The following is a 576,716-nucleotide window of genomic DNA, read 5'->3' as shown; positions in this document are numbered from 1 at the left end:
ATTCCCGACTGTCAGCTACATTTAGCCATCGCTGCTAAACTACTGCAGTCTCGACTGCTACTGGCATCAGTTCCCATTTCGTCAACCTGGGGTTGCTGAAGGAAATTTTTGTCGGAAGCAACGGAGGAATTCGACAGGCCAGAAATCCGACAACTCAAATAAAAACTTCCGTATATTGTTAAAAAAAATAGAATATGAGGCAGCCTCCTAGAAGCTAATAACGACTTATCCACACATAGTTGATCAGCCTAGTCTGATACATCTTGTTGCAGGGCAAGACAAAAGATTAAGGTTTTCTGTGATTTCCCAAAATCGCTTCGGGCAAATGCCGGGATGGTTCCTTTGAAAGGACACGTCCGACTTCCTTCCCAGATGACCTCACGTGATTTTCACAGCCCGTGGCGCTGGCGGAGGAGGAGCCGTCGGCGGGCAGCCAGGTGACGGTGTCGGGCTGGGGCAGCGTGGACGCGGGCCAGGGCTACCCGGTGCAGCTGCACGCCGTCAACACGACCGTGCTGGACCGCGACGCGTGCAACGCCACGTTCGAGGGCCAGCTCATCACCGAGGACAAGATCTGCACGGCCGGGCCCGACGGCGGGCTCGACTACTGCAACGGCGACTACGGCGGGCCGCTGGTCGCCAACGGCACGCAGTACGGCGTCGTCTCCTGGGGCTACGGCTGCTACTACCCGCAGTACCCGGGCGTCTACACCAACGTCGCCTCGCTGCGCTCCTGGATCAACGACACCATCGGCGTCTAGCCCGTTCTCCTCTTCTCGCCTTTCCGCGTTCACAAATTTACCTCGCGTTTCCAGACGCGTGCACGTACGCCGATGTCGGCGAGTACACTCTACGACATATTCGTTCGACTGTATCTAAATGTTTTACTGTACTTTTTTAATACAATTCTTCCGCCGGTCAACACTCGTAGCGAAATAAAAGAAACGCAGCATTTTTCCTCAGACTGCAGAACTGACCTATATGGGAGATATATTTATCGAGAGGGCGCAGCCACTGTGGAGTCTGCGAGTGGCACAGTTAGAGTAGGTTCTCTGAGTAACGAAAAGAATAAACTACTGTAATATGTCTCATTTTAAATTCGGCTGTATAAATTTCGTTATTTAATTAATGGGTGAATTATAGCAAATTCTGCAGTCTGGAAGTTATTATAATATCTACAATTCAGGAAAGTGAAGTGCATCATTTAGTGTTAGTTCTTACTCGACACCAGAGATGAGGGACTTACCAAAACAGTAACTCACTAAATTTCGTCGAGTACCTCTCGTAATCAAGAAGGGCTTTTAACGTACTATAGTTTTTGTGGGGCCAATATTTTTAAACGCGGAGAATTCGGCAAACAAACGCACTTGCTGGTTGTTGTTTACAGGAAGGCTTACGTCATATTCGGTGTTACATAAAAACGAGTAAGTGGGTCCTTGGAAATTTGTAGTAAAAAATTTTGGAACCAGAGGATATTGAGATATCCACAAATTAACGCTTACAACGTCTACCACGTTTAAATAGATACGTTAACGTCATTTAATTCTTATTTCTGTGAAATGCAACACCCGACAAAGTGGTGCTTATAATGCAGAATTGTCTGCCATACACTAAAGCATAACTGTTTCGAATTATGAAACGAGTTTTGCCTTTATAATATATGTAATGAACTGTAATTTAAAGAGCAAATAATTTCACGTTTCTGTAAACTTTCATCACTTCCGAGAACGAAAAACATACAACAGCAAGTAATATCCATAGATTCAACAGTGTCACACACAAGTGTCATCAAGTACGCGAGAAGAAAATGTTAATAAAGCCTTAAAAACAAAGACAATAAGACCACGGCAGTAACAATGCGAAACGAGCAGAGAATGCCGCATTTAAATTCCAGAGCTGGATACTCACACAGTACTTTACATGGGTAACTTTGTCATGTCGATGTAGACGTTTTTCGACACGGGCTCAGCTCGAAGTAAACTGCGTTGTACTCGTGCACTAGTGACTCCTACTGACTTTTTACTTAAGTTGACGTTTTTTCGAGTGCACACAAGCAGTATCATGGTAAGTAGAAGAGAGACAGCGATATAGGTAGTGGAAGGGATTTACGTGTGAATGATAAATCCCTTCCGTAATCATCTTCATACCTCCTCCGGGTTACCACAGATGACGTGCCACTGATCTCATTTGTACTAAAACTACAGTACACGCGAGGTGCCTATCTGCTTCCAGCACCCTGACTGGAACGCATAATTTCTAAGTATGTCCACCAGACTGCAGTCTCCTATAGTTCTTGTCCCTTGCACAGAAAACGGCACATAGGCTGTCAATACGTTACGTTAAGGCTCATTAATTCTTAGCGAGGAACTAATATTGCACAAATAATTGAACTTCCAATTAGTTTGTTTATATGGGATGCCACTCGCTTTTTATATTGTACAATTATATTCAGCTTTATTAATCACAAATAACTTCCATTCTTCACACTTACATAGAAAATAAAAAAAAAACAAGGAACTGCTCATTTGCGTAATTACTATCAAATTGTTCTCAATTAAATATCCAAGTAACCAGAGACTGCTAATTAAGTTCTTAATCGCTACCGACTTAGGCAGACAGAAGATCTGTCCTCCGAGACTGCCAAACCTCCTCTGATATTACAGCCGAACCACTTCGCCCGCCATCCAAGTTAGGTGCGATACGAAGATCACCGAAATGCTTCGTCTACCTTTTCGTTTAGCAACTGTTTACTATCCTGCTGGTAATTAACACTTTTGAAATAATGGAATGATGGTCTGCTATTGAGACATGCTTTAATATGAAATGCAGGTAAATTCACTGTTTAGTTTTTCTAATATTAATAACAGAAGCTTACGACTTTGGTGCTCTACTTCCGAATGGAGCAGCCAACCGCGGAGAAGCCCCACAATTTAGACGGTCTTCCTCGTGGTACCCGTACCGCACAGACCACTCAGCTGCCCTAAGCAGAGGGTCCAGCGGCTGAGCGTGACGGCGGCAGAGCCACGAGTATTGCATATCCCCCTCCTTCTGAGATTTCAAAAAACTGGGATTTTCTCGCATACAAAAATCGATTTTGCAAATCAGTAAATTTTGTGTAAATTTTTCAGTTACCATTTCTCAAGAGCCACACCATTCCACTATAATTTTGATTCGTTGTTGTTTTCCAGAAGTTGAATCCACTTTACGTATTGATAATTCTGTTGTCCGTGATGTGGTCTTTTGCTGTGAAACTACAAACTTTGACTACTGGTGTTGAGTTCAACAACAGACAACAGTCTGCCATCTCCAGCCTCAACGCACAAATCCAGTACTGTTCCATGTAACAATGCAAAGTGCCTTAAATTAATTTCCTAATAAGTTTATACAAATTTTAAATTAACATATTTCCATGCATTATTACAATATAAATACACAATATGTAATCTTTTGTTTTGATGTTGACAGCTTGTAAACAATACTACTGTTTATATCCTACCACGACAGTCGTTATCATTGTCTTTGTTTTGATCAAAGCTGTTAGAATTGTTTACATACAACTGGAGCATTGCCCTTCGCATTCTTAAGAGCTCAGTGCTTGCACGCACCATCTGTTACTACTGACCCGCTTGTGTAATGACTCACGCTGCTATCCTGTGTCAGCTGCAACGGTCTTTAAATCTTACATAAGGACATTTACAATTGCGATTTACAGATACATTCTTGCTTCAAGCATAATGCACAAACACTCATTTAACAAATCGTTGCTTCATTCCACTATTCCTTCTATATTTGAGTGTCACTGTTACGACAGACCGTACTATTAAAAAAAACCGTTCATCACAAGAATAAGCCTGTTGTGAACAAACACAAATGCGATTGAATACTAGTAATCAATGAACTGTGGGTGAAGCCCGATCAACAGGGACTTAAATACTTTGAGCAAAAATAATAGTGCATTGAGAAAGGCTAGCTTCTAGCCGAAATCTAGATCTGCATAATAAAATTTAAAAAGAACGTCTGATTGCTGCAATCTATAATTTACAAGTCAATATAATAGTCACTGAGCGCAACCGCTTTCCGAATGGAAGGTAACCTGATGAAATAACTGAATGATAAACATTATTGAGAGAAACTCCGCGCTCAATGGTCATGCGTCGTTTGTTTTTCTTGTGAGTGGTACCAGTGTGTCTTAGGGAAACGTAATTATCTTATAAGCGATCGGATATTAAAAATACGATCGCCACGACCACGCTACCGTCACCCTGCATAAAAGGCGGTCTTTGTTCCACAAGCACCCACAAGTATTGCTAGCGAGATCTCTGTTAAAAACTACACATGCTTCTTAAGTCGAGGTATGGCATTATGGCATTGCTTCCGAATGAAGTCGTCTTCCACACAGATACTCCGACACACAAATACCGTGACACTGAATTTAGACAATGATCGTGGGGCATGTATTAACAGACCGGAAGGGTGGGTACGTATTGCCAGTGGTGCAAGCCCATAACAAAATAGCATTTCTCACCGAATTTAGAAAGTGATTTGGCTAGGGAACGTGGTTTTAAGCTGATATTTTCAACTCTCTCATGCCACTGCTGGATATTTCCCTCACTAACAAACAGCATTTGTAACACATTCTATCACGATTCCATGAAGACAGTTCTGTGATATATCCACTGGTCTATAGATGGGCGAGGATGATGACTGACTGAGCACGAGCACGTACAGTAGATGTTGCGCTATGTGAGGAATCCCGCTAGATTGATGACGTAATTCTATCTCTGATTTGGAAACAAGTCTCTCCATTCAACCACCTATTTGCATTGGTTCCTATGGAGATGTCTTTTAATGACTACAGGCACTGGTGAATCATATTCATGACACTCTCACATGTCGAAACGAGTCACCTTTTTCGAACCTGTCTGCTAAGGGCTCCAGACAGCAAAATTTCAGCGTGGTTTTAGACTGTCCCTCTGCATCTTGTAACTGGTCCTCAATCTACACCTGCCACCCCCCCCCCCCCATCCTCCTCCCCATGCAGGATTTCCAAGTGACTGTTTCAATTAAGGTCAGAACTTAGCTATATTTACCAACATTTGCAGCCTGTGGAGACACTGGGTGAGCTGAGTTAATGCAACAGGGTCGTGTTTTGACCACTCAGTGGAAATGGGGACCCGTTGAGATAGCTCCACCAAGTGTATACAGTGTGTAAGGCCAGTGGCAAATGATGCTTTCTCCTGCAACGTGAGGTAGCAGAAAAGATAGTATGAGCAGTTACAGTGGTGTTTTTTTTAATCAGGAAATTAATTAAGACTCCGCATCATATAGGAACTGGAAGAATGATGAGGATTTTGAAATTGCATTGTAGTACTTTTCCAAACTACAAATAGGTGTTGCAGTCTAAAGGAGATTAGCACCCCTCAGGGTACATTTATATCTGTCTCCCAAACATTCTCTGTATCCTCGTTGTTTGGTACCATCCAATGGAGAAAAACTACAAACTATAAATACTTGGCTAACGTCACCCAGCAGAGAAGTCGATAAGATATTACTGCGTTACTCTCTTCAGATAAGAGCGTCTGCTTGCTGACATTGAGTGTATGTGGCGATCCTATCAAATACACAGGTATTGGTCAATTGGAGCAGGTGGGCAGTGACCAAAGTCGCTTGCATAGATCAGTGTAAAGTTTCATAGCCCGTGATGTAGGAGAACCATAGCCCACAGACTATCATTCTCAAAAGAGGGTCCCTGTGTTGTTTGTTCATACGCAGTTTGAAACATTGGTTTTCTACTGTAATACGTCCAAGGAGTGTATGACTACTGCTTTGCACCTCTCCATACAATTTCTCTTTCCACCACGACTTTGAGGTCTGTGTCAGGTGCTAAACCGACATTAACAATTCCGATCCATTGGCGCTCACAGGAAGTTCGATATCACATGTATAAACTATACTACTCCTACAACACACAGAATGCTTGATATAAAAGACAGACATGGCGTTTCTTATTGACAAAAATGTGGAGGACATCACAACATACGGAAACTGGAAGAGTTTGTGGCATTGGGGAGCACTTCCAAACAACTGCCCGAAGGTGATGACCTCTACATTTAATCTCATCTTTCGCAGTGACAGGGTAGCAGATGGCTAGGTGTTCCATTTCTAAGAGACAACGAGCGTTGATTACTCCTACCTCAGCATTGTACACAATCACTGTTTAGGTACTGGCCATCTCTGGAAAGTGTTGCTCCCAACACTCTCTCCATCTCAAACAAGTGGTATCAGTCAATCATTATATGGTAATCAATAACCTACCAGTAGGTGCACGGGATGGACAAGACACTGTCAATATGGGACAATGTACTGTAATAAGCATCACAGTTGACAATGCGATCACTTTTAGCAATTTTACCAGTTTTTCCATGATTTCAACGCCGACCAATGATACGGCAGCAAGCTTCCCAATTTCTGTATCATCCCTAAACCAACTCTCCACCACTTTGCATGTACCATTTACTAGTTTGCAGATGTAGATACGATGACTGTAGATGACTGAGCAGTACATCTGTTCATGGTTAGTTCAGGAACACACAAACCAAAGTATACCAAACAGCGTCCTGTACCGATGCAGTCGTCCGCAGCTCGTGGTCGTGTGGTAGCGTTCTCGCTTCCCGCGCCCGGGTTCGCGGGTTCGATTCCCGGCGGGGTCAGGGATTTTCTCTGCCTCGTGATGACTGGGTGTTGTGTGATGTCCTTAGGTTAGTTAGGTTTAAGTAGTTCTAAGTTCTAGGGGACTGATGACCATAGATGTTAAGTCCCATAGTGCTCAGAGCCACCGATGCAGTTAGACTATTTAAATATTTCTAGCACTTTGAGCATAGTGTGTAACTTACGATTATGACTTCCTGTCTTCCCTTATGTGGGTGGGAGTCGCAGAGCATTTTCATAGGATAAAGTTGGAGACTGAAGGATCTCCTCACATTGTCTTTGAACAACCTTCTCTGCAACACTGTCATCAATTTAATTTGCAGCCGACCAGAAGTGAGAGGGTACTACACCCACTACATTCCACATCTTGTGAAGTAACAGAGCGAGGTGAGAGCATAATTCTATTCAGCAAAGACTGTTTCATACCTATCTTACTCATGTCACACATCAAAACACACAAGACCTCTCTAGATGTGTGCAAGTCGAGAAGGTTAGCACCTCTTATCTGTACACAGTAGATAAGAGATTGTTGTGATGATGTAACAGACAGTTAAGAAGACGCGTATGGTTTTTTCATGAATGAGCTCCTGAGGGTCGGAGTTTGAAGCACTTTACGAAAATCAACTGTGTTATCAGTTCTAAAGTAGTGTTCTAGTGTCTGGGATCAGTACCAAGAAGGTATCAACAAGAGAGAAATGATCGTAGAATTTAAAAACACGCATTTCTAAGGCTACAAGGATCTGCACTTAAACACATTGTAATGTTAAAGCCATGTGGTTTCCAAAATATTAGTCATGCAAAGTGCAATGCTCTTAATACTCTAATGCAGCACATATATCTTAAACATCTGACACACACACACACCCCTCAAGTTTCTTCATCCCACTCACTATGGTGACAAACTTAAGATGATGAAACTATTTCCTTCTACACCAAAGAAAAACATAGATTCATTGTGGTACATGCACAATATAGCTTTCCGAGATGAATAGCGCCCACTGTTCATATGCAATTATGGTTCAGAAATTATGCTATGCTCGCATCAGTCCTATCACATGATCGTCAGCAACGGTAAATGCCACAGACAGACGCACGTACTTTCTATCATCCTTTAATGCAGACCCATGTCAATTTAGAGGCGCGTGGTTCTCTTTTCCAGTAAAGCATCAAAGGCAGCAGTCAGCTTGCATGTATCACTATTACCTCAATAGACATACAGTAGAATGTTGTTAAAAAACAATGCAGCAACTGTTCTGTAAGGTATTTGTTAGCTCACACCACATGGTTGTGATTGGTGGAGAGCACAGACAACCACATTCTAACTACTATTTATTAGGGTTCAAAGCCTAAACAGTCTTCCACAGGACCAAACACGCGATCGTTGTATATTGCAGTCCCACAGCTAGTAATACAATGCTCTTCAGCCCAGGACACTTTTAAAAACCTAGAAGGCAGTTGCCGATAATTTTGGGGTACCACCTGGGCTTGTTGTCCAACATATATAAATTTTGATAGTCTACATTTGACAGTCATCCATGTTAAACGTTCTATTCCAGCCATCTTATCGCTGTCGACGAAAAATGACTATTTCCCCTGTTCGTAGTGCTTCCCTGTCAACTTTTCCCGTATTCCCCTTGCTGTCACATACTCATCCTCATGTACAAGAATTTTCCTGCATCAAGCAGGCGACTTTTAGGTACTCACTCATCCCCTCCCCCCCTCCCCATTTCTCCGCATTTTGGCCTAATTTCCCTCAGTTTATACACATTTTCCATCAATTTTCGTTATTTTATCGATTGTAGATGTAGACTTCATGTCACTTCTGCCCATGCGATCATGACATCACTTCTCACCACATATTCTAAAATTCTTTGTAAATGTCGTACAGTCGTCCACATCTAGCGCAAATGCACTATTTTTCTGGTCAGACCTTAATGGATCTAGACACTTCCGACCATATATTCTACAGTTGCAGTGCATTTGCTCTGTTTTCTGTATGTCTGGGTCTCTACATGTGTCGCGGGTGGCTCCCATGACCTAGAGTTGATTCGAGTTAGTGTTCAAGTGTGGATCTAGAGCAATGTTTGGATGCACATCCACAATACTCCATGCCCAGGATAGGATTTTATGGTGAACTGGACACATGTTATATCCAGAAGGGTGTTCAGAGATGGAGCCACAACACGCAATGTATGGAATAGGGTTCAAAGGTGGATCCACATTCAGACATGAAACACATCTCCAGATGTAATGCATGGTGGAGCCATAGCTTCAAACTCTATCCCAAATGTAGCATATTGTGGATCCATCTCTGAACATCACTCTGGATATAACATGTGGCAAATCCACCTTCAAACGATAGCTCAGATGTGGCATATTGTGGATCCGCATCTGAACATCGCTCCGGGTGTAATGTGTTGCAGATCCACAGCTGAACACTAACTCAGGTGTACTCTGGGTCTTGGGAACCATCCATGGCACACGCACAGATGCAGAAGTACAGAAAGCAGAGCAAGTGTACTGCAGCTGCAGAATATGTGGTTAGAAGTGACTGTATGCAATACTGCGCTGTCCGACCAGAAAAATAGTGCGTTTGTGCTAGATGTGAACAACTGTAGTACATTTACAAACAGTTTTTGTAAACGTGGCGAGAAGTGATGTCATGGTCGCATGGGCCGAAGTTACATCAGGTTTATTCTTATGACAGCTCGAGCGGTCATTTCAAACAATGCTGAAAATATGACAGCAGCTTCATTGTCGTCGACCACGTCTGGCGTTAACATCGACATCGAGCGAAATTCAAACTGGATCAGCGGCATGTCGTTTGTTCGAAAAAGATAACCACATCACAGGGTGTAGATATGAAAGAACAACTGTGTCAGGAATATGAAACAATTTACACAAGGCTAACGAGCAGTCAGTGCAAGCTGTAATCTAGATGTACCTTTGGCACTTGATGGGGGTGGATTGACAAAAGTAATAGCACAAGGTCTCTTTAACATGCTGCAAAAACCAACTTTTCCAGTGCAGAATTGTTCTACTCTGACCGCAGTGGGGAGCAAGTCAAATGGAGTTAAACTTCATGCATTAATACCCATCACCATAATCAATTCCTCTCTGAAGTATATTTTTCTGACGTGGAAAAACTTGCAGTAAACTCTCTTATTGGAACGCATACCTTTAGACAATACAAAGTACAGATTGACACAGGGCAAGGGAAATGTTTTTTTACAATCATAGAACAGAGGTTTCAGTAAATTTACTTAAAACCAAAAATACACAAAAAGCGAACACTGTTATCACAGTACATTTGTCATATACAAATGTACTGTCTCTTTATACACAAAAGGGTGAGCAGCTGTCTGAAGAAGTCACAAATTCAGAGACTGTCCAAACTAAGGAAAATGAATCTGCTTATTTGTCATAGGATCAGAAGGAGGAGTTACTGGAAGTAATACTTCATCATATGCAATTATTTAGTAGGTTCCCAAGGGTAATAAAGGGTTATGAATATAGAATCGTTTACACATACGGGACATTCTACTTTTCTTCATATCCAATTCCTTGGGCATGTGGAGAAACTGTGAGGAAAGAACTGAAAGGATGATAAATTGGAAGATCATTCAACCCTCCTATTCTAGCCCTATTTTAGATATTGTCTAGCCTCACAGCAGCGTCAGGATTGTGATTGATGTCCGAAGTACAAACAACACCATTATTCCTGTCAGGACATGCCCTGACAACCCTGAAGAACAGTTGGTTGGTTGGTTGGTTGTTTTGGGAAGGAGACCAGACAGCGTAGTCATTGGTCTCATCGGATTAGGGAAGGATGGGGAAGGAAGTCGGCCGTGCCCTTTCAGAGGAACCATCCCGGCATTTGCCTGGAGTGATTTAGGGAAATCACGGAAAACCTCAATCAGGATGGCCGGACGCGGGATTGAACCGTCGACCTCCCGAATCCGAGTCCAGAGTCTAACCACTGCGCCACCTCGCTCGGTGAAGAACAGTTACTGAAATTTCACGATGTTAAGTACCTCACTATAATCGATTTAAAAGAGTCGAATCGGCAAATAGCATTACATGAAGATGGTAGAAAGTACACAGCCTTTGTGTGTGGGGGCAGGAACTATGAATTTTATGTGAGTGTGGGTTTTTTCATTTCCGCACTGGACAAAGTTTTGGGACCAGAACTCCTCAGTAGAGCCTCTACGTTGATGACCAGTTAATAGCTTCTCCCACATGTGAAGAACATATGAGGCTTTTTGCACAGATATTACACCAACCTCCAGAATATGGTGTCACACCTAATCTTACGTAGTCAGAGTTTGGAAAGGAAAAGGTAAATTCCTGGTTCATATTATCTCATCGCAGGGTATATTACCTGTTTCAGGAAACTTGATGCAGTCCAACATTTGCCACCACCAAAGAATAAAAAACAACTCAAGGCATATTTGAATTTGGTTTTGTGTTTTGGGGAATTCATTCCAGATTAGTTATTGTATAGTGACAAATTGCATAATCTTTTGAGGAAATACAATCCATGGATATGGACCGATGAATGTCAAGCAGACTTCAACAAAAGAAAGCAAGTGTCTACACCACCGTGACCTGTCACAGGACTTTTGCTTGAGTACAGATGCATCTCCACAGGGACCAGTTAGCAGATCATTCAAGGTGATGGGGAACTGACACGTAAGATGATCAATTTTGCTAGTCGAACACCTTCTGAATCTGAGTGGTCATATTCCGTGACATAGTTCAAGGCTCTCAGGATTGTGAGAAGAGTGGGCTTTGCCGTAGGTTCGTGAGTAGTGGATTGCGATGTGAGACTTGTTCGAAGTATTTTCATTGGGGGGAATGCGGTGGGGAAGCCAGTGGGCATTTTCGTCAGGTCCTCTCCTGGAACTGCAGGTTATGTAGCAAGAGTAAGTTGATAGAGGAGCAGGAGCGTAAGATCTGTGCCCTTCAGGTGAAGTTGAAAAACGCACAGGAAGAGCTAGATAGAATGAGGAGGGAGAAGGGGGCTGGGGGAATGGGAGCTGGCTGTTGGCAAGAGATCTGCTAGGAGAAGGAGATTTTCAGATAGTTTTACTATTGGTGTTTGCAATAGATATGACCAGCTGTCAGAGTCTAGTGGAGAGGAATCTCTAGTAGCAGTAGATGGAGGAAGTATGCAGCAGACCCCAGCAGTTACGGTGGCTAGGACAGTTGCAAAGTTGAAGAGATAGAATAAGGTTCTGCTGTTAGCTAGTTCTCATGGCAGAGGTGTAGGCCAGCAGTTGCAGGGAGTGTGGGGAGTGAGTACCAGGTCTCCAGTATTGTGAAGCCTAATGCAGGATTGGCGCAGGTGACTGTTAACATAGGGGGGTTATGTAGGGATTTCACTAAAGAGGATGAGGTAGTGATTGTGGGTGGGGCTGGTAATAGTATTGATAGGGATGGGGAGTATGACATAGATGGTGACCTGCAAAAGATAGCCACTCAGACTGGCAACACGAATGTGCATTTCGTGGAACTGTTTCAGCGTCACGATCGGCCCCACCTTAATACAGCCGTCAGGCGTAATAACATGAGACTTGGGGGTGCGCTGATGACAGAAGGCATGGGCCACATTTCAGTGGTGACGGTGGAGTCTATCAGCAGGACGGGTTTCACTAGACAAGGCCTGCACCTCAACAGGTATGGAAAGGGGAGGTTGGCAAAGCTTATAGGTGACAGCATAGGTGGGGGGGGGGGGGGGGGGTCACTCATAGGAAAATTCCTGTAGTAGTGGGTCTTAGAGCTGCACCTTTTTTAGATTGAAGTCAGCTGATAATCTTATGCAAACCACATTCTTTCCAACGAGAGTGCAAGGGAACAGTAGAATAGCCATAGACAACATTTTTGTTCATTCCTCATTACTAGAAGGGCATTCTGTTAGCAAAAAGGTGAATGGCCTTTCAGATCATGATGCACAAATTTTAACTCTAAAAGTTTTTTGTGCTGCAACACATGTTAAATATAGTTATCAACTTTTTAGGAAAGCTGATCCAGTTGCTGTTGGGACCTTTGTAAACCTTATCAAGGAACAAGAGTGGCAAGATGTTTATAGTGCTGATACAGCAGACGATAAATATAATGCTTTCCTCAGGACTTTTCTCGTGCTCTTTGAAAGTTGCTTTCCGTTAGAACGTTCAAAACATGGTACTAGCATAAACAGGCAGCCTGTGTGGCTGACTAGAGGGATAAGAATATCTCGTAGAACAAAGTGGCAATTGTATCAAAACGTTAGAAACAGTCAAAATCTAAATGCAGCCATTACAAACAGTATTGTAAGGTGCTTAAAAATGTTATTCGGAAGGCAAAAAGTACGTGGTATGCAGATAGAATAGCTAAGTCTCAGAATAAAATTAAAACCATATGGTCAGTCGTAAGGGAAGTGGCTGGTCTGCAGAGACAGGTCGAGGATATAGAATCAGTGCGTAGTGGGAATGTCCATGTTACTGATAAGTCACATATATGTACAGTATTTAATAATCACTTTCTGAATGTAGCAGGGGTACTAAATAGAAACCTAGTCCCAACAGGGAATCATATAGAGCTCTTAGAAAAAAGTGTTCCGAGACTGTTACCTGAAATGCTCCTCCATGACACTGACAAGAGGGCGATTGAGCTAATCATTAAATCACTAAAGACCAAGAACTCTCATGGATATGACGGGGTATCTAGCAGAATACTGAAGTATTTTTCTATGTATGTTAGCCCAGTACTTAGCCATATCTGTTACTTTTCCTTTAGGAGTGGTCGGTTTCCTGACCGATTAAAGCACTCGGTAGTGAAGCGACTTTATAAAAAGGGAGACAGGGATAAAGTTGACAATTTTGGACCTATTTCTATGCCATCAGTGTTTGCTAAAGTTATCGAGAAGGTTGTATATACAAGGTTACTGGAGCATTTAAATTCACATAATTTGCTGTCAAATGTACATTTTGATTTTAGAAATGGTATAACAACTGAAAATGCTATATTCTCTTTTCTCTTTGAGGTTTTGGACGGATTAAATAAAAGGTTGCGAACGCTAGGTGTTTTTTTGATTTTACGAAGGTTTTTGACTGTGTTGACCACAAAACATTACTGCAGAAGTTGGACCATTATGGAGTAAGGGGAGTAGCTTACAATTGGTTCGCCTCTTACTTTAAGAACAGAAAGCAGATGGTAATTCTCCGCAATATTGAGAGTGGTAGCGATGTTCAGTCCCAATGGGGCACTGTTAAGTGGGGCGTTCCCCAAGGGTCGGTGCTAGGGCCACTGCTGTTTCTTATTTATATAAATGATATGTCTTCTAGTATTACAGGTGATTCAAAAATATTTCTGTTTGCTGATGACAGTGAAGGATCTTGTGTGTACTATTGAAGCAGTATCAAATAATGTAGTTCATGAAATAAGTTCGTGGCCTGGGGAAAATAATTTGATGCTAAATCATAGCAAGACTCAGTTTTTACAGTTTCTAACCCACAATTAAACAAGAACCAATACTTTGATCAGACAGAATGGGCATATTATAAGCGAGACGGAACAGCTCAAGTTCCTAGGCGTTCAGATAGATAGTAAGCTGTTGTGGAAAGCCCATGTTCAGGATCTTGTTCAGAAACTAAATGCTGCTTTATTTACCATTAGAACAGTATCTGAAATAACACGAAAAGTAGTCTACTTTGCATTTTTCATACGCTTATGTCATATGATATTATTTTTTGTGGTAATTCTTCTGATTCAAAAAAGTATTTTTGGCTCAAAAGCGGGCTGTTCGAGCTACCTGTTGTGTAAGTTCGAGAACCTCTTGTCCACTCCTATTCAATAGTCTGGGAATTCTGACATTGCCCTCACAGTATATATTTTCTTCAATGTCGTTTGTTGTTAGCAATATTAGCTTATTCCCAAGAGTTAGCAGTTTTCACTCAGTTAATACTAGGCAGAAATCAAATCTGCATGTGGAATGCACTTCCTTGACTCTTGTGCAGAAAGAAGTGCAGTATTCTGCTGCATCCATTTTCAATAAGCTACCACAAGAACTCAAAAATCTTAGCAGTAGCCCAAACACTTTTAAGTCTAAACTGAAGAGTTTCCTCGTGGCTCACTCCTTCTATTCTGTCGAGGAGCTCCTGGAGGAGCTGAAAAATTAAGCAAATTCCAGTGTTACATTGTTGATTTTCTTTATTTAAACTTACGACTTGTTGCCTGAACATCTTTCTTATATTTCATTTTATCTTTTTCTACTATCGTGTTATAATTTCATGTATTGACTCGTTCCATGACCATAGAGACGTCTCCTTAATTTGGTCCCACGCAGTAATAAATAAATAAATAAATTGCATTGGCGTTTAAGAAATTTGAGCACTACTTACAGGGCAAGCACATCAAAGTGTACTGTGACCATCAGGCACTTTCTTTTCTGTTGACATACAAATTATTACATTGACTGTTAGCCAGGTGGTGCATGTACTTGCAGGAGTTTAGTTTTGAAATCGTCTATATCATGGGTAAACAAAATATAGTCACAGACACATTTCAAGGTTACCTCAAGGGCGCAACGAATTCTTAGAATTCATATAACAGAATTACAAATTTAGGGTCCTGTTTATGCAAATCAATACACAACGACCATGTTACATAAAGATGTGTGAGTCTGGAGTTATTGCAAGGCAGAGACCTACGATGGAGAAAGGTAAGGTCGAAACTGCCCGAAAATAACAATGAGAATTTGAGGAAATTATGTACTATATATGAGGGAGTGTATGTCGAATCAAGAACAGTAGTTTGTGTGTTTAACAGGTTACATACATGATTTCATTTTATACACTCACAATGTATGGGGTCAGTATGGAGTTTCAAAATGAATCTACAAGATAAATACATACTGATTTTCCCAACTTACAGAGAATAGTTTTCCAAGTAATTCGGAAGTGCATTACTTCCCAAACAAGTCCACGTTTATTGAACTACATCCTATAGTGCCCACAAAACCTTTAGAATTAGTGTCCTTGGATGTTGCCACACCCTATCCACAAGGGAAGGGAGGTATCAAATATGTTATTGCCTTGTATGATGTTTTCACAAAATATGGTAAGTTGTATGCAGTGTGGTCTATGACCGCAGGTTCTATTAAAAAATTAGGATTACAGCAGATTATTTTCCGAGAGTTGATAAGCTGCAGATATTGTTAATGGACAATGCATCGTCCTTCTTAGACAAAAGATGAAAGGAATTTACTAACACAAACAAGATAAAACAAATATTAGTATCCAGATTTCACCCTGAGGCAAGTCCAATAGAAACAACATTCAAAGAATTTATCGGAAAGGATATTTAAAGAATTTAACAAGTTTATATGCATTCCAGAAGCACACGAAATGGGTGCCCATGGGAGAGATGTCACTTGAAGAAAAAGTACGTTAGGATTTGATTAATATGAAGAAAAAAGCTGAAAGGAAAAAAACAGTATGACAAAAGATTAGGGAGCGCAGTAGTTTCAAGTAGGACAAGAGGTATTGTTATGAACGCATCCTAAATCTATGAAATATAGGAAGCCCTATCATAAATGGCAGGTTTTGTACACTGGGGCATTTGTAGTTACTAAAATCCCACATCCAGGTTGTAATGTAATCAACTGTCAGAGATAAAGTTTATCTCAAGCGACAAGTACGACACCCACAGTAAAGACTTAAGGTAATTTCATTATGTTGGCAGAAAACGTGTTTAATTTATTTAATTATGAATATTTTCGGTTATGATAAATAATGGACTTGTTTAAGATGTTAAATGCTGTGTGTCTCTATATATCTTTGGAGTTTATTAAGGTCAGTAGACCAAAGAATCTAGAATGCAGGAATGTCTGCAACTTCTGAGCACATGTTGGCTTGCCGGCCACTTCTTTGTCAGTATTAGAAGGAGACGGACATGTTTTTGTGACAAGTCCCGTATAATGGATTTAGACTATCAATGTTCATAGTGAAAATGGTGTAGTTCCTAACAAAAAGTACAAATAAATATAATTTTTAGCTGAAAGTATTTCAGATCCGATGGTGTTTGTTTGAAACAAGAAGAAAACCCAGGCCATGCTTGTTGGAATGATTGTTTTGCAGACAAAACTAAGAGAATCCCTTAGACAAATGAGATCTGCAGTATGTAATCTTTCAGCAGCTACTAAAAAAATTAGTCATGCTGAAATTGTGCTGGAACAGGTCGTATTATTCTCATTCAAAAACACGTGGTGAGAGTATGGTCCTACCACAATATACTGTGTAAAATTCCACAAACAATTTCTCAGTTGTCAAAGAAACGAGAAACATAATAACCAGTACAATATGGTGGCGTCGTAAGGGATTATTGAAAAAGTTATCGAAATAAATTACCACCGAGATTGCGAAGACAACGGCAGAATTCGTACATCCTGGATGAAAATGTTCGAGAAAGTCATATGCTGATACCTTCAAGACAAAGAAAGTCTTATGCTGATACCTTCAAGACAACAGAATGCAGTTACTGGAGCAAGAATAACAGCGCAATAAGTCAAGAAAGAAGAAAAAAAGTGTAAAGCGTTGTGCAACAGAAAAGCTATATTCATATAAGTGTAGTGTTTCAGTGTTGTGAATTCCATCAGGCACAAATCAACAAAGAAGATGATATAAGATGAGAAAATCTACATCTACATCTACATTGATACTCCGCAAGCCACCCAACGGTGTGTGGCGGAGGGCACTTTACGTGCCACTGTCATTACCTCCCTTTCCTGTTCCAGTCGCGTATGGTTCGCGGGAAGAACGACTGTCTGAAAGCCTCCGTGCGCGCTCTAATCTCTCTAATTTTACATTCGTGATCTCCTCGGGAGGTATAAGTAGGGGGAAGCAATATATTCGATACCTCATCCAGAAACGCACCCTCTCGAAACCTGGCGAGCAAGCTACACCGCGATGCAGAGCACCTCTCTTGCAGAGTCTGCCACTTGAGTTTATTAAACATCTCCGTAACGCTATCACGGTTACCAAATAACCCTGTGACGAAACGCGCCGCTCTTCTTTGGATCTTCTCTATCTCCTCCATCAGACCGATCTGGTACGGATCCCACACTGATGAGCAATACTCAAGTATAGGTCGAACGAGTGTTTTGTAAGCCACCTCCTTTGTTGATGGACTACATTTTCTAAGCACTCTCCCAATGAATCTCAACCTGGTACCCGCCTTACCAACAATTAATTTTATATGATCATTCCACTTCAAATCGTTCCACACGCATACTCCCAGATATTTTACAGAAGTAACTGCTACCAGTGTTTGTTCCGCTATCATATAATCATACGATAAAGGATCCTTCTTTCTATGTATTCGCAATACATTACATTTGTCTATGTTAAGGGTCAGTTGCCACTCCCTGCACCAAGTGCCTATCCGCTGCAGATCTTCCTGCATTTCGCTACAATTTTCTAATGCTGCAACTTCTCTGTATACTACAGCATCATCCGCGAAAAGCCGCATGGAACTTCCGACACTATCTACTAAGTCATTTATATATATTGTGAAAAGCAATGGTCCCATAACACTCCCCTGTGGCACGCCAGAGGTTACTTTAACGTCTGTAGACGTCTCTCCATTGATAACAACATGCTGTGTTCTGTTTGCTAAAAACTCTTCAATCCAGCCACACAGCTGGTCTGATATCCCGTAGGCTCTTACTTTGTTTATCAGGCGACAGTGCGGAACTGTATCGAACGCCTTCCGGAAGTCAAGAAAAATAGCATCTACCTGGGAGCCTGTATCTAATATTTTCTGGGTCTCATGAACAAATAAGGCGAGTTGGGTCTCACACGATCGCTGTTTCCGGAATCCATGTTGATTCCTACATAGTAGATTCTGGGTTTCCAGAAATGACATGATACGCGAGCAAAAACATGTTCTAAAATTCTACAAGAGATCGGCGTAAGAGATATAGGTCTATAGTTTTGCGCATCTGCTCGACGACCCTTCTTGAAGACTGGGACTATCTGCGCTCTTTTCCAATCATTTGGAACCCTCCGTTCCTCTAGAGACTTGCGGTACACGGCTGTTAGAAGGGGGGCAAGTTCTTTCGCGTACTCTGTGTAGAATCGAATTGGTATCCCGTCAGGTCCAGTGGACTTTCCTCTATTGAGTGATTCCAGTTGCTTTTCTATTCCTTGGACACTTATTTCGATGTCAGCCATTTTTTCGTTTGTGCGAGGATTTAGAGAAGGAACTGCAGTGCGGTCTTCCTCTGTGAAACAGCTTTGGAAAAAGGTGTTTAGTATTTCAGCTTTACGCGTGTCATCCTCTGTTTCAATGCCATCATCATCCCGTAGTGTCTGCATATGCTGTTTCGAGCCACTTACTGAATTAACGTAAGACCAGAACTTCCTAGGATTTTCTGTCAAGTCGGTACATAGAATTTCACTTTCGAATTCAATGAACGCTTCACGCATAGCCCTCCTTACGCTAACTTTGACATCGTTTAGCTTCTGTTTGTTTGAGAGGTTTTGGCTGCGTTTAAACTTGGAGTGGAGCTCTCTTTGCTTTCGCAGTAGTTTCCTAACTTTGTTGTTGTACCACGGTGGGTTTTTCCCGTCCCTCACAGTTTTACTCGGCACGTACCTGTCTAAAACGCATTTTACGATTGCCTTGAACTTTTTCCATAAACACTCAACATTGTCAGTGTCGGAACAGAAATTTTCGTTTTGATCTGTTAGGTAGTCTGAAATCTGCCTTCTATTACTCTTGCTAAACAGATAAACCTTCCTCCCTTTTTTTATATTCCTATTAACTTCCATATTCAGGGATGCTGCAACGGCCTTATGATCACTGATTCCCTGTTCTGTACATACAGAGTCGAAAAGTTCGGGTCTGTTTGTTATCAGTAGGTCCAAGATGTTATCTCCACGAGTCGGTTCTCTGTTTAATTGCTCGAGGTAATTTTCGGATAGTGCACTCAGTATAATGTCACTCGATGCTCTGTCCCTACCACCCGTTCTAAACATCTGGGTGTCCCAGTCTATATCTGGTAAATTGAAATCTCCACCTAAGACTATAACATGCTGAGAAAATTTATGTGAAATGTATTCCAAATTTTCTCTCAGTTGTTCTGCCACTAATGGTGCTGAGTCGGGAGGTCGGTAAAAGGAGCCAATTATTAACCTAGTTCGGTTGTTTAGTGTAACCTCCACCCATAATAATTCACAGGAACTATCCACTTCTACTTCACTACAGGATAAACTACTACTAACAGCGACGAACACTCCACCACCGGTTGCATGCAATCTATCCTTTCTAAACACCGTCTGTACCTTTGTAAAAATTTCGGCAGAATTTATCTCTGGCTTAAGCCAGCTTTCTGTACCTATAACGATTTCAGCTTCGGTGCTTTCTATCAGCGCTTGAAGTTCCGGTACTTTACCAACGCAGCTTCGACAGTTGACAATTACAATACCGATTGCTGCTTGGTCCCCGCATGTCCTGACTTTGCCCCGCACCCGTTGAGGCTGTTGCCCTTTCTGTACTTGCCCAAGGCCATCTAACCTAAAAAACCGCCCAGCCCACGCCACACAACCCCTGCTACCCGTGTAGCCGCATGTTGCGTGTAGTGGACAGCTGACCTATCCAGCGGAACCCGAAACCCCACCACCCTATGGCGCAAGTCGAGGAATCTGCAGCCCACACGGTCGCAGGACCGTCTCAGCCTCTGATTCAGACCCTCCACTCGGCTCTGTACCAAAGGTCCGCAGTCAGTCCTGTCGACGATGCTGCAGATGGTGAGCTCTGCTTTCATCCCGCTAGCGAGACTGGCAGTCTTCACCAAATCAGATAGCCGCCGGAAGCCAGAGAGGATTTCCTCCGATCCATAGCGACACACATCATTGGTGCCGACATGAGCGACCACCTGCAGATGGGTGCACCCTGTACCCTTCATGGCATCCGGAAGGACCCTTTCCACATCTGGAATGACTCCCCCCGGTATGCACACGGAGTGCACATTGGTTTTCTTCCCCTCTCTTGCTGCCATTTCCCTAAGGGGCCCCATTACGCCCCTGACGTTGGAGCTCCCAACTACCAGTAAGCCCACCCTCTGCAACTGCCCGGATCTTGCAGACTGAGGGGCAACCTCTGGAACAGGACAAGCAGCCATGTCAGGCCGAAGATCAGTATCAGCCTGAGACAGAGCCTGAAACCAGTTCATCAGACAAACTGGAGAGGCTTTCCGTTCAGCCCTCCGGAATGTCTTTCGCCCCCTGCCACACCTTGAAACGACCTCCCACTCTACCACAGGTGAGGGATCAGCCTCAATGCGGGCAGTATCCCGGGCAACCACAGTCGTAGTCCGATCAGGGGATGCGTGGGACGAGCTGGCCGTCCCCGACAAACCCCCATCCGGACCCCCACAGTGATGCCCATTGGCAACAGCCTCAAGCTGTGTGACCGAAGCCAACACTGCCTGAAGCTGGGAGCGAAGGGATGCCAACTCAGCCTGCATCCGAACACAGCAGTTGCAGTCCCTATCCGTGCTAAAAACTGTTTTGCAAAGAACGTCTGAACTAATCTACAGAGAGCGCAAACAAATCGACAAAATTTAAACGGTTATTAAAATACAAGATTTCTTAGTAAATGCAGTAATGCTGCTACTTGCGCATTGCTGACACTGCTCGGCGGCGGAAGGAGACTAAGCGAAATTACACTATTCAGGTACTAAAACGCGATGCTACACTCTCAAATACTATAATACGCCTGAAATTTATGAATTAAACAATGCAAGTACCAAAAACACGCAAAGAAATTAAGAATTAAACTATGTAACAAATGAGTGAGCTAGGAGTATACGACTTGCTGCTCAGCTGCTTATCCAACGGCGGCAGGGAGCACACTGACTGTGACCAACCGACACTGGCCGTTCAAAACAAAAACAGTAGACAAACGACTACGCGAATTTACACTATTCAGGTACTAAAACGCGATGCTACAACTCTCAAATACTATAATACGCCCGTGAGTAAGATAATTTAGTATCCTTTAGCAAAGATAAATTCACTGTGTTTGTTTATTCCTGTGTAGAAGAGGAAAGTATTAATGACCATATTTGCCAACGCTAGTACCGATGTAAATTTATCATACGAAAGTGAATGCAACAGTAATAGTCTGGATCCTGTAGAGAAAGTTGAAACTCATACAGAAAGACAGGATGAAGTTAAAGACATGTTATCAACAATAATGAGATATATGGAGGGAAGATTTAAGGCAACTGATGACACTAACAGACAAAACAGGGAGTGGTTAGGAAATATTAAAGAGAGACTCAATGCAAATGAGATTAGTTTGGAACAAATGGAGCAAAACAATGCTGGTCAGTTAGACCAGAGTCTTAAGGGCATCAGTGATAGATTTGAAAAACAATTCAAAGAATATGAAAAGAAAAATGACAATCACTTTCAAAAAGTAGAAGCAAAAATTTCCAGTTTGAGTTGTAATACGGTTAAGATCACGGGTAAGATCAATTATATCAGGACAAAGGTTAAAAATGTAGTTGCAAAAGTAAAAAATCTGAAAACTGAAATTACCACAGGTAGAGAGAAAATCCATAATGCATTTAAAGTTGTGCATGCAGATATAAAATATGTAGAAGATACAGTATCTGATCATATTTCTATTGTAGACGATAAAATTGTTCAAGTAGAACGTAAATTTCAACAAAAGATAGGAAACATTACTGAAACAATAGATGTAAATAAGCAAATAAGCAAAGATGAAGTCAAGAGTTTAGAAAATAGTATTAATGACATCACTAAGAAATTTGAAAGTGAAACTTCCTGGCAGATTAAAACTGTGTGCCCGACCGAGACTCGAACTCGGGACCTTTGCCTTTCGCGGGCAAGTGCTCTACTAACTGAGCTACCGAAGCACGACTCACGGCCGGTACTCGCAGCTTTACTTCTGCCAGTACCTCGTCTCCTACCTTCCAAACTTTACAGAAGCTCTTCTGCGAACCTTGCAGGGTTCACAGAAGAGCTTCTGTAAAGTTTGGAAGGTAGGAGACGAGGTACTGGCAGAAGTAAAGCTGTGAGTACCAGGCGTGAGTCGTGCTTCGGTAGCTCAGTTAGTAGAGCACTTGCCCGCGAAAGGCAAAGGTCCCGAGTTCGAGTCTCGGTCGGGCACACAGTTTTGATCTGCCAGGAAGTTTCATATCAGCGCACACTCCGCTGCAGAGTGAAAATCTCATTCTGGAAATTTGAAAGTGTTAGTACCAATATGGTCACCAATAGTTTGGCGAACAATATTGCCACTATGTGGTGAAACATTCCAGTAAAAAACTTTTCAGATGAGAGCAGTATGCATCCAGTAGATTTCCTGCAGCATTACAAAGATAACTTTTTCCAAATATGAATGATAATTTGAAAATTAAATTTGTGAAAAGATTTCTAGAAGGTGAAGCATTGTCATGGACTAATCATTATTGTATTGAGGGAACAACTTTTGCAGAGTTTGAAGAGAGGTTCTTAAGTAAATACTGGTCTGGGACCGAACAAGCTAGAATAAAAAGTGAATTCTTGAATGGACCTGTTTATAAACATGACTTTGGTAGCATGAAGCAATTTTGCAAAAATTAGTTAAGCAAACTCACTCACCTAAGCAAACCTTTTGATGAACTCACTCAGGTCGATGCACTAAAAAGGAGGCTACCGTATGAACTACACTGGGAGTTAGCTTATGGACCTGATGACACAATAGATCAGTTTTTGATATATGAAGACAAATTAGACAGAATTATTGAGAAAATGGGTAAACCACCACACCATAGCCAAAACCATTTTCAAAAGACAGGGCATACAAACTGGGGAAACACACAACATGACAAAAAGGAACCACACAATTTTGAAAGTAATGATTCTCGTCAGAGAAATCACCAGCACAGCTTCAAGGGATCACAAGGATACAATTTCCATTACAAGGGTCAATTTGGAAATAATTATCATCAATTTGGTAACAGACACTTTGGAAATAGACCAAAGGAGTGGCATAGTCATAATGGTATGGGGAGAACTGAACAGGAAACTACACAGGAGTTAAAAAACTGAATAGGGCTCCATTGGCAGTCAGAAAGGTACCAGATACTTATACACAAATGGGAAGGGCCAACCAAAACTGTCAAACTAAACAGAAAAATACCAGTGACACAATGAGCAATTATTTTAAACAGAAGTGTTATCCCATTAATGTGGTATCTGTTACAAATAATATATGTGTGGTGTCACCGCCAGACACCACACTTGCTAGGTGGTAGCTTAAATCGGCCGCGGTCCATTTAGTACATGTCGGACCCGCGTGTCGCCACTGTGTGATCGCAGACCTAGCGCCACCACAAGGCAGGTCTCGAGATACGATAGAGCACTCGCCCCAGTTGTACGACGACATTGCTAGCGACAATACGGACAAAGCCTTCCTCTCATTTGCCGAGAGTCAGTTAGAATAGCCTTCTGCTAAGTCCATGGCTACGACCTAGCAAGGCGCCAATTGTAACAGTGCATGTATCTTACGAGTCTCATTTGTATAGTTAAGAGAGATGTATCACCAGGAATAAATAAAGTTAAGTATATTCCAGCTACGTACTTTTCTTGCTACCATTCAATAGTTATCCTGTTCCAGACTTCACGCCCGTCTGCGTTAGATAGCGTGCCTATCGGCCCCCTCAAAATAATACTGTGTCGGCACTTCTGTCGACACATCAATATGTCATACAAATATACCAGAAACAAAAGGTAAGTTATTTAAAGACACTGATGGCTTAGAGAACTGTGAAGAAGAATTAAGCTTAGATTTATTCTATGAGTGGGCTGAAGGGACACCTTGCTGGAAAATAGTTGTTCAAATTATCAAAGTGTATTATGAATTAGAGAACTTATGAAAGAGTCTGGTGGGCTAGGAATGAAAACTGCAGCTAATAAAGATGATTTAAATGTGTATCTCTATACTGAAGGTAAGGGTGCAGAGGATCAAGAGGATAATTTTTGTGATGCTGATTGGGAAGAAAAGGAGATAGAGGATAGTAGTGAAGAAAGATGTTTTATTGGTGTAAGTGAGGAGTTGGAAGCTTTAGGGATTACTAATATAAAAGAGGATAGTAATGAAGTTAGCGAGGTACACATGAACACCGCTGACAATTTGAATGATAAGGATGCCAGAATTTTCGTCAATGAGTGATTTGATCTTAATAGAGGTAAGAAAAACAATGAGAGGGAATTGGCAGCAGGTAATCTTAACAGCATTAGGGGAGTACATGATGAAATGTCAGAGAGCGAGCAATTTTTGTTTAACTTATGGGTTAACAGTAGTGCCACTAAGGATGATGAAAATTTCAGAAAGGTAACACTTGATATATGTGAAACTTTGTATCCAGAATGGTGGCATATAATCAACTATCACATTGCACAAATGTTAAGAGAGAAATATAAAGGAGAGACACACAATAGCACAAATGAATGTAGTTGGATTAATGAAATATTCAGGAATAGTAATCAGGCCAAATAAAATGCAATTAGGGTAATAACGGCATATAACTTTGGTAGCAATGATACAGGTAAGGACAATAGAAAGGGAAATGGATTTAGTGAAATTGAAGATGACTTATTGCATGAGAATAGTAATAAAAAATTTGATGTAACCAGTCCGTTTTTTGATGTACAGATAGGATCATGGAAAGGAAAGTGTTTAGTGGACACACGAAATCAAGTATCTGAGATACCAGAATCATTAAGTAAAAAACTGAAAACTAATAAGGATTAGGTTGAGATACCTGTAGTTGAAATTAAAATAAGAGGTACTACCAGGAGGCACAGTAAATCAGTAAGGAGTCAGGCTTTTATTACTTTTGAAATTGAAGGAGTATCATGGTCACATGGGTGTCTCGTTATTCCCGATCTCACAGAGGATTTTATCCTAGGAATGACTTGGATCCCCTCCATGAACCATGGACCTTGCCGTTGGTGGGGAGGCTTGCGTGCCTCAGCGATACAGATAGCCGTACCGTAGGTGCAACCACAATGGAGGGGTATCTGTTGAGAAGCCAGACAAACGTGTGGTTCCTGAAGAGGGGCAGCAGCCTTTTCAGTAGTTGCAAGGGCAACAGTCTGGATGATTGACTGATCTGGCCTTGTAACAGTAACCAAAACGGCCTTGCTGTGCTGGTACTGCGAACGGCTGAAAGCAAGGAGAAACTACAGCTGTAATTTTTCCCGAGGGCATGCAGCTTTACTGTATGATTAAATGATGATGGCATCCTCTTGGGTAAAATATTCCGGAGGTAAAATAGTCCCCCATCCGGATCTCCGGGCGGGGACTAGTCAAGAGGATGTCATTATCAGGAAAAAGAAAACTGGCGTTCTACGGATCAGAGCGTGGAATGTCAGATCCCTTAATCGGGCAGGTAGGTTAGAAAATTTAAAAAGGGAACTGGATAGTTAAAGTTAGATATAGTGGGAATTAGTGACGTTCGGTGGCAGGAGGAACAAGACTTCTGGTCAGGTGACTACAGGGTTATAAACACAAAATCAAATAGGGGTAAAGCAGGAGTAGGTTTAATAATGAATAGGAAAATAGGTATGAAGGTAAGCTACTACAAACAGCATAGTGAACGCATTATTGTGGCCAAGATAGATACGAAGCCCGCATCTACTGCAGTAGTACAAGTTTATATGCCAACTAGCTCCGCAGATGACGAAGAAATTGAAGAAATGTATGATGGAATAAAAGAAATTATTCAGATAGTGAAGGGAGACGAAAATTTAATAGTCATGGGTGACTGGAATTCGAGTGTAGGAAAAGGGAGAGAAGGAAACGTAGTAGGTGAATATGGAATGGGGGTAAGAAATGAAAGAGGAAGCCGCCTGGTAGAATTTTGCACAGAGCACAACATAATCATAGCTAACACTTGGTTTAAGAATCATGAAAGAAGGTTGTATACATGGAAGAACCCTGGAGATACTAAAAGGTATCAGATACATTATATAATGGTAAGACAGAGATTTAGGAACCAGGTTTTAAATTGTAAGACATTTCCAGGGGCAGATGTGGACTCTGACCACAATCTATTGGTTATGACCTGTAGATTAAAACTGAAGAAACTGCAAAAAGGTGGGAATTTAAGGAGATGGGACCTGGATAAACTGAAAGAACCAGAGGCTGTACAGAGTTTCAGGGAGAGCATAAGGGATCAATTGACAGGAATGGGGGTAAGAAATACAGTAGAAGAAGAATGGGTAGCTTGGAGGGATGAAGTAGTGAAGGCAGCAGAGGATCAAGTAGGTAAAAAGACGAGGGCTAGTAGAAATCGTTGGGTAACAGAAGAAATATTGAATTTAATTGATGAAAGGAGAAAACATAAAAATGCAGCAAATGAAGCAGGCAAAAAGGAATACAAACGTCTCAAAAATGAGATCGACAGGAAGTGCAAAATGGCTAAGCAGGGATGGCTAGAGGACAAATGTAAGGATGTAGAGGCTTATCTCACTAGGGGTAAGATAGATACTGCCTACAGCAAAATTAAAGAGACCTTTGGAGATAAGAGAACGACTTGTATGAATATCAAGAGCTCAGATGGAAACCCAGTTCTAAGCAAAGAAGGGAAAGCAGAAAGGTGGAAGGAGTATATAGACGGTCTATACAAGGGCGATGTACTTGAGGACAATATTATGGAAATGGAAGAGGATGTAGATGAAGATGAAATGGGAGATACGATACTGCGTGAAGAGTTTGACAGAGCACTGAAAGACCTGAGTCGAAACAAGGCCCCCGGAGTAGACAACATTCCATTGGAACTACTGACGGCCCTGGGACAGCCAGTCCTGACAAAACTCTACCATCTGGTGAGCAAGATGTATGAAACAGGCGAAATACCCTCAGACTTCAAGAAGAATATAATAATTCCAATCCCAAAGAAAGCAGGTGTTGACAGATGAGAAAATTACCGAACTATCAGTTTAATAAGCCACAGCTGCAAAATACTAACACGAATTCTTTACAGACGATTGGTAAAGCTAGTAGAAGCCAACCTCGGAGAAGATCAGTTTGGATTCCGTAGAAACACTGGAACACGTGAGGCAATACTGACCTTACGACTTATCTTAGAAGAAAGATTAAGGAAAGGCAAGCCTACGTTTCTAGCATTTGTAGACTTAGAGAAAGCTTTTGACAATGTTGACTGGAATACTCTCTTTCAAATTCTAAAGGTGGCAGGGGTAAAATACAGGGAGCGAAAGGCTATTTACAATTTGTACAGAAAGCAGATGGCAGTTATAAGAGTCGAGGGACATGGAAGGGAAGCAGTGGTTGGGAAGGGAGTAAGACAGGGTTGTAGCCTCTCCCCGATGTTGTTCAATCTGTATATTGAGCAAGCAGTAAAGGAAACAAAAGAAAAATTCGGAGTAGGTATTAAAATTCATGGAGAAGAAATAAAAACTTTGAGGTTCGCCGATGACATTGTAATTCTGTCAGAGACAGCAAAGGACTTGGAAGAGCAGTTGAATGGAATGGACAGTGTCTTGAAAGGAGGATATAAGATGAACATCAACAAAAGCAAAACAAGGGTAATGGAATGTAGTCGAACTAAGTCGGGTGACGCTGAGGGAATTAGATTAGGAAATGAGACACTTAAAGTAGTAAAGGAGTTTTGCTATTTGGGGAGCAAAATAACTGATGATGGTCGAAGTAGAGAGGATATAAAATGCAGACTGGCAATGGCAAGGAAAGCGTTTCTGAAGAAGAGAAATTTGTTAACATCGAGTATAGATTTAAGTGTCAGGAAGTCATTTCTGAAAGTATTTGTATGGAGTGTAGCCATGTATGGAAGTGAAACATGGACGATAAATAGTTTGGACAAGAAGAGAATAGAAGCTTTCGAAATGTGGTGCTACAGAAGAATGCTGAAGATTAGATGGATAGATCACATAACTAATGAGGAAGTAATGAATAGGATTGGGGAGAAAAGAAGTTCGTGGCACAACTTGTCCAGAAGAAGGGATCGGTTGGTAGGACATGTTCTGAGGCATCAAGGGATCACCAATTTAGTATTGGAGGGCAGCGTGGAGGGTAAAAATTGTGGAGGGAGAGCAAGAGATGAATACACAAAGCAGATTCAGAAGGATGTAGGTTGCAGTAGGTACTGGGAGATGAAGAAGCTTGCGCAGGATAGAGTAGCATGGAGAGCTGCATCAAACCAGTCTCTGGACTGAAGACCACAACAACAACAACAACAACAACATGTCTTGGATAACAAAAGTAAGTGCAGCATTTGATTGAATAGGACAGAAATTAACGATGACTCTACCAAGTGGTGAAGTCATTGCAACGAAACTTCTTACATCAAATGTGTCGTGTATGAGTAAGACTGTGAACAGCATTGAATTTCCAAAAGAAGGTAAGTACATTCAAAGCCATGTCACAGATTTTGATACAGATGAGATAGAGTTTGAAAACTTGGGAAATGAAAAGTAGCCAAAGCTAGAGAACTAACTGATAACCAAAAACAAGATTTGAAATTATTTTTTTGGTAATATAGTGATGTATTTAGCAATATACCAGGTAAAGTAATTGGATACCAATGTACTTTGCAGTTGAAGCCACATGAACGTTTCTTTACAAAACCGTGCAGTATTCCAATCTCGAAAAGGGTAGCAGTGGAGAAAGAATTACAAAAAATGGAAGTGTGTGAAATCATTGAGCTGAGTATAAGCCCTTATAATAATCCCTTAGTCATTGTAAATAAACCTAATGGACAAGTCAGATTAGTACTAGATTCCAGACAGCTGAACAAATGTTTATACAGAGAAACTGACCACCCAGAGAACATCGACGAGTTGTTATATAAATTTAAAAATATCCAAATTATGTCAAGCCTTGACCTAACTTCAGGTTTTCATCAAGTACCTCTCGCAATTAGTTCCAGAAAGTACACTGACTTTCTTTTATAATGAGAGATGTTACCAATATTGTGTAGTGCCTTTCGGATTAAACTCATCAGTAGCAGAATTTATAAGAGCACTAGACTATGTACTTGGCCAAGAAGTTGTGTCAGAATTAACTGTTTATGTAGATGATATATTAGTGTCAAATCGAAGTTGGGAGGATCATTTGAAGTTATTGAAAAAGGTGTGTGAGAAACTCAGAAAAGGGGGAATGACATTAAAACTAGAAAAATTTAAATTTGGTGTGTCAGAACTCAAATTTTTAGATCATGTCATTACTAAGGAAGGGATAAATGCAGACCCTGAGAAAATAAAATCTATTGTAAACTTTCCATCTCCTAGAAACCGAAAACTATTTAAATCTTTCTACAGAATCTGTGGATTCTATCGAAAATATATAAATGGACAATGCCTTAATGTAACATGTTTAAAATACTTAGAAAAATGCTACATGGAATTGGTCCGACGAGTGTCAGAAAGCATTGGAGAAAATTAAGAACGAACTTTGTAAGAACAATCTTTTACACAGACCAAAATTTTAGTTTGGCATTTTGTCTTCACACCGACAGTAGTGATTATGGACTAGGACAATTATTCAGGAGAAGGTTGTGAAAAAATCTTCATTGCACTATTGCATTTGCCAGTAGAACGTTACTTAAACATGAGTAACAGAAGAAGAATTACTCACAGTAGACTGGGCCTTTACAAAATTTAAAACATACCTGTTAGGACACAAGATAAAAGTGTATTCAGACCACAAAGTCTTAAGTTATTTACAGGAGTGCAAACTATATCATAATAGATTAACCAGGTGGGCAATATTCATGCAACAGTTTGGCTATGAAATTGAGTATATTAAGTGGTCAGAAAATGTGGTAGCTGATGCTTTATCTAGGTTACCAGTAGGAGGAGATGAGGAAATGTATGATCAAGAAGAAGAAAAAGAATTTAAAATAAGATATATGAAGGGAATCCAAGATGAAAAGCTCATAAGGACACTTTGCAATAACGTCAGGAGGGGACAATATAACGATCCTAATTGGAAAGTGGTTAAGGACTGTTTAGGCAAAAGATGGTATGATAAACTTGACAAATACTGTAAGGTCTTTAAGGGAACACTCTTTAGAAGAACAGATGTGGACTCCGACAAATGGAAGCTATGTTGGCTAGGGTGTGAGGCAGACAAGTTAATAAAGTACACCCATTCACGTTATGGTCACTGTGGAATACAGAAATGTATAAAAAAAGTTACATGGAAACATCTATTTTTATAACATGGTAAAGAAGGTGAGGAACGAAATATCAACATGTGACAAATGTCAAAGAGTAAAAGTAACTAACAGAACATGTCAGGGAGAAAAGCAGAACATTATTCCGGATAAGCCTTTTAGATTTAGTAGCTGTAGACTTTTACGGTCCTTTACCCAAAAGCAAAGGTGGTCATTGTTTTATATTCGTCATGGTAGATGTATTTTCCAAAGTAATTAAACTCTATCCTGTTCGAGAAGCTATGAGTAAAGAGATTACTGCAAAGATTGAGACAGATTACTTCAAGGATGTAGGAAAACCTGAAGCCATACTATCTGATAATGGTTCACAATTTGTTTAAAAAAACTGGAAAGTATTCATGGAAAGAGCTAGCACAAAACACATCTTGATATCCGTGTACAAACCATCTTCAAACCCAGCAGAAAAGGTACATGAGAGAAATAGGGAAACTTTCCAGGACATATTGTAGTCACAAACACCCTAGTTGTTCCGACCATGTAAACAACTTTGAGGACATCATGAACAGCTTGCAGCATAGCTCTACTGGATTTTCACCATATGAAATTGTGTTTCATCAGAGATCAGCGAATCTTATTTCTGAATTAATAGACTTTCCACGATATGCCTTAATATCAATGAAAGAACGTGAAGAGATTGTAAAGAAAACGATGAAGAAACTAGGTGAAGCTAGGAAAAACAGTCATGATAGGAAAATAAAGGCTACCACATTCATAGTAGGCGACCATGTCTTAGTGAAATCCCACGAACGATTGAAGTTATTAACAGCAGAACTCAAGTTTTTTGATATTTACATTGGGCCATTTGAGATTATTGAGGACCCCCACCCAAATGCATACCGATTAGTATATCCCAAGTCGAGAAAGCTGTCTGGTCTTAGGAATGTTGTTTCTTTGAAGCCGTATATTGAGAAAAGAACAAATTGAGCCCTCAAACATTCCGTTATCTGGAAAGAATTTTACTGGAAAAAACGAAATGCTGTGAGATAAAGTCACAGGAACAAATTGCAATCACCATACTAAGCTGTGTATCATATCTCATGCAAAATGATGTTGTATCTAGACTGATTGTTACTTAATTCTGTTATATGATTAGATTTCATGATTCCAACGTGCTTGTTTAAGTAACTGTACAGTATTTAATGATTTGAAAAACAGGTAAACTTGATAAATGAGGGATTTTATTTTAATGATGATGCTAAGAGACAATACATGTCACCCAGCCCGACAGTTTGAGAATAGCAAATCTCATAATTTTGGAAATCTTGCTCATTCACTTAAATAGACCGTAATGCTTATAAAATTTGCTCTATAGTTAACAGACTATAATTTCTTGGATATGCAAGTGTGCTTCTGTTTTACAGCATGCTCACCATGAATAACCATTTTTATTTGACTGTGTTGATCACACAACACAGATACTTTATGTTGGCTTATTTCACCTCTTTATGGTGATATCTATCACATAATCTACAAGGTTCATGAGAGAATAGTATGCTTGAACTGAAATAGTTTTGTAACATCAGTGATGATATAGGAGTTAGTGTTATGTTTATTCTAATATGAGAAAATGTTTTAACTACGGTATTATTTTATAGTAAATTTCTGGGCAACAAACTGATATACATGTTTATGTAATTTATGTTGTGAGACAAAGGAGGAAGTCAATGGGTGAGGTAAGAATGAACAATCTACTAGAGTTGTGATAAAAAGTTGTATACAAGCCAAGACAGTGATTCAATTTCTGTATCGGACTGACAAGTGGACCAGGGTACACTTGTATGTCCTGGCGGGCTATTGTAATGTAATCAACCGTCGGAGATAAAGTTTATCTCATGCGAAAAGTACGATGCCCACAGTAAAGAGTTAAGGAAATTTCATTATGTTGCCAGAAAATGTTAATTATGAATATTTTCTTTTGTGATAAATAATGGACTTGTTTAAGATGTTAAATGCTGTATATTCATATACATATTTATATGTGTCTTCGGGGTTTATTAAGGTCTGTAGACTAAAGACTCTAGAATGCAGGAATGTCTGCAACTTCTGAGCACATGTTGGGTTGCCGGCCACTACTCTGTCAGTATTGGAGGGAGATGGACATGCTTATGTGACAAGTGCAGTATAATGGATTTAGATTATCAATGTTCATAATGAAAATGGTGTAGTTCCTAACAAAAAGTAAGAATAAATATAATTTTTAGCTGAAAGTATTTCAGATCCGATGGTGTTTATTTGGAATGATTGTTTTGCAGACAAATCTAAGAAAACCCCCTATACAAACGAGATCTGCAGTGTGTAATCTTTCAGCAACTTCTAAAAAAACTAGTCATGCTGAAATTGTTCTGGAACTGGTCGTATTATTCTCATTCAAAAACATGTGGTGAGATTGTGGTCCTACCACGATATACCGCATAAGATTCCACAAACAATATCTCAGTTATCTAAGAAACGAGAAAGATAATAACCAGTACAAGGTGCATAATGATTGGCCTACCTTACTAGTGGAAAGGACAAGGGCCTTTATCCACACAAGTATTAAGAGAATTAGTACACTAAAAGGATTGTCCAAAGGCTGAACCTCATTTGAAAGTACTGTGCATGAACAAATGGAATATTTCATTATTCTATGGTGTGTAGATGATGGATTTCAGCAACAGAAAAAAATACTTCTTTCTATTCCCTGTCACCATTCCTTCTAGATCAGTAGATGCACTTCCAGAAGACTTCAGAGAGGCAGGAATAAGCATGGCTGTTTGATTTTGTTGGTTAACACGAATGAAGACTTCCACTCTCGTGTTAGCAATCTCGATTTACAGGTGCATGAGTGAGACGAAATGTGAGGACAGTGGTTTATGCATGTCATCAAACCGTATAAATGTATATTGTCCTTTCAATCTTGAAACTGAGGAAACAATTTTAATTGTTATCCTATGTAAGATAATACCATTGCGTGAACTCAAAGATTAAGAGAGCTACCTGCTCATGATAAATCTGTAAGAGACCAACAGCCTTAGAATGTTCAGAGAAAATGTCAAGTATTGTATATTTAAAATATCATAATGCGCCTCTCGTGTGGCCCCGGGAAACTTCCACCGTAACTATTATTCTAAAAATTGGATGTGCTTGCATATGCTGTCATAAACTCTGGTTTCCATGTTGTTTGCTGCTTCTGCCTGCATGCTGAGTAGCTTTCTGTTTAGTAAGTCCTTCTACTTGTGTAACTGCCTTATTTCGGTTTTCAGCCACAGGTTTTCTGCTTTGTGCTTTATAAGTTTTTCTATGCTGCTGCTAGAACATATTTTCACTTTTATTTCAACATCAGGTACACAGAGCACATTAAAGCCCACACACACAACGAACACACTACGTCAGCAATAGCAACACACATACATAATACAGGACACCCATTTGGAAAAATAGAGCAAAATGTCAAAGTACTCCACCGAATAAATAAAGGATATAAAATGGATTTACTAGAAGAACTGGAGATATATTCACATTACAGAAAATATGAAGATAAAATATTAAACGAAAAACTTGAAAGTGAATCAGTGAATTTCTTCAGATGTTTCGACAGTATACTTAAATAAAAACAGTAAAACATAGAAATATGCACAATTGTAAAATCGATATAAGTAAACTATGAGTCAAATTTTTAAGCTAAATAACCTCCGTACAAAGGCATATCATGATCTTGGAAGACCTATAATGTTATCGCTGTGGACTACTTGTAAGAACATCTTTGTAACTGTTTTGTTTATATAAGATGTTTTCGATGTTTAAGGTGTACATCAAGTTGTGTCTGATGTTTAGTGTGTGTCAGACTCTGCAGAAATGGACCATTAGAAAACTGTAAGTAGAAATTCTTGTAAATTTCGCCACTAACTTCACGAAAAGAATCGATAACCAACTAAAACATCGCGTAAGTAAAAGTCTACGAAATGAAGCACTCTTTCACACATTGACAACATCAATAGAAATGGCTTAATACACACAAAAACGCACTTGAAAATGGAAATTATTTCCCGAAACGCGTCGTGCGAAAAGTAAATAAAGAAAAATCGTGATTGGTAGCATAAGATTTATTTATAAACATTCGAAGATGATTTCCATTGATGGTGTAGGCAAGTGCCGAAGCATGCGGTACCGGATTTTATGGTGAGTGTGTGCAATGCCACCAGTGTGGGATCCCGCCTACTCGTGTAATATGCAGGTAACGTGCCCATGGAGCTGTTTCTCAGGTAGCCAGGCGATATACAAGCAAACCGTATTAGTGGAGTTTATTTCAGTAATTGATTTGACAATACTTAACTTTGCCTTCTACACTGAAGTGTCGCAAGCAATTGGCGATATGCAAATAATCAATGTCCTTCGCTATATAAAATGTCCATGCAAGTAACTGGTGCGGATCACAAGTCACGGCTGTTGTGGCGCGGTTCCTACCAGTCCTCTCTTGTAGTGCGGCCGAGGCAAGACGGCGCGGCGCTTTCATTCTTCTCGTATGGAGGCCGGTGCTGTCGTGGAGACGTTGTCTCACAGCTCTCTCTGTTGTATCGTTCTCGATCTTCGTGCCGGCGCTTGACGTTACGCCGGACCAAGTAGTGTCAGACAGTGCGAGTTCCTGCTCCCACATGGAGAAAGGGCAGTTGTAAGACAGAATTGTTGGATCTGAAGTTCTACTTGCCTGTCTCTCGAGTCGGACAGTAGCGGTGAAAGGCCGAATCCTGTCTAGCTTTCGCAGTAGTCCGTGGAAAATACTGTGCCGCCGTCTGAGCGATGTCTCCAGACGTTGTTTGGAGAAACCCCTGCTATTGGTAAAAAAGTGTGTTTACTAGAAATCCTCCTAATAACTTCCCATACTTTTGAAGAACAAGTGAAACGGTTGATGGAGTCCACGAACGCTTCCCATGACCTTTTCTTGCTCTCCTTAATCGTACATCGGGCGTTGGACCTCGTGACCCAAAAGGCTGTGAGATTGCTGTTGGGCAGTACTTAGACTGTCGAAGATCTGCACGCCTCTTCCAGATTCCTGAGTGGCACTCAGTGGCCCACCGGGAAACGTGTTGCCTCCTAACAGGACCTGATGACTTTGGTTCAGTAAGTCAGCAGCACAGCAGATCATTCGTGTGATGTGGTCCACCCATTTCTGGAAGCTGTTGCGATGTTCACACACAGCCACGTGGCTGAACAGTGTCCAGTTAGCCCATTTCGGTGGCTTCTGTTCAGGTAATGCTCCATCCAGTAAGTCGGTCCACAGTGGGGAGTTCCCACTGGAATGGAGGTCATCGGTTGCTTCCCACTGAGCAGAGTCTGCGAGTGCAGGGCTGTAGAAAGAGAGCAGCTCAGAACTGAGTGGGCCAGTTCTTCGAGACTAGATCCCTGGGGCAAGTACAGTTCGAGCCCCACAATACATTACAGGCACTGAAATTATTCAGTGGGAGAAATGGACGAAAGAGTCGTCGGATAAGGCCCGCGAGAGCCTCAGAGTCTATTGCGTTCTGTGGAAGTAAGTACGGTGATGACAATGTGATCTTATGAACCTACGAACTGCAATGCCTACTGCTTTTAAGCCAATAATCGAAAGAGAGCAGAGGAGTGGTGTGCATTATCGGCAAACACAGCGACCCCTTTTTCGGCTCTGTTACCTGTCAGGTTGTCCTCTCAGTGAGAGGTATACCCCCGTAGGACAGGGCCGTCTACGGTTTTAAAATGTGTCTCTTGTAACCACAAGCACAGGGGGCGTACCTGTGCTGCCAGTCTCAGTTTCTCCGCATCTGCCCTGCACCCATTAATGCTCCACTATAGGACGGGAGCCACGTATCGATGGGGTAGCAGTTTCGTCCTGACTCTCTGCCGGAGAGGGGAGCCTGCAACGGTTGGAGGATCAGTGTTGGGGCGAGATGATTCCCCCAGTCCGACAACGAGGTTCACCACATTTTAAGAAGATACGAGAGAGGGCTGTGTACTTACCATCTCCGTCAGTGCGCGATTCTGCGCCTTCGACTTTGATTTTTTAGTGTGCCAGAACCACGCCAGTGGCAGTGGCAGCAATGGATGAGAGGGCAGGCTGAATCTTTGGAGGGGCGAGTAGTTTCGCAACACTGGCAACCACAGCTCTCTGTGAAGTTTTGGGGTCAGGGACAGGCTTCGAACTGACTGGCGCAGTACGAGTGCACTGAGAAACGGAGAAACGCAGGTACTAGAGCTGACATTATAGACCTCTATTCGTGTAGCAGCGTCGGCTTTCTGCGCATTCGGTCGGGGACGTAAGGCCGCAAACTTAGACAAAGGAAATCTGCTTAACGCGCTCAGCAAGTTTCGTGCTACGAATGTCAGGACAAAGGGGTCAGATTTAACAAAATTCCCACGAATCATCTTCTTTATGTTTTGCACGTCGACTATAGCTTTTGGAGTCCACACATCTTTCAGTTCACGCTCGGGAATGTCAAGTAGATGCCTGCGAGTCACAATATTTTTGCTGTAGTTCGAGGTGCTGTGCAACTTGAAGAAAGAATTTCTGAGAATTTTGAATATCATTGCACGAAAGTGAATCACAGAGTGTAGGAAGACAGGAAATGAGAGTCAGTGTTGTTAGAGAATGACGCTGAACTGAAGAGATCAGAAAATAGAGCAAATACTTAAGAATTGTGATTATGCGTGCTGTGGTACTCTGAGGTGAAGAGAGTGTCCTCGTGCAGGGTTGCATCGGTCCCCCCGGGCCAGCTGCCGGCCTGCCCACAGCTACGACACGACACGACCCTGGCCACCCCGGCCAGCCAGCCCGCAGCCAGATCGTCGGCCGAGTGAAATCTTAATTACACGTCGTGGGCGAGCTTAGAAAGCCAACTGTCAATCCCACACCGATGAATATTCTAATAAAATTGTTTTGTAAAATTGTTAAACATTTTATTGCCTACTCAGTACATCTATAGCAATCATTGTAATTTACAGTACATTGTCTGATCACTAAATCTACAGCAATCATTGTAACTTACAATTATAGTAGAGGTTCTACAGTTGACATCCTAGTGTAGTAAATTTGTATGTGCGTTGAGTGAACCAGACTGGTTTCTGACCTTACTTGCACGGTTGTGGCTCGATCTGTGCTACGAAAGTCAGTGAGAACTGCATGCCAGAGAATGCTTCTCAGATTACTATTGCCGCTCAACTGAGCAGAGAATGACCAGATGGTCTGTTCAGTGAAAGAAATGAGAGGATAGGTTAACCCCGTAGTGGCGTATAAGAAGTGGTCAGTTTCAGAGACGTATTCCTCTGACACGAGAAACAGCTGCCCACGTCGATTGTAGGTAGGGGTGTAGGTAGGGGGCGGCGGTAAGTAAATCTGTGTGTGTGTGTGTGTGTGTGTGTGTGTGTGTGTGTGTCCCTCTTATCACAATTCATGGCATGTTAAAGCCATGAAGCGACCTGGAAATAACGTTAGGTATAAAAAAAACCGTGAGTCGACAACTAGACTTGAGAGACAAGCAAACCACTAAAGGTTTGTAAATAAAAACAGCATAGGACCGCGTGTTGGTTTTTTAAAATTTATTGATCAGCTGACCGGTTTCGATCGTGGTACAATCGTCAGACTAGATGAGGAGTGCAGGCGACAGGCGCGCGCCTACCGCGGCCGCACAGCGCGCTGCTCCACGCCTCTCCCTCCAGTTTTAATCGTCTGCTGACGATCGTACCACGATCGGTGCCGGTCACCTAATTAACGAATTCTGAAAACTTACATCCCGCTCTAGACCGTATTTATTTACAAACATTTTCTGATCGCTGTTTCGCAGGAATAATACTCCAAAAGATACTACATACAGACCATTTCAAACGGCCAACCAAACGGCTCGGTGTATGCTGCGCTTAACTTGTTTATGTCTCCGTGTTCGCTACTACAACAGCCCGAAGGTGGCCGCACCATTTATGCATTTCCTCTGTCGTAGGTGAGCCTTGAAATTTGGTAACCATATTTCTGTGGCTAAAGAGATTGGTAGTCTTTCAGTCTGTACAACTTTGAGTGTTTTACATCGTGCTCATTTATTCAGTGCGCATGACTCGGTCACTCAGCCACCCACCTCATTCTCGAAAAGACGTTCCGATGAGATCGCAGAATCTCGTTCAGAAGAAGCTTCTCTGGTCGCTGAACCCTAAATTTCTTTTTCTTTCGCGATAAAAAACCGCGTTTTCGTGGAACTCTCTCAATGGAACAGAAGCATCACAAATTAATGCGCTCTTTAATATCTGCAGCGATTTTGTTTAGAGCACTCACAATGCAAACAAGTTCGCACATCAAGAACACAACATGTTCCTGTCTCCACAAACGAAAGGATTCTGTCATTCCATACACTGTCAGTAGTCTTTAAATTCGAAAATGAAATACTTCTCTTTCCTTTTTCTCAATACAGGGACATACACTATAAAAAAAATTCAAAGGAAACAGAAACGCTCAAACAACACACATCAAAACTTAAATTCTCAGGCGAATTTTCTCTATTTTTAATACTAAAACAGCAGCCCAACATATTTTTCAGTCTTGTATTCAAAAAAGTAATCAGGATGTAGGACAAATAAAAGAATTGACAGATTACACGAAAATAAAATTCACTGGCTGTGTTTTCTTACATCATCAAAGAAGGAAGAAACAGTTCATGAAACTCCAGCTAAAACTGGATTACATAATTTCATACGTAAAAACTGAACACGTCAGAAATTCTTCGGCACCTAGTTGGACAACTCAATTCACCAAAATATTTCAGATACCGCACTAAATTCAGATATGTGGAGGTAATCATCCAACCTTCAAGAATAAAATGTGAACCAAAGAAAGCAAGTGTATCTAAACTACAAAGGACCTACAGAATGACTCGCAACAGATAAAACGAAAAATCAAAAGCCCGAAACGCGAAACTGACTCATTATAACATAGTAATCAAACCACAAGCATTATACCCATCGAAATATAGGAGGAAGGCCACTAATTCCATGGGTTAAAAATAGAAAAAAGAAAAATTTTACGGAATGGGTCCAGCCTGCTTCGACAGAATTTGATTGAAAAAGAAATATCAGGAATTACGTCAGCATACTGAGAAAATCTCTTACTCTTTCTGGAAAAGACGTTTGAAATTTTATGTTTCCATGTTTAGAATAAGTGATTACAGACTGACCAAAACAATTCTCCGTCTTGTCATCTCAGTGAAAGTTGGTGATTGAAACTCAATGAGATGATCAGGAAACGAGCGTCACAGATGGTGTGGTACAGAACACCGAGGCATTCAGAATGCCAGTCGAGAATCATCAGTACCGAGAACTGGAACCAACAGAACCTGCGCGGAAGAACGGATGAGAAAGTTCAGGGATAAGATGAAGAGATATTGTTAGACGAAGAGAGGAAACTCATCACCCGAATAACTTCAATAACGCCCTCCACTTGCGCTTAACGATGTGACAAAAAGATAAAAATTATTAGTTGCCGAGCATCACTAATAGTATTAAAAATTATGAGGATACAGGAGAACAGACAATCTTCTTTGTAGGATAATACTGACAGTGTTTTTCTTGTTAACCTTTTACTGAAGAAGTGTCACAGAGAAGATCGTAGATGAGAGAGAGAACATCTGCAGGCACTCGTCTCGTGGGAATAAGACAACGCCACTGGCATCCGTACACTTCCCGGACAACAAGCATCACGTGTCAGGTGGGAAAACACCGACGTCAAGCTCAGGTAATGCACTGGTGTGACAGGCAAGGAGAGTTGCTGCTCGCACGGTCAGCTGGTTATAACCACATGGCACAACGTAATACCGTCCTGACGATGACCTTAGCAAATCGATCGGAAGGTGGGCAATTTAGCTGCTTTAGTAATTTATAATGACGCGGCCCAAAAACCAAATAGATTTTATTAAAAAAAGGCACAACTTAATGTTAATTAACAGGTTCAGGCTATAAGTAGCAAAGGGTGATAATGAAAGCGAGGCGACAAACAGCAGGTTCACGTGTAAGTTTTATTAACATCAAGTCCTGCTCGAAACAAAACATGAGGGTTCCTATCTCGGTGTCAAGTCCTACTGAGCGATCTTTATCGTACACATAATATACGGACGGCATAATCTCAGAAAACGAGTATCACACTGAATGATAGTTCAAAGTGAAACTTTTGAAGTAACAGCGTCAGAAGACCCTTACTTAGTCAGAGAGGACACAGTACACCAACATGGATATTGCGTCAATGTGAAGCGCTTAACGACTAATGGATACTGCTTTCTACATAAACTACCGTGAATGACTTCTCGACTAGCATGATAAAAAGGTGCGCCTGAGAAAGACGTGTAAAATGTTTCACAGTAGACACGTTGCAGATACGCGTATATGCGAGATTATCATGATGAAATTCTGAATTCTAGAAGTCGACCAGAAAAACTTGAAGAGCTCTGACATTTGAAAGGCGTTAAAAACCTGATATTTTTCTCTGAAGAACCACAAGAAGTCGACAATAACACGACAACAATGACACTATCAGCTAAAGGGAAAAAATAAAATAAGGAAAAAACAGTTACATGTTGAAAGAAGGGAAATTTTGGTGAAATACACGTCCGTTATCAGCGAGCTACACCCTCATCACAACCTGGTGACTGACGGACATCTGTGTAACTACAGATGGTGCGTTTGACTGTTTGGACATGGAGGGAGGTAGGAACTGCACGGTTCTCTGTGTTTAAAATCACCCTACAATCGGCCTGAAGTAATGTGGACAAAGAAGAGGAAGAAAAAGGCAGAACAAACGGATGAGACCTAGACTATTGTACACAACAGTTGGATGTGAGATTGGTGTTTTAAATTCTACAACGTCTTGCTTCGTACCAGATACTTGAAAGGGTAGTTAGACATATGTACAAAAGTGTAAGAAGAATAAGACATTTGTATTTTACGGAAAGTCCGTGTCTGCAGTCTCCACTGGCTTCCATACAGTAAATTCAAAAGGGGTACTCAAATTCTCATTATTCAGTCGTCAAATGTGTTGTAGTAGGTAGAAAAGTTTGAACTGCGTGCATCATGCTGCGATGAAAAAACATTTAAGTGTTATGGTCCAATCCCCCACCCCTAGTAACGTTTTTTATGCTCGGCAACTTTCGAGGGTATTTGATTGAGTGTGTTAGCCCATGTGGAATGCAGTACATAGGCTGCTCGCTTGCACTGTTTCAAATTACCGTGTGCTAAAATGTGGGCAGCTGGATCAGCAGACAACTTTTGGCACTCGAAAATCAGTGTCTCACTTGCTGCACAGCAGCACATTTCTTTCCTCTGTCACATAACATGAAGTCTCTTTCAGTCATCGACATACATCACAGATCGACAGCCACCCCAGCCTAAACGGTAGCCAAAATAAAAGTGACCTTTAACGTGTTTTCGACACTGCGTGGAAACGTAATCTAAATAACAATTAATTTGCGAATTTATTAATAGAATGTGCACGTCTGCGTGGACATTTTAAAAGTAAGACGGAGCAACACCACACAGTGCAGAGTTGACGGGGTGCTCAGCGGTGAGAACACAGTCGTCCGAGGCAGTAAGATCTCGCCGTCTCAGAGAGCTCCCAAAGTCCGTGGCCGTGCTCTGAAACCTGTGCGCACAGGTGGCCGACGCCGCACTTCCCCTGTCCATTAAGCGGGGCACCTTGCAAGCAAGTGACGAGTAAAACAACGCTGGACTAGAACTTGCGCCTCTCCGCCTCCGCCTCCACGTCGTCGTCCACGGGGTAGGGGGGCGGCGGCTGTCCCCAGGGGCAGAGCGCGGCGTGCGCGGCGGGCGGCTGCTCCCAGGGCAGCGTCGCGACGGCGACGGCGGGGGCGGCGAGGGCCGGTCGCGGGGGCGGCGCGGGCCGGGGGCGGCGCCGGCGCTGCGGCCTGCTGCCTGCCAACACAACACAGTCACAAACTGACGCCTTGTCCAAAACTACGTCCTGAAGACGACTTCTCGAAAACATAAAACTGACGCCTATCTGTGGTTACAGCGGCTCTCCAAATTTCGGTTCGCGATGCTGCCGTGGCGCAGTTGCAGAGTGCACACCGGTAGGGGACACGTGTGCCGTATAGGGAAGCGATGTGTGTCCTCAGATTCGCGAGATGTGAGTCAGTTGTGAGAGTTTGGCGACGATCAGGTAAAAGCTACAGCACACACAAAGTCGGTGGGTGATAAACACAGAGGTGGTTTTGAGCACGTCAAGGAACAGAACATTTTAGGTCTGGAAAAGATAATAACTGTAGGCGCCTCCACGACGGTAAGATGGTGCTGGGAGGTTGGCGCAAGCATTTCAACGAGATATTCGTATTGGTTTCCCTTACCCAGCAGTGCAAAAAGGTAATGACACAATTGCACTAGTTCCCTGCATCGAAACAGATGAGGTCAAAGCTGCCATTTGTAACATAAAAGTGGAAAGGCTCCAGGACCAGACGACCTTCCTACAGACATCTGGAAAACAGGCGAAGCGATCGTCTGGCTGGCAGAATTCTTCAGCTCCGTCTTTCATGGCGGCCACGTGCCCACCTATTGATCATGTAGTATCACAGTGCCTATTCTAAGTGCAAGAGTGATCCTGCCGAATGTACCAGCTACTGTCCTACCCCGCCCCCCTCCACACTATGAAGATGGTCGAACGTATCTTTGGTGACAGGCTGCGGGACATAGTCCTGCTCTCAATAAATCAGTGCGTGTTTGTTAAGGGATGTGACACGACAGACGCAGTTTTTGCTGCGGCATCTGATGGAGAAATTCCGCGAGAAAAGCGAGTCACCACATCTCGCCTTTCCTAACCCCGAGAAGGCATCTGTTGGAGAACCACACCAGATGATCTGGTCTGCTCTGCGCGGTCATTGAGGTCCTGTACAGGCGGGGTAAAAATGCCGTACAAGAACCCCAGCAGCGGTGTGTGGTGCTCTGCAGACTGACAGCTGGCGTTGCCAGGGCTCAGCTGCTCATTGTTTCCGCAGTGAGTACCAGGGAGGACCTTGATTGTCAAGTTCGAATACGGTACCCTCGTCTACAACTTGTGGCCGCCGTTTAAACATCCTCTACACTGATAACCTCGAAACTATTCCATGTATTGGTGTAACTATACAAATTAATGGAGCTCCTCTTACCGAGGTACATAGAATTCTGATCTCTATGTTCTCGACCATAGGGTGACAGCTCTGTGAATCTGGTTGTGCGAGCAAACAGTCAAAGCGACCTGGATACGATCCACGACGTGACTTGTACTATTTTTGATGAGAAGACGCCTACGGAGGTAATGTCAAAGATATAGAGCACAGTGGTGAGGCCAGCTGGATCATACACACGCAAGTGCTGAGCACTCGCCACAGTCACAGAAATGCGGATACTGAGGAGAATATAACTAGGTATTTACGTGCTCGACCATACCGACAGTAAAACGATCCGAATGTAGCTGGAGTGGCTCCAGTCAATGAGGAGATGGAAGAAGAATGGAGACCTGGGTGGTATGGAGGCACCTGCCTCAGTCATCGGCTCGGCCACCATCTTACTGCCGAATGCCAGAGACGGTGCGGCGTGGAAAACTTAAATTACGGTGACGAGACAGTATAAACGCAGATCTAGGATCGAGATGAGGATGACGATGATGATTTTGGCTGAGGGCGCTAAACAGCGAGATCATCAGCGTCCTTGCATTAATAATATACCGACGAGCATGGTGAACTGTTAAAAATGACAATAAAACGGAAAATCAAATTTCATTCCCTCACAAGAACTGGAAAACGACACCGATGACGCGAGATTCAGAAAAATCTGTAACAAAATCCCGACGAGACACAGGACAATAACTACATGAAATCAGAGATAAAATACTTGTAAAGGCACTGTTAAAACGGGAAAAGATGACTGTGGCTACGTGACTATTATAAATAATGAGTGACCGAGCCATTCTGTGACACATTAAATCTGACACCCAATATTTTGGGAAGAATTCCGGACGCCGCACAAAATCTCAAAATACAAACAGCACTCGCCTCATTATCAGTTAAAATATAGGCAGCGTCCTGTGGGACACCCACATCAACCTCAGGTTGTCATACAAAACATGTGAAATTAAAATATTTCGTATCGACATCTGTGGCATACTGGGGGCTTCTCGCGACGTAAGCCGCGCTCTGGCCCACTCTAGTCTACGCCGTGTAACGGCTGCTTCTTCACACCGTCGCGCTCGGAAGCGGGTAAGCCACGGTCACACTGAAAGTTTTACAGGATGTGATTTATTATTCCTGATTTGCCTCCCGGCAACACATGGCCTTCCCAGTCAAAAATGAGGTGACAGCCGCATCGGCGAGTTCCACTCCCTGAATGCCTGTGTGTTTTGGAACGCAGCAGAAAATGATTGCCTTGTCTTGCCTTTGCAAGAGAAGGAGAGTGTCCTGCACTTGTTGTACCATCCAAGCTGCTGGGTACATCTTTCCAAAAGCGAGAAGGTCACTTTGAGGACCCGAGCAGTTGAGGAATTTTTTTGTCACAGCGCTGTCTCGTCTGCCCCACTGCCCCCAGGGTAACAAATAATTCGTGCTCTGGGAGCCCTGTCCTGGGAACAATGTCGAGGAATACTACAGAGCAGCTGATAAAATCTCCCCGCTCAGACGCATCTGTGTAAACAGTAATAAAATGTGGGTGCCCACGTAAAATCCCATTAAATTTAATCGTAAAAATGCAGTCTGGGGAATAACGGTTTCTGTAACCAATCTGTTCTAAAAGAACTCTGGGCCCCCCAGTAGCCAGAGGGATACCACACTCAGCCTCGGACCTTAATGAATGCCCCAATCTGTAAGAACACGAGGCTCTCCCGTCAGCAGATCCCCGATGGCCTCATTGTCTCTGGCCGATGACTCAACAGCCGTTCCAGTGGCGTCTGTTCGACGTAGCTGGATGCTGCGATGTAGGAACAGACAGAGCCCCATACACACTTGGCGTGCTACGAGGAGAAGATGTCGAACAGACAGCGGCGGCTCCGCAGCCTCCGTACACAGGCTGGCAGCATGACCCGCGCAGTAGGCCCCTGTTGACAGCCTACTACCTCGTAGCCAGCTGGCCCTGGCACCTGTATTCAAGCCGGGGTCACACAAAGTCCTTATAAAGTAACTGTCCGCCTTATAAAGCTACTGTCGGCTCCCCGAGACCTATGACCGACGCATTTAAGGATGTTTAAGCCTCGAGACATCTCAGTTTTTGTTGTTTAGGGTGTAGCAGCCGTGTTACCACTTTTCATCTCATCTTTCCCTTAAAAGTGTGAACGGTGATCCCAATTTTAAAGCGGGTAAATTAAATTAAGAACGTGACTGATTAAAATCAGCACAAACAGGTTCCTTCAAGGTGAATTTAAAACCTGTGGTGCAAGAGCATTCGTCCGACCGCCTGATCGTCAGTTGCAATTGCCGAGTAGCTGTTGCGAGGTTGGACGATGCACAGATATTGGAGAGCTGGTCCACAGACGAGGAACACAGTGCGGGATGTCTTTCTGTAGACGTAATACTGCTTATTGCAATGGCGAATGCCGTGACACTTGAGACATTCCCTCGAGGGAAAACGGTCAGACGAGACATTCGCAACCTCGTATCTTCCGAGAGGAAGGACTCCACGAATGTGGGCAGACATCCACGGAAACACCACTGATTGAGCTGCAACAAATTATTACTGCTCCAGTTAGTAGCGTAGACCTTTTCCGAGTCGAAGAAGACACCCAGAGGGTTTTTCTTAGGAAAGAAAACTTGTCGAATTACTGCTTCGAGCAGGGTCGCGTTACCGAGCGCGGTTAAACCTCACTGGGGACGGCCTAGTAGGGGCGCACACTGCGCGTCCGTCCACTGTACTTCCCCGTGTCTTCCTTGCTGTGCAGCTCGTCAGCCTACCGCAGTTCGCCCTGTCCTTCCTCGGTTTTAAAATCAGGGTTAAAACAGTCTCCCCACGAGTTGGGAAAGTTCCCCGTCAAGTAGATCCCGCCGAGGAGCTGCAGGAGCGAGGCGCAGTGCGCCGCCAGCCAGTGCCCGGACGTCCCGTCACCAGCTGTCACGGAGAGAAAGGCTGCACGTCGGCAAAACCAGCCTTCTCCTCTGCCGACCGACATCGACGGGAAGCTGGCACTTGGCCACAGTCGGCTGTAGGGAACTTGTACTATTCAGCCATCGGCTGAGCTGCGTGCCCGTGTTATTAAAATGTACGGTAGAATGTTCCTACGCACATGCTTGCCCGCCAGACCACCGACTCCCAGTAAGCGTGTCCTTCACGTGCAGGGATTCACGTGACGTGAGGGTGCGGCTTGCGACACTCGGGCGACGACGCACAGAAGCTCGGCTGTGGCCGAGATAGGTGGAGCAGCTGAGGCGGACGTAGCGTCAAGCGTGACGTCCTGCTCGGAGTTTCGGTACGAGACAGACTTTCACTGTTGTCATTCCAGAGCACAGCCGATTGTGGTTCATATTCACCACAGCGAACACATTACCCGTGTTACTGAACTACCTGCTAACGTTTTCAACGAAATCAACTTTTTAAAAAAATGCAGACAAACAGTTTCGACAGCGAAAATATCTAGTTTGATGGTAAGCAGTTTCGGTCAGTTTTTGACCATCCTCAGACGCTCATACCGCGATGATAGGCTGTGGCGGTGAATGGAGCGGGTGTTGTAGCAACAGCTTCGAGCAGTTCACATTCGTGGAGCTATAACACACGCTCCGTCACCGCCGCAACCTATCGTCACGTCATGAGCGTCTGAGAACGGTCAAGAACTCACCGAAGCAGGTTATCATCAAAAAACATCTTTTTGGCGGTCGAGGCTGCCTGTGCCCATTTTTAAAGTACTTTTTGCCAGACCGCTGTGGTCCACGGGAAATGTTCTCAAAAATCACTGAACTCACCTCGTGCTAATAAACTCAGGCATTTATCGTATCTTTGAATTTCATTTCGTAGCGTAATTAAGGAAATTATGTAATTACCCCCACCCATCGAGCCATCGTTGGTCCGAAAATTAGCGTTTATTAACTCCACTGTCCACAGTTTGGTTAGCGTGGTTCATTGGGGGGAGAGATCTACAGACACTTGTAAGTAGAATCAGTTCTCAGTCTCTTTAATAGTGGGGGCGGCAGAGAACGGGAACAGACCTGCCACACTTCCCCAGGGGTCTCCCCCCTCCCTACGACACCCGCAGCGGAGGACAACATACTTGGTGTGGTATCGATACCAACGATGCCACGGCGTATTCAAGTTATTAGGTTGGCGCTATGACAGACACCGACGACAGCCCCCTCTAGTCGGTGCTGTCCAGATCTACGAGCTCCGCTCCAGATTCTCCCCATTTGATCGAGAGCAGACGGCCGGGACACTTCGCTTCAGCTTTGCTCTACATACGACGGGTCTCAGCATCACACCTCATCGCAAGTTATGTAACCGTGTATTAACTTGTTTTTTGCACCAGTAAACCACTTTTACTTACGTGCAGTACCGACGTATTTTTCCTGCTCCTGCTCCTACCCACGCGCCGCCTTCCAGGCGGGATACAAAACTTGGTTCTACAACATAATAAGTCTTTGAATCACTCACATATCTGGAAACCCATTCCATATGCTCGTAACTTTAACAGCCTGCACTGGGGTAAAACGTGTCAAATACTCTCCGAAATCTAGGAGTACGGACTCTGACTGGTGTCATTCACCTATCATTTGCAGGATATCATGTTAGTAAAGGGTGAGCTGGGTTTTGCAAGAGTGATCCTTTCTAAAAGCGTGCTAATCTGTAAACAGAACTTTTGGAAATTTGTGGTAAGTTCCTATGGGACCAAACTGCTGAGGTCATCGGTCCCTAGGCTGACACACTACTTAATTTAACTTAAACTAAGGACACCACACGCACACCCGTGCCCTAGGGAGGACTCAAACTTCCGACGGGGGCGAGCCACGCGAACCGTGGCAAGGCGCCTCACGCCGCGCCGCTATCCCGCACGGCTGTAAACAGTATTTTCCATCTGAACAAAATGTATTATATTCGAAGTCAGAATACGTTTAAGAATACGGAGGCGAACCAATGTTAAGGATGAGTCCGTAATTTTGTGCATTCGTTCTCTCTCTTCCTATGTACACCACTCTCCGGACTTTTTCGAGTCACTTGGGACTTGCCTCCGGCCGAGAGGTTCGCAATAAATTGGGCCAGTGCCGTAGGGTACTCTCGGTAAAACCGAACTGTGATTCGACCTGGACGCGGCAACATCTTTTTTTTTGTTCAGCTCTTTCTGTTCCCTCTCAACGGAAGTGGCGCCTGCTCCTGTGCCCTGGGGTCATCACCGTGCCCCTGCTCGTCTCCGGTGGCTCCCACAGTCATCACGGAGTTACGTCAAAGATCGTATGTTCCTGCCTCTGCTGCTACTTACATTCGAAGCATAATTACAGCGGTCACTGATAGTATTGGAACAACGTTCGTACCACCCTAAATTACCGTTGTCCTAGATGGTGGCGATGACGTCATCCAAGATGGCGGATGTGACACATCAAGATGGCGGATTTTGGCGGGAAGCTGGAATTTTGGCGGGAAAGTGCCACGCCCCCTACCCTAGAAAAATGGAGCGAAGTTCAAATTCCACTCACACCACGCTTATCTCTACTCTGCAAAGAACATAGCGAGAAAAAAGTACTTGTCTGTATTATTTAACCAATTTCAAGCAGGTGTGTTCGGCACTGGGTCTGGACTCCAACTGGCTTAGTTCATATCGGTGCCACCAGAGGGCGCTCTCCTGATATCAAACCATGACGCACGCACAGTAATTCGAGACAGCTGCACTCAGTGTGTTCATCACGAGCTCCAGAAGCCAACTGACTTATTGTCTATCGTGGCCACAAGAGGGCACTACCGTGACGTCGGTTGATGACACAAGATCGTTTGCTCTCTCTCTCTCTCTCCCTCTCTCTTTCTCTTTCTCTCTCCCTCTCTCCCCCTCTCTCTCTCTCTCTCTTGCGCACATTATCACTGGACATGTGCCTCGTCATCGCCCCGCAAAACGGCGGCCGCTGACCTCACAGCCTCCACCCTAAAGCTTTACACTCGCGCCAGACATAGTCTTCTGTAAATATGCTAACGAATTTAACTGAACACAAGTGACACCAACATCGCTCATCTAACCCATGAATTACCAAAGTACTTAATTCCATTTAAATTTTAATCATATTAAAAAAGTTAATTAACAATTTCAATATTCAATGATCAAATGATAAGTTCCACATTTTCCCACTATCAGCGCAGTGTCCATTCGTGACCTAGCACCCCCACCCTTAGAATGCTGCACTCTTATTGGCTACTGCATTAGTCACGTGATCCGACTTCACAGAACCTAGAACTTGGAATCCATTTTCGCTAAATTGCATCCACAGCTAAACCCACAAAATTGTCTCCACATTGTCAAATACATATCAGACTCACAAGAATATTGCAAGCCAAGAACATATTTACCACTGTAACTACAATTAAATATTACTATTGCTGCTACAGTCTGATACCTATCAATGTACAGGTAATCTCTCCTCTTGACGACTGTACTTCAGTATTTATAGCAAATACAATTTTCCCATCAGCCTCTTCTTTCTTTCTACAGACACGACATTCAGCGGTAATAAACTATTTTAGACTGACCGCCATATTGCATCGACAACTAAACCTCGCAAAGTGCCAAATACGTAAACACACCTACTCATTTACTCTCTCCTCCCACTGCGGCCAGGAGCTTGAATATTAGTGCTTGAGACCGATCTCCAATTCAGCAATATATCAACGCATACCGTAACGATCTACTAAACACGCAATTCATATCCTACGCCTTACAAAATCACCCATTTTACACCAGAAAGCCCTCAGTGAATCGAAGTCACTGTTAGAATTGATGTACAAAGACCCACTCGTTTCCCCCTCGGTACAAACGCGCTACTCTTTCTGGTCCGGACCTGCCTGCTTGCTTGCTTGCGTTTCCACTGACATCTCCAGACTCTGGGATTACATGAACACACCTATTTTCACCATAATATCATATCACTTTCGCCGTACTTCTCGATAACAAGCACACAGCAGTAGCCTACCGATCGCTAGGGCAACATAATTCCGAACATATACACTGGAAATTATTTCTCTACAAACCCGAAACTTTAGCTACGTGGAGCGTCCTCTAGACGACTGAGTAACTAGAAAAAAACACATTAAAATCATATTTCCACCCGCGAATACCGATCTCTCTGACGTAACACATTCCAAATCATCCCTACAATTTACGAGCCAACTAAGGTCTTTCCCATGTCTGGAGAACAGGCAACCGTGTCTTCCACATGCCAGATGTACACACCACAATCGATCTTCTCTCAACTAAATAAAGGCGCCAAATGTGCAGAAGGAGTGAACGGAACAATTTACATGGGAGCAAATAATGCTCCACCGCAAACGCACCATCTTCTCAAAATTCCACTTGATCACGAAAGCTGCCCAACACATACTAAGTATTAGTTCGCTATTCAGTCGTGTAGAAGACTACAAAGTTAACTCTTATACATTACATGGGAGAGAATAACACTCCAACAGGCCTCTGCACTCGGAAGACCGCTGCTGTTAACGGATAACGTGAATCAGTGCCGCCATACATACACCGAAACATTCTAGAAAACCGGCCACATATATCTCCCTACATTATACTTATGATTAACTGCACCGATCATGGTCTCAACTGAATGGCATTCGGCAATGAGCGAAATATCGGAAATACACCCCACTGAAGGCTGTTGCTCTGGAAATGGAAATATCTGTATCTTTCTTACTACTGGACATACTCTTCCCTTTGCCATCCCAGAACCCACGTCAAATCCATACCCACCATACATCTGGACATAATCATTTCCTTTACACAAAAAGTAACTTTATAAACCTCAGGCTCAAATGCGAAGATATCACGCACCCAGCACTAATACTATCTACAATACGTCATCAATAACTGTTTGCCTACGATACGAAATAATACTGACCGAAAATCATCTATCCGTGTTCATGTCTCTTACGTTCTTCCTACGAGTCCTACCTCACTGTCATAGACGTAATCGACCAGATGTTAAAGAAAAAACACGATACCAGCAACTACTGCATGTTACTGTCAAAGGCGGTCTTTGTTCTACAGGTGCGCACAAGTATCCATCTTACATGCTATACCCTCGTTACAAATCGAGGTACGACATTACCTCTGAATGAGGCGGCGTTTTCCGGACAAATACTGTGACCGTGATCGTGTGAATACGTATTCTGAGCCAACGATGCAACCGCGTCATAAAAGCAATGAACTTTGAAAGTGATTCTGCTAAGGAACATGGTATGTAAGAGGTATTTGTGACTCCCTCACACCGCCCCAACTAGAAAATTCTTTAGTATTTGCAACACATTCTGTGTCGAGACCATATCGGAGGTTCTGCGATATATCCACCAAGTCATAGGCGATGACTGATGGAGAAGGAGCACAAACAGTAGTAATAGTAGTAAGTGATGTGCCGATTGAGGTCCTAAGGAGAAAAAATGTACATTACCTTACCAGATCCCTAGTGTTACGCTGTATGTTAGAAATTATGTCCATCATTTGGAATCTGGTCTTTTCATTCAAGCACATACTTGCATAGGCTCACACCCACAAGTGAATCATATTTCACGCACTCTTATATCTCTAAACAAGGCACCTTCCTGGAACCTGTCTGCTACAGTAAAATTACAACCTGGTTTTAATCACACTCTACACGTCTTGCACTCGCACCCATTTCTACAGCTTTCCACAAGTGCTAGTTCCAATTTAAGTCGGAGAAAGACATATCCAACACCATCTGCAACCCGTGTAGAAACAGAACGACATGAGTTACTGCAACAGGGCCGTGCTTTGAGCATTCGGTGGAAATGCGCGCAATGTGGTATGTCCCCAAACTAGATACAAGTACTACAGATCCCTGTCCATTCAAATCAATCAGCCCAACATGCTATCACTGTTATTCTCTACCCTCCCAACATAGAAAAATCACGCAGTATAAAAGCTCATACGATTTACAAGTCATCTAGGTATCGATGCGGATACAGTGACGCATAACTGCGGCGGCCCTCCAGTGCGGAGAAACTGGTTTCACAATTCCTCCCCAGAAAAGCGCAGAGTGCAGCCATCCAAGCATTCCTAGCGGCCCCCTCAATCCCTCACCTCAAACTGCTGTTGCTACTGCAGATGCCTATGTGGACACGATCCTATTACATATATACATGCAATGCAGAGGCCACTTTAAAGTCTTATCACCTATACTCTAGGCGAATGGTCGTGCGAGACGCTCGCTGTTGTCCCGTTTAGTTGTTTCTAATAGTGTTTTCTAACACGCTTCTGTACAACGCCAAACATTTCTTTTTTTTTCCTGTCATGACTTCCAAGCCTGTGTCAGGTTCTAAACTGACATTAAGACACTCTGATCCACGGCCTCTCACAGAATACTAGACATCGCACGGTGTAAATCATATTCTTACGGCGGATAGCATAACACTGGATGATTTTAAATAAAAGACAGTTACAAGATAAGGAAATCAGAAGAGTTTGGCTGCGTTGTGCAGAGCTTCCAAACTACCGTCCAAAAGGGATTCACGACCTCTACATTTAAACTCACATGTCTCAGTGACGGAATAGATGGTGGCTCCGCGTCCCATTTCGAGTGATTCATCATTTTGCACTCGTGTACGCAGTCACTGTTTCACTGCTAGCAGCTCCCAGAAGTTGTCACCCATCCACAAAACTTTTTCCCCAACTCAAACAAGCGTTGTCAGTCATTCATTATGTGGTAACCAACAGTGCACCAATGCATGGATGGGATGAAAAAGGCACCGCCGATGTACTGTAATATTAAGCAACTCACTTGATAGCGCAAAGAATTTTACAGTAACTTAAACACCGGCCAGTCATGTGACAGCATGTTTCCCCAATTTCAGCATCATAGCTAAACCATTCCTTCTCTAATTTGCGAGTATCATTGCGAATATGGATGGATGACTAATCAGTATGCCCATTCACAGTTAATTCTTGAACACATAAATAAATAATCAAAGTATACCAGACAGTGCTCTACATATTTCTAAGACCTCGAGCACAGTACTTAATTTACGATCCATCTCTCCGAGAATGGGAGTCAGAGAGCATTCTCCTTGTCTTAGGGTAAAAGATCATCCTCACACAGTCATTGACCAACCCGCCCTGCTGCACCGTTAGAGAATTAATCTCCAACCGATCAGAATGCTACACTCCACGTCTCGTGAATGAATAGAGCCTTCCGAGTCCTAACCCACCCAAGTACACAAGAATTCTCGAGATGTGACCGTGTCAAGGAGCTTAGCACTCTGTATCGATGTGTAGTATCAGATTTCAAAGTGCTGTAATGTAATATCATACAGTTAAGAAGAACAAGAAAAGACTTATTTTTATACGTGATGGAGTTCGAGACGAATTGAGTTCGACACATTTTTACCTAAATCAACGAGCCTATCAACTCTAAATTATTGTTCTAGAGTCTAGGATCTGTACCTGGAAGGTATTGGTAAGAGAGAGAACATAAACACACACACTCCTAAGACTACAGCGTACTGCACTTAAAAATTGGCCATAATGTTAGATCGAATACCTTTCCGGCCTATCAGACATCCATCCTTCGTCATAGTTTCTCTACGCTGAACTATCTTATCGAATCATAAAACGAAAAAACTACTTCCGTAAAACATTTACTTTGCATCATACGAACACAATATAGCTTTGTGGAGGCGTATAGTGTCCACTGTTCACATCCGGTGACTGTTCAGAAATTATACGATGCCTGCATCAGGCCTATATAAAATGATAAATAGTAGCGGGGGATACATCCTACAAGGAAACAGATAAATGCATAGCAGCAGCGTCCGACATGTGAAAATTACAGGTCATTTCGCCACTAACTCTGTAAACACAACATCTTTCAGGCAGATGTGTACACAGGGATTGTAGCATGTCACAAGCTCATACCGCTAACTTAGTTATGACGCTAAAGTCTCGATTTTACACACAAGATAAGATAGGGGCGATTGCATAAATCAAAGCTCGTTTATAGGAGTGTGCAAGTTTCTTCACACATGAGATGGAAGTCCTCCGATGACCGACAGGTTTACCATTTACGATCGCAGGTAGACAGTGCTTTAAAGCACATACGGAACACGTAGCTCTATACGAGTAGGACGCAGGCTATGTCACGTGACTGATGTATCCAGACAGAACACGGAAAAAAATTGACCTCCATCAACTTATCCTTCTCTAGAATTAATCTGTTAGCCATTAGATCGTACCTCGTTACAACTCCATCTCAATTGATCACCCGGTCCGCTGTCTGCATAGACCCAAGTTAGCTTTCGAATATGGATCCGCCGCATGTTACATCCGGATCGATGTTGAGATGCGGATCCACAATATGCCGAGCGTGGGATAGGGTTTGGAGGTGGATCCGTCACGCGCAATGTACGAAGTGGTGTTGGGATGCAGATCCACAATATATCAGTAGTGGGACTAAGTATGTGTCGCCCCACTCCCCATTGGTGCCAAATTTATTCAAGATGGCGGATATGGCGGGAAAATAGAACAATTGGGCTATGTCCACTAACCTAAGCCTCCAGAAGAAAAAATGGCGGGAAGTTTGAATTCCAACAGGATAATACATGCAAAACTGTATGTGTCTTTATTATCATTCATTATCATTTATTATCATTCACTATCATTTATTATTATTGACCTACCTCCAGTAGAAAATTCCCTCCAATTTCGAATTTCAACACGGTAATGGCTGCAAAACCTTACTTTTGTTTATTATTATTCATTATCATTTATTAACATTCATTATCATTCATTGTCATTTATTATCATTATTATTATTATTATTTATTATTATTATTATAGGCCTACCTCCGCTAGAAAATTGCGCCAAATTCAATTTCCAACATGATAATGTCTCGAAAACTGTACTTCTATTTATTATTATCATTTATTATTTATTCAAGATGTCCGATTTTCTCGGCGAAAAAGCCATTTTCCTTACATCCATAACAAAAATCTATCACAAGTTCAAATCCCAACACCATAATCGATCACATGTACGAACTTTCTCTGTCACTTATCTTTTTTCACTGGTAACCTATCAGAATCGCGTCAAATAATAAACTGCACTTATAGTGACGTAAGTCACGTCCTTTGATTTTGCAGGGGGAAGGGACTGAAGACTTTATTTCAAGCAGTACGGTCATCACTTGTTCTCCGACACAATCAGCACATATCTTTTATATCGCAGTGCAGTCGCCACGACGTCCGCGCTCCCACTGAATTAGTTCAAATCCTCGCCACCCCATGGCCACCGCGCGGAGACACTGCCGACGCCTGACAGGTGTGGCGGCTTCAGTTTCAGTTGTGTTTGTGCACCGCTGTGTAAGCAGATGCTACAGGTACACTGCGAAGTGCTAAATGGCACGACCATTTTGTCAGACTTCCTTCCAAACTTAGTACGCCCCTCGTCCCCTCCCTCCGCCACTAAGCAACATTCTGTACTCCAGTCAGGAAACGGAGGAGAAGGTGGCCGCCCACGAGCTTACTGGACAGCAGCTGCTGAAGGCGAGGCAGGGGGGCGGGGCCGAAGGAGCTCCACCGAGACAACTGGAAAATGACACAAACACACAGCACTCCTTCCCCTCTCCGAAGCCTATTTATGAGTATGTATACCCGTAGAGTCTACACCTGTGTTCTTAATCGTACAGCTAAGTGAGAAACTGTTAATGATGAGAACATACTTGGAATTCACACCATATACGCTCTGGAAGTGTCGAAATTGTGAAATTTTGTTCTTACTGTAGTTGCAGAGATCGAAAATACCGCTTCAGCTGGCCGCCCGCGGTGGTGGAGCCGTTCTGGGCGCTTCAGTCCGGAACCGCGCTGTTGCTACGGTCGCAGTTCGAATCCTGCCTCGGGCATGGATGTGTGTGGTGTCCTTAGGTTAGTTAGGTTTAAGTAGTTCTAAGTTCTAGGGGAATGATGACCTCAGATGTTAAGTCCCATAGTGCTCAGAGCCATTTGAACCATTTTTGAACCGCTTCAGTTGTAAATTGCTTTATTTTCAGACTACCGGTTTCGTACTGTTATAAGCGCATCCTCAGGTGTCGTAGCTGTGCTGTGGTCCTCGAGTGCCGCGTGTACCGGGCGCGGTGTGCTGCCTATGAGTGCAGAACAGGGAGTAGTTCTTAAAACAATTGAATGACACAGGTACTTGACAAATTTTTGGAGACATTCTTTCCAGACGATGTCCTAAAAACCTTAATACAATAATAATAATAATAATAATACAGAATACCCCAGAAGACATGACAATGTAGCAAAAATAATACATCAACAACTTGCCATACAAAATAAACTAATAAAACAACACGTTCCCACATACAAGTATGGGCCACAAAATGTACTGGAGAACGATGAATACAAATTATACTGGAACAGAACCATTATAACAGATTGAACAACACTGCATGACAAACCTGACATCATACTCACCAATAAAAAGAAGAAATTAACACAACTAATCGAAATATCCATACCCAATACAACAAATATACAGAAGAAAACAGGAGAAAAAATTGAAAAATACATCCGAATGGCTGAGGAAGTCAAGGACATGTGGCATCAGGATAAAGTTGACATTGTACCAATTATACTATCAACTACAGGAGTCATACCACACAATATCCACCAGTACATCAACGCAATACAGCTACATCCAAACATATATATATACAACTACAGAAATCTGTAATTATTGATACATGTTCAATTACCCGAAAGCTCCTAAATGCAATGTAACATATACCGCACAGTTAAAAGGAAGTCACGCTTGATCAAGGTCCGCATCACTTTCCATTTATAACCAGACATAACGTCTGAGAAAGGAAAGAAATAATAATAATAATAATAATAATAATCCCCGTGGAGGCCCGGGAAAAGAATTGGCCTCCGGTATGTTATGCCAGTCGTAAAAGGCGACGAAAAGAACAAACCACTAATAGGGCTAACCCCCCTTTTAGTGTGATTAGTTGGTTCAGGACAGAACTAAAGAGGCCTCGGACAAGCGCCGTCATGGTCGGGGACGACGCTTGAACCCTATGCCCGCCCACAATGGTAACGACGCTGCTAGCCAACTGGAAAATGATTTAAATCCAAATAGAGGTGTTTTGCAGGATATGCTTCCTGCAACCACCCTAGAAGGAAAACAAAGACAGAGGATGAGATGGTCACATGAAGTTAACCGACACCTCATGTTCTGTTATTACCAAGCAACAAACCTAGGAACCAACACAACTGGATACAGATCACAAGTATACACAACATTTATTACCGGATACCCAGAATTAAAATTTTTAACAGAACAACGACTAGCTGATCAGATCCGTGTAATAATAAAAAATAACAGGATACCCCAGTCAGAATTAGAAAACATCAAACAACAAGTACAACAAATACTGGAACAAAATAATGTGCAATCAGAAGAAGAAAAAATACAGTAATGGACTCAAACATCCCAGAGCAAACAAACAAAGAACAACACGCACCAATTAAACAATCAGAGGAAAACGAAATCTTAAGACAGCCACCAGAACAAGCACAAATAGAACACGAAGTGACACAGATGTTAGATATAGAAGAAAAATTTCAGCTAACATATATAGAATACAAAGACACAAATACAGACATTAGACCATTCTTGCATAGACCACCAAATAACCCACAAGTCGAAACAACAATAAAAACTATCAACACAATCATACACAACAAAATAAATGAAAACACAACTATGGAAGAGTTACAACTACTGGTTTATATAGGAGCACTCACTACACTAAATATACACACTAGGCAGAGATCAGAACCAACCAACACACAGAAGAAACCCACAAAACCAGCATGGCAACACAGGCTCCAGATCAAAATAGAAAAACTGAGAAAAGACATCGGACAGCTAACACAATTTATAAGAAATGAAATCTCGGAAAAAAACGAAAAAGGTTAGGTAAAATCTCACAACAAGAAGCGACAGAGCAATTAGACGAAAAGAAGCAGAAATTACAAGCATTAGCCAAACGACTCAGAAGATACAAAAAAAGTGAAAATAGAAGGAAACAAAACCAAACATTCAACACAAACCAAAAGAAATTTTACCAAACAATAGATAACACACACATTAAAATAAACAATCCACCAAACATAACAGACATGGAACACTTCTGGAGCAACATATGGTCAAACCCGGTACAACATAACAGGCATGCACGATGGATACAAGCAGAAACAGACACATACAAGATGATACCACAAATGCCTGAAGTGATAATTTTGCAACATGAAGTCACCCAAGCAATTAATTCTACTCACAATTGGAAAGCCCCTGGAAATGATAAAATAGCAAATTTCTGGTTAAAGAAGTTCAGCTCAACACATTCACATCTAACTAAATTATTTAACAGTTACATTGCAGACCCATACACATTCCCTGATATACTTACACACGGAATAACATATCTAAAACCTAAAGATCAAGCAGACACAGCGAACCCAGCTAAATATCGCCCCAGAACATGCCTACCAACAATATACAAAATATTAACTTCAGTCATTAAACAGAAATTAATGACACATACAACACAGAACAAAATTATAAATGAAGAACAAAAAGGCTGTTGCAAAGGAGCACGAGGATGTAAAGAGCAACTGATAATAGATGCAGAGGTGACATATCAAGCTAAAACTAAACAAAGGTCGCTACACTACGCATACATTGATTACCAAAAAGCTTTTGATAGTGTACCCCACTCATGGTTACTACAGATATTGGAAATATACAAAGTAGATCCTAAATTGATACAGTTCCTAAACATAGTAATGAAAAATTGGAAAACCACACTTAATATCCAAACAAATTCAAATAATATCACATCACAGCCAATACAGATTAAGCGTGGAATATACCAAGGAGACTCATTAAGTCCTTTCTGGTTCTGCCTTGCTCTGAACCCACTATCCAACATACTAAATAATACAAATTATGGATACAATATTACTGGAACATACCCACACAAAATCACACATTTGCTATACATGGATGATCTAAAACTACTGGCAGCAACAAATCAACAACTCAACCAATTACTAAAGATAACAGAAGGATTCAGCAATGATATAAGTATGGCTTTTGGAACAGACAAATGTAAGAAAAATAGCATAGTCAAGGGAAAACACACTAAACAAGAAGATTACATATTGGATAACCACAGCGACTGCATAGAAGCGATGGAAAAAACGGATGCCTATAAATATCTAGGGATACAGACAAAAAATAGGAATAGATAATACAAATATTAAAGAAGAACTAAAAGAAAAATATAGACAAAGACTAACAAAAATATTGAAAACAGAATTGACAGCAAGAATCAAGACAAAAGCTATAAATACTTATGCCATACCAATATTGACCTACTCATTTGGAGTAGTGAAATGGAGTAAGACAGACCTAGAAGCACTCAATACACTTACACGATCACAATGCCACAAATATAGAATACATCACATACATTCAGGAACAGAAAGATTCACATTAAGCAGAAAGGAAGGAGGAAGGGGATTTATCGACATAAAAAACCTACATTATGGACAGGTAGACAATTTAAGAAAATTCTTTCTAGAACGAGCAGAAACTAGCAAAATACACAAGGCAATCACTCATACAAACACATCGGCTACACCACTGCTATTTCATAACCACTTCTACAACCCTTTAGATCACATAACATCAACAAATACGAAGAAAGTAAATTGGAAAAAGAAAACACTACATGGCAAGCACAGGTATCATCTAACACAGCCACACATCGATCAAGACGCATCCAACACATGGCTAAGAAAAGGCAATATGTACAGTGAGACAGAAGGATTCATGATTGTAACATGATCAAACAATAAACACCAGGTATTACAGCTAGCATATTATTAAAGATCCCAATACCACAACAGATAAATGCAGACTTTGTAAACAACAAACAGAAACAGTAGATCACATCACAAGCGGATGTATAATACTAGCAAATACAGAATACCCCAGAAGACATGACAATTTCGCAAAAATGATACATCAACAGCTTGCCTTACAACATAAACTTTTAAAACAACACGTTGCTACATACAAGTATACACCACAAAATGTACTGGAGAATGATGAATACAAATTATACTGGAACAGAACCATTATAACAGATAAAACAACGCCACATAACAAACCTGACATCATACTCACCAACAAAAAGAAGAAATTAACACAACTAATCGAAATATCCATACCCAATACAACAAATATACAAAAGAAAACAGGAGAAAAAATTGAAAAATACATCCAACTGGCTGAGGAAGTCAAAGACATGTGGCATCAGGATAAAGTTGACATCATACCAATTATACTATGAACTACAGGAGTCATACCACACAATATGCACCAGTACATCAACGCAATACAGCTACATCGAAACATATATATACAACTACAGAAATCTGTAATTATTGATACATGTTCAATTACCCGAAAGCTCCTAAATGCAATGTAACATATACCGTACAGTTAAAAGGAAGTCACGCTTGATCAAGGTCCGCGTCACTTTCCATTTTTAACCAGACATAACGTCTGAGAAAGGAAAGAAATACTGTGGCGGTGTTAGAATGTGGGCCAGCTCACCCCTGCTCCTCCTGGGACAGGCGGCCCAGCAGACGACGGCGACTCCGAAGGCGAGCGCGACGAACCCGGCTCCCAGGCACAGCCCCACCGCGGCGCCCGACCTGCTGGCGACAACAGGCCACAGCACTCAACACCGTCCGCAGCTTGCAAACACATTTCACTCCCTCTTATCTATTCCCAATCTTTCCTTGGGCTACGAGCACACCGTATTACAAACTTGTTAAGGCTTTCGTGGCCACTTGTTGGCCATGCCTCGTGTTCTTCAGTCGACGCTCGTCTGAGGATTCTGCTGACGTTCCGCTAGCACTCGCGGCCGCGAGCTCGGGTCCGGGCCACCGCCAGCAATGGAGGGTGAAACATTCACACCAGCCACTCGTGCTACCGAAACGTCAGAGAAATCCTCAGACGAACGTCGGGTGCGGAAGCCGATAGGCAGCTTCCCACACTGTAATGTCGTATTTCGTAAGTTAACGAAGGTTTATTTCGGCATCTACAGTATTAAAAAATTGACTTGTTTTGCACCGTTCAACTTTCGCAAAAAAATATTAGGTCAAATAAATCGACTAGTAAGTAAGTAAACAACAATGTTATGAGAACTCTGAGAATCCCAAAAAATGAATACCGTGATAAAAACAATATGTGTGGATGGTTAATAAGGGGTTAATTGTGCTTCTCATTCTGATTAACTGTATGTCGCGTGGCACCTGTAACAGTCCTGCCATACACCAACTTATTATAAAAATTCCGTGTCTCAGACTGGCACGTAGTTCTCGGCAAGCTTCGTGCAATCTTAATATATCTCAGATTCAACTGGCAGTATACTCAGTATAGCTAAATGGCGCCGTCGTGATACATCACAAGTTGTGATAATGACGCGTTACATGCTCGTGTCCAATGGAATACTGAACGAGCTGTACTTTGATATAGTAATGTTCAATTTTCAGCGCTCCTAATGTTAGAGCGAAACAGCGTTTCGCTGGGTTGACAAATTAAAAGATAGTGTCACGAACGTGATATAGGATTTGAAGTGGATATCATTAAAAGACACGTATTTCTCATTCCGGCGGGATATTCTCAAGAAATTTCAGTCACCTCCGAATGCGAAAATATTTTTTTAACGATGACCCACACGGAGAGAAACGACCATCCTAATAAAGTAGGGCAAATCAGAGCTCGCACCAAGAGATATACGGGTATATGTGTTCGTTTCCTCCGCGCGCTGTTCGAGAGTTTTCGCGAATTATTGCGAAGGTGGTTCGATGAACCCTCTGCCGCGTACTTAAGTGTGATTTGCAGAGTATCCGTGTAGATGTAAATGTATAGTTTTTGTAACATCAAGCACAATGAACTTGTTCGATGTATTTCAGATGCCTGCACCTAACTAGTGTTGGCAAGCCCTCGATACGTCAGGTTCTTGCCTAACACACGACGTCGACAAGTCCATTCCCTTCGTTATTCTGAATTCGTGGCGCGGACGATTCTCATTCTTTCACCGTCCGATTGAGTAACAGTGAAGCTATGGTGTGGTAGGAGAATCTTATTTTAGGCAATAGTGAACACATTTGGTTGTTACGTGAATGTCATCAATTTTAACCGATGGCCTGAAGTGGACCCAGAATTACTGTGGTGACGTGCTGGATGAGTCACACCCGCCTATATGTCAGCACTTTCGGAACGTATTTCCGTAGGGTCTGAAACGTAGGGTGGTGCAACTGCTACCTATGGTGAGCAAATATTAGAGCAATGCTGTCGAACACGGCACAAGTACTGCACACTGCGGGCGCTTAGAAGTGACCGTCAGTACTCGTGTGCATCACGTACTCTGGTGCCTCGCGTGGCATAGTGAGGAGCCCTCCGTCGCCTCACGCCAGATCTCACTTGCTTCGCTGTCCCCGTCGCGACCCTCTTAGATGGGGGGTAGTGGTAGGAGGGTACAGTCGACAGCCCCTCAAAAACTCAACGCTGGCCAAGCATGGAAACAGAAAGACGGTGAGGAAAAAAAACACTGCACGGTCCAAGGAAAAGAAGTGCAATACAGAGCACCCAGAGAGAGCAGTGCCGCTGAGTTTCAGTGGCCACGGTGTTCGAGCCTCGTAATTTTCTTTTTTTCGCTGTTCAGTGTAGCCAAATTCGAGTCTGTGTTGTGGTGTAACCTTCGTCTGGGAACCAGAAACGCTTGAAAACAAGGTGACAAGTCAACCGATTGCTCCGCTGGAAAACACGTCTGGTGTGTCATACACGACATTAGTCACAGTGCGTGTGTGATACGATAGGAATGTCTTATCGACGCACGTAATCTGTACGCCTGATAAGTGAGTGAGGTATTCCTTCTTGCCCTATTTAGGTGTTCGTATGAATGTGAATGTGATCACCCCTAAGGAAAGGATGAAAACGTGAGAGTTTGTCAATAGTTTGTCACATAGGCTGCAGCGAATTAACGCGACAGTTTCACAGCCACACAGTTTCTCTGTGCTCTGTCAAAACATACGTTTTTAACTGTTTGAAGTTGCGTTCCGTTTTGGAAGTTTTCACTCTCGAATTCCTTTGTGTAACATAGTTGTTTTCATTTCTCTCAGACGTCTATGTGGTATCTCGCCTGTTTTGAGTATTCAACGCGTTTACTTGCAGCGGTAACATATATTCTTGCCACATGACATATTCTATAACGAATGTATAGTATGACAACTGCAAAGACTACAGAAAGAGAAGAAAATTTCAGTGGCCGGACGGACAGTTCATTACGTTGTGGACAAAAAATTTACACGATGGAGGTTCGAACACGGGTCGCCAGCTTGGCAGTCCAACAGCGTGACCATTTTTTGTTTGTTTGTTTGTTTGTTTTCGTTGCGTCTGGTCTGGGCGGACGTCACACGAAGTCCGGCCACCTTTACTCAGGGGGCAACACGCTGAGGTGCCTTATAGGCCCTACTGCCTGCACATCTTCAGCTTGGACCGTCCATTGTCTCTGTTTTGCGTTCTTTTCCCACAGTTCAGTACACCTTCTTCCTGGTTCCATGTTTGACCTGTGTTCAGTTTTTTTACCTGCTAAGCACTGGGCCATCTTACCATTAAATCTGAGGGGGGGAGTACTGGGTAGTTTTCCTTGTAAGCATTAAAACTGCAACCTCGACTTGGCAAGAAGATGCTCGTATATGCAAATACTTAGCATTTGGATGCAGCCACACGAGATAGGTAGCAGTAAAACTGTCTACATTCCTATGCACAACGAAAGATTCAACAGACCGAATGCCGCGAGGAGATGCGCCTGCCGGCAGCGAGAGCAGACGGCAGACGGCAGAGGGCCGCCCCCCACCCACCCTCACCCCCACCCCCACAACACCACCACCACCACCACCACCACCACCGAGGCTGCGATCTACCGCCACGCTGGCGCCCGCGGCTGCCGTGCGAACGTCGAGTCTGCGCGACTTTTCCGTTTCGATTCCCTACAAAGCGCGAGTCACCCAGGTATCTGTACGAGTTGTCGGTTCCATACGTGACTCACTGACAGTACCGTCATAGGATATTACGTTTTTCCGTTTTGTGAAGTGCGCAATTTTACAATTCTGAACATTTAAAGCCAGTTGCTAATCTCTACACCTTCTTGACTCGTTATCAAGAATCAATATGCAGGTTCTTTCAGATAGTACTTCACTACAGACAAACGCATTACTGCGGAAAGTCTGACGTTACTATTAGCATTGTAACCTCACACTGTTTGTAGATGACGCAGTTATCTATATTGAAGTACCGTCTGAAAATGGCTCTGAGCACTATGCGACTTAACTTCTGAGGTCATCAGTCGCCTAGAACTTAGAACTAATTAAACCTAGCTAACCTAAGGACATCACACACATCCTTGCCCGAGGCAGGATTCGAACCTGCGACCGTAGCGGTCGCTCGGTTCCAGACTGCAGCGCCCAGAACCGCACGGCCACTCCCGCCGGCCGAAGTACCGTCTGAAAGAGGCTGCATATAAATATTCAGTCAGATCATGATAAGATTTCAAAGTGGTGCAAAAGTTGTCAAATTGTCTTAAATGTTCAGAAATGTAAAACTGTGCATTTCATAGAACGAAAAACCGTAGTATCCTATGAGTGTACTGTCAGTGAGTCACAGACGGAATCGGCCAACTCATACAAATATCTGGATGTAGCACTTTGTAGGGATATGGAATGGAACGATCACACAGATTTCGCCATGGGTAAAGAAAATGGAAAATTCGACTTATTGGTGGAATACTGGGGAAGCGCAATTAGTGTACAAAGGAGACTACTTACAAATATCTTGCGCGACCCATTCTAGCATATTGCTCAAGTGTGTGAGAGCCATACTAAACAGTGGTAACAGGGCATATTGAACGTATACAGAGAAGGGCAGCAGAAATGGTCACAGGTTTGTTTGACCCCTGGGAAAAGTGTTGCAGTGGAGCTCAAGGAACTCAACTGGCAGACTCTTGAAGACAGACGTCAACTATCCAGAGGAAGTATACTAAGTTTCAAGAACCGGCTTTAAATGATTACTCTACGGATATACTACAACTCCCTATGCATCGCTTACATCGGGATCGTGAGGACAAGATCAGAATAATTACAACGGGTACAGAGGCATTAAGAAACAATCATTCTATACGCGCTCCCTACGTGAATGGAATCGGAAGAAACACTAATCACCACTTCACAGGTGGTTTTCAGAGTATAGATGTACATGCAGATGTAGATAATAACATTTCAGTTAATGCACGAGTGATTCGAATACTTTTCCTGTAAACTGCAGGTGGTAGCCCATGTCGGTACCAATGAAGTGTGTCGCTTTGGATCGGAGGAGATTCTGTCTGGTTTCGGGCGGTTAGCGGAAATGGTAAAGACTGCGAGTCTTGCTTGCGAGATTACGATGGAGCTCACCATCTGCAGCACCGTTGATAGAATCGACTGTGGTCCTTTGGTGTAGAGCCGAGAGGAGGGTCTGAATCAGAGGCTCAGGCGGTTCTGTGACCGTGTAGCCTGCAGATTCCTTGACTTGCGCCATAGGTTGGCGGGTTCCCGGGTTCCGCTTAATAGGTCAGGAGTCCACTACACACGGGAAGCGGTTACACGGGTAGCGGGCGCTGTATGGAAGGGACTGGACGGTTTTTTAGGTTAGGGGGTCTCAGGAAACCACACACAGGGCGTCAGTCTAAAAGGGGGCAGGTAAAACACACAAAACTAGTTGAAGAAACGATCGTTATTGTAGTTGTAAATTGCCGTAGCTGTGTTGGGAAAGAACCAAGGCACCAAGGCACCAAGCCCTAATAGAAAACACTGAAGCTCAAATAGTTATAGGTACAAAAAGCTGGCTAAAGCCGGACATAAGTCCAGCCGAAATTTTTTCAAACGATCTAACAGAGTTCAGAAAGGATAGATTAAATACAGTTGGTGGTGGAGTATTTATTGCTGTCAGAAGTAATCTGCCTTGTAGTGAAATTGAAGCAGATAGTTCCTCCGAAATAGTATGGGTAGAGGTTATGCTTGACAGTTGGGACTAAACTATTAATTGGATCGTTTTACGGACCCCCGACTCAGAAGAAATAGTTGATGAACAGTTCAAAGATAACTTGAGTCTCATTTCAAATAGGTACCCCACTGATACAATTATAGTTGGTAGCGACATTAATCCACCCTCGATATGCTGGAAAAATTATATGTTTAAAGCCGGCGGCAAGCATAAAACGTCATCAGAAATTGTACTGAATGCTTTCTCAGAAAATTATTTTGAACAATTAGTTCATGAGCCTACTCGAAGCGTAAATGGTTGCGAAAGCAAACTTGACCTCTTAGCAACAAATAATCCTGGACAGATAGGGAGTATCATGACGAAAACAAGGGATTAGATACCACAAGGCAGTTGCTGCTGGGCTGAATACCCTAACACCCACAACCATCAAAAAGAAACGCAAAGTGCATCTATTTAAAAAAAGCTGATAAAAATGCTCTTAACGCCTTTTTAAGAGACAGTCTCCACTATTTCCGATCTGATCATGTAAGCGTAGAAAAGATGTGGAATGATTTCAAAGAGATAGTATCGACGGCAATTGAGAGATATATACCACATAAATTAATAAGTGATGGTACTGATACCCCATGGTACACAAGACGGGTCAGATCGCTGTTGCAGAAGCAACGAAAAAAGCATGCCAAATTTAACACAACGCAATATTCCGAAGATTGGCACAGTTTTGTAAAAGTTCGAAATATAGCGTGTGCTTCAATGCGAGATGCTTGTAATAATTAGCACAACGAAACTCTGCCTCCGAATCTGGCAGAAAACCCAAAGAAATTCCGGTCATATATAAAGCACACCAGTAGCAAGACGCAACCAATACCTCCACTGCGCCATAACAATAGTGAATTCACTGACGACAGTGTCATCAAAGCAGAGTTATTAAACACGGTTTTCCGAAACTCTTTCACCAAAAAAGACGAAGTAAATATTCCCGAATTCCAATCAAGAACAACTGCGAAGATGATAAACATAGAAGTAGATATCCTCTGTGTGGCAAAGCAGCTTAAATCACTTAATAAAGCCAAGGCTTTCGGTCCATATGGTATACCAGTCAGATTCCTTTCAGAGTATGCAGATGCAATAGTTCCATATTTAGCAATTATATACAACCGCTCGCTCACAGAACGTTCTGTACCTAAAGACTGGAAATTTGCTCAAGTCACACCAATACCCAAAAAGGGAAATAGGAGTTATCCGCTGAATTTCATACCCATATCACTAACGTCGATTTGCAGTAGGGTTTTGGAACATATACTGTATTCGAACATTGTGAAGTACCTCGAAGAAAACGATTTACTGCCACATAGCACGGATTCGGAAAATATCGTTCTTGCGAAACACAACTAGCTCTTTATACTAATGAAGTAATGAGTGCTATCGACAAGGGATGTCACATTGACTCCATATTTTTAGATTTTCAGGAGGCTTTCGACACCGTTTCTCACGAGCGTCTTCTAACCTCACACACCCAGGTGTCATGTTATAACATGACACCTTACACACTCAGGTTTCATGTTATAACATGAAACCTCTCACTGAGTGTGTTGTCAGAAATGTCTGCTTGGATGACTTTTCGCCACAATTTGTCTAAGTGCATGTGAGGGGAAGTAGTGAGCGGAAATTTGTAAAAACTGAGTGAAAGCAATGCTTAAATAGCAGCTTATTGAGACACCAACCAGGAACAACGAAACAGGACGGATAAATTTGCAGATGACAGGCTGTAAAAAAAAAAAAAAGAAAAAAAATGAAAATGAGCACTAAAATCGATATATAACAACACAATTCAGTTAACTACGTAATTTTAAGAAATAAAAAAAAAATTGACCTACAGAAGATAACACATTGGAGTCGAAACATGTCTGGGTAAATATAAGAATAAACTAATTGTGTTTGCATAAGGCTGATTTCCAAAACAACCCAGTTTTTAAATCGCAAACACGAAAGAACGAAAAAAGGAGCTTCAGACCTTAGTAGAATGCTTGTAACAGGAACTTGGAACATACTGTGTAAACGGTGCCAAGAAAAATGTAAAAAAAATTGCCATTTACAGGGCAGCCAGTCTGTATAAACATATCAAAAAAAGTTTTGCATCACCCTGGTTCCCAGAACTCCTGAAGATAGACGTTGACTTGTATCACACACACAGTCGCTTTGACTGTTCAGAGATGTCACTAAACCCGCCCAAAAATGTAAACAACCATGCACGAGCCGTGCCTATTAGACGGAGAGGATCCGACAGCCGATCAGTTTCAGTCATTCCACCGGGAAGGAGGTACACGACTCGTGTTGTCTGTAGTTCAACCATGCCTAGACGGTCAATACCGCGGTTCGATCGCGTCCGCATTGTTACTTTGTGCCAGGAAGGGCTCTCAACAAGGGAAGTGTCCAGGCGTCTCGGCGTGAACCAAAGCGATGTTGTTCGGACATGGAGGAAATACAGAGAGACAGGAACTGTCGATGACATGCCTCGCTCAGACCGCCCAAGGACTACTACTGCATTAGATGACTGCTACCTACAGATTATGGCTCGGAGGAACCCTAACAGCAACGCTACCATCATGAATAATACTTTTCGTGCAGCCACAAGACGTCGTGTTAAGACTCAAACTGTGCGCAATAGGATTTGCATGATGCGCAACTTCACTCCCGACGTCCATGGCGAGCTCAGGATTGACATCACGTTCTCTTCACCGATGAGTGTCGCATTTGGCTCGAACCAGACAATCGTCGGAGACGTGTTAGGAGGCAACCCGGTCAGGCTGAACGCCTTAGACACACTGTCCAGCGAGTGCAGCAAGGTGGAGGTTCCTTGCTGTTTTGGGGTGGCACGATGTGGGCTGACGTACGCCGCTGGTGGCCATGGAAGGCGCCGTAACGGCTGTAGGACACGTAAATACCATCTTCTGATCGATAGTGCAACCATATCGGCAGCATATTGGCGAGGCATTCGTCTTCGTGGACGACAATGCGCGCCCCCATCGTGCACATCCTGTGAATGACTTCATTCAGGATAACGACATCTCTCGACTAGAATGTCCAGCATGTTCTCCAGACGTGAACCGTATCGAACATGCCTGGGACAGATTGGAAAGGGCTGTTTATGGACGACGTGACCCACCAACCACTCTGAGGGATGTACGCCGAATCGCTGTTGAGGAGTAGGACAATCTGGACCAGCAGTGTAACTTGATGAACTTGTGAATAGTATGCCACGACGAATACAGGCATGCATCAGTGCTAGAGGACGTGCTACTGGGTATTAAAGATACCGGGGTGTACAGCACTCTGGACCACCAGCTGTGAAGGTCTCGCTGTATGGTGGTACAACATGCGATGTGTGGTTTTCATGAGCAATAAAAAGGACAGAAATGACGTTTATGTTGATCTCTACTCCTATTTTCTATACAGGTTCCGGAACTCTCGGAACCGAGGTGATGCAAAACTTTTTTGATATGCCTATTGCAAAGTAAACATTAAAAAGTAATTCTGTTAATTAACAGAACACAATTTGACGTTGCAGAACTGCAGCCGTGGTACGACATACGGTGCAAGCGGATGCATCCTGTTCCACACCTGCGTCCACATTCCGCAGTTGCATTTTACGGTGTGTGGGAAAGAGTACTTATTGTCATTTGCTCCCTCCCCGTTCCATTCGGGAACAGTGAGTGGGAAAAACTGCTGTTGTTAAGCACCCTTTTGAGCTCTAATTGCTACAGTTTTTTCCTCGTGATCATTGTGAAAGACATCTCTGAGAGGACGTAATATGCCGCCCGGCCGTTCCTGCAACGTGTGCAGCTGGATCTGAGCAGTAAGCGTAGGCGTGAGGCTGGAAGTCTCTGGAGCGCCTGCGCCGCCCACTGGACCGGACGACGGCGAGGAAGCGCGGCGCTGGGCGTCGCACCTCGCCTCTCCCTGTGTCAGTCCCACAACGATGAGCAACTATCATTTCGTGGATGAATTGCATTGCATTTTCTTCGAAAGATACGCTGCCCATCATCTTCGTTTCCCACAACCAGTTTTACGTGGTGATTCCATTTTACCCGAAGTCGGATGGTTACTACAATACTTTTTCGGAAACGCTATTGAGAAAATTTAGAGAATCGGTGTTTGAACCTGTTTTACGAGGGCCGTTCAGAAAGTAACCTCCGGTTGATTTAAAAAAATACACCAAGTTAAATAAAAATATTTTAATATATACATCTTACAACTACATCTTTGCACTATTTTCCTACATAGTCTCCATAGCGATTGAGGCACTTATCGTATCTCTTCACAAGCTTTGAAATTCCTTCTGCATAAAAATCACCCGCTTGTGCCTGGAGCCAGCCTGTGACCGCATCTTTGAGCTCTTCGTCGTCATCAAACCGCTGTGACCCGAGCCATTTCTTCAAATGCATGAAGAGGTGATAATCACTTGGCGCCAGGTCTGGGCTGTAAGGTGGATGGTTGATAACGTCCCACTTGAAGGACTCAATAAGGGCCGTTGTTCTGCGAGCAGAGTGAGGACGGGCGTTATCGTGCAAAAAAACGATACCGGAAGTCAGCATACCACGGCGTTTGTTCTGTATAGCCCGTCGTAACTTTTTTATTGTTTCACAGTACACGTCTTGATTAATGGTCGTACCACGTTCCATGAATTCAACCAATCCCAAAACACCGTTGCCATCAGTTTTCTGGCAGAAAAATCTTGCGAGGCTTTTCTTGGTTTGGTAGGCGAATTTGAATGTGCCCACATCTTTGATTGTTCTTTTGTCTCAGGGTTCACGTACTTAATCCAGGTTTCGTCACCGGTCACGATTCTGTTTAACAATGGTTCTCCTTCGTCCTCATAACGTGACAGAAAGTCTAATGCAGAGCCCATTCTTTGAGTTTTGTGGTGGTCGGTAAGAATTGTGGGCACCCATCGTGCACAGAACTTACGGTAACCCAATCTTGCTGTCACTATCTCGTACAAGAGAGTCTTAGAAATCTGTGGAAAACCAGTAGACAACTCCGACATTGAGAAACGTCGATTTTCACGAACTTTTGCATCAACTGTCTGAACGAGTTCGTCAGTCACCAATGATGGTCTACCACTCCTCTCTTCATCATGAACGTTTTCTCGTCCACTTTTAAATAAACGTACCCATTCACGGACAACTCCTTCACTCATAACTCTTGGTCCGTACACGGCACAAAGCTCACGATGAATAGCTGCTGCAGAATATCCTTTGGCTGTAAAAAACCTTATGACAGCACGCACTTCACATTTGGCGGGGTTTTCTATTGCAGCACACATTTCAAACTGCCACAAAAACTAAACTAGCGCAGGTACGACGTTCACTCGACCACGGCTTGATGCCGACTGACCTGTTGAGTGCGTGAACGCACAGATGGCGTCGCTACTCCCCCCACAACCCTCACTGTGACCAATCGGAGGTTACTTTCTGAACCGCCCTCGTACAATTGTTCTTTTCGAGAAACACTATTGAGAAAGTTTAGAGAACTGGCACTTTTAAGCTCACTGCCGAACGTACATTGCGCGTGAGGTCCACGAAGATAAAATACGCGGCATCAGCGCTCATACGGAGGCATATACATCGTCATTTTTCCGTCTCTCTATCTGCGAGTGTAACAGGAACGGAAGTGACTACTACTGGTATAGGGTACCCTCCGCCACGCACCGTACGGTGACTTGCGGGCTATCTGTTTAAATGAAGACGTAGACGTTCCTGCAATTCACTGTCAACAGCGGAATGTAACAGTAATGGACGTCCTCGGCTGCCTGTGTACGACGTCTCACATTCACGCAGGAACGCTCTGGTCTTGCGGCATTTCGCTGCTGACTCGTACCGTCCTGTACACCATAGCCACCTAAGCAAACAGCACCAGGCAACTTCCGACATTACCCATGAATTGTATCAGCTGCAGCAGCGCCCCCTCAACAATTCATCACTGCACCCCAGAAATTAACGCTATTACTGCTTGTTTCGCAGCTTTATCATTCCTCTGGACCGTGCTAAGGCCCCCAAATCTCATAATGGTCGTAGACAATTTGCCGCAGGCATCTGGACCAGCTATGGCAAACTGAAGTTCGTGGTGTGTAGTACGAGAAGATCCACTCCCCCCCCCCCCCCCTCCCAGTTTCCACTGCACAGCAGCGATGAGACGGAACACAGGTGGTTAGCCCGTACTACAGGAGGCGCTGCCCTGTGGTACTTGTACAGTACAGGCTGACGCGTCCGCCGGCCGACACGCGCTTACTTGCGTTGGCTGCGGTGTCTCCGCACTCGCTCGCTCTCGCCGTACCTGTGTCCACAAACCACCTGCAGAGTCCAGCTCCGTACACTGGACTGGACGACGTGACCCGTCCGGTTTGCGAGATGGCACTCGGAGTGGGCGGGGGGTTATGAAACTCAGTAATGGTTCGAAGAACACTCGACGGATAGGAACGTGCTTGTGTGGCTCTCCACGTTATCTAACCAATATTCTATTGAGTGCACAAAAGTAAGACCACTTTCCACGATCAGTCGTTATAACAAATCGCTACTGGAAACTTGACAGCACTATGGAAAGAACGGGGGGGGGGGGGGGGGGGGGGGGGGAGCGCGGAAGAGACTTGCGAAGATAAAACTGTCCACCAATGTTGGTGTTGTCTCTCACGTGATGTATGTTAAGTACTTACCACATAACCCTTTATTTTTATCTGCGCATTTGTGTGAGTCCCCACTTGCTGAGCGAGCAAGGGGAGTTACTAACGAACGTACTGTAGCACGCAGGGATTTTGGAACATATACTGTGTTCGAACATTATGAATTACCTCGAAGGAAACGGTCTATTGACACACAGTCAACACGGATTTAGAAAACATCGTTGTTCTGAAACACAACAAGCTCTTCACTCACGCGAAGTGTTGCGTGCTATTGACAAGGGATTTCAAATTGATTCTGTATTTCTAGAGCTCCACATGCCTTTTGACACTGTACCTCACAAGCGGCTTGTAATCAAACTCCGTGTTTATGTAATATGTCCTCAGTTAAGCGACTGGACTCATTATTAACTGTCAGTGACATCACAGTTTGTAGTAACTGACGGAAAGTCATCGAGTAAAGTAGAAGTGGTTTTTGGCATTCCCCAAGGTATTGTTAGAGGCCCTCTGCTATTCCTCATTCATACAAACATTTTAGGAGACAATCTGAGCAGCCGTCTTAGGTTGTTTGCAGACGATGCTGTCGTTTATCGTCTACTTATGTCATCAGAAGATCAAAACCAATTGCTGAATGATTTAGAAAAGATATCTGTATAGTGCAAAAATTGGCAGTCGACCCTATATAAAGAAAAATGTGAGGTCATCCACATGAGTGCTGAAAGGAATCCATTAGACTTCGGTTACACAAAAAAAAAAAAAAAAAAAAAAAAAAAAAAATCAGTCAAATTTAAAGGCCGTAAATCCAGCTAAATACGTAGGTATTACAATTAGTAAAAAGTTAAATTGAAATAACACATAGAAAATGTCGTGGGGATGGCGAACCAGAGACTGCGTTTATTGGCAGCACACTTCTGCTAAAGTACACTACACTTGTCTTTCGGAGTACTGCTGCGCATTGTGGTATCCTTACCAGACACGATTAATGGAGTACATTGAGAAACTTCAAAGAAGAGCAGCACGTTTTGTATTATCGATAAATAGGGGAGAATATGTCAAGGATAAGACACACGATTTGGGGTGGATGTCATTCAAACAAAGGCGTTTCTCGTTGCGGCGAAATCTTTTCATAAAATTTCCATAACCAACTTTCTCCTCCAAATGTAAAAATCTTTTGTTGACGTCAACCTACATAGGGAGAAACGATCATCATAATAAAATAAGGGAGAGCAGAGGTTACACAGAAAGATGTATGAGTTCGTTTTCTCAGCGCGCTCTCCGGGATTGGACTGATAGAGAATTACTGTGACTCTGGTTCGATGGACCATCTCCCAGGAACTTGAGTGTGATTTGCAGAATACTCCTGTAGATGTGCATGTATCTGATCTCGAATTTAAGACAAATAGCCTTCGCCTTTCGTTTGGCAGCATTTCAATCAATATGGCAGTGGTGGTAATAGTGGTACGGGTGCAAGTTTCATATCAAATTGATATGCAAATTAATTACTCCCACCCCCACCCCCAGATGACAACATGTGATTTCCCCAGCCAACACTTGGGCCCCCTCCCCACCACCACCCCATCCCTCCATTCCACCACCTACCCTATATGCGGGAATTTCGAATTTTGGCGAGAATTTCGAATTTTAAAAAATGGCAGGAATTTAAAAATAGTGGGAATTTCCTTGTCCAAAGGCTTTGCTGATGTCCCAAGGCTTTGCTGACGTCCCACCCCTCCCCCAGAAATTGGAAGGAAATTCAAAGTGGCGGTAGCCTTCCTGGGAATCGAACCACAATTCTTCTGGGTGGAAAGCCCAAGTCCACATGGAAATTGTCCAGATCCTGGAGAAGAAGGTTAGTTTTGTGTACTTTATTTATTTTGGTTGGTAAACTGAAGTAAAGATCAGTCCAAATTACGTAATTAATAATAAAGATCAGTCATAATTACACAACTACGTGCATAGCGCTACACAAAGGGCACGTGAAATCGCGAGACAGCTTAAAAATTGACGATGACATACAACTGACGTCATCCTACTGGGAAAAAATTTTTCAGTACCACTCGAAACTAGTGGCACACTTACTCAAGCTCTACAAGGGATGATCCTTTTGTCCACAAGCTGGCGGGGAAAAAACGCTGGAGTGGAGGGTAGTATCTTTATCGTTGGCGGGAATTGCGTTCAACTGATGAGGTGCTGATGTCGGACAGAGATTAGTTTAATAATCTTACAGCTGGCGACTGTTTCACGTCACAGTTCAGTGCAGACACTCCCATTACGTTGCTCAACAATCAGCCTTCAGCCCAGGCGACCGAAATTAAGGAATGCTAACGCACGCTACCACTACTGGTGGAAAATGTTCCACTGTTCTAGTTACGCACCAAAGTTGTAGTGAAAAACACCAGCACTCGTAATCACTGGGTCCTGTGGCTACACATGTACTGGGGAAAAGTGAAAATCGTCCTCTCAAAAGACTGCACCAGGGGAGAGGGGCGGCAGTTGCACGTACGTTCTGCTGGATGTGCGGTCACAGAGTAACCAGTGTAGAGCCACTGGGCACTCATATCTCCCCTCCTCCCTCCCTCTCCCCACTGTAGGTCTGCTCTGCCTTGTCCACAAAGAGATCTATCTGGTGGCAGTTTGTGAGTTACAGATGGGTGCTTCCTGCAATCCGTAAATGTATTTCTCGGAAAGACTGGAACAATAATGAAATTCTGGAGAACTCTCCAGATCACTTTTTCAAATGGACAGCTGCGACGGCTTCTGCGTGCAGGCTCTCAGTCCGCTTCCCAACAGGTGGGCGTTGCCAGAGGTCCACGTGGTCCAGGCACTCGGTCAATGTCGAGGACGCCGTCGTACAGGAAAGCGCGCGACGCCGGGGGTCACAGAACGAAGCAAGATAGATGACGGTAGCTCGATAGCGCCCTGTTTGTCCAATGTGCCAGCATACCACCCATGCGATCACCTCTCGTTCTGCGATAAAACACTTCACTCTAACAAATGTATTCATCATCAGTGCACCTCCCATAACTGAGCACCTGTAAAAAAACGAAAACACAATCGTGGTGATACTAAATGTCCTGTTTCCAAGAAACGGGCACAGTCCATTTTCTTATAGTTTGTATACATTTTACGTTCAACTGAAGGATACAATTTGCATCTCTCTCTCCCCCCACCTGCTGTTATTTTGCGACAACAAACATACCTGTTAAGCCATTTCTTTCGGTTTGATGGACAAAATTACGCGGTTTCAGAGAATCCCTGCCGTTCAAATCAGTATTTATAAATAAACTGTCATGCATGTGTGTACTACAAACTTTTCATACACGTGGAATAACATTACAGAACACAGCAATTCACGCCATTAGCTCACATGTTGGAAAAAAACGCAATCATTTTATGTTCGACAACAACAAATTATAATTCAAGAGGACGCTATTGTTTCGTACGCTATGGCATGTACCATTTCAGCAGTGCATCCACCGGCGTTTGCGAAACGTGAAAAAAAGGACCGTGAGAGCGTGTCTTGTAACATCATCTGTTACACTAAAGAACCCTATGAGAGTCCAGCCACACATCAAAACAAATAACGTGTGTGTGCACTGACATCTGACATTTTTTGCTCCATAACTCGCCTCTAGTGACTGCTTTTATAGTTTCTGCCGCATCCAGCAGACTATCATTCGCAATAGCAGCAGAATCTTCCATCGTAGTTTCATAAGCAATTTCATCTTCACAGAGCAAATTGTTTCACGCAGTCTACTCACATGCTGGGAGGTTCCACAGCAAGTTATAACTCAAGGGCTGTCTGTTTTATAATTAGAGATTATGAACTATGATATAACACAGGATTTGTGGTAATACAAATATTTTAAACCCACGTTCTTTACGATACTAATTAAAACAATCATGATTCCACAAGAATATACGTACTCGATTTCTGTGGGTTTTATGAGCTAAGTCGGCGTAGTTTGAGAGCATTCCGTGTGTTAAGATTACAATGTGTCATGCACGAGGGCATTACATTCATTTCAGATGTATGAAATACCGACAAAGATCAGCATCTATACAGTCATTTATTATGTTCAGGAGGACTCCTCATCGTTATTTTGTAAGATCCAGAGGAGGTAAAAAAAAAACTACGAAGTATCTGCTTACAAACTTTATCCAGTCATACCACTCCTTGTAATACAACCTCCTGTAAGATTTTATCGCATCTCTCTCTTCCGATAAATCGAAAAACAAATACCGAATCGGAGTTGACATCGAACATATTACACATACATATATCGCTCCATTGGAGCTCCTAGCTCCCACAGAAAAGTAAGTGAAATAATTATGGCAGGCCACAACGTCACTTACAGACTTCGTTACTACGACAGTTTGATTCCCAGTGCTGAAACTTCATCGACGTAACAGATGTTGCACAGTAGCTGTCTGATGTAAGTGAGTTACTGCACATGATTCAAGTAAACATGAATCGTCCTAGGTAACGATTTCACGAAACGTTGTTACTTCCGTGTGTCATTTCTACCATAACACCTGATCGGTGTTAGTACCAATATTAACGAGGTGAGAGAGACAGGAATTTCCGATTTTCACGTATTGGAGATTTTAATGCATCATGCAGAAGGTATTATCAGAGATATAAATATGAATGCCTCTACTTCCTTTTGCGACTCTTAACAGCTACATATACACATAATTTTTTTTCTTTGTGCGCAGCTATGGCAGAGTGTGTTACGAATTCTAAAAGTTCAGTGGCCCCCTTAAAGTTTGTTCTTTAATGATCGCTTTCATGTATTAATATTATGCCAGCCATATAATGGCTTACAAAGCCTTGATTCTATCTGTTAAATGTCCTAGGATAGTTAAAGCGATACGATCATTCCTTTTCCTAAATAAAAAAGGAGCTGTATCTATTCCCTACATAGCTTACTGACAGCAAACTTCAATCAAGTTATACACCATCGTCGTTTCCATTTTGTCTACCAGCTTGATTCCTAAAGGAATTTTACTGCTGGAGGCAATACTTTACAGTTGAGAACAAAACCTTCAAAGAGGGAAAATATTATATAGCTGCTGGATCTATTTATAAATCTTTTATGGATATTGATAACCTAACCCGCAGTGTTATGCTTACTAGTGACATATCCAAGCTACTTTCATTTAGGTTGAGCACACGATGTCCTGCATTAAGTTCCTGTCTTAGTACTGTACTTAAAACCTGTCGGAGGCGTGTAAATTTCTCTCTGCTCGTTAACATGTGTGCTGTGTTTCCCTCAAGCGATGCCTCCTGATCCTGCGTACCTCTTGTTCTACACAGCCTGCGTGCAGCATTGGCTGGTGCTCTTTTCAGTTACGAGTACCGACTACAGCATGTCAGATTCATAATAAAAGTGATATTGTCTGACTCGTTATGACACGATAGATACCCAGCAGGGTTTGCTGATACACACAAAATTCGTGGTGGATTTCAGCACACAGCTGTGTGTGTGTGTGTGTTTGTGTGTGTGTGTGTGTGTGTGTGAGAGAGAGAGAGAGAGAGAGAGAGAGAGAGAGAGAGAGAGAGAGAGATGACAACACAGGAACGCTATCTTGTGATTGCTAGTCTGTGGGAGATGGTCTTACTCCAGTACAGTCAACAAAACTCTACACAGGTTTGTGAACGTGACTTTGATAACTGGCCACATGCTCCAGTGGAGCACTACATGTATATGTAATACGCTTGATATCAACATGCATACAGTATTTGTTTTTCGATTTATTGGGAGACAGAGACATGGTAAAATCTTATTGGAGGTTCTATTACAAGGAGTGGAATGACTGTTTGAAAGTCTGGAACCAGATAGTTTATAGTTTTTTTTTTTTTTTTTTTTTTTTTTTTTTACTTACTCTGGATGTTACAAAACAGCGATGAGGAGTGCTCTCGAATGCAGCGCATGCTGATCTGTACCGGCATTTCATACGTCTGAAATGAACACAATGCCCTTGTGCACGACAGATTGTGATCTGCACACAAAGAATGTTCTCAGATCACACCGACTTTGCTTGTAAAACTAATAGAAATAGACTGTATCTATTATTGTGGAATCTGACTGTTTTCATTATTATCCTAACGAATGTGTGTTTAAAAAATATGTATTACCACAATTTTTGTAAATGTTAAAACTGGTGCCAACTGCTACCCTGAAAAAACAGCCAGCATCCCAGTGTAAGTTACAGCATTACCTGCAAGTAATGTCAAAAAAATTCAAATCATCATCAGTACATTACTTACGCAATTGCCTTTTTAGCTAGTGTTCATATTACCATCCAGGAAGTTACTCATACTCTCTGTTATCCAGCGTAAAGTAGCAGTTCGCAAGCAAGCCACACCATGGGCTCTTCTTCGAATGGACAAAGCCCGGTGTGAGGGCCGTGTTTCCATCAGCATTAGACAGGCACGTCCCAGGAGCACTAAGCTGGCGCGCTTCACCCATGGCGAGATATTTTTCCTCAAAGAACCCCGCCCCATAGGGAGGAGGGTCATTCTCAAGTGACAGGGCAATTGTGGCAGAAGACTAGGGTGCAAAACAGTGAGTCCTAAATTGCAAATCATTAGTACACTGAGCGATCTGAATGAATATGGAGGTTAAAACAAAAGGATACCTATTACAGAGAAAAGTACATAGGGGTTTTAGAAAATGGAACTATTTGATTAGTACTTTGCAACAAGAGCACGCAGTCTGACTTCTCGTGGCAGATTTGATAAGCTTTTACTGGCTCAAGACTAATTCTGAATAATTATTTCTCTATTTCAGGAACTTTTGGGGGGAGAATTAAACGTCAGGCAGGTAATATTAAGGGGATCGTAGTAACCTTCGGAAGTGACCAACGGTTACAATGAAACCACGTGTAGCAATAAGTTGAAATACTTCCGAGTGCTTAAGTTAAGCTGAATTACTAGCGTGTATACTATAAGTTGGAAATATTTAAGAAATGGCGTGTGCAGGACTTGAAATTAGAGACGAGTACTTCCACGTGGTGAGTACTGTGTGAGTCTCAATCTGTGTATGGGACAAAGGATAAAGAGAAGTACTCGTCCATGGTATCAGTTGAGGACCCACGTGTGTGACGAATATGATCTTAATATTACTTTGCGTGTTATGTTTCCGTGTGACGCTAGATTCAAACTCTAATACTCTGAGAGAGAAGCAAGCTGAGTCAGCCGTCTATCCAGCAACGCCACTTGGCTTGCATTGCACAGGAAGACGTGCATATGTCCTCCAGAGTTCGTAGTAGTAAAGAAAAGTTACGAAGTGGGGCAGTGTCGTGTGAAACTGGGATGAATACTAATTGAAGTGGGAAAGCTGAAAGTGAAGAGATTCTGACGTTGTGACTATTCTTCGTAATGTATTGTATGTTGCCAGTGTGATGTATTTCATGTAATTTAAGTAGGTGTGGTTTGCGTGGGAGAGTAGCAAGATAGGTTCAGAGGCAATGGGTTATGCATGTTCCTTTTTGTACCGCCCGGTCTGGAGTAAATTTTCGTGATGGTGGGTGTGAGAATCGAAGTATAAGATATAGCATAAGATAAACCATCCTATCCAGAAAGTGCACTGTAGCGTTAGATAATTACGAGACCATAAGATAGAGAATCACCAATGTAAAGCCATGCCCACTGGGCGGAGTTTCTCATGTGTAATTGTTGCACAAAATGTAATTGTGTGTTTAGGTTATCTTTGAATCATAATAGAATTTATCGGAATAAAAAAGATAGTGAAAAGGAAATGATTGGTGGCCTTGTTCTTCGAATAGTGTGCAGTCATGATAACCAGAATTTATAATGTGTGCGCCATTCATATTCAGTGCGATGGCCACGTGTTGATCAAAGCCGTTGGGTAAAAAAGAAAATGTGGTATTGTCAGAGCGTAGTGAACAATCAGAGTTGTGTAAATTCCCAATAGTCAGATATGCGTTATCCGTTTCCGTTGTGTAATATTCAAACAGGAGAATAATTTTTAGCTTAATTGTGGGTACTAGTGCTCATAATTAGTCATTGATGTTTTGCGAGAAATAAGAATAAATCCACTCGCTTGGCAGACCACTCATCTTGCAGGCTGACTGCTTGATGCCACAATATGAGCAAGGCACGTGGGTGCCTCTCATAGTGATCTTCAAACTTGACCCTAGCAGTATCAACTCATTTTCAGTAATACACATTACCAAGTGACCCATATAAAATTAAAAAGAAAACAAAATTCGATAATTTTTTTGTCTTCATTAACTACATGCTCTTTTAAGATGTACTGACATGTAAGCAGACCCAGAACCTGAAAATATGTTTTACTACACTCTTAGTTCTACCAACGACTTTCAATAATGTATGCTGCTAAGGGCAGGGCTACTTTATGACCACAACAAAAATTTTTTAAAAATACAAATTTCGTTACTTCTTGTTGAATTTCACTCACGACATAACCTCTAAAGGGAGACTGACGTACAAGTTGCGCCCTGAACCCGCAAACACTAAAAATGACTTTCACTGTGAAAAGTCACATTTACTACTAAGACATAAATTTTGAGTTCGCTGAAAAATTTTAAACATTTATGTACTTTGGTAGAAGACTTCATTAAAAACAATAAATACTTTTTTCAGAATTTTAAAATACGAATACAAGTTGATTACAGTATTTGCAAAACAAGGGCACGGAAGTACCACTCCCCACTTTCTCCCTGGTATTGCGAGGATTAAAAATTCGTACATTTAAGCACAAAAGAACACCATAGTTAAAACTCAAAACTATCCATTTTAATTACATAATATGCATAAAAGAGAATTTTATCGCCATGAAAAGTTGCACGCCTGCTACTTAACCTCCATTATATTACATTTGCGAAAAAAATTGTACACCATCACAAATGTTAATAAACGTTTGGTGAGATACTTGGCACTGCACATCGTTGGCATTTTTGCTGAATTCTGGTGAATAATTTGTCAGCGCCAACTGTATACAATATGAAATATGAGAATCAGTTTATTTCTAAAATTAGACTTCACTATGTTCATCGTTCAAAACGCAGCCTCGCTTTCATGAGATAATTCAAAGAATGATACAACATACGCTGCCCACTTGTACAATGTTAGAATAGGTTCTTAACATTTACTTATTTCTGAAAGTTACCTTCATTGTATTCTGAGTTAAAGGAAATATCATTTTGAAATCGAATTATTTCCTCTTCAGGTTCAGTCTCACTAGAAGAAGAATATCTTCCACATCCATTTTTTGGAGAAGTTCTACTATGAAAGCTAGAACAGGTTTCGTGGTCTTTAAATCTGAAAATCGGTTTTCAAATTCCGTCTTTAGCGCTGTCATGTTGGCCGCATACTTTTGTCCAGGTCCTCTATCCAATGGTGTTTGATGATCCGACAGTATTGATTTTATTTGAGAAAGTGTTTCACATTTAATTTCTGTATCAGTGATATCAAAAGGTCACGCTTTTGCACGAAACACTGTACACAAGATATAAGAGTTATGACAGTTTTGTTTTTGCGTCGAAGCTCTTCGTTTAACTCATTTAGTTTAACTGTCATATCTGTTAAAAATGCCAGATCCAACAACTAGCTCACATCGTACAGTTGTGGGTACTCTTCCTTTCCTTCACACGCAAAAGATTTCGTCGCTGACAGAATTTCTCTAAATGTGTTGAGAACCATACCTTTACTCAGCCACCGAACTTGACAATGCAACACCAGGTCTCTGTACTGGCTGTCCAACTCTTCTACTAGAGCTCTAAACTTTTCTTCTCTGTAGTGACTGTGAGCTAACTGAATTCGCAATTTTTATGACAATACTCATAACATGTTCCATATTCAAAATATGTCCACAAAGCACTCGGTGACGCACGATGCGGTGGTGCTGGAAGAGAAGTGAGAAAGATTCATCGTTCGCACATCAGGTAGCAAATGCTTTGTGTTTGCCGACCGTGTAAAGTGCTGCATCAGTAGTAATAGATGCAAGTTTCTGAATCGACAAATCATATTCAGAAAGGAAGGATTTGAATGCGCTGTAAAAATCCTCGTGTCGCGTCTTTTGAGGTCAAAACTGTAAGCAAATCTTTTACAATGAAATCCGAAAACATCGTTTAACAAAAATAAGTTGTGAATCGACTCCATCTAGTGACTCGTTTAACTACAATGAGAAACGCAAGCAGTATTGGAAATCTGTTACGAGTTGGCCTTTTATATTGTATGCCGTTAATTCCACTTTTCTCGTTGTAGCAGGTCTTGACAGAGGGATGTCTCTGACGGCTGATATTATCTCTGACTTGTTTTTGAATGCCGACAGCAAAGACTCACTAGTCGCCAGAAAGCGCTTCTTAAAACAGTGCCATTGTAAAATGGTTTTGCATGTTTCATCAGTACTTGAGATACACGAAATGATGCTACGTTTGATGAGACTGGTGACGTTTTAAGGACACATTATTTCTTCTGAAGGCATTCAGCCGGATCCTGAAAAGTTAGAAGCAATCAGAGCCATTCCAGTTCCATCCACAAAAAAAACTAGTCCGCAGTTTTCTAGGTCTCGTAAATTTTTACCGTCGTTTTCTGAATATGCAAATTCTAGTTACAGCAAAACTTTGTTCTCTTACTGAATTTGTACAGGCGTTACAAAAAAAGACTGCTGTGGTCGTAGTTTACTTTTTAAGAATATAGAGAGTCTTCCTCCTCGACTCACTACCGACAGCTTTATGAACTTTTCTAGAGCAGCGTTCAGTATTCCCCTTTCCAGGAGTGGCTACAGTGGTGTTGTACATCAAACATGTGCGTCTATCGTTATGCACTATGACAAAAAACTGTTGTTGCCAGTGAGGACGGTAGCGGCACGTCTCCCCGCGTTTAGCGGCACTCGGCTTCCACGAACACGGTACTGACGTGAGTGGGGGCCGCGGGCAGGCGGGGCCCGCGCGGCCGGCGCCCGCACTCTGCAGCGGGAGAGGCGGCCGGCTGGCGCCAACGAAGACGCTACGCTGCTGTCACATTCAGCGCCTGCAAACACCGTGCAAAATACTCTTCGACAACAAACTGGTAATTTACAAAACAGCTTATTTTGGACAAATGTTTTATGATCGATTCGTAAAGCCATGGCGAGTGCCCCAGCTCAGGATGATGGAGGACGACGAACACGTAGAATACAAAATTCAGCAGCAGATGGAGCAAGTTAGCCAAGACAAGTAGACGACCAGTAGGAAAGCTGCAGGTACAAGAAAAACACGTGTAATGTGAACGCAGTGGTAAAGCAGTTGTTGGAAAAAGTTAAGTCGCAGACTACTAAACTAAACCTTTGGTTCGGAAAGAACGTCTTTCTTTGTGAGTGTAGCGCACAGTGAATGTGAGATTTTTATTTGTTTTTTGTGTTTCCTAGCGTACACTCCTTAGTAAGGAGTACGTTTGTAATACAGACAATTTATATTCCTTCTCTTCTCTTTACTTTGGGTCCTACCCTACTTTTGGATATTCACCGAAGAGTCAAAGAAACTGGTACACCTGCCTAATATCGTGTAGGGCCCCCGAGAGAACGCAAAAGTGCCGCAACAGGACGTATCGTGGACTCAACTAATGTCTGAAGTAGTGCAGGAGGAAACTGACACCATGAATCCTGCACAGCTGTCCATACATCAAATGGCTCTGTGCACTATGGGACTTAACATCTGAGGTCATCAGTCCCGTAGAGCTTAGAACTACTTAAACCTAACTAACCTAAGGACATCACACACATCCATGCCCGAGGCAGGATTCGAACCTGCGACAGTAGCAGTCGCACGGTTCCGGACTGAAGCGCCTAGAATCGCACGGCCACACTGGCCGGCCATCCGTAACAGTGCGACGGGGTGGATATCTCTCCTGGGTTGGGTTGGGCTGATTTGGGGGAAGAAACCAAACAGCGAGGTCATCGGTCTCATCGGATTAAGGAAGGATGGGGAAGGAAGTCGGCGGTGCCCTGTCAGAGGAACCATCCCGGCATTTGCCTGAAGCGATTTAGGGAAATCACGGAAAACCTAAATCAGGATGGCTGGTCACGGGATTGAACCGTCGTCCTCCCGAATCTGATCCAGTGTGCTAACCAATCCGCCACCTCGCCCGGTGATCTCTTCTGAACAGCACGTTGCAAGGCACACCAGGTATGCTCAATAATGTTCATCTCTGGGTAGTTTAGTGACCAGTGGAAGTGTGTTCCTGGGGCCACTCTGTAGCAATTTTCGACGTGTGAGATGTCGGATTGTCCTGATGGAATTGCTCGAACCCGTCAGAATGCACAATGGACATGAATAGATGCAAGTGATCAGACACCGAGCGAGGTGGCGCAGTGGTTAGCACACTGGACTCGCATTCGGGAGGACGACGGTTCAATCCCGTCTCCAGCCATCCTGATTTAGGTTTTCCGTGATTTCCCTAAATCGTTTCAGGCAAATGCCGGGATGGTTCCTTTGAAAGGGCACGGCCGATTTCCTTCCCCATCCTTCCCTAACCCGAGCTTGCGCTCCGTCTCTAATGACCTCGTTGTCGACGGGACGTTAAACACCACTAACCTAACCTAACCTAACCTCAGACAGGGTGCTTACGTACATGTAACCGTATCTAGACGTATCAGGGGTCCCATATCATTCCACCGGCACATGCCTCACACCATTACAGAGCGTCCACGACATCCACTCGATACAATTTGAAACGACACTTGTTATATCAGACAAAATGTTTCGACTCGTCAACAGTGCAATGTCGGTGTTGACGGGCCCAGGCGAGGCGTAAAACTAACTGTCATGTAGTCATCAAGGCTACACAAGCGGGCCTTCGGCTTCGAAAGCCCATATCGGTGATGTTTTGTTAAATGGTTCATACGCTCACACTTGTTGATGTCCCAGCATTGAAATCTGCAGCAATTTGCGGAAGGGTTGCACTTCTGTCACATCGAACGATTCTCTTCAGTCGTCGTTGGTATCGTTCTTGCTTTTTCGGCCGCAGCGATGTCGAAGATTTGATTTTTTACCGGGGATTCCTGACATTCACGGTGCCTTAGTGAAATGGTCTATGGGAAAATCCCCAGTTCAATGCTACCTCAGAGATGCTGTTTACTATCGCTCGTGCGCCCATTGTAGCAGCATGTTCAAACTCATTTAAAACTTGATAACCTGCCATTGTAGCAGCAGTAACCGATCTAACAACTGCGCCAAACACTTGTGGCTTATACAGGCGTTGCCGACCGCAGCGCCGTATTCTGCCTGTTTACGTATCTCTGTATTTGAATACGCAAGCCGATACCAGTTTCTTGGGCGCTTCAGTGTAGATATAGTTGTAGATGTAGAAGGCAACCACAACAGGTTGAAATTCATTTATTATTCTACAACTATTTACACGTGTATTATATCATAGTTCATTCCACTTTGATCAAAAAATCGGAAATCGTAATGTTGCACCGTTTACGTGACGACAATACTCAATGGTCCGCATACACAATTTATCCTTACATGGATATTGTCCGTGTTGACAAGAATTGTTAAATTATCGATACAAGGCTGTTTGACAATTGCGGGAAATTTTTACTGATGTCACGCGCCTCCATCACAGTTATAGTACAGACCCCCCGAGTCTGAATTTGCATGGTGGTGGCAGTGGTTGCTGGTAGAGGAGCTGTCTGATGACTTGAGACTGTAAATAAATCATTCTGTGGCTGCAAGGATGATTTTTTGTCAATGCCTATTCGGTTTGGCGGCTGCCAGCCCCATCCACAGATGCACCTTGAAATATGCAACCAGTGAATGTCAGGTATTATTTTTTTGGGGTCACCGGTCACCAAACGTTCAAGAGCCGCATCCACAACGCCACACACACAAGTAATCTTGTCCGACAGCCGAGGCGCCATCTGTGCGACGTTGTGCACGCGGGTCTCGATCTTTCGATGATCAGCGATCCAGAAAAATTAAAACCTGACATCCTCTGGTTGCATACTTCAAGGCGCATCTGTGATGCAGCTTGCAATCGCCAAATCGATTACGCATTGAAGAAATTAAAAAAAAGAAAAAAAAGCATAGTCGCAGCCAAGACCAATTTATTTGTAGTCGCACACCTAAACCAGAATTAACCTCTGTGTATTTGTTGGTAGTGTTTTTGTAATTTTTGAACTGCCTCTTGCGATACCGATCTGGGTATAAAGATCACGCAAATACAATGTATTGTGTCAATTATGAACATTAATACGTCCCTAAAGTTATTTGTGCGAGGCAGTGCAGTGGGAAGAACTATCTAATTGAAAATACATAATGCGGCTTATTTTTGCAGCTATGTCAATGTGACTGCGTCTGAATAAGCAGAACTTGGCACGCATTTCAACCTAAGTGTTTTCGACAGAAAACAAAGTAGGTCTCGCCCAGTGGAAAATAATTTACTGTGAGGCAGTGGTTAGGTATTAACTTTCACCACATCCATTACACCGTCGAGATTACAAGTGCCGAGATATCGAAGAGAGTGCAAGACCTGAAGACCCAACGTAGCTTCGAAATATCCCTGCGAAAATGCTGGAGTGGCTTTGTATTGTCGCCTGAAGTCAGACAAAGGACGTCTGAAAACAAGTTACTCCAGTACGGTTTCACAAAAAGTCACGACGTTAAGGATGCTCTGCGTACTTTCGTTAGGATTCCGATGAAATGCTGTTGCCGTCGTCGTCGTCAGAAAGCTTGTCTGCCCTCGACCCACTCACGCAGCTGCAGCGTTGCCCCTCAGGTAGAATGTGGCCCGCACACTTCCCTCCGTCACCGCATCGACCCGTCTTTGATGTCTTTGGACGTGCCCTGTCAATCCATTTCTTCTTTCAGTCAAACTCTACTGCAAAGCTTTTTTTATCTCCAGTTCGATTCGTTACCTCCTCATTGGTTATCTGATCTGCCTATCTAATCTGCGTATCATAATGCCCTGTTCTCTTCGCGTTTCGCTCCTTATCGAGCCCGTACGACTTCATATTGCGCTACACTTGGGACAATTAATTACAGAAAAAACTCAGTAACATTCAAATTTACAACAGTTTTGGAGTATTTCGAAGGTGCATGGAGAAACATAGACAAATTAAGAACTGAAATGCGCATTATTGCTCTTCCATAGTAATATCTATTTTATACGCCGTTCTAAACCGACTTTCTACGTGACATACAGACAACTTAATACTGAATGGATACTCACCACATCAGCGAAAGTTTATGATTGTACGGAGGTTATTTTTTCGAAGATTAATTTAAATTTTATATTCGACGTTATCAAATTTCTCTTCTTCAGAAATCCTTTACTCGCTCTCGCACCTACGAGTACATCTGTACTCTACAAGGCGAATTACGGTGTGTGACGGAAGGTACTCCATGTGCTACACTATCCTTCCGGCCCTTTCCTTGTCGAGTCGCGAATGGTTACCGCAAAAATGTCTGTTGGTAAGCTACCGTGTTAACTCTAATCTCTTTCCTTCGGTTCTCTTTTCGTGGGACACTCCCGGACGGCGTTTGTGGAGACGACCATCGACTATAGACCCAGTACAGCAACAGTGTGGTTCAGCCGACGAGCCGGCTCGTTTCCATCGACGGACGATCGAATCCCGATGGTCCTGTGTCCACTGCAATCGTAGTACACGATATCGTCGGCTCAACACGTGAACACGTAGGGCTGGTCTGCTGCGGACCTCCGTGTTCAACAACGTGCGACGAACGGTGAGCTCCGAGACACTGTGCTCTTTCGGCAGAGATGCCACAGATCAGCATCTGTACTACGTTACATAGCAGACCCCAACTATTCAGCGCCCAGTGGTAGTTTCCCTGTCCTCCTACCTCTTTCCGTAGATCCTCACGCCAGTAGCACTCGAACATTGGACCAGCTCGATGTGCTCGGTCACAGGCTGTTCTCTTTGTCAGAGTCGCCAGTCTCAGCCAGGTATGTGCTCCGCTTACACAGCGTCACGTCACGTCACGCCACCAGGCGGCATCCGACGTCGCGGTCGGCAGTGGTCAGAATGTTTGGCTTGCCGGTGTGTCTTCTACGAGATCCCGCTCGGTTTTCCACAGAAAGAAAAAGAGAGAGAGCTGTGGACAAAGAAGTGGATAATGCGAGGAAAGAAATTCACCCAAATTCTGTTACTTAACCAGCTGGGACCGATGATTTTCCCGATTATCTAAGAATGGATGAATCATTCTTAACGAGAAAGAATACAGTCACGAGGGAGGCTGTAAGCTGCGAGAGCAGCAGTTCAGTGGACTGTTGTGTCGCCGTAGCTGTTCACGAAAATGATTCTTGAAGCCTGCAACATTATTTGTAGTTGAATGACGAAACACAGCATGGTAAAACAAAAAAATGTTCACGAAAACGTTATCTCTACATAAAGAAGGCAGTGTATCAGCTGGTCGTCTCGCTCACTGACTCATCATAGACAGAAACCTGAAACTTGTAGAGGGTGTGGACCTCATACTGTAAGCGTCGTTTAAGAAGGGATTTTTCGGTATTCCATCTCTAAGGAGATCAAATAAGGGATGAAATGTTTTTTTGAAAATATGTTGCTATTAAGACAATTTTCAAGCCAGACCTACGAAAATTGGCATTAGGTTTTTCAGACAGAAATTAAAAAATACGTGTATCAGCACTTTTGGAAATTCAACCACTAAGGGGATAAAATAGCAGGTGAAGGTTGCTTGGATATAAATCATTATTAAAGAACTACTAAAGCATTTCAAAGCTAAATCTGTGAAAACTGATATTTGCCTTCTCACTTAGAAATAAAAAATACAATTTTCAGTGTTTTTAGAAATTAAGTCAAATAAGGGCCGAAAGTTTTTATGAAATTAATTCATCATGAAAACATTTTCAAAGCTAACTGTATGAAAATTTTTATTTGGCTCCTCGGTTAGAAATTATAAATACATGTTTCATTGTTTCTTGAAATGCTATGTATTAGGGGATGTTCCTATGGAGATGCCAGCACACAGCACAAGAACGCAAAAACCTTCGATTCCAGCTACCAGAATTGATCAGAAGTACATTCCGTAAAGGCTAGTCTTCTACGGCCTTAATTAGTGCGGAAAGTATAGAAGGTGTTGCAATCTGTGAACCACATAAAAACTTTATTAGAGAAAAAGAAAACAAAAAACTCTTTGCTGACAATACAGACTGCGCTAGCGAAGCAATGGGCGTTAAACCAGTATATGATATATGTGGAACTATGGTTCACTATACAAACACATGGTGTTATGCAGATTAAAATCTGTTAAACCGAACGTCGTTTCGAAACTCAAAGATAAGAACAGCCGGACTGATGATACTGACGAACGACTCGTGCAAGGGAAAGGACACCGTAAACGGAAGAATGATGTATACTTTTCTACTTGCAATGTAAGAACTTTGAAGAAACCAGCAGCACTACATGGACTCAAACAAGAGATGGAGAGGAGTAGCAGCAATTCAAGAGGTCAGATGGAAAGAAGATGGTATCATAAGAAGTGGTAATTACACAATTATGTGTAGTGGAGGAGACAGTGGTATAGTAGGTGGTAATGGCTTTCTTGTAGATAATAAGTATAAAGTAGCAGTCATAAATTTTAACTCTATAAATGAAAGGATGTGTACTTTGAGAATGAAGGCCCATTCTTTAACATCACTCTAGTATGTGTGTATGCACCCACAGAAGAAGATGAGGATGAAGTGGAGGAATTAGAAGGCATACCAAGGAATGACATATGCACAAATGGGAAAAGAAGAAGCCTTTAGAGAAACAGTAGGAAGTAAAAGCCTGCATGAGGCGTAGAATAAAAATGGACAAAGACTTGTAGTCTTTGCCATGGGCAATGCAATGGTAGTGAAGAGTACATGGTTCCAGAGAAAGAACATAAGGAAAGCCACATGGCGCTCGCCAGATGGCACTACTTTTAATCAAATTGACCCTGTGGTAATCGACTGGGGACAAGCGTCTGACATCCTTGAAGTTGATAGCTGCAGGGGGCGTGACTGCAACTCGGATCATTACATGGTAAGAGTGAAACACAGACAACGCATAGCCGTCTATAGATTCAGAGGGAAGAGAAAAGCTTCGCGAAGATACAATGATTCCAAACTGAAAGAGAAGGGAGTATCCGATAAGTATGACACAGAACTGCAGAAGAAGTGTGAGACTAAACAAAGCCAAGCTCTAGAAAGTATCGAAGGGAAACGGGGTATAATTAATGAGGCTCAACAAGAAACTGCAGAAGTAGTTTTAGGTTTAGAAGAAAGGGTGAAAATGGCAGGACGGTACGTTGAAGATTGTAAAAAGGCAGTGGAAGAGAGAAATGAGGCAAGGAAAAGAATGATAAACAGGACAACAAGATCTAATACAGAAGAATTCATGAAGACAAGGAAAGAGGCAGATAGAATTTGCAGAAGAAAGAAACGAGAATTAGAGAAGAGATGGATTACGGAGCTAGAGGAAGAGTATAATGATCAAGAGGCAAGAAAATTCTACAAGAGAGTTCAGGAGCTGAAGAAATGCTTCCAACCACGTACGATATTCTGCAGAGATAAAGAAGGATATTTTATATGAGGAGAAGAACGGGTTCTAGACCGATGGGCCGAATATCTCAGTGAGCTGCTGAATGTCACTACAGAAAGAGAAGTTCTGGAAGAAAATTAAACAGAGGGTGACAAACCGTGGCAGAATGTTAGGATGAAAGACCTGTACCTATACCGACAATATAGGAAGTTTGGAAGGCAATTAAAAACCTAAGGAATAATAAGGCTCCAGGTAACGACAACATTTTAGCAGAGATGATGACTGATGGAGGTGAACATCTAACATGATTGGTACATTAGCTGATAGTGGAAATATGAGAAAAGGAAGAGATGCCAGACCAGTGGAACATGGGCATTATATGCCCGATTCATAAGAAGAAGGACATTGCAAACTGTGAAAATTACAGCGGTATTGCTGTAGTCAGCGTGATGTAAAAAGTATTAGCCAAAGTTATTGCTATGAGACTTGCACCAATTATAGAAGAAAGACTCGGGGACTACCAGTGCGGTTTTTGACGGGGCAGTTCAACTACTGACCAGATCTTCATTATAAGGCAATTAAGAGAAAAGTGTTATGAATATAATGTGGATGTACACCAGCTTTTTGGAGACTTTAAGGGGCTCCGGAACGCCCTATACTTGCAATGTTAAAATAACGCTTATAAATTACATCTTTCCTCACAAAGTATTTGAGGTAGGAAGTTGAACTTTTTACAGATTATTTATTGGAATATGGGCTACAACTTAACACAGGGATTTTACAAAATTTTAGTTCAGTTATTAAAGATGATTTTTTTTCAATTGTAATGAAAATTCACAACATTTTTTTGCAATTTTTTATTTACATATTCAAAAATATACAGTTTTTCGGAAAAAGGCTGTGTTAAATTATGCAGAAGGTACTGTGTAACATTTACTGAAAGTTTGAAACAAATATGTTTGGAAGATCCTTAGAAAACATGTAATTAGCATGAGAAAATAAAAGTTTTGGGAATCGAGCGACAAAGATTGGATTAACTTTTTAGTGCATTCCAGGTCCATAGGATGGATTATCTTCATCCTCTGCAAACTCCTCCTCCAGCTTCCTCTTGTTCCTCCTCCTGTTTACTCTTGCTTGTATTTCTAGACTCTTTACAGCCCTGTCTGCAGCCCGAAGGCGTTCCTTGTCTAAAGCAAGCATCGCTCGTTGTTGTGTTCGTAGATTTTGCTACCATTTTCTTCAGTTGCAGTTACTGCAACACTGTTCCAAAAGGTGGTCATGTATGAACAGTTATCGCATTTCAGTTGTATTTCACTAGCAAGTCCTACGTGGTTTATTATGGAGAGTTCCAGACCAACTTCACTACAATGAATACATCTTACACAGTTTGAAAAAATTCCTTTGAGAACCGACATATCAAATATTTCATTCACATCCGATTCGCCCATAAAACATTCATAGTTTTCACTCATTGAACCAAGCTTCTTCTGTGAAGTATTTTCTTTCCCACTTTGACTGCTATGGGCAGGTGTACTTGAGAGGTTAGGTTCACTCACTTGGTTATCGTCTTTATTGTTTACAGTAATAACACATACCTTTGGCTTTCCAACATTTCTCCTTTTCTTAAAAGCCTTCAGAGGATTTCTAATAAGTTTACTTTTACTCATTATTATACTTCAACAAAACAGACACTCAAGAAACAGAATTAATTACGAATATTTTCGAGATAACGACAGAGTAAATAAACATGAAACAATCGACAATCACACCAGCGATATATATTGAACCATCACAGGTTAGCCGTAACACATACTTTATCTCACATCACTAAAATGTACCTGATGAACACGGACGTTAATAATAACACCATTTGACAGCAGTTTAACAGCGCCACAGTGGGTCACGCCCATGTAGAACACATTTCAAAAAAAATTTAAAAATAGTTGTAGTCATCGGAATTGAATAAATTATATATATATTCTGCAGATTCAGAAAACGCAAAAAAGTAAAAATTGAACTTTTCATGATTTTGAGCCTTTCCGGAGCCCCTTAAACAGGTCTGAGATAGTGTTAAAAGGAAAAACTATATGACATCCTAATGGAGATGGAGTTCCCAAGAAAACTTATCAGACTGGTACAAATGACCCTCACCAGCACAAAATGCCAGGTAAAAGGAGAAGGAAAACTTTCTAAAGAATTTGAGGTCAATCAAGGTTTAAGACAGGGTGATGTATTATCCACGCTACTCTTCAACATAGTGTTGGAGAGAGTGATGCGAAAGGTGGAGATTGATAACCGAGGTGGCACTCTGTTTAACGGTATGCACCAAAATCTAGATTATGTCGATGATGTGTGTATGCTGACTAGAAGTTTGAGAGAAATGGAAGAAGGATTTGGCAGACTGGAAAATGAGGCAGAACAGTTGGGACTTGGAGTAAACAACACAAGAACACAGCATCTCTTTGCTTCCAGAAAAAATGCTGTTGTTAAAAATATTAAGTTGATCAGAGGAAATGATGAGAGATATGAGAAGTTCCAATACCTGGAAGTGCTGGTTACGTGGGATAGCAGAATAAGAGAAGAAATAAAATCTAGGATTGCTGCAGGAAATAGAGCTTGCTGGGCCGTGATCAAGATCCTTCTGTCACGTAACCTGAGCAGAAAATCAAAGGTGACTGTCTATAGAACGGTCATAAGACTGGTGGTAATGTATGGCTCAGAAACATGGACAATGAAAGTGGCAAAAGAAGAGCTCTGAGAAGATGGGAGTGGAAAATATTAAGAAAGATTTTTGGAGCCGTGTGTGAGGCGGGGCAATGGAGGATAAGGAGAAAGAAGGAACTGGAAGAACTGTATAGAAATTCTGACTCGGTGACTGAAATTAAGTGTAACAGACTGAGATGGCTGGGCCATGTAAAGCGAATGTCGGAGGATCTAGATGTCAAAAAGGTTTACACAGGAAATCCAGGTGGCAAAAGAAGCAAAGAAACGATGGATGGAGTACGTGAAAAGTGATTTGAGAAAGACTGGAGTCAGGAGATGGAGGAAACGAGCAGAAAGTCGTCAGCAGGATTGGGCTGTGATCACCAGAGCGGCCAAGGCCCTACATGAGCTGTAACGCCAACGAGTAGTAGTAGTAAACCGCCCGTTGGGGGACTTGTCAGAAGAGGAACCGTTTGCGCACATACGTTGAAGCAAACATTGAACTAACTTTGCCAACTTGTCTGTACTGTCACGAATACGGCTCTTGGGGTAACATTTTATAAGAGTCTTGTAAATTCCTCGACTGACCTAACAGGTAGCTGAGCCGGGTGCTACACTGTACGTCTGTCAGCTCAGGTCTGACGTAATGAGGAGGTACATCAGCAGCACAAGCGAGAACGGTCTGACAAATAAATCGAAGTCAGTGTTCAATGTGCAAAATCTAGAAATCTCTTTGAGAGCTCATGACGAAATTTTTGAATTACTGAAACGAAGGTAGTCACGTTTGGTCGAGAAATGACTGCTTTGAGTAATGAGAAATGTTCCATATCATCAACTTGAAGCCTACTTTTCCATATGATTAACTTTTGTTTAGTGGCATGAATCTGTAATACGTGTCAGCATATCGTTTCCTCTTGCATTAAAACGCTCGATGATACCAAATAATTGGTCAGTCTGTTTTCTCTTAACTCAGTTTTCACCCTAGCAACATCATCATTGTGCCTGGTGTTGTGACGATCATCCAGAGAATATTTTTCCAACTCTTTAGCGTGATGGTAGCGATCAGTTGGTACTGTGTTCAAGACGCAATTCCCATTCAGCATTGAATGATGTGACGCCTCCAGCTTTTTTTAAAATAAATGCATAGACGCAGTGGTGTCCGCAATTCAGAACCTACGTGTAGCAGTGGCTCAACACGGTCGGTGTTGACGGCGAACAGCGACAAGCCGACTGTCGCGGCTGCGCCCTTTCAAATTCTGAAGGTGGCAGGGGTAAAATACAGGGAGCGAAAGGCTATTTACAATTTGTACAGAAACCAGATGGCAGTCTAAGAGTCGAGGGACATGAAAGGGAAGCAGTGGTTGGGAAGGGAGTGAGACAGGGTTGTAGCCTCTCCCCGATGTTATGCAATCTGTATATTGAGCATGCAGTAAAGGAAACAAAAGAAAAATTCGGAGTAGGTATTAAAATGCACGGATAAGAAATAAAAACGTTGAGGTTCGCCGATGACATTGTAATTCTGTCAGAGACAGCAAAGGACTTGGAAGAGCAGTTGAACGGAATGGGCAGTGTCTTGAAAGGAGGATATAAGATGAACATCAACAAAAGCAAAACGAGGATAATGGAATGTAGTGGAATTAAATCGGGTGATGCTGAGGAAATTAGATTAGGAAATGAGACACTTAAAGTAGTAAAGGAGTTTTGCTATTTGGGAGAGAAAAATAACTGATGATGGTCGAAGTAGAGAGGATATAAAATGTAGACTGGCAAGGGCAAGGAAAGCGTTTCTGAAGAAGAGAAATTTGTTAACATCGAGTATTGATTTAAGTGTCAGGAAGTCATTTCTGAAAGTATTCGTATGGAGTGTAGCCATGTATGGAAGTGAAACATGGACGATAAATAGTTTGGACAAGAAGAAAATAGAAGCTTTCGAAATGTGGTGCTACAGAAGAATGCTGAAGATTACATGGGTAGATCACGTAACTAATGAGGAGGTACTGAATAGGGTTGGGGAGAAGAGGATTTTGTGGCACAACTTGACAAGAAGAAGGGACCGGTTGGTAGGACATGTTCTGAGGCATCAAGGGATCACAAATTTAGCGTTGGAGGGCAGCGTGGAGGGTAAAAATCGTAGAGGGAGACCAAGAGATGAATACACTAAGCAGATTCAAAAGGATGTAGGTTGCAGTACGTACTGGGAGATGAAGAAGCTTGCACAGGGTAGAGTAGCATGGAGAGCTGCATCAAACCAGTCTGAGGACTGAAGACAACAACAACAACAACAACAACATTGATTTTATCATGTTGGCGTCATTTAAGAAGGGATTTTATGAAATCCCCTAAGAGGGTGAAACAGTGCATGTTGTTATGGAGGCAATTTTGAAGCTAGACCTGCGAAAATTTATATCTGGTTTGTCGGTTCGAAATAAAGAAACAAGTGTTTAAGCATTTTTGGAAATTTTACCCCTTTGGTGGTGATATAAAGGGTGAAATTTTCTTGAAAATAATCAGTGTTAAAGAACTACTAAAGCATTTTTAAACATGAAAATTGGTATTTGACTTCTTGGTTACAAATAAAAAATAAATGTTTGAATGTTTTTAGAAATTCAGCCTCCTAATGGAGTGAAATAGGGGATAAAAAGTTTTATGAAACTATTTCATTACGAAAACATCTTTAAAGCTAACATCTGTTTCACAGATTTTGGAAATTCAAACCTTTAGAGAGTGAAGTAGAGAGCGAAAATTTTTAAGAAAATATTTCATTGTATTAAAAAAATTTAAAATCTAAATCTATGAAAAGTGGTATTTCACATCTCACTTTTTAGGGGATGTAAGTTCCCATGGAAATGTCAGCAGAAGAAAGCAAAGACCTTGGACTCCAGTTACCAGAATCGCTTTTCAGTCATAAGTACCTCTGGAGAAGACCGTGCTTTTATGGCATTAATTAGCGTGGAAAGTTTAGAAATTGTTGCAATTTGGCAATAACGTAATAATTCGATTAACGGAACACTAACAAACAAAAAACCTCTGCAAACTATACAGTCTACGTGAGCGAAGTAGCAAGTGCTAAGCTAGTTAATTTATGTAAGTAATGTAAAAGATGACCTGTATGTTTAAGAAACTCATTTGAAATTCGAAGAAGAAAGACTACACAGGTAGTAGGATAAACCAAGTTCTGGCCGACTTTTGATATCAAATTAATTGTGCATATTAATTAACTGATCAATTAATTACCACCACCCCTGGTTTTCCCCAGCTGTAACGTGGGCTCCCTCAGGGAACTCCCAGCCCCCTCCCTTCCCCCTCTCCACCCTCAGTCTGTGTCTACCTGCTGGACTGGGAGGACCTCACAACAGTAGACTAATATAACATGCACAAGGTCTTTATTAAACAATTTGTTTAAGAATATTGTTTAGTTATTTCTGAAATTGCAATACATCTCGAAATTGATGCTGGTGTTTGGGCAATAAAGACAATGTTTAGCAATTGCAGTACTTTTTTAAATTCAAATACTTAAAGGAAGCACGTAATTACGCTATTGCAGATCACACTAAAGATATCCGAAAAACTTTCTCGTCCACCAGAGCCCGTGCTGGGCTCGAAGCACCGGCACGTGGCGGCAGCCTGCCTGGCGCGCCGCCTTCCTTCATGGCACATGGGTACGCCCTGTTGTACAACTGAACACGAACTGCTTCAGCGGTTATTAAATCTCGTGTTTAAGCAAAGTGTGGAATATTGTCACAAAACTCTTCAAATGCTGCTGATTCAGAACATGCGCCACAGGAAATATTAATTAGACAATTCATTCCACAAAGTGTATATATATCACGAAACTACTCGAGATACACTTGCATACAAAACACTGTAAGATGCATAGTTGGAATATTTAATCAATTTGCAGTGATACTGTATATTGTTTAAACAATTTTGGCATCATGTGAATTATCTCACATAGTTTATAAAATGAGGATGTCACAGCAATTAAATGTAACACTGCACAAAGAGAGAGAGAGAGAGCTTTGCAGAAGACAGAAGATTATTTAAACAATTTGCGACACACTTACATTTTTTGTTACGAGGCGTACTGCCACACTTGAAGTCTGAAAAGCTCGTGCTGGGTTCTGACACACTTGTGAAACCTTTCAGTCTTCATCCAGCCATCCTCCCCGAGACACTTCGGATCCTTTCGTCGGAAATACCACAGCCTTCCACTGTCTTTGAGAACAAGCTGCTTCAGGAGTTGTTAAATCCAATTGAATATGGCTCTAAATATACTTTCAAAAAGACCCCTGCACAGTAGTTTGCTTCAAGATGCGTCGTACATAAATCGTTAAATAATCTGCCAGGATGGATTTGACAAGTTGAGTAGGAAGTGTTGTTGTTGTTGTGGTCTTCAGTCCTGAGACTGGTTTGATGCAGCTCTCCATGCTACTCTATCCTGTGCAAGCTTCTTCATCTCCCAGTACCTACTGCAACCTACATCCTTCTGTATCTGATTGGTGTATTCATCTCTTGCTCTCCCTCTACAATTTTTACCCTCCACGCTGCCCTCCAATACCAAATTGCTGATCCCTTGATGCCTCAGAACATGTCCTACCAACCGATCCCTTCTTCTTGTCAAGTTGTGCCACAAACTTCTCTTCTCCCCAATCCTATTCAATACCTCCTCATTAGTTATGTGATCTACACATCTAATCTCCGGCATTCTTCTGTAGCACCACATTTCGAAAGCTTCTATTCTCTTCTTGTCCAAACTATTTATCGTCCATGTTTCACTTCCATACAAACACTTTCAGAAACGACTTCCTGACACTTAAATCAATAGTCGATGTTAACAAATTTCTCTTCTTCAGAAACGCTTTCCTTGCCATTGCCCGTCTACATTTTATATCCTCTCTACTTCGACCATCATCAGTTATTGTGCTCCGCAAATAGCAAAACTCCTTTACTACTTTAAGTGTCTCATTTCCCAATCTAATTCCCTCAGCATCACCCGACTTAATTCGACTACATTCCATTATCCTCGTTTTGCTTTTGTTGATGTTCATCTTATATCCTCCTTTCAAGACACTGTCCATTCCATTCAACTGCTCTTCCAAGTCCTTTGCTGTCTCCGACAGAATTACAGTGTCATCGGCGAACCTCAAAGTTTTTATTTCTTCTCCATGGATTTTAATACCTACTCCGAATTTTTCTTTTGATTCCTTCACTGCTTGCTCAATATACAGATTGAATAACATCGGGGAGAGACTACAACCCTGTCTCACTCCCTTCTCAACCACTGCTTCCCTGTCATGTCCCTCGACTCTTAGACTGCCATCTGGTTTCTGTACAAATTGTAAATAGCCTTTCGCTCCCTGTATTTTACCCCTGCCACCTTCAGAATTTGAAAGAGAGTATTCCAGTCAACATTGTCAAAAGCTTTCTCTAAGTCTACAAATGCTAGATAAGTAGGTTTGCCTTTCCTTAATCTAGCTTCTAAGATAAGTCGTAGGGTCAGTATTGCCTCACGTGTTCCGATATTTCTACGGAATCCAAACTGATCTTCCCCGAGGTCGCCTTCTACCAGTTTTTCCATTCGTCTGTAAAGAATTCGGGTTAGTATTTTGCAACCGTGACTTATTAAACTGATAGTTCGGTAATTTTCACATCTGTCAACGCCTGCTTTCTTTGGGATTGGAATTATTATATTCTTCTTGAAGTCTAAGGGTATTTCGCCTGTCTCATACATCTTGCTTACCAGATGGTAGAGTTTTGTCAGGACTGGCTCTCCCAAGGCCGTCAGTAGTTCCAATTGAATGTTGTCTACTCCCGGGGCCTTGTTTCGACTCAGATCTTTCAGTACTCTGTCAAACTCTTCACGCAGTATCATATCTCCCATTTCATCTTCATCTACATCCTCTTCCATTTCCATAATATTATCCTCAAGTACATCGCCCTTGTATAGACCCTCTATATACTTCTTCCACCTTTCTGCTTTCCCTTCTTTGCTTAGAACTGGGTTTCCATCTGAGCTCTTGATATTCATACAAGTGGTTCTCTTTCCTCCAAAGGTCTCTTTAATTTTCCTGTAGGCAGTATCTATCTTACCCCTAGTGAGATAAGCCTCTACATCCTTACATTTGTCCTCTAGCCATCCCTGCTTAGCCATTTTGAACTTCCTGTCGATCTCATTTTTGAGACGTTTGTATTCCTTTTTGCCTGCTTCATTTACTGCTTTTTTATATTTTCTCCTTTCATCAATTAAATTCAATATTTCTTCTGTTACCTAAGGATTTCCACTAGCCCTCGTCTTTTTACCTACTTGATCCTCTGCTGCCTTCACTACTTCATCCCTCAAAGCTACCCATTCTTCTTCTACTGTACTTCTTTCCCCCATTGCTGTCAATTGTTCCCTTATGCTCTCCCTGAAACTCTGTACAACCTCTGGTTTAGTCAGTTTATCCAGATCCCATCTCCTTAAATTCCCACCGTTTTGCAGAGTACGAAATATTAATTGTAATTAAAGATCGACATTGCTTTGGAATATTTGCGCGCATAAACAAATTGCGTAAAGTGTTTGACACCTCAGTACATATGCAAATGTTGCTTTAAACCATTTGTTTCAAATACACTGGCACACAAAACACTGCACTGTCTTCCCAGGAGCACATGGAACGGAAATACATCACACAAAAATAAATTAATGTAAACACACCCGAAAATACATCGTGCAGGAATATTTATAAATTGAAATTAAACTAAATGGACGCAAATACACTGTGTCGAAACTCTGAAGACGATCCTCCATCACGTAAAAATATTGTTAAATGCACTATCACAGTAGTTTGCTACAGGAGGCACGGGCGTAATGCGGGATCCGCGAAGTGGCATGTCAGCCAGTGGCGACAGTTTATCACACAGTGAGCCACTAACCAGAAGTGGGCTCTCCAAACAGATTGACGAGCGCGCAATGAACGGATCGGTGAAACAAGTTGGTACTTCCAGAGTGCGCCAGAACCTGCATACAAAAGCGTGTGAAATCTATGGCCGGCACACCACCACCAACGTATCGTGCGTGCTCACACCAGCATTCATCAGCAAATGGGGAGGAATACTGCATTCCTGTTGGCTGCCTGGGTGAAATGGTGGGTGGAGGGGTAGAGATTGTGGTGTCACCGCCAGACACCACACTTGCTAGGTGGTAGCCTTTAAATCGGCCGCGGTCCGGTAGTATACGTCGGACCCGCGTGTCGCCACTATCAGTGGTTGCAGACCGAGCGCCGCCACACGCCAGGTCTAGAGGGACTTCCTAGCACTCGCCCAGTTGTACAGCCGACTTTGCTAGCGATAGTTCACTGACAAATTGCGCTCTCATTTGCCGAGGCGATAGTTAGCATAGCCTTCAGCTACGTCATTTGCTACGACCTAGCAAGGCGCCATTATTATTTGCTATTTATCTTGTGATGCATGTACCGTCAGACCGATGTTCACCAATTATGGATTAAAGTTAAGTATTCCAGCAGCTACGTACTTTTCTTGCTAGTATAACTCCTTTAACTGTTCCAGACCTCACGCCAGCCTGCATGAGCTTAAACGCGTGCCTTTCGGCTACCCGTCACTGTGGATTGGCTGTCTTGCCAGTCCACAACAGAGGTGGTGGTGGGCAGCTGGAGGCTGACACACTCTTGCAGCAACAGCCTCCAGCAATAACAATCGAGACAGGGCAGGAAGAGCGTAAGTGCACTTACTTATGTTTTTGGTAACATGTAGCTGTTAGAGAAAAAATTTTGTTTGCTCACATATGTACTGTGGTTCTAATGATGAGGACTGGGTGATGCACATACATTTATTTTTCGTAACATGGTGCATTCAGCTGTCTGAGACATATTCTTTGCTTTTCCAGGTGTTTCTATGGACGAGGAAGGAGAGGTAGGGGTATGTGTCGAGGCCAAGAGACAGGTGCCATCGATTCACTCTTGTAAGTACCAGAATCCGACTTTCAAATTCTGTGTGTTTCACATATAAGTAATTTCATTGAACTGGAGAATACGATTTTCTGTTTATACTTCAGTGAGCTAAATAATACGATTTTCTGTTTATATTTCAGTGGCATAAATAAAACGATTTTCAGTACGATTTTCTGTGTGTGTGTCTCTAACATTTACAAGAAATAATTGTGTTCAATATCTTATTGTTGTAGGTAGGGTCGGTGAGCAAGACAGATGCCGCAAGCGAGGGTGAAATACCAGAGTGGGTGTATGAGATGGCGGCTGCAGAAGAAGCTTAAAGGCGGTGCCATCTCGCCCTTTTGGAGCAGGACAAGGGATTACTGGGTTGGGTGGGACAACTACCGGAAACCCTTACTGAACTGGTCAATCCTTGGACCCAGAGTGGAAAAGGTGATTACATCGCAACTGTAGTCGTTCCAACATATAATAATTATTACTATTATTGCCGGCCGAAGTGGCCGTGCGGTTCTAGGCGCTGCAGTCTGGAGCCGCGAGACCGCTACAGTCGCAGGTTCGAATCTTGCCTCGGTCATGGATGTGTGTGATGTCCTTAGGTTAGTTAGGTTTAACTAGTTCTAAGTTCTAGGGGACTAACGACCTGAGAAGTTGAGTCCCATAGTGGTCAGAGCCATTTTTTATTACTATTATTCTGAAATGTCGTTATTTGTTTACAACATATATTTCTTAAAAAGCGTGAGCGCTGTACTTAATTTTTTTTCATTATTCGTATGTTCGAGGTACCAGAGTTGCCACAACAGCTGGCAGTGGCACGAATGCCTGGAGGGGTGGCTGCGGCGGCAGGAATGGGACACGCACTGCCGTGGAGTGCGTGAACGGCGACGACCTCCCACCCCCCAGGCTGGTGGTGGTGGAGCCTCCAGCATGCAGCAGCAACATTGCCGGATGCCTTCACGACAACCAGGCTGCTCCCGCTAGGCCCCATCGCCTCCACCTCATCCTACTGCAACTCTTCACCACTGCCGGTAACAGAAAGTATCTGCGCATACCCCTCACTTGAGCAGGCACCTCCTCCCCAACGCTGCCACCCACCAGGTGGGCGGAGTCGCCTCCTAGTTCTAGTGTTAACCTGCGGCTACCGGCAGCGCTGTCTCCCGTCCTGCTTGTCAAAGACATCAGATTAATGGCGTCATGACTCTTCTGGAATACTCGGTGGTTGCTAGGGCCGTTGAGGGTAGTATCTCTTGCACTAGAACTGAGAGTCAGCTGGGGGGTATCGCCACTCAGTCAGGTTTCTAGAAGCATGCCTGCCGGTGCTGGACACAGAGCTCCTCAAAGCCCTAGATTAATGCAGTACTCAGCTGCGAGTTGACTCAACCACGCAAGCATGCACAACATCTGGGGTGATAATGGAGTTATATCTCGGAGCATACCAACCACTGAGTAGTCTCGTACTATTCTGGCCTGGTTTTCCAAGATGGTAGTAAGAAGGTCAGCTAAAGCAATACCACATCTCGGCATCCACATTCATTTCTGTGATCCTTTAAAACGAGTGTCCACTTATATCAAGCTCCATAACGATAAGATGAAAGTGTTAACGTCCAAAATGCATAGGATGCGGCTTGTTTTGTATGGTCAATCCTGGCCTGCCAGGGAAATTACAAGAAACATGCACAGCGCAAATCTCGATACAGAGGAGGTCTTAACATTCGTGGATGTTACAATGTTGACAGTATCGAGATCCCTGTAAAGATTCAGGACATACCAAAATTTGAGGCACAAAATCCCAGAATATCGGTTCATGTTTATGGCCTGGAGAAGAAAAGCATGCCAGATGAGCAAGAGAAGCATTATCTTGTTGGATCACTCCATTTTTCGAAATATACAGGTCAGGGCGATCTTCAAGTAAACGTCAGCTCTTCTCTGAAAGTGATAGTCAGCATAACATATGGGTCAAAGACATGTCCCACCTTCTCGCCTCCCAGATGAGTAAACACGGGAGTAAAGAGGATATTTGCTTCAAGTGTCTACATGCCTTTTCGGAGAACAGTATTTAAAAAAGCATCTGAAGGACTGCAATTCCAAAGAACTGGTACGTGTTGTTATGCCTTTAGAAGTAAACAAGTTTCATAAATTAAAGAATGCTCACCACCATGAGTGATGTCCATTGTTGTATATGTTGATTTCGAATGTCTCCCCCCTATCACCCACTGTGAAGGGAACCCCCTTAGCCTCACATACCAACTTCAGTATGCTTGCAAGTATATGCGAGAAAAAGTTTTAAAAATTATAAGAATTATGAAAAAGTTGAAAAAACTTAGCAAAGTATATATAAAATAATTTAAAGGTTGTAGAAAACTCATCAAAAAGTTAAAAAATTGTAAATGGAGAAAAAATGTAATTTTACAGTGTTTCTCTCTCTTGCACTTCAAGTGTGTGTGTGTGTGTGTGTGTGTGTGTGTGTGTAAATAGAAAGTTTCACCTGCTGCTAGCTGTCGAAGTCGTATTAGTTTCAAGTGAGAGTTCCTGCCAGTTCATTTTAGAGCAGTTCTTTGGGGTGGCATTTTAGAGCCACTCACTGCACTGCATTATTAAATTTTTTCAGCCGCTTGAGGTGGAAAATGTTTAGAGCCACATCCTTCAACGTATAAATTAAGTCTTCTGTTCGGGTGGAATTTCACTAGTGATAGTAGTCGTAATAGTATTAGTGTAAGAAAAACTGTACCTCTGCAAAAGCTGTCATCAGTACTGAGACGTAATGCAGAAATTTTCACCCAGTACTGTTAATCATGTAGAAATATTCAAACACAACTGTAATGTAAAGTAAAAAAAGTTTTTTTTTCAGCCAGTACTATTATTTGTAAAACTGTGTGTGTGTGTGTGTGTGTGTGTGTGTGTAAAAAAATTGGAACTGTGAATGTACAACTAATATTAATTCGTGTGTTGTAAAAACAATAAGATTTCTGAATGTAAAGCGGTATTACTCCTGTGAATATTTATGTCTGAATAAAAAAGACTGTTATTCGCTGCCACATGTCTTTGCTTTTATTTCACAAATCCCTACCCTCACAAATGAATATAAAGGCTGTGCAAGACGAAGATGGTATTCGTTTGAAACACAAGGGAGGTGATGTTTAAAATAAAATAAAAAACATGAAATAACGACATGGGACTTTGCCTATCATACTGCCTGTGTTGGATTACGGGCACAGGTAGCACGTGGCCATGTCTAGTTCCAAAGACATGTAGCAAACATGTCTAAAATTATATTTCCAGTGCTTGAGGAAAATCACAGGCACAGTATCTGGGATCAACTACATGGCTCGGGATGAAATCAGTAAAAGAACAATGCACGTAATGTGAGGTAAAATTCATTCGTTTCTCATCCAACTTGAAAGTAATTTCACATTTTCATACGCAGACACAGCAACACTACTTCCACACATCTTCTTCTTGTGTCAATGGAGAGCAGGACACCCGCAGAACAGCAGCAAACTTGAAGATTCGATGCATCCATGAGATCTTCTCCTTCCCATTTCACATACATGACGGCATCCATGTAGTCGAATGATTGAAGTGACGTCACCATACCTTTATAGGGTATGCCAGAATCGTCCCAGTGAATTCCGTGGTAGAAATGTGTTAACCACTCTGCACTCTTCCATGTTTTATATCACTGCACATTCCTGAAATACTTCTGACAAGTGCAAAGGAAAGTACTATGTCCAGTCGCAAGGAAGGTATGGATTTCACGTGGAGTACTGTAATAGCCTGGGAGACTATGTCAAGTCATAAGAATGGGTACTGATACTTCTATTTCCAGAGCCACAGCCGTCAGCAGGGTGTGTTTCTGATACTTAGCTCATTGTCGAATGTCATTCAACTGAGACCACAATCATAACTTTTAGTTGTAAGTACAGGGATAAAATATATATGTGACCGATTTCTTAGGATGATTAATTCTACCTGTGCATGCTCGGCCTGCAGCGTCAGTGATCTGTGCGGGGGTGATTCACGTTTCCGATTAATGGTAGGAGCTTTCAGAATGGAGAGGCCTGTTGGAGTGCAGGAATGTAGATGAATTAATGTGCTGTCCTCTAGACTACCGAATAGCGAACTAATACTTAATATGTGTTGGACAGCTTTCGTGATTGCGTGGAAATTTGAGGAGATTGAATATGTAGATGCATTTGCGCAGGACCATTATTCCCTCCCATGAAAATTGTTTGGTTGACTGCTTCTGCACAATTCGCGCCTTTATTTAGTTGAGGGAAAATCGATTGTGGCATGTACAGCTAGCATGTGGAAGACACGACTACCAGTTTTCTAGACATGAGAAACACCTTAGTTGACCTTGTAAATTATAGGGATGATTTGGAATCTGCTACATCACTGACATCGGTATTCGTGAGTGGAAATACCAGTTTTCTTTACTTTTTTCGAGTTTGTGAGTAAATGTCTTTGCAAACGTGACAGGTTTCTAGTTAGTCAGTGGTTTACAGCACGCCCCACCTAATTAAGTTTCAGTTTCTAGAGAGATAATTTCCAGTCTCTACCTTCGGAATTATATAATGCGAGAGGTACTGCTATGCAACCAATATTGATATGTGCTTGATATCGAGAAGTACTGGGAAAATAGTATGATATTCTAGCAAACCACACGAAATTAGATATGTTCTTGTAATCCCAGAGTCTGGAGATGGGTGTAGAAAAGCGAGCAAGCAAGCAAGCAGGTCCCCACCAGAAACAGTAATGTGGTTGTGCCAAGGGGAAAGGAGACTGAATTTGTACAACAGTTCTGAGAGTGACTTGGGTCTTATGAGGGTGCTGTGGCCACCTGTCTGGCGTGGATGACTGCCGACCATGCAGGGGTATATCTAATGGTGTGAGTATTCATACTGTGCTGTCTATCTTCGTGGTATATGTATGAATGATGTAAAAGGGGCGATTTTTGTACGGTGTAGGATACGAATTACATGTTTACTACATCGACACAGTAGGCAGTGATATATTGCTGGGTTGGAGATTGGTTTCACGCTCTAATATTCAAGCTCCTGTCCTCAGTGGGAGGCAGTGTAATTGAGTTGGTGTGTTTCCGTATTTGACAATATGTAGGGTACGCAGTGATATACTGATGGGCCGCAGGTCGGTTTCCTGTTCTAATATTGAAGCTCATGTCCTCGATGGGAGAGAAGTGTAATTAAGTATGAGTCTTTCCCTATTTGACAATATGTAGGGTGCACTTTGCAGGGTTTAATTGTTGGTACAATAGGGTAATCAGTGTAAAATATTTTTTTGCTGCTGGATGACAATCCTCTTATTTCATCATTTTTCTTAAATGTGGTTGAAGAATAGGGTTTATGCGAGAAGTATTCTTGGCATAAAATTCGCTCATCATACTCTACTGGACTGGTTATATTGAGTGAGGACGTAATTGCGAGGTTTCAAGCCAACTGATTTAAGAAACTATTAGTTCACACCTGTTATCACTTTGCAGTTCGGCAGCAAAGTGACGTGCTGTGGATTGCGTGTGCTGCTTTTATATAGTACGCCCATCCTGCCTTAGATGTAATCGTACAGTGATCTCCTCACCACGAAAGTCAACAAGTCGATTATTCTGGTCCACAATACGCAACACCAAATAGTCCAATGTCTGAACTGTCACTGGAAGGTATATTGCATTGGTGAGAGTCTCAGAAATCTTATACTCTGTTGCAACTGATGGGAAGAATTTGTAAATAGTATGAATCAGACTGTCGTTGGGATAGTTCATTGCAATGTCACACTCAACCCGGATTGTGCTGACAGGCAGTATGTCAAGTCTTATCTGACTTGTAAAATTTACTATGATCCTTCTTCAAAACCTGTCCTTTTATGAAACTCAGTAGGCGGCCTATAGAACTTTCCTGGTTAAAATCAATCGTTGCATTCACATTGCTTATTTCAGATTTAAGTGTATTAATGTTTGCACCCAGCTCAATAGCTTTTCCAGTCTGTTTTAAGACTTCGTTTATATCATCGATATCGTATGCATCAGGTTCTATTTCAACAATGTCTTTTTCATCATTAATATCCAGGTGCAGTTTATTGTTATCTTCGGTTATATTTGGGATGCTGTTGTACGTCTCCAGTCCAATCAATTCCATTCACCAATGCTCAAATCAATTGGCGGATAGTAATTTGCACTTAACACAGGTGATCGTTCTTTCATTGTCAAAGTGGTTGCATCTGAACATCAACTGATGAAATGTTTAAAGCATTTACTTACATATGTCTGCTTTGTAAACGTCGAGAGAAACATGGTGCACAGATGTCCATAGAGGTGTGTGTTACAGTCCTGATAGCACCGAAAATTGGGGAACACGCGTCTTCTGCGAGTGAAGTGTTGTTTTAATTCTTCTGCCAGTTGCAGGTCACCAAATGAGTCGAATCAGTAGACGGTATTTGCATTTTTCGTAACATATGACAACCAGTGCGTGCCGGGACCTTCAGCTACATCTAAATTCACAATACCACTTGCACCAGTTTTCCACTTAATCTTCGGTTATGTATCTCGCATAAACACACCACCACGGAATCTTGGAATGTTGAATTTCTTCTAACAAACTGAAGTGGATCAGTATTTGTGAGTGTCCGATCTTGTGGGACTGCTAACGGGTTTGTTTCTATTTATGAATAGACCAAGCCCTTTCCTGTATGGATTCAAGTATAGGAAAGGTGGCTGCGATTTCCATCGTTTACTATACCAGTATCCTTTTTTCTGCGTATCGCCTTAGCCTTATCAGCTAAAATCCTCTCTGCAATGTGACGATTAGGGATATCTTTATTTGCAGCGTATGCAATGTAATTTTCCATACACGCTTCGTCGAGCAGCTTATCACCTCGTGCCAAGCGTTTTTGTAGCTTTATTCCAGGTCCACAATAGTCATATCCCGAAATTTGACTGGCAGTTTGTCTAGTGTGTCTCCTAGCACGCTTGTTGTTGTGGCCTGCGCAACCCATTAGGCAGCAAAAAGTTAACATCAGTCCACCTGTATTGTGCTGCAGGAAAACCAAGCCATTTGACTATTTGCTCGACGTCTTATAAATCTCTCCACGAGAAACAAATCCGGTTCTGAGCTTTTCTGCAACTCTTCGGTGCAGAAGCAACCTGCAATTTCTTCACTTTTACTATTCTGCAAGACACACACTAAAGCGCCAAAAAAACTGGTACACCTGCCTGATATCGTGCGGGGTCCCCGCGAGCACACAGAAATGCCGCAACATGACGTGTCATGGACTCGACTAATGTGTGAAGTACTGCTGGAGGGTATTGACACCACGACTCCTGCAGGGCTGTCCATAAATCCGTAAGAGTACGAGGGGGCGGAGATCGCTGCTGAACATCATGTTGCGAGGCATCCCAGATATGCTCAATGGTGCTCATGTCTCGGGAGTTTGGTGGCCAGTGGAAGTGTTTAACTCAGAAGAGTGTTCCTGGAGCCACTCTGTAGCAACTCTGGACGTGTGGGGTGTCCCACTGTCCTGCTGGAATTGCACAAGTCCGTCGGAATACACAGTGGACACGAGTGAATGCAGGTGATTAGACAGGATGCTTACGTACGTGTCACATGTCAGAGTCGTATCTAGACGTATCAGGAGTCCCATATCACTCCAACTGCACACGTCCCACACTATTACAGAGCCTCCACCAGCTTGAACAGTCCCCTGCTGACATCCAGGCTTCAAGGATTCGTGAGGATGTCTCCCTACCCGTACATATCCACCCGCTCGGTACAATTCGAAACCGACCAGGCAACATCTTTCCAGTCATCAGCAATGCAATATCGGTGTTGACGGGCCCAGGCGAGGCACAAAGCTTCGTGTCGTGTAGTCATCGAGGGTACACGAGTGGGCCTCTGGCTCCGAAAGCCCATACCGACGGAGTTTCGTCGAGTGGTTCGCACGCTCACGCTTGTTGGCGGCCCAGCATCGAAATCTACAGCAATCTGCAGAAGGGTTGTACTTCTGTCACATCGACCGATTCTCTTCAGTTGTCGTCGGTCCCGTTCTTGCAGGAAACCAATGTCGGAGATTTGATGTTTTACCGGATTCCTGATATTCACGGTAGACTTGTGAAATGGCCGTACGGGAAAATCCCTACTTCACCACTACGTCATACACGCTCAGTCCCATCGCCGACTATAACACCACATTCAAACTCACTTAAATCTTTTATAAATTACAGAGCGCAGCAATCAGTCGTCCTTTTGTTGCACGTTTTATTTGGCAAATCCAGATTTCGCATAGTGCCTAGCCATTAGCAATGCACTGTTTTGTAGTCTCAATGCATCTCAGTTCCCTGTTGTTCGGGCGTCAGTCACAGTTTGAAAGATGCATTGAGACTAGTTTGAAATCCGTTCGCGTGTCGCTGTGGTTAAACTACACCGTGCATGGCAAAATGGCGCTACTGAAAACCGCCACCGAGGCAGCGACAGGTGACAGGAGTGACCGCTGGCCGCGCGGAACTGCAGGGGCGGAAGGACGCGCAGCTGACAGGCCACAACCGTCGCCTACCAACAGTGACACCTCAACGATCATTGTTGCGTACAGGGCCACGTAGCAGGCGCCTGCTGCACGCACCACCCGTGGCGAGTGCTGTTCGTCGGCGAGGAAGCTGGGATTTACAGGCCGATACCGCAACACAACGTCCACTCAACATAATTATGTTCTCCTGGCTGGAGACCCGGCACGAATACAATCAATTATTACGCAGGGATAGTTTACGAAGCCACATACAGTAAATACCGCGTCTTTGCAAATTAAACACACCTACGGAAGAAACAGTATCTCGCGAGATACTGTAACTCCGGATACGGCCGCACCTCTTTCACCTATTTTCGTGTCACTGAGGTGTTCTGCTAATGTGGAGTGGTTTGTCCCACACTTGCAGACTCTCACGTGTTCTCTCTATCCGACATCAAATGTTCTACCTGTTTGTTGTACGTATGTGCCATCACAAGTGCTACACTGTAATTCGTATATACCTGCTTTCTAGTATATGTCTATGTCTTTTGTCAGTTTTGGGTGTGTTTTGGGTAGAACTGTATGTTGTGTATGCCCTGTCTTTTGAAAATGGTGATTTTACGTATGAGTTCGTACTGTATAACATCTTGTGTTTTCTCGTATATTTTCTTGATTATTCTGTTGTCTGTGGTTTTGTGTTTCCACTACAGGAGAACTTAACATCACGCGAGGTTTATCTTTCCGCATCTGCCAAATACACTTCCAGTTGCTTTGCACATTTTCAAAAAGAAAGGGAATAATTTAGAAAAGATTATCTTGTAAGGCAAAATCGAACGTAGAACACTATGGGCAACAGCAGAAAGTAGATGACTGGGTCAAGCGAAGACGACTGCAGGCCAAATTTTCCAACCAGCCAATATATAGCAAGTAATAATCGAGCGCCAGTCAATGCTAGAGCACACCTGCGTTCTTTCTACTAGAAGAAAAATAAAATTTGCCTACTACCTTAGTGACTCATTACCTAATTCCTTAAGCATCGAATGATTTAATTCAACTACATCCATTACCCGTGCTGTACTTTCTTTGACGTAAATCTCACAGTCTCTTCTAGAGCCGCTAACCCTTCCAAGACGTTAGTATCTCTAACAGAATTACAGTCTCATAGGCAAATCTCGACCTCTTTTTTTTCCTCTATGATCTGTAATTCCCTCTCCAGATTACCCCTTATTTTCCTTTACTACTTGTTCACAGGACACATCGAATAACGTCAGGGGTAGGCCACGTCTCTCATTTCCTTCTCAACCTCTCTTTCCCCTTCCCGTGCTTCAATTCTAATAACTACACTCTGGTTTTTGTACAAGTTGTATATAACCTTTTCCTCCCCGTATTTTAACTCCGCTACCTTCAAAATTTCAATGTATTCCAGTCAACATTGTCAAAATCCTTCTCTACAAATTTTATAAGCGTGCGTTTCCCTCCCTTCAAACGTAGTATCTTCCAAGATACGTCTAAAAGGTCAATATTACTCACGTATTCCAATATTTTTGTCGAAACTAAACAGATTTTCCTCGAGATCGAACGTCTACCAGTTTCTCCATTGTTCTGTAAACAATTCGTGTCGTACTTTGCAACTTTAACTTACTAAATTCATCATCATCATAATGATTCGGTTTACTCCCTGCTAAGCGAAGTTACTTCATTAATTTGTTAAGTAAATAGATCCTGGACTACATGTCTGCATCCACAGCGATCTTCAGCCCTTCTTAATATAATGTGAAGAGGTAGGCCGGTAATCTTCTTCGCTTGACTCAACCGTCTACTTTCTGCTATTGCCCATAGTCTTCTACGTTCGATTTTGCTTACAAGATGGTCTTTTCTAAATTATCCCCTTCCTTTCTAAAAATGTGCCCGAGAAACTAAAAGTATCTTCGGGCGACACGGGAAGATAAACTTCTCGTGATGTAAAGTTCTTCTGTAATGGAAACACAAAACCAGAGACAACAGCTACACAGAATAATCAGGAAAATACACGAGAAAACACAGTGTTTCACAATGACATACAAACACAAACTCATACATAAAATCACCAATATTTTCAAAAGACAGGGTATAAACATAGCATTATTTCCGCATTCTCTGTCTCATTCATGATATAATAATACAAACTGTTAATAGATGTCGGTACGATCGTGTTCTGCACGGAAAATGGCATCCCAGTCAACGAACAATCACGCCAACCATGATGTCAGGGCACCTATCAAATAGGGTAGTGTTTGTCAGATGGTCCAATAACCACAATCGTTGTGTACACAGTCACAGACGGTGCGGTGTGCAGTGTGGCACAGAAAAGATGCGTACCAGACTCCCTGCGGTGGTCGGCCGTAGGAAGATTGCAAGCAGAGCAATGCAGACTGATGCAACGCGGTGGCCTAGTGTGAGTCGTCCTCTTGTTTCTCTGAAGTGTCGACATTTTATGTTATAGACTGAAACTGTATCCCGAAGACCAGCACAGGTCGGGCCACGTTATTTGGCTGTAAGGGCACGACGACACCGCCTTAGTACTGCACAGCAACTGGCGTCTGGCCTCGCAGTATCCACTGGACGAGTTGTATCGAGGAATACGGTGTAGAGAAGGCTTCGGCAGTGTGGCCTTTATTGTCGTGGGCATGATGTATGCGTACCTCTGACACGTCTTCACAAAAGAGAACGTCAAGAGTGGAGTCGCCAAGGTGCCACCCGGACAGTTCTTTCCACAGATGAGTCCCGATTTGGTCTGGAGAGTGATCCTCAACGGATTCGCTTCTGGAGGGAACGTGGAACACTATTTCGAGATCCAGAGATTCGGAAAGAGACCGGAGGATTCCGCATGGTGTGAGCAGTGATTATGTTGACCACTCGAACACCTCTTCATGAAATTGTACAGGGGAATCGTCAAGGTGTAACTGCTATTAGGTATCGTGACGAGATCTTCGGACTTCGTATGTGGTTGCTGCGCGATGCTGTGGGCCAAGACTGCGTACTGATGGGCGGTAATGTTCGACCTCATAGAACACAAGTGGTTGATGTTTTCTTAGAAGATATGGGAGGCATGGCGTGGTCTGCTCCCTCTCAGATTGGAATCCCACAGACAATGTGCAGGCTGCACCAGGGAGACGCGGTGCATCGCGTCAGCATCCACCAACCATTCTCCAAGATCTGCGAGCAGCTCTGCAGGCAGAATGGGCGTTATTGCCCCAGCATGAGACGAACATCATTCAAAGCATTCCCCGTCGTTGTCAGGCTTGTATTGCTGCCAGAGATGTCATACCCCATACTGGGAACATTAACCAGTTGTTGGAACGTGTGTGCAAATCCGTTAAGTTGGCATTTTGCAGTGGTGAACTTCTGTGTTCTTTACATTGTTTTTACTTTACTGTCACCTGTTTGTACGGTATTTAAGAAAAATAATGGCAACCTTGCAAAATTTCCGTTTATTGCTTTAATTTTAGACACCAATGTACATATAACAGGCAGAAAATTTGATATAAGATACAAAGAACACGTGAGAATCTGGAAGTAAGGGAACAGTCACAAGCCAACCTCTAGAAAAGGAGACATGAAAATTGTGGTGTCACCGCCAGACACCACACTTGCTAGGTGGTAGCTTTAAATCGGCCGCGGTCCATTAGTACACGTCGCACCCGCGTGTCGCCACTGTGTGATCGCAGACTGAGCGCCACCACAAGGCAGGTCTCGAGATACGGACTAGCACTCGCCCCAGTTGTACGGACGACGTAGCTAGCGACTACACTGACGAAGCCTCGCTCCTTTGCCGAGCAGATAGTTAGAATAGCCTTCAGCTAAGTCCATGGCTACGACCTAGCAAGGCGCCATTAGCCTTACATAGCAATTGATAATTATCGTCTAAAGCATGTCTCAACAAGAACGATGTATACAACAAGGATGGATTAAAGTTAAGTATTCCAAAAGCAACGTACTTTTCTTTATAGCATTCATTGAGCGTCCTGTTTCAGACTTCACGATATTCTGCGTGAGCTTATAGCGTGCATATCGGCCCCCTCAAAATAACACTGTCGGCACTTCTGTCGACACATCAAAAATAATTAGACTCAACAATAAAAAAACACCTCCTAAACCTGCAATAAAATTATCACATACAAAAAAAATCAAAGCAGAGAACAAAACCCTGTTGAATGAACAAGTAACATGACAGAGAGCTTACTGTTTACATTAATAGATAAAATAATAGAGTAACAGTCTAAAAGAGGATTATTATCATAATAATAATAACAACAACAACACGTAACACCTGTCCACTCATTTGCCCAAGAGCCCCTCCACAAAACATTTAAACCAAAACTCATATCAACTGAAACCCAAAACTTTCAAAAACCCCCTGTCACATTCACATTCAACTTCCTACAACCCGCCCTGAGGAACCACTGACACACCCACAGCCACACCACAAAAAACCTACATGTACATTCTTTTTCTTACACACACACACACACACACACACACACACACACACAACTAAGAGAACATAAATGAATAAGCGTTGGTTTTCAGCATACACCTCGTTAGGAGGACAACATATACGTAAACAAACCAAACAGGAAGAGACATAAACTAAACACACAGTAGTTACGCCTTTAAACCATAGTTTTCTTTAAAATATCTACGACTAGTGACAGAAGACTGATAGTGCTCCACAGAAATCAGCGCAAACAATGTGAAAACTGTAAAGACAAAAGTTCGTAACTTGAAAACGTGATTATGTTTCGTAAATGAAGTTATAGTGCGACCTTCAGCAAGTGACCAGATTAGAGGAAACACAGATGCCAGCCAAAAACGCGAACAACTGCAAGCAATCAGTTATTTACGTAAGAAACAAGACGTGAACTGTTTTATAATCTACAAATATCACATACCAAAACAAAATTGTATCATTGTAGATTCCACTGAAGATGCCTTAAAGTAAAATGCGAAACACGTTTGGATGAAATGAAACACACTGGAGCAAGAGAAGGCGGTTTTTATTTGAAAAAACGAGTATTGGTCGTTGTTTCTGGCCACGGTACACGAAAAATTAGTTCGGCTCTTGTCACTAGCTTCTACGTTACAAGTCTCGCAACCGCCCGAGAAGGCAGTGCACCCCAGCAGGCGCATCTTGCTTGCTTTGGGTTTCGCCCGGTCGACCAAGGACAACCCGTCGGTACTACTTCCTTGCATCGCACTCTCTTTAGTCATTGATCAGAGGTCGTAGATACGCTCAATCATTCACTCCCTCCAGGTCCTTTAAGCATCTTGTAAGATGGTTCTGATCTCAACCTTCGCGATTAATAACCACTAGTTTTCTCTCAGTGTTAATACCTAACTAATAGTCTTTACCCTCGAGATCAGTAACTAAGTTTTTCTTAACTTCTTGCAGTGAGGGTAGGCTCATCTGCAAAGCGTAGGTTCTTCATTTTCCTGCTGCCAGTTGAAATTTCACGTCCCGAGATATCCGGTGCGTCGCCTATGACATACCCTGCATACGTGCTATAGGGCTCAGATGATAGTGTAGGAACATCCATTTGTCACGTCGAAAAACTGCGAGTCTCCAACTTCTGTCTTTATGGCTGCAGTATGACTTAAAAATTCCGTTTAGTAGTGATACTCGGTGTTCTGGAACCCCCATTTTTGAGCACATTCCACAACTTGTACCACATGAGACAATCAATCTAGGAAACAAACGAAGGCAGAGACACAGAACTCAGACCTCCTTCAATTATCTGCTTTAAATTCGTGGCTGCCTCTCTAGTACCTTCACTTGTCCCAGAATGTGATTTTTCTGCAGAAATCTCAAACTCCAAGAAATTTCTTTAGACTTCGATTCATTATGTAAAAGGAGGACTTTGCCAGCACGCAATATTAACGATATAGTCCGGTAACTGGATCAATCCCTAACTGATCCTTTTTTGTGAATAGGAATTACGTCCAGTCTTAAGGCCATTCACCAGTATGCCACACCGTATTACACATTAAATGTCAAGCACGCATACCTTCCATCACTGTGTGGATTTCTCTGGAATTACCGTCTGTACCTGGGGCTTTGTTGTTTTTCGCATGGTTGATGGCATTCTCGATTTCACCGAACTGAATATCGGGTTCCGTGTCTGATTCCTCGCAAATGTTCTCTTCCTCGATGTTATTTCCTTTGCAGTACAGGGTTTCGCAGTGTCGTTTCCATTTAACTACTGCTTCTTTCTCGTCAGCAACAAGATCGCTATTTACATCTTCTATAATTCACTTGTGCGGTTTGAACTCTCGGGTAATGCCGTTTATCTTCTTGGAGACGTCATGTGTTTGATTTAGCTTTTGATGCTGTGGTTTGATCACATACGCTGGCGAGATACTGTGTCTTGTCAGTTCGCCGGAACCGCGCTGCTGCTACGGTCGCAGGTTCGAATCCTGCCTCGGGCATGCATGTGTGTGTGATGTCCTTAGGTTAGTTAGGTTTAAGTAGTTGTAAGTCTAGGGGACTGACGACCTCAGATGTTAAGTCCCACAGTGCTTAGAGCCATTTGAACCATTTTTCAGCTCGCCGGCTGCGCCACGTTTTGCGTTGCACTCTTCCTAAACTTGAGCAGTTTGTACGCCACGTCGCTTCAGGGTTCAAAATCCAAGGATGCTTCGCTCGGAAGGGCGGTCTGTTCGGGAAGAGACGAACTCATTATTTCCTTTATTTTGTCTCGTGTTTGTGGGGGGATATTCCTGATACTCTGGTAAAATTGAAAACTGTCATCACATGCCTATTTTGGAATTGGAATTATTACTTATCGCGTTTCGAACTCGAGTGTGATTTGGATGTAGGAAAGCTATTCCGATATTTTCACATATGTTTTACTCATTCACTCCATTATCGTGCAATAAAATGCCTACATGATGTGCAACAGGAAATGGTGGTTCGATGCGATATTTGCTAAACCTTTAAGCACGAAAATCAAGCGTTCCTAATAATACAGACACAACGCTAACAAAACTGACGTTTACACATATCTGGTATTTGAAAGGATGCATTTCCTACAGGCAAGTATATTTGTGAGAACTTATTTCTCTAAACAAGACATTAAATGTGTAGTTTTCAGGAAGATAATCTGCACTTTGTGCTACGAGTGGTCTATTTTGAGTTTTGACACAGAAGCAGATGTACAAGGTGACTGACAATGGATTTGGGAATGGTGCTGCAAGACAAACGCAGTTTTACGGTTGATAAATTAATCATAAATTCCTGATGCCATTTACTGGAACAAAACGTGAAGAGAAACTCGAAAATACGAAGGAAGGGTATTATTCCAGTTATCTGAGACACACGTAGCAAAGTAAAAGAGTCTTACGCCGGACTCTCAGAGTGTACTGTTACAGTGAATGACATAGTGTTTACAGTTAGAAGTAAGCCAGCAATCGTTAATCACGTGGTGACTGGTAGAAAGTTTTTGCTGAGATAACACTGAGAGACGACTAGTGTGCGCAGTCGACAGTCACTTGGACGCTCTGCCCGCCTCCGGCAATGCCCCCCCGGACACGCAGACACGAGGCAGGGAGTCAGACTCACCGCATCGTCCGCGCTGGCTGGCTGGCTGGCTGGCGGCTGCGCGCTCCGGCCTCGTGCGGCGCCCGCGGCTATCTGGCCGCGACTCGCTTCGCCTCGCCATATCGCTTCAGCGCCCCTCCCGTCCCCTTATCGAGACGTCCCTCGAGTCACACAGCCCGGCCAGTACACGATATGCGACTTGCAACTGACAGTCGAACTATTCCTCAGTTACAGCTGACATAAAGCTCCAACTGCTGGCCATTAAGACCGCGACGACATGAAAGCGGCATGCAGCAGAGGTCACATTGCCACGCACTCAACTACAACCGTAGAGTAAATATCTCTGGAGTCAGCATTCACATGCGCAGAACAGATTTTGTGTTGCCAACATACATTGCCGGCTTGGTCACGTGTTCTCGGGACGTCGTGTGTTTGTCCGTATAGCGCCCTCTATATTTAGAATGTCACTACATCTCTAGTACAGACGGATTCTTTTCGTACGAGTCGTGGATTATTTATATATGTTGCGTAGACATTTTAACAGTATCCATTTGATACCCGGAATAAACCAGCTACGTAACTTTTAGGTGCAAGTGATACTCGTTTTGCATTCTGCTTCTGGACACTGTTTTTGGTATTTTTCGGTATGATACGGCACTTTATAGTATTACAGAACCTGAAGTACATTTTGCACTGATAGTCTTGCAAAACGACTTGACAGTACGCTAGTACTTTTGAAAGTGTCCGAAAAAACACCGAATTTGCCACACATTAGCGATTATATCCCTGCTAATTCGTCCTTTTTTTTCCTGCTATTCCTGCGTATTTATTTTCTGGTTTTGGGACCTAAAGGACAAATTTTCTTACTGGTGACACTTTGAACTATTTATTTAACGCATTTTACGTACTTGCTCCCAGTTTATTAAATAAATAGTAGACTGAGTAATCTATACATATAATCGACAAGTCACTGATAAATGCATGGAGGATAGTATTTGTTGAAACAACCAACCATTTCCTTTCCTGTTCCACTAGCAAATTTACGAGAGGAAGCGATTGTTTGTAAGCTTTTGTACGAGCCGTAATATCTATTATATAGTCATAAAATCGTAGAAAAATGTGTCTACAGAATCAAGCCTTAATTATAATGCGTCTCGAAATTTTTAACATATACATCGCTATTACACTATCAACAAACGGCGAAACACAACAAAAACTCTTGATATTATAAACTTCAAACGCTGCGGAAAGCACACACGCACAGCGAAGTCCCGAGAACACGTGACAATCCTGGTTTAATGTTGACAACATGCGCAGAACGCAATGCTCACTCCAGAGATATTTACTCTATGACTACAACCCCCGAAAGTAAAAAGATTAGCGTGGCAGCGCAACCGCAAAGATTGCGTAGGAGTGATGCCATCCGTGTTCTAGACTTCCCAATATTTTATGTGAAAACTCTTAAAGCTTTTTAAATAAAATTAACATTATTAATATTCTCCACGTTTATTCTTCGTGTCTACATATTTGCAATCCACTGCCGCTAGAGGGCTCCGAATTGTCGCGTACAACATGGTGATGTGTAATGTAGAGTCATGTAATCGCGCTTCTGAAAGCACGAGCCGGCCAGTGTGGCCGTGCGGTTCTAGGCGCTTCAGTCTGGAATCGCGTGACCGCTACGGTCGCAGGTTCGAATCCTGCCTCGGGCACGGATGTGTGTGATGTCCTTAGGTTAGTTAGGTTTAAGTAGTTCTAAGTTCTATGGGACTGACGACCTCAGATGTTAAGTCCCATAGTGCTCAGAGCCATTTGTACCATTTTTTTGAAAGCACGAATTCCAAGAGTTCGTCCGTACACCGAGTACCCCCTCCTTCAGCACGACAACGCCAGACCACACACTGCCCACGCAGTCTCGACTTGGCCCCATCCGATTTTCATCTGTTTACAACACTTAAAGAACACCTTCGAGGACTTCACTTTGATAGCGATGAAGTGGTGCACGCGGAGGCGAGGTCGTGGCTCCGTCAACGATGTGAAACATTTCTGCAGTGACGCTATCGCCAAACTGGTCTCTCGTTGGGAGAAATGTGTTCGTCGCCAACGTGAAGGGTTATGTTGAGAAATAAATGCGTGGACACGAAGAATAAACGTGTAGAATGTTAACAGCATTTGCTTTGTTTAAAAAAGCTTTAAGAGTTTCCACATACAAAATTTGCAGGCATTACCTTTCAGCACGCCCCCGTATATACTCGTATAAGGAAAGACCACGTTTCAGTGTTGTCTGTTTCTGTTTCGCGGAACTCGAACGAGCGTCTACTGGCACACGTCGGAATTCGTCCCCGGCAAGATCGTGCACTATGTAATATCTAATACATAATTTACTATTTTTCTCGAATATTAGAGTAGTTTATTCACTAATTATTAATCTTTGCAGCACGGAAGCTAACACAACTTTTAATATTACTTCGCTCACTGAATTTCGTGCATCATTTGTGCAACTCGATGTCAGAGTTTTTAATTTTCTGTCTTCTCTCTTTCTACTCTCAGCACTGATACGAGCAGGGTCCAGTTTTCGGGTACTCAGATTAGGTATACGTTCTATAATTGCATTTAAATCACCAATATCGTATAAGCCATGAGATATTTGTGCAACTTTACTACTTCCTAGATGTAATTCACTGTTCGCCATGGTGATGTTAGGAATGCTGTTGTATGTTTCAAGAGCGATCAGTGCAACACTCCACTCTCCCTTGCTTAGATCTACCGGCAGACAGTAATACTGACAAGCACTCTTCTGACATGAGACTGCATGACATCAACTGACTCAGTGATGTGCATGCTGCTTGTACAACAGGAAGTAATTGCATAATTCTTTAGGCAGACGTTATTCTAGTGTTTTTCTAACATATGTAACACAGTGGGTTCCAGATTCTTCCACAATATACAAATTAACAATCCCCCCCCCCCCCCGTTTGGATTTCTCCATCGTCTTTCGCAACAAACGCCGCACAGCACTGCGCAGTACAGCTAGGAAACTAATTGTTTAATTAACAGGCCAGGTCCTTTCTTGTATCTTTTAAATATACTCCTTCCCTAATAGTGCCTGCCTGTTATGTCTTTTTGCCTCCTACAGTTGTTTCTCTGCATTTGGTACATTCTTCTCTGTTCAGGCTATGGCAGCAGCCACCTTCGTGCTAAAAACGCAACAGCGTCTAGTCCTGCAGAAATTAGAATAGAAATGGGATAATTCCACGAGTCGTGCTGGGTATTGGCAAAGCTGTAGAAGTTTTAAGACGTCTACTTGCTGTTCCTACTACTTTCTTCTCCAGGGCACTTTTTGCCACTGCCACCACAGACTGGACGCATTTTTTTAAACATCCAACAGGTTTTTTCTTCTTCTGTTTTATTGTATGATGAGCTGCGCTCATAACTTGTCGGAATTTAGTCCAAGCACCCAACACAAGTTTGGCATATATTGTTTGATCAACTGCAAATTCTGCAATATGTTACCGTATGCCTGTGTGACATGTACGAGTATGTTTGGCTTTGTCATTTAAATTTCGATCAACAGTGAGACATTCTGCCAAATGCTAAATCATGTTCCTTGGAGGCCTCATCTACTAGATTAATCGACTTATCTGCACGAGCTAGACAGTTTTCCATCACCTTTCCAGGTCCACAGCAGTTAGTTATATCCAGGGATATGTAATTCAATATGTAACTTATCGAGAATGGTGTACTCTGTAGCACTCATATTATGGTACTGGACTGTCTGCGGTTGGTGCACCCTGGTATACACCAGATCGTGAGCATTCACTAAACGTTGTGTGATGCTGGAAAGTCCAAGTCTATGAGAAACATGTCCGCTCCAGTGCGTCTCTGCAATTCTTCTCTATAAAAGTTCCAGCCGGGTACTCAGCTTCACTGTCCTTTATGACGTAAGTTCGGAGGTTTGCTCATTTCACTCTGCAAATTGTAAATATCTCCACTGGCCAGTTAAGCAGACAAAATTTCTTAAACGCGGTTTTGTCTTTTACAATAGACACCAAATCACCTACATTAAATTTCTGCTTCTATGGATCCAACATTTTAATACAGTTGTGTACTGCGATTAGACGCTCATTGTCACAAATGTTAAGAGGCCTCACTCTTATCAAAAGATGTTTAGTTCGAGTATATTCTCCAAGTATTTGTGGCAGACTTTCTAGCCATTTGTATGAACCGTGGAGATTAAGTAATATCCACATATGTTTTTTTTTAATGTTCAAACAATTCAGAATACTCACTTTCATGTGGGAAAATGTAGATTAGTGGTTTATTCTGTATTGCTCCGTTACTATCTTCAAATACCTATTGCAAAATTCCAGCCCATGGTCGATTCGAAGATTGTCAGGACAACGATTCATTCCTGACTGCAGCTATTGTTCATTCGCCTGTGCAACTTCCTTCCCAGTCTCTGCTTTCACAGATAAGGCCCAGGCAAATTTTGAATAAATATCTACAACCATCAAAATATATTTGAAACTTTTATTTACTGACGAATATCGTCTCACCTCAATGAGATCTGCCAGCCATAAATGATCCACACCTCACATTATGACACGTGTATGCAGGAATGTGGAGTGACTGGACTACCACTCCACCATTACTATTCTCCTTTCAAGGGGCACCGCCGATTACCTTCCCCAGCACTGACATAATCCGAGCCTGTGCTCTCAACCTAATCACCTCGATGTTAAGGGGACGTTAAATCCAATCTTGCTTCCTTCCTTCACAATTATAATTTAGTAAGGCAGCATTCTTGAAACTCTGAAGTGACTGATGTGGGCAGCGACCGCTGCGGCAGCCATAGCCATTGGGGCCAGCGTAGTGGAGGAACTCCAGAGGTAGACTTCCCAGTCTTTTATACTAAATGTCAGTGGCTTTTCCTGCGCTGTCTGCGACGGCTAACCCAGTGCCGATAATATTCATGTATTTGCCAGTGTTCGGGATTTTTATTCTTCTATCTGGTGTGTAGTTTTGCCTGCATTAGTCATATGTAATAATTAAGTCCAGATCGCAATAGTTATTTTATTTAAAATAACCTGTTTCAGCCCAGTCTTAGGCCACCTTCAGAATAGCACTGTGTAGACTAGAAATCGTGCAAGTTGCATAAAGAAGTCAGTGACTTAAAATAATCTGTCCTGATTATACTCGAAGAGTCTTTACCCATCACCTGCGGTTGACAGTGTTCAGAACAGTCAGTATACCTCGGGCGCTAGTGTTGGCTAGGCACCATTGCGTTATGTAGGTCTTGTGAGGGCGTGTTTAGTTCTATGACGCCAACGTCAGCCAATGAGGAACTATTTACATAATTTACGTATCATCTGAAGATACAGTTTATCTAAAAGTGAGTAATCATAAAAAGTAGTGCCTATACGACAGAACGGATTGTTAAAAATAGTGAGTAACTGTAGTAAGATTATTTAAATTAATATTTCTTGTAGTACCATTTGGCGGAAATAATTTACACCCATAGCATCGGCTATTTGGCTCTGAGCACTATGGGACTTAACATCTAGGGTCATCAGTCCCCTAGTACTTAGAACTACTTAAACCTAACAACACCCAGTCATCACGAGGCAGATAAAATCCCTGACCCCGCCGGGAATCGAACCTGGGAACCCGGGCGTGGAAAGCGAGAACGCTACCGCAGGACCACAAGCTGCGGACATCGGCTGTTTAATCAATAGAATGTGTGTATGGAATAAACAAATGAATTCACGTAAAATTATTATCATCTATGATAATTATACAGTAATTACACTGTGTTCTGAATAATACGAAATTTGAAACTTCCTGACAGATTAAAACTGTGCGCCGGACCGAGACTCGAAATCGAGACCTTTGCCTTTCGCGGGCAAGTGCTCTACCATCTGAGCTACCGAAGCACGACTCACGCCCGGTACTCACAGCTGTACTTCTGCCAGTACCTCGTGTCCTACCTTCCAAACTTTACAGAAGCGCTCCTGCGAACCTTGCAGAACTAGCACTCCTGAAAGAAAGGATATTGCGGAGACATGGCTTAGCCACAGCCTGGCGGATGTTTCCAGAATGAGATTTTCACTCTGCAGCAGAGTCCGGCACACTGTTTTAATCTGCCAGGAAGTTTCATATCAGCGCACACTCCGCTGCAGAGTGAAAATCTCATTCTGGATACGAAATGTAGTAGAACTTTGGCGCACTCTTCTCGCCTGAACTTGCTATTTACGGACGCCGTTGCTATACAGATGTCATAGTAAGATGACCAGCAAATATCAAAATGTATATCATGGACGCCATGTGTTACCATAACGACTGACGTCGATCACAGCTGTCAGAGATAATCAGGACGGTGTTTTCTGAAGCAGCGCCAGTACAATTTTTACTGCAAGTTGCCAGCAAAATGCTAGTCGTTCTCGTAATACAGACCTGTTGTAGGCCGCGCGGGGTAGCCGAGCGGTCTGAGGCGCCTTGCCACAGTTCGCGCCGCTGACCCCCCTCGGAGGTCCGAGTCCTCCCTCGCGCATGGGTATGTGTGTGTTTCCTTAGGGTAAGTTAGTTTACGTTAGATTAAGTAGTGTATAAGCCTAGAGACCGATGACCTCAGCAGTTTGGTCCCATAGGAACTTACCAGACCTGTCGTACGTAAGAACAACAGTACTTGGAAGCCAATAATCCGTTATTTGTGGTGAAATTACGTCAACGTATAAAAACTGATTATAAAATTGCGTCTAATCATTTAATAAAACTGGAATGCGGGCCATACTGTTTATACAGAACTATTTTCTCACAAAAAATAATGTACTTGGAAACCCATAAATCGTTATTTGTCGAGAAATTACGTCAGCGCATAAAATCTGGTAATAAAAGAGCGCATGATCACTTAATTAAACTGGAAAAACTAGGAAGTAGTTAATCATGTCTGTATTTTGCTAACAAATTCAGAACAAGATAATTAAATGTAACTCCCTGTTACGGAATTCTAGGTTACAAAATTAAAGTACAACTGGAATTAAGGTAAAACAGAAAAACAGCAGTCTATTTAAATGACGTCTTCAAATAGTTCGAAGAAAGCTTATCTCGAAAATCACAGACTCCTTTATGTAACTGGCACGATGTTTATCTTTGACAGTGTTATTCTGAAGATGGCCTAAGACCGGGCCGAAACCGGTCATTTTGAATGAAATAACCATTGCGACCTAGATTGTTTTTCACCAATTTTATATAGATGACAAAATGTCACCAAAAATTTTGAACTTTTCCATAGTCTACAAAATACTGATCCTGTTACGTATTGGTGTACTTTATTGCAAACAGAAACCTACCTTGGCTGTCATTCACTTTTCTCGTTTTCTCAATGCTCAGAACGTCGTACTGCACGTGATTCCATCGATCCCCACATGCCAATGAATTCGTTAAATGTCATGCCGATTCCTACATGTGCTCGGAAAATACGTCCTAAATTCAGGTTGTCCTGTCCGAAAGCAATAATAAGGTTCACATTACCCTTTTCCAACTGCTTCAGAATCGTCAAAAATGAGTGGCTCCAATAAGACATTTGAACTTTCATACGTCGGACAAATCAAAAATATTTCCGTATTTGATTCTGGTTCTCCACTGCAACCTCGTCAATACGAATAAACAGTTAGGCTTTACCTTTTCAGGTGGGGGGAATAGCACTGCTTTTGCTGAACTTCTGGAAGGTTGCTTCATCGATTCCGTGCAAAATTTGTTCTTTCAGACCTTTCACGCCGTACACACCAATGGCCGCCTGTGCGATGACCACCTACCATCACTGAGTGGACGTCCAGTTACGGTACTGGCGTACAAATTCGAGATTCGTCGTGACTGAACGGCAGTCACGAACCAGGCGCCCGCTGCGGGGGCCCGAATACAGCCGAACGGTCGCCGGGGAGACCGGGCAGCGCCTCCCTCGGCTGTACGAGTGCTCACTCGCCCGCCCGCACACGCCTCGCCTCGGCAGCCGTCGCTCAGCCCTGCTGTCATCTCCGCCCCCCTCGGCTGTACGGTGCTCACTCGCCCGCCCGCACACGCCTCGCCTCGGCAGCCGTCGCTCAGCCCTGCTGTCATCTCCGCCTGCCTCGGCTGTACGGGCGCTCACTCGCCCGCCCGCACACGCCTCGCCTCGGCAGCCGTCGCTCAGCCCTGCTGTCATCTCCGCCTGCCTCGGCTGTACGGGTGCTCACTCGCCCGCCCGCACACGCCTCGCCTCGGCAGCCGTCGCTCAGCCCTGCTGTCATCTCCGCCCCCCTCGGCTGTACGGTGCTCACTCGCCCGCCCGCACACGCCTCGCCTCGGCAGCCGTCGCTCAGCCCTGCTGTCATCTCCGCCTGCCTCGGCTGTACGGGCGCTCACTCGCCCGCCCGCACACGCCTCGCCTCGGCAGCCGTCGCTCAGCCCTGCTGTCATCTCCGCCTGCCTCGGCTGTACGGGTGCTCACTCGCCCGCCCGCACACGCCTCGCCTCGGCAGCCGTCGCTCAGCCCTGCTGTCATCTCCGCCTGCCTCGGCTGTACGAGTGCTCACTCGCCCGCCCGCACACGCCTCGCCTCGGGAGCCGTCGCTCAGCCCTGCTGTCATCTCCGCCTGCCTCGGCTGTACGAGTGCTCACTCGCCCGCCCGCACACGCCTCGCCTCGGCAGCCGTCGCTCAGCCCTGCTGTCATCTCCGCCCCCCTCGGCTGTACGGTGCTCACTCGCCCGCCCGCACACGCCTCGCCTCGGCAGCCGTCGCTCAGCCCTGCTGTCATCTCCGCCTGCCTCGGCTGTACGGGTGCTCACTCGCCCGCCCGCACACGCCTCGCCTCGGCAGCCGTCGCTCAGCCCTGCTGTCATCTCCGCCTGCCTCGGCTGTACGAGTGCTCACTCGCCCGCCCGCACACGCCTCGCCTCGGGAGCCGTCGCTCAGCCCTGCTGTCATCTCCGCCTGCCTCGGCTGTACGAGTGCTCACTCGCCCGCCCGCACACGCCTCGCCTCGGCAGCCGTCGCTCAGCCCTGCTGTCATCTCCGCCCCCCTCGGCTGTACGGTGCTCACTCGCCCGCCCGCACACGCCTCGCCTCGGCAGCCGTCGCTCAGCCCTGCTGTCATCTCCGCCTGCCTCGGCTGTACGGGCGCTCACTCGCCCGCCCGCACACGCCTCGCCTCGGCAGCCGTCGCTCAGCCCTGCTGTCATCTCCGCCTGCCTCGGCTGTACGGGTGCTCACTCGCCCGCCCGCACACGCCTCGCCTCGGCAGCCGTCGCTCAGCCCTGCTGTCATCTCCGCCCCCCTCGGCTGTACGGTGCTCACTCGCCCGCCCGCACACGCCTCGCCTCGGCAGCCGTCGCTCAGCCCTGCTGTCATCTCCGCCTGCCTCGGCTGTACGGGCGCTCACTCGCCCGCCCGCACACGCCTCGCCTCGGCAGCCGTCGCTCAGCCCTGCTGTCATCTCCGCCTGCCTCGGCTGTACGGGTGCTCACTCGCCCGCCCGCACACGCCTCGCCTCGGCAGCCGTCGCTCAGCCCTGCTGTCATCTCCGCCTGCCTCGGCTGTACGAGTGCTCACTCGCCCGCCCGCACACGCCTCGCCTCGGGAGCCGTCGCTCAGCCCTGCTGTCATCTCCGCCTGCCTCGGCTGTACGAGTGCTCACTCGCCCGCCCGCACACGCCTCGCCTCGGCAGCCGTCGCTCAGCCCTGCTGTCATCTCCGCCTGCCTCGGCTGTACGGGTGCTCACTCGCCCGCCCGCACACGCCTCGCCTCGGCAGCCGTCGCTCAGCCCTGCTGTCATCTCCGCCTGCCTCGGCTGTACGAGTGCTCACTCGCCCGCCCGCACACGCCTCGCCTCGGGAGCCGTCGCTCAGCCCTGCTGTCATCTCCGCCTGCCTCGGCTGTACGAGTGCTCACTCGCCCGCCCGCACACGCCTCGCCTCGGCAGCCGTCGCTCAGCCCTGCTGTCATCTCCGCCTGCCTCGGCTGTACGGGTGCTCACTCGCCCGCCCGCACACGCCTCGCCTCGGCAGCCGTCGCTCAGCCCTGCTGTCATCTCCGCCTGCCTCGGCTGTACGAGTGCTCACTCGCCCGCCCGCACACGCCTCGCCTCGGGAGCCGTCGCTCAGCCCTGCTGTCATCTGCGGCACGTGCTGCACCTCAGCTGCCGGGGCGCTGCTTCTCGCTGCACCATTTTGCCGTAAAAGTACTCTAACCGTCCACAAACTTTGCAGTTTCAGAATCGATTTCGCACTTGGCCCGAAAGCCAATAAGTGTGCTCTTTTGGAATCAGATAAATCACTCGATTTGTACATTACGACAATGACTACACTGTTTTCTGTGCCACCTCGACACGATGTATATACCCCCCACGCCTAGTGCTGCCACCAGTGATATGTGAGTGGTTACTGCATACCGATTTGCAACGTAGGCAGTGGCCACATTAATGTGACTCGACTATGTTCCTATGTAGTTGGCCGATCCGACAACATACTATGTGTAATATGGAGAAGTACTGGTCCATTGTTCTCCTTCTTCCACTTTCCTGTCGGTAAGGACGAGGCACTTGAGATAATGCTGTTTCATCCACTTGCTCATGGTACACAGGCGATTTTATACAGAAATAAAGACACACATGAAGCTCTTACACTTATTATTTCTTATTTATATTCTCTTCATATAGAAGTGTGTACGAATGTAATTCTGTGGCTACATCTGCCACAGTTGTTTCATACATTTCTACACGAATCGATGCACAACTTGAATCGCAAAGTTCAGCAGTGGTTGCTTCCCGTGGACAAAGTTTTGCATACCAACTCTGAGAGATTGCTCCGTATTTTGTCGAAGAGTTAATTCACGTGCGACCACCACCTCAGTCGACACACCAGAGCAACGGCAGTCCAGCTGGTCCGTACTGCCCACTGGCGCGTGTTCCGGATTTGCCGGTGCGTAGCACGTCATACGGATCTTAAGAAACATTTTCGTTAGGTTTTCATAAAACTTCGACGTAAAGCATTTGGTGAGAAATTTTTATATTATGCTTCAACTTACTGTAACTCTGCTTAATAATTTTTTCAATATAATGTTACTTCACTAAGTAAATTAAATAATTACCTTTGATATCAGATTTGAGTTATTCGGAAAATTACCTTTGTTTGGTACGCACCTCGCGTCCATTAAATTGTTATTTGAAAAGCCTTCAAAATTAATTATTACTTATTCGCTATCAGTTTAATTTTCGCCGATGATTTGACTCAACTTTGGTGTGTGATACATAGTGAACACATACTCTAGTTATACAGGTCACATATGTATTTATGAGATGCATTTGTTTCAATTATGTTGTGTACGATGCTGTATTCTATTTTGTGATTTGCAAATTCCTATGAGAGTACTGCAGTCATATTTGAGCTTCCTGATGCATTAAAATATTCTTTTTCTTTATTCACGTTTAGGGGATTTCAATTGATGTTTCTCGGAGTAGGTGAGTCGATTCGGTGAACGACGCATAGACGATCAGTCTCCCGTTTTAAATGTTACGAACTTTTTCTGTATCTCGGCGTATCGGTACTCTGCCAGATGCCACGGGCTCTCTGCAGGAATTGCGAGATATTGACGGAAGGAAAATAACACGTTTATCTTGTGACCCGGAAAAGTTCGGCGCGCGAATTGCAAATTTTTGAAGTTTTGTTGCCACGAGAGGCAGGCAATAGAGGCCAGCACAGCTGACGGTGCCCTCACGTCACAACAAAATACTGTGTACAGGGGCAAGTTTGTGACACCAGTCGACGGTGGAGCAACAGTGTGACAAACAGTGAAGTAATATTTTGTAGGTAGGGCACTCGTGTGCTACCGAGAACTGCAAATCGAACTGGGCCTGGCAGCCCGAGGTCAGAGCAGAGAGAGAGAGAGAGAGAGAGAGAGAGAGAGAGAGCTACGAAGAGCTGGGAGGACAAGAAACTGAAAGCGTATTAGTCACGTCGCTATAAGAGTATGAGTAGTCGAGTGTAGGGGCTCAAACCGTTCCATCTGCTAGTCGAACTGGAGAGAGTAAAGGGGTTTTGAGTTTGAGAGAAACCGCGACCCATCCCCGGTGACGCCGATCGGCCGACTAGGTGACGCCGATCGACTCGACCGAGTTCCGGCGAGACGTGCCTACCTGCGGCAGGGCGCCGCCGAGCTAAAGCTGGAGCGCAGCGCAGCCAGAGGGGGGCTGGCCATCTCACAAGCTGTACCCTCAGTGCCAACACTGCTTCCCTCAGGTTTCCCTTTTCCATAGCACTTTGCCGACACAGTTTCTGGTGAGTAGACCAAGTACAGCCAGTGCCTCCCTGTCTCTCGGACACATTTCCTTTTCGCAGCTGGTCTCATTCGTTTTCCTTGAGAACATACTCGCCTCACACGTCTGCCTATCAGTCTGTACCGGTCTGTCTGGACAGACATCATTACTCCCACGAGTGTATTTCTTCAAATCCGCTGACGATGTAACTACACTAGCTTCCCCACGACCTGAAATAAGTGGTGTACCACTGAAATTTCAAACTGACCCCTGCTACAGGTATGTGAACCGCTATATATACCCTTGCTCCATCCTTTTTTACTGTTATCCTAACCTTACGAAAAAAATTTCGCTAATTACTTTCGGTGTGCAACTCATTCTCCACCTACATGAACCCTTGTGCTGTAATCAATACTGGGCTGGACAATCAGTTTCCTGCAGTGCAGTGACGTTACTCCCAACATCACCCAGCACGGAGCAAACTTTCAATGCCCAACTTGTTATCCAACGAACTTAACTGTCCTGTCTTTCATAGGTAGTTATTTAACATCATCTTTGTATCACTGGTATACCAAGTTAGCTCCACAGTTAATCTCACACTAACCTCGTATTGTTCAATATTCCGTGTTCTAAACTAGACAATAGAGTTGTGTGCCATTTTGCGACACCCTTCACAGAACTCGCCATTTTCTGGACCACTATATATGCCCTTGTTCCCTTTGTTTCTACCCTTATTCTACCCATGTGAAACAAAAACATACTGAATTACTTTGTCGCTTCTTCAGATGTCGTGTCTAACATTCGTGTGAAAGCTTAGCATTTTAGAAACGGTCTCTTTGTGTTGGCTACTGCGGGAGTCACCACCGACATAAACGAGAAAGGAGAGAAGACTCTGGTACACTATTACTTGTCACAGAATGCAGGCTTAGTATCTTCTTCCCGTTACTCAGTACTGAAGCTCTCTGAGTCTGCGACCGAACTGGGGCCGACCGGCAATGGGCGACTAGTGAAGTCACTGTTGAGAGGGGGCGCTGAACTCTGGAGGTGTGGCGCTGCCCGCTGTCTCCACTGGCGCGCGGATCAGCGGCATCTGCAGAGGTCAGTGTTCAGTCAATGCATTACGACTGCACAGCTCTAATGGATGTGCTCTGAGGGTGGAACAGGCTCAGTCATAACTTACGTATACACACTAAATGCGGCGTAGTTGTTTCATGAGTTCTGGAATGAATTTCGTGTCCTCGCCCTTGACTAAGGTATCAGGCAACCCAAACTTCAGTATCCAAATGTTAACTAACACCTGTGCCACAGTACTGGCATGTCGGTCTAAAACCACTGTTGTAGCTAAAACTGTGAAAAATGATCTACGACCATTATCACGTACCAGGTCCCTGAGGTGCTTTGTTATGTTCTTGTTACCGTGGTCTTCAGTCCAGAGATTGGTTTGATGCGGCTTTCCATGCTACTTTATCCTGTGCAAGCTTCTTCATATCCAAGTAATTACTGCAGCCAACATACTTCTGAATTTATTTAGTGTGTTCATGCCTTGGTCTCCCACTACGATCTTTATCTTCCTTTCTTCCCTCCAATACTAAATTGATGGTCCCTTGATGCCTTAGAACGTGCCCTACAAACCGAACCCTTCTTCTAGCCAAGTTGTGCCACAAATTCATCTTCTCCTCAGTTCTATTTAGCACCTCCTCATTAGTTACGTGATCTACCTGCCTGATCTTCAGCATTCCTCCGTAGCACCACTTTTCCGTTTCTTGTCTAAACTATTTATCCTCCATGTTTCACTTCCATACGTGGCTACACTCCATACAAATACTTTCAGAAACGACTTCCTGGCACTTCAATCTATACTCCATGTTAACAAATTTCTCTTCTTCAGAAACGCTTTCCTTGCCATTGCCAGTCTACATTTTATATCCTCTCTACTTCGACCATCATCATTTATTTTGCTCCCCAAATAGCAAAACTCCTTTACTACTTTAAGTGTCTCATTTCCTAATCTAATTCCCTCGGCATCTCCCTATTTAATTCGACTATATTCCATTATCCTCTTTTTGCTTTTGTTGATGTTCATCTTATACCCTCCTTTCAAGACAACTCCCCATTCCGTTCAACTGCTCTTCCCGGTCGTTGCTGTCTCTGACAGAATTACAATGTCGTCGGCAAACCTCGAAGTTTTTATTTCTTCTCCATGGATTTTAGTAGCTATTCAAAATTTTTCTTTTGCTTCCTTTACTGCTTGCTCAGTATATAGTTTGAACAACATCGGAGATAGACTACAACCCTGTCTCAGTCCCTTCTCAACAACTGCCTCCCTTTCGTGCACCTCGACTCTAATAACTACCATCTGGTTTCTGTACAAACTGTAAATGACCTTTCGCTCCCTGTATTTGACCCCTACCACCCTCAGAATTTGAAAGAGAGTATTCCAGTCAACATTGTCAAAATCTTTCTCTAAGTCAGTAGGGTCAGTATTGCCTCTCATGTTCCAACATTTCTACGGAATCCAAACTGATCTGCGCCGAGGTTGGCTTCTACCAGTTTTTCCATTCGTCTGTAAAGAATTCGTGTTAGTATTTTGCAGCCGTGACTTATTATACTTGTTTTGTTATACCACAAATGTCGAACCCAACCATTGGAAATGGCTTCGACGCCCTTTCTAACATCTGGAAAGGGATTTTCTGATGCAAAATATCTGCCGTCTGCACGCACGTTACGCAGTCTCTGCATACTGCTCCACGTCGCGCTTCCTATTGCTCCACCAAAACCTTTCCACGACTCGCCTATCTGTTGGTCGTCGATCATCGTGACGTGGAGGAGACGGTCGTGACCCTGTTGTAAAACTGCCAGGACCACGACGCACGGTCCACACGTCATGACTCTGCAGAACAAATCTTCACGTGTGGTAAAGTGTGGCTTGACAGTCTTTATCCTCTGCCTGTGTTTGTGGCCATTCCGACACAATCTTGTCCAATGAACTCAACACGGCTACTTTGCATCTTAATATGTCCCTGTTTGTGTATTTTGTAGTCGGTTACGGACAACCTCATAATCGTACACACTAAGCCTGGAAAGTCCAACATGTTAGACGACAAGACTTTTAGACCGAGCAACTAATTCAATGACGCACGATCAGTCACAGCTTTCAATCAATGTAAGTAAGACAGGCAATATGATACTATATATGACTGACAACATTTCCTCTCCAGTTGTGGAATAGCTACATTCCTCCTTATTTAACTGCCCCGAAGCACAAGCTTGTAGATGATCCTGTCCATTAGTCGTCTGATCCAAAATACAACCGACTTCTTCATCAGAAGGGTCAGAAGAGAGGACCAACTCTTTTTCGAAATCTGAGAAAAAAAACATGGGATCCGAATTCAGTGCCTCCTTCAATTTCTCGAATGGCAGCTGAAACTCCTGTGTCCACTGAAACTTAACACCCATTTTGAGTAACCTGTTCAAAGGTTCTGCTGTTACGTGAAATCCTCTACGAATTTACAGTAACAGTTGCACAAAGCGGCGAATGACAGTATCTTTTTGGTCGTAAGTGATGCTGGAAAATTTTCAATTGATGATAGTTAACACGAGTTTGAGCAAAATGCCACGCGGTCGTGCTGAGCATCGGCCGTCCAGACTGTGTATCCCACTGGAAACACCGTCCAGTCGTCTGACACGTTATCATATATGCTTTGAATAGATTGTTACGTCATTAAACATATCACAAAGGTCTTAAGCTCAAAACTCCATCTAATAACCACTGGAAAGCAGCAGGCGCATTTTTTAAACCGAATGGCAGCCGTTTAAACTGATAATATCCACACGATGCAGTAAACGCTGTCCGTGGTTTATCCTCAAGTGCTACTTCTAACTGACGATAACGAGTTCTGAGATCTATCGTACTGAATTACTGACACCAGTCGAAGTTATCCGAGGTTTCCGTAATATTAGAAACTGAAGTCCGCCCGAACAGGCCTCGGAAGGGTCAACCGACCGGCCGCCGTGTCATCTTCAGCCCACAAGCGTCACTGGATGCCGATACGGAGGGACGTGTGGCCATCACACCGCTCTCGCGGCCGTATGTGTTTACGAGACAGGAGCCGCTGCTTCTCAGTCGAGTAGCTCCTCAGTTTGCCTCACAAGGGCTGAGGGCACCCCGCTTGCCAACAGCGCTCGGCAGACCGGGTGGTCACCCTTCCGAGTGCTAGCCCAGCCCGACAGCCCTTAACTTCGGTGATCTGACGGAAACCGCTGTTACCACTGCGGCGAGACCGTTGGCTTCCGTAATATTAGGGATTGGATAAGCTTCTGTAACGGTCTGTGCATTCATAAATCTGTAATCACAGCGAAGCGTATATTTCTTCGTTCCATCCAGTGATTTCTTAGGAACCATTACGATATTTGTGCTCCAGGGGCTGTCACTGGGTTCTACGATCCCATCTCGTAGTTGCTATTCGACGAACTCGCCTGTTAATGTCTCGCTACGCGATACGGTTCCCTACGAACCGGTGTAGTACCGCCTGCCGGTGTGCGGTGCCGGGTCGCCGGAGGTACCGGCGATCCGCCGTCGCCAGGCTCGAGTGACCAGTGCCCCTCCAGTGGGCCGGCTTCTCGCCTAACACAGCCGTGTCGACGGTTTTCTTACGGCTTCTATCCACACTCGATCTACCCAAGTTTCCTTCACCTAATACTTCCAGAGTGGCTACTTCTGTGCCTTTTGACAATTTCACCTATGCCAAAGTTATGTATGCTAACTGCAACTATATATTCCCCATTAACATTACTCACGTGTACTATGTTTCTGCGTACAAAACAATGTGACTTGTCCAACTCTTCATTACTCGACAGGGGCTGAACCACGTACCAAGTTGCACAAAGCAAATTCGTACCCACCGAAACCTATACTAACTTTCCCATACTAGTTGATATTTTATTCTGCCGATCAGTCTTCAGTGAACTCGCCTGCGGTTTAGTTGGCGTCATTCTGACGACAAGTGAGCCTCGCAGCATGGCTTCCTTTGCAGTTGCATCACCCGAGACGCGTTGTCGAAGGTCAATCCTCACACGATGTGGGTCAAGAGTCAGTGAATATCCTCGGCGCGAGTGGTGCACTCAGGTACCGCTGGACTCGCCGACGGCGCGTGACTGGCGACGCACCGTGGCGGCCGGCCGCAGCCTGGTAACAGCCACGTGCGGCCCCCGGCCTCTGTTCCACAGCCGCGGCCGCAGCCGCAGCCACTCACTAGCAGCCGGCAGCCGGCAGCCGGCGGCTGCTTTCCGACCGTCCGAGCGGTCTCGCCTAAGTTTCATCTTCGTACACCCATATTTCAGGTGCATGAAGTTGGGGCACAGCTGGTATAATTTTTGTTAAAAATGAAACTCCTCCAGCTGTACTTAAGTTCAATGGCTGCTTCTCCTGATGGTGCTTCCCGTTATTGCTCTTCCGACAATCATATGCTCGTCGGCCTATTTCCCCGTTCAAGTAACACTCCGGTTGCTTACACTGTGGACCTTAAGCCCACACTTGTAGCATCTGAATACATGCTGATACACCCGCTGCTTCGTGGCAAAATCTCTTTCCTCCCATTGTGCCGTAGTTATAAAAAATGCTTCAAATGGCTCTGAGCACTATGGGACTTAACATCGGAGGTCAGCAGTCCCCTAGAACTTACAACTACTCAAACCTAACCTAAAGACATCACACACATCCATGGCCGACGCAGGATTCGAACCTGCGACCGTAGCAGTCGCGCTGTTCCGGACTGAAGCGGCTAGAACCGCTGGGCCACCGCGACCAGTGCCGCAGTTATAAGAGGTGCTGTTACATCACTCTGATTGTCAGTGCGAACTGTTCGTGCCATTTCTGCGGCAAGTCCCGTTTTCTGCCTCCTGCAGCAAGACCTTATTGGCCTGTGCCTTCTAGGTGGGCACGTACGTCTGAGCATTGACTTGGCGAATCCTATCTGAAAATACTTTGGCCCATTACGCTTCAAAGTCAAAGCGCTGAGCTTCCCGCGAAAAAAACCGTGTGGTATTTTGTTGTTGGTAATGCTGGCTTAGTGCAGTGACCGACAGCTGAAACGACTGTGCTTCACCGAGGATCTCACCATGTACCACACACGTCTCCGCCTCCCCTGTGAAACACAAGTTAGCCACACGTACGGTTACTTCGTCCGATCGACCGCTCATTCCTGCAGTAACTGTAACATCTTTAATGGAAGCCGACACATCTTCCGTTGTTTTACCCAAAAAGGGATTGTTAGTTGTTACTACCGCTGGACGAAATAAGAAGCAGCTAACCGCCAAGTCTGGCTTATTTTCCCCCCGACTCGCGCTGTAACTGAACCTGACCGACTTTGGAAGCCTCAGGAGGTCCTCGTGCTCCTGCTTTCGGCGATAATTTTCTTCTGTTCACACCTGCACTCGCTCTGTTACAGCAGAAACACTCTCTGTAGTAGTAGTAGCCGCTACTGCAATTAGTACCAGAAAAACAGATAAGCCACCAATACACTAAAAAACTCTATAAACTACTTTCTCTCGCATATTGTCATCCATTTACACTCTGAACAGTTGCGAGCCAAATGAGCGAGACGCCTACGAGTAAAACATGTGGGTGCTGCGGCAATTTGTGCCCAATTACTGGTTCCAGATTATCAGGTATGTCATTACCCTTAAACAGTGACAAGACCACGGGTTCACGTGACTCGAAAAACGTAATCTTAACCGTACTCTAAACGATACTCAACAAATTAGGTCTAATAAGTGAAAAAAAAATACTAAATTAAACATAAGCAATGTGAGATTCACCAAACCCCATTCTGCCGAGCGGGAGATATGCCGAGCACGTGTGCTCGGATGTAATTTATTAAATTACCCAGTCTTGCAGCTCGACACCAAAGCAAAGTGTGTGCGTGTCGAGAGTTACCTACCCTGCGACCACTTCTCTCGCCAAACCGTAGTGCTCGGATGCCGGACGAACGCTTCCCGACGCAGTCTGTGTACTGACCACTCGAAGGCACCAGCTGTAACGAGCGGCTCGCTCACCCCGCGCCACTGGTCCAGGGAGGGCAGGCCGCGTGCACTTCAGGCCGTGGCGGCCTCGTACGGCACTCTACCCACCCTCGCAGCCGCACCGCGTGTTTGCAAACACAGCCGGACGTGGAATGCACTGCGAGTGTCGCAGACGGCTTCTGCAGTCTTGCCAGCTACGCACCGCCGCTCTTTCTCGGTGTGCCCGGGTGCAGCCGACGTCTGGCCGGCTACTAGGAGGCCGGGGCGCATATGTGCACAGTCTGCAGGTCCACCAAAACATCAGTTGCCAGTCAATTGGTTAGCCAAGGGAAAACTTGTGGAAGTAGAACCTCTGTATTAAGTAGTATAAACATTAGGTTAACGATTGCATTGTAGTATGGTCTTCGAATTTGAGAGTAAGCTCATGTTAGCAGTGGATAAGGGAGAAAGCCATGTGGGGCAGCTCACGGTTGGAGTTGAGTGTAGCCGTCAGCACGGTAAGGCGATGTTTTGCGCTAAGTTTAATTAAAGAATCGTCTCTGAAGATTCAGGATAAACCTTTCGAAAGAAGGGATGCGTCTTACGACTAGACAAGTTCGGTGAGCGAACTGTGAATTTTTAAAGTTCCATTCCTACTGCAGTCAGGAATTAGAGGCCACTGGATGGTAGTTTTGGTATTATGACAAAATACTGGAAGCAGACGGGAGTTTGCGACACAGGTCAATGGTCGAGTGCACGGAACAGGTAAGACAGTGAGACTGAGAGGAAAGTGACATTTTGTACGTCGGGCACTCGCATGCTACCTAGAAAACCACACGTTGCAAATCTAAAACATCTGATCGTTCTCAACGCACTCAGGCATTTCATCTTAAGGCAGGAGCTGAATAATCGGCTGCTCAGATCGATGTTGAAATGTTACTTTTTTTAATAATTAATAGAATATGCCAGAATTTTTTATTACGGCTAAAATACATGAAGAATTTATTTTTTCTGTGTAAATAAATCTGCAAAGTAAGGAAAAAAGTCACGATTTAATGTAAGGAATAGGCAGTCGCCCTAATTTGTTTCTGGATTATATAAAAGCAGGAGCTGTGAGCTCTCTCTCTCTCTCTCTCTCTCTTTCTCCCCTTTGGTGTCGGTGGTTGTTTCACTAGTGTTAGTGTCGCTCTGTAATGTTTGGCAAATAATTACTCTGATTTAATTTCAAAAGCCTTGTTTTCATTAAGACTGTACTTTCCTTTTTCATTAATTCCACATATCAAATTATTATGTTACATTTTAGAAATTTTCTAGGCTGCAGCGAAGGAGAGAAGCCGACGAATTGTTTGGTGGCCACAGCCGAACGCTACTAGTGTTCAAACGGCTATTACTTTATCCAAACTTTTACTTCAGCGTCCCTGAGACATCTTTTGCCGGTCTTTTCTATCAGTATCCGGGCAATGTAATTACGCAAACTGCGTAAATTTTAGATCGGTCACTGGCCTCTAAGCAATGCCGTCGATCACGTTCTCGGCGGTCTGATGGGAATCGGATGCTGGTTGGCGTAATGCACTTATCCAAAAGTAAAAGTTTTCTATGTACCAATTTACCATTGTAGAAGCTTGCCATCAGCAAAAGCGATAAATTTAATATTACCTTATTTTTTAAAAATATCAGTAATATTAAATTGGCGCAGCCAACGTCTTGCTGAATTATGATATTAATTGATGCTTGCTTGTTCTGTTTTTCATTAATGTCTCTATTGTTGGAGACAAGAAAAAACTGATGACAGCTACTCGAAACATAAATGAAATTAGCTGATGTAATGGAATTAAAGCAGACTCCAGGCAGCTACACGGAAAAGAAGGTATGGTTATCAACGTGTTACCAGTTGCCTTTGCTTTCGTAGTCTGCAACGCGTAGCTCTTTTAATTCATGGCACTTGCCGTTGCATAATATGTAAAGTCGCTAACCGGTGTTAAAAAATCCGCTCGATATGTAAAATAACGGTCACTAAAAATCCGCTAGATGTCGCTAAACTTTCTTAGGGGCAAAGATATGTCGGCGGGCGAGGGGGGGGGGGGGGGGGGGAAGGGGAATTATTGCACTACAAATCACATTAATTTATTGATAAATGGTTCTGAAAGTTTATTATTTTCAACAACAAAATTAGTCTAACATATGCACAGTTAGAAAAATCTGAAAAAACAAATTAAATTTGTAAACGAAGCCATTAAATGTTCCACTCAACCGAAATTATACGTGTCTCAAGCTTCCGATCTGAAGACAAAATTAAAAGTATGCTTTTAGCTATTAAAATTCTGTAGTTGTAACTATATACATGAGATTGATTATTAATAAAATAAAATACATACTGTGGTGTCACCGCCAGACACCACACTTGCTAGGTGGTAGCCTTTAAATCGGCCGCGGTCCGTTAGTATACGCCGGACCCGCGTGTCGCCACTGTCAGTAATTGCAGACCGAGCGCCACCACACGGCAGGTCTAGAGAGACGTACTAGCACTCGGCCCAGTTGTACAGCCGACTTTGCTAGCGAAGCTACAGTGACCGATACGCTCTCATTTGCCGAGACGATAGTTTGCATAGCCTTCAGCTAAGTCATTGGCTACGACCTAGCAAGGCGCCATAGCTTTGATAATTAATATTGTGAAGCATGTATCATCAAGAGCGATGTTCTACAAATGTGGATTAAAGTTAAGTATTACATCAACTGCGTCCATTTTCTAAGTTCTCATTTCCTTTTAACTGTTCCAGACCTCACGCCAATCTGCGTGAGCTTAACGCGTGCCTTTCGGCTTCCTCTCGTTGTGACTTGGCTGTCGTGCTAAGTCACAACACATACACTGTGACATTTTAAACGTGTTACATTGAAAGCCCAGATAATGTAGCTACTCATAACTCCAACTTTTATTATGAGATAAACCCTGAAATCGCGGAAAAAATCGGCTGTTTCACATAAAAAGACCAATGCCACTCAAAAAATATATGATATAGCTAATTTTTTGCTATTTCACGGCTGGTCCCATAGCAGAAGTTGTTCGCAATGATGAGTAACTTCGATTCAACTTTTGATGCATGTCACGATGTACATATTACGCTGCACTTTCATGAAAGAAAATATAACTATTAGCTGAATGCTTTTACCTAAATTTCAAAATCATGTAACAAGTCTCCAGGATCATCAATTGCGTTAACTGAAGAAGTTGAAGCCTCTCCAGTTTCTCTTGGTCTTACTTTGCCGACTTGGTTAATAACATCTTCTGTTAGATCGTAAGTCGAGCAACTCATGTTTTTAATCTTGAGTTGGTTTCTGATGAGAAGAAAATTTACACTTTGTTCAGAAAGTCTGTTCCGAAGCTTATTTTTCACAATATTCATGGAGCTAAACACCCTTTCTACTTCGACGTTTGAATGTGGTAAAGATAGAACAGCAATAGCGAAATAACTCAAATCCTTGAAGGTTTTTATTCCAATTGCATTTTTATATTCGGCTACTTTAGCCCAAAAGCTAATAGTGCAACTCATGTTTTTAATCTTGAGTTGGTTTCTGATGAGAAGAAAATTTACACTTTGTTCAGAAAGTCTGTTCCGAAGCTTATTTTTCACAATATTCATGGAGCTAAACACCCTTTCTACTTCGACGTTTGAATGTGGTAAAGATAGAACAGCAATAGCGAAATAACTCAAATCCTTGAAGGTTTTTATTCCAATTGCATTTTTATATTCGGCTACTTTAGCCCAAAAGCTAATAGTGTCCCCGTTTAGCGGATTCCAATCAACGAAGTGAATAGTTTGCCACTGCTGCAAGATTTTGTCAATTTTTTCGTCAGGGTATCTCATTTCCTTTACAAGATTAGTTAATACGTGTCTTTTGATTGTTTCAAAGTTTCTTCCTCACTCATTTTTTCTAAAGCTTTGTAGTTGGCTGGAAGTCTTTTTTGGATTTATTCTCCTAACTTTACGTTAAAATCAATACACCGTTTTTTATTCCTGCAGTACTAACATTATGATTTACTGGAAGCTTCTGCACATGTGACTCAAAAAGATATCCGAGGTAGGGGACGGGATTAAGGTGGTCTCTTATTTTGAGATCTATGTAGACTTGGTCGGTTGTTGCTGCCGTCGGCAACAGAATTCTTTGGCAGATTGAACGTAGCAAAGCCATCAAACAACTTAACTGTTTTATGGGGTTTGCTTTTTGACTCTCAAAGATTTTGATTGTTGCACCTCACCAAGAATTGTTTTCAAAAAGTACATATAAAGTCGATTCTGTTCATCTGAGTACATATTATAAAGCATCTCCGTTGTGTAACATCGATCTTTAGTAGTCTTAAAATGCAATTTTAATTCATCCCACTGGGATAAAATTCTTGCTATAGCCGGTTCGATAGATAGCCATCGTGTGTCATACGCTTTCAGTTTTTTTAACGGTGCATCACCGCAATTAATTAGCTAAAAAATATTTTTATACTCAATTTGGCGCTTAGACGAGTGTGAGAACCAGGTGTAGGTTTCACGAACCAAGTGATTTCTGATGTGTGCGTTACTGCCCACTGTAATGAGTGACATACAAAAGGTATCAAAATGAGATGTGGAAGATTGTGTTGCGTTTTCAGAATTGTATACACGCTGTGGCTGAAACCAGTCATAACAGCTCCATTATCGGTTCCTATTGCAATTAAATTTTGTAGTTTGAGGCCCTCAGCTTTTAAACACTGTAAAAGTGCAGATACCATTCCAACGGCATACGAACTCTCCAGGGACTGCAAAGCTAAAAACGCAGACACTACTTTTTTTTAATTTAAACTAAAATATCGTACGATGATCCCGAGGTATTTCCTGATGCTTACATCTGTTGATTCATCTAATAATAAGCTATATTTTTGGTCACCTATGTCACTTAAAAGTTCCTTTTTGAAATGAGGTGCTAGAATATAATTTATTAGCTCCGAACATTTGGTTCTATGTAATTTCATGTCGTTTGTTGATTTCGAATCCTTAAAGCATTTTTTACACACGTCAGTCAAGTGATCAATGCTGGAAATTGAGCTATGTTCAGCAATGTACAACGCTAACGTACACTCAGCTCTTGCACATGAATTACATGTTTTCACTGGTACTGCAGAAAATGTCAGTTGCTTATTTTGAGAAATTAGTTCAGATTTTGCTCTATGTTTTTTCGTTTCCAAATGATTTTTCAAATTGTTAATTTTTGCATACATTTCGGACTGACAATAGCTACAACAGGCTTTAGTTGAGTTACTTGGCACAGGCTTCAACCAATGCTTGAACTCCATGCAGTTTTCCCACTCTTTTCTATAACTCTGGCTGTAGACCTTTCTTTTAGGTGGCACTTCCATGATTTTTTTTATAACTGCGTTAATTCCACACAACTACTATCGTTACACAATCAAAACTGATAATTTGTAAACTGCAAGAACTAACGACACCGCAACACATCGATACAACTAAAACGAATATGACATTCCAAACAGTCCAGTTCCAATACACAGTCCAGTTCGATACAACTAAAATGAATATGACATTCCAAACAGTCCAGTTCCAATACAGTATTCTTGTTCTCTCATTGTTGAGTCACGAAGCTCCTACAGTTTTTCTGCAGGCTCGCTACTGCAGTGCCGCCAAGCGGCTCTTCTGTATAAACGCTGCAACAAATGTGTGTAATCTTGTGGGACTTAACTGCTAAGGTCATCAGTCCCTAAGCTTACACACTACTTAACCTAAATTATCCTAAGGACTCACACACATGCTCGAGGGAGGACTCGAATCTCCGCCGGGATCAACCGCACAGTCTATGACTGCAGCGCCCTAGACCGCTCGACTAATCCCGCGCGGCAAACGCTGCGAAAGGATTGTGCGTTTTGTAAATGAAGTGCAAAAGCACATTCAAAATAAAAATACGGTAGTATTTCGGACTTATTATGGCACTATAAATTGCAGCAGATTTCAAAACTATCACTTTTTCGATTTCCAAAGAATGCTGTGAATAATTATCATAGAAATTTTAAAAAATGCCCATTTTAACGTACTTATACTTTTAGGCTTGCGAGAAAATATTTACATATTCTATTCAGTCGTTTGACATCAGAACTTTGACACTTAACGAGACTGGCAAAAATCTCTTTATCATCTTTTCATGATGTTATTACTGTGTAAATGGCTGACTGTTTCTCGGATACAAATATCCTTGTCAGTGGACAACTTTTCCAATCTGTACCTATTAATATACTACTCATTGGTTTCATACTTCAGTTTCATTAAAAAATAAAAGTAAACGCAGCTGTGCATTTTTGTACTAGGTTAAGGGGGAAATATGTGGATCTTTTTGTACATAATTAAGATAGCCGTGTATAAGTTTCCAAGAAAACTGTTAAAATTAGCAGGTCGTATGAAGGTTTATGATAGCAAGGAAGCGTTTTGAATCGCAATTGACTACATTATGCGAGGGAAGAGTTAATTAAAGTCTCTGGATAGAGTAGCATGGAGAGCTGCATCAAACCAGTCTCAGGACTGAAGACCGCAACAACAGCGGATACTGGTGCTGTAAAAGTATTTTGCGGTACAACATGCATGCGTCGAGTTTTTCTCCATAGAATAATCTTTTATTTTCCCTCCCCACAAGGGGAATTCGGGAAGCAAAGGAATGTTGATATTTATTAGGAAGAGAAAATTAGCACAACACTGAGGATGTAGAGGTGGTCCATAGCCGAAAGTGACTGAGTTTTAAGACCGACTCATATGCAAAAGATTTAAAAGGTAACTTAGTCTCGACTGACTAAAAAATCACTAGAAGTCGCTAATTTTTTTTCCGCTAAAGCCACAATTTTGCCCGCTAAAAGTTCATAAAATCCGCTAGTTCTAGCGACTTTGTCGCTAGAACGGCAACACTGATTGATGGTCATTTTGATTTTCTGCTTCTGCGTAGTTTGCATTGTAGTAGGCATTGTTGGTAAGCGCTATACTAAAATGGCTACTTTTACGCTCCGCGCAAGCGAAATGAAAACGAATGATAGTGGATTGTTTTAGTTTGAAGCATCTATATTGTCATTTTAATTATACAATGAGTTTCTGGCTAATTTACGCTAATTATTCAGTGTGTTGTCAGGAGATTTTATTTTAAAGTGTATTTTCAATTTGTGTTATGACAAAGATAGGTCAACTTCAAAATACGGATTCCGCAAATGATAGTATTTCTGAAAAGAACGTTGATGGCGGTGATAATAGTACCGATCCGACGGTGGGAGAATTCGATGCTCAAAATGTGGAGGCAGAAGCTAATATGCAGGCACAAGCAATTGAAAGTGCCGAGCAAATACCTCCTCCCGGCGTAGATTCCATTTCTCTGTTACTCAATAAAATTGCTGAGATGATTAACGCACGCGATGAAGCGCTTGCTTCGCGCATAAATACTACTTTTGCTGAGAGAGACGCAGCGCTGACATCTCAAATAGGAGATAGTAATGAAATTAAACACTGGTTTAGAACAATAGCATCCGAAACTACCATCTAAAGGAGGCATATAAGACTTTAGCAGAAACTGTTCCCAAACTGTCAAGAGGTGTGGGAACAATACAATCAGCACACAAGACGATGGAAGATACGATGTGCGTGTCCACAGCCTGTCCGTAGAAACAGAAAAAGTGTCAAAAACCCGGATAGTTGAGCCAAGTGGCTTGAGCAGAAAGACAAAATGCTCACTGATAAAATAAATTCAAAGTGGAAGGGCACAATACAACACGCTGGGAGCGAAGTGATGGACGAACTCGACACGGCTAAACGACAGACCACATGAAGCACACGATACATCACGGCCTTTCACAGTGGCGAGACGAAATTTCGTCACAGGTCACGAGAAGCACCGACTATCGATACGCAAATGCAGGTCGCGCACATAGCAGGTCCACAAAGCTGGTCTCCACATACTTTGAACAGCATCAGCCTATGAACCCCGCTGTACAACAACCGCATAATGAGATGGGGGCAGGTGAAACCTTGACAGAGATCTTTCAGGAAGAAAGCCTGTTGAAACACTGACAATTTCAGGTCTTTATCGCAGACAAAAAACATGTCCATCCCGTAGTTTTCATACGTTCATTCCGTAACGTATCGCCCAGGTCATGAAATGAGAGACAAAGAATACAATTCGTTGCCTCATATATACAAGGAGACGGTGCTTTATGGGTTACCGAAGCGCCAGAGAACTGTACGCATTATGAACAGTTTGAAAAGGCTTTTCTTGCTAAGTACTGGATAGTGGCCACACAAAAATGCCTTAGAAAACAGGTCTTAAGCCCAGAAATTTACAACCCAAAGCAGGGTGGACTTAGGAAGTATTTCGAAAAATACATTAATTTAACGAGATACTGGTACGAGCCGGTCGCGCACAAAGATGTATTATGCATCTTAAAGGCAAAATTACCTCTGCACATAAGGGAAAAGTTAGTAACAGTCCCTGATTTTGACGTTGAACACTTTTTGTCAGTGCTTGATACCGTGGACTTAATACAAGAGTATGCGAAAAGCAGCACTGCCAACAATGGCTCGCAGTCCGCGTATAGAACGGACGCGGCCACAACCGTAACGGCGGGTCGCGAAGCAACAACGGCACGTCGCAAACCATACACGCACATCTGAACGGCGGCAATGGTGGTCCACAAAGCGGACAGGCATTCTTTCAAATACAGAGACGAAATAGCGATCGGTACCATCCTTTGAGCTTCCTGTTACCAGTCGCGGGACGGAATGGGCGCAATAGTTTAAATGCACAGATAAACATGCCGATCCAACAGGATCTGAAGAAATATCTTCAGTAAAAATATTTGTACAAATGCCAAAGTATTTTATATTTTATCTACTATTCTGTATGGAGAATATACACACTCCTTGAAGTTTTATGCTGAATTTGTCATACTATTAAAGTCTATTGCACAAGGAACAACGTGTACTACTGTACCAAAACTAATGGACATAAATATTACCAATGATATATATGTATAGATAGCATTAGAATGTCATAAAACTACTGAAATTTGTTTGGCATTAGAAGCAGTAATGATCTTTTAATTTTAAGTATTTGCTGAATATAAGTAGTAGTTCGGAAGTTTTTCTGTGAGTTCTCATGAAAATACGTTTATGTTGTCGAAAGTGACTATGTAATGAGAAAGTTCCACTACATCACTAAGACTGTGACTGTGGAAAAAAAATATTTTCAGCATTAGTTACACTCCTGGAAATTGAAATAAGAACACCGTGAATTCATTGTCCCAGGAAGGGGAAACTTTATTGACACATTCCTGGGGTCAGATACATCACATGATCACACTGACAGAACCACAGGCACATAGACACAGGCAACAGAGCATGCACAATGTCGGCACTAGTACAGTGTATATCCACCTTTCGCAGCAATGCAGGATGCTATTCTCCCATGGAGACGATCGTAGAGATGCTGGATGTAGTCCTGTGGAACGGCTTGCCATGCCATTTCCACCTGGCGCCTCAGTTGGACCAGCGTTCGTGCTGGACGTGCAGACCGCGTGAGACGACGCTTCATCCAGTCCCAAACATGCTCAATGGGGGACAGATCCGGAGATCTTGCTGGCCAGGGTAGTTGACTTACACCTTCTAGAGCACGTTGGGTGGCACGGGATACATGCGGACGTGCATTGTCCTGTTGGAACAGCAAGTTCCCTTGCCGGTCTAGGAATGGTAGAACGATGGGTTCGATGACGGTTTGGATGTACCGTGCACTATTCAGTGTCCCCTCGACGATCACCAGTGGTGTACGGCCAGTGTAGGAGATCGCTCCCCACACCATGATGCCGGGTGTTGGCCCTGTGTGCCTCGGTCGTATGCAGTCCTGATTGTGGCGCTCACCTGCACGGCGCCAAACACGCATACGACCATCATTGGCACCAAGGCAGAAGCGAATCTCATCGCTGAAGACGACACGTCTCCATTCGTCCCTCCATTCACGCCTGTCGCGACACCACTGGAGGCGGGCTGTACGATGTTGGGGCGTGAGCGGAAGACGGCCTAACGGTGTGCGGGACCGTAGCCCAGCTTCATGGAGACGGTTGCGAATGGTCCTCGCCGATACCCCAGGAGCAACAGTGTCCCTAATTTGCTGGGAAGAGGCGGTGCGGTCCCCTACGGCACTGCGTAGGATCCTACGGTCTTGGCGTGCATCCGTGCGTCGCTGCGGTCCGGTCCCAGGTCGACGGGCACGTGCACCTTCCGCCGGCCACTGGCGACAACATCGATGTACTGTGGAGACCTCACGCCCCATGTGTTGAGCAATTCGGCGGTACGTCCACCCGGCCTCCCGCATGCCCACTATACGCCCTCGCTCAAAGTCCGTCAACTGCACATACGGTTCACGTCCACGCTGTCGCGGCATGCTACCAGTGTTAAAGACTGCGATGGAGCTCCGTATGCCACGGCAAACTGGCTGACACTGACGGCGGCGGTGCACAAATGCTGCGCAGCTAGCGCCATTCGACGGCCAACACCGCGGTTCCTGGTGTGTCCGCTGTGCCGTGCGTGTGATCATTGCTTGTACAGCCCTCTCGCAGTGTCCGGAGCAAGTATGGTGGGTCTGACACACCGGTGTCAATGTGTTCTTTTTTCCATTTCCAGGAGTGTATATTGTGCTCGTATCACACAGAGCCAATGTTTCAAGGAAGTAGTTTTCTCGTTTTACGGATCGATACCACAGTTTATCGTAGAGAAACCTGCGAGAAGGATGTATGTCATGCGCTGGAAATATATTTCTTACATTGGAATATTAACAGCACTACATTCCATATGAGTAGTAGGTCGGAAACACGAGCGATCTAATATTATAGCCCATTTTAAGTGCGGAACACTGTAGCCTTAGGAGTGTGTGTGTTTATATTCTCTCTTACCAATACCTTCGAGGTACTGATCCTAGACTCTAGAACAATACTTTAGAGTTGAGAGAGTAGTTGATTTACGTAAAGTGTTTCGAACTCCATCCGTCTGGAGTTCCATCGTGCACACAAATCATCCTTTACTTGTTGTTCTTAACTGTCTGCTATTACATCACAACACTTTCAAATCTGTTACTATACACCGATAACGGGTGCTAACCTCCTCGACATGGGTGCATCTGGAGTAATCTTGTGTACTTGGATGGGCGAGGACTTAGCTAGAGCTCCATTCATTCACGAGACGTCGAATGTAGCGGTCCACTTCTCGTCAGTTTCAGATTAAATCGGTAACGGTGCTGTAAGGCGGGTTGGTCAATGATGTCGTGAGGGGTCCTTCAGTCTTTAATTTCACCCTAAGACTGTGAGAATTCTCTGTGATCCCCCATCAGCATAGAGATAGACTGCAAAGTAAGCACTATGCTCGAGGTGTTAGAAATACGTAGTGCACTGTCTGCTACACTTTGATGATGTAGGTGTTCGACAATTAACAATGAATGGACGTACTGCACAATCATCTAATGATACTCGCAAAGTAGAGAGAGGAGTTGTTTAGCTATGATACTGAAATTGGGAAACATGCTGTCGCAGCATTGCTCGGTGTTGAAATTACTTTAAAATTGCTCAGATTGTTTGCACTATCAACTATTATTAGAGTACACTGATGGTGTCTTTTAGACCCATCCATTAACTGGTACACTGTTGGTTACCACATAATAATTGACTGACATCGCGTGTTGAGTTGGAGAAAGACTTTTTGGTGGAGAAACAACACCTTCTGTGGTCAGATAGCACCGAAACAGCGATCGCGTATATTACTGCAATGTGAGGAATCAGTCGAAACGGAACGCAGAGCCATCAGTTTTTCCATCACTGTGACAGCTGAGTTTAAATGTAGATGTTATCAGTCACTTTCGGATAGCAGTTTGAAAACTCTCCACAACGTCGCCAAACTCTTCCAGTTTCCTTATGTTGTAACTATCTTTTATTTAAAATCACCCAGTGTGTCCGGCGTGTTATGGTAGCAGCAGTAAGAAGATGATTTACACTGTGCGGCATCCAGTTTTCTGCGAGAGGCCATGGATCAGATCCTGTTAATGTCAGTTTAGAACCCGACACGGATCTTGAATTTGTGGCGGAGAAACAAAATGTATGGCAGCGTACAGAGTGTGTTACAGCAGAAAAAAAAACAATGTTTCAAACGACGACATAGGGTCACAACGAGCATCTCTTGTGACTTACAGTATAGTCTGTGGGATACGGTCATCCTCCTACAGTACAGGTGATGAAACTTTAAACTGCTCTGTGCAGTGGATCAATACCTGTATATTTAATAGGATCGTCACATGTTCTCGATGCCGGCATGCATGCGGTATTTGTTTTCGATATATGGGAGAAGAGACATGCGGTAAGAATCTTATCGACTTCTCTATTGGATGAAGTTAGTGGAGCTTTTATAGTTTGTAATTTTTCTCTGGTGGATGGAACAGAATAACAGTGATAGAATATTGGGGTGACGGATGTGAATGGACCCTGAGGGACGTGGATGTGTAGTACCTGCTAGCACCACAATGCAGCAGCAAACTCCACATCCTTCCCCTAAGTTCCCGTACTGTCTTTTATACTACCTCGTGTTGCAGGAGCAGGCTTCGTTTGCGTCGAATGATCTAAACACAGTTCTGTCACATTAACACAGTTTCGCCTGTTTCTACATGGGTTGCTGAAGGTGGTAGATATAGCTTTCTCTGACTTCTACTCAGTTCCGACTTATGTTGGAACAATCATATGCACGAAGCCATAGGAATGGTAGCACAGTGCCTGAGGGGTAGTTGCAAGATACATGGGGGCTACCTAAAACCGTAATGGAACTTTACTGTTGCAGATAGGTTCGAGAAAGGTTGCTCATTTCGAGATATGAGAGTGTCAGAAATATGATATGGCATCGAGACAGAATGTGTCACAAATGCTGGAGAAATATCTAGTGTCAGCAGCGTGAGGGGATTGCACATACCTGTTTCATTCCACACTCCTTAGCCGAATCACTTTCAAAATTCGACAATTTTGTTATGAGGGTGCACTGTCAGTGACGTGTAAGCGCACTTCTGGTGTGATAATATACACTCCGGCGATCACCGTCTATATTCATTATGTCATGGTATTTGTCTGGAAGAACCGCGTCATTCGTAGGCAATGCTATATATGGATTTATAAAGCTGGTATGGCTTTTAACACGGATACTTGTGTGCACCTCTAGAACCAAGACGGCTTGTGATGGTAATATGGTTGTGTTTTTGTTTTATTTTGACATATAGCGATTTGTAAGACTATTACGTCCATCTTTCTAAGACACAGTGGTAGCACTTGCAAAAATACTTATGAGGCATGTCGACCCATCGTTGATTTTCGGTCAGTACTGTTTTGTATTGTCTGCAATCATTTATTTAGTTGATAGAAGATCGATTGTGGTGTTTGTGTGTCTAGGAGTTGGAAGACACGTCTGCCAGTTCTCTAGACATGAGAAACACCTTAGATGACTTTGTAAATTATAGGTACAATTTGGAATCTGTTCCATCACTGACATCGGTATTCACGAGTGGAACTATCATTTTCCTCTATTTGTTTCACATAAAGGTCTTTGCAGACAGGATAAGTCTCTAGTTGCTCGGTGGTCTAGTGCACGCTCCACCTCGCTAAAGTTCGGGGTTTGTAGAGAAATAATTTCCAGTCTATATCTTCAGAATTATGTTGCGTGAGCGATCGGTAGGATATTGCTGTGTGCATGATATCGAAGAGTACTGTGAAAGTGGTATAATATTATAGCAAACCAAGCGAAAATACATGTTTTCTTGTAATCCCAGAGTCTGGAGATGGGTGTAGAAAAGCAAGCAAGCAAGCAGGTCTGGACCAGAACAGAAATGCGTAGATGCCGAGGGGGAACGAGTCCGAATTTGTAGAAATGTTCTGCGAGTGACTTATGTCGGCTGAGGGCAGTCTGGTCATCCGTCGGTTGTGGATGATGGCCGACCTCGCAGGGAAATGCTGATAGTGCTGTGAGGGGTATATACGGTGCTGTCTGTCTTCATGCTATACGTACAAATGATGTAAGAGGGCTGTTTTTGTATGGTGCAGGATACGAATTGTATGTTAACTACATCAACACGGTACACGGTGATATATCGCTGGGTTGGAGATTGGTTTCAAGCTCTAATATTTGATCTCCTATCCTCATTGGGAGAGCAGTGTAATTGAGTAAGGGTCTTTCCATATTTGACGGTATGCAGGGCACTTTGCACGGTTCAGTTGTCGGTGCAATATGGCAATCAGTGTATAATAGTTTATTGGCACTGATAGTCTCATCTACAGAAAGAACGAAACAGGTGGATGGTGCTTTCACACCGGCGGCATCAGTAATTCGTCGGGTAAATTCGATAGGAGCCAATCATAATCCCCCATTCATTCACAAGGCATCCTTTGTGCTGGGCTGTAGGAGTCTCTACATAGTGGTGAGAACGTTTGTGTATGTTGAAAGCAGGAAGGGTAACACGTGATGGACGGGGTGCCGTATTAGCACTGCGAGGAAGAACGAATTCGCATTTTCCATGTTGTTATATCGATTGTGATGATGATTATAGTACACCAACCCGCATCAGTGATGTCTTTCCAAGCATTACGTCCGTGGATGCAGTATTCATTATCACACATAGTGCTGGACGCCTGTCCTTCGTAACACTTGTTTGAGAGAATCTTGGCAGGATGCAGCACCTTCCAGAAGCGCTGTTGTAAGTCTTTATCAGATAACAAGTTTGTTTGTGTGGCCATCCTTTGATTTGCAAAACAAGTACTTTATCAGATAATTTCCCAGGACTGAGGAGAATCGAGACATATACTCGGTGTGAGTTTAGGCATACCGTAATTTTTTTGGGTGCTGTACAGATGTATAAGGTAACTGCACTGTTGTGTAAAATGTGTATATATTGCGGTGCAAAGTTACTGTGGTTCATGTTGTGGCATGACCAGAGAAGATGAGTGTGTATCCTATCGTGAGGAGTGTATAGATTCAGCACATCGATAACCGCGAGGGTATAAGAGAAATTTTTTATGTGGAAAATTATGTGCGCTATAGACACTGAGATTCGTTTGAGAACCACAGCTGTCAAGAGGAAACATTACCTGTACATCGATCGGTGTCAGACTGTAGCAGCAATCGTAATACTTAATTGTAGTTACACTGGTAAATATTGTCGCAGGAACCATGGTGTAGTGGTTATGTGTGATACTAGACTATTGTGTGGAGGGTCATGATTTCAAAAATCACCTGGACTCTACAATTTTAATTTCTATTTTCGGTTCGAGTACATTCTAGAAGTATCCACAAATGTTAAGAGTCATTGTACCGTTTATATACTGTATGTGTTCTGGCTAGAGGCAGTTCTCTTCGCGCTCTTGTATGTGCAAGTGCTGAATAAGTGAAGTTTGTGTTTGTCATTCATCTAATTACATCTCATAATAATTAAAAAACAGTCGTGATCGCAAATTTATTTTAATGGGAGTGACTGGTTTCAGTGAGTCAGTTCAGCGTCGTGGGTCGGCGCAGTCTGTTCCATGGAAGTCCACCTGCCGTTCTTGAGTCTGAAGATGATCCTTGAGGATTGAAACCAGTCACTCCGATGAAAAGAAATTGGCGATCAAGACTGTTTTTTAATTATTATATTAATTAAGATCGCTGATAATGTTTTCAAAAAAATTATTTAATTACACTTTCTCCTACGTGGCATGATTCTGGCGGAGACGCTGGGTATTGGAACTTGTGATAGCGCACATGATCGACGACACAGTGGCTCCCATCAGGCCACGACAGAGCCGCCGTTTACGTGGCGAGAATCCCGAGTTCGAGTCATATTCAACAGATCGCGGAGCGGCCTGAGCTGGAGAGGCGAGCGCATCGCTGCCGTTACGTGCTTCGCTTACTCGGCCGTTGAGAGCTCGTGAAGAGGTTTTCTGTGCTGTGGGCGCCGCGGGGAGCTAATTGTCGTGCGTTGTTTTGACAACGCGTGCAAATTGTCGTGTTCCGCGCCTCGCAGCATGGGAAAGAAGGGTGCGCAGAGGAATCCTGCCGCTACGAAGGGTCCTTCGGTTGTGCAACTCACTGAGTCTGCAGACCGTGCCGGGAACTCCCGAGAAGACGAGTCGCGGCCTGTCCCCCCTTTGTACGTCAAGTGCAAAGGCGGGTGGACAGCGCTGTTCGACACCGTGACGAATTGCGCTCGGAAAGAGGTGGTCTACGAGTCTGTCGATACAGACCCGCCGATCTGCGTTCGAGCCGCAAAGGTGGCCGATCACAGGGCGATCGAGGGCGCAGTGGCCGACCACATCGTCGACGCGCCGCCGGCGCGTGAGAAGGCACCTTCCGTAGGAAGGATGAAGACGACCGAGGCACTCCTCAGGGGGCTACCTCGGTGCTGTGATGAGGCAGCGGTCCGGGAAGGGCTGCTGCGAGCCGGGTTTGGTAATGCAGCCGCAAGGTTGCACAACCGAACCGACAGGAAGAGGGCGTCGCTCTATGCCGTGATCGTGCAAACGGTCGACGGCGGGAGCAACGTCTTCGACTTGCGGAAGTTGCTGGGCTCCCCGGTTACGACGGAGGCTCTCCCGACCGCCACGGACCCTCAGTCCCAGTGCTTTAGGTGCCAGGGCGAGGGCCACGTTGCGAAGTATTGCCGCAACGCGGCGCGGTGCGTCAAGTGGTCAGGTGAGCACGACAGCCGCGCCTGCGACCGCGGCGGCAACGCTCTGCCGACTTGTGTCCGGTGTGGCAGAGCGGCCCGCACGTCGCCAGTTGGCGCGGTTGTGCGACTTTCTCGAGCCGCAACCGTGCCGGGGGCGGCGAAGCGGCCGCGGCCGCGGCCGCACCGACGCAGCGGCAGAAGCGAAGACGACGTCGGAAACGGCGTAGGGCGCACAACAGCCCGGCGCAGCTGAGGGACGGCGCAGCAGCAGATCCACCTGTCAGGGGCGGGGACGGCCGCTCGGAAACGGGCAGCCAGGACGCAGCTCGCTCTCCCGTGAAGAGATGTGACCTCGAACTCGGCAACGCCGTGAAGGAGGCCACAGCAGCCCTCAAAGCCGTCATGGCGGCGGAGAGGGCTGCCTTCGCAGCCGCCGTGGCTGCAGAGAAGGAAGAGGCCCTGAGGCAACTGCGAGCAGTCTTCGCCCGAGGCCTCAGCGCAGTCGTACCCGCGAACACTCCTCCTGTGACCTCGCAGAAGGACGCTCGCGCGCCTATCCCAGCGGTTGTCCCAGCAGCACCGCAGGTGAGAGGCGCAAAGAAGACAACCGCCGCCCCAGCGGAACCGGTGGCGACGCCGACCGCTGCGGGAGCGTCCATCATCGCGACAGCGAGAGCGAACGGCATACATTTCTCCGACGCTGAAGCGGCGCAACTCACTGAACAAGCGGAGCGGCTCGAAGCTGCAATGCAGAAGTCCTGCGCCGTGCAGTAGAGGAGGACGCTGAACGGCAGCCGATCGCCGCCGTTCTGCACCAGCCTGATGAAGCTGCACCAAGTCACTGACGACAAGGCGCAGCAGAGGGCCTAACAGCAACGCATGCGTTGCCGCGCCGGACTCTTATGTTACAGGGAAGAAGCCACTGCGGCCGGCCCAGGAGACTACAAGCGAGCCCAGCCGCAGCACTCGGACTGACCCAGCTAACGACCACGCAACACATAGGTAACGATGCACGATACCTCACGCTAACCTTCCCTCACCTTGCATGCTCTGTCGCAGCTAGCAAGCCGCTACTGCCCTTACTACCCGTCCTACTGTCGCAGAGGTTTTTTCCCTTGGCGCTGGGCTTGGCACTTTTTTTCCTCTGCCCTTACAACCGCTACCCTTCAATCGTTTTCGACCACTTCTATCTCCTGATGGACCATGTTAATGAGTAATCTTACCCAGACCCATGGATAACATCACAGCCTGCATCCTGTGACGCCTGATTCAAAAACTAACATGCTTACGGAGGTGACAGTAGAACTTTTGTGTTGGTCACCACGTTGGTGCGGGCGTGGAGGGGCCCCATCCTTTATAAAAATAGATCGCAATCTATCAGAGACAGAAGAAGAAGAGGATGTTCCGATGACAGCAACTGTGTGCCACCACATGAGACATCCTTCCGGGTTCTCTGGTGACGATGGCCAAGATTCAAACAAGTGGCTGAAGGTATATGAGCGTATAGCCAAATTTAACGAATGGGATGACACCGTGTGTTTGGCTAACGTATTCTTCTCCTTGGAGGGCATTGCCAAGCGATGGTATGAGAACAAAGAGGAGAGGTTCACAAGCTGGGAAGTATTCCTGGAGGAACTGCGCAAGTATTTCGGCGGCACACAACGACAGAAGTGCAAGGCTGAAGATAAATTAAAGTGCAGGACACAGCATCCTGGAGAAACTACACCATCCTACATTCAAGGCATCTTGGAGCTGTGTAAAATGGTGGATCCTCGAATGAAGGAGGAACATAAGGTTGCACATCTTATGAAGGGTGTTGCTGAGATGTATCAAGCCCTACTCCTGAAGGAGGTTTCGACAGCAGACGACTTCATAAAATGGTGCCAGTATATCGAGACAATACATCAAAAAAGAATTACACGCAAGAAGTTTGAACGGCTTCCAAACGTCGTATCGATGTCTGTGATGGAGGAAGAAACTGATTTCACAAGCGATCTTCATCTGATAGTGAGAGAGGAAGTTCAGAAGGCCCTTGAATTGCACGGCGAGCAAAAAACCGAGACGCTTCAAGAGGTCATAAGGGATGAAGTGGAACAGACATTGAACCCAATCTCTCGTCCTTTAAAACGGTGAAAAAGTCGAGACCCAGGCGAAGTTACGTTCCTACAATGCCGCATGAGGAACCTGTTTGGGCACCAAGGAAGACTGACGTCTGGAGGACCCAGTATAACCAACCAGTATGTTTCCACTGCGGACGACCGGGACATGTGGTGCGCTATTGTCGAGAAAGGCGGCGGATATTTGATGACGCCCGCGCCAAAAGACAGCAGGCCGATCTTAGCCGACGCCAACTCCGGGACGTCGAAGATGAACAAGAAGATGTGGGTGCAGGACGACGTAAGTCACCATCGCCGCAAGCTAGCCGCTGGAGAGGACGCTCCCCTAAACACGCCGATCGAGGTCTCCATCGCCGTTTAGAAGTTCCAGCTGATCACCTAGCCGCCGCAACCTGGAAAACTAAAGGGTGCGACATTCCTTGGAGATGAGGCCATCGAAGAGAAAAATCCTCCGCCGTCGATCACTACGAAAATGATAGGAAACTACGTCGATATCCTCATGGATGGCCGACCAGCACAAGCTCTTGTGGACTCTGGAGCGTCATATTCAGTCATTTCGGACAACTACCGTCGCCAGTTGCAGAACCCCGTATTCTCTCCTGAAGGTGGCTAATGGGAAATATGTGAAACCTACAGGATGATGTACACTTCGGGTGGGTATAAGTGGCCATACACAGCCCATTAGAATTCATCGTCTTACAAGAGTGTAGTCATGACGTCATTCTCGGATGGGACTTTTTGAAAGCTTCTCAAGCAATTATAGATTGTGGTCTCTCGAAGATTATGCTAGACGAGATGAGATACTGTGGACAGGAAGATGCACATCCGAGTGTGTGGAGACTATGTGTGCTGGATGAAGTGATCATTCCCGCAGTGAGCGCTAGAAAGGTAACTGTCATGTGTCACTTTGATCTCCAATAACTCATGTACTATTCAAGTTACATGCCATTCATACCAATTTAAGTTTACACTAATAGTTTTCTAAAGACATGGCGATCGATAAAATCGGATGAACCGTTTATATTTTGGAAATTCGTTGCTGAGTGTTACTTGTATAATTTATAGTGAGATACCAAACCTTAAACTAATAAAGATATTGAAAATCTGGTTACACCATCAGAATCGTCATGCAAATAATGGTAATGTACATGTTTCTTTTTAAGGTACCATGATTCCTGTGGCTATTATTAATTTCTGCATGAGCTGTGAAACGTCTGCTATTATGGCTCCACCATCTTTGGCACCCCCAGCATGCACATCTGCTTCGTCGACACAAAGCACCCTCCGCGACACAGGCACGCGGTCGGCCTGGAGCACGCGCTGCGGCTGCCCACCCCTCTTGCTCTGGCTGACGCACGGCGCCGTGTGGCCGCTGGCAGGCCCCGGCTTGCCAAGTGGCCCGTGCGGCCATGCCAGTTCCGAACTTGGAATGCTTTCAGGGCGCCACTGCTTGCCCGTTCCCTCACACACTGTCGAGAGTGCCAGAGCAGAAAGGCAGTTCCTCAGGAACCAGCTGGCCGACTCATACCAATTTCACCAGCTGAAACGCCTTTTCACCGTGTTGGGATTGACCTCCTTGGATGATTCCCAACGTCTGCTAGTGGCAATAGATGCATTATTGTTTGCACTGATTATCTGACGTGCTATGCCATTACAAAAGCCGTGAAAACAGCCGAAGCATTCGATGTAGCCAAATTCATCGTGGAAGACATTGTATTAAAACACGGTGCCCCAAGATCGTTAGTTACGGATCGAGGGAAAGTTCTTCAATCGAATCTTGTGGCAGAGATAAACTGTTGGTGCAACATTACTCATCACGTGACGACTGTCTACCATCTGCAAACTAATGGGCTTACTGAAAGCCTTAATAACACCATGGCCGACATGCTATCACTGTTCGTCAATGTTGAGCAGAGCTACTGGGATGAGGTCTATCTTCCGTGACGTTTGCCTGCAACACCGCCAAACAAGACACCACATGATCTATGCCATTTTTCCTGGTGCATGAGCGTGAGGCGACTACGACTATGGACACTGTGTTTCCATTACATCGTGATGACGTGGACGACGACTACATCGGCCAGGTGTTAACCAGAGCTGAGGATGCTCGGCAATTAGCTCAACTCGGCACGCTACATGCTCAAGAAAACAATCGCCGAAAGTATGACGCGAGTCACCGCCCTGTTGTCTACCAGCCTGCGGACCTCGTCTGCATCTTCACTCGTGTTCGGAAGGTTGGTCTCTCTGAGAAGCTCCTCAGGCGCTACTTTGGACCTTATAAGGTTGTAAGACAGTTGTCTGATGTTACTTATGAAATTGAAGATTTCGACCCCGACACAAGACGACCAAGGATCAGAGATACGGTCCACATCCTTCGAATGAAGCCCTATAAGGATCCTGCAACCCAGGGTAAATTGAAAGCTCTAGTGACAGACAACAACTGGAAAGGTGACAATGAGCGTAGCGGCTAAGGAAGTTCTAAGAACATCACAGCCAGGGCGAACATCAGTCATCAGGAGTTGAGTTGGAGTATGCAGGACCGATGACTCATTCCCGTACTAGGAGGACGTAACATCGAGATGCTGTTCTCTTAAGAAGGGAGCAACGTTGCAGAAACCGTGGTGCAGTGGTTATATTACTAGACTGTTGCATGGAGTGTAGTGAGTTCAAAACTCACATGAACTGTAAAATTTTAATTTCTATATTCGGTTTCAGTACATTCTAGAAGTATCCACAAATAGGAAGAATCATTGTACTAGAATGTTGTGTACCTATATAAATATACTGTATGTGTTCTGGCTGGAAGCAGTTCGCTCCACGCTCTTGTATGTGCAAGTGCTGAATAAACCTTCGTTAAATGAATTTTGTGTTTGTCATTCATCTAATTACACCTTCTTCTACGTTTCAATTTGTTACTGGTTTCCAATATTCTTGTGAGTCTTGTATGTATATGATGATCTGTAGACAACTTTTGCGGGTTTAAATGTCAGTGTAATTTAGAGATCTGTGCAAAATAATTTTACAGCTGAAAGTCTTGTCTGCAGAAAGCGAAGGCAAATGGTGCTCCCTCTGGACCCTCAACGCAGCTATGTGTCATCGCACCAGCAATGGTAAATACACATGTGCACGGTCCAGAGGATGACTTTGCACTTATTTAGATAGAGATGTGACATCAGTATAACAATCGAAGAACTTCCACATACGGTCGGTAGTGGACTGAGAGTGACGGCTTGTGCTGGACAGCGTCTGGTGGTGGCTCGCAATGGTATCAATGCTTGTACGCCCTGGAGTGTCTGCACTCTGCAAATAGGTATCCGCTGCTGTCCGGTCGCATCAGCAACGGTGCCTAGGTGGACACGTATTTCGAGAGGAATTTCTCAGATACCAAGTACGAAAGGGATGTCACCACCTCATGCTAGCGGGACCCAAGTGGGCACCTGGGCATGACTTCGCAGGGGGTGCCGGTGCATCCCGACTTCTGGATGCATGTGCAGTAGCCTCCTGTGCAACCCAGTGGATTGGGGGGAGGGAGGGCGGGGGGGGGGGGGGGGGTTTGCAGGTGGTGCGCACGTACATTGTTTGTGTGTCTGTTGCATAATTTTGCGAGAAGGTGTGCTATGCTGTGCTATGCACTATTTTCACAGTTCATGAGTTGATTTGGAGTCTGCAAATCAGTGTACTGCATTATTTAGGAGCAGTTTTCAGGTCTGTACTGAAATTAGTTCGTTAATTTAGGAGTTGTTTGCGTGTCTGCAGAGCGTTATTTAGGAGTAGTTTACAGGTCTGTGCACTGTGTGGCATGGCCCCAAGCATGTGAGAGTGTGTGTTTTGTATCCGTGTGATAAATATATTATCTCAAATCCATCCCTAAACATATTGTTCAAAAATAAATAAAGTAAACTTCTTCCTCTCTTCAGCACTCCAGCGCAGGCTGAGTCATTTTCCCCTCCAGACAGTCATCTCGGATTATGTCACTGAATGGACGACAGTGCCCTCTGGTGACAGTACTGTGTAGTAAGTCCATACTTTGTGACGAGCACACTGTTTCCTGCCATCTTCCTCCATCGTCTTGGGTTATGTCACGGAATGGTCGATAGCACTCTCTTGTGGCAGTACTGTGTACTAGGTCCAGACCTCGTAGTGAACACACTTTTTCCCGCCAAAATCCTCCATGTTGGATAACGGTACTTGCGTAATCAGCTGACGTCATGGTAGTCATCTTGGATTACGTCGCAAGAACAGATGACTGCGCCCTCTGGTGGTTTTACTGTGTACTAGGTCAGCTGTACTCTGGAACTCCTGACAAACACACTGGATGGCAGTAGTACCTCAAATTGTTTAAATAAAGACTGGTGCATGATTTCGACAGTTGATGTTTAGGAAGCATGTTTGCACAGTCTTTTAGATGGATTATTATTCTGACGATTTACGAGTTGTTTGGGTCTCTGGACATAAATGTATTGCATTATTTACGAGCGGTTTGCAGGTCTGTAGGCTGTGTGGTGTGACCCCAAGCATGTCAGAGCATGTGTTTTGTATCAGTGTGACATACTATCTAAAATCCATCCCTAAATAAATTCTTCCAAAATTAACAACGTACACACCTTCCTCTCTCCAGTTGCCCAGCAGAGGCTGAGTTATTTTCCAGCCAATCCCTAGGAAGAGGTGGCAGTCGGGTGACTTAGGTTAGTGGAGGTAGCCCAAGTGACCTATCTTCCCGCCATTTTCTTAGGTTAAAAGAGGTGTGTTGCATTGTACTGATGGATTTTGAACTTCCTGCCATTTTCTGGGGGAGGGGAGAGGAGGGGTTTGGTTAGTGGAGGTAGCCCAATTGATTTATCTTCGCCCGGAAATCCGCCTTCTTGAATGATGTCACAACCACCATCTTGGATACATCTGGCAACAATGCAGAGTGGCGCAGAACGAACTTAGTCCCCCTACTCCCAACAACATGCCGAATGGACCACTCAGGATTGCATTATGTTCTCTTCACCGATGATTGTCGCAGATGCCTTCAACCAGACAATCGTCCGAGACGTGTTTGGAGGCAATGCAGTCAGGCTGAACGCCATAGACTCACTGTCCAGCGAGTGCAGCAAGGTGGAGGTTCGCTGATATTTTGGGGTGGCATTATGTGCAGACGATGTACGCTTCTGGTGGTCATGGAAGGCTCCGTAACGTCTGTATGATACGTTAATGCCATCCTCCAACCGATAGTGCAACCACATCGGCAGCATACTGGCGAGGCATTTGTTTTCATGGACGACAATTCGCGCCCCCATCGTGCACATCTTGTGAATGGATAACATCGCTCGACAGCGTGGCTAGCATGTTCTCCAGACATGAACCCTATCGAACATGCCTGGGATAGATTGGAAAGGGCTGTTTATGGACGACGTGACCCACCAACCACTCTGAGGGATCTACGCCGAATCGCCATTGAGGAGTGGGACAATCTGGACCAGCAGTGTAACTTGATGAACTTGTGAATAGTATGCCACGACGAATAGAGGCATGCACCAGTGCAAGATTATGTGCTACTGTGTATTAGAGGTACCAGTGTGTACAGCAATCTGGACCACCTGCTCTGAAGGTCTCGCTATATGGTGGTAAAACATGCAATGTGTGGTTTTAATGAGCAATAGAAAGGGCGGAAATGACGTTTATGTTGATCTCTATTCCAATTTTCTGTACAGGTTCCGGTACTCTCGGAACCGAGGTGATGCAAAACTTTTTTATGTGCGTTTATTACATTTAATATCCTTGTCAGAAAAGCGCCAGGTAAAGAAAGAGCACTTCATCTCAGATTCAAGAGAAGTAAAAACCTAGCTGACTAGCAAAAGATGAACGAGGCGAAAATGAGCATAAGGAGAGCGATGAGAGAAGCGTTCAATTATTTAAAGTAAGACGTTGTCAACCGATCTCAGTAAAAACCCTAAGAGATTTTGGTCGTATGTAAAATCAGTAAGTGGGTCAAAATCATCTATGCATTGTCTCTGCGACCACACAGGCTCAGAAACGGAAGATAACAGAGATAAGGCCGAAATACCGAATTTGGTCTTCCGAAATTGTCTCACCGTGGAAGATCGTAACACCGTCCCTCCTTTCAATCTTCGTGCGAACGTCGACATGGCAGATATTGAGCCAACCGATCGCGGAACTGAAAAGCAGCTACCATCGCTTAGTAGTGGAAAGGCTTCAGGAACAGATGAGATACCTATAAGATTCTGGAAAGCTTATGCGAAGGAACCTGCTCCCCTTTTAGCAGTAATTTATCGCAGATCGCTTGAGCAACGAAAGGTACCTAACGAATGGAAAAAAGAGCAGGTCATTTCCGTTTTTAAGAAAGGCTGTAAGACCTATATCGTTGACGTCATCTGTTGTAGAATTCTGGAACATGTTTAATGCTCAAGAATTATGGTGTTTTTGGAAAATGAACATCTCCTCTGTAAAAATCAACATGGATTCCGTAAACAGAGATCCTGCGAAACTCAGCTCGCTCTGTTCCTCCATGAGCTCCACAGCGCAGTGGACAACGGCCCTGAGGTTGATGCCGTGTTCCTTGATTTCAGTGAGGCATTTGACACCCTCCCGCATTGCTATTTAATGACAAAAGTGCGAGCTTACGGAGTATCGGAGCAGACCTGTGATTGGATTCAAGACTTTCTTGCAGATAGAACTCAGCACGTCACTCTTAAAGGAATTAAATCGACAGATGTGAATGTAATATCCGGAGTACCACTGCGAAGTGTGTTAGGACTGTTGCTGTTTTCAATATATATATATATATATATATATATATATATATATATATATATATATATATATATATATATATACATATATATATATATATATATATATATATATATATATATAAAAAAAATTAAAAGAGTTAGTGGGAAAAGCAGACTCCAGATTCATCGGAAGAATCTTATAGAAATGTAACTCATCCACGAAGGAAGTGGCTTATAAGGCTCTTGTTCGCCCGATTCTTGAGTATTGTTCATCTGTTTGGGATCCCTATCAGGTAGGACTGATAGAGAAGAGCCAACGGAGAGCGGCGGGTTTCGTCACGGAATCGTTTGGCTGGCGAGAGAGCGTTACGGAGATGCTGAACAAACTCCACTGGCAGACGTTACAAGAGAGGCGTTGTGAATCACAGAGAGACTTACCTTTGACATTTCGGGACAGCAATTTTCAGGAGGAGTCAGATAGCATATTACTCGCCCCCCCCCCGCGCACACACACAGACATGAATCTCGCCTGTTGACCGCGAGGCGAAAATTCGAGAAATAAGAGCCAATACAGAGGCTTACCGACAACCATTCTTCCCACGCACTATTCGCGAGTGGAACAGGGTTGGAAGGACCAGGTAGTGGTGCCGAAATTACCCTCCGCCACATACCATTAGGTGGCTTGTGGAGTATAATGTAGATGTATATATACTTATTTGATTATTTGATTATTAAACATGCCTCCCGACATTTTGCTTTTAAAAAGGGCAAAGAAAAGTGTTCGGATGATCAGAACATCATCAAATATAACGAAAAAAATGGAATGAAACAAAGTCACAACCGAGAATCGCAATACAGACGACCAGTGCGGTAGTCTGATGCCTCGACTTTTTTTCTTAACAGTAATTTATTGAGCAGTCTACATGTAGAGTTAACTTACACTGAAACAAAGGTAATGAACACGAGAGTGACACAGTTTGCACAGAGGGTGTGTCACAGTCCCGACAGGACTGCCTGAGTGCAGTGCTGCTACACTAGGGCGAGCTGCGGCATTACGGTCCTCGGAAGTTTCAACGAGAGCCGCGAAGAAGGTCAAAGAGGCGCGCGGCCAGTGTTAACAGAACGTGTCGGACACCAGCCGGGAAACGGCGGTGTAGCTGCGAGCCGACGTCGAGCTTCGTGGCAAGTGGGCGAGGGCTGGCCGCGAGGCTGGCTCACGACGAGGCGGCCACCCCAGGCCACAAAGCCCCGGCGCAGCCCTCGTATTCGCCGGATTTGGGCCCAGACTACTTCTGGTCGTCCTCCAAATTGAAACTGGCAACGACGCAGTTAAGGACACCCGAGAAAACTGTACTGCAGTCCTAAATGGAGTTCCGAAAAAGATTACAGTGACTGTTTCAAAACACTTTTAAAACGGTTTCAGGTGTGTATTGACTGTCGGAAGGACTATTTTGAATAAACGCATTGAATTTGTGAACATAATCCGCGAGCTTTATTTTTCATAACCACAGTCCTAACGGAACTGGGGCATGCTGTGTATACGAAAATAGAGTAATTAGAAGAAGCACAAAAGAAGTATCTTAACATTTGTGAAACAAGTTTTGAGAAAGTCAGTCGGTAATGGTAGCAGTAAGCTCGAGACCGCGAGGAGAGGGGGGGGGGGGTGTCAAGGCTCACTCACACCGTCTGCTTTTTTTAATTTTTCTTTTTTTTTAATGTTCCAAAAACAATACCAAAAGCGCAAAAGGAAGGAACACAGAGGAAGAACAGAGACGAGAAAAGAAAACTACAAGAAGGCCCGTAGCTGCTGCCGGAACTGTCTCTGGAAGGTAGGGAACAGCACGCTGGCAAAGAGGTCTCGAAATCGGGGCAGTTGCTAGCAGGACCAGCAAGCCGGAAACGTAAACTGGAGAAAATCCGAACGGTCACTGTCACCCGCACCAGTAACGCCAAAATCTACAAAGTGAACAGCCAGCGATACGATCGCATTAATCTTTGTCCTCGGAAAAAAAAGAAGCAGCCTGTTGCAGAATTACCTCAATGGAATACCCAGCTTCGACAGAGCGAGTGACGAAAGCAAAAACTGCTTCCTGAGCCGGGACCATTCTGCTAGGTGACTATCGCAAGTAAACATGTTCTGCAGCGTATCTAGGGACGCGCACCTAGTGCATATACCTGTGTCACGGTATAGACGCTCGCTCGTGGAAATCGGATTGTTGAGTTGTTAAACATCCTACCAGGAGAAGGCTGCTGCCATCGATAGAGCCGGGAGACAGACATTGATTCACACAATTTTCCAAAATACTCGCAGTGCTAATTGTTCGACGGAATCCCTTCCGAGGGGGTCTACAAAAACTCGGCCGCTGCGGTACTCATTCCCCAAATAGCTCACGGCTAGGCAGGACCCTCCAATTTGTCACAGTTTAAAATTCAGACGACCGACGTTAACAGCGGAATCGAGATTCGCTCGATGCACTAAGGCTGACAGCAGAGGCGTAAGGGTATATAATTCCCGAGTGATCGTCCAAATGGTGCGACAAACACATAAAACAGACGCCTTCCTCTTAATGTTAGAAAGGCCCATTCCGCCGCGGGAACGTGGCTTCGTCACACTCTCGTGTCACAACTTGGAGATACGACACTTGCATAACAAGCGACTGGTCAACTCCTTCACTTTCTTAGTCATCAGAGAGCGAAACGGGAAAAGTTGTGCGACTTAATAGGCCTTGCACAACATATATCCAAAATTCGAATGGTAAGAGAGCGTCGTTCGTGTTCCAGTATTGCCGCCCGATTTCCAATTGGGGGTCACCATTCGCAGTGGACAACGATCGATAACAACTCGCAGCGCTGTATGTCGATAAACAGCAGTAGCCCAGGTGATTACTGCTCCGTCTAAGTCCCGTAAGTTAAGAAGTTTACTTTTGCCCTTGTTAAGTCGCGCTCTCGAGGCACGGCAATAATCATTGATGACCACTTTCGACAGAGGTATCTCTCACGTCGCCTTTGCCTTTCTGGGTTTTAACAAGCCTTTTGATCGTGTGAATCGTGAATTTCCGCTTCGGATTTTGGAGACGATCGGATGTACTGTTGAGTCTCCTAGGATGTTCGCACGTATTGCAGCTTCGGGCAACTGACACCCCCGATATACCTGGAAGGCTGCTTCCCAGTTTCAGGGCTCAACACTTTCTGGAAGGACCGCAGCTGTCCGCACATACGCTAATGACGTGACGGTTCTGTTCCGGCGCACCCGCAACCCTTCCATCAGTTGCCGCTTCAACTGCAACAACATTGCTTTAATATATTGTACATCTGTAATCCACAGGGGGGCTCGATGCGCACCGTCATACGAGACGTGCAAGAGGCAATAACAAAATGGAGAAAATTCGTCGATATCAGCTAGGAAGGAAGCCAAATAAAATCGTCATAGATTGTCTAGCTTTTGCAGATGACACGGAGTTAATTACTGATTGACTATATAGTGCCAAAGAATAAATCGCAGATCTGTAGAAACGAATAGACAAAATAGGACTAAAAATATAGTTTGAAAAAAATTCGTGACAGAAGTCGATGATGCTCCTCCAAAATTTGAAACCTGTGACAACACAATATCTTAAAAAAAACTTTTAAATACCTAGGAGAAAGGGTGACAAGCAACACAAAAGGAAAGATAGCCATAGAAAATAGAGTACATAAAATGGAAAGGGCATTCCAAATGACAAAAAACATCTATAACAAAAAAAAATCTGGTCCTGGAGTGCAAGACGACGACGCTATCAAACAGCGGTAAGGCCTGAAACACTGCACACAGCAGAGACACTTAAACTAACAACATTTGCGGCTCTCGAAAAACTGGAAAAAGTCAAAAAAGAATTTTAGAGAAAATATTGGAACCTAGAAGTAACAGTAGCGTTGAATACAAATTAAGATCAAACAGAGCTCTATTTGAAAATGGAATAGCTAACTGATGTAATGCGGAAAAGAAAACTACAGTTCTGTTGCCACATATACCGAAGGGATAGTAACAGACTAACCGAGCAGATCTTCAGCTTACTAAACAGCTACAAGTCCAAACCCACACGGTTCACTGAAACTGACAAAGGTATGACAAACACAGGAATTAGAATAGACATAACAGGTAACAGATTACTTTTTAGAGAAGCAAAAGTTCTCTAAAATGAAGGAAGTGGACCCGGGGAGAAAAGGAACGACACTGCCCAAGGATGAAGGAAGTGGAGGAGCAGCGAAAATTAAACGCAAAGAAGCGCAACCAAAGTTGATCTGTTGCGTCAACGTTAGCCCACTCGGATAGCACCGTCAACGATAGCGAGTTTGGTAGCAGTTCAGGACAGACTTTTGTCAGAGACAGAGCCCTCTACTTGCGACACATCTGTGTAAGTGCCAAAGTTGAGTACTGTATTTGATTACTTGTAATAAAACTCATCAATACGAGTTGTCTGTCTGTCTAGCGAACCGAATATGCGGGCTCCCTAGACACACTGCGAGAGAACGGAATAGTTTCACCTGCTGCTGATCGAGCTGGTGCACACCGAGACCAGGCACAGCGCTGGGATCACACGGTTAACGTTCAGTGTGACACATGTATTGGTGCGTACTCGAGCTGTCAATCAAAAGGAAAAACACAGAAGGTACAGCACAGCAGTAGGACTACTCCAGCAGTCCGTCGCGGAGTCCCACAACGAACGCGCGAGCGGGAGACCGTACAGGTGCCAACCTTCGGTCGTTTTGGGCTGTACACTTTGTGTAGCCCGGCTGCGAGGCATAAGAGCCTCTGCAATGGGCGGCGTACCGTTTGCTTATCAATCTGTTACTTCCCAGGGCTCCAGGTCTGCCCCACGGAAGGGTCACTCTGCAAGTGACGCAGACTCCCTAATGGACGGCAGTCGGAGTGAATTTCAGATACAGCAGGAGACAACAGGAGTCGCAGTAGGTGGCAAATCACGAGAGCAGACAGAGGGACAGGAGAGCATGATGTGTTACCGACTCCACTCGTGGCGGCGGGTGCGAAAGACACGGTTCCGACGCACTGTCGCTCCAGGCCAGCTCCAGAGGCACTACTGGCAGGGGAAGGTGCGAGCAGCTAACTCGTCCCCGTCGCGGTCCGAGCAGCACCAGCAGCAGGGGCGGCTGCAGCCGCACTGAGGGTGAAGCTGGACACCAGGGGACCAGGTCAGCAGCTGTTAACTTCCGAGGAAGACGGTGAAACAAATATTCTCCGCGGGCAGTTGTTTCGAAGATGGCCATTTTGGTTGAACAGGAAACACGTCCCCTGTTGTCCGCTGTTCAGCCACAAACGTGCAGATGACGTGGAGTGGTTCGCACCTGCACGTGACACAATGCAGCCGGTGTCGATTTGATTGACATCCACGGCGAACGCTCCTCACGTCAGCACACTGCGTGCGCCACGAAGGAACACTGAATATCCTCATCTGCAAGCAGCACCGTACTGGCCGAACCTCCTCTGTGCTAGAGGGAGCGGATCTACGAATTTCACAAGGAACACATAGAGTTCAATGTCAAAATAGGCGGTATGCATTTTGTGCGAGGTAACATGAAAAGTATCAGCTAACCAGCCACGGACTTCCAGAGACGTTACGTATCGACTTAACAGATGAAAAAGTCGCGGTAGCCGCTACGCGTACCCCTGAGCAACAACTGCCTTACTAACTCCAATACTACTAGCTTTGGAGCCCATAGTAACTTAATAAAAATGTTTGTTTTTAGACAACCTGTCGATGTATGCCATTTAGAATACGGATAGATTATCCGGCATCAGCTTCACCTCTACTTTTTAAGAAACTGGGGATTCTCTTACAAAAATCTAGTCTCGAGATCATCAATAATACAGTGTACAAGTAAATGGATAGAATGTGAGATACGTGTGAAACAAAAAAGTGGTATTGATCGAATTGGCCTTGTACTACTAGGAAAATAGAAGGAACATTGGCGTCAGGTTCTAATGAGAACTCGTCATCGGCTAACTGCCCAGCGACAAGCTCCAGCAATAGAACTGTGTTAATTTTCTTGCTTCGATTGCAGTTTGACGTAGTTCTGCAGCAACATTTAAGGTGGACAAAGACTCGAGAAATTCGAGACTGTTATCTTGGAAAAAGTATAAAAAATGAACTCCTTAATTTCCTCGCTAACAAAGTAAAAAAAAAGCGTTGTTAATTTTGCGAAATAAAGTAAATACTTTTCTGTCATACTTGATTGCACTCCTGATACAAGCCACAATAAATAAATGACATCGATTATTAGGTTTGTTGTATCTTATCAGAAGACGCAGTGACTGCAGAAGATGCTTTCTCGAGTTTCTGAACATCACTTCAGCAACGGCAGAAAGTTTTGTCAAAACCAGGTCAACTACAACTCGATATTCGTAACTGCAGAGGCCAAATATGAAAGATCATCGAATCTGTGTTGAAGCCCAAATCCTTAAGTGTAATCCGAGAGCGTTTTATTTGCCACGTGCTAGCTACATTCTAAAACCTGTTTTATCAAATGCGGTGAAATGTACAACAATTCAAAAAATGTACATCGTTTTGGGCTCATCCACTCATAAGCGGGAAATCTCATTGAATAGGGTACCAACTGTAACAGTGAAGAAACTTTCAGATACTCGATGGGGAAGTAGGGTGGAGATGGTCAAAGCTATAGCAATAAGGTACCAGACAAGATAAGTAAGAGGCGCCCTCTTTGAGCTCAGCAATATCACTAGTGACTCGAAAACAATGAGCGATGCACACTCGCTTTCTGTGAGCGAATCAGAAAACTTGGACTTTATTGTTAGCGTTTCCGGACAGCATGATCTTCTCTTCGGCATTAACGCAGTAACTCACCACAAGAAGAAAATATGGACGTAAAAGTAGCAGCCAAATCCGTCGAAATTTTAGTGAAGATAATCGAGAATTTACGTGAAGAAGGTTTTGTTAATGCCCACATAACTGCGGAAGGGATAGGTGGAAGTGCAGACATCGAGCGAAAATTTCGAGAAAAGAGAACTGGCAAGAAGAAGAAACAATCTGATTGTAAAAGTAACGATGTGGTTTGCAGGGCACAGCTTCCAGAGGGGAAATACGAATTTTTTTATCTTGTCGTTGACAGAGTATTAAATGTTTCAAATTCGCAATTACTTTAACAACTAAATGAGACACATGCACCAGCTACATAAATGCAGATAGTAAATTCAGTTTCTTCAAAACACAATTACAAAACTAGTAACATCTTTCCATCACTATAAATATATTTTTGCGACCCTGACACAGCCGGGCCGCCGCTGCCGGCTCCAGCCATCCACAGCCTGCACCGTTCTCAGAAAACATCTGAATTTCGGCAAGTCCACACAAGTCCAGCGAGCCATAAAACTGTCAGTAAAACTGCCTCTGGAGAGGTTTTGTCCTGTGTTTAGTGCTGTGGGTAGCTAAGAGCTGAGGCAGAGTCGTAGTACTGTCAGTCCCAAGTGTTTGACTCTACGCTTTAGCTGTCAATGATAAGAAAATTGTTCCCGCTGGATTGTTCACGGTTTAATTAAGTTTCTAATCAGATAGCCGAGTTAAGGACAGTGTAATATATTATTCTGTGAAATTTGGTTACTGTGGAGGAAGTTAAGATCGCCAACAAAAGGTTATCATTAATTAGAAACCTTGTGTGAGACAATTAAATCAATTTCTTGATTCGTACCGCGTCCCATATGCGTCCAGGAGGGGGAGGGGAGAGGTGAAGAGATAATCCAGAATTTTCACACATTTCTAAATGCGATTATCTGTTATTGTACGATACCGTAAATCCACAATTGCAGAGTGTGATGGGAAATATTGTGGCTTGAACTGTGATTATATAACTTTGGCTGGTTTGGTTGTTAGGCTGAACAAGGGGAATTACACCTTTTCCTTTGTGTGGTGGTGGTTTTGGCGCAGTTCTGTAGAAATGAAGAACGTGAAGATTTACACAAGATTTCCAAACTACTCCCCAATATATTCTCTACCACTTCCTCTTAAGCCCTTATCAAACTGCAGAAACAAACCCTTCTAACACGCTGATGCGCGGATAAGGGAGAGACGAAAAAATTCTACGTATCAGGGTCCTTATAGGCCATCGAGATGACTTCTCCAGTAAATGTTAGATGGCAATTTCCGACTAAAACATGTGTTATCCATTACAGCAGAGCTAAACCCTTTAGAGGAATGCTGGGTGCATTGCCATAAGTCCCGATGATGGAGGGAGGGCACAAGAAAATGACTAAGGTTCGGAAGCGTATGCCGACGGACAAGCAGGGCGTGCGTAGGGTGCCCTACACATTAACGTCACCTGACAAGTTTAGTTGCACTACGTCTAGGAGTTTTTCTGTTCTTGCCGAGTGAATTCTGAATTTGTACAGTAGATCGTTACAATTATACAATAGTTACGCGTTATTTATGAGCTGTTTTGTTTTATGTATGCGAAGGACGGAGAGGGAGGGGAAAGATGGTTTCCTTTGGTGGCGAATCGCTGGGAGCAACCAGATGCGTTGCGATAACTTTGACGTCGCATCAAAACGGGAGCAAGGCGTACAGTTCGCATTCGACCGTTGGAGGCAGGTGTGTTGTCCTCTCGGCAACCAGATACGTGTTGCTCACCAGCCATCACTGGATTCTGAGATTGACCGCTGATGTGTGGGAGATAAGGAATGAAGTTCACAAACTGCGGGAAGCATTTGTAGAATTAGTTAGAAAAGTGCAGGAGAACAAAATTCTCATCGAGGTGCAGCGTGTATACCAGGAATTGAGGCTGTCGAATGGCAAACTGAGAATTCTACTGACAAAATATCACTGACATTGTACCACAGACATTAGTTCGTAGGAAAAGAGCGTGGTTGAACGCAGGAGGAAAAATTTAACAGTGTTGGGAACAGTGGATAATGAAGATATCTAGGATCGGAATAACATGATTACAGAAGTGCAAACAAGTTGTCGAATTTAGAACAGGGCGTTCTGAATTACACCGAGATGGTACGTGAGTTAAATGTGGGGTTAGCCCAATCCACCCCTTATACAATGGACACAGTGAACAGTGGTTTGGGAGAAATACAAAAACGATTGAGTTTACTGGACAGCAACAACTAGCTGTAGGCAGACTTAAATTCCCCACCAGATTAAAACTGTGTGTAAAGGTGGAAGTAAAGCAGTGAGGACGGGTCGTGAGTCGTCCTCGGGTAGCTCAGTCGATAGAGCACTTCCCAGCGAAAGGCAAAGGTTCCGAGTTCGAGTCTCGGTCCGGCACACAGGTTTAATCTGGCAGAAAGTTTCATATCAGCGCACACTCCGCCGCGGATGGAATCTCACTCTGGAAACATCCTCCAGGCTGTGGCTAAGCCTCGTCTCTGCAATAGCCTTTCTTCCGGGAGTGTCGCCCTTGAAGGTTTTGCAGAATAACTTTTGTGAAGATTGGCAGGTAGGAGATGAGGTACTGGCAAAAATGAAGCTGTGAGGACAGGTTGCGAGTTATACCTAGGTACCTAAGTCGGCCCGCGAAAGGCAAAGATCCTCCCCCCTCCCCCACCCCCCGCCCCCCAAGTCTCGATCCAGTTCACTGTTTTAACTTGCCAGAAAGTTTCGTATCAGCGCACACTGAGCTGCAGAATGAAAATCTCATCCGAGTAGCCACACTATTACCAGAGTTAGCAGATCTCTTCCATAGTGCAAATAGTAAAGTGGGGTCATTACAGATGGCAGTCCATCACGTAGTAAACAGACGACTGAGTTCGGTATCACCGGTGCCACAACAGTTCTTGACACGGTTGCGACCCGGGCAGGTGCATCTGCACAGAGCGACAAAAGTTTGGGTGCGTCAAAATTTTGCCATCGAAAAAAAAAGTTTTAATTATAATTTTATGTTCAATACATCAGCATTCAGGGATTCAAAAATTTGTTGACAGAGTGTTGAGAGATATTTGTACCTGTCATTAAACTCGTATTTTACTACCAGTCCAGCTGTATAACGTCTTCTGTGTAGGAGCGCACCGAGACAGGGCTGGCCGGTTGCAAGGTGTGCGCAAGATGGCGGCCCAAACAGAAACACTGACTGAGCTTGTGCGTACAAATGTGTTTTTGTATGATATACGACTTTCTCATTGCAAAAATGTGATGAAATAGTAGATAACAAGGAAGAAAACTGATGCGAGTGTTTATCAAACAGTTTTTTTCTTTGTTTATAAATAAATGTGTAGCTGCATAATCTAGTAGGTACCAGCTGAACATTGTAGTGTAAAATACAGTTCGGCTGAAATAATAGCGTGTTTGCATACCTAGCGGTCCACTGTAGCACTATTTAAGGTACCAAGACGCCGCTTTAACAATAGTTACTGCACTATCGATGTAAGTCTATAGACCTCAAAAAGAACTCATCAGTCTTGAGCTAGTATATCGAAAGCATTTTCCACCACACACCAGGCCTTAAAGATTGGTTTACTGAAAATTGCTTTTGAAGGATCTTCCACTGCCGCTGCTTTGAGGAAAATAGATCATTAGATAGATTTCTAATTTAAACCGTTCGTCGTATGTCAGCACACGAGGGACGGGCATATTTGTGTCCGGCAATGTTTTTCGAGGCATAATACGTTTCCCTCGCACGAATCTGCGGAAAAATGCAGAGTCGTCAGATCTGGTGCTGCCGCAGCTGCCCACGTCGATATCCACGGAGTTGTAATCGAAATCAACAACTGCAAGCAGGATAACTGAAAACAATTTTTTGTAACAAAAACAACTTGAGCCAATGTTTCTTGACACTTTATTCCAACGTGTTTCCCACCTATGCTGGCAGTGCAGTTAGGACATTGCCACCGATCGACCAGTGCTGTCTTCCAGATTTCCTCTGCTGCTTGAGGCAAATCGTCGCCGCCGGCTGAGTTTTCATTTCTCTCCTGAGATTCCCTTTGTCACGTTTCAGGGGCGGAAATGTCTTTGATGGCTTAGTAGTTCAATCCTAGCACGGAACATGTGACCACAGAAATTACAAATGATGGAAGGTGGAGGACGTGGCTGGGCCTGGAGGAGTTTGCGTCTGTGGCGTTTGTCATTCTCCGGTCTTCGACGTTTCTCGCTCAAGGCTCTGAAGAGCATCTGGGGCAGAGCGCCAGCGACTGCGATCTTCTGCCATAGTGGATCAGTTACTCGGATCGATGCTCGAGGTTTTTAGATTTTTCTTATACTGATCCTTAAGACGGGCACCTCGTGGCCTTTTACCTGTGCTCACTTCACTGTACAGCATTTGACGTGGAAGTCTGTCATCTCTCATCCGCTGGACCAGTCCAAACATCTTAGTTGGTGCCCAATAATGAGAGCTTCTATACTACTCATTTTCGCTTTCTCACGAACGGTGGTATTCGATATAAAGTCATCCCATTCCATGTTCATGACGTATCTTAGCTTCTGTTGGTTGAAGCGTTCTAGTTTCTTCAGATCGCCGCGGTACAATGTCGAGGTTTCGCAACCATAGAGCAGCTTTGAGATGACAACAGCTTCATACACCATCAGTTTGGTGTATAGTGTTAGGTCTTTATTCAGGAAGACGACCAAGTGATACATAGGCAGAACGTATTCTGTTCTCCACGTCTTTTTCAGATGAGCAATTGGATGACAATATGCTTCTTAGCTAAAGGAAATGGTCCACTTGTTCCAAGGGGGTATCAGAAATGGATATGCTGAAATCGGGAAGGGAAGAGCGAGGAGGTGGCTGTGCGAGCACCTTTCTCTTTTGAATATCGATGGAGAGACCAAATCGGTTGTATGGATTGCTGAAACAATTAAGAGACTGCTGCATCTCTGCAGGTGAATGAGCTGGAGAGGCGTTGTCGCCAGCATACTGCAGCTCTGTTACACGAGTGGTACTTGACAACTTTTTTGAGTGGAGTCTGGACTGGTTAAAAATCCTCCATCGAACCTGTACTTTAGTTCTACCCCAGCGTTGCTTACAGATGTTTCATAAAGCATAGCTGCCAGATACGAGGCAAATAATGTTGGTGCGAGAACACACCATTGTTTGAGCCCACTCGTTATTGGGAATTCATTAGAGGTTTCATTCTCGCAGATGACCTGTCCAACCATGTCATCGTGGAGAGCTTTAATAAAGGCTACAAAATGTTCAGGGCAGCCGAAACATTTTAAGACCATCCACGTGGCTTCTCTGGGAACTGTGTCAAAGGCCTTTTCTAGGTCGTAAAAAACTAACAGTAAAGGCTTTTGTTGTTCTCTGCGCTCCTCCTGCAGCTGTCGTTCACACGAAATAGTGTCAGTCATCCATCTCGATGGGCGAAACCTTCATCGAGACTCGGGAAGCACAGTCTCTGAAAGTGAAGGCGATTTAAAAGGATTGTGGCAAAAATTTTACCAGCGACAGAGAGCAACGATATTCCATGGAAGTTACCACAGATGCTTCTATTGCCTTTCTTGAAGATGGTGACAACTGTGCAGTTCTTCATTTCGGCTGATACCTTGCGGGTTTCCCACATTAATAGTATGAGTGACAAGAGCCTAGTTTTTAGAGGCAAGCGGCCACTCTGAATAAGTTCCAACAGGATGTCGTTTGATTTGATTTGATTTTACTTTCATTCCAATTGATCGGTAGTGAGGAGGTCCTCCAGGATGTAGAACATGTCAGAAAAACAACAATACATGACAAATATTTACAACTCAAACAAATAAGCTGATGTACCATTCCACAGGTCCCAAGTGGAATGATCGTCAGTTTTTAACGAGCACTATATGGAAGGATCATTTTACAAATACTAATGATTTTAAAATAATTTATTTATTTATTTATAAGGTAATAAACGTGTAATACAACTACTATAATATTTATTTACAAAGAACACATTACTGCACTGAAATGGTGCAGAAGTTAAATTCTACTTACACACACACACACAAACAAACAAACTTATTTACAATGAACACATTACTGCAATGAAATTGTGCAGAAGTTATATATATACAAATCAGTTGGTTCTACTGAGAAATTCATCAATGGAGTAGAAGGAGTTGGCTACCAATAAATCCTTTAGGCTTCTTTTAAACTGAATTTCATTGGTTGTTAAGCTTTTTATGGCTGCTGGCAAGTTATTGAAAATGTGTGTCCCTGAATAATGCACACCTTTTTGTACAAGACTAAGTGACTTTTAATCCTTGTGAAGATTATTCTTATTTCTAGTATTGATTCCAAAAAAGTGTTCAAATGTGTGTGAAATCTTATGGGACTTAACTGCTAAGGTCATCAGTCCCTAAGATTACACACTACTTAAACTAAATTATCCTAAGGACAAACACACACACCCATGCCCGAGGGAGGACTCGTACCTCCTCTGGGACCAGCCGCACAGTCCATGACTGCAGCGCCTTAGACCGCTTGGCTAATATTGATTCCATGAATTGAGCTGTTGGTTTGAAAAAGTGATATATTTTTAATGACAAATTTCATTAAAGACTAAATATATTGGGAAGCAGTAGTTAGTATCCCTAGTTCCCTAAACAGGCTTCTGCAGGATGTTCTTGAGTTCACACCACATATAACTCTTACTGCACGTTTTTGTGCCCGGAAAACTTCAGCTTGGCTTGATGAATTACCCCAAAAAATAATCCCATATGACATTATGGAATGAAAGTAAGCATAGTATGCCAGCTTTTTCATTTTTATATCCTCCATGTCTCACACGCCCCCCCCATGAACCATGGACCTTGCCGTTGGTGGGGAGGCTTGCGTGCCTCAGCGATACAGATAGCCGTACCGTAGGTGCAACCACAACGGAGGGGTATCTGTTGAGAGGCCAGACAAACGTGTGGTTCCTGAAGAGGGGCAGCAGCCTTTTCAGTAGTTGCAAGGGCAACAGTCTGGATGATTGACTGATCTGGCCTTGTAACAATAACCAAAACGGCCTTGCTGTGCTGGTACTGCGAACGGCTGAAAGCAAGGGGAAACTACGGCCGTAATTTTTCCCGAGGGCATGCAGCTTTACTGTATGATTAAATAATGATGGCGTCCTCTTGGGTAAAATATTCCGGAGGTAAAATAGTCCCCCATCCGGATCTCCAGGCGGGGACTAGTCAAGAGGATGTCATTATCAGGAAAAAGAAAACTGGCGTTCTACGGATCAGAGCGTGGAATGTCAGATCCCTTAATCGGGCAGGTAGGTTAGAAAATTTAAAAAGGGAACTGGATAGTTAAAGTTAGATATAGTGGGAATTAGTGACGTTCGGTGGCAGGAGGAACAAGACTTCTGGTCAGGTGACTACATGGTTATAAACACAAAATCAAATAGGGGTAAAGCAGGAGTAGGTTTAATAATGAATAGGAAAATAGGTATGAAGGTAAGCTACTACAAACAGCATAGTGAACGCATTATTGTGGCCAAGATAGATACGAAGCCCGCATCTACTACAGTAGTACAAGTTTATATGCCAACTAGCTCCGCAGATGACGAAGAAATTGAAGAAATGTATGATGGAATAAAAGAAATTATTCAGATAGTGAAGGGAGACGAAAATTTAATAGTCATGGGTGACTGGAATTCGAGTGTAGGAAAAGGGAGAGAAGGAAACATAGTAGGTGAATATGGATTGGGGGACAGAAATGAAAGAGGAAGCCGCCTGGTAGAATTTTGCACAGAGCACAACATAATCATAACTAACACTTGGTTTAAGAATCATGAAAGAAGGTTGTATACATGGAAGAACCCTAGAGATACTAAAAGGTATCAGATAGATTATATAATGGTACGACAGAGATTTAGGAACCAGGTTTTAAATTGTAAGACATTTCCAGGGGCAGATGTGGACTCTGACCACAATCTATTGGTTATGACCTGTAGATTAAAACTGAAGAAACTGCAAAAAGGTGGGAATTTAAGGAGATGGGACCTGGATAAACTAAAAGAACCAGAGGTTGTACAGAGATTCAGGGAGAGCATAAGAGAGCAATTGACAGGAATGGGGGAAATAAATACAGTAGAAGAAGAATGGGTAGCTTTGAGGGATGAAATAGTGAAGGGAGCAGAGGATCAAATAGGTAAAAAGACGAGGGCTAGTAGAAACCCTTGGGTAACAGAAGAAATATTGAATTTAATTGATGAAAGGAGAAAATATAAAAATGCAGTAAGTGAAACAGGCAAAATGGAATACAAACGTCTCAAAAATGAGATCGACAGGAAGTGCAAAATGGCTAAGCAGGGATGGCTAGAGGACAAATGTAAGGATGTAGAGGCCTATCTCACTAGGGGTAAGATAGATACCGCCTACAGGAAAATTAAAGAGACCTTTGGAGATAAGAGAACGACTTGTATGAATATCAAGAGCTCAGATGGAAACCCAGTTCTAAGCAAAGAAGGGAAAGCAGAAAGGTGGAAGGAGTATATAGAGGGTCTATACAAGGGCGATGTACTTGAGGACAATATTATGGAAATGGAAGAGGATGTAGATGAAGATGAAATGGGAGATACGATACTGCGTGAAGAGTTTGACAGAGCACTGAAAGACGTGAGTCGAAACAAGGCCCCCGGAGTAGACAATATTCCATTGGAACTACTGACGGCCGTGGGAGAGCCAGTCCTGACAAAACTCTACCATCTGGTGAGCAAGATGTATGAAACAGGCGAAATACCCTCAGACTTCAAGAAGAATATAATAATTCCAATCCCAAAGAAAGCAGGTGTTGACAGATGTGAAAATTACCGAACTATCAGCTTAATAAGTCACAGCTGCAAAATACTAACACGAATTCTTTACAGACGAATGGAAAAACTAGTAGAAGCCAACCTCGGGGAAGATCAGTTTGGATTCCGTAGAAACACTGGAACACGTGAGGCAATACTGACCTTACGACTTATCTTAGAAGAAAGATTAAGGAAAGGCAAACCTACGTTTCTAGCATTTGTAGACTTAGAGAAAGCTTTTGACAATGTTGACTGGAATACTCTCTTTCAAATTCTAAAGGTGGCAGGGGTAAAATACAGGGAGCGAAAGGCTATTTACAATTTGTACAGAAACCAGATGGCAGTTATAAGAGTCGAGGGACATGAAAGGGAAGCGGTGGTTGGGAAGGGAGTAAGACAGGGTTGTAGCCTGTCCCCGATGTTGTTCAATCTGTATATTGAGCAAGCAGTAAAGGAAACAAAAGAAAAATTCGGAGTAGGTATTAAAATTCATGGAGAAGAAATAAAAACTTTGAGGTTCGCCGATGACATTGTAATTCTGTCAGAGACAGCAAAAGACTTGGAAGAACAGTTGAATGGAATGGACAGTGTGTTGAAAGGAGGATATAAGATGAACATCAACAAAAGCAAAACAAGGATAATGGAATGTAGTCTAATTAAGTCGGGTGATGCTGAGGGCATTATATTAGGAAATGAGGCACTTAAAGTAGTAAAGGAGTTTTGCTATTTGGGGAGCAAAATAACTGATGATGGTAGAAGTAGAGAGGATATAAAATGTAGGCTGGCAATGGCAAGGAAAGCGTTTCTGAAGAAGAGAAATTTGTTAACATCCAGTATTGATTTAAGTGTCAGGAAGTCATTTCTGAAAGTATTCGTATGGAGTGTAGCCATGTATGGAAGTGAAACATGGACGATAAATAGTTTGGACAAGAAGAGAATAGAAGCTTTCGAAATGTGGTGCTACAGAAGAATGCTGAAGATTAGATGGGTAGATCACATAACTAATGAGGAAGTATTGAATAGGATTGGGGAGAAGAGAAGTTTGTGGCACAACTTGACCAGAAGAAGGGATCGGTTGGTAGGACATGTTCTGAGGCATCAAGGGATCACCAATTTAGTATTGGAGGGCAGCGTGGAGGGTAAAAATCGTAGGGGGAGACCAAGAGATGAATACACTAAGCAGATTCAGAAGGATGTAGGTTGCAGTAGGTACTGGGAGATGAAAAAGCTTGCACAGGATAGAGTAGCATGGAGAGCTGCATCAAACCAGTCTCAGGACTGAAGACCACAACAACAACAACATGTCTCACACAATTGGCATTGCAAATAGAGATTTGTTAACACGCTTCAGCAGCTCTGTGGTGTGCTTTTCCCAGTTGAATTTATTATCAAGCTGTAATCCCAAGAATTTAACACCGTCCACTTATTCTATCTGCTTGCCATCGTATGTTAGGCATGTACTCGTGGGATACCCTACCCCTTACTGGTTCTGAACTGCATGTAGTGTGTTTCTTCAACGCTTAGTGACAAAGAATTGGCTAGGAACCAGTGATTAATGTCCTCAAATATTTTATTAGCTGATCTTTCTAAGACTACACTTTATTTGGTATTTATTCCAATGTTTGTATCATCGGCAAACAAAACGAACTTGGCATCTGGTAATGTTACTGATGAAACAGGAGGTCCAGAAGCATTTCCTGGTTTCTTACTAAGGAGTACCTCGCTGAATTCTTGAAAAGTTGGAAGATCAGCCATCCAGGGTTGTGGAGGACGCTGTGCGACATGATTCAGAAAGTCTCCAGAGGCAGTAGAAGTGCGGTTCAACAGTGAGCTGAAGTGCTCTTTCCAACGATTTGAGATGTCCCGACTTTCAGTAAGGGCGGTGGTGTTGTCAGCAGCTTTCAGTGTTCCAGATGAGGAGCGGACTGGTCCATAAAGCTCTTTAATTCCAGCACAGAAGCCACGCAGGTTCCTGGCATCGGAAAGATTTTGGAGTTCCGAAGCTTTTTGTTGCTATCATTTGTTCTCGATTGCTCGTATTTCACTCTGACATTCCTGCTTGAGGTCTTGAAAGTGTGTGTTCTTTTCTGCGCAGGCTGGATCTTGAGCAAGGGCTAGGCAAGCATCCCGCACTGATCGTGGCTCGGATTTCTTCATTGCTGTCATGAAACCAGTCACTTCTCTTCCGCGCACCAAAACAAATAACATTCTCTGCAGTCTCTTTGATGATGTTCTTTAATGTGGTCCATTCTTGTTCGACATCATCTGTGATCGCTGGAGATTTTTGGAGTTGTTCTGACAGCTCGTCTCGGAAGTGTGAGCGAACGTCTTTGTTCTGCAGGTTGTGGATGTCGAATTTTCTGCGCGGTGGGTTTGAGAAGTGGGATCGTGGCTTGCGATACTTTGGTAACCTCACACGCCTAAGTAAAAGTTTATGATCAGTCCAGGAATCATCGATGTTTCGAGCTGTTTTTGTGATGAGAATGTATTTCTTGTCATGCTGTCGACTGATGACATAGTCAATAAGATGCCAATGTTTGGCGCGTGGGTGCATCCGTGTGGTCTTATAGCGGTTAGGCAAGCGGAATTGCTTATTGGTGATGAAGAGGTCGTGCTCGGCACATAGACCAAGAAGTAATAGCTCATTTGCATTGCAGTTTACAACTCCTTGTTTACCCATGATGTCTCTACTGCTTGAGGTAAGGACAGTGGCTGTAAAACGCTGTACAGTTCTCGACGCACATATTTCACTAAGCTGGAGACAGCTGTCCTTTCCATGCATAATTAAAAGGCGATGGTGTGCTGTGGAACACCTGTGGCCAAAATCTGGAACAAAATGTTCTATTGTTAGTAAGAAATGCATCATATGATACAAAATAATTTGTGTATGGCTTGACTGACTGGTGAGGCTCGTCGAGCAAAACAGAAGAATCTACGAACCTCCTATAGCAAATACCTAAAATTCATAAAGGGAGGCACAGGTTCAACCAACAAGTATCAGAATTGGCCAGGGGCAGGTCATTTGGAGTTTCTTCCTGACACATTGTCATCAAGTCATTCGTCATCAAATGTTCAAGAGTCAGAAGAACCATTTCCTGACGATGGAGATCGAGAAGAAGAAGCATAACTGAATTCATAATGTTAGTTCATCTGGCGAAAAAGCCAAAACGAAAGAAATACATGAAGATGTAACTGCAGTCACAGATTATCAGCACACCAGAGACAGCAAAAGAACAGAGAGGCGTGAGCTCGACAATGTGTCAACTCATGTTTGAGTCAAGACATTCCTGGCTCGAGCACAAACCCATTTAAAAATGAAGATGGCACAGTATTTGGAGAGATTGAACTTGCGATATTAAACGAAAAAACACCATCTCATTTATACCCCACAGTCCTTGCATCACCCAGTTCAGTGGTGTCACAATTTAGTGTTGATACTATGTCATAAAATGAAGTCATTTCAATTTTGGAACCTGGGGAATCTTCCAATGACTTTTCTGGTGCCAAAGTTTGAGGTAAAAGTTTGTTTCAATGTAGATGACTAATGATTGACCTGTAGCTCAAACTTGTTTGTACACAGTGTTGAAAATATTTTTCAGTCTATATTTTATTTCTATAGTTCCACGTTTTATGATTATTACTGTTCTTGAAAATACCGGATGAATTACCTAGAACAGATTGTAATAGTACTTAGGAAGTGTATTTTTTGTGCAAACATACACTTTTTAAATGGAACAATGCCTATTGACATTCACAAGATAAAAGTAGGGTGAGTCAGATTGCCAGGTGTCTAGTGCGAGTCTACGAGGTGTCGTGTTTGAAAAGTTCCCACACCGACGCTTGTAAAATAGCCCTACCTGTGTAACACACACTAAAGAACAACATAAGTGCATATTATGACCAGTAGCGAGACAACTGACCACCGCAGGTTGTGTTTAAAGTGCTCACAGGCAACAGCAATACAGGCTTTCAATCTTGTATAGAATAACAGCTGCACACATGCTAGCATTTCAGTGGAGATGTCTGAGCAGGCTGCCGTAATAGCACCAATTTCTTTAACATCGGCAGCTCGTGTGCCTTGCACAGCGCCTTCCTCTCACTTACCAACCACTTCATCTGAATTCGCTGCTCGCGCACCTTGTGTGGCAATAACTGCTTTCATCTCCTTTTAATTTTCGGACAACGCCCTCTTTTCGACGCTTCCACTTTCGTTTCTCCCTTTTATTAATTCCCTGGCGGTATAATCCTTTTTAAAATCTTCCCATTCATATTGTTTCAAACTGTAAAATAAATCATCACTCCATTCTGCGGTCGCTGATGACTTCTCTAGGCACAAATTGTCTGTCTTTGCTTGGTTGTCGATGCTTTTGCTTTTACTTAACAACGTGACCGATTCCTTTCTCATTTCGATGATATTTCTCACCAAAACGGTCCACTGAATTCCCTCTTCACATCATCTCTTCCTACTGATGCTACTGCAACCGAGCTACGGACAGCTAATGGTTCCACCAAGTTCTATGCTCGCTGTTGCTTAGTTCGCACGCTGGTCCCTGTAGCATGACTCACTCATGCCCGCACCTGTTGTTCTGTGTACGCCATCCTGTGTCGCTGTTCTGCTGCTTACTTGTCTCTTAAATTCACTTTGTTTTGGCAGGTATGATTTCGTTCAAAAAATGGTTCAAATGGCTCTGAGCACTATGGGACTTAACATCTGAGGTCATCAGACCCCTAGGACTTAGAACTATTTAAACCTAACCAACCTAAGGACATCGCACACATCCATGCCCGAGGCAGGATTCGAACCTGCGACCGTAGCGGTCGCGCGGTTCCAGACTGAAGCGCCTAGAACCGCTCGGCCACAGCGGCCGGCCACTGTCTTCATTCGTGTCATCTCTCATACCTTGTTTTATTTGCAACGAGCACATCATCTGAATGTGATCGTTGACGCGTGTATGGTACTCAACGTAAGCCTGTTGCCGTCCCGTGGCATCGTCTAGTGTACTACTGCCATCTAGTACACTATGTACTTTTTTTTATTTCGCTCGTTCTGACCTACTGTCGTCTTTGTGTCCATTTTAATTTTGTTAGCACTTTATATTTTATCTTTTAAAGACCTGTAAGGCTTTCTGTTAATTATTTGGATGTCATCGGTTGTAATTGGTATGCCCTTGTACATAGCGTCTTTTAGTTTTCCCCACGGAAAAAGTCTAAAGGTGTCAAATCCAGGGAATGGGCTGGCCAAGGTACAGGTCCTCTGTGTTCAATCCAACAATCTGGGAACAATTTGTGAAGACATGCAGTAGTACTTGGTGCTCTCTGGGCTGGGCAGCCATCATGCTGGTACCAAAGGTTCCTCCTAGTCTGCAGAGGGATATGTTCTAGCATCCAGGAAAGATGCTCTGTTAGGAAGCTGTGACACCTGTGCACGTTCAGTGTTCCGTATTTGAAAAACGGGCGTCTGAGCTGATAGTGCACTACCCAATACCACACGTCTACACTCTCGCCTGAAGAAGCCAACGGGGATTGTCAACAAACCAATAGCCCATGTTTTGGCGGTTTATCTGGCCATGACTGGTAAATCTGGCTTCATTTCTAAACAAGGTACATGATACGTTCGGATTATCCTGTCTTAATCGTTTCCATGCAGCTCCTGATGGAGAGAGATGTGATAGGGATGGAACCTACGTCTATGGAGAATGCGTAGGGCATACCATTTCCTCGTGCGATAGGGCGGGTGCTAAAGTGTGGATTAACTGCAGCAGCATCAAGAACGTTATTTACCCTCTTCTGTCATTACCCGTTACTTCTTTCCTTCTGTTACGTTGTCTACTCCTTACACTATCACTTTCACGTAACAGATTTGAAGAGGCTGATAAATAACTGCCGGAATGGTTGCGGTCTTTGGAATATCTTGCCTCACACACCGTTCAAGAACTATCTGCTTTCTTTCTACTCTCTCCATACAGCATGAAAATGTCTGCTTCTTCTGCATAGGTAAATCCCATCGACCACTCACGATATAATGGTTGGACCGCCACACACTAATACTCTAGCAAGTCGCAGTGCACCCAAGGAATACACAAGCACACTGTAAGCAAACACGATAACATTGTACCTAGCAACTACACAATTTCAGTGGCACAAACGAACGTCGGCCTGGAAAATTTTCAAATTACAGTATCTCGCAAACGTCTCACAGTAGGATGTAGCAATAACCACCACTTACATTCTAATTTACCCTACTTTTAGTTTGTTAATGTCAATAGCCATTGTTTCATTTAAAAAAGTGCACGTTTGCACAGAAAATATGATTATAGTCTGTTTGTTGGCTAACAATACGAGCCCCTTGACTACGAATCTATTCTGTGAAAATCTCACATCAATAGCACTTTCCATTTCCTCAGTATTTGGGGTGCGAGTTTAAGTTGATTTACCTTGTATACAGGGTGCGCAATACGCGCACTCAGGCTTCACAGCGCGACTCCTCACATGCCAGCAATAAACAAATGTCTCTCACAAAATTTCGGCCGGCTAGTACATCCGGTAGAAAATGACGTTACAGAGTGGCAATCTGGCAACACTGTAAGCACATGTCTGTTAACTACCTCTATCAGCACCAATTAGCAGTGCTGTACAGTAGAGTTGGGCAACACGATTCTTTTTCCCGATTCGATTCCTACGATTCAATCTCACATTGTGAATCGATTCCTACGATTCGTTCACAATTCTTTCACGATTCATTCTAGTCTGCGATGGCACGATTCTTACGGAATGCAAAAAGTTCATCTTACTCACAGATGGCAGGACATGTCTGAAATTGTCAATGGGGTTAGAATCGAACTGTGTCATGATAAGATATATATATCATATCATATATGAGCCAAACCATGTCTGCCTCACTGCTAGATTTTGTTACTATAAAACAGACGTCTGCAGTTAGATACGTTCAAGCCATACAACCAAACTGGCATACCACGTAATTTTGCACCACCTTTCGCACAAATCTACTCCTCTTTCCTGGCATACTGAAATAAAACAATAGATGCAATGAAATCAAACGTGACCTTTTATCAATTGTTTTTCTGTGCTAAGATGTCTTTCCGAGTCCACATCAGCCTTGTAATTCATGACGCTGCTGACAGCCCTCCCACACAGCAAATTTAGCTTGACTTTCATTTCTTCTAAATACAAAGCACAGGTATTTTGCTTTTAATTTATCTGAGAACTTGCCGCTGTCACTACTATTTACGTGAGAAGACGACATACTTCTAAACAGTAGGATTCAATCGTATACATCGACATTACTTCACTAAAATTTGATATGAATCTGAACACGATAACATTCGAAAACTCGAACTTGAAATTATTAATTACAAAAGCTTTTGTTTAAAGATAAACTTAAAAATCTAAATCCGTATCTAAATATAAAATTTTATCCAAACTGTTACAGCCGTTCCCAAGAAACACGAAATTCGTGTTTTTATTTAAAAAATTCTTTTGTGTAAAATCGCGTGCTGTAAGGAAAGACAAAGATAAACATGAAAACCAAAACCTTAACTATATTCAATACGTACTAACAAAATTTTACGAGATGGCGTTATAAAAACATGTGAAATAGCGTTTTTACGAATGGAACTATGTAGGATATATATATATATATTGCAAAATTGACTTTACGGAAGAATGGAACCACGTAGGTGAATTCAAAAAGCAAAAACCAGTCTAAATACAAAATTTCATCCAAATCGTTAGGGACGTTTTCGAGATACGCGAAATATAATACATAATCCAAGTGCTATTGCTCGTGTGTATAGAAGGTGTGTGTGTGTTTTGCATTGCATCTGCAACAAATAAGAGGTACGTATGTATTCATCATACTTGGATTTCTTGATTTTAATCGAGTGTATTGGGAGCTGTGTACTCGCTGTACATCGTTCTGTCATCACTACTTCGTGTATTACTCGCGCAAACTAAGCGGACGTCGGCGCGGTGGCTGATGGTAGCGATAGTAAATGGGAAATGCCTTTACGCTCGGTGCCGTCAGCCACCGCCAAGTGTCAGCAAGTTTTCACGAGTAATATTACGAACGACTGCTCATCCACATTGCCCGAGAACGAGTCCTCCCTGATGAGCAGTTTGGCTTCAGGCAGGGACACGCAACCACTCACCAACTCCTACGCCTTGTAGAAGAGGCACTGGACGCCATAGAACGTAGGGAGTACTTTGGGGCCATACTCCTCGACGTGTCCAGAGCGTTTGACTCGGTCTGGCACGAAGGGCTGCTCTACAAATTATTTTCCCTTGGCTTCCCAGTGTCCCATGTACGGCTAATAGCCACATACCTGGAAGGCCGCACCTTCCATGTCAGGATCCCAGATGGGAAATCTACACGACGACGAATCAGAGCAGGAGTACCACAAGGCAGCGTACTTGGACCGCTACTCTACTCCCTCTTTACAGCCGATCTGCCCTCTGCGCCGAGGGTACAATTAGCTCTCTACGCAGATGACACTGCACTCTTCTCTCGTTCTCGGAGTGCAGCAGTTCTTCAACAGCGGCTCCAGGGGCTACAGATTCCCTAACCGTTTGGGCTGGGATCTGGCGTCTGGCATTTAATCCCTCCAAAACCCAAGCCCTTATCATCTGCCGACGCCGTATTCCCATTCGGCTCCCTCAGGTGACGGTCCTTGGTACCCCAGTCCCCTGGACTCGTACTGCAAAGTACTTGGGTGTTACCCTGGACCAACGCCTCACCTGGCGCCCCCACATCGACGAAGTGCGTCGTAAAGCAATGGGGCGGCTATGCCTGCTCTACCCTCTCATCAACCCAACCTCTTCACTCCCCACACACCTTGCTGTCAGACTGTACACCTCCCTTGTTCGTCCCATCCTTGAATACGCGGTGGTGGTGTGGGGCAATGCTGCCCCCACCCACCTCCGCCGACTCCAAACCGTTCAGAACTGGGCTCTCCGGCGTGCCCTCCGCCTCCCCTTCGACTTCCCAACCCACGAGCTCCACCTCCTGGCTGAAGTGCCGCTCCTTCGTACCCGCATCCTCTCCGCAGCCCACTCCTTTTACCAACAAACCCGTCTCTCTCCTAATCCCTTAATCCTTTCCCTGGGTACCCGTGTTCACCGTCTAGCCACCACCCGATGGCCTGACCTTTTATTTCGCCCCCCATGACTTCACATACAATAGCCATCTCACCTCATGACAATCACTCTCTCTCACACCATTGACCTTCCCCCCCAACATGTCATGTCATTCACTCCCCCACACGCCACCACCCCACACCCCCAATCCCTACTGTCGGCCTAATTCACGACAGGCCTTTCCTCTTTCACTCCTTCATCTGTCACCCTCTGACTTCTTTCTCTCTCCCCGCCCCCCCAACCCACCACTCCACGACTGACTGCCATCACCATCAAGACGCCGCTATGGAGAAGAAGAAGAGGCCAGGACAATGGCCTTTCGTTTTCACTATCTCTCACTATTCCTCCTCCTCTCTTTAATTCTGTAACGTAGTCGTAAAACCCGGCTAGTCTATGGGCCGTTCGTTTTCCCCCACCCTTCTACTGTCCTGTCTTCTTTCAAAAAAAAAAAAAAAAAAAAAAAAAAAAAAAAAAAAAAAAAAAAAAAAAAAAAAAAAAGGGGGCAGTCAATTGGGCCATTCGTTTTCCCACTTCTTACACTATCACTCTCACTATCCTTTCAACTTTATATACCTAATAAAAAAAAATTAAAAAAAAAAAAAACTAGCACAACAGTCAAGGCCAACAACACCTGTCATGTCACACCCACATTCTCACCACACCAATTAAGAAGGAGAAGCGCATTAAAAGCGCTAGAACTTCGTTCCCAGCTGAGGGTTCAGCCCTCCATCATGTGCGTCGTCGTCGTCGAGTAATATTACGGCCCACGAACTTCGTTTGGTTATTCCTAGCTTCCTTTGTTCACACGCATCCTCCATTTGACTGCCATCTGGCGGTCATAATCATTCGGCACGACTCGGCATGATTCGGAAGTTGCCTTCGAAGCATAGCGTACTAAGAATCGATTAATCGTTGGAACTTGGAATCGTCACGACTCGGAAATACACAATCGTTCTTACGATTCTTTTGAACGACGATTCGTCCGTATCACGATTCGATTCTTACGATTCTTAATTTAGAGTCATTCAAATGAACGATTCATTCACGAATAGCCACAACTCTACTGTACAGTTGGTGCGGTGGGTAGAGTTGTGGCATAGCGTGCAGGACGCCATGGGTTCGACCCTGGGTTGGGGTGCATTTTTTTTATTTGCTAATTTCATTGTGACATTTCATACTGCAATATACGCCATTTCTTAAGTCACACGTATCCTTAACATTTTGTAACGCTGAACATAACAAATACGTGGTTAGACAAATAAAAACAGATGAAACTAATGACCTGTCATAGGACAGAACAGCTACGAAAACAATATCAATTTCGAGATGCTAAAGACGACAGCCCAGTACAATAACACAACGTCTACTTGTCATTTATACTACATGTAATATGAGCGTTCAGATTCGCACAATAATAATGTCCATATTAATGACTGCATGACCTTCACAACAGAATACGTTGTCCTCAGAACAACAGGGCTCAAAGCGACCTCCCTCATGTCCAAACATTGCGCAGCCTGCCGGATCATACAGCTCTGGACCCTTTGTAGCAAAGCTGCGTCCAAGGGCAGCACGAACACACTCTACCAATTCTTCCACATTCGTCGGCGGAGTGGAATACACGTGCTCCCTCAGGTGTCTCCACAGAAAGAAATCCAGGGGATGTAGGTCAGATGAACGAACGCTGTGGCCATACAGCTGGACCTCCACATCCGAGCCATTTCCCTCTAAATGTTCTGTCCAAATACTGTTGCACATTAATTCCAGGGTGTGGAGTGCACCATCACGGAACCATTTCCTCTGCCAAACATGTAGTGGAACATCTTTCAGCACATCAGGCAGATAGTTTAAGAGGAATGCACGATACCTTCTTGCAGCGAACTGGTCAGACAGCACGTATGGGCCCAAACCCCTGTCGCCCAATATTCTGGCTCGGACGTTGTTACCAAAGCGAACTCGATATCAACGGCTGCGGGTGGCGTGCGGGGTAACCCCACCAATGGTGGGCATTGTGCATATTGAAGACACCCTCACGAGGGAATGCTGCTTCATCCGACCATATTACGGTGTTCACGAAGTCACAGTTGGCTACCCGTTGTTGTTGGAATCGTTCACAGAATTGCATCCACTGATGGCGACCTGCGGGATGCAGGTGTTGCGTGAAAGCATAACGGTACGGTTGCAGCCCGTGCTCGTGCATCACGAGACGTGCAGCTGCCTGGCTGTGCTACGTGTGCCTCGCTGAGGTTCTCGGTGTATGCCCTCTAGAACAGCTTCCTCAGCAGCTGGAGTATGGCGAGTGCGCGGAGACCTCTGCCGTGCAGTGGTGGAAGAAGGGAACCTGACTCCCGAACGTGCTGCTCCAGACAACAAAACACATTTTGATCCGGATGGCACTAACGAGCATATCTAGCAGCATATTCACCAGCCCAGGTGTCAGATGCACCAAGGACGAGAAGTATATCCACATATTCATCATCTGTGTATCCCACACATCTGACACACTGGTTTAGAGGTTTACAATGAGAAAATTCGATAAGTGTACGCATGTACATTGGTCTGAATAAATTCACATTCAAGTTTTCCGTGTAAAGTTTTATCTCCATATTTTCTGTAATGTGAACATATCTCCAGTTCTTCTAGCAATTCCATTTTATGTCCTTTATTTAGTGAAAGTGAATCAGTGAATTTCTTCAGATGTTTCGATAGTATACTTAAATAAAAATAGTAACTCATAGAAATAAGCACAATTGTAAAATAGACATAATTAAATTATGATCCAAATTGTTAAGGTAAATAACCTCTGTAAAAAAGCATAACATACTCTACGGAAGACCTATAATGTCATCTCTGTTGACTACTTGTAGGAGCATCTGTGTTACCGTTTTGCCGGCCGGTGTGGCCGAGCGGTTCTAGGCGCTACACTCTGGAACCGCGCGACTGCTACGGTCGCAGGTTCGAATCCTGCATCAGGCATGGATGTGTGTGATGTCCTTAGGTTAGTTAGGTTTAAGTAGGTCTAAGTTCTAGGGGACTGATGATCGCAGAAGTTAAGTCCCGTAGTGCTCCGAGCCATTTTTTGTAAGTGTTTTGTTTATGTAAAATGTTTTCGATGTTTAAAAGTGTACGGTACAACAAGTTGTGTGAGATGTTTAGTGTGTGCGAGACTCTGCACAAATGGACCATATGGAAACTGTAAGTGCAAATTCCTCTAAATTTCGCCACTAACTTCACAAAAAGATCGACAACCAACTACAAATAGCGTCTTGTCTTATATATTGCAGTAAAGTCAACGAAATGAAGCAGATTCCCACACATCGACAACATCACATAGGAATTAACTTAAATTTTCATAATCAACAGCCTCAGTTACACCGTTTACGTAGAATTTACCTAGGTTTCAGTCGGGAAAATCTAACCTTTTTCAGAATAACAGTTATTACCGTTTGTCCATAGTGGACATCGTCAAGCTAAAACTACAAATCCATAAATTATCGTCAGACTATAAAACTCATCTGAACTGCCTCGGCCCCACTTCGCGACCGCGATGCGTCAGCCACGAGTGCTGTACTGGAACTGACCGTAGCGTCTTGAGGCCCGCCTAGGCGGACACAATACCTTGCGCCTGCGCGTAAACTGTACGACAGTTAGTTGTTGGCACAAGGCGTAAACTTAGCTCCTGACCTTGCATATACCAGTAAAGTGAAATAAAAGGTATAGCTGAGGAAAAGGGCGTATATGTTAACTTGTGCAGAAAGTACTTAGATCGACTGTCTTAACATTTATGAAGTATTCATTGGTCATGATATGAGGGAGGCACCATGTGCTTACAAGGTATGGCCTATCTAGGAAAATTATTGTGCTTAAGCACGAAGTGTAATCACCTAAAAAGAACTTAGGAGTGGAAAGGATAATATAAAGCCAACATCGTCATTATTACGAATAGGTCAGGACTAAGACGTAATTGTTAAGCACTTGCTCAGCTATGGTTACAACGCATGAACATCCTATTGACTTAGCACACAAATTGTCATGATTGAACTCATGAACAAGTCTATATCTAATCTGTAACATCTGGCAACACGGGCCATATAAAATAGATGGTAATTATTCAAGATTAGTATATTTGACCTGAAATGGTCTAGAATCAAGTCAAACTAATGCACGTGCTTGAATGAGTTTCTTGGTGAAGTTATGGTTATAAGGTGCAGAAAACACTATAGTAGGGGATAATGTGGCGGCAATGGGGTACTCAATTTGGCTTCATACTGTAAAAACTGTGTGTGGACCACTGCCATCATAATTCGGGCCTGGTGACCAGTGCCATTGAAATTAGGGAACGACAGCGGAAATATGCCTGAGGCTAAAGTGTGACTTGGCGAACATCGCTCCAGTCAACACACTTAAAAACTATTGACCGACATAGATCAATTATGCTCAAAGCCAAAGTGTGACTTCGCGAACATCGCTCCGGTCAAAACACTTAAAATAATTGACCGACATAGGTCAATATGTAATTAAAGAACTAGTCTAAATTATGGGAGGATGACGGGAAATGGTTAAATTATGATATGATTTGGCGAGCAACTCTCCAAGGACACCTTTAAACGTCATTGAGTAAGATCAATTCAAACTGATCGTGACTGGTAGCAGATGAGTTATTTATAAACAAACCTAAAGTAAATGGTTTCTGTCATAAATAATGTCCTATCATAAATCATGTTCTACCAAGCGATGACAGACTATAAGTAATTTGCTTGCCTGAAACAGACTTACAAGTCTGTCCTCTGGATTTTCTCTAGCTCGTTTCAGTTTTTGAGATTTTCGGTTAAGTGAGCTTGTGGAACGTATCCAATGGCTCTCGACATATTCGATAAAAACTAAAAAAGCGGCCTTCACCTTGCAACTCCGGTTAAATTCCCGTCAGTTTGTCGTTTAGTGTTAATTTCATATTTCCACTTTCTTCGTTTCCTCGAAGTGAGTGCAAACAAAGGCAACATTTGATCGTCATGAGAACTGCTACGCATGTTTACTGGACAGCAGCTGACTCTCTCGCATTGTGCATGTTGACTATTATACGGTGGTGCATCTCAGCTTGCAACATCTGGTTTCAATGACTCGAGCTATGCTGGAATACGAATAGCTGAACATGAAAATTCTACCTCTCACAGAGACTGCTCATTAAAATTGAAAAACAGAGGAAACGAGATGAATAGAATTAACAAACGATTGCTCACCCAGCAAGAAAATGAAGTTACGTATTGGAGAAATATGCTAAAAAGAGTTGTTTCTGTAGTTAAGAACCTAGTTTCTAGAAGTCTAGCATTTCGTGGAGACAAAGAGATGTTTAGCTGTGTGAAAAATATAAATTTCATGATGTGTCTGGAATTAATTGCGGCGTATGATTCTTTTTCGGCCGACTGTATAAGGTTTGGTAACCCTGGAAAAGGATTTACTTCATACTTGTCACCAGCAACTTATGAAGATTTAATACGTCTTATGGGGACGCCAGTGACCCAAAACTCTGTAATGAAGTTATTTCTTCTAAATATTTTTCAGTCGTAGTAGATTTCATGCCTGATATATCCCATAATTGTCAGTTAGGTATAATATTTAGATACGTAAATGAAGAGGGGTTCTGAACTGAAAGATTTCTGTGTTTTATAGAAACACTAGGGAAGCTTTTTGAAGCAGTTTTGAATTCTTTATCACTACGTTGACTGAACTTTGACGACTGTAGAGGATAGTCATACGATAACGCAGCTAACATGTCTGGTGCAAAACTCTCTAATTTTCTTGATTCCACGTCCGGTTCACTCGCTGGCTGTACTGTTCAGCTACAATACAGTTATTTGCAGATTCTACCGGCAGATGAAACGTTTTGGAAACATTTTTTGATTCTGAAGTCACTGTCAACAACACGATGGTGCGTGCGTGAGGATGCTTGGCAGAGTGTGAATGTAGATTAGAAAGCTGTGTTTTCTGCATTGAGAACAAATTCAGAAAGTGACTGTGGTAGAATTAGAAGTGAAGCTGAAAGTCATCTGAGAAAGTAGTATTGAGGTAGCTTTCATGACATGAGTGTTGGGTTGCATACTGCAACAGTTTGGCAAAGCAGTAAAAAAACAGCAAGCTGAGGATGTAGACATTTCTACTTCTGTTGATGACTCTCTTGTAATGTTTATAACTGGACTTCAGACGTCTTTTTCAATTCAGAAGGATCTAGCTGAAAAGGAGCTTGTGGAGATCAAGAATTCGGTATCAGTTCCATCTCCTCCAGCTGCTGAGAATCAAAAACGGAAACGTCAGATTAAATGCAAGAAATTCTTTGATGAATACAAGTTTCCTGTAGAAGAAACAGAAAAAGATTGCTTTGTAATGTGGAGATGAATGAAAATGTCGTATTCTAAGATTATACAAACTCTTCAGGATGAGTTGCAGAAGGAAGTCAAAGTCTACAAAGAACATAACTTTTCATCTCTCTCAAATGCCACAGAACTACAAGCTGTTCAGATTTATGACGCTGCAGAGAAACTTAGAGCTATTTCTAGTTCTGACCTGCAGAACAACTTTGGTGAAGAATGTGTACATTTTAACTCCTATCCGTTGTCTATGAAGAAAGAAGATGGTGACAAATCGTGCTCGCTTCCTTTTCTTTGTAGAATGCTGGTTTCAAAAAACAATTGGTGAGATGCCTATCCAAATATCTACACAGTACTTAAGATTTACAGCTGTACTCCAGCAACAAACTGTTCAGCTTAAATGTCCTCTTCAGTTTTAATACGGATGAAGAACTGCCTACAGATAGCAGAAAATCAAGAAGGACTGGTCAGTCTAGCCACAGTATTAGGCGTGACAATTAGTCTGGATTTTCAAGCGCTAAATGAATTCGCAAATGCAAAAGTGAGAAGGAAGTCGTTTCTTTTAAGTTCGCTGTATTTTGGAAAAGGCCAGTTAAATGGTGTTGTACCGTGTATTTGGGAACGACTAAATTTCACGTTTATTTTTGGTATAGGCTATTAAACTGTAATACTGTTTTTATCATATCTTGTGTCCAAATTTGATGATTCTGTGGCAATTTTTCAATAAAAGGGGCTACTAAACCTTGGGAGCTATTTTGTTAGTTTTCAATATTTAACTTGCTCGTGTGCTTTGTGTTATAAGTTGTTTAAATATGCCAATGAAGTTTAGAATTGAAGCTGATGATTACACAGCCCCGTTGTTGGTTGTCCATAAACAAATAGCAATGCTGAAGTTTAGGAACAGCGAGAGTAAAATAAACTACTGCACAGGGGCGTCACGCGAACTAAATACGACCTCGGTTGCGACTAGCAGAAAAAGAATTTCCTACAGAGCTATGATACGTATCACAATATGTTGGAAAATGGCTTGGCCATGTTTTACGACATAGTAAATGTGTTAGTAAATAGGGACCGAACAAAATTATACGTCCTGGTTCGAGTACCTTTGGTAGAGACGAATAACAATATCGATGTTACACGCTATACCCACGTCCAGTGAGACGGAGAGGGATGAGAAAATGGGTACAAGACACGAGAGGTGATAATACTTTCTGAGCGTGGAGAAACTCCTGCTAAGAGTCCATAAGGGATCTAAAGGAGTGTTTGAAGGGGAATGTTGCCGTTTTTACAGCCAGAGAAGTGCAGACTGAGACACGGGCGTTGGAGCTGCAGCTGTTTCCGGGGAAAACGGAGGCAGCGGAATGTCAGAAGGAAATATCGGCACCACAGCCTCGCTTTCAAAGGGCGAGAGCACATTGGACTTATTTAGTTTTTGCACTGCAAACGGTAATCGTGAATTGCTGTATGAATGGAAATCACAGGGAGCATTTTGGTGAGATGGCCAGGGCGACTTTCCACTTCCCAGCTGCAGTCATGGGTGTGGTCGTACTACATTTCATTCCGTCTGCTTTGTACTGGGCAGAGAAACTGCTGGAAGTAGTGTCAGTGCAAAATCTAACCTGACTTAAGAAAATTACGAAATCGAAATTCCGACACTAGCCGCCATCGGTCATTCAAATAAACTGAATGGAACCACTTGAAAATTTGTGCCACACCGAGACTCCACCCTGGATTTCTCGCTTTACGCAAACAGATGCCTTAACAGCTTCGGCTGTCTGAGCACGCCTCCCATCTGACCCAAATTCTCAACACTGCGCACACTACATACGTAGCCCCCCCCCCTCCCTCTCCCCCACCCCGGCATTACCCTCACTGCTCGCAGCCCCACAAGAGGTCGGGCGAAGAGTGCATCTGCTCTGAGCGATCATTACCTGACGTCAGGGCACACGTACGTGTGTGTGTGGTGTCTCTTCCCGTCAAGTTGGGAACTGGATTCCCACGGGAAGCGTGCTCGGACAGACGGACAAGCGAGCCCCGCATAAAGCGAAGTCTGAGGCAGACTCCCAGTCCTCACTCGTCGCCATTTGATTTATTTCAGTACGCAATTGCAGCTAATGTCAATATATTTCACTTTCATCACTTATACAGGGTGGTCCATTGATAGTGATCGGGCCAAATATCTCACTAAATAAACGTCAAACGAAAAACTACAAAGAACAAAACTCATCTAGCTTGAAGGGGGAAACGAGATGGCGCTGTGGTTGGCCCGCTAGATGCCGCTGCCATAGGTCAAACGGATACCAGCTGCGTTTTTTTAAAATAGGGACCCCCATTTTCTTATTACATATTTGTGTAGTACGTAAAGAAATATGAATGTTTTAGTTGGACCACTTTTTTCGCTTTGTGATAGATGGCGCTGTAATAGTCACAAACGAATAACTACGTGGTATCACGTAACATTCCGCCAGTGCGGACGGTATTTGCTTCGTAATACATTACCCTTGTTAAAATGGACCATTTACCAATTGCGGAAAAGGTCGACATCGTGTTGATGTATGGCTATTGTGATCAAAATGCCCAACGCGCATGTGCTATCTATGCTGCTCGGTATCCTGGACGACATCATCCAAGTGTCCGGACCGTTCGCCGGATAGTTACGTCATTTAAGGAGACAGGAAGTGTTCAGCCACATGTGAAACGTCAACCACGACCTGCAACAAATGATGATGCCCAAATAGGTGTTTTAGCTGCTGTCGCGGCTAATTCGCACATCACTAGCAGACAAATTGCGCGAGGATCGGGAATCTCAAAAACGTCGGTGTTGAGAATGCTACATCAACATCGATTGCACCCGTATCATATTTCTATGCACCAGGAATTGAATGGCGACGACTTTGAACGTCGTGTACAGTTCTGCCACTGGGCACAAGACAAATTACGGGACGATGACAAATTTTTTTGCACGCTTTCTATTTAGCGACGAAGCGTCATTCACCAACAGCGGTAACGTAAACCGGCATAATATGCACTATTGGGTAACGGAAAATCCACGATGGCTGCGACAAGTGGAACATCGGCGACCTTGGCGGGTTAATGTATGGTGCGGCATTATGGGAGGAAGGATAATTGGCCCGCATTTTATCGATGGGAATCTAAATGGTGCAATGTATGCTGATTTCCTATGTAATGTTCTACCGATGTTACTACAAGATCTATCACTGCGTGAGAGAATGGCGATGTACTTCCAACATGATGGATGTCCAGCACATAGCTCGCGTGCGGTCGAAGCGGTATTGAATAGCATATGTCATGACAGGTGGATTGGTCGTCGAAGCACCATACCAAGGCTCTCCCGTTGACCGGCTCTGACGTCCCCTTATTCCTTTCCGTGGGGAAAGTTGAAGGATATTTGCTATCGTGATCCACCGACAACACCTGACAACATGCGTCAGCGGATTGTCAGTGCATGTGCGAACATTACGGAAGGCGAACTACTCGCTGTTGAGAGGAATGTCGTTACACGTATTGCCAAATGCATTGAGGTTCATGGACATCATTTTGAGCATTTATTGCATTAATGTGGTAATTACAGGTAATCACGCTGTAACAGCATGCGTTCTCAGAAATGATAAGTTCAGAAATCACATTGGAGCAACGGAAATAAAATTTTCAAACGTACCTACGTTCTGTATTTTAATTTAAAAAACCTACCCGTTACCAACTGTTCGTCTAAAATTGTAAGCCATATGTTTGTGACTATTACAGCGCCATCTATCACAAAGCGAAAATACTGGTCAAACTAAAACATTCATATTTCTTCACGTACTACACGAATGTGTAATAAGAAAATGGGAGTTCCTATTACAAAAACGCAGTTGATATCCGTTTGACCTATGGCAGCGCCATCTAGCGGGCCAATCATAGCGCCATCTGGTTTCCCTCTTCAAGCTAGACAAGTTTCGTGCTTTGTAGTTTTTTCGTTTGACACTTATTTCGTGAGATATTTGGCCCGGTCACGATCAATGGACCATCCTGTATATGCAGCTGCGGGATCAAAAACAAATAGTATGTGTTCTTTCGGATGTGCCCTAAATCTTGATCTCTTACACTCTTTAGACACAGTGACAGCACCTCTCCAAGGCAAAATTTCCACGAGGCAAATGTTGCAACATATTCACAAATACTAACAGAACCGTCACCGAAACGGGGTAACTTGCTATGTTCCTGATAGCGATTTGCCTACTTTACTTTTGTCCGAGACGTATAAACATCCATTCGGTAGAATTACCGGTATCTGTCAAGTCCTTAACTAACATAAACTGAGAAATATAGACTAAGAAAACCGTTAGTATAACTTTAAAAAATGAAAAAAATTGATAATGTAATGTAACTGTAAAAAAAGGTTTTGCAAACCGAACCTTAGAATAATAATATATAATTAGGAAATCATTCACGTAAATCAGCTCTCGTAAGGAAAAAAGCTAGTGTAATGTGCGCATTCTAGAGTTTCGTAAGAAGATCTGTGGAATTGGTGAGGAGGATAATCTGTAGTAGAAATTGGTGCACAGGATAACCTGTAGTATCACGTATCGGTACAACCTCACAGGGGTCGTAGTTGGCAATGCAACTGCAAGTTTCCGTCAGATGGCAGCAGCGGTCGTGCGGGGCGCTTCCGACCCGCTGGCGTGGCGTGGCGTGCACCCGGGGGCGACTGGGCCGGGCCGCTGCCGTAGCGGGCGACGGCTACGACCCCGTCGATTGCGTTTTAGCACAGAGAGCCTCATCCTTGTTGCCGTTGTATCAGCTGGACTTTATTTCTTGCTGCAATAACTGTAATCAGTCTTCATACGCTTGCAGAAAAACGAGTTAAGTAAATCTTCTGTTTACCGTGTTGACTTCTGCTGCTGTCCAGATTTTCTACGATGACAGTTCGCTCTCCACTCTGTGGCCCACTTCTCCTTATTATTGTGTACGAAGTTGTACACAACATAATAGAAGACAAAATTCTCTACTTTTTTTTTTAAATATGGGAGAAGAATTGCACAGAAGAAGATTATTGTTCGCGATTAATTTTCTTTTAAATTTCTACCAGAACGGCGAGTAGTTAAGCGCTGGGGCGGTGTGCCAGTGGTAAGGTCGACCAGGCACACCACCAGTACAACTGACCTCAGAGCGAGCGAGCCTAAAATGGAGGCGTCGATGTCCTACGTAGCGAGCTTCTGTGAGGTAACGCTACATAACCTCACTGCCTGGGAGCCACAACAAAATCAAATGTAGACAGAATGATCGTAGCTCAGCAGCTGAGAATAACTACACTATGTGATCAAAAGTATCCAGACACCCCCAAAACATACGTTTTTCATATTAGGTGCCTTGTGCTGCCACTTACTGCCAGGTACTCCACATCAGCGACCTCACTAGCCATTAGACATCGTGAGAGAGCAGAATGGGGCACTCCGCAGAACTCGTGGACTTCGAACGTGGTCAGGTGATTGGGTGTCACTTCTGTCATAAGTCTGTACTCGAGATTTTCACACTCCTAAACATCCACTGTTTCCGATGTGGCAGTGAAGTGGAAATGTGAAGGGACATGTACACCACAAAAGCGTACAGGCCAACCTCATCTGTTGACTGACTGACACCGCCTACAGCTGAGAGGGTCGTAATGTGTAATAGGCAGACATCTATCCGGGCCATCACACAGGAATTCCAAACTGCATCAGGATCCACTGCAAGTACTATGACAGTTAGCCAGGAGGTGGGGAAACTTGTATCTCATGGTTGAGCGGCTGCTCATAAGCCACACATCACGCCAGTAAATGCCAAACGACGCCTCACTTTGTCTAAGAAGCGTAAACATTGGACGATTGAACGGTGGAAAAACGTTGTGTGGAGTGACAAATCACGGTACACAATGTGGCGATCCAATGGCAGGTTGTAGGTGTGGCTAATGCCCAGTGAACGCCATCTGCCATCTGCCAGCGTGTGTACCGCCAACAGTAAAATTCAGAGGCGGTGGTGTTATGGTGTGGTCGTGTTTTTCATGGAGGGGTCTTGTACCCCTTGTTGTTTTGCGTGGCATTATCACAGTGCAGGCCTATACTGATGTTTTAAGCACCTTCTTGCTACCACTGTTGAAGAACAATTTGGGGATAGCGATTGCATCTTTCAACACGATCGAGAACCTATTCGTAATGCACGGCCTGTGGCGGAGTGATTACACGACAATAACATCCCTGTAATCGACTGGCCTGCACAGAGTCTTGACCTAAATCCTATAGAACACCTTTTTAGATGTTTTGGAATGTCGACTTCGTGCCCGGCCTCACCGACCGACATCGATACCTCTTCTCACTGCAGCACTCCGTGAAGAATGTGCTGCCATTGCCCAAGAAACCTTTAAGCACCTGATTGAATGTATGCCTGCGAGAGTCGAAGCTGTCATGAGGCTAACTGTGGGCCAACACCATAGTGAATTCCAGCATTACCGACGGAAGGCGCCACGAGCTTGTAAGTCATTTTCAGCTAGGTGTCCGGATACTTTTGATCTCATAGCGTATCTCATATAAACGTGTTTTATGAGGAAACAATATTCAGTTCTATCAGAAACCACACTGCCATTCTGTCCGTGTCACTAGAACCAGAAAAAATGACATTCTGTCGACGTTATTTGACGTATCCTCTCGTCTGTTACATTGCCAGATGCTAAGTTTCTTTTGTTTGTAGATGATACAAATATTGCAATAGGTAGCAAGTCAAGTACAGATGGCTGCTAATCAAATTTTCACTGACTTTAATAAATGGTTTAAAGCTAATTCACTGTCCTTAAACTTTGAAAAGACCCACCATATGTAGTACAGAAGCTGTAAGAGATTTCCTTCCACCATGTTTATAACATATGAAGACATGCAGATCAAAGAGGTTGACAGTGTTAAATTTCTGGGATTACAACTTGATAAATTCTGTTGGGAAGGACGCACTACAGAAATGCTGAAGTGCCTAAACAAGTCTGTATCTGCAGTGAGAATGATGTCAGATGAAGGAGATATAAATATAAAAAATCTTGCACACTTTGATTACTTTCAGTCAATTATGCCATACAAGGTTATATTCTGGGGTAACTTGTCAAAACGAGCAGAAGTTTTTAGTGTGCAAAAGTGTTTAAGACTCATTTGTGACATAAATTCAAGAATGTCATGTAGAAACCTGTTCAATGAACCCTGTATTCTAACCACTGCTTCTCAGTATATTTATTCCTTAATGCTATTTGTTATGAGTATTATATACCTCTTTCCAACCAATAGCTCAAAACATAGTATCACTATTAGGAATAAGAACACTCTACATAAAGACCTAAAATCACTTACCTTAGTACAAAAAGGGGTCCAGTATTCAGGAACACGCATTTTCAATAAATTGCCAACAACCATTAAAAACATGGTTTCAAATAAAGCAGAGTTTACACAGAGTTTGAAAGACTTTTTGATAGTCAACTCCTTCTACTCTATACATGAATATCTTAACAAAGACTGTTAGACTGGCTTAAGTAAAAATGTCTGTTAGATTTCAGTTTTGACAGCACTTTGTCACAACAATCAAGGTTAGTTATTTTGTGTATGATAAATATATCAAAAGTGCATACCTGTGTTACATTCTGACAGTGTATTAATTGTGTAAATATTAGCGGTTCCAGTTTACTGTAATGTAATCACTTATTTTGACAATCTCCTCACAGTTGATCACGATAGTGAGTGTTATATTCAAATGTTTCACATTTTTTATGTTATACTTTTATGTTATACCAATGAGAATAATCTCATTTTTGGGTCTATGGAATGAAAACTGAATGTAAGCTAACCTAATTGTCAAATCGCATTTTGAAAGAGTGAGTTTAGGTAATATATAGTTTAGGCAATATATAGTAAACCTTTTTCTAGTAATGAGTGCTTGTCTTTGGAGAAGTTGATGTGTCTCCTCGTCTTCCCTAGCATACTTCTCAGAAACTTCACTTCACTGGATTGTACCCTACTCTCCTCTCTTCTAGTCATAATCCAAGTCTCTGAGCCATAAATTAGTATGGGTGTGAAGTAAGTCTTGTATAGCACCAGCTTGCACCTCATTGGCACTTCCCTTCCCCACACCAAACCCCCCAGACACTCGTAAAAAGTATACTCCATTGTATTCTTTTACTAGTTTCTGTCTCCAAACGAGCATTCCCCATTAATATTGAAAGTTGTCCACTATTTCAATATCCCATCCCTTAATATGCATTTGTCCCTTGCCCTCTCTATCCCTTCTGGTTACCACCATGGTCTTGCTTTTGTCCACACAAAATTTCATTTCATATTTCTCTACCTTATCATTTAGAATGTCTTTTATGTTTTTGTACCTCCTTACCACTTGTTCCCCACACCACAATATCATGAGCAAATAGTAACAGCTTCATCTCCCTTCCTCTATGGGCTTCTTTCATCTCCTTGACTATTTCATCCATCACCATTATAAACAGTAGTGATGATATCACACTTCCTTGTCTTAGTCCCATAACATTCTTAAACCATTCAGCTCTTCCAACTGGTGTTTGCACACAACTAGAGCTTTTTTCATGCACTGCCTGGATGACTTCAAGTGTTTGCTTTCCAACTCCCTTTCTCTTCAAGGTTGCCCATACCTTTTCGCTGGGAACACTGTCATATGCTTTTGCTAGGTCGAGAAATGTCATCACCAGATCTTTCCCATACTCCCAATGTCTTTCCATCAACTATCTCATTCTAAAGATTAGATCCACTGTTGATCTACCATGACAAAAGCCATACTGCTCCTCTTCTAACTGCCCTTTCACTTTTTCTCTCACTTTTCTTTCCAGTATCCTAACAGTTATTTTTGCTTCTTGGGATATGAGTGTGATCCCTCAATAGTTGTCACATACTTTCCTGTCACCCTTCTTTAAAACTTTCCCCATTCTTCAGGTGCACATTTTTGGGTCCAAATGCATCTTATTAATCTATATAGCACTTTAGCCCAACTGGTCCAGCTGCCTTTATCATCTCCACAGTAATTTCATCCATCCCAGGTGCCATTCCTGTTATCATTTTTCTCAGAGCTAGTTCCGCTTCTAATATTGTTCTACCCTCCTCTTCTTCCAGGCCCCTGCTCCCTTGCCGTACTTCTATTCCCTTTCCATTGCCATTTTTCACATTTAGTAATTTACCAAAGTACTCTTTCCATCTTTTCCTTATCTCCTCTGGTTGCATTAATAGCTCTCCGCTTTCCCCTTTCACTAGCTTTGTGCTTGTTTTTTCCTTCCTCATACTCTTTGTAATTCCATATATCACCCTCTTACCACTAGTAACATCTTTTTCCAACTCTTGGGTGAATTTCTCCCAGCTGTTCCTCTTTTCTTCTGCTACCATTTTCTTACACTTATTTTTACTATCCTGGTATGTCCTTTTATTTCATGTGTTCAGTCTCTGTTCCATTCATGCCAGGCTTTCTTCTTTTCTTTTACTGCCTCCTTCACCCTCTCATTCCACCATGGTGTCTCCTTTTCCTTTACCCTTCCAGACACTCTGCCACAAGTATTCCCAACAGAGCTTACAAACGCTTTTTTGAACTTACCCCATTCCTCTTCCACATTGCCATACTCAGTGTTAGGGATTTTACACTTAAATAACTCCTTAAACTTTTCTTGGACCATGCCATCCTTTAGTTTCCACAGCCCTGTGGGATTAGCTGAGTGGTCTAAGGCGCTGCAGTCCTGCATTGTGCGGCTGGTCCCGGCGGAGGTTCGAGTCCTCCCTCGGGCATGGGTGTGTCTGTTTGTCCTTAGGATAATTTCGGCTAAGTAGTGTGTAAGCTTAGGGACTGATGACCTTAGCTGTTAAGTCCCATAAGATTTCACACACATTTGAACATTTTTTTAAGTTTCCATGCTGTTATTTTCCTTTCACTTTCTTCCTTTATGTCTTTCAATTCATCAGATCTCATCTTTGCCATCACCACTCAATGGTCTCCATCAAAAGCCTCTCCTGGGGGTGTAGTTACATCCATCAACTGTCTCCGATTTTTCTTTTGCATCAGAAAGCAATTGATGACTGTCTTCATCCATCTATCATCCCATCCATATCTCATTATCTTTTGGCTATTCTTTTTACAGAACCACATGTTGCCCACAATCAGCCTGCTACTTTCACAGAAATCCACCAGTTTCTCTCCCTCCTCATTTTTCCTCCCATATCCATATGGGCCAATTATCTCCTCCTTCCATAGCATTTCTTTGCCTACCTGCACATTTAGGTCACCCATTATTATTGCTACCACATTTGCAATTATACTCTCTAATACCTCTGGAAATTCCTCTACGTTCTCTCCTCTATGCTATATCTCTAGTGTAATGTCAAATCAAATGGTTGGGATAAGTCAGAGACAATTCCTATTGGGAACATTATACTATTTAAAGACTTTATTATGTAGACAGAGAAACTGTCACTGTGGAACAGCATTTTTGAAATCCAAACTGTGATTTACTAAGTTTTCCAGTGACACCACTCTTGGCAATTTTTGATAAGGGCACATCATGATGTACTTTATCAAAAGCCATTGAGAGGCCCAGGAATACTCCTGCTGCTTGGGACTTTTCATTTATTTTTTCAAGTACATTATGGACAAATTGTACTGCTGCTGATGTGGTACTTCGACATCTTCTGAAACCATGATGGAAATCACTTTGTATGTCAGTGTTGTTGTAATGTTCCAAGATTTTTTTTAATGTTATTTTCTCTATCAGTTTGATGAAAGTTGAGATTATGGCAATGGGTCTGTAGCTCTATACACGCTTTATTTCCCGATTTTTGTGTATTGGTTTCACTACCTACAGTTTCAACTTATCAGGAAACACACCGTCTTCGAGAAGACAGTTTATTAGATGAGCTAGTGGTTTCATTAGTTCACGTTTGTTTTTCTTCAATAGATATGCAGAAATTTCATCTAATCCTGCTGATTTTTTGTTTCTGAAGTTATCAATAAGCTGCAAAATGTCATATGTGCTTACTGCAGCTAGCGTACTGCATTTCTGTTTGTTACAGAACTCAAATGAGTGCTGTATATCCTGTTTCATAGAGACCTCATCTTCAACAGTATCTGTGAAGTAACTATTAAAAATATTGCTGACTAGAAGAGTATCGGAGATATCTTCATTATTCACAGTTCATTGCACATTATCAATTTTAGTTTCTGTTTCATTAATTCAGATTTTATTTACAATTGGCAAATCTTTGAAATGTTATCTGGATATCATATCTGCTGGCTGATTCTTTTTGATTTTAATCTCCTGACTTCTTCGTGGTACCTGGTACTGCTTGTAGAGTTCTTTATGTAACTCTGAATTAGTCAGTCTGTATCAGCTGTCTTCCATTTTTTCTTCTAGATTTTTTGTTTTAAAATATGATGGCGCAGGTTTTGATTTTGAAGGTTGATTTTTCTGGACACACAGTTTTTGTAAAGGCATGGCTCTATTTATGTGCTCCATCATAATTCCTGCGATCCCAGTGGTAGTCATAACTGATTCCCATGGTTCCTGGCCAAAATTATGTCTTAGTGTTTGTGTAGCAATGTTGTTTGCAGATAATATTCGCCTGTGCTAATACATTTTTCGTGGTTTGAATTTGGTATTACATTTTAGCACTAGTGTTTGGCCTAAATGATCTCAGAGGTGACCATTTATTGGTTGAAGGCTTCTTGACTGTAAAGAGACTGTTATTATTTCTATGTAAAAGTGGTAACAAATGTTTAATTGGACTTCATGAAGAAAAAATCTGCAGGTCTGACTTGCAGTTAATTAAGTATTTAAATGACACAATGCTATGATCAGATAGTCATTCCATCTTCAAACAATGTGAGCACAATATCCTGATACATGCATCTCGAATATAACAACTCATAAACACGTTACAATATATTAATGACATTTATAAGGAGTATTGCAGTAATTACTAAACACCATGTAATTAAAAAGATAGTAATTATTATTCACAGAAATCTATATAACTTACGGCGACCACACCCTGCCTGTCTAACCCATGTTAATTTAGGGAATTTTTTGCCCAATTTCTGAAAAAACTATTTGATGCAGGACCTTAATATTTTTACTGTATGTTACATGATGCTAATAGATTCAACTGTACCAAAATCTACTTTATCCATTTATCTAACCCATGTTAATTTAGGGAATGTTTGGCCAATTTCTGAAAAAAACTATTTGATGCAGGACCTTAATATTTTTACTGTATGTTACATGATGCTAATAGAGTCAACTGTACTAAAATCTACTTTATCCATTTTATAGTTTTTAAGAAATACTTTTTTAAATTTATTAACAAAAAATATTAAGTTTTTTCTGCAGAAAATATTTTTTTGTGAACTTCCTAATGGGGGGATATTAATGAATGTAGTACCAGAGGTGGCTTTTTATGTTATGCAGAGTCTCTGAAAATTTCATTCATTTATCTATGATAGTTTCTGATATAATTGGGCATATGTACTGAAAATTTTAGTTTGCGGGAAATTGACTTTAAAGAAAAAGCTATTGAAATTTATTACTTACAGTTAATTAAAACTGTCCTACTGCATATGATGGCCCTTCTTTGGTCTCTAGCAGGTCTTTCAGCTTCTTTTTCACCTTCCTGGATGTTTGTCTTGCTTTCTTGGCCATATTAGATGCAGACCTGTCTGCATCGGCTATCCTCATTTTATCGCAATGTTGCACCCCAGTGATCATATTTTCACCAGGATTACTTCCCAGCCCTTTCAGTACCCAACACTTTCCAATATTACCACAATTGAATGTAGCATTCACCATTTTATCATGATGAACCATTTCCAAATTTTTAAAGGGAAGAGATTTCCCCAAGTACATTTTAAATATTCTCCTCGAGGAATGTCAGCTTAATTGTTGTTGTTGTTGTTGTGGTCTTCAGTCCTGAGACTGGTTTGATGCAGCTCTCCATGCTGCTCTATCCTGTGCAAGCTTCTTCATCTCCCAGTACCTACTGCAGCCTACATCCTTCTGAATCTGCTTAGTGTATTCATCTCTTGGTCTCCCTCTACGATTTTTACCCTCCACGCTGCCCTCCAGTGCTAAATTTGTGATCCCTTGATGCCTCAGAACATGTCCTACCAATTGGTCCCTTCTACTTGTCAAGTAGTGCCACAAACTCCTCTTCTCCCCCATTCTATTCAATACCTCCTCATTAGTTTTGTGATCTACCCATCTAATCTTCAGCATTCTTCTGTAGTACCACATATCAAATGCTTCTATTCTCTCCTTGTCCAAACTATTTATCGTCCATGTTTCACTTCCATACATGGCTACACTCCATACAAATACTTTCAGAAATGACTTCCTGACACTTCAATCTATACTCGATGTTAACAAATTTCTCTCCTTCAGAAACGCTTTCCTTGCTGTAGCCAGTCTTAATTTTATATCCTCTCTACTCCAACCATCATCAGTTATTTTGCTCTCCAAATAGCAAAACTCATCTACCACTTTGTGTGTCTCATTTCCTAATCTAATTCCCTCAGCATCACCCGACTTAATTCGAATACATTCCGTTACCCTCGTTTAGCTTTTGTTGATGTTCATCTTATATCCTCCTTTCAAGATACTGTCCATTCCGTTCAACTGCTCTTCCAAGTCCTTTGCTGTCTCTGACAGAATTACAGTGTCATCGGTGAACCTCAAAGTTTTTATTTCTTCTCCATCGATTTTAATTCCTACTCCGAATTTTTGTTTTGTTTCCTTTACTGCTTGCTCAATATACAGATTGAATAACATCGGGGAGAGGCCACAACCCTGTCTCACTCCCTTCCCAACCACTGCTTTCCTTTCATGCCCCTTGACTCTTATTACTGCCATGTGGTTTCTGTACAAATTGTAAATAGCTTTTTGCTTCCTGTATTTTACCCCTGCCACCTTCAGAATTTGAAAGAGAGTATTCTAGTTAACATTGTCAAAAGGTTTCTCTAAGTTTCCAAATGCTAGAAATGTAGGTTTGCCTTTCCTTAATCTATCTTCTAAGATAAGTCCTAGGGCCAATATTGCCTCGAATGTTCCAACATCTCTATGAAATACGAACTGATTTTCTCTGAGGACAGCTTCTACCAATTTTTTATTTGTCTGTAAATAATTTGTGTTAGTATTATGCAGCTGTGACTTATTAAACTGATAGCTCAGTAATTTTCACACTTGTGAAGGTCTGCTTTCTTCGGGATTGAAATTATGATATTCTTCTTACAGTTTGAGGGTATTTCACCTGTCTCATACATCTTGCTCACCAGATGGTTGAGTTTTGTCAGGGCTGGCACTCCCAAGGCCATCAGTATTTCTAATGGAACGTTGTCTGCTCCTGGGGCCTTGTTTTGACATAGGTGTTCTGTCAAAGTCTACACACAATATCATATAACCTATTTCTTCTTCACTTACGTCTTCTTCAATTTCCAAAATATTTCCCTCAAGTAGATCGTCCTTGTATAGACCCACTATATACTCTTTCCACCTTTCTGCTTTCCCTTCTGTGCTTAGAACCGGTTTCCCATCTGAGCTCTTGATATTCATTCCGGTGTTTCTCTTTTCTCCAAAGGTCTCACTAATTTTCCTGTAGGCAGTATCTATCATAGCCCAGTGATATATGCCTATACATCCTCGCATTTGTCCTCTAGGTGTCCCTGCTTAGCCATTTTACACTTCCTGTCAATCTCATTTTTGAGATTTTTGTATTCCTTTTCGCCTGTTTCATTTACTGCATTTTTATATTTTCTCCTTTCATCAATTAAAATCAATATCTCTTCTGTTACCCAAGGATTTCTACTAGCCCTCGCCTTTTTACCTACTTCACCCTCTGTTGCTTTCACTGTTTCATCTCTCTAAGCTACCCATTTTCTTCTAATGTATTTCTTTCCCCTGTTCTTGTCAATCATTCCCTAATTCTCTCTCTGAAACTCTTTACAACATCTGGTTCTTCCATTTTATCCGGGTCCCACCTCCTTAAATTCCCACCTTTCTTGCAGTTTCTTCAGTTTTAATGTACAATTTATAGCCAATAAATTGTGATCAGTGTCCACATCTGCCCCTGGAAATGTCTTACAGTTTAAAACCTGGTTCCTAAATCTCTGTCTTACCATTAGATAATCAATCTGAAACCTTCCAATGCGTCCAGGCCTCTTCCATGTATATAACCTTCTTTCATGATTCTTAAACCAAGTGTTAGCTACAATTAGTCATGTGCAAAATTCTAGCAGGCCGGCATCCTCTTTCATACCCCCCCCCCCCCCCCCCCCCCGTTCCATATTCACCAACTACTTTTCCTTCTCTTCTTTTTCCTACTGTCAAATTTTCGTCTCCCTTAACTATCTGAATAACTGCTTTATTGCATCATACATTTCTTCAATCTCTTGATCATCTGCGGAGCTAGTTGCCATATAAACTTATACTACCTTGGTAGGCGTGGGCTTCATGTCTATCTTGGCTACAATAATAAGTTCACTATGCTTACCAAAACGGCCTTGCTGTGCTGGTACCGCGAACGGCTGAAAGCAAGGGGAAACTACAGCCGTAATTTTTCCCGAGGGCATGCAGCTTTACTGGAGAGCTGCATCAAACCAGTCTCAGGACTGAAGACCACAACAACAACAACAACATGCTTTCATAGTAGCTTATCCGCATTCCTATTTTCCTATTCATTATTAAACCTACTCCCGCATTACCCCTATTTGATTTTGTATTTATAACCCTGTATTCACCTGACCAGAAGTCTAGTTCCTCCTGCCACCGAACTTCACTAATTCCCACTACATCTAACTTTAACTTATCCATTTCCCTTTTTAAATTTTCTAACATACCTGCCCGATTAAGGGATCTGACATTCCACGCTCCGATCTGTAGAATGCCCATTTTCTTTCTCCTGATAACAATGTCCTGCTGAGTAGTCCCCGTCCGGAGATCCGAATGGGGGACTATTTTATGTCTGGAATATTTTACCCAAGAGGCCGCCTCCTTCATTTAACCATACAGTAAAGCTGCATGCCCTTGGGAAAAATTACAGCTGTAGTTTCCCCTTGCTTGCAGCCGTTTGCAGTACCAGCACAGCAAGGCCGTTTTGGTTAGTGTTACAAGGCCAGATCAGTCAATCATCCAGACTGTTGCCCCTGCAACTACTGAAAAGGCTGCTGCCCCTCTTCAGGAGCCACACATTTGTCTGACCTCTCAACAGATAGCACTCTGTTGTGGTTGCCCCTACAGTACTGCTATCTGTATCACTGAGGCACGCAAGCCTCCCCTCCAATGGCAAGGTCCATGGTTCATGGGGGAAGGGGGGGGGCGGTGGTGGGAGGGGGGAGGCATTAATAGATAGCTCACAGAAAGGGGGCCCAGCTCACCACCAAGCCTGTGTGCAGCGATGTCAAGCACATTTGGCTTGAAATCTCATTGACTGGGGTAGGATTGTCTGCAGTGATGAGTCCTGTTTCGAACTGAGTCCCGACCTTCAGTGAAGAAGCGTCTGGTGGTACCCCACGCAATGGTGGGATACCAGCCTGACTGTTACCCACCATACAGCCCAACAACCAGGAATGATGGTCTGGGTTGCCATTAATTTAATAGTGGGATCCCTTTGGTTGTAATCCACGGTGCCATTACAGAACATTGGTACATCGATGACATTTTACACCCCATTTGGTTGCCTCTCATAGAAAGCCATCCTGGGTTTACATTTCAGCAAGATAATGCCTGCCCACACACAGCAAGAGTTTCTACTGCTTGTCTTCATGCCTGCCAAACCTTACCTTGGCCAGAACGGTCGCCAGATTTCTCCCAGATTGAAAACATTTGGAGCATTATACGCAGGGCCCTCCAACAGCTCAGGATTTTGACAATCTAACTTTTGTAAACCGTCATTACCAGTTCTGTAAAGGCCTCATCACTACTGCTGTGGTGACTGAGTTGCCACTGTTGTTACAGTGGACTAAGTTTGTGAGTTCGTGAAACAGCTCCTGGTGCAGTACACCGCTAAGATCATTTCTCCCTGCCAACATTACGCAGCTATTCCCCAATGTCAGGTAACAGGATAGGAGAACGAAGGTTCTACAACACTTCAACAAATTAGTAACAAAGTAACACAAACGAGTTAAAAAGGTTTACTTATCTTTGTGACTTTTTTAATACCAAAGTCTGCAACGCTGCATGTAATATAACACAAACAAGGCTCTCAATGGCTAAGTGCAAATCATTGTACGAAAACTTCACAGGACACAGCAAATGCAATTTTCAACGACAGTCACTTCACTTCAAAGAGTTCACTAAATGACATTCCCTGACTAAGTCATCCTTGGACAGTTATCTATAACCCAGTGGGTGAGAGCTGCTCTTCTATCTTCAAAGTAGGCTTCTGTCTGTTGTCGTCCAGTCATTGGTGGATTGTACTTGGCCGAGGCTTAGTCGATATCTTCATCCTCAGCGCCACCCGTGGCGCTGGTGGAACTCGTACCAGTGACGATTCTGTGACACTGGTATCAGCTCGCGTCTTTGCAGCTTTGGTGCTTTTGTCCTGGCTGTCTTGTCTGGGCAATACAGCACTACAATGCAATTGTACAGAATCTGGCATGATATCCTTCAGGGGGACATATCCAGCAGTGCTATCAATCAATGCCAAGCCAAGTAACTGCTTACATAAGGGACAGAGGTGGTCCAATGCATTATCAACTTGCTCAGTTTGTGAAACACTTCTTCTTGAATAAATCATACAATTTTTCTGAAACTGTAAATGTTTGTCTGTACATGTACATCGCATGTACCAATTTCCGTACCATTTGCATAATCCCTTTGTGGTGTGCCTTGTTTTTGTCTCAGTATTTCAGAAAAGACTTTATATGGGAACAAGTCTTTAGCGCTCTATTGGAAACACCATCTAATGCACATGAGCTTTTTTTTCAGAGAATATGTAATTTTCTTAAATTCAGAACTAATCGATGAGACATACATACAACTTAATTTTGTGTGAGTTGCTTCTTCGACATACAGCTTTCATTTTTCTCTTTAACTTGTCCCAATATCTTCTATTACATTTAAGAAATTCGTATTAAAGGTAACTAACAATGGCAAATCCAGGATGGAAAATATTATGAGAAGGACAGACTGCTACTCACCATACAGCAGAGATGCTGAGTTGCAGATGGGCACAACAAAAAGCCTGTCAAACAAGTAAGCTTTCAGTCAAAAGGCCTTAATCAGAATTAGACACAAAGGGAAATACACACACACACACACACACACACACTCTCTCTCTCTCTCTCTCTCTCTCTCTCTCTCTCTCTGGCTGCCGAGACCACCCAGTGACTGAGAGATCCGTTTGCATATGTGTGTACATTTTGCTAATTCTGATTAAGACCTTTTTGGCCACAAGCTTACTTGTTTGAAAACCTTTTTGTCATGCCTGTCTGCTACTCCGCAACTCTGCTATATGGTGAGTAATAATCTATGCTTCTCAGATTAAAGGTACCAGTCACATGTGATTCTTTCTAGCTCTTTAATTTAAATCAATAAAGATGTTATCCAGTCTTGTGGTCCACTGTCCTGGCTCTCATTTCACTATACTCCATAAGACTAAGACTGTTGTTGGACTACAGATTTCTGTCATAATACACATGTCCTTTTATTTTTTTCATACCTTGCTTAGTAATTTTGAGTCATTTTAGTTGTGTGCAGCTGCTACAGGATCTATCCTTTTTCTTGCCAGCACATACATGTCCCGTTTCCTTTTGCAACTTACTTTAATCTCTCTAGGCAGCAATGGGTTTCTAAATAACTGTTTAAGGTTTTCTCTATTAGATTATGCATTAATATATCTAAAAACAAAGATGATGTGACTTACCAAATGAAAGTGCTGGCAGGTCGATAGACACACAAACAAACACAAGCATGTCTGATGTCTGCTTGTGTCTGTGTATGTGCGGATGGATATGGGTGTGTGTGCGAGTGTATACCTGTCCTTTTTTCCCCCTAAGGTAAGTCTTTCCGCTCCCGGGATTGGAATGACTCCTTACCCTCTCCCTTAAAACCCACATCCTTTCGTCTTTCCCTCTCCTTCCCTCTTTCCTGATGAAGCAACCGTTGGTTGCGAAAGCTTGAATTTTGTGCGTATGTTTGTGTGTCTATTGACCTGCCAGCACTTTCGTTTGGTAAGTCACATCATCTTTGTTTTTAGATATATTTTTCCCACGTGGAATGTTTCCCTCTATTATATCCAGATTATGCATAAAGATATTTTCAGATAATGATATCAATTTATCATGGAATAGCTTAAATTTTGTCAGCATTTGGTTCCTCATAGATTTCATCCTATGACATGTCTCATAAACAATTCTTAAAAATGTTTAACCCTACTGCCATTAACTGTTCAGACTTTCACTGAGGAACATCTGTACCATAAGCCACTATTTTATTTATCCTAACTAACTGTGCATCATGATTAGAGATGGTATTTGTTACTGGGTATACAGTTACTTTCTTGCTTTGAGCTTCACTGAAGAAAGTGTTATCAATTAGAGCCCTACTGTTTTTATCCACCTACATTGGGCAATTAATTGCTAAAATCAAACTGTATTACCCAAATATGGATTTTAGATCATTTTTCCTATCAAGGTCCTGTAGGAAACCTACACTGAAATCGCTACAGACTGTTAACTGCTTGTTGCTCTCTGACAGATAATGTAATATGGAATCTGTATGTCTCATAAACAGTTCACAATTTACCATTGGTGACCTATATTCAGTTACAATTACAAGTGAACTATTTTTCATCATAAGCATACACTTCTGCATGTTGATCTCTACAAAATCTACATGTTTAAACAACTCGCAGTATATTTGAGTACTCTAAATGCAATTTGGATTACACAAGTGTGTGTGTGTGTGTGTGTGTGTGTGTGTGTGTGTGTGTGTTTTTCCTTCACCAATTTTTTTGAACATTTCCTCACACTGAATGACATTCTTGAGATTTTGTAGATTGTGTGGAATACATCAGGAACAGCTCTTTCACTGCAGTCTTTATTAAGCCTGAGGATATCTACATCTACATCTACATCTACATGATTACTCCGCAATTCACATTTAAGTGCTTGGTAGAGGGTTCATTGAACCACAATCATACTATCTCCCGGAAAAACGAACACCTAAACCTTTCTGTTCGAGCTCTGATTTCTCTTATTTTATTTTGATGATCATTCCTACCTATGTAGGTTGGGCTCAACAAAATATTTTCACATTTGGAAGAGAAAGTTGGTGATTGAAATTTCGTAAATAGATCTCACCGCGACAAAAAACGTCTTTGCTTTAATGACTTCCATCCCAACTCGCGTATCATATCTGCCACACTCTCTCCCCTATTACATGATAATACAAAATGAGCTGCCCTTTTTGCACCCTTTCGATGTCCTCCGTCAATCTCACCCGGTAAGGATCCCACACCGCGCAGCAATATTCTAACAGAGGACGAACGAGTGTAGTGTAAGCTGTCTCTTTAGTGGACTTGTTGCATCTTCTAAGTGACCCTCTATCTCTATCTTGTGGGTAAGTCAGGTGCTGATGCTCATCAATCATGTCAAATGTAGTGTCAATGTTTTGTGGAATGATGTCCAATTCTTGTCAACCTTAACAACATTTGTTGCTGATGGAAGCATGACCGTGATAAAATTCCGTTAACTGTGTATAGTGTTTTACAAAGGTGATTCATTTTCAAGCGGTACTGTTGGTATGTCAAGTCTTTACAAAATTCATTAAAAAGAATTTTTGAAAACTTTTTGAAAAAGTTTCTTTAAATGCTTACTGTAAACAAACTACTTGACCAATCTATAAGCTCCAATTATTTTAACAACAACAAATTTTAATTAGTTTACTCATGCTGAGCTCAAAGGGGCAATGCGTAGTAATTACTTAAGAGATGAACAACTTCTTAGCTGAGATCACTATACAAAACATTATTGTAGATAACCGGTTTCGGTAAAACTAAGTTATCTTCTTCAGATCTGTAATAAAATTACAAGGTGTGCTACAAACTGTTACACAAATAATGTCGCATTAACCAATAGATAAACCAAATGACAACAAACCTTCACAAAGGTCATTACAAACACCTTGTGCCAGCTACATACAAAATCTTTCCATTGAATTTCCAGGTATATCAACGCAGAATGAGTGATGCGATGGCATATTGAAATTAAAATTACTTTGTACATCACAGTTTGCCAAAACATCATTCCCATAATACAATGTATCATGCCTATCAGGGCACCACAAGACTAAATGTCAATAGCCAGTGCACGAGACGAACTGACCACAAGCACAACAAGCATCACTGGAGCATATAGATTCTAACAGAAAAATTCAAATATGTAATTTAAAAACATCCATGATTCTGAAATGTTTATAAAATATTTTTGATGATTTTTTCATGACAGAAACCCTATATACCATATGTAAAATACTTGCGTTATATCATTACAAAACAGCAGCACTTTTTTTATTTTTTGACATTATCGCTACATAAGCAACAAACATAGTTAAAACAGAAAAATAATGTTTTTTTAAACTTATTATAAGAAACACAAGTAAGGCAGTACGCTAAAAATTATTTTTTGTAAATTATTAAAATCAAGATACAGCAGTGTTCAGCCCAATATCTGCAAGTTACACCATTATAGTGCAATGTATCATATCAAGTGCACAAAATAAATAAATAAATAAAATAAAATAAAATAAAAAATTGGCGATATGATAGCTTATATCAGGGCCATGAATATTATGTAGGATATCAGCGAAAAACCATCAAAAATAATTACAGTACGCATATGAGATTGAGTACAAGAATGTATGTACCCAAAGAATACTGAACATGAGAAACTAAAATACAATTCTGACTCACAAACCTAAAAAAGATCATTCATTGCATTATATAAATATAAGTTACAGATTAATATATAACTTAATGTAGCCAGCAATCTATCTTCGTACTTCAACCTATAAAAGGCTATCCAATGTGGATGGAAACTTGAATAACCCATAGGATTCACCACAAATGCGGAAAAAGTGAAAATAATTGGTAAAAGAATACTTAGAGGCTTCCTTTAGTAAATCATTACATCACAGTAGCTCATGGTCTACGTGCAGCATCATACAGTTGAAAGCACCGAAGAACTAACCACACTAGATACCTAGCACTTGTATGGATCAGGTAATACCACTTTTTATATAAAGAGTAGAAGGCCATTATCGGACAATGACTAACACAGAAGACTCTGAACTACAATTGTGTGTAAATGGTGTTCTTCTGTATACCTTTTACACTGAAGTGCCAAGGAAACCAGTAGAGGCATGCATATTCAAATTCAGAGATATGTAAACAGGCAGGATACGGGACTGTGGTCGGCAACAAGAGTCAGACGCAGTTGTTAGTCAGTTACTCCTGCTACAATGGCAGGTTATCAAGATTTAAGTGAGTTTGAACGTGGTGTTACAGTTGGCGACTGAACGTTGGGACACAGGATCTCTGAGGTAGTGATGAGTAGGGGATTTTCCCATACAACCATTTCGTGAGTATGCCACGAATACCAGGAATCTGGTAAAACATCAAATATCTGACATTACTGTGGCTGGAAAAAGATCCTGCAAGAACGGGACCAATGACAACTGAAGAGAATCATTCGAAGTGACAGAAGTGCAATCCCTCTGCAAATTGCTGCAGATTTCAATGGTGGACCATCAACAAGGGTCAGCATGTGAACCAGTCAATGAAACATCATCAGTAAGGTCATTTGGAGCCGAAGGCCCACTCGTGTACCCTTGATGACGGCACAACACAAAGCTTTATGCCTCGCCTGGGCCTATCTACACTGACATTGGACTGTTGATGACTGGAAATATGTTGCCTGGTTGGACAAGTCTCATTTCAAATTGTATCGAGCAGATGGACATGTACGGGTATGGAGACAGCTGCATGAATCCGTGGACCCTGCATGTCATCAGGGGACTGTAGTTGGTGGAGGCTCTGTAATGGTGTGGGGCGTGTGCAGTTGGAGTGATATGTGGACCCCTGATACATCTAGATATGCCTCTGACAGGTGACACACACATAAGCATCCTGTCTGATCACCTGAATCCATTCATGTCCATTGTGCATTCCAATGGACTTCCGGGCTAGTCCAGCAGGACAATGTGACAACCCACACATCCATAATTGCTACAGAGTGGCTCTAGGAACACTCTTCTGAGTTCGGACACTTCTGCTGACCACCAAACTCCCCACGCATGAACATTTTTGAGCATATCTGGGATGTGCCACTATTACAGTGGCACTCACCTGAAGATGGCCAGAAGACTCTGCGCCGAAATATCGTGGCAGGACATTACTGATATCCGGCAGTTCTCCCATGTTTCTATGGAACATATCTGGGATGCCTTGCTATGTGCTGTTCAGAAGAGTTATCCACCCCCTCGTACTCTTTTGGATTTATGGACAGCCCTGCGGGATTCATGGTGTCAGTTCCCTCCAGCACTACTTCAGGCATTAGCCGAGTCCACGCCACATTGTGTTGTGGCACTTCGTACTCGCCGGGGACCTGCACGATATTAGGCAGGTGTACAGGTTTCTTTGGTGTAGATAGAGAACTATTGCATACAGATACTAGGTAGCCATTGCATCTTAGATTCAGTTTTTCTGTTCTGTGATAGTTACAACTTTAAATTGGTGAATGTAGGCCTGCACTGCTGTATAAACGAAAGATTACTGAATATCTTTTAATATCCTATTGAATCTTATTGTGTAGATAGAAGGTAACATATGCCATTGTTGAGGCATTTGGATGTCTCATATTTTGCTAATACTCCTGCAGTATTTTGTTGTGCAATAGTTTGAATGTAGATAGCTAGTTACATAGTGGTATGTGTGTCACATAAGTGATGAGATATTTCATACGTAGATATCTAGCAAAGTGATGGGCTTCTATTCTTCACAGAAAGTGGTATTACCCTTTTGTATACAGGTGCTAGGTATCTAGAGCGGTTAGTTCTTCAGTACTTTCAACTGTATGCTGTTGTATATAGAACTTGAGTTACGGTGGTATAATAAAATGATTTATTACGGGAAGCATTCAAGTATAATTTTATTAATTATTTTGGCTTTTGTAACACCTATGGCATATCCTATGGGTTATTCAAGTTTCCATCCACAATGGATAGCCTTTTTGTACCTTCACGTATAAGGAGAAATGGTTGACTACATTCATATTTTCCTCAGCATTAAGTTATATGTTAGTCTGTAACTTATGTTAATATAATACAATGAATGAGTCTTCAAGGGTTTGTGGTACAGGGCTGCACGTTGGTTTCTCACGTTCAGTATTCTTTGGCTACATATGTCAATGAACTCAATACAACAATACCAGAGAAGGAAAGTTGCTACTCACCATATAGCGAAGATGCCGAGTCGCGATAGGCACAAGCTGGTGTTGGTGGGAAGGATCCATATGGCACAGGCTGAGAAGCAGTCACTGAGATGAGGTATATCATGTTTGGCAGCGTGTTCAGCAACAGGGTGGTCCACTTGTTTTTTGGTCACAATTTGTCTGTGGCCGTTCAGGTGGACGGACAGACTGTTGGTTGTCATGCCTTCGTAGAATGCAGCACAGTGGCTGCAGCTTAGCTTGTAAATCACGACTGGTTTCACAGGTAGCCCTGCCTTTGATGGGATAAGTAATGTTAGTGACCGGACTGGAGTAGGTGGTGGTACGAGGACGTATGGGACAGGTCTTGGATCTACGTATATTACAGTGGTATGAGCCATGACGTAAGGGATTGGGAGCAAGGGTTGTGTAAGGATGGACGAGTATATTGTGTAGGTTCAGTGGATGGCGGAATACCACAGTAGGAGTGGTGGGAAGGATAGTGGGCAGGACATTTCTCATTTCAGGGCACGACGAGAGATAATTGAAACCCTGGTGCAGAATGTAATTCAGTTGCTCCAGTCTGTGGGACCTTGGGAGACTGGAAAGATAAGGCACAGGAGATTTAATTTTGTACAAGGATGGGAGGATAATTACGGTCCGTGAAGGCTTCAGTGAGACCCTCAGTAATTTTGAGAGGGACCGCTCATTACTGCAGATGCGACGACCACGGGTGGCTAGGCTGTACGGAAGGGACTTCTTGGTATGGAATCGATGGCAACTGTTAAAGTGAAGGTATTGCTGGTGGTTACTAGGTACAATATGGATGGAGGTACTGATGTAGCCATCTCTGAGGTGGAGATCACATCTAGAAAGGTGGCTTGTTGGGTTGAGTACGACCAGGTGAAGCAAATGGAGAAGTTGTTGAGGTTCTGGGGGAAAGTGAATAAGGTGTCCTCACCTGCAATCCAGATAGCAAAGATGTCATCAATGAATCTGAACCAGGTGAGGGGTCTTGGATTCTGGGTTTTTAGGAAGGATTCTTCTAGATGGTCCATGAATAGGTTAGCATAGGATGGTGCCATGCAGTTGCCCATAGCCATACCACTGATTTGTTTGTAGGTAATGCCTTCAAAGGTGAAGTAATTGTGGATGAGGATATAGTTGGCCATGGTGACTACGAAGGAGGTTGTTGGTTTGGAATCCATAGTGCGTCTGGTAAGGTAGTGTTCGATAGCAGTAAGGCCATGGGGATTAGGAATGTTAGTATACAGGGAGGAGGCATCAATAGTGACGAGCAGGGTACTGTGTGGTAGAGGGACAGGAACTGTGGAGAGTCAGTGGAGTAAATGGTTGGTATCATTTATATAGGAGGGTAGGTTCCGGGTAACAGGTTGAAGGTGTTGGTCTACAAGAGCAGAGATTCTCTCAGTGGGGGCACAATAACTGGTCACTATGGGGCGTCCTGAGTGGTTGGGCTCAAATAGCTCTGAGCACTATAGGACTTAACTTCTGAGGTCATCAGTCCCCTAGAACTTGGAACTACTTAAACCTAACTAACCTAAGGACATCACACACATCCATGCCCGAGGCAGGATTCGAACCTGCGACCGTTGAGGTCGTGCAGTTCCAGACTGTAGCGCCTAGAACTGCTCGGCCACCCCGGCCGGCTGAGTGGTTGGGTTTATGGACTTTAGGAAGCATGTAGAAGGTGGGAGTGGTAGGGGTAAGTAGAGAGATGGACTCTGGGGAGAGGTTCTGGGATGGGCCTAGGGATTTGAGTAGTGACTGGAGATCCTGCTGGATTACAGGAATGGGGTTACTGTGGCATGGTTTGTAGGTGGAAGTATCTGACAGCTGATGGAGTCCTTCTGCCACGTAATTCTTGCGGTTCAAAACAACGGTGGTGGAGCCTTTGTCTGCAGGTAGGATTTTAAGTCGGGATCAGTTTTTAGATGGTGGACTGTGGTTCTTTCTGTGGATGTAAGGTTAGTTTGCATTTGGTGAATGATAGTGAGGCAAGTTTCGAGGTTAAGAAATTCTCCTGCTATGTAATCCCAAATTCCTGGAACCCATAACACACATTGAAACTCTTGCCTTGCAGGAACCTGAGCAACATGCACAGTGCCACCTCAAAAAGCTCTCCATCCTGCTCACACCATATTTCGTCTGTGACCCAAGGAGTTCTACTAGCCCTCGTCTTTTTACCTACTTGACCCTCTGCTGCCTTCACTACTTCATCCCTCAGAGCTATCCATTCTTCTTCTACTGTACTTCTTTCCCCCATTCCTGTCAATTGTTCCCATATGCTCTCCCTGAAACTCTGTACAACCTCTGGTTCTTTCAGTTTATCCAGGTCCCATCTCCTTAAATTCCCACCTTTTTGCAGTTTCTTCAGTTTTAATCTACAGTTCACAACCAATAGCTTGTGGTCAGAGTCCACATCTGCCCCTGGAAATGTCTTACAATTTAAAACCTTGTTCCTAAATCTCTGTCTTACCATTATATAATCTATCTGATATCTTCTAGTATCTCCAGGATTCTTCCATGTATACAACCTTCTTTTATGATTCTTGAACCAAGTGTTAGCTATGATTAAGTTATGCTCAATGCAGAATTCTACCAGACGGATTCCTCTTTCATTTCTCTCCCCCAATCCATATTCACCCACTATGTTTCCTTCTCTCCCTTTTCCTACTCTCGAATTCCAGTCACCCATGACTATTAAATTTTTGTCTCCCTTCACTACCTGAATAATTTATTTTATCTCATCATACATTTCTTCAATTTCTTCATCATCTGCAGAGCTAGTTGGCATATAAACTTGTACTACTGTAGTAGGCATGGGCTTCGTGCCTATCTTGGCCACAATAATGTGTTCACTATGCTGTTTGCAGTAGCTTACCCGCACTCCTATTTTTTTTATTCATTATTAAACCTACTCCTGCATTACCCCTATTTGATTTTGTGTTTATAACGCTGTATGAATATCAAGAGCTCAGATGGAAACCCAGTTCTAGCCAAAGAAGGGAAAGCAGAAAGATGGAAGGAGTATATAGAGAGTCTATATAAGGGCGATGTACTTGAGGACAATATTATAGAAATGGAAGAGAATGTAGATGAAGATGAAATGGGAGATACGATACTGTGTGAAGAGTTTGACAGAGCACTGAAAGACCCGAGCCGAAACAAGGCCCTGGGAGTAGACAACATTCCATTAGAACTACTGACGGCCTTGGGAGAGCCAGTCCTGACAAAACTCTACCATCTGGTGAGCATGATGTACGAGACAGGCGAAATACCCTCAGACTTCAAGAAGAATATAATAATTCCAATCCCAAAGAAAGCAGGTGTTGACAGATGTGAAAATTACCGAACTATCAGTTTAATAAGTCACAGCTGCTAAATACTAACGCGAATTCTTTACAGACAAATGGAAAAACTGGTAGAAGCTGACATCGGGGAAGATCAGTTTGGATTCCGTAGAAATATTGAAACACGTGAGGGAATACTGACCTTACGACTTAGAAGAAATCTTAGAAGAATCTTAGAAGAAAGATTAAGGAATGGCAAACCTACTTTTCTAGCATTTGTAGACTTACAGAAAGCTTTTGACAATGTTGACTGGAATACTCTCTTCCAAATTCTAAAGGTGGCAGGGGTAAAATACAGGGTGCGAAAGGCTGTTTACAATTTGTACAGAAACCACATGGCAGTTATAAGAGTCGAGGGGCATGAAAGGGAAGCAGTGGTTGGGAAGGGAGTGAGACAGGGTTGTAGCCTCTCCCCAATGTTATTCACTCTGTATATTGAGCAAGCAGTAAAGGAAACAAAAGAAAAATTCGGAGTAGGTATTAAAATCTATGGAAAAGAAATAAAAACTTTGAGGTTCGCCGATGACATTGTAATTCTGTCAGATACAGCAAAGGACTTGGAAGAGCAGTTGAACGGAATGGACAGTGTCTTGAAAGGAGGATATATGACGAACATCAACAAAAGCAAAACGAGAATAATGGAATGTAGTTGCATTAAGTCGGATGATGCTGAGGGAATTAGATTAGGAAATGAGACACTTAAAGTAGTAAAGGAGTTTTGCTATTTGGGGAGCAAAATAACTGATGATGGTCGAAGTAGAGAAGATATAAAATGTAGACTGGCAATGGCAAGGAAAGCGTTTCTGAAGAAGGGAAATTTGTTAATATCGAGTATATATTTAAGTGTCAGGAAGTCGTTTCTGAAAGTATTTGTATGGAGTGTAGCCATGTATGGAAGTGAAACATGGACGATAAATAGTTCGGACAGGAGGAGAATAGAAGCTTTCGAAATGTGGTGCTACAGAAGAATGCTGAAGATTAGATGGGTAGATCAGATAACTAATGAGGAGGTATTGAATAGAATTGGGGAGAAGAGGAGTTTGTGGCACAACTTGACGAGAAGAAGGGACCGGTTGGTAGCACACATTCTGAAGCATCAAGGGATCACAAATTTAGCACGGGAGGGCAGCGTGGAGGGTAAAAATCGTAGAGAGAGACCAAGAGATGAATACACTAAGCAGATTCAGAAGCATGTAGGTTGCAGTAGGTACTGGGAGATGTAGAAACTTGCACAGGATGGGGTAGCATGGAGAGCTGCATCAAACCAGTCTCAGAACTGAAGACCACAACAACAACAACCCTGTATTCAGCTGACCTAAAGTCTTGTTCCTCCCGCCACCGAACTTCACTAATTCCCACTATATCTAACTTTAACCTATCCATTTCTCTTTTTAAATTTTCTAATCTACCTGCCCGGTTAAGGGATCTGACTTTCCACGCTCCGATCCGTAGAACGCCAGTTTTCTTTTTCCTGATAACGAGGTTCTCTCGAGTAGTCCCCGCCCGGAGATCCGAATGGGGGACTATTTTACCTCCGGAATATTTTACCCAAGAGGACGCCATCACCATTTATCCATACAGTAAAGCTGCATGCCCTTGGGAAAAATTATGGCCGTAGTTTCACCTTGCTTTCAGCTGTTCGTAGTACCAGCACAGCAAGGTCGTTTTGGTTAATGTTGCAAGGCCAGGTCAGTCAATCATCCAGACTGTTGCCCCTGCAACTACTGAAAAGGCTGCTGCCCCTCTTCAGGAACCACACGTTTGTCTGGCCTCTCAACAGATACCCCTCCGTTGTGGTTGCACCTATGGTACGGCCATCTGTATCACTGAGGTACGCAAGCCTCCCCACCAACGGCAAGGTCCATGGTTCATGGGGAAGCCCAACCTTGTAAAAAAACTAATCTCCCGTGCCTTATCTTTCCAGTGTCTCACAACCTCCCAAAGTCCCACAGTCCGGCCACAGAGGAGCATTCCCCTCATAACTCAGTACCATCCAGGACTGGAGCAACTGAATTACATTCTACGCCAGGGTTTCTATTACCTCTCGTCATGCCCTGAAATGACAAATGTCCTGCCCACTATTCTTTCCACCATTCCTACCGTGGTATTCCGCCGCCCAGCGAACCTACACAATATAGTCATCCATCCTTACACAACCCTTGCTCCCATTACCTCTTGGCTCATACCTGTGTTATAGACCTAGATGCAAGACCTGTCCCATACATCTTCCTACCACCACCTACTCCAGTATGGTCACTAACATCACCTATTCCATCAAAGGCAGGTCTACCTGTGAAACCAGTCATGTGATTTACAAGCTAAGCTGCAACCACTGTGCTGCAGTCTATGAAGGCATGACAACCAGCAAGCTTTCTGTCCGCACGAATGGCCACCGACAAACCAAGAAGTCCCTTCGGTACAGCCTAGCCATCCATGGTCGTCACATCTGCAGTAATGAGCGGTCCCTCTCAAAATTACTGAGGGTCTCACTGAAGCCTTCACGGACCGTAATTATCCTCCCATCCTTGTACAAAATTAAATCTCCTGTGCCTTATCTTTCCAGTCTCCCAAGGTCCCACAGACTGGAGCAACTGAATTACATTCTACACCAGGGTTTCAATTATCTCTCGTTGTGCCCTGAAATGAGAAATGTCCTGCCCACTATCCTTCCCACCACTCCTACTGTGGTATTCCGCCGTCCACTGAACCTACACAATATACTCGTCCATCCTTACACAACCCTTGCTCCCAATCCCTTACCTCATGGCTCATACCCCTGTAATAGACGTAGATCCAAGACCTGTCCCATACGTCCTCGTAACACCACCTACTCCACTCCGGTCACTAACATTACCTATCCCATCAAAGGCAGGGCTACCTGTGAAACCAGTTGTGATTTACAAGCTAAGCTGCAACCACTGTGCTGCATTCTACGAAGGTATGACAACCAACAGTCTGTCCATCCACCTGAACGGCCACCGACAAATTGTGACCAAAAAACAAGTGGACCATCCTATTGCTGAACACGCGGCCAAACACGATATCCTTCATCTCAATGACTGCTTCTCAGCCTGTGCCATATGGATATTTCCCACCAACACCAGCTTTTCTGAATTGCGCAGGAGGGAACGTTCTCTGCAATACATCCGACATTCCTGTAACCCTCCTGGCCTCAACCTTTGTTAGTCACTGTCCCCACCCATCCAGCCCCTCTCTGTTCCCATTCCAGCACTACACAGCCGTCATTTCACTGCCATACCCAGTCTTTTAATTTCTCTCCGTTCCGCTAGTTACCCCCTCCCCTTCGCACCTTCTTTCCTGCCCTCTGTCTAAACTGCAACACTTCGTTCACTGTCTGCCACTTTCACCATACTATCCCTCCCCCTCCCTGCCTCAGCCTCCTCCTTATCCCCATCTAGTTGGCACTCCCATCATGCACTGGTGCTGCTGCTCACAGTGTGGTTTCAGTTCTCTGAGATTGCAGATGAGTGAGAAAGTTGTGTTTGAGTGTGTACGTATGTGTGTGTGTGTGTGTGTGTGTGTGTGTGTGTGTGTGTGTGTGTCTACTGCTGACAAAGGCCTTAATGGTCGAAAGCTATAATTGTGTGAATCATTTTGTTGTGCCTATCACGTCTCGGCATCTCTGGTATATGGTGAGTAGCAACTTTCCTTCTCTGGTATTGCTACATTCCATCCTGGATTTTCCATTGTCTGATTTGTACTCAATCTAATATGCACACTGTAATGATTTTTGACGGCTTTCAATTGGTATCCTACACGCTGTTCATGACCATGATATAAGCTAGCACATCCTCTAATTTTGTTGGTGCACTAAATATGATGCATTGCATTGGTTGAAAATAGTCTTGGTTGCAATTTTAGTTTTTTTATTTATCACCTACATTTCACCTCATTTAGGCACCTTCATGCTGATCTTAATTTAGTATTTCTTAGTTGATCCTTTAGACAGTGTAGCTAAAGGGCGTGTATGTGTTATGCAAGTCTTGGAGTCATTCATGTCCATCTAGAAAGTATTTACTGAGGTTAATGAAGGCGATGTTTGTCTGATGTACTTGACAATGCCCTTTAGCTACACTGTCTAAAGGATTGTCCTAAGAAATATTAAATCAAGATCAGCCTGAAGATGCCTAAATAAGGTGACACACATAGTTGATAAATAAAACAACTAAAATTGCAACCAAGACAGTTTTCAATTAATACTACTAACACTGGTTTGCTGATTCATGCCACAGATGGGTTGGATGAATGATGCATTGCACTATAATGGTATAATTTTCAGACTGGTTGTGCTAGCTTCAGATATTGGGTTAACACTGCTGTATTTTGATTTTAATAATTTACTAAAAACAATTTTTAGCATACAGCCTAACTTCCGTTTCTTAAAAAGTTTAAAAAATTTAATTTTCTTTTGTAACTATGTTTGTCACTTACTTGGTGATATTGTAAGGGGGAAAAAAATACTTGCAATTTTGTACTGATATAGTGCAAGTATCGTAAATATAGTGTACAGGGTTTCTTAGCAATATTGTCATGAAGAAATAATCAAAAATATTTTATAAACATTTCAGAATTTTATATTTATATATACGTATATTTGGAATCTTGTTTGTTTTAAATTACATATTTGACTTTTCCTGAAAGAATCTATGTACTACCGCAACACCTGCTATGCTTGTGGTCAGTTCCTCTTATGCATTGGCTATTGACATTTAGTCTTGTGGCACCCTGGTAGGCACGACATATTATGGTAATGGTATTTTGGCAAATTGTTATGTACAAAGTAATTTTAATTTTGTAGTGCCAACGCATCGTTCATTCCATGTTTATATACCTGGAAATTCAATGGAAAGATCTTGTGTATAGCTGGCACAAGATGTTTGTAATAACCTTGATGAAGGATTTTGCCATTTGGTTCTTCCATAGGTTAATGATGCATTATTTATATAACAGTTTGTAGCATTTCTAGTAATTTCATTACAGATCTGAAGAAGATAACTTAGCTTTACTGAAACCAGTTATGCACAATAAAGTTTTGTAGAGCAATTTTGGCTAAGACAATCTTGTTCTCCAAGTAACAAATTATAAAATAATAGTAATGTTAAATTGTAACAGAATCATTTAGCAATTTGTAAAAACTTGTTTGATGTGAGGGCAGGCATTAACAGCATAAGTTGTCACCAAATCATGTTATTAGATACATATATCTCAATCAGTAGTGGACTTTGCAATGATTGGCCAATTTTTCTGTCTTTAAATCTTTATTTCTTCACAACAGAATCATAAACACATACATTCCGATTCCCCTCATTTTTTACTGGATATCAGCTTGAACACCAATAGTGACATGCAATTTTTATTACACTTCCTTGTCATACAGTAAAAAAACATCACTGAAGGAAAAATGTTGACTGAGATTCTATCTGAAATTTTGTTTGGCGTATTTGTGCTATTGTGAGCATATAAAACTATCATTCTTCTGCAGTTTCACTGTTTTATATTGGGCTTAGAGATTTAACCAAACAATCAGGAATGTGGGAAAAAAATGTAGAAATTTATAATGCTGTGAGCAAAGGATGTGAAAATGTCTTTAGGCTCACCGTTACTAAAACTAAACAGATCACACCGAACGAGTATGAACATTTGGTAGGTTGTGTATACTGTTTATAATTGCAGAACTGATGCATGGTATACAAAAAAACTACTTGAAGAGAACAAAAATCCTAGTGCAAATACTGTCAGTTATAGCAACATTATTTCACATGCTTACAATTAGTTTACAAATATAAAATTGAAAAATGTTTTTTGGTACATTAAAACATTTCATAGAATTATGCAGCATCTAAACAATTGCGCCATACTTTTGATTTCTATACACCAACAAAATACTGAAACATTTTTCCACTTTTAACAAAAAGATCTATACAACATTATAATATGTTTTAATAACCTTTCAGGAAGTCTCCACTGGCTCAAATGTAATTACATTACAAAGTAACTTATAATCCTGCTGTGCAGTCTTTCTTCGGCATACAATTACTCATTACTGGCCCATATGCATTGTTTAGAGGTTTCACAGTCATACATACAGGTTTACCATTAAAAATATAAAGTAAAATAAATAGAAGTGCCCCACAAGTATAATATCCATCATATCAAATATTTATTCATATATGTAAATTTCTTTTTAAAAAATCTTTTGAGTTCAGGATAGAAGCAGCTTGGCACTAAAACAGTAGTAAAACATAAAAAAGAGATATTAAAATATGGAGTGATTTCCTTAAAACATTAAAATGGAACCATGCTAAATGCTGGACCAGAAGTGGAACCACACTGCACCAAAACATAAAGAAATTTATTAACAGCTATTTCTTCACATAACAAAATAGGTTGTTATTCTCAAATGTCAATAAGTAAAAACAGTGTCCATACCCATCTTATGATAAAAATAAAGATCAAGGAATTGGGCCTAAACTTCTATTGCTATAGTTACAAATATGTGGTACGACATTTACCATTACAAATATGTTCAAATACTGTGAAAATTCTCTGGACTTCATACATACAGCATTCCTTTTATAGATTGTTAATTTAGCATTAAGAAACTGTGGTTTCTTAAAAATCAGTGTTTATCAGCTCTACTACCAATGAAATCTACCTACACTGCACATATGCCTTTTTCAGGAAGTATTTTATGATACAAAGAAAACTGACAACATATAATGTTCAAACTTGTGACTTGTGAAAATTTTACCTCTAATACAACAAGCCAAAGAATTTCTTTTACTTTATTCAACAACATACTGGAGGTATGAAAAGAAAATACAACTATCATCAAAAAGGTTACAGCTTCAAGATTACTTTGTTTTACAGTGCATTTTTGTAGGCTTTGAGTGGCAATATGGAATATAATATTTTTATGTTACTGTCTGTATAATCATCTCTTTCATCTATTGCTTTCTTCCTAGGCACATCATGCTCCTCAGACCTGATCTTCATTCATATTTTCTCTCTTCTATCATATAAAGTTTAGCACATATAAATTTTAATAAAAATTTTGTACTTCCTTTTGCTTGTACTTCAAAGTGTGGAAACACTGTCCAACAATGTATCTGGTTCCACAAGTCAAATAGTTAAAATTAATCAGTCTTAAATCATTAAGCAGTATAAGTATTATGGTCCATGTGCACTTTAAAAGGCAAATTATATTTTTGTAAATTAAAATGGAAGGTCTGATGAAAAGCACTTGGAAATATTCTGCAAATTCTGGGTACATGAATACTAATTCAGTCTATTTGCTGATTCTTCTAACACAGCGAACACAGTAACCATACATGCTTTTGCCACAACTGTTGCTTATTTTATTTCTTAATATTGTACTATCACTAAAACATAATTTTAATGGTTTCCATGTCCATCTTTTAAGAGTAGATGTCACAACTGTTTTTTGTCATTTTTCTATGAGGTAAAAAGTATGAAAGTTGTAGAAACTGTGGCATGGACTACACATTATACATCAAGATAGCATGTATTTCAATGAGTACCTGCAATAGCAAATGAACGACCAATCAACGTACACAGTAATAAACACACAGTAGTAGGAAAATACGTAGACACAGTCACCGTATGAATTGTAGGTTATATTATTTAGGTAACTTCCAGATACTTTTGTATCAGACCTTCTATACTGCTGTTTCTATCCATACACTATTATAAAGCATACATACTTTTTAAACTCGGATATAATTATCTTGTCTTCATGCTTTCTCTGGATATAAAACGTTCTTAATCTGTACTTGAAGTGTTTATAACTAATAATTCTATTTATCACTCAAACAGGAGTATTGCTAATAGGCATCTGACAGTACGGACATTCCTTTTGGGTAAGAGCACAATTACTACATAGCACAAAGTGATTACATGGTTTTAGAGTTATACTACGATTTCCTTCTTCACAAACCATACACTTAGTAGCAGTCTGCAAGTAGATAACCTGAAACAATTTAAATAACATACATATCAGAAAACAAAAATGTACCAAGAAATATAGCACATTTTAACAATTAGTCTGCAATATATGTGAAAATATTCTTTCAGTTGTAATGAAATGCTGGACTATTGCTCTCTTTTTCACATAAGGAATCATGAATAAATAAAATTAACTCCTGCAACCAAAAGTCAGTCTGCAAGAATTCTGAATCCATACCCACAAAATGTGTGCAGCAAAACTGAAACAGTAACACCAGGGCATTTATATGTTGTACAGTCATTTGATGCCAAAGTTATTAGAATGATACAAGTAAATTTAAAAAAGGCATTCATGTACAATTTGCTCTACAAGTGACTAGATAAGAGAAGCATCTGCCCCTATCTGTTTAGGAATTTTTTAGTGGTTTAAACTAAGAGCAAAATCGGAAATGTAACACTGAAGCAAAACTATTGATCAGCTGAAGCTGATACTTGCGTAACTTGTAACTGATAAAGAAAATGTGAAAGATAGGCCTTATTCAACTGTTTTGTAGCCCACGGCTTTTGCTTGTAATTCTTTAACAAAGAGAGGAATTTGGAATTTCTACAAAGATTACAGAGAACTTTAAAAGGAGGGGGAAAGGGAGAGGGGGAGAGGGGGGGGAGGGAGGGGGGGGGGGAGAGAGAGAGAGAGAGAGAGAGAGAGAGAGAGAGAGAGAGAGAGAGAGAGAGAGAGAGAGAGAGAGAGAGCGAGCGCTTTATGTAAGAGTCTTAATTGTGCCTGTCTGCAACTTAACGTGTCTACTGTCCGGTAAGTAGCAATTGTCTTTCCCCAAACTGATTGTGTGTCTAAACACACACACACACACACACACACACACACACACACACACACACACACTTAGTTCAACTGGACCAGCTGTTAGAACCTTGTAAAGAGACACTCTTGGCAGACTTACGGTGAAAACTACAATAGACAGTAAGATGAATGAGATCACAAAATCACCAATACATTTGACAGGGTGGAAGCAGCAGCCCACTCTGCTGGGATTACTATACATTCTGGGGGAAAGCATATTCACAACTGACAGAAACCAAGGTGACTGCCACAGCATTTGGGAGCTACCTGCAGGCACAGTCACTACAACTTCAATGGTGGCAGTACTGCAACACGGAACATGACTGAAAACACCACATTATGTAGTCCTACATGTGCAGTTCTACTCAGTAAAACAGTCCTCCATTCAGATCTCCAAGGCAATACCCACATGGAACTATCAGACAAATGACAATGATAATTACAGTGATGGTGTGTAAAGTCAGAATGCTAAAGCACTGAGGAGAAACATGATCTCAAATGAAAATAAATGAGGCAGATAGATATTTTAGGAATAAGTAAGTAGCAATGGCCAGAAGACTGTGGTATTTGGAGTGGAGCTCACAGGATTATTCACACTGGGTCAGATGATGGTAGAGGGGGAGTAATACTAATAATAATGAATAGGGAAACTGGAAATAGAGCAAAGGTTTATCTGTAGCAGATAGAAAAAGGATCGATGGTCAAATTGAATGGATATCTGACAGACATTGTGATCATATAAGTATACATGGAAGCCACAGAGGAGGATGGCAGCAAAACTAAAGTGTACAATAATATTAATGAACTCTTAAAATATGTCAAAGGGGACAATAATTTAAACGTAATGGGGGCTGCAATGCAGCCATACTAATTGTCATCCAGAAATTAAATTTTCTAGAAATTTAGAAAGGAAGGTAAGGAAGAATGAGTGAAAGGAAGATGGACAGAAAACTCAAACAGGATAAGAGAGATGATGTACACAGACAAATGAACTGCCACTTTTAGAGAGCACAAAATAAGGAGCACAATGACCAGCGATGAAACAGATAACTGGCCAATGGAAGCAAAAATAAAGTGAGAAGATGGAAACAATACTTTGTGTTGGCCAGGAGAAATTAGGTCAACTGAAAATGAGTACAAGATGCAAGAAGGCGATAAAAGAGATACGACACTTTTTTATGAATTTCAAATATCTTTGCAGGATCTCTGATGGAACATATGCCCTGGTATTGCTCAAATAGCAGTAAAACTCTTGTGGGCATCAGGAAAATGTGCAGAGCACAAACTATACAAACTCACAAATAAAATCTATTCAACTGGGAATGTTCCACTAGATTTTGTACAGCATATAACTATTTCACTGTCAAAGAAAGCGACAGCTAACAGAAATGAAAACTGCTGCACAATACATATAATATCAAATCGCTCAAAAAGACTACGAGAGTAATCTACTGGAATAGATGAGATTTATGTAAGAATGGAAGGGAAAACTGAAAGCAGGTTAGGAGAAGACAAATTTGGTTTAAGAGAACCAGAGGCAATCGAGAAGTTATTTTAGCATTGGGTTAATAATAGAGAACAGATTCATAAACATCAGGGAGACACACATTTCATTTATATATTTGGAATTGTGGAATGGAATAACATGTTTTCCATTCCTAAGCACTGTGGCATCAACTTCAGAAGTAAAAAGAGTACTCAATCCATCCTCTTTATGCAGAGCCGACTGGAGCAGTCAGATGTCCACAGGACTTTGTCCAGGGGCAAGGGGTGACATGCCTTTAATACTGCCATTTTGAATGAAAACGAGTTGGTTTTGAGATGTTTCACAATGTGAGAACCAAATTTTATTATTGACACAAAAACCTATTATATCCTAAAGAACTGACGGTTATCCACTCACTTTTAGAGGTTATCCACTCGCTTTTAGAAGTGCACAATATTTCTATACTGGCTAAAAATTCCGTGCTCCAGATTCCAGAGGAGAGATGAGTAGCTTTCCTTGCTCTCTCACGCCCCTTCCAACACTTGCTGATTCCTATGTGAGCCATGTGGCTCGATCAGCGGTATTCCCGCCGCCGGTACAGATCATCTTTCCAGCAGTGTGTGCAGAGCGCGCACTGGCGCCACCTGTCGGGCTGATCGGGAGTGAGTGGAAAAGCTGAGGAAGGGGGAGTGATTTTGCTTTTGGACGCCGAGCAGTAACAGTGTTTTGGGAACTATGGTGGACAGATAAGGTCCAGTGTCAGCCAGCAAGCTGGGCACATCTAAAGGGGCTGTGACGACGCTGTGGCAAATATCTCCGGCATGGAAAGAGACGTTACTGGGAAGCCATTGCTGGTGTTTTTTTTTCGCTTGCTTCATGTTTCCTGGCATTATCAGGACCTGCGGTGGCTGGCTTTGTCGAACAGGCAAGAGGGTAAGGGCCTTGCTTGTCCTGTAAATTGTGGTTGGAATCCACTACTGGGTTCTGTGCGGTTGACTGTATTTTCTTGGGCGGCCGTCACTACTCCTACTGAGTGTGGCCTTCAATGTGTTGATTTGAATTAGTTTAATATGTAATGTTTTAAGGTGTATGTGGTGTGGTTATTAACATCTATGAGGGCCTGGAGTGCTGAGACATTCCGTTGTAGATCCCATTGAAAACAGTTTGCTGGCCCTTGTTTAAGTACTGCCTGGTTATTGTATTTATATCACACCATGGAGTTAAGATGGCCAGTCACTACTGATATATCTACATATAAAATATTTCCCTGGATATATTTATCTCTGAATTGTAATAACATTACTGTTACGTTCCTGTTTGAACTAATAGTGTGTCTGAGAGACTAGTGTATAATTTTGAAATCAGTAGTTTCCTAAATTCTTACCGAGAGGCCAGTTGTTATTGTGTGTTTAATAGCGTGAAGCGGATTCTATTGATGGTGGTACTAGAATACCTTCAATGACAGTAGATCGATATTGTACCAGGTGTACCGGTATGAAAATGAAGCACTAATTTTGAATTGAAAAGTAAAACCATTTTATTCAAAGTACTGACCATTGCTTTCTATCCATTTTGACCACCTTTCTGGCAATTTGTGGACACCACACTAATAGAAATGTTCGTCTTTTGAAGCAAACCAATCAGACACCCAATTTTCGACTTCTTCGTAGGAATCGAAGCGTTCCTCATCCAATAGTTTCCCACTGATGAAAACAAATGGTAGTCGGAAGGGGCCAAGTCTGGTGAATACGGCGGGTGGGGTAGCAGCTCCCAGCCAAGTGTTTTGATTGTATCCTGAACCAGTTTTGCTTTGTGTGCAGGTGCATTGTTGTGTAAAAAAATTACTTTGCCATGTCTTCTGGCCCACTCTGGTCTTTTTTCGATCAATGCGTAGTTCAAATTGATCATTTGTTGTCTGTAGCGATTAGTATTCACAGTTTCACCGGGTTTTAGAAGCTCATGATACACCACACCTTTCTGATCCCACCAAACACAGAGCATTGTCTTCTTGCCGAATTGATCTGGTTTTGCAGTCGATGTTGATGGTTGTCCTGGATTAAACCATGATTTTTCCCATTTAGGATTCTTAAAATAAATCCATTTTACATTGCCAGTAACAATTCGATGCAAAATTGATTTTCTTTCATGTCTTTGAAGCAAAATTTGACAACGGTTTTTCGGTTTTCCATCTGTCTTTCATTCAATTCATGTGGCACCCATTTTCCACACTTTCCGATCTTTCCCATAGCTTTCAAACGGTCAGAAATTGTTTGTTTGCACAATGAAAATTAGCATTGCTGCCACTTGCTTCTGAGTCAAAGTATCATCTTCATCCAATATTGCTTGCAATTTGGTGTCTTCAAACTTTTTTGGTGGTCTTCCATGTTCTTCATTTCTTACATCAAAATAATTATTTCTGAACCGTTGAAACCGTCTTTTGTTTGTTGCTTCTGATAGCTCATGGTCACCATAAGCCTCGACAAGCATTCAATGCGACTCAGCAGCACTTTTTTTTCAAATGAAAACAAAAAATTAATGCTTTCCGCAAATCATCACTTTCTGGTACAAAATTCGACATTGTTAACACGACAAAAACATATGATGATGTTTGTTCCATGACTTGACGTATACTAAAGATCCTTGATAGATCTCATACAAAAAAAAAAAAAAAAAAAAAAAAAAAAAAAAATTTAAGGCTCGTTCACAACAAATGTTCCCTATCGATACATTTATATCTTAACGCTCATTTCATACTGGTACACCTGGTAATTAATTTTATGTATTAATTTTACTGATGATGTGTTGTAATGATTAGTGTTTCTAGTTATTTAAGGCAGATGTCAGTCTGTTGTAGATACCCACTAGTTCTGGGATTTTCTCATGCCCATTTGTGACTGTTGCTGCTCCCGTCTGGGGGTCCATGTCGAGCCTGTATAGGAAACAGCTGAGCGTGGGGGCGTCCGTTTTCTGAGCGTAGTTGTTGAATCTCACGAGCTTGTTTGCTCACATGAAATTTTATATGCTAAATTATGTGGTGCCTACCATTTAAATAACCTGCTGTGTGGCAACCATTTAAATAACCTGTTGTGTGCCATGGTATCCGATTGTTGCCTGACCTCTGAATTATTTTGGTAGTAACAATCACTATCTTAATGAAAGGGTACATTAGTTAAATATCAGTAAATTGTTCTTCAGCTTGTTTACAATTTAGAGTATATAAAATTTAGCCCATTTCAGTAAATGTGTAATATGCTATAAGTGCTGTGTTTTTATGAATGTTTAAAATTGAAGTAACTTATTTTCACCTGAATAATAATTTTTAAAGATGTGTGGTAGTTTTAAACATGTGATGGTTTTATCTGACAAGTTCTCTCGTTTAAAGGTACCAAATAAAACGTTCGGTGCAACTGTCAATGGTGATTGCCTGATGTGTTACTTTGGTCCAGTCCTACCACACTACAGCCTATTGTGCTGAGTTTGTGTTACTGCGTGAAAGGGGGAATTACATGTTGTTTTGACACTTCACTATGCAGTGATGGAATGATATGAGAGACCAAAGTCGAGGCACCATTTCTCTCAGTCATCACCGAGATTTATTGTGCTGAGTTTGTGTTACTGTGTGAAAGGGGGAATTACATGTTGTTTTGACACTTCACTATGCAGTGATGGAATGATACGAGAGACCAAAGTCGAGGCACCATTTCTCTCAGTCACCACCGAGATTTAATTTGCACATTGAACAGGCAAAGAAGGATATAAAGAACTACCTCAATTTGGACATGGACAGAAAATCATCACAATACTGTCTGCTAACAACATGACGGTAGTTGCCGCTTAATGAAATGCAGTCTATGTTAGCTGATTGCTGTAATAGCTATTTATAAATAAGAAGGAAACTAACATAATGGGGACTGAGTATTAAACTAGGACAAGGAACTCCTGAACAGTTGGGCTAATTTTGCTGTCCTGGGAGTATGAAGAAGGAAGATGCAGAAAAGACAGTAGCAAGAATCACTCGAGGCAAATGGCTTTCTGAAAAAAGAAACAGCTACCAACAATACATTAAGAACCTGGAGATGAGAAAGATTAATGTTGGTGCAGTCTTCAGTCTGATGACTTGTTTGGCATAGTGCTCTGTCCTCTGCAAGTCTCTTCGTATTCAGATAACTGCTCCAACTCCCTCACACTTCTCTCTGTTGCCAAACTGACAATTCCTTGATGCCTCAGGGTGTGACCTATCGATCAATCCCTCCATTTACTCAAGTTATGCTATAAATTTCTTTGTTACCAATTCAATTCAGTAACTCCTCGTCACATCTATGATTATCTGTTTAATCCCTAGAATTATATCAGTTCCTCGATCTGCCCATGTGATCTTCAGTATTCTGCTCTAGCACTACATTTTGAACCCTTCAATTCTCTTCTCACCCAGCCCGCTTATTGTCCCGTTTCATTTTTGCACGAGGCTACATTCCGGTAGAATACCTTTGGAAAAACTTCCTAAATTTATATCAGTTGTTAACACATGGCTCTTTTTCACAACGGCTTTTCTTTCCATTGCCAGTTTGTATCTTCCCTATTCTGGCCAAACATCAGTTATTTTGCTGATCAAATGGCAAAACTCGTCTACTACTTCCAGTGTCTCATTTCCTAACCTGAGCTTTACGTCTTCTCCCAGAATTTTAATCCACTTTCCAAATTTCTCCTCATTTTCCTTTATTGCTCACTCAATGGACAGACTAAATAACATGTGCCGTCTGGGTTCTGCATGGGTGTTGTAAATAGCCTTTCACTCCCTTTATTTTACACCTGTTACTTTACTTTTCCAGTCGACACTGTCAAATGTTTTTTGTAAATCTCTAAGTGTTAGAAACACAGGCCTCACTCTGTAAAATAAGTTTTCGAGGCAATATTGCTTCACGCGTTCCTACATTTCTCTGGATTCATAATTGGTCTACTAGTCCAGTCAGCAAAGCAAAATTTGGGGAAAAATATCGTGTAGTCAAAAATTTTTGAACAGGAGGATAGAGTATGGTGAACAACACACTAAAATCTCCACCAGCAGGGTGTCAGCACGGGGTTGAGGGGTATCTAAATTTACTGTTTACTGATTGATTAATTAATTTTATAACTAAAAAATTGAGGCTGTTAGTGAAAATGTTTCCCAGTGCAAAAAAATTGTCCTATTCATTTTTTTCTCTAGGACTAATAGTTTTTATGTTCTAAGTGATGGAAAAATCACAGATTACTAAGAGAAAGGAAGTTTAATGGTATAGGTTGGAAAGAGAGGGGGTAGAAACATGAAGGGAGGTCATGATTTTCCCTCGCTCACAGATCTGCAAACCGAAGAGCACGCAGCTGATTCCCCATTCTATTTACCCCACAACATCACAAGAAGCAACTACAGGGTGTTTCACAAAGTTATATCCACCCTCTGCAGTGCCTTTCGAATCACGGGCAATGCAGTAAGCAGACATTCCCACAGAGTGTTTGGTTTTCACAAATTGCATTAACACTAGACAAAATGCGGATATGATTTGCTAATAATACTAGTACAAGAAACACATATGGACAGAATCTACACAAATCTCTACACTGCTTGAGGGGAAATTGACACACTGTCATTCTGTATTGCAGCTTCTTACCCAATGCTCGTATATGAGCAGACAAAATAACTTCACTGAGCCTGTATTTGTAACAGTGAAACAATTTTCAGTTTATTAATGAGTATTTATTTGCAATTGTTAAGTGAGCATTTATGTAAAAAATGTTCCTATAAACAATGGCTGAGAAGTGTATAATTTGTAAGTGTGATATTGTTAGTGACCTTTGTAGTCTCAGTGGGAAAGGGGTTGGATTGGTAAATGTGGCACCTTGCTGCTGTCTCCTGTTTACACCGTATTGTAAAGTCATGTGATTGTCTTGTCGGTTGATGGTGAATTAATGAATGACCAATAAGTTACTGCACTTCCATCACCATTAACTGTGTTACTGGTAGACTCCACTCACTCAGGAACTGTTGGCACTTGTAGAGTGGATCCACTTACCACATACCCACAGTATATGTTTCAAGGTGGACGTTAATATGTCTGGTGGAATGGGGCTGATCATGTTCAAGTCTAGAACAGTAATTTGCCCATGACACCTAGGTGACCCACTTCTGTTGCAGAGAGCCAATTTAAGCCTCTCAGCCTCTTCAGAAGTCGGGAGCGCTGAGAGTGGGGAAATGCATTCGATACCCTTTGTGCTGTGAAGAGCATTACAGAAAGTGGTAGTGAAGACAACATATTTGATGTTGACAAATAAGTACTGACACCATGTGTCATTTGGGACAGACTTTCCAGTATAGTAGACCGTTACAGCTGTTGAACATTTGTACATAATGTCTCATTTAACCATGGGAAATAAGTACTCATTCAATAAAATGAAAATAGCTCCACTATGTAAACAGGACTCAAGTGAAGTTATTTTGTTTACTCGCAAAAGAGTGCACGATAGGAAATGCCAGGAAGGTACAGTCTGCCTGTAAACTTAAAAGCAAGCAGTGTTCGTGGTGGGGGAAACTGCCTTTCTAGGAGGAATGCTACAGCTGTCTTAAGGATCACTAAGAATCAACATCCTCTCTAGCAGTATAGAACACTGTGCAGAAATTCACATATATTGTGTCCATATGTGTTTCTGGCATTAGCATTATTAATAACTCATACCTGTATTCTGTGTAAAGTTAACACACTTTTTAGGAAACAAACAACTCCCTGGAATGCCTGTGCGCTGTTACCAGTTATTTTTAAGACATCCTGTTGAGGATGGGTATAACTTCCTGAAACACTCTGCAGCTGTTTCTTCTGAAACTCTTCACTTTGCAGACCTATGAAGGAGGGAATTAGAAATTGCACAACCACAATCTGACGACCTACCTTCTCATGTTTTTCACCCCCCTCCTCCCCAGGTGAGGTACACACATTTAATATTTCTTCTTACTGCACTTCATTTGCCAGTGAACAATAATTTTGTACCATTAAAACTCTTAAAAATAATTTGTGATCTTTTCCATCCACTGCAATGTGGAAACTGTTAGTCCTAGGGGAAAATATGAGTAGCACTGTTTCTATAGAAGTTGCCCACCTCCAGCTCCCTATACACACGACCCACTGTGGGTCATTTTAGTATTTTGTTTGTGGCAGTTCCTCCTGTCATTGCATAAAAATTTATGACCACACAATTCCCCCCCCCCCCCCCCCCCCCAACTTTTCTTAGTGTTCCTTGACTTGGATGCACCTTGAAGTCAGCTCCTACCAGCTTTTCCATTCTTCTGTATGTGTCAGTATTTCACAGTCATAACTAAATAACTAATAGTTTGAAAAACAAAGATTCTGTGACTTACCGAACGAGAAAGTGCTGGTAGATAGACACAATAAAAAACACACAAATTTCAAGCTTTTGGAACCCACGGTTGCTTCATCAGGAAAGAGGGAAGGAGAGGGAAAGACGAAAGGATGTGGGTTTTAAGGGAGAGGGTAAGGAGTTATTCCAATCCCGGGACTGGAAAGACTTACCTTAGGGGGAAAAAGGGACAGGTATACACTTGCGCGCACACACACACACACACACACACACACACACACACACACACACACATCCATCCGCACACAGGCACACATATGTAAAGGCAAAGAGTTTGGGCAGAGATGTCAGTCATCAGTCTGCCTGTGTCTGTATATGTGCGGATGTATATGTGCGGATGGATGTGTGTGTGTGTGTGTGTGTGTGTGTGTGTGTGTGTGCGCGCGCGTGCGTGCGTGTGTGTGTGTGTGTGTGTGTGTGTGTGTGTGTGTGTGTGTGCCTGTGTGCACGCGCGCGCGAGTGTATACCTGTCCCTTTTTCCCAGTAAGGTAAGTCTTTCCGCTCCCGGGATTGGAATGACTCCTTACCCTCTCCCTTAAAACCCACATCATTTCATCTTTCCCTCTTTCCTGATGAAGCAACTGTGAGTTGCGAAAGCTTGAAATTTGTGTGTTTGTGTATATCCACCAGCGCTTTCTCGTACGGTAAGTTATAGAATCTTTGTTTTTTAATATATTTTTCCCATGTGGAATGTTTCTTTCTATTTTATTCATATCATTAACTAATAGTTTGGTAATATTCACCTGTCAAGCACCTGCCTTCTTCGATTTATTAAATTATTCTTGAAATCTGATAATATTTCATCTCTCTCTCACATCTCGTTCAACAAGTGGAACAATTCTGTTATGGCTGGCTCTCTCAAAGACCTCAACAATTCTAAAAGAATGTCCAGGGATCTCGTCTCGGCATACACTTTTCAATGTGCTGTCAAATTCTTCTCGAATTATCGTCATTTTCATCTACAGTCGTCTTTTTCTATAATTTTTCCTTCGAGCCCACTTCACGTGCGTAGCCCTTCTACTTTTCCCTTCTTTGCTTGATACTGCCTTGCCACCTGAGCTCTTGACGCTGAACAGTGCTTTTCGTTTCTCCGAAGGTTCCTTTCATTTGCCTACAAGTGGTATCTATCTTTCCCCTATTTATGAGTACGTCTAACTGACTTGCACTGTCCTCTACCCATTCCTGCTTAGCCATTTTGCACTTTCTGTCAATATTATTTTTTAGTTATTTGTATTCCCTTTTGCCTTCTTCATTTACTGCATTTTTATATTTTCTTATTTTGTCAATGAAATTCAGCATCTCCTATGTTACCAAGGATTTCTACTTGACCCTGCCTTTTTACCTATTTGGTCCTCTGCTGCTTTCAATATACCATCTATCATCTCGTATTTTATTCCTTTCCTCTGTTTCAATTATTGCTTAATGTTCCCTCTGAAACCCTCAACAATCTCTTGTTCTCTTATTTTATCAAGGACCCATCTCCTTGATGTCCGATCTTTTTTCAATTTCTTCAGTTTTAACTGACAGTTAATAACCGAACAACAACAATCACAAGTCCATATCAGCCACTGGAAAAAGCTTACAGTTTAAAAATCTCTATTTTACTACTGTATAATCAACTAAAACTTCTAGTGTCTCTCAGTCTGTCCCTTGTATACAACCTTCTTATATAATTCTTGAAGTGTTACCAATGATTAAACAACACTCTGAGCACGATTCTACCATGTGATTTCCTCATTCACTCCTTTCCCCCAATCCATATTCTCCAACTAATTTTCCTTCTATTACTGCTATCAAATTTCAGTCCCCGATCACAACTAAATTTTGGTCTCCCTTAACTTTTTATCTCCTCATACATTCTTTCAATATTTTTATTATTTAAGGGTGTATACGCAGACAGAAAAAAAAAAAAAAAAATAAATTTCCGGATTTTTTCAGGTAAAAAATACATTTTCTCCCATGTGAAATACACTTTTTCCGTGTTAAGTGACAGTATACTTTTCCTCAGAACAGTAAAACTTATCAATCCTGTGAATGGTTGTGGTTTTATACACCGGCATAGAATTTCCCAGCCCTTTAGAAAACCAAACTCAGTAAAAAGAAACCAACACGTTTTGGAAAGATCTTTGATGTACAGCAACATGCATGCTGCATATTTTTGTATTATGATAGTATAATTATGAATTCCACCAAACACTGAAGCACTGAAATCGAGACTGCGATGTGCTTTTGTAAGCCAGTCATAGCTCAGGTCACTTGATCTCGCCAGCCGATGACAGCGGATATTCAGAGCATAGGACACCTGACGTAGTCAGGCAACATCAGTGTTACGTAGCGCATATACACAAATTGGAAAAGTTCATGGTTTAAATTAATATACGTAGTGTTGCTACAAGAAAACCAAAGCTTTCACATATAATATTGATCTTTTTTGCACATGTTACACTTTAAGATATATCACACAAATGTGACAGTAAAATTTTTAATAACGACATAAATGTCTGATCATCTGGGCTCACAATTCTTCTAATAGTTGTCCACAAAGAGTTAATTTTTAAATGAGATTCAAACACTCTGTGATTTAAGAAATTCATTGTACGTTCTCGAACATAGTTCACCTTGCATAAAAGTAAATTTACTTTGAAAGTAATACTTTTCAAACAACCATTCACAATATTTTCCTGCAACCTGTTAGAAACAGGTTTGTTTCAGCAGTTGCAAGAGCGCCCCTTGTAACACGCATCACCGCGCTTGCGCAGCTACGATGGCGCAGGAAGCCCGTATACATCAGCCCCAGATCTACAATATTTCGGAACAGCGGCAATACTAGATAGTGGTTCCCTCCCTTGAGTGCAAAGCGCAGGAGGAGGAGGAGGAGGAGGAGGAGGAGGAGATTAGTGTTTAACGTCCCGTCGACAACGAGGAAGTGCAGTGCCCCGCATCTTCACACAGCATTCTTCTATCGCATATCCTTGTACATTGCTCTGTGGAATTCAAACTTATAACAGCAGAAGTTAAAATGTCCCCCCCCCCCCCCCCTCTCTCTCTCTCTCTCTCTCTCTCTCTCTCTCTCTCTCTCTCTCTCTCTCTCTCTGTGTGTGTGTGTGTGTGTGTGTGTGTGTGTGTGTGTGTGCGCGCGCGTGGGGGTGGGGGCAAATGCCTTGCAATTAATATTGGATGGGATTATCTGTAATCCAGAGGACAAGAACTCTTCAGAAAATTTGCACTCTTTATTGTCTATTAGCTAATAACTTGCTTTTTTTGTGTAACATGAAATAGGATACATAAAACCAATAAAGACAAATGACAAGGCAGACAGTACACATTTCTTCAGTCCTTAAGTTCTAGCATTTTTCTCTCTCTAACCTTGCTACAGCTTTACATGGTGCCCTTTCCTTTCTGCGAAATCTATTAACTCATCAAACTTCTTCAAATGTTTTCCCACATGAAAAAAACGAAATATCATTGCCTAATATTGAAAAAGCTGTTAATACAAACAGTACCCAAGACTGGTGTGTTTTCTCAATCTGGTTACGTCTATTTTGTCACTGTCTTCTAGATAAAACAAAATAGGCCTGTCTAATATTGCAGGAATTGTAACACACAACAAATAAACAGACTGTTTTATCACAAATGGTCACTTTTTTTAACACGACAGAATATAATTCACGAAGTACCAATATCAAATGTCTATTAGGCCTACTACAAGCACAAAGCTTTATGTTCGGAAATAGTTTCACATTTCATTCATACGCTCCAGCTTCTCAAGCTGGAGATCAAAAAGCAGTAGTACGAAATTTTTATACAAATTTGGAACTGTCATATTCTTTCATAATTTGTGTGACGTCCCCGTTTCTTCTCCTTCCTCGTTATAACAAACAATCTTGTCACCACTAATTCTGTAACTATTCCTGCCAGTGTCAAAACTTATTCTCCAGTTAATTTCACTAACTCTGCCACAATCAACTGCTTAGTTATCCTGTGTTTATTCTCCGGTTATGTGTTCACACAATGCTACTCCAAGAATAGAACTTAGGCAGCTGCTACCAGGGTTTGTACAACTGGCAATTACTAGTGTAGCAATCTGGCCAAAAATTATCTATCAAAAATTCATTTTCTTGGATACACCGAGAAGATAATACATAATCTTTCTTGCCTGTTATTCCTGTTAGTAGTTATTTCTGCTCTGGTAGTCTGAATCTATGGATTTAGTTGGTAATTATAACAATGCTGATCATTCAGAAACCCAGTCAATCACATAAACAGCGACTGACATTCACCTGTTCGGCTTTATTCCGCTCAGCTCGTATAGCCCCATCCCCTTCTGTCTGCATGAAAGCTTATTTCCAGATGCATCGGGGATTCCCCTTGCAGATACATGACGTACACTATGCATGCATTCAAAAATCAACTTATGATCCCTTCAGAAATAAACTTATAATATGTTTATAAATGTTCAAAAACCAACAGGGATGCATTTCAAAATCATATGAATAATCGATAGACCAACATGTGCTGGATACTAAGCACATTGTGAAAAAAGGCTTTTTCCTCAAGAATATGAATTCTTGCCACCAGGGGCAGATATTCCTGTTTGCCCCCATTGAATCTGGCTGCTTGTGCACGCCAGTAAAATTTTTCTGGGTAGCATCCTGCTGCAACTGCTTATACAGCTAACAGCCACACTTCTGCAGCCAGAAACGGGAGAAAGTATCACACATGCACGGCTATCTGCGCACATGCCTGAGCCTGCTCGCAACTGCTCAAATGAATCTAATGTAAACAGTTGTGATGTCACATTCATCGGAGGCAATTAGTTGTTTTGAAGCATTGCACAGTCTTCCTAAAGCCTTTGACACATTTTGCTGTTGGCAGATGCTTGTGTGAGTACTGTGTTTTATTGTTGTATATGGGGCATTTCATTTACAACTTAAGTTTTATTTTCGTTTTTCTTTTTTTTTCTCTTGTTCTTAGTTTATTGCTGTAATATTGTTCTGCAGTAGCAGGATACAGTAGCATCCTTTGTTACAGTATTGTTTCTTACCAGGTAAAATTACAAAACTTTAACTGAAAAATAAAACAAAACAAAAAATTCTCGAAATTCTAAAAAATTTCCGGGTTTTTCCGGTTTTCTCCCGGAAGAAAAAATTCCCGGGTTTCTCCCAGATCTCCCAGGTCGTATACACCCGGTATATGCTAGATGGTGTATAAACTTATACTGCTATTGTGGGAGTTGGCTTCATCTCTAACATCTTTATCTACTTACTTTACAACAAATGTTTCACATGAAGTAATTTTTGATTCCATTTTAGGTTTGACCTCCATTTTTCAAAACTTCCTCCTGTAGTGTGGACCAATTGGGGAAGGGATCTTAAATACTGCCAACTGCCTACAGTGTAAAGGATCCTCTGCACAGAGTAACTGCAGAGACTTAAAATATTTGCTTAAACACAGTATTGAATCTTGTGTGGTGGGGTTATTATGTTCCCTTTCTGTACAGTCCGCTGACAACTCAGTGGTCTAGAGCTTCTGTAAAGTTTGGAAGGTAGGAGACGAGGTACTGGCAGTAGTAAAGCTGTGAGGACGGGGCGTGAGTCGTGCTTGGGTAGCTCAATTGGTAGAGCACTTGACCGCGAAAGGCAAAGGTCCCAAGTTCGAGTCTCGGTCCGGCACACAGTTTTAATCTGCCAGGAAGTTTCAACTCAGTGGTCTCACTTCTGATGCCTGAGCTGCTATCTTCCCAAGCATGCCAAAGAGTAGATGCCCATGACCTTGGGGAACCTGGATTCACAGGAATGGCCATTGTGCCAGATGACCTTTGCTGTGGCCAAGTGGCAGCTGTGGGGAGAGCCCTCGATTGAAGTAGCTGGTATCAAGGCAGACATTATGCACTAGAAACACTTCAAACTAAACCAACATAATGGCCCTACTGAGCTGCCTACCTCAACAGATAGGTATAGATCAGTATTTCTGTAAGTGGTCTTTATCAACCTCTTGGATCGATTTGAACCTGCAAGGGGTCCATGTCAATGGAAAAAAAAAAAAAAAAAAAAAAAAAAAAAAGGAACTGAAAATGCATCAGATGTAAATGGGGGTCAATGAAAGTGGTTGCCATTTAGGTAGGTCATAAAGAAAATTCCAAATTTTTCTCACAGCAATGAAGCTTGCCCCAATGTATGCCAGCGTGTGTCTCATCGACTAAGAGAGAAGATGGAGCCACTACTTACTTTTACTCTCCTGCTTGCAACATTCAGCAATATTATTAATTATTTTTATGGTTCCAGTCCTTAGAGTACTAGCCCCTGCTCTTCTCTGAGGAGTGGACAGAGTATTTGGCACTGCCAGTAAGGTGCCATGAACCATTTCATCAGTCATAGAGAGATGTATTACTCTGCAACACTACATAACATAACAATTATCTCGCAGTGGCTTCACATGCACTGTTACATTGCATAGGTTGGCAGTCAGTGGGTACAAAGTTCGAGTGGGCTGAACTGACCGACTTATGCCAATCCTGAACTAGTGTCCTTGTTCATCTCTTTGTGAACAGTTTATAGTTAAGTAATGTGCAAGTCGAAGAGAATCAATGTATGTTGTTTTGGAGAGGTGGTGGAAAATATCCTTTTCTTTACCTTTTTTTTGTAGTTCCTTACATCTGCCAAGAGATACCCAAATCATTTTCTGAATATGAGAGGGCTAATTTTGATTGCTACATCTTGTCATATTTACCAAAATAGTTTAAATTTTGTTAACAGATAACTGATTCTAAGCATAGCAGAATCTAAAAAGGAACATAGATAGTAAATTGTTGATTATTTGAAGTTTTGACTCATTCCATCATTCTTGGACCAATGATTACCTAAGTGCATTTTATGCAACAAGTGCATTTTATGCAATGAAGTGTTAAGCATAAATGCTATGAAATCATCTGAAGAAACAACCGAGGATCATTTGAGAACATGTCACTGTGATAAAAAGAGGCAAAAAACTTGAAATACTTTCAAATACTTAATGATAAATTTCATAAGAGACATTTGAGAACATGTCACTGTGATAAAAAGGGGTGAAATACTTAATGATAAATTTCATAAGAGACCAGCAGTAGACAGCATTTTTACTTTGACATCACAAAGAGATTCTGTTGATTTGTGAATGTCTTAAAAAAATCTAGCTACTTGCAGCAAAATCTGGAAAACTGTAGACTATTGGGGAACAGTTAATTTTGCCTGCCACTGAAGAAGTTTTAAAAACTGTTCTACACAAACCTGTTTACAATATACTCAAAAGATTTCCTTTGAGCACAATACTGAAATCAACTTGTGTAGTTACATGCAAATGACCAATTTCTCCATACAAATGGATGAGTCAAGTTTATCTGGTAAATTAAGCATTATTAGTATTATAAATTTGTTTTATTATGGACCAAAAAATCCACAAATAGCTGCTGTTCATGAGAACTGTGGGAAAAACCAGTAAAGGCGAATCAGTAGCTAATGTTTCGAAAGATTATTTCGTCGAAAAAGTGATCCCATTATCAAATACGATGTCAGCAGCAGCAGGTGGAGCACCTAGCACATTTGGGTGCTATCAAGGAGTTATAAGCTATTTAAAACAAAATGTACCCAGGGTGTATGCAGTACACTACGTCAACCGTCAACCACAGTTAGATGCTAAAAATCTGAGTAGTAGACAGCATCAATCTCTTAAATTTGTCATTAGCACAGCAAATTAATTTCGAAGTGAGGTGTTGCATTCTAGGTTATGTACATACCTTTGTAATGCTGATACTTCATCACAATGAAATGCGCAGGGTGTAAAAAAGCTTATGTTTGACATGATTTTTCTGACTTCTTGAGACTGTTTTAGACTTTCTGGGCACTAAAAATCCAATTTTAAAAGGAAATCTAATCAAATGGAAACCATACATCGCTTATTTAACATACTTGTTTTCTAATTTTAATGAGGTTAACTTGCCATTGCAGTGTGACAGTCTAAATTTGATAAAAACAAGTCCACAATTTCAGTTTTTCTTCCAAAATTAATCCAACAAACACTGGAGAGAGCAAATTCTTCCAGTTTCTGTCACAGACAAACTGCCAGAATGATCGCATTTCAATGTACGTTCAACATTTAAATATCCGTCGCACCGACTCTGAAATTAGATTTGATTTTGACTGTGGAAAAATCTGTGGATTATCAATCAACACAGTGAAGTTGGAGAAATGAATGTCATAGTGCAAGAAGAATTGATGCCAATAGTCACTAATGAAAAACTTAAAAGTACAGTTTATAATGGAATACGGGCAATTCTGGCTACACAGACTCAGGCTCATACCTCCCATTAAAAGCATTTTTATTAGTTTTACTAGACCTGCATTTTGTGTCACTAAAGTAACAAACACATAAAACTTAACTTTTTTTTAGTTTTTTGCTCTACTTTTCTACAGTTAAACCGATCCATTTGAACTGCACAGTATTAGCTGTTGGAAACACACTTCAGGTTGAGGAATTTGTGAAACTTAAATGTATGTAAGGCAGGACCCTATCTAAAATAGGAAAAATTGGCATATGGTCTGTGAGATGAAAAAGTCTAGCAACCTCTAGGAGAATGTAAAGATTTCAATACATACAGTTACAAACCAACTGCTTTCCCTACACCAGCTACCCCACAAGAAGAGGGACATGCATGAAGACTGGGAACAAAACAATTTATTACACACACTGTGCACACTAGAAAGTGCAGAGATACTTTTACAGGGATGAAACAGTTATTTTTCACACAACAAATGGAAGATAAATTTGGAGAAGCAGACACACTGGAAAAAAATGCGAAGTGGATTACTACTGTTAAAAGTATCTCCTGTCGTCTAGTCTCGAGCACATAAGACGTGCGAAAAGACTGAGGGAGTATTGTTCCAGCTAGAACTTCGAATACTGTACAAGGAGTTATCTACTACAGAGACCTCAGGATCCAGACAGACAGAGAGCTACGAGGTAATCTAGAATGGCGATTGTCCGACGGACAGTGTTAAAAAAAATATCCGAATGGAGACTAGGGCTTTCATCTCAGTTTTTGAAAGAATGTCCTCAAATAAAAAGTTCAAAGTTACAGTGTACAGATGTGACGTGAAAACTTACGTCTCACTGCCGACGAGATATTTTCGACGCTTACATTCTGGACGCACTGTCCGACTGAAAGGCAGACCCGAAATTTGACAACTGTCGCAGATCACTTCGTAAAGGTCCCCGTGCAAACAGCCAGCTACCCGAGTAAACTGTGCGCAACATCATTCTCCGTGTCCACCATTTAGCTCAATACTCGAAAGGTAAAATAAAATACAATAATATAAAACCACAAACTGTCTCTCACGTACAGACGTGAGAAGAAAATACGAGCACACACATCTAGTCAGTACGATAAATTATGCAAAAGTCACAGCTATCACCTCATCTTCTTTCAAAATGCAATTTATCATCTGCTGTAAAACAAGAATGTGCAACAAAATGAAACATTATTTGCAAGAGAGATCCCTATCCCTTCGGAGTTCCAATCTTACAGTGCCAGCACGAGCCCACCGGCAGAAACATTTTCTCATTTTGTATCCCTCCGACGACACGAGGGAGGAAATCCCACTCCACAGCTTTTCCCTTCCAAAATATATGTGGCATACAATCAAAAACAAGTCACCGGACAAAAAAGATTACGACACTGGGCCGAAGAAGTGACATATCGTCTTCTTACCCCGATCTACAACCTGAAGAACTACACCGAGAAAAACAGCTAAAAGAAAGAAAAGCCCAAAGAAAAAAGAATACAGCACAGAACTAATTCAACAGTTGTTATGCAACCAGAGCTCTCACTGACGGCTGACGACTCCACGGACAGTACACCGATCGCACAGGACTAATCTGCAGACAAACACACTGCAGACACACACACACACACACACACACACACACACACACACCAGCTTCACCTTCACTGACTACACCACCTTTTCCTTTTCAGTGATTTTACAATGGAACTCCAACGTCTACTCTCCCCACCTGGAACATATTCACCAATTAATCACAAACCCACAGTACTGACGGTGTCGAACTGCAGCCTCACGTGTCAGTTTGTCCGTACGGTACCGTCATATGCCAATTTTTATTTAATGCGTGACTCAAAATTTATTTCCCAATCTTTTCACATCTAACATTTTATTAGAGAAATGTATATAACGACAATAATTTTACATTTGTCTGTTACCGAGATAATAATAATGTCCTTTTGCTCTCCTGTAGAACTGAATTTTTTTTACATACGAGGTCGCCATTCGGCACCACCAATACACGTACGACGACAATACGGAAACGGTAGACTGCAACTCACCGTATAGTGGAGGTGTGTGGCCACAGACGGGCACAGTGAAAACTATTGTCAAAATATTAAAGCTTTCAGATGAAGTTCTTTTACATTAGAAAACACACACACGTTCACACGAGAACACGCGACCGCCGTTTGACGGCACCGGAGCTCGACTGCGATTGTTTCTGGTGGAGCATTAATATGCTGGAATGTGTGGTGGAGGTAAGGAGGCAGCATGAGCTGGTGTGGGGGAAGGTGCTAGTGCTGTCTGGCAGAGCATGCAGGGACAGCATAAAGCTGTTAGGTGCAGTATCGGGAAGCAGTGCTGTGGAGGGTAGGTGGGAGGCAGGACTAGTAGAAGTTTAAGTTGGGCCACGGGGTTTAGAGCAATGAAGAATTTCCACCCGTGCAGTTCAGGAAAGGCTCCTGTTGGTAGGTAACCGGAGATAAGGATGTTCACCCTTTTGCTGCAGAATTCTCGTGCATATTCTCACTTCGAATATAACAAAATTCTGCACGACGGAAAAGCTTTTGTCTGCTAATCTGCACAGTTTTAGAGAAAGCACCCGTGGTGCTCAGCTCGCCTTTTTCTCACACGATATCCTGCGCACTGTGGACTAATGGCAGATTCTGTAGATTTCCACACTGCAGCCCGATATGACGGTACGAGCATACAGAATAGGTTCCCTAATATGTGAGTGGGTCGAACACTTCTCCGACACTTCGGGGCCCGAACCCGAGTGCAGGTCGAGATGCGACTCCGTGTTAAAGAGACTACGCGTGAGTACGGGACGAGCCGAGATTTTCTATACGTGCGAGCCACCTGCCACTCAAAAACTGGACTTACTTCGTACAAGAACAACGTACGGACGCCTCGAGACCTGCCCGCCGATCGGTGCTACCTTCTGTTGTCAATTTCTAGAATGATTTCCAAAGGAACACTAGCAAATGTAACAGCCGCCGTCACGACGGGTCGAGCCGATACGATCGCACCGATGTAATTTTGTCTGTTTACTTGATAGTTTCACAGTTTGCTGTACTTCTACTACAAATAAGTCACGTTTGGTCAGTGAGTGAGACATTTTGAAAGGTTCCGGAGGAAGAACTTTCACAATAATTCGCCTTGCTCTTTTTCCTCGGAACGACGATCGTACTTTCTGTAGTTATTTTTTCGTACTTTCTGTCATTATTTTTTCAAAATTTGTAATCTATCATAGAACTAGTAAATATGTAAAATAAATCTCTAAGCTCGCCCATTTTTTAGTACGTATTAGTCTCGATGAAACAGCAATTACATACGTGCTAACAGAATGCGATACGTTGTCCTCGGGGGAGACTGTTTGTCAGAGACGAGGGCATTGACAGGGGAGCCCCAGGGAAATATGATAGGACTGCTGTTATTCTCCATATACATAAATGATGTGATGGGATGAGCAGCAATCTGCAATTGTCTGCTGATGATGCTGTGATGTACAAGAAGGTGTCCAAGTTGAGTGACTGTAGGAGGATACAAGATGACTTAGACAGAACTTCTATACAGGGTGATGAATGGCAGCTAGCTCTAAATGTAGAAAAATGTAAGTTAATGCAGATGAGCAGAAAAAACAAACCCATAATGCCAAAATACAGAATGATAAGAGTCCCACTTGACATAGTCACATCATTTAAATATTTGGGTGTAACACTGAAAAGTGATGTGAAATGGAATGAGTATGTGAGGATTCTGCTAAGGACTCTGTTTATTGGCAGAATGTTGGGAAAGTGTGGTTCATCAGTAAAGGATACCGCTTACAGGACACTAGTGTGAACTATTCTCGAATACTGCTCGAGAGTGGGATCCCCACCAGGTTGAATTAACAGAAGAAATCGAAGCAATTCAGAGGCAGGCTGCTAGGTCTGTTACCAATAGGTTCTATCGACGTGCAAGTATTAGGGAAGTGCTTCGGGAACTTAAATGGGAATCTGTAGAGGGACACTATAGAGAAAATGTAGAGAACCAACATTTGAAGCTGACTGCAGAATGATTCTATTACCACTGATGTACATTTCACGTATGGCCATGAAGGAGGAGGAGGAGGCGAGAATAGTGTTTAATGTCCTGTCAGTAACAGGGTCATTACAGACAGAGCATGAGCTCAGATCAGGGAAAAATGGGAAGGGAAATTGGTTGTGCCCTTTCAAAGGAGCCACACCAACATTTGCCTGAAGCAATTCAGGGATATCATGGAAAACCTAAATCGGAGCGGCCAGATGCAGGTTTGAACTGTCACCCTTCCGAATGTGAGTCCACTGTGCCACCTCGCTCGGTTAGAGAAGTGAAGAAGTGGTAAGAGAAATTAGGGCTCATAAGGAGGCACAGAAATAGTTGTTTTTCCTGGTCTCTATTTGCGAGTGGAACAGGAAAGGAAATGACTACTAGTTGTACGAGGTACCCTCCACCACACCATATATGGTGGCTTGCAGAATATGTAAGCAGGTATAGATGTTAACTTCTTACCTTCTCAATTTCTTCCAAGTCACTTCTCAACTGTCCTTCTAAGGACTTAAGAGTTGCAAGTGATAACGATTTCAGTTCAGATACTCTCCTCAGACCATGCAAATACGGACTTCCTTGTAAAAGATCAACCTCCTTTTGAAGTGCTTTTGCTTGTGATAGTGCCTGAAAAAAGATGTTCTGCATCAGGACATGCCATACCATATTTTTCCACTGCCACAAAGTGTTCTACCTGTGTTTAGTCCATATTATTTTAATTGATAGATGAAAACAATGAATTATACCAGCATTACCTTTACAAAATAACTTGTCACATAGAATGGAAAATCTGAGATGAAATATGGTAACAACAAAATGAAAGAGGATAGACTACTATCAACCATAGATGAGGTGTTTATTGACAGACATGCGCTATAAACATTGACTCTATATATATATAAGCTTTTATATACAATTAGCTTTCTATTCCACCAATGCGACTACAATAACAATCTTCTTTCAACGTGTCTGTCTGCCGCTCAATGGCTCTTCTATGTGGTGAGTACAATTTACCTTATTTCATATGGTTAAACAGTGGAAAAACCAGGATGGAATAGTGACAATATTATGAAAAGAATAGACTGCTAATCACCACACAGAGATGCCGAGTCGCAGACTGGCACAACATGTAGACTGCTATACACGTGAGCTTTTGTGCAAAAGGCCTTCTTCTGAAGTAGATAACACATACACATTCATGCAAGCAATGTGGGTGGTGGGTGTGGGTGGTGGGAGTGCAGAGGTGGCCAGGACAAGGAGGGGGGGGGGGGGGGGGAGGACAGCAGGGTAGGAGGGAGGGGGGGGGGGGGGGAAACAGTAAAGTGCTGCTTCAGGGAGCATGCAGGGATGTGTAGCACACAGAATAGAGCAGTTAGGTGCAGTTGGGAGGGAGGGGATTAAATAGGGGAGCAGAGTGGAAAATGTGGGAAGTTGGAGAAGGGAAAAAGGAAATTCTGGGTGCACTGGCGGAATAGGAGACTGTGCAGTGCTGGAGTAGAAGCAGGGGAGGGAGAAATGGGACTAATGAAGGTTGAGATCAAGGGTTGTTATGGGAACACGATGTTGTCGGTAGCAGCAAGGAACTAGATGGCACAGGCTGGAAAGCAGCGACCGAAATGAAGAACACTGTTGGGCAGCGTGCTCCGCAACTGAGTGGTCCAGCTGTTCCTTGGCGACAGTGTATCAGTGGACATTCGTGCAGACAGACAGCTCGTCTGTTGTCGTGTCTGCGTAGAACACGGCACAGTGGCTGTGTAGATCACACGATTGCTTTCACAAGTACCCTGCCCACTGCCGGGATAGGTCACGAGCAGGACTGGCGTAGGGATGGCCTCAGATATTGCACAGGTTCGGTGGGCCACCCATTACACATCGAGAAGTCCCTTCCGTACTCTCTAGCCACCTGTGGCCGTCACATCTGTTGTGACAAGCTTCCACACTTGTAAAGAAACAAATCTCCTGTGCCTTATCTTTCCCGTCACCCACCATCTCCCAGAGTCCCACTATCCTGCCACAAAGGAGCTCGGTACCAAGTCACATTCTCTATCAGGTTTTCGAGTACCTCTCATCGTGTCCTAAAACGAGGAATTTCTATCCACTATCCTTCTCCCCCATCCTCCCATAAGGGTATTCTGCTGCTCGCTGAACCTACACAATATCCTAGCCCAAACCAACTCCACACCTTCTACCTTCTCCCAACCTCTCGCCTCACATCCCTATAATAGACCTAATGCGAGACCTGTCCCGTACGTACTCCCACCACCACCGCCGGGCAGACCTATTGGTGGAAGCTGTTGTGTGATCTACGAGCTAAGTTGCAATCCCTGTGCTGTGCTCTACACGGGGATGACATCTGACAGCTGTCTGTCCGTACGAATGGCCACCGACAAAAGCGACCGTGAGACAGCAGGACCACCCAGTTGCTAAGCACGTTGCTCGACACAACATTTTTCACTTTGACAACTGCTTCACAGCCTGCGCCATTTGGTTCCTTCCTACTGACAGCAGCGTTTTGGAAATGCACAGGTGGGAAACACCAATCTATCTCACATTCTCGGACCCATGACCTCGACCTTCATTAGTCCTTGTCCTCCACTCACCTATCCCTCCCCAGCTTCCACTCCAGCACTACACAGCTTTCTACTCTTCCAATGCACCCACGGTCTCCTTTTTACCCTCCCCTACTTCCCACCTTTCCCCCCCCCCCCCCCCCCTTTCCACTGTCTAACCTCCCAACCGCACCTAGCTACCCTACCCTGACCCAGCCACTTCGCCATATGCTCCCACAAGCAGCACTTTACTGTCCCCCAACCGTACCCCACTGTACCTCCCCCTCCTCACCCCATCCACCCCCGTGCCCCCCACCATTCAGACTGCTTCTCCCATTATGCACAGTTGCTCGCAGTACAGCCGTATCGGCCAGGAACAGAGGTCACGAGTTTGTGAATTGTGCTTCCGTGACTGTGTGTGTGTGTGTGTGTGTGTGTGTGTGTGTGTGTGTGTGTGTTCACTTTAGAAGGAAGTCTTTTTGTTGTGCCTGTCTGTAACTCACACACAAAGAGAGAAAAAGTACACTGGTATAAAATAGTTAGCACAAAATACCTGCTAACATTCCTCAGCAAACAAAATGTTAATACCATTTTATCACGTAACAGCTTGTGATAATGATGACAGCTTGTGATGATGACGATTAGTATTAGGTCCTGAAGACAGATGTGCTGGTAGCAAAGTTTCAACTGCACTTGAATTTTAATATGAGCCTATCTGGTTTCATAATTGCAGAATAACAAAACAAACATGTAATAACTTAATGGTATCCATTGTTGGATATTCACAACTACAATAAATATATTTATAGCAAATATTGATCTTCAATCATTAACAATACAAAAGAAAGATAATGATGAAACTGCCATTCTATGAGGATACATTCTAACATGTCACACTGTTGAGTTGTATACACAATTCAAGTAAATAACATCTGCACCAGTATGTCACAAACATGTGGCTTTTTCATGTGCAATACTGTGAAGACGCAGAGAATGTGGTATAAACGACACTTCAAAATAATAGATATAAACCGTACTACTTGATGACTGTTGATAGTCAACTCCCCAGTTTCCATTTCTCAAATGTGAAGTATGATAGGAGCTTTTTTGAAGTTGTTATTAAAACCATAACAGACAATGTTTTCTTATTAAACAAGTTTACAGCACCTGTACTGGTTAAACAGTGCTTGTGAAAGAGATACAAAGAAATGGACAGCAATAGGGATGAAGCTAATCTGAATGGAATACGCTGATGACATCGCCTCCATGAGTCAGAAGACACAATGGTGAAGGCAGTGAGAGAGTTTTTATCTGTCATCAGTCTTTTAACTAGTTTGATGCAGCCTGTCCAGAACCAACCTCTTCATCTCAAGAGTAGTACTTACATTAAATGTCTTCAATGGTATGCTAGCCATATTCCCTAAAGTTTTCACCATATAGAGCTCCTTTTAGTACCACTGACGTTAGTTCTCGATTCCTTAACATGTATCCTACCATCCTGTTCTTATTTTTGTCAGTGTTTTCCAGATATTCCTTCCCTTGTCTATTCTCGAAGAACCTCCTCATTTCTTATAGTATGAAGCCACTTAACTTAAATTAATAGCACCACATCTCAAACTCTTTGATTCTCTTCTTTGCTGGTTTTTCCACAGTCTGTGATTCACCTTCATACAATGCTGTACTACTAACAAACATTCTCAGAAATTTCTTCACTCCTCTTCTTGCTTGATACTAACACACTACTTTTAGTGAGAAATACCTTCTTTGCTTGTGCTACTCTGCTCCTTATATTTTCCTAATTTCATCTGTCATTCACAATTTTGCTTCCAAGATGGGATAATTCTGTAACTTTGTCTACTGCTTGGTCCCAAAATTTGGTGCCAAGTTTATATATCTTATCATATTTCTGCTAATCCTCGACACTTTTGTTTTTATTTGGGTTATTCTCAACCTAAATTTCATGCTCATCAGACAGAACTCTTCATCTGACAATTCTTTAATGCTTCCGTAGTTCCAGTGAGGCAGCAATATCATGAAAGCTTATCATTGATATCCTTTCACCTCCAATCTTCTTTCTTTTATTTCCATCAAAGATTCTTTGACAGATACATTATCAAACATAACATCAGAACTGTCTTTCTGTCGCCTTTACCTTTCCTACAGGCAAACTAATTGTCACATAACAAAGCCTCAATTTTCTTTTCCATTTTTCTGTAAATTATTCTTGTCAGCAGCTTGAATGTATGAGCTGTTAAACTAATAGTTCTGATACATGTAGTGACATGTGATACTACTTGCATTTATTTGCACTTGCCACATTCAGGATTGCACGGATGATATTTTTCCAAAGTCTCACAGCATACACTATGCAATCAAAAGTATGTGTGCACCCCCAAAAACAAACGTTTTTCATATTATGTGCATTGTGCTGCCACCTACTGCCAGGTACTCCATATCAGCGACCTCAGTAGTCATTAGACATTGTGAGAGAGCAGAATGGGGCGCGCTGCGGAACTTACGGACTTCGAACGTGGTCAGGTCATTGGGTGTCACTTGTGTTATATGCTTGTACGCGAGATTTCCACACTCCTAAACATCTCTAGGTCTGCTGTTTTGAATATGATAGTGAAGTGGAAATGTGAAAGGGCATGTACATCACAAAAGCGTACAGACCAACCTCGACTTTTGACTGACAGACACCGCCGACAGTTGAAGAGGGTCGTAATGTGTAATAGGCAGACGTCTATGCAGACCATCACACAGGAATTCCAAACTGCATCAGGATACACTGCAAGTACTATGAAAGTTAGGCGGGAGGTGCAAAAACTTGGATTTCATGGTCGAGTGGCTGCTCATAAGCCACACATCATGCTTGTAAATGCCAAACGATGCCTTGCTTGGCGTAAGGAGTGTAAACACTGGACGATTGAACAGTGGAAAAACGTTGTGTGAAGTGACGAATCATGGTACAATCCGATGGCATGGTGTGGGTATGGCGAATGCCCGTTGAACGTCATCTGCCGCCCATGTGTGGTGCCAACAGTATAATTCGGAGGTGGTAGTGTTATGGTCTGGTCATGTTTTTGCAACCCTTGTTGTTTTGCATAGCACTATCACAGCACAGGCCTACATTGATGTTTTAAGCACCTTCTTGTTTCCTACTGCTAAAGAGCAATTCGGGGATGGAGATTGCATCTTTCAACACGTTCGAGCACCTGTTCATAATGCACGGCCTGTGGAGAAGTGGGTACACAACAATAGCATCCCTGTAATGGACTGACCTGCACAGAGTCCTGACCTGAATCCTATACAACACCTTTGGGATGTTTTCGAATGCCGACTTCATGCCAGACCTCACCAACCAACATCGATACCTCTCCTCAGTACAGCACTCCATGAAGAATGGGCCGCCATTCCCCAAGAAGCCTTCCAGCACCTGATTGAATGTATGGCTGCGAGAGTGGAAGCTGTCATCAAGGCTAAGGATGGGCCAACACAATAGTGAATTCCAGCATTACTGACGGAGAGTGCCACGAACTAGTAAGTCATTTTCAGCCAGGTGTCCAGATACTTCTGATCACGTGGTGTATCTCTAGCCTCACCGATTCTACACACCGATGTAAACAATCATTTGGTTGCTGCTTCCCCCAATAATTTAAAAAGTCCTGAAGGAATGCGATCTATCTGCTTTGCCTTATTTGATTAGAAAGTAGGTGTATTTCAAAGTACTGTCAAACTTTCCGACTTTGATACTGGAGCTCCCACATCTTACCAACTGGCTCCCATTCCTTCATCTTTCACATGCAGCCCCTATCTGCTCTCTCCTCTATGTTTAACAGGGTATTCCTGCTGCAGTTGTAGTTTTGACACCTTTCTTTCTAATTTCACCAAATGTTGTTTTGACCTTCCTGTATCTCAATCTGTCCTGATGAGAACTTCCTTTACGATTATTCTTCCTGTAGCCATTGTACGTTAACTACCCTTCACTTCCTACTGATTTCATTCCCAAGAGAATTATACTGCTCTATTCCAGTCTTTTCCTGAACATTTTTGTACTGCCTGCTTTCATCCATCAGTTGAAGAATGTCTTCTGTTATCCAAACTTCTTCAGAGTTATCTTCTTTTAACCTGTATTTGTCTGTCCAACTTCTATGATTGCCCTTTTTAATTACACCCATTCCTCTTAAACTGAAGTGTCTAGCGAGACAATCACAATCTCTATAACCTAAGAGATCTTCAAACACACACCACCATTCCTCAGTACTTCAGTATCCCACTTCTTTCCATATTCATCATCATCATGTGGGGTCGGTGATGCTTTGCTGGATATTTCTCTTCCATAAATGTCAATCCAGTGCTTCCTTTCTGAGCCATCCTTTCTCCCTTAGGTACCCTACTACCTTCACCTTCCATCTCAGTTTCAGTCTTCCTCTTCTCCTTGGTTCTTCGATTTCTAGGTCTTCAATTCTTCTCCCCACATAGTACTCCCCTCTTCTCTGCACATGTCCATACCATTTTAGCCTACTTTCTTGGATCTTCTTCCCTATGGGACCCACTTCCACAGTTCCCCCAATGTACACATTCCTTGGTCTATCCTTTCGTGTCACCTCACTCGTCCACCTTAACATTCTCATTTCTGCCACTTCCATCTTTTTCTCTCGGGCTTTTGAAATTTGCCAAGTTTTTGCGCTATACAGCATCGCAGGCCTCACCACAGATTTGTAAAGCTTTCCTTTCCTTTTGCAGCTAACCTTCTTATCATACAGTACTCCACTGTTTCCTCCAGTTCATCCATCCACTATTTATCCTGTGCTGTATTTCGGCCTCCAGTCCTCCATCACTTTGCACGTAAGAGCCTAGGTATTTGAATTTATTGACTAGCATCAGTTGCTCTCCTTGCAGGTTAATATGTAGGTCTTTGGCATCCTTTCTACACATATACAATGTTTTCACCCTGCTAATTCTCATTCCCCTTTCCTCTAGAGCTTTTCTCCACTGTTCAAGCTAGTCTTGAAGTGCCTCCTGGGTGGGTTCACAGATTGCATCATCGGCAAACATCATGCTCCGAGGTGCCTCTTTTTTCACATCTTTGAATGGTACATCCATGACAACATCAAAGAGATATGGGTGGAGGGCAGATCCCTGGTGTAGTCCTACTCTCACTAGAGATGCCCTTGTTGCACCTGCACTGCCTCTGACTTGTGTCATTGCACCTTCATACATGTCTTTACCACCATGATATATTTTTCTGGCACGCATTTACTTCTCAGACATCTTCGTATCTCTTGCCTCGGTAATCTGTCATATGCCTTCTCAAGTTTGATAAAGGCCATATGCAGTTCAGCTTGTACTTCTCTGTGCTTCACCATCAGCTGCCTTAGTGCAAATATTGTGTCGGTTGTTCCTCCTTTCCATATTGATTCTTCCTAATGATTATCTTTAACTTCAGCCTACTCTTCATCATTATTTCTCTTGTGATTCTTAAACAGTGTTTTTTTATGTTACTAGTTGGAATAATGACAATATTATGGAAAAGATAGATGCTACTCAACGTTTGGCAGATTGTTAAACATGTGTGCTTTCAGCCAAAATTCCTTCTTCTAAAGCAGACAAAATATACACACACACACACACACACACACACACACCTGCAAGCCGGGTGGTTTATTCTGTGTCATCGGGCCCTGCCTCAGAGACACGATGTGAGCTGTGGAAGACGGTCTTGACAATGCCGAAGACATCACGAGGAGAAGAGAAAACCTGTTATCTATGTATTCACTTGGGATCTACTAAGACTGACCAGTCTGGACACTGTCCGTATTGATGTATTTGCGATGTTGTGTATAATGAGGCAACTCTGTTATGCATGCTTACTGTTAAGTGAGAGTACAATATATGATAGCATAATATTTGTTTTGAGAATCTCACTATCAGACCTTGCTCGTCCCCCCCCCCCCCCCCCCCCCTCCCAAAATTACAGGCACATCTCCAATCAATAATCAACATTTGGCTTTAATGGAGGGGCTTCCATTGCCTTCAGCACCCTCACATCACCAATCACTGCCAATTCTTCTGTCTTGTGGGGGTACTTTTCCAGCTCGAGAGGAAGAGGGTGCCCATCCACTCCTCAGCCCTGTACGAGGCTGTCGGCAGAATAAGGCTGTTTCCTTGTATGGGAATTCTTTGATTATCATTGCTGATGATTTTTACCCAAACTTTAAGCAGCTGCTGAGATCGAACCCAGGACCTGAGTGTAGTTGGAGACATTACCCCTACCACTATACCGTGGTGTGTCTTCGTGAGAAACGTATTACTACGAATGACGTTTCAGTAAATCAGGTGATAGGGGCAGCTGCCAGCCGAATACAGTTCCTTTCTGAGTGTCACGTGCTTAATGTATTGTCTGTTTTGTCGCTGCACACTGGCACTGCAAATTATCAATCATAATTTTAAATTTATCTGAGCTATAACCCAAAAGTGAGCAGAGTTGGACTAAAAATTGACACCGAGAAAGTGCAAGTACAGATGTATCTAGAGGAGCAGCGTGGAAAAGCCCGTTACAAACTGGCGATCTCAGTTCCACCAAAGTGAAAAGTAAGTATCTCGACATACGGTTTAACGAACATGACACCTTTATGCCGGAGATAGTACGATGGTTTTTACTGCATCAAAAACAAACTTTGGCATAAAATAGGTGTCGATGCAGCACCTAAAGTCGTTCAAAAAGGAAGGCGAGGACACCGCGATGGGCACGACCGGTGGATTGCGTAACTGGACACTGTACGGCAAAAGTGTTGCCAGTGGAAAGACCTCAAGTAACACTTCTGCCTGGGGAATTCAGAAAGCAGCAGACTACAGACCAATACTAACAGGAGATTAAATCATATTGCCGAACTACAGGCAGTGTGTGTTTTCGAACAGCAAAAAAATCTGGAGTACAAACCTCATCTCTCTGTTGTTCGGCAATGCTCGCTTTCCTATTAGACTCTTCAGATTCACGCTGCCAAGCTTCACATGCAGTACGGGCCTGTGCTATTCTCTCATCCCAGGAAGCCAACTTGGATCTACTACTAGCGAGCTCCTCACATAGCCTTTGCATATGCACCTGAAAGAAACACTAGCTTTCAGCAAGAGATCCTGCCACACACAAAGTAAAAAAAAGAGATACAGCTACAGTTATATAGGAAAATACACTCTAATATACTTACATCATTAGATATACTGTTGCCCATTGACGAACTGAGAGGAAAGCTACCGATCAGCGAGGACGAGAGGTTTCCGCGACTGCTCGGTGACGTATTCTGGTGCGTTGTGAAATCGAATAAACTACTGGACCCGAAGCTATTTATTTTTGATGCACTACTACTCAATGTCATTGTGGGTGGATTTAAAAATGAGCTCCCCTATGAAAATAAAGCAGGTTGTTTACACTTACAATACACACAATAGAATTATTACATTATGAGACATAGCATAACAACAATAATTATTTTGAAACTTTGTGCAAGAGAATGTCACAGATTATCACATTAAAGAATGTGGAAATCTGAGAGCACCAAACTTCTACCTTGTTTAATAAGTAAATTAAAGGTAAGGCAACCAACACCTACAGCTGACTGACATGTGGTGCACAGTTACAAGCAAAAGGAACAGTATCTGTTGTGTGTTTCTATGTTCTAGAAATCAGCAGTTATAGGTGTATGGTTGACTTTCCTTTATTTTGCATATTATTTATTGAGGAATTTTCACTATTGTTTTTCTTTTTTCTTTACACAAGACACACATTAATTACTGCACTGTCACAAAATACTCATACAAACTTTACCTTCACACAAGAAAATGGGACTAGTGCCTCACATAGAATAATGTGGCAAGTAACTACAAGATGTATTCATATCACGGTGCTGCAATTTAAATTGAAATTCCATTTCTACATGTTTTATTTACTACCACAGTTGTCTCTCTGTATTTATCATATCGTATTCTGTCGAGAAGTTTTCAAAATCTGCTTTTTAGAGTTCCTTCTTTCATTATAGTAGTTAGTATATTACTTATGTCATATACACAAAAGCCCTGCTTTTACGTTTTTGCATTTTACATTTTCCCACTTTTTACATCCACGTTTGACCATCCCAAATGTAAGTCCTATTCCCTCAATACAATGCTTTTCCATCATTAACAATTTCATGTTACAGCATTTCCTGCATTTTAAGTACTCTTTGATGTTATCATGACCTTTAACACTGATTTTCATACAGATTCCTGCAAAAAAATCCACCCTATTCCTGCTCGAAGTCAGCCTTGGAACAAAATAGAAAATACACTATATCCGCAAAGTTATTGATCGTGTAATGTAGCATTAGTGTGGTAAGCAAGATTTTTACTGTGGGCATGCTGCATTATAGTCACCTGTATTATAGGTTCGCAGTATTTGGAAGTGTGGGAAAGTATGCTCAGTCACTGCCTAAAATGATACTCATGATCCGACAATAGCGACTCTAGCAGCAACCTTCCTACAGCTCACTGTGTTATATTACAACAGTTTTAACTTAATTTCACAGTCATTTACACAAACAAATATTGGTTTTGAAAACAGCAGTCCCTATAACGGGCTTTCACAAACTGTCATTACTTCTGCCTGAAATGCGTTAATCCGTACTAGGCATGCAATCTTATATTGGTATGACCCAATGTCAGGCATAAACATTCCTCCTCGACATGGTCTGCAACGTGATAATTTCTGCTCTCTTTCTCGCCCAGGATGTCCCAGAATCAAGTGACTGCCTTGATAGTAACAAGCTGTAGATATCATGCCTATTGTTCTCCGTTCACGAAGGTTGCCAACTTAAGTGTTTTAACCAATATTGTATTACAAGTTCTATTTATCATAATTTTATAGTGACTATCAATAAAGTCTCACATTACAACATGAATATGATTTCATGGAAGAGTACAGCTAACTGCTGTTAGAAAGAAACAAAAACAATTGATTATTTCATATTTTTTTTAAATAGGCAAAATTTAAATTGTTTCAATTTCATATTTTCAACAATATAAAGAGAATGACAAAAAGAGTAATTTATCCATTTTCGACTGTTGTGTCTCCAATGCTTTCCCATAATTTACACTTTTCTGCATTTTACAGATTAAGGCATCCCTACCAGCCAGTTTATATCTCTACCAACATTTTCTCACTACTCCAAAAGAAGGAATTCTTCTAGGAAGACTCTGGTGTTTATTCTGTGTGTCTGATGTTATCACAAATGTGTGCTACACATAAGACACTGAACACGTACTGTAAAATGGGGTGAAGTTGATGATTTTGAACTTTTAACTTACATATGACTGAAAATAATACAATTATTATATTGTTTTTGTTTCAGACGACTGGTGTTGAGCTGTAGTAATAAAACTTTTGGAGCTTATTACCTTTTGTTATAACAGATTGTCACTCAGCTTCACATCACAAAACAACTTCAGCCCACCTGAGGCGTAGGCAGAGGGGGGAGGTGGGGTTGAAATTGACTGATGACCTGTTAATAACTGTACACTCTTTATGATTGTAGGACGACATTAATTGTCCTGAAAAATTATCAAAAACTAAACAATAAATCTGGCATAATAATTAAATTTTAATACTAATTCCAGTAGGCAAACCTACGTTTATAGCATTTGTAGACTTAGAGAAAGCTTTTGACAATGTTGACTCGAATACTCTCTTTCAGATTCTGAAGGTGGCAGGGGTAAAATACAGGGAGCGTAAGGCTATTTACAATTTGTACAGAAAGCAGATGGCAGTTATAAGAGTCGAGGGGTATGAAAGGGAAGCAGTGGTTGGGAAGGGAGTGAGACAGGGTTGTAGCCTCTTCCCGATGTTATTCAATCTGCATATTGAGCAAGCAATAAAGGAAACAAAAGAAAAGTTCGGAGTAGGAATTAAAATCCATGGAGAAGAAATAAAAACTTTGAGGTTCACCAATGACATTGTAATTCTGTCAGAGACAGCAAAGGACTTGGAAGAGCAGTTGAACGGAATGGACAGTGTCTTGAAAGGAGGGTATAAGATGAACATCAACAAAAGCAAAACTAGGATAATGGAATGTAGTCGAATTAAGTCGGGTGATGCTGAGGGAATTAGATTAGGAAATGAGACACTTAAAGTAGTAAAGGAGTTTTGCTATCTGGGGAGCAAAATAACTGATGATGGTCGAAGTAGAGAGGATATAAAATGTAGATTGCCAATGGGAAGGAAAGCGTTTCTGAAGAAGAGAAATTTGTTAACATCGAGTGTGGATTTAAGTGGCAGGAAGTCGTTTCTGAAAGTATTTGTATGGAGTGTAGCCATGTATGGAAGTGAAACATGGACGATAACTAGTTTGGACAAAAAGAGAATAGAAGCTTTCGAAATGTGGTGCTACAGAAGAAAGCTGAAGATTAGATGGGTAGATCTCATAACTAATGAGGAGGTATTGAATAGAATTGGGAAGAAGAGAAGGTTGTGGCACAACTTAACTAGAAGAAGGGATCGGTTGGTAGGACATGTTCTGAGGCATCAAGGGATCGCCAATTTAGTATTGGAGGGCAGCGTGGAGGGTAAAAATCGTAGAGGGAGACCAAGAGATGAATACACTAAGCAGATTCAGAAGGATGTAGGCTGCAGTAGGTACTGGGAGACGAAGAAGCTTGCACAGGATAGAGTAGCATGGATAGCTGCATCAAACCAGTCCCAGGACTGAAGACCACAACAACAACAACAACTAATTTCAGAGTAACACATGCAGAAAGATAAGTCTTATGCATTTGCAGCTCTCATATTTTTACTTTGTATCATTTTGGTTTAACAAACACCTTTTCAATTTGCAAAATGGGGTGTAAACAATGTTGTTGTGAGTCCTAATCCCATCGGCATTCATTAGTGCATGAGTGAATTTGGTGCTGAATTTGGATTTTGTTTACCTCTCTCTCTCTCTCTCTCTCTCTCTCTCTCTCTCTCTCTCTGTCTGTCTGTCTGTCTGTCTGTCTGTGTGTGTGTGTGTGTGTGTGTGTGTGTGTGTGTGTGTGTTTTCCCTTTTCTGTACAGTTTTTTCCACGTGTTAAATAATGTGTCTTTGCAGAGTGTCGTGTATTGATTCACAACTTGTTTACTTTCTGCTATTGCTTTTTGTATGTGGAAATTATCTTCTACATATTACAGAAGAAAATATACACTTTTGGAAAAACAACAGGAACCTAGAGAACTCAATGGAACTAGTAGAGAGACTCGAGAATGTAGGCTTACCAGACACATTAAGCGTCATGTCATTTGATGTCACACCCATTTACACTTGCATCCAATAAATGAAACAATCAACATCATATAAAGACTAAAACAACAACGAAACACACCAGATTCACACATTAATGAAATAGCAACCATACTCAAGACCATAACAGCACAAAATTACTTTATATTCAACAAATAAATTTATTTCCAACATGAAGTACTGCCAACGGATCACCAATTAGTGGCCCCCTAGCCAACATACTCATGAAAAACTTAGAGAACAAATCTTCACACACATAATAAAACCAATATACTGGTATCATTATGTACCAAACAACACACACACACACACACACACACACACACACACACACACACAAACAGAACAGCTACACAATGAAATAAACAACTTACACCCACAAATTCAATTCACATTACTTAATTTTATGGATCTAACCAAATTAAAAACAAACAGCCATCACTACAAAATATTCGGGGAACCAACAACCACGAGCACCACCATTTACAATCTACCAAATCCCCCAGCTGCAAACACAAAAACGAGCTACAGATTCATGCTGCAGGGATTGAACAGAACACCCATAAGCAAACAGAATTACACACAAGAGCTGAACACAATAAGACAAATAGTAGTGGAAAATGGTTACAAGACTGATATGATAGAGAAGTTAAATCAAACGGTGGAAAATCCAGGATGGAATGTAACAGTATTATGAGACGGAAAGTTGCTACTCACCATATAGCCGAGACACTGAGTTGCAGATAGGCACAACAACAAGACTTTCACACTTAAAGCTTTCGGCTAATGGCCTTCGTCAACAATCAACAACAAACAGACAGACAGACAGACAGACAGACACACACACACACACACACACACACACACACACACACACACACACAGAGAGAGAGATAAAAGTAAACAAAATTCAAATTTGGTGCCAAAGGCACTTGGACAAAAATAAGTGTCGATGGGGTTAGGACACACAGCAATATTGTTTACATTGTGTTCTGCGAAGTGAAAATGCATTTGTTAAACCAAAATTATGGAAAGTACATTTAATATATGTGTGTGTGTGTGTGTGTGTGTGTGTGTGTGTGTGTGTGTGTGTGCAGTGCTCCCAGAACACAAAAGAAGGACCTATCACAACAAAACGTGAGTAATAACAAATATATACACAAAACATTTTGCCACACAAAAATCATGTTTTTAAAAATCAAGGTGGGGGTAAATTTTACATTTACATCGTACAGTTTGCAAATGACAAGCTATCAGTGGAGGACACCATACATATGGTCCTGTAAAAGCCATATAACGTAAAATCAAGTAAAGAACAAAAACGAACAACTGTCTTTAGGCCTCATTTTGTTACAACAATTACAACCCAAAAAATGTTCACTTGTTACAGTTTTTCAGTAAACCGAACCCACTGACGACGGCACACAGGTACCGAAACATATTTGGGTGACAAGAAAGAATAGTGTTTTGCATAAAATGTGAAACCCATACCCACTAATATGCAATAAGTTTAAGGAGAAAAAAATGTGATCACAAATCTGTTTCATGAAATTCTGAAGAAACACACTGTCTTATTCTTTAGCACTGAAAACTGGCTGACCACCATGTGTTTTACTATGATGACCATGAATTTTGTTTAACAGGGTTTCCTTGGGAATTTTACATTCAAGTACACTGTTAATGCTTATTTTTCCATTTAAAATTCCCGTGAGACACAGTTCTAAGACACCAAGGTTATATTTCTTCAATTTACGCTGTTTACATTTCTCCTTAAACTTTTTGTGTATTAGTGGGTTTAGGTTCCGCATTTTATGCAAAACACTATTCTTTCTTGTTACCCAAATATGTTTTGGTACCTCTGTGCCATCGTCAGTGGGCTCTGTTTACTGAAAAACTGTAAAAAGTGATCATGCGACATTTTCACACTGACAACTCTTACGATCTCAACTGTATGATGCAGCAAACAGAACTGTGTTCTATGTGGCAAATTCCTAAGATCACATACAGACACTTGCAACAATCACTTCCTCACTCCACCACTAAGATCGTTATAAACAACTGTTGACTTGTTGCTGTTTCACATTGTTGCTGCATTCATTATAACACATTTCTACTGTATTAACGAAGGTTTGTTCACAGAAGAACAACTCAAGAAAAGATATCAAACTTAACTCTGTTCCACTAAGAATATGCAAAGTTTTATTTGTGTGTCTATAAACAGGTAGGTATAATAGATTAGCTTTTGTTACTGCTCTAGTAGTCATTGTTAAGGGTCACTGCAGAACATACATAAGACCTAGACATACAAGTTGTTTTATGTTAGTCACCCGATAAAAATTTTAGCCCATTAAAAGAGTCAGTCCTGAAAATGATTAGTGTTTGGTAAAGAGGTTTGGAATATTGTACATTTAGCTACTGCAACAAAATAAGAATTTTCAAATGGTAAATGTAATAACTGAAATTTTAGTAGTTATTTAACATAAAATATTTTTTTAACTTTAGTTGACTTCACCCTATTTGATGGTAAGAGTTTTTTTTTATAATGTTCACATTAAACATAGCAATGATCATATTGCTTTAATTTTTATGAATGAATACACAGGAGTTGCAAACAACAATCAATTGACACACATCACTATGAAAAAGGTCATTACCGAATCAAGTGAATCTTGATGAGAAAACCTCGCAGCAGACAGAAAACTTGATTGAAGCTGTTGCAATGGAGATGAAGTAGACGGTGAGAAGTTTCCTAGAGAGCTTCTGCTATTCAGTGTACTGCCGGGGATGTTAACAGGCGCTGAACTGCCAAGCACACCTGCATGACAGACAATCAAACACTAATTCAATTATTCGACAAACACAAAATATTTATTATACTGATATCTGTGACAGATTTTCTCATATTTATTATTATTTTTATTATTATTTTGAGCTTTTCCTCATTGCAGAGGCTTATCTCCAACATAATAATTTACTTGGAAATTACAATACAACCCATAAACGTTCTTAAACTGTTGTTGTGGTCTTCAGTCCTGAGACTGGTTTGATGCAGCTCTCCATGCTACTCTATCCTGTGCAAGCTTCTTCATCTCCCAGTACTTACTGCAACCTACATCCTTCTGAATCTGCTTAGTGTATTCATCTCTTGGTCTCCCTCTACGATTTTTACCCTCCACACTGCCCTCCAATACCAAATTTGTGATCCCTTGATGCCTCAAAACATGTCCTACCAACCGATCCCTTCTTCTAGTCAAGTTGTGCCACAACCTTCTCTTCTCCCCAATCCTATTCAATACCTCCTCATTAGTTACGTGATTTACCCACCTTATCTTCAGAATTCCTCTGTAGCACCACATTTCGAAAGCTTCTATTCTCTTCTTGTCCAAACTAGTTATCGTCCATGTTTCACTTCCATACATGGCTACACTCCATACAAATACTTTCAGAAACGACTTCCTGACACTTAAATCTATACTCGATGTTAACAAATTTCTCTTCTTCAGAAACGATTTCCTTGCCATTGCCAGTCTACATTTTATATCCTCTCTACTTCGACCATCATCAGTTATTTTACTCCCTAAATAGCAAAACTCCTTTACTACTTTAAGTGTCTCATTTCCTAATCTAATTCCCTCAGCATCACCCGATTTAATTTGACTACATTCCATTATCCTCGTTTTGCTTTTGTTGATGTTCATCTTATATCCTCCTTTCAAGACACTGTCCATTCCGTTCAACTGCTCTTCCAAGTCCTTTGCTGTCTCTGACAGAATTACAACGTCATCGGCGAACCTCAAAGTTTTTACTTCTTCTCCATGAATTTTAATACCTACTCCAAAGTTTTCTTTTGTTTCCTTTACTGCTTGCTCAATATACAGATTGAATAACATCGGGGAGAGGCTACAACCCTGTCTCACTCCTTTCCCAACCACTGCTTCCCTTTCATGCCCCTCGACTCATATAACTGCCATCTGGTTTCTGTACAAGTTGTAAATAGCCTTTCGCTCCCTGTATTTTACCCCTGCCACCTTCAGAATTTGAAAGAGAGTATTCCAGTTAACATTGTCAAAAGCTTTCTCTAAGTCTACAAATGTTAGAAACGTAGGTTTGCCTTTTCTTAATCTTTCTTCTAAGATAAGTCGTAAGGTTAGTATTGCCTCACGTGTTCCAACATTTCTTAAACTATATTTTCAAAATATTCCTCCAGGTGTTTCGATCTTGTGTATCCTCTTCCTCTGCGCCCATTCTCCTCACTGTGTGCTGTACATTTTGGAGCCAGGTGGTCATAGGTCGTCGTCTTCTTCTTCTCCCCTCCGGTTCCCACTCCAGTATCAATTTTGGTATTCTGGCTTTCTCCATTCGTCGTACATGCCCGTACCACTTTAATTTCTTCCTATCCATTACGTCATATATTCTTTCTTTTATTTCCATTCTCCTTATATTTCGGTGTTCCTTATCTTTTCTTTTCTGTAGATTCTTGCTGATCTTCTCCAAAAGTCCAACACTAGAGCTTGTAATTTTTTAAAGTGCTTCATGTTAATTGTCCAGGTCTCCATTCCATACAGAACCACACTCTCTAATATGGATTTGTATATTAATTTTTTAGTTCTGCTCATTACATTCCTGCTCCATAAGGCTGAGTTAAGCATCCCAATGACCTTCCGTCTGCTACTAATTCTTTTATTGATTTCTGATTCTGATTTTCCCTCGATTTCTAAAATGGATCCCAAATAACAGAAAGTGTTTATCTTTTTGATTTTCTTTCCTTCAATGTATAGCTCCTCTGAATCATTAGTCAAGTATTCTGTTCTTTGGTAATTAATCTTCAAACCCCAAGTTCAGTATGCTACTGCTACTTGATTGCACATATAGTTAGCATCCTCCCCATCTTGTGTTACGACTACTTGATCATCAGCAAACAATAAATGATGTAGGTAAACTCCATCTCTTATTTCTAATCTCATATTTATCCACACGTAAAAATTTTCTTGTTAAATTACAAAAATCTTAGGCAGGACAGGAATTAGCATTTTAACACAAGCAGTTTTACTGAAAAGGAACATTTGACAAAATCTGAAAAAGGAGAAGAAGAAGAAGAAGAAGGAGAGCTCCTATGGCTATTAGAGATCTATCAGCAAGTGCTGATCATGCAGCAAGGCACTATATTATTTATTTTAACTAACTATCTATCATTAAGAGACACTAATCACTAAAGGTTAAACATGTATTTGCTTATTAAGTACTTTATCTAATAAGACACAGTGTTTAGTATCTCACTCCACACATTCATGATATATTACTACTGAATTCAAATATTTTGATCTTTTTTCTCATTAGAACCATTCAAGAACACACACTCACTCTCTCTCTCTCTCTCTCTCTCTCTCTCTCTCTCTCTCTCTCTCTCTCTCTGGAGTAGTAGTTTGAAAACTAAGATTTTTTCCATATTTTCCATATCTCTCCACTGCTAAGTGTATCTTCATTTGGCATGGTTTGGTGGTCCATTCTCAAATGCAGATGAAAACTGTACATGATTTATTTTCAGTAGCAGTCCATACGAATATGTTGCTATGTGCTACCTCATATAAAAAGCATTCTTGAAAGTGCATTCTCTTTTGTCAGTATGCTCCCAAGAATTTGGTAAAAATATTTTGGTGGAACATTTTTGTAGTTTTAAGTTACAAGGTTCATTGATTACCAGAAAAAAGTAAAAACTGTCCAAGATTACTACTATTCTTCATTGATGGATGAATTTCACAAGTAACTGATAAAAAAAATCAACCCTGAGTGGCAATGTGGCAGTGAAAATATTTTCTCTCATCAGGGCGATACAACTGCCCAAAAGTCTGTGGCTGCTATGGTATTTTCTCTTGTTAGGGCAGTATGAGAGAGTAACCCCCAACCCCCCCCCCCCCTCCTCCGCCCAAAAAAAAAAACCTGGAACAACATTGTTGTTGGCAGAGCTTGTGTAGTAAGGCATGTAATGCCACAAGGCATGTAATGTATAATGCAGCTCACAGCCAGTTCAGTGCCCCCTGAGTTTTTCACCTGGCTTGTTCTGTTCATCTGAAGTGACTGGTGGTTTTGCTAGCACTGTTTTGTTCTCGTTACGCTTTTTATGATGGCAAGTGTGTGTAGCTATGAAATTTTGTTTTCTACTCGGTAAAAATGTTGCTGAAGCTGTTTTAGTGTTGAAAGCGACTTACCAAGATGACACTATGGGAAAAACTCAAATGTACAAGTGGTTTGCTCAATTTAAAAATGGCGACACGTCGACTGACGACAAAACCTCATTTTGAACGTCCAATTGCTCGAATCAACAAAAATATTGAAAAAATTCAAGACCCGTGCTCACAGACTGTCGACAGACAACTGATCGACCGTCGGAGATTAGTTGGTTATCTCTGAGCTCGGTTCAGCGAATTTTAACAGAAGACAGCAGACCGGTTATTCCACCATGACCATGCAGCTGCACACTTATCCAGCTTTGTTTGACAGTTTCTGGCCAAAAACGGCACAGTTCCGCTGCCCCGCACACCTTACTCGCCTGACCTGGCTCCGTGTGACTTTTTATTATTTCCACACACGAAAAGGGGCACGAAAGGATATCAATTTGACAACACTGAAAAAGTTGACAAAAAACCGAGGGAGGAGCTGTCAGCCATTTCTAAAGATGACTACAAAAAATGCTTCGAAAAGTGGGAGCACTGGTAGAACAAGGAAGGCGATAAGGTTGTTTCGTAAATGATTTGAAAATATATAGCTTTTTGTTTTTTGGGTACCTCCTCATATGTTTGCCCATAAGTCTGTCGCTGCTATGGTAAATGTCAAATACCTAGTACTAAAAACTGAAGTATGATATCAGAGACGATATTGTAAGACACGAGGAAATGACACATGCGAGAACATCCAAAACAAATGATGGAATTATGGTAAAAAGATTCTTATTTTTGTGCAAGATGCAATTTTTTCAGGACTTCCAGAATTTAGAAAAATGTGTGGCAGAGCCTACTGCACTAAAATACAGACTACAAACTACTTGGTGATGTAATATTCCCTTATATATTATATTTTTTGTCATTTGGTTGTCCTATTAGTCTCCAAGCCTACAGTTAGAGAAAACAAAATATTGCCTTGAGGTTTTGATACATATGACAGCATCGTCAGACTGTGGTTACCACTGATTTATTCATTTGGCAGTCTAAGCTGAACTTGGGACCCTTTCGAGCAGTCTTCTATAGTATGACACTAGCTTGGTAGCAATGGCTTGTAGTGCTTCGAGAATTTCGGGGTAAATTCTAGAAACACTTGGCTCTCCACTGTCTTGAACACCCGATACTTTAATGATGAGGGTGAGAGTCTTTTTACGGTGCCACACACATCTGTGTGTGCAGGAAGGACAGCTGTGTCAGACGAGTGGCCCCGACAAGTGGTTACCAGTAGCGCCTCGGAATTTATATAAAAAAGTCAATGAGTGTTTGTATAATGTTCCGTGGTTTGTGGTGACATGAGGACTGTTACAGAGACAGATGAAGCATGTATTGTATAGAGACTTCATGTCTTGGCTCTACATGAGGCAGAACTTATGTAATTGTGTGAGTGTTTAGTTGATTCTGACATTTATCTTGGAACCAGTTGGCTTGCTGGAGTTTGTACAGAATAACTGTTACTTTGGGATGAGAGTTGAAAATATATTGTTGTTGAACTGACAAGATTCTACGAGTACATCATTTATTTCAAGAACAGAGAGTTGGTTAATATTATTCCTGTCAACCTGATACAGTCTTCGGAGAAGAATTAAACAGTGAGAGCGATGTAGCTCATGACCCAAAGAAGAGGATCGGTTGCACACGCAACGTATGAGTCTACTGGAAGAGACACAAGAGTCGTGCAACCCAACACAGCACTGTCTCTTGTCGTCCAAGAAAGCGCTAGAATCTGGCGACCGTGACAGGACTCGAAGAAAAAGGAAAATTGTAAGCCAAAAGCGGGAAGAAGATATTTGAGTTGCCAAAGCAACCAGGCATAACAAGACTGAGAAACTGTTTCAAGTAATTGCATTGTGTCTACTGAACCAAAGGAAATTGCTGACTGCAACGGCTGCCGTTCACCGTTGCTGACTTCGTGTCTGCTCGCCGATGCCATAACCAATGTTCGAAGCTGCCGGCGCCTGTGCTATTCAGTGGTGCCAATTCTATACCTGCTCACCGACGCAGCCTAGAATTCTACCCCGGGTGAGCATGAAATAAACACTTTATTACTCTAGTAAGAAGTGTCACAAAATACTGTGGGGTGACGTTTACTGTATAATTGAAACTAGTATTAGATGCTCACAAGGGCTAAAGTCTATAGAAGCATGGACAGTATACAACCAGTTGGAGAGATGACAGAACCAGCCATGGCTATGAGAATTGCTAAAGAAGGGCCTGACTTGTCTGAATTAGTAAATGTAATTAAAGCCCAGAGTGAAGGTCTAACTAGATTAGTTACTAAGTTAGAAGCACGGAGTGTAACTTCAACTGCTCAAATTGCCTCTTTGAGAAACGAAATAAGTACGACTTTAAGTGAAAAACTAGAAGTACAGGGTGAAGCTTTAGATTCTAAGTTTGCTATATTAAATGATAAAGTGGAGAATTTGTGATTAGATTTAACACTTACCATGCTAAGCCCTTAACTGCATGCCACTCCCTGTGTGCTGGCTGATTTTTTCTATTTTCAACAGACTTTAAATAGCTGTGAAGGACATTTAGTTAGAGATACATAAAAACTACAGGTATGGTTTAAAACTTTAAGGTTTCAACTTTAGATGGGTTAACAGCCATGTGTATGGGGCATATACTGTTTCCAAGAAGTGATGCGGATTTCTCCTCGATTTTGTGAAAATAAATTTTTGTCAAAAATTTATTTTTACTACTTTATTCAATTTAAAGAAGAAATAAATTTTGGAAAGTGATCATTTGACAATGAAAAGACATTTGTTATATCATTTGCACATAAAGCATAGCTAGATACACGTAAGCTATTTTGTATAGTGAACCACAGTGTGATAAAGCTTGAAGCACGGGGTGACACACAAACCTACATTACACTCACTGCACTCATAAGAAGTAACTTTCCTCCCAGCTTTCCCTGTAATGTTCTTTAGTTTTCCACTACACACTACACAACGTCTTTGTGCTTTCTTCTTCCCTTCTGCCATTTCCACACGGTTCGGAAAATGTTTCTTCGTCAATCGAGCAATCGTTGCAGATCCATGAGAATCCTCAATTCTCTCTCCTCTCTGTAACACTAACGCAGTGCAGACCTCCTGTATAAACTTAGGAATGCTCAGTTTCTTCTCATTGATGCAATTGTGCAAAATACAACCATTGGAAACTGCCATAATTATACTGTGGAAGGCAAGCTTTCTCCACCACTTCACTGTTTTGTGATCAAGTGCTCCATATGAAAGACACTGATCAAAAAGGTCTACACCAGCTTTATGTTTGTTGTAATCCAGCACTGCCACTGGTTTCAACTTCTGATTGCCTTCTCTTGTAGCAACAGGCAACATTGAGGACGTGTGCCTGGTACTTATCATCCACACATCCCTCTTGTCTTTCCATCGCAATGCTAGCACATCGCTCTTGCAGCGAAATATTTGTTCACCCTTTTTGAGTTTACCCTTTTCGAGAGCCTTGGGCAATCCTTTTCTGTTTGGCATTACAGTCCCTACAAGACCAGTGTTGGCTCTAGCCAGTTCTTTGGCTAGCTGAACACTGGTGTAAAATCTGTCAACATATACAGTGTGGCAATTACCTTGGAGTGAGCCGAGCAATCGCTTTACCACTGCAGAAGCACTGTTGTCCAGTTTATCGTCCCTTCCGTGGTAAACTTCAAAGTTGTATATGTACCCAGTTTTGGATTCTGCAAGAATGTATGGCTTCATGCCATATTTGTTTGGCTTATTAGCCATATAAACTTTGAAACCTACACGCCCTCTGAAAGGACACATACCTTCATCAATGGTTAGCACTTCACCTGGCTTATAACTTTCTTTCAAATTCCTTACCAAATCATCCAGAAGAGGCCTGACCTTATGAAGGGCATCAAAGTCTACTTCACCTTTCTTTTTTTGCTTTGAATTGTCATTTATGTGGAACATAGACAAAATATTCAGCAATCCGTCCCTTGGCATAATATTGGGGTAAAAATTGCAGCTAACCACTGGATCACTACACCAGTGACTGGCCATACTTGGCCTCTCACTGATTGACATGTGGAGGATAAAAGCGAGAAATGTCTTTGTTTCAGCAATTGTTAGCGTCCTCCACTGCTTGAATCTAGAATTGGGCCCGAATTTGTTTTGTGCTCTCAGTGTGGCCAGCTTCTGTCTAGCATATAGGTTTGTTTGTTCCTTCATAATTGAAATAACCCTGTCATTTATAAAATGAGAAAAAAAATCTAAATATTCACTAGACTGACCGAGTCCTACATTATTTAGCACACCATGAGACCCTGTAAATAACAAAATGTTTGGGGTTTGATCCACTATAGTCCAGTCATCCTGTGAAATGTCACTCATTCTTGGCCTCTTTTGATGATGAGTGGGGGGGAACACAGGCGGTGTCTCACCTTCATCTGACAACAAATCTGTGTCTGAAATAATACAGAATGTAACAGAACAAATCGCAACATGAACTGTCTTTTCTGCATCGATTTAGTAAGATGTTAGACTTACCTGGACTATCGTTATTTTCCGGCATTTCGTAATCACTGTCACTATCGAAATCCGAAAAATCATCATCAGTAGGTTCAGCAAGTACTTCTTCAATCATTTTTCGAAGTTTTGCATCCTCATCACTCGCCATTGTGAGTAAAAAGAAGATAAACAAGCTAAAACCAAAATACTAGCGCCAAAATCAACGGTGAACAAACGACAGGACACCACAGAACACGTAACATACGCGTGAAAAACACGCGTGAATTCGTTCGGAAATATATACGGATATATCGCATTACCTCACTAGGGGCTGCGATCTAGCGCTAATATGATGAACTACAAGCATTACAGGACCTACATGTTGCAGCGGGAATGCTAACTATGCATTTGAAACACTAAAACAATGTGGAATGCGGCGGGACGTAATATTACGGCGGCCGCATTTTCTTCGTTTCCGCCCGCGACGTAATATTACGGCAGCCGCACGGTAGGTGTTAAAGGATGAATTAAGTAATTCCATAACTGTCCAGATGAATCAAATGTTTACTGACCTGAGCCAAAAGCAGGATGACCAACTGCAGAAGTTGACTCAGAAATTAGAATCTGACATTGAAGACAAGTGTAACAATACAGAGTCTGAACGTAGTGAAAAATTTGGATCATTTCAGAGTGTGTGTAATGTTACATTTGATGCGGTAAAACAGAGGCTGCATACTTTAAAAGATAGGGTGGAAAAACAGGGTAAACTGATCCCTATTGTCCAATTGCAATTTGCGCAGGTGTCAACACTCGAGCTGATGACGTGGAAAGAAATTTTACGGAAAAACTAGCAGCTTCAGACACTATAAATATAAGCTGCCTGGAGGAACAGGTAGAGGAGATAATAGATAGAAAAGTTGCCACAATAGTAAACTCTGACAACATGTCTACAAAGCTATCCTATGAACTTCATGACACAGAGAAATGATGATGAGTTATGGAAAGAATTCAAACTTATGCAGGACGGAGTAGGGAACAGAGGGTCTTCCACTAACATAGTACTAACTAGTGATGTCATGACCGATTTACAATGGGGAGAGAATTCCGGGTTATCAAGGCAATTCACTAAGTTTAAGCCGGATGGGGAGGTACACCCAACTCGCTTCCTGAAGCGATTTAACCAGGCATTACCCAAGTTTTGGGAAGACACAAAAAAGATTGAATTTGCAGTGGGGTATCTTTTTGGGAGAAGACTCAGAGTGGGGTACCATAACATTGAAAACTTTTCTTCTTGGTAGACTTTCAGAAAAAGTTCAAAGGAAAGTAATGGTCACCCAGCACCCAGGAGAAAATACTATCGGATGTGTGGGACCCAAAATATTACGATAGTTCCTAAGGTACAATGATAAGATATTTTGATTGGCATTTAATGAGGGCGAAGTACTTTGATAAGCCCATGGAAGAAGAAGGGTTGGTTAGGATTCTTATAAGACGTTTACCTATTTATGCCAGAAAGGATATATTGTGTAGAGGATGGAAAACAGTAGAAGAATTATTATCCTTTGTAGATGCACTTGATGCCATAAATAGGGACCGAAATGAGAGCATACATCAAAATGAAAGTCAAAATTACTGAAGAAATAATAGTAGTAGTGGTAACTTTAAGAGACACGTGGCAAGTTTAGCGAGAGTACATCAGCATAGGCAGAATGATGGTAACGAAAATTTTCAAAAAAAAAAAACATTCACCTTCAACTATAGGCCCAGCTATGTCACAGGAATTTGTACCGAGTAATAATAGAGTCCAAAGTAGTAATGTGATACCTCAATTTGGTAACCAACCTGTGCTTACAAATAGTGAGGAAAACGTAGTGTGATCCGGACCCTGGGCCGGGTCCCAGGTCGTATAAATACACTAGGAGGCCTAAATTATAATAAATATGTTACTTATATGCATTAAGAACCCACCAAAGAGTGGTTGTTACTGGAAGAACATACCGATAACAACATTACTCCACAACCAATTACAATTGGAAGAATAAAAGATATTGAAGTTAACATCTTTATAGATTCGGGTAGTGAAGTGTCACTCATTTCGAGGAGTTCTTTAACACATTAAGAACTAAGCATGACTTACCTATACCATCAGTAACAGGAGTATATATAGTCGGTATAACTGGAACTCAAAGTAAGGTTGTCAAATATGAAACCCAAGTAACTTGTAACATCATCAGTGGTATTACGTTCCATCAAACACACCTGGCCGTAGAAAATATTAACAGGGATGTGTTATTTGGCATAGACTGGCTATCAGAATTTAACGTCGTGTTAAATTTTGAGGAAAATTTGCTTTATTGTGGAAAAGGAGACTAAAAGTGTTGTGTATCATTTGTGACAGACAACAATATGGGTAAACAAACAACAGAGGCCCAATGTTTGAAATTAACAGAGAGCGCACAATTGTCAACAGAGATTGGAAACATAAGTCATACATTGCACCAGACGGACATACAAAACAAAGTTTATGAATCCCAAATATTAACAAATGACCAAAAGTTAGATTTATCAGGGATTTTACTAGAATATGAAATAGTGTTTTCCGATAGTCCGGGTACCAAGCTCTTTCATTTTTAATGAACTGTCGATTACTACATAGTAGACTGATGTGGTGGATGTTTTTTCTTCAAGCTACCTCTCAAACCACAACAACTCGGACTGCTCTGCACATGTGCGAATCTGGCAGCTCGGGTGCACCAGAAAAATGTTTCCGGGTAGCATCTGTTTGCTTGTTGCTACTGTTCATACGCAACTCAACTGCGTATGCACATAAGCCCGCTGGCAACTACTCAAATGAACCCAACGAAACCGTTGTGACGTCATGCCCATCGGTAGCAGTTTCTTGTTATGAAGTATTGCACAGTCTTCGTCCTACAGCCTTTGATACATTTTGCTGTTGGTAGACGCCTGTATGTGTACTGTGTTTTGTTAATGTAAATGTGCATTTACTTTGCAACTCAGGTTCTATTTATTTTTCCTCATTTATGTTTTATTGCAGTAGCGTGCTGAAGTAAAATTCTGTGTTAGAGTATCAGTTCTTACCAGTCAAAACTACAAAAATTTGACTGAAAACTAAAACAATGAAAAATTCCTGGAATTCTAAAATATTCCTGTGCTTTTCCCAGTTTTCTCCAGGATAAAAAGATTCCTGGGTTTTTTCTGGTTGTCCCGGTGGGTATATACCCTGCAGGTGCAAAATCAGTGACAGAATGATGTTTATATATTAATGACTGCAGCAGAAACTTTCAGGCACGAAACTGGAAACCTGCTTATAAATCAAACTTCTTGAAGTAGTATTGTAATGAGATGGAAAGTTGCTCTCGGCACTCAATAGTGTTGAAAATGGAGGTAGACTGGCAGTATTAGTTCCCTTTAAAGGCAAGGAACAGTTGCCCGGAGTCCCTGAAATCCCAGCCTCGTCTGGAGATGATCAAGCCACAACTATTTACCAGGCAGCAGAGAAGTGGGGTATGGCTGATAAAATTCAGGCACAGCTGAATAAATGGCAGCTGTAAAAATATAGAAAAAGTGTTTGGTCATTACCTAGGCTGAATTAATGGCAGCTGTAAAAATCTAGAAAAATTGTTCAGTTGTGTCCTGTCATACCTACATTGCCGTCATCACATTTTTATTTGGCGTTTCAGTTCAATGACGGAGGCAAATTACATGTCGGACTCAGAAATTTTCAAGATGTTTAGAGTAAATTGATTGGAACTTGACAAGAACGCTTACATAACCTGGAGCAGTGAAGTATCTGATGATGTACAGTGTATTAGTCTCTGACTTCTTGAATTCCAACTGCACAGAAACAACTATGAAAAGATTACAAGAACTGCTGGAGTTAATATGATCTTTCTATGCAGCATTCCAACAAATGGGATGTCATTTCATATCCCAGGAGCTGTTACTCATTCTAGGTGAATGGCAAAGGCCATGCATTCATTCAAGATACACATATTTCAAGATCAGTTTTATTTACCTCATATGGAGAATAATTCATTAACAAGAATATGTATTTATCCTGAACACATGTACTTCTGAGCCAAGTTTCTGTCAATAAATAAATAAATAAATATCAAATGAAAAGGAACATTATACACAAAAATGATCTATCTTATTTTACAAATGTTGACTTTTGATGTTTTGTCACACACGTTACATAAACGTTCTTCACAAGGTTCCCTATCAGTGCCGATTATCTCCCAAAGACTTTCAACATGAAAAAATGACTTCCATTATAAAAGTGTAGTTCAGAAACTTGAGGAGATGGCTGTTGCCATGATGCACATAAAGGAGTACAACAACATCCTCATGAAAGATGAAACTGGGAAACAATTTCGATGAAATTACCTTTTGGTTCTACACAAATGAGTGTACTGAGGCAATAATTGTAACTAAAATGGTTTCTCAAATTGAAAATATGTGCCTTGTTGAAAATAAAGTAGTATTCCTTGAATTTTTCATGTAGTTTTTAATTCCTTGGAAGAACTGTTCAGAAACGGGAGTCAAAATTATTTTAAATAATTACTGGGTTTACTTGAATGTGTCACATACATTACTCGCACAAAAGAGAAGTGTAATGCAGAGATAAGGAAGAATGCAACATGTTTTTATGGAAACACATGTTGTGGGTGCTATGGTACAACATCAAGGTGATTGAGTGTTGCTTAGGGTTTCTTGGATTGAGATGAAATTTTTCACAGATTATTTTTTTGTCAACTGGAACAAAAGCAGTAGGTGGGGGAGGCAATGTTCTAACTTTGAGAAAATTGCATATAGCTGAAGGCCACCCTAGTGAGCACTCTACAGGGCGATTATAATTAAAGTGAATCATTCAAAACGCTGTAAAAACAACAAACAACACTGGTCAGAACGACGTCAAATTGCAATGGAATATTATTGGAGAAGGGGGAAAACGTATGGCAGAAGGAAAAAAATAGTGTGAAAATTAATCAATAGATGGCGCTGTATGTGTCAGAATATATATAATTGAAAATACCTATTATGCACATGACCCATCGAAGTTGGTATAAACACGCCGGGTACACGGCTTTTCCTCCTTTTGTGTCTGCGATGTTCGCCATGACTGTCTTAATGCATGATCGTGCTCTGTTTGTAAAGCTATATTACAAAAATGATGACCATGCACACGTCGCTCTGCAGAAGTTCCAGACACTGAAGGGTTTGAAAAAAGGCGTTGGTCCAATGACTGCTGTGGGTCTGGAGAAAATGATTTGGAAATTCAAAAAGATGGGTTGTTTTGGTGTGCTACCTGGAAGAGGGAGGAAACGAACTGATTCGACATCAGTGGAAGTAGTGGTCACAGCAATGCAAGAGGAGACGAGTGGTGGTGCGCAAACGTGTAGTGCACGGAAAATTGCCTGAACACTGGACATACCCGTGAGCAAGGTTTGTAAAAGCTATGAAACATCCCTCTTTGCCATCTATTCAAAATTACCCATGTACACGAGTTGCTTCCTGTTGACCTGCCAGCAAGAGAGACCTTTGCTTTAGAATTTCTTGCTCATATGGAAGTGGACAATGATTGACTGTGGAAGATATTGTGGACAGACGAAGCGCACTTCCATCTAACAGGATATGTCAAAACACAGAACTGTCAAATAATGGGCAATGGAAAATCCACACACAAATCAACCAGTACAACTTTATCCTGAAAAGGTCGCTGTGTGTTTATCATAGGGCCCTATTTTTTTTGAAGAGACAGGTGCTTCCAGTCCCGTTACCTGTACCATCACTGGCAAGCGCTATGAGTGTCTTTTGCGCAACCACATCATTCCAGCTCTCCAACAGAGTGGATGTGTGGATGGGATCATTTTTATTCAAGATGGCACACCTCTACACATTGCAAATCCAGTTAAGCAGCTGGTGAAATGCCATTTCGGAAATGCTAGAATTATCAGCCACCATTTCCCTACAACCTGGCCATCCCGATCACTTGACCTTAATCCGTGTGACTTCTGCTTGTGGGGCTATCTGAAAGATGTTGTGTTCAGTGTTCCAATTGCAAACTTAGCTGCACTGAAGGCACACATTCCGAACGTGATCCTGGAAACACTTCGATCTGTTGTGGAACATGCTGTTTCTCGATTACAACTTCTCGCAGAAAACAGTGGACAGCATACTGAATATGTTTTGCGCCAGTCACACGGAAATTAATAAATCAATTTGATGTTGACTGATGCTTTTTATGTGGTTTTCGCCCTCAGAACAACAAAAACCGATGTGATTGATGCTTTTTATGCGGTTTTGGGCCTCTGGACAATTAAAAACTGATTGCTTTTTATCCGATTTTTGGCCACAGGAGAACTAAAAACCGATTTTTCCCATCTGATGTGATATGACCTTGCCATGGTGGATGGGCTTACATAATTGAAAGTGGTAGTTTAATGTTTATATAACGACTGACCACTCGTTATCAATAGCCTAAAAGTACTATAGTAGGAGTCTCATGGAAATGTTGACACTTAGCACATCTGACACAGCCATACGTCAAGAAGTATTTGTGGGCTATTGGTTAAGGAGTATAGCTACTAAACAGTTTACATAAGCATAGCATAAAATAGATTTTGTAGTTAAAATTGTAGAAGGTAGGAAACTAAGGAGACGGGACCCAGCTAAGTTGAAAGAACCAGAGGTTGTTAAGAGTTTCAAAGGGAGCACTACAAAATGACTACCGAAACAAGCAAAAGACAAATGGGCAGTTTTGAGAGAAGGCAGCAGATGAACAATAAGGCAAAAATATGAGGTCTTGGATATTACAAAGTATGCTAAGTTTCACTGACAAAAAGAGAATGTAATGCAGCAAATGAAGCAAGGCAAATGGGAACACCAACATTTTTTTTAATATTTTTATTTAAAAAAGAAAAATAATAAAAAGTAGTGTAACACCCAAAGCATGAGCAGCGGCCATAGAAGAAATTTAAAGTTGCAAAAGTATGCATGGCTACAGGTCAGTTGGCTGCAACTTTAGGAAAATTAAAAAGAAAAGTGAGGCAGCCATACAAATATCAATAGCTCAGATGGAAGGGATAGAAGGACTAAAAAATGAAATAAACTTGAAGGCATTATTATAAAAAGGAAAGACAAGCTCGGGTCCGGGAGTGTGTTGTCTGAGAAGAGAGTGACAGGGCACTGAAATATGTAGCTCGAAACAAAGTACCTTCGCACGAAATTCCTACAAAATATTTACGATTCTTGACAGAACCAAACATGACAAAAGTGTTCCACCTAGTATGCAAGGCATATAATACACTCTGGGACTTCGAGAAGCACATAGTAATTTCTACTCCATAAGAGGTAACTGCCAAGGAGTATAAGCATTCATCAGGTTACCTTTCATTAGGAACACGGGTACACTCAGCGACTGTGATATGGTTTACAAATGATAGAGCACAGCAATTAGTTGTCCTCGTTTGCAGGTTTTATTTGCCACATCTAGATTTCCGCAGTGCCTAACCATTATCAATGTCAAAAAATTCAGGAAGTATATTGTCAGGCAATACTATAAAAAGTTACAACACATGGCATAACCTATACGGCTTATACACTAGATTACATACCACTATTTCATAGTATCAATGCATGTCAGTTCCCTGTTGTTCGGGTGTCTATCACAGTTCTTTCAAGACTACTGTATAATTAAGGTAGGATTTGTGGAGAACACATCGATTTGGCTGAGTTGCATCCTCTATAGCAACTACGTAATATATAACACTCAAAGGAAAGCAGTTATGGTCTCTAGTAAAAAACTTCAAATTTGCCTGCGATAAACATAAACCAAAATACAAGCAAAATTATTTACATTGCTGTCTGACTTATTTCCACATTTAACAGATGGTAGGAGCAGTCCATTCTATACAGTAGCTGGAAAATGCTTGTGGTTTCTTAAAACTCATTATAAATTCTATAACCAATTTTCCATTAAAAACAGTTTCAAAGTTATCAATAAAATTAAAAATACACCAATAACTGATGAAATGAAATTTGTTTTCTTGATTTGTCAACTTATACACAAACATACCTATTGACAAAACTGTGCAGGTAATTCAGTGTAATTTAATGGAACAAAAGAAGCTTTCTATGAGGGAAGTAGATGAAATCACTGCTACTTATGATAATTTTAAAATTTAACTACTTTAAATTTTATTCCCAACAAGATGATCTAAGCAGGGGAGCTCAAGATCAGGAATGCTCGCTGACGTATTTATCAATTATTTAGAAAACAGATTCTTTTATGAAAATTCCTCACTGGTGGACAAAATTGTATACTACTTTAGGTACACAGATGACAGCCATTACCATAATACTGTACAAGTACAATGGTTATAACACTGAACTTACAGGATTTTCTCCACGGTATGTTAGTGTAGATGCATGTACGTTGTTAATAACAGCAATTCAGTAATTTGTTTTATTGTATTTATAATTAAAATCTGTTTAAAGTGACACAGAGACACACATAATGGAATGCCAAGTCACACCAACCATCCATTGTGCTGACATTTGGCACCCACTATGAACTATTCAGTAAATAAGAGGAACAACATACCTGTCATGATGATTACATAAAGAGAAAAATAGTACAAAAGATAAAAACATTTAAATTAAATCAATTCTAATAGTTGCAACATATAGCATGTGCCTCCTTGTGTCTTGTAAAAATAAAAATTAGTTTTACCAATCTGATGTTACATGTATGTTTTAAAGAATAATGAAACAATTGACTCACCGACTCATAAGGAGTGAATCTGGAATTTTTTATTTTATTTCCTATGTTTACTGTTAAATGAGGAAATAAGTCTGACAGCAATGTAAATATTTTAACTTTTATTTTATTTCATGTTACTCCCAGGAAAATTTGAAGTTTTTTATTAGAGACCATAACTGCTTTCCTTCGAGTGTTATATATTATGTAGTTCATACAGAATGCGCCACACAGCCAATCGATGTGTTCTCCACAGAGCCTACCTTCATTATACAGTGGTCTCTTAAAGAACTGTGACTGACACCCGAACAACAGGGAAACAACATCTGTCGATGCTATGAAACACAGGTAGGTGTAATTGAACATATGCCAAGAGTAACTATTTATAGTACTCCAAAAAAAGGACGACTCATTGCTGTGCCGTACCATTTGTGGTACAAGTATTGACGAACCGTTAGTTTAATAAATCACAAGTGTAAAACCCTAGTACAAAGTACGTACAGAAGGAACAAACGACCGGTAGATGCCGACCTGGTGGTACACCAGTCGAGGTTCGAGAAATACGTAGGAACTCGCAAGACGATAACCGGTCCTACAAATCATCTTCGGAGATAGGTCAGAAAAATGCAAACCCGCATTTATAGTATTTGTAAATTTAGAAGTGCTTTTGACTCTATCGACTGGAATATACACTTTGAAATTCTTAATTTGTTCGGGATAAAATACAAGGAGAGAAAGATTATCTACAACTCGTACAGAGACCGGACCTCGGCAGTAAGAGTTGGAGGACACGAGGGAAAGGCCGGACGTGAGAAATGAGAGAGGACCGCAGTCTACTGCAAACCTCCGGGCATCGAGCAAGCCGTAAAGAATACCGACAGTCAGCGAATTTGAGCTCGAGAAGAAAAAATAGAAACTCTCACAACTCGTGGCACCAAATGTTTTACAGAAATTACAGACGGAATTAAAAAGGGAACTCACTTTTACCACCAAGTTAGGACTTACAGATGACCTCCGGTTCTTGAGAGCCAAAAAATCTTTTATTTACAATTAACTACATACACCCTTAAAATCCGTGCCACAAATGGGAGAAACATCAGCATACTCCGAGCTGCCGAAATAAGAGCGCCTGAGGTTGGTGCTCGAAATACGAGAGAAGTTAAGATTCGAAGTGACAAAATCTGTCAAGAAACACAGGTGAAGCGAACACTGTGCAAAAGCATAAGAATGTCAAAACTGAAATGATTCAGATAATGTAATGAGGACAGATCAAATGAGGACAGTGAGAAAAGATGATGATGATGATGATAATACAGAAATAAAAAAGCAAACTTTGCAGATGACATTTCATTTCTGTTAGACAAAAACGGAATATATTGGGAACAGAATAGATACAGAATCAAAAGGTGTTATGAGATCGGTTTTCCATACACCGTGCAGTTTGCAGACAATCCACGATTTTATGCTAGAAGACAAACGTCTTGGACCGAGAGACCAAAGTCCACGAAAGTAGTGAGTGTTTAAAATATCTCTGTTATTAACTCGAGTTCCTCTCCTTTCCAGCCTCGTGACACCCCAAGCAGTACAATGCTGCTTTTATTTCTGCTGCCTGCCTCGTCTTTATATTTCTCATTCCACGGTTTATTTGAGATTAATATACGTGAAAAATTCGAGTAGCATCCATTTTTATACACTCACACAGAATCGGAGCAAGTTTCTCTCTCCCATTCAACAGTCACAGAAATGCGACCGGTACAGAGCTCGGTATAACGTAGTCTGGACTTTAGCGACACGATTGTGTATGTTTTAGTAATTTTGGTTAAAAAGTTAGTCAATTTTCTCAACTGACAACAATTCCTCTGCCTACGGCGTTCGCCATACGACCGCGTCCTTGATTTTGATTCTCGGATTTGGCGACCCTATTGTGAGGCGAACGTCACTAAAAATAAAATGAGGGTAATTGAGAGAAATGAAATTAAAGCAGCTGATGCAGAACAATTAGAACGGGAAATGAGAGATAAGTTTGCTATTTGGGTAACAAAATAACCAATGATGGCAGAAGAAGAAGAAGAAGATGAAGGGGGGTGGGGGTGGGGGGGGAGAAAGAGGGGGGGTATATATATACAGGGCGTTTCAAAAAGAAAGAGCAGATTTCAAACATTTATTTCTCAAAAACTACAAATGATAGAAACACAATTCCAACGGTCCTTCACTCAATATGAGTACCAAATGTTACACAACAAATATCAAAACTGTACCTCAATATGAGCACCATTTGTTACACGACAAATATCAAACCGGTATCTCATTTCTTGCCACACACGACGCAACTGGTCTTTAGTTACCGAATTCACGGCCGCAACAATTCGATGTCGTACCTCTTGAAGAGTAGCGGGCATAGGTGGGACATAAACACAGTCCTTTATGTACCCCCACAAATAAAAATCGCAGGGAGTAAGGTCTGGTGACCTGGGAGGCCACAGACGATGACATTGATCTTGTGCTCCTGCTCTTCCAATCCACCGTCCTGGAATGGTGTTATTTAGGTACCGTCGTACAGGTTCAGAGAAGTGTGGTGGGGCGCCATCTTGCATGAAGATGAAGTGATTTGAATCTTCCTGAAGTTGAGGAAATAGCCAGTTTTCTAACATGTCCAGGTAAATGGTTCCTGTGATAGTTTTCTCCATGAAAAAGAAAGGTCCATAAACTTTGTTTACCGAAATTGCACAAAAGACGTTAACCTTTGGTGAGTCTCTTTCATGTTGAATAACGTCCCTCGGAGTTTCACTCGCCCAAATTCGTACGTTATGCCGATTAACTTTACCAGAAATGTGAAACGTTGATTCATCTGAAAAAATTAATCGTTCGGCAAAATTGTCCTCTTCCATGTCCTGTAGAATTGCAGTTGAAAATTCGAACCTTTTGTTGTGGTCGTCAGGACGCAATGCTTGCATGCTGCAGTTTGTACGGCTTCATGTGCAGACGGTTACTCAGAACGCGCCATACCGTTGTTTTAGACATGTTTAGTTCGTGACTTGCCCGTGCCGTGGATTTTCTAGGGCTCCTTTCGTAAGCTGCACGGACACGCTCGACATTTTCATCCGATGTGCGTGGACGACCCGTGCTTTTTCGCTTGCAGATGCAACCATCTTCTACGAATCTGTGATGCCACTCATAAATTTGCTTATGACGAGGCGGCTGTTTGTTGAATTGACGGCGGAATGCACGTTGCACACCAACAATGGACTCTAACTTTGCAAATTGCAGCACACAAAATGATCGTTCCTGTGGTGTCGTCGCCATTTTCCTACAAACAAACGCCAGCGCCACTGCGGATTTGCATGGAACTTCTGCGCGGACCATTGAAAAACTTTGAACCTTTCTCTGACAAGAAACGTTTGAATTGTGTTTCTATCATTTGTAGTTTTTGAGAAATAAATGTTTGAAATCTGCTCTTTCTTTTTGAAACGCCCTGTATATATATATATATATATAAAAACAAAGATGAGGTGACTTACCGAACAAAAACGCTGGCAGGTCGATAGACACACAAACAAACACAAACATACACACAAAATTCAAGCTTTCGCAACAAATTGTTGCCTCATCAGAAAAGAGGGAAGGAGAGGGGAAGACGAAAGGAAGTGGGTTTTAAAGGAGAGGGTAAGGAGTCATTCCAATCCCGGGAGCGGAAAGACTTACCTTAGGGGGAAAAAAGGACAGGTATACACTCGCACACACGCACATATCCATCCACACATACAGACACAAGCAGACATATTTAAATATGTCTGCTTGTGTCTGTATGTGTGGATGGATATGTGCGTGTGTGCGAGTGTATACCTGTCCTTTTTTCCCCCTAAGGTAAGTCTTTCCGCTCCCGGGATTGGAATGACTCCTTACCCTCTCCTTTAAAACCCACTTCCTTTCGTCTTCCCCTCTCCTTCCCTCTTTTCTGATGAGGCAACAATTTGTTGCGAAAGCTTGAATTTTGTGTGTATGTTTGTGTTTGTTTGTGTGTCTATCGACCTGCCAGCGTTTTTGTTCGGTAAGTCACCTCATCTTTGTTTTTATATATAATTTTTCCCACGTGGAATGTTTCCTTCCATTATATTGATATCATTAATTTGAATCCAACAATTACGTTTGTTATTGTCACTGTTGCATTTCGAAATCTTTTCTGTCGTCTTATTTTCCTCTTTCTGTTTTTGCCAGTAGTTTCACTTTGTATTCACCTTCTCCTTTTTACCGTAATCTGCTATACTATTTTATCCCGCCTATATATATACTCAATAATACGTAACCCACTTCCAAACCATAACCAAAAAAATTTTTTTTGCCGCTTTCAGCACTACCTGGTCTTTAAATATGTCTGCTTGTGTCTGTATGTGTGGATGGATATGTGCGTGTGTGCGAGTGTATACCTGTCCTTTTTTCCCCCTAAGGTAAGTCTTTCCGCTCCCGGGATTGGAATGACTCCTTACCCTCTCCTTTAAAACCCACTTCCTTTCGTCTTCCCCTCTCCTTCCCTCTTTTCTGATGAGGCAACAATTTGTTGCGAAAGCTTGAATTTTGTGTGTATGTTTGTGTTTGTTTGTGTGTCTATCGACCTGCCAGCGTTTTTGTTCGGTAAGTCACCTCATCTTTGTTTTTATATATAATTTTTCCCACGTGGAATGTTTCCTTCCATTATATTGATATCATTAATTTGAATCCAACAATTACGTTTGTTATTGTCACTGTTGCATTTCGAAATCTTTTCTGTCGTCTTATTTTCCTCTTTCTGTTTTTGCCAGTAGTTTCACTTTGTATTCACCTTCTCCTTTTTACCGTAATCTGCTATACTATTTTATCCCGCCTATATATATACTCAATAATACGTAACCCACTTCCAAACCATAACCAAAAAAATTTTTTTTTGCCGCTTTCAGCACTACCGCCGCTGGTCTTTAAATATGTCTGCTTGTGTCTGTATGTGTGGATGGATATGTGCGTGTGTGCGAGTGTATACCTGTCCTTTTTTCCCCCTAAGGTAAGTCTTTCCGCTCCCGGGATTGGAATGACTCCTTACCCTCTCCTTTAAAACCCACTTCCTTTCGTCTTCCCCTCTCCTTCCCTCTTTTCTGATGAGGCAACAATTTGTTGCGAAAGCTTGAATTTTGTGTGTATGTTTGTGTTTGTTTGTGTGTCTATCGACCTGCCAGCGTTTTTGTTCGGTAAGTCACCTCATCTTTGTTTTTATATATAATTTTTCCCACGTGGAATGTTTCCTTCCATTATATATATATATATATATATATAAAAAATATGAATTTAAAGCTAGGAAGTTTACAGCCTGACAGAATGGACCAGCTGATAAGATATACAGTGAGATATTGAGGAATAGTCAATTTGGTAATTTAGGGAACTGTGCACTGCAATAACTGTAGAGAGAGACAGAAGCTTCACAGAGTGTATACGTGGACGAGGAAAAAAATTTCCCGGACTTCTCCCAGTTAAAAAATACTCTTTTTCCTTGTTAAGTGACAGTATACTTTCCCACGGAACTGTAAAACTTATCAATCCTTTGAATAGTTAACTTTTTATACGTCATCGGTGTAGAACTTCCCACTGCCACTTTAGAAAACGAAATCTGGCAAAAAAGAGATCTCTGCCGATATGCAGCAATGCGTAAGCTATGTATTTTTGTAATTACGAAAATGTAAGTCCGAATTCCACCGAAGACGGCACCTCAGCTTCAGAAGTGCGGAAATCGAGATCGCCGTACCCTTTTGTAAGCCGATCCTGGTTTGTATCGTGTGATCTCGCCGGCTGGTGACAGGTAGGTATTCGGAGCATATGACACGTGTTGTGGTCGGCCAAAAGCGACATCACCGTTAAGTGGTGCGAACGTATAGGAAAAGTTGACGGGTTAGAGTAATATACATAGTGTAGCTACAAGAAAAGCTACGCTTTTGCAAGTAATATTGGTCTTTTTTGCATGTGTTACACTTTAACAAACATCAAACATCACACAAATGTGCCAGTAAAATTTAAAATAATGACATAAATTTCTGGTCTCAAAATTCTTCTATGTGGCCAGTCCTCAAAATATTAAGTTGTAAACGAGAGTCAAACGCTCTGTGATTTAAGATATTCATCACACATCTCACATGTAACGTAATTCGTCTTGCGCAAAAGGGAATTTACTTTGGAAGTAATGCTTTTCGAACCACCGTTCGCAGTATTTTCTCGAGACCTGCTAGAAATAGATTCATTTCGACAGTTGCCAGAGTGCAAGAAAACAGGTGTTACTGCAATTGTGCAGCTACGATAGCGAAGGAAGCCCGCACGTTCGTACGTATAAAGCATTAATATATCTTACGCTATGTCATAAAAGAAACAGGGCATCAGAGGATGCTACGAGAACTCAAAAGTTCGTAAACCGTACTGAAATGTATAATTCAGCCTGAAGTGCACATTTGTATGTCCAGATTCACAAAGAAGTAGGCCCCAACCTAATATTATGCTTTCCAGAGTGGTTTTCAGGATGTATATTTTCTCCGAGTACCAGTACTGTACTATCTCTAGTTTGGTTCTTTCTTATGGCAAAATGTCATACGTGCCAGAAGATGAAAATGTGCACTTGGAATTCAGCAAACTAGCCTATACTGTGGAATGAAACAAAACTGACAAAAATAACTTCACTGTTCTGCAAGGCAATTATTGCCCGACTGCCAAAAATGTGGAAATGAAATAAAATCACAAAACTGAAACTAGTAATATATTTCAGTCTTCTGTAATTATGTGAATGTATTTTACTTCACATGATAACTCCCGGCCACAGAAATCTGTTTTGCTTTCATTTGACGTGGGAGCTGTACCCTAAGAGGAAATAGCAAAATCACTAAACATAAAGACAGGTCACGTGGAGACTACCCACCTCCCCAGTACAACCTGAACTTCTTTGCGCATGTGCGAATCTGGCACCTGGGGCGTGCCAGAAAAAAATTTTCCAGTTAGTATCTGGCTTCAAGCAGCCAAAGAAGCGGGAAAGGTACTGCTCTTGTGTGATAGAACTGCGCATGAGCGTGAGCCCACTGGCAACTGCTCAAACCAACCTAATGTAAACACTTGTTAAGTCACACTCATCAGAAGCAGTTTGTTGTTATGAAGTATTGCATAGTCTACATCCTAGGGCCTTCGACGCATTTTGCTGTTGGCAGACACCTGTATGTGTACTGTGTTTTGTTACTGTAAACGGCCCATTTCCTTTGCAACTAAAGTTATATTTTGGTATTTCTCTCGTTTATGATTTATTGCTGAAGTATTATACTGCAGTAGCGGGATATAGTACTATTTTCTGTTAGAGTATCAGTTCGTACCAGTCAAAATTACAAAATTTAACTGACAATTAAAACCACGAAAAATTCCCGAAATTCCGAATAATTCCCGGGTTTTTCCCGGTTTTCTACTGGATGAAAAAATTCCTGGATTTTTCCCCAGATTTCCCGGGGCATATACACCCTGACTTCACTACAGTAACCAGGCACAAGTGGATGTAGTTTCCAGTAATGAAGCAAAGATGAAGAGACTTGCACAGCATAGATTGGCTCAGTGAGCTGCATTAAACCAATCTTTGGACCGATGGTCACAACAACAGCAGCAGCAAATAATAAGCAATGCAAATTGTTTAATGTCATTCTGGCAAATGGTTGATAGGGTTTACTTGCAGATCTACTGAATACTACTCATAAAGTTGTCCTTACACTCATACTGATTTTATTTAGTTGCTTTTTATAACAACGCCTGAGTATGTATTAATTATCTCTGTGCTTGCCAAAAATTTTCTAATATTTCCATTGAACTGTGTGCATGCTTTACATCCTTTACTATCTTACAACACACATATTCAAAAAAGAGAATAAGTACAATATCACAAAATTATTTGTTGCTACCACACTACATGTGTCTGCAGCCCTCCTCTGGCTACCAGAATGCAATATTCTCCTAGCTTTCTATGATGCATTTGGCCACTGCAAGTGGCTCAGTAGAGGGCAGGTGCAGTTGGTTATTGTGTCTGACAAACCTTTCACACACATAAAAAGTGGAAAACATATCGAAGACACTAAGGACTTCCACAACATATTGTAACCAAACATTTACATAGACTTTGGGATGACTGCAAAAGATATAAAGTAAGTAACACACCGCTGTTCTACATTTTCAGGTAGATGGTCCTTCATCTGATAAAGAGTAGGAAGTAGTGACCAACTTAACTTAGCAACATGCAGATGTCTGATGTACACTCTTCAAACTGATTTACTAGTCTACTGGAACTAAATATAATAGTTGACGGTGTTTCCTCCTTTACTAACTCAGAGTGTGTAATAATGACATCCAAAATAGGCCATTATTTTCTCACACACACACACACACACACACACACACACACACACACACACACACACACAAACACAAATACAGAAAGAGAGAGAGAGAGAGAGAGAAATGTATCACTTACTTCAACAAGCCCATACAGGCATTTATGAAGCTCTAAATGAGTGTATACTCAAAAATGTGCAGGGAAACTTTTCATCAAATTAAAGAATATATAATACATACTTACCAGAACTTGCTAATCCTGCAGATATAGACAGTGGAGATTCTGCTTCTAAGTCTTTGTCTAGGGAAGCTGTTAAACTAAATGGTTCATCCAGTGTCAAATCCTCCAATGCATTACCTGAGGAGAAATAATTTATTTACATGTCAGCATTATTGGCTTCAAAATACTGTACAAGAAAGTCTTAATTACCAACAGTAACACTTATTATTTCTATACATACACCACACTACATAATACCACAATCTTCTACATATAACAGGTATTTTGGATGAAAAGAGGGAGGAAGGGGGGGGGGGGGAGAGGGGGAAAGATGGGACTGAAACAGAGAAAGAGAAAGAGAGAGAGAGAGAGAGAGAGAGAGAGAGAGAGAGAGAGAGAGAGAATTCCTTTTTATTCCTGACTAACTAAATACCCGCAACTTCAAACAGATATGCATTTGCCAATCGCAGACAATTTCTGTCCACCTCATCTTCACACAATGTGTGTTTGCAGGCCACCTGCAGAAGTAACTTATTCCAATCCGTGTTTAGTTAGCTCATCATATTACTTTTTCTGTGCCATAGCCAGTTGAATGTAGACTGTAGTGCACATATCAGGAATTAATAAAATATTTGATCGGCACAGAAATAGGGTACACGTAGAAAGTAGAAAGATCATCACTAATGTGGGCAGTAAAAAAGATTGCACTTGTTTATTTATTTATAGTAAGCTTTGCTAATTTTACAGAATTCTTCGATACACTTCCTGGACAAATGCAAACAAACTGCACGAGAAACACTGTGATGAAACAGTAATTCAACAGTAATGAATCGTCTGCTCCTGTGCCTTATTCATCATAACTGCAAATGATAATCGTACCACAAATTTAAGTCTGCAAAATGTGAAGTGGAGGTATGTTGGAATGAGGAGTATTCGGGATATGAAAACAGATTGTCTCTCACCCTTACTAGTTAACCTGCTAAGACCGCGGTCTTAAACACACTGGCCAATGTTCGCCTAACACACAGTCATTTTACATAGTAAACCTGTGGAGCACTGAGGCTTCTAAATCATGTTATCAGTTGCGGCAGACCAGCAAGATTGAGAGAATTCAGAAACTCCGAAGCATCAACTGCTGCATCACTACATGCAATTTTAGTAATCTCTCCCAGTAACAGATGTAGTACTGTATTACTGACAGAACCATTTCTAGGCAAAAGACTGGCCGGTTTTGTGAAACATACCATATTGCGACAGTCATCTGCAATATGTAGCCATGCACAATTCATTAGCTCCTCAATGCAAGATACCACAGTGCAAAATTTTGATGAAAGGTTTATACTGCCAGCTGTGTCAACAGGTAGTCGTTCTTCTCCAGTAGCTAATAAATATTCTGAGAACACTTGTGCACAGTCAATCACTAAACATAATCCTGTGTTTAGTTTCAACAATAATTTGTGCATCTGGCTCCATAAATATGAATTTCTTACACATGTGTCTAGATCTGCTTATGACTGGCAACATCTGAAAGTGTTGTGACTCGCCGATCTTTCAAAGTGCCGCCGCACAGTTACGCGCATCCTCTACATGTGGCGCTGTCTGCCAGCCATGCAGCAGCAGCGCCACCTAAGCAGCCAGCAGCCACTAAACCCGCACTCAGTTATGATTTGACTGTTAAAGTGTACACACGTCTTACTCTGCTTACTTTATCTGTGACTTTCATGTATTGCGTTCTTCCTTGAAGTATATTTGTTCAACTTGAAGTTATAACAACGAGGTAGAGATTTTTCCTTTCCATCGTTGACGCACGTTTCCATGTCTACTTTAGAGCAACTACTGCAAGGTCTGATAGAACAGCAAACGCTTCTCACAAATGCGATTCGTGATTTCGTTGCGGCATCAAATGTGGGGCGTCTCTCATCGTTGTCTCTACCACCTTTTCCTCCTTACAATGAGACGTCGGAAGACTGGTCTGATTATGAAAAACGTCTTCGACAGCACTTCTTGGCACTTCATGTCGCGGATGAACAAACATGTAAGTCTCTGTTCCTTTCATGGATTTCTCCTCAAATGAATTGGTTGTTGCTGCAATTGGCTCCTTTGAAAGATCCTGCGTCTTTGTCCTTTGCTGAAATGTACTTACTCCTGTCTGTCTATTTTCAAAAGCAAACGCATGTGGTAGCCTCTCGTGTTGCCTTTTAGCGTTGTCAAAAACAACCGAATAAATCCTATCGCGCTTGGGCTTCTGAACTTCACGGCCTCAGTAGAAAGTGTCAATTTGTTACTGAAGTTCACAAAGAATCCTACGCTGATTCCATGGTACGGGATGCTATTATCCGATCGGCACCCGACAAAGAAGTTAAGCAATGTGCCCTTCAGTTGGTAAATCCGACTCTAGATGAAGTCCTATCCATCGCTCAGCTTTTGAAATTTCTCGCGCCGCTGGAGCGCAAATAGAGGCATGGGGCGACATTGGGGAAATACAACCTCTGTGCGATGTTGACGAAGCGTGTCCCCGCCGGCCGACATGGCCGCAGTATGCTCCCAAGTGCAGCCTCGGCCTAACCGTAAACAAACCTCTAAGAAACTGCAGCAAAACCCACGGCAACTTCCTGCATGTCCGCGGCGTTTTACGAAACATTCACGAGAAGATTGTCCACAGCGTTGGGCCGTGTGTCACAAATGCAAAAAAAAAAAAAAAGGGTCATGTGTCATCTGTTTGCAAATTCGACCGCATACATGATGTTCATGGACATGATGCTGATTCTGATTCTGTGTTGTCTGTCAATTTTACTTCTTCCCTTTCAGGGTCGAGATGTTCGCATGCAGGTGGATACTGGTTCTGCTGCTGCTATCATCAATTCTCAGACTATCTTCAGTTGGGTTCTCCAATCCTGTCACCTGTCACTACGCAATTAGGGACTTACAATAAACAGAAGATTTCTCTCTTGGGACAATTTGATGGTGAGGTATCTTACAAATTTGTCGTTCGCACTGTTCCCATATTTGTGGTCGACCATAGTAATGCGGAGAATCTTTTTGGTTTCGATGCCTTTCGTGTTTTTGGGTTCTCCATATATGACTCTGTCAATATCGTCTCTGATGCTATTCCTTATGCTCAATTGGATTCCTTGTCGACGACATTTTCGTCCCTTTTTTCTCCTGGGTTAGGCCGTGCAAACGACTTTGAAGCTCATATCACACTCAAACCCACTGCTCGGCCTAAGTTTTTTCGGGCTTGGCCCATTCCTGTGGCTCTTCGTGATCAGGTCAAATGGGAGTTGGATCGTCTCACTGCTTCATGGGTCTTGCTTCCTGTCACTTCCAGTGAGTGGTCCTCCCCTGTCATTGTCGTTGCTAAGCCAAATGGTGATATTCGTCTCTGTGGCGATTTCAAAGCCACTGTAAATGCTCAATGTCTCATCAATACTTACCCTATGCCTCAACCTGAAGAACTGTTCACTAAACTTGCTGGAGGCCAGTATTTTTCTAAACTTGACATGTCAGAAGCTTATCAACTTCCTCTCGACACTGCTTCCTGGCTGTTTCTGGACCTTAACACACCTTTCGGCCTCTATCAATACCAACGATTGCCATTTGGGGTTGCCCGTGCCCCTGCTCTCTTTCAGCGATTCTTGGAACAATTATTGCTCACTGTCCCTGGGTGCATAAATTACCTGGATGTCATTGTTCTCACTGGCTCCACCACTGACGAACATCTTCAACATCTCCAAACACTTTTTCATGTCTTACAGACTGTCGGTCTTAAGTGTAATCTTCATAAATCACAATTTTTTCAGGCATCTATCACATACTTGGGGTTTCAACTCTCTTCGGGATGGTATTTGTCCGCTTCAGCAAACTGTCACTGTGATTGATGCCCTTCCTCGCTCTACATCTGTTAAGGAACTGCAGGCCTTCTTGGGGAAAATAGCATACTATCACAAGTTTTTACCATCTGCTGCTTCGGTGGCTCAGCCGTTGCATCGCCTGTAGCATAAAAACGTGCCTTTTCACTTGTCCGCGTCATGCGATGCGGCTTTCCAGAAATTGAAGACTATGCTGAAACAGGCCCCGTGCCTGGCTACTTATCAACCAGGCCAGCATCTTGTTCTTGCCACGGATGCCTCTCAATACAGGGTTGGTGCAGTCCTTGCGCACCGTTTTTCTGACAGTTCTGAACAACCCATTGGTTATGCCTCCAAAACGCTCATGGATGCCAAACAAAAGTATTCTCAAATTCAAAAAGAAGCTTTGGCCATAATTTATGCTCTTCATAAGTTTGGTGTTTTTCTCTATGGATCCAAATTTCATCTTGTTACGGATCACAAACCACTTGTTTCATCCATCAATGTCACTTCCCGACAAGGCTGCACACCGCCTCCAGCGTTGGGGTCTTTACTTGTCTCGTTTCAATTAGGAGATTCATTTCCGGCCGACGGCTCAACATGCAAATGCTGATGCACTGTCTCGCCGTCCCATGGGTCCTGATCTGGCATTCGGTAGGGACGAACTTTTGTGTTTCCACCTGGATGTTGCCGAGCAGCGGGTTGTGGACGGGTTCCCCATCACCGGGACCGGCTGGCAGCTGCTATGGGTTCTGACCCTACCCTCTCCCGGGTTTTACGCTGTATTCAGAAGGGTTGGCCAGATCGTCTATCCTCCTTCCCACTGAAAATGCTTCGCCGTATGTTGTGGTACCTGCGTCTTTGCGTGCTTCGGTCTTGCACCTCCTTCACCAAGGGCACTGGGGTGTCTCTCACACAAAGTCTCTGGTGCGCCGTCATGTGTACTGGCCCGGCATCGACTCTGAAATTGCACACATGGTCACTGCCTGTGGCCCTTGTGCATCACAGGTTGCCGCCCCGAAGTCATCTTTGTCACCGTGGCCTTCGCCTGAGAAGCCCTGGGAGCGTATTAATGCTGACTTCGCAGGACCTTTCTTAGGTACTTATTGGCTACTCGTTATTGACGTCTACTCTAACTCTCCTTTCATTGTCCGTTGCATGTCGCCTACCACCGCGGCAACCACCAATGCTCTAGCTCGCAATCTCTCTTTGGAAGGCCTTCCCTCTACGCTTATTACTCATAATGGTCCGCAATTTGCCTCTTCCAATTTTGCGGATTTTTGTGATCGTCACGGCGTCCATGCATGTCACGGCCCCTCCGTTCCATCCACAGTCAAACGGTGAGGCTGAATGACTGGTCCGCACATTTAAGGCTCAGATGAGGAAACTCCTGACTTCTTCTGCTGCTCCTGATGATGCGCTTTTCCAATTTCTGGCTTCTTACCGTTTCACCCCCATGGGCGACCACAGCCCGGCTGAGCTCTTACATGCCGACAGCCCCACACGCTACTTTATCTTCTGCAGCATTCCACCTCACGGCCGCAGGTGCCTTCGCTTGGCCGGGCCACCGCCGACGAACCTGTACAAGTACGGGGATATGGCAGGCGGCCAAAATGGAGTCCTGGCCCCATCTTATGACACCGTGGCCAACGCCTGTATGAAATCCAGATGGACACGGGTGTTGCAGTGCATCATTTGGACCAGCTTCGGCCTCGTGTGCCGGCAACACCTGTTCCGGATGCCGCTACACCACCTTCGGCTCTACCTGTCGCTCGGGATACTGGAATCTCTCATTACTCACAACGCAGTCCTCTCACCATCATATTGGTGCCAGCACAAGAACTGACACCACCCGGAGATGTGCCCATGCAGGAACCAGATGACCATCATCTGTCGGAGCAACTCTACTCGCCTCCTCCTCCTCCTACAGACGCGGACACATCGCCCATGTCTCCTGTTATAACAACCGGATTTGCCGCAACGGGCAGACTGGTGCACGGGGCCCCAGCAGATTCGACCCCCACGTCTCCTGTCATCTCGACCCGTTATCATCGGGGACACTTCCGTCCGTACGGCAAGCCTCCTCCTCGAGACTTTACTGCAAGTCAAACAACACCTATGGATGTTAGCAATCTACAGGCCACCTCCATCAAGACCTGTGCAAAAACTTCAAAGGGGGAAAAGTGTTATGACTCGCCGATCTTTCAAAGTGCTGCCACACAGTTACGCGCGTCCTCTACATGTGGCACTGTCTGCCAGCCGTGCAGTAGCAGCGTCACCTAAGCGGCCAGCCAGCCAGCGGCCGCTAAGCTCTTGACTCAGTTATGATTTGACTGTTAAAGCGTACACACGTCTTACTCTGTTTACTCGATCTGTGACTTTCATGTATTGCGTCTTCCTTGAAATACATTTGTTTAACTTGAAGTTATAACAGAAAGTCTCCATACAGGGGCCCCACAGCACCATCCACTGTTTTGTGTCTACTCCTAACACAAAGTGGCTCAATAACATTCTTGTGTACCACTGAGCACTTGTTCCAAACTATTACTTTACATATCTGCAGTAATGCTCCACGACAACTGGTCTTTCTTACATTTCGTGACGGATATTTTTGTCTCACGATGTCAAGTGGTAAATTGAGTGTCGAATGGCCCATCTTTCCTCCTCCTAGCAACATTATCGTAATGGCCGAAGTGGTGGCGAACACAACCTCTCTGTGCCTGTATGGCTGCCAGATTCAAATTTGGTAGAAATGTGTTACCTTTATCTCTGGGCACATTGAGGAAAATAATGCCGCCCCTTTGATGTGCTATGCAATCCATAGTAATGTCATACGCCTGCTTCCGGTCATAATTCAACTGCGATCTCTCGGCTCCCACAAAAGCGTGCAAATTGTCGATTTCATAATGCATATCGCAGATATGTATTCTGTCTGTATCAAATGCTGATGGTCACATTGTGGAGTAATATTTTGTTGCACATGACCACACATTTGTCTCCTAGTATAATAAGCATTTTGTTGAAAACACGCAGACTGTCTCTGCAGACAGAGACGAGTATCTCCTAACTCACTGTCGCTTTATATTTCTCCCACAGTACAAGAGGATTGCTCGGTCTACACGTTGTTGGTATTATGGGATGCGGCACCGAGACCAACTCGGCACCACACATTGTGCTTCAGTGTTATGAGTGTGCACAGTGTACACCATTCCTGATGCGCCGCTCCCAGTGTCAATTGTGTCCCAGCACACATTTACCAAATTTTCTTCTGTGGAAACATTTCCCTGATGTGTGCTGCATGTAATACCGAGGCACCTCTGGATACAATGAAATTCTCACAAACGGACAGTGCTTACATAATTTGAGGATCACTGCCAATGTTGTACGGTCCACAAGTTCCCAAAATGTGACACAGGGTGTGACAGCGATCAGTACTTTCAGTTGCAATTACCACTGAAGTGCCACTGGTGTTGGCCAGGTGACCGTCGATCTACGTGTATCACAACTTTGCAATCACCTGTCTACATTCATTTCAGAGTGGTCATAAACTGTTTGATGAGGTTATGGAACATGTTTTGCAATGTTTGGCACAATGTGGCAGCTTGTTCCTGGAATGTGTGCACATCTCTTATTTGTTTCTAGTTTGTCACTGCCTGTTAAGTATAACTGAGGGCATATTAAATGATGGTCACGTGGTGGGAAGAGAGAACTCACCTCGTGGTAAACCTCCCCCTGCACTGTAAATGTCGTTAGAAAATTAAAGCGCTCATAAACTGATGTTGCACCAAGAGATGTCATCTGAAACAAATGTTACACTTTCTAATGTTGTGCAGCAGTAAACGTTTTGACTCTAATACGGTACCCGACATGTAGGTGAGAAGATCTGTCGGTAGTTGTAGCATCTGATCAAGTTTTATTTTCCCATTCATAGATCATAGGTCATGAGGTTCTGCTAGAAACCTCTTTGCCCCGCAATGTACACACAGTGCAAGTAGTGCTCCAATTTTAACGAATTTGTCCTTCGAGTAATTTTTATGTGAATCATAATAGAAGCCTTCCTTCATTAAAGTGTTACGTGAATGGCACGTTCATACGACCGAGTCCTTCACGATTTGTTGCAATCGTGCTTCATACCGTCGTGCAGCCTGGGCAGCTCTGCACGCAGCTGGTTGTCGTATCACGTATCGTAAGCAAACGTCATGCTGCTGGAAGGTGTCTGAGGTTCTGGATGCAGCCGAATGTTGCTTCTTGTAATGCAAATGGGCATCACACAGTCAGACCATACCGCAGGCTCTACTAATAGAAGCTGTAGCACGCATCGAACCCAGTCGCGAATATTTTTCCTGAGAACTTTTCAGTCTGTGAACGTCATTATGTTGCTTGGTATTTGGTCACACTGATCCAACTGCAGTCCATTTTCTTTTTGACATTGTCCTACTCACAAGTGATGTTAAGTTACAAAATAAAGCATGTGGCTTTACATACTGAATATATCTGCTGAAATAGTGGTGTGTTCGGATGCCACAGAGGAGTTGTGGTTGTGCCTCCTATACATAAGGGACGTGATGTCATAGGTATAGGATTGTACTGGCATATGTAATAATTGTAAGCAACTCAATATTTATTACCTCGGTTGCAACTTAGCTCTGAAGGAGGCACGTGATCACTGTGGAGTGAGCAGCACAGCTCTACCAACACAGTGTATGATACCATTTGTCAAAGTCTACTGAATGTATCCACTGATACGCCTCACTGTTGATGGATGATGAATTAGGCCGTTACTAATCCCTCACTACCCACCTGCCACACTGGGCAAAGTACACACTAGGAGCTGAGTACACACCTCTTTACCCTTATCACTGCACATTGCAGATAGTTGGGCAACAGCAGTCGACAGAGAGGCTGGAAGAGAGTTTTGCCCTGAGACACGTCTGACATATATAATTCGCACATCTCCTCCTCCTCTTCCCTCTCACTGTCTATCTACTCCTCCCCTCTCTCAGTTCCTTCCCCACTATCTGTTCAGCCTATGTGGAAGGGGCTGGGAAACCACTGTGTGCCCCTCACTTGTAGGAAGCACTGCACAGCAGCGCGGTAAGGCACAGCATTACCATTCCTCCACAATATGCCCTGTCATGCTGGGCAGTTGTCAGGGGCTACAAAAAGTATGTTTTCCCCTATTATCTCCATGCCTATTGGAGCTAGGCAATTATAAACCCCACATTACTCATGAGGTCTGCTGATTCTGTGCTAAATTTGATCACTATTGATTTCGATCAGCTTTCAATATAAAGTGTGCACCTTCCTCGTCCTGCAACCCCCGTACCTGTACATATTTGAGGAGCACTGTTTCAAATAGTATTACGTTGGCCGATGGAACAAATTGAGTTTGTTGTATTTTCCTATAGTTTCCAAAGTAATTTTCCATTCTGTGAACTCAGATTGTAACAAATAGTATTCACTAAAAGTGTAAATGGCTGTTGGAACTAGTTGTGGTTTCAAATTATACTGAGTTTTCTATAGTGTCTGACTTGTGTCCCAACATTAATACGTTACTTTGCTCAGTTGGTTATAATGACAAACAGCACACTTTACTTTCAAACTTATCAGTTCTATAACGACAGTTATATTTTATTTGTGAATTGTGAGTAAGGGAACAGCTTTTTTGATTATGAAGGAATTGTCGTAGGTGATAATTTGAGAGGAAGCTGAAAGAGGAAAAGAAAATGGACATAACCATCAACTTAAATCTGAGACAAGGCACATAAAAATAAGCTTTAAAAACGAATACTGGGGTCATAATTCTCACTAAAAACATTAATATGTACCCCCAAAATTTTAATAAATGTTGACATCCTATAATTTAATATAGTACTACGCCAACATGCAGATTTATGACTCCCCCTCCCCCTTCTATAGTAGACACTCCAATAAAGATTCGGACATGACCATGTCCACACCACAATGCGAACACACAGGTAATTTCCATTGCTGCAATATACCAGCACATTTCTTACTAAATGTGTATTGAGAATGTGTATTTGGAGTTCTAAACAAAAATGAAGATCTACAAGTTTCATTGATGATTTGTGTTTCTTCACCAAAGAGACATTACCCGAGAGCTGATATCCAGACATTGATGACTGTTAAGTATCACATTTCAGTAAATAGAGATTTATAAACCACGGGTGCTAAATTTTTTGCAAAACTGTTTGGATTTGGGTAGAGTCATCTAAATACAACTGGGTTATGGGTGGTGAAGGATGTAGAGAACGAAGAGTGAGTGACCAGAAGAAAGGGAAGTTTGCAGCAAAAAAAGAGTTTCATCTCAAACCTAGAGGGCAGGGAGAGGCATTATTCTAGGAATGAGAACCAGCAATTGTACCTTTCTTCAGAACTGAGCATCAGAAAGTTGTTCAAAACATATAATGCAAATGTACCAAGTGAATTACAAGTAAAAATGTAGTCCTTTCAGAAAATATTCAACTCAACTCAAAATTTCACTACCTGCCTCAGATACTTAAAGCCACAGTTTTAAAATGTCTCACATATTAGCGACAGCTGCCCAAAATGAAAAATCACAAATTTTGACTAATTTGGGAGCTCAGAGGTTAAGGGCAAAGACATTTCACCAACTTCTGAAGGAGAAACCCCACAATTCAACAACACTATGTTTTGATATGCAGCACATATAGGTTCTTCAACTATCAATAAATAAGGCACATTATTCACATCAAGTAAACTATCACACTCTCTATGTAATAGATACTGATAATAAAAATCCACACTTCTATTGCAGGAAATGTAACCCAGCTGGCAGAATTTCTGTTGGGTTGCTTTAGGTCTCTACTGAGTATTTTAGTTTGAACATTTTTGCAGATAGCTGTGGAGCTCCATGTGGAACATGCTTTGATTTTATTTTTTCCTGGAATAGCTCCTCAGCAGCTTAGGAAAGTAACAGTGTCTTTTTCCAGTAAGATGTGACTTATTTCTTCCTACGACAAGAGTCTTTGGACGGAAATAATTGGCAGCATTCAACCGTATTTATGGCCTACATACAGTTCAACAATTATTTTAGAGAGACTATGCTCTTATCATCAGCTTGTAAAACTTGGCTCAAAAGAACAACAAAGATGTCAATTCAATCCACCTCTCAACCTGACCCCCTTTGATTTTTTTCAAATTTGGTGCATTCAATGACCCAGATAAGAGATGAAAAAATACCAATTTTCAGATGTGTATTACAATTGTGAAGAAAGTTATAGGACTGGGAAGTTTGAAATTTGTGCTAAATTTACATGTATATGTCAGAACATAAATGACTGTAAATCTGGTTATAATTCAGTTACAGCAATGAAAATGGTGCCATTGCAAAGCTAATGAATAGACCTTTTACATTGATATGCCACACTGCAGCTTACTGAGAATTTTCATACCAAAGGTCATTGACCTTGGCCTTTGATGGATACGAAAATGCACTTCACACAAACACACACTCCCCTGCACCACAAATGAAGTTACTTTTACTAGGTTAATGACTCTCTATCCAAAATAACTTCTTGTGTCCTATCTACATAGAAATTCTCAATTATCCTAAACAATTGTACTTTTTATAATAAGTGGAAGTCAAGAAGTGCTCTATCTACCTGATTGCCTCGATCCGTGGCTTTCAGGACGTTATAAAACAAAAGCATGAATTGGCTTTCACACGACAGATATTTTCGGGAATCAATGCCGGTTAGCACGGAGGAGGTCATTTTCTGAGATACATTACCATGTTTGACCTCGGGATATGTTATAATACGTTTGACCTTAGAATATGTTGTTATACATTTGACCACAGAGTATAGTATATGATTCTACAACAAATGGGGCCAATGATATTGGACAGTAGCTTTGTGTATCACTTCTGTCATCTTTCCTTTTACGCGTGTGTGTGTGTGTGTGTGTGTCATACACTTTCTTCCACCCACACAACACAGTTTTTGTTTGAGGGTTCTACAGTATACTACAGGCAAAAGAGGGTCCAACTCAGTACTGAACATCATTTATCAAACTGTGAGATGCATGACCCCCAGGGAGAGGCAGATCGGCGTGTGAGGCTAGGCCCTAAAGGCGTGCAAGAGAGGTGCAGTATATTTTTAATTAAAAAAGTAATAATAATAATAATATTAATAATAATAATAATTGGACTGATTTTTTCATAACAACACTGTTACATCAGATGTTGCCAACAAAAATGAAACTGTGGTCATATTTTTAGCACTGTTTGAAACAATCGAGCGCTCCGGGGCAATGTCGGCTGTTGGTGGATCCCCCACTGTTGGTTGCAGTGTGACCGTATACTTAACTATCACGCAAAGTACGAGCTTCGGCACATCTATCTTGATGCCCCATTACAAACTTTCAGACTTTGCGAGGAAGACTCGACTGCAGTATGAAGCGGTTCCTGGTTAGCGACAGGCACGGAGACATTAGCTGCCAGAAGGGAGGGAGATGATAAACACATCAAAAAAAGTTTTGCATCAGCTCAGTTCCCGGAACACCTGAAGATAGATGTTGACAGTGGATATTGTATCACAGACACAATCTCTGTGACTGTTCAGAGATGCCACTACACCTGCCCAAAGATGTAAGCAACCATGCATAAGCGGAGCCTATTCGACGCAGGGGGTCCGACATCTGATCAGTTAACGTCATTCCACCAGGAAAGAGGTACACGGCTCGTGTTGTTTGTAGTTCAACCGTGCCTAGAAGGTCAATACTGTGGTTTGATCGCATCCACATTGTTACTTTGAGTCAGTAAGGGCTTCAACAAGGGAAGTGTGCATGCGTCTTGGAGTGAACCAAGCGATGTTGTTCAAACATGGAGGAGATAAAGACAGATAGGAACTGTCGATGACACGCCTTTCTCAGGTTGCCCAAGGGCTACTACTACAATGGATGACAGCTACCTACGGATTATGGCTCGGAGGAACCCTCATAGTTACACCACCATGTCGAATAATGCTTTTCGTGCAGCCACAGCACGTCATGTTACAACTCAAACTGTGTGCAATAGGCTGCATGATGCGCAACTTCACTCCCGTCGTCCATGGAGAGGTCCATCTTTGCAACCAGGACACCATGCAGTGCGGAACAGATGGGCCCAACAACATGCTGAATGGACTGCTCAGCGAATGCAGCATGGTGGAGGTTCCCTGCTGTTTTGGGGTGGCATTATGTGGGGCCGACGTACACCGCTGGTGGTCATGGAAGGAGCCATAATCACAGTACGATACGTGAACACCATCCTCTGACCGATAGTGCAACCATATCGGCAGCATACTGGCGAGGAATTCGTCTTCATGGACAATAATTCGCACCCCCATCGTGCACATCTTGTGAATTACTTCCTTCAAGATAACGACATTGCTCGACTAGAGTGGCCAGCACGTTCTCCCGACACAAACCCTATCGACATGTGCCTGGGATAGATTGAAAAGGGCTGTTTATGGACAACGTGACCCACCAACCACTCTGAGGCACCTACGCCGAATCGCCATTGAGGAGCAGGACAATCTGGACCAACAGTGCCTTGATGAACTTGTGGATAGTATGCCACGACGAATACAGGCATGCATCAGTGCAAGAAGACGTGCTACTGGGTATTAGAGGTACCAGTGTGTACAGCAATCTGGAACACCACCTATGAAGATCTTGCTGTACGATGGTACAACATACAATGTGTGGTTTTCATGAGCAATAAAAAGGGCAGAAATGATGTTTATGTTGATCTCCATTCCGATTTTCTGTACAGGTTCCAGAACTCTTGGAACTGTGGTGATACAAAAATTTTTTTTGACATGTGTACAAAGGTTAAAACAAGAAGGTACGGTGAGGAGTATTTATTGCTAGGCTTCACAGAAACTAGAATTAATGGCGAAGAACATCTACAGTGTGTAATTTGCTTAAAAATTTTAGCTGCGGACAGCACGAAACCTAACAAGTTAAAGAGACATGAAATCAAACATCCTGAATTAATGGGAAAACCAAAAGAAATTTTTGTCAGGAAACTAAATGTTTTACTGCCTACCCACAAGAACTTTGCTAAAATGACAAATGCGACTTCTAAGGCCCTTTTAGCCTCGAATAGGATTTCATATAGGATTGCTGAATTCAAGAAACACTATCGGCTGTAAAAACTAGCAGCAATTGATATAGTGTAGCCAAAGTTCAGTGACTCATTTACTCGACAGCTGAAATGTATTTCTATACCTAACAACACAGTGCACAGAAGATGACTTTTAGACATTTCTGACAATTTACTCAAGCAGTTAACAATAAACTGTGTAATAACAGTTTTGCACTTGAAGTGGATGAAGTGACTGGTTTTCATAAAGATTGCTTATGTTCATTTTGTTGATGAGTTTAACATTGAAGACGAATTACTTTACTGTGAGCCGAAACCGAAAACAACAACAGCTCAAAGCCTTTTGACAATTTTTTAAAATCAAAATGGGATATTATGTAATAAGTGCACTGGAGTATGCACAGATGGAGCTCACTCAATGTCTGGAGTTCACGGAGGATCGCAACCAAACAAGCTGTAGCTTGTGATGCAGTATGGACTCACTGCACAAACCATTGGGAGGCTCTGGTTGCTGAAGGGAACAGCACACCCCTTGTGAAGTGCTGTGTATCGTTATAGGAACAATTAAGAGTGCTAAAAAGAAAGTTTCAACCGAACAATGAAGTATTCTGTTTGTTAAAGGAGAAAAGTCACTCTTTAGAAGACTGTTTCAGAAACAGAGATTTTCTATTTAAAATAGATTACCTCATTGACATTTTTGAGGAATGAAATATTCTTAATACTAAACACTTCACAGTAATTGGGCAACTGTACTATCTCGGAATGAAAAATGGAAGGTGTTCGTACACTATTTACAGCTGGGGGAAAACCAAATGGGATGTGGCATGCTAGGTATGTTCCCTACCCTAGTGTCACCGTTACGAGGACACAATGGAGACAGAAGCCTGCCTTCATCAACATCTTGCAACACTAAAGGTTCACTTTGAAAAGTATTTCAGTGACAATTTTGATAAATTTAATTCGATTAAAAATCCATTCAAAAATGCTCCTGAACCACCACATCCACATATAGAAGAGCAAAAACAATTTACTGATCTCACTTTGTGTTATTTCATTGAAGAGTAAATTTAATTGAAGTGTCTCTGTGGGAGATACGGATCCGTATTGGCAAGAAATTCCCAATGCTGAGGCAAAATGCAATGAAAACTTTTCAGCTTTGGCAGCTATGAAACCGAACTACCATTTGAAGCTAAAAGCACGCTATTTCTGCTTTTACAGCGTGTCTGGAGAAACTTTCTTCTCAAAAGCAAGCTCATCCATCACACAGAACTTCATAATTTAAATTTTTAATGTTCTTGTTGGAAATGGAAGAGGATGTAGATGAAGATGAAATGGGAGATACAATACTGCTTGAAGAGTTTGACAGAGCACTGAAAGACCTAAGTCGAAATAAGGCCCCGGGAGCAGACAATATTCCATTAGAACTACTGACAGTCTTGGGAGAGCCAGTCCTAACAAAACTCTACCATCTGGTGAGCAAGATGTACGAGACAGGCAAAATACCCTCAGACTTCAAGAAGAACATAATAATTCCAATCCCAAAGAAAGCAGGTGTTGACAGATGTGAAAGTTACCGAACTATCAGTTTAATAAGTCACAGCTGCAAAATACTAACACAAATTCTTTACAGACGAATGGAAAAACTGGTAGAAGCCGACCTCGGGGAAGATCAGTTTGGATTCCGCAGAAATATTGGAACACGTGAGGCAATACTGACCCTACAACGTATCTTAGAAGAATGATTAAGGAAAGGCAAACCTACATTTCTAGCATTTGTAGATTTAGAGAAAGCTTTTGACAATGTTGACTCGAATACTCTCTTTCCAATTCTGAAGGTGGCAGGGGTAAAATACAGGGAGCGAAAGGCTATTTATAATTTGTACAGAAACCAGATGGCAGTTATAAGAGTTGAGGGACATGAAAGGGAAGCAGTGGTTGGGAAGGGAGTGAGACAGGGTTGTAGCCTATCCCCGATGTTATTCGATCTGTATATTGAGCAAGCAGTGAAGGAAACAAAGGAAAAGTTCGGACTAGGTATTAAAATCCATGGAGAAGAAATAAAAACTTTGAGGTTCGCCAATGACGTTGTTATTCTGTTAGAGACAGCAAAGGACTTGGAAGAGCAGTTGAATGGAATGGACAGTGTCTTGAAAGGATGGTATAAGATGAACATCAACAAAAGCAAAACGAGGACAATGGAATGTAGTCAAATTAAGTCGGGTGATGCTGAGGGAATTAGTTTAGGAAATGAGACACTTAAAGTAGTAAAGGAGTTTTGCTATTTGGGGAGCAAAGTAACTGATGATGGTCGAAGTAGAGAGGATATAAAATGTAGACTGGCAATGGCAAGGAAAGCGTTTCTGAAGAAGAAAAATTTGTTAACATTGAGTATAGATTTAAATGTCAGGAAGTCGTTTCTGAAAGTATTGTATGGAGTGTAGCCATGTATGGAAGTGAAACGTGGACGATAAATAGTGTAGACAAGAAGAGAATGTAAGCTTTCAAAATGTGGTGCTACAGAAAAATGCTGAAGATTAGATGGGTAGATCACATAACTAATGAGGAGGTATTGAATAGAATTGGGGAGAAGAGGAGTTTGTGGCACAACTTGACTAGAAGAAGGTATCGGTTGGTAGGACATGTTCTGAGACATCAAAGGATCACCAATTTAGTATTGGAGGGCAGCGTGGAGGGTAAAAATCGTAGAGGGAGACCAGGAGATGAATACACTAAGCAGATTCAGAAGGATGTAGGCTGCTGTAGGTACTGGGAGATGAAGAAGCTTGCACAGGATAGAGTAGCATGGAGAGCTGCATCAAATCAGTCTCAATACTGAAGACCACAACAACAACAACGTTCTTGTAATTCTCATTTGCCATACTGTAAATACTGTTCATTACGCAGTTTTGAATAAATGAAAATGTGAATAAGATAGATAATTTGTTCCATATTGTCAATTCAACAATTTGTATAGTTTTGGTTTCTGTTGCACAAAATCCTTCTAAACTGAATTTGGTAAAACAAATAACAAGGCAAAGAAAATATTAAAAGAATGAGGATTTTTGTTCATAAAATGGAGGGGGTGGCTGATACTTTTGCTCGTGAAGAGTGGCCCCATTGGAAAAAAGTTTAAAAACCACTGGTGTAGAAATTGATAAGGATTCTATAGGGCCCTGGAGATTTGTCCTATTTTAACAATGTCAGATGTTTCTCAATGCCACTGACAATAACATATATTTCACTCATCTTGGCAGTGGTAAGAGAATTAACTTCGGATTTTTTGCTTTTACTTTGTTACGCTCAATTTTAGTTCCTGTCTTGTCAATAAGTATCTGGATACTAACTATGGTGGCACTGACACTATTATGGAGTAGTTTCTGTTTGTTTAGAAGTTTCTATACAGATTCGTGTACCATGGAGGGCACCTCTCATCATGAACTATTTTTCTAGGTACATGTGTATCCAGTTTCTGATCACTTACTCTTTTTAACTTGACCCACATTTATTATATATGTCCTGTCCAGAGTTTAATGTTTCACGTTTTATGCTGAGCTACAGTGCTACAGTCTCTTTATCTAATATGTTGAACATCCAGGGTGATGAGAAACAATCTGAAAAGCTTGTAAGGGTGTTGCAGGGTAGGTTGAGCTGATAAATAATTGTTCAGAAAAAAAATATTGATACACTGTGCTGTTTCTAAGTTAATCAGAATTGATGTTAGCCAATCACACTGTTGCGCATGCAAATTCAGGTAGCTCACCAGAGATGGTGTCGTCAAACATATGCTTCATTTGGTTTCCTAAAACTGAACAAGAATGTCATACAAAAGCTGGACACAGGACAGTAATAAAGATCGAACCTGAGACGTAGGCTGTGCAGACTCAAGCGCTATCATCTACGCTGTACCAAATTGTATCTGGCGAGTCACTTGAATTTGCGTGGGCACGGGAGGCAGTGGAAGGGTGGAATAATAATAATAATAATATAATAATATAATAATAATAATAATAATAATAATACGGTATCGCTCGATACTATTTCACTTGCACTCTGTACAGTATGTCACAACGTTCTGTTACAGGATTACTTTTTATTTTTTTTATTTTAAATCTGGCTCATATGTAATTCCAGTCACTGTGTAGAATTTTGTACACTAGCTATGCTGTGTCATGCTCATGCAAAATTCTCTTAACTGTCTTCTCTGATGCAGGAAATTGCTAACGACTACACTAAATTATCAAATGACAACTGAACACATATTTTCACTTTCAATCATATGCTTACAGATATTATAACTGCATTTACAATTCAGTCCATTAACGTGACACTAACACATTCTTTCTCTACTAGAACTCAAACAAGAGTAGTTGATGATGATTGGTTTTTGGGGCACTCAACTGTGTGGTCATCAGAAGTACCAGTTTTTTCACAGTCTAATTTTTACACAAAGTCCACTTGAGCCACTGTCACAAATTATGATGATGATGATGAAATAATGAGGACAACACAAACACCCAGTTCCCGGGCAGAGAAAATCCCCAACCCTTCAAACAAGAGTGCTGCCAATCAATATAAAATCTTTCTTACATTACAATCAAAAAACATCATTTGTTTTCCTCCTAAGAGACTCCATAATCCCACTTATCCTGTGCACATCTTCTGGGTCCGCAGACTGCATACCAGATGACCAGCAAGTAGTCAGCATTCTGCTGGCTTCCACGCACTATGGCTACATCTTTCATAGTATGCCCCCTCTGTAGGAACAGATATGGTACACACAGTAGGTCTGTCAATATTTGATCCTACCTACTTTACTTAAACATCATGGATGTTTTTAGCTCATGCAACAATTCTTCATATATTGGAACAGGATGTCCTGTGCTTTTGAGACTGTTTCTGATAATGCTGCAAATAACTTTCTACTTTTTTAGTAGCCACTTTTACTTTTGTATTGTCATGGCCCCCACCAACAAAATTGTAATTATACAAACTGATTATTGTATAATTAAGTTCTCCTCCTATGATTACAGGATTGCTAAAGTTACTAGTGAACTGAAATATTCTCTAAGGTCTTAGGTTACATCTGAAGGAAAATCTGGTGGTCGTAAGAAAAATCTAGTTATAAGTTTAGAATTTCTTGTCTCTTGTGACAAATATACAAGCTCCATTTGCCATTTGCCTATCCTTTCAATATACAGGGTGAGTCACTAACTATTACCACCGAGAATAACTCGAAAAGTATGATAGTAGCTGAAAAGTTTGTGGGACAAATGTTGCATGGGACAACGGGGGCCATAATATGACATTGGTTTTTTTGTTGCTAGGTGGGGTCGTATCAGAGATATGAAGGTCAACTTTGTTTTTTTAAATGGTATGCTGTAGTTTGGCACCGATTTTCTGATAGCAGCTATTGAGATGAATCCAATGATGTGTAGCAGTAAGGTCTTTGAAAGTAAATGAAGGTCACAAAGGTGGCATGAACGTATATTTACAGAAGATGTTCAAAATAATGACCATTGGTATCAATGCACTGTTTCAATCTTCTTATCATGGATTGAGTGGTATTCCTTATCCCTTTTGCTCTTACTGAAGCACATGCTCTGTTAATTCTCTCTCGTATATCGTGCAAATAGTAAATATTCGCCAAATACGGCGTATCCATCTAACGTACCATTGACATGTAAACACCATTCGATGGTTTCGTAATACAACACTAATAGGAAAGGTAAGACTAGTATTGTCGAATCAAGCGAATGTAAATGATGTATTCCTTCGAAGAATAACTCAATATGCTTCTCATTTACAAAGAATGCCCACGAAATTCAGTGAGAGCTAGAGACTTATACACTGAAAGATATCCTCAATATACTCACCCTATACATTGTACACTTAAATGTGTGCGAGATAAATTGAGAACAACTGGATCTTTAATGCATCGGAAACATATCTGGCAAAGGAAAGTTACTAATGAGTAAACAGAAATTGGTACTCTCTCCACTGTAGTCCGAGATCCTTGTGTTAGTTCGTGTCAAATTGCAAGGGAATCTGGCATGAGCCAGAATAGTGTTACTCATTTTCTGCATCCCCATAAATATCATCCTTACCATATCAGTCTCCACTAAGAATTAACTGGTACAGATTGTATGCATTGCATTGAGTTCTGTTGGTGGGCTCAACTTCAGACTCTGAGGGATGACACATTTATTAATTTGATTTTATTTACTGACGAGGCTACATTCACGAAGCACAGAAATGTTAATTTGCGTAACATGCATTATTAGGCAACTGGAAATCCTTGTTGGCTGCAGCAAGTCGCACACCAAAATCTGTGGTCGATGAATGTATGGTGTGGTATTCTAGAGGACAGAATTACAGGCCCCTATTTCATCGAATGAAATCTTAATGTTAGGAAGTATGACACATTCCTGGAAGAAACATTAGGTATGTCATTGGAGAAAATACCTTCGGGAACAAGGAACAGAATGTGGTATCAACACATTGGGCATCCAGCACATTTTTCGCTGATGGCTAGAAATGAACCGCAGAGACAATTCCCAAATTGTTGGACTGGACGTGGAGGAGGTGTGTCGTGGCCGTCTTGTTCGCCAGTCTTGACGCCTCTGAATTTTTTATTGTAGGGATTCGTAAAAGACATTGTTTATAAAGAGGTTCCAACTACGCCTGAAGATATGGGAGACAGAATTGTCAGTGCGTGTCCTTCGATAAGTGCCGAAGTGATTAGCAACACCACTCAATCCACAATAAGAAGATTGTAGCACTGCATTAATACCAATGGCCATCACTTCGAACACCTTCTGTAAATGGATGTTCGTGCCACCTTTGTGACCTTCGTTGACCTTCAAAGACCTTACTGTTACACATCATTGGATTCATTTCGATAATTCCTATCAGAAAATAAATACCAAACTACAGCATCCCATTAAAAAAAAAAAAGAAGCAAAGTTGACCTTCAGATCTCTTAAGGGACCCCACCTAGCAACAAAAGCCAACATCATATTATGGCGACCGTTGTCCCACACAACTTTTGTCCTGAAAACTTTTCAGCTCCTATCATACTTTCGGAGTTATTCTTGGTGGCAATAGTTAGTGACTCACACTATATACTTAAGTTATCCTAAAAATCTCACTGTTCTCAATTTCAGCTTCTAATCAGCTTTCTGTACCTAGTAATACGTGAGCTTCACTCCTTTTTAGGATCAATTCAAACTCTAGCCCTTTGTTGCTAATGCTTTGACAATTAATCAACAGGATTTTAATAGTCTTGTCTGTGGGAGGCATTTCTTTGGAACGTACACCGACACTTTTGAGTATCCTACAGCTATCATTATCTATATCAACCTAAAAATACCTTGTGTGCACCCCACACACAGTCAGCTACACGAGTAGCAGCCTCTCATGTGTAGTGTACACCTGGCCCATTTAGGGGGTCCCCACTATTCTCAACCATTTGGTGTAAGCCTAGGAAGTTGCAGCCTAGCTTGTCACAGAAGCTCTGGTTCAAGGCTTCCTCTTGACTCAGAAGCAGATGGCCACAATCAGTTTTGGAGACAATGCTGCAAATTATAAGCTTCATTGAAACTTCACAAGCAACACTGTCTTCTTACTCTTCTCTTCCTTTCACTGAAATTATTCGGGTACTATCTAGAAAACCAGATGACCGACACCATTTGTTGCAACGTGCACCACAACCTGCAGCAAGTTGCAGCATGATCTAATGATGGCTGCCAGATCTACCTCTTCAATTTGTTGAATGACGCCCCTGATCACACACACTGAGTGCACCTGGTTTTCCATACTACCATTTAAAACTATTTTTCTAAGAGATTCCATTATCTGCCATAAGTCAGAGCTGCTGAGAACAATAGACTACTACCTGTTTGCATTTGCCTCCTTTAGACAACGGATACAATATATTTCCCAACCAGTGAAGTGAGTCTAATTGGTTCACTTTTAGTTCCAGAGGAAGGCAGCACCTCCAACTTGTCAGTCAGGGGATAAGGGTAACACTTGCATTCTATTTGGTCCGTCCAACCTAAACCTATCAGTTACATGACATTCCCATTCGAGTGACAAAGTAGTGACAGATCCTGTACTTCCCGTAGAGGAGGCAATACCCACAGGAGTATAGTACTTGGAGATACGAAGTACCTCTCGTAAGGACTCTCGCTAACCCTCGCAACACACCCATCGGTTGTAGCTTTGGATCAATTAACTATACTGTAGGTGATTAGCAGCTGTTTACGAACATCGACTAACTCGTCCCGTACCCAAGAGCAGCATTCACAGTGTGGATGCATTGTGGTTGATGCAAATTTTATAAACCAACACACAAATAACTTAAAGTTTTCTGATTCTCTTTCAATTTCCCAGTCTGACAAGCTACAAGTATTACCAGCTGACCTAACAACTGAAGCAATTAACTGGAAAAACTCTATTACAGCAACATAAAAAGTTGAGATAAATTTATTGGTACACTGAAACATTTTTGAGGATAAAGTCACTAATCAACTCAGAAATTTTGTTTATTTTATTTATGATTATGATTTATGAGAAATACTGACAATGTGTGTTCTTGTTTAAAGAGGAAACTAAATGCAGCACAATATGTTAGGTTTAATATATACTACAGTAACTGGATTTCATGAACACCGATTTACTACGAAGTATGTTGTATACATCACACACAACCTTAGAAAGCAGCGAAAAATATATGTTTACTTGCTTTTTACTCATGGCTCTGTACGCATGTGTCATGTATATTGCAAGTGTCACACCCCTCCTCACTATGTCCATTTCCTCCTGACCCCCTCCCCACCCTGTTCCTAGCTCACACACACACACACACACACACACACACACACACACACACACACACACAAATCTGTTATATAGGGTGACAATTACTGAAGTATATGGAAAAAGATAAATTAGTTACAAACTATGGTGTGGACACACTTTATTCAATATGTAAATGTCACTACAGATATTCTGATTTAAGTTATGACATGTTCCACATGCCTGCCACCATTGGCGATGATGTGGCACAGATGAATGGCAAAATTCTGCATGACCCGCTGAAGTGTCTGAACATGGATGCTGTCGGTGACCTCCTGAATGGCTGTTTTCAATTCAGCAATAGTTGTGGGGTTATTGCTGTAAACCTCAAAAAGAAATTGCACATGCTCAGAGACGGAGAATACAGCAGCAAATCAAGGCCCGTGCCAGTGGCCTGTGGATACCACAGAGTGAGAATGCAGCCCACAACGTGCTCCTCCAGGACATCAAACACACTCTTACTTCAACAGGGTTGAGCTCTGTCTTGCACGAACTACATCTAGTCGAAATCAGGATCACTTTCGACAATGGGGATGAAATCATCTTCCAAAACCTTCGAGTACCATTCGGAGTCACCGTCTCGTAGAGGAATATCACACAGTTATTCCGTGACAGGACACTGCACACCACACAGTCACCCAATGAGGGCGAAGAGACGTCTCGATAGCAAAATACAGATTCTATGTCCCCCCCCCCCAACGCGACAATTTTGCTTATTGATGAGCCCGTCCAAATGAAAGTGAGCTTTGTTGCTAAACTGAACCGTACTGCACATACTAATTTCCATCGTGCCCAGTGGCCAACCGTGCAGTTCGAGCATCCTAAGGCAAACCGCTCAGAAGTTCAGACAATTTTATTTCACATACTGAACATAAACACTCGCAAGTGTTAAAAAACTCTCAAAAATACTGTCACTGAAAGTTTTCGAAATGAACAAAGTAAGTTAACACTTGGCAGTACGATCTAAATATGAAGCACTCACAAATTTTTGAAAATACACAATACGAGAGACCATGTGAAAATGACACAAACAGTAGGTCAGACCTATTTGGCACAAGCAATCTCACACAAAGGAAAATTCAGAAGTAACCTATATACGTAAATAAATGTGTGAAATGAACAAATATTGTTACTTAGTAGAATTTGTGATACCTTTTACCCTAACATGCCAATGATGAACAACACAGTGTTTATCACAGTCAAAATCACAAAAATTGTGGAGTGCCAACAAAGCATGTCATTGCAATTCATGCCATTTTAATTGAAGATTTTAATTCCCAGGTGATAGAAATAATTTTTCATTTTCATTCAATTACCTCACACAATACCACAAAATTTAGAGCATTTAAAATAATATAGAATAATACACACTTACCTACAACAGATTCAACAGTATCAGCTGCTGGATAAAATGGAGTAGCCAGTGGGGACACTGATGGCAGTGGTATAGAATTGCTAATGCTATAATTCAAATAAATATTTTGTTTCCTATTTGCCTTTTCCATTGGTGTAAGGAGGGGATCCCGCTCTATTGCTATTAGTTTGTTTTGCATTGCACTCTGTAACAAAGAGAGAAAAAATTAGTGTTTCAATAATTCATTAAGGGTGTGATATAGTGGACTTTTCAGCCAGAACAGGAATAATACATACTGCCTCAGAAGGAAACTTCACAAATAAATGAAAATAAATTCTGGCTTCTGATGACAAGTACGTTTAGTGCTTTAGAAAATTATAAGGTACTGAATGAAAATTGCAGATTCCTCTCCCATCTCCTCAGATAATATTTATGAAGAAAATAACAACCCATTTACAATCACTTTAAGGAAAATTATTAGACAATATTTTGATGATTTAAACAATAATATCTCTATTCATTTACTCACGAGTCTGTAGCTCAGCACATTAAATATTTTTGAACTGTTTGTGAGAAAAGCAACCAAGAAAATTTTGAAAAGCAGTGCTAATTCTTGAGTTCCCCCTCCCCACTTTTGTAAAGTTACCAACACATTATCTCACTGCTTTTTTCTTTGAGATAAACACAATGCAGAACTCCCACAGACTGCTTAGTGACAATTCTGTGATATATGCTGCCTTCAGTGTCAGGACGACAGCCACTTCACGAGGTCTCGAAATGATGCCCGTGGGCATTATCATTCACTTATTGGGAGACAAATCAAATCAGATGGACCCAAATTTGAATTTAAAAGAGGGATATGGTAATATCGAGAATTACGAATCCTAAAGAATTCATTTTCTTTAAATCCTCTGTGAAGGCATTCTGGGTGTGACAATCCTTTGCAGGTTTTGCTTTAGCAACTTAGTTATTTCAAAATTGTTACACCGTCATACCAATCTGCTGTCAATGTCCTACCTCATTAAAGTTCGATTGGCGATACACACATTTGCAACTAGATGCAATCCTCTTCCGTTGGCACACCTCGCTCTATTTACACGTACCGGATTGACACAATCGAGAAAGTACAAATGTGAAGTTTCTAAGTAAATTCGTCAGAAGTTTCCGGGCAAAGTTTCCTCGTAAGTGTTGCATCACTATCCAGTCTTTCAGCAAAAGCAACAAGTAGTAGTGAGAAAGCTGCCTCAAAGTATCGCATTAGCAGCCACAGGCCGAAGGCCGCGGTGCGGCAACAAGCGGATCAGAAAAATGTACACGTAAGACGGTTGCGACTTGAGGCTAACCGCACTCGGCGGAAAACTGCACTGCGTGACGGTAATGACCGCAGCAGGCGGGTCGACGTATCTAAACCGGGGCAAGTCCACCGTTACGGGTGACACAATTGGGTGCCAGGTTTCAGTGAAACAACTGTGTCTCAGAGCAATATAAATATGGCCAAGTTTTGAGGCAGAAGCACTTCTCGTCACCGGAGTCCGACAGCACCACCACGGACGAAGAAGCGTGCCGGATCACGTAAGAACGGGAAACCGTCATCGGGCGCCTCGGGTTCAAGACTGGGCTGCACCTGCCACCACTTGCACTAAGTTCCTCACAGGGCTCAGTGCTGTGGCACCACCGGCCTGCCGTTCATACCTACTGCTGCCTACAATGAGTTTCCCCCTGGAACTTAGTACCACAACACCAGCTGCCGTCTGGCTCCTGCCGGGGAGGAGTGGGCCGAATTCCAGTGTAGGCAGCCTTCCTTCACTACTGCAGAAGACACCACTCATCAGAGCAGTACCGGCAGGGGCTCTCCTAGTGTTCAGTGACAAGACAGGCAGCAACAACAACTATGTCCGTCTGTGGATGAGGATGGTGACACGACTACTGCAGCAGTGCAGTTCTGTTGACACATGGTGGGGTGAGTGCAGTCTTTTGTTTTGGTTTTGTTCAACTCCAAGTTCGCTGTGTGACAGGTGAACGCAGATGATATTTGGAGGTGTAAATATAGCTCAGTTTTCACCTGATCAATATGGGCAATACAGATGTCACTACAGAGAGGTGTGCCTCACTGTCTAGTAGTATAAGTTGTTAACCATTACTAGTAGTTCAGGAAGTGAAGCTAAGCACGGTTGTTGTTTTGAAGAATAGCAGTGATTACGAGCAACCACTCGTGCGAAAGTAGTTAAGTGACAGCACGAAGTAATACAATACCGTTACAGTTAAGCGTGCTCATAATTTGATTTTACTCTTTGCAGAGAAAGGAATACAGCTCAACATTTAAGCACGTAAGATAGTGGGAAGTCTTAGTAGCGTGGTATGCTTAAGAGGTTTTTTTTTCTCCCTTTTACGACTGTGTGATCGACAGGAGGCAACTGTTTCGGGGTCAACGGAAGGTAACCGTGTCTGGGTCGATACCACAAGGAGCTCTGGGGTGTTTAAATTTTAAGAGGCAAAGTAGAAAAGTTGTAAGCAGAAAAGGTTGAGCAGGATAAGAGATTAGATGGATCAGACACCGACATGAAGAAAATTGCTAATAACAAAACTCCACAGTAAAAGGAGTAATTGCAGAGAGAGCAGGAGTGCTGGATAATGGAAAACTGGCCTTGGGATGCCAGAAATACATTGATTAGGCAAAGAATGAAAAAAAAAAAAAAAAAAAAAAAAAAAAAAAGCAGAGAGGAGGGAGAAGAAAGAAAATGAAACAAAGAGCAGCAGGCTTGTGGATAGTTTACTTGTTCCTGTGGGACAGCCGACTACCGTTAATGTAATTGAACCTGTCAGTCCAGTGAAGAGAACGAAAGAGTGTGGTCTCAGTTGCCTCAGACTGCAGTCGTGTGTGTGAGTTGCGTTTGCATTTGTGTGTGTGTGTGTGTGTGTGTGTGTGTGTGTGTGTGTGTGTGGGCGGGCGGGCGGGCACGCGCGCTCGCTTTCTCGCACGTATGTATGTCTATTGTTGACAAAGGCCATTGGCCGAAAGCTTTAAGTTCGAAAACCCTTTCATTGTGCCTATCTGCCACTCAGCATCTCTGCTATATGGTGAGTGGCAACTTTCCTTCCCATAATATTGTTACATTCCATCACAGATTTTCCATTGTTTGATAAGGATAGTTTATTGAGACAAGAAGAGTGTCAGTTTGTAAGTCCGGGATGGAGAGTTAAAATTTTTTTTGTGCACGTGCGAGGCAAGGGGCCTAACAGTGAAATACGTTTCGTAGTATTTGTGCTAATGAGCACGACAAGAGACCCTCGAGAGGTCATGTGAGATTAAGCAATACGAGCAAGAGATGATAAATAGTTAATGGAATGTTTAAAGATTAATATAGTAATTGCACAGTAGTTAAGGATAGCTGATTTAGTAGTACGTACTTGTTTTACAGATTAAGGGTGACAGTAATTTCAGTAGAGAAGCAGGTCGAAGCAAGACTTCAGGGGTCAGGTTTCTCCATGGGGGGAGGGGGTAGTGTAGTGTCACTAACCAGTCTTCGAGCAAAAGTAACGAGAAGCCGTGAGAAAGCCACCACCAAGTATCGCATTAACAGCTGCAGGCTGATAGCTGCAGTGTGGTGACGTGGGTCAGAGTAACACACACTTGAAGGGACTGCAAGACACGGCTAGCAGTACTCGGCAGAAAACTGCACCGCACTGCACAGTAGTAACGACCGTTGCAGGAGGCAGGAGGGTTGACGTCACCGCACTGAGGGAAGTCTCTGGTAACAGATGATGTAACTAGGTGCCAGGTTCTAGTGCAACAACTGCACCTCAGAGCGATACGAATAAGGCCGAATTTTCAGGCAGGAGCACTTCTCGTCGGCGGAGTCCGGCAGCACCACCACCCACCAGGGGCATGCCGGACGGTGAGAAAACTGGGCTCGCCAGCAGTAGCCGTGGGTTCGGAACTGGGCTGTGCCTGCCACCTAAGTTCCTCACGGGACTCGGCGCCACGGGACTGCCCACCTGCCACCCACACCTGCTACCACTCCCACTGAGTTCCCTCCCAGGGAATCCGTGCCACAGCATCAGTGCCATTTGATTCCTGCCAGGGAGCAGCGGATCGAATCCCACGTACACTCTGGCACAGTGGCCACGAGCAGAGCCGAGGAGCCATTCGAGAGCGGGCCCCGAGAGAGCAGCAGCGCACCGCCTATGTCGCGACCGTGGCCTACGTAGGCTATAGACTGTCCGGTCGTATCTCAATGAGGAGCTAGAAACTTGACTCTGTTTTCAAATGTAGAGAGACATGTAGAGGAACTATGGGCCTGTTTTAAAAAATATGTAATCATAATAACAGGAGGGACGCTCTGTGGCATAGAGCCACTGTAAATAAACTTTTAAAGAAACAGACTACTGCATTATAGGTGTCAAACAAAGCATACCGCTATAGATAGAGAGATGCTGAATGAAATGCATTTGCTATCAGGAGAGCAACATCTGAGCCTTCAGAGACCACCGTAGCAGAATACTGTCAAATGATTTTTCACAAAACCCATAGAAATTTTCGTCATACGTAAAGGCTGTTAGTGGCACCAAAGTTAGTGTCCAGTCCCTAGCGAATGGGAGAGAAACTGAAACTACGGGTAGCATAGGCAAAAGCTGAAACGTTTAACTCTGTTTTCAAATGTTCCTTTACAAAGGAAAACCCAGGAGGATTGCCCTGACTGACTCCTCGTACCAAAGGAAAGATGAAAAAAATCAGTGTTAGTGTCAGTGGTTGTAACATTACAAGTCAAGACAGCTGTAACGGAACTTGAATAGTGTAAAGTTATCGTTAAAAACGCACGCCGCGTGATTTGTTACGATTTGGTCGGTCATAATAGTAGTAACATGCTTTCGAATACAATTAAAATATAACGGCGATACCTGTTTAGCATTATTGGAAATAATATGTAATAAATTAATGAGTAAGGTAGCTGATCCTATAAGAAGAGGTAGAATTGGGCATATTAAGGTGTTTTGCTTTATATCGAGTAAGCCGATGATACGGCGTCTTTTTTTTTTCCGTTTACTCTTAGAAGAAAAAAAAGAAAACCAGTAACGAAGTGCTAATTGTGCGTTGTGAAAAATATAGGGGCGAATTTTAAATAGCTACAGTGTATAATCAGACTAACAAATGGACATTCAGTTACGCGAAATAGTGGACAGCGAAGTGTGGTCATTAAATTGAGTACACCTACAGGGCGGTCAATTCCGGGATGAGTCTATTCGCATCTCACGAGGGACGCGGTATTGAGACCGGTTTCTTTTTTAATTATATCACGGAGAGCGGGCTTCGATTTATAAAAAGAAGAAAAGCTGTATCATTATCACTGACTGTTGGTGTTAAGCAACCAAAACTGTTCATCAAAGGGTTTCGGTGAATGAGTGGTGAATGCGAAATGAAACTGTGTACGAAGTTATGTTAAATAAAGCAGAAGAGACAAGACAGTTTGGTCGTATCTGTTATTATTCCATAAACCGCAACATTTATTCTCGTTGTACGAAGCCTTTATAGACGATCGTTATGACAATTTGCTTTGAAGGGATCTCATTACGAGTTAAGTTTTGGGGACCTGGTCAACAGGGGATAGTTCGTAGATCTTAACTACTGCAGCTATTCTGGAATCAGGTGCTACCATGACCATTGTGTGTTGTCAATGGCTTAAGGTCATCATATCTCATGCTCTAAGATCGACGCGCCTTTCCTCTTAGTGTAACGGTGTCTCACGGTAACCACGACAACGCCGACGGCGAAGGAAGATACGGTAGAAGTGGCGCCACAACGTGCGGCTCGATCGAGGAGGATTGCTGCATCGAGTCGAGTGTCATCCGGATTCACGAACCCTAGAGTTGGAAAATATTGTAGCAGCCAGTGAGTCTGTCCAATGAAAGAGGTATTCTTCAATAATCGCTAAAAGTGAGCGATACTACCAGGTATGATTAAAATAACTGTATAATTATAAAAAAAAAAAGGAAGTTGACACTTGTGATTTCGGTAGATAAATATATATAAATACATAGTGAAAATAAGTGTATGTCTTGGTAGTGAATAATCATGTCAAAACGAACGAAAAGAATACATGATAATGTGCAGTTGAGTAGAGTAATGAGTAGAGAGAGAGAGAGAGGAAAGTGAAGAGGATAGGGATGATGCATCCCATGAGCTCAATGTGGGACAGGAGACATGTACAGATAATAATACAGTTATTGATTTAGAGCCGTTAGGAGATTCAAATACAATGATAAGTAAGGTAAGCAGTGTGGGAGAACATAAAGATCTTGAGGTTTCGGAAGTAGATCAGCAAGTTGATCCACAAAATGGAAATATTAATCAAAAAAATGTTTGATATGCTGGTATCAATAAATACTCAAATGGGTGTAATGAATGGAAGACTTGGTTCACTAGAAAAAGATAATAAGCAATTAAAAGAGGGCAATCAAAAGTCAAATGAAAAATTTGAGGACAAATTTGGTTCATTAGAAGTTAAAATGGATTCTTTGGAAAGCAAACTCAACACCTTTGATTATAAACTGGAAAATACTAAGAAAGAATTAAAGGCGGACTGGGAGACTCAATTAAATGCGAAATTTGGAGAACTAGATGTAGAGTTTTCTAACACCTTAGAAAGGCAATATAATAATTTAATGGGAAAACTTCATGACGTAGAAAAGAAATATGAGGTAGTTTCGAAGAGTTATGATGGCCTGTCCAATAGGGTGGTTAAGTGCGAAAGCAGCTGTTTCAATGCTAGCGCACAGATAGAAGAGCTTTAGAAACAAATAGTCGAGTTTGAGTCTGATGCTCGTAAGGGGATTGACAAGTATTTTGTAGATCAAACTAAAAGACTTGACGAAGATCTAACTGAATGGATAGAAATAAAAGGAAATGAAATTGTAGACAAGGTTAAGACTACTATTGGATCCCAGCCAAATGAAAATATCAATGAGCACCTAAGTAGAAATGATGAATTAATTAAGCTCTTCACTAGCGAAATTCAGAAAATAAAAGAGAAAATAGTTGATGAGTTACCTAAATGGCAAAAGGAAACCAATCATAAATTGGCGGAGTTAGAACGAAAGTCATCACAAAATTTGTTGACCGTGGACGTACGTTCGGAGAATAGGTCGAAAAACAACCGAACATGTGATAATACGAAGTACAATTGTGGTGAAAATTTGCATTGGGAAGTTGATGATTCGGTTGGTAAAGATGATGATTCTTTTGGTCAGCGAGGATATTTGTCTTCTTTAAAGGTGGAGAACAGCATTTTTAAAAGTAGACAATCCCCAACATTCTCCACTGAAAAGAACAACCTGCATCTGAAAATCTTTATCAATAATTGCAAAAGAGTATTTCCGCGTAGCTGGTCAGAACATGACCGACTTCAATTTATAGTATCCAAAATTACCGGAGAAGCCGCATTATGGGCCGCCGAAGTGAGTGAAAGTTGCCATACTTGCGCTGAGTTTGAACAACTTTTTTTGGCTAAATACTGGTCGTCGAGTAAACAAGAGAAATTAAGAAAAGAGGTTTACCAACCTGAGTATTTTAACAGTAAAAGGAGTACTTTAAGGCAATATTTTGAGAAGTACATAAATAAGACACGTTATTGGAGTGATCCAATTTCTCACAAGGAAGTGATCAGAATTTTGAAGGGAAGGTTGCCCATAAATATACGTGAAAAGTAAATAAATGTTCCTGACCACGATGTAGAACAATTCTTGTCGGTGATTGACTCTATAGATATGATTATGGAAGACGAAAGACAAATGAGTAGTAATCAAATGTCGACTCACACTCTTAGTAATACGAATAATTATAATAATACTTTAATGTATGATAATAATAATAATAATACCGAAAACCAGGTCAAACCCACATCACAGGAGCGTGGACAATCTTCATCCTATTGTTGCAATAAAAACAATGATTATAATAAATATAGAAGAGATACTTACTGTGCTAGAGGTAAACCTCGATATGGTGACGCGAATGTGCATAGTAGTGATATTAATAAGAGTAACAGGTAACCAAGTGATGAACCCAATTGCATTCGACCTTGGGAAGATAATTCGAAGCATAATGTTCATCGGCAGGATGGAACAAATGCCTCGAGTCCTCATCCAGCACAAGGAGTTATACCAGTGGGCGAAGGAGCCTCCAATGTGCGACGGGGTGAATACCATAACTCGGATCATACTGTACGGATTGTGGAAGTTCATGAACCCCCATCGATGACTCAACGAGATAGATTAAACTAATACCAGTCACCAAATGCCTTCCTAGGATGACTGGAAAGGAGAAGGAAGGCAGGCGTCAATTTGAAGTGAGAGTATTAAGGTACAATTATGATCAGGATATAAGGAATGAGTTAACTGAAGAAAAACCTGAAGTTTCTAATAAATGCAGACAAATTTTACAGGCAATAATTCCAACAAGTATAAATAATGTTGATGTTGAAATATTAATTGACACTGGAGCAACTATTAGTGTCATGACGTTGGACTGTTTAAAACAGATAAACCGAGGGGTAAAAATGCCCACTTTTCCTATCACAGGATGTACCGTGTCTGGCGCGTTCAGCGCAAAAATGCAAAAAGTTGTGAAACAGGTACGTGTCGACGTTACAATACAGGGGGCTCAAATAGAAAGTACATTCCTGGTTGTTCCTAAAATGACAGTACCATGTATCTGGGGTTTGGATTTTTTATGTGAGACCGGTGCAATCATTAATTTAGAGAAAGGTGAATGTATATTTAATTCCAATGGTAATGTTTTGACAACCACCCTGAGAAAGGGCCGAGTAATTCCAAATCAATTGTGTATGAATCTAATGGTAAAATATGTCAGTATTGATGATGAAAATGTGTATGATATATGCCTTATTGAATGTTCTGAAGAAATGATGGATAAAATGTCATTGCAGGAAAAGGGGTTAGAATCAGAATATTTATCTGTTATCCAAAGGGATGAACTGTACTACTTGTTGGAAGCATATCAGTCAATTTTTAGTAAACATCCGGGTATAATAAAAGACTTTGAATGCCATATAAAGACGTATGCACATAAACCCTTTTGCCGTACTTCCTATTTTATCCCATGGACAAAGAAAGAAGTAGTCAGAAAGGAAATCAATAAAATGTTAGAATGGGGTATTATTGAGCCCTCAGATTCTGAATATTGTAACCCTCTTGTGGCGGTAATTAAACCCAATGGTGACATCAGATTGGTGTTGGATGCCAGAGAGATCAATAAGATCATTATACCTGTACAAACGCGACCGGAGAACCTAGAAGAGTTAGTACAAAAGTTTTATGGTGCCCGCTTCTTAACTTCTTTGGATATGCGTAGTTCATATTGGCAAACTAGAATATCGAAAGAATCTAGAAAATATACTGCATTCGTTTTTCTGGGCCGAAGTTACCAGTTTACTGTCATGCCATTTGTGTTGAAAATAAGCAGTGGTGTTTTCATATCGGCATTAGATACCGTACTGGGCAGAGACCTTTTGAATGAAGTTACTTTATATGTGGATGATTTGCTCATTGCTTCTGAAACTTGGGAGGAACATTTGGACTTAATAAGAAGAGTTTTCGCGAAATTTTTAGAATATGGAGTTACTGTAAATTTGAGAAAATCCAAGTTTGCTCATAACCAATTGAAATTTCTTGGACATATAATCACTCCTGAAGGGATAAAACCAAATCCTAAAAAGATGGATGCGATTAACAGATGTGCTTACCCAAAGAATAGAACGGAATTAAAGTCATTTATCGGCTTAGTTTCATTTTTTCGACGATTTTTACCCAATCAGTTAGGAAGCCAAGACTGTTTGTTACGGCTGTTAAGAAAAAATGTCATGTGGGAGTGGAATTCCGAATGCACGCAAGCTTTTGATAACATCCGCAATGCTTTGACTAATGCTCCACTGTTACATCATCCGAGACTTGATCAAGATTTTTATATTGCTGCGGATGCTTCTGAAACAGGATCGGGTGCCACTCTTTTCCAGATGGACAATCCAGAAGATATCAGTACCATCAAGATAATTGGGTTTGCCAGCAGAACACTCTCTAGCTGTGAACGTGCATATTGTACTACTGAATTGGAAGTACTGGCCGTGGTCTGGTCCCTTAGAAAGTTTCGCTATTTTGTATATGGAAAGAAGATCATTGTATTCTGCGGCCACAAAGCTTTATCTTTTATTTTAACAGGAAGGATGTTCCATTCACGTTTAACCCGGTGGGCCTTGCTACTGCAAGAATATGATATTACACTCAAATACATCAGAGGGAAAGACAACATCATAGCCGATGCTCTTTCAAGATTACCGAAAAGAAAGAATGACGACGAGTGTGAAGAACGGACTATTGACCTTAAAGTCATGAATTTATCAAGGCAATATTGTGAGAGGCAGATTTCACAGCTATCTCGAAGTTTTCCACAACTGCAAGAAGATGATAAGTTGTGGAAAGCCATTAGGCATGCTGTTGAAAGCAAAACGCTAAGTCACTCTCAAGAACAGTATCAATTAAAATCCGGAATATTGTATCGGAGGAAGGATGAAGAAGATGTTTGGAAAGTTTGTGTTCCAAATAAATATTTAGAATCACTAGTATGGTACACTCACTTGAATTGGGGTCATTTTGGTTCCGCTAAATGTACAGCCAAAATAGCACAATACTGCTATCATCCAACTTTGGGACGTATAGCTACAAATATTATTAAGAAGTGCAAAACATGTCAGAAGGCGAAACCCATAAACTATTGTCGGAAGATAGAATTACATCCTATCATCCCACAACAACATTTAATGTTGGTGTCATGTGATGTCTGTGGGCCATGTCCCATGACATGTGGACGGTTCAAATATGTATTGCCTTTCTATGATCTCTTTTCAAAATATGTGAAATTATATCCTTTGAAAAATCTCCACGTTCGACCCATGTTACGCAAATTTATCAACAACTATATAACTGAGCTTGGCAAACCTATAATGATCTTGACAGACAACGCTGCTTATTATACAAGCAAAGTATGGAGACACACTATGAAAGAACAAGGAATCCAGCACATTTACATCTCAAGATTTTACCCTTGTGGAAATCCGGTTGAAAGAATCTTCCGAGAGTTGATCCGATTTTTACGGACGTACATACCCAAACAACATTATAAATGGATCGATTGGATTTATGAATTTGAGAAAGTGTATAATGACTTACCACACTTATCGACAGGTTATTCACCTAACCAAATAGTATTTGGTGAAAGTATTGTGCCAGAATGGATGAAGAAATTACCTGCGATAGAACAAAAGATTACCAAGAAAGAAGATATGGTGAAGAAGGTCTACGAAAACCTGAAGCATCAAGCACAATTGAGAAAAACCCGTTTTGATAAAAATGTGAAGAAAGTAGTCACATATGATGTAGGGGAATAAATTTTATTGAGAAATCACCCAAAAGCATCAACCAGGAAAAGACTGAATAAGAAATGGCAATATTTATATACAGGTCCATATAAAATAATGAAAATACCTCATGAAGGGAGCTACCTCCTGGCAGATTGTGATACTGATGTAATTAAAGGCTTGTTCCCTCACATAGACCTGAAGAAGTATTATCAATAATGAGCAAAATATAGATTCAAGAAACACTGAATGATACCAAGACTACACTCAGTGGACTAAATAAAAGCACCAATGGATAAATACGTACTTATACTAACTTACAAAGAAAATTAAAGAATGTACCGACGATTTCCATGAGATACCTTCTTGGTATCAGCAACAATGACGATGCTGAAATACGATTTATCCTCTCACCGAACAGCGAGGATGGATGATTTAAAAGTGGAATTAAGAGGAAAAGAAAAGGACCAAATCCTCTCTGGTTAAACAAGTGACCTGATAAGGGTTTTGGCCTAGGATGCCAATCGTCGAACCCGGCTGTGATCCCTGCCTTGCACAGTCGGTTGAAGAACTGAGGGCTTCATCCAAGAAAAAAAAAATGTGGTGTGAATATGAAGTGATTAGTGCGAAGTGTTTCTAAGACAACCTATAAACAAATGTGGAATTTAGTTAAGGGCATTTTGTCTAGGCCCATTAACTCAAGTTAAATATTGTAGAATGTATGTACTGACTTGTTGAGTGAATCTGAGAGTGAGCGTATTCGCCGAAACAAATACCCTCTCCTGTCACAGTACACAAAAAAAAAAAAAAAGCCTGTTCTGTCTGGAACCCTCTTCAAGACATCAGAGTCTGGGGGGCCGTGTAACATTACGAGTCAAGACAGCTGTAACGGAACTTGAATAGCGCAAAGTTATCGTTAAAAACGCACGCCGCGCGATTTGTTACGATTTGGTCGGTCATAATAGTAGTAACATGCTTTCGAATACAATTAAAATATAACGGCGATACCTGTTTAGCGTTATTGGAAATAATATGTAATAAATTAATGAGTAAGGTAGCCGATCCTATAAGAAGAGGTAGAATTGGGCATATTAAGGTGTTTTGCTTTATATCGACTAAGCCGATGATGCGGCGTCTTTTTTTTTCCGTTTACTCTTAGAAGGAAAAAAAGAAAACAAGTAACGAAGTGCTAATTGTGCGTTGTGAAAAATATAGGGGCGAATTTTAAATAGCTACAGTGTATATTCAGACTAACAAATGGACATTCAGTTACGCGAAATAGCGGACAGCGAAGTGTGGTCATTAAATTGAGTACACATACAGGGCGGTCAATTCCAGGATAAGTCTATTCGCATCTCACGAGGGACGCGGTATTGAGACCGGTTTTTTTTTTTTTTTAAATTATATCACGGAGAGCGGGCTTCAATTTATAAAAAGGAGAAAAGCTGTATCATTATCATTGACTGTTGGTGTTAAGCAACCAAAACTGTTCATCAAAGGGTTTCGGTGAATGAGTGGTGAATGCGAAATGAAACTGTGAACGAAGTTATGTTAAATAAAGCAGAAGAGACAAGACAGTTTGGTCGTATCTGTTATTATTCCATAAACCGTAACATTTATTCTCGTTGTACGAAGCCTTTATAGACGATCGTTATGACAATTTGCTTTGAAGGGATCTCATTACGAGTTAAGTTTTGGGGACCTGGTCAACAGGGGATTCGTAGATCTTAACTACTGCAGCTATTCTGGAATCAGGTGCTACCGTGACCGTTGTGTGTTGTCAATGGCTTAAGGTCATCATATCTCATGCTCTAAGATCGACGCGCCTTTCCTCTTGGTATAACGGTGTCTCACGGTAACCACGACAACGCCGATGGCAAAGGAAGATACGGTAGATGGTGTTGAGAAACAGCTGAAATCATTAACATTGAACAAAGTTACTGGGCCCGATGGATTCCCAGTCAGATTCTATACTGAATTTGCAGCTGAATTAGCCCCTCTTCTAACTATAATCCATCATAAAAAAATTATAATTAAAAAACTATCATGCCCAGTATTTGGGAAAAAGCACACATCAGACCCATCTATGGGACAAGTAGAAGAAGTGATCCATAAAATTACCACCAATACCCTTGACATCGATTTGTTGCAGAAACTTAGAATATATTCTGAACTCAAACATAATGAAGTATGTTGAACAGAATGACCTCCTCCATGCCAACCAGCACGGATTACAGAAACACTGATCATATGAAACCCAACTCACATTGTTCTCACACGACATACTGAAGGCTTTGCATCAAGGCAGTCAGGTAGATACAGTATTTTTGATTTCTGAAAAGCACTTGACTCAATGCCACACCTATGCTTATTGTAAACAGTTCAATCATATGGGGGATCAAGCGAAATTTTTGACCGCATTGAGGACTTTTTGGTAGAGAGGATGCAGCATGTTATCTTGCATGGAGAGTCATTGTTAGATGTAGAAGCAATTTCGGGTGTGCGCCAGTGAAGTGTGTTGGCAGCCTTGCTGTTCATGTTGTATATTAATGACCTTTGAGACAACATCAATAGTAACCTCAGACGTTTTGCAGATGATGCACTTATGTATGATGAAGTACTATCTGGAGGAAGCTGCATAAATATTCAGTCAGATCTTGATAAGATCTCAAAATGGCGCAAAGACTGGCAACTCGCATTAAATGTTCAGAAACGAAAAAACGTAGTATCCTATGACTATAATATCAATGAGTCACAGTTGGAATCAACCAACACATACAAATACATGGGCATAAAACGTTGTAGGGATATCAAACAGAATGATCACATAGGCTCAACTGTGGGTACAGCATGTGTTAAGACTCTTGAAGATATAAGTAAACCAACCCAAGAAAGTCTACTAACAAAGTTTCAAGAACTGGCTTCAAATGATGAATCTAGCAATATACTACAGCCCCCTACATATTGCTCACATGTGGGTCAGGAGGTTAAGATTAGAATAATTACAGCACACACAGAGGCATTAAAAAAAAATCATTCTTCCCACACTCCATACACGAATGGAATGGGAAGAAACCCTAGAAACTGGTACAACGGGATGCACCCTCTACCGTACAATTCACTGTGGTTTGCAGAGTATAGATGTAGATATACATGTAGCTCAGAAGTCAGGATGTCAAATGTCAATTCCGGCCTACCACGATTAAGTCCAGACATCCACTCATAGAACTCCAAATGAAGTGGTAAGCTTTGTGTTATCAGGTCAGACAGTATCATAATAGCTTTCCTGACATTAAGAATAAAGTATTAAGACATTGCGGCCAACAAAAATATGACATGACACGAGATCTCCTGGTAAGTATGGCCGACATCCACTGCAATCATTTTTGAAACATGAATTATGTTTTCTTGGTGATACCTTCTTCTATGTCTGGACTGACTTTAATATTAGAGTGACTTCCTGAATCAAGAACTAATGTAATATCTGGGTCACATAAGAAGGATATCGCAAGATAAACACAGCCCCTATATGACTGTTCGAAGTCGAAATCTGTTTTGGTCGGTGAAAACTGTATCGCAGAGGTGTTCTCATTTCACCTTCAAAGTTGAAAGCAACTGAAGAACACAAGGAATAAGAGGCAGGATTCATTGCAGTTATTTACAGTAGCACATTGTTGAAAGTTACAAATGTAAATAACTACAACATCGTTCTCAAAATTTTCAGGGACTCTAACACATTAGAAAGGAAACTAAACTCTGCAATTAGTCCCAGGAAACCATACAACACCAACCAACTGTTATGTCATCTGGTACAAATTGTGTCAGTAAATATCAGCATGAAGGGGCACATCATTAGCACATTGATATCCCAGCTTTTCTGACTGAAATTATTACGTCTCTCAACAATAAGTCCATAACAAGTCCTAACAAGGAGACTACCTAATCAACTTTCTGTGATCCTTTTATATTTATTGTGTGTGACGTTCAGAACTCAAATATCAATAAAGCATCTCAATGAAACACTCAGAAGTTTTTGAGAAAATCTACTGCAAAGATTTCCTAGGAACATTAATTCACTGACGTTAAAACAATTTTCAAGCTGCACCGCACAGCTTGCTCAGTACTATCAGAGAATGGTAATAGGGTAATCAATGGATCACAGGTTCAATCCTGCTGTGGTGCTTTTATGGTTTAAATACAAATACCTACATTATTTAGATATAAAAATTCAAGTATTTACTAACTGACATTTCTAACTGTCATTTTCAAGAAAAATTCACATCTTCATACTTCTAATTACATATTGCACATACCACAAATATAAATTTTAATCATCAATGTTTTATAAAATATTGCTTATAAAGATTGGTTAAATTTAAAATAGCATTATATATTTATTAACAATCTTTTATAAAACACTGATAATTAAGAATTTATATTTGCGACAAAAACTGGAATTGTATGCTTGATATGTACGAGGGTGAGTCAAATGAAAACCTTAAATTTGTAATAACAAATCGAAATTTCCCGCCGTTATCCTGTTAGTTGATAAGCGCACTACAAACAGCGTGCAGAATGGCCTGTAGGTGGCAGCATAGTGCAGGTGCACACATACCGTCGCAGTATCAGTATAAAGATGGCCACCCCACTTGCGACTTGCACCAGGGAAGAACAGCGTTCTGTTATTCGGTTTTTGCGTAGTGAAGGTGTGAAACCTATTGAAATTCATCGACGAATGAAGGTTCAGTACGGTGATGCATGTTTGTCACAGCAGCAAGTCTACGAATGGAGTAGGAAGTTTGCAAATGGTGTGACTTCAGTGGAGGATGCTCCTTGTCCAGGTCAGGCACAATGAGTGGTGACTCCACAGAACATTGCAGTAGTTGAAGCCATAGTGAAGAAAAACCGCCAAGTGACACTGAATGACATTGCATGTTTACAGATTAGCCATGGGTCAGCACACCACATTGTGCTTGATGTGCTCCAGTTTCACAAAGTGTCTGCGAGATGGATGTAATGGCAGCTGACTCCTGAAATGAGAGAACGACGTGTTGATGCTTGTGAAGAACTTCTTTGCCGCTTTGAACAGAAGGTGATGGCTTCCTTGCAAGAATCATTACTGGGGACGAAAACCTGGGTTCACTTCCACCAACCTCAAATGAAGAGAGCGAGCAAGGAATGGCGTCATTCCTCATCACCAAAGTGTTTTCCATATGGTTGGACCACTCAAAGACACAATGGGAGGAAAGAAGTTCCGTTCTGATGAAGAGGTACACCACGCGGTGCATGAGTGGTTGCACGGACTACCAAAAGAATTTTTTTCTACAGAAATTTATGCACTTTGTAAGCACAGGAGGACTTGCACTGAGCGTGGGGGAAATTATTTTGAAAGGTGATACAGCTTTGTACTACTTCTGCACAATAAATAATATTTTAAAAAATATTTAAGGTTTTCATTTGATTCACCCTCATAATTAGAACAAAATGATGTGCATTTATCATACAAAAATGATGATTAGATGTGATAATTACTATATATGTGATGAATTCTACATTTAAATGAAGTAAGAACTTGATGCAAATGAAAAAATATGCCATAGTGAGATTCAAATCAGCGAGCCATTCTCTGAGTGAGCCATGCTGATCGTCGTGAAAAATATCATTAATTTTTAGTTGGAAAAATTCAAAGTTGATATTCTCCAGAATTTTTGGAAGTTGCAATGAATGCTTAGGGCCTTTGATATTTGAGTTCTGAACTTCACATACTATAAATACGAAAAATTGCAAATATTCGATTGTCGGCTAGTCTCGTTGAAGAGCGTATCATTCCCTGCCAATAAAATTTCTTGAAGAGTATCACATACTGAACCCAGCTGACTGTACAATAATCTGGTATGCAGAGTGCACATGATGAACGGAGAGAATGTTTAAGGCTTGTGAATGTGGGTTTTTCGGTTTGACAAACCCACATTTAAATTTTTATTACAATGTTTAGCTCAGATTGTGAATATTACCTTATTTTCTTCACTCTGTAAACAACTTGTTTTAGTCCTCAGCTACTTACAGGGTGTCACGACATACAATGATAAATATACCACTTTTATGTACTTGTAAATGCTGGGCATTACGAATACAATCCATAGCTTCTAATAACAACAGAAACAGAGCATCAGAGATAGCTTTTCCCACAAACAAAAGTTAAACGGAACTTTACGTACAATAATGGAATTTCCAAATGCAAATAATAAACAATTTAGTATAGGCTCTAGTGACCCGGAGGGGAATGGTGTCTAGTACATCTACATCTATGTCTACTTGGATACTCTGCACTTAGCCTGGCAGAGTGTCCATCAAACCACCTTCACAATTCTCCATTATTCGAATCTCATATAGCGCGTGGAAAGCACAAACACCTATATCTTTCCGTATGAGCTCTGATTTACCTATTTTATCATGGTGATCATTTCTCCCTATGTAGGCAGGTGCCAAAAGAAGAAAATATTTTTTGCATTCGGAGGAGAAAGTTGGTGATATGAATTTTGTGAGAAGATTGCTTCACAATAAAAAAAATGCCTTTCTTTTAATGATGTCCAGCCAAAATCCTGTATCATTTCAGTGACACACTCTCCCGTGTTTCACGATAATACAAAACATGCTGCCCTTCTTTGAACTTTTTCAATGTACTCTGACAGTCCTATCTGCTAAGGATCCTACACCGCACAGCAGTATTATAAAAGAGGATACACAAGCATAGTGTAGGCAGTCTCCTTAGTAGATCTGTTACATTTTCCAAATGTCCTGCCACTAAAACGCAATCTGGTTAGCCTTCACCACAACATTTTCTGTGTGTTCCTTCCAATCTAAGTAGTTCGAAACTGTAATTCCTATGTATTAGTTGAATTTAGGGCCTTTAGATTTGACTGATCTATCGTGTAACCAAAGTTTAACGAATTTCTTTTAGCACTCATGTGGATGACCTCACACTTTTTGTTATTTAGGGTCAACTGCCAATTTTCGCACCAATCAGATATTTTTTCGAAATAGTTTTGCTTTTTTTTTTATCTTCTGATGACTTTATTAGTCGATAAACGGCAGCGACCTCTACAAACGACTTAAGGTGGCTGCTCAGATTGTCTCCCTAATCATTTATATAGATAAGGAACAACAAAGCGCCTATAACACTACCTTGGGGAACACCAGAAGTCACTTCTGTTTTACTCAATGACTTTTCGTCAATTACTATGAACTGTGACCTCTCTGACAGGAAGTCACAAATCCAGTCACATAACTGAGACGATATTCCATAAGAGCGCAATTTCACTACAAGCTGCTTGTGTGGTATAGTGTCGAAAGCCTTCTGGAAATCCAGAAATGCGGAATCAATCTGAAATCTCTTGTCAATAGCACTCAACACTTCATGCGAATAAAGAGCTAGTTGTGTTTCACAACAACGATGTTTTCTAAACCCATGTTGACTGCATGTCAATAAACTGTTTTCTTCGAGGTAATTCATTATGTTCAAATACAATATATGCTCCAAAATCCTGCTGCATACCAACGTTAATTATATGCGCCAGGTGTGACCTGTGCAACTTTCCAGTCTTTTGTCAAGCAAATGGTTGTATATACCTATCAGATATGGAGATAACGCTTCGGCATACTTTGAAAGGAACCTAACTGGTATACAGCCTGGACCAGCAGACTTGCTTTAATTAAGTGATTTAAGTTGCTTCACAACACTGAGGATATTTACTTCTTCATTACTCACGTTGGAAGCTGTTCTTGATTCAAATTCTGGAATATTTACTTCCTCTTCTTCTGTGAAGGCATTTCAGACGGCTGTGTTTAGTAACTCTGCTTTGGCTCTTCAATAGTATCTCCACTGCTATCGTGCAGAGAAAGCATTGAGTGTTTCTTGCCACTAACATACGAGGGCTATCCACAAAGTACATTACGTTTTGGAATTAAAAATAAATAAAGTATTGGAAATTTTTTTTATTATATAAAGATGAAAGCCACACTTAAATACTACTTTTTACATAGTTGCCATTTAAATTAAGGCACTTATCGTAGCGATGGACGAGCTTGGAAATTCCTTCGTCGTAAAATTTGGCCGCCTGCGCCTTCAACCACGTGCCGACTGTCTTTTGGGACAGAAAAGGTGTGATTTTTGTGGATTTCCTGGAAAGAGGCACTACAATAAACTCTCAAAGGTATTGCCAAACTCTGCACAACCTCAGAAGAGCAATACAAAACAAGTGCAGGGGAAAGTTGGGCTCACAAGATCTTGCTGATTCACGACAACGCCCGGGCCCACACGGCAAATGCCACTCGTGAAGTTCTCGAATCTTTTAAGTGGGAGTTGTTCCCTCATCCGCCGTACAGTCCCGACCTGGCACCGAGCGATTTCTACTTATTCCCAGCAATGAAGAAGTGGTTGGCTATGCAGCATTTTGGTGACGACGCACAGCTTCAAGAAGAGGTAACCACATGGTTGAAGGCACAGGCGGCCGAATTTTACGATGAAGGAATTTCCAAGCTCGTCCATCATTACGATAAGTGCCTTAATTTAAATGGCAACTATGTAGAAAAGTAGTATTTAAGTGTGGCTTTCACCTGTCTATAATAAAACAAAATTCCAATACTTTATTTATTTTTAATTCCAAAACGTAATGTACTTTGTGGATAGCCCTCGTACTTCACATACGACCAGAATCTCTTTGGATTTTCTGCCAGGTTTTGACACTAAGTTTCGGTGCGGAAACTGTAACAAGCATCTTGCATTGAAGTCTGCGCTGATTTTCAAGCTTCTGTGAAAGACGACCAATCTTGGGAATTTTGCATCTGTCTAAATTTGGTATGTTTGTTTCGTTGTTTCTGCAACAGTGTTCTGACCCATTTTGTGTACCAAGAACGATCAGCTCTGCCGTTTGTTAATGCATTTGTTATAAATCTCTCAATTGCTGCTGATACTATTTCATTGAATTCAAGTCACATCTGGTATACACTTATATTATTAATTTGGAAGGAGTGGAGATTGTCTCTCAAGAAGGCGTTAAGTGAATTTTTATCTCCTTTTTTGAATAGGTATATTTTTCGTTTATTTTTGGAGGATTTGGAGGTTACAATATTCAATTTCGTTATGACAATCCTGTGTTCACTAATCCCTGTATCGGTTTTGATGCTTGTTATTAACTCAGGGTTATTTGTTGCTAAGAGGTCAAGTGTGTGCTCACAACCGTTTACTATTCACGTAGGCTCATGAACTAACTGCTTGAAATAATTTTCAGAGAATGTGTTTAGCACAATTTCGGATGATGTTTTATGCATACCTCCGGAATTAAACATGTATTTTCACCAACATATCGAGACTTCAAGAAGAATATAATAATTCCAATCCCAAAGAAGCAGATGTTGACATGTGTGAAAATTACCAAACTATCAGTTTAATAAGCTACGCCTGCAAAATACTAACACAAATTCTTTGCAGACAAATGGAAAAACTGGTAGAAGCTGACCTTGGGGAAGATCAGTTTGGATTCCATAGAAATATTGGAAAACGTGAGGCAATACTGACCCTACGACTTATCTGAGAAAATAGATTAAGGAAAGGCAAACCTACGTTTCTAGCATTTGTAGACTTAGAGAAAGCTTTTGACAATGTTGACTGGGATACTCTCTTTCAAATTCTGAAGGTGTCAGGGGTAAAATACAGGGGCGAAAGGCTATTTACAATTTGTGCAGAAACCAGATGGCAGTTATAAGAGTGGAAGGGCATGAAAGGGAAGCAGTGGTTGGGAAGGGAGTGAGACAGGGTTGTAGCCTCTCCCCAATGTTATTCAATCTGTATATTGAGCAAGCAGTAAAGGAAACAAAAGAAAAATTCGGAGTAGAAATTAAAATCCACGGAGAAGAAATAAAAACTTTGAGGTTTGCCAATGACATTGTAATTCTATCAGTTGCCAATGACATTGTAATTCTATCAGAGACAGCGAAGGACTTGGAAGAGCAGCTGAACGGAATGGACAGTGTCTTGAAAGGAGGATATAAGATGAAAATCATCAAAAGCAAAACGAGGATAATGGAATGTAGTCGAATTAAATCGGGTGATGCTGAGGGTATTAGATTAGAAAATGAGACGTTTAAAGTAGTAAATGAGTTTTGCTGTTTGGGGAGCACAATAACTGATGATGGTCGAAGTAGAGAGGATATAAAATGTAGACGGGCAATGGCAAGGAAAGCATTTCTGAAGAAGGGAAATTTGTTAACATCGACTATTGATTTAAGTGTCAGGAAATCGTTTCTGAAAGTATTTGTATGGAGTGTAGCCATGTATGGAAGTGAAATGTGGGCGATAAATAGTTTAGACAAAAAGAGAATACAAGCTTTCGAAATGTGGTGCTACAGAAGAATGCTGAAGATTAGGTGGGTGGATCACATAACTAATGAGGAGGTATTGAATAGAATTGGGGAGCAGAGAAATTTGAGGCACAACTTGACTAGAAGAAGGGATCGGTTGGTAGGACATATTCTGAGGCATCAAGGGATCACCAATTTAGTACTGGAGGGCAGGGCGGAAGGTAAAAATCGTAGAGGGAGACCGAGAGATGAATATACTAAGCAGATTCAGAAGGATGTAGGTTGCAGTAGGCACTGGGAGATGAAGAGGCTTGCACAGGATAGAGTAGCATGGAGAGTTACATCAAACCAGTCTCTGGACTGAAGACCACAACAAGAACAACACCAACAACAACAACAACACCAAGGGTAAATTAAACTCACCACCACCTATGAGAGTCCGGTAAGTCTTTGAAATCAAACTCCAGATTTCTTTGAATCTTTCAGCAACTGTATGGAACTGGGAGGTCGGTAAGAGGATCCAATTATTATTTTATTCCGCTTGCCAACAATGACCTCTGCCCATACTAAGTCACAGGAAACATCTACTTCAATTTTGCGACTAGATAAATTGCTTCTAACAGGAACAAACACACCACCGCCAACTGTGTTTAGCCTATTCTTTCGAAACACCGCTAGGTTCTTTGCAAAAATTTCTGCTGAGCTTATATCCGGCTTTAGCCAGCTTTCAGTGCCTATGATGATTTGAGCTTCAGTGCTTTCTATTAGCAATTGGAGGTCTGGTACTTTCCCAACATAGCTACGACAATTTATAACTGTTATACTGATGTGAATGTATGCTTTCCCGGCGTATACAGCTGGCGAAGATGATGAGTATGACATTCGTCGAAAAGTCGCAGTTTGAAGACATCGCCACCCGGCTGGAAGCCCGAGAACTTTTCGCCAGTTGTTATACTGATGGTTCCTGTATCTACATTCTTCCTGTGTTCAGCTCGCACCCTTTGTGACTGAGGCCCCGTTTGTGTTTTCGTGAGACGCTCTAACCTAAACAAAAATCGATCCACACCACACAGCCCCTGCTACCTGTGTACCCGCCTCCTGCGTATAGTGGACACCTGAGCTATTCAGCGGAACCTGAAACCCAACCACCTTAAATGAAGGAAGGTCCAAGTTTAACATCTAGTCAACTTTACAGCCATGTGAAATGGAATAGTGGCTCGTTTAACTAGTAATCTGCACGATTGGATGGTGGCCTCAATCCTACTGATAACAAATTCGTATATAGTGCTTTGATCAACAATCAAATTCTCTTACTCCCTCATTCTAGTAATGGCATGGATGCAAAAAATGACAGATGTAAAAATAACTGTGTCAAAAGCAATATTCGACCAAATAAATTATTAAATTATGAAACAGAATTCGTAGACTGCCAATAGATAAACATAAAAGTAAAAGTACATGACATTATTCTTGCTTTCAGAATTGGGGGGGAGTGATAGGTTAGAAAGGAAGGGCAAGTCACTCACACCCCATGATGAAGGAACCCACCTGCAGTGAGGGGTGTGTGTGTGTGTGTGTGTGTGTGTGTGTGTGTGTTGGTAAGCACTGTGCCAGCTACAGTCCAAGGATGATAATTACAACAGAGTAAACATAAGTTATGAGGAAGAGAAATGAATAGTGTAATTATGAAGTAGGAAGAAGGGAAAATAGGGAAAAGGAGGTGGAAGGGGGACGGGGTGGGGGATTGGGGGGGGGGGGGGGGAGGGAGGGAGAGAGAGAGAGAGAGAGAGAGAGAGAGAGAGAGAGAGAGAGAGAACAAAAGCAATGAAGAACTAATTACATGTGACACAATAATAATAATAATAATAATAATAAAACCAGAATAAAAATATATAGGTAGTGAAGTCAGCGAGCAATTTGGTGGTGGAGCAAATATGTTTGCCATTAATACCTAAGCTTTAGGGAAGAAGGGCATTTGCTGTGAAAAGGGTCATGGCTGTCAGAGCGGGGCCAACAGACACATTTAGAAGTACATGGCACATCAGAAGCCCTCTTCCCTGTAGAAAAGTTATCTGTCCCATCACCGAATCCCTCAATATCTGAACTGATGACTTCTCCCAGTCCTTTCCACAACTACCCCAGACTCTAATCATAAACAGGCCTAACACCCAGTGGCTTCATTTCACAACTGGACAAATAAAGCTCACATTTCCAAAAAAATGAGAAGTACCCCACTGACGTACATGGTATGTGTGGACAAGCAATGTGTTGTTGAAAAGCTGCACAACAATACTGTCACATCAAACACATATGGATGCAGGATGGCTGCAATGTATTGTTGTGCCATACGGATGGCAGATATATTGATTTTTTTAACACCAGTTTAACCTGACTTCTAAACCCGCTCAAAAAACTGGTTTCCGAAAGAATTGATTTTTGATTTTTATTCTTATTATTTCCTGTAGTAAATGTAGAAAGTGAAGGATATTACATGACTTAGTAATCAGGTAGAAGAATGTCTTTCTGTTTAGAAAATTTAGAGAGCTCTAACAAGATAGACATCTGAGCACCACATAAACACATGGTTGAGAAGATTACAGTCTAGTATCTTACTCACGTAGAACTAATGTGGGAAAAGGAGGAGTTGTCACATATATTAAGTCAGAACACAAGTCCAAAAACATTGAGACAAGTAGATTTTGTAGTGATCGGCACACAGAAATGTGGCTTGTGAAATAAGGCAATTAATTTTTAATTGTAAACAGAAATTTTGAACTATTTATGAGAAATTGGATTCCTTACTGTTCTACCTGTCAGACAGCAGCAAGCTGTTAACAGTCTTTGGTCATTTCAATGTACGAAGTTGTGCAAGTAATGCCCCAAATTTTTTATGTGAAAAATCTTAAATCTTTTTAAATAAACCAAATTTCATTAACATTCTACATCTTTATTCTTCACGTCTACGTATTTATTTCTCGACACAGTCAACCTGATGGTGAACTCATTTCTCCGGACGAGAGAACAGCCTGTCGATACTCTCAATGTAGAACATCTGAATCTGTCGACGGTGCCACATTCTCACCAATGTTAGCACTGCTTTGTCACTATCAAAGTGAAATCCTCGAAGATGCGGGCGGATGGGGCCAACTCTGGACCAGACCGATGGCGCTGGCACTGTCCTGCTGAAGGGGAGGGTGACCTGTGCGTAAACCAACTCTTTGAACAATCCCAGAATGAAAAATGACGTTTATTACTCCACAGTAACATTCTCTCTCCACACTAACATTGTCTTTAGCGCAGAAGGGATTACACAATGAAGCATGTCAAATTTTTGATCTTTTACCCACTAATACAAAATGGCTGACAGACAGCAAATTAAAATTTGAAAACAAACTGAAAAGATTTCTCCTTGACAACTATGTCTATTCCAGAAGAATTTCTATTATTGTAATGTGCAAAGAGTGGTGGGTAGGAATTATTTCATAATAATGGTCGTGATGATGCTGATGATAATAACAGTAATAATAATAACGATAATATTAATAATAATAATAAAAACACCTGTGTGAGGTTGTTAGATCCTCCATCAGGCGCCTCCCCAGGTAGTGAATAGGGGAAAGCTTCCCAGATACAGGTGGTACTGAGGAAATCAAATACTTGGGGCTGACCAAATACTAACTTGAACCCAAGAAATTCAAAACGTCTGTGTGAAAATCAACTGTGTTCTGGTCAGTGTCTGTTAGCTCAGTGAGCTCGGCTGAAAACAGTACAAAGGCCTCAACAACTTCTGGAAGGATCCAGGTCAAACCACTGAATCGTGCACACAATCACAACTTTACCCCAGATGGTACACAATCCGCCCGTCAAGAGACAGCAACTGGAATTTCGGATTCTGGGAAGTCCAGACAAGCACAGCAGAGGATGTGTGAGATCTCTGGTAAACTTCCCTACAGACAGAAAATATTCATCAGAACACTGAACGTCAACACACTCATCCAACCACAAAAACTACACAACCTCACTCAATAAATCAACCAACAATGAGTCCTCATCCTTGCTCTTCGAAAAACACGACAGACTGATGACAAAACCATGGACTATGGAAATTACTGCATCTTTGAGAGCAAAACAGAAAGTTACGAAAGGTGCACCAATCTTTGGCATGGCTTTTCTTGTGCATAGATCTATCATAAACTCTGTAAAGGAAATCTCATCCGTCAACAATCTACTTATGACAATGCACATCCAGAGTGCCAACAAAAAGTGTACCCTCATCAATGCACATGGCCCCACCAACATCAACAACAAGAACAACCCCCCCGAAACCGTCAAAAAATTCTGGAACCAAATTGAAAAGACCATGAACAGAATTCATCAAGATGATGTGAAAATTCTAATGGGAGACTTCACTGCTCAAATTAGCAAGAAAAATACTTGGCAAGAATTCTGCACTCCAAAACATGAACACAAACGGCACGCAGCTCGTAGATATCTGCCAATAATTTGACCTCAAGATTATGTCTACCCACTTCAAAAAACCTGCACACAAACAGAAAAACGTGGCTATCACCAATCCAACAACTCGGTGAACACCAGATCAATCACATAGCCATCACCCATGCGCACTACAGAACCATCCAGGATATCCAAGTCCGATGGGGTGCAAACATTCATTCAGACCACTACATTATACAAATCAAAGTAAAATATTTCACAAAGATAGTTCAGCACAAAAAAGTCCACATCCAAAAGTGTTATGTACCAAAAATTCAGGAAATAAAAATCACAGAAGAATGGGAGAAAGAACCGGTGAAGAATTTGACTGTCTTCTGCAACAAAATAACCAGAAAAGCTAAAGAACTGATCCCACTGCAAAAGAAGGTAAAACACCCCTGGTGGAATTCTAACTGTGATCGAGCCATCATTAACCGCTGACTCAGGTTCCAAAAATACGACAGCCGCAAATCACCGGAAACCTCAACACCCGCAAGCAGACAAACAGAACCATCAGGAAAACAAAACACAACTACATCACTGAACAACTCAAATCATTAGAGGATAACTTCAAGAACTTCAACAGCAGAAATTCCTACAAGACTTCCACAAGCAAAATTAAAAGTTACTCACCACAAAATCTGAGTTTCAGGAAACGAGAATGAAAACTTGCACTCACCAACCAAGAAAACTACGAAGAACTGGCATGGTACTTTTCCGACCTCCTCAATTGCCCCAATCCACCAGAATGTTTCCAACACCTGGTCCCAGAGCACACAAACCCCGATGCAGAACCATCAACACAAGAAGAAATCCATCACCACATCAAGAACGGAGAAAATCACACAGATCACCCAAGAAATCTGGCAAAGTGGAAAACTCCCAATCGACTGGAAATGAGCACTCATCCACCCACTCCACAAAAATGGAAACAAATCCGACGTAAATAACTACAGAGGAATCTCCCTCCTCCCCGTCCCTTACAAAATACTCTCTGCCTGCCTCCTACAATGTGCACAAGAACAGCTCGAGCCTCTAATTGGCGAATACCAGACAGGGTTTAGACAACAAAGATCATGCACCAAACAAATTTTCAAACTGAAATCGACATTAAAATTTCGAGCCACACAAAATCTCCCAACCATCTGCACATTCGTCAACTTCAAAAAAGCCTACGACTCCATCGGTCGACAATCCCTCATTAATAACCTCGAAGAAAGCGATCTTGACCCGAAGACACGATGATTCATCCAACAAACCCTAACCGAAACCACTTCCAAAGTTAAGTTCAGTGGATAAATCTCCCACCAACCTTTCCTCATAAAAACCGGCGCCTGACAGGGTGACAGACTTTCCCCACTACTCTTCAACATCGTTCTCGATAAGGTCATCAAAGAATGGAAAAAGGAACTGGAAAAACAAAACAGCCAGAGACCCATCATGCTAGAGGGGGAGGGGGGCATCTATGTCACATGTTTAGCCTTTGCTGACAATCTCCTGATCCTCTCAGAGGATGAACAAACAGCAATTTGTCAAATCGATGTATTCAAAGAATGTGCCGAAAAAGTTGGGCTCCTAATCTCTTTCACAAAAACTGAATTTATGGCCACAAAATATGTAAAAACAGAAAATTTAACCACAGAATACGGCACAATAAACAGAGTCAGTCACTTTAAATACTTGGGTGAAGTCACCGAACCCACAGCAACAGAAAGATTAGCCCAAAAAGCACACGAACACAAAGTGTGCAAAGCATATGGGAAAATTGCAAACATCTACAACAAAAGGTGCATGAATATCAAAACAAAAATTCAATACTATGTGACTGACTGTCATCAAACCTGAAACACTATGCAAGCGAGACCCTAAACCTCAATTACAAAGGGGATCTCGACAACATCAAAAAAGTTGAAAGGAAAAACATTTACAAAATCCTGGGTCCAAAGGTCGCAGATGAAAGATATCAGCTACATTCAAATACAACAACAGAAAAATAATCCAACATTGAAACAGACTTCCGCGAACGACGACTGAAGTTCTATGAGCACATCATGAGACCTGATGACAACAGGTCAGCAAAGAAACTTCTAATGTACTCACGGAAATTAAGGACGATGAAACTATGGATCAAACAAGTTCAATCTGTCTCAGAAATGCCAACATCACGTCCGTAGACATCGCAGATCGAAAAATCTTCAGACAGAAGATCTACTGCTGGGAAGTTGCACCAGAAGAAAAACCCAAGAGATCTACGAAAAAATGGAATGTTGATCTAAACATAGCCAGAGGATGAAACAATTCCGGAAGGACAAGGACAAACAAGTTCAATCTGTCTCAGAAATGCCAACATCACGTCCGCAGACATCGCAGATCGAAAAATCTTCAGACAGAAGATTTACTGCTGGGAAGTTGCACCAGAAGAAAAACCCAAGAGATCTACGAGAAAATGGAATGTTGATCTAAACATAGCCAGAGGATGAAACAATTCCGGAAGGACAAGAAAAATAGCAACCATGGATCATAGTTTGCTTTGTGCGATCCTCTACGAGTCTAAAAAGTTTAAATAAAATGAATAATAAAACAAAAAGCTTACAAATAATCAGGATGTAACCACATTTACAAATTAATTTGTGATGTGACTGTAAAATAACTCATTTCACATCATCACAATTTATCATGCAAATGATCCATGGAACATGAAACTAACTCACTCATTCCTATAAGGGCTCATGCAGCAAGAAAAGACTTGTGATATTGCTATAAAGATTGGTGCTGAAAATTTTGTTGCATTGAGCAGCTGTTTGGATTGTTTCAAAAGAATATCTCAATCTGTCATTTCAAAGTGTAAGTGGAAAATGTGTGACCAATTGAAAGAACATTACACTGCCACACTGATACAGGGCTACGAGACCAGAAACACTTTCGACGCTGATGAAATTGGTGTCTTTTACAATTTAATCGTAAGAGAGAAATATGCCACAGAGACTAAAAAATGTAAAGAAATATGATGCTACTGCATGTAAATACCGACTGAAAAAAAAAGGCCCCCATTAACAATAGGAAAGTTTAAAATTCTCAGGTGTTTCACAAAACATAATAATTCTACTGTGTGTGTATGAGTGCAACAACACTGCCTGGAAACATTTTAGAGCTTTACAAGATTTTTCAGATGTTTAACTGCCAAGATGGGTGGCACAACTGGAAAACTGTACTCATTAACTGACCTATGTCCTGCACATCCAAAGCAAGCATAATTTCCGAGGAATCTAACTGCTGCGTTCCATCCTCTGAACAGCACAATTCAAGTGTAGCATCTCGACCTCAGCACAATACCCTCAGCCAAATGAAGAGTACCAACTGAGCAAAGTTGATTTCATTCCTCGAGAGGAAGGAAATGACGAGGCTTGAAATTATACAGGCTATGCATGTGTTTATTGTTGTCTGGAATCCTGTAACCCAAGAGACTGTTAAATTATATCACACAGGCTGGCTGTAATACACCAGTTGCTGCTGAAGATGACATTGTTACAAAAGAAGAATGGAGCAGAATCACATATATTTCTGAAAATGCTGAGTTTCAGGACTCGAGTCTTTGTAATGATGACTTCCTGATATCCACACTGACAGAAGTGAAATGTGTCGAACTCTTGTGGTATAAAGTAACACTGAGGTAGGAGCTGGTTGAGACAATACTGCTGAAGCAGAACAAAAAGACGAGACCGCAGTGCCAAGATTTGTTCTTGCTGTGCAAGGAACTGATACCATCAGCAATTTCTTTTTCTCTTTTAATGTACTGTATTTTCCAGACTATATTTTTCTTCAGAAAATTGCCTCCAAATTGCAGGGCCGGCTTTAAAATTCCCACCAGTCTTAAAAATGGCCATATATTCAATGCCACAGGAAACCTATTTCTATCTGGCAACATCGGATTCAACTGGCAGCAGCAGTGCACCGATGTGACGAACGTGAGTCGTGGGGATTCACTAGCTTGCGAACAATGTCTCTCTCCTGCCTTGCGATCACAAACCTAAAACACTGCCTAGCCTATGATGTGTCGTTGCAGTCTACAGTGCCGGTGAATTGGAATAGAACGTGATTTGTGTTATCAGTACCAGTGCAATATTTTTGTTATTAGCTAGTTCTGTAATGAAATAAACTAAAAGGTATTCATATGATGTGGACCATAAATTGAAAGAAATAGCATATGCAGAAGAACAGAGAAACAGACCAGCTGAACAGCATTTTGGCCCTCCACCAGCAGAAAAGACAATTTTTGACTGGTGGGGTAGCAGAGAGAGAGAGAGAGAGAGAGAGAGAGAGAGAGAGAGAGAGAGAGAGAGAGAGAGAGAGAGAGCTCTCAAAATGAGCAACATAAGACTGACTGCAAAATGGCCAAAGCTAGATGGTGACGTATCGAAATGGATTCAAAGACATCGTAAAAAATGGTATTGGAATTGATGCAAAAATGATTGAAATACACACTCACAAGCTACCGCTACAGTAGAACTTAGCAGATTTTGAGGGTGGAGTTAGGTTGGTGCTACAGGTTTATGAAGCGTCATGGACTTAGCATGCAAACCAAAACCAAAATGTCTCCAAAAATGCCACAAGTGTCTGAAGAACATTATACTTCCATTGCTTTATTATTGAACATCTGAAGAAAACCAGTTTGAAACTAAGCCAAATAGTGAATATGGGCAAAATGCTTCCGACATTTGATGTGCCCAGTAACAGAACTGTAGCCATGAAAGGTGCTAAAACTGGAACTATAAAAACAAGCGGACATAAAAAAATGCACTACACTCTTGTCCTTTCATGCTGAGTTGAGGGTACTAAAGTTAATCCAGTGACCATTTGTAAGTACAAAACAATGCCAAAACCCTCTGAAATACTGCCAGATGCTGTTCACATACATGACAATGGTCGGATGGACAGGGCTAGTATGAAATTATGCATTAACAGAGTGTGGGAGAGAAGGAAAGGTGATTTATTGAAGAAGAGTTCTGTTCTTGTGCTAGATTAGATTAGTAGTCACTCGAAAAATTCTGTTAAAGAGAAATTGAGACAGGGAAATACAGAACTTGCTGTTATTCTGGGAGACTTATTTCACAATTGGAACCTTTTGATTTCTCAATAAACAAACCATGTAAAATGTATATGTGAGAAGAATGAAACAAATGGATACGAGAGGAAAGCCAATGTCAGTTCATGCTGAAGGGAGCTTTAAAATGACTTACAATCAAATAAGTATGTCAGTGGCTGAAACAGCTGCGATCTAGAGTGAGAGAAGACATTATTGTTAAATTTTTCAAGTAGTGTGACATAAGTAACACACTCAATGGCAGTGAAACCATCTTATATATGAAGAGGACAATGACAACGAGGAAGAAGAAGAAGAACGTTCAGGTGACGTTTTTCTAGCATTTTATTGGTCAGTTCAGTTTTATAAACTGTGTGGTGGGACTTATAGTCCTTAAAACTCGGTAGATGAATCATTCCAACTTATACCAACTAACTGAAGGGGCAACTTCTTTTACTACAACATGCTGGAAGGGCAAAAGAAAGAAGACTTCGGGTATTACTGTTATTATTATTATTATTATTATTATTATTATTATTATTATTACTACTACTACTATTATCATTATTAAATTAAGACTTTTCTATAAAATGTGTAATAATTATACATCTATTACATTTAAATTTGTAGCACAAGATACTGATAATTTTGTAATTGACCAGCACTTATATCACATAAATATGCATGAATTATGCTTCTGGGTCACTCCTTCTGTGCACTGTGTTACAATCCCCATTTACAGAAAAGGCCTGTTTATGGAAAAAATATTTGGGTCTCTGGAGATTCGTTAAAATTGGGTTTTACTGTAATTCAAGTCAGGGCAGGTTTGCTCTTCTGGCTAAACACTAACTCTTGTTTTCCGGTAAGAAAAGTTTGCAAGACAGATACAAACTATGGGATGATATAACTGATATCTAACAACTGCGAACTGCAGATAAGGTATCATGACAACCAGTAAGAAACTAAGCAAATCCTCTTGTCACAATTGTCGTGAACTTCAAAAATAGTGACTGTATGGAACACACCTCATTCCACCAAATCAAAGATTTGTAAGTCTGTAAATAGCTCCACTCCCGTCGGTCACTTGAGGAAAACTTTTGAGATACATTTTGTCGGAAAACACAATTTTTTTACCTGTTGTTGTTGTTGTGGTCTTCAGTCCTGAGACTGGTTTGATGAAGCTCTCCATGCTGCTCTATCCTGTGCAAGCTTCATCATCTCCCAGTACCTACTGCAGCCAACATCCTTCTGAATCTGCTTACTGTATTCATCTCTTGGTCTCCCTCTATGGTTTTTACCCTCCATGTTGACCTCCAATACTAAAGTGGTGATCCATTGATGCCTCAGAACATGTCCTACCAACCGATCCCTTCTTCTACTCAAGTTGTGCCACAAGCTCCTCTTCTCCCCAATTCTATTCAATACCTCCTCATTAGTTATGTGATCTACCCATCTAATCTTCAGCATTCTTCTGTAGCACCACATTTCAAAAGCTTCTATTCTCTTCTTGTCTAAACTATTTATCATCCATGTTTCACTTCCATACATGGCTACACTCCATACAAATACTTTCAGATACGACTTCCTGATACTTAAATCAATAGTCGATGTTAACAAATTTCTCTTCTTCAGAAACACTTTCCTTGCCATTGCAAGGCTACATTTTATATCCTCTCTATTTCGACCATCATCAGTTATTTTGCTCCCCAAATAGCAAAACTCCTTTACTACTTTAAGTGTCTCATTTCCTAATCTAATTCCCGACTTAATTCGACTATATCCCATTATCCTTGTTTTGCTTTTGTTAATGTTCATCTTATACCCTCCTTTCAAGACACTGCCCATTCCGTTCAGTTGCTCTTCCAGGTCCTTTGCTGTCTCTGATAGAATTACAATGTAATTGGCGAACCTCAAAGTTTTTATTTCTTCTCCATGGATTTTAATACCTACTCCGAATTTTTCTTTTGTTTCCTTTACTGCATGCTCAATACACAGATTGAATAGCATCGGGGAAAGGTTACAACACTGCCTCACTCCCTTCCCAACCACTGCTTCCCTTTCATGTCCCTCGACTCATATAACTGCCATCTGGTTTCCGTACAAATTGTAAATAGCCGTTCGCTCCCTGTATTTTACCACTGCCACCTTTAGAATTTGAAAGAGAGTATTCCAGCCAACATTGTCAAAAGCTTTCTCTAAGTCTACAAATGCTAGAAATGTAGGTTTGCCTTTCCTTAATCTTTCTTCTAAGATAGGTCGTAGTGTCAGTACTGCCTCACAAGTTCCAACATTTCTATGGAATCCAAACTGATCTTCCCCGAGGTCGGCTTCTACCAGTTTTTCCATTTGTCTGTACAGAATTTGCGTTAGTATTTTGCATCCATGACTTATTAAATTGATAGTTCGGTAATTTTCACATCTGTCAACACCTGCTTTCTTTGGGATTGGAATTATTATGTTCTTCTTGAAGTCTGAGGGAATTTCGCCTGTCTCATACATCTTGCTTACCAGATGGTAGAGTTTAGTCAGGACTGGCTCTCCCAAGGCTGTCAGTAGTTCTTATGGAATGTTGTCTACTCCTGGGGCCTTGTTTCGACTTAGGTCTTTCAGTGCTCTGTCAAACTCTTCACGCAGTATCATATCTTCCATTTCATCTTCATCTGCATCCTCTTCCATTTCCATAATAATGTCCTCAAGAACATCGCCCCTGTATAGACCCTCTATATACTCCTTCCACTTTTCTGCTTTCCTTCTTTGCTTAGAACTGGGTTTCCATCTGAGCTCTTGATATTCATGCAAGTGGTTCTCTTTTCTCCAAAGGTCTCTTTAATTTTCCTGTAGGCAGTATGTATCTTACTCCTCGCGAGATAAGCCTCTGCATCCTTACATTTGTCCTCTAGCCATCCCTGCTTAGCCATTTTGCACTTCCTGTCAATCTCATTTTTGAGACGTTTGCATTCCTTTTTGCCTGCTTCACTTACTGCATTTTTGTATTTCTCTCCCCCATTCCTCGCAATTGTTCTCTTATGCTCTCCCTGAAACTCTGTACAACCTCTGGTTCTTTCAGTTTATCCAGGTTGCATCTCCTTAAATTCCCACCTTTTTGCAGTTTCTTCAGTTTTAATCTACAGTTCATAACCAATAGATTGTGGTCAGAGTCCACATCTGCCCCTGGAAATGTCTTACAATTTAAAACCTGGTTCCTAAATATCTGTCTTACCATTATATAATGTATCTGAAACCTTCTAGTATCTCCAGGGTTCTTTCATGTAAATAACCTTCTTTCATGATTCTTGAACCAAGTGGTATCTATGATTAAGTTATGCTCTGTGCAAAATTCTACCAGGCGGCTTCCTCTTTCATTTCTTAGCCCCAATCCATATTCACCTACTATGTTTCCTTCTCTCCCTTTTCCTACTCTCGAATTCCAGTCACCCATGACTATTAAATTTTCGTCTCCCTTCACTACCTGAATAATGTCTTATCTCATCATGCATTTCATCCATTTCTTCATCATCTGCAGAGCTAGTTGGCATATGAACTTGTACTACTGTAGTAGGTGTGGGCTTCATGTCTATCTTGGTCACAATAATGCGTTCACTATGCTGTTTGTAGTAGCTTACCCGCACTCCTATTTTTTTTTTTTTTTTTTTTTCATTATTAAACCTACTCCTGCACTCCTATTTGATTTTGTATTTATAACCCTGTATTCACCTGACCGAAAGTCTTGTTCCTCCTGCCACCGAACTTCACTAATTCCTACTATATCTAACTTTAACCTATCCATTTCCCTTTTTAAATTTTCTAACCTACCTGCCCGATTAAGGGATCTGATATTCCACGTTCCGATCCATAGAACGCCAGTTTTCTTTTTCCTGATAAAGACGTTCTCTTGAGTAGTCCCCGCCCAGAGATCCGAATGGGGGACTATTTTACCTCCGGAACATTTTACCCAAGAGTTTGTTGAAAAGTGGTCACGAAAGCCTTAACAATTTTGTAAGATACAGGATGATATAGCAAAATTTCTAGTTGGTGTGATGAATGGTAGGTAGCTCTAAATGTAGACAAATTTAATTTAATATAGATGAGTAGGAAAAACAATGCCTATAATGTTCGAATACAGCATTAGCAGCTGGCTGCTCAACACAGTTATGACAATTAATATTGCAAAGCAATATGAAATGGGACGAGCATTTAAGAATTGTAGTGAGGAAAGCAAAATTGCCAACTTTTGTGTACTGTGAGAACTTTAAGATATTGTCACGCACAAGACAGCATACAGAACACTAGTGTGAACCATTCTCAATTACTACTACAGTGTTCAGAGTCCGCATTATGTTGACTTAAAGGAAGACATCGAAGCAATTCAGAAGGCAGGTTGCTAGATTTGTTACCGATCGTTTCAGTTAACACCCAAGTATTATGGAGATGCTTTACGAACTCTAATAGGAATCATTGGAGGGGAAGCAACATTCTTTTTGAGGAATGCTACTGAGAAAATTTAGATACTTGGCATCTGAAGCTAACTGCAGAATTATTCTGCTGCCACCAATGTGCAAAAACTGTAAGATAACAGACATTAGGGATTGTACAGAGGCATACAGAGAGTTATTTTTTGCTAAGGGTATTTCCAATGGAACAGGTAGGGAAATGACTAATAGTGGTACAGGGTACTCTATGCCACAAACTGTATGGTGGCTTGCAGAGTTACGTATGTAGATGTAGTTGAACAAGTGGAAGTCAAAAAGTAGAGGGACTTACATTTTCTTGCCATAGGGCTCGGTAACACTGCTCTAATCCAGGGCTGAAGTATTGTTGTCTCCAACAACTCGCCACAACATGTTACTCCTATTCCTGTGTTAGTCACCGTATTGTAGCAGAATGTGAAACGCGGCAGCTTCATTGGTGGTCTACACCGAGTAGGAAATGAGCGCAACGATTCGCGTTTTGTTTGCGGAAGGTGTTAAACCTACAGAAATTGTTTGTCCGATGCAAGCAGCTGCTTATCACAAAGCAAGATTTTCAAATAGGTAAAGTAATTCAAGCAGGGAAGACCTTAATGTGATGAGGAAAGCTCGGGTAGACTATTGACATCAACCACTGAGGATAATTTGGAAGTTTTTGAGGGTACGGTGATGTAAAACAGACGAATCACAGTGCATGAATCACCAATACTTTACATATCAGTCACGGTTCAGCGTATTCTATCTAACACGACAGGCTAAATTTTTGGATAGCGTGTGCAAGATGGGTAACGAAAGAATTGTCAGTGCCGTATAAGGTGCAAAGAATGGACATCTCTCGTGCACACGTGGCCCATTATCATCACGAGGGAGATGGATTTCTACAGCAAACTGTTACTTAGATGAAATGTGCGTGCATCATCACAAACCAGAAAGCAAGGCTGCGAGCATGGTTTGGAAACACCAATTGTTGGCAGAAGCTAAGATATCTAAATGTCAACTGCAGCTGTAAGACTATTCTGGTAACACTATCCTGTGACTTGGAAGGTGTGGTAGCCATTCATTTCACCCCAAGAGATGAAACTGTGAACAGTGAGCACTATTGTGACGTGTTGCGAGTTGAACTGAAACCTGCAATCAAATTCAAATGTCGTGGAAAACTGTAAAAAGGTGTCATTCTGCACCAAGATAAAGCTTGGCCACATTATGCCAAATGGGCAGCAAAAACAATGGGATTCGAACTACTGGAACACCTGCCATAAAGTCCAGACCTGGCTCCCAGCACTAAAGGAAATGGTCAAAGAAAGATTTGCAACCAATGCACAAGTCACTGACGCAGTGCAGGTGCAATCAAAAAATTTTTTTTCCAACGGAATCAAAAACTTGTGAAATGTTGGACAATGTGCACTGAAGTGCAGATAGGTTACGTAGAAAAATAATGTATGGTCCGGTTTTCTATCATTAGAATAAATGTTACTTTTCTCAAAAGTCCCTTTACTTTTTGATTTCCCCTCTCAGATATATGCAAACAATCCCACGAAAGTCTATTTAGAGCATTTCAAGAACAAGCATTAAGTGAGGAATCTACGAATATACAACAATCCCTTATGTACTGCTTCCATGAGAATCATGAAGACATCATCTGAACTGTGAAGACATCATCAGATTAATCATAGCATGCATGGGGGCATTTTGGCAAGTAGCTGGTATGAAATTTTCACTGAACTCTCATAACTGACTTACATTTACCAAAATGTAATGCATGCATGGCTTTCAACATGCTTTCAAACTTTTTAGCTCCATAAGTCTAATCTGCAACTATGCAGACACGAGTGAAACAGTATTTTTTTTTTTTTAAACTGCTGCATTTGCCACTGTGCCGCATAGGTTGTTTAATTGAAGGAAGAAATAATTCGATGAACAGTTTTTGTCTGCTTTTCTTCTTAAAACAAGATATCCAAGAAAAGGAGAAATTATCTGCTGGTAACATGGCCTTCTGGGAACCGAAAGGAATGGCACAGTTCATAAAGTGGCTGAGGTGACATGTTTAGGGGAAACAGATTGATAGTTGTTCCAATCTGCCTAACAACAAAGTGTACTTATTGCTTTCCAGTTTGCTAGTTGGCACTGTTACACATTTTGCTAAAAGTGTAAATTATATACCATCAGAATGACAGCCCTCAGCTTACAAGAACCATAATGAAGGGTACTACTCAACATGTAGTGTAGTACTTAGTTCAACATGTATTTCATCTGGTAATAATTATAGAGATGTGCCACACTAATTCACCCATTGGTTATTCTCTGTGTGTGTGTGTGTGTGTGTGTGTGTGTGTGTGTGTGTGTGAGTGAGAGAGAGAGAGAGAGAGAGAGAGAGAGAGAGAGAGAGAAGGGACTTCAGTTGATAGTTTAACCTAAAAATATCAAATAGTTGGACACGACTCACATAAAACAATTAAAACTACAGAGTAAACAAAGAGCAGGTGCACTTACAGTCTCTTGAAATGTTTCATGCTGAGTTGATGAGAAAATTGACGACATTCCCATTTTGTGGTGTGCGAGCTGAGCTCCTGGTGCTTTACTGTGGGAACTATTTGACCCAGCACTACTTGTGGATGCAGACTCTGAAACCTCTCCACTCCCATTCTGTGTCAAACAGTCAAAATAATTCAAACAATGAGGATTATTCTGGTCAGAAAAACAAAACAAATAAAAAATTTGACAATTACATAGTGAAAGTGAATGTAAAGAAGTCGGTCACATTACTACTGACAAAATTAATATATTAACACTTTGCCATCCGCACATCTTGTACAAATTTATTCGCTCGGCACCGGGAGCGCTAATTTGGATTATTTGGCTTGCCGCCGGCCGCTTGTCACCTTTCCGTTGGTGATGAGCTTCAAACACATTGACTTTGCGCACTTTAATTTTTCTAGAAGTCCTCTATTTTGTCGTACCGTTCCACAAACTTGAATTTTCGTTTCAAGTAACATCTCTGCAAGTTCTACACTGTTATAATAACTATCCACGTAGAGGTGATGCCACATTCCATAACAAGGTGTCAATAGTTCCATCACTGTTTTCACTGAAGGCTGTCCAGTGCTGGGAGTATCTTGAATGACGAAATGTATCCTGTATTAAAAAAAAAGTAATCAGAATAATGAGCAAAGCTAAGCCCAAGGAACACTGCCGCCCCCTCTTTATCAAGCACATGATATTAACTGTTGTGAATCTATACATCTACACAGCACTGCTTTAAGTCAAAAGCAACTTAAATGAGTTCGAGACCAGAGAGAACAGACATCCCCACAACACCAGAGGCAAACTGTACTTCAACATACTAAGACACAGACTCACAAAGACTGCAAAATCACACAAAATAATGAGTTTAAAACTCTTCAATAAACTTCCAGCATCTGCTCGGTCACTGACCAGTAATATTTTCAAACGTTTGGTTTATGACTGGTTACTCAAACACCCATTTTATAAGATAACAGAATATTCCTAAAAGAAAAGGAATTAAATTGTAAAAACTTTACTGTAAAGTTATTGTTAATTGTATATTTAATGTTCAGACCTATTCCGCTGTAAGTGGTCAATGGTGAATAAACTGAAAACTGAATACTCGAATTACACAACATCCAAATGAGTATGCCATATTTTGTAATTTTCGACAGATTGTAAACTTTAAAATTTAACTGTCCACACCACGGTATCATTTCTTCAGATGTTTTGACTTAGATCAAACATTTCTTTAAACTTTTTGGAAAAATAACCAATTACAAATTGCACTTTGTAAAGCCGGTCGGCATTATCCGGTTTATTATTGTTGTTGGAAAAATGTAAAAATAATAATATCTGTCTGAATCGGCTGTGGGACATCATTTTGCAAAATACCGGTGTGTCTATCAACGGATCTGCAGACCAATAATCATTGACCCTTGCTTTTTTTACAATTCCCATAAGAATAGCGAGCCCAAACCATTTTCTAAGTTTGGGTCCCGTAACATCGACTAATTTTGCATTTTTTTTTTATCCAGTTTCCTTCTATTGCAATTTTGACTGTTATACCTGTTGGTTCCGTTGTTAATATATTCAAATAGATTGTTCCCAATATATAATTCTACAATATCCATGACGCTCTGTGTATCTTTGGGAAATATGTGTGGTCTGGGAGATCTTTCAAATTTATTATTGGTCCCCAGTAAATCATAGTCTGCCTTCTTCATCTGATTCATCCACATCAGTTGGTAACCGTAGCATTCGCCGAACTCTTCTTGGACAAAGTTCACTATCTTCTAACGATTCTGATTCACTTTCATTTTTTTGATATTGTCGCGTAGAGGAATGTGTACGTAGATGAATGACGAACACTAACTTCCCTTAATGAAGGTTTATTCAGCACTTGCACATACAAGAGCGCAGAGCGAATTGCCTCCGGGCAGAACACATACAGTATATATACAGCTACGGAACATTCCAGTACAATTATTCTTCCCATTTGTGGATACTTCTAGAATGTACTTGAACCGAATATAGAAATTAAAATTTTTCAGTTCAGGAGAGTTTTGAGCTCACGACCCTCCATGCAACAATGTAGTATAACAACTACACTATGGAGACTGCACTAGTTGACTTCTTCTGCGACATTGCTCCCTCCTTAAGAGAACAGCATCTCGGTGTTACGTCCTCCTAGCCCGGGAACGAGTCGTCGCTCCTGCATACTCCGACTCCCGATGCCCGATGTTCGCCCTGACGGTGATCATCTTAGAACTTCACTTGCTGCTACGTTCTTTGTTACCTTTCCGTTTGTTGCCTGTCGCTGGAGCTTCGAATTTACCCTGGGTTGCAAGATCCTTATAGGGCTTCATCCGAAGGAAGTGGACCGAATCTCTGATCTTTCGTCGACTTGTGTCAGGATCGAAATCTTCAACTTCATAAGTAATATCAGATAGGTCTTACAACCTTATAAGGTCCAAAGTAGAGCCTGAGGAGCTTCCTAGAGAGACCAACCTTCTGAACAGGAATGATGATGCAGACGAGGTCACCAGGCTGGTAGACAACAAGGCAGTGGCTCACGTCATACCTTCGGTGATTGTTTTGTTGAGCCTGCAGCGTGCGGAGTCGAGCTTACTGCCGTGCTTCCTCAGCTCTGGTTAACACCTGGCCGATGTAGTCGTCGTCCACGTCATCAGGATGTAACAGAGACACAGTGTCCATAGTCGTCATCGCCTCACGCCCATGCACTGGGAAAAATGGCTAAATCCTCTGGTGTCTTGTTTGGCGGTATTGTAGGCAAACATTACGAAAGGTAGCACCTCATCCCAGTTTCTCTGCTCAACACTGACAAACACTGATAGCATGTCGGCCAAGGTCTTATTAAAGTGTTCAGTAAGCCCATTAGTTTGCGGATGGTAGGCAGTCATCATGTGATGAGTAATGTTGCACCGACGGTTTACCGGCATGTCTGTCACAAGATTCAACTGAAAAACTTTCCCTCGATCCGTTTTTTAATACAATGTCTTCCACGATGTATTTGGCTACCTCGGATGTTTTCACTGCTTTTGTAATTGCATACCGTGTCAGATAACCAGTGCAAACAATAATCCATACATTGCCACTAGCAGACATTGGAAAAATATCCAAGGAGGTCAATCCCAACATGCTGGAAAGGCGTTTTGACTGCTGCAATTGGTATGAGTTGGCCAGGTGGTTTCTGAGGAACTGCCTTTCTCCTCTGGCACTCTCGACAGTGCGACACATAGTGAGGGACACTCCTAAATAAACCTGGCCAGAAAAATCTCTTGCGGATCCTGTCATATGTCTTAATAAACCCTAAATGTCCAGCATCAGGTGTGTCATGGAATTTCTGTAGAATATCTAAGTGCATGTGTTTCGGAATCACTGGTTGCCACCTCTTTCCAAACGGATCAAAGTTGTTTTTTTTTTTTTTTTTTTTTTTTTTTTTTTTTGCATAGTAATACATTAACTACCTTAAACTGTCCTTTCACATCTTCTGACCGATTTAAGGCAAGCATAATTTGAGTTACCTTGGTGTCCTCCTCCTGCTCAGCAGAGAGATCCTGGAGTGCAATGAGACAGAAAAGTCTTGATGGTCTTCCACACGGTTTCTTGAGAGACAGTCGACATCTTGGTGTTTTCTTCCACTTTTGTACAGAATGGTAATGTCACACTCTTGAAAATGAAGTGCACTCCTGGCGAGTCGTCCTGTTGGATCCTTGTTATTGTTGTTGTTGTTGTTGTGGTCTTCAGTCCTGAGACTAGTTTGATGCAGCTTTCCATGCTACTCTATCCTGTGTAAGCTTCTTCATGTCCCAGTACTTACTGCAACCTACGTCCTTCTGAATCTGCTTAGTGTATTCATCTCTCGGTCGCCCTCTATGATTTTTACCCTCCACGCTGCCCTCCAATGCTAAGTTTGTGATCCCTTGATGCCTCAGAACATGTCCTACCAACCGGTCCCCTCTTCTTGTCAAGTTGTGCCACAAACTTCTCTTCTCCCCAATTCTATTCAACACCTCCTCATTAGTTATGTGAGCTACCCATCTAATCTTCAGCATTCTTCTGTAGCACCACATTTCAAAAGCTTCTATTCTCTTCTTGTCCAAACTATTTATCGTCCATGTTTCACTTCCATAAATGGCTACACTCCATACAAATACTTTCAGAAAGGACTTCCTGACACTTAAATCTATACTCAATGTTAATAAATTTCTCTACTTCAGAAATGCTTTCCTTGCCGTTGCTAGTCTACATTTTATATCCTCTCTATTTCAACCATCATCAGTTATTTTGCTCCCCAAATAGCAAAACTCCTTTACTACTTTAAGTGTCTCATTTCCTAATCTAATTTCCTCAGCATCACCCGATTTAATTCCACTACATTCCATTATCCTCGTTTTGCTTTTGTTGATGTTCATCTTATATCCTCCTTTCAAGACACTGTCCATTCCGTTCAACTGCTCTTCCAAGTCCTTTGCTGTCTCTGACAGAATTACAATGCCATCGGCACACCTCAAAGTTTTTATTTCCTCTCCATGGATTTTAATACCCACTCCAAAATTTTCTTTAATTTCCTTTACTGCTTGCTCGATATACAGACTGAATAATATCGGGGAGAGGCTACAACCCTGTCTCACTCCCTTCCCAACCACTGCCTCCCTTTTGTGCACCTCAACTCTTATAACTGCCATCTGCTTTCTGTACAAACTGTAAATAGCCTTTCGCTCCCTGTATTTTACCCCTGCCACCTTTAGAATTTGAAAGAGAGTATTCCAGTCAACATTGTCAAAAGCTTTCTCTAAGTCTACAAATGCTAGAAACGTAGGTTTCCCTTTCCTTAATCTTTCTTCTAAGATAAGTCGTAAGGTCAGTATTGCCTCACGTGTTCCAACATTTCTACGGAATCCAAACTGATCTTCCCCAAGGTTGGCTTCTACTAGTTTTTATATTCGTCTGTAAAGAATTCGCGTTAGTATTTTGCAGCTGTGACTTATTAAACTGATAGTTCGGTAATTTTCACATCTGTCAGTACCTGTTTTCTTTGGGATTGGAATTATTATATTCTTCTTGAAGCCTGAGGGTATTTTGCCTGTCTCATACATCTTACTCACCAGATGGTAGAGTTTTGTCAGGACTGGCTCTCCCAAGGCCATCAGTAGTTCCAATGGAATGTTGTCTACTCCGGGGGCCTTGTTTCTACTCAGGTCTTTCAGTGCTCTGTCAAACTCTTCACGCAGTATTGTATCTCCCATTTTGTCTTCATCTACATCCTCTTCCATTTCCAGAATATTGCCCTAAAGTACGTCACCCCTGTATAGACCCTCTATATACTCCTTCCACCTTTCTGCTTTTCCTTCTCTGCTTAGAACTGGGTTTCCATCTGAGCTCTTGATATTCATACAAGTGGTTCTCTTTTCTCCAAAGGTCTCTTTAATTTTCCTGTAGGCAGTATCTATCTTACCCCTAGTGAGATAACCCTCTACATCCTTACATTTGTCCTCTAGCCATCCCTGCTTAGCCATTTTACACTTCTTGTCGATCTCATTTTTGAGACGTTTGTATTCCTTTTTGCCTACTTCATTTGCTGCATTTTTATATTTTCTCCTTTCATCAATTAAATTCAATATTTCTTCTGTTACCCAAGGATTTCTACTAGCCCTCGTCTTTTTACTTACTTGATCCTCTGCTGCCTTCACTACTTCATCCCTCAGAGCTACCCATTCTTCTTCTACTGTATTTCTTTCCCCCATTCATGACAATTGTTCCCTTGTGCTCTCACTGAAACTCTGTACAACCTCTGGTTTAGTCAGTTTATCCAGATCCCATCTCCTTAAATTCCCACCTTTTTGTAGTTTCTTCAGTTTTAATCTACAGTTCATAACCAATAGATTGTGGTCAGAGTCCACATCTACCCCTGGAAATATCTTACAATTTAAAACCTGGTTCCTAAATTTCTGTCTTACCAGTATATAATCTATCTGATACCTTCTAGTATTTCCAGGATTCTTCCATGTGTACAACCTACTTTTACGATTATGGAACCAAGTATTAGCTCTGATTAAGTTATGCCCTGTGCAAAATTCTACCAGATGGCTTCCTCTTTCATTTCTTTCCCCCAATCCATATTCACCTACTATGTTTCCTTCTCTCCCTTTTCCTACTCTCGAATTCCAGTCACCCATGACTATTAAATTTTCGTCTCCCTTCACTAGCTGAATAATTTCTTTTATCTCATTATATGTTTCATCAATTTCTTCATCATCTGCAGAGCTAGTTGGCATATAAACTTGTACTATTGTGGTAGGTGTGGGCTTCGTGTCTATCTTGGCCACAATAATGCATTCACTATGCTGTTTGTAGTAGCTTACCCGTACTCCTATTTTTTTTATTCATTATTAAACCTACTCCTGCATTACCCCTATTTGATTTTGTATTTATAACCCTGAATTCACATGACCAAAAGTCTTGTTCCTCCTGCCACCAAACTTCGCTAATTCCCACTATATCTAACTTTAACCTATCCATTTCCCTTTTTAAATTTTCTAACCTACCTGCCCGATTAAGGGATCTGACATTCCACACTCCGATCCGCAGAATGCCAGTTTTCTTTCTCCTGATAACGACGTCCTCTTGAGTTGTGCCCCCCCGGAGATCCGAATGGGGGACTATTTTACCTCCGGAATATTTTACCCAAGAGGACGTCATCATCACTTAACCGTACAGTAAAGCTGCATGCCCTCGGGAAAAATTACGGCTGCAGTTTCCCCTTGGTTTCAGTCGCACGCAGTACCAGCATAGCAAGGCCGTTTTGGTCAGTGTTACAAGGCCGGATCAGTCAATCATCCAGACTGTTGCCCCTGCAACTACTGAAAAGGCTGCTGCCCCTCTTCAGGAACCACACGTTTGTCTGGCCTCTCAACAGATACCCCTCCGTTGTGGTTGCACCTACGGTACGGCCATCTGTATCGCTGAGGCACGCAAGCCTCCCCACCAACGGCAAGGTCCATGGTTCATGGGGGGGGGGGTGTCTCTTAGTGGTAGCACTAATTTCGCCACAGACTCGGCATGAGAGGTTTCTATGATGCTCAGCTGCTCTGCAATTAACTACTCAGCATTTGCTACTCACATGCGTTTTGGAGTGATCTGTGGTTTTCGGCGACAGTTAACTATCCACAATTCACTGATATCGTTCTTAAACGAGACGACAGAGGCTGGGATGACCAAGTTATTCTTCAGTGGTATGCTTCTCTTACATTCCACTACAAGATCCATGGGTTGATACATGACATGACACATAACAGCTACCTTTCTAGTGCTGACTGCAGGAATGATCACTTCATCCAGCACATAAAGTTGCCACACACACTTGGATGAGCATCTTCCTGTCCAAGGTATCTCATCTTGTCTAGCATAATCTTCGAGCGACCACAATCTATAATTTTTTTGAGAAGCTTTCAAAAGGTCCCATCAGAGAGCAGAGAGTGACATCATGACTACACTCTTGTATGACGATGAAATCTAAAGGTTGTGTATGGCCACTTATACCCACACGAATGCAAATCTTCCTGTAGATTTTACATATTTCCTGTTAGCCACCTTCAGCAGAGATGTTTTGCAGTCGACAAATACAGTTTTCTGAAACTGGCAACAGTACTTCTCCGAAATGACTAATATGTTGCTCCAGAGTCTACTAGACCTTGGGCTGGTCGGCCATCCATGAGGATATCAATGTAGTTTCCCATCATTTTTGTAGTGATCGACGGCAGAGGGTTTTTCTCTTTGGCGGCCTCACCTTCAAGGAAGGTCACACCATTTAGTTTTCCAGGTTGCGACAGTTAGGTGATCGGCTGGAGTTTCTAAACGGCAATGGAGACTTTGATCGGTGTGTTGGGGAGCGTCCTCTCCAGTGGCTAGCTTGCGGCGATGGTGACCTACGTCTTCCTGCACCCACATCTTCTTGTTCATCTTTGTCGGCCTGGAGTTGGCGTCAGCTAAGATTGGTCTGCTGTCTTCTGGCACGAGCGTCATCAAATATCCGCCACCTTTCTTGACAATAGCACACCACGTGTCCCGGTCGTCCGCAGTGGAAACATACTGGTTGGTTATCCTGGGTCCTCCAGACATCAGTCTTCCTTGGTGCCCAAACAGGTTCCTCATGCGGCATTGTGGGAATGTAACTTCACCTGGGTCTTTACTGTTTTAAAGAGAAATGAAGGACGAGAAATTGGGTTCAACGTCTGTCCCACTTCCTCCCTTATACCCTCTTGAAGCATCTCAGTTTTTTGCTGACTGTGCAATCCAAGCGCCTTCTGAACTTCCTCTCTCACTATCTGATGAAGAATACTTGTGAAATCAGTTTCTTCCTCCGTCACAGGCATCGATATGACATTTGGAAGCCGTTCAGAGGTCTTGCGTGTAATTCTTTTTCGATGCATTGTCTCGATATACTGGCACCAATTTATAAAGTCGTCTGACAATGTCGAAACCTCCTTCAGGAGTAGGGCTTGATACATGTCCTTAGCAACACATTCATGAGTTGTGCAACCTTATGTTCCTCCTTCATTCGAGGATCCACCATTTTACACAGCTCCAAGACGTCTAGAATGTAGGATGCTGTCTGTTCTCCTGCACGTTGTGCCCTGCACTTTAATTTATCTTCAGCCTTGCATTTCTGTTGTCGTGTGTCGCCAAAATACTTGCGCAGTTCCACCTGGAATACTTCCCAGCTTGTGAACTTCTCCTCACTGTTCTCATACTGTTGCTTGGCAGTGCCCACTAACTAGAAAAATACGTTAGCCAAACACACGGTGTTATCCCATTTGTTATATTCGGCTATACGGTCATAAACCTTCAGCCACTTGTTTGGATCTTGGCCATTGTCACCAGAGAACCCGGAAGAATGTCTCATGTGGTGGCACACAGTTGCTGTCATCCTAACGTCCTCTTCTTCTTCTTCTTCTTCTTCTTCTGTCTCCGATAGATTGCAATCTGTTGAATATGGCTCGAACTCGGGTTTCTCGCCACGTAAACGGCGGCTCTGTCGTGGCCTGATGGGAGCCACTGTGTCGTTGATAATATCCAGTATCACAAGTTCCAATACCAGCGCCTCCACCAGAATAATGTCATGTAGAGGAAGGTGTAAGTAGATGAATGATGAACACTAAGTTCACTTAACAAAGGTTTATTCAGCACTTGCACATACAAGAGCATGGAGCAAACAGCCTCCAGTATATATACAGCTACAGTACATTCCAGTACAATGATTCTTCCCATCTGTGGATACTTCTAGAATGTGTACTTGAACCGAATATAGAAATTAAAATTTTTCAGTTCAGGCGAGTTCTGAACTCACGACCCTCCACGCAACAATCTAGTATCATAACCACTACACTACGGCGACTGCGCTACTCGCCTTTTTCTGCAACAATATCCAATATCTTCTTCCCAATTGGCTAAGTCGTCAAGAACGTAGAGAAAACGACAGCGCATTCATCGTAAATAATTGTATCGTCTCTTTCGTCTGCCATGATGAAAGTGCTCAAGTACTTATAAAAACAAAAAACTTGTTGACATGTGTAACTTATTGTTACATAAACAAAACACCAACAGAATGAAAAAGATACTAAAGTGTTGTGACCGGCCACTGTGCGGTACTATGCTCACGACACCACTGTAGTGTCGCCAGCCACTGAGCGATACTATGGTGTCGCTGGCTGTTGACCGTTATTTCGCGCACGACACCACTGTGGTGTCGCCGGACGGCAAAGTGTTGAGTAACATAACATAACTTCCAACCATGATGTCCACTATAGACTTAGATGCAGAAGAAAACAAGTTAGTGAAAAGTAAAGATATGGAAATGAGATAGAGAAGTGAACATAAAGTGAACATCAAGTGAAAGCACAAAGGAATTTTAATTCACATTACATAATACATGACACACTCTCTAAGATCTCACATTTGCAGTATTGTACCCAGAACAGGATCATTTGGTTTGGAGATGATTGGAGGGTCTCAACTAGGAGCTCTGTGATGGTCTCAGCTACAGATTTCTGGACCTGCGTTGTAAAGGTGGAGATTTGTAGGATCCCCTCTTTCCCCTCGATCGTTAAGCATGCACTACACAAAAAGCAGTTACTCAGACAGCAGGGTACCTTACATCTACATCCACACAATTACTCTGCAGTTCACAAATAAGTGCCTGGCGGAGGGTTCATCAAAACCACCTTCAAGCTATCTCTCTACCATTCCCCTCTCAAAAAGCATGCGGTGAAAAGCGATCACTTAAATCTTTCTCTGTAAGTCCATCTTTATACAGATGGTTGCGGAACACTGGCTGTCCAATATACAATGTCAAATCAAAACACCTTGAGCCGTCTAAATTTCCAGTTGATATCCTATTTGAACAACCAGTTCAGCACTATGTTATGTCATGTAGGAAGCATCACAACTCTGGTCCTGGTCCAGTAAAAAAAGGGGACAGCATTCAGTGACTGGTACCCATAGATTTCTTCTCAACACAGCGATCCCTTCGATCATCGCTCCTGGCCGACTCTAGGACTCTCGTTGACCCCATTCCACCCGGGGGCCCCCTGAGTTGTTACTGGGATCATCTGTGGCACTGTTCGTCCATCCGTCAGTCTTCACTCCACCACCCTCGTTCCGCCCGCCATCCTGACTTCGCCACCCCTGCCGCAGTCGGCCGTCTTGCCACCACTGTCCTTGCAGCCAGTCTGGCTGTTCCCACTAGCTTCACCGAAGCTGCCACTGTGGCCGCTCCTGTCATTCCCGTCGTTTGCCCGATCACCGTTTTTTCAGTTATGACGACATCGCCGATCCCATAGCGTGTTCTGCCACCCACCTGTCGTGCCTCCTCAGTAGTACTGCTCTGAGTCCCGTCAACACCGGGCCCTCTTCTGTAGCCATCTGTGACAGAGGCTACTTGTCATTCCCCTCAGCGGACACAGCACACTCATTTTATCAGGATCATTTTTTTTTTTTTTGTGCTTCTGTACTATTCCCGTGTATCAAAGTCACGCGTCCTACACCCTTTGCTCGGCAGTCTTGTTAGTTGTCTCTTGCATTCTTATTCAGTGGTTTTGTACTTTCGAATGTTCTTACGTACGCACAGTGTTTTTGTTCAGCTCAAACTGCACAGAATGCAAGGCTTAGTTATTGTATTTTTCTGGTCAGTTCGCGCGCACCAATTTCCTTCTGCCAGCTGTACTGTCGATTCGTCCCATACCCTGGGGAGTTGCTGTCTGCGGTGAGCGGCCTCTCCCCACGAGTAAATAATGTTTCTGAGAAAACAATATCTTCTGTTATTAAGGGGGAGGGGAAGATGTATTTGCCCGGTAGTCATTTCTTCCACACACTGGGCAGGGTGTGTGGCCAGCTGCCCTGCCAAGAGGAGTGTGTAAACAGCTCTCATTGAAACAGAGAGTAAGGAGTCAAACTAGAGCACCGAGTGGTGCGAGTTTGATCCTCATCTTGAGTGAATTTTGCTTTTCTTCTCTGTCTTCCTTTATGTTTTGCTCTACTTCCATTGTTGATAACAACTCAAACATCATCCGTACACTGAGTGCAAAAACGATAAAAAAGAGACAGAATCTGATTGCTTTTATGTTTAATAAACAGCAGTTGCATAAAAATGTATTTATTATGTTACGATTTATAATCTTTTGGTGATGATCATCATAGAAAAACTGGTAACAAACTGTTTTTGCATCACGAACATTGTGTGAAGGACACCTCGGCATTTCATTTGCAATAAATTCAGCAGTTGCATAAAAATTAATTTATTATGTTATGATTTATAATATTTTGGTTACAATCATCATAGAAAAACTGGTAACAAACTGTTCTTGCACCACGAACTTTGTGTGACGGACACCTCGGCATTTCATTTGCAATAGAGGGTAACATATGTTATTAATATTTTGCAATACTGGTTTTTCGTAAGTTAATTTTGAGGCCCTAAACCTGTCTCTAAAGAAAATTTCGCAATATTTCCCCTTATTTTTGGTCATATCAGCCAAAACATTTTTACACCAACACAATTAATTTATCAAACAACTCGCATCGAATGCAAGACAATAAAAAAAAAAAAAAATGTCTGTGTAACAGCGTACACTCACCCCTCTGAAGGCTGATGCCATTTCAAAGGATCGTAAGCAATTTCATCTCATTTTGTATGCCAAAATCTTACTTGCTGAGGGAACACCCACTACGATGAACAGCTTTAGTGTGATATAGTTGTAGTTAAACTACATGACCATTCGTTCCATTCTCCAAGCCCCAGCCCCAAACCACATCCTCACCTTTTAAGAAAAATTGTCCTGTTAGTCGAATTTGTTTTTAATATGTGCTACAATTATCACAGATGAAAAAGACACAGTTTCAGAAAAGGCAAATCGACCATCACAATTGACAACACCCAACTTCGTGCAATATCAAACTTCTCCTAGGGTACTTCCAACGCTGTGTACATTTGTGTTGCTTTTGACTAGTTTTACCGAGGCAAGTCCATAAAATGACAGTTAATGATATGTGTGGAAAAGCGACAGAATAAGTTGCTCTACCAACTTTCACCATAAGGTAAACGTGTTGCTACTTACAACGGAAAAAGCCAGTCCACTATAATACACTAGTTAAATTTTCAAGATTCATCTTGATGAGTCTCCAGGAACCCCTCACATACTATTCCACTGTCCTTCAATACAGCCATTTACTGTATCTAAATTCCTTTACTATGTGTATCCGATTAGACTTAATGTATAAGTATATAGCTAAACGGCATCAAATATTCGTATACTTTTAATTTATTTGAATACTGCCAATGGTGGTCAAAGTTTCTGATCACTTGTCCCACCCCAAATAAATTAATTGGCAAAATTTAAATGGAAATATTCTTTGGGGTGTGTGGTGTTATTAGCAGCACTTTGCAATAACAATTATTTATTAACAAGACTAAACTACATATGACTTCGAGAACGAAGATTCACACAACTCGATAACAGCAATGTCTATTCTCGACAGTGTTTATCGGGTGCACACTAAAAAAGGAGTGCAGTGATGCCGAAGTGGTGTGAAGCGAGAAGGATTGGTAACAATACGGTCCCACAGGGTCAGGAGCTCGTAGGCAATCCACTGACGAGCGGCAAGGTGCCATTACGACACAGTCTCACAGGATAACGGGCTTGCAGGCAATCGGACAAAGATACTGTGAAGCAGTGCCCTCCAGAATGGCTCAAGGAAGTGTGATGATGCACGGTGAGCATCAGTAGCAGCAGATGTCCAGTCCGTTCCAGAGGCTTATGGCGGTTGGCCGTTGGCTGGGGCCCAGAATGTACGTGGTCATCAACGGGTGGAGCACCGGCACGAGTGGGTGTCCGGCAGGAGAGTACACATGTAATGTGACGCAAAAACTAGACCACGTGAATGCGGTGAGGTGCATATGACCACAACACCACGTACTGTGACTCGCACAGAGAGGCCGGTGCCCCAGGGTGCTGCAGCGACTGTCAGGGGCTCGTCAGTACACAGCCTAGAGACTCTTCTATCGATGAACATCCTCCGAGGTGACGAAAAGTATATACATAAGCGTGGTGGCAGAATATACAGGGGTGCAGTCTGGCGTATACCCCAGAAATCGATACTTCACCGAGCGTGTTTTGCAGTGCAAGGAGCCATTCTCGACGTGATGAAACTGCTGCCCATTTTGTAGTGTAAGGTACAGCGGTCCCTCTCCCACTCTATGTCTACACCTACGTACGTGCTCCACGAGCTGCCATACTATGCAGGGCGGAGGGTACCCGTACCACTACTAGTTGTTTCCATTCCCACTTCACTCGCAAATAGAGCAAGGGAAAAACTGCTGTCTGTACATCTTCGTACGAGCCCTAATTTCTCGTATCTTGTTTTCATGATCCCTACAGAAAACGTATGTTGGCAGCAATAGGATCGTTCTGCAGTCAGCTTTGAATGCCGCTTTTTTAAACTTTCTCAGTAGTGTTCTTTGAAATGAACGTTTTCTTCCCTCCGGGAATTCCCAGTCAATCTTCCGAAGTGTATTTGTAACACTCACGCATCGATCGAACCTATCGATAAGAAATGTAGCAACTTACCTTCGGATTGCTTCGGTGTCTTCTTTCGATCCGACCTGAGGCAGATCCCAAACACTCCAGTAGTACTCAAGAACGGGTCGCACTGGTGTCCTATATGTGGTCTCCTTTAGAGATGAACCACACTTTTCTAAAATCCCCCCCAATAAACCAAAGCCAACCATTCACTTTCCCTACCACAATCCCCATGTGCTCATTGCATTTCGTATTGTTTCACAACATTACGCCCAGATATTTAAAAAACACAACTGTGTCAAGCAGGACACTACTAATGCTGTATCTAAACATTAGGAATCTTTTTTTCCTACTCATCCACATTAATTTATATTTTTCTACAGGGTGTACAAGTGGACAATGAAAAAGCAATTCTCCGATATTTCCAAATTTTCCTGGTTAAAAATACTCTATATCCCGAGTGAAAATACACTTTTTCTGTGTTAAGTGACCTTATACTTTCCCTCGGAACCATATAACTTATCATTCCTCTGAAGGGTTAAGGTTTATCCACTGGCGCACAACTTACCGGCACCCAGAGACAGAGACAGAGACAGAGACAGAGAGAGAGAGAGAGAGAGAGAGAGAGAGAGAGTTGGAAACACATCTGATGTGCAGCCACATGTACACTGCATACTTTTGTATTATGAAAGTATATATTCGAATTCCACCAAACATAGCACATTAGTAACCGAAGCATTGAAATCGAGACTGCAACGCACTTTAGTAAGCCAATCGTAGCTGATGTCATGTGATCTCCCCAGCCAACAATAGCAGATATTCAGAGAGTAGGACACATCATGTAGTCAGCCAATACCAACATCACTGTTAAATAGTGTGAATGCACAAATAGAAAAAGTTAATGGTTTAAATTAATACACATAGTATAGCTACAAGAAAAGCTAAGCTTTAACATGTAATAATGGTCTTTTTTTGCATGTGTTATACTTTAAGATACATCACACAAATGTACCAGCAAAATTTTAAATACTGACATAAATGAATGGTCTTGTAAAATTAAATTTACTTTGAAAGCAACACTTTTCCAACCACCATTCACAACATTTTCCTTCGACCTGTTAGATTCGTTTCAGCAGTTGTCAGAGGGGCCCAGAAAACAGTGTTACTGCATGTGCACAGCTACAATGACGTAGGAAGCCCGTATCTTCATACGCATATAGCATTAGGAGATCTTACATTACATCATAAGAAAAACAGGATACCAGAAGACTCTCCAAGAGCATTGGAATTATGTAAACCATACTAATATGCATAATTAGGCTTAAAGCGCACATTTGTATGTCCAAATTCACAAAGACGCCCCAACCTGGTATTAAGGGGACATTGTATGTCCTATGCCGCCATTGTTAAATTATCTAATTTTGTGAACCATTATCCAGGAAACTTTTTAACACCCCCAACTTACAACTTTCCATAATTATTGAATTCACCTTTCTACATACGCTGAACTAGAATTGTATCGTGCTCCCCCCCCCCCCCCCCCCCTTTTTTTCCAAACACTCAATTTTTTGACAGAATTTTGTAAACAAATGAACATAAAAACAAAACAACTCAGGATATTTTAATTATTCAGGTTCCATATGTTTTGAATCTCACACTTGGCATGCTGTGAAAATTTCATGTCTCTACCGTCAGTACTTTTTTTAGAAAATGGCTCATTTATTGCAAAAAATGTAGTTCAGAGAGATTGAAGTTTAAAACTTTTTCATAACAATTTCTTATACACTTACATTTCTGTGTCTTTCACGCATTAGAATTGCCCTGGCACATAGTCTGTGTCTTCTTCAGTGTCACAACAGCCCAGTACTTGCCGCCTCCTTTTCTTTCTCGCTTCTTTTGTCATTTGCTGAGCAGCTAACTCTGCTTCAAGTACACAAAGCTCATCCAGTAGCCGCAGCCCTTTAGCTGTGTTCTGTCCAAATCTTACCCCTAACTTCTCCAGAATCTTAAGTCTGTCATAGTTCCCATCGTTAAATGTTATTACAGCATCAGACACTGTTCACTTAAGAGTCATAAGGCCAACAAATACATTTTTAGGCACACGGCACCACACAACATTATTGAAGGACTCATTCATTCACATTCTGGGTCTTCCCACGTAAACACTTCTTTAGTAGCTTAGGATTTGCCAAATCTCTGTAAATGTGTTTGATTGCCATAATATCATTACTTTTACCACTGTCACCTGTTTCGAAAAGTTACTTTCCTTTACGATGCACTAGGGGGCGTAGTCACTTCAGAAACATTATCGTAGTTTCCTTCACTCATAGCACACGTTTTCAAGTACTTCAGAAGAAAATGCAGGTCTCACATATCTGTTCCCCACAAACTTGCGTTTCTTGAAGTTACTTTTACGCATAGTCATTTTATTTACGTTTAAAAAGCAACAGAAGTTTGATAACTACAAAAATATCCGATAATCACACTACTTTCAATGAAAACTAGTATCAGAAACAAAGGACTGATTTGTTTATTCGTAATGCTAACTTCTGAGACGTAGCAGTAGGCACAAAACAAAGCAATTCACAGCCTTCTAGACTGTGTAGACTGCTCAACTTTGGCAATATATACGTAGCCGCGAAATTTGACAGTCATACATTATGGAGTAGAAAACTGAAAACGTCAAATTTCAATGAATTTCATGTACAATGCCCCCTTAAGCTTTTCATTGTGGTTTATGGGACGCAAATTTTCTTGGAGTAGTAGTACTGTATTATTTCATGTTTGGTTCTTTATTATGGTCTACCGTATCTTCCTTCGCCGTCGGCGTTGTCGTGGTTACCGTGAGACACCGTTATACCAAGAGGAAAGGCACGTCGATCTTAGAGCATGAGATAAGATGACCTTAAGCCATAGACAACACACAACCTGATTCCAGAATAGCTGCAGTAGTTAAGATCTACGAACTATCCCCTGTTGACCAGGTCCCCAAAACTTAACTCGTAACGAGATCCCTTCAAAGCAAATTGTCATACGATCATCTACAAAGGCTTCGTACAACGAGAGTACATGTTACGGTTTATGGAATAATAACAGATACGACCAAACTGTCTTGTCTCTTCTGCTTTATTTAACATAACTTCGTTCACAGTTTCATTTCGCATTCACCACTCATTCACCGAAACCCTTTGATGAACAGTTTTGGTTGCATAACACCAACAGTCAATGATAAAAATACAGCTTTTCTCCTTTTTATAAATTGAAGCCCGCTCTCCGTGATATAATAAAAAAAACCGGTCTCAATACCGCGTTCCTCGTGAGACGCGAATAGACTTATCCTGGAATTGACCGCCCTGTAGGTGTACTCAATTTAATGACCACACTACACTGTCCGCTATTTCGCCTAACTGAATGTCCATTTGTTAGTCTGATTATACACTGTAGCTATTTAAAAGTCGCCCCTATATTTTTCACAACACACAAATAGCACTTCGTTACTGGTTTTCTTTTTTTTCTTCTAAGAGTAAACGGAAAAAAAAAAAGACGCCGTATCATTGGCTTAGTCGATATAAAGCAAAACACCTTAATATGCCCAATTTTACCTCTTCTTATAGGATCGGCTAACTTAATCATTAATTTATTACATATTATTTCCAATAACGCTAAACAGGTATCGCCGTTATATTTTAATTGTATTCAAAAGCATGTTACTACTATTATGACCGACCAAATCATAACAAATCGCGCGGTGTGCGTTTTTAACGATAACTTTACGCTATTCAAGTTCCGTTACAGCTGTCTTGACTCGTAATGTTACAATGGCATAATGCCATACATGCCAGAAGATAAAAATGTGCACTTGTAACTCCGTAAATAGTGTAGTGCCTCGAGGATTTCAGGGTAATTTCTAGAGACCCTCATATTTCCACTGTCTCCAACACACTTTATTTTAGAGATGAGTGTGGTAAAGAAGAACTGTGTCTACTGCACCACAATTACGTGTGTGCAGGACGGACGTGTATCGGACGGATGATCGGGGCAGGCAGGCTGTCGCCGAGTCCCCCTAAGAAGTTACAGGTGCACATCAAGGAATAAACGTGCTGTACTCCGTGCGACATCAAACATTATTGTGTGAACATTTAAATGCTGTTGAAACAAGAGAAAAGACAATTACTTATTCATTCATTCTCTTACTTCTGTAAGGTCCGGACAGTTGTCTTGTTAAACTTGGAGTGATTTGTAGGCTGTATTTTTGGAAAATGAATGCGATAATTTCTGACAGACCAGAAGGTGTCGAGCTTACGAAAAATGTTTTAATTGTACGAAAACTTATGTGTCACGAAAAGACAGTGACATTGAGTTCAAAGTATTCTCGAGTGCACAGAGTTATTTTAGAAGTATAAAAAATTCCTCCAAAGTAACATCTTATCTTCGGAGAAGAAGTTGTGCAGGACACCACAGCCGGCTATCACGAAAATAGGATCGGCAAAGCAACTCCAAATAAGCTCGATAGCCACGGGGGAGAGTGAGTCTTGCACACCAGTACCACACTGCCACACTTAATCACCGGAAACTGCCAGAACGTGGCGACCAAAGTGAGCAGGATACACAAAGGAGGAATTATTTTGAAGAAGATTGAGATGAGAAAAAGTTGAGAGTTGCCGTAGCAAAACGAGGTGAAAAAATTGGTCTGCAAGATTCGATTAAGAAGATTTGGTTGTGGGGAGGAAGCAATCTTCACACAAGCAGTAACCAGCCGACGCCGACGCAGTAACCAGCCGACGCCGACGCAGTAACCAGCCGACGCCGACGCAGTAACCAGCCATCGTTGCCGGTTGCTGTTTTGAGTTGCTGACTTTGCGCCCACCAACGTCGTCACCAGCACCCGTGCGGTTCACCGGTGCTGTTTCTACAACTCACCGACGCTGCCTACAATCCTATGCAGAGTGTGCTCAAGATAATAACTATTTGAATGTAAACTAGGCTGGTCATTATTTACAGAGGTGATTTTTTTTTAAATGATCACAAGATCAAAGAAAATTAAAACTATGGAGGAGAAGGAACAACCTACAGAAGCTGTAGAACCAACCATGGTGATGACAGTGGCCAAGATCACGCCAGACTGGACTAAAGTAGCAAATTTAATTAAGGAGCTAATTCTGAAGTTAGACTCAGTGAATACTAAGTTAAATAGCAAATTAGATGCTCAGAATGTTTCGTTATGTGAAAAAATTGATGGGCAAAGTGTAGCCAGCGCTGCTCAAATTTCCTCTTCGAGGAACGAAACAAGTGATCACAATGTTGCTTTAAATGAAAACCTAGCACAGAATGTAACTTCAACTGCACAAATTGACTCTTTGACAAATGAAATGAGTAGTACTTTAAGTGAAAAGTTAGAAGCACAGGGTGAAGCTTTCAATTCTAAATTTGACATGTTTTAAGTGGAAAAATTTATGAGTACATTTAAAGAATAAATTAAACAATTCTTTAACTGTACAAATGAATCAAATGTTTACCGAATTTAACCAAAAGCAGGATGATCAATTTCAGAAGTTGACCCAGAAATTAGAATTTGATACTGAGGACAAGTGTACCAATACAGAGTCTGAATTTAATGAGAAGTGAGGGTCATTTCAAAGTGTGTGTAATGTTACATTCGATGCAATGAAACAGAGATTACATACCTCAAAAGATACCGTTGAAAGACAGGACAAACTGATCCCTATTGTACAATCACAAATTGCAGGGGTCAACACTCGAGAATCTTGTGAAAATGTACGTAATGTTAAATGTAATTCCGTATGACAGAAAACGAACGTCTTGAAAGAGAGCAAAGCTCGACCTAAAGAATTAATATCGATTATGCAATCAAAAATTCCAGGCGTCAGTACACGCATTGTCAGTCCGTGAATAAATAATGTAGAACAAAATTTCAAAGAAGAAATACTCGATGTTGACATTATAAATGTAGGTAGTCTGGTGGAACCTTTTGAGCTAATTATAGATCGAGAAGTTTCCGAGAGTATAATCTCAGGAAACACTACAACTGTTGTCTTTTTCAATCTTAATGAGGCTAACAAGGTTATAGATGACTCTTGCGAAGAAATCAAATTTGTCCAGGACAGATTAAAGCATAGAATAACTTAATATTGTGTTTCCTAGTAAAATGGTAACTGTTTCATTGTGGGGAGACTTTCACACGAAATTTAACGAGAATATTGGTCCGTAAGTAATCAAGTGTGGTTAATGTCAGATCCATGTGATCTGGGGGGAGCCACATCTGTTCCGCAGGATGTTAACATTCTGTGTTAACGGGCGGAGTGACGACCGTCGGATCCCGAGTTGGGTTCGGTGTTACTTCCATATTCATTTTCCTACATCAAAATCTCTTCAAGTCTTATACTATCCTGTATTATGTTTTCTTCCTCTTATACTGTCATATAGTTTAGCACTTGGGCATTCTCATCTAGACGTCGTGTGCAAGCAGGGTTGATATCGAGGTCATACTGCTTCGTGTGGAGGTAGTGGCAAGTGATCTCGTCAATATCCATAGTCTTACTTGTTTCACGGGTGCTGTGATTCCCCGTTGTATATTTACCGTGATGTATTGGGTTGTTATATCAAGTCAAGACTGAAGCATTGGGTAATATATCATAAAAAGTGAACTGACAGCACGTTCTGCTCTAGTCTTGATGTAAAGGTGAGTTGACAGCATGCTCTGCTCTAGTCATCAAGGATCTCGAATCCAATCATAGTTAGGTTTTATTTTTGCCGAAAGTAGTTTTTGAAGGTAATCTCTTAACCAGTTTTCCATACGAAACTGTGTGCAGAGGTATTCATGGACGGCAACAGAAAAAAAAAAAAAATAATTTTTTTATATATATATATTGATGTCTGCTTGTGTCTGTGTATGTGTGGATGGATATGTGTGTGTGTGCGAGTGTATACCTGTCCTTTTTTCCCCCTAAGGTAAGTCTTTCCGCTCCCGGGATTGGAATGACTCCTTACCCTCTCCCTTAAAACCCATATCCTTTTGTCTTTCCTTCTCCTTCCCTCTTTCCTGACGAGGCAACCATTGGTTGCGAAAGCTAGAATTTTGTGTGTATGTTTGTGTTTGTTTGTGTGTCTATCGACCTGCCAGCGCTTTTGTTTGGTAAGTTTCATCATCTTTCTTTTTATATATATATATATATATATATATATATATATATATACACACCCACTGGAACGTCGTCCTCAGTTGATCCAGGAGCGCCACTGCTGGTCTTTGTGACTGGTCCTGGGGTCTTGTTTGTAGTATCGACAGCAGCCGATACAGTCGCCACAGATTGTTAGGTCATTTTTTGCCTAACGAGCCCGTCTCTCTCACCATCCGCGTATAGTTAGGTCATATTTTTGCCTAACCAACCAATGTATAGTTAAGTCTGATTTGGGCCTAAACTATTGGACGATATGATATAATATGAATATTTCTATATTTGCAATGTTATGATACATAGTTTTTTTACTTGCTACTGAATATTTTGTCTTTGTGAAAAATTATGTGAATGATACGATACGGGATAAGAGGAATAATGAGATACTTGTGATGATATGATACATAGTTTTCTACATATTATGGAATAATTTATACCTTTTGTGAAACGTGATATGAATTTGGAGGGTTTATATAAATTTTGAAAGGGGTGGGTAGTGTAGGTACAAACATGACTAACACTATGCACGCACACCACACCTTTCAAACAACCCTCGCAGACAAGTGTGGCTGATTCTTCACCATTGCCGTCCCAGAGGAGTTGCTAAGATCTTGATCTTCCTTCAGGGACTTCAAAGGTAAAGGTGAGAATGTCCATTCTGCAGGAGATGTTTAACCTTCCTGTTACCAAGCTTTTCCACACCTCTATTTTACCAAGCGGGGTATTTGGACTACCCCAAAAGAGTTTTGCGTTTTAAAGTAATATTTGTTCTCAGATTTCGTTATTTCCATTGAATGGGTTTATTTAGTATTGAAAAACAGCTTTTCAGGTTATTAGAAGTATTTAAGCAGATCACAGATACAAAGCACAAAAAAAATTTATATCTTTCACTAAATTCAGTACTCAACGAACAGAAAATTAATAATCTGTGTACCTCAACAGTCACTGCAGTAAAATAACAGAAGACTTTTTTCAACTTCTCAGTCAAGTGCAGTTTTGCACTGCATGCACTTCACAGTAACAGTTTCTTGTGTATATTACAAACAGGTTTCTTGCACGTTACACAACAGAATCTTGTTTTCCGATCTTCGTTTCTCTTGCAATCTTCACATCGTTGTGGCGTCGGTAACTTGGAACACTGGGTCTGGATCACTACTGTAGGATTTGCAATACCACAAGCTTTCAGTGCATCTTGTACATCTTTATGAAGACCGTTGATATTTTTGGCTCTTTCTTCCATGTTGCCTTTGCCGAGTCCAAATACCAGTTCAGTCGTGAAGAGTTTACGTCGGCTTCGGTTATTCTTATGCCATTCATTCAAGAAATCTTTGAGTGTACAGAATATATGCATTCTGTGCTGCAATATCTATCACTTCCATGAAGATTCTTAGTGGCCACCGCCTCGTTCCTCTAACACAACTGTATTCTCTTGTCATTTTGTCCCCATTATCTACAGCACCTTTGGTTTTGTTGTAGTGCAGTATGATTTCGGGTTTGTGTTCACTTTCTTCACCACTCACTTGTCTCTAATTATGCTGAGTAGAAAGTAGTATTACTGCCTCTCTATTCTTTGGAACATAGGAAACTAAGGTCAAGTCATTTGTGAAACCAAACATTGAAAAGTGAACTTCTCCCTTTCAGTTTGGCAAGAATTCCTTCGGAATTTCTTTCTTATTGGAACGCAAGGTACCAACCAAAGTCGTGTTTCGTTTTAGTAGTTCAGCAGCCAATGGAAAACTAGTGAAAAAATTATCAGTTGTTACACCATGACCGTTATTCAGAAATGGTTCCATCAGATCCAAAACAACTCTCTGTCCTTGATTCACTTCCCGAGTATTGTCCACCATTCCTGTGTAAATTTGGATCCGTAATAAGTAAGATGTCTTCACATCAGCACAAACCCAAATTTTAATGCCGTACTTGCCAGGCTTGCTCTTCATATAAACCCTAAAATGGCAGTGTCCTTGGTACGTTGCTAATCATTCATTAATAGTCACGTATTCATAAGGATAGAAGTTCTTGCACAAGTTAGATTGAAATTTGTCAAACACTACCCTGATGGCTTATAGCTTGTCCTTGATTTCTTCAATTCTCTGTGCTCTTGTCTCTCTGTTGTCAAATCGCAAGAATTTCAGTACAGACAGAAATCGGTTTCTTGACATGGCAGCAGAAAAGAATGTCTGTCGAAAGGCAACATTACCTCCCCACAGATCATAAGTACTTGTGTGATGTCCATGAGTTCGACCAGCTCCTATTAGAATTGCTATAATACAGCGTACACTTCAGATGCATTTACATCTCTCCATGTCATTTTGTTCGAAGAATGAGCTGCATTCCACAAAGAAATTACTTGTTAGGCTTCCCTGTTTGTTTCTTATACAATGATGCTCACAATTTCCAGTGAGATAAATAATAAAAATGACTCTGTTATTGTTTTGATTGTTTTCCGTCATTCACTGGGCCAGGTGTTACGTTCAAAATGTTGCGATGTCGCCGCCGCCTATTGGTGGTTCACTACAAAATTTTAATTCACTTCTAGAAACAAACAAATCTCCAGTGTCTTCGTCGTCTTCTTTTTCATCATCATCACCATCATCATCATCACCATCATCATCATCACCATCATCATCATCACCATCATCATCACCATCATCATCATCATCATCATCATCCTCCTCCTCTTCTTCTTCTTCTTCTTCTTCTTGTTCACGTGAATGTGTAATGTCTTCTGATATTTCATCATCAGCTTCATCTGATGCTATGATATGGTCTTTGTCAAGAGGTTCCATATATTAATTCAGTTCATTATCAATGGCCCCTTCATTTCCATCGTCCCTGATATCAGAATTGTATTGAATTTCCATGATCTCTTCGCTAGAAAGTCCTTTGGACAGCCTTACTTGCAGATGAAATACTGATTCGTGTATGTCAGCTCAACTGTGAACGTCAAATTCAACTCCACAATAGTAACCAGCAACAATAACAAACATTGGGTCTATGGCAAAACTCAACAAAGAAGATCAATGACAGATATATTTCCCAAAATCTTCTTTTTCTACAAATAAGAAAGTAAGACGTTTCATACCAAGCGGGGTAGTCTCACAATCCCACCAACAAATGACTTGAATAACAATAATAAAGCCAAAAAAAATTAGACAGTCATTAATGTGAATTCAACGTCAATGATTTTAGTACAAAGTCATGAAACCACAGGCATGTGGCCCTTCAGATAACATTATTATAGGGAAAAAAATCAACCTGGGGTAGTCAGAATACCCCGCTTGGTAATGCGAGGGTTAACATCATACCTACCCCAGCTTCTCACTCAAGTACCTGCGAAGTGGGGATCCTGGGAAAGGGGCGTGGGAAGGGTTTCCTGTCTTTGGGACTATCTTATTTCTCTTCTTCGTTCTTAACAACCATTTCTACTTATTCCTTTCTTACTTCCCTTTTGAGTACCTGTCTATCTTTCCATCTGTCCATACGCATACAGTTCTATTATTGAAGTCCTCAATTTCCGTGGTTTTCTATAACCTTCAACTTATTTTCCATAAGCTGGCCGAAGAATCAGGCTACACGACTACCCGTACGCATATACACAATAAAACACAAAGACACAAACAGGAAGAGTACAGTTTAAGATAATGTGGGAACCATCGTGTTGGATGGAGAAAAGTGTGCACATAGTGATAGGTATGTGCACCTGGTTATGTGAGGTGGGGGTTCAACATCACATAAAGGTATATACAGGGATTTATTCTTATATGTAAGAGCTAAGAGTATTTATGATTATGATGACGGTATTACACTAGTATGTGTACATGAGAGACGTAGGAACATATTGTGGTCGTTATGCTACATCATATACTTAAGTGGACAGAATTGGTGTCAGTCTAACGACTGATGAATTCCAGAATGAGATTTTCACTCTGCAGCGGAGTGTGTGCTGATATGAAACTTCCTGGCAGATTAAAACCGAGTGCCCGACCGAGAATCGAACTCGGGACCTTTGCCTTTCGCGAGCAGGTGCTCTACCATCTGAGCTACCGAAGCACGACTCCCGCCTGGTACTCACAGCTTTACTTCTGCCAGTACCTCGTCTCCTACCTCCCAAACTTTACAGAAGCTCTCCTGCGAACCTTGCAGAACTAGCACTCCTGAAAGAAAGGATATTGCGGAGACATGGCTTAGCCACAGCCTAGGGGATGTTTCCCGAATGAGATTTTCACTCTGCAGCGGAGTGTGCGCTGATATGAAACTTCCTGGCAGATTAAAACTGTGTGCCCAACCGAGACTCGAAATGGGGACCTTTGCCTTTCGCGGGCAGGTGCTCTACCATCTGAGCTACCGAAGCACGACTCCCGCCTGGTACTCACAGCTTTACTTCTGCCAGTACCTCGTCTCCTACCATCCAAACCTTACAGAAGCTCTCCTGTGAACCTTGCAGAACTAGCACTCCTGAAAGAAAGGATACTGCGGAGACGAGGCTTAGCCACAGCCTAGGGGATGTTTCCAGAATGAGATTTTCACTCTGCAGCGGAGTGTGCACTGATATGAAACTTCCTGGCAGATTCAAACTGTGTGCCCGACCGAGACTCGAACTCGGGACCTTTGCCTTTCGCGGGCAGGTGCTCTACCATCTTAGCTAGTGAAGCACGACTCCCACCCGGTACTCACAGCTTTACTTCTGCCAGTACCTCGTATCCTACCTTCCAAACTTTACAGAAGCTCTCCCGCGAACCTTGCAGAACTAGCACTCCTGAAAGAAAGGATACTGCGGAGACATGGCTTAGCCACAGCCTGGGGGATGTTTCCAGAACGAGATTTTCACTCTGCAGCGGAGTGTGCGCTGATATGAAACTTCCTGGCAGATTAAAAGTGTGTGCCCGACCGAGACTCGAACTCGGAACCTTTGCCATTCGCGAGCAGGTGCTCTACCATCGTAAAACATCCCCCAGGTTGTGGCTAAGCCATGTCTCCGCAGTATCCTTTCTTTCAGGAGTGCTAGTTCTGCAAGGTTCGCAGGAGAGCTTCTGTAAGGTTTGGAAGGTAGGAGACGAGGTACTGGCAGAAGTAAAGCTGTGAGTACCGGGTGGGAGTCATGCTTCGGTAGCTCAGATGGTAGAGCACCTGCCCGCGAAAGGCAAAGGTCCCGAGTTCGAGTCTCGGTCGGGCACACAGTTTTAATCTGCCAGGAAGTTTCATATCAGCGCACACTCCGCTGCAGATTGAAAATCTCATTCTGGAAACATCCCCCAGGCTGTGGCTAAGCCATGTCTCCGCAGTATCCTTTCTTTCAGGAGTGCTAGTTCTGCAAGATTCGCAGGAGAGCTTCTGTAAAGTTTGGAAGGTAGGAGACAAGGTACTGGCAGAAGTAAAGCTGTGAGTACCGGGCGGGAGTCGTGCTTCGGTAGCTCAGATGGTAGAGCACCTGCCCTCGAAAGGCAAAGGTCCCGAGTTCGAGTCTCGGTCGGGCACACAGTTTTAATCTGCCAGGAAGTTTCATATCTGCGCACACTCCGCTGCAGAGTGAAAATCTCATTCTGGAAACATCCCCCAGGCTGTGTTGAGCTCACGAAAAAGGTTTTACTTGTACGAAAACTGTTATGCGTCACAAAAATACAGTGACATTAAGTTCAAAGTATTCTCAAGTGTATGGAGTTATTTTAAAAGTATATAAAATTTCTCCAAGTAGCATCTTATCTTCAGAGAAGAAGTTGTGCAGGGCATGGCAGCTGGCTATCATGAAAAGAAGATCTGCAAAGCAACTCCAAGTAAGTTCGATAGCCATGGGGGAGTGTGAGTCTTGCATACCAGTACCATACTGCCACCCTTAATCACCGGAAACTGCCAGACTAGTTGACACTAGCCAGCAGTGTGGAATGAAACAATTCATTTCAAATAAATTGACTGCCTCTGTGGAAAAGATTAATAAAAGCCAAATCCCTTTAGTAAATCAATGAAACTAACTTCACTGTTCAGCAATGCCACCAATGCTCGAGTGCCAAAAAATGTGGAAATAAAATAAAACCATAAAACTGAAATTAATAACATATTTCAGACTTCCATAATTAAGTGAATGTATTTCAATTCACTTGATAGGTACCAGCCACAGAATTCCATTTTATTTTCATTTGAGGTGAGAGCTGTAAACAAAAAGGGAAGAGTAAAATCATTAAATGTAAACACGAGTCACCTCCCTCCCCACTACAATTCTAGACCGCTATGCACATGCACTAATCTGGCAGCTTGTTGCTACTGCCAATACAGCAGCACTTCAAGTAGCCACAGAGAGGGAGCAGGTACTGCTCGTACACGACTGAACTGCGTGTGCACGCGAGCTCGCTCACACTCATTGGGAGCAGTTTGTTATTATGAAGTATAGCATAGACTTTGTCCTAAATCATTTGACACATTTTACTGTTGGCAGACACTTGTCTGTGCACTGCGTTTTGTTGGTGTGAATGGCAGATTTCCTTTACAATTTGAGATCTTTTTATTCACTCTTTTTACTGCCGCAGTATTATTCTGCAGTAGCAGACTTCAGTAAAATTATTTGTTAGAGTATCAGTTCTTACCAGTTAAAATTACAAAAATTTAACTGAAAACTAAAATGATGAAAAATTTCTGGAATTCTGAAAAATTCCCCTGTTTTTCCTGGATTTTACAGTTGTCCTGGGCTGTGCACACCCTGTTTGACACTAAGATCCAGCTGCCATTCGTCACATCAACTAGAAATTTTGTCCAAGTCATCCTGTATCACCCTACAGTGACTTATCTCTGACACCTTCCTCTATACCCCACTGGACACCTTCCTCTAGACCACAGCATAATCAGCAGACAACTGCAGATTGCTGCCCACCCTGTCTGCCACATCATTTATGTATATAGAGAATAGCATTGGCCCTATTACACTTAACTGGAGCATTCCTGACATTACTCCTGTCTCTGACGAACACTCCCTGTTGGAGACAACGTACTGGGTTCAATTACATATCTCGGAGCCTATTCCGTATGCACATATAGTCTGCAGTGGGGTGATGTGTCGAATGCTTTTCAGAGATCTGGAAATACTGAACCTGCTCGAAGATCCATAGTTCACTGTATATCACGTGAGAAAAGAACAAGCTGGGTTTCACACGAATGATGCTTTCTAAAGCCGTGCTGATTTGTGCATATGAGCTTTCCGATCTCTAGGAAATTTATGTATTTGAACTCAGAATATGCCCTATAATTCTGCAGCAAGCCAATGTTAAGTATATTGATCCATTCTTCTACCCTACTAATATAAAAAAGTCACCTGCACTTTTTTTCCAGTCACTTGGCACTTTGTGCTGGTCAAGAGATTCGTGATAAAAGTAAACTTAGTAAATGGCCAACGAAGTGGAGTATTTATAAAACTGAATTGGGATTCAATCCAGACCGTGTGACTTATTTGTTTTCAACTCTAAGTTGTTTCTGTTCAAATGTTCAAAAGCGTGTGAAATCTTATGGGACTTAACTGCTAAGGTTATCAGTCCCTAAGCTTACACACTACTTAACCTAAATTATCCTAAGGACAAACACACACACACCCATGCCCGAGGGAGGACTCGAACCTCCGTCGGGACCAGCCGCACAGTCCATGACTGCAGCGCCTTAGATCGCTCGGCTAATCCCGCGCGGCTAAGTTGTTTCTGTATGCCAGGAATGCTTATTACTATGTCATACATACAGGACTATGTGTGATGGTCAAACAATGGTAAGTTTGTACGATTCTCCTGTGTGAATGATTTCTTAATCGTGGAATCTGAAACTTGGGCCTTCCTTTTGCTATCTTCTACTGCCAAACCAGACTGGTCGACAAGTGACTGGATGGAAGCTTTATACCCACTTAGTAATCATATGTATGACCAGAATTTTTTCGAGTTCTCTGCCAGATCTATATCCAAGGTATGATGGTGGTGGCTGTTGTATTCTTCGTGTATAGATCTTTCCACAGACACACAAACCGCTACTAATTTTTGCCTCTCAACATGAATTTTGTTATTAAACCGCTGTGGATCTTTTCTGTCCTTAATCCACTTACTAGACACATATGTGTCCAGAGCACAATTCACAATCATTTTAAACTTTGCCCATAATTCCTTCACGGCCATCATTCTGGAACTAAATGAATGCAGTTCGTCGACTAAGTGAGATGCTAACAATTTCTTATCTGCTCTTTTTAGCAGAAACACTCTCCTAGCCCTCTTGACTGATTTACTAACTTTCATAACCATAGTCGCTATGATATCGTGACCACTAATCCCCTCTATACTGACGCCATAAATAATGTCCGGCCTGTTTGTAGTTTCGATGTAAGATACTTCCACTGCATGAGGGCTACCGACAGAAGTTTTCAGAAAAGGTAATCAAAAGCAGTTCACAAGACTGACTGACTGTAACCCTTGCAATGAATCCATACACGTCCAAGTCTATACTCGTTAGGTTAAAGTCACTACCAATTAGTATTAAAAGGTCTGGGTATTGGTGCACAACTGACTGTTGACTTGCTTTGAATGGCCCTATGACTGTCACAGAGGAATTTGGTGGTCAGTATAACCATCCAACAATTAACTCGGTTTCTCCTAAACCTGTAACGTGTGACCAGATAACTTCAATATGACAGTCAATTTCAACTTCAGAATGTTTTTGTCGACTGCAATGAACACTCCCCCCACCTACAGCATTTAATCAGTCTTTCCGGTAAACATTTCAAGACTCGCTAAATATTTCAGAGATTTTTGCTTCAATTTTGAGCCAGCTCTCAGTCCCAAGAATAATTTGAGATAGAGAACTGTCCTGGACAGCAGTAAATTCAGGAACTTTGTTACAAATACTTCGACAATTTACTGATGAAATTTTAGTCGAACAGTCTTTACCCTGTACATGGTCTGATTTTCCTACACATGTATCGTCTGGTAAGTGCCCGAGAGAGTACTTCAAACTGCCACCTGAACTTAAAAAACCACCACCACCACCACCACCACCGCCGCCACCATGCGCACTGCAGAAATACTCTGCTACCTCTGTGTAGTTTTTAAGTCAGCAGGCTCCATGTCAAAAAATGCTCAAAGCAAGAGATCGGCATTACTGGAACATAAGGACATTGCTCGATGGTGATCTCAACTGCTCATACAGGTGAAATGCATTAAGCGCGCGCACACACATGCACGTACATCGTACAAATTAATGTACTCCCTTGCATTTTTTTTGTCTGTGAAAGCTAATCTTGTGGTGTCACCGCCAGACACCACACTTGCTAGGTGGTAGCCTTTAAATCGGCCGCGGTCCGCTAGTATACGTCGGATCCGCGTGTCGCCACTGTCAGTGATTCCAGACCGAGCGCCACCACACGGCAGGTCTAGAGAGACTTCCTAGCACTCGCCCCAGTTGTACAGACGACTTTGCTAGCGATGCTACACTGACAACTACGCTCTCATTTGCCGAGACGATAGTTAGCATAGCCTTCAGCTATGTCATTTGCTATGACCTAGCAAGGCGCCATAGCATTTTATATTTATCTTGTGAAGCATGTACAGTCAAGAGAGATGTTCACCAATTGTGGATTAAAGTTAAGTATTCTACCAGTTACCTCCTTTTTTACTAGACTCAATTCCTATAACTGTTCCAGACCTCACGCCAGCCTGCGTGAGCTTAAACGCGTGCCTTTCGGCATCCTCGCATAGTGACTTGGCTGTCTTGCCAAGTCACAACAAATCTTATGAACCATTGTCAGGTTTTTGATGTTTCCGGTAGCATATACGCAGATTAGTGACGAATGTTTGTGGGCAGTGGAGACAGGAGCAAGGCCGACTGACAGCAGTGCCGGGCTGGCGTGAGCTAGTGACTTTCTAAACAATCTACAATACAGGATGTACTGAAGCACAAACTGATAAGAACAGATTTGTCGGTACGAGTTAATGTTTAAGGGTAGTGAAGGTAAATGTGCGGAAAGATCAAACAGAAAATGTAGCTCATAGTGGAATCAAGCAGGCCAGGCAGTGCAGTATATCGTCGCCACGGGATGTCACTCTGAACATGAAGGAAATATAGAGCAGATAACAGTCTCGTCTGCACTCCTCAAATTGTATTAAGTTATACAAAAGCGACCGTCGACCACAACGGCGACCGTTTACTCACACTCCCCAAATTGTACATCAAATATTTAGGAACAAATTAGGCATAAGAAATAAAGTGCACAGTGGAAGACAAAACATGGATTCAATTGTCACATATTACTGTGTGTGTAAATGCTCAGAAAGTGAAAAGTCTGATGCTACTCGGTGTTTAATTAGACAAGGTAACGGCATACAGACACCGTGTGTGACGGCACTCCACCCGTGAGAATAGCAGAGGGTATGCTGTTACTACTGCCCTCCCCTCTCCGCCTGTGGACAGTGTTCACCTCGCTCTGCCAGGTAACCACCTCGAGGTCAGCTTTTCTGTCTCCTCATAATTTAAGTTCTCAAAACTGAATTTTTATTACGATACCATCAAATGTCACATAAAATACTTAATAACCCATTATACAACTACACAAGTACATTGAACGATAAATAAATGAAGCACACTGAAGATCGGCGAATGTCAGTTTCACTCCATATGTGTGCACAATGTCACTATCTACATAAGTGACCCAAGTTGCAATTCTCTGTGACAGGTAGGACATCCGCCGGAGTTCATCAGTGTCGTTCACGCTCCGTGTTGTTCCTGTGCCCACACGGTATACGAGGTGTGAGAATAGTATCAGATGTCGAGTGACCACTGCAAACAACACAGAGGTACCGTGTACTCGCAGAAGAAGGTGGTATCGGCACCTAACAGAGTTCGGAAGTTTTTGTGCATCCTTCCTTTTAGCAGGAGGTCTCTGGGACAACGGCCATTTACTATTGTGACAAAAAATAAAACCACCTACTGCCGTCCTTGTGATTTTATTTTATTTTGTCGCTACCAGTTTCAACGCTTCATTGCGTTATCTTCAGGCTGTTTTTGCAGTGGTACAGGTTTATATGATCTCCATGCATAACCCATTAGTTGCCAGCATTACTGGATACGCAGATAATGTGTCAGCACTCCAACCGTCAACTGCCAAATCATACGGACAGATATATGTTTTTTTTTTTTTTTTTTTTTTTTTTTTTTTTTTTTTGGTCACGAGAGTTTGAAAGTGCCCTCGTCCTATGTCTCCGTTTTGTCGTATCCACATCTGTAGAGCAATCAGTCGTAACAATGGGTGGGAATACTCTCCGTCAAAGTTACCGTTCACTGCGTCTCTACGCTGCAAACGGGGATTGCCGTACCGTGTGCCGACACTTGGCATCTGCACCTCTGACCTAAAAATGAGAAGTAGACTCCCTGCAACATTCTGTGTCATCCCACACTGTTTGTCAGAGACTAGCAGTGGCAGGGCTAGGGAATTACTGCCCCACATGCAGTCCGTCACTGACACTGACTGCAAAAGGCCGCATCCGGAGCAGTGCCGCGCCCTGGAATCGTGGACTGTAGGCGAGTGGCGGTGCACTGCGTCCGGTGGCAAATCGTGGTTCTGCAGTACCTCAAACAGACTGCCGTCAATGAGTACAGTGGTGACCTGACAAGAGGTTCAATTCTTCAGACACTTCGAAGAGACATGGCAAAATTCTCAGCTCGACAGTTTCGGGAGCACTCGGATACGGACTACGGGCCACGGCCGGTAGTGATCGAGAGAATGTCTCGGGCCGTAATGTTAAGTTACAGAGGTCGTGGACCCTATACCTCCAGCGGAAAAGTATTGCCAGGTCACTTTTTGACGATACGATGCTCGTCTGACTGTAGTATAAATATCTATGAACTGGCCGCATAATGTCGAGATACTCCTGTGGCCGGCAAGATCCCCAGATCTGTCCCCTGATACGACACGTGTGAGAAGAGCTCAAAATGTTGACTCTGTCCCAATGCCAGTGTACGGAATATCGAGGACCAACCGCGATAGTCTGGGCCGCGTTGCCATCTCCGTGTCAGCCTGCCTGGTCAAATCGGTGCTCGTGTCCCGGCCAGGAGGGCTGCGACACTGTAATGGTGAGTGGGCTTGTACTGACGAGTTTTTTGTAAATCTGACTCCACTTTTTAATGACTGAAATAACATCACGTACCGTCGTGTACTTTTGTTTCATTTCCCCCTGCATCCTGGGTACTTCACTTTTTTTGTCAAACAGTATATTTACAATGTTTACCGATGTCACAATGACATAAAACACACACACACACACACACACACACACACACACACACACACACACACACACACAAAACTGTTATAAAATAAAAGATAAATTACTTACTGAGGAATCGCTGCTCTTTTCATCCCTCTTGCAAGAATCGTGACCGTTGCTTGATTTTTCGGAAGGAAGTGCACTCGATAAAATGTCTGCAAGACTCATCCCGGAATCCACTCGAGCGACGAGATCTCTTGCTAAACTCATTTCCTCTGTTATGGAAAATAAAATATTAATAATTACTGAACAATGAAAACGCGTTGGCACATCGTCAAAACGTACCCAGAATGTTTAAATGCAACAGTGTTTGAGGGTACAAAATTCAAGTTTATTTAATTCGGAAATTTTCTCAAACTTCAGATGTGCAATTTTTCTGTACCCTCGCTATCTACAAAAGAGCAAACACATATACCATTAATTTTATTGTGATATTAATAATAGTTAAAAGGAACAATGAAGTCTTCTTTATAGGTAAATGATATCTTATACACGTTCAAATATTTGTTTCGAATTGTGATTATACATATCTAATATTCCTAAGGCGACACACAGCAAACCGAGTTCGACAGCAGACACCCCTACATCGCAGCAGGTGCCGTGCGGTGCTACTGACGCAGTACGGAGTGCCGAGGAGGACCCGAGTATGCCATCCCCACGTGATTCCATGAATGTATGACACACCAATATAAATGAAGGACAGAGAATAATTTATGTTAGGCTGTCAGTTCAGAATGAGCTTAGCTATTACTAAAATCAGATTTCTATACTTATTTAGGTAGTTAAGGTTCATCATTATTTACAAATGGCAGAAGTTACTCGATGCAGATAATGACAGATAATAAGGGAACACTAATTAGTTATAATTAAAGGAGATTTTTACAATCAAAAATAGTGATAACCAAAGCTGAAAGCTGCAGTAATCGCAGAAACGCGATGACGAAATACGTCCTGATTCGACAAATATTACACAGTTGCTGGTTTCAAAAATTCGAGGAGGAGAAGAGATACATCATTATTTACATTCTGACTCAAGAACTACATTTTTTACACAGGTGCACTGGTGAACAAGATCGAATCTGCACAAAGCTGGAGGGGAAAAGAATTCAAATTGTCTTTGCCCATGAAAGCTACAGTATGGCATTTAGGGCTCAGCAACTTTGCGATATAAAATAAAATGAAGACTTCTGTGATCATTTTTATTTTTGTCATAAAACTGAAGACTGGACTAGACAATACGGATAAGTTATTGTCAAACATTTCCTTTCTAAACCGAGTTAACAGAATATTTAGAAGTGATATTGAGGTACCCTGATACAGTGGTTTGCGAATCAGTGTGCGTAATATTTACTATGAGAAGGAATTGACATCAATCGGAAGTCAGACTCGACAATTAAGAGATGCACCAAGAAAGCTGTCAAATGCTTCAAAATTTGAACCTCTTCCCCAGGTGCTAAATTTAGGAGATGGGAGACACCATGTGTATGTATGTTTTTCTAAATCTGAGTAAGGACGTAATTCAATTGCTTAGTAAGTACTTCGTTCAATTGCTTATTCAAGTTTTTTTATGTGCGTGGCTGCCTGCCTGCCCATCAATAGCTCCTCTACATGCTAAGTAGTAATTTATTCTAATTAATATTGTTGATACATCACAAAAGTAAACGCCTCCACTTATTTAAGCACAGCATGAAATTTGAAGTTATCTCTTTGCCTACTTTTCGAGAAACAGCAATAACAATGCAACAAATTTTGAAAGAAAAGAATTCACAAAATTCATTAATACTTAAGTTCTGAGGTCACACAAATAGAAGTGTCTCAGAAGGTAGCATAGCTTAATATACAGCACTATTTTATAGGATTAGCAAAAAATTCCGATGTAAATATTATTGTTAAGATTACACAGACTGAAAATTCCTCGATCGTCTGACTAAGAATGAACAAAACAAGACTGGAAATATCACACAATCGGTATATACAATTTTAACAGAGAAGCTGATGTGGAATGTATTGTATCAAATTTACACACTAGTTGTGTAAAACCCCATGAAAAGTACAAACAATAGTTGGTATGTGCTCCCCCGCCCCCTACCGGCACATATACGTGCACGTGGAAGGAATAAAAAGAGTGGAGGGCAGGAAGAGAGGGAGCGGGGTGGGGTGGGGGAGTTCCCCTTGGCTCTATAGCCCAGTCACACTCATGTGCTGTGAAGAAGAAAGCAGGTTGAAAATCTGAGCTAAACTGTAAAAGAAAAATCAGTTTAACCTGAAATACTTTAAAACTGATTGCTTTGTTTATGGCAAATATGGGAATTTTGCAACCAGACAATTACATAGTAATCAAACTGCTCCTGTCATATGGCAATTTACTGTCACGACTGGTATCAACTACCGAGCAGTCATGTTCGCATGCACAAAAGCGCAGCTGCAAGTAATGCACGAGCAGTATGAGGCTGAGCATTGTCATGTTGCAAAATGACAACTGTTGTCAGAAGTCCACATCACTTTGATCTTATTGCAGGCCAAAGCTGATTTTTTTCTCGCATACTGAAATACCTTACACTTGTGATAGTGTTTTCCCTGGTCATGTAGTATTCTAAAGTAATGTCTTGTTCATTACAAAAACAGAATCAGCAAAACCTTCCCTGCAGGTGGGAGCATCCAGAACATCTTGGGTTCTGATCATGAGAAATGTTGCCATTCCTTGCTTGCTTTCTTCATTCTGAGTTGCTGGTAGTAATCCAGTTTTGTCTCCTGTAATGATTCCCATAAAGAAGACATCACATTCTACTTTGATATGCCGCGAAAGTTCTTCACAGATTTTGATGTGTCACTCTCAGTTCTGGAGTGAGCTGCCTTGGCATCCAATTTGCAGAAATTTTGTAAAAGTTAAACACTTCACAAAAGATGCGATGTGCTGAGCCATGACTTATGTTTAGGTCTGTGGCTATTTCATCCACCAATGGGTGGCGAATTCCTATCTCAATGACTTCAACTGCTGCAGTAGACTCTGGTATCACAACATGGTATGCCTCACCTGTGCACTGAGTCTCTGTCATAGCAGTCATGCCGTTTCTGAACTTACTACTCGACTCAGGTACTTGCTGCATTGATAGTGATGCATCATCACTCTGGACCACCATTTTCCAATGGATTTAAATAGGTTTCATACATTTACCAAAAGAAAATAGACTGCTACTCTTCCTTGGCACACGTTGTAAGTGGGGCGGCCATTTAGAATTGGTACTGGGGGCGCATTTCATTTGTCTGTAGTATGCGGCCACCAGCGGGGCATCCCTTACGTCACTGGGAACAGTACTGCCAACTTGCACAACAATAGCACAAAATGTCTATTTTTAATTATACTATTAAGGTTTTCATTTGACTCCCCCTCATAGCAGATTCTAAATCAAATAATGGTTTTCAAATGTATTAATTGAAAATGCAGTATCTCCAGTAGCCACTATCAGTCTGCGTGGCATGAAATGGCCGTTCCATGTCAAATTGCCTAATTCTGGAACATTTTACATCTCGATCCTCACAGATTTTGATGAAATATTGTGATACGATTCATACATGTCCCCACCAAGTTAGATCTGTTATGTCTTGGGCAATATTTTGTTGAATGAAATGAAATTTGGCTATCTTGTACAATTGTGTGTGTTCTCTTAAGAATAATAATGACAAGAATATTACAAGCCATATTCACCCAGAAAATTTTGGACAAATTCACCTGAAAAAATTGCAAAGATTCACTTCTTCTATCCCAGGGAATAGAGGCATGACAAACGTGAAACTTGGCATATAGCAACCTAACAGCACAAGGTTCTCGAATACAAAGTTTCATTTATGTACCACTTTTCAATACTGAATAAATGAAGTGCAAAGTTGAAGACTTTATAAAAAGATCCGAAATATGGTATATTCAACCAGATTTTGCAAAAACTATATCCTCGAAAACTTTCCAAACTGAGCTCATTAATGGCCAAAAGAAATGTATTTCATTATACAATGTGAGCTAACAATGCTGGATAATTTGAATCAAAGACGAGCACGAAAACTGCAGCATGAAAAAATGTAAACTTCTGATTCTTGTATCTCATTGAGTAAATGCATGCTGAACCAAAATGTCTTACGCAATAGATCAGTAGCATAAGTATATGCTAAGTTTCATTTACCTACTATTTTTCAATAGTCTACAAATTCATCGAAAATGTGATGGTTTTTGTTAATAAGTTAAAAAATAGGGAATATTCAATACTTCTTTTACAAATACTGTTCTTTACTAAAGTTTCAAAACTAATCTTATTTGAAGCAATGTGTTTTAAGCTCCCCGGGAACAGTGGGTTTAATTTTCAACATGGGCTAACAATATTACATAAGTTGAGACTAACTAGTCGGAAAAGTCACACTGCAAATATAGTCTTAACTTTGGCTCATATCTCGCCGATTAAAAGCACGATGAACATGAAACTTCCGACAACAATAACAGAAGTTTTTCTAATATAAAATATTATTAGAGACTGCTTTCAAAATTTCCACAAAATCAGTTCAAACTTTACTTTTTTAGTAAAAATTACAGAAATAGACCACATTTGATTTGCTTTTAGAACATCTGTTTGCCATAATTGATTTCAAACTAATCACAGTTAAGAGCATGTTTTCACATATTCAGAAAATCACCTTCAACTTTCCAATTTGAGCTAACAATACCTGCAATACCTGCAAATGATAGAGAAACCTCGTTCCTTATCACACTTACCAACTTCATCCTCACCCATAATTACTTCACTTTTGAAGGCCAGACCTACAAACAAATCAGGGGAACGGCCATGGGAACCAGGATGGCTCCCTCCTATGCCAACCTCTTCATGGGCCGCATGGAGGAGGCTTTCCTGAAGACCCAACAGCTGCTTCCCCTGCCCTGGTATAGGTTTATAGATGACATCTTTGTGGTCTGGACTCATGGTGAAGAAACACTCCTTAATTTCCTCCATAACCTCAACTCCTTTTCGAATCTGAATTTCACCTGGTCCTTCTCCAAAACCCAAGCCACCTTCCTGGATGTTGACCTTCATCTTGTTGAAGCTCACATCCACACCTCTGTCCATATCAAACCCACAAACAAACAACGGTACCTTCACTTTGATAGCTGCCATCCTTTCCACATCAAACGCTCCCTTCCCTACAGCCTAGGTATTCGTGGCAAACGTATCTGCTCCAGTGACGAATCCCTCAACAACTACACCAATAACCTGACCAGTGCTTTCCTCTCCCGCAACTATCCCGCAGACCTTGTCCACAAACAGATTTCCCGAGCAATACATTCCTCCCCGTCCAACAACAATGTTCCTACCCCCAGACCACACAGAAGCATCCCCCTTGTCACCCAATATTATCCTGGCCTCGAAAACATCAACAAATTACTCCGCCAGGGATATGACTTTCTCAAGTCAACCCCTGAAATGAGATCATCCCTTGACAAAATTCTCCCCACACCACCCAGAGTTGCCTTTCGTCGCCCCCCTAACCTCCGTAACATCCTTGTTAAACCCTACAATATTCCCAGACTACCTTCTCTACCCAGCGGTTCCTACCCCTGTAACCGACCCCGCTGCAAAACCTGCCCCATGCATCCGCCCACAACCACCTACTCCAGCCCCGCTACTGGTAAAACATACACAATTCAAGGCAGGGCTACGTGTGAAACTACACATGTCATTTATCAACTGACGTGCCTGCACTGCACAGCCTTTTACATCGGCATGACAACAACCAAACTGGCTGAGCGAATGAACGGACACAGACGAACTGTCCGCCTAGGAGATGCCCAATACCCAGTAGCGGAGCATGCCCTCCAGCATAATTCTAGGGACCTAGGAACCTGCTACACCGTATGTGCCATTTGGCTTCTCCCACCCAACACCAGTCCCTCTGAACTGCGGAGATGGGAACTTGCACTCCAACACATCCTTTCATCCCGCCATCCCCCTGGACTGAACCTACGTTAAACAACCTCACTCCCATTCACTCTTCAGTCTTCTCCTCTTTCCCTTTCCTCTTTAGCCATTCACGCATCTTTTCATCCTACATAGTTGTGTTTATCTTTATACTTTACTTCTGTATGCATCCTCTTTGGTTTGAAGCTGGCACAGTACTTACAGTAGAATATCTTTGGCTTCCCTCTGACAACCATGCCTCCATCCTTGCTACCCTCCCTGTTTACCTTTCCCTGTTGCTTCATAACCTGGGTTGTGAGTAACTGAATCCACTTTCCCTTCTTCCCTTTTTTCCCCCTCTCTCCTCCCTGATGAAGGAACAAAGTTCCGAAAGCTAGGAATGTAAATTTTCAGTTCTGTTTTATGTGTATCTATCGGCTGTACTGAGCTGAGGTAAGTACTGGCCAGCCCCTCTATCTCTTTGTTAGTATTTGAAAGAACATTTGAACCAACGAGTGTTACTTCAAACACTTTCCAAGAATATTCGTACCTTTTGGACCAAGTATAGGCATGAAGATGAGCAGAACAAGGAACCAGCAAAACCCGAAATTTGTTATGTATGCGACAGGCATGAAAACAACAGAACAAAAAAAAGATGACGACAACAACAACAACATGTAAGGAACAAAGAATATTGGCAACTTATAAATCACAATGACAGTAATAGACAAGTGTGAAGAAATAAATAAAAAAATATTTTTAAACAGCTATGAAATGTTATGTTTTGTCAATTAAAACATAGCTAGTGATTACATAAAGATTATTTTTCCTACAGTTAAAAATGTTAATACTAACTGGGGTGTACAAACTGCAAGGCACCCACTCTAAGTTTGAAATTCATTCCCATCAAAAGGTTAAGAACCTGGATGAATAAACCCACCCTTGTCTGGAACTGCACAGCTACTGAGTGGCCCTAATGGCCAAGGAGGCTAGTCTGTTCATGTTCTTGAACTGGTAGCGACAATGTCACCACGGACCAATGCAATCCACTGAGATATTACTTGTTGATTTAAAAATGAAAACCACATGCAATGAAACATGGACAATAGACTGCTGCATTATAGCCTGTGGCCATGGTACATTCCCTCATATTTGTCAGTCACTTTCACTTTCAGGTATTGTTAGTGCACACTGGAAATTGAAACGGAAGTTTCTGAATGCTTGAAAATATACCTTTCCAAATGTTGTTAGTATGGAATCAATTATGGACAGCAGATGCTCTACAAGCTATGCAATGTGATCTGTTTTCATAGTTTGTAAGAAAAAATCAAGTTTGCTCCGATTTTGTAGAAACTGAGAAAGCAGTATGTGAATGATATTTTTTTTAGAAAACTTCATGTTACTAATTTGTTGCGTCCAAAGTTTCATGTTTATTGTGCCTTTAATCAACGAGATACAAGATCTCAAAGTTAAACCTTTATTCACAGTGCAGTTTTTCTGGATAGCCCTGGTGGGGCTTAAAACACATCCTTTTGAATGAGACTGCTTTGTAGCTTTACTAGAAAATTGTATTTGTAAAAGAAGTGTTAGTGTACCCTAATTTCACAATAATTGTCATTTTTGATGAATTTGTAGATTATTGAAAAATATTAGGTGAATGAAATTTTATATCTAACATCCTTATGGTAATGATCTATTGCATATAAAGTTTCATGTTCAGCATGCATTTACTCTATGAGAACTGTGATTTTTTTTTCATAATGTGATTTTTTCCGCCCAATTTTGATTCAAATTATCTAGCATTGTTAACCCATGTTGGATAATCAAATGTACATTTTTTGCCAGTTAAAGTCATGGTCTTTCTAATGAGCCCAGATAGAAAAGTTTTATAGAACAGTCTTTTCTGCAAAATAATTTTAGGATCTTTTTACAAAATCTTCAACTTTGGACTTCATTTATTTAGTACTGGACAGAGGCACATTTATATTTGAGAAGAATGCTTTTTAGGTTACTACATGCCAAGTTCCCATTTGTCATACCATTAGTACCTGACATATAAGAAACAAAACTGAAATTTTTTTGGACACCAATTCTTTTAGGTGAATTTGTCTAACATTTTATGGCTGAAGATGGCTCATAAAATTATTTTTGTTATTATTTTCGAGATAATACATGAAGTTGTACAAGATGGCCAACATTCACTTCTTTCAACAAAATATTGCCCAAGCTGCCAGAAATTCCCGTTCACTCTTGTCAAAGTCGTGTATGGACTTCAGCAAGTGATTATACCATAGCCAGTATTACTTCGATGAACATGATACTTGACCAATGTTTATTGGGTGCAAATGCGAATGTTCATATAAAATTACCCAAAAGCAAAGTGTGTAAGTGGGTAATACCACCAATCATATCTCAGCATGAGTTGTTACAAAAACAAGACTTACACGACAAAAACACAAAGACATGTTAAAATCCAAAGAATGAGGTGCCCAAACATATACTTACGTTCAACATGTGCGAATGCACAAAAGACACCACGAGGGCAGTACCCGGCAGTTTGAACGTCATTACATTTTGTCGACTTGTAAATCTCAGGGTGAAATTGTTGCTCAGTGCGTGTATGACAGTATGCACACTGATCACCGTTGTCACAATTGCTTGGTTCACCCCATTCGTCACCGTGTTTGACACTCGGACAAGGTGTCGATCTGAAACGAAACAGATACCGAGCAAGATGTTATTTCTATTAATTATCTATTTCAAATAGTCTATGTGTCACTTAGACTGGGGTTGGAGTTAAGAGCCACTAGGTAGCACCATTCAGGTATAAATCTTTAGCCCCACATCCTGTCGACATCGGTAATTTAATATTTATAAGTTCTGGGAAATCCTGTGACTTTCTTGTCACCAAAATTCTGTACTATTTTAAATACTTCAACTGCCTGTAAAATAAAATATAGGAGTATTGACCCTTCAATGGGAAGTTAAGCTATACAATGTATAGAATCATATAATTCCCCCCCCCCCCCCCCTCTCATTCTTTTCTAATAATTTTGTACCCTAGAGAATATTGGCATACAAACAAACAAGGAGAGATATGCTCTTCAATCGATTAATCTTCTGTTTGTCTCTATAAGCAATAACAGGCGGACATATTACGAGTTCCGCCGAGCAAAAAAAAAAAAAAAAAAAAAAAAAAAAAAAAAAAAAAAAAAAAAAAAAAAAAAAAACCTTACCAATTTCTTTCAAAATTTCTTTTTTAATTATTTAAGCAGCAATTTTTTAATCAGTTTCCATTATATATTTTACTTTATGCACCCCCTCCCCCTCCCCCCTCCTCCTCCTCTGTTCTCAGAGACACTATTCCACAAACCACTATGTTCATGCAATAAAGTTTTAGTTTTAAGTGTTGGGTTTCAGTGGCAACTCCTCTCTCCAATTCAACATAAAAATCTACTGACTATATGACACAGTTTTATAGTGACATCAGGCACTTCAGAACTTCAACAATGCCAGACACTTATGGTCTATCCAGTCTAAAGAGGCATGGATACAAAACTACCAATGAGTCACCTCCAATTTATATAAAAGCACTGTGATACAAAGAAGCAATTGGATGCACTTTTAACATTTTAAATTGTTATCAAGGCAACTCAAAGTATTCAAGTGCACCTGTAAGTCAACTACACATCAGGCATCCATTGGTATTTTTGGAGTGGCTCACTGTGGTAAAGCATATCAGTTTGGGGAAAGTGACATGTGTGTCATCACCTACCTGATGGATGAATGATGGTCGTGACATTTGCAGAATTTATTTTACTACTTAAGTGATTTAGATTCACATAGTGTTCGTAAGTTTATTTCATATTTTTGCAGGTACACGTGTCTGGATGGATGCAGCACATCTGTGAGGCAGGACAATGTTTGCAACTCGTCTATTCTTTGTGGTGCCTGGCAGTTTGGCAGTTTACTCCACCCTATGTTCCCCAGGCTCGGACATGTACAGTGCCCCATGGAATATGAGTACCATGATAATATGTCAAAAACAAAAGAGGAAACTAGAAGATATATTTTATCTGTAACATGAGCTAAAAAAGTTGTTATTCATGTCAAACAGTACATGTGTAATGTCACAGTTTATGAAGGTTACCATCTGGTAAAGGGGAGATCAATATAATCAGATTTCTAAGGACACGCTTTTTATTACTGTTAGAAAGTTGAGGTAAGAGAAGAAAGGTTCGCAGCTGCCAATGCAGAAGAAGATGCAGAGAAGACAAAGTTCACGTACGAAGAAAAAACAGGGTTTAACTGTATGGCTAACTTAGAAGTTGCAACACAGTATTTAAAAGTAACAGCGATCATAAATTTTATCAATCATACACAAATTATAAATTTTATCAAACATAAACACTTTTCACAGATCACAGAATACTTTGAGGTCAGAATCTGACATAATGGTTAAGAACAATGAGGATCAGCACACTAGCAGGATGAAATTTCTGATAGAGATAATGAGCTACTGGTAAAGCTAACAGGAAATCCTCCTGACAAAAGAACAAATGAGTCCAGTGTAACTGAGGGACACTGGAACTTAGCTCATTCTTCATATGATTCCGTGAACTAATTTACCTCCTCTTTCACATGACACTACAGCTAATTCAGGTTGCTTGATTAATTATTATATCATTAGGTTGAACCCATGTAAGTAATTTCACATTTCGAACTCTGAAAAGTAATTTTCAATAATATGTCAAAATACTTGTCGATATTACATCCATCCATTGTTAGGAACATGTACAATCAATCTGTTTCTTTATAATTAGAACTATTCAGTTCCAAACAACAAAATAATGTAAGCGACACCAAAAAATAACATACGTACAGTATCTTTGAAACAAGAAACATGTTAGGAAGATTTGGGATGGAGTAATTCATGTGCAATTAACTAAAATGTAATCAACACTGTTTATGCAGTGCATTTCAAAGATATTTCCTTAGAAACAGAAGAATTGTGGTTGATTTGGTACCACATTCAATGTATTTCACTTGTAGCTACTGGATGATGATATTTTTTTGCAATTGCTGATAATTTTTCTAATTATAATTGGCAAATTTGCTGTATGTAACAATGTACAAATTGCTATAATGAGAGTGTGAGGGGGAGGAGAAGAATATCAATCACTTCTGTCACCACACCAGAGAATGTTATCACTCGATGCCACACAAAATCTGGGCGGGGAACTAAAAACGTGTAACGGTCAGAGTCTGACAACAAAACATTGAACCCACCAGCAATAGTCACTCTGAACTCCAGCACACGACTGTGTCGTATCTTTGTGTGAGGCCAATCAAGAAGATTGGTTGCTTGATTTGGGAGAGGGGACCAAAGAGCAAGGTCGTCGGTCTCATCGGATTACAGAAGGACGGGGAAGGAAGTCAGCCGTGACCTTTCAAAGAAACCATCCCAGCACTTGCCTAAAACGATTAAGGGAAATCGCAGAAAACCTAAATCAAGATGGCTGGACGCGAGTTTGAACCGTCGTCCTCCCAAATGTGAGTCCAGTGTGCTAATCACTGTGCCACCTCTCTTGGTCCAATTAAGAAGGCTGTCACATTTCGTCCTTTCTGACTACAATCTGATTTTGTAAAGATTTTGCAGAACTCCCATCACTAGTTATTTTCCTTCTGTGGCTTGTTTGGCATAATATCTTTTCTTTACAACAGTCTTACATCATATCTGTCGAATATTTAGGGCTCTTGATAGTTTGTGCAGTTAATAGCCACAATAACCGATTTGTACTAGTTACGAGTTAGATGATGAACTATGTTCAGATTTGATCATAACAACATCACTATTCTCATGTAGGGATGTATTTGTTTGTTAATATGTGCACATGCAGCTCTTTCGTATGGCTTAATGATTATCATATCCTCTTTGGTAAAATATTCTGGAGTTGAAATAATTCCCCATTTGAATCTCCAGGTGGAACTACTCAGAAGTAGTTGTTTTCTAGAGGAACAAACCTGCTGTCCTATGGGCTGTAACAGAGAATGCTGTATCCCTCAATCAAGGTGGCACATTAGAGAATTTAAGGAGAGAGATGGATAGACTTAAGCTAGATATAGTGAGGAATAGTCAAGTGCTGTTGTGGCAGGAAGAACAGTGCTCTTGGTCCAATCAGTACAGTGTTATTAACACAAAATGAAATAGGATGAGTAGGTCTAACAATGAATACGAATGCAGGAGAGTAGATAAGCTTCTATAAACAGCATAACGAATACATCATTACAATGAAAACAGATATTATGAAGATAGATACGAAGATAACATCCACCACAGTAGTACAAGTTTAAACACCAACAAGCTCTGCAGATGAAGAGACCGGAAGAATGTGCGATGAGATAAATAAAATTATTCAACTGTTGTAATTGTGACAGAGAGTGAAGTTTGGTAGCAGGAAAGGAATAAATAGGAAAATTTTAGGAGAACATGGACAGGGGCAAGGGGAGAGGGAGATGGAGAGGGTACAGCAACAAAAGAGGTAGACCCTAGTGGAATTTTGCACAGAGCACAATTTAATCATTTTACATGGTCTATGAATAACAAAATAAATTTGCATGCATGGAAGAGAACAGCAGAAAGTGGAAGGTTTCAGACATATTGCACAATGGTAAGACAGAGATGCTGAAACCAGATTTTAAATTTTAAGATATTTGCAGGGGGCAGATGTGGACTTCGTCTGTATGTTGATTATGAACTGCAGATTAAAACTGAAGGAATTGCAGAGAAATATGAAATTAAGGAAATGGGACCTGGATAAAAAGAAAGTATGAGAATTTGATCAGAGTTTCAAACAGAGTGTTAGGCAATGATTGATTGAAACACGGGAACGGAAACAACAGAAGATGAATGGGTAGCTTTGACGAATGAAACACTGAAGGCAACTGAGAATGAAATAGGCAAAAAGACAAGTTCTAGTAGAAATCTGTGGATAACGCAATAGATACTGAATTTAACTATGGTACGAGAAATTTGGAAATGGAATTAAAGTTCAGGGATAAAAACAAAAACTTTGAAGTTTTCCTATGATGAAATTCTATTGGACATGACAAAGGATTTGGAAGAAATCACTTGAATGGAACGGAAGTCACCTCGATAGAAGGTTGTACGAAGATCATCAATAAGAGTAAAAGATGGGTAACAGACTGTAGTTGAATCAGGTGACACTCACTCATAGAATTATACTATCAAATGAGACACTAAAACCAGTTGTTGTATTTTGTTATTTTGCAGCAAAATATCTGACAATGGCCAAAGTAGATATGATTTAAAATGCAGACTAGCAATGAAAAGAAAAAAAAAGAGTTCTTAAAAACACAATTTGTTAACTTGAAATGTAAACTTAAGTGTTAGGAAGTCTTTCCAGAAGGTAATTGTATACAGTGTACCCTCGAACATAAGTGAAACGTGACCAATAAACAGATCAGACAAGAAGAGAATAGAAGCTTTTGAAATCTGGTGCTACACGAGATCAGATGGGTACATCTAATAACTAATGAAGAGATACTGAATCAAAGTACAGAGAAAAAGAAGTCTTTGGCTCAACTTGACTAAAAGAAGAGACCAGTTACTAGGATGTAGTTAGAATGGCAGAGAGAGAGAGAGAGAGAGAGAGAGAGAGAGAGAGAGAGAGAGAGAGAGAGAGAGACTAAACCTCAAATACTGTAAGTAGGTTCACCTACATCTACATGACTACTCGAACCGTATCTACGACGACTACTCGAACCGTATCTACGACGACTACTCGAAGCTTATCTACGACGACTACTCGAACCTTATCTACGACGACTACTCGAACCTTATCTACGACGACTACTCGAACCTTATCTACGACGACTACTCGAACCTTATCTACGGCGACTACTCGAACCTTATCTACGGCGACTACTCGAACCTTATCTACGGCGACTACTCGAACCTTATCTACGACGACTACTCGAACCTTATCTACGACGACTACTCGAACCTTATCTACGACGACTACTCGAACCTTATCTACGACGACTACTCGAACCTTATCTACGACGACTACTCGAACCTTATCTACGACGACTACTCGAACCTTATCTACGACGACTACTCGAACCTTATCTACGACGACTACTCGAACCTTATCTACGACGACTACTCGAACCTTATCTACGACGACTACTCGAACCTTATCTACGACGACTACTCGAACCTTATCTACGACGACTACTCGAACCTTATCTACGACGACTACTCGAACCTTATCTACGACGACTACTCGAACCTTATCTACGACGACTACTCGAACCTTATCTACGACGACTACTCGAACCTTATCTACGACGACTACTCGAACCTTATCTACGACGACTACTCGAACCTTATCTACGACGACTACTCGAACCTTATCTACGACGACTACTCGAACCTTATCTACAACGACTACTCGAACCTTATCTACAACGACTACTCGAACCTTATCTACAACGACTACTCGAACCTTATCCACAACGACTACTCGAACCTTATCCACAACGACTACTCGAACCTTATCTACAACTACTACTCCAACCTTATCTACACGACTGCTCAAACCTTATCTACACGACTGCTCTGTTATTCATATGCAAGTGATTGACAGGGAGTGAACTACACCACTTTCAGATTATCCGTTCTCAAATCTGATGTGAAAAACAAACATCTACATCTTTCCGTGCACGCTCTGTGATCTCCCTATATATTTGGGACTCAACAAAATATTTTCACATTTGGAGGAAAAGTTAGTAATTGAAATTTCATTACAAGATCACACTGCGACAAAAAACACCTTTGTTTTAATGATAGAAACTCCAACTCTTGAATCGCATCTGTGAAACTCTCCCATTCAGGGCAGCACTACTCCAGAAGAGGACAGACAAGCATAGTGTGGGCAGTCTCTTTAGTAGATGGACAGCATCATCTGCAAACAATCTACAGAGTGATGCTCCAATTGTATCCTAAAGCATTTACATGGATTAGGAACAGCAGAACTGTAACACTTCATTGGGGAACATCAGATATCGCTTCTGTTTCATTCGCTGACTTTCTGTCAGTTACTATGAACTGTAACCCTTCAGACAGGAAATCACGAATGTAGTCGCACGAACTAAGATGATACTCTTTAGATTCGATTAGAAACCGTTTCTGAGGAACGGTGTGGAATGACTTCTGGAAATCTAGGAATATGAAATCAATTTGAGATCCTCTGAGAATAGTATTCATTACTCTTATGAGTAAAGACCCAGCTATGTATCACAATAATGATATTTTCTGAAACCATGTTGACTGTATGTCAATAGATCATTTTCTTCAAGGTGTTTCATAATGTTCAAATGCAGAATTTGTATATAATATGACAACGGATGTATGTATGTTACATATGTTGTCCTAATCCAATGGATCAATTTCGACCAACTTGGTACACATACTACTTACTGTACGTAAAGAAGTACTATAGGGGTAAGTACTACCTCCCATTGGAGGGTGGGGGTGAAAGTGGGGTGACATGGGAGATGGACAGAGAGAAGGGGTAGAGTAGATGAACAGAGAGAGGTGGTGGGGGAGGGCGAGATGGACAGAGAGAAGGGGGAGGAAGGGATGGTTAGAGGGGGGAGAGGAGGAGGTGGTCAGAGGGGAATGAGGAGAGGGGTAGGAGGAGGAGGAGGAGATGTATGCAATGTACAGTCTTAGACATAAAAACTAACCGCTGTCCAGCCGCCACAGAAACTAAGCCTGAACCGTTCACTTAAGGTGGCCAATAAAACTGAATGCCCCTGACAAAACCAAGTCCAGCAATCTGCACAATCTGGAAACACTGTAAGATGCGGAAGTGTCAGGTGGAAGTGTTGTCTACTTTCTAGATGTCTTCCGATTGTGCGGGCCTGTGGTCTAGTGGTAACCGTCGTGCATTCTAAACTTATGGTCACCTGTTCGTGTTCAACTGCTGCCCCCCCCCCCCCCCCCCCCCCCACCGCCTCCATTTTTAACCACATTTCAGCCCTTGTCTAAAGTTATGAGTGTGATTGAACATCGAAGATAATTCGCTTCACATTCTACCCACCAACAACAACAAGTACTTCCGGAAACAATTCTGTAGGACAGCTCGTGGCTGCGTCGCTATCATAACAGCTTACGCTCGAGCGTTTCCTCGCGCTGCAGCGGCGAACGGCCACCGGCCAGACGCCACCTGCCGCCAGAAATTCAGCGCCGCTCAGGTGAACACAGTGCGACGATGTCAGTGTATAAATCAACTGTCATTTTCGAATTTGAAGTTCTGGTTATCATTTTACAGTTGAGCATTGGATTTTGTATACCTGAAAACCATGAACTACGATTAAGCATTATAAAATTGAGTTGCAAGTGGAAAAAGGTGTAATATGAGCAACACAATATTTCCATTTGGTATAACGGAGGGGTGAATGCAGAGGAGGCAGCTAGAAAGATTTGAACTGTGTGTGGAGCGAGTGCTTTTGGGAAAAATACGCTAGAAAAAGATATTGTTGTTTCAACAAGTATCTTTCTGGCATGAATGATTTTCCACATTAAGGAAGTCTAAAAATGCTGATATATGTGATGGATTACCATTTAATCATCATTCGACATTTACATTCAACAGGCAAAGTTCAGAAGTCTGGTGTAGAAGTACTGCAAGCTCTAATTCGAAACAACAAAAATCAACGGAGTGACTATTATTGAACATCATCAGGTCGCTCATTGAGCATTCCTATGCAGTACCGTCAGTGGTGACAAGTTATGATGCCTTTATCGTTAACTTCCTAAGAAGAAATGAAAGGCTGAGCCCCACCAAAAGACGTAAACTGGTAGTGTGAACATATTTTACACCTGATAGTTCCAAAAATGTGTTTTGGGCTACGAATTCTGACCCCAAGGGGTGTGTGCATCACAGCTGGAATTTGTTGCCAACAACTGAAACACCTTTCGGTCACAGTGTAAGAAAATCGACTGACAAAACTACATCACCTGTGCTACTGCATGACAACGCACTCTGTTGATTTGAGAAACAGAACTTTCGAGGAGATTGACAGCAAAGTCGTCTCTCAGGCAATTGATAGGGAAGTTCCCTCTCAAGTACTTGTCCTTCTCATCATATACTCGTAAAATTTTACCTTTCCCGCTGTCGATTGATCAACCGTCAAGGCAATTCATTTCTAGACGAAAATACTCTTTAAACTACACTACTTTAATGACATCGTTATAACCAGTAGGTTTCTGCAGTACACTACTTTAGCATTATCAGATTGTTTTAGATGTCGTGAAAGAAAATTCTGCCGTTGATTAATTTCTCTTTGATGATTACTGTTGCGTTCAGTAAACTAATAGACAGAAACATCACGTCGGCAGTCTATCTTAATAAAGCATTACTTATCTGTAAGACGATTGAGCCTATTTCAACACGAGTTAGTAGGATATTACTGACTTTTGACTTCGAAAAGGTCTGTATTTACTTCATGTCCTGCATCATTCGCAAATATTATGAAAATGTGGCAGTTCATAGATAAAATTATGTATTCACAACAACAAAAAATGTCGGCAGAAAACAAAAGTGGCATTACGAGTTTAGTAGTACCATAAGGTTTTCGCTCTGACACTAAGGGTTTGTGGACATTAATCACTGGTTCCTAGCTAATTCCTTGTCACTAAACTTTGAAAAAACACACTACATGCAGTTCAGAACCTGTAAGGAGTGTTCCACGATCATATGCCTGACATATGATTACAAGCAGATAGAAGAAGCGGACGGTGTTAAATTCTCGGGATTACAGCTTGATAATAAATTCAACTGGGAAAAGCACACCACAGAAGTGCTGAAGCGTCATAACAAATCTCTATTTGCAATGCCAATTGTGTCGGACATAGGGAATATAAAAATGAAAAAGCTGGCATACTATGCTTACTTTCATTCCATAATGTCGTATGGGATTATTTTTTGGGGTAATTCATCAAGCCAAGCTAAAGTTTTCCGGGCACAAAAACGTGCAGTAAGAGTTATATGTGGTTTGAACTCAAGAACATCCTGCAGAAGCCTGTTTAGGGAACTAGGAATACTAACTACTGCTTCCCAATATATCTATTCTTTAATGAAATTTGTCATTAAAAATATATCACTTTTTCAAACCAACAGCTCAATTCATGGCATCAATACTAGAAATGAGAATAATCTTCACAAGGATTTAAAGTCACTTAGTCTTGTACAAAAAGGTGTGCATTATTCAGGAACACGCATTTCCAATAACTCGCCAGCAGCTATAAAAAGATTAACTACCAATGAAATTCAGTTTAAGAGAAACCTAAAGGATTTATTGGTGGCCAACTTCTTCTACTCCATTGATGAATTTCTCAGTAGAACCAACTGATTTGTGTGTGTGTGTAACTTCTGCACAATTTCAGTGCAGTAATGCGTTCATTGTAAGTAAGTATTATAGTAGTTGTATTACCTGTTTATAACCTTGTTTGTTGTTTTTTGTGGTCTTCAGTCCTGAAACTGGTTTGATGCAGCTCTCCACGCTACTCTATCCTGTGCAAGCTTTTTCATCTCCCAGTACCTACTGCAACCTACATCCTTCTGAATCTGCTTAGTGTATTCATCTCTTGGTCTCCCTCTACGATTCTTACCCTCCACGCTGCCCTCCAATACTAAATTGGTGATCCCTTAATGCCTCAGAACATGTCCTACCAACCGATCCCTTCTTCTGGTCACGTTGTGCCACAAACTTCTCTTCTCCTCAATCCTATTCAATACTTCCTCATTAGTTATGTGATTTACCCATCTAATCTTCAGCATTCCTCTGTAATACCACATTTCGAAAGCTGCTATTCTCTTCTTGTCCAAACTATTTATCGTCCATGTTTCACTTCCGTACATGGCTACACTCCATACAAACACTTTCAGAAACAACTTCCTGACTCTTAAATCTATACTCGATGTTAACAAATTTCTCTTCTTGAGAAACGCTTTCCTTGCCATTGCCAGTCGACATTTTATATCCTCTCTACTTCGACCATCATCAGTTATTTTGCTCCCCAAATAGCAAAACTCCTTTACTACTTTAAGTGTCTCATTTCCTAATCTAATTCCCTCAGCATCACCCGACTTAATTAGACTACATTCCATTATCCTTGTTTCGCTTTTGTTGATGTTCATCTTATATCCTCCTTTCAAGACACTGTCCATTCCGTTCAACTGCTCTTCCAAGTCCTTTGCTGTCTCTGACAGAATTACAATGTCATTGGCGAACCTCAAAGTTTTTATTTCTTCTCCATGAATTTTAATACCTACTCCGAATTTTTGTTTTGTTTCCTTTACTGCTTGCTCAATATACAGATTGAACAACATCGGGGAGAGGCTACAACCCTGTCTTACTCCCTTCCCAACCACTGCTTCCCTTTCATGCCCCTCGACTCTTATAACTGCCATCTGGTTTCTGTACAAATTGTAAATAGCCTTTCGCTCCCTGTATTTTACCCCTGCCACCTTTAGAATTTGAAAGAGAGTATTCCAGCCAACATTGTCAAAAGCTTTCTCTAAGTCTACAAATGCTACAAACGTAGGTTTGCCTTTCCTTAATCTTTCTTCTAAGATAAGTCGTAAGGTCAGTATTGCCTCACGTGTTCCAGTGTTTCTATGGAATTCACACTGATCTTCCCCGAGGTTGGCTTCTACTAGTTTTTCCATTCGTCTGTAAAGAATTTGTGTTAGTATTTTGCAGCTGCAGCTTATTAAACCGATTGTTCGGTAATTTTCACATCTGTCAACACCTGCTTTCTTTGGGATTGGAATTATTATATTCTTCTTGAAGTCTGAGGGTATTTCGCCTGTTTCATACATCTTGCTCACCAGATGGTAGAGTTTTGTCAGGACTGGCTCTCCCAAGGCTGTCAGTAGTTCCAATGGAATGTTGTCTACTCCGGGGGCCTTGTTTCGACTCAGGTCTTTCAGTGCTCTGTCAAACTCTTCACGCAGTATCATATCTCCCAGTTCATCTTCATCTACATCCTCTTACATTTCCATAATATTGTCCTCAAGTACATCGCCCTTGTATAGACCCTCTATATACTCCTTCCACCTTTCTGCTTTCCCTTCTTTGCTTAGAACTGGGTTTCCATCTGAGCTCTTGATATTCATACAAGTCGTTCTCTTATCTCCAAAGGTCTCTTTAATTTTCCTGTAGGCAGTATCTATCTTACCCCTAGTGAGATAGGCCTCTACATCCTTACATTTGGCCTCTAGCCATCCCTGCTTAGGCATTTTGCACTTCCTGTCGATCTCATTTTTGAGACGTTTGTATTCCTTTTTGCCTGCTTCATTTACTGCATTTTTATATTTTCTCCTTTCATCAATTAAATTCAATATTTCTTCTGTTACCCAAGGATTTCTACTAGCCCTCGTCTTTTTACCTACTTGATCCTCTGCTGCCTTCACTACTTCATCCCTCAAAGCTACCCATTCTTCTTCTACTGTATTTCTTTCCCCCATTCCTGTCAATTGTTCCCTTATGCTCTCCCTGAAACTCTGTACAACCTCTGGTTCTTTCAGTTTATCCAGGTCCCATCTCCTTACGTTCCCTTCTTTTTGCAGTTTCTTCAGTTTTAATCTACAGTTCATAACCAATAGATTGTGGTCAGAGTCCACATCTGCCCCTGGAAATGTCTTACAATTTAAAACCTGGTTCCTAAATCTCTGTCTTACCATTATATAATCTATCTGATACCTTTTAGTATCTCCAGGGTTCTTACATGTATACAACCTTCTTTCATGATTCTTAAATCAAGTGTTAGCTATGATTATGTTGTGCTCTGTGCAAAATTCTACCAGACGGCTTCCTCTTTCATTTCTTAGCCCCAATCCATATTCACCTACTATGTTTCCTTCTCTCCCTTTTCCTACACTCGAATTCCAGTCACCCATGACTATTAAATTTTGATCTCCCTTCACAATCTGAACAATTTCTTTTATTTCATCATACATTTCTTCAATTTCTTCGTCATCTGCAGAGCTAGTTGGCATATAAACTTGTACTACTGTAGTAGGTGTGGGCTTCGTATCTATCTTGGCCACAATAATGCGTTCACTATGCTGTTTGTAGTAGCTTCCCCGCATTCCTATTTTCCTATTCATTATTAAACCTACTCCTGCATTACCCCTATTTGATTTCGTGTTTATAACCCTGTAGTCACCTGACCAGAAGTCTCCGATCCGTAGAACGCCAGTTTTCTTTCTCCTGATAACGACATCCTCTTGAGTAGTCCCCGCCCGGAAATCCGAATGGGGGACTATTTTACCTCCGGAATATTTTACCCAAGAGGACGCCATCATCATTTAATCATACAGTAAAGCTGCATGCCCTCAGGAAAAATTACGGCTGCAGTTTCCCCTTGCTTTCAGCCATTCGCAGTACCAGCACAGCAAGGCCGTTTTGGTTATTGTTACAAGGCCAGATCAGTCTATCATCCAGACTGTTGCCCTTGCAGCTACTGAAAAGGCTGCTGCCCCTCTTCAGGAACCACACGTTTGTCTGGCCTCTCGACAGATACCCCTCCGTTGTGGTTGCACCTACGGTACAGCTATCTGTATCGCTGAGGCGTGCAAGCCTCCCCACCAACAGCTAGGTCCATGGTTCATGGAGGGGGGTTTATAACCTTATAAATAAATAAAAAAACATACATTTTTATTTTAAATTCAGTGCACTATTATTTTTAAAATTATTCTTTCATATAGTGTTCGTTAAAAAATGCCGATCATACCACTTGGGACCTGTAGAATGGTACATTAGCTTAATTGTTTGAGTTGTAAATATTTGTCTTGTATTGTTGTTTTTCTGACATGTTCTACATTCTGGAGGACCTCCTCACTACGGATCAATTGGAATGAAAGTAAATCTAATCTAATCTAAACTAAAAGTAGCAAGACGAATTATGCTCAAGTGTTGTCTTACGATTCCCTCATTGAATTTTTATCTGCCTGCTTGTAGCTCTCCCACAAAGAAATTAAATATCTGGCTTTCTGCGAGTATCGAAAGGCGAACAGAGGCAGCGTGCACCTGACACTCAAGCACATAACCTAGGAGCTAGCGAACAGCTGCGGTGTCTTTGACGTACTTATTGGCTCAGTAGCCGCTATGGCAGATAATTCGCAATGTAAGAGACGAGAGCAGTTCTATTTCCTCCGTGGAACCACTTTCGTTGACTCAAAAGCAGTAACTGATATCCTTATGTCACATCTCAAGAGAAAATTAGTCGCAGTATTCAATTGAAATGACACGATAATATCAAGTGGATTTAGCAGGATAGTTCTGTGCCATCAAGGAAGTAACTCGTCGGACACAGAGTTGCCAAATATATTCTGCGCTGTTGCCAAGTTTCAGTTATACTGCCAGGAAGGTTACCAGCTGATGTGTTCTGTGAGTGACCTCAGATGCGACTATAGCTTCATCTCAAAGTTGTGGGTGGCAAGGGCCGCAATATTCTCATTATATGTCAATGAGTCTTATTCACATTTTTGTAACTAGGTTCAGGGACTAGAGTGTAAATACTTGCAATAAATTGATACACTGAGTGCAAACTAAATGTCATAAATTAATAACTGGGACAATTATTTGTGTTTTACTGTCTTAATCGGACTGAAACCTAGAAAGCGTATTCACCAGAAGCGATTCACAGTTTTGGAGCTTCTCCAGTGGTTGAGCTGGCAACGTATCTTTGCTATACAATATTGTTATTGAGATCACTGTAATTGGCACATCCGCGAGAAGACAGGCACGGCCTGGCTTTTTGTTGTCAGCTTTTCTGACGGATATTCTGCCTTTGCTTGAAACGTGAAGACTTAAGGTGAATTCGTATATTCCATATGGCAAAAATTTGATGATTCTATTCTTAGAGCTCTAACATTCTAAAAACAGTTACAATAAGTGGCAGAAAAGTGCCTGTGAACCAACAATTAATAATGCAGTCATAATTAGTGGAATCTGAAAAATTTCATCTGTCATCTGATAATTGTGAAAAACTACTTTTTCATCTGCACAGCACCGCAGTATGAACTCAAGGGTTTCATAGAATTCCTACACTTAATTTCGTTGTGATCGTTTTCAATGACGGCAGGGGAGGAGCAAAACCATCTGACTTGAAACATACTTTTCCAGTGGGATTTGAATCTTTGGCTACAGTTGCAGTAGCACGTCCAGTGATGTACCAAGAATGTGAGCAATCACTCATTGCTGTAGTATAGGCTAGGGCAGAAAGAAGCAGGTTTCCGACAAAGTAAACGATGAGAGACACTGTCGCTGTCACTTATTAAACAGGAATTGTTCAGAAAATTACAACTATACCTAGTAAAATGAGTAGGTTGATGCAGCTCCAGTCCGGCACTATCACTAAGTTGCAAACATTTTCCGAATAGCACTTAAGATAAAAATATATATGTATGTGTGTGTGTGTGTGTGTGTGTGTGTGTGTGTGTGTGTGTGTGTGTGTTCTTTCGAACATGTCCGAAAGAACAGACACCACACATATATCCATATTCAGCGAGTTTCAGGAGGAATAGTAGATATTTTAGCAGCTGGTAGTACAGACCAATTGCATAAAAAAAATTCCAAATAAATGTGTCCACTTTTTATTGAGTACAGAGATACAGCTGTTAGTACGCAAATCTAACAAACTCAAAGGAAAGGCAAATGAGGACGTTAAAAGTTGATTTTCAAAAATTCCCCCACCAACTTCAATGCACATTTGACTTCACTTGAAAACTCCACGTGTAGCTCTTCTGAGGTTGTCTTTGCGTTGTTTTATGAGGGCTGCAGTATTCATAATCCGAATGATCAAATTGGCTCTTGGGTTTACTTTTTCTTTGTAGACTTCACCTTTAACCATCCATGCAGGCAAAAATCCAAAGAGATAAGGTCCGGGAACCTTGGTGGCCAAGAAAAGTGCCCATATCTACTGGTCCATCTTCCGCGAAATGTTAGGCTTGAATAACGTGTCACCTGACAACTAGAATGTGCAGGAGCCCCGCCATGCTGGAGTAACATATGAATTCTTGTAGCCAAAAGAACCTCTTCCAATAATGCTGGAAGCTCATTTTCAAGGAAGTGTAGACAACTGGGTCCTATAAGGACCAACATACGAAACAAAAATGCAACGAACCCATATGTATGTACTCAATAAAAATTGGACACATGTTATATGGCATTTTTTCTGCAATTTGTCTATACTACCACCTCTTACAATATTTACTATTCCTCCTGAAACATCCTGTATAATTATTCAGGTCTCGATGGGTCATTGAAAGTTTTCAGTGCTAGACACACGTCATCGTCCAAACCCTCGTGGGAATACAGTGTGGAATAACGGATAATGGATTGGGGGTGGGGGTGGGGGTGAGGGGGGGTGGGGGGGTGGGGTGGTGAGATAGGTACCACACATGTGGTATGCGGCAAAGATGTGAATTTGCATCTGATGAGAAGCATGTGTAGATAGGTGCTGCAGAGAGTTTGGCTGCTGTGTCCCGATAGTGCCCACTGTCGGAGGTTTGGGTCCTCCCTCCAGCACGGGTGTGTGTGTTGTCCATAGCGTTAAGTTAGTTTAAGTTAGATTAAGTAGTGTGTAAGCTTAGGGACCGATGAGCTAAGCAGCTTGGTCCCATAAGATCTTACCACAAATTTACAAAAATTTAAATCCAAAATACTGCATCTCAGTTCTTACAATAGTGCAATAGGTACGCACTGGTTAGATGTAACTGAAGAGAGATTCCAACTCTGATTGTGGTTAAGAGCGAATCCCAAGTGAAGGCTATGAACAATTGAGAGCGGAAACTTAATGTCATCGGAGCCTTGCTGAAGGACCATGACATGCGATCATTAGACTGACTGCAGAAAGTTCAGTTTGTAAATAGATACATACTTAGCAAAATGTATCATGTTGCAGCAGTCTTACCGATACCGCAGGTCTTCGCACACAAAATACTAGCTGCAGTGTGTTGGTATGTGTGGAAACAAAACATCTTCAAAGTATCCTTCCACACGGCGACTTTGCAGAGGCAAAACAGAGGACTTGGAATTAAATACATTAAATCTAGATGTGACGCATTCATGCTTTTATAGTAATACATGCCACTAAGACAGGCATCAAGAAACTTCTGTTCCTCTCATTAGATCCTGGGGATAGGAACGCTCCTGTTAATGTAGCACATATAGGTGCAAGCCTAGATTACGTCCGAAAGTACTATGTCGATTGCATCTGTATAAGACCCACCAGCACAAACTAACACTAGAACAGTCTATGATTATATTACCAGGCATCGTCTTTACAACCCAATTCAGGTAAATTAACCTACAAAAATTGGATGAACATCCGGAAAAGTATCAACAGTAAAATTCTACGAACTAGAGTCAGTGCCGTACGTTACGACGTTGTAAACGAAACCATACCCGCAGTGGAACGATTATGGAAAATCAAATTCAGACCACCTCCATACTGCGACAAATGTCAGCTTGTAGAAACTGTAGTGCACATTTTCTTATGTGAAAAGAGTATCAGAATTTGGAACTGGAATAGGAAGAAATTAGCACTATCAACAGAACCGCAGAAAGTCATATACGGATAACTGAAGCTTTACAACCCAACTGGAAATGTTACCCGTCCGCAAAGAATAACAGTTTTTCGTGGATTCTGGGACAGTTTGTGTTTTATGTGTTAGCAAACAAAACTTCTAACTTAGAAAAGTACATGTTTTATATTGCGGAAGAACATTTTAAGCTGAAGAAGAATAACAAATATAAGGAAAGGTTTCAAAATTTTTTGTCTATTGCATTATATGGGCCACAAAGAGATGGACAGTTTTATTGATTAGAAGCAGAATACTATTCTTTCACTTTTTTTATTCCTGGAATCTTCTTTTACATTGGTTCTAAAGTCAGAACAGTTCTAATTTGGTAAAACTCCTCCGGCTCCGAAATTTCTTTCATTTGTGGAAAAATATATGGCTTTCTCACAGACCTCGTATGCATCTAGTACATAAAAACTTAAATTGTGAATACGTTTCTGAATGAATGTTTGTTATGTATTTTTCTGTCACCCTTTGGACTATTATAAGTTATGTTCTACATGGAATGCACGCCATTGGAGGCGACAATCTGTAATTTATTTTACCTTAATTACTACTTCAATTTTGTTCTACAATTTAAGGCATATATGGAAACAAACATGGAATACATGGGAATAATGCAGCTACTCAGTGACAGGTATAGGGGAGGCATTGTGGCCAGGCCTCGGATCTTCGACCCCTGTCCTCTTTGCCTCCGCCTACCTGGTGCTGAAACTCTTCTCAAACTTTAAAAATAAAAAAAAAAAAATAAAAAATAGTGCAGTGGTCAGCACGTCTGTCTAGTAAGCAGGAGGTCCAGGTTCGAATCCCGGTCGGTCACAAATTTTCATCTGCTGTTGTTCTGCATTTCAACGCGCTCTGACAGTGTGGATGTCAGTCCTTCAATATTTAAGATGCAATTGTTTTTTGAGGCTCTAGAGGTGATTTGTGAACATTTGTCTTGCCATCAATGTAACGGGACTTCAGTGGCATCCAGCCCTTTGTCATTGCTGTGTGATGGCGCTAACCCATGTCATATTCATGTGAATCAGACTGTAGCGCATATTTAGTCAAATAACAAATGGTCAGTATACAAGTATTTATGAACAGTAGAAGCAAGATTGCAGCAAACTGATCACTTAACCAAGTGCAACGTAGAGTATCTGTGTAATGAGTCATCCAGCTGAATAGCTGAGGGTAATATTTGTTAAGCAATTCACTGCATAATTAATGTAATACTCGCACGATGATCTCTGTAGTCTTACTGTAACATTAGCAGCTCACGAATGGAGTACTATGTTTGTTAAATCGGATTACTCAAGCTGATGCCAAATATAGAGAAGCGACGACGCCACCACACTATCTTTACTGAAGTAGGTAGTCAGCGCTAAATTATGTGCGCCACCATTAATGTTACTGTAAGCAGTTTGATAGCATAACACCACCACACCCACTGAAAACCTGTACGATTATCATCACACAGTTGTAACTCACAGCGATTACAAGTTGCTGATGTTTGTCAAGAATAGCGGAAAGCGTCTCACGATTGTCAATTCCATTTGCACGCCTAGGATGGAGAGAATCCTAAATAACAGTAATAGGTCACCCAGCGAAGAGAAGAGTCCATGATGGCTCAAGTTCTCGCAGTTTGATATTAATGCAGTTCCCAATGGTTTTACACAGCGGGTACTTTTGGCTATCGGAATACTTATATGGGAATTATCAAAGTGTAATTGTTAGAATGCTCAACTACCTTAATAACACCTCATTCTGGATTGAATACAACTCTGAAAGTGACATTAATTTGACGTTTCCGTCCATCTCCTGACATCTTACTGAATGACATCTGAAGTGCACGCACAGTTATGTTGCCTGCCGCATGGATTCTGTGAAGTGTTGTGGCAGCTGGCAGTCATTGCTGAATACAGACATGTGCAAATATCATCACTGCTCTAAGGGAACTCGTCTTTGTTGCATTTTTCCCATACCGTAATTAGCACAATAACAATGCTTATTCTGCTGAAGAACTTGATGCCCGTAAGTCATGAAGAACTTGATGCCCGTAAGTCATTAAATAAGAATCTTCGAGCGGTAGTAATGCACGAAAGGAAACAGACTGTTGGACAAAAGAATGGACAGCTCCCTCCTTTTTGCTTTTCCGATAGCGCCTACAATAAGAATCTGGTGTCATATTGTGCTTCAGAACCCTAAACTGTTTATTTTTTTTGCTTCATACTAAAACAAAAGCTATGATATGAGAAGAGGAAATGACTTATATGCTTCTTAGGAACTTAAGTTTTTAGTGTTTATTTTCTCACTTCAGACTAAAACAAGGGCATTGATATGAGAAGAGGAAATGAAAAATATGATTCCAAGACATAATATTTCCTTGTGTGCTACTACTGCGTGCACGAAAGCTCTGCAGTTAATTTTTGCGTCTTAGATAAATTTTGGTATCATCTCACATTACTTTGTGAGAAAGTTCCCATTGTTTTGTGATTCAAATAGAGTGGACATTTCATCACTGGTAAATATTCTGATGACTAATGACATGATACCCTCTGCAGTTCCTCCATGGCACCTGTGAGTAGAGTCTCACGTTGGTTACTATTAGAACATGCAGGCAGCGATGTCCTCTCACTGCAGTCAGAGCCAAGGTGATTTCTTTCTGTTTATGGTGAAGCGACTGCTGCAGTATCCACGCTCAGCCAACATAAACAAATCGCTGTGGCATTGGGCGCTGCTAATCGATGCACTTATCTCGAGCCGCGACAACAAGAGCTCACTGTCTCTCCTAATGATATCATGGAGTTAATACATCTTCCTTACTTAACGTAATACGCAGGTCGTGGGTTGGGTAAAAATTCAGTTTGTAACTTCCTATAGCATTAAAATCCTTTACAGTCATATTTGATGCAATATTTATTGTTGGTTGTCTCTCTAATGTTAATAGTATTGATTCAGATTGTGCGTGAACACGAAAACACACACACACAGTCATTGATTCCAGGGAGGGTGACAAGTAATGTGTGTTGAACAACGCATGCACCAGTCAATTCCTCAGTCGGGGTCGAGTGGATGGGATTTTTCAATAACCGTGCATTGCAAGAATTGTAAGGAGGAGACTGAAAGTAAATGGACTTGTATGCTAAAGAGCTGCGACAAAGCAAAGCTTGACCGATTATCAGATAATTGTCCACGGGTTTTGTGGATGAGTAAACTTTTAGTAACGAACCCACTCACCGTCATTACATAAGATTTCTCGAAGGCGTAGGGGCATTGATTTCATTAAGTCGTCGATAGTGATGGTTTACAGACAGAAGTTTTCTATATTCGTCCAAAGGTCACTTGCATTTGTAGGTCCAGATGGCAATGACCTTGTTACCTCTGTCCATATATTCTCTATCTGGTTGATGTTTATCCTCTCTTGGCCCTGAAACCTATCTTGCACTGCTCTGCTGTGATGGATGGGGCTCTGCACCTCTAAATAAACTGTTATCTCGTTACTTCATACATTTATATTTAAAGAACGTATTTGTGATGAGCACATTGTATTAGTATTTTCCATAGTGTTTAATAATTCAGGCCCTGTCATAGATAAATGATCTAGATTCAACAGTCCGATTAAGAATGTGGTTTACCCTGTCTATCATATGATGAGAGCCATAGTCAGATATCCACATTAAGACTGACTGGCTGAATCCGATTAGAACGATCTGGTATCGAAACGAAACTGCATCAGATAATTTGAACGTCTGTGTTGCAACAATGCTGGGCATGTAATTCCTTTGATGGAGTAACATTTAGCAATTGTCTAAGAAAAAGTGAGAAATATGTCTACTAGCAGCAATGTAACGTAACTATAACCCATATTTATGTGATAGAAATACTGAATCGAACAATACACATCTATTTCAGTGGTGGGAAGATACACCATATCAGATTTGCTGGTGACATCATAATGATAATAACAATAATAATAACAATAATAATCCCATGTGGCGGATAGGGGAAAACCTCCCCCATATGGGTGGTACCAAAGAAATCAAACACTTGGGGTGAACCAAATACTAACACAATCCTGAACAGCTACTCAATCCGTTGAACCCAAAATCCAGACACGTCTGAGTGAAAATCACCGGTACTCTGGTCACCGTCTGTTAGCTCAATGAGCTCGGGTGAAAATGTTTGCTTCCAAAAGCTTCAACACCTTCTGGTTCTGTCTGGTCCTGGTATCACCCAGGCCAAACCAATGAAACACAGGCAAACATGAACTGTGCAAGCAAAATCAACGTTACCCCAGGTGGTACACAATCCGCCCGTCGACAGACAGCAGCTGGATTTTCGGATTCTGGGGAGTCCAGGGTAGCATGGCACAGAATATCGGATATCTCTGGTAAATTTCCCTACAAGCAGAAAACATGCAATTGAAAACTAAACATCGGTACATTGATCCAAACACAAAAACTAAATAATCTCACATAAGAAATCGACCGACGAACAATTCTCATCCTTGCTTTTCAAGAACCGTGACTAACTGACAATGAAACCTTGCATTACGGAAACCATCGCATCTTCAAGAGCAAAACACAACAAAACGTAGCGAAATGTGCACCAATCTTCAGCATGGCATTTCTCAAACACAGATCTATCATCAACTCTATCAAAGAAATCGCACCCATCAACAATTGACGTATATGACTATGCTCACTAAGAGCCCCAATTAAAAATATACACTCATCAATGCACATGCCCCCACCCACATCTAAAATAAGAAAACACCGAAAATGTCGAAACATTCTGGAGCACACTCGAAAAAACTATGAGCAAAAGTCACCAAGATGACGTGAAAATACTAACAGGAGACTTCAACTCGCTATTTGGGACAGAAAAAACCTAAAAAAAAAAAAAAAAAAAAAAAAAAAAAAAAAAAAAAAAAAAAAAAGAAAAACACTGGTACAAATTCAACACACAGAAACACTTACACCAATGGCACACGTCTGACTGACATTTGCCAACACTTCAACCTCAAAAGGATGTCCACCCACTTTAGGAAAAAAACACTTCCCAGGTAATTAGCTTAGCTACCAGGTGCAAGCTGCTTTCGTTCGCCTTTCGAGACTCGCTGAAAGCCAGATTTTTAATTCCTTTGTAGCAGAGCTACAAGCAGGCAGATACAAATTCAATAAGGGAATCGTAAGACAACGCTCGAGCAAAATTCGTCATTCTACTTTTAGTAACCCTTAGTGTTAAAGCGACAACCTTACAGTACTGCAAAATTCATAGTACCAGTTTTGTTTTCTGCTGACATATTTTTTATTAATGTGAATACATAATTTTATCTATGAACTGCCACATTTTCATAATACTTGCGAATGATGCAGGACAGGAAGTAAATACAGACCTTTTCGAAGTCAAAAGTCAGTAATATCCTACTAACTCGTGTTGAAATAGGCTCAATCGTCTTACAGATAAGTAATGCTTTATTAAGATAGACTGCCGACGTGATGTTTCTGTCCATTAGTTTACTGAACGCAACAGTAATCATCAAAGAGAAATTAATCAACAGCAGAATTTTCTTTCACGACATCTAAAACAATCTGATAATGCTAAAGTAGTGTACTGCAGAAACCTACTGGTTATAACGATGTCATTAAAGTAGTGTAGTTTAAAGAGTATTTTCGTCTAGAAATGAATTGCCTTGACGGTTGATCAATCGACAGCGGGAAAGGTAAAATTTTACGAGTATATGATGAGAAGGACAAGTACTTGAGAGGGAACTTCCCTATCAATTGCCTGAGAGACGACTTTGCTGTCAATCTCCTCGAAAGTTCTGTTTCTCAAATCAACAGAGTGCGTTGTCATGCAGTAGCACAGGTGATGTAGTTTTGTCAGTCGATTTTCTTACACTGCGACCGAAAGGTGTTTCAGTTGTTGGCAACAAATTCCAGCTGTGATGCACACACCCCTTGGGGCAGAATTCGTAGCCCAAAACACATTTTTGGAGCTATCAGGTGTAAAATATGTTCACACTACCAGTTTACGTCTTTTGGTGGGGCTCAGCCTTTCATTTCTTCTTAGGAAGTTAACGATAAAGGCATCATAACTTGTCACCACTAACAGTACTGCATAGGAATGCTCAATGAGAGACCTGATGATGTTCAAGAATAGTCACTCCGTTGATTTTTGTTGTTTCGAATTTGAGCGTGCAGTACTTCTACACCAGACTTCTGAACTTTGCCCGTTGAATGCAAATGTCGAATGATGGTTAAATGGTAATCCATCACATGTATCAGCATTTGAGACTTCCTTAACGTGGAAAATCATTCATGCCAGAAAGATCTTTATTAAAACAAAAATATCTTTTTCTAGTGTATTTTTCCCAAAAGCACTCGCTCCACACACAGTTCAAATCTTTCTAGCTGCCTCCTCTGCACTCACCCCTCTGTTATACCAAAAGTAAATATTGTATTGCAGACATTACACGTTTTTTCCACTTGCGACTCAATTTTACTATGCTTGACCGTAGTTAACGATTTTCAGGTATGCAAAATCCAATGCTTAACTGCATGATGATAACTAGAACTTCAAATTCAAAAATGACAGATGATACATACACTGACAGCGTGGCGCCGTGTTCACATGGGCGGCGCCGGATTTCAGGCGGCGGGTGGCGTCTGGCCGGTGGCCGTTCACCGCTGCAGCGCGAGGAAACGCTCGAGCGTAAGCTGTTATGATCGTGACGCAGCCACGAGCCGTCCTGCGGAATTGTTTCTGGAAGTACCTGTTATTGCTGGTGGGTAGAATGTGAAGCGAATCATCTTCGATGTTCAATCACACTCGTAACTTTAGACGAGGGCCAAAATGTAGTTTAAAAAAATAAAAAGTACAATTGGACGCGAACAGGCGAGTATAAGAATGAGATTTTCACTCTGCAGCGGAGTGTGCGCTGATATGAAACTTCCTGGCAGATTAAAACTGTGTGCCCGACCGAGACTCGAACTCGGGACCTTTGCCTTTCGCGGGCAAGTGGTCTACCAACTGAGCTACCGAAGCACGACTCACGTCCGGTACTCACAGCTTTACTTCTGCCAGTACCTCGTCTCCTACCTTCCAAACTTTACAGAAGCTCTCCTGCGAACCTTGCAGAACTAGCACTCCTGAAAGAAAGGATATTGCGGAGACATGGCTTAGCCACGGCCTGGGGGATGTTTCCAGAATGAGATTTTCACTCTGCAGCGGAGTGTGCGCTGATATGAAACTTCCTGGCAGATTAAAACTGCACTTGCCCGCGAAAGGCAAAGGTCCCGAGTTCGAGTCTCGGTCGGGCACACAGTTTTAATCTGCCAGGAAGTTTCATATCAGCGCACACTCCGCTGCAGAGTGAAAATCTCATTCTGGAAACATCCCCCAGGCTGTGGCTAAGCCATGTCTCCGCAATATCCTTTCTTTCAGGAGTGCTAGTTCTGCAAGGTTCGCAGGAGAGCTTCTGTAAAGTTTGGAAGGTAGGAGACGAGGTACTGGCAGAAGTAAAGCTGTGAGACCGGACGTGAGTCGTGCTTCGGTAGCTCAGTTGGTAGAGCACTTGCCCGCGAAAGGCAAAGGTCCCGAGTTCGAGTCTCGGTCGGGCACACAGTTTTAATCTGCCAGGAAGTTTCAGGCGAGTATAAGTTTAGAATGCACGACGATTACCACTAGACCACGGGCTCACTGAATCGGACAACATCTAGGAAGTAGACAACACTTCCTCCTGACACTGCCGCATCTTACAGTGTTGCCAGATTGTGCAGATGGCCGGACTTAGAGTTGTCAGGGGCGGTCAGTTTTACTGGCCACCTTAAGTGAACGACTCGGACTTGGTCTCTGTGGCGGCCGGCTGGCGGTCAGTTTTTATGTCTAAGACTGTACATGACATACGCACATGCAGACAAAACCAAAATTAAAAAGTTAAGTGTGTTACAAAGTACAACTGTAAATTTAATGATACGGATCTATACTTTGAGCATAACATCCACTTTCTGTAGCTGGACTATGCCAATGTGGTGTATTACTTTCACAAATGATCCGTCACTCTTATGATTTCAAGATAATTTTTACCTTAATTATGTTTGTGTCCTTTAAGTTTTTTGATGCAGTGGACCTGACACGCAGTGCCACTGATCTGTGTAGGTTGGCTTCTTCACCGTCTGCAGAGGGTCAAGGGCTATAGGAGAGCGTCAATCTACACAAGCTACGAAATGACATAATCACCTGTTACATCACTCGACCATATTTTGTTGTTCTTACGAGGCATAATCAAAATGTAATGGGATTTTTTTTTAATTTAATGGGCTTTATACATCTGATTCTCAATTTTTTCTCTTATCTTTTTGGTTCAAATGTTCCTGATGTATGTTTGCATTTTCAGCTGTTTTGAATATTTAGTTTACTGTTGACAGTCTAAAAGGTCATATGTGTTTTTAAGAGCTCGGCAAATGTTTACTTACGAAAAACATGGATCACAGAATTTGCATTACATTTGGCTTGAAAACTGTAATAAAGTGCAGCAACACATTTGAAATGTTGACTGTGGCTTGTGGCGAATCTGCTCTGAGTGAGACAAGAGCTTATTGAGTGGTACAAACATTTCGAGGGGGGTTGAGAAGCTGTATAAGACCTCAACTGCTCTGGACTCCCCAGCACACCAATTACTAATGGCGGTGTAGAGAAAACGATTCTGGAAAATCATCGAATCGCCATCAGAGAGGTTGCCGACACTGTCAGCATATCCTTTGGCTCATGCTAAGCAATTTTTTCAGATGTTTTGGGCATCCAACGTGTAGCAGTACAGTTTCTTCCACAATAGCTGAATGAAGCTGACAATGATCCTGAACTTCTAAAGGTTATAACAGGTGACAAAACATGGGTATACAGGCATTACATCAAACCCAACACAAACTGTCTGAAGAGACACACTGAAAAAAATTTGACAAATCTGATCACTTGTGAACTTTTTCTCACTGTTTTCTTTAATTATAATGGAACAGTGCATCACGATTTACTGCCGTAAGGTCATACAACCAATAAGGAATACTACCTGGAAGCTACGCTCCAATAGCATAAAGCAATCCAAAGAAAACAACCGAAACTGTGGCAAAACCACTTGTGGAAACTGTATCATGATATTGCTCCCACTCACATCCCAATGTTTGTGATTTTTTGGCAAAAAGCGCAACTGTTATGTTGCCTCGGACACTGTATTTGCCAGACACGGTCCCGTGCGACTTCTTTCTTTTCCCGAGGCTCAAGAAAGGACATTGTTTTGCCACCATTGATGAGATAAAAACAGAATGCCTAAAAGAGCTGAATACCACAACAAAAACTGAGTTCCAGAAGTACTTGCAAGACTGGAAAAAGCACTGACAGAAGTCCATTATATTTGACAGGGATTACTTTGAAGGGACAAGCTGATGTTGACAAATAAGTAAAGATTCTTTAAGAAAAGTACAAATTCCCATTACTTTCTGATTCACACCTCATAGATGACAATTACAATGTTGGGTGAAGAGATCTTTGAATAATTTGTAGATCAGATCATCATCTCTGAATAGAAATTTAAATCAGAAAGACATTTTATATTTTCTCTCTTCAACTGACATTATTGTCTGTCCATCTGCTCCTCAATTTCCAAGATGCCACAGTGTAAGTGACCCCCTCACAGCAGGTGGAGACGCTCAATTGCCACCACATCTTAGTGACGATCTTTGCTCACACATCTGTCACCAAATCTGCACATATCCAGCTAGCATACAGTGGGAAATTATCTACACACTACCTACCTAAAATACTGTTTTTACACGAATATATTTCATCGGCTTGAGAGGAAGAAGTAAAATACGTCATTCTCGATGAACGTGTTCACCACATAATTCGGCAGTTTACTCTGATTTCCTTTCATGTGTATTGGTGTGACCTGTACAGTTTCCAGTCCTCGAGTACAGATCTTACGACTGATATGACTGCTAAATATGGAGCTAATACATTAGCAAACTCTGGCAGAAATGTAAGATTGTCTTCACTAAGAACCCTGGTGTTGCCTTTGTATCCTGGTAGAATTATTAAATTGTGGTCTTCTATAATGGACTGGACTGCGGAAAACATTAACATTGTACTTCCAATCCTATGGTTTTTATACAGCAATTTGAAGCTTGTGTGTCTTGGTCTCTCAGATTTGCTTGTCAACTTCGATGTAGGGTCACTTTTTACCTGAGTTCCTCTTTAAGGATCCTCGTAGTTAATTGGTGAAGAACTGGTCAAGCAAAGGGCCAAGATTTGTCACCACGAGCTGATGTAGATGTATTCTTTATTTAATGACAGTTTTCAACAAACACACACAGTGGTATGAGGAGCTCATAGTCCCAAAGAGTTGCCAATTTATTAATGGAGGATTTTGAAGACATGGCCCTAAGGATGGCATTTTTAAAACCTATTTCTTTTTTGGAGGTATGCCAATGGTACATTCATTGTATGACCACATGGGAGAGCTGCTATTAATGGTTCCCTAGATCATTTAAGTTGCCTTCATCTCCACATCATGTTCGCAATGGAGGCTGAAAGGAGTGGAAAGCTACCGTTTCTAGATGTCTCATTTACAGAAAGGAACACTAGGATACAATGATTATCAAAAGCCCACGAGCACGGACCATTATCTGCATGCATACAACTGCCATCCCCCGTTCCAATGCACGGCAGTCGTGCAGACTTTCGCAAGAGCAGCTTAAGTTGTTTTAGATATAGAAAGCTTGACCAAAAGCTACATCACCTTAAAGTTGTCTTCAAGCAGAATGGCTATACAGAGAAATGGATCTGCTGTGCTATCCACTTTGGACTTAGGAGGAACCATTAGAAAAGACATGTAAATTGGTGGCTTCTCTATCTCTTTCTGTGAGCATATCTTTAAAAATATGAAGAATTTTAAAAAGATATGAGATAAAAAGTGTTTTTTATCTGCCAGTCAAGATTAGAGCACTCCTTGGCTCAGTACAGTATGACCTGAGATTGAGAAGTCCAGTGTGTACAAAATCCCCTGCCATTGTGGGAAAGCTTATATTTGTCAAACAATTCGTACTATTCAGATCGATGTGCTGAGCACCAGGACAACGCAACTTTGTGTCAGCCTGAGAAATCTGTTACGGCAGAGCGCCATCTTATTGAGGGGCATAAAATGTTGTATGGAGAGACAGGTGGACCTTGTTAAAATGACTTCATGATCTGGTTGCAGACACGAGAAGAATATTATTAGTTTACAATGTTTAAGATTTTATAATTTTATTTACTTACTCTTATTTACTTACCCGAGACAATGAAACTGTCTATACAGTTATTTGTTTATTGTTGGAGGAAAAGAATAGAGTTAAGGTTACTTTGGGTCACTGGGTAATTCATGTTAATTCCCATAATTATTAGGCTGGAATACTTAATGATTCTTTATTATAGAAAATGAATTTTTCCTAGTATGTAGGTCACTTGGTGCTAAGTGTGCTTATACCATTGTAAATTATATAAATGAGTAGCCCAGATGTAAATGCCGCCAAATGCATTTTTTGTCAATTTTGAGTTGATCACACTAACGTGTAGATTTTTTCGGCACTTATTTGATGGAATAGGTTTCAGGGTGGAAAACCTGCTATAAGCTGTTGACGATGGCTATAGAAAATCGTGTTCATTTGCAGAAGCCACTAAGTGCACAACTACTGCACGTTGTCTTCGGGTGCACCGCTCATTAAATATCCAATGTTTACAAAACCTCCTAAGTCCAACAGGAATGGCGATCGCTGTGCTGTGTCCAGATGCAAAGTGTGCCAACTGACATCAGTCTTACTAATCTAGATATTCAAAGCTACCTTTCAGTTTGTTACGATTATAAGGGATATTTTTCTTACTCAGAGTTAGGTTGGCTGCAATGTAGCAAACACGTATGCAACAATGAAGCTCATCCTGCAGATGCATTGTCAAAATACAAGTCAGTAAGCAGAGTTCAGATGACAAATATGATGTTTGCATAACTGATTTTGTGGATGGTTTAAATTCAGATGATGGTACTCGTACAAATGAGTTGGGAGTAATAGAAACAGTAGCAATTTTGCAGGACGTCAAACCCATCTTTGTACCTGCAAATGACCAGAACAAGACCGAGGGAGACTGCCCTTCGCAGCAAAGGGAGAGGTGTCCCGATCAGTAGAAAAGAAATGTTTCCAAAACAGAAAGGTAAAAACATGAACAGTATATTTAAAGCAATGTTATGCAATGAAAACTGTGTTGACACTAATTGTTATGACATATGTGGAAGGATTAGTGAAAGTTACTGTAAACCAGCATTTCCAGATTTTTTTTTTTAAAGGGAGAGAGAGAGAGAGAGAGAGAGAGAGAGAGAGAGAGAGAGAGAGGAAAGAAAGAAAAACGCACAATTTTTTTAAAATCTAATGTTGACTATTCATATTTGTTCTCTTTTTGAGGTTAAGTAAGTCAGTTTTTCCTGGTAAAATTATACCACCTTCATATTTTTATATGCCAATTTTGTAGAATATTCAGACTTTTCTTTGAAATATAATGTTTCTGTTTATATACACAATACTTAAATTCCGCATTTCTGTCATTCCTAACATATCACCAAGTAGCGGATTTTGCAACCAAATGTTTGTTTTGAAATTGGATAGATACATTTGTAAAACCCGCTAATTGGATAAATCAGGTGCAAAAACCAAGAAATCAATATTTCACTTAAAATTTTAATGTATAAAACATAATTGCATATTTCAGCCATTAATACCATGCAATTAATAATTTTGTACTTATTTTTAAAAAAGAAATGAAATCTTTAATAGTTTGGACAGAATGAGTTTTCCACTATTATCTCAGTTTCTTTTATTGTGCAGCTAGCGGATTTTGGATGTGGGCTACTCAAATGAAAGTACATGTTACTCTGACCTAACTGTAAACTGAACGACACGACAGTTCTCATAACAGTCCACAATTATAAAAAGAAATGAGCATGTTTTTTCCATTGTTATGAAGGCCCATACAAAATTACAGGGATTCCACATCCAAAGACTGTTTTCTCAGTAGCCCCTTTGAGCGGAAAAGAAAAGGTCTCTCTAATATAGATGTGATCATGAGTCATGTGTCATAAGAAACATCCCTTTTCACTTAACATAGTTTTACATTAGTATGTGGTGACAATAGACATTAACAAACTTTAGAGGGCAAGTAGACTTCAAAACATACAGAAGGTGTTTCTTTTTCTATATTGAGCTGGACATTAGCTCCATCGCTTTTGACATGGGAAATCAAGGAGAATACACCCTTAGATATGAAGTAGACATATGTTGGACTAGCATTCAGATATGACTGTTGCACCATCTAATAGGAGGGCATTCACTGTAACACATCATATGAGGGCATTCAGAGTTACAATAGTGATTATGTACAGAGGAATCAGACAAATACAGTACAAAAGACAGATTACAAAACCGAACATGAATAAAGGCTATGGCAGGATTGGGTTACCTTGACATATATGTATAAAAGGAGCAGGTATATATGCAAGCCGGCCGAAGTGGCCGTGCGGTTAAAGGCGCTGCAGTCTGGAACCGCAAGACCGCTACGGTCGCAGGTTCGAATCCTGCCTCGGGCATGGATGTTTGTGATGTCCTTAGGTTAGTTAGGTTTAACTAGTTCTAAGTTCTAGGGGACTAATGACCTCAGCAGTTGAGTCCCATAGTGCTCAGAGCCATTTGAACCATTTATATATGCAAATGCTATTAACAGGATATTGAACACTATTATGTATGTATGCATGTAAAGTGTGCTGGAAAGGATAGGTGGACCTACAGGTAACGGATGACCTCTTCCCGAGATGAAAAAAGATGCACGAATAGGAACAGTGTCGCAGTGGATAATTATGCAGTAGCGTAGGGATAATTTTAGTGTGGAAAGAGGTGTAGCTTGTTTGTTTTGTTTTAGGATGCAAAAACATCTAGGGTCATACACACGCTTGTCAAAACTGTGAAATACGAAGACAAAGAGAGGGGTTAAAAGGGGCTAAAAACAGGGATGTGGAGAAAGGTCTATAAAATACACCACAGAGAAACGGAGGTCCAAAACTAAAAATTAAATGGCCTTCACCATATTACTACGACAGATAAAAAGTAAAACACGGTCGACAGCCCGTGCGTCATTTGCTAAAATGCCCGATAACTCGGGCATCAAACTCAGGCGGGAACATACGACGGTTAAAAAATGGGCATTCTGTCAGGAAATGGCAGACAGTTAAAAGTTGGGAGCAATGTGCATAAAGTGGTGGGTCAGCGCCACTTAACAAATGGTGATGGCTAAAAAGGCAGTGCCCAATAGGCAACCCAGTTAAAATGACCTCCTGTAGGCGGGAGAGCTGAGCGGAGGTCGTCCGAGCTGCTGGGAGGGGCTTAATAACCCGAACTTATTCCCATGAAGGGAGGACCAGTGGTGATGCCAATGTGACCCCACCTCTTGACAGACAGCAACACAGAAATCATCACTGGAGGGAGGGGGAGATATAAGAACTAGTGGGCTGAGGTACAAGGACTGCAGCCTTGGCAGCAGTGTCACCAACCTCGTTTACTGTCAGACCGACACGACCAGGGACCCACATAAACATCACAGCGGCTCCATCAAGAGCGAGCATGTGACAGTTTTCCTGGACCCGTTGCACTAAAGGATGGGCAGTGAACAGGGCACAGATGCTCTGAAGGGCACCGAGTGTGTCCGAGTAGATGACAATTTAAAAGCCCGTGTCCCCGATGTACTCCGTGGCCTGATACAGGGCGAAGAGCTTTCCTGTAAATACTGAGCAGCGTGCCAGAAGCTGATACCGAAAAACATCAGTGCCAATAACGAAGGCACACCCGACACCACGGTCAGTCTGACAGCCGTCAGTGTACACGAAGGCACTATCCTGAAGTTTCGTGCAAAGGTCGTTAAACTGAAGGCGATAGAGCGAGGCTGGAGTAGTATCCTTAGGAAGTGACTGAAGGCCGAGGTGAACACAGGCCGCCACACAAAGCCGAGGTGGTGAAGGGTTCACAACCACCAGGAAAGCTGCAAGTCGCACGAAGATAAGCTGCCGGAGCAAGAGGCAAAAGCGAACTCCAGGAGCTAACAGAGAAGAAGGACACACACTGTACTGGCGATCGAAGGAGGTGGCCACGCACGGTAGACAAACGGCATGTATACCTGCTGAGGTGAAAGTCACGGCAGTAGGACAGCGGTAGTTCAGCAGCTTCTGCATACACTTTCAATCGGACGAGTGTAAAAAGTGTAAGTGGCCAAATGGATATCACGATGGTGGATAGTATTGAGACAGTGTAAGAGGGACAAACATAAAAAAGCACCCATAGTTTAGTTTCGAGCAGATAAGGGACAGGTACAGAGGAGGGTGGTTCGATGTGCAGCCCAGGAATATCGCTGAGGACACACGTGACACTGAGGGACTGCATACAGCGGGCTGCCAGATAAGACACGGGGAGGACCGAGAGAGTTTCCTACCAAGCATGAGCCCCAGGAATGTTGTAGTTTCAACGAATGGGAGAGCAACGAGCCCAAGATGTAAAGATGTTGCGAGAAACCAATTGTGCCACCAGAAATTCATAAAAACGGTTTTGTTAGTGGAAAAATGAAAGCCACTGTCGATGCTCCAGGAGTAAAGACAATCAAGACATCACAGAAGATGCTGCTCAATGAGGCAGGTCAGTAGAGAACTGCAATAGATGGCAAAATTGTCAACAAAAAGGGAACTGGAGATGCCCAGCTGGAGGCAGGCCATTATAGGGTTAATGGCGATAGCAAAGAAATCAATGTTCAGGATGGAACCCAGAGGCACGCCATTTTCCTGGATGAATGTTTCCGACAAGGCAGAACCCACACGTACATTGAAAACAGGGTCTTTTAAAAATTCCCCCAGGAAGTGGGAAGTGGGGGAGGTGGCCACGGAAGCCGCACGTGTTGAGAATATGGAGGATACCAGTCCACCAGCAGGTGTCATAGGCTCCACGAGATCTACTGTATGCTTTCTTGTGATGACGGCCTGCAGAGTCCAATGCAGAAAATTTGTCGGTGGTGTGCACCGTCGAAAAGGATCTTCGAGTCGGTAAAAGAGAAGACCGTATGCCTTTGTTGGACTTTTTCCAGCCATTCCAGTCAGCAGAGGAAGACTCGTGTTGCTGGCTCGAGTACCTACTGCAACCTACATCCTTCTGAATCTGTTTAGTGTATTCATCTCTTGGTCTCCCTCTACGATTTTTACCCTCCACGCTGCCCTCCAATACTAAATTGGTGATCCCTTGATGCCTCAGAACATGTCCTACCAACTGATCCCTTTTTCTGGACAAGTTGTGCCACAAACTTCTGTTCTCCCCCATTCTATTCAATACCTCCTCATTAGTTATGTGATCTACCCAGCTAATCTTCAGCATTCTTCTGTAGCACCACATTTCAAAAGCTTCTATTCTCTTCTTGTCTAAACTATTTATCGTCCACGTTTCACTTCCATACATGGCTACACTCGATACAAACACTTTCAGAAACGACTTCCCGACACTTAAATCTATACTCGATGTTAACAAATTTCTCTTCTTCAGAAACGCATCCTTGCCATTGCCAGTCTTCATTTTATATCCTCTCTACTTCGACCACCATCAGTTATTTTGCTCCCCAAATAGCAAAACTCCTTTACTACTTTAAGTGTCTCATTTCCTAATCTAATTCCCTCAGCATCATCCGACTTAATTCGACTACATTCCATTATCCTCGTTTTGCTTTTGTTGATGTTCACCTTATACCCTCATTTCAAGACACTGTCCATTCCGTTTAACTGCTCTTCCAAGTCCTTTGCTGTCTCTGACAGAATTACAATGTCATCGGCGAACCTCAAAGTTTTTATTTCTTCTCCATTGATTTTAATACCTACTCCGAACTTTTCTTTTGTTTCATTTATTTCTTGCTCAATATACAGATTGAATAACATCAGGGATAGGCTACAACCCTGTCTCACTCCCTTCCCAACCACTGCTCCCCTTTCATACCCCTCGACTCTTATAACTGCCATCTGCTTTCTGTACAAATTGTAAATAGCCTTTCACTCTCTGTATTTTACCCCTGCCACCTACAGAATTTGAAAGAGAGTATTCTAGTTAACATTGTCAAAAGCTTTCTCTAAGTTTCCAAATGCTAGAAACGTAGGTTTGCCTTTCCTTAATCTTTCTTCTAACATAAGTCGTAGGGTCAGTATTGCCTCACGTGTTCCAACATTTCTACGGAATCCAAACTGATATTCCCCGAGGTCAGCTTCTATCAGTTTTTCCATTCGTCTGTAAGGAATTCACGTTAGTATTTTGCAGCTGTGACTTATTAAACTGATAGTTCGGTAATTTTCACATCTGTCAACACCTGCTTTCTTTGGGATTGGGATTATTATATTCTTCTTGAAGTCTGAGGGTATTTCACCTGTCTCATACATCTTGCTCACCAGATGGTAGAGTTTTGTCAGGAGTGGCTCTCCCAAGGTTGTCAATAGTTCTAATGGAATATTGGCTACTCCCGGGGCCTTGTTTCGACTCAGGTCTTTCAGTGCTCTGTCAAACTCTTCACGCAATATCATATCTCCCATTTCATTTTCATCTACATCCTCTTCCATTTCTATAATATTGTCCTCAAGTACATCGCCCTTGTATAGGCCCTCTACATACTCCTTCCACCTTTCTGCTTTCCCTTCTTTGCTTAGAACTGGGTTACCATCAAAGCTCTTGATATTCATGCAAGTGGTTCTCCTTTCTCCAAAGGTCTCTTTAACTTTCCTGTAGGCAGTATCTATCTTACCCCTAGTGAGATAAGCCTCTACATCCTTACATTTGTCCTCTAGCCATCTCTGCTTAGCCATTTTGCACTTCCTGTCAATATCATTTTTGAGACGTTTATATTCCTTTTTGCTTGCTTCATTTACTGCATTTTTATATTTTCTCCTTTCATCAATTAAATTCAATATTACTTCTGTTACCCAAGGGTTTCCACTAGTCCTCGTCTTTTTACCTATTTGATCCTCTGCTGCCTTCACTACTTCATCCCTCAAAGCTACCCATTCTTTTTCTACTGTATTTCTTTCCCCCATTCCTGTCAATTGTTCTCTTATGCTCTCCCTGAAACTCTGTACAATCTCTGGTTCTTTCAGTTTATCCAGGTTCCATCTCCTTAAATTCCCACCTTTTTGCAGTTTCTTCAGTTTTAATCTACAGTTCATTACCAACAGATTGTGGTCAGAGTCCACATCTGCCCCTGGGAATGTCTTACAATTTAAAACCTGGTTCCTAAATGATGACAGACTAAAGGCAGAAATAGTAAATGTCTTTTTTCCAAAGCTGTTTCACAGAGGAAGACTACACTGTAGTTCCTTCTCTAGACTGTCGCACAGATGACAAAATGGTAGATATCGAAACAGATGACAGAGGGGTACAAAAACAATTAAAATCTCTCAAAAGAGGAAAGGCCGTTGGACCTGATGGGATACCAGTTTGATTTTACACAGAGTACGCGAAGGAACTTGCCCCCCTTGTTGCAGTGGTGTACCATAGGTCTCTAGAAGAGCGTAGCGTTCCAAAGGATTGGAAGAGGGCACAGGTCATCCCCGTTTTCATGAAGGGACGTTGAACAGATATGCAGAACTAGAGACCTATATCTCTAACGTCAATCAGTTGTAGATTTTTGGAACACGTATTATGACTTTTCTGGAGACTAGAAATCTACTCTGTAGAAATCAGCACGGGTTTCGAAAAAGACGATTGTGTGAAACCCAGCTCGCGCTATTCGTCCACGAGACTCAAGAGGGCCATAGACACGGGTTCCCAGGCAGATGCCATGTTTTTTTTACTTCCACAATGGGTTCGATACAGTTCCCCACAGTCGTTTATTGAACAAAGTAAGAGCACATGGACTATCAGACCAATTGTGTGACTGAATTGAAGAGTTCCTAGATAACAGAACGCAACATGTCATTCTCAATGGAGAGAAGTCTTCCAAAGTAAGAGTGATTTCAGGGGTGCTGCAGGGGAGTGTCGTACAGCCAGGATAATTGCCGCTCTTTTTTTATGCAAAATCTAGTTTTTCACACATCTCAATGTCTATGTCATCATATCTCATGAATAATTTTGCAGGCACTTTCAGTGGTATACGTGGATACCACCTGCAAAATGTGTTTCAAATACTGTTAGTAGTAATAAATTAAAACAAGATGCACCATGCGGTAGTTTTACTGCAAGTACAGTGACAATGTAGTAAGCAATAGACTTTTTACATTTCATCATTTGGTGGAGTGTGTCCACAAGATAATTTTTCATGAATGTTAGAAATTATGCTTGAAGTTTATCAGAAGTTGTTTACTGCTCTCATTCGCAAATACTGGACGAATATAGTAGCAGTAATTTTCGCCTAATAAGCTTAGCAGCTTCAAGCAGTTTACAGTTTCTGACTGCGGAACGTGTCTCACTATGTCAAACCTTTAACATTAGATTTTCTCTCTTAATGAGTAGATTAAGATAGGATTTTAAATTTTTCAGTTCAGTCATTCAGTCAATAATTATATAAAACATTGAAAATCAAATTTTAATAGCCCCCGGAAACCGTTAGATACGCAAGCTGCAACTAGGATTGTGAATCACGAACCGTGCTAACTGCTTAGTAACACAGATCTCACAGAGCTGCATTCATTTAACAGTAAATAGTGTAGCCACTGATGACTCCATAGCAGTAATGAGACACGTTCGGGTGTTTTAACATAACTTTCACAAATTATATGTAAAATAAGGGAAAGGCAAACAGTCAGTGCATACAGTGGACTGACATGTGGAGCATAGAAACACGTAACTAGAAACTGTACTCACACTAGATTTCAAGCTCTCTTTCCTTTTTTTTTGTGGATAGATGAGAAATGGGATAAGCGGTAAGTCGAGGCAGTGGGAAACAGGTTATGGGATGTTTAGGCCAGGGGGACTGCAAGAGGGCAGGATATGGCAGAGACACAATTCCCACCTGCACAGTTGAGAGAAATTATTGCTGGAACATAGTATCCAAATGGTCCAAACAGTGAAGCAGCTGTCGAAGTCATTCATGTTGTCATGTGCAGCACGTTCGGCAACTGGATCCTCGAGTTTCTGGTTTGCGACAGGTTGGCTGTAGCTGTACGTGCTAGTGGACAGTTGGTTACTTATCGTGACGAGATAGAATGCTGAGAGTAATTGCAGCACACCTGATATGTACCGTGGCTGTTTTCATACCTGGACCTGCCTCAAAGTGTAGGAGATGCCCGGGATTGAACTGCTGTAGGAATTAGTGAGTGGGAGTACAGGACAGGTCCTGCACCTGGGTCAGCCACAAGGGAATAACCGACAGGATGCAGGATTGGAGTGGGAGCGGACAAGGATATTCTGTAGTCGGGTGGCCAACAGAGCCCTACTCGGGTGGTGTGCATACGGTATCCCTTATCTCGGAGCATGACAAGAGGTAGCTGAAGCCCAGGTGAAAGGCGTGGTTCAGATTTCAAGGCCGGAGTGATACAGGTTGATTAGGGGAGTGCCGGTTGCTGGCTAGTTAACAGGGATGCTGGTGTCAGAAGAGATGGCATGGGAGATCAGTTTACGGGCGAGCTGGATGGGATATTGTCTATGAACACAGGCTTCAGTCCAAGTTATCAGTGCATTTAGACAACTTCTACATTCCACAGCAGATTCAGTGTCCACAGGTTTCAGGCTGTAAGGAAGAGACTTTTGGACACAGAATGGGTTACAGCTGTCAAGTAGAGTTACTGTAAGTAGTCGGTGCACCTGATACGAACAGACTTAATTATAGTGTCATCTGACAGGTGGAGAACAGCATCTAGGTAGGTGGCTCACTGAACTGAGTTGAGAAGAACCAGGTGAAGTGGATTTGGGAGTACGCATTGAATTTATGGAGTCCAGACCGTGAAAATGTCATTGATGAGTCTGAACCGAACGAGGGGTTGTAGGTGCTGGTTGAATAGGAAGGATCCCTCCAGATGGCCCATAAATATCCTGGCATAGAATGGTGTCATGTGAGTCTCTCAGCAGTTCCACAGAATTTTTAACAGATTTGGCCTTTGAAAGAAAAATAATACTGTCGTCAAGATGTGGGTCGAGGTTTTAAGCGTAGTGAGTACAGTGTTTCGGTTTTCAGTTTGTTGCAAAAATTACATTTATTTGTGTAGACACTACTAGCATGAAATACCCAAAAGTAAACTACCATCTGTCAAACAGACATTAACAGTTTTCTTTTACTATTTAGGGGAGTGTAAATTAATTATGCACCAAAGTGTCATACTGTGTGTGAAGTGAAAATTTGTTTGGGAGATTAATCACTTCCGACAAACGAGCTGAGAAACTCAATGCTGAAATTAGACGATCTGTGTCAGCTACTGCAGCAACTACATAAATTTGCTGGGAGATTGCCGAGACTTAACAACTGAAAAGAAACGAGACTTTTTTCCCCAAAACCTTGATGAATTAGCACACATCATTCTCTGAAGGTCTTTACAATCGAAAAAGATTACCAGTTAGAGATCAGCCAGCAGATGAAAAGCACCCCAAATAGGTGCGTGAAATCCATCATTAGTTATTTGAGAAAGAACTGAGCAGGCACAGGCAACCATTAACAGGCAAGAGTGAAACTAATATAAAAATTGATAAATCAGTAAATTGCACATTAATGTAGACAATTGAAAGATAAATTTTACACACATTATTTAAAAATAAAAGGAAAGAAATCCACCACCAGTTTAATGCTGCTAATCTCACATATATTTCAGTCATTTAATTTACTATGGAAAAGATCAAAACAAGGTTGTCATGGAATTCGTATTGAATAGCTTTTATGTTAAATTACTAGTCTCTGTCACAAAGGCACAAAATACGAACCCTTCTAGAGGTCTTGAATAAAAACATTTTGCAAAAGGATCTTTTTTATTTATCTTGCAGGCACAATACAAACGAGACAATTATTCTGATAGTTTTTGAATTAGCTGTGAATTCTTTCTCTAAGAACTATCTCATGGAGTACTTATCCGTGCCCCAAAGGGATCATTCAAGGAGGATGACAAAAACAATTTATGTGTTTAAAAAGTTTATGTGCCTTGATGAAGCTGAATTGCAACAACAAGGACAGACTGCAGTTTGTTCTGTTTGTACTTTCATTAATGCTTCATATGTTGGAGCTAAATCCTGTGTCGCTTCAAAAGCCAAAGCTCCGTATTTGAATTTCAGAATTCTTTCAAAACTACTTCACATGTATATACCACGATGTCGATAGTGACATGCTGAGTGTGGCTTTACAAAAACTGGAATATAATTCATGGTTCCCATCAATTCTTCTATCACCTTAATTTTATGAGTAAAAAATTACTACAATCACTACACTGAATCATACAACAGAGCAACCAGACAAAGATAGTTAAGGATTCAAGTAGGAATATTAATGGAAATGAAATGCTTGTTTCTAGTACACTAAGAGTACTCTTATTCAAACAATCTGATTTGAGTGACAAGTTCCGTATGTCAGAACCTTCACAGTGGCATATAAATGAAGATGTCAACACACTTCAGTTACTAAACTGAACACTGTAAATTATCCAATTGAAACAGGAACAAAGTTCGTGGAATACAATAATAAATAAATTATACAGAAAAATTAGGAACAGAAGTTGCATGTACTTCATGTTGTGTAGGAGTTCCAGGGCAAAATAAGATTTCTTTGAAGAATAAGTATGTTTACAGAAAAGTGTGATTTTTGGGTCATATGTGACTCAAGTGCTTTGTATATAGTAGGCTTATAGGTTGTATTATTACAGTTACTACAGCAATTCAATATTAATATTTAAGTTAAAGTAATAAAGTTATTCGCTACTTTTGAACAGTATTTTTTAAATAAAAAGTAAATATGATTTTATGCCAATCTACGATTTTTCAAATGGGGAGGTACCCCTTCCCTTCTTTCTATGGAGCTGAAATCATGAACAACTCATTATTTTGTGCAAAGAAAACAAGTTATGGGGCAGCACAAGGAAACAGTCAAAGTTGAAAAATAAGATAATCACTAAGTGTCTTGTTTTATTTTTGGAAGAAATGCCAAAATCGCATGTTTTATGCACACTTTCTTACACTATAATCAAAAACATAATATAAAGTTATCTTAAAAACTAGTCACTCAATCAAGCAGACAAAACAAAAAACAAAAATCTGTCTTGTGGGAAATTTGTCTTCTACTGTGGATCCAAATGACAAAGAGATAAGCAGGTTTCTTTGTCTGTGTGAAAGAAGTATACATCACAAACAACTTAATTTTTACGTAAGTTTTATAACTGTAAAAAAATTGAAATGGAATGTGGAGCAAGTGTCTACCCTAAAAAAGAACGAGACAGAGCTGGGAACAAGACATCCACTACTGTTCCTGGAACAAGGACAGGCCACAACAGTTCTGGGAATGAGGACCAACCGTTCCTGGAGCCAGAACTGGCCGCAACCATTCCATGAATGAAGAAAGGCCACGACTGTTCCTGGAATGATCAAAGTGAACTATGAACAACTGTTCCTTAAAAATCATCCCTCGATCTTTCCGTTCACTTTTGTGAACCATTACTGTGGACCCATTCATTTACAAACAACCCACCTCTAGATGGGAAGTTAAGAGACAATAGTTTAGAGGTTTCAGTCAACCAAGGCATAGGTTTGTTCTCTGGGAGCATTGTAACCGACCATAATGGGGTGACCCTCAGAGATATCTATGGGATTGTGTTTGCAGAGAAGATAAAGAGTGGGGGTGTGTGGGGGCTGCTGGTGTGGGGAGGGGTATGAATTTAAACGTCAGGTAATGAGACGGACCAAAGATTCTGGGATGGGATCATGGTAAAAGGCTTTGTATCAGACATGTCAGGAAGTTGATGGAGACCCTCGGGCACACAGCCACTATGGCTCATGACCACTCTGGTGGATCCTTTTCTGCACAATGGATGGTAAGGTTTGGGGTGATTTTCAGATTATGGACAGCTGTGTGTTCCATAGGAGTGATGGACTAACCACCTTCCACCCAGTCATCCCCTGGTAATCATCCAGGAATTCCTCACTTCTAACCTGGCCTCACCTTGCTTTCCTAAATCCCCCCTCCCATCTTTTTCCACCTCTCCCCCTTTCTCAGTCATCCTATGCTGTTCTCCTTCCCTCCTACAATCTCTCTATATCTCATTTATTGTCTACCCTCTGTACTCCTTTCATCTTGTTGTGCTACCAGTGAGTCATCTATTGAAAGAACTGCCCCACTCCTTGCATCCTCCCCTACACTCTCCCCACCTCCATCAGATCAGGCAACTGTTTTCACTAATCGACAATTAATATCAGTGTAGCCTGGCCACAAGAGTGTGGGTCTGGGTGTCTGTGAGTGAGTCTGTGTGGTTGTGTGTGTGTCAATGTGAGTACTTTTACTAGTAAGTTAGTTAGTTGTTTGCGTGTTCCATTGATCAATCACGCGGTACGGTAGTCGCTATGATGTGGAACGCGTCAAGCGCACAAGAAATGCGCATATGAAACATGATTTTTTAATATATACATATTACAATACAGAGTTAAATATTAATATTTCTTTTATTTACCCCATTCCCTTAAATTTCAAAAAATGCATATAATATATTTATAGATTTATTTATTCCTATTCAAGAATTCATCTAGGGTATAGAAGAAGTTGTCAAGCAGATATTATTTCAAACTTCCTGGCAGATTAAAACAGTGTGCCGGACTGAGACTCGAACTCGGGACCTTTGCCTTTTGCGGGCAAGTGCTCTACCAACTGAGCTACCCAAGCACAACTCACGCCCCGTCCTCACAGCTTTAATTACGCCAGTACCTTGTCTCCTACCTTCCAAACTTCACAGAAGCTCTCTGTCCGGCACACCGTTTTAATCTGCCAGGAAGTTTCATATCAGCCCACACTCCGCTGTAGAGTGAAAATTTCATTCTAGATATAATTTGAATTTATTTTTGAAGCTATTACTGCTATCTGTCAGACATTTTATGCCATCTGGTAATTTGTCGAAAATTTTTATAGCAGCGTATTTTACCCCTTTCTGTGCCAAAGATAGGTTGAGTGAAGGATAGTGTAAGTCTTTCTTTTTTCTTGTATTATAATCATAAATGTCACTGTTGTTTTTAAACTGGTCCATGTTGTTGAGAACAAATTTCATTAGTGAGTAAATGTACTGTGAGGCTGTTGTAAGAATTACAAATCTTTTAAAAAGATGCCTACAAGATGTGCGGCTATGAACCGCACACATTATTCTAACCACTTTCTTTTGAGCCGTGAATACTTTTTGTCTAAATGTTGAGTTACCCCAAAATATTATTCCATATGACATCAGAGAGTGAAAGTATGCAAAGTATGTTAGGTTACTAATTTCTATATCCTCAAAATTGGCAATTATTCTGAATGCAAAAGTTGCTGAACCTAGTGGCTTTAGAAGATCCAAAATATGAATTTTCCAATTAATATTCTCAGCTATATGTACACCCAAAAACTTAGTATGCTCTACCCTGTCTACTGACTTCTGTTAATGTGTTATATTTCTTGAAGGAACTGCACTTTTTGCAGCAGAAAATTGGATGTTCTGTGTTTTCTCAAAGTTTAGAGCAAGCCCATTTGCAGAAACCTCATTAACGACTTTTCCAAAGACCTTATTTGTATCATTTTCAATTGGAGTTTCTTTTACTGGATTAATATTGCATCATCAGCAAACAGTGTCAGTTCAGCTTTCTGTTTCAGACAGGAAGGAAGGTCGTTCACATATATCAAGAACAGAAGGGGATGCATGATTGAACCCTGTGGAACACCTAATGTAACTTCACCTGAGTTAGATTTTTTAAAATCACTTGGCCCAAATAAGGAACCTTTTTTGCTTCCTGTTCTGTAGGTATGACTTACACCACTCGTATGCTATTCCATTTATACCATAGAATTGTATCTGTAACATTATATAATGGTTCACACAAACAAATGCTTTGGACAAGTCAGAGAAAATTCCTATTGGTGACATTTTACTATATAAAGACTCTATTATGTGGACAGTGATATTATATATTGCTATTTCAGTGGAACATCAGTTTTGAAATCCGAACTGTGATTTACTAAGTATCGTGTTACTGTTGATATGGCTAATCACTCTCGAGTACATTACTTTCTCGAAGATTTTTGAAAATGTACGATACTGGCTGATAATTATTGACATCTGTGGTGTCCCCATTTTTGTAGAGAGGCCTGACAATGGCATATTTTAACCTGTCTGGGAAAATACCTTGAGTTAGTGATGCATTTCATATGTGACTCAGAACATCAGCTGTAATTGCTCCACATTGTTTTAATATCTTATTAGAGATGTCATCTACGCCAACAGAACATTTATTTTCCAAAGATTTAATAATTTTACTTATTTCACAAGAATAAAACCTCAAAAATTAGTGTGCATACTATTTTCTGTTGAAAGGATACGAGATTTTTCGTTGTTTTACAGGTAAAATGCCAAAAATGGAAACCATTTGATTAATAGGAAAATTCCAAAGTAGCTCAATGCATAAATGAACAAGCATACATAGTTGAGCATTTTGCTAAAGTTTAGTAAAAAGGTCATTTCTGGAGTTAGTAATATTTTTTAGGTGTGTAGGTTCACTACAGAGTGCATTCTGTCATGGCTGTTATATTTATTTGCAAGAGTTATTCCTTATGGACTTTGTGCAGTGACAGGAATGGTAGTACCGCACTTCATGTCATTGCAAGTGTAGAAACGATACTCCTGCACTGTACGCGGCTCCAAGGAATGTGAATGACTCCAACCTAGTACAGAGCAATAATGTCAATTATACCAAATCTGTTTTTAATACCATTTTCTTTAATTGCTTGAATATGAAGTGCATGTCGGTCTCACATCAAGATGCAAGAAGTCCGACTGCAATTCCGAGTTGTTGGAGTACTGATGTAGTAGATGTTGAAGTCGAATCACGATTTAAGATGACTTCGTCTAGTCAAGAATATCAACTAAACTCTAGCACAATTGTGTGTTTCTACACTCCCGAGACTAGTCTGCTATAAGTGACTGCTTGCTTTTCCTTATTTCACATGTTTCACAGTGGGCTCTCTGCAATAAAGATCAGCATGCAAAAAGTGGTGAAGTCCAACATTTTATAAACTGTGTATCAATAGCCTGCTGCATACTATCTATTCAGTACACAATTTTGAAGCGATATTTACAAGGTCATTTAACATGGTTAATGGATGGACTCAAAAAACGTAGGACAAAAGTTTGTGAATGTTTAAGTTAAGTAACAGGCTACGACTTAAATTATACCTCTGTACATGTAACAAATGAAGAATCTTTATAATACAAGAAAGATGTTAATAATGAGATATATGTGAAACTTAAACAGTCATATATAAGGAATCCAGTACTGGGAAGCCTGGACTTTTAAGTCGACTGCAAATTCATGAACTATAAGTTTGCCTTACCTGTACTTGAATTTTCTTGGGCTGCGCCGTTTATCTCTACTGTTGTGGTACTGGGGACATGCGTAACCTTGTCTACACAGCCGAGGAGGTCTTTTGCACAGTTCGGTCTTGTAATTTGCTAAAACATAACTGGTATCTACAATGAAAATGGCCTCATTAGTACACAAGACTTGCAGAACCACTTTTATTTAATGACACACAAAATAAAAAATAATTATTCTCATCATAAATAGAATGATAAAAAATACTGCTGTTGTCAAAACAAGCATTCAAATTACAATCCAACAACAACAAAAGGAAGTAAGCGAAGCAGCTGAACTATGCGCTGCTGCTCACCTACATTGCGGGGAAGAGTCACATACAGCAGACTTGATAGTACTCCCCCCTCATTCACATTCTTTGCTACTGTACTATATCAAAAGCTATAAAGCATTAGGCCTAGGAAGAAGAAAAAAAAAAAAAGTGAACCCCACTTGAAACCATTAAATAACATCAAAATGTCCTACTGTGAATGGCGACATTGTCAGAACCCCTTGATCTCACTTAGAGCACCACACAGACCAGTATGTTGCTTCATGAATTCTACTCTCACCATATACAGGGTGGTCCATTGATAGTGACCGGGCCAAATATCTCACAAAATAAGCATCCAATGAAAAAACTACAAAGAAGGAAACTCGTCTAGCTTGAAGGGGGAAGCCAGATGGCACTTTGGTTGGCCAGCTAGAAGGCGCTGCCGTATGTCAAACGGATATCAACTGCATTTTTTAAAAATAGGAAACCCCATTTTTTATTACATATTCATGTAGTACATAAAGAAATACGAATGTTTTAGTTGGACCACTTTTTTTGCTTTGTGATAGATGGCGCTGTAATAGTCACAAACATGTAAGTATGTGGTATCACGTAACATTCCACCAGTGCGGACGGTATTTGCTTTATGATACATTACCTGTGTTAAAATGGACCGTTTACCAATTGCGGAAAAGGTCGATATCGTTTTGATGCATGGCTATTGTGATCAAAATGCCCAATGGGCATGTGCTATGTATGCTGTCGGTATCCTGGACGACATCATCCAAGTGTCCGGACCGTTCGCCTGATAGTTATGTTATTTAAGGAAACAGGAAGTGTTCAGCCTCATGTGAAACGTCAACCACGACCTGCAACAAATGATGATGCCCAAGTAGGTGTTTTAGCTGGTGTCGCGGCTAATCCACTCATTAGTAGCAGACAAATCGCGCGAGAATTGGGAATCTCAAAAATGTCGGTGTTGAGAAAGCTACATCAACATCGGTTGCACCCGGACCATATTTCTATGCACCAGGAATTACATGGTGACGACTTTGAACGTCGTGTACAAGACAAATTACGGGACGATGACAGATTTTTTTGCACATGTTCTATTTAGCGACGAAGGGTCATTCACCAACAGCAGTAGCGTAAACCGGCATAATATGCACTATTGGGCAACAGAAAATCCACGATGGCTGCGACAAGTGGAACATCAGCGACCTTGGCAGGTTAATGTATGGTGCAGCATTATGGGAGGAAGGATAATTGGCCCCCATTTTATCGATGGCAATCTAAATGGTGCAATGTATGCTGATTTCCTACGTAATGTTCTACCGATGTTACTACAAGATGTTTCACTGCATGACAGAATGGCGATGTACTTCCAACATGATGGATGTCCGGCGAATAGCTCGCGTGTGGTTGAAGCGATATTGAATAGCATTTTTCATGACAGGTGGATTGGTCGTCGAAGCACCATACCATGGCCCGCGCGTTTACTGGATCTGACATCCCTGAATTTCTTTCTGTGGGGAAAGTTGATGGATATTTAAAATCGTGATCCACCGACAACGCCTGATAATATGCGTCAGCGCATTGTCAATGCATGTGTGAACATTATGGAAGGCGAACTACTCGCTGTTGAGAGGAATGTCGTTACACGTATTGCCAAATGCATTGAATTGACGGACATCATGTTGAGCATTTATTGCATTAATATGGTATTTACAGGTAATCGTGCTGTAATAGCATGTGTTCTCAGAAATGATAAGTTCACAAAGGTACATGTATCACATTGGAACAACCGAAATGAAATGTTCAAACGTACCTGCATTCTGTATTTTAATTTCAAAAACCTACCTGTTGCCAACTGTCTGTGTAAAATTGTGAGCCATATGTTTGTGACTATTACAGCGCCATCTATCACAAAGCGAAAAAGTGGTCCAACTAAAACATTCATATTTCTTTACGTACTACACAAATATGTAATAAAAAAATGGGGGTTTCTATTTAAATAAACGCAGTTGATATCTGTTTGACCTATGGCAGCGCCATCTAGCAGGCCAACCATAGCGCCATCTGGTTTCCCCCCTTCAAGCTAGACGAGTTTCGTTCTTTGTAGTTTTTTCGTTTGACGCTTATTTCATGAGATATTTGCATTTAATAAGTTATGTACTGTCAACCTGTTTTAGTGCTTTGAGAATTTCGGAGTAAATTCTAGAACCACTTGGCCTTCCAACGTTTTGAACACCTGATATTTTAGAGGTGAATGGGAGAAACTAATATGCCCTACTGTGCATTGCAGGTCAAAAAGCAGTTATGAGAATAAGATAGACCCGGCGGCCGAACCGCGGCAGACAAGTACCTGCTGTACGGTCCACAGAGTTTCTGTGTACGGGTCGAGAAGAACAAGGAAAGTTTCTGTAGTATTCTGTGCTCTTTAGTGTATGTGTTGACTGTAGAAAGACTAATGAACAATTGAATATAGATTTTTAAGTTCATTCATGTAGTGGACTTGTTTAAGACAAGAGACTCTTGAATTATTTCCAGTCTTGGCTATGAACGAACCAAGACACATGTATGCTTTTTGAATACGTGTAAATGAGTCTAATGTTTAAGGAATAAGTTAGCTTGCAGAAGTTATTGTCTGTGAAAGTTGAAAATATATGTGAGGTGGAAAGCGAAAAGGGACCGCTTGTCGGAAGAGTAAAATTTTAAGAACAAGCACAAACATTCAATAATGTGTAAAATATCGATTTTTTGGTATATAATAGTTGACTTCATTCTGTACATGCTCGTATTGATTTGAAACTTGTTTGAATACAACAAGAGTCAATTATATCATTAAAAGCAACTGATGTCAGTCTTCGGAAAAGGGACCTCTTGTCGTTATGGGGAAATAACATTGGTTTGACAAGAGGTCCCTTTTCTAAATATCGCAGCTATACATGCAGTACTTCAAAAAATAGCATCTCTTAAATTTTAGAAGCATTTTAAGGAGCTCAGAGTAATTTCGTGTAAAAGAAAACCGTTTTGTGATTTCAATAATGTCAAACACCACATGTGGTCCTATTTTTGCGAATGCCTAAAAAAAGAGATGTTGCCAATGTATAGTTGGTAGCCCTTAAAGAACAGCTGACAGCACAAATTTCTCAGTTTAAAGTACGCAATGTGTGAAGATAGAATTGTGAAAGCACTAAACGATATTGGTGTAGGTGGTGATTTATGTGATGAAGATTATGAAGTATTTCAAGATTATTTTTCTGAAAGAATGCCAAGTAGTGACGAATCAAGTGATGAGTCAGTTAACCTAACTGATATTTCTTTATTACAAGACATTCCGAAGTTTAATGAAGCCTTAGGTAAAAACAATAATGTTATTGATAATGTTATTATTGAAATAGAACGAAATGTTAATAGTGATCAAGTTGTAGATGAGAATGGTGGTGCTGAAGACTTTGACCTGGTCGTGACTGATGACTGCATAAATTCAATTGACTCTTTTGATGCTGACAGAGACCATGCTCTCGTTTCAGAGTTTTTAAAAGAGAGTTGCAGGTGCAAAGAAGAATGTTGCAATTACTATTCAGTTGATGAATATTTGGAAATGCGTTGTGAATGTGCTGAGACTGATCATTATGAGAACAAAGTCAACACATTAGCTCAAGTAATTTTAGGCCAATTGTGGTGTGTAACTTCAGATTCTTCTTTGACAGCTCGTAAGCATAAAGTACAAACTGAGAGGAAACAACCATGAAGTAAACACTTAGTAAAAGGTTGGCATGTTTGTAAAAACACTTACATGTTTTCCAACAATATTAAAATTAAAAGACTAAAGCGCCTAACAAAAGTGTATGATGACACAGGATTGATTGTCAAAGCTCATGGTAATGCAAGAAAACTTCCTAAGAATGTGACTTCTTTTTCTGATTCAGAGTTCGTTGTAATGTTTTTTTTTACGCAATTACGCAGAACAACATGCCATAATTTTGCCAGGCAGAAGTAGCACTCAGTATAATGCAAATTTCATACTTCTACCTTCAAGTGATAATAAAGCCAAAATTTTTGAAACTTCCTTTACAAATGATATGCCCGAAAAACCAGTACCAAGTAGAGTGTTCTGTAATATTTGGAAGGAGATATGCCCAGAAATAGTTGTCATGACGTCCAAATCATATCTTTGTGCATTTTGCCAACGGCATTTCACATCAGGAACTGCAATGGCTTCAGTACCTGAAGAAACTAAAATGGAAACTATTGAAAAAAAAAATGAGGTCCCATCTACAACTTGTTGCAAAAGAAAGAGAGTTTTATAAGGGAACTATCAAAAAGACTACGGAAAATTTTGGAGATGGTGTTAGAAGTTGTGTACACAACAGTTTTGACATGGCCCAGCAGGTTCACATACCCCGCAACCCGTTGCAGCCTGGACCTATTTATTTCTTGGTACCATTCAGAATAGGAATATTTGAGGTTATGTGTGATAATGTGAACAAACAAGTAAACTGTCTACTACCAGAAAGTGTAGGAACAACACAAGGATCCAACGTTATTGTCAGTCTTTTCCACAACTACTTGGAAAACTACAGTCATGGAGAAGACACTTGGAAAACTACAGTCATGGAGAAGACACAATGTTCATTCATGATGACAATTGTGTAGGTCAGAACAAGAACAATATCTTATTAGGATATCTTGCTTGGAGAATCAGTTTTGTCATTCATGCCAGTACGTCACATGAAATTTTGCATGTGACTAGGCATTTGGACTTTTAAAGAAAAGATGTAGGGTCACCTATATCTCTACCATACAAGAATTCACCGATTGCATTGAGAAATCTACACCTACAACACATGTTAACTCAGCTGTTGCTGTTGGAAATGAAATAGGTGAAGTTGCTGTGATTACATATGACTGGCTAAATTTCTTGAAGGATAGTAATGCTAACAAAGTACCTCACATAACTAAATACAATCACTTTTGAGTTCAACGTTAGCTACAAAGGTAGAGTACATTACAAATTGGACATTGATGGAAATGAATTTGTGTACCGCATCTTCCCCAATGACAATGGACCCATTGAGTTTCCTGCTGCAGTAATTCCTCCAGGGATCACAAAATATCAGGACCTACTGCAAAGAGAACAACAAAGACATTCTGTGTCCCAAAGTACGCTCAGAACGTGAACCAGAAACTCAAGTCTGACACTGAAGATCCTGAAGAAGAACCTGACCAAACAAATATTCCAAAACCAAAGGAGAGGCGAAAATGCTCTTGTTAAAAGTGCCTTTGAGCTCATTCAGACTTTTTTTTATGAACAGAAAATGAAGTCCTTTGGCAACTACAAAATATGGGATCTCACTAATCTATTTTGGATGATTTGTGAATTCCAATTTCTTGTGATTCTAGTCCCATTAATTGCTCCAGAATCAAAACATGATCCAAAAAATGCCATAACAAAGTGTAAAAATATAAATATAGCGCCAAAAAAAAAAAAAAAAAAAAAAAAAAAAAAAAAAAAAAAAAAAAAAAAAAAAAAAAAAAAAATAAGCACAGGGAATGATTTATTTCTCTCAACAAGTGGCCAATTTATTTGGTTTCAAATATATTAACTCTCTAATGTGATATAAGTCTGAGGGAGTAATCCGCTTATTGTGAAGTGTTAATTTAAAAATCTCCAATCCACTTCACAAAGGACATTATATATATATATATATATCACAAAATTCAAGCTTTCGCAACAAACTGTTACCTCATCAGGAAAGAGGGAAGGAGAGGGAAAGACGAAAGAATGTGGGTTTTAAGGGAGAGGGTAAGGAGTCATTCCAATCCCGGGAGCGGAAAGACTTACCTTAGGGGGAAAAAAGGACGGGTATACACTCGCACACACACACACATATACATCCGCACATATACAGACACAAGCAGACGTCATTTTTTCCCCCTAAGGTAAGTCTTTCCGCTCCCAGGATTGGAATGACTCCTTACCCTCTCCCTTAAAACCCACATCCTTTCGTCTTTCCCTCTCCTTCCCTCTTTCCTGATGAGGCAACAGTTTGTTGCGAAAGCTTGAATTTTGTGTGTATGTTTGTGTGTCTATCGACCTGCCAGCGCTTTCGTTCGGTAAGTCACCTCGTCTTTATAGTTATAATAGAGGGAAACATTCCACGTAGGAAAAATATATCTAAAAACAAAGACGATGTGACTTACCAAACGAAAGTGCTGGCAGGTCGACAGACACACAAACGAAATATACATATACGAAATTATATATATATATATAGAGGGAAACACTCCACGTGGGAAAAATATATCTAAAAACACAGATGATGTGACTTACTGAATGAAAGTGCTGGCGGGTCGATAGACACACAAATAAACACAAACATACACATGAAATTCAAGCTTTCGCAACAAATTGTTGCCTCATCAGGAAAGAGGGAAGGAGAGGGAAAGACGAAAGGATGTGGGTTTTAAGGGAGAGGGTAAGGAGTCATTCCAATCCCGGGAGCGGAAAGACTTACCTTGGGGAGAAGGAAGGGGTATACACTCGCGCACACACACACATATCCATCCGCACATACACAGACACAAGCAGACATTTGTAAAGGCAAAGAGTTTGGGCAGAGATGTCAGTCGAGGCGGAAGTACAGAGGCAAAGATGTTGTTGAAAGACAGGTGAGGTATGAGCGGTGGCAAATTGAAATTAGCGGAGACTGAGGCCTGGCGGGTAACGAGAAGAGAGGATATACTGAAGGGCAAGTTCCCATCTCCGGAGTTCTGACAGGTTGGTGTTAGTGGGAAGTATCCAGATAACCCGGACGGTGGAACACTGTGCCAAGATGTGCTGTCCGTGCACCAAGGCATGTTTAGCCACAGGGTGATCCTCATTACCAACAAACACCGTCTGCCTGTGTCCTTTCATGCGAATGGACAGTTTGTTGCTGGTCATTCCCACATAGAAAGCTTCACAGTGTAGGCAGGTCAGTTGGTAAATCACGTGGGTGCTTTCACACGTGGCTCTGCCTTTGCTCGTGTACACCTTCCGGGTTACAGGACTGGAGTAGGTGGTGGTGGGAAGGTGCATGGGACAGCTTTTACACCGGGGGCGGTTACAAGGGTAGGAGCCGGAGGGTAGGGAAGGTGGATTGGGGATTTCATAGGGATGAACTAAGAGGTTACGAAGGTTAGGTGGACGGCAGAAAGACACTCTTGGTGGAGTGGGGAGGATTTCATGAAGGCTGGATCTCATTTCAGGGCAGGATTTGAGGAAGTCGTATCCCTGCTGGAGAGCCACATTCAGAGTCTGATCCAGTCCCGGAAAGTATCCTGTCACAAGTGGGGCACTTTTGGGGTTCTTCTGTGGGAGGTTCTGGGTTTGAGGAGATGAGGAAGTGGCTCTGGTTATTTGCTTCTGTACCAGGTCGGGAGGGTAGTTGCGGGATACGAAAGCTGTTTTCAGGTTGTTGGTGTAATGGTTCAGGTATTCCGGACTGGAGCAGATTCGTTTGCCACGAAGACCTAGGCTGTAGGGAAAGGACCGTTTGATGTGGAATGGGTGGCAGCTGTCATAATGGAGGTACTGTTGCTTGTTGGTGGGTTTGATGTGGACGGACGTGTTAAGCTGGCCATTGGACAGGTGGAGGTCAACGTCAAGGAAAGTGGCATGGGATTTGGAGTAGGACCAGGTGAATCTGATGGAACCAAAGGAGTTGAGGTTGGAGAGGAAATTCTGGAGTTCTTCTTCACTGTGAGTCCAGATCATGAAGATGTCATCAATAAATCTGTACCAAACTTTGGGTTGAAACCACCTTCCCTACCCTCTGGCTCCTACCCTTGTAACCGCCCCCGGTGTAAAACCTGTCCCATGCACCCTCCCACCACCACCTACTCCAGTCCTGTAACCCGGAAGGTGTACACGAGCAAAGGCAGAGCCATGTGTGAAAGCACCCACGTGATTTACCAACTGACCTGCCTACACTGTGAAGCTTTCTATGTGGGAATGACCAGCAACAAACTGTCCATTCGCATGAATGGACACAGGCAGACAGTGTTTGTTGGTAATGAGGATCACCCTGTGGCTAAACATGCCTTGGTGCACGGCCAGCACATCTTGGCACAGTGTTCCACCGTCCGGGTTATCTGGATACTTCCCACCAACACCAACCTGTCAGAACTCCGGAGATGGGAACTTGCCCTTCAGTATATCCTCTCTTCTCGTTACCCGCCAGGCCTCAGTCTCCGCTAATTTCAATTTGCCACCGCTCATACCTCACCTGTCTTTCAACAACATCTTTGCCTCTGTACTTCCGCCTCGACTGACATCTCTGCCCAAACTCTTTGCCTTTACAAATGTCTGCTTGTGTCCGTGTATGTGCGGATGGAAATGTGTCTGTGTGTGTGCGAGTGTATACCGCTTCTTTCCCCCTAAGGTAAGTCTCTCCGCTCCCGGGATTGGAATGACTCCTTACCCTCTCCCTTGAAACCCACATCCTTTCGTCTTTCCCTCTCCTTCCCTCTTTCCTGATGAGGCAACAGTTTGTTGAGAAAGCTTGAATTTCATGTGTATGTTTTTGTGTCTATCGGCCTGCCAGCACTTTCGTTCGGTAAATCACATCATCTGTGTTTTTATTTATATATATAAATTTGAGGAAGTTATGGCAGGTTGAAGGTATATATATATATATATATATATATATATATATATATATATATATATATATATATATATATATTTTGTCTGCTTGTGTCTGTATGTGTGGATGGATATGTGCTAGTGTATACCTGTCCCTTTTTCCCCCTAAGGTAAGTCTTTCCGCTCCCGGGATTGGAATGACTCCTTACCCTCTCCCTTAAAACCCACTTCCTTTCGTCTTCCCCTCTCCTTCCCTCTTTCCTGATGAGGCAACAGTTTGTTGCGAAAGCTTGAATTTTGTGTGTATGTTTGTGTATCTATCGACCTGCCAGCGCTTTTGTTCGGTAAGTCACCTCATCTTTGTGTATATATATATATATATATACACAACCTGCCATAACTTCCTCAAATTTAGAGATAGAAATAATTTTTTTTTACAGGTTGTTCAGAATTTAATGCTGAATGTAAAAACAACAAAAACTCAAATTCCTAAATTTTCAACAAGAGGTCCCTTTTTGCTTTCCGCCTCACATATAGTGATTGAACTGAAAAGTATTTTATGAGTACCAAAATTATTTCAAGGATAGAGAAGTATTTTAATAAACTCCTTTAACCAGCTACAGTCTTCAGACAAGAAGCTTTTGGGAGATCAATGTAGCTGATTAGCCAGAGAAGAGAATCGGCTACACACAACATGCAAGTTAACTGAATTGAGAGGCGTGTGAGCCTTGCAACCCAATAGCACACTGTCTCTTGCCCTCCGAAAAACGTTAGAACGTGGAGACCTAAGTGACAGGACCCGAAGAAAAAAGGCATTTCAAGACAGAAACGAGAAGAAGATATTAGGTGTTGTCATAGTAACTAGACCTAACAAGATACGAGAACTGTTTCCAGTAATTGTACAGAGTCCAATAAACCCATGGAAGAAAGTTACGAGTGCAACGCAGTAAAAGACGTGAAAAAGTAATAGTGGATAGGGGATTGGGGGGTGTGTGTGTGTGTGTGTGTGTGTGTGTGTGTGTGTGTGGGGGGGGGGGGGGGGGGGGGGAGAATGGAGAGAAGACCTCAAGTTTTCGACTAAGAAGATCAGGTGTGGCGACTAACCAGCCACCGACACTGCCAGCACCAATGCTGTCCACTGGCACTGATTACACATCCGCTCACCAAAGCAGCTAGAACTCTATGCTGGATGAGTGAAAAACAATAATTGCTTGGTAAAGTTGAAGGAACTGTTGAATGATAAGCTGTTAGTGTAGTTATTGTACTCAGTGGTGTGTTTTCTTTTAGATGATTACCAGGTCTAAATTCAATAAAGTTACACATCAAGAGCAGTAACTACCAGAACCAGCCATGGCTACAACAGTGAATAAGGAAACACCAGACTGGTCTGAAGTAGCAAATTTAATCAAAGAACTATGTCTAAAGTTAGACTCAGTAAGAACGGAGTCAAATGCTCAAATTACTACTCTAAGTAAAAATTTAAATTCTCAAAATGCTTCCCTGAGAGATGAACTGAGTGCGAATTTAGGTGAAAAACTAGAAGCACGAAGTGTAACTTTCAGTGAATGGCTAGATGCAGAGAATGCTAATTTAAGTAGAGAAATAGACACAGTGAATATTCAAGTACATAATAAATTGGACATTCAGAATAAGACTTTAGGATTGTTAAGTGCAAAAGTAGATGAACAAAGTAAGGAATTTAACCAGTTGCGAGAAGGTATAGGAAATTTGAAGACTGAATTTGATATTTTAACCACTAAAGTGGAAAATTTTAAGATAGATTTGAAAGGTGAATTAAATAGTTCTTTGGATACTCACGTTAATCAACTATTTACTGAATTCAACCAGAGACAGGATGAGCAACTTCAAAATTTAACTATAAAATTAACAATTTGACATGTAGAAACAGAACTTGTCGAAAAATTAGGATAATTTCAAAGTGTATGCAATGTTACGTTCGATGTTCTAAAACATGGATTACACACCTTAAAGTAGAGTGTTCAGAAACAGGACAAGTTATTGCCAATAGTTCAATCGCAAATTACAGATGTCAGTACACGAGTAAATAATGTGGGACGAAGTTTTAAAGGAAAAATAACCAACTTTGACATTATAAATGTAAGTAGTTTGGTGGAACCATTTGAACTAATTAAAGATCGAGAAGTTACCGAGACTATAATCTCCGGAAACATCTCAACGGTTGCTTTTTCCGAACTTAATGATGCATGCAAGGTTATGGACGACTTTTGCGAAGAATTCAAGCTTATCCATGACAAAGTAGAAAATAGAATAACTTTACATAATGTGTTTCTTAGTAAAGTGATAATTGTTTTGTTGTGGGGAGGCTTTCTCACAAAATATAACGAGAAGTATTGGTCCATAAGTAATTGAGTGAGGTTAATGTCAGATCCATGGGATCTGGGCGGAGTCACATTTGTCTCCCAAGGACGTTAACGTTCTGTGTTATCGGGAAGAGTGACGACCGTCAGATCCCCAGTTGTTTTCGGTGTTTCTTCTGTACTATTTGTCCTGCAACCAAATTCCCTTCAAATCTTAAACTATTCTGTAATCTGTTCTTGAATTCTTAAAATATCCTATAATTTTAGTATGTAGGAAACCAGACATGACAAGATTGAGACCAATTTAAGAGAATCATGGATGAACAGTGACTTGAAGTGAAACAAACAGAATGTTATATTAGTGGAAAGTATAATATGACGGTACTATTTAAACCATGTGATGTCGAGACGAGTTAAACTGAACAGAGAATTTTATATGTGTATAAAAGTATAGTATAAACCGAATGACTAAACAACTATGTTATCGTAGTGTATAATTTTCTATTTTCATAGAACATTCTATACCTTTTATGAGACATGAAGTGGATGGGAGGGTTTCCATTAGTTTTGCAAGGGGTGGGTAGTGCAAGTACAAGCTTGACTAACACTACATGCACACCACACCTTTCAGACAACCTTCACAGACAAGTGTGACTGATTCTTCACCATTTGCTGTTCCATAGGGGTTGCTAAGATTTTTCTTCGGGGACTTCAAAGGTGAAGGTCAGAATATCCGTTCTGTAAGAGACGTTTAACATCATACCTCCTCCGGCTTCTCACTCAAGTACCGGCAAAGTAAGGATCCTGGGGAAGGGCGGTGGGAAGCGTTTCCTGTCTTTGGGAGCCATCTTCTTTCTCTTCTTCGATCTCGGCAACCATTTCTACTTTTTCCTTTCTCACTTCTCATCTGAGTACCAGTCTATCTTTTCCTCTTTCCATATGCATATACTTCTATCGCTGAACTCCTTATTTTCCGTGGTTTCCAATAACCTTCAACTTATTTCATATAAGTAGGCCAAAGAATCGGGCTACACAAACACACTTCCACATACACACACCATAACATGAAGACGCAAACAATGAAAGTACAGATTAAAAGCATGTGAGAAGTGTAAAGTGTTGTAGGGGGAAAGAATGTGCACATACAGAAATATGCACTTATGGTTGATTATTGTGACGGTTCTACATCACCTTGTTACTGTCACGGTCGCCACGTTCTAACGTTTTTCGGAGGACAAGAGACAGTGTGCTATTGGGTTGCAAGGCTCACACGCATCTCAAATCAGTTAACTTGCATGTTGTGTGTAGCCGATCCTCTTCTCTGGGTAATCAGCTACATTGATCTCCCAAAAGCTTCTTGTCTGAAGACTGTAGCTGGTTAAAGGAGTTTATTAAAATACTTCTCTATCCTTAAAATAATTTTGGTACTCATAAAATACTTTTCAGTTCAATCACTATATATTTTCAACTTTCACAGACAATAAGTTCTGCAAGCTAACTTATCCCTTAAACAATACTCATTTACACATGTGTCTTGCTTCGTTTATAGCCAAGACTTGAAGTAATTCAAAAGTCTCTATTCTCAAACGAGTCTAATACATGAATGAACATAGAAATCTATATTCAATTGTTCGTTAGTCTTTTTACAATCAACACATACACTAAAAAGATCACGGAACACTACAGAAACTTTCCTTGTTCTTCACGACCCATACACAGAAACTCTGGGGACTGTACAGCAGGTACTTGTCTGCCGCTGTTTGGCCGCCGGGTCCATCTTTTTCTCGTAACTGCTTTTTGACCTGCACATACAAATAGGCAATGCACAGCAGGGCATATTAGTTTCTCCCATTCACCTCTAAAATATCGGGTGTTCAAAACAGTGGAAGGCCGAGTGGTTCTAGGATTTACTCCGAAATTCTCTAAGCACTACACTGTATTTCCATCTTCCCCCTGTGAGCATAATATGTGAGTACTGTACTACGATAGGTCATATAGTTACCTTGCCACTTAGGGTCTTCATTCATTAAATTTCGTTCCTTATCCAGTGCATTTGGTCCATTACTTATGACACTTGGATCTGATTCAGGATGTTCTAGCAACTGTAAAAACATAACACGAGATACATATATGAAGATGCATAAATACAAATTATCCATCATTGCTTTATTATTGCCTCATTTGCATCAATACAAACATCATGCAATGAGCAAGATGCGTTTTACATTCTGCGGAGATAAGGAAAACAAGAAACGCTTGTGAGGACAGCATCAGATAAGTCAGCAATTACACTCAGCACGATAAAAAAGATATCTATTTGCCTGCATTTACAAGGAATAAAACTACAACAGATAACCAAAAGAATTACTTCTCAAACAACCTTCAATAAATACCGGTTGATCAAAAAGTCAGTATAAATTTGAAAACTGAATAAATCACGGAATAATATAGATAGAGAGGTACAAATTGACACACATGCTTGGAATGACATGGGGTTTTATTAGAACCAAAAAAAATACAAAAGTTCAAAAAGTGTCCGACAGATGGTGCTTCATCTGAACAGAATAGCAATAATTGGCATAACAATGTAACACAAAGCAAAGATGATGTTCTTTATAGGAAATGCTATGTCCACCATCATTCCTCAACAATAGCTGTAGTCGAGGAATAATGTTGCGAACAGCACTGTAAAGCATGTCTGGAGTTATGGTGAGGCATTGGCGTCGGATGTTGTCTTTCAGCATCCCTAGAGATGTCTGTCGATCACGATACACTTGCGACTTCAGGTAACCCCAAAGCCAAATAATCGCATGAACTGAGGTCTGGGGACCTGGGAGACCAAGCATGATGAAAGTGGCGGCTGAGCACACAATCATCACCAAACGACGCGCCATCTGTTGGACATTTTGTGAACTTTGGTTTTTCGGTTCTAATAAAACCCCATGTCATTCCAAGCACGTGTGTCAATTTTTACCCCTCTATCTACATTATTCCGTGGTTTATTAAGTTATCAAATTTATACTGACTTTTTGTTCTTCCAGTACATGTAATTTTTTACTTTGAATATTCACACTTAATCTCTCAGAAAAAGTCTACACTGTCAGAAATGTACATGGCAAGTTCCATGCCATTTCAATAATTTAGACACAGCTTCACTTCACTTGTGGAAATTTATATTTCGTGTACTTGTAGTAACAATAGGACATTAAGTTAATATACCTCATCAACGACTGTTAAGTTAACTGTAACTCCGCTGTAATAAATTGTAAGATTTTCTATATACTAAAAAATAAATGGAATTTTATATTACAGTTTCCAGAAGCCAGTCCTACGAAACCTGACATGAAAGAACAGCAGCATTTGGTTTAGAGTACTTCACATGTGGCATCTTGCTGCTCACACAAGACAATGTTTTAGATATGTTAATACAAATAGACGAAAATATTGCTACAAAAAATTGGATTACTTTTATACACACTGCCTCAACAGAATAGAATTCCAAATCTATAGTACCTCAATCAAATGTTAATTATCAATATGTATGATGATAACATACGAATTTTTAATTTTGGCAATATCATGGTACATTCATTTCTTTAAGTTTCTAGTATTACCACTTCGAATTAGCACGTACGTACGCGCGCGCGCGCGCACACACGCACACGCACACACACACACACACACACACACACACACACACACACACACACACACGCGCGCGCGCGCGCGCACACACACACACACACACACACTGCCAGTACAAAGTAGTCGGCAATGACAACACAGCTGTGCACTTTTTTGTGTGTGTGCTGTAATATTAAGTCCTGAAGAAGGCTATAACCCAAAAGCATGTTTTCAATCACATTTATATGGCTATTGAGCACTCAACATCTCTACTATAGTCAGTTATTACCTTCATTCATTTGATTATTTATATTCCACCAAGTATTTCAGGAAACTTGGAATACATCTACATGTACATGTACCTGGGTAGGTACAGGGGGCAGGCGGGTGGCGGGTGGAGGGAAGGGGGTTGTCTGTGTTCAACCCCTGGGAACACTGTAGAGGGTGGAGGTGAAGATATGTACAAATTTCTAAATGCATTTCAATTCAGAAATCCACCACCGGACACTTGTCAGGGGTAGCACTAATTGGAGACAAAAAGAACTCGACATCTTCAACTTTTGTAGTCCTGTCTTCCTCAGTTGCGTGTAATATTACGGTATATTGATAATTTTTACTTATGGACCGTCTGACAGCTACTGAATAAAACACAATTTTAGTGCCATACGCGTTTCGCCTCTATTTTCTGCAAGGCATCATCAGTGGCAGGTTGCGCGGACAATTTCTTACAGATTACGCTCCTGTTACATTTTTGGTGTTGTTGTTCTTCTTATGAATGCCAATTTGTGGTTTTTTCCACACTCCACAGCACTATGAACAGAACGCTTGTTTCAATGCAATGTTTCAGTTTCTGTTCCCAACGGCCATTATCGACAGGACTGTACGGTCAGCTGCAGATGTTCCTCACAGAAGACACAATGATAATTGTATGAAATGTCTCGCGGTTTGAGCATTTGACAAGACGACATCATCTGGTGCAATTTGCATCACACACTCATTACACTAATTGGTCTCTAGTTGAAGTGGACGTTAAGTTTTCGCCCAATCGGAGATTGAGTGATGGTACTGCCCACCGACTCTCAGCCACGTACAACTGAGAACTTCCAGTAGGTGGCATTTATAATCCGTATTCAGGTGCCGAGTCATATGGCTGTGACCAGTTAAGAAATGGGCTGAACTGAGGGACACATCGAGAGCTCTGAGAAATTGCTGTTCACTGAAAGGCTCATTACATGGCTCCGGCAGTTTACAGTGAGAGATAGGCAATTATCTTTTGCTTATGTGCCTGAAATGTATTGCGCAAGTACAGGTGAATCGGTAGACACACGACCATGGAGGGTTGTCAGTCACTGGCAGCCTAGAAGACTGTGCAATTTTGCCCGTAACTGAGAGGTAAATCGACATATTCGCAGTGATACCAGCATTTGTTCTTCTTCTGCTCAGTTAAAAAACAGTATATTACATACAGTCTTGAAAGGTTCTCAGACAGGCCATCAAAGGTTGTCTCTCATATCCGACAGACAACACTTTGACAATTCCAGATTGTCACTGCAATTTCTCCAGAAGAGGGGGGGGGGGGGGAGGGGGGGGGGGGGGAGAGAGAGAGAGAGAGAGAGAGAGAGAGAGAGAGAGAGAGAGAGAAAACAGTAGTCGAAACCTTGGCGGAAAATGTAATTCAGCTGACCCAGTCCTGGATGGTACTGAGTGTTGAGGGAAATGCTCCTCTGTCGCCAGATGGTGAAATTATGGGAGGTGGTGGGAGACTGGAAAGATACGGCATGGGAGATTTGTTTTTGTGCAAGGTTGGGAGGATAATTGCGGTTTGTTCAGGGTTCAGTGAGACCCTTGGTATATTTCAAGAAGAACTGCTCATCACTGCAGATGCGATGCACAGTTGGCTAGGTTGTATGAAAGGGACTTCTTGGTACGAAACAGTTAGCAGCCGTCTAAGTTGAGGTACTGATGGAGGTTAGTAGGTTTGATATGGAGAGAGGTACTGATGTAGCCATCTTCGAGGTGGAGGTCAACGTCTAGGAAGGTGGCATGTGAAGCAAATGGGGCAGAAGCAGTTCAGGCTCTGGAGGAACATGGATAGTGTGTCCTCACCCTCTATCCAGATTGCAAAGATGTTATCACTGAACCTGAACCAAGTGATGGGTTTAGGATTCTGGGTGTTTAGGAAGAATTCCTTTAGATAGCCCATGAATAAGGTGGCATAGAATGGCACCATGCGGGTGCCCATAGCCATAACCCGGATTTGTTTGTAGATAATGCCTTCAGGGGAGAAGTACAAAGGTTGACTGAAAAGTAATGCCTCCATCTTCGTAACTCTTCAACAGCTGGCAGCATAGGTATGCAGCAGGTACTGGCTTGTTCCGTAGCCTCTTCTCTACAGCTCCAGTTGGCAGGAAGCCTTAGCATTGAACAGTTGTGTTGTTACAGACGGTCGGTCAATGCGATTTAAGCAACGTGCAGTCATTGAATTCTTGACAGCACAAGGTGTCACCCCAATGGAGATTCATCAGAGAACGAAAGCAGTTTATGGTGATTGTGCTGATGTGAGTACTGCACGTCGTCTGGCGAGTATGCTTAAAGATGGTGAGGCAGGAACATCTGACCTGCGTCAAAAACAAAGAGTTGGACATCCTGTGACAGCAACCACCCAGTTTCACAAGCAAAATGTTTACGGATTGATTCAGGACAATCGTCGTATCACTCAGAGAGAAACTGCAAACACAATCAGCATTTCACAAGAATGTGGGGGTCACATTATTGCTTTGCTTGGCTATCGGAAGATCTGTGCGCGATTGGTATCCCAGACGTCGACTCCTGAATTGAAAGCACACAGGCTTGAAATTTGCTAGGAACTCCTCTCGCATTACGAGAATGAAGGTGATGCCTTTCTCCATTCAACTGTGACAGATGAAACGTGGGTACACCATTACGACTCCGAGACGAAACGTCAGTCTATGGAATATTGAGGGTTGAATAACATTTAGGCATTTTTTTGTTCTACAGATTTTTATTTGTATGAACTAGTTTTCGGCTTATTAGGCCATCTTCTGATAACTACTGGCTATAGTTTACAAGGAGCTTGTGTTCTTACAAATCAAACATTCTAGATTAAGATACAACACACTTACATACGATCTTTAGTTGTGGTATTGTCTATGGAATTTTCAAACGGATCTTTGATTTTTCGTTCTGTAAAACTGTTCTTTAATATAATAAATTACATTTTATGGTTTGTCAGTACCATGTATGACAACAATTAGAATTATTTAGAATACACATTATTACAAAATTACAATTTTTTTGTATTTGTTGTGAACAGTTGCACTGGACACTAATTGTTGGTTGTACAACAGCGATCTTTTCTTTGGGGGTTACATTTTGTTATTAGAAAAATTGTGCATTACTATATACCAAATATTAACATTGTTATAGTTGAGTTACAGTTAGGAATGTAATACATAATGGTTGTTACATTATACTGGGGTGTGAATTTGTTTACTACTGGGACGCTTTGTGGTTAGTAGCAGGTCTACTTTATTGTATAAAGTTTAAGAGTGGTGATTAGTTCAGTTGCAATTAGTCATTTAGAACCAGCTGGGGATTTAGGGCTAAGTGTGTGTTAATTTCAAGTGCTTCTAGTAGGCAGAGATTTCTGCCTTTGTTGGCTATATGTAGCACTTCTGTGTGTGTTAGATATTTGTGTCCTCCTTTGAGGACATGTTCAGCAAAGGTGGTGTCTGATTTATTTAATCTCCAGCTGAGTTCATGTTCAGTCAGCCTCGTTGATATGGCCCAGCCCGTTTGACCAATGCACAGTTTCTTGTAGTCAGAGCAGGTTATTTTGTAGACCCCATTGTTGCCTAGTTTATCAGTTTTGTCCTTGCTATTGAATAGGAGATCAGCTGTAGTGCCTCTTACATAAAATGATGTTTTATAGTTTTGGGATTTCAGTGTTTTAGTTTGTCTGATAGTTTACCTAGATATGGAATAGTACACCAGTTGATTTTTGGTGTGGTTATTATTGCAGATGGGGCATAAATGTAGAGCAAGAGCTTCCTTCTTTGTTTCTTGTGCAGGATTTTGTCAACTAATTCAGGGTTATAGATATTGTTATATGCTATAGATTTAATGGTGTCTACTTCTGTTTGGAAATTCTGTTTTGACGTAGGTATGGATGTGAGGCCATGTACCATGGAGTGGAAAGCTGCATGTTTGTGTGTTACTGGGTGTTGTGAACTGTGTCTGTTGTTGTGGGTTTTCTGTAAATTTTGAAAGTATGTGTATTTGTGGTGATATCTATTTTAAGGTCTAAAAAGTTTATGGATTTTTCACCTAGCTCCATTGTGAATTGTATGTTTTTGTGTTGTGAATTTAATTGTTCTAGGAATGTGTTCAGTTGTCTGTTGGTACCTGTCCACATACACAGTACATCATCTACATATCTATGGAATATCGTCACAAAGACTCGCCCCAGAAAAAGAAATTCGAGACGCAGCCCTAAGCTGGAAAAGTCATCGCCACTGTGTTCTGGGATGCAGATGGTGTTATCCATGTCGATTTCCTCGTTGGTGGAACAACAATAAATTTACAGCGTTACATCACAATGCTGCGAACTCTGAAATGACGGCTAACAAGGGTCCAAAAGGAAAAGGGAAATGGAAATGTTTTCCTGCAGCATGACAATGCCAAACCACACACTTCACGTGCCACCACTGCAGAACACTTCAGAGACTGAATCTCACCACCCTACAGCATCCTCCATACAGTCCAGATTCAGCACCGTTTGACTTCCATCTGTTCCCGATAATGAAAGACGATCTGCAGAGACATCATCATACTTCTGATGAAGACGTTGAGAGAACTGCGAGACTGTGGTTGTTGAAACAGGGTGTTGACTTCTTCCGTGACGGCTTCACAAAACTTGTTCATCGTTGGCAGAAATGTATCCAACTGGCAGGTGATTATGTGGAAAAATGAATATTGGCATTTAAAGATCACATTCTAAGGATTATTTCTGTGTTTGCTTTATTAAAACATTCCCATCCAAACCCAATTAACTTTTGATTCAACTCTTGTAATTGTGGGCGACTAGGAAGGAGGTGGTCAGTTTGGAATCCATTGGGCATTGGGAGGCGCAGTGTTCAATAGTAGTAAGGCCGTGGGCATTAGGGATGTTAGTGTAAAGGGAGGTGGCATCAATAGTGACAAGTAGGGCAGCGTGAGGTAAACGGAGATGAACTGTGGAGAGTCAGTGGAGGAAATGTTTGATATTTTTTTTATATAGGAGGGTAGGATCCAGGTAACAGATTGAAGGTGTTGGTTGGTCTACAAGAGACCAGATTCTCTCAGTGGAAGGACTGTAACCAGCCATAATGGGGTGTCCTGGGTGGTTGGATTTATGCAATTTAGGAAGCATGTAAAAAGTAGGAATGCAGGGATTGGTAGGGGTGAGCAGTGAAATGGACTCTGGGGAGAGGTTCTGGGATGGGCCTAAGGATTGAGGAATGACTGGAGATCCTACTGGATTTCTGGAATGGGGTCACTGTGGCAAGGTTTGTAGGTGGCTGGCGGAGTCCTTCTTCCAGGTAATCCTTGCAGTTCAAAACAACAGTGGAAGAGCCTTTGTCCGCAGGTAGGATTATAAGGTCAGAATCAGTTTTTAGATGGTAGGCTACAGCTCTTTATGAGGATGTAAGGTTAGTTTGCTTGTTGAGGGATTTGGGGAATATTTGTGAGGCAAGGTTTAAGGTTAAAAATTCTGGAAAGTTAACAGGGGGTGATTTTGGAGCAGTGGGGGTGGATCATGACTGGATGGAGGAGTGAAGTGAGTCATGCAGGGTTCAACAATAATTTTTGGTGGAGTCCGATTGGTAAGGTTGTTGGTGAAAAAGTGTTTCTACTGTAGGGACCGGGATAAGGAAAGAAGGTTTTTAACAAGTCATGCACATTTGAATTTGGGAGTGGGGCAAACAATAAGGCCTTTGAAAAGGGTTGGTATTTCTATGGGGCTAAGGCATCTGGAGGAAAGGGTCATGACTGTGTTTCAAGTCTGTTTAGGTTCTGGATTCTGTACGATGGTGGGAGGGAGTTTGGAGGGTGGGGTAAATGTAGTAGGTCTGTGAGAGTAGTTTTGTCAGCTATGAGGGACATGGGGAAGATCTGGAGGTTGTTATAGAGGTAGTGGACAGTTGTACTCCAAAGCAAAAGCAGGAAGTGAGCAGGGTAGAGTGTTTTTTGAGGTGGTGTGAATGTTGCTCTAGTTCCTGCAGGGGAAGAGTTTTAGCGAGTTTTTGCATTCTGCTATCATCGTGTGTTGTGTTATGCTGCTTGGAGAGTGGCTTCAGCTGCCAGAGATTGCAATCATGTACATCCATACTCCGCAAGCCACCTGACGGTGTGTAGCAGAGGGTACCTTGAGTACCTCTATCGGTTCTCCCTTCTATTCCAGTCTCGTATTGTTCGTGGAAGGAAGGATTGTCGGTATGCTTCTGTGTGGGCTCTAATCTATCTGATTTTATCCTCATGGTCTCTTTGCGTGATATACGTAGGATGGAGCAATATACTGCTTGACTCTTCGGTGAAGGTATGTTCTTGAAACTTCAACAAAAGCCCGTACCGAGCTACTGAGCGTCTCTCCTGTAGAGTCTTCCACTGGGATTTATCTATCATCTCCGTAATGCTTTTGCGATTACTAAATGATCCTGTAACAAAACGCGCTGCTCTCCGTTGGATCTTCTCTATCTCTTCTATCAACCCTATCTGGTGCGGATCTCACACTGCTGAGCAGTATGCAAACAGTGGGCGAACAAGTGTTCTGTAACCTACTTCCTTTGTTTTCGGATTGCATTTCCTTAGGATTCTTCCAATGAATCTCAGTCTGGCATCTGCTTTACAAACGATCAACTTTATATGATCATTCCATTTTAAATCACTCCTAATGCGTACTCCCAGATAATTTACGGAATTAACTGCTTCCAGTTGCTGACCTGCTATTTTGTAGCTAAATGATAAGGGATCTATCTTTCTATGTATTCGCAGCACATTACACCTGTCTACATTGAAATTCAATTGCCATTCCCTGCACCATGCGTCAATTCGCTGCAGATCCTCCTGCATTTCAGTACAATTTTCCATTGTTACAACCTCTCGATATATCACAGCATCATCCTCAAAAAGCCTCAGTGAACTTCCGATGTCATACACAAGGTCATTTATGTATATTGTGAATAGCAACGGTCCTACAACACTCCCCTGCGGCACATCTGAAATCACTCTTACTTCGGAAAACTTCTCTCCATTGAGAATGACATGCTGCGTTCTGTTACCTAGGAACTCTTCAATCCAATCACACAATTAGTCTGATAGTCCATATGCTCTTACTTTGTTCATTAAACAACTGTGGGGAACTGTATCGAACGCCTTGCGGAAGTCAAGAAACACGGCATCTACCTGTGAATCCGTGTCTATGGCCCTCTGAGTCTCGTGGACGAATAGCGCGAGCTGGGTTTCACATGACAGTCTTTTTCGAGACCCATGCTGATTCCTACAGAGAAGATTTCTAGTCTCCAGAAAAGTCATTATATACTTGAACATAATACGTGTTCCGAAATTCTACAACTGATCGACATTAGAGATATAGGTCTATAGTTCTGCACATCTGTTTGACGTCCCTTCTTGAAAACGGGGATGACCTGTGCCCTTTTCCAATCCTTTGGAATGCTACGCTCTTCTAGAGACCTACGGTACACCGCTGCAAGAAGGGGGGCAAGTCCCTTCGCGTACTCTGTGTAAAATCGAACTGGTATCCCATCAGGTCCAGTGGCCTTCCCTCTTTTGAGCCATTTTAATTGTTTCTCTATCCCTCTGTCATCTATTTCGATATCTGCCATTTTGTCATCTGTGAGACAATCTAGAGAAGGAACTACAGTGCAGTCTTCCTCTGTGAAACAGCTTTGGAAAAAGACATTTACTATTTCGGCCTTTAGTCTGTCATCCTCTGTTTCAGTACCATTTTGGTCACAGAGTGTCTGGACATTTTGTTTTGATCCACCTACCGCTTTGACATAAGACCTAAATTTCTTAGGATTTTCTGCCATGTCTGTACATAGAACATTACTTTCGAATTCATTGAACACCTCTCGCATAGCCCTCCTCACACTACATTTCGCTTAGTGTAACTTTTGTTTGTCTGCATGGCTTTGGCTATGTTTATGTTTGCTGTGAAGTTCCCTTTGCTTCCGCAGCAGTTTTCAAACTTGGTTGTTGTACCATGGTGGCTGTTTTCCATCTCTTATGATCTTGCTTGGCACATACTCATCTAATGCATATTGTATGATGCTTATGAACTTTGTCCACTGATCCTCAACACTATCTGTACTTGAGAAAAACTTTTATGTTGAACCGTCAAGTACTCTGAAATCTGCTTTTTGTCACTTTTGCTAAACAGAAAAATCTTCCTACCTTTTTTAATATTTCTATTTACGGCTGAAATCATCGATGCAGTAACCGCTTTATGATCACTGATTCCCTGTTCTGCGTCAACTGTTTCAAATAGTTCGTGTCTGTTTGTCACCAGAAGGTCCAATATGTCATCGCCACGAGTCGGTTCTCTATTTAACTGCTCAAGGTAGTTTACAGACAAAGCACTTAAAAAAATTTCACTGGATTCTTTGTCCCTGCCACCCGTTATGAACGTTTGAGTCTCCCAGTCTATATCCGGCAAATTAAAATCTCCACCCAGAACTATAACATGGTGGGGAAATCTACTCGAAATATTTTCCAAATTATCCTTTAGGTGCTCAGCCACAACAGCTGCTGAGCCAGGGGGCCTATAGAGACATCCAATTACCATGTCTGAGTCTGCCTTGACCGTGACCTTCAGCCAAATTATTTCACATTTCGGATCTCTGTCAATTTCCTTCGATACCATTCACTTCTTATTGCTATAAACACGCCTCCCCCTTCACTGTCCAGCCTGTCTCTGCGGTATACATTCCAATATGAGTTTAGGATTTCATTACTGTTTACATCTGGTTTCAGCCAACTTTCTGTCCCTAGTATTATATGGGCATTGTGACCGTTTATTAATGAGAGCAGTTCTGGGACCTTTCTATAGACGCTCCTGCAGTTTACTATTAGCACATTAATATTGTTATTCCCTGCTGCATTTCGCCTACTCCTACCTTGCCGCGTCTCAGGAGGTGTCTTGTCGGGCCTAGGGAGGGAATTCTCTAACCTAAAAAACCCACATGTGCACTCCACACGTACTCCGCATGTAGTGCACGCCTGACCTATTCAGGGGGACCCTACATTTCTCCATCCGACAGCGGAGGTCAAGAAATTTGCACCCCAGATCTACGCAGAATCGTCTGAGCATCTGGTTTAAGCCTTCTACTCGGCTCCAAACCAGAGGACCGCAATCGGTTCTGGGAACCGCTATATGGTGAGTAGCAACTTTCCTTTTCATAACTTTTGATAATTTTGCAGTTTGGCAATCTCATTTGAGCTAATTTTATTTGTTGAAGTGTTTTTTGTAATTTTTCCCAGCTGTTACTCACTGATACTGTACATAAAAGTAAGTTTGATGGGTGAGAGTTATTGGTAATTTTTAGTTTATTCTGTGTCAACATCTAATGAAGAAAATATTTACAAATTAAACTGCAGCAGTAATTGGAGAGAACCACTGAGAGGCGGGAAAATTGCACATTCCAGTGTCACTTTTATTTTTACTGTTATGTACATAAAATGGAAACACACTTAAAGTACAGAATAAATGGTGACAAAAATAGACAAAAATGGTTACTTCCAACACACTCTTAAATACTGGAAATACACTGTTGTAGAAGAATACTTAGTACCACAAGATATTCTTGAACCTATTCTCAATTTGAATGCAATAAACCTATTCAATATGGAAATCAGCAGATTTAAAAAGCACTGCTCATGCAAAACCCAGATTGCCCTTTTCTCACACGATGTGCTGTGGACTGTGGATAAAGGGCAACAGGCAGATTTCATATTTCTACACTTCGGGAAAGCATTTGACATTGTGCCCCACTGGAGATTTAACGAAAGTGCAAGCATACAGAGAAGGTTCCCAGGTACGAGTATGGCTCGAAGAATTCTGAAGCAATAGAACCCAGTACACTGTCCTCGATGGCGCACGTTCAGAGATGAGGGTATCGTCAGGAGTGTTCCGCTATTGCTCTCTATACCTGATGGACAGGGTGAGCAGTAACCTGCAGCTGTTTGCTGTCACGTACAGGAAGGTGTCGTACTTGAGTGATTGTAGGAGGATACAGGATGATTTAGATAAAATTCTTAATTGGCGTGATGAATGACAGCTAGCTCTAAACATAGAAAAATGTAAGCTAATACAGATGAGTGAGAAAAATCATCTCGTACTGTTCAAAAACAGTATTAGTGATGTGCTACTTGACACAGTCATATTGTTTAAATATCTAGGTGTAACATTACAAAGCGATACGAAATAGAACGAGCGTGTAAGGACTGTAGTAGGGAAGGTAAGTGGTCGACTTCAGTTTACTGGGAGCATTTTAAGATAGTATGGGTCATCTGTATAGGAGACCGTACTGTGGCTTGCAGAGTAAGTATACAGATATTATCTGGTAAAAGGACTGGTATAACCACACCCATAAAGAATGTGTTTGTAATTTACATGATGCCAATTTACAAGTTTCTGGCTTTATATCCCAAATTAGTATTGTCATTTTCATTCCACAATATTGTGACAACTACCACAGTCATCTCTTTCAGGATTCGAGTGCAGATTTTGTCGCTCACTGATCGGAGTCCACACACTGAGCAGTGAAATCTGCACTCACTACTCAAAACGAACACAGATGGAAATGATGCCGAAATATCCTGGAAAGAAAAATGACGATGTTAGCTCACTTGGAAACCCAGTAACTTGGAAAACATACATTTTGTGGAGAGAGTGTGCAAGATGACATACGGGATTTTAGCCATCACCGTACTTTTTTCTCCACCAACTATAAGGGGTTGTCATATGAGTCACTCTTGTGTCTCACACCTGACTGGGCCTCAGAACATTCTAGCCTCCATTGTGTGAGCAGCACAGACACCTAGACTTAGAACCGATAATTCTCACTGCACAAAATCGCAGAAATGTATTTCACTGAAGACAAAACTTTGCAGCTTGAAAGTATTTCACTTGGTGAGAACTATTCCTGGGAGCACTAAAGTCTCGTGATGGCTTCCATCTTACAGTGACAGAGAAGCTGTTACAGCATTGTGGTGATGCCCGCAGACAAGGGGAACTCCACAGTCATCCTAAAGAAAACCGAATAAGACAGAAAGATGCAACAACTTCTGGAGGATCTTGCACACAGGTCAATAGGAAGTGACCCTACAGAGAAAGTGGACCAAAAGATCAGGGCTCAAGGCTCTGTTGAAGGAGACGGACCTGCCTGAACAAGTCGTCAAGAAGCTGCGTCCCAAAGTGCCAGCACCACTTAGACTGTATGGACTCCCCAAGGTTCACAAGGATGGGGTTCCTCTGCGACCTATTGTCAGCAATATTGGCGCAGCAACTTACCCTACTGCTAAATACCTGAAGAAGATTTTGACACCACATGTGAGTAAATGTGCACATCACATCCAGAACTCAGAGGATTTCCTGCAACGGCTGTGCCAGCAACACATCACAGACACAGACATCATGGTTAGTTTCGTTGTGGTCTCTCTCTTCACACGAGTCCACAGCAGTCACTTGAGCTTATTGGAGAGAAGTTTGATGGGGCTCTCCTTGACCTATTCAGGCATGTACTGACCTCGTCGTAATTCCTATATGGGGGTCAATTTTATGAACAAACAGAAGGGGTGGTGATGGACAGCCCTCTATCACCAGTGGTGGCCAACCAATTTATGGAAAGGTTTGAAGAGGAGGCACTCTCTTCAGCCACATATCAACCCAAGTGTTTTTTTTTTTTTAGGTATGTGAATGATACCTTTGTCATCTGGCCCCATGGTAGGGAGAAGTTAGATGAATTCCTGCTACATCTGATCTCTTGCCATCCGAAAATTCAGTTCACAATGGAAATGGAGAAGGATGGACTGCTTCCGTTCTTTGATGTTCTAGTGAAGAGAAAGGCAGATGGCATGTTTGGACACAGTGTGTACCGCAAACCCACGCACACTGACTTATACCTACAAGCCAGCAGTTGCCACCATCCGGCACAGAAGAATGGAGTGCTCAAAACACTGGCCTACAGAGCACAAACTCTGTCAGACCCTGATAGTTTGGCCACAGAAATAGAACACTTACGATCAGTGTTCAGCAGGAATGGGTACTCCTCTAGAGATATCCAGAAAGCAATTCAACCTGCCAATCAGCCAAAGGATCCAGAAGAGGCAAAGAAGATGGCATACCCGCCATACGCCAGACCTATCTCTGCCAAAAATCAGCAGGATTCTCCAGAACTATGACATCAAGAGCATATTTTGCCCACCCACCAAAATTGGGGAATTTAAAAGATGACCTGGGGCTATGCAAGCCAGGTATTCACAACATACCATTTTCCTACTCGGGTAGTAAAGGACAGCAGCAAATTGATAGATAACACTTTTATAGACCAAGATAGGTTTAAAAACAAATTCTTGTCCTGTTGAGAATGGGCTTTCTGATCATGATGCTCAGCTAGTTACAGTATACGACACAGCTCCATTCAGTAATTCAAAGCTGCCCTCCAAAGTTGTGTGTTCAATTAATGACTCAACAATTAGAAATTTCATAGAAAATCTTCAGCCGTTAGACTGGGATGAGGTGTACAAGGAACCCGATGCTAATTTAAAATATAACTTATTTTATGATACCCTTGTAATAGAATTTGAAAACTGTTTCCCCAAGAAAGTAGTTAAACCTAATTATAAGAAACCATGCAAAAAACCTTGGCTTACTAAAGGAATAAAAATATCTTGTAACCACAAAAGGGAACTGTATCTAACAACAAGAAAGAGTAATGACCCAGAAACAGCCAAATATTATAAAAACTACTGTACTACATTAAGAAAGGTTATTACAAAGTCCAGAAGCATGTGCATCATGTCTGAGATTAATACCTCTGATAACAAAATCAAAACAATTTGGAATATTATTACAAGGGAGGCAGGGCAACAAAGAGTACAGGATGACGGCATCACCATCAAAGCAAATGGAAACTTGATAAACAACAAGCTGGAAGTCGAAAACACTTTGAATAATCATTTTTTAAATGTTGTAGAGAAAATAGGATCTAAATGTTCATTAGAAGAAGCAAAGCAGTTAATGGAAGAGGCCTTACCCACACCATTTGGTACAATTGAAATTCCATCCACCTCTCCTCCTGAAATTAGGAAGATGATAAACTCTCTCAAGAATAAAAGCTCACATGGAGTTGATGGCATTTCCAGCAGGATAATAAAAGATTGTTCCCAAGGAATAAGTGGGAGTCGTAGCCACATATGTAACAGCTCTCTGAAACAGGGTATTTTCCCAGATAGACTGAAGTATGCCACTGTTAAACCATTGCATAAAAAAGGGGATACGTCTGATGTCAACAACCCCATCTCTCTTCCGACTGCCTTATCCAAAATTCTTGAGAAGGTAATGTATTGAAGAGTAGCTTCACACCTTTGTAAAAATAAAGTTATAAACAAAATGTCAATTTTGGTTTCCAGAAGGGTTTTTCAACGGAAAATGCTATATATACTTTCACTAATGAAATATTAAATGCTCTGAGTACCCGGAAGTCACCTGTTGGGATTTTTTTGTGATCTATCAAAGGCTTTTGATTGTGTAAATCATGAAATACTTCTAGATAAGCTCAAGTACTGTGGTATGAATGGGACGGTGCTCAAATGGTTTAAATCATACCTAACTGGAAGAGTGCAGAAAGTTGAAGTAAGCAGTTCACAAAATATGCAAAAAACTGGTTACTTCTCAAACTGGGGAACAATCAAGAATAGGGTGCCGCAAGGTTCGGTCTTGGGTCCTCTGCTGTTCTTAATATATATTAATGACTTGCCATTCTATATTCACACAGACGCAAAGCTGGTACTTTTTGCCGATGATATATACAAGTATAGCTATCACACCCAACAGACAAGAATTAACTGGTGCAATTGTAAACGGTGTTTTTCAGAAAATCATTAAGTGGTTCTCTGCAAATGGGCTCTCATTAAACTTTGACAAAACACAGTACATACAGTTCCACACAGTACATGGAATGACACCATTAATAAATATAGATTTCCATCAGAAATCGGTAGCTGAGGCAGAATATTCAAAAATTTTAGGTGTATGCATTGATGAGGTGTTGAACTGGAAAAAACACACTGAGGATCTGCTGAAACATTTGAGTTCAGCTACTTGTGCTATTAAGGTCACTGCAAATTTTGGCGATATACATCTAAGTAAGTTAGCTTACCACACCTATTTTCATTCTCTGCTTTCGTATGGCATCATATTCTGTGGTAACTCATCATTGAGTAAAAGAGTGTTCATCGCACAAAAGTGTGTATATATTCACTTATGAAATTTGTTATTTACAAGCCGAATGAATTCAAAAGTAATAGCAGTGTACATGGCTACAACACTAGGAGAAAGGATGACCTTCACTACTCAAGGTTAAATCTAACCTTGGCTCAGAAGGGGGTAAATTATGCTGCCACAAAAGTCTTTGGTCACTTACCTGACAGATAGCCATATAGCATTTAAAAGGAAATTAAAAGAATTTCTTAATGGCAACTCCTTCTACTCATTAGATAAATTTTTGGATGTAGTAAGTGGGTAATTTCCCCAACCCCCACAAAAAAAAGAAGAAGAAGAAATTAAAAATATTAAGTGTCATGTAATATTTTGTGTAACATAATATCTTGTAGAGACACCCTTTATTAATCTGACACGTTCCACATCATTACAAAGTGTCGTATTCATGATCTATGGAACAAGTACTAATCTAATCTAATCTAATCTAGTGTGGGCTGTCATACATTGGCCAGACCACCAGAACTGTGGACATCAGGTGTAAAGAACACCAGAGACATACCAGACTTGGACAGGCAACTAAATCAGCCATAGCAGAGCATTGTCAAGAACTTGGTCATTCAATGGATTAAAATGACGCCAAGATTGTGACACAGACCTCAAGATTTTGGGACAGTGTTATTAAAGAAGCCAGTGAGGATAAGGTCACAGACAATCTAATCAACCGTGACTCGGGATACCAAATCAGCACTGCCTGGAATCCAGCACTTGAGCTTGTGAAAACTCAACACAGGATACTCCGGGATTCTACAAGAAGTAAAAGTGGAGACCGAGAGAACAGACGTGAGACACAGTGTCGGACTTTAGAGACCAGACCTGACACAACCCAGATCGTGAACTCTTCTTCAGAAGACGGCCAGGCCGGGCCGGATAGCGGTCGGAACACCGGCAACCAGAGAGGACCAATGTAGCCGTGCCTGGCAGACGCGGACTGCAGACGCAACACACAACATGACACGGACCGATTATGGAGTGCCCAGCACGAAACAGAGGTGGAAATCATAGTAACAGTCATGAGACAGAGTACCCAACATCTCAGATCAGGTCTGACACACCTCAGATGGCGACCACAACCATTGAGGACGGCCAAAACGGGCGCGGACGGCAGTCGGAACATCCGCAACTGGAGGGGTCCATTGAAGCCGAGTTTGGCGGGTGTGGACCACAGACGGAACACTCGACTCTGTGCAGACCAATTAGGAAACACTCAGCTCCTTCCAGGCATAAATACTGGACTCGATCGACCCAAGGACCAGTCTCAGGTAGCACCTGAAGAAGAGAGCGAGGCAAGCTGTTGAAATATTGTGCGAGAACGACACGAACATCCGGCTGGATTCCCGAATATCCAAGATGTCAACAAATTGCCGGGAAAGTACGAAGAATTACGAGGTTTAGGTAGTAGACCAATCTGTGCGGCTAATACACTCAGGTGTACTGAACCATCTGGAGGAAGATATACATTGGAGACAGTTCTTTCCTGTGCCATCCTTATTCTGACAGTCACAGCTTCAAGAGGGGTTGGAAGGGGCACAGGTTCACTACATACTGAGTTTAGGACAAACGCAAACTCCACCTGACACTCGATTGTAGTCACTACGGTTCTTGTAATATCCCGTATAGCCGTGGAGGGCAGGGGTTCTGCATTTCCGGGAACCAGGTTATCTGAAGAGCAATGCAGAAAGCAGTTGTAAAGCTTAACAGTTGCCGTAGCTCAACCAGATGGTGGGAAAAACCGCCGCAATTCCACTGGAGATGATGTCATCGTGAGACTGGGAAGGCATGGAACATTCACTGAGGTAGTTTACGCCTCAGAGTCACCTGCTGCCACCGACTTATTGCCTGAGCAGTCTATATCCATTGCGTCTGACGGTCTAGCGAGATCTAGCTCCTCAGCAAAAGTCAAAATCTCCACCCCATCCTCAGATGCAGAGCTTGTAGGTAGTGGTGGTGTGGGTGCCACCGCAATTTCCTTGGTCTTAAGGGTTTTCTTTTTAGGTTTCTTTCGCTGCTACTTGGGTTTCCCTGGCTGGGAGGACTTCACTGATTCACTCTCCGGGACTGAGGATGAGCATGAAGCCCTACGACCAGCTGCTTTTGGGCTCTTCAGCCACTGGTGGGTGTCATCTTTCCCACTAGCAGAAGCCTGGGAAGGGAGTGACCCAAGGGACCCCTTCCCAGAAAAATCCGAAGAAGAGTTACGCTTCTCCATCTTAGAAGTGGGGATGGACGTACCCGATGGTGATGGTGATGGTGGTGGTGGTGGTGGTGGTGGTGGTGGTGGTGGTGGTGGGGTTGCTCTAAAGTAGGTAGTGCAGGAGCAACAGGGAGGGAAATGCCCCCTACCATCAAGGGGGCAGGTGTAGTCTTCCGGCTCTGAGAGGTGACTGGGGTTGACAGAGCTGATGGTGCCAGAACTGTTGCAGTGGGGGTGTAAGACTGTCATACACACAGGATGCAGGCATTCAAATTTTCTCTTAGCCTCGGTGTAGGTCAGTCGGTCCAGGGTCTTGTACTCCACAATTTTCCTTTCTTCCTGGAAAATCTTGGAATCTGGCAAGCAAGGCGAATGATGCTCTCTGCAGTTGACACACAGAGTGTTGGTATGTGATGGGCATCCGCAATCTCAACATGTGACGCTGGAAGTACAGTGGGAAGACATATGGCCAAACTTCAATCACTTAAAGCAGCGCATCGGGGGAGGGATATAGGGCTTTACATCACATAAGTAGACCATCACCTTGACCTTCTCAGGCAATTTATCACCCTCAAAGCTTAAGATGAAGGCACCGGTGGCAACCTGATTATCCCTCAGACCCTGACGGACACACCGGACGAAATGTACACCTCACCGCTCTAAATTGGCGTGCAGCTCATCGTCAGACTCCAAAAGAAGGTACATGTGAAATATGATACCCTGGACCATATTTAAGCTCTTATGGGGTGTGATGGTTACAGAAACATCCCCCAGCTTGTCAGAAGTGAGTAACACTTGTAACTGGGCAGAGGACATTGTTTTGATCAAGACTGACCCAAAATATCATTTTGGACAAGCCCTCTGCCTCCCCAAACTTGTCCTCTAAATGCTCAACATAAAATTGAGGCTTTGATGTCATGAAAGATTCCCCATCAGTTCTCAAACATACAAGGTACTGGGGCGAATAAGATCTGCTGCCATCCATAGGCTGACATTCCTCCCATGGTGAGGCCAGGGAGGGGAACAATTTAGGGTCATACTTCTGTGTGTTGAATTGAGCTCAGGAATGCTTAGAGACTGCTGGTGTTTCACCACCAGCAAGAGATGATAGACTACACTTCATCTTCCCTGAAGCCACCCACTCCGATCAGGGGCCCTCCCCAAGGGTGCCACCCAACCGCAGCAAAGGCTACCTGGCAGAATGGCTGTTGCTCGGAGTCCCGAAGCCCCAGGTGGATGGGGATCTACCCCTTGGCATATGTGGGATGTTAATGGAGCAGGCATCAGCTGAGTGATCCCTGTGTGGACAGGGGGCTACAGACAACAGGGTACATGGCAGCCCCACCACAATGGACAGGCAACAGTGCTGGATTTCAGGCGCAAAGAAGTCCACGGTCATTGTCGACGCAGAAAGCGATAGTGCACGGTGGAAAATGCTCCCAGGAAGGTGTCCTCGCCCAATAGATGGAGAATGAGCAGGAGTGAAATGCGCCGACGAGGAAGCGAACTAAGGATCTCGATGCATGATGGCCACAGTGCACCGTGTAAGGTGCCCTTCCCAAATTGACTGGCTCTTTGGGAAAATTTTGAAGAATGGAGGTCAAACCCGACACGGGACCATCACATAAAGGCCGAAAGGTGTGAGAGTCCTTTTAGCCACTTCTTACGACAGGCACGAATACCTCGGGCCTATTCTAGTCCCCAGATCCGCAGGGGGGCTAAGTGGGAAGTGCGCACATGGAGTATCTGGGTGCAGTGGACGACCGCAGTCTCAACATGTGGTGCTGGAAGTGCAGCAGGAAGACACGTGACCAAATTACAAGGACTTAGAGCACCGCATAGGGGGAGGGACATACGGTTTAACGTCACAGTGGTAAACCGACACCTTGACCTTTTCGGGCAATGAATCATCCCCAAAGGCCAAGATAAGGGACCAGTAGCAACCCTGTTGTCTTTGTGTCCCCTGTAAACGTGCTGGATAAAATGAACATCCCGCCGTTCTAAATTGGTGCTTAGCTCGTTGTCAGACTGCAAGAGGAGATCACAATGGAAAATGATCCCTTGGACCATGTTGAGGTTTTTATGGGGAGTAACGAACACAGTAATATCATCCAGCTTGTCACAGGTGAGTAACATTCGGGATTGGGCTGGGGAAGCTGTCTGAATCAAGATTGTGCCGGTCCACATCTTGGACAGCGCAGTCACTTCAGCAAACTTATCCTCAAGCTGTTCAACGAAAAATTGAGGCTTCATAGGTAGAAAGGAGTCCCTGTCAGTTTTGCCACAGACTAAAAACTGAGGCAAATATGGCTCTCTCTGTTCTGTAGCCCTACGTTCCTCCCACGGTGTAGCAAGGGAGGGAAACGATTTAGGGTCATACCTGCCCCAGCATTGTATTTGATCATGCCCTTCTTATAGACTGCTGGTGCCGTACAGTCACCAGCAAGAGATGACTTATTTTGCTTCATTGCGGGTCGTCCGCCCTGATGCCACCCACTCCGATCAGGTGCTCTCCCCATAGGTGCCACCCAGCCACAGCAAAGGCCAACTGAAATGATGGCCGTTGCCGGAAGTCCTGATGCCCCAGGAAGACGGGCATCTACTCCTTGGCATACGTGGGGAGTTTACAGCTCAGGTATCAGCAGTGTGATCCCTGTGTTTTCAGGAGGCTACCACCAAATGGGTACATGATGGCGCCATCACAATAGACTGGCTACCGTGCTGGATATTAGGCGCAGAGAAATCCAATATTGTCATGGGGGCGAAAGAGGACAGGAGACAATGGAAGAAGATGACATACCCCAGAAAGTGTTCTCACCCAAATAGTTGAATAGCAGGTGGAGATGCAAAGCCATGACAAGAGATTCAGGAGATCTAATGTAAGGGCACTATGGATAACTCGTGCACCACATAAGGTGTCCTTCCCCATGTGGCCCACACTTCTGTAGAATTTTGAAAGTGGCAAGTCAAACCATAGAATGGGATCTGAAATCATAGGGCCAAAAAGTGAGAGACTCCTTTTAGTCACCTCTTACGACAGGCAGGAATACATCGGGCCTATTCCAACCCCCGGATCTGCAGGGGGACCCAAAGTTGGCATTTAAAATGCCTGTCTTCTGTAAAATGACAGAGTGTGACACGAGAAAAAGCGCTATGTAGAAAATGATGGCAAGAATGAAATCAAAGAAATGGACATGGACCCCTCAAGCCCCCCAGTAGATACAGGTGACAGGCACTTGGAGTTAGCAAACCACAGGCAAAGCAGACAGGAAGTCGGCGCAACTAGTACTGAGTGCACCAGTCGTGTCCATGGAAGGCTGCCTGGGAGTGTGTGCACAGAACTGAAGGACCGATACAGTAGGCTGGTGGCTGCAAATACAAATAACCAACGGTAATACCAAACTTGACTAAGAAATGAAGTACGTGACAGCACAAGAAGATAGGGAATGTCTACCAGAACCAAAATCTGGAATCACTGGTACGAAAAACAGCTAACAATGTAAAGTACTTTGTCACATTGACAGTATCACATACAATGGTAAGTTTGAACTCATGGAGCACATTTGTGCAAGGAAGTAAAAAGTGAAGTACAACAGCAAAACATTACAAAACACCAGTAAAAGGTCTACCACTTCACAAAGGTGCATGGAACCACATCTAAAACCCAACAAAATTAAGAGTGGCCTGCTTAAAATGCATTCAACTAACAAAAATTGTGGAAAACCATAACGTCATACTCACACCCAACATATTATATTATTTTACAATGAGAAGTCATGCACTTCAATTATGCAAAGGGTTAAAGATAACTTGTGAACTAAAACAACCCACCTAAACGATCACCATCACCTGAATGTGAAACTGAAGAAAACTGGGAAGATGTTTATATTCCTGGGCATGAAGTTATTGATGCATTGAATGTTAGCATTTCTGTTTTACCCCTTAATATGCGTCCCCTTAAATGCCCAGGCAAGATACGAAGCACAAGCAAACGGTATGTACAAAGAAGAGTGGAAGAACTTTAAACAAGTTTTACAAAATCAACATCTTTAAAACTTTGTAAGCATATAATGTAAATGCATTTGGTGCAGAACCTGAAGGTAGCAACATGTGTACCCAATGTGAAGTGTGGTTTTAAAACCTAAACACTGCTATCTCAGCAGCCACCTATACTGAGAAGGTACAATTAATGACACTGACACCAGATAGTTTCCTCAAGCAGCACATACAGAAATACATACCCACTTACGTTATTTAATTTCAGAAGCATGTAAAATAAAAAATGAGAAAGGTATTTGGGCATGCCCAGATTCCTGCTGTGGGCATCCACTGCAAGATGATACACTTGGTGTTTCTCTGGAATATTACCTAAGTGATAACCAAGATTGCAGCAGGAAAAGTCCTAATCGGGCTGATGTTATCTCTGTAACCGAAAATGGTGAAAAAGTTAAAAATGTAAAAAGATATGACCTAATCAGTAAGAGAAGCATATGGTCTAATGAAAAAGGAGAACCCAAATTTAAAAATTGGTCTCAAAATGAGTAAAGAGCCAGCCAGTGAAGGAAGTATGCACATGTATTTACTGCACCAATTTGAAACTTGCGTGTTTCACCATAAGTAGTGTTACAGGGAAGAAGTACAGAGAGATGGACCTGATGCTTTTGTGCACCTCTCAAGGGCTGCAAGATTAATGTTGGAGGAGTGTGTGGTGTGTCCTGGTGCTGAAGTGTTGACCATTTAAGCATTACACCACCAATATGCTGACACTGACATTACCTACGCGTTGTGGGAGGGAAGAGAGTTGATGAAGAAGTCAGTGGAACTAGGGAAGTTTGCCACAGAGGTTAGGCATTGGCTCGCGAAAGGAATAGATCATCATTGTATCTGTAGGATTCAGAGACAGACCACAGCAGATGAAAAACCAGACACATTCCACAACACTGACAAATTAGCCCTTCATTTCGCCTTTGCTAAGAACTGGTATGTTGCTTTGCAGAACGAAGTTCAAAATTACCACTGGCACACATCACAGGTGTCAATATTCACATGTGTTGCTCAATTCCTTGGAACATCACATTGTTTTGGTATTGTCAGTGATGATCTCATTCTTGACAGTGCACATGCAGGCTATGCATCAGCATGATAATTGATGAAACAGCATCTAGAGGCCTTACAATTCCTAAAAATGTGCATGTGACAAACTATCCAGCATCTCATTTCATAAACTGCTTTCAGCTTTAAGAGCTTGGAAAGCACTGTACATGAGATAATAAATAAATAAATAAATAAATAAAACAGCAACAGATCGTGGAAAAAGTGCTTGTGATGGGGTAAGAGATCTCTATAAACATCATGCAACAAGATTTAACATCCAGCATGAAGTTGTTAATGCTATAACCAAAGCTACTGGGTTTCTACAGACCATATCAAAATTTCTACAAAGTGTGAAACTCTTACTTCTAAATGCAAGTATATTAAAAAAAGACCATGTTGGAAGCAACTTCATTTTTTGCGTTTAAGACAATATTGGTAGGTGGGAGAAGTAATTAGTGTCTCTCAAGAGCTGCAAGATGTAACTGTCTCCTTTATGGCACCTCACGGTCAGGCAAATTCTTTCAACTAGCCATCATCAACAGATCAGTGTGCAGTTCCCATTTCCCAAGTACTGCTCCTATTGGATCATCCTTGTCCATGGGCAAATTCAGCTTGGCAGGAATAATTGATGACATTTCCTAAACAAGTGCATGTGACAATTTATCCAGCAACAATGTTGACTATTATATGTAGGCAATTTTAATTCATGGAATGTCATAAAGAAGTAAAATCATGACAGAAGGCAATAAAAATTTCTGAATAATATCAGAAACAGAAAAATGTATATACAGAGTTATTTTCTATACCTATTTTTTTTAATGTAAAATGCTCGAACAAAATGAACAGTTGTTGTCCCATTCACTTATAAGGCTGTAAAATAATTGTTCTGATAAATATATAACAGTTTTGCATTACATTTACTCAACATCATTAGTCAATTAAAATTTTTAAGTGACCAGGATCTTTTGACCTTGAGAATAGCTAGGTATAAAACAAAAATTTCTCAAAATTCGCACCACAAAATATTGCCCACTCTGATTGTACCTTCCATAATTACAATTTATAAATTCGTATGGCTAACATGCAGTTTAAAATTATAGAGGAGGAGGATGAGGAGGAGGAAGCAAGGAGGGGGCTAGGGGTATATTTTTAGAGTCATCAATTGAAGTTGGTTCTTGAAACTTTGTATGTATGCTTTCTCAGGACAGTTTACATCTACCTTCAAGAATCTACCAGTACAGTTTCTTCAGCAGCTCTGTGACACTTTCCCGTAAGTGCTGCTCTTCTCTGTATACATTCAACTTTCTCTTATATTCCAATTTGGTATGTGCCCCAAACCCTTGATCAATATTCTAGAGTGGTTTTCGTGTGTTATTTGTAAGTATCTCCTCTGCAGACTGATGGAATTTTACCACTATTCCACCAAAGTCCGAAAACAGAAGTCTATTGTATCATTTACTGGTGGCTGAGCCTAGGTGCTCATTCCATTTCAGTACATATAACTTGCCTTATTCCTGCAATTTTGTATACAGAATGACTTATTTTGATGCATTAGTTCCACTGGGTTATGAGTTCAGCATGAAGTAAATGCATTTTCAATATGAAGTCTGAAACATACGAAGACGTGCTGAAAAGTAATGCGTCCAAATTTCTTATCCAACAACTGAAAATCCAGGAGGGAATGTAACAATATTATGAAGAGGACAGCTACTCACCGTATAGTGGAGATGCTGAGTTGCGGATAGGCACAACAAAAAGTCTGACACACAAGACAATAATCTTTCAGCCAGCAGGGCCTTTGTCAAAAATTCAAAAATAGACCCCCCTCCCCCCCCCCTCCCACACACACACACACACACACACACACACACAAGCGCGCGCGACCACAGTCTCTGTCAGCTGAAGCCAGACTACACTATTTCTTATTCTATTCTCAGTCTTTGTTGAGGTATTATATGTCATGCATATTACTCGGTCGACTTTTCACCATAACTGACACAAGTTGCAACTTTCTGCCACAAGAGGGCTTGGAATTGTAGTGTGCAATATTGCAGTGTGCAATGTAACTATGTCAATATGTGACAACCAGCGGGCTGTAATCAAGTTTCTAACTGCAGAAAAGTTTTTCCATGCATGGAGCACTCTCTCCTTTAGCACAACAATACTAGATCACACACTAACACTGTGACACCTTCGAAAATCCAACATCTTATAAGGTTTACTGTCCATCGATCATCCTACAATACAGTCCTGACTAGGCTCCATCCAATTTTCATATGTTTCCACTTCTTAAAGAACACTTTTGTGGACTTCACTTTGACAGTGATGAAGGGATGCAAGCAGAGGTGAGGCTGTGGTTCATTCAACTATTTCAAACATTCTGCAGTGATGGTTTCAACAATTTGATCTCTTATTGGAAGAAATGTGTTTGTCGCCAGGGTGACTATATTGAGAAATGAATATATAGACATGAAGAACGTTAATGAAGTTTGTTTTTTCTAAAATTCTTGAAGGGTTTTCATGTAAAAATTAGTGTTCAGCACACCCTCGTAGAAGGAAAGAATCACCACAATAGTGAGGTGCAGTGAAAGCTATCGGAATGAGGAAATGGTGCAGAAATTTGCATTAATTTAATACTGTCTTTACTACCAGTAAAGATTACTGTGAAAACTGAGTGCGGCATAAATACTGCAAATTGTAGATCTCAAGAACTATGCCACATGGAAATTTGCTGTGGAAGCATACTTATATCTGGATGATTTATGAGACCTAATGAATGGTACACTGAAGCCTATTGAGAAAAATTATGCACATAAGGACCAGGAGGCAATATCAAAGTTGATGTTATTAACTGATCCAGTGAGTCAAGTACACAGAGAAAATTGCTATGGCAAAAGAAATTTGGGACAAGTTACAGTATGCATTTGAAAATGGCAGCCTTCCAAGAAAAGTCGGATTACTCTGTGAATTTATGACCACTCGACTTGATATTTGTAAAAATGTGGACGAGTACATTAACAAGATAACATCTACATCAAACAGATTAAGGAGCACTGGATTCAAGATTGTCGATGAATGAACAGGCACATTATTTAGCAGAACTGCCTGAAAAATATGCACCCATGGTTATGGAGAGAGGAAGCTCGTGCTTACCAATTATGGGAGACAGAGTGAAAGTGAAGTCCTGCAGGAAGCGAAAAGTACATCATTGTGTCATACTCTGGAGAAGAAAATTAGCTACAGTACTTTATTCTATCATGGAAAGTAGAAAAGTAAGAAACTAGTAAAGTGCTACAACTGTCACAAGATGGGTTAAAATTGCACCCCAGGGCCATAAAAGGACACAAACAAAGGAAAAAGAGTATGATGCGAATAGTCCAGAAAGGAGGGCAGCTAATCAAGGTTAGGCACTCTCCACTTATTACTCTTGAGGAAAAATGGATAACAGAGAACCAGAATGGATGTTTAATTCAAGAGCATCAGTGCATATTATTACAGAGAAAACAAATATTTATGCTGTCACTAATAAAACACATATGGGTATATCCACAGCGGAGGGGCAACAGATTAATCTTCAATATAAACGTAGCAAAAATATTTACTCAACACGGGGAAATTATGGCTATGGCGACTTATGAAAGGGGAATTTTCAAGTTAGATACTGTTAAAGACATATATGAAGATGTAAACTATTGTGTGTACTCTGCAAAAGGTTTCTTATGGCATAGAAGACTTGGGAACGTAAACAGAAAAAGCATTTCATTATCAGAGTACACGGTAACAGGAAGGGAAGATTGTGGTAAATGCAAAGAACTTCATGAAATTTGTATACAAATTAAACAGGCTAGGTTACCATTTAAACCACAGACAGCTTGCATTTAAAACACACAAATTACCTTCATAGACTACTCAATATATAACTATGTTTATTTTTTAAATTCTAATGATCAAGTGATTAATATTTTTCCAAAGCTTTTCAATATGGAGAAAGAGAACAGGAAATAAGATTAACTAGTCAGAACTGATAATTGGGGTGGGGGATTGTACCAATAGAAAATTCAATAAACAATTGAAGGAAGTAGGACTTAGACACCAAGTCACCATCAGATATCGTTCATCCCAGAATGGAGCTGCACACAGAGAAAATAGGACTATTGTTAAAACAGCAAGAAGTATGTTAACAGATGCTGGGTTACGTAAATGATTTTGGGCAGAGATGGTATCCATGGCTGTATATTTGATCAACTGACTGCCTACCAAAGAAATAAAAAATTCAACTCCCTATGAAGTGCAGACAGGAAGAAAGCAAAACCTATGACACTTACAAATTTTTTGATGTGAAGCTATTGTACAGATCCTGGTATGTTGTTGTCGTTGTTGTTGTTGTTGTTGTGGTCTTCAGTCCTGAGACTGGTTTGATGCAGCTCTCCATGCTACTCTATCCTGCAACCTTCTTCATCTCCCAGTACCTACAGCAACCTACATCCTTCTGAATCTGATCAGCCTATTTGTCTCTTGGTCTCCCTCTACAATTTTTACGCTCCACACTGCCCTCGAATACTAAATTGGTGATCCCTTTATGCCTCAGAACATGTCCTACCAACTGATCTCTTCTTCTAGTCAAGTTGTGCCACAAACTTCTCTTCTCTCCAATCCTATTCAATACCTCCTCATTAGCTATATGATCTACCCAACTAATCTTCAGCATTCTTCCGTAGCACCACATTTCGAAAGCTTCTATTCTCTTCTTGTCCAAACTAGTTATCATCCACGTTTCACTTCCATACATGGCTACACTCCATACAAATACTTTCAGAAATGACTTCCTGACACTTAAATCTATACTCGATGTTAACAAATTCCTCTTCTTCAGAAACGCTTTCCTTGCCATTGCCGGTCTACATTTTACATCCTCTCTACCTCGACCATCATCAGTTATTCTGCTCCCCAAATAGCAAAACTCCTTTACTACTTTAAGTGTCTCATTTCCTATTCTAATTCCCTCAGCATCACCCGACTTAATTAGACTACATTCCATTACCCTCGTTTTGCTTTTGTTGATGTTCATCTTACATCCTCCTTTCAAGACACTGTCCATTCCATTCAACTGCTCTTCCAAGTCCTTTGCTGTCCCCGACAGAATTACAATGTCATGGGCGAACCTCAAAGTTTTTATTTCTTCTCCATGGATTTTAATACCTACTCCGAATTTTTCTTTTGATTCCTTCACTGCTTGCTCATTATACAGATTGAATAACATAGGGGAGAGGCTACAACCCTGTCTCACTCCCTTCCCAACCACTGCTTCCCTTTCATGCCCCACAACTCTTACAACTGCCATCTGATTTCTGTACAAATTGTAAATAGCCTTTCGCTCTCTGTATTTTACCCCTGCCACCTTCAGAATTTGAAAGAGTGTACTCCAGTCGTCATTGTCAAAAGCTTTCTCTAAGTCTGCAAATGATAGAAACGTAGGTTTGCCTTTCCTTAATCTAGCTTCTAAGATAAGTTGTAGGGTCAGTATTGCCTCACATGTTCCTATATTTCTACGGAAACCAAACTGATCCTCCCCGAGGTCGGCTTCTACTAGTTTTTCCATTCGTCTGTAAAGAATTTTGCATCCGTGACTTATTAAACTGATTGTTCGGTAATTTTCACATCTGTCAGCACCTGCTTTCTTTGGGATTGGAATTATTATATTCTTCTTGAAGTCTGAGGGTATTTCGCCAGTTTGCTCACCAGATGGTAGAGTTTTGTCAGGACTGGCTCTCCCAAGGCCGTCAGTAGTTCTAATGGAATGTTGTCTACTCCTGAGACCTTGTTTCGACTCAGGTCTTTCAGTGCTCTGTCAAACTCTTCACACAGTAGCATATCTCCCATTTCATCTTCATCTACATCCTCTTCCATTTCCATAATTTTGTCCTCAAGTACATCACCCTTGTATAGACCCTCTATATACTCCTTCCACCTTTCTGCTTTCCCTTCTTTGCTTAGAACTAGGTTTCCATCTGAGCTCTTGATATTCATACAAGTGGTTCTCTTTTCTCCAAAGGTCTCTTTAATTTTCCTGTAGGCAGTATCTATCTTACCCCTAGTGAGATAACCCTCTACATCCTTACATTTGTCCTCTAGCCATCCCTGCTTAGCCATTTTACACTTCTTGTCGATCTCATTTTTGAGACGTTTGTATTCCTTTTTGCCTACTTCATTTGCTGCATTTTTATATTTTCTCCTTTCATCAATTAAATTCAATATTTCTTCTGCTACCCAACAATTTCTACTAGCCCTCGTCTTTTTACCTACTTGATCCTCTGCTGCCTTCACTACTTCATCCCTCAGAGCTACCCATTCTTCTTCTACGGTATTTCTTTCCCCCATTCATGACAATTGTTCCCTTGTGCTCTCACCGAAACTCTGTACAACCTCTGGTTTAGTCAGTTTATCCAGATCTCATCTCCTTAAATTCCCACCTTTTTGCAGTTTCTTCAGTTTTAATCTACAGTTCATAACCAATAGATTGTGGTCAGAGTCCACATCTGCCCCAGGAAATGTCTTACAATTTAAAACCTGGTTCCTAAATCTCTGTCTATCTGAAACCTGTCAGTATCTCCAGGCTTCTTCCATGTATACAACCTTCTTTTATGATTCTTGAACGAAGTGTTAGCTATGATTAAGTTATGCTCTGTGCAAAATTCTACCAGGTGGCTTCCTCTTTTCATTTCTTAGCCCCAATCCATATTCACCTACTACATTTCCTTCTCTCCATCCTGGAATCACAGAAGGAAAAATGGTACCCAAAGTCTTAAGAAGTACATTTTTGTAGGCTATTGTCAAGCCTCAAAGGGTTACTGACCCATGAATCCTACGTATAAGAAGATGGTGATCAATAGTGGTGACATATTTCTTGACAATTATAAAATCGAAGTAAAAGAGTGTCATCAAGACAATACAGCCTCAAATTTAATAAACATTAAGTCTGGAAAAGAAACAGAAACTGAAGATGAGGAAGAAGATGACAATGAACACATTGTTCAGAGTAGATGTACTTTATGTTCCAACTGATCCATAGTTAGCCGGCCAGAGTGGCCGAGTGGTTCTAGGCGCTACAGTCTGGAACCGCGTGACCGCGACGGTCGCAGGTTCGAATCCTGTCTCGGGCATGGATGTGTGTGATGTCCTTAGGTTAGTTAGGTTTAAGTAGTTCTAAGTCTAGGGGACTGATGACCTCAGATGTTAAGTCCCATAGTGCTCAGAGCCATTTGAACCATTTGATCCGTAGTCAGGAGATCCTCCTGGATACACACATCATGTGTCAGAAAAACAAGCATACACAATAAATATTTCCAACGAAAATCAAAAATGCCATTGTACCTTCCACAAACCCCAAATGGAATGATCATCGTGCTCCTGTAAAAAAAATTAACCAGATTTTCATGTATGAGTTAATAAACACTAAGTAGACACATTCTATGAACATACAGTTGTAGAGGATGAAGAAGAAGAAGAAAATATTTTCTTCTCATACACCTAAGCCTAAGGAATACCCTGATTATGAAATGTATGCAGCCCAACCTTTTAATGATGAACCTACAACAGTTGCAGAGACTATGAGTGGCTCAAAATCTCCACAATGAAACATGCCTCAGAAAGAGAATTTTTCAAAAGAAAACTTCTGAATGGGTGGAAACTTAGGTGCCTTTTCACCCTAGCAATAAAAGAAATTTTACTAATTTATCAAATGGATATAAAGATAGCATATGTAAACCTGAAATTAGACGAAGAAATACACATACATGTGATCTCACCAGAAGAAACTAGAAAAACTCATCTGGAAAAAGAGAAAATTGGCAAGTGATGAAAAGTATTTATGGACTGAAACAAAGTAGTTATTACTGTAACAGATGTCTGCATGAAACCTTAAAATGAGTATGAAACAATCTAAGGCAAATCCTGGTACCTACTATAGAAGAAGTAAAGCAGAGATCAGAATAATAGCTACATGGCTGGATGATTTCTTGATTCTAACTAAAGATGAATAATAAACGAACAATTTAAAAAGACTATTCAAAACCAAGTTTAACATGCATGAGTTGGGAGAGGTACAGCAGTATTTTACAGACTATAAGATTACAAAATTCAAGTGCATCTTACACTTGTTTGATTTACAATTTCTGCCAGTCTAAAAATTGGCCAAATATTTAATTCCACAGGAAATCTCTCTCTATCTGGCAACACTGGATTCAACTGGCAGCAACAGTGCACCGATGCGACGAATGCGAGCTACAGGGATTCACAAGCTTGCTAAGACTTCTCCCTCCCACCCTGCCATCACAAATGCAGAACACTGCCTAGCCTGTGATATGCCACTACAGTCTACAGAGCCAGTGAACTTTAAGTGAAAGAGATCTGTGTTGTTGGTAATAGCACAATATTTCTGTTAGTAACTAGTTATGTAATGGAAAAAAATAACAGATATTAATATGTTGTGGGCTATAAATTCAAAGTAATAGCACATGTAGAAGGACATGGGAATACAACAACTGGGCGATATTTTGGCCCCTACCAAGAAAAAAACCATTTGCGATTGGCACTGAAAAAAAGAATGAGGAAGACTAAATGTAGAAACAGAGGACTGAATGCAAAACTGCCAAAACTAGATGATGACACATTGAAATGAAATCAAGGACACTGTCAAAATGGCATTGGAATTAATACAAAATTATTCAAATACTAAAACTAGTGCTACAGTGGAACATAACAGACTTTAAAGATGGAGTTAGGTGGTGCTACAGGTTTAGGAAGTGTCATGCGAATCAAAACCAAAATATGGGTCAATGGAAGTGTCAGATTCAACCCATCTGCTTTGACCCATGGTGAAAGGGTGTTATGGTGTGTGACGTTACTAAGGCGCGGAGTTTATGAGTTGGTTGTGTTTGTAGATGTCGTCTTGCTGTGTTTGATGGTGCCCCCCCCCTCTCTCTCTCTCTCTCTCTCTCTCTCTCTCTCTCTCTCTCTCTCTCTCTCTCTCTCTCTCTGTGTGTGTGTGTGTGTGTGTGTGTGTGTGTGTGTGTGTTGTGGTTTTGTTTTTCGTAGTCGTTGGTGTTTGTCTTTTCGAATGAATAGCTATTAGCTATGGTTGACCTATATAGGTCAAGGGAAATGACTGATGCTAATTTTCGAAGTTTTATGTGTAGGTATTGGTGTTTTCGTATCGTCAGCTGTCGTCAATGGAAATGTCTGATTCCAATTTCCGTAGTGTTTGCTGTAGGTGTTGGTGTTTTGGTATCATTCACAAATGGTTCAAATGGCTCTAAACACTATGGGACTTAACATCTGAGGTCATCAGTGCCTTATACTTAGAACTACTTAAACCTAACTAACTTAAGGGCATGACACACATCCATGCCCGAGGCAGGATTCGGACATGCGACCGTAACAGCAGCGCAATTCCAGACTGAAGCACCTAGAACCGCACGGAAACAGCAATGTGGAACTAATCTAAACAGCAAATATGGACGAAACTCCTTTGACATTTGATGTGCAAATAACAGAACCATTGCCATGAAAGATGATAAAACTGTAACTACAAAACAAGCGGACATGAGAAAATGCACTACACTGTGGTCTTTACATGTTGTGTTGATGGTCATTTTCAAGTGCAAAACAATGGCAAAACCTTCTCAAACACCGGTTGAATGGATGAGGCTGGTATGAAATTATGGATTAACAGAGTGTAGGAGAGAAAGTAGATCAGTTTAGTAGTCATTCGAAAAATTCTTTGAAAGAGAAAAGATAAACTGAGACACAGAAATACAGAACTTGCTATTATTCTGAGAGGACTTCACAACTGCGACCTCTTGATATGTAAGCCATTTAAAGTGCATATGGGAGAGGAATGGAACAGTCAAACAATGGAATATAACAATACAATGAAAAGGATAGTTGCTACTCACCATATAGCAGAGGTGCTTTGTCGCAGATGGGAACAACAAAAGGACTGTCAGAGAGTAAGCTTTTGGCCAACAAGGCCGTGATCGGAAATCTCTCTCTCTCTCTCTCTCTCTCTCTCTCTCTCTCTCACACACACACACACACACAACTGACCACAGTCTCTGGCAGCTGAAGCCAGTGGCTGTAGTCATTGGTCGTGTATATACGTGTGTGTGTGTGTGTGTGTGTGTGTGTGTGTGTGTGTGTGTGTGTGTGTATTTTCCATAAAGCCCTTGTTGGCTGAAAGCTTACCTTCTGACAGTCCTTTTGCTGCGCCTATCTGCAACTCAACATCTCCACTATATGGTGAGTAGCAACTATTCTTTTCACAATATTATTATATTCCATCCTGGATTTTCCATTCTTTGATATATTTTGTGTGTGTGGGGGGGGGGGGGGGGGGGGGTTAATTCCACATACTGTAATGAGAGCTCTTTGACTGTTCCTTAACAATGTGCTTTAATGCATTGTGTTCTGTAATTATGTATGTTAAAATATAGCTTGCCTTATCCCTGCCATTTCGTTCTCAGAATTCCTTATTTCTCTGCACTAGCATTTTTGATGAACATATAGATTGGTAGAGCAATAAGCACAAGCAATTATCCAGTCACAACACTCAGCATGCTTACTGTACTGTACTGTACAAGGGACACAGGTGGGTCCTAGAAGTATGGGAAGAAAATCTCAGGGTAAGTCTCCAGGCTGGTAGTGAGACTGCACTCAACATTCGGTAATCATATGTTGTACTCAATCAGGATTCTATAAAAATCTGACAATTACCTAGGCCTATGTTGCAACTTTTCCATGAACCATGGGCCTTGCCGTTGGTGGAGAGGCTTGCGTGCCTCAGTGATACAGATAGCCGTACCGTAGGTGCTACCACAACGGAGGGGTATCTGTTGAGAGGCCAGACAAATGTGTGGTTCCTGAAGAGGGGCAGCAGCCTTTTCAGTAGTTGCAGGGGCAACAGTCTGGATGATTGACTGACCTGGCCTTGCAACATTAACCAAAACGGCCTTGCTGTGCTGGTACTGCGAACGGCTGAAAACAAGGGGAAACTACAGACGTAATTTTTCCCGAGGGTATGTAGCTTTACTGTATGGATAAATGATGATGGCGTCCTCTTGGGTAAAATATTCCGGAGGTAAAATAGTCCCCCATTCGGATCTCTGGGTGGGGACTACTCAACAGGACGTCGTTATCAGGAGAAAGAAAACTGGCATTCTACGGATCGGAGCATGGAATGTCAGATCCCTTAACCGGGAAGGTAGATTAGAAAATTTAAAAAGGGAAATGGATAGGTTTAAGTTAGATATAGTGGGAATTAGTGAAGTTCGGTGGCAGGAGGAACAAGACTTTTGGTCAGGTGAATACAGTATTATAAATACAAAATCAGAAAGGGGTAATGCAGAAGTAGGTTTAATAATGAATAAAGAAATAGGAGTGCGGGTAAGCTACTACAAACAGCATAGCGAACGAATTATTGTGGCCAAGATAGACACGAAGCCCACACCTACTACAGTAGTACAAGTTTATATGCCAACTAGCTCTGCACATGATGAAGAAATTGAAGAAATGTATGATGAGATAAAAGAAATTATTCAGGTAGTGAAGGGACACGAAAATTTAATAGTCTTGGGTGACTGGAATTCGAGAGTAGGAAAAGGGAGAGAAGGAAACATAGTGGGTGAATATGGATTGGGGGGAAGGAATGAAAGAGGAAGCCGCCTTGTAGAATTTTGCACAGAGCATAACTTAGTCATAGCTAACACTTAGTTCAAGAATCATGAAAGAAGGCTGTATACATGGAAGAATCCTGGAGATACTAGAAGGTATCAGATAGATTATATGATGGTAAGACAGAGATTTAGAAACCAGGTTTTAAATTGTAAGACATTTGCAGGGGCAGATGTGGACTCTGACCACAAGCTATTGGTTGTGAACTGTAGATTGAAACTGAAGAAACTACAAAAAGGTGGGAATTTAAGGAGATGGGACCTGGATAAACTGACTAAACCAGAAGTTGTACAGAGTTTCAGGGAGAGCATAAGGGAACAATTGAGAGGAATGGGGGAAAGAAGTACAGTAGACGAAGAATGGGTAGCTCTGAGGGATGAAGTAGTGAAGGCAGCAGAGGATCAAGTAGGTAAAAAGACGAGGGCTAGTAGAAATTGTTGGGTAACAGAAGAAATATTGAATTTAATTGATGAAAGGAAAAAATATAAAAATGCAGTAATGAAGCAGGCAAAAAGGAATACAGACGTCTCAAAAATGAGATCGCCAGCAAGTGTAAAATGGCTAAGCAGGGATGGCTAGAGGACAAATGTAAGGATGTAGAGTGTTATCTCACTAGGGGTAAGATAGATACTGCCTACACGAAAATTAAAGAGACCTTTGGAGAAAAGAGAACCACTTGTATGAATATCAAGAGCTCAGATGGAAACCCAGTTCTAAGCAAAGAAGGGAAAGCAGAAAGGTGGAAGCAGTATATAGAGGGTCTATACAAGGGTGATGTACTTAAGGACAAAATAATGGAAATGGAAGAGGATGTAGATGAAGATGAAATGGGAGATTTGCTAATGCGTGAAGAGTTTGACAGAGCACTGAAAGACCTGAGTCGATACACGGTCTCAGGAGTAGACAACATTCCATTAGAACTACTGATGGCCTTGGGAGAGCAAAACTCTATCATCTAGTGAGCAAGATGTATGAGACAGGCAAAATACCCTCAGACTTCAAGAAGAATATAATAATTCCAATCCCAAAGAAAGCAGGTGTTGACAGTTGTGAAAATTACCGAACTATCAGTTTAATAAGTGACAGCTGCAAAATACTAACGCGAATTCTTTACAGATGAATGGAAAAACTGGTAGAAGCCGACCTCGGGGAAGAACAGTTTGGATTCCGTAGAAATATTGGAACGCGTGAGGCAATACTGACCTTAAGACTTACCTTACAAGAAAGATTAAGGAAAGGCAAACCTACGTTTCTAGCATTTGTAGACTTAGAGAAATGCTTTTGACAATGTTGACTGGAATACTCTCTTTTAAATTCTAAAGGTGGCAGGGGTAAAATACAGGGTGCGAAAGGCCATTTACAATTTGTACAGAAAGCAGATGGCACTTACAAGAGTCGAGGGGCATGACAGGGAAGCAGTGGTTGGGAAGGGAGCGAGACAGGGTTGTAGCCTCTCCCCGATGTTATTCAATCTGTATATTGAGCAAGCAGTAAAGGAAACAAAAGAAAAATTCGGAGTAGGTATTAAAATCCATGGAGAAGAAATAAAAACTTTGTGGTTCGCCGATGACATTTGAATTCTATCAGAGACAGCAAAAGACTTGGAAGAGCAGTTGAACGGGATGGACAGTGTCTTGAAAGGAGGATATAAGATGAACATCAACAAAAGCAAAACAAGGATAATGGAATGTAGTCGAATGAAGTCAGGTGATGCTGAGGGAAGTAGATTAGGAAATGAGACACTTAAAGTAGTAAAGGAGTTTTGCTATTTGGGGGGGCAAAATAACTGATGATGGTCAAAGTGGGGAGGATATAAAATGTAGACTGGTAATGGCAAGGAAGGCGTTTCTGAAGAAGAGAAATTTGTTAACATCGAGTATAGATTTAAGAGTCAGGAAGTTGTTTCTGAAAGTGTTTGTATGGAGTGTAGCCATGTACGGAAGTGAAACATGGACGGTAAATAGTTTGGACAAGAAGAATGCTGAAGATTAGATGGGTAAATCACATAACTAATGATGAAGTATTGTATAGAATTGGGGAGAAGAGGAGTATGTGGCACAACTTGACTAGAAGAAGAGATCAGTTGGTAGCACATGGTCTGAGGCATCAAGGTATCACAAATTTAGCATTGGAGGGCAACGTGGAGGGTAAAAATCGTAAAGGGAGACCAAGAGATGAATACACTAAGCAGATTCAGAAGGATGTGGGTTACAGTAAGTACTGGGAGATGAAGAAGCTTGCACAGGATAGGGTAGCATGGAGAGCTGCATCAAACCAGTCTCAGGACTGAAGATCACAACAACAACATGTTGTAACTGTTTAATATCATCTAGACATTTTTACTCAAAAAAGAAAATACATCTGACTCTTCTGAAGCTTAATTACATATGAGGAACTTATATGAAAATGCTGTTCTTGGTTTCAGTGTGGGAGACCATATATTTCCACCTGTCAATTTCAATTTGCAGAAATGTTGCAGTCTTGCTGTTGATGTTTATTGGCCGCATAAATCTATTTACTGGAAGGGAGGAGGGGGGGGCGGGGCGTGTGGAGCAACTGCTTTACTGTCCTCCCCCTTTTACTACATTAACAAACTTATGAGTCTGTAACTGTAGCTTAATTATCATACTGAAATCCTGTCCTGCTGTTTAAATGCGCAAGTGCTGATGGGCAGTTCTTGCTCTAAGGATAGTAAGCCAGTTCCAAAATTTACATTGAGTTGAGATGTACTTTCATAATTTATTTATGCCAGCATAAATGGTACAGTATTAAGTGAAATTCTTCACAAAACTTCTGATCTGTTAAATAACTGGTAATTGAAATGACTAGCTCAATCCCTAATAAATAATCTTAAATCTATCAAATCTAACTTATCAAACGCATTTCTAATTCTTACTGGGTTTGACAGTTAAAGTAAGCGTAAAAGTAAACAAAATGAACTGAGAACGGTGATAGGGAACTCACCTTAAGCTCATTAATATCGTACACTGGGGGCCTTAGGTCATGATTACCATGAGCAAACGCGCAATGTGGTCCGTTTTTCACACAAAATCCTCGTGAATCCGTATCATGAACGCACATACATGTCTTGTAATATCTCAGGTGATAGCGTCTTTCTGTATCACCTGCTGTGCGGTGTAAAAACTGACAACTGAAAACAATAAATAATAATCCAGGATCGCATTCCATGCAAATATGTATAGATCAATAACATTTGCTGTATTTTATCATGCACAAATGACAGAAACTAATCCGAAATGGTTGTTAATATTTTTAATGAAAAAGAACTAACAATTTTATAACGTAACGTGCTTAGATGAAATGCAAAGGCGTTACGTGATGGTCGACGAAATGCGTATAAAAATAAAGAGGTATTTAAAGATTCAAATATAAAAACTACTGGTTTGAACTTACTCATCTCCTTCGGGGCACTGTCCTGTCGTTTCATCAAACTTCGTGCAGTAATTATCAGCACTATAATTAAAAGTTCCATCTCGTCTTCTAACGGGTCTCCTCCGCCGCTGATTCATAAAATGCCAATGAAAACAAGTGAAAGGTCTGTGTTGGGTACATTTATGCTGAAGAAACAATGGACACTGTTCCACACGAAACTCCTTCAAATATCTGTAAAAGGAAGAAAAATCATCTTCATCCTTATCGGTGAACTTTTATAGTGCAAACGCCCTCCAGAAAACACTCGACACTTCAATCCCGGAACTTACGAGTAATGATTCGGCTTTTCTGTTGGAGTTGTCAACAAAGTTTTTGATTCAGACTGCATTTTGTGATGCTAACACACTGCGCATCATTACTGCGCACGGAACGCTGCGTCTGACAGGACGCGCTTATTGGTAAGTGTGTGTGGACTTCGCTTGCTACCCCATTGGAGATTGAAGTCACGTGGAAGAGGCCAGATCGAAGAAATCAGTGGAATGGAGGCCGTTACGAAAGCGAATGTGAGACAAGAGAAAGAAAAGTTTGTGTTGGATGCTTTCGTAGATTCATACACTACCTACGTGAAACGATTTATCAACCGCTAAACATCGAGGAACACGCCAGGCCGTTTACACCACATAAAATTCAAATGGGAAAGTGTCAGGTAACGAGGATTATCAACTTGTGACAATGTTGCTTGACATTCTGATGAAACCAGGATCTAACACGACATTCAACGTCTGTATGAATAGAGCAAGTTTTAAATTTATCGTTCGTTACACATCTCGCAGTTTGATTTCTTTTGTTTCACACATTGAAGTTAAGGATATTAATCACATAATCTTCAGTACTGTATTAAGAACGCGTCGTACAATTTTGCAAAAGTTGTGTGAATTCCAATATCCCGCTAGCTGTCAATCAATCACTAAAATTGCTATAAATGTAACAAATTGCGGATTTAGTGTCGTGTAACTCTCTTCGCCACTTACACCTTGCTGCTTGTGTTAGAGATACGTGGGGATTTTCTGGACAGTCCACCATGTAAATATTCTAGTTATTCATTTCTGTCCGCCTTAAAAAGTATATTCATAAGATTTCAAAGTGGTGCAGAGAAGACAACATGCGTTAAATGTTCGGGAATATAAAATTGTGCATGCCACAAAATGCAGAAACGTATAATAAGAGTGCAATTTCAGTAAATCGTAGATGTATCCTGTGAACTAATAAAAATATCTGCGTGTTACAGTTCGTACAGATATGAAATGGAATGATGGCATACACACTTATGTGACCTAACCTAGAATATTCCTAAATTGTGTGTGGCCCGCACCCAATACGAATAATGCAAAATATTGACAGTAGGATTGCCCATGCAGCATCACGTAAATGCTGAAGAAACTGAACTGGCAGATGCTTGAAGGTTATATAGTAATGGTGGGAGTGATATATAATTTTGTTGTAAATAACAGATAGCTTTTATTCACTCTTACATAAGATACAGTAGGAAAGAGAGCCAACAACAGTGTAACCATGCCAACTGAAGCAAAAAAGAAGTGACATCCTGCTATATGGGGAACTTGCACTAGATTCGTCTGCCAGTTCCCGTGAAAATGTTTGTTGCAGGTGTGGGCTGCTCCCGTTCTGCGGGTGTCATTTCGGTGTCCTCTATTGGTACCGAAGTTGAGCAAAACTGTATGTTGAAATGTCACCCTCCACAATGAAGTGCAATTTGACAGGCTGAGTAAGGAGTGTGCCGTTGCAGCTGTACACAGGTTTGAGCCACATTGTTGAAACTGCCACCTGTTTGCAGATCTTGTCAATTTTGAAATGGTGGCTTATACTTGAGACTGCTCTGTAAAGTCCAGAGTAGAGCGAAAGAAGCAATGGGCATATTGCATCACACCTGAGCAACACCTGGAATGTTTTCTGCTGATCTTTGCACACGAATATCTTCAGGTCTCCATTTCTGGCAGTATTGGTAGGCTCAGTTTTCCTCATTCCAGTTCCAGTTTCTGCCAGCTGTGTTTGTAGCTCGAGAATGACCAGCTCAGAACACTGGCTCAATTAATCCTCCTGGCATCCACAGCTGCTCGCTGTAGACTAACTGTACAGGAGAGTGTTGTATGTCTGCCTTCATTGTTCTCAATTGGAGTGTGACCAGGGGCAATGAGGGGTTAGGCCTACACATTAGGTTAGTTGCAGGCAGTTACACCACTCCACCATCCTGTTGCTGGTGGCAAGTACATCGGAGTGCGGGCTTGGATGCAGTCTCACGGTAGTAACAGTTTGTGGGAAAACTGGCTTTTCAAATTGCCTCCCTCAGTCTGTGGTTACATTATGCAGAATGCCAAACCTGGAGAACTGTGAGTGTACTATTGCTCAACTGGCACGTATGTTCTGGATTGTGGCAACTTCTGGCCACCTGTTAAAACTATTGATCACTGTCAGTGAATAGTGTCGTCCCAAAGAATACAGCAACTGGTCCACGGTGTCCACTTGCATATGCAACTCTTGCTGACAGTGTTGGAAATGGAGTGATCGGAACGAAGATTTACCTGCCAATCTTATTACACTGGCATGAATAGACATGCACGTGCTTGCACACAACAATCTTTTTGATCTCTGGGCCACGCATCATTGTCGGATACTAACTTATGTGCAACTCAGATTCCTGGGAGGACCAGGTTACGCAGTGTGTCGAAAGCCTCACAGTGATGTTGTTCTGGTATGTAGGGTTGCTGCACCCCAACCCCTTTGCTACATCACACCAAATTCCGTCCAGCAGATTTGGAGGTGATACACATCTGAGCTGCAGAGCTATTCACTGCTCTTGTGCAAGACTGCATAACAGAGGAGGTTCCTGTTACTTAGACACCTACTCTACCCAGTGAATGGAGTTTAAATTGGTGCAATTCTGAGATACTCAGTCTGTGATGTGTTTTTTTTTTTTTTTTTTAAAAAAAAGCACATTAGTTGTGAACTGTGTGATATATTTGGCGTGACTTCACTGTTGTTGTGAGCCAAGGTCTGTCTCTCTCTGAAAGATAGCTGCTTGGCCCATACAAAATCTGAAGTGTCCCCCTTCAACAGATGCTTGGAAATGGTTCTTAGCGAAGTAAATAACAAACAACTCACGGTCAGTAGCAATCCATTTTTGCTGCTTCATTAAGTTTTTAAAAAGGAATGCAAGCGCCTGCCATTTGCCATCCACTCCTTTACCAAAGAGCTGTGTCTGTTGCTGTTTGGCTCACATTGACCAAAAGCACGTAAATGTTGTCTCGGCAGCAATGTCTGTGACAGACATTTCTTTAGGTCGTGGAAAGCTGCTTTTTCCCCTGGACTCCACGGTATTTTAAGATACCAGTAGTATATTTAGCATTGAGTAGTACTGAGAGTGGCTACTCAGTGGCAGCCAGAGTGCATCAGTGGGTCCTCTCATCAGTTTTGGGAAGGGGTACCTGTTGTGCTGCTTTTGCCCACTCATATGATGGTGAGAAGCCTGTGCTGGAGACAGTATCCCAGGAATTTAACCACGCATCACCAAGGCAGATATGATGTCGAATAGTGCATGTCACAGTCCCTGGTGGCACTGGCGGGTTTGGTGAGTGTTGGAAAATCCTGAAGCAAGTCATGGGGAAAGTACATCATCTGACATTGTTTTGTGAATCTTGTCTCGGAGTTCTTGTGTGAAGCATACATGTGTGCTCCACACTGCTGTGAGCACACAGTAGAATCACAAAACCCTAATGATGAGAGGAGCCGGGTTTCTTTGTGTGGGAAGCCACACGTGCATCACACTGCACTTGATGCAACCAATTGGCTGTTGAGAATGTTTGAAACCAGCAGAAAGTTACATAAAAAGTCTGGAGCAATTATAGGACCGAGTATGTCTGTAATAGCAAAAGTCAGTGTCAAGTGGCAGTCGGAATTCAGATGCAGTGTTAACTGCTTTTCATCATAGACAGGGAAATTGGAGTTGTTGGTCGCATTAAGCCCATCTCGTTGTGTTCTTGTAAGATAGAGCGCTGACTTCTGAACTCAAATCAGTCAAAAACTCTTCACTCGATGTACCGGCCTGCACAATAAGTCAGAATGATTGTTTGACTGCAGATAGTGTGGCGTTTGCACCGTGTCTGTACCACACCCAGTTCTAGGAGCTTAACTGTTGCTGGCAGACCTTAGTGCCCAGTAATACATGTCTTTTAAATCTGCGCAATTGCTAGACCAAATGCATTGGCAGGCAGAGTTGCAAAATGCCTGGGGTAACAACACCGTTGTTCTGGTGATTCTTACGGGACAGCATTTTATTGTGTATTTGTTTTCCTTCCCCCTCCCCCCCCCCCCCCCTCCCCTCACTCTCTCCAGTTGTTTCTTGGTAGCTGTTGTTGGTGTGTAGCAACTTACATTTTGAGTTTTGGCTCTTGGGTTGCCAACTGCCCCGTGGTGGGTTTAGTAGATGTACGCAGTGGGTGGGAAGTATTTGTGCACGTTCCAGAGTCAGTGATGCAGCTTCCATAAACCTGTGCATTGTAGGAACACTGTCTGTTATTGATTTTTGTGTATGTACAAATTTCATCTAAGCTGTTTATGAAGTTGTGTAGCTTTTTTGGCTAAGACTTGTTGTGGTAAGGGTGTGTCACAATGACAGCACAGTTGTCAACTGGAAGTTAATGGAACCATAGCTTGTGAAAAGATTGTTTGGGCAAAAGTTCAGGGCCCACTAATGATTGTAAGAATTTGGGTACTTGTGATGGTGATTTGTTACCTTTATTGACATTTGTGATTTTTTTATCACAGCTCTGGTGACAATAGGAAACACTGTATGTCAGCTTCCTTTAGCGTACTATAAATTTGTATTGATAAAGTCTCTTGTATCACTTCTAGGTCCTCCACTCAGTGGGGCACATGCCACATTATCATACCATAAGCCTCATAAGTGTGAGGTGGGGGGAGAGGAGGTTGCATGTTTCCGTGGCACTGAGGCCCATGTTTGCGGTAGTGCAGCTACTGGCAGGGTGAAGCCGAAGATTGTGCCACAGCTAGGGGCTGGGAGCTCTGCCAGCAGTGGTCAGGTACTGGCAGTTGTGATCCTGTCACCAGCTGCAGATTGGCCACTGACGCAAAAGCTTCAACTGTTTGTTCTCAATCTGGCACAGTGCCTCATATATCAGAGACTTGGTCATACAACTGTGGTGTGTGATGGGAGAGCTATGTTTAGAAATTGTGAAGGCACAGCTCATGGATCTGACAGCTGTAGTCGACATTCCTCCGAAATGTATAAACTTCTATGGGGATTGACCAGTATGGAGCAGAAGGTTTGGTTTTGTAATGAGAGAAGGAAAAGTCGAGACTGTGGTGAAGCAAAAAAAAGTTTCAAACCCATGCCATCTTTTTCCCCCTCCAGCGCGTAACGAAACCAGTTGCCAAGTGTGATGCTGCCACAGATTCAAGTACGAGTACATGCTCTTGTCAATGTACCTGGGGAGTGGAGCTACACTTAACCTCGATGGAATGAAGACTGTTGCTCGGCCATCAGAGCTGGGTGTGCAGTTTTGCAGCAGTTAAATACCACCTGGGTAAGTCTGTGTGCCGTCAAAATTGTGAGAGCACGAGCAGGTGAACAATAAAAGTACTGAAGAGGAACCCCCAAAAGGACTTCGCAACTTCCATTTATCGGTCTACTCCCTCTGCACGAGTTTGGAACTCGAGAAGGTGGGTTTCGTGTGAGGGCTTTACATCTCCCCTTATGTTCTTACTGAGAAATGGTGTCTCGCTTAGGTTTTAGCTGGAAACTGTATCATCCGGACAAACTACAGCACATTTGCTGTAGGGCTGTGGAAATGATGATGCTCTGCTTCTACTCGTGCAGTGGTGTGATGTACGAGCTTCCATTCTCTGTGTGGGAATTGAAATCATCTGTGCCTACAGCCAGAGACGCTGCACCAGGACCAGGTCAGATTCACCCCCTGCGGGTCCAAGGTTAGAATAGGCCCGAGGTATTCCTGCCTGTGATAAGAGGTGACTAAAAGGAGTCTGTCACGCTTCGGCCTTCATGTGATGGTCCCCTGTAGGGTTTCACCTCCATTTTTCAAAATTTTCCGAAGAGCAAGCCAATTGAGGAAGGACGCCTTACATGGTGCATCGTGTGCATCATGCACTGAGACCTATTGCATCCTTCATCAATGTGGATCTGCACTTCTGCTCATTCTCCAATTGTTGGGCAAGGTCACCCTCCTGGGTGTGTATTTTTCCATCAACTGTGCATATCATTTTCTACACTGACAATGATAATGGGCTTGTTTGCTTGGTTCCACTTGATATCCAGCATGGCAGCCAGTCCGTTGTGGTGGGGCTGCCATGTACCCTGTTCGTTGTAGCCCTCTGACCACACAGGGATCGCTGTGCTGATGCCTGCGCCCTTAATAACTCCCCACTTATGCTGAGGAATAGATGCCCGTCACCCTGAGGCATCAGGACTCCCAGCAATGGTCATCCTGCCAGGTGGCCTTCACTGTGGCTGGGTAGTGCCCATGGGGAGGCCTGCTGGTCGGAGTGGGTGGCATCAGGGCGGATGACACAGGGTGAACCATAGTACATCATCTCTTGCTGGTGGTCAAACACAAGCAGACTCTAAGCACTCATGGGCTCAATTCAACACACAGAAGTACGACCCCAAATTGTTCCCCTCCCTGGCCACACCAGGGGAGGAACGTCATGCTAATGATGGCGGCGGCTCTTATTCGCCCCGGTACCTTGTATGTTCGAGCGCTGATGGGGAATCTTTCATGACGAAGAAGCCTCAGTTTTTTGTTGAGCATTTAGAGGACAAGTTTGGGTAGGTGGAGGGATTGTCTAAAATGCGATCTAGGTCAGTCTTGATCAAAACAGCATCCTCTGCCTAGTCATGGTCGTTACTCGCTTCTGACAAGCTGGAGCATGTGTACATAAACATCACGCCCCATAAGAGCTTAAATATGGCCCAGGGTATCATATTTCACAGGGGCCTTCTTTTGCAGTCTGATGATGAGCTGTGCGCCAATTAAGAGTGGTGAGGTGTACATTTCGTTTGGCGTGTCCACTGGGCACCGAGAGATAAACGGGTTGCCACCGGTGCCTCCATCTTGGCCTTCGAGGGTGATACACTACCTGAGAAGGTCAAGGTGATGGTCTACCACTGTCATGTGTTGCTCCTACACCATCTACTTCTGTAGCAACCCCCCTCCCCCCAACCATCAGGGATACCAATCCCCACTTCTCCGCCGGAGAAGTGTAAGTCTTCTTCAGCTCCTCTCGCTAGGAAGGGGTCATTGGGTCACACCTTTCCCAGGTTTCTGCTAGCGGGAAAGATGACACCTGCCAGTGGCTGAAGAGCCCAAAAGGAGCTGGTCGTAGGGCTTCACGCTCATCCTCAGTCCCGGAGACTGTATCAGTGAAGTCCTCCCAGCCAAGGAAACCCAAGGAGCAGTGAGAGAAATCCAAAAAGAAGATCCCGAAGACCAAGGGAATTGTGGTGGCACCCACAGCACTGCTACCTACAAGCTCTGCATCTGCAGATGAGGTAGAGATTCTGGCATCCGCTCAGGACATAGATCTCGCCGAACCCTCAGACACAATGATATAGACTGCTCAGGCAATAAGTCGGTGACAGCAGGTGACCCTGAGGCATAACTTCCTAATTGAATATTCCATGCCTTGCCAGTCTCACGATGACGTCATCCTCCAGTGGAATTGCGGTGGTTCATCCCACCTCCTGGTTGCACTATGGCAACTGTTAAGCTTTACACCTGCTTTCTGCATTGCCCTTCAGAAAACCTGGTTCCTGGAAATGCAGACCGCTGCCCTACACAGCTATAGGGGATATTACGAGAACTGTAGTGACTATAATAGTGTGTCAGGTGGAGTTTGCGTATGTCCTGAAATCAGTATGAACCTACATCTGTTCCCCTTTTTTTTTTTGCTGAATTCCAGCTTACCCTTCTACCATTTTTTCTCCAGGCCCACTGATGTTCCCCTCCGTCATGCATCCCATGCACAGCTTTGTCTTGACCTGTCATAACATCCAAAAGACTCGGCCCTGACTGAGGCCCTCTGCCACCAGTTCTTTTCCATTTTTGGTGTGTTTTGAGGTTCATACATTGTCTATACTGATAGCTCGATGGTTGCCGCTCACACTGGCTTTGCTTACGTTCGTGCAGGATGTAACGAATTCCACTCCTTACCATATGACTGTAGTGTTTCACTGCAGAGTTAGTGGCCATCTCGTATTCTTGAGCATATCTGTTCTTACGCTGGCGAGTCACTTCCTCATCTTTAGTGACTCCTTGAATGGTTTACAAGCTCTTGACCAGTCGTAACCTTCACCATCCTTCATTTCTCAGTATCCAGAATTTCCTTTTTGCCCTTGAACGAAAGAATGGTCGGTGGTCTTTGCCCGGACCCCAGATCACTTTAGGATCCTGGGGAATGAAATCGCTGACAGGCTAGCCAGATTGGCTACCGACAAGCCTCTTCTCGGGATCATTATTCCTGAACTGGACGTTCAGTTGGTATTATGCTGTCAGGTTCTACGGATTTGGAATACGGAATGGCATACACTGACTTCGTCGAACAAACTACTGTATGGACCTCTCGCAAGGGCTCTGTTGTCTCTTGCCAGCACTGCGTTGGCCATACTCAACTGACTGTGGACATCTCCTCCGTCGCAACGATCTGCCCCATTGTCATTGTGGTACCCATCTGACAGTGGTCACAATTTTGCCAGACTGTCCTAACCTAGCCACTCTGCAGCGGACTCTTAATCTTCCTGACTGGCTAACCCCAGTGTTAGCAGATGATGCCTCAGCCATTGTCCCAGTTTTATGGATTATTCGTGAAGGGGTTTTTTATCACTCTCTCTAAGGGAGGGCACCTTAGCCTCATTGGCTCGTCAAGAGGTTGACAGGATGCCCTGTCATCTCCTTTCCCCCAACCGGACAACGGCTGTCCAAGCCTGGTTGTCTGCCCCAGGCTGTGCTCTACCCTTCTTTTTCTCTTCTCCCTTCTTGACTCTTCTGTTTGGCTCGGTGTTGTTCTTCTGTTTTCCTGTGCTTCTCTCGCCCTATCTGTGTCACAAGTCTTTTCTGTGTAATGTTGGGTGGGGTGCCTCCAGTAATTGGCAAAAGTTAAGGCCCCTGTCACACTTTCTGCCCTTGAGGGCCTCTGGCTGCTCCCGGATGGGGCACCTTGCCAGCCTTTCTTCCTTTGCTCTCTTACCTGCTTCCTTATCCTTTTCTGTAGGCTCTGTTGACCTACGGTGGACCTTGGAGTTTTCTTTCGTCAGGTTTCATACACTAGACTCTTCTTCGGTGTGTAGTTTTGTCGATTCACCTGTTCCGGGTAGGACTGACCGTTGATATCTAAAAATATTCGTACACACAGAATACATAAATATACCCTGGGGATAGGACAGGTACTCAGCCACAGCCTTTACGGAGGATCTAACTCAGAATTCCAAAAAGTTATTTTAGAAAACCATGTAAAGCATAAATCGAGATGGCCGGACACAACAGACTCCATTTCCTGTGTATGAGGTAAGTGTCACAACAGCTGTACTGCCTCATTCAGTTGCTCCCTATTGTACAATGTTCTTTGATTACATACAACGTACTTGAGGTAACTTATCATATAAAAAATAGCTTTGATCTTCAGCACTGCATACACTAAGACAACCATTGGTGACTTCTGGACCACGAACTTGCCTCCATAGTCTGTGTATTAACTCCAGTCTGTTTGGAAAATGACTCGAGGCCCGTAAGCATTCGACTGTGTTCCACATGTCCATATGTGTCTTAATTTACTTACCTTTGTCAACCTGAAAAACTGAACTGGCATCCTGCCAGTTGGTTGACTCCTGACATACAATTGTCTCGTAAAGCAGGAAACTGTGATCACGCATCAAAATGTGACAGAATCCTGTTAACTGACAACTGGTATTTGTCCCTAAAAACTTTGTATTTGTTATAAAATCTCTAGATTTACATTGTCCAGTCACATTAATGTGATCACCTTAGTAACCACTTTTTGCAGTGCAGAGCACTACTCGCTTACTAGACCGAAATGCTGACCATTACACCACCGCAGCACTGTTTTGCGAGTTGTAAGATAAGAGTGGCACTGAGATTCTGGAAGGTACTGACAGGAATGTGGAATCGTGCCAACATTGTTGCCACGGCTGCCTGCACTAGATTTGTCAGTTGAGGATCCATGGTGCAAATAGCCCGATCGAGGTGGTTCCACAGTGTCTAGAATGCATTTAAAGCTGGGGAGTTCTGTGGGCGGTAGAATACAGTAAACTCACCCTGGTGCTCATAAAACTGTGCACACACACTTAGAGTTGGGTGACACATTGCATTGACTCAGTGCCATTCTGATGAGAAAAAATAAACTATATATAAGGATATAAATATAATGGAAGGAAACATTCCACGTGGGAAAAATTATATATAAAAACAAAGATGAGGTGACTTACCGAACAAAAGCGCTGGCAGGTCGATAGACACACAAACAAACACAAACATACACACAAAATTCAAGCTTTCGCAACAAACTGTTGCCTCATCAGGAAAGAGGGAAGGAGAGGGGAAGACGAAAGGAAGTGTGTTTTAAGGGAGAGGGTAAGGAGTCATTCCAATCCCGGGAGCGGAAAGACTTACCTTAGGGGGAAAAAAGGACAGGTATACACTAGCACACACGCACATATCCATCCACACATACAGACAGACAGACAGACAGACACAAGCAGACATGCTGTCTGCTTGTGTCTGTATGTGTGGATGGATATGTGCGTGTGTGCGAGTGTATACCTGTCCTTTTTTCCCCCTAAGGTAAGTCTTTCCGCTCCCGGGATTGGAATGACTCCTTACCCTCTCCCTTAAAACACACTTCCTTTCGTCTTCCCCTCTCCTTCCCTCTTTCCTGATGAGGCAACAGTTTGTTGCGAAAGCTTGAATTTTGTGTGTATGTTTGTGTTTGTTTGTGTGTCTATCGACCTGCCAGCGCTTTTGTTCGGTAAGTCACCTCATCTTTGTTTTTATATAAAACTATATATAAGGATGGACGTGGTCTTCGAGGATAGATGCATACTTTTGTTGGTCCATTGTAGCTTTCAGAAAGAAGAGATCGGCCAGAGAATGCCAGGAAAACATTCCCCATGCCATAATGCTCCCACCTCTGGCTTGGATCTTCTGACCGCGTATGCAGGGTTTTTGCTTTCAATCTGATGGAGCATAAATGGTGGTTTATCTGAAAAAGCCACCTGTCACCAGTCGGTGAATGTCCAGTTGTGATATTGGCACACAAATTCCAGCCTTCATCACCACCGAACAGCAGTCAGCACGGGTGCACGAACTGGGCACCTGCTATGGAGGCCTGCATGCGGCGACGTTTGTCGAGGAGATGCTGTCGGTAGCCCCTCAGTTCATCTGGGCAATTGGTAGCTCTGGAGTTGCACATCTCTGTAACCGTCATTCATCCCTGTCATCTGTGGCCTGTGGTGTGCCACAGTTGCTTTGGCACCAGTTTTGGTTTGCGCCATTTTTCCGTGCACGGGTATACTTAACCATGGCAGCACACGAACAGTCTACAAACCTAGCTGTTTTAGAAATGCTTACACCCTCGGCCCGGAAGCCGACGGTTGTGCCCTTTAGGACCTCAGATAAATCGCTCCATTTCTTCAGTGCGATGAAGACGACACTGTTCTTCGTGTCCCTCTGACACACTTCATGCATTCTCCTCTGGTAGAGCTACCACGTTCCATCCCTGAACGGTTACTGCATTCTGATGAACGTAGATAGTGGCCACATTAATGTGACTCGACTGTGTATAAGCTACGTTCAGTGTTAATTTATTACATACTGCACACTTGTAAGCATTCTTGATTGACGGTTTCCTTTGCTTTCTCCAGTAGGAGTTACGGTGTTTTATTGGTGAATATGTCATTTCTGTCACCACCAAACACAACTTTTTCTCCAAATCTTATACTAATTGTTTGAGAAGACTACTGCCTGAACTCCGAGCAATTTCAGAACTTGCCTGCATCTATAAGAAAACAGATAGACATATTTTGTACGATGATCTGGGCATGACAAAGGTTTGTGCTAGTGGTGCCAAGAATCCGCACAAACAAACAAAAGCAACATCGAGTGGACTGCTGTGCTGACACTCAGAAACATTGTGTGATGAAACATGGATATTCCAATATGATCCTGAGACTAAAAATTCAGGGGTTATCTACATTGATTGAGTGCCTGAAGATCAGACTGTCAATCAAGCTGATGTAACTATTCTGGAGACCCTCCATGAACATTTGCGAAGAGGAGGAGACCAGATCTGTAGAAGAATCGCTTGTGGATTCTTCGTCAGGACAACACGCCTGCTCATAATGCGTTGTCTGTGTAGAGGGTTTTGACAAAAACAACAATCCAGTAACGGAACATCTATTTTATTCGCCTGACATAGCATAATGTAATTTCTTTCTCTTCCAAAAACTGAAGTCTGCACTCAAAAGAACCAGGTTCGAGTCCGTGGACACAGTGAAGGAAAATGTGATGGGCCTCCTCGACAACATAACAGGAAAAGACTTGCAGCACTGCTTCTGGCAGTGCAAAATTCTCATGGAGCAGTCCAAGGTGGAGGGGAGTACAATGAAGGGGACATTTCTGTTGTGTAAGTTTTTTCAATAAAGAGTTAGGTCATGAATCCGCAAAAACAAACGCTCTGGAAATACAGTGAAGCTCGCATATTACTAGGTGCAGAAAGTTGGTTGAAAACTGAAATTGATAGCAGTGAGATTTTTGAAGAAAATTTGAATGTTCATTGAAAGGACATGCTAATGGGAAATGCAGATGGTGCACCTCCTAATGTAACCAAAAATTTTAGAGAAAAGTTCATTTTGCTTGTACCTAAGTTCCCAGTCATACTGTAATCATTGATGGTGACTAATTACCAAGCAGTCAAGTGGGGAAGTAAAAGATCTGTTAGTAGTGGGTGTGAAAAGACATCGTGTGAAGCAATACTAAATGCCTTCTCTGAAAACTACTGAGAACAGATAGCTAGGAACCCTACTCATGATGGAAATCTATTAGATCTGATGGCAACAAACAGACCTCTGACGTCTTGGAGGAAGTCCACATTCTGAAGTTTATCAGTGACCTTGAGGCAGTTGTAGCAACTAGAGAGATAAGCGATAGTGTCAATGAGGAACTTGAAATCTGTAGCTTAGGATAGACTAAATTGAAAAGGATGGGAAAAAATGGCATAACTATGGCTCAAGAATAGTTGATAGTGCACTGGATAGCTATGTACCCAGTAGCACAGTTAGCTATGGGACACATTCTCCTTGGTTTACATGCACTGTAAAGAAACATCTACAGGAACAGACTACTGCATGACAGGTATAAAACAAAGCATAGGGCTACAGAGAGAGATGGTGAATGAAACACATTTTGCCGTCAAGAGAAGAATGTGTAGAGCATTCAGTGACTATCATAGCAGAATATTATTAAATGATGTTTGACAAAACCCAAAGAAATTCTATTCTTGTGTAAAGGCTCTCAATGGCCCAAAGTTAGTTTCCAGCAATTTGAAAATGAGATAGGAACTGAAACTGAGGGCAGCAAAGCAAAAGTAGAAATGCTTAACTCTGTTTAACTGTTCCTTTACAATAGAATTGCCCATAATTAATTCTTGTACCACTGAAATGGTAAGTTAAATAAGTGTTGAGAAACAGGTGTAATTGTTAAAATTGAACAGCCTCAGCACACATTGTAATACCTATTAGATTCTATACTGTATTCTTCTAATTATAACCTATTGTAGATCCCCTGAACAAAAATACATGCCCAGTAGTTTGACAAAAGCAGATGTCACACCCATTTATAAAAAGGGTACTAGAAGTGATCTCTAAAATTACCATCCAATATTCTGGAACCCCTTTCTTGCAGAATCTTAGAACATATTCTGATCTCAAACATAAAATGGTATCTTGAACATAACGGCCTCCACCAAGCCAACCAGCATGGATTCCAAAAACATTAATAATGTAATACCCTACTTGCACTTTTCTCACATTACATCCGCATAGTTGTGGATTATGGCAGTCAGGTAGATACAGTGTTTCTTGAATTCTGAAACGCATTTGACTCAATACTAAATCTATGCTTATTGGCTAAAGTACAATGGCATGGGTTATCAAACGAAATTTGTTACTGGGTTGAGCATGTTTTGGTGTGGGGAGTCATCGTCAGATGTAGAAGTAATTCCAGGTATGCACCAGACAAGTGTGTTGGGACACCTGCATTTCGTGCTGTATATTAATGACCTTACAAACAATATTAAAATTAATCTTAGGCATTTTGCAGACCAGGCAGACATCAATAGTGAAATACGGCTGAAAGAAGCAGCTGAAATATTCAAACAGATCTTGATAGAATTTCAAAGTAGTGCAAAGATTGGCAACTGGCTTTGAATGTTGAGAAATGTAAAATTGTGCACTTCAGAGAACAAAAAAAGAGTATCCTGTGACTACAATATCAGTGAACCATAATTGGAATTGGTCAGCTTGGACAAATACTTGGGTATAACACTTGCAGGGATATGAAATGGAATGATCATATAGCTTTGTCATGGGTAAAGCAAGTGATAGACTCCAGTGTATTGGTAGAATATTGGGAAATTTGCATAAGTCTACAAAGCTTACAAATCACTCACGTGATCCATTCTGGAATATTGTTCAAGAGTGTGTGCTCATACCAAAGGGCTAACAGGAACATCGAATGTAAACGGAGGAGGACATTATGAAAGGTCAGGTTTGTATAGCGTGTGGGAGAGTGTCACAGAGATGGCGAAGAAACTGAGACATTGGAAGTAGGCTTTCTCAGAAAAGTTTAATTTTATCTTCGACAGTCTACTTCCAATGTCTCAACAACCGACTTTAAATGATGAAAGTAGTAGTGAGGAGAAGATTATATTAACTGCAGCACACATAGATGTACTCAATCAATCATTTTTCCTGTGCTTAGCAAGTGAATGGAATGGGAAGAAACCCTAATAACTGCTGAAATGGGAGATAATCCCTGTCATGCACTTCAGTGATTTGCAGAGTTTTGATGCAGATGTACATATCGCATGAAAATATGCAAACTTACTGATTTGTATCTCCCTAAGATTTTCAGTGATTTGAAATGTAAATATGGCTGAACTAAGATGTTTAAGGAACATCAAAGATGATTATCATCGTCATATTTTAAATTCTCGTCAATGTGGAGCCCTAAAACACAAGTTATTGTTTCTTCCCCAGGTGTTACACTTACTAGTTGCGCAGAACTGAATATTTTGTGTCCCTTTTTGTTGTTGAAGGTGAGATCATTTGCAAGAAATCACTCAACAATATTCTGAAGAAAATGATTTGCCAAAATTTCTGTTGGTGTTCATGTGTGTGGATGTCTACAACAGTAGTGTCATCTGCAAAATGAATTAATTCTGTTAATTTTATTTTAGGTGGAAGAATGATAACAAGCACGAGAAGCAATAGTGGGCATAAGATAAAATCTTGTGGGAACCTGCGATTTTCCCCATTCATAAAAATCTCCCCTGCTTGCACTGTGTGTGTAGACTCTACCCCACTCCAATCTACCTGGCTGGATTGCTTGGTCCCGTTCTGCCAAAATGGCCAGTCTGCCTCTCATGTCGTCATGCATGCACAACTCTCTAAAGGGCAGGGCAGGGGCGTACTAGCCAGCAGTTCTGACACCACCTCTCTCCTCGGGATTGTTGTGGTGGGGCCGCCATGTACCCATTTGGTGGTAGCCCCATGACAACATAGGGATTGCATTGCTGATGCCCGAGCTGTAAACTCCCTGTGTATGCCGAGGCGTAGATGCCCGTCTTCTTGGGGCATCAGGACTCCCAGCAATGACCGTCGTGCCAAGTGGTCTCTGCTGTGGCTGGGTGGTGCCTTTGGGGAAAGCACCTGATCAGAGTGGGTGGCATCAGGGCAGATGACCCGCAATGAAGCAGAGCAAGTCATCACTTGCTGGTGACCGAACGGCGCCAGCAGTCTCTGAGAAGGGAAATATCAAATACAATGCTGTCAGGTATGATCGTAAATCGCTTCCCTTCCTCGCCACGCCGTGGGAAGAATGTAGGGCTGCAGAAAGAAGAGTGCCATATTCGCCTCGCTATTTAGTCTGTAGCAGAATGAGTGGGGACTCCTTTTTACGTACGAAGCCTCAATTTTTTGTTGAACATCTTGAGGATAAGTTTGGGGAAGTGACAGCACTGTCCAAGATGAGAAACGGTGCAGTCTTGATTCAGACAGCATCCCCAGGCCGGTCCTGGGCCTTACTCGCTCGCGACCAGCTGGGTGATATTACTGTTTCTGTCACTCCCCATAAAAGACTCGACACGGTGCAGGGGATTTTTTTCCATCGCGACCTCCTCATGCAGTCTGACGATGAGCTCCACGCCGATGGCAGGATGTTCATTTCATCCGATGCGTTTACAGGGGACCCAAAGACAACGACCGGTGCCTTCATCTTGGCCTTTGAGGGTGATACTTTGCCTAAAAATTTCAAGGTGGTGGTTTACCGCTGTGATGTTAAAACCATATGTCCCTCCCCCTATGCGGTGCTTTAAGTGTTGGAAATTTGGGCACATGTCTTCTTGCTCCATTTCCAATGCCACACGTCTAGACTGCGGACGTCCACTGCATCCACATACTCCGTGTGCACTTCCTCCCACTTGTATCAACAGTGGAGACCACCACTGCCCCTGCTCACCGGACTGCACAGTACTCCAAAAAGAGTGGAAAATCGTGGAGTACAGCACACTGGACCAGTTGACTTACCAAGAGGCTAAATGTAAATTTTAACGATTACACCTCATTCGGCTGACGTCCACATATGCTCCAGCTACTTCAACATCACCGCCACAAATGATAGTAATTACATACACTGTGCTGCCAGAATACATCTGCCCCCTTCGTGGTAGGGGGCAAATATTCTTCTGTTGCTCCCAAAGCACCTACTTCGGAGCAATACTCCGTCAAACGCGAGGAACATTCCCTCCCCCCAGCCGGAGGAGCGACAGCTTCCTCTAGCTCCTCTTGTGCAGCAGCAGTCCCGTGAGACTCTCTCTTCAAAGGTCTCCACTAATGCCACAGTGGACACTCGCCAGTGGCTGAAGGAGCCTTAAGCTGCCGGACAGTCTTCCTCCGTGCCTGAAGCTATTTCAGAGAAGTCCTCCCAGCGAGCCCCTAAAGAGAAGCGAGAGGGCAAGCAAACCAACACCACCACTCCCTACCGGTTCAGCATCTGAGGATGAGGTGGAGATTTTAGCATCCCTTAATCTCACTGATGCTTCATCCGCCATAGGAATGGATACTGATACTCAATTGGTGGTAGCAGGTGACCCTGAGGCATAAACTGCCTCCTTGCGTGCTTCGTGCCTTCCCAGTCTCACGATGATGTCATCCTCCAGTGGAATTGCGGCAGTTTTTTCCACCACCTGGCTGAGCTATGGCAACTGTTAAGCTTTAAACCTGTTTTCTGCATTGCCCTCTAGGACCTCTGGTTTCCAACAATGCAGAACCCAGCCCTCCGTGGCTATTGGGGATATTACAAGAACCGTAGTGAGTATAATAGTGTCAGGTGGAGTTTGTGTTGATGTCCTGAACTCAATATGTAGTGAACCCGTGCCTCCTTCAAACTCCTCTTCAAGCTGTGGCTGTCAGGATAAGGACGACAGAGGAAGTATCCGTGTGCAATGTATATCTTCCTCCAGATTGTGCAGTACTCCTGAACGTTTTGGCTGCACTGATTCAGAAGCTCCCTAAACCTATCCTACTTTTGGGAGATTGTAATGCCCATAACCCCTTGTGGAATGGTACCATACTTACTGGCCGAGGTAGAGATGTCGAAAATTTACTGTCTCAACTTGACCTCTGCCTGTCAGGATAAGAACGACAGAGGAAGTAACCGGCTACAATGTATATCTTCCTCCAGATTGTGCAGTACTCCTGAATACTGGGGCCCCCCACACATTTCAATTTGGCTCACGGTACTTCCTCAGCCATTGAGTTATTACTTTGCAGACCAGGACATCTCCCATCAGTCCACTGAAGAGCCCACAATGACTTGAGTGGTGGTGACCACTTCCCCATCTTCCTGTCACTCCTCCTGCATAACGCCCATGGATGCTTACCCAGATGGGCTATAAACAAGGTAGACTGGGAAGCTGTAACATTTGCCATCACCATTAAATCTCCCCCACACGGCACGATATCATTGATGTGGTGGTTGAATGAGTCACAAAGACAATTGTTTCTGCAGTGGAAAATGCGATCTCTTGTTCCTCAGGGTGCCCCGGTGAAAGACAGTACCTTGGTGGCCGCCGGAAATTGCTGAGGCCATTAAAGAGCGTAGGCAGGCTCTACAGTCTCATAATCGGCACCCTTTCCTGGAGCACCTAATAGCTTTAAATGGCTCTGTGCCTGCGTTCCCCAGCTTATAAAAAGACAGAAACAGGAGGGTTGGGAGAGGTACGTCTCAACCATTGGGTGCCATACATCACTTTCCCAAGTTGGACGAAGATCAGGCATGTTTTTGGGTACCAGACCCCCCACAGGTGTGCCTGGCATTCATATAAATGGAGTGTTATCTACCGACTAAAATGCACTTGCCAAGCACTTTGGTGCCCACTATGCTTAGGCCTCTGTGTCGGAAAATTACCCCCTGCCTTTCGTACCTTCGAACAGCTGATGGAAGGGAAACTCCTCTTTTTCACTACACATCACAGTGAATCGTGTAACGCTCCATTTACTGAGTGGAAGCTTCTCAGCGCTCTTTCTCATTGCCCCGACCCACCTCCTGGGCAAGATCAGATCCATAGTCAGATGATTAAACATCTCTTGTCGGACTTCCAGTGACATATCCTTGTCATCTTCAACCGCATCCGGAGGGATGGCATATTCCCGTCGCAGTGGCAGGAGAGCATCATCGTTCCTGTGCCGAAACCCAGTAAAAACCCACTTGATGTGGATAGCTATTGGCCCATCAGCCTCACCAATGTTCTTTGTAAGCTGCTAGAACGTATGGTATGTTGGCGTTTCTGTTGGCTCCTGGAGTCATGTGGCCTACTGGCTCTATGTGGTCGCTCTACCACTGATAATCTAGTGTCCCTTGAGTCTGTCATCTGAACAGCCTTTACCAGACGCCAACACCTGGTTACCATCTTTTTTTATTTACGAAAAGCTTAGGATGCGACCTGGCAACATCATATCATTGCCACATTATATGAATAGGGTCTCTGATGCCATTCCTTATTTTTATCCAAAATTTCCTTTCTGTGTCAAAGTTGGTGCCTCCCATAGTTCCCTCCATACCCAGGAGAATGGAGTGCTGCAGGGCTCTGTATTGAGTGTCTCACTATTTTTAGTGGCCATTAATGGTCTAGCAGCAGCTGTAGGGCATAACCCTGGTATGCACAACAAACTACAGGCCATTAAGGAGAATACGAGTGTGTGGAAGACCTCCATGCGGGCCTCTTGTAGGGACTCTGTGGTTCTCTGCTGGCTCCGCATCAGCCATGCTTGAGTGACCCACGGCTATCTCCTGCACCGTGAAGACTCACCTCGTTGTCATTTGGATGCCCAGTTGATAGTGTCCCATATTCTGTTGCACTGTCCGGCTTTCGCTGCCCTGCAATGAAATCTTCAGTTTCTGTACTCATTACCGTTAATTATAGCAGATAACTCCTCAACTGATTTAGTTTTATGCGTGGGGGAGGGGGGGGGGGGTTTATCCTTCATCCTTGTATCTAAGTTTTAGTGCTTGTTGTTTGTTTCTCTGTGTTCTCCACCCTAGTGCTTTTAGGCTAAAGGTTTTAATGTGTTTTTTTTTTCTCGTGGTCAGCCAGCCATAGTCATCGGCTCTCTTGTTCTAATCCCTTCTACCTGTTTCTTGTGTCTCTCTCTGGTTTTCTTGTCCTATTTTGTTCATTGTAGTGTTCGTTGTGCTGTGTCATTTGTTTTATTCTTTCTCTTGTGGAATTGTTTTAAAAAGGAACAAGGGACCAATGACCTGTCAATTTGGTATCTCCCTCCCCCCCCCCCCCCCCTCCCCCCTTTAAACCAATCAACTGACAAAGTAACATGCCTTTTGCAGAGGAACATAAATATGAGCCCCTTGCATTTCGTGTCACATGAATCGGTACAAAGTGCAGACTCAGTCAGAATAAATACTGTGTATAGATGGACAAATAAAAATTTTGAGAACAAAAGAGACAGATGTCATAGTATAAAAAATGTGGCTGGAAATGAATATCATGAAATTTGCAATTCCATGTTGAAAAATATCATACCAACCTGTGAAACTGAAGTCTGTCCAGCAATTAGGTCCCACGAGCTCAATAAATATATTAAAAATATTATGAATTCAAGAGAGAATTTTGAAAAAGAAGTAAATGAAAGTTACAAAGGCATTTTCATCACTTGCGAAAAATCCCCTCTGAGGATATAGTCAAGGAGAAACTATAAATAAATGGAAAAATATAATGCGATCCTCCAGAAAAATCTACCCTGCTTCCAGGATTGTCATAAGCAGTAAGTGAGAGCAGTACTGACCAAATCAACTGCAGAATTAATGAGATTTGTGATAGATTAGGTGCTATGATTATAAAGTCAAGTTAGTTTTTATTCAAAGATTGTTTGGCCAAGGATGGACTGATTTCTGAAAAGCATTTGACGCAGTATCACACCTAAGGTTATTATCAAAAGTTTGATCATATCGGGTATCAAGTGAAATTTATGATTGGGTTGAGGCCTTTTTGGTAGGGAGGACACAGCATGTTACGTTGGTTGAAAAGTCATCATCAGGTGAAGAAGTAACTTGGGTGTGATCCATGGGAGTGTATTGGGACCCTTGCTGTTCATTTTATATGTTAAAGACCTCGAAAACAATGTTAATTATAACCTGAGACTTTTTCCAGAAAATACAGTTATCTATAATGGTATATTGTCCAAAAGAAGCTGCATAAATATTAAGTCAGTTCTTGATAACATTTCAATGTGATGCAAAGATTGGCAACTTGCTTTAAATGTTCGGAAATGTAAAATTGCATACTTCAAAAAATGAAAAAACATAGTACCCTATAATATCAATAAGTCACAGTTGGAATCTCGTACAACTTGTACAAATACCTGGGTGTAACACTTTGTAGGGACATGAAATGGAGTGACCACATACACTCAGTTGTGGGTAAAGCAGGTGGTTGACTTCAGTTTATTGGTAGAATACTGGGGAAGTGCAGTCTCTCACGTGACCACTTCTAGAATATTTCTCAAGTGTGTGGGACCCGTGCCAAACAGGGCTAACTGAGGATATTAAACATACAGAGAGAAAATTATGGAACTATATGAAATAAAATCATCATAACCTTGAATGGTTTGCGTTAGGAAGTTTAAACTGCAAGGTTTGCTTCGGGGCATGCTGGGAACTAGTGTGCATGTGCATGGTCTGGTTTAGCAATGAAGCCCACTTTCATTTGGATGGTTCGTCAATAAGCAGAATTGTTGCATTTGGGAGAATGAGACTGCATTTTGCAATCAAGAAGTCTCTTCACCCTAAACTGATGACTATGTGGTGTGCAATGTCCAGTCATGGAATAGTCTGTGTGATATTCCTTGATGGCGTGGTGACTACCCGAACATTATGTGAGGGTTTTGGAAGATGATTTCATCCCCATTAATCAAAGTGACACTGATTTCGCCATCGAAAGCACTTTAACTGCATTGTGGCCCTGGGGTACCCAGAGGCCACTGGCATGGGCCTCGATTGACCGCCATTTTCTCCAGATCTGAACATATGTGAGTCCTTCTTGTGGAACTACATTAAAAACAATGTTTATAGCAATAATCCCAGCTCCGACACCACTGCAGGCCATGCAAAATTTCGCTAAGGGTCTGCTCGTAACCTTCACCAATGATGGCAGGCATATCGAACATGTCATAACCTAAATCCAAATATCTATAGTGATGTCTACATGTTGAATAAAATGATGCACACCGTAGTTTGTAACTAATTTACATTTTTTTCGTACAGTTCAATAACTGTCACTGTGTACAGAGAACGGCAGCACGGAAGGTCACAGATTTTTTTGATACATGGGAGAGTGTCACAAAGATACTGAAGAAACTGAAATGGCAGACCCCTGAGGATAGACGTAAACTACCCTGAGGAAGTCTACTAACAAAGTTTCAAGAGCCAGCTTGAAATGATGACTCTAGTAATATACAACCACCTCCTATGTATCACTCATATAGAGATTGTGAGGATAAGTATGATATCCACCACTATTAAAGCTCCACACCAAACAACGCATCATTGGTTGCACCTCTCCATGTGCTACTAATACTGCAGGCCACCTCTGTGCGTGTGCACGTGCTTCAAACCACAATGTTGGCCTCCAATGGCACTCAGCGACTGACCACACAGGATATACAGCGACCCGAGCTGCCGGCTCCATTAACTGTGGAGCCTTATTTATCGCCACCACCAACATCTACAAGCCAGTTCTCATCATGCTATGTTTTACTCCACAACTTAGGAGTGCTACATTGCAGTGGACCTGCTGATCAGTATTGATTTGGCTGTGCTCTGGATTAGAAACTGAGTGCTATACTGGAACTTGGACTTAAACATTCACTAGGCTTATTATGTCAGCGGGCTTGTGATTCTGCCGGAATTCTGCATTTCATGTGCGCTTCCTGAACATTGGTATAACCACCATCAATTTATGTAATTTTCTATAAAGTGTTCAACTACAACTTGGCACTTGGTAACAAAGTTATTTTTATCAGTGTTTTGTCAATAAACTGTAGAATGGTGTTACATTTGTTGTGTTATTCCTGGTTATGTCACAATAAAATGGCGACAAGTCAGCAACCATCTACATTGGAAGCTCTACTCATTCAACTTATTCTTCAGCAGGATGTGAACCAGAAGCAGCTACTGAACATCTTCCAACCATTTCTTTAAAGCATACTGCAAATGCAAGCAACGCAGCAAGTGCTGGCTATTTCTCCCTTTAATGAGGCTTTAGAGGATTGGGAAGCCTATGAATCAAGATAACTAGAGCATATCCACACATTCAAGGTAACTGATGCCAGCCTCATGAAATCTTTCTTTTTGACTTTGTCAAAACCTGGAATTTACTTGCTGCTGTGCAATCTGGACCCCATATCTAAGCCTTCAGAACTCATCTTTTCAAATATTGGTTCATTGCTGATTAATTATTACCAGCAGCATACCCATGTTATTTCCTCCCAGGTAGCATTTTACCAATGCAAGAGACAGAATCAAAAAGAATTGGCTGCAGAGCTGTATGCTTTAGGGTGAAAATGCTATTTTGTTGCCCATAAAAGTGAGTCCTATGCAGAAGAAATGACCGTGGACGTGGTCATCCAGAGTACTCCAGGCAGGGATTTCTAGCACGAGACACTTCAACTCGAAGACCCGTCATTAGACCAAGTTTTGAACTTAGCACAAAGTTTCAAAGTGACTCAAGCAGCAGACTGGAGTCATGGATCGACATAGCAGCCATTAATGTAAACACATCCCAGGCAGCTGCCAATGGCCACACTAGTGGTGATTTGGACGTAGCAACAGTACAGGCAGGATGCCGTACCATCGACCGACGTCCTCCATCCCACTCAAGCCAATCAGACTGGTATTGGTTAGTGAAACGACTGCCATCCCGTCCGGATTGTGTTAAAAACATCAGTGTGAAGACTGCCCTGACAAATGGACCTATTGCTAAAACTGCTCTGCCAATGGCCATTTAGCTTCTGTATGTCTTAAGTCCTGTCAGGCAAGGCAGCCTCCTGCCCAACAAGTGGATGTTAATCTGGTAGCCACTACAGACCATCAAGAGACCACCAATAAGCTTTTTGTAGAAGTGCAAATTGCAGAGAAACCAATTCAGTTAAAAGTAAATATCGGTGCAACCATTAGCATTCTGAATTATGGTATCTATTTGAATCTTGGAGCACCTGCCTTGCAAGAAACAGATGTCTAATGGTATATAATAAACGCACCATCCCAGTATGTGGTCAAATTGAACTGCCAACATCATATCATCACCTGCCACATTACCTTCTTAGTCATTAACAGTGATTCCACTGAGAACTTGTTTGGACTTCTCTTTTCAGAAATTTAGGCTTTCAATAGAAGATTCTGTGTATTTGGTATTTGAAGGTGGTTCACACTCGGACCTAGAGACACTGCTAGGATTATAAGGACCTGTTCACCCTGGAGCTCAGCACTGCAAAGGATTTTGAGGCACGTCTCACACTGAAGTGTAATGCACCGCCTCGTACTTTAGAGCCCACGCCATTCTGTTAGTTCTCAGAGACCAGGTAAAGGAAGAATTGGATCGACCAACTGCAATTGGAGTTCTAGAACCTACTCCTCCTAGTCAGTGGGGCATAGTGCTAAAGCCACCGGGGAAGATCCACCTGTGTGGCAATTTTAAAGTAACTGTCAATGCCTAATCAGAGATTGAGGCATATCCTATTCTGAAGCCAGAAGAATTACTGCCAAATTAAAAGGTAGAAACATCTTCTCTAAAGTAGACATAGTGGATACATACCTCCAACTTCCCCTTGATTCAGAATCTCAACAGTTTCTTGCACTTAATACGCCGCACGGACTTTATCATTTGAAATGACTAATGTTTGGTACAGCAAGTACCCCCCCACCTCTCCCCGTTTTTCGGCACTTTTTGAAACAATTAGTACTCAAAGTGAATTGATGCATTAACTATTTAGATGACATCATTGTAACAGGGAGAACCTTGGTAATCTGAAACCTTTATTCAGCATCTTAAAGAAAGCTGGCCTGAAATGCAGAAATGAAAATTGTTGTTTTTCCCAGTCTGAGACTGAGTACTTTGGCTACATCGCTTCCAGCTTGGGCATTCGTCCTCTGGATAAACGTGTTGAAGCCATAATCAAACTTCCCATACCAATAATGCATAAGCAACTTTGTTCCTTTCTGGGGAAGATATCGTGTTACTGAAAGCTCCTACCTGCAGCAGCAATAGAAACTGCACCTTTCTCCCTGTCATGCAAAAAAGGGGTGCCTTTTCAGTGGACACCAGCTTGAGGGCATGGCTTCCACAGGTAGAAATCCTACTGTTGACAGCCTCGTGCCTCGCACATTTTCTTCCATCAAAGCAGATACTTATTTCAACAGACGCATCTGATACAGGTGTCTGAGCAGTCCTGGCACACAGGGAGGCAGAAGGCTCTGAGCACCCTGTGGCCTACACATCAGAAATGTTGACTGACACCCAATGCCGATACTCCCAAATAGTAAAAGAAGCACTGACCATCATCTTCGCGTTAAAGAAATTCCACATTTTTGTTTATGTGCACAAAGTTTCACCTCATCACATACCATAAACTGCTGATCTCATTCAATCCAGCAGCAAAGATTCCAGATGGGACTGCTCACTGCCTCCAGCACTGGGCTGTATTTTTGGCGTGCTACAAGTATGAGATTCACTTCCACAACACAACTGAAAATCCAATGCTGATGCCTTATCCCGCCTTCCATGTGGACTTGATCCAGAGTTTGACAAAAAAGAAATTCTGTGTTTACACATCAATGAAGAAGCAGAAGCCACCATAGATTCTTTTCCCATTACCAGCTCCCAGGTTGCAGATGCAACCGGTAATGACAAGGTACTCCAAGTCCAGAGTCACATATTTCATGGGTAGCCTGAACAACCACCTCCCAAGGCTTCGGCGGCATTCCGTCAGTTCTTTAATGCTCACAATCAGCTCATGTTGATCGACGGAGTGCTTCTGCTCATTTCCGATGGACACCCACGGGTAGTGGTTCTTTGTTTTTTACATCAGCATGTTCTGCTACTATTGCACCAAGATCACTGGGGGTATCCTGAACTAAACATCCGGCTTGCAGGTTCAGTTACTGGCCGTGCAGGAACCAGGAGACTGAACAACTCACCCAGACATGTCCGTACTGCCAAAGCCAGCAGGCAGCTCCATTACATTCATTTGCTCCTTGATCACCATGTGCTCGCCGTTGGGAACGGGTACACGTTGATTTTGCTGGGCCTGATTTAAAGCAGTGTTCTTGATAGTGATTGATGCTCACTCCCGATTTCCGTACAGTGCCTGCTGCAATGCCACATCAACCAGCGTCACCATCACAGCCTAAGAAAAAAAATTTGCAATTGAAAGTCTGCCGGAAGTGCTTGTAACTGACAACAGTCCTCAATTATGTAGTGAGGAGTTTGGTAGTTTCTGTGCCCGGCATGGCATTTGCCACATTCCAACACTCCATTTCCATCCACAATGTAATGGAGAAGCTGAGAGGATAGCCAGCACATTCAAAACTCAGATGAAGAAATACCTCCAGGATCACTCCACTGATACATCATTAAGTTTTATTTTTTAACAGCTACATGTCCACACCCATAGGAGACAAAAGTCCTGTGGAACTTTTCTATGGACAGCACCCCAGAGCCTCTTGAGCCTGCTCTTGCAAATGCCATGACCAGCACCACCACTATTGCCTGCTTCCAAATTATGCCCTGGGACCTTGGTGTGGGTGATAGGATTTTGCTGGCAACCAGCCTGAATTCTGGGAACAATCGCCCAGTACTGGGACTGGAAGGACTCCAGGTGCAGCTTCTGGACCGGGATGTTCTGTGACATGCTAACCAACTTTGTCCCCACCTAGTTTTCCAACAGTTTTTTCCGTCCCCATCCCCACACCACCATTACAAGTCACCTACTTCTCATTCCACCCCAAGCTACCCAGACAGACGCCGGACTTACAGACGCCTTTCGTACACAGCTAGCTGACCAACACCACATCCCAACAAGAGCGACTTACCCCTGACATCGACCAGCACCAGATGCCCTTCTGCAGGTCCGGGGGTTAGAATTGGCCCGCGGTATTCCTGCCTGTTGTAAGAGGCGAATAAAAGGAATCTCTCATGTTTTGGTCTTTGTCTTGGTCCCCTCTCGAGTTTGACCTCCATCTTTTCCAAATTTCTGTTGCTAGTTTGTGCCATTTGGGGAAGAACACCTTACATGGTGCTTTTGGTTTGTCCATCGTGCACCAAGATCTTGCATGCTACCTATTATCATGTAGCAGGCTTTTTACCCAACGTCATATGGGTTGCCTCCTTCTCATCTCCTGCGCTGTACCATCCTTTGCGGCCATGACAATTCTGGACCATTTCGGCACCTGAAATCCAGTGTGGTAGCCAGTCCACCATGGTGGAGTTGTCATGTACGCTCTTGGTGGTAGCCCCCTGACAACACAGGGATCGCAATGCTGATGACAGAGCTGAGACCTCCTCGTATATGCCAAGGAGTAGGTGCCCATCCATCTGGGGTACCAGGACTCACGGCAATGGCTATCCTGCCAGGTGGCCCTTGCTGTAGCTGGGTGACACCCGTGGGGAGAGCTCCTGGTCGGAGTGGGTGGCATTAGGGCAGATGACCCACAATGAAATGGGTTAAATCAAATCAAGCTGGTGGTTGCTTGGCCCCAGCAGTCTCCAAGCGTGTAAGGAATAATTTTGATGCTGCAACCTATGATTCCTGATCGTTTCCCTCCCTGGCTACCCTGTGGGAGGACCGTTGGTCAACGTGGTCTCGAGAGCCGTATTTGCCTCAGTACCTCGTTTGCAGCAGGACTGATGAAGAGACCTTTCAGGCCCCAGTTTTTTGTCGACCATCTTGAAGTTAGGTTTGAGGAAGTGGCAGCATTGTCCAAAATGCGTAGTGCGTCGATTTTGATCTAGGCGGCCATCTAGCCCAGTTGTGGGCACTGCTCGCCTGTGACAAGCTGGGTGACATTCCTGTCTTGATTACGCCCCATAGAAGCCTTAACATAGTCCATGGTATTATTTTCCATCGTGACCTTTTGCAGTTGGATGAGGACCTACACACCAACTTGGAGTGACGGGGTGTCCACTTCATCCGCCACGTGCGTAGAGGCCCCAAAGATAACAGGGTTGCTACCAGTGCCTTCATCTTGGCTTTTGAGGGCGACTCGTTACCTGAAAAGGTTAAGGTGATGGTTTACCGTTTCGACATGAAACCTTACGTCCCTCCTCCTATGCTTTGCTTCAAGTGCTGGAGGTTTGGCCACATGTCATCTCTCTGTACGTCCAGCAGCACTTGCCGGGACTGTGGTCGCTCTCTGCACCTGGGCGCTCTGTATGTGTCTCCTCCCACTTGTGTCAACTGTGGGAAGTGCCACTCCCCCTGCTCGTCTGATTGCCCTGTTCTCCATAAGGAGCGGCGAATAATGGAAGTCAAATCCATTGGCAGGCTCACCTATCAAGAATCAAAGAGGAAATAGGAACACCTTCCGCCTTCATCCTGTTGCAATGATGGCATCGTGTGCTGCGGCTGCAACTTCATTGCCCCGGCTGTCTCTGCGTTTGTTAAACCTCCAGTGGGCCCTCAGGGCTGCCCCGACTCTTCCTCGTGTCAGTGATGGGAGACATTGCTCCTTCTGGTGCACCCACAGTACTTCCTTTGGGAGACCAACCCCCCAAATTGACGGGGCTATCAAGCTCCCCCCCCCCCCCCTCCCCCCCAGGGGGTCCACAATTCTTTTGTGGATACGTGCGTAGCGAGCACGGGACCCCGAGCTAATGTGGCCCTCCTTCCTTTCCGGGCTCTGGGAGTATGGTTTGTGCCTATGTCGGGAGACGGACGCTCGAACATGTAACACATTCTTCGCTATCTCTGCTTGCACGTCTTCATCCTTCCTTTGTCCTTCTCTTTTCCTTACCTCTTCTCTTTTCTGCATCCTTCCCTATTCCCCATCTTCGCCCCCCCCTCCCCTCACCTCCGGCTGTTTCCTTCCCATTCTCCCCCTCTGGGAGTATGGTTTGTGCCTATGTCCGGAGACGGACGCTCGAACATGTAACACATTCTTTGCTATCTCTGCTTGCACGTCTTCATTCTTCCTTTGTCCTTCTCTTTTCCTTACTTCTTCTCTTTGCCCTTTTCTCCGCTGCGGCATTTGAGACCTCTCTTCTTTTCTTTCCCTTTCTTTGTTTTTCCCTTTCTCAAAATTCCTCCCTGTGTTTGTCTGAAGGCCGACCCACGCATTTTCATGCGTAGCCGGTGATGGGGTAACGTGTAATTCCCCGCCCCGGGTAGACAGGTAGGACACGTACGTACCCCCTGGTAACGGCCAGGCCCAGGGAGGGGTGATTACCCAAGCTGATACCTTCCGAAAGTACCGATTGGTCCCTCCGTCCGTTTCTCGGGAGGTGTGAACTGAGGTGTGAACAATCACCTAAGGCGGGAGTGGCCTCAGAGAGGTCCCCCACAAGGGAGGAGCGCGCCATCGGAGACGCCGCTAATCAAGGGGGATTCTTCCGCAATGGTTTCCTCATCTTCCACTATGTCTGCTCACAAGCGTAAGTTCACTGAGTCTCAGCCACAGACAGTTCTTCCATCGTTGCCACAGTTCCTTGTTGTTTCTCGGTCTGACGAAGGTCACGACTTTTCCACGGTCAACCCTTTTATTATTCGGAAAGGTGTTGATGCAATTGCAGGTCCTGTAAAGTCTTGTTCCAGATTACGGAATGGGACCTAGTTGTTAGAAACAGTCAGTGCCCTCCAGGCACAAAAATTGCTGCATACTTCACTGCTCCACACCTTCCCTGTCCGGGTGAAAGCACACCGCACTTTAAATTCCTCACATGGAGTCGTTTATACCCACTCCCTCGACGGATTGTTCGACGAGGAAATTCAACACTACCTGTCTGACCAGAGCGTAACGGCTGTTCGTAGAGTCATGAAAAGGGTTGACACGAACTTCGTTCCAACCCATACTGTCTTCTTGACATTTGACCGAGTTCAACTCCCATCGGACATAAAAGGGGGCTATGAGATAATTTCCGTTCGCCCCTACGTCCCAAACCCTACGCGTTGCTATCGGTGTCAGTTCAATCATACCAGCCAGTTCTGTTCCAACCCGGCCAAATGTGTTACGTGTGGCAAGGAAGCCCATGAGGGTGCTTGTCCACCTCCATCCCCTCGTTGCAGCAACTGTATGGGTGACCACGCTGCTTCCTCTCGAGATTGCCCCATTTTTAAAGACGAAAAGCTCATTCAGGAAATCAGAGTGAAGGAAAAGGTGTCGACCTTTGTTGCTCGAAAACTATTCTCCAGTCGAAAGCCCACTGTGCCTCAGACAGGAAAATACAGCACTGTCCTTGCCTCTCCTCGGCCAACAAAGGAGGCGGCCACGCAGATTTGTGATCTCACCTTTAGTGACATGGTCGTCAGATCGGCCAGCGCAAACATCGCCCGTTCAACCTCCCCACTTTCGCCTGCTCACTCTTTGGCTCACCCTTCATCGGGTTCTGCTAAATCTCGATCCCAAAAGTCAGACACCCGGACTTCCAAAAAAGAGCATACTTGTGAAGATTTTTTACGTACCCCAACTTCACAACCATCGGTTCCTCCTTCATTTAAACATCATGGTTCCAAGAAGGCTAATAAGAAACCCAGTTCCTCTCCTTCTCCGCCACGGCGTGTCTTATCTACAGGAACACCTGGCGGTAACCGCCCTCAGCCGTCTTCTGTGTCGCCGAGGCGCACTGCTGGCGGCCGATCAACCGACCGATCGCGATCACTGGTGGCAGGAGCTGCTCCTGAACAACCTATGGATCAGGATCTTCTGCCTTCAGCTGAGTGCCGTTCCACGCTGTCGGTCGCAAGCTCTGAGCAGTCGCTGAGTTGACGGCAACCTTGGTCACATTCTTCCATTTTCTGTCCACTGTATGTCCATTATCCATTGGAATATCTGCGGCATTTGAGCCAATCGGGATGAATTGTCGATCCTCTTACGATCCTACTCGCCGGTCATCTTCTGTCTTCAGGAAACAAAGCTGCGTCCCCACGACCACTTTGTTTTCCCCCATTTTCAGTCAGTCCGATTTGATCTCCCCTCTGTTGATGGCACTCCAGCACATGGAGGACTCACGATTCCTCTCCATGGTACTCTCCATTATCACCCAATCCCTATAAACACTTCCTTCCAAGCAGTCGCTGTCCGTCTTTCCCTTTCTGGATACCCCTCCTCCCTTTGTACTGTATACATTCCATCGTCCACACCAATGGCACGAGCTGATCTCCTTCATCTTCTTGGTCAGCTACCCCCCCCCCCCCCCCTCCTATTTGCTGGTTGGGGACTTCAATGCCCACCACCCGCTTTGGGGATCTCCACATCCTTGTCCGCTTGGCTCACTATTTCTAGACGTCTTCCACCAAATGGATCTTGTTTGCCTCAACACTGGGGACCCTACATTTTTGTCTGCCTCCACGACAAATTTCTCTCATTTGGACCTTTCGGTCGGTACTGTTCCGCTAGCTCGGCGCTTCAAATGATTCTCCCTTGCTAATACACACTCAAGTGACCACTTTCCATGTGTCCTTCGATTGCAGCCACAACCGCCATATATGCGCCCGCGACGCTGGAAGTTTGCCCAAGCCGATTGGACACTTTTTTCGTCTCTAGCGACATTCCATGACCGTCACTTTCCTAGCGTCAACGATGAGGTCACTCATATTACAGACGTTATTCTTACAGCTGCGGAACGTTCAATACCTCGCACCTCCGAATTGCCCCGGTGCCCCCCAGTTCCTTGGTGGAACGAGGCATGCTGTGACGCAATACGTGAGCGCCGACGTGCTCTTCGCGTTTTCAGACACCATCCTACTTTGACCAACTATATCCGCTATAAGCAGTTCCGTGCGTGGTGCCGTCGCGTCATCTGTAATAGCAAGAAGGCAAGCTGGGACTTCTTTACTAGCTCATTTAACACCTTCACTCCCTTTTCGGAAGTTTGGAGTCGGATTCGACGGTTATCAGGCGCGCCTAGTTTCTCCCCGGTCTCTGGGCTCACTGTCACGCATGATACATTAGTGGACCCCGTCGCAATTTCTAACTCATTGGGTCAACACTTTGCTGAGATTTTGAGCTCTTCAAATTACCAGCCAGCGTTTCTCACGAAGAAACGTGCAGCGTAATTGCGACCTCTTGCTTTCTCCTCTCAAAATCGCGAAAGCTACAATACTGTTTTCTCCATGTGGGAACTCCAACATGCACTCTCTTCTTCTCGCTCCTCCGCCCCAGGACCGGATGGTATCCACATCCAAATGTTGCTGCATTTATCATACCATAGTCTGCGTTACCTCCTTCGCCTTTATAATCGAATTTGGACCGACAGTACTTTTCCCAGACGATGGCGGGAAGCTATCGTCGTTCCTGTTCTGAAACCTGGAAAGGACAAACATCTCCCCTCTAGCTATTGCCCCATTTCTCTCACAAGTAGTGTATGTAAGGTTTTGGAGCGTATGGTGAATTGCCGTTTAGCTTGGTGGCTGAAGTCCCGCAGTCTTTAACACCTGCCCAATGTGGTTTCCGAAAGCATCGTTCTGCAGTTGACCATCTTGTTGCTCTCTCCACTTATATCATGAACAATTTTCTCCGGAAACGCCAAATAGTAGCAATATTTTTTGATCTGGAGAGAGCATACGATACCTGTTGGAGGACAGGCATCCTCCGCACACTGTTCTCTTGGGGCTTTCGCGGTCGGTTGCCCCTTTTTCTTCGCGAATTTGTGACAGAGCGCACATTTAAAGTGTGGGTGAACACTACTCTCTCCCGTACTTTCTCCCAAGAAAACGGGGTACCCCAGGGCTCTGTGCTAAGTGTTGTACTGTTTGCCATTGCCATAAATCCAATTATGGATTGTCTCCTTCCTGATGTCTCGGGCTCCCTCTTTGTGGACGTTTTTGCGATCTACTACAGCTCTCAACGGGCCAGCCTTCTTGAACGGCGTCTTCAAGGCTGTCTCGATCGCCTCCACTCTTGGAGCATCGAAACAGGGTTCCGCGTTTCTCCTAGTAAGACCGTTTGTGTTAATTTTTGGCATCATACAGTGTTTCTTCCACCTTCCTTACATCTAGGACCTGTCAATCTTCCGTTTTCAGACGTCGCTAAATTCTTGGGTCTGATGTTTGACAGAAAACTGTGCTGGTCCTCCCATGTTTCCTATCTTTCGGCTCGCTGTCTGCGATCCCTCAACACCCTCCGTGTCCTGGGTGGTACCTCCCGGGGAGCGAACCGAGTGGTCCTTCTCCGCCTCTATCGCACCTTAGTGCGCTCGAAATTGGACTGTGGAAGCATAGTTTACTCCTCTGCTCGGCCGTCTGTTCTTCGGCGTCTCGACTCTATCCACCACTGTGGATTACTTTTAGGGTCTGGAGGTTTTTACACCAGCCCTGTGGAAAGCCTTTATGCTGAGACTGCTGAACCTCTGCTGTCCAACCGGCGAGCTGTCCTTCTGCGTCGTTATGCTAGCCATCCGTCTTCCATGCCTGCTAATCCGGCCCATGACATTTTTTTCGACGCCTGCTTGGATTTAGGGTATGCAGGCCGCCCTTCCTCCCTACTACCACCGGGAGCCCGCTTCTGTCAACTGCTTCATTCTCTTTCCTTCCGTTTTCCTAAAACTTTCTTGACAACTTGGGGTACAGCACCGCCTTGGCTCCATCCCCGGACCTGCCTGCTCTGTGACCTTTGTCAGTTTCCCAAGGATGGTACCCCTTCACTTGTTTATCGTCGGGCATTTTCTGCTCTATGTGCACAAATGAAGGAAGCCACATTTATTTACACCGATGGCTCAAAAACATTGTTGGGTGTAGGGAGTGCCTATATTGTTGGCGACACCCCAAATCGATTTCGTCTTCCCAACCAGTGTTCGGTTTATACTGCGGAGCTTTACGCTGTTCTCCTGGCTGTCCAATACATCTGTCGCCATCAGTGGATACAGTATGTTATCTGTTCCGATTCTCTCAGCTCTCTCCTCAGTCTCCAAGCTCTCTATCCTGTCCCCCCTCTGGTCCACCGGATTCAGGACTGCCTACACTTGCTCCACTTGGGGGGCGTCTCGGTGGTGTTCCTCTGGATCCCAGGACATGTTGGTATCTGTGGAAATGAGGCGACCGATATAGCGGCCAAGGCTGCAGTCTCTCTTCTTCAGCCAGCTATTCGCACGATTCCCTTTGGCGATGTATGGAGTGTTTTATGTCGTCGTGTTGTTCTTTTATGGCACGCACATTGGTCGACACTTCCCCATAATAAATTGCGGGACGTGAAAGCTCTTCCCTGTGCTTGGACCTCTTCCTCCCGAACACGTCGTTGGGAGGAGGTAATTTTAACTAGACTCCAGATAGGGCACTGTCTTTTTAGCCATCGACATCTTTTAAGCGGCAATCCTCCCCCACTCTGTCCCCACTGCTCTCAGCTGTGGACGATAAAACACCTTTTACTTGAGTGCCCCTATTTTACTCCGTTACGCACCCGTCTACAGCTGTCGCCTGATATATCGTCCATTTTAGCAGATGACACGTGCTCAGCCGATCGCGTTCTCGAGTTTATTAGTGCCAGTGAGATGACGTTAGTCATTTGAAGCTCTTTTTGGGGACAACCAACCCCCTTGTATAGTGGTTTTTTAAGCTTTCCTTCTGATTTTAGTTTCTCCAATTTTTTGAGTTTCGTTCCCATTGCTGCTGGTTTCCGTTTTCGTTTTTTACCTTTTCCTAAGTCACTGGCCGGGTGCTAATGACCATAGCAGTTTTGCGCCCTAAAAGAAAAAAAAACACCTCTGCCAAAGGTACACCAACCTCCAGCCTTCTCCAGCTTCTCTCGCGCAGAAAGGGTCACTTGGAAGACTACCTTCTCAGGCACCCTCCAGCGTGACAGGTGACATCAGTCAGTGGCTCAAGGAGCCATGAGTGGCAGATCGAAGAGTTTCCCACGTTTCAAGGTTGCTACTATGGAGAAGGGGGGGGGGGGGGGGACGACAAAACTGGGTAAGAAGGAAGATGTTCCGGTAGCCTCTGTGCCACCTGTCCTTACCAGCTCTGCGTCTGAGGACAATTTGCTGATTTTGGCGTCCCCCAACGACCTCAATCACGCCCCTACCTCAGACGCACTTATTCTCGACTCGGGTTCTCCTTCAGTGGTGGTCGATGACCCAGCGGCATAATCTGCCTTCTCGGTCCCTTCACGCTTTTTTTGGCCGCGGACAATATCCTCCTCCAGTGGAATTGCAGCGGTTTTTTCCACCACTTTGCTGAGCTCCGACAACTTCTCAGCCTCCAGCCTTTCTTTTGCATTGCTCTCCAGGAAACTTGGTTTCCGGTGTTGTGAACCCCTGCCCTCCAAGAATATCGGTGTTATTACAAGAATTGGGCAGCTTATGAGAGAGTATCTGGTGGCATCTGCATCTACGTCCTTCACTCACTTTACAGCGAGTCTGTCCCTCTTCAAACACCTTTAGAGGCTCTTGCTGTTTGGGTGTGGATGCCTCAGGCTGTTTCTGTCTGCAGTCCCTATCTTCCACTGGATGGTGATGTCCCGCAGCATGCATTGGCTGCGCTGATAGCCCAACTGCCGCCACCTTTTCTGTTACTGGACGACTTCAACGCCCATAACCCTCTGCGGGTTGGATTGGTGGCAATAGGCCAAGGCACTGTCGTTGAGCAAGTGTTGTCACAGCTCGACCTTTCTCTTTTAAATAATGGTGCCTCCATACATTTCAGTGTGGCGCATGACATGTACTCAGCCATCGACCTTCCAGTCTGCAGCCCTGGCCTTCTACCATTTGTCCAATGGAGTGTGCATGATGACTTAAGCGGTAGTGACCACTTTCCAATCTTTCTGTCACTGCCAGAGCGTCACTCGCCTGGGCACCTCCCCAGATGGGCTTTGAATAAGGCTGATTGGGACTCGTCCATTTCCATTGCCACTATTGAGCCTCTATCTCATGATGCCATTGATCAGGTGGTTCTCACAATAACCACCGGCATCATTTCTGCAGTGGAATCTGCAGTTCCCTTTTCTTCTGGGTCCCCTCGGCAGAGGACTGTGCCTTGGTGGTCACCGGGGATCGCTGAGGCGATTCGAGATCGCAGGCATGCCCTCCAACATCATAAGCAGCACCCATCACTGGAACACCTCCTTACCTATAAGCGGCTCCATGCCTGAGCTCGATGCCTTATTCACCTACGGAAGCAAGAGTGCTTTGAAAGGTATGTCTCCACCATTGTCGTCCGTACCTCTACATCACAGATTTGGGCCAAGATTAGGCAGCTCTGTGGATATCAGATCCCCGTCAGTGTACCTGGGCTTTCACTGGATGGAGCAGTCTGTACTGAATCAGACACAGTTGCAGAACTCTTAGCCAGGCATTATGTTCAGAGTTCTGCTTCTGCGAATTACCCACTGGCCTTCCGTTCCCTGAAAGAGCGGTTGGAACGTCAGAGCCTTTCCTTCCATACGCACCACTTTGAATCGTACAATGCTCCATTCAGTGAGTGGGAATTCCAAAGTGCCCTAGCCGCTTGCCCTGATATGGCTCCCGGGCCGGATCGCATCCACTATCAGATGCTCAATCACCTCTCCAAGGACTGCCAGCAACACCTACTAAACCTTTTCAACCGTATCTGGGTTGAGGGTGAGTTCCCGTCTCAGTGGCGGGAAAGCATTATCATCGCAGTGTTGAATGTTCTGTGCAAGTTGCTCAAACGCATGGTGAATCGGAGGTTGAGTTGGCTACATGAGTCCCGTGGCCTTCTGGCTCCGTCTCAGGGAGGGTTCAATAAGGGCTGCTCCGCCACCGATAATCTGGTCTGCCATCTGTACGGCCTTTGCTTGCCGTCAGCATCTGGTTACCATCTTTTTTGGCATGCGGAAGGGGTACGATGTGACGTGGCGACATCACATCCTTACCACGCTTCATGGGTGGGGTTTTAGTGGCCGGCTCCTGATTTTTATTCAAAATTTTCTTTCACTTCATTCCTTCTGCATGCAAGTTGGTCCCTCCTGTAATTCCTCCCGAGTCCAGGAGAATGGGGTTCCGCAAGGTTCTGTCTTGAGTATCTGCCTCTTTTTAGTTGATATCAATGGACTAGCTGCAACTATGGGAACGTCTGTATCGGCTTCTTTGTATGGTGATGACTTTTGCCTGTGCTATAGCTCCACTGGCATTGCAGTTGCTGAACGACAACTACAGGGCGACATCCGCAGGGTGCAGTCCCGTCTCAATTATGAGAGCCTGCTGCATTGCGGTTGCTTGACCCCATACTTCACTGCGGGATCCAACTCGCAACTGGAGCTCCACACAAGCCCTATAAACAGCATACTTGTGGAGGCTGGTGTCCCTCCATTGTGGATCCGGCACCAACGACTACTGGCTACTTATGCTGCACATGTTTGTGGCTTGCCCAGGCATCCAGATTACTGTCTCCTGTTCTCCAACTCAGTCATCGATCTTCCAGAAAGGCGGCCCCAGTCAGGGTGTATAATCGCTGTTCACATCCGGGCTCTTCTCTCTGGGCTTGAGGTTTTCCCTCTCCAACCTCTTTTCTGGGCCCATATGTGTATACCCCCATGGTGTGTGCCCTGCCCGTGGCTTCAGCTGGATTTAGCACAAGGCCTGAAAGACTCGTCTCTTGTGAGGCCCTCTGCCGATGCTTTCATCCCATCCTTGCTGTGTTTCCCGGCTGTGCCATAGTCTGTACCAACGGTTCGATGGTTGCTGGTCGAGTTGGTTATGCCTTTACTCTTGGGTAACAATCTGAACAACGCTCATTGCAGGATAGCTGGTGTTTTTACTGCAGAGCTTGTAGCCACCTCCCGTGCCCTAGAGTACATCCGCTCCTACTCAGGTGAGTCCTTCGTTATCTGTAGTCCCTATCGACCAGTGTTTCGGGTCATTAACGTGCTGACACACTGGCCAACTGGCTATCAGTGCACCGGCCTTCCGGAATGTGATCTCCAGTCAGTATTGCAGCAAAAAGTCCTTGGTACTTACGGTGATGAATGGCGCGCCCTGCCTTCCCCCAACAAACTTAGGGTCATCAAGGAGACGCCAGGTTTGTGGAGCTCCACTTTGCGAGCCTCTCACAAGGACTCAGTTGTTTTCTGCTGGCTATATGTTGGCCACACCTGGCTGACGAACGGTCATTTATTGCACCATAAGAACGCACCTCCATGTCGCTGTGGATCAGCTTTGATAGTGGTCCACGTCTTGTTGGCCGGTCCGCTTTTAACTGCGCTCTGGCAGACATTTGCACTGCCTGATACGCTCCCCGCTCTTTTAATACATGACACTGACATGGCAGGCTTAGTTTTGAGTTTTATTCAAGCAGGGGGCTTTTATCGCTCAATCTGAGGGTTTCTCTTTTTTTGTGTTGAGTCTGGCCTTTGGCCTACGGTTTTAGATTGGGGTTTTTAGTGTACTGCCCCCTTTCTCCCCCCCTTTCTCCCCCCTTTCTCCCCCCCTTTCTCCCCCCCTTTCTCCCCCCTTTCTCCCCCCCTTTCTCCCCCCCTTTCTCCCCCCCTTTCTCCCCCCCCCCTTTCTCCCCCCCTTTCTCCCCGCCCTTTCTCCCCCCCCCCTTTCTCCCCCCCATGGTCGGACAGCCGCTGTAACACTCTGTGAGCTTTTAATTCCTCTTTTCTGGTCTTTGTCTATGTCTTTCTCGTTCTGTGTAGTCCCTTGTCCTCTCCATTGCTTTTCTTTCTTCCTTGCGGGTACTTCATGGTCAGAGTCATGGAAAAAGGGACTGATGGCCTTTGTAGTCTGGTCCCTTCAACCCCGACAAACCAACCAACTAGTACCAGATGCCCTTCCCGGTCTAAAGAGATGTCGCCCGATCATCAACCACAAGTAATTCGAGATGAAGATGAAGAAATGCCGCTGGCTCCTCCTGTTCCATCTGCTCCACTGCCGAGGTCAACACCATGCAACCTTCACCTGCAGCTGGGGCATTTTCATCCATATTCTCCTGTGCCCCGAATCACTAACATCACTGAGGACTCAGAGGAGGACCCCATGTATGTAGTGTTCATTCGCAGCATATGCTTTCCCCACTTCCCTAAGGATGAAGGGGTGTGGTATCCACCATTATTAAGGCTCCGCACCAAGCAGCAGTGTAATCCATTGCACACAGCCGAGAAATGCCACTAACAGTGTAGGCCGTCTTCATACGTGCGCTTCAAACCACAGCGATTGGCCACCCGTGACACTTGGTGATTGGCCACCCAGAATGTACAGCGACCCCAGCCACCAGTGCCATTAACTGTGAAACCTTATTTAACACTGCCACTGACATATACAAGCCACTTACCTATGTTCTGCTCCACAGCTCGTGTGTGCTACGCTGCCGTGGACCTGCTGTTCAATGTTAATTTGGCTGCACTCTGGACTTAGAATCCGAATGCTATATTGGAACTTGGGCCTTAACACTGACTAGGCTTAGCATGTCAATGGGCTTGTGATTCTGCCGGAATTCTGCGTTTCATGTGCACTTCCTGAACATAGGTATACCCAACATCATAATTTTCCATAAAGTGTTCAACTATAATGTGGCGCTTGGTAACAGAACCTTTTGTGCCAGTGTTGTGTCAGTAAAATGTAGAACGGTGATATATTTATTGTGTTATAACCAGAAATAACAGTAAGATTATAATAATTACAGCACACACAGAGGCAACGAGCCAATAATTCTTCTCATGCTCCATACATGAATTGAACGGGAAAATATCCAAATAACTGGTATAAGGGGGCGTACCCTGTGCCATGCACTTCAATGGTTTGTGGATGTACATGTAGGCTGCCTTTAAACAGACTAGGCTCAATGACCTTCTGTAAAACCATTAAAAATAATGCAAACTAATATTTTCAAAATCATTAAAAATAATGTAAACTAATTATTTCTGGGGAAGGGGGGGGGCATATAAAAGAAAAAAAACCCTGTTAGCTCAAAAGAAAGCTGCCAAACATTGTTCACAGTAATGTTTGCTTAATACCATTCAAACAAGCGAAAATTCTTGTCTGATGCACTGAAATATAAATGACTTGAATTTGAAATGTTCCTGCAACCTAAGCTACAAAGTTGATAACTTAAAAGTTCTTCTCGCAGAATGTTAAAGTGAAATAATGATTTGTTTAAATGAACATTGGCATATCTCTAATTTAGTAAATATTTTAAATAAAATTGAAAATTTCAACATTACAAGCAGCTATTGCAGGGGGAAAAAATTCCGTGGAGGACGTTGCATACTTTTGGATTCTTCTATAAGGTACGAAGTGAAAACAGATTTTAAATGTTTAAATGAAGATTGTATATTTCAAAGCTGTGCAAAGAGCTTGAAGACCTTAATGTGTTAGTGATCGCGGTGTACAGAATTCCACAAAGGGCATTAATTAAACCATTCCTCTCTAAATTCCAGTGCATTTTAAATAAACCAAAGAAAGAAAAAAGTGGTAATAGCTGCTGGTTGTAATGTAAACACTGCAAGTGGCATCAAAGAATCAACAAAAGTTGTTGATTCAATTAAAACGTCTGGTTTTAAACTAAATTTTTTGGAGTTCACCAGATAAAATGTTCACTCAGCCACATCCATTGATAACATTGTAACAAACTGTTAATGTACATAAATTATGTCTAGACTTAGGACTTTCAGTTGACTCAGCCTTGTTTGTTTCACTGCCAAAACTTATAAACTCGATACAAGAAAAAGTTATATCAAAAGACATTTCAATAAAACAAATAGTGAAATATGTTATGAGAAACTAACAAAAGTTAGCCGACTGTATAACAACTCCCAACTGCTTCAACAACCCTTAAAATATAAAAATTGGAAGTAGGGAGCAGTGGGAAAAAAACATGTCTGCTTCATTGATGGGTCGAAATCAGACCAAGGTGCTTCTGGGGCCGGCGTGTACGGGGCTCAGCCAAGACTGGAGGGCATCATCTCTGTAGGAAAACTGGCCTCGGTATTCCAAGCTGAAATTACTGCAATCTGGGCATGTGGGGAGGAGAATATGCGTCGGTGCTACAAGGACTATAGGATTTGCATCTATTCAGACATCCGTGAAATCATTGGCAGCCTGTGCAACGAGATCTAAGATTGTTGCAGAATGTGGAGCCAGGGGGAAGTAATAGGGTTAACCTAGTGTGGGTCTCTGGCCACTCAGGGATTGGGGACAATGAACAAGCTGACAGATTGGTCAGGATGGGGGCAAAGACTCCATTCATTGGCCTGGAACCTGTCCTGACAATCACAAAGGCTATGATCAAACTAGAGCTACAGGGCTGGCTTAGAAGACAGCATATAGAATACCGGACCATGGTCTATAAACAAAAACACAGTAAGGTAATGATGCCAAAGCTGTGTTTTAAAAGAAGCTATGTAATCCTGGGCTTGAACATAAAAGAGAATAAACTCATGGTTGGACTGATGACGGGCCATGGGAATTTCAAAAAACTCTTACATGCAGTGGGTATAATGGAAAAAAACTGTAAATGTAGGATCTGTGATGAGAGTAAAGAAACTGCATCACACCTAACCTTCGAATGCACGGCATTGGAGAGCAAGAGACAGAATTTTAGAAACAACTAGAAAAAATTTGTGGTAAGGTCTTACGGGACTGAACTGATGTCATCGGTCCCTAAGCTTACGCACTCATTAATCTAACACACACACACACACACACACACACACACACACACACACACACGCGCGCGCCCGAGTTGAGGACTCTAACCTCTGACGAGGGGGCAGCCTTGCGGACTGTGACAAGGTGCCTCAGACTGCTCAGCTACCCCACACGGCAGGACAACTAGACCTGAAAAAATGTCCAACAAATGTCTGGTAAGGGACTCCTTGCACTATTTAGGGGCATTGGTTGGCTTTGCTAGACATACAAGGAGTGATACCACACAATAAAGTCAGTTTCGGTGCGGGCAGTAGCGGGTTAGACCAAAGCTGTTTTAGCTTCCCTGCCAAAATCAAATCAAGTGAAAGTAAAATTGTCTCTCAAAGATGGTAATTAAACTAATGAAAATTTCAGTGATTTTTTTTGATAGTTCTTCTGAAGAATTTAATGAAACTTCCCCACTGAGAACATACTGCAATAAACCATCAAGCAAGGTAAGATGGATCACACAAGGAATAAAAATTTCCCATGAGAGGAAAAGAAAGTATAAAACCAGCTGAAGTACAACAAAGATCCTAGTTTTGTAAAATATATTAGAAACTATACAACTATTTTAAGAAAGTTGTGTAACCTTCAAAACAAATGACTAATAGTAAATTCAATCTAGAGCAAAAAATAAAAAAAGTTTGCTGTGAATTAGCTATCAGAAATCAAAAGCTAGATATTTCTGATCTGATATAAATCCAGCTCAAATATCTGAGTGCTTCAGTTAGTACTTCATAAATGCAGCCAATCTGATTTAGATGGAGCAAATTATGGACAGACAGTTAATAGTTCTGGATTGTAAGGCAATATCACAAAATCAAATAGGGGTAATGCAGGAGTAGGTTTAATAATGAATAAAGAAATAGGTGTGCGGGTAAGCTACTACAAACAGCATAGCGAACGCATTATTGTTGCCAAGATAGACACGAAGCCCACACCTACTACAGTAGTACAAGTTTATATGCCAACTAGCTCTGCAGATGACGAAGAAATTGAAGAAATGTATGATGAGATAAAAGAAATTATTCAGATAGTGAAGGGAGACGAAAATTTAATAGTCATGGGTGACTGGAACTCGATAGTAGGAAACGGGAGAGAAGGAATGTAGTAGGTGAATATGGACTGGGGGTAAGAATTGAAAGAGGAAGGTGCCTAGTAGAATTTTTCACAGAGCATAACTTAATCATACCTAACACTTGGTTCAAGAATCATAAAAGAAGGTTGTATACATGGAAGAAGCCTGGAGATACTGACAGGTTTCAGATAGATTATATAATGGTAAGACAGAGATTTAGGAACCAGGTTTTAAATTGTAAGACATTTCCAGGGGCAGATGTGGACTCTGACCACAATCTATTGGTTATGAACTGTAGATTAAAACTGAAGAAACTGCAAAAAGGTGGGAATTTAAGGAGATTGGACCCGGATAAACTGACTAAAGCAGAGGTTGTACAGAGTTTCAGGGAGACAATATAGGGAACAATTGATAGGAATGGGGGAAAGAAATACGGTAGAAGAAGAATAGGTAGCTTTGAGGGATGAAGTAGTGAAGGCAGCAGAGGATCAAGTAGGTAAAAAGACGAGGGCTAGTAGAAATCCTTGGGTAACAGAAGAAATATTGAATTTAATTGATGAAAGGAGAAAATATAAAAATGCAGTAAATGAAGCAGGCAAAAAGGAATACAAATGACTCAAAAATGAGATTGACAGGAAGTGCAAAATGGCTAAGCAGGGATGGCTGGCTAGAGGACAAATATAAGGATGTAGAGGCTTATCTCACCAGGGGTAAGATAGATATTTCCTACAAAAAAAATTAGAGAGACCTTTGGAGAAAAGAGAACCACTTGTATGAATATCAAGAGCTCAGATGGAAACCCAATTCCAAGCAAAGAGGGGGAAGCAGAAAGGTGGAAGTAGCATATAGAGGGTCTATACAAGGGTGATGTACTTGAGGACAATATTATGGAAATGGAAGAGGATGTAGATGAAGATGAAATGGGAGATTTGATACTTTGTAAAGAGTTTGACAGAGCGCTGAAAGATCTGAGTCGAAACAAGGCCCTGGGAGTAGACAACATTCCATTAGAACTACTGACAGCCTTGGGAGAGCCAGTCCTGACAAAAGTCCACCATCTGGTGAGCAAAATGTATGAGACAGGCGAAATAACCTAAGACTTCAAGAAGAATATAATAATTCCAATCCCAAAGAAAGCAGGTACTGACAGATGTAAAATTACCGAACTATCAGTTTAATAAGTCACAGCTGCAAAATACTAATGCGAAGTCTTTACAGACGAATGGAAAAACTAGTAGAAGCCGACCTCGGGGAAGATCAGTTTGGAGTCTGTAGAAATATTGGAACACGTGAGGCAATACTGACCCTACGACTTATCTTACAAGCTAGATTAAGAAAAGGCAAACCTACGTTTGTATCCTTTGTAGACTTAGAGAAAGCTTTTGACAATGTTGACTGGAATACTCTATTTCAAATTCTGGAGGTGGCAGGGGTAAAATAAAGGGAGCGAAAAGCTATTTACAATTTGTACAGAAACCAGATGGCAGTTATAAGAGTCGAGGGGTATGAAAGGGAAGCAGTGGTTGGGAAGGGAGTGAGACAGGGTTGTAGCCTCTCCCCTATGTAACTCGATCCATATATTGAGCAAGCAGTGAAAGAAACAAAAGAAAAATTCGGAGTAGGTATTAAAATCCATTCTTTTTTCAAGTTGTGCCACAAACTCCTCTTCTCCCCAGTTCTGTTGAATACCTCCTCATTAGTTATGTGATCTACCCAGCTAATCTTCAGCATTCTTCTGTAGCACCACATTTTGAAAGCTTCTACTCTCTTCTTGTCCAAACTATTTATCGTCCATGTTTCACTTCCATACATGGCTACACTCCGTACAAATACTTTCAGAAACGACTTCCTGAAACTCAAATCTATACTCGATGTTAACAAATTTCTCTTCTTCAGAAATGCTTTCCTTGCCAATGCGAGTCTACATTTTATATCATCTCTACTTCAACCATCATCAGTTATTGTGCTCCCCAAATAGCAAAACTCCTTTACTACTTTAAGTGTCTCATTTCCTAATCTAATTACCTCAGCATCACCCGACTTAATTCGACTACATTCCATTATCCTCGTTTTGCTTTTGTTGATGTTCATCTTATATCCTCCTTTCAATACACTGTCCATTCCATTCAACTGCCCTTCCAAGTCCTTTGCTACCTCTGTCAGAGTTACAATGTCATCGGCGAACCTCAAAGTTTTTATTTCTCCTCTATGGATTTTAATACCTACTCTGAATTTTTCTTTTGTTTCCTTCACTGCTTGCTCAATATACAGATCGAGTTACATAGGGGAGAGGCTACAACCCTGTCTCACTCCCTTCCCAACCACTGCTTCCCTTTCATGCCCCTCGACTCTTATAACTGCCATCTGCTGTCTGTACAAATTGTAAATAGCCTTTCGGTCCCTGTATTTTATCCCTGCCACCTTCAGAATTTGAAAGAGAGTATTCCAGTCAACATTGTCAAAAGCTTTCTCTAAGTCTACAAATGCTACAAACGTAGGTTTGCCTTTCCTTAATCTTTCTTCTAAGATAAGTCGTAGGGTCAGTATTGCCTCATGTGTTCCCATATTTCTACAGAATCCAAACTGATCTTCCCCGAGGTCGGCTTCTACTAGTTTTTCCATTCATCTGTAAAGAATTTGCATTAGTATTTTGCAGCTGTGACGTATTAAACTGATAGTTCCGTAATTTTCACATCTGTCAACACCTGCTTTCTTTGGGATTGGAATTATTATGTTCTTCTTGAAGTCTGAGGGTATTTCGCCTGTCTCATACATTTTGCTGACCAGATGGTAGAGTTTTGTCAGGACTGGCTCTCCCAAGGCTGTTAGTAGTTCTAATGGAATGTTGTCTACTCCCGGGGCCTTGTTTCGACTCAGATCTTTCAGTGCTCTGTCAAACTCTTTACACAGTATCAAATCTCCCATTCCATCTTCATCTACATCCTCTTCCATTTCCATAATATTGTCCTCAAGTACCTCGCCCTTGTATAGACCCTCTATATGCTACTTCCACCTTTCTGCTTCCCCCTCTTTGCTTGGAATTGGGTTTCCAACTGAGCTCTTGATATTCATACAAGTGGTTCTCTTTTCTCCAAAGGTCTCTTTAATTTTTCTGTAGGCAATATCTATCTTACCCCTGGTGAGATAAGCCTCTACATCCTTACATTTGTCCTCTAACCAGCCATCCCTGCTTAGCCATTTTGCACTTCCTGTCGATCTCATTTTTGAGACGTCTGTATTCCTTTTTGCCTGCTTCATTTACTGCATTTTTATATTTTCTCCTTTCATCAATTAAATTCAATATTTCTTCTGTTATCCAAGGATTTCTACTAGCCGTCGTCTTTTTACCTACTTGATCCTCTGCTGCCTTCACTACTTCATCCCTCAAAGCTACCTTTTCTTCTTCTACCGTATTTTTTTCCCCCATTCCTATCAATTGTTCCCTATATTGTCTCCCTGAAACTCTGTACAACCTCTGCTTTAGTCAGTTTATCCGGGTCCAATCTCCTTAAATTCCCACCTTTTTGCAGTTTCTTCAGTTTTAATCTACAGTTCACAACCAATAGCTTGTGGTCAGAGTCCACATCTGCCCCTGGAAATGTCTTACAATTTAAAACCTGGTTCCTAAATCTCTGTCTTACCATTATATAATCTATCTGAAACCTGTCAGTATCTCCAGGCTTCTTCCATGTATACAACCTTCTTTTATGATTCTTGAACCAAGTGTTAGGTATGATTAAGTTATGCTCTGTGAAAAATTCTACTAGGCACCTTCCTCTTTCAATTCTTACCCCCAGTCCATATTCACCTACTACATTCCTTCTCTCCCGTTTCCTACTATCGAGTTCCAGTCACCCATGACTATTAAATTTTCGTCTCCCTTCACTATCTGAATAATTTCTTTTATCTCATCATACATTTCTTCAATTTCTTCGTCATCTGCAGAGCTAGTTGGCATATAAACTTGTACTACTGTAGTAGGTGTGGGCTTCGTGTCTATCTTGGCCGCAATAATGCGTTCGCTATGCTGTTTGTAGTAGCTTACCTGCACCCCTATTTCTTTATTCATTAATAAACCTACTCCTGCATTACCCCTATTTGATTTTGTATTTATAACCCTGTATTTGCCTGCCCAGTCTTGTTCCTCCTGCCACCGAACTTCGCTAATTTCCGCTATATCTAACTTTAACCTATCCATTTCCCTTTTTAAATTTTCTAACCTACCTGTCCGATTAAGGGATCTGACATTCCACGCTCTGATCCGTAAAACGCCAGTTTTCTTTCTCTTGATAACGACATCCACCGGAGTAGTCCCCGCCCGGAGATCCGAATGGGGGACTATTTTACCTCCGGAATATTTTACCCAAGAGGACTCCATCATCATTTAACCATGATGCTATATATTTTAGAAAACAAACCACATGATTTTCTAATGGAAAGATCCTACTACTCAGAGGAAGATTTCATGAAGGATGAGGTGATATTTTGAGCAGAATCCTCAGAATGAATTAAAAATTTGTGCTAGTTATAGTGAGTGCACATTATGAAATAGCATTAAAAATTAGAAAGAACAGTGAATAAATTCTTCAACAAGCAATTTGTATGGTTGACAAAATTTTTAATTAAGTAAATTGTAACCCAGACATGTATCCTGTACATAAGACTATTGTTCTGAAATTCTGTATTTTATGGGATGAATAAATCACATTTCCAAAGTGCTGTCCGTGGACCTCTGCATGGCTCTTTCAGACAGTTTTCACATCTTTCCTACAAAAACACGAGTCTTGCATTTCTGCTGTTGTACTGTGGTCTGTCCTGGCTCAGAACCCTACTTAGGTGCCAAGCACCTGGACACTGTAGCACAGTCCTGTTTGTTAGGCCTCGTTTTTTTTCTTTCAAGAAACTGTGTTGGCTGCCCCATATTCATTACCTGAAGACTAACTGCACTCAGAAGCTTGACACTATCTGCTGCTTTGCCCATAAATGTTGAGGGTGCTACTCTTATATGTATTTACCAGGCCCTGGTTTTGTCCTGACTGCACTATGGTTGCCATGTTTGTGGCTCAGTGACTCCTTCAGCTTTGAAACTGTTAGATCCAGTCCACCATCATGGCATGTGTCTGGCCACTAGTGCATTTCAGTTTGTCTCTTAGTGTGCTTGCTGAAATGGAGATCATTCCCCTTCACATTCGATGGTACCAGCTCTTGGTCTCCTGTGCAATTGCTATTCGACAATTCCTTGACTGTCCTGCATACTCCAATCTCTTTCCCTACAAGGGGTGTTGTCATCCGGATTCATGCCCTTGGTTGGGAGTACCATTTGATGATCAGTAGACCCACAATAAGGCCACTCCAACTGTGGCTAAAACGTTTGGTCCTGCAGTATAACTTTTTACATTATGATGCAGTACTTTACTCAGAAAACTTTTGTCAACTGACTTTGGTGGAAACATATCCAATTATACCTGTAGGAGTATAAAATGTTGCTGATATTGGCTTCTCCTCATTAATTTATGCAAAAGGATGCACAGTAGGGTAACATTGCTCACTTTGTTAGGCTCTATAACCCTTAGGTTGTTGAAAACTCGGAAAACAAGATGCCTTTATACAAACAACATTTTCAGCAATACTGTAGATGAAATAACCTCTACCTGGAAATATTTTGTGCACTTCCTTTCTCATAAATACCAGGGTATTGCTTCATCATGTTGCAACCCCCCAGGGGGTCCACAACTCTTTTGTGGACACGTGCGTAGCGAGCACGGGACCCCGAGCTAATGTTGCCCTCCTTCCTTTCTGGGCTGCATACCTTCCCTTCCCTTTCCGCATCCCTCCCCGTCCCCCATCTTCGCCCCCCCCCCCCCCCCCCCCTCACCTCTGTCTCTTTCCTTCCCTTTCTCCCCCTCTGGGAGTATGGTTTGTGCCTACGTCCGGAGACGGACGCTCGAAACTGTTCCAAATTCCTTGCTTTTACACTTGCAAGTCCTCGTCCTTCCTCTGTCCTTCTCTTTTCCTTCCCTCTTCTCCTTGCCCTTTTCTCCGCTGCGGCGTTTGAGACCCCCTTTTCTTTCCTTTCCCTTTCTCTTTTTTCCTCCCTGTGCGTGTCTGAAGGCCGACCCACGCACTTCCATGCGTAGCCGGTGACGGGGTAACGCGTAATTCCCCGCCCCGGGTAGACAGGTAGGACACGTACGTACCCCCTGGTAACGGCCAGGCCCAGGGAGGGGTGATTACCCGAGCTGATACCTTCCGAAAGTGCCGATTGGTCCCTCCGTCCGTTTGTCGGGAGGTGTGACCTGAGGTGTGAACAATCACCTAAGGCGGGTGTGCCCTCGGTGAGGGCCCCCACAAGGGAGGAGCGCGCCATCGGAGACGCCGGTAATCATGGGGGATTCTTCCGCAATGGTTTCCTCACCTTCCACTATGTCTGCTCACAAACGTAAGTTCACTGAGTCTCAGCCACAGACGGTTCTTCCATCGGTGCCACAGTTCCTTGTTGTTTCTCGGTCTGACGAAGGTCACGACTTTTCCACGGTCAACCCTTTCATTATTCAGAAAGGTGTCGACGCAATTGCGGGTCCTGTAAAGTCTTGTTCCAGATTACGGAATGGTACCCTGTTGTTAGAAACACACAGTGCCCTCCAGGCTCAAAAATTGCTGCGTACTTCTCTGCTCCACACCTTCCCTGTCCGGGTGGAACCGCACCGTACCTTAAATTCCTCGCGTGGAGTCGTTTATACACGCTCCCTCGATGGATTGTCTGACGAAGAAATTCAGCACTACCTGTCTGACCAGGGCGTCACCGCTGTTCATCGGGTTATGAAAAGGGTTGACTCAAACATCATTCCAACCCGCACTGTCTTCTTGACATTTGACAAAGTTCAACTCCCATCAAAAATCAAAGCAGGCTATGAGATAATTTCCGTTCGCCCTTATGTCCCAAACCCTACGCGTTGCTATCGATGTCAGCGGTTCAATCACACCAGCCAGTCCTGTTCCAATCCGGCCAAATGTGTTACGTGTGGCAAGGATGCCCATGAGGGTGCTTGTCCACCTCCATCCCCTCACTGCATCAACTGTATGGGTGACCACGCTGCTTCCTCTCGAGATTGCCCCGTTTTTAAGGATGAAAAGCTCATCCAGGAAATAAGAGTGAAGGAAAAGGTGTCGACCTTTGCTGCTTGAAAGTTACTCGCCAGTCGACAGCCCACCGTGCCTCAGAAAGGAAAATACAGCACTGTCCTTGCTTCTCCTCGGCCAACAAAGGAGGCGGCCACGCAGACTTGCGACCTCACATTTAGTACCACGGTCGTCAGATCGGCCAGCGCAAAGATCGCCCGTTCATCCTCACCACTTTCGCCTGCCCACTCTATGGCTCACCCCTCGTCGGGTTCTGCTAAATCTCGAGCCCAAAAGTCAGACGCCAAGTCTTCGATAAAAGAGCATTCTCGTGAAGAGTTTTTACGTACCGCAACTTCACAACCATCGGTTCCTCCTTCATCTAAACATCATACCTCCAAGAAGGCTACGAAGAAACACAGTTCCTCTCCTTCTCCGCCAAGGCGTGTCCCAACTACAGCACCACCTGGCGGAAATCGCCCTCGGCCATCTTCTGTGTCGCCGAGGCGCACTGCTGGTGGCCGGTCAACTGGCCGATCGTTGGTGGCAGGAGCTGCTCCTGACCAACCTATGGATCAGGATCTTCTGCCTTCGACTGAATGCCATTCCATGCTGTCGGTCGCAAGCTCTGAGCAGTCGTTGAGTTGACAGCACCCTTGGTCACGTTTCTCCATTTTCTGTTCACCCTATGTCCATTATCCACTGGAATATCCGCGGCATTCGCGCCAATCGGGATGAATTGTCGATCCTCTTACGATCCTACTCGCCGGTCATCTTCTGTCTTCAGGAAACAAAGCTGCGTCCCCATGACCGCTTTGTTCTCCCTCATTTTCAGTCCATCCGATATGACCTCCCCTCTGTTGAAGGCACTCCAGCCCATGGAGGACTCATGATTCTGCTCCATGATACTCTCCATTATCACCCAATCCCCTTAAACAGTTCCTTCCAAGCTGTCGCCGTCCGTCTTTCCCTTTCTGGATACACGTTCTCTCTATGTACGGTATACATTCCATCGTCTACACCAATGGCACGAGCTGATCTCCTTCATCTTCTTGATCAGCTTCCACCCCCCTATTTGCTGGTTGGGGACTTCAATGCCCACCACCCACTTTGGGGATCTCCACATCCTTGTCCACGTGGCTCACTATTGCTAGACGTCTTCCACCAAGCGGATCTAGTCTGCCTCAACACTGGGGTCCCCACATTTTTGTCTGCCTCCACGGCAAATTTATCTCATTTGGACCTTGCGGTCGGTACTGTTCCGCTAGCTCGGCGCTTCGAATGGTTCGCCCTTGATGATACACACTCGAGTGACCACTTTCCATGTGTTCTTCGACTGCAGCCTCAACTGCCATATATGCGCTCGCGACGCTGGAAGTTTGCCCAAGCCGATTGGACACTTTTTTCGTCTCTAGCGACATTCGATGACCGTCGCTTTCCCAGCGTCGACGATGAGGTCACACATTTTACCGTCGTTATTCTCACAGCTGCGGAACGTTCAATACCACGCACCTCCGAATTGCCCCGGCGCCCCCCAGTTCCTTGGTGGAACGAGGCATGCCGGGACGCAATACGTGAGCGGCGACGTGCTCTTCGCATTTTCCGTCACCATCCAACTTTGGCCAACTGTATCCGATATAAGCAGCTCCGTGCGCGATGCCGTCGCGTCATCCGCGATAGCAAGAAGGCAAGCTGGCAATTCTTTATTAGCTCATTTAACACCTTCACTCCCTCCTCGGAAGTTTGGAGTCGGCTTCAACGGTTCTCAGGCGCGCCTAGTTTCTCCCCGGTCTCTGGGCTCACTGTCGCGCATGATACCTTAGTGGACCCCGTCGCAATATCTAACTCATTGGGTCAGCACTTTGCTGAGATTTCGAGCTCTTCAAATTACCCGCCAGCGTTTCTCCCGAAGAAACGTGCAGCGGAAGTGCGACATCTTGCTTTCTCCTCTCAAAATCGCGAAAGCTACAATACTGTTTTCTCCATGCGCGAACTCCAACATGCACTCTCTCCTTCTCGCTCCTCCGCCCCAGGACCGGATGGTATCCATGTCCAAATGTTGCTGCATTTATCAACCCATAGCCTGCGCTACCTCCTTCGCCTTTATAATCGAATTTGGACCGACAGTACCTTTCCCAGGCGATGGTGGGAAGCTATTGTCGTTCCCGTTCCGAAACCTGAAAAGGACAAACATCTCCCCTCTAGCTATCGCCCCATTTCTCTCACGAGTAGTGTCTGTAAGGTTTTGGAGCGTATGGTGAATTACCGTTTAGCTTGGTGGCTGGAATCTCGCAGTCTTTTAACACCAGCCCAATGCGGATTCCGACAACATCGTTCTGCCGTTGACCATCTTGTTGCTCTCTCCACTTATATCATGAACAATTTCCTCCGGAAACGCCAAACGTTAGCAATATTTTTTGATCTGGAGAGAGCATACGATACCTGTTGGAGGACAGGCATCCTCCGCACACTGTTCTCTTGGGGCTTTCGAGGCCGGCTACCCCTTTTTCTTCGCGAATTTATGGCAGAGCGCACATTTAGGGTGCGGGTGAACACTACTCTATCCCGTACTTTCTCCCAAGAAAACGGGGTACCCCAGGGCTCCGTGCTGAGTGTTGTACTGTTTGCCATCGCCATTAATCCAATTATGGATTGTCTCCTTCCTGATGTCTCGGGCTCCCTCTTTGTGTACGATTTTGCGATCTACTACAGCTCTCAACGGACCAGCCTTCTTGAAAGACGTCTTCAAGGATGTCTCGATCGCCTCCACTCGTGGAGCATCGAAACCGGCTTCCGTTTCTCACCCAGTAAGACCGTTTGTGTTAATTTTTGGCGACGTAAGGAGTTTCTTCCGCCCTCCTTACATCTAGGTCCTGTCAACCTTCCGTTTTCCGACGTCGCTAAATTCTTGGGTCTTATGTTTGACAGAAAACTGTGCTGGTCCTCCCACGTTTCCTATCTTTCGGCTCGCTGTCTGCGTTCCCTTAACACCCTCCGTGTCCTGAATGGCACCTCTTGGGGAGCGGACCGAGTGGTCCTTCTCCGCCTCTATCGCGCCTTAGTGCGCTCGAAATTGGACTATGGAAGCATAGTCTACTCCTCTGCTCGGCTGTCTATTCCTCGGCGTCTCGACTCTATCCACCACCGTGGATTACGTTTAGTGTCTGGAGCTTTTTACACCAGCCCTGTGGAAAGCCTTTATGCTGAGACTGCTGAACCTCCGCTATCCAATCGGCGGGCAGTCTTCTGAGTCGTTATGCTAGCCATCTGTCTTCCATGCCTGCTAATCCAGCCCATGACCTTTTTTGCGACGCCTCCTTGGATGTCGGGTATGCAGGCCGCTCCTCCTCCCTACTACCCCCGGGAGTCCGCTTCCGTCAACTGCTCCATTCTCTTCCCTTCCGCTTTCCTAAAACCTTCTTGACAACTTGGGGTACAGCACCGCCTTGGCTCCGTCCCCGGATCGACTTGCTCAGAGACCTATGTCAATTTCCCAAGGATGGTACCCCTACACTTGTTTACCGTCGGGCATTTGCTGCTCTATGTGCACAAATGACGGAAGCCACATTTATTTACACCGATGGCTCGAAAACATCGTTAGGTGTAGGGAGTGCCTATATTGTTGGCGACACCCCAAATCACTTTCGGCTTCCCGACCAGTGTTCGGTTTATACTGCGGAGCTTTACGCTATTCTCCAGGCTGTCCACTACATCCGCCGCCATCAGCGGATACAGTACATAATCTGCTCAGATTCTCTCAGCTCTCTCCTAAGTCTCCAAGCTCTTTACCCTGTGCACCCTCTGGTCCACCGGATTCAGTACTGTCTGCGCTTACTCCACCTGGGGGGCGTCTCGGTGGCGTTCCTCTGGCTCCCAGGACACGCTGGTATCTGTGGAAATGAGGCGGCCGATATAGCGGCCAAGGCTGCAGTCTCTCTTCCTCGGCCAGCTATTCAGTCTCTTCCGTTTACCGATCTACGGAGCGGTTTATGTCGCCAAGTTGCTCATTTATGGCATGCGCATTGGTCAACACTTCCCCATAATAAATTGCGGGAAGTGAAAGCCCTTCCTTGCGCTTGGACCTCTTCCTCCCGAACGTGTCGTCGGGAGGAGGTAATTTTAGCTAGACTCCGGATAGGGCACTGTCTTTTTAGTCATCGACATCTTTTAAGCGGTGATCCTCCCCCACTCTGTCCCCACTGCTCTCAGCCGTGGACGGTCAGACACCTTTTAATTGAATGCCCCTATTTTAATCCGTTACGCTCCCGTCTACAGCTATCGCCTGATCTATCGTCGATTTTAGCAGATGACACGCGCTCAGCTGACCGCGTTCTACAGTTTATTAGTGACAGTGAAATGATGTCAGTCATTTGAAGCCTTTTTTTTGGGGACAACCAACCCCTTTCTATAGTGGATTTTTAAGCATTCCTTCTGCCTTTAGTTTCTCAAATTTTATGACTTTGTTCCCATTGCTGCTGATTTTAAATTTCGTTTTTTTCCTGTTTTCTACGTCACGGGCTGGGCGCTAATGACCATAGAAGTTTTGCGCCCTAAAACCACAAACAAAAAAAAAAATCATGTTGCAATCCAAGGGGGGGGGGGGGGGGGGGGGAAAGCTGCTTCTTCGATGAAGACATGGTAATATTTCACCTAATGAAGGCACCTTCCTGTTGGGTGATAGTTTGTTGACTTTAAAAAACATACATGAATTGTTGAAAACTTCCTCACAAATGTGAAACAATAGTGGGCATTCACTAGAGCTGGAAGTACCACACTAAATATCTTTTGTAGTTCAAAAAATTAGGTTCATGTATTCACTTGGCTCGGTATGATGATGTGTTTGATGTCAATTGCCCACAAACAGTTTGGAAAATTCTGAAGATTTTCTAGATGTTGTGCTATGTTGAGCCACTTATTTCTGTTTATAGGCAACTGAAAAAAAGCAGGGTTGTTATTCTCTGAATGTGTCTTGTAGGTAATTTAAATGTTGTAGTTTTTTATCTGTACATCTAAAACTGCAAACATGCTTTCAAAAAGGCAGGCTATCTATTATGCATTGTTTTCAGGGGCCAGAACAGAAAGTTCATGATACATTAGCTACTGAACATGTAACACCTGATCCAGGGATATAGACACAGTGTGGTACGACGAAGAAAGTCATGACACTACAGCTACTGAAGCTGCTGTAATTGATAAAGATGGACCTCCAACGGGCAGAAAAAGGTAGAAGCTTGTACTTCTTCATAGCAAGTTGATAGCAAAATGTAAACAGCAAAAGGTGAAAGCTGTTCATGTTGTGATCTACTGTGTTTTAAATTGAAATAATTGGATTTTAAGTAAAAACCTATTTTGTTTCTCATTAAATAAAGGCAATAAAAGTTGTACATACACGAATTACGCAATTTATGATCGAAAATGCTAGTTTAGTATCTGATTGTACCTAAATTTTAAAAATCCAAGTAAATAAACTTTGTTATGACTAACGTTCGCAAATGGTCTTTCCAGCTAAGAATTACAAAAATATTTTATCGAAAATTGTAATTTTATAGAACCTAAAATACCTAATTTGATGTTAGAACCTGATTGTACCTAATTTTTAAATATTCTAAAAATATCTAATTTCATGTTAGAACTTGCTGTATCTAATTTTTTAAAAATCCAGTCAAATAAAATTTGTATGACTAAACGTACCCTTTTGGTCTTCACAATTACTTAGAAAACAGTAATTGAATGATAACTTGTTTGTTCACATGCGTGAACGCCAATCGTGAGTCACAGTGACAGCATACGCCAGGCTGTTTCAGCCCGCCCTGTTCTGCGGAGCGTTGACGCTCGCTGTGGACTGTCAAATTGGCCGGCAGGACAAGGAGGAGCCTTGTGACCTGCCTCCAACACCTTCCTGCCTTGTCGGAACAGCCAGTTTGAATCATCTGCACTGCCTACATTCAGTAGGTCACTGTGGAAAGTCAAGAATGCCGAAACTAGGCAGATCCAAATCATCTCTGATTCGTCACTTGTTACAAGGATTTTCTGGTTTCCCTACAGACGGAAGAGTTATTCACTCCAATGTGTACAACAAAAAAATGTAAGTAACATGTTGACCAATTATCTGCTACGCCCACTCACAGAACAGTGATTCCACTATTTTTTCCAAGTTATCGTGGGCCAGACATGTGTGAATGCAAAAATAGTGTTTCTAAACCCTTAATGTACATTAATTTTGCTAAGTATATCTTGTGCGTAAATTCTTCCACAAAGTATTTATCTTTTCTTTTTGTTTTTAGGTATGTTCTGAACAGAGGTCACATTTAAGTCAGCATGTTGCAGCGGTTAAACACCAGGCAAATTTAAAATAATAAATTAAAATTGAAACAAACATTTGTAACTAAACCAAATGCAACAAACAGAACTGAATTTAATCTTCAGCTGTGTTGAGCCATTGTCGCAGCAAACATACCATTCAAATCAGGTGAAAACAGCCAGATCCAAAGTTCTCCAGAAAAATACTGTCACCACATCATTCCATCAGAATCCACACTGAGAAAGAACTATTTAGATTCTTTATATGAAAATACATTGAGCAAGATAAGGGAAGACACAGGCGATTCATACATGTGGCTCTCTGTCAAAGAGGCAACTGACAGACAAGGTCGATATGTGAGTAATTTGACTGTTGGAAAGTCAGATCCTGAAACTAGCTCTGTACCTCACCTGATCTGCAGCAAGGAGCTAAAAAAGACTAACCAGGAAACAAATCCTCACTTTGTTAATAAAGCCCTCAAATTACATTTCTCCAACAGTCTAGATGAAAATAAATTACTTGTAATCTACGCTGATGCAGCCGCATACATGATTGCTGCTGTCAAATTGTTGAAAGTATTTTACCCAGCCTTGCTCCATATCATATGTCTTGCCCATTCCATGAATCATGTAGCTGAGATAATAAGTCTCGAATTTCCACATGTAAATAAGCTATTTCTGCCACCAAAAACATTTTTATTAAAGCACCTACAAGAATCCAGTTATTTCGAGAGGAACTTCCCAATGTACCACTTCCACCAGAACCCATACTTAATTGCTGGGGAACATGGCCACAGGCAGTAGAGTATTACAGCAGGCATTTGGAAGACATTAAGAACCTTGTTCTTAAATTGTGGGAGGAGCAGTGAGCATTACTTCAGCTAAAGATTTTCTAAAGGACCCAATAATTTCGAACAACATTGCATACATAAAATCACATTATGCATTAATGGTGCCTATTATTAAAGCTCTAGTGTGTTCAGGGAAACCAGTCTACACGCAACTGCGATTGATAGAAGAGGTCACAGAAAAAATCGACTTGGTCCCCAGTTCTATTGGTATGAAAGTGAGAAACTAAAGACAGTGCAATAAAAAATAAAAAATAAAAAAAAAAACAGGACTGACCACCATCTGCACAGTGGTTGATATCTTATCGAGTAAATCAACAGAACATGAGTGTGCAGTCTGCGCCTAATACTGTCAATTAAATACACTCCGATGACATCTGTTGACGTGGAATGCTCATTCTTGGCATATAAGATGCTATTAACAGACAAGACATGCAGTTTCTCAATGGAAAATGTGGAGAAAGTGTTAGTTATTTACTGTGACTGTAATTATGGACATAGATAATAATATAGTGTGGATTTTTGTCAATCTATTTATCTTCCTAGACAATAAAATGTCACATTTTGGTCGCCTATTTCCAGATTATTATAACCTATTTTTGTAAGTTATAGAACCTATTTTAGGTACCTAATTTAAGATTTTTCAGAACCTAAAAGTCTGAGGTCTAGTGATGACACTTCTGAAATAGCGATGCACAAAATAAACTACTGTACGTTTAATTTTAAAATACCCAACATTCTGCAGCCCTATGATTACATAACTGCAACTGTCAACAAACTGGATCTTTTGCAAATACAGTTCCACATGGTTAGGGTGTGAGTCAAGTTGGTCATCACTCAAAGGGTCAGAAAATTCAGTTAGTGTAAATATATAAAAGAATACAATGATGATATTATATTTTGAATAATATGGATTTTCAGGGTTATGCCTTTCAGCATTCAGAGGAAAAGTGCTATAAAAATATAGGCAATGAGTGGTTTTTATCACAAGAAGATGCATACACCACTTTGTTTACCGCAAGACCTGGGGTGTAGACGTAGCATAACAACTAGAACTGAAGACAGGGATTTGTATAGAGTAGTATCTTCGTGACCATTTATTTATGCGATGTTGCATTCGGTGCAGACTTGGACTCTCTGGCAGCTGGACACTGGCCAGGTTTTATATCAGGGAGCTGCTGGTACCTACCACAGGGTAGAGCTCATTCCTAAATTTAAGAGTTAAATATCCCCAGGTCTATGTGACACCCCGCCGTGTCTCCTAAAAGCACCCCGCGAATTTACAGACAAGTCACACACATCCAGTTGCTTCTCTGATTACCTAAAACTTGTAAGTGTTCTTCCCACCCACTAAAAGGTCATACAGAAAAAATGGGGAATAACATACCACTTTCATTATTGTTCCATTTTTCTTAAATAATCGCAACCTACAAAAAGAGAATTATGGATTATTTACATAAATATCAATTGCCTTTGGCGAATGTGGCAATGCAAAGGGTAAAGTGAAATACAAAGAAACCAGTTGGTGGAACGATAGAGTAAAAGATGCAATTAAAAAACGTAATATAGCTAAGAAATACATGCAGTTTGAAAGAAGAAATCAGAACCAGAGGCTGGTACCAAAAGATGAACTCAAGGTGTCAACACTGGAGAAGGAATACCAACAAAAGAAAGTCCAAGCAAAAGAAGAAAAGGAGAAGAGTTGGGAAATATTCGCCCAGAAGCTTGAGCAAGGTAGCAAAGGGAACCAAAAACTGCTCTATGGGTTTTTGAAAAGTAAAAGAACTGATAGAGAAGACATAAAAGTGATTGAAACAGAGAATGGGGATATTATCAGGGAGCTGGAAGGTATCAGAAGACGGATGAAGACTTATTTTGAAATCTTACTGAGTGGGGAAGGTGCACAAGAAAGTGACACCGAAGTCTTTGAATTAGAGGAATAGCAGTATCCAATCTCTTGGTTAGAAACAGAGAATTCCCTGAAACAGATGAAAAGTGGGAAGGCAGCTGGAGTAGATGAGCTGACAGTGGATGTGATTAAAGCCGCAGGAATCCATGGAATACAATGGTTACACTGGGTCCTTGGAGGTGATGTGGAAGGAAAACAAAGTGCCGGATGAATAGAAAAAAGGAATTATAATACCATTGTTCAAGAAAGGTAGTAGAAAGAAATGGACAACTATCGAGGAATCTCACTCTTATCACACTGCCTTAAGATAATGGAAAAGGTCGTAGAAAACATATTGCGGAAAATTCTAGAACACCAATTAGAGGAAAAACAGTGTGAGTTCAGAAGTAATACGTTAACAGTAGATCTCATTTTCTCTCTCTGTCAGTTAATGAAGAAATATTGGGAAAAAGGAAAGGACTTGATAGCAGTATTTGTGGATTTGGAAAAAGCATATGGCAGTGTACCACGGGATAAAATATGGCAATGCTTGAGAAATCATAATGTTCCTGATTCAGTAATTAAAAAAGTCTAGATGTTGTACAATGGTTGTCATAGCAGTGTACAAGTAGGAGGTGGAAGATCAAAATGGTTTAAGACAAAGAGAGTTGTTCAGCAAGGCAGTTTGCTCTTCCCTTTACTCTTCATTACACTTATGGACACAATCATGAAAGAAATCAAGGATGAAGAAAATGAAGATCTCAATGCTTTTGTTTTTGCCAATGACATCGCCATATGGGGAGAGACGGAAATGGAGGTTCAGAGGAGACTATATTACTGGAACACAAAATTTAAGAAATTCGAGTTAACTGTGAATAGGAACAAGATAGTGGCAATGAAGAGGAGCAGGACACCCACACCTTGTCACATCATACTGGAGGGGGAGAAGGTTGAATGTGTGAAAAACTTCAATTATCTGGGTAGCATCATATCATGTGATGGTAGTTCCAAACTAGAAGTCTTAAACAAAATAACGAAAGGATGTAGCTTCTTCCACCAAGTATGAAATCTAATCTGGGACAAGGAAGTCCCTCAAAGAGCCAAACAGACCATGTATAAAACTTATCTCGCGCTAAACATGATGTATAGTCTAGAGGCCTATGTCATAAATAAGAGAGAAGAGTGTCAAATACAAGCATGTGAAATGAAGTTCCATAGGTCAGCTCTACGAAAAACTAGGAGAGACCTGAGGGTGACATTGAGTACAGAGGAGAGAATGAGTGCTTTGAGATTGAAGTGGTTCGATCATGTGAAGTGAATGCACCCGACTTGAATTCCACGCCAGTATTTGGAGGTGGCAGTACCAGGAAGAAGACCAGTTGGGTGGCCTAGAAAGAAATGGACAGATCAGGTTAAGGAAGATCTCAAGAGGAGAGTAGTAACATGGGATGTAATGGAGAGGGAAAAGCTATACCAGCACAGAAACCAATGGAGGCATATCGTTCACAAAGTACCTACACGGCTCGCTGGAAGGAGATGATGATGATGATGATGATGATGATGATGATGATGACCACCACCAATTCAGTACAATTCTGTGTAGAAGACCAGTTGAAAAGTGAACAGAAGTCTTCAAACCACTAATGCATATGTAAACCTGTTCCATGTGCTTGTACAGTCATCTAGGAATGTAGAATCTGCCTGTTGTCCTTCATCCATAGTTTCCAGTATATCGTGTGAGACAAGGCAAGCTGAGTATGGCATGAGGGGCGATGTCTAAAACCAAGATGATTTGTGGACATAAGCTTCTCAGTCTCAAGACAATTTATCATATTTGAACTGAGAATATGTTCAAGGATTCTGCACCAAACCAGTGTTAGTTATGTTGGTCTGTGATTTGCAGGTCAGTTCTTCTGCCCTACTTATACATAGGAGTCACCAGCATCTGTCTCCAGTGGCTTGGGATGGCGCACTGGGCAAGAGATTTGCAATAAAAGCAAACTGAGTAAGGAGCCAGTGCTGCAGAGTACTCCTTGAAAAACGGAAGTGGGATTCCATCCGGACCTGGTGACTTTGTTTTCAACTCCTTCAGTTGTTTCTCTATGTCACGGATGCTTATTACTGAGATTTAAAACTTTGCTTTTCATTTTGGTATCTTCAACTGCCACACAAGACTGGTCAAAAGTGACTGGATGGGAGCCTTAGACCTATTTAGCGATTTTACATAGGACGAGAATTTTCTTAGTTATCTGCCAGATCTTTTGCTATGATATGCAACTCTCCTCTGAATGCGAAGATATTTTGTTGATGCCGACCTACGTAGGGAGAAATGATCACCATGATAAAATATGGGAAATCAATACTGGTATGGAAAGATATAAGTGTTTGTTCTTTCCACATGCTATACGAGATTGTAATAATAGAGTATTGTGAAGGTGGTTCAGTGAATCCTCTGCCAGGCACTTAAATGTGATTTGCAGAGTATATTTGTAGATGTAAAGTGTGGTGGTGATAGTAGTTGTTTGCTTTGAGCAAAAATATTTTAATAGAAGCACAAATCTTTACTAACTTTTGTTTGTCTCCTTTGAACCGGGAGTCCAACAGCCTTTGCCTCCTCAGCATTTTCCGAATCTTGTTGTTATACTATGGTGGGTTTTTCCATTCTTAATCCACTTACTGGGTACATAGTTCTCCAGATAACGACCTACAGTCTGCTTGAACTCTGCCCGTAATTCCTCTACGTCAATCTCTCTGGAAATAAGTGATGTCAATTCACTGTCTAAGTGAGATTCTAGTAACTTCATATCTGCTCTTTCAAACAAAAACACCCTCCTAGCCAAAGACTGATTTATTAACTTTTGCAACCATAGTTGCTATAATGACTTCATGATTGCTAATCCCCCCTTCTATACTGACGCTGTCGATAAGATCCCGCCTATTTGTAGGTACAAGATCTAAGATATTTCCATTGTGTGTGGGCTTGTGAACTAGCTGCTCAAGACAGTTTTCAGAAAATGTGGTGAAAAGTACTTTGCATGACTGTCTTTCTGTACCCCCATATTGAATCCAAAAACATCACAGTCAATACTCGGTTGGTTAAAGTTGCCTCCAACCAGTAAGCATGAACTGAGTATTAACCCGTTACTGACCATAGACATTTTTTGAATGACTCTAGAACTGTCACAGCAGAATCAGGTGGCCGGGTAAAAACATCCAAGAATTAACTTGGCAACCAGATAACTTCACTGTTACTCAACTATGACATAAATAGATCCAGTATTTTTGTCAACTGCAATGAACACTGCCCCTTCTGTGGTCTCTAATCTGTGTTGCCAATACACATTCCATGACTTGCTAAATCTTTCAGAGCTTTCCACTTCAGATTTCAGCCAGCTGTCAGTCTCCAGGGCAATCTGAGTGTGAGAACTTTACTGGAGAGCAGTAAATTAGGGAACTTTGTTACAAATACTTCGATAATTTACTGATAAAATTTTGACAGTTGATGTGTCTTTATTGTGAGCACTGTTTGACTTCCCTTGCTGTGTAATGACTGGCAAGCGTTCATCAGAGTACCTCCAATAAACGCCTAGCCTAAAAAACCCTGATGTGTAGTGCACTCCTGATCTGTTAAGTGGAGCCCTACAAATCCCCAACCTATAATGCAGGTCTAGAAACATGTAGCCAAGACTATCAACTCTTGGAACAATGCTGCTCATTGTGAAGTCTGCTTGCACCCCATTCTTGAGGCCACCAGCCTACGTCACACTCAGGATGCTGTCTGTATGAACTAAGGACAGCCTCAGTACCAATGCGACAGGCCTCGTTGGCGCCGATGTGAGCCATAATGTGCAGACGACTGCACACTACTATCTCGATAGCAGCAGACAGGGCCGCCTCCACATCTCAGATGAGGCTCCCCGGCATACATACGGAGTACACATTGGCTTTCTGTACAGCCTTAAATGCTATTTGGCTAAGGGTTTCCACAGCACACCTAACGTTAAAGCTCCCGATAGCTAGCAAACCTCTGCCTACATGTTGCTGCTCGGTCCCCGCCGAAGGCGTGGCCAACTGTCCACTCCAGACATCCAGTCTCACATTGACCCTCTGCTCTGCTTTGAATGATGCAAATGCATCACCACCCACCACTCACTCTGCTGCGAGGGCCTCAGGTGCACTAGAAGGTGCCTCAATAGCAGAAGCTGTGGGTGAAACAAGCAACATGTGTCTTGTGCACAGCATGCACACTTCCTACCCATCCTTGCAAGACTAACTGAAAAAGTAAACTGTAAAATCAGACTGACTCCTAATTATGCAACTTGCTACTCTTGTGATGTGTTACCAATTGCCACTGGTGTCTCAGTGAGCTGTGTAGCTGGCTGTTCAGAATAAATGACAACTGCGCTACAAACTGTCTAAATTTACACTTACAAAATGTGAGCTTATGCCTGCTAAATGGAAACGTGCCCAAAATTTTAAGATCATGCTGCAAGAAGAACACAGGAAAATATAAACACTTAATTTGCTCCTCTGTAGATGTGTATTGTATCAGTCGAGATCTGGCTAAATAACTTGCTGGAGTAGAGTGCAGATGGTATGGAGGTATTGGACCAGTGGCTGTAATATTACTCTGCACCTTTGCTATGACACTGGATAAATGAGGTATTGGCAATGCAGGAAGCAGAGAGACACAGTTGGCAGATGTGTGGTATCACATGGTAACAATCTTAAACAGTTTGGGCACTCAAAACACAAGCTCCTTGTTTGTAAAACAAACAAACTGTCAGCTTCAATAATGGCATGATAATTGTGCATAGGATGCACCCTGGTGGGTTGTGTATCTAAGTCTCATCCGGACTGATGCAAACTGTTGCTTAATGTGAAGTTTTCAGACATGTCAAACAGACATCAAGAAATAAAGGACCCTATTGAATCAGGAGCGAAATACGCACACTTCAAACTGCAAGGTGCATAAAAAAAAATCTACAGTCTGTTTAAGAGCTGACAAGAACATTACTACCATATCAGCAAATTACAGGTTGTTTATGTTTACATAATTCAACAAAAAATGTGAATCATCGTTCATGGTTTAAAATGATTCAGGACAACTGCTGTTCTCAAGCTGGACATTTGCTTGGGTGAAACCATATCATTCACAGTCATTGTGGAAATCTTCACACTAACTACTGACGTAGACTTCAGTGACATCGTGGTGGTAAATTGTATGAATAAATAACCAAAGTGTAAAGTCAATGGACCAGTTGTGAACACAGATCACTACATTGCAGGTGGGTATGAAGGATGGATAACTTTTAAGAACACAAAGTTTGGACTTGTAACAAGGTTTTAAGCAGAACATCTACAAATATACAGCCAAGGTCCCCAGAATCAGAACAACACAGATGATGTCTTCCTAGAAGCAAGCAGACCAGTGCTCAGGTGAAACTTGTAGGACTCGCTTCAGTGGGAGACTGAGAACGGTCATATGTTTCAACTAACATAGGGATATATATATTCCAATCCCGGGAGCGGAAAGACTTACCTTAGGGGGAAAAAAGGACAGGTATACACTCGCACACACGCACATATCCATCCACACATACAGACACAAGCTCTCCTTTAAAACCCACTTCCTTTCGTCTTCCCCTCTCCTTCCCTCTTTCCTGATGAGGCAACAGTTTGTTGCGAAAGCTTGAATTTTGTGTGTATGTTTGTGTTTGTTTGTGTGTCTATCGACCTGCCAGCGCTTTTGTTCGGTAAGTCACCTCATCTTTGTTTTTATATATAATTTTTCCCACGTGGAATGTTTCCTTCCATTATATTGATATATATATATACACACATACACACAAAATTCAAGCTTTCGCAACAAACTGTTGCCTCATCAGGAAAGAGGGAAGGAGAGGGAAAGACGAAAGGATGTGGGTTTTAAGGGAGAGGGTAAGGAGTCTCACACACATATATATATATATATATATATATATATATATATATATATATATATATATATATATATATGGATGGATATGTATGTGTGTGTGTGCGCGAGTGTATACCCATCCTTTTTTCCCCCTAAGGTAAGTCTTTCCGCTCCCGGGATTGGAATGACTCATTACCCTCTCCCTTAAAACCCACTTCCTTTCGTCTTTCCCTCTCCTTCCCTCTTTCCTGATGAGACAACAGTTTGTTGCGAAAGCTTGAATTTTGTGTGTGTATGTGTCTGTTTGTGTTTCTATCGACCTGCCAGCGCTTTCGTATGGTAAGTCACATCATCTTTGTTTTTAAATATATGTTTTCCCACATGGAATGTTTCCCTCTATTTTTATATATATATATATTGGGATTGGAATAACTCTTTTCCCTCTCCCTTAAAACCCACATTCTTTTGTCTTTCCCTCTCCTTCCCTCTTTCCTGACGAGGCAACCGCGTGGAATGTTTCCCTCTATTTTAAGGGAGGAGGGTAAGGAGTCATTCCAATCCCGGGAGCGGAAAGACTTACCTTAGGGGGAAAAAAGGACGGCTATACACGCGCGCGCGCGCACACACACACATCCATCCACACATATACAGACACAAGCAGAGAGAGATATCTCTATTGTGTGTGTGTGTGGGGGGGGGGGGTTGGGTGTATAATGATGGTGGAAACTGATTAATGATTGCTGCTTGAGTAAATGGAAAAAATTGATTGGAAAGAATAGTTGAAAGAAATTGGAAGGTAATTTCTGAATCCGTACACAATCCGGGGGTGACTTTAACTCATACCAATACCACAATATCAACAGATCCTAAATATCAATACATTCAAGGTCAATATTCATAATATGCATCACTTACTGCTTCATGTTAATTCCATTGTGCATAGTCATGATTATAACAATGCCGATGCAGGATCTAGGCAGTGGATGAAATGATCAACAGAGAGGGATGCACATCTCACATGTGCAAATTAATTTTACCTTTCTAATAACTCTGAATGAATTGAAGAGCGTATTCCTTCTTATTTTTCATGCAGATGTATCAAAACGTTGTCCTTGCCACAAAACAACTCGTTGATCTACATTTGGCATTGTGCATATCCCATTCAGTTTACACATAGCTTACATGTACAAAAAGAAAGGAACAAAAAAATAATACGATTAAACACAAGGACCATGGGTGAAATAATTTGCACTGTCCCAACCGGTTGCGATACCATTCAGTGTGACTTTTTGCAGTCATTTATTAGGGTAATTTGTTCTTTCTGTATTCATTCTGATGCAGATTTAAGGAACATAGCTTGCTTGCTGATAAACTGTATTCTGATGTGGGTGAGGAATGGGGTACAGTTTTGTCCAAGAATGCAGCTTCCAGTTGCCTTGCAGCTAAGCAGTTTATGCCAAATACAATTTTAATGCATTGACATTGAAATTTTTCGTTACTATGCATCACTTTTCTGACTATCTCTGCTATACCTTACATACCAATGAACAAGTTGGATCCAAGAATACGTCCGAACGCAGTCCAGTACCTTTACATAGTATCAATCATATGCTATATGCAGCAATCAAACTAAATTTTTGCAATGTGGTGATTTAACTGTGGGATATAATTCTATTTACAGAAGAATATTTGTTTTGACATTTTTCTGGCTTTGAATTGTGTAGATAAATTTATTGAAGTGTTTTGAATTTTCACGTCAGAGGAAGGTGACATGTAAGTGCCGCATTTATTCCGTGGACAGAGGAGAGAGCTCTTTTGCTTTATTATATTTTGTTGGACGAAGATGTGTGCGTGAATTAATAATTCGTCTTGGTGATTTGTTCGCATTATTTCTAGGGAAAAGTGCTACATTGTGTAATTGGTACATTAATCCAGTTCTATTGCTTAATAACGTCGATGAGAGTAGTTTGGAGTCACATGGGGAACACCAAATTAAAACTTTGGTATAGAACGCGCTCAGCATTGTGTGCAATTGACTTGTCGAAGTAATTGAAAACACGCAGATTTGAATAGCCGCACGATAAAAAATAGTGTGGTCTGTAAATAATTAGCAGAGATTTAAAGACTCACCCATGCTAAGTATTAAAATATTGAATTTTGAAATAATCGGAAATACGGAGTAGCTTATTGATTCCGTTGCAAGGTTGCATGAATCATTCAGCACAATTACAGTTGCTTACGAAATCACACTATTTACAACGAGTGGATGCAGCATGACTGCAGTTTTATTTCAGAAGCATAAATAAACCGCAGTACGACATATTCAATATTGTTCGAGTTTTCTTATTGTAAAACCAATCTTTTGAACTTTGAATGCAGGTACACTACATACCTGTCGGAAGTTTGGTGAGGGCGACCAGATATTCATTTCGAGAAGAAAAAAAATGGAATTAAAAATACAAATCCACACTGGGACACTAACTGAACAGTCACACTCACTGAAACTCTATGTGCCATTCTCCCTCACTCCTTCCCTGATACGAGCAAGCTGGAAGACAAGACGACACCAAGTGGTTCACATGATGTTGCGAAAGGAGGGGGGGAAAAAGCGGTTCATGTTGGCGCCCAGCCTGTCGGCCTGAGTGCGTTGCAGCATGAAGAGCAAATTTGGAACTGCAACTTAACGCAAGTCATCTACAAGTGTGCGAGTTATCTATTTGGAAACGTTGTGTTAATGCATTGAAGTGTTGTCTATAGTGGATAAAGATTGTGTTTATGTTAAATGTTTGCTCCAGAATAAGTAACCATGCACAGCAGAAATCGTAGAGTATGAGGTGAAGTAAACTCGAGGTTGGAAATGATAAGTGAAGATAAGGGGGTTGTATCTCATAGGGAGATAACTGTTGAAACTGGTGGGGAAACACGATCAATGGAGGTTGATGTTTCAAATGTTGAGGCAACATTGGATGTAGATTCTATCCAAAGTAAAGACAGGGACGTGGGAGAAACTGTAGATGTGGTAAGTTCAAAGGAAGGGAAAGATGACACTTTGAAGATTACAGTTTTTAGTGGTGATGAGTTTACATGACTGATGGGTATCATGACGAAGCTTGACAGTAAATTTGATAGGCAATTTGGATTATTACAGGAAGACAAAGGTTGTTTAAAAGAGAACCCCAAGCAATTACAGGAAGATACAGATTCTTTGAAACATGATGATAAATCACCGAATGAAAAATTTGATAAATCAACTCTCGATTGGAAAAAACAGTTAAGTGAGGAATTCAAAGGGCTTGAAATCATGGTTTCTAAAGACTGAAATCAATTACGTTCTGAAGTAATAGGGAAGGTCGAGGACATTGAGAAGAAATGTAGGGAGATTTCTAAGAGACCAAATGATCTAATAGATTGAATTTCAAATTGCGAATGTAGTTCCATAAAAACCGGTAAGCAAATTGACAACTTGAGCAGACTGGTCACGGACTTTGAGAAAGATGCTTGTCAAGGGATAGATCAGTACTTGAGAAACCAGACAGTGAAATTAGATGATGGTTTAAATGATTGGATCAAACTAAAAAATAAAGAGTATTTTTAAAAGTAGGCATTTTCCTAATGTTTCTACAGGAAGGAATGAGAACTGTCGTAAAATCTTTGTAAAGAATTTTAAACATATTTTCCCAAAGAGTTGATCTGAACAGGATCGACTACATTTCAATGCATCTAAAATTACGGGTGAAGCAGCACTGTTGGCTGTGGAAGCAATTGAAAAGTGCCAAACATGTGCGGACTTTGAGTGACTGTTACTAGCAAAGTATTGGTCTAACAGTAAACAAGAACGACTTCACAAGGAAGTATACCAGCCAGAATTTTATAACGGCAAACCAGGTTCCCTGAGACAGCATTTTGAAAAATATATTAATAAGACTAGGTATTGGATCTCATATCTCATTGAGAAGTAACTCGTATTTTGAAAGGCATACTACCAATCCGTATACGAGAGAAACTTATTAACGTCCCAGATTCCAATGTGGAACAATTTCTGGCAGTCGTTGACTCGATAGATATGATTTTAGAGGATGCACAAGCTTCTAAAGATAATGGTCAAATGTCTAATTTACAAAGAAATGACCAGGGCAATAATAATAACAACCAGAACTTCAAATACAGCCATAACAGTAAATATTAGAATGAAGAGCGTAGGAATGACTATTCCAAGGAAGATCATAACAGTGATACCCATTCTGTAAATTATGTAAAGGTGGAGAATATCATACAAAAAGGAAATTTAAAGATATTCATGGTCAAGATACTAATTTTAGGAGAGACACTACCTGTCCAAAAGAAGATCCAGATCAAATAGATACCTGGGGAGACACTTTGAATCATCGGGTTCGGTGGGTAGATGCTAATGTATCGCAACGACCATCAGGAGTAGCACTGCTTGGTGAGCAAACAGTAACATCACAGCGGCAACCATTAACCAACTCGTGACTATTCATTACAGGTAGTTGAAGTTCACAATCCACCGAATATGACATTGGGGAAGAGGTTAAACTAAAACCTCTCTCTGATAGTCTTCTGAGGACGACTGGGGAAGATGAGGGAGGCAATCATCATTTTAATGTAAACGTCTTGAGGTACAATAACAATACTGATTTGCGGGAATAATTATTTGAAGAAAATAAGTCAAAGTCTAACCGAACTGGACGAATTGTGCAGGCAATGGTACATACATGGATAAATGAGGTTGAAACGGACATTTTAATTGATACAGGGGCTACTGTTAGAGTAATGACAAAGGATTGCTACAAACATATCCGTTGTGGGAGAAAGGTAACCACATTCCCAGTCTCAGGATGCTCTGTATCTGGTGCTTTCAGTGTTAAGATACAAAGAATCTCAAAACAAGCACGAGTGGATATTCTACTATGGCGGTATCGATGGAATGTACCTTCCTGATCGTATCGAAGAAGACTGTGCCTTGTATTTGTGGACTCAATTTTTTGTCTGATGCCAGAGCAGTGATCAATTTAAAGAGAGGGACCTGTACCTTAAACTCTGGGGACAAGATTGTAACAGTTTCTTTAATGAGGGGTCAAATAGACCCAAAACCCTTATTTATAAAGTTAATGATTGATTGTGTTAATAGTAATGACCCTATCACAGATAGTGTTTGTCTCATTGAATGTGTTGAAGATAAAATAGATCAAACTATGATACAAGAAAAAGTCGCAGAATCTGAAATTTTATCTGTTAATCAACAGGAAGAATTGAATTGCCTTTTAGATGCATATTTATCTATTTTTGACAGACATCCAGGAATAATTAAGTCTTTTGACTTCAAGATCAATACTTACTGGCATCAGCCTTTCTGCCAAACATTCTACCCCATTCCTTGGTCAAAACAGGATGCAGTCAAAAAGGAAATTGACAAAATGTTGAAATGGGGAATCATTGAACCATCTCATTCTGAATATTGCAATCCTTTGTTGACAGTTTTTAAAGCAAATGGTGAAGTAAGACTTGTTTTACATGCTTGTGAAATAAGACTTGTTTTAGGTGCTCGGGAAATAAACAAGATCATTGCACTTGTTCAAACAACACCAGAGAATGTAGACGAATTACTGCGGAAGTTTCATGGTGCTCGGTTCCAAACATTCCTGGATATGAGAAGCTCATATTGGCAAACCAAGATCTCAATAGAATCAAGAAAGTATACAGATTTCATCTTTTGAGGTAGAAGTTATCAGTTCACTGTCATGCCATTCGGGTTGAACATAAGTGGAAGTGTATTCCTTTCAGCATTTGATACTGTGCTCGGTTGGGAATTGCTTGACAGAGTGACATTGCACGTGGACGATTTTCTAATAGCCACCGAGACTTGGAAAGAACATGTTGAATTATTGAAGAGAGTTTCTGTGAAGTTTTCTGAATATGGGGTTACAGTGAACTTACAAAAATCTAAGTTTGCGAGGAGGCAACTGAAATCTTTAGGACACATCATTTCACCATATGGTAACTTATATTACCAAATCCAAATAAACTGAAAGCCATCAAGAAATGTCCTTATCCAAGGAATAAGAAAGAATTAATCATTTTTAGACCTATCTTCATCTTTTCATCAATTTTTGCCAGAAAATGTTATCAACCAAGAATGTTTGCTACAGTTACTGCGAAAAAATGCAATGCGGAAATGGAGTATACAATGCTCTCAATCATTTGACAAAATACGTAATGCTTTAACTAAAGTGCAGTTGTTGCACCACCCAAAATTGGATCAAGATATCTGCATAGCTACTGATGCTTTGGAAACTGGCATGGGAGCGACAGGTTTTCAAATGGAAGACATGCAAGATATAAACACCATCAAAATCAGTGGATTTGCAAGCAGAACATTGTAGAGATGCGAACGAGCGTACTCAGTTACTGAACTGGAAGTGTTAGCTGTTAGTATGGGCACTGAAAAAATTCAGATATTTTGTTTACGGGAGAAAGACAACTATATTTTGTGATCACAAGGCATTATCCTACATATTAACTAGCAAACTGTTCCACTCGAGATTGACTCGCTGGGCGTTGATTCTACAATATATCAAAGGAAAGGACAACGTCATGGCTGATGAGCTGTCAAGATTACCTAAAGGAAGGGATAATAAAGAGGTTGAGAATTCAATTATCGACTTCCGAGTGATGAACATGACTACGAAATTTTGTGAGACCAAGATGTCAACTTTATGTCAAAATTTATCACGACTACAGGAACATGATTCACACTGGAAGAAGATAAGAAACAAATTAAATCAAGGAGCTGCCACTATTTCTGAAAATTGGTATAAGATTCGAGATGGTATATTATTCAAGAAAAAAATTCCGAACGACACGTGGAGAGTATGTATTCCAAAGGCTTACATCGAACCTTTACTGTGGTACACATATTTAACTTGGGGACATATCGGACCCTTGAAATGTAAAAATAAATTGGATCAATATTGTTATTACCCCAATCTTGAGCGAATAGCTAATGATGTACTCAAGAGATGTAAAATTGTCACAAAACCAAACCTATCAACTACTCCAGAAAAATACAACTACATCCCATAATACCTCATGAGACTAGAACTTTAATATCCTGTGATGTGTGTGGACCATGTCCTGTTTCTCGTGGAAGATTCTAGTGTATATTGGCATTCTATGATGTATTCTCCAAATATGTGATTATATCCATTACGTAATCTACATGCTCAACCTGTGTTAAGGAAACTTGTTGATTATTACATAGCTAAGGTGGTTGTTGTTGTTGTTGTTGCGGTCTTCAGTCCAGAGACTGGTTTAATGCAGCTCTCCATGCTACTCTATGCTGTGCAAGCTACTTCATCTCCCAGCACCTACTGCAACCTATATCCTTCTCAATCTGTTTAGTGTATTCATCTATTGGTCTCCCTCTACGATATTTTACCCTCCACTCTGCCCTCCAATACTAAATTAGTGATCCTTTGATGCCTCAGAATATGTCCTACCAAATGATCCCTTCTTTTAGTCAAGTTGTGCCACAAATTTCTCTTCTCCCCAATTCTATTCAATACCTGCTCATGTTGCGTGATCTACCCATCTAATCTTCAGAATTCTTCTGTAGCACCACACTTCGAAAGCTTCTATTCTCTTCTTGTCCAAACTGGTTATCGTCCATGTTTCACTTCCATACATGGCTACACTCCATACGAATACTTTCAGAAACGACTTCCCGACACTTAAATCTAAACTCGATGTTAACAAATATCTCTTCTTCAGAAACGCTTTCCTTGCCATTGCCAGTCTACATTTTATATCCTCTCTACTTCGACCATCATCAGTTATTTTGCTCCCCAAATGGTAAAACTCATTTACTACTTTAAGTGTCTCATTTCCTAATCTAATTCCTTCAGCATCACCCGATTTAATTCAACAACATTCCATTATCCTCATTGTGCTTTTGTTGATGTTCACCTTATATCCTCCTTTCAAGACACTGTCCATTCCGTTCAGGAGTTCTTTCCGGTCATTTGCCGTCTCTGACAGAATTGCAATGTCAGAGTTTTTATTTCTTCTCCGTGGATTTTAATTCCTACTCTGAAGGTAGAACAGCCAAGTCATACTAATTGATAATGCAGCTTACTTTACTAGCGGTTTATGGAAGGAAAATTTAAAAAGAGTAAATGTAAAGTCTATATTTGTTTCCCGATTTTATCCCTGCGGGAATCCTATGCTAATAGACAGTTATTATTAATGTGTCACATTTAGCTATGCTATTTCAGTAGGACATTACAGCATTGCCATATTATTTCAAAGAGATTATGCAGTATGCACAAACACTTGTGATTAACCTGATTTATCTTGTTGCTGGATCAAGCCGTGATATTGCATGCCCCAAGTACTGAAAGTCAAAAACCTTTTAATCGCCATAAAACTTGTGCTATTTTGTTCAGAAAACTATGTAGTTTCATATGCTATAGTCATTTTCGTTTTTAAAAAATTATTAGTGTGAATTTTTCTCACACATTTAGAAAAAATAAAATATTTTCTGTTACGGAAGGACATTTCATTTTTATTATTTGTATCACACACATTGATGATTCTGTGACAATATCTATGTGGGCACTTAAGTTAGCCTAACAGGAATACATTGGTATTAAAAGAAGGAATTTGGTATGTTTACCAAAGACATAAAATTTCCCCCAAAATTGTAAATGTCCTTCCATTACAAATTGTTGACATAATTTCAATGTAAAATATAATGAACAGTTAATATAAAATTTTCTTTTCCATAACTTCCTAATATAAGAGTATTATGACATCTTCAGTACCATAAAGCCATATGAAATACAACTATTTAATAAATATTTATTTTGTAAAATATTTGTTATAAATGTCTATTTGAGTGTCCCTCTAAAAATGAAACCAGCCACTCACAGCATGTCTTTACCTAGCCAGCTAATGAAACAATTCTGTCAGATGTTTTCCCTCCAGTTTTCTGTTCTCTCTCTCTCTATTATTGTATAGGTTTCAAGTGGCTGTTCATGTTGGAAGTGTAAATTTACTGGTTATAAACAATTTGAAAGTAAGTATTAGTTTAATGTAAACAAAGTTTGTTTATTTATGCACAAGTCTGAAACCTTTTTTTCAAATAAGCCTGATTACTTCAAAAGCCTGAGTGAAGAATGTAGGCTATAAATCCATGTGTTATATAAGCAAGTGTATCAAATATTTACATGCTGAGGCATCATGTTAATATTGTTAGTATTTATCTGATAACTTCCAAATATTTTTGTAATTATTAACAGTGAAGGAGTATCGTAGCCTACTCTGCAAAGACTAGGTGACATTGTTATGTGCAACACTTTTAAAAACATGTAAAAAGAATGTCTCAATTTTTTGGCTTTGTAATTTTTAATTTATACTCTAAACAAACATGGCATATCTCCTTTGAGCTGAGCATATGTTCACTCTTTGAGCTTGCAAATAAAATGTAATGTACATCAATGGCTTACTATGAAATATTTGGAAATGTAATGTAAATTCAATTGCTTCTTTGGTTCAATTATAGACTTAACAAGTTTCTTGAATATATGTGCAGGTGTGATGGCCAAAACTGGTGCCGTGTGTGCTAAGGAATGCTTGAAACGAAAAATGAATGAACCAGGAACAGCAGAAGTGCATCATCAAAAAGATCGTGAGAGAAAGAAAGCAGAACAATAGAAGTTAATAGCTGAGGGAAAGATACGTCATTTACGAAAATATGAAAAAGGAAGGAAAAAAATGCAATGTGCCATTGTTTGTCAAACCCATGCAAATCCAACATTAAAAATGTCACCTAGCAAGTGATGTCTCCCAAAATCACCTTCCAAGCATCCCGAAGTTCTTGGAAAACGAGTCAAATCCTTTTCACATTAAAAACTTAGTAATTTTTTTGAAGTTGCTGGCTTTGCTGCTAGGAATGTAAAACCAAAACAAACCTTTCTGCAAAGAGCATGGGGAGTTACCCACTGGACTGTCAAAATTTACACAATTACGACAAAAGCATGTTGTACCTATAACACTAAGAGATCGAGAAGTTTGTGTCTGCACTTATCATGAAAATGCTGCTATGTTATTAAGGTATTTGAACAAGCAAAAAAAAAAAAAAAAATAATAATAATAAATAAATAAGTAAATAAAAATAAAAAATATCTCAGCAACATTACTCATGCTTTCTTAAGCAAGTAGTTATGCCTAAGTATATATTATTTCAATTATTTTGATGTTTATAAACCATTTTACAGTGTTACTTTATTAAATGTAAAGGGTACTTTCTCAGAACAGTGTTTTTAATTATGTATGTACAAAGTCTATATTTTACTAACAATAATTTCATTTTCCTATGCTACATAAGTTTAGTTTCAGTAATAAATTAATATGTAACTTGTATGATAGCATTTATTGTTATAAAATTCAATAAATAACAATGTATTTTGTGTTAAAAGTCAAATTTGTATAGCTGGGAAAAAATGTCCCTCTGTAACGTTCTTCTGTAACACTGCAGACATTCGCTTTCTTGGATGCAGCATTTAATCTAAGAGCAAAAAAAATCTATTATGCCCTTATTTATGTACTAAACATATGCAGTTAACCAATTAAAAAATTTGCTAAGTGAAACATAAACATCAGAGCAGGAATTAATCTTTATATTCAAGTATCTAAATAGCTGTGCTTTTTCTTGTCCTTCCGTAATGCTCAGTAAAATAATTAATATTGAAAATATGGAAACATAATATTACTATTTAAATGCATAAAAGAATCCCAGTTGCTTGTAACGGTTGCAGAATATATGTTGTGCACTAGTTTTCCATTTCTAATTAAAGTTTTTTACCCAGATTTCACAGAAAAGTGTCCTTCCGTAACAAAAAAAATAGCACGGTCTGACCCTGCTAATTAGTGATTGACTGAATGAGCTAATGATATACCTTGACTTTAATACAGTGTAATTAAGTGATATTAACTTTCATTTCTTAAATGACACTTGCCATAAGCAAATATTGTAAACAGAGACTTAAATGTGAATTATTCTTAATGAATTGAGGTTCTGCATTAATAAGCAAATAGTTACTGTAATGTTATAATTTTAAATTTTACATATTTTTCCTGTTTTGTCTTGCTATATATTTTTAAACTTTAATATTCAAATCTAGTAATACAATACAATACAATAATATCGCTATTATATTTTATCATATTAAAGTGTTATTTTGGTGAGGATATGTAAGGGTACTGTAGTCTTACATAGCTGACCCTTACATAGTATCGATCATATACTCTATGCAGTGGTCATAAACTAAAGTAAAGACGGCAGTGCAGTCAACAGTGTACGAGTGGGTGAGTGGGAGTCGAGTGCTAGAGTCCATGTGTGGAAGTCGGGAGTGCGAGATGCTAGAGACTCGGTAGTGAGGCCGGAGATTAGTGGCAAAATATAGGTGTAATGGCACACAGTATTTGATTTCTGTTGAGTGTTTATAAATGTTGGTTTACAAAAGGGTGTTTTAATTAATTAAATCCAGTATTTGACAAAGGACATGTTATCATTTAGTAGGTTTTCTTATATTTCACAATAACAGAAGGATACGACAACGAGTTTGATGCAAAGAAACTATTACTGACTATGCTAAAATAATTAAATATAACTTCATCTTCAGAGTATGCAAGTAATAAGGTTCGACGTGAAACTGGGGGGAGGTTATAAATCGTAGCGGTTGTTGTGGAGCAATATTATAGTAATTAATAATAATAGTGATATCAGTAATATTGGCATGAATTGTGGCATTTGTTGTTGATCTCGTGGACAGATTCAGTTGTGCCTGTTTTGACACGTATCTGTGTTGCTGGTCTCATACTGGGTATACTTAACTGCTGAAAATTTGTTTTTGCACTTAGCTTGAGATTTAGTAAAGTAAAACTTGTGGAGTAGTTAGGAAGTTGAGTATTCTGTGATGGCAATCGCATGTAATGCTGAATGCTGAATCAATAATTCTGATGCACACCAGAAAGTAAACCAAAGAACTCACATTATCACAGCTCATGACCCATCTGCGTATTTTTTTTATGTCGATGGTAGTCTCTTATGGATCACTTGCACATTTTTTTAAAGTAGTGGGTGTTTAAAGTAGTGGTGTCTCAAAGGTTGTTTTCATAACCAGGATCTCCAAGGACATAACAGCACATGGACTGTGGTGACAGCTACAGTTCGAAATTAAATGATATTATTTGTGATAAGCTTCCAGTATTCACATTCAGTAAATCTTAACGGGGCAATATCCTTGGTAACTATTCAGGAACTGTGTACAAGACAGCAGTATTCATTGTGTAAATTGCTGGACAGAATTCTAACATGGCATCACCACAAAAGTGTGAACCAAATTGTTCCACTATCTTAATCTTCCCAATCAGAGGTCTGTTGGCTCTACCTTTCAGCATGCCAGTGGGCTATGCATATATGAATCAGGATTTATTGACTAGCACACTACCCCCCTGGTTGACTTCCTTACTACCCTTTGCAGACGGTCCCAGACTATTGACAAACTTAATTTTGAAGGCTTATTGATTTCACTTTCATATTTACTTGTACAAACTTTATTGTGACTTCTACATAACAATAAATAAAGAGTAGTGAGGAAAGCACACTGCTGATGGTTCAAGAAGCATAACACCTTAATTGGTTGGATTCCCAAGGGAAAAAGCAGCTGGAATTAAACTACTTGGATATAGTGCCTGTAGCATATGTGGAAGTGCACTGAACAGTAAAAGAAAAAAATTGGTGTAATATGGTATGACAAATATCTCTGCAGCAATCATTGGAACATAGATTATACTCTTATGTTCCTTAAGTAACTGTGTCAGACAACTGGATGTAATTCTAAGGTGCTTCTTGCTGACTGTGCAATGAAGTAATTAGAATTATTCCTATTAATTATCAGAATATATAGCTGAAGTGTCTTAGGGGTCAAGGAATGATTTCATGTTACTGGCTACTTGATGTGTTCATAGATATGATACTACTGGAAGTAAAGGCTTTTTACGCAAAATCACATATCATGGGTGTTCACTTCTCAAAAGTATTATACAGTCAGCTGTTCCTGGGTGGTAATAATTGTGTTAGATTCTATGGACAAAGTAAATCATTGTCCAAGGACATTCTGTTACTATTAAACAACACAGCATACAATACTGTAAATAATACTGGACATATGGGACACAGCTGACACGCAGGTTGTGCTAACTTATGGCAATGCAACACAATATTTAAGGCAAGGGAGAGAGGGTACTCTTCTCACTTCACCTCTGTAGTGGCAATAATCCTTATTTTAACCACAAATGCAGTAGGAAATGCTTAATTATGTCTACTTTGACTCTGATTTTGGTGAAATCATCATTTTCCTCTATAATTTGTACAATTTCCTCTTCTTCCAAAATCCTGTTTCACCCAAATGCTTCTTTGCTAATACTAATGAGCTCATTCTGCTTGTCAGCTCGCATTTTGTACTTGCGTGGCGTGTGGGGACAGGGTGGATTACCTGCATCTTGGACAAAGTGGATTTTGCTGCTTGGTGGTCCAGCTGGCCCAATAAATGATGAAGTGACATTTTTGGTATAGGATTTTAGATTTGTCATTTTGCCAGGGAGAGGTAGTGTCACCTTTTACTGCTTCTGTTCTCTTGGTTTCCTCTGTTACTGGATGGGGCACCACACCTGCGACTTTGTTGGTTTTGTTGCCACAGTCAGTGCATCCTCAGTTGCCATACCAGGTGGCAGTTCAGACAGTAAGGTGGCTGACACAAGGCGGCAACGTCGCCAGGTTAACCACATTGGCAACGTTCTGCCACATGTGTGGTCATTATTCCTGACAGACGTGTAAATGAACTGATACGCCTCTTCCCACAGAGGGGATACCCACACTGTTTCGTGTAGGGATGTGGGGGAGACCACCTTAACTTGAACACCCACTTATGCATCGATTCTACATATAGACACTTCTATAGCCTTTGTCGTAGCTTTCTTCTGTAACATCTCATTTCAGATCACCTCAGTGCCAAGGATGCAGGTTTTGCTGAATACTAGGTGAACGCATCTATGAATGCTTCCTCTTCCTCAGTTGGCTTTTGCCTCGAAGTGGACATCTTATCGTGTTAGTAACTGGTCCCAAGTTGATGTGAGATGCTCTCTGTCAATCCCTTTGCTAATTCTTCAAATCCCCTTACATTTCGAAGTACGTCATCAGACTAATTTAAATTTTGTTACAAATAGTAAAAAATCATATTTCCAATCATAAAAATGACACACGTCACGGATATACTGCAAAAATAAGTGGATATTCTCATCAGGTTTTCCCACAAAGTATTGGTCACACCTTGGGGCATCAGTGTTGATTCCTGTTTTGCTTCTCTCTGCTCTCTGAAACTGTCTACTATCTCTCGTTCTTTCTGCGTATCCAGGTCCCATCTTGTTAAATTCCTTTCTTTTTGCAATTTCTTCAGTGCTTGTTTCCTTCAAGCAATTTAGTTATTCCCCTTCTAGTCTGTCTATTTTTAACAGCCTGAAAGTCGTTCCAGAGCTCTAACGGGTGATTTTGTTTGTCTAGATCAAAAACTGAAAATTGACGACATTCAGTAAAAGCTGCATTACCTAAGGCAACATGCTGCACAATAGCATTACAAGAACTATCCGAGGTTATGCTATTTACTGTGTTAGCACTACTAGTGTTTAGTTGTTCTAGTAGTAGATCTGTTGCCTCCACTCTGTCAGAAAAACTATCAACATCCTTGCATAATTGCACAGAGTCAGATTTTACTTTCTTAATATCCTTCTGACAAGCATTTACCGTATTAGTTTCGTCTTCAAATGGATTAGAACAAAGTCCGGACTCATTGCCTATTCTCACTGACCACCTCCCCTCCATAAGATCATGTACATCTTTGAAATATTTATGAACTTCTCCAATTTCAATTTTGAAAATACTGTGAAATTAGGTAACTGTTGCCCTATTTTGACATGCAGATCATGGTGGTTAGAATCAATTTTATAGTTTAAGCTATTCAATTTTAATTTATTTTCATCCTTTAGTTCTTTGTTACTAGATAGTTTGCTGAATTTCAGAAATACTAAACTCAGGTTCTGTATCTGATAACTCTATTAATTCTACATTTTCTTTTTTGTCTTCAATTTCAATTACATCGTGCTCAGAAATTGATCTGACTTAGCAGTAACATTGAAATTTACTTGAGATTTTAATTTGGACAAATCACCTTCTGATTTTGCATGTATTACTTTGACAGAACCATCCCCATTAATTTCAGTCTCTAATTCTGAGGACTTATTGTCGGGGAATGGTTTCATCTTAACTTTCACCTCATTTTTATCAGTAGATTATATTTTTAATGGCCTGTTAGCAGCAGTGAACAAATACTTCAAATATTCTTGACTTGACTTAATTAC

The 576,716-nt window shown here is 41.9% G+C and overlaps 4 protein-coding genes across 11 annotated transcripts in view; 3 read left to right on the top strand and 1 right to left on the bottom strand.

The window, feature by feature from the left end:
• The window catches only part of LOC124594691 (trypsin-7-like), a 15,384-nt gene extending 11,941 nt beyond the window's left edge, over positions 1–3,443 (top strand). The window contains exon 3 of the mRNA XM_047133056.1: positions 396–3,443. Within this exon, the coding sequence (XP_046989012.1) occupies positions 396–761 (366 nt within the window). The 3' untranslated portion in view covers positions 762–3,443. The remainder of the gene's footprint in view (positions 1–395) is intronic.
• Positions 3,444–65,061: 61,618 nt separating this feature from the next.
• LOC124594689 (proline-rich protein 36-like) lies at positions 65,062–132,325 on the top strand. Its single transcript, XM_047133055.1, has 6 exons — positions 65,062–65,233; positions 98,796–98,870; positions 102,835–102,927; positions 103,097–103,128; positions 127,247–129,321; positions 132,313–132,325. Exons 1-6 carry the CDS (start codon positions 65,062–65,064, stop codon positions 132,323–132,325), a joined length of 2,460 nt encoding a protein of 819 aa, XP_046989011.1.
• Positions 132,326–228,317: 95,992 nt separating this feature from the next.
• On the bottom strand, positions 228,318–496,838 carry LOC124596499 (putative E3 ubiquitin-protein ligase UNKL). The gene is made up of 15 exons (XM_047135658.1): positions 496,695–496,838; positions 496,387–496,596; positions 495,937–496,123; positions 457,755–457,854; positions 444,485–444,620; positions 399,717–399,919; positions 391,345–391,490; positions 357,694–357,846; positions 319,400–319,583; positions 295,213–295,326; positions 269,796–269,956; positions 263,047–263,241; positions 262,782–262,943; positions 253,755–253,916; positions 228,318–231,182 (listed from the first exon to the last, which is right to left on the bottom strand). The coding sequence occupies exons 1-15, from the start codon at positions 496,751–496,753 to the stop codon at positions 231,021–231,023; spliced, it is 2,334 nt and encodes a 777-aa protein (XP_046991614.1). The 5' UTR covers positions 496,754–496,838; the 3' UTR covers positions 228,318–231,020.
• A 6-nt stretch (positions 496,839–496,844) lies between these two features.
• LOC124596500 lies at positions 496,845–571,897 on the top strand. 8 transcript variants are annotated; one of them, XM_047135659.1, is made up of 4 exons: positions 496,865–497,071; positions 501,292–501,381; positions 508,941–509,109; positions 570,832–571,897. In XM_047135659.1, exons 1-4 carry the CDS (start codon positions 497,057–497,059, stop codon positions 570,951–570,953), a joined length of 396 nt encoding a protein of 131 aa, XP_046991615.1. In that variant the 5' UTR covers positions 496,865–497,056; the 3' UTR covers positions 570,954–571,897. The 8 variants fall into 8 exon arrangements, 1 of the variants encoding a protein (XP_046991615.1); XR_006978309.1 differs by lacking the exons at positions 501,292–501,381; positions 508,941–509,109 and adding exons at positions 551,332–551,488; positions 552,070–552,350 and having other exon boundaries at positions 496,866–497,071; XR_006978310.1 differs by lacking the exons at positions 501,292–501,381; positions 508,941–509,109; positions 570,832–571,897 and adding exons at positions 551,332–551,488; positions 552,070–552,350; positions 552,550–553,178 and having other exon boundaries at positions 496,866–497,071.
• Positions 571,898–576,716: the final 4,819 nt, after the last annotated feature.

The sequence above is a fragment of the Schistocerca americana genome, chromosome 2, assembly GCF_021461395.2.
Source record: "Schistocerca americana isolate TAMUIC-IGC-003095 chromosome 2, iqSchAmer2.1, whole genome shotgun sequence".
Classification (NCBI taxonomy): domain Eukaryota; kingdom Metazoa; phylum Arthropoda; class Insecta; order Orthoptera; family Acrididae; genus Schistocerca; species Schistocerca americana.
This window is presented reverse-complemented; position numbering and strand designations above follow the sequence as displayed.

Coding starts and splice junctions, on each gene's coding strand:
- LOC124594689 (XM_047133055.1), top strand. CDS start 65,062: ATGCCGCGAGGAGATGCGCCTGCCGGCAGCGAGAGCAGACGGCAGACG. Junction 98,871..102,834: donor CCTTCCTTCATGGCACATGG/GTACGCCCTGTT, acceptor CTGTCTTGCCAG/TCCACAACAGAGGTGGTGGT. Junction 103,129..127,246: donor ACGAGGAAGGAGAGGTAGGG/GTATGTGTCGAG, acceptor TCGCCTCGGCAG/CCGTCGCTCAGCCCTGCTGT.
- LOC124596499 (XM_047135658.1), bottom strand. CDS start 496,753: ATGCAGTCTGAATCAAAAACTTTGTTGACAACTCCAACAGAAAAGCCG. Junction 399,920..444,484: donor CCAAGAAAATTCAAGTACAG/GTAAGGCAAACT, acceptor GTTTCGTTTCAG/ATCGACACCTTGTCCGAGTG. Junction 295,327..319,399: donor TACTGTTGAATCTGTTGTAG/GTAAGTGTGTAT, acceptor ATTTCTCCTCAG/GTAATGCATTGGAGGATTTG.
- LOC124596500 (XM_047135659.1), top strand. Junction 501,382..508,940: donor GGAGGTTGCATGTTTCCGTG/GCACTGAGGCCC, acceptor AAACTGAAGTCT/GCACTCAAAAGAACCAGGTT. Junction 509,110..570,831: donor GAAGGGGACATTTCTGTTGT/GTAAGTTTTTTC, acceptor ATATATGTGCAG/GTGTGATGGCCAAAACTGGT.